The sequence below is a fragment of the Brugia malayi genome (assembly GCF_000002995.4).
Source record: "Brugia malayi strain FR3 genome assembly, contig: Bm_v4_ChrX_scaffold_001, whole genome shotgun sequence".
NCBI lineage: Eukaryota > Metazoa > Nematoda > Chromadorea > Rhabditida > Onchocercidae > Brugia > Brugia malayi.
In genome coordinates this window covers 22,964,560-23,487,720 of record NW_025062479.1, presented here as the reverse complement: position 1 = coordinate 23,487,720, position 523,161 = coordinate 22,964,560, and the positions used below count along the sequence as shown (strand labels likewise).

General features: G+C 23.8%; 57 protein-coding genes and 4 non-coding genes across 76 annotated transcripts; 31 read left to right on the top strand and 30 right to left on the bottom strand.

Moving 5' to 3' along the window:
* Positions 1–208: 208 nt before the first annotated feature.
* Bm18072 (Uncharacterized protein) lies at positions 209–8,258 on the top strand (the record flags this gene model as incomplete). The annotated part of the gene is made up of 9 exons (XM_043075893.1): positions 209–457; positions 882–1,038; positions 1,271–1,434; positions 5,224–5,395; positions 5,761–5,980; positions 6,605–6,749; positions 7,087–7,312; positions 7,608–7,676; positions 8,221–8,258. 9 exons carry the CDS (start codon positions 209–211, stop codon positions 8,256–8,258), a joined length of 1,440 nt encoding a protein of 479 aa, XP_042931827.1.
* A 2,920-nt stretch (positions 8,259–11,178) lies between these two features.
* On the bottom strand, positions 11,179–51,393 carry Bm9363 (Uncharacterized protein; the record flags this gene model as incomplete). 4 transcript variants are annotated; one of them, XM_043075889.1, is made up of 60 exons in its annotated part: positions 11,179–11,379; positions 11,508–11,595; positions 11,686–11,796; positions 12,838–12,909; positions 13,383–13,519; positions 13,887–14,096; positions 14,611–14,714; positions 15,471–15,531; positions 16,262–16,357; positions 16,466–16,529; positions 16,677–16,802; positions 17,035–17,175; positions 17,530–17,627; positions 18,341–18,509; positions 22,438–22,545; positions 23,490–23,555; positions 24,003–24,140; positions 24,676–24,743; positions 24,858–24,942; positions 26,137–26,232; positions 26,524–26,655; positions 26,934–27,031; positions 27,228–27,360; positions 28,202–28,297; positions 28,643–28,792; positions 29,733–29,821; positions 29,959–30,136; positions 30,333–30,473; positions 30,979–31,095; positions 31,331–31,471; positions 31,947–32,035; positions 32,443–32,581; positions 32,765–32,905; positions 33,120–33,209; positions 34,569–34,709; positions 34,986–35,064; positions 35,368–35,441; positions 36,207–36,347; positions 36,679–36,768; positions 37,185–37,325; positions 37,433–37,527; positions 37,651–37,738; positions 37,997–38,140; positions 39,130–39,224; positions 39,355–39,460; positions 40,473–40,613; positions 40,824–40,934; positions 41,216–41,356; positions 41,703–41,819; positions 42,801–42,943; positions 43,274–43,397; positions 44,091–44,140; positions 44,337–44,361; positions 44,993–45,069; positions 45,299–45,436; positions 45,702–45,736; positions 46,616–46,720; positions 49,875–49,948; positions 50,206–50,344; positions 51,345–51,393. In XM_043075889.1, 60 exons carry the CDS (start codon positions 51,391–51,393, stop codon positions 11,179–11,181), a joined length of 6,636 nt encoding a protein of 2,211 aa, XP_042931823.1. The 4 variants fall into 4 exon arrangements, with proteins under 4 accessions (XP_042931823.1, XP_042931825.1, XP_042931824.1 ...); XM_043075891.1 differs by having other exon boundaries at positions 44,307–44,361; positions 45,299–45,430; XM_043075890.1 differs by having other exon boundaries at positions 45,299–45,430.
* A 17,670-nt stretch (positions 51,394–69,063) lies between these two features.
* On the top strand, positions 69,064–74,120 carry Bma-nol-9 (Protein C830.03 in chromosome III, putative; the record flags this gene model as incomplete). Its single annotated transcript, XM_043075888.1, has 13 exons — positions 69,064–69,092; positions 69,548–69,638; positions 69,817–69,987; positions 70,179–70,292; positions 70,574–70,718; positions 70,964–71,057; positions 71,425–71,525; positions 71,633–71,809; positions 71,922–72,013; positions 72,184–72,254; positions 72,766–73,006; positions 73,529–73,747; positions 73,944–74,120. 13 exons carry the CDS (start codon positions 69,064–69,066, stop codon positions 74,118–74,120), a joined length of 1,722 nt encoding a protein of 573 aa, XP_042931822.1.
* Positions 74,121–80,338: 6,218 nt separating this feature from the next.
* Bm13362 (Uncharacterized protein) lies at positions 80,339–82,385 on the bottom strand (the record flags this gene model as incomplete). 2 transcript variants are annotated; one of them, XM_043075886.1, is made up of 3 exons in its annotated part: positions 80,339–80,441; positions 81,127–81,310; positions 82,373–82,385. In XM_043075886.1, the coding sequence occupies 3 exons, from the start codon at positions 82,383–82,385 to the stop codon at positions 80,339–80,341; spliced, it is 300 nt and encodes a 99-aa protein (XP_042931820.1). The 2 variants fall into 2 exon arrangements, with proteins under 2 accessions (XP_042931820.1, XP_042931821.1); XM_043075887.1 differs by lacking the exon at positions 82,373–82,385 and having other exon boundaries at positions 81,127–81,308.
* A 5,172-nt stretch (positions 82,386–87,557) lies between these two features.
* On the bottom strand, positions 87,558–89,357 carry Bm5166 (SMC family, C-terminal domain containing protein; the record flags this gene model as incomplete). Its single annotated transcript, XM_043075885.1, has 5 exons — positions 87,558–87,760; positions 87,913–88,071; positions 88,226–88,369; positions 88,631–88,902; positions 89,290–89,357. 5 exons carry the CDS (start codon positions 89,355–89,357, stop codon positions 87,558–87,560), a joined length of 846 nt encoding a protein of 281 aa, XP_042931819.1.
* Positions 89,358–91,340: 1,983 nt separating this feature from the next.
* Positions 91,341–101,761, bottom strand: Bma-smc-4 (SMC family, C-terminal domain containing protein; the record flags this gene model as incomplete). Its single annotated transcript, XM_043075884.1, has 33 exons — positions 91,341–91,511; positions 91,705–91,852; positions 92,005–92,113; positions 92,203–92,278; positions 92,411–92,490; positions 92,677–92,827; positions 93,299–93,482; positions 93,623–93,855; positions 94,146–94,224; positions 94,309–94,415; positions 94,494–94,631; positions 94,937–95,110; positions 95,354–95,474; positions 95,562–95,645; positions 95,756–95,885; positions 95,975–96,182; positions 96,305–96,431; positions 96,507–96,728; positions 96,830–97,032; positions 97,228–97,359; positions 97,648–97,756; positions 98,022–98,143; positions 98,334–98,450; positions 98,528–98,632; positions 99,112–99,262; positions 99,394–99,534; positions 99,663–99,850; positions 100,021–100,125; positions 100,247–100,423; positions 100,574–100,765; positions 100,984–101,127; positions 101,352–101,437; positions 101,686–101,761. The coding sequence occupies 33 exons, from the start codon at positions 101,759–101,761 to the stop codon at positions 91,341–91,343; spliced, it is 4,590 nt and encodes a 1,529-aa protein (XP_042931818.1).
* A 1,766-nt stretch (positions 101,762–103,527) lies between these two features.
* On the top strand, positions 103,528–106,176 carry Bm1150 (Uncharacterized protein; the record flags this gene model as incomplete). The annotated part of the gene is made up of 6 exons (XM_043075883.1): positions 103,528–103,639; positions 104,463–104,558; positions 105,029–105,199; positions 105,491–105,538; positions 105,646–105,734; positions 105,952–106,176. 6 exons carry the CDS (start codon positions 103,528–103,530, stop codon positions 106,174–106,176), a joined length of 741 nt encoding a protein of 246 aa, XP_042931817.1.
* A 1,223-nt stretch (positions 106,177–107,399) lies between these two features.
* Positions 107,400–108,719, bottom strand: Bm18568 (Uncharacterized protein; the record flags this gene model as incomplete). Its single annotated transcript, XM_043075882.1, has 3 exons — positions 107,400–107,425; positions 108,172–108,283; positions 108,699–108,719. The coding sequence occupies 3 exons, from the start codon at positions 108,717–108,719 to the stop codon at positions 107,400–107,402; spliced, it is 159 nt and encodes a 52-aa protein (XP_042931816.1).
* Positions 108,720–109,515: 796 nt separating this feature from the next.
* Positions 109,516–110,519, top strand: Bm18071 (Uncharacterized protein; the record flags this gene model as incomplete). The annotated part of the gene is made up of 3 exons (XM_043075881.1): positions 109,516–109,667; positions 109,783–109,888; positions 110,358–110,519. 3 exons carry the CDS (start codon positions 109,516–109,518, stop codon positions 110,517–110,519), a joined length of 420 nt encoding a protein of 139 aa, XP_042931815.1.
* Positions 110,520–122,424: 11,905 nt separating this feature from the next.
* Bma-lgc-21 (Uncharacterized protein) lies at positions 122,425–127,673 on the top strand (the record flags this gene model as incomplete). The annotated part of the gene is made up of 8 exons (XM_043075880.1): positions 122,425–122,575; positions 122,945–123,144; positions 124,084–124,235; positions 124,824–125,007; positions 125,298–125,426; positions 125,873–126,101; positions 127,093–127,207; positions 127,478–127,673. The coding sequence occupies 8 exons, from the start codon at positions 122,425–122,427 to the stop codon at positions 127,671–127,673; spliced, it is 1,356 nt and encodes a 451-aa protein (XP_042931814.1).
* A 2,698-nt stretch (positions 127,674–130,371) lies between these two features.
* Positions 130,372–153,817, bottom strand: Bma-dyc-1 (conserved hypothetical protein,hypothetical protein; the record flags this gene model as incomplete). The annotated part of the gene is made up of 17 exons (XM_043075879.1): positions 130,372–130,546; positions 131,427–131,698; positions 132,650–132,812; positions 133,444–133,575; positions 133,964–134,172; positions 134,964–135,077; positions 135,443–135,562; positions 137,454–137,606; positions 137,835–137,993; positions 138,221–138,346; positions 139,100–139,225; positions 139,693–139,896; positions 140,287–140,431; positions 141,210–141,409; positions 142,396–142,547; positions 148,760–148,886; positions 153,635–153,817. The coding sequence occupies 17 exons, from the start codon at positions 153,815–153,817 to the stop codon at positions 130,372–130,374; spliced, it is 2,760 nt and encodes a 919-aa protein (XP_042931813.1).
* A 10,208-nt stretch (positions 153,818–164,025) lies between these two features.
* Bm2540 (Uncharacterized protein) lies at positions 164,026–168,698 on the bottom strand (the record flags this gene model as incomplete). The annotated part of the gene is made up of 5 exons (XM_043075878.1): positions 164,026–164,140; positions 165,477–165,541; positions 165,738–165,827; positions 166,181–166,252; positions 168,582–168,698. 5 exons carry the CDS (start codon positions 168,696–168,698, stop codon positions 164,026–164,028), a joined length of 459 nt encoding a protein of 152 aa, XP_042931812.1.
* A 25,929-nt stretch (positions 168,699–194,627) lies between these two features.
* Positions 194,628–196,062, bottom strand: Bm2758 (Uncharacterized protein; the record flags this gene model as incomplete). Its single annotated transcript, XM_043075877.1, has 2 exons — positions 194,628–194,811; positions 195,887–196,062. 2 exons carry the CDS (start codon positions 196,060–196,062, stop codon positions 194,628–194,630), a joined length of 360 nt encoding a protein of 119 aa, XP_042931811.1.
* A 2,296-nt stretch (positions 196,063–198,358) lies between these two features.
* Positions 198,359–201,361, bottom strand: Bm12733 (Uncharacterized protein; the record flags this gene model as incomplete). The annotated part of the gene is made up of 4 exons (XM_043075876.1): positions 198,359–198,906; positions 199,971–200,095; positions 200,263–200,331; positions 201,240–201,361. 4 exons carry the CDS (start codon positions 201,359–201,361, stop codon positions 198,359–198,361), a joined length of 864 nt encoding a protein of 287 aa, XP_042931810.1.
* An 8,379-nt stretch (positions 201,362–209,740) lies between these two features.
* On the top strand, positions 209,741–212,196 carry Bm8804 (Uncharacterized protein; the record flags this gene model as incomplete). Its single annotated transcript, XM_043075875.1, has 3 exons — positions 209,741–209,835; positions 211,547–211,640; positions 212,035–212,196. 3 exons carry the CDS (start codon positions 209,741–209,743, stop codon positions 212,194–212,196), a joined length of 351 nt encoding a protein of 116 aa, XP_042931809.1.
* Positions 212,197–213,066: 870 nt separating this feature from the next.
* Bm11622 (Uncharacterized protein) lies at positions 213,067–215,970 on the top strand (the record flags this gene model as incomplete). The annotated part of the gene is made up of 7 exons (XM_043075874.1): positions 213,067–213,073; positions 213,527–213,669; positions 213,840–213,965; positions 214,299–214,412; positions 215,018–215,127; positions 215,383–215,488; positions 215,896–215,970. The coding sequence occupies 7 exons, from the start codon at positions 213,067–213,069 to the stop codon at positions 215,968–215,970; spliced, it is 681 nt and encodes a 226-aa protein (XP_042931808.1).
* Positions 215,971–216,032: 62 nt separating this feature from the next.
* Bm14499 lies at positions 216,033–216,104 on the top strand. Its single transcript has one exon. It is a non-coding gene; the product is annotated as a tRNA-Cys (tRNA).
* Positions 216,105–216,618: 514 nt separating this feature from the next.
* Positions 216,619–217,948, bottom strand: Bm2863 (Uncharacterized protein; the record flags this gene model as incomplete). Its single annotated transcript, XM_043075873.1, has 3 exons — positions 216,619–216,759; positions 217,174–217,303; positions 217,803–217,948. 3 exons carry the CDS (start codon positions 217,946–217,948, stop codon positions 216,619–216,621), a joined length of 417 nt encoding a protein of 138 aa, XP_042931807.1.
* Positions 217,949–219,097: 1,149 nt separating this feature from the next.
* Bm5768 (RNA polymerase II transcriptional coactivator, putative) lies at positions 219,098–220,829 on the bottom strand (the record flags this gene model as incomplete). Its single annotated transcript, XM_043075872.1, has 4 exons — positions 219,098–219,208; positions 219,786–219,875; positions 220,150–220,242; positions 220,758–220,829. 4 exons carry the CDS (start codon positions 220,827–220,829, stop codon positions 219,098–219,100), a joined length of 366 nt encoding a protein of 121 aa, XP_042931806.1.
* Positions 220,830–221,632: 803 nt separating this feature from the next.
* Positions 221,633–224,375, top strand: Bma-otub-3 (OTU-like cysteine protease family protein; the record flags this gene model as incomplete). The annotated part of the gene is made up of 7 exons (XM_001891924.1): positions 221,633–221,708; positions 221,964–222,076; positions 222,567–222,674; positions 223,020–223,095; positions 223,263–223,393; positions 223,524–223,703; positions 224,193–224,375. The coding sequence occupies 7 exons, from the start codon at positions 221,633–221,635 to the stop codon at positions 224,373–224,375; spliced, it is 867 nt and encodes a 288-aa protein (XP_001891959.1).
* Positions 224,376–225,343: 968 nt separating this feature from the next.
* Bm7780 (MGC69076 protein, putative) lies at positions 225,344–227,540 on the top strand (the record flags this gene model as incomplete). The annotated part of the gene is made up of 7 exons (XM_043075871.1): positions 225,344–225,475; positions 225,652–225,768; positions 226,006–226,181; positions 226,270–226,354; positions 226,694–226,821; positions 227,062–227,195; positions 227,383–227,540. 7 exons carry the CDS (start codon positions 225,344–225,346, stop codon positions 227,538–227,540), a joined length of 930 nt encoding a protein of 309 aa, XP_042931805.1.
* A 972-nt stretch (positions 227,541–228,512) lies between these two features.
* On the bottom strand, positions 228,513–231,835 carry Bm4084 (LD06138p, putative; the record flags this gene model as incomplete). The annotated part of the gene is made up of 5 exons (XM_001891922.2): positions 228,513–228,677; positions 229,289–229,372; positions 229,571–229,708; positions 230,604–230,736; positions 231,660–231,835. The coding sequence occupies 5 exons, from the start codon at positions 231,833–231,835 to the stop codon at positions 228,513–228,515; spliced, it is 696 nt and encodes a 231-aa protein (XP_001891957.1).
* Positions 229,050–229,118, bottom strand: Bma-mir-5874. The gene has a single exon (XR_006228179.1). It is a non-coding gene; the product is annotated as a pre-microRNA Bma-mir-5874 (primary transcript).
* A 10,314-nt stretch (positions 231,836–242,149) lies between the features above and the next one.
* Bma-ace-1 (Uncharacterized protein) lies at positions 242,150–248,885 on the top strand (the record flags this gene model as incomplete). 2 transcript variants are annotated; one of them, XM_043075869.1, is made up of 11 exons in its annotated part: positions 242,150–242,197; positions 242,475–242,684; positions 243,384–243,592; positions 243,967–244,090; positions 244,816–244,991; positions 245,141–245,231; positions 246,015–246,236; positions 246,800–247,061; positions 247,743–247,938; positions 248,312–248,505; positions 248,740–248,885. In XM_043075869.1, the coding sequence occupies 11 exons, from the start codon at positions 242,150–242,152 to the stop codon at positions 248,883–248,885; spliced, it is 1,878 nt and encodes a 625-aa protein (XP_042931803.1). The 2 variants fall into 2 exon arrangements, with proteins under 2 accessions (XP_042931803.1, XP_042931804.1); XM_043075870.1 differs by having other exon boundaries at positions 248,312–248,501; positions 248,740–248,781.
* A 2,871-nt stretch (positions 248,886–251,756) lies between these two features.
* Bma-let-2 lies at positions 251,757–271,042 on the bottom strand (the record flags this gene model as incomplete). 2 transcript variants are annotated; one of them, XM_043075867.1, is made up of 27 exons in its annotated part: positions 251,757–251,864; positions 251,946–252,081; positions 252,501–252,656; positions 252,882–253,053; positions 253,503–253,811; positions 253,915–254,199; positions 254,407–254,736; positions 254,886–255,345; positions 255,448–255,632; positions 255,731–256,000; positions 256,122–256,337; positions 256,423–256,725; positions 256,847–257,246; positions 257,365–257,690; positions 257,910–258,086; positions 258,156–258,350; positions 258,433–258,622; positions 258,911–259,075; positions 259,347–259,463; positions 261,352–261,459; positions 261,669–261,746; positions 262,064–262,162; positions 262,305–262,535; positions 262,794–262,928; positions 263,055–263,117; positions 269,305–269,356; positions 271,014–271,042. In XM_043075867.1, the coding sequence occupies 27 exons, from the start codon at positions 271,040–271,042 to the stop codon at positions 251,757–251,759; spliced, it is 5,295 nt and encodes a 1,764-aa protein (XP_042931801.1). The 2 variants fall into 2 exon arrangements, with proteins under 2 accessions (XP_042931801.1, XP_042931802.1); XM_043075868.1 differs by lacking the exon at positions 261,352–261,459 and adding an exon at positions 261,192–261,302.
* Positions 271,043–282,861: 11,819 nt separating this feature from the next.
* Positions 282,862–285,496, bottom strand: Bma-rbmx-2 (MNN4 protein, putative; the record flags this gene model as incomplete). The annotated part of the gene is made up of 6 exons (XM_043075866.1): positions 282,862–283,089; positions 283,265–283,471; positions 283,787–283,848; positions 284,036–284,168; positions 284,281–284,410; positions 285,318–285,496. 6 exons carry the CDS (start codon positions 285,494–285,496, stop codon positions 282,862–282,864), a joined length of 939 nt encoding a protein of 312 aa, XP_042931800.1.
* A 2,696-nt stretch (positions 285,497–288,192) lies between these two features.
* Bm7402 (Phosphatidyl serine synthase family protein) lies at positions 288,193–291,756 on the top strand (the record flags this gene model as incomplete). Its single annotated transcript, XM_043075865.1, has 10 exons — positions 288,193–288,386; positions 289,096–289,263; positions 289,415–289,506; positions 289,580–289,746; positions 289,943–290,101; positions 290,278–290,429; positions 290,578–290,716; positions 290,830–291,108; positions 291,242–291,298; positions 291,619–291,756. The coding sequence occupies 10 exons, from the start codon at positions 288,193–288,195 to the stop codon at positions 291,754–291,756; spliced, it is 1,545 nt and encodes a 514-aa protein (XP_042931799.1).
* A 1,244-nt stretch (positions 291,757–293,000) lies between these two features.
* Positions 293,001–296,198, top strand: Bma-ears-2 (Uncharacterized protein; the record flags this gene model as incomplete). Its single annotated transcript, XM_043075864.1, has 7 exons — positions 293,001–293,240; positions 293,837–294,001; positions 294,384–294,545; positions 294,620–294,801; positions 295,049–295,133; positions 295,255–295,428; positions 295,662–296,198. 7 exons carry the CDS (start codon positions 293,001–293,003, stop codon positions 296,196–296,198), a joined length of 1,545 nt encoding a protein of 514 aa, XP_042931798.1.
* A 6,667-nt stretch (positions 296,199–302,865) lies between these two features.
* Positions 302,866–313,197, top strand: Bm7401 (PA domain containing protein; the record flags this gene model as incomplete). Of its 2 annotated transcripts, XM_043075863.1 has the most annotated exons (18): positions 302,866–303,002; positions 303,489–303,635; positions 304,534–304,700; positions 304,997–305,139; positions 305,302–305,533; positions 305,731–305,828; positions 306,023–306,211; positions 306,464–306,607; positions 306,715–306,800; positions 306,937–307,090; positions 307,284–307,495; positions 308,080–308,209; positions 310,754–310,838; positions 311,124–311,230; positions 311,481–311,646; positions 312,005–312,261; positions 312,394–312,507; positions 312,919–313,197. In XM_043075863.1, the coding sequence occupies 18 exons, from the start codon at positions 302,866–302,868 to the stop codon at positions 313,195–313,197; spliced, it is 2,847 nt and encodes a 948-aa protein (XP_042931797.1). The 2 variants fall into 2 exon arrangements, with proteins under 2 accessions (XP_042931797.1, XP_001896393.2); XM_001896358.2 differs by lacking the exons at positions 302,866–303,002; positions 303,489–303,635; positions 304,534–304,700; ... (7 more) ...; positions 307,284–307,495; positions 308,080–308,209 and having other exon boundaries at positions 310,802–310,838.
* Bm14533 lies at positions 304,289–304,360 on the top strand. Its single transcript has one exon. It is a non-coding gene; the product is annotated as a tRNA-His (tRNA).
* Positions 313,198–314,209: 1,012 nt separating the features above from the next.
* On the top strand, positions 314,210–317,388 carry Bm4166 (arginine kinase, putative; the record flags this gene model as incomplete). Its single annotated transcript, XM_043075862.1, has 8 exons — positions 314,210–314,263; positions 314,758–314,872; positions 315,352–315,501; positions 315,607–315,746; positions 315,827–315,954; positions 316,203–316,347; positions 316,646–316,840; positions 317,239–317,388. 8 exons carry the CDS (start codon positions 314,210–314,212, stop codon positions 317,386–317,388), a joined length of 1,077 nt encoding a protein of 358 aa, XP_042931796.1.
* A 356-nt stretch (positions 317,389–317,744) lies between these two features.
* On the bottom strand, positions 317,745–320,888 carry Bm348 (the record flags this gene model as incomplete). 3 transcript variants are annotated; one of them, XM_001896357.2, is made up of 8 exons in its annotated part: positions 317,745–317,863; positions 318,284–318,374; positions 318,555–318,799; positions 319,158–319,276; positions 319,577–319,690; positions 320,140–320,200; positions 320,433–320,559; positions 320,796–320,888. In XM_001896357.2, 8 exons carry the CDS (start codon positions 320,886–320,888, stop codon positions 317,745–317,747), a joined length of 969 nt encoding a protein of 322 aa, XP_001896392.2. The 3 variants fall into 3 exon arrangements, with proteins under 3 accessions (XP_001896392.2, XP_042931794.1, XP_042931795.1); XM_043075860.1 differs by lacking the exons at positions 320,140–320,200; positions 320,433–320,559; positions 320,796–320,888 and having other exon boundaries at positions 319,577–319,644; XM_043075861.1 differs by lacking the exons at positions 319,577–319,690; positions 320,140–320,200; positions 320,433–320,559; positions 320,796–320,888 and having other exon boundaries at positions 319,158–319,260.
* Bm16761 lies at positions 318,793–318,858 on the bottom strand. Its single transcript, XR_006228084.1, has one exon. It is a non-coding gene; the product is annotated as a small nucleolar RNA Bm16761 (small nucleolar RNA).
* Positions 320,889–329,682: 8,794 nt separating the features above from the next.
* On the top strand, positions 329,683–333,181 carry Bm13382 (Uncharacterized protein; the record flags this gene model as incomplete). Of its 2 annotated transcripts, XM_043075858.1 has the most annotated exons (8): positions 329,683–329,695; positions 330,005–330,159; positions 330,297–330,374; positions 330,731–330,817; positions 331,227–331,370; positions 332,091–332,218; positions 332,813–332,889; positions 333,057–333,181. In XM_043075858.1, 8 exons carry the CDS (start codon positions 329,683–329,685, stop codon positions 333,179–333,181), a joined length of 807 nt encoding a protein of 268 aa, XP_042931792.1. The 2 variants fall into 2 exon arrangements, with proteins under 2 accessions (XP_042931792.1, XP_042931793.1); XM_043075859.1 differs by lacking the exon at positions 330,297–330,374.
* A 301-nt stretch (positions 333,182–333,482) lies between these two features.
* Positions 333,483–337,564, bottom strand: Bm11414 (Uncharacterized protein; the record flags this gene model as incomplete). The annotated part of the gene is made up of 10 exons (XM_001893146.2): positions 333,483–333,686; positions 334,029–334,142; positions 334,342–334,446; positions 334,621–334,698; positions 334,966–335,073; positions 335,174–335,329; positions 335,684–335,859; positions 336,010–336,100; positions 337,071–337,168; positions 337,456–337,564. 10 exons carry the CDS (start codon positions 337,562–337,564, stop codon positions 333,483–333,485), a joined length of 1,239 nt encoding a protein of 412 aa, XP_001893181.1.
* An 893-nt stretch (positions 337,565–338,457) lies between these two features.
* Bm6347 lies at positions 338,458–341,174 on the bottom strand (the record flags this gene model as incomplete). 2 transcript variants are annotated; one of them, XM_043075857.1, is made up of 6 exons in its annotated part: positions 338,458–338,550; positions 338,768–338,929; positions 339,049–339,204; positions 339,628–339,762; positions 339,948–340,043; positions 341,118–341,174. In XM_043075857.1, 6 exons carry the CDS (start codon positions 341,172–341,174, stop codon positions 338,458–338,460), a joined length of 699 nt encoding a protein of 232 aa, XP_042931791.1. The 2 variants fall into 2 exon arrangements, with proteins under 2 accessions (XP_042931791.1, XP_001893182.2); XM_001893147.2 differs by lacking the exon at positions 341,118–341,174 and having other exon boundaries at positions 339,948–340,031.
* A 610-nt stretch (positions 341,175–341,784) lies between these two features.
* Positions 341,785–349,668, top strand: Bma-sdc-1 (Zinc finger, C2H2 type family protein; the record flags this gene model as incomplete). 2 transcript variants are annotated; one of them, XM_043075856.1, is made up of 21 exons in its annotated part: positions 341,785–341,862; positions 342,176–342,278; positions 342,438–342,554; positions 342,943–343,057; positions 343,285–343,375; positions 343,706–343,828; positions 343,927–344,080; positions 344,288–344,502; positions 344,594–344,705; positions 345,177–345,244; positions 345,422–345,565; positions 345,655–345,770; positions 346,113–346,269; positions 346,605–346,812; positions 347,055–347,195; positions 347,293–347,390; positions 347,633–347,728; positions 348,429–348,560; positions 348,744–348,897; positions 349,326–349,367; positions 349,613–349,668. In XM_043075856.1, the coding sequence occupies 21 exons, from the start codon at positions 341,785–341,787 to the stop codon at positions 349,666–349,668; spliced, it is 2,520 nt and encodes an 839-aa protein (XP_042931790.1). The 2 variants fall into 2 exon arrangements, with proteins under 2 accessions (XP_042931790.1, XP_042931789.1); XM_043075855.1 differs by having other exon boundaries at positions 347,028–347,195.
* A 1,053-nt stretch (positions 349,669–350,721) lies between these two features.
* On the top strand, positions 350,722–351,863 carry Bm8859 (histone-fold protein CHRAC subunit, putative; the record flags this gene model as incomplete). Its single annotated transcript, XM_001893149.1, has 3 exons — positions 350,722–350,946; positions 351,373–351,493; positions 351,787–351,863. 3 exons carry the CDS (start codon positions 350,722–350,724, stop codon positions 351,861–351,863), a joined length of 423 nt encoding a protein of 140 aa, XP_001893184.1.
* Positions 351,864–352,315: 452 nt separating this feature from the next.
* Bma-acs-9 (Uncharacterized protein) lies at positions 352,316–358,886 on the top strand (the record flags this gene model as incomplete). The annotated part of the gene is made up of 12 exons (XM_043075854.1): positions 352,316–352,393; positions 352,843–353,050; positions 353,398–353,495; positions 354,711–354,922; positions 355,338–355,512; positions 355,818–355,995; positions 356,397–356,512; positions 356,909–357,056; positions 357,361–357,461; positions 357,586–357,660; positions 357,955–358,033; positions 358,774–358,886. The coding sequence occupies 12 exons, from the start codon at positions 352,316–352,318 to the stop codon at positions 358,884–358,886; spliced, it is 1,581 nt and encodes a 526-aa protein (XP_042931788.1).
* A 2,115-nt stretch (positions 358,887–361,001) lies between these two features.
* On the top strand, positions 361,002–364,426 carry Bma-spe-10 (Uncharacterized protein; the record flags this gene model as incomplete). 2 transcript variants are annotated; one of them, XM_043075853.1, is made up of 5 exons in its annotated part: positions 361,002–361,046; positions 361,492–361,664; positions 362,210–362,383; positions 363,344–363,553; positions 364,213–364,426. In XM_043075853.1, the coding sequence occupies 5 exons, from the start codon at positions 361,002–361,004 to the stop codon at positions 364,424–364,426; spliced, it is 816 nt and encodes a 271-aa protein (XP_042931787.1). The 2 variants fall into 2 exon arrangements, with proteins under 2 accessions (XP_042931787.1, XP_042931786.1); XM_043075852.1 differs by lacking the exon at positions 362,210–362,383.
* Positions 364,427–369,993: 5,567 nt separating this feature from the next.
* On the top strand, positions 369,994–372,308 carry Bm1568 (Uncharacterized protein; the record flags this gene model as incomplete). Its single annotated transcript, XM_043075851.1, has 5 exons — positions 369,994–370,062; positions 370,511–370,667; positions 370,935–371,083; positions 371,582–371,715; positions 372,137–372,308. 5 exons carry the CDS (start codon positions 369,994–369,996, stop codon positions 372,306–372,308), a joined length of 681 nt encoding a protein of 226 aa, XP_042931785.1.
* A 15,285-nt stretch (positions 372,309–387,593) lies between these two features.
* On the top strand, positions 387,594–391,226 carry Bma-cpd-2 (Zinc carboxypeptidase family protein; the record flags this gene model as incomplete). Its single annotated transcript, XM_043075850.1, has 8 exons — positions 387,594–387,692; positions 387,912–388,070; positions 388,279–388,446; positions 388,777–388,889; positions 389,019–389,187; positions 389,419–389,500; positions 389,715–389,857; positions 390,855–391,226. 8 exons carry the CDS (start codon positions 387,594–387,596, stop codon positions 391,224–391,226), a joined length of 1,305 nt encoding a protein of 434 aa, XP_042931784.1.
* Positions 391,227–399,374: 8,148 nt separating this feature from the next.
* Positions 399,375–404,517, top strand: Bm8761 (Uncharacterized protein; the record flags this gene model as incomplete). The annotated part of the gene is made up of 9 exons (XM_043075849.1): positions 399,375–399,491; positions 399,756–399,913; positions 401,190–401,262; positions 401,965–402,078; positions 402,348–402,449; positions 402,999–403,098; positions 403,300–403,480; positions 403,678–403,762; positions 404,290–404,517. 9 exons carry the CDS (start codon positions 399,375–399,377, stop codon positions 404,515–404,517), a joined length of 1,158 nt encoding a protein of 385 aa, XP_042931783.1.
* A 1,369-nt stretch (positions 404,518–405,886) lies between these two features.
* Positions 405,887–408,047, bottom strand: Bma-vha-20 (Uncharacterized protein; the record flags this gene model as incomplete). Of its 2 annotated transcripts, none has more annotated exons than XM_001894423.2 (6): positions 405,887–406,048; positions 406,412–406,471; positions 406,806–407,051; positions 407,343–407,611; positions 407,697–407,885; positions 407,981–408,047. In XM_001894423.2, 6 exons carry the CDS (start codon positions 408,045–408,047, stop codon positions 405,887–405,889), a joined length of 993 nt encoding a protein of 330 aa, XP_001894458.1. The 2 variants fall into 2 exon arrangements, with proteins under 2 accessions (XP_001894458.1, XP_042931782.1); XM_043075848.1 differs by having other exon boundaries at positions 407,981–408,026.
* Positions 408,048–408,294: 247 nt separating this feature from the next.
* Bma-mrps-14 (40S ribosomal protein S14, mitochondrial, putative) lies at positions 408,295–409,345 on the bottom strand (the record flags this gene model as incomplete). The annotated part of the gene is made up of 3 exons (XM_001894422.2): positions 408,295–408,346; positions 408,546–408,860; positions 409,101–409,345. The coding sequence occupies 3 exons, from the start codon at positions 409,343–409,345 to the stop codon at positions 408,295–408,297; spliced, it is 612 nt and encodes a 203-aa protein (XP_001894457.2).
* A 1,309-nt stretch (positions 409,346–410,654) lies between these two features.
* Positions 410,655–416,914, bottom strand: Bma-sym-4 (uncharacterized protein; the record flags this gene model as incomplete). Of its 2 annotated transcripts, none has more annotated exons than XM_043075847.1 (15): positions 410,655–410,896; positions 411,100–411,265; positions 411,330–411,434; positions 411,567–411,821; positions 411,961–412,218; positions 412,748–412,975; positions 413,331–413,499; positions 413,579–413,722; positions 413,835–414,013; positions 414,171–414,384; positions 414,844–415,146; positions 415,396–415,458; positions 415,576–415,821; positions 416,030–416,295; positions 416,666–416,914. In XM_043075847.1, the coding sequence occupies 15 exons, from the start codon at positions 416,912–416,914 to the stop codon at positions 410,655–410,657; spliced, it is 3,087 nt and encodes a 1,028-aa protein (XP_042931781.1). The 2 variants fall into 2 exon arrangements, with proteins under 2 accessions (XP_042931781.1, XP_042931780.1); XM_043075846.1 differs by having other exon boundaries at positions 414,249–414,384.
* Positions 416,915–418,633: 1,719 nt separating this feature from the next.
* Bma-idhb-1 (isocitrate dehydrogenase [NAD] subunit beta, mitochondrial, putative) lies at positions 418,634–421,468 on the bottom strand (the record flags this gene model as incomplete). Its single annotated transcript, XM_001894419.2, has 6 exons — positions 418,634–418,832; positions 419,025–419,269; positions 419,596–419,865; positions 420,210–420,396; positions 420,814–420,950; positions 421,391–421,468. 6 exons carry the CDS (start codon positions 421,466–421,468, stop codon positions 418,634–418,636), a joined length of 1,116 nt encoding a protein of 371 aa, XP_001894454.1.
* Positions 421,469–422,376: 908 nt separating this feature from the next.
* Bm3443 (RE37682p, putative) lies at positions 422,377–424,637 on the bottom strand (the record flags this gene model as incomplete). Its single annotated transcript, XM_043075845.1, has 5 exons — positions 422,377–422,493; positions 422,749–422,832; positions 422,921–423,075; positions 423,512–423,559; positions 424,505–424,637. The coding sequence occupies 5 exons, from the start codon at positions 424,635–424,637 to the stop codon at positions 422,377–422,379; spliced, it is 537 nt and encodes a 178-aa protein (XP_042931779.1).
* A 4,798-nt stretch (positions 424,638–429,435) lies between these two features.
* On the bottom strand, positions 429,436–431,616 carry Bma-dhs-2.8 (Uncharacterized protein; the record flags this gene model as incomplete). Its single annotated transcript, XM_043075844.1, has 7 exons — positions 429,436–429,575; positions 429,886–430,049; positions 430,166–430,273; positions 430,760–430,913; positions 431,071–431,209; positions 431,325–431,398; positions 431,490–431,616. 7 exons carry the CDS (start codon positions 431,614–431,616, stop codon positions 429,436–429,438), a joined length of 906 nt encoding a protein of 301 aa, XP_042931778.1.
* Positions 431,617–439,301: 7,685 nt separating this feature from the next.
* On the top strand, positions 439,302–441,557 carry Bma-dhs-2.2 (oxidoreductase, short chain dehydrogenase/reductase family protein; the record flags this gene model as incomplete). The annotated part of the gene is made up of 8 exons (XM_043075843.1): positions 439,302–439,312; positions 439,383–439,497; positions 439,604–439,742; positions 439,900–440,053; positions 440,411–440,518; positions 440,659–440,822; positions 441,118–441,253; positions 441,431–441,557. 8 exons carry the CDS (start codon positions 439,302–439,304, stop codon positions 441,555–441,557), a joined length of 954 nt encoding a protein of 317 aa, XP_042931777.1.
* Positions 441,558–444,926: 3,369 nt separating this feature from the next.
* On the top strand, positions 444,927–446,961 carry Bma-dhs-2.1 (the record flags this gene model as incomplete). Its single annotated transcript, XM_043075842.1, has 8 exons — positions 444,927–445,053; positions 445,132–445,205; positions 445,397–445,535; positions 445,844–445,997; positions 446,113–446,220; positions 446,329–446,492; positions 446,585–446,720; positions 446,847–446,961. 8 exons carry the CDS (start codon positions 444,927–444,929, stop codon positions 446,959–446,961), a joined length of 1,017 nt encoding a protein of 338 aa, XP_042931776.1.
* A 904-nt stretch (positions 446,962–447,865) lies between these two features.
* Positions 447,866–450,082, bottom strand: Bma-dhs-2.5 (oxidoreductase, short chain dehydrogenase/reductase family protein; the record flags this gene model as incomplete). The annotated part of the gene is made up of 8 exons (XM_043075841.1): positions 447,866–448,004; positions 448,181–448,316; positions 448,452–448,615; positions 448,727–448,834; positions 449,041–449,194; positions 449,477–449,615; positions 449,804–449,877; positions 449,956–450,082. 8 exons carry the CDS (start codon positions 450,080–450,082, stop codon positions 447,866–447,868), a joined length of 1,041 nt encoding a protein of 346 aa, XP_042931775.1.
* Positions 450,083–451,093: 1,011 nt separating this feature from the next.
* On the top strand, positions 451,094–453,915 carry Bma-dhs-2.6 (oxidoreductase, short chain dehydrogenase/reductase family protein; the record flags this gene model as incomplete). The annotated part of the gene is made up of 7 exons (XM_043075840.1): positions 451,094–451,165; positions 452,241–452,379; positions 452,537–452,690; positions 452,977–453,084; positions 453,226–453,389; positions 453,495–453,630; positions 453,783–453,915. The coding sequence occupies 7 exons, from the start codon at positions 451,094–451,096 to the stop codon at positions 453,913–453,915; spliced, it is 906 nt and encodes a 301-aa protein (XP_042931774.1).
* Positions 453,916–454,814: 899 nt separating this feature from the next.
* Positions 454,815–456,846, bottom strand: Bma-dhs-2.7 (the record flags this gene model as incomplete). Its single annotated transcript, XM_043075839.1, has 8 exons — positions 454,815–454,929; positions 455,056–455,191; positions 455,284–455,447; positions 455,556–455,663; positions 455,779–455,932; positions 456,241–456,379; positions 456,568–456,641; positions 456,720–456,846. 8 exons carry the CDS (start codon positions 456,844–456,846, stop codon positions 454,815–454,817), a joined length of 1,017 nt encoding a protein of 338 aa, XP_042931773.1.
* A 2,221-nt stretch (positions 456,847–459,067) lies between these two features.
* On the top strand, positions 459,068–460,679 carry Bma-dhs-2.4 (Uncharacterized protein; the record flags this gene model as incomplete). The annotated part of the gene is made up of 6 exons (XM_043075838.1): positions 459,068–459,143; positions 459,301–459,454; positions 459,741–459,848; positions 459,990–460,153; positions 460,259–460,394; positions 460,547–460,679. The coding sequence occupies 6 exons, from the start codon at positions 459,068–459,070 to the stop codon at positions 460,677–460,679; spliced, it is 771 nt and encodes a 256-aa protein (XP_042931772.1).
* An 899-nt stretch (positions 460,680–461,578) lies between these two features.
* Positions 461,579–462,684, bottom strand: Bma-dhs-2.3 (Uncharacterized protein; the record flags this gene model as incomplete). The annotated part of the gene is made up of 5 exons (XM_043075837.1): positions 461,579–461,693; positions 461,829–461,964; positions 462,057–462,220; positions 462,329–462,436; positions 462,614–462,684. 5 exons carry the CDS (start codon positions 462,682–462,684, stop codon positions 461,579–461,581), a joined length of 594 nt encoding a protein of 197 aa, XP_042931771.1.
* A 14,304-nt stretch (positions 462,685–476,988) lies between these two features.
* On the top strand, positions 476,989–488,912 carry Bma-ptr-5 (Uncharacterized protein; the record flags this gene model as incomplete). The annotated part of the gene is made up of 19 exons (XM_043075836.1): positions 476,989–477,181; positions 477,572–477,652; positions 478,638–478,814; positions 479,808–480,007; positions 481,857–482,099; positions 482,336–482,461; positions 482,552–482,624; positions 483,330–483,539; positions 484,022–484,192; positions 484,605–484,777; positions 485,219–485,426; positions 485,660–485,782; positions 485,970–486,180; positions 486,298–486,412; positions 486,515–486,592; positions 486,879–486,984; positions 487,753–487,871; positions 488,072–488,230; positions 488,685–488,912. 19 exons carry the CDS (start codon positions 476,989–476,991, stop codon positions 488,910–488,912), a joined length of 2,994 nt encoding a protein of 997 aa, XP_042931770.1.
* A 2,980-nt stretch (positions 488,913–491,892) lies between these two features.
* Bm5407 (Uncharacterized protein) lies at positions 491,893–493,212 on the top strand (the record flags this gene model as incomplete). The annotated part of the gene is made up of 4 exons (XM_043075835.1): positions 491,893–492,105; positions 492,369–492,521; positions 492,872–493,000; positions 493,078–493,212. The coding sequence occupies 4 exons, from the start codon at positions 491,893–491,895 to the stop codon at positions 493,210–493,212; spliced, it is 630 nt and encodes a 209-aa protein (XP_042931769.1).
* Positions 493,213–494,644: 1,432 nt separating this feature from the next.
* On the bottom strand, positions 494,645–499,170 carry Bma-nck-1 (Uncharacterized protein; the record flags this gene model as incomplete). The annotated part of the gene is made up of 10 exons (XM_043075834.1): positions 494,645–494,851; positions 495,125–495,257; positions 495,777–495,892; positions 495,996–496,099; positions 496,484–496,589; positions 496,749–496,856; positions 497,320–497,451; positions 497,678–497,770; positions 498,099–498,236; positions 499,051–499,170. 10 exons carry the CDS (start codon positions 499,168–499,170, stop codon positions 494,645–494,647), a joined length of 1,257 nt encoding a protein of 418 aa, XP_042931768.1.
* A 15,151-nt stretch (positions 499,171–514,321) lies between these two features.
* Positions 514,322–515,211, top strand: Bma-elc-1 (transcription elongation factor B polypeptide 1, putative; the record flags this gene model as incomplete). Its single annotated transcript, XM_001895745.1, has 3 exons — positions 514,322–514,340; positions 514,531–514,708; positions 515,070–515,211. 3 exons carry the CDS (start codon positions 514,322–514,324, stop codon positions 515,209–515,211), a joined length of 339 nt encoding a protein of 112 aa, XP_001895780.1.
* A 2,653-nt stretch (positions 515,212–517,864) lies between these two features.
* Positions 517,865–519,291, bottom strand: Bma-pfn-1 (Uncharacterized protein; the record flags this gene model as incomplete). The annotated part of the gene is made up of 4 exons (XM_001895743.2): positions 517,865–517,959; positions 518,174–518,263; positions 518,666–518,747; positions 519,166–519,291. 4 exons carry the CDS (start codon positions 519,289–519,291, stop codon positions 517,865–517,867), a joined length of 393 nt encoding a protein of 130 aa, XP_001895778.1.
* Positions 519,292–523,161: the final 3,870 nt, after the last annotated feature.

The window sequence follows — 523,161 nt, the reverse complement described above, 5'->3', positions numbered from 1 at the left end:
TAATTAATTACATCATGAAAAAAAAATAATAATTATTATTTCATTTAAAATAAAATATATTAATGTAAAATTAACAAAAAAAAAAAATAATACAATTAACATTTTTAAAAATTATAAAATATTTGAATTTTAAATTAAACATTTTTGTTTTTTTTTTTGATTTTTTATTAGTTTTAAAAAAAAAATTTATTAAAAATATTTTATAGCAATGATAACATATCATAGATTATATATTCAATCATCAACAACCACAGCAGCAACACTTGGTTATCATTTTATGATCATTTTTCCGAGTAATAATGGAAATAAAAATGCAAATCCAACAATCAGTGTTACCTTAATGAATCCAAATAGTAAACAAGTAACAGTTCAAATTGAAAATGTTAAAAATGCAAATGATTTTTTGGATGATAGTGAAATAATTACTGTAAATATTGAAGCAATGAATTATGCTGAAGTAAGTTTATTCTTTTTTTTTTTTCTTTTCTTTTTCTTTTCGTTTTCTTTTAATTTAAACTTAAACATTTAGTTAAAATTTAATTTTAAAATGAATTAAAAAAAAGTTTTTTTTTTTTTCACAAAATGAATTAAATGTTAAAATGTTAATTTTTAATCTAATTATTATCTTATTAATATGAAAAAATTTCACTTTCTATTTCATATATTTATTTAAATTAAATTATTGCAAAAAAGAGAATTTTTTTTTCATTATTTATAATTATTTTAGGTTAGAAAAAAAAAAAAAAAAAATGTCAAGAAAATGCGCAAATGTATTTTAGGTTCATTTCAAGATAATGCGCAAATGTTTTTTAGGTTTATTTCAAGAAAATGCGCAAATGTTTTTTAGGTTTATTTCAAGAAAATGCGCAAATGTATTTTAGGTTTATTTTAATGAATCGTCTATAAATACTTGTAAAAGTACAACTATTGCAAATTTTTTGGAATGTACAGATAGCAGAATATACATTAATTCATTACAATTACCTATTACTGTTCTGTCACATTGGTACCTTACTGATGCTGGTGACAGTTTTCTTGGTTAGTGTCACATGCTAATTGTCACATTTGCTTCAGATGTTACAGCAAAATATTTTGTATAAAGATGTAAACTGTATGATTCAAGTTGAAATTTCTTTTTCTTTATTTCCTTTAATTTCAACTTTTTTCTTTTTTTTTAAAATTTACAATTTGGAAATTTTAATTAATTCAAAAAAATAAATAAATAAAATAAACAAAAAAGAACGAAATTAATAATTAAATTTAATTATAGTATTACCATTATCGATGACAACAGGTAAATATGCATTTTCTGCGCCACCACCTGCTGAAGATGGCATTACAATGGTATATTTCTTGCCACAATCAAACAATATGGAAATATCTGTGGTTGGAGAAGTTAATAAACAACCATTTTCTAATTCATTTACACCAAAAGTAAACTTTGACCCAATTGATTACATCGTAAATAATCGTAAGATCGATCAGATCGTAAGCAGAATTGTAAGCAAAATCGCAAGCAATCATAAGTAATCGTAAGTAATCATAAGCAATCGTAAGTAATCATAACTAAAGTGGTAAGTAGTCGTAATTATAGACAATCATAAGTAATCATAAGCAATCGTAAGTAATCGTAAGCAATCATAAGTAATCATAACTAAAGTGGTAAGTAGTCGTAATTATAGACAATCATAAGTAATCATAAGTAATCGTAAGCAATCATAAGTAATCATAAGCAATCGTAAGTAATCGTAAGCAATCATAAGTAATCATAAGCAATCGTAAGTAATCGTAAGCAATCATAAGTAATCATAACTAAAGTGGTAAGTAGTCGTAATTATAGACAATCATAAGTAATCATAAGCAATCGTAAGTAATCGTAAGCAATCATAAGTAATCATAACTAAAGTGGTAAGTAGTCGTAATTATAGACAATCAAAAGTAATCATAAGCAATCGTAAATAATCGTAAGCAATCGTAAACAGTCGTAAGAAATCGTAAGCAAAATCGCAAGTAATCATAATTAGTTGTAAGCAATCATAAGTAATCATAGGCATTCGTAAGTAATCGTAAACAATCATAAGATCGTCTTCATCGATCACATCATATCCAAAATCATAAGCAGCCATAAGTAATCATAAGCATTCATAAAAAATCGTAAGTAATCGTAAACAATCGTAAGTGATTATAAATAATCGTAAGCAATCATGAGCAAAGTCGTAAGTAATCGTAATTGTAGACAATCACAAGATCGTCTTCATCGATCACATCATATCCAAAATCATAAGCAGCCATAAGTAATTCTGATTGTAAACAATCGTAAGTAATCATGGGCAAAGTCATGAGTAGTTGTAAGCAATTTTAAGTAATTGTAAACAATCATAAGCAATTGTAATAATTGTAAACAATCGTAAGTAATCATAAGCAAAATTTTAACTAATCGTAAGCAATAATAAGTAACTGTAAACAATCGTAAGATCATCCTCATTGATTGATTACATCATAAGCAATCACATGCGATCATAAGTAATCGTAAGCAAATTGTAAACAATAAATAATAAGCTTATGATTGCTCATGAACAGTAAACAATAATAAATAATCATAGGGTTGTAGAACAAACAATTAAATATATTATTATTACTATATGGTATAGAAGAAAATAAACAATTAATTTGCAATATAAAATAATTTGTTTTATTGAAATATTAATTAAAAATTTACTTATTACAATTAATATTAATTAAAAATTTACTTATTACAATTAATATTAATTAAAAATTTACTTATTACAATTAATATTAATTAAAAATTTACTTATTACAATTAATATTAATTAAAAATTTACTTATTACAATTAATGTTAATTAAAAATTTACCTATTGCAATAATTATTAATTAAAAATTTACTTATTACAATTAATGTTAATTAAAAATTTACCTATTGCAACAATTATTAATTAAAAATTAACTTATTACAATTAATATTAATTAAAAATTTACTTATTACAATTAATGTTAATTAAAAATTTACCTATTGCAATAATTATTAATTAAAAATTTACTTATTACAATTAATGTTAATTAAAAATTTACCTATTGCAACAATTATTAATTAAAAATTTACTTATTACAATTAATATTAATTAAAAATTTACTTATTACAATTAATGTTAATTAAAAATTTACCTATTGCAATAATTATTAATTAAAAATTTACTTATTACAATTAATATTAATTAAAAATTTACTTATTACAATTAATATTAATTAAAAATTTACTTATTACAATTAATGTTAATTAAAAATTTACCTATTGCAATAATTATTAATAAAAAATTTACTTATTACAATTAATATTAATTAAAAATTTACTTATTACAATTAATATTAATTAAAAATTTACTTATTACAATTAATGTTAATTAAAAATTTACCTATTGCAATAATTATTAAATAAAAATTTACTTATTACAATTAATGTTAATTAAAAATTTACCTATTGCAACAATTATTAATTAAAAATTTACTTATTACAATTAATATTAATTAAAAATTTACTTATTACAATTAATGTTAATTAAAAATTTACCTATTGCAACAATTATTAATTAAAAATTTACTTATTACAATTAATATTAATTAAAAATTTACTTATTACAATTAATGTTAATTAAAAATTTACCTATTGCAATAATTATTAATTAAAAATTTACTTATTACAATTAATATTAATTAAAAATTTACTTATTACAATTAATATTAATTAAAAATTTACTTATTACAATTAATATTAATTAAAAATTTACTTATTACAATTAATGTTAATTAAAAATTTACCTATTGCAACAATTATTAATTAAAAATTTACTTATTACAATTAATATTAATTAAAAATTTACTTATTACAATTAATGTTAATTAAAAATTTACCTATTGCAATAATTATTAATTAAAAATTTACTTATTACAATTAATGTTAATTAAAAATTTACCTATTGCAACAATTATTAATTAAAAATTTACTTATTACAATTAATATTAATTAAAAATTTACTTATTACAATTAATGTTAATTAAAAATTTACCTATTGCAACAATTATTAATTAAAAATTTACTTATTACAATTAATATTAATTAAAAATTTACTTATTACAATTAATGTTAATTAAAAATTTACCTATTGCAATAATTATTAATTAAAAATTTACTTATTACAATTAATATTAATTAAAAATTTACTTATTACAATTAATATTAATTAAAAATTTACTTATTACAATTAATGTTAATTAAAAATTTACCTATTGCAATAATTATTAATTAAAAATATACTTATTACAATTAATATTAATTAAAAATTTACTTATTACAATTAATATTAATTAAAAATTTACTTATTACAATTAATGTTAATTAAAAATTTACCTATTGCAATAATTATTAAATAAAAATTTACTTATTACAATTAATGTTAATTAAAAATTTACCTATTGCAACAATTATTAATTAAAAATTTACTTATTACAATTAATATTAATTAAAAATTTACTTATTACAATTAATGTTAATTAAAAATTTACCTATTGCAACAATTATTAATTAAAAATTTACTTATTACAATTAATATTAATTAAAAATTTACTTATTACAATTAATGTTAATTAAAAATTTACCTATTGCAATAATTATTAATTAAAAATTTACTTATTACAATTAATATTAATTAAAAATTTACTTATTACAATTAATATTAATTAAAAATTTACTTATTACAATTAATATTAATTAAAAATTTACTTATTACAATTAATGTTAATTAAAAATTTACCTATTGCAACAATTATTAATTAAAAATTTACTTATTACAATTAATATTAATTAAAATTTACTTATTACAATTAATGTTAATTAAAAATTTACCTATTGCAATAATTATTAATTAAAAATTTACTTATTACAATTAATATTAATTAAAAATTTACTTATTACAATTAATATTAATTAAAAATTTACTTATTACAATTAATGTTAATTAAAAATTTACCTATTGCAATAATTATTAATTAAAAATTTACTTATTACAATTAATATTAATTAAAAATTTACTTATTACAATTAATATTAATTAAAAATTTACTTATTACAATTAATGTTAATTAAAAATTTACCTATTGCAATAATTATTAATTAAAAATTTACTTATTACAATCAATTTTTTTTTTAGCTTGCAAATGGTAATTTATTGGTGCTGCAAACAACAGGCAATTTAGCATTAACTGCAACTGCATATAGTGCATTTGCAGTTATTGTTGCAGTAACAAAATTACCAATCTCATCAGATGATAATACTAAAAATGATTTTGGTATTTACATGCCAACACCACTCTTTTTCACAGGTTTTGCAAATTTTAAATTATTAAAAAGTTTTCATTTATTAATGAGATTGGGAAATTCGAGATTTTATTTTATCACTAGATTAAAATAATTATTAAATTTAATTTAACTTCAATTATTATTAATCAGAATTGATTTAAACCTAATAAAAATAATTTTTATTACAAGTTTTAAATATCTTTTAGCACAACTTTAAAATGATTAGAATATTTTCATATACTAAAAAAAAGCTTATCACATATTCAAACATTTATCAAATCGAATTTAGCTAAAATTATTATCATTATCAGAAACTGATATATCTAATAGAAATAATTTAATGTAAATTATCAGAACTGATATACATGTATATGAATTAATCTAATAGAAATAATTTTCGGTTGTTACAATGTAAACGATTATCATGTTTCGATGTTATATGATATGAAGGAGCTACTGATAACAACTGTTAACAGTGATAATTTATTATGCAATTCAAAGTTTACTGTATTCGATGAAATGGGAAATGATAAATGTTATCCATTAATTGATTCATACAATGAAGTGAAATTTGAGGAATACAATTTAAATGTTGGCATTAATTCCAGGTAAGAGTAAACAGTGATAAAATTTGAAAAAATTTTAATGATAAATTGAGCAATAAAAAATTTTGGTTCGTATTTTTTAAATTCAAAACAATTAATTTAGATTTAGATTTGAATTTAAATGTTATCAATTAAATTTTACAGATTTATTTCTAAAAAGATAATTGATTAAAAATTTTGCTAATACATTGAACAATAAAATGTTGTAATTCGTATTAATTTCAAAAATTTATTGAAATTTAGATCTAATTTAAATTACACATTTAAAATTGAATTTACATGTTATCAATTAAATTTTATAGATTTGCTCCTGAAAAAATGATTAATTAAAAATTTTGGCAAGTTTTTTTTTCAAGTTCTTTAATGTTATAACAATAAAATATTATAAATCGTATCAATTCAAACAATTAATTTAGATTTAAATTCAATTTAAAATTGAATTTAAATGTTATCAATTAAATTTTAACAAACTTATTGCAAATTTTTTTCAAGTTCCACAATATTACAACAATAAAAACTTATAAATCGCATCAATTCAAACAATTAATTTAGATTTAAATTCAATTTAAAATTGAATTTAAATGTTATCAATTAAATTTTAACAAATTTATTGCAAATTTTTTTAAGTTCTACAATGTTACAAATACTACGATACGGTGGCTACGACAGTTATTTAATTGATGGTTCATTTCTTGATTTGGATATTTCATTATCACAATTTGTTACTGGCTTAACAACTTTTTTTGTACCAACTGATGAAAATATTGTTACAGTAAATTTTAAAAATTAATTTTATTTTTTTCAATTTTAATTTTTAATATAGAATTTTAATTAGTTCTTTTTTTTAAAAAAAAATGCATTAATTTTACCTTTAAAATTGTAATATATCAAAAGAAAAAAAGTCAGTAATGATGAGAACATATTATTAGTAAAAGTAAATAAAAAATTTAATAATACTAAAAAAAAAACTTTTAAATAGAATTAAAATAATTCAAAATAATAATTTTAGTAGTTTGAAGCAAATAAATTAAAATGTTTATTAAATTCTGATTTTATTTTATTTTTTTAGTAATTTAATTTTTTTTTCTTTCTTTTTTTTTTTTTATCAGATCATAGGTGATTATGATGCAACATCTACCACAATTATTGGTAGAAAAATTCCAATTGAAATTATTTGGAATTGGTCACCAATGTCATTTTATCATCAAACATTCTACTATACTACCTTATCACTAGCAAGTGGTTTTTATGTTATCACTTCAAGCGGTTCATATGTTATCACTGTGATTGGCCAAAAAGATAATGCTGCATACGGTTTTATCACTGCCTATAACAGTATGTATTACTTACTGCTTGTGATAAGAGATTTTATCACCTATACAATATACTAGATATCATTTTTGTGATAATAAACAATGAATTTGAAACAATTTTATTTTAAAAAAATAAAAAAGACAAAATTAGTATTTCATTTCTAAAATAAAATTTTAATTATCACAAATGATTAATATTTCAATTCATACACTTTTATACAGTCCATTTATTGATAATTTTTTATTAATACTAAAATATAATTTTGTTTTTATTTTTTGTTTGTTTGTTTGTTTGTTTGTTTGTTTGTTTTTTTTAGTACAAACATCAAAAGATTTGCCAGAAGTTAAAACAACCATACGACCAAGAATAACCACCGAAATACCATGTAAGAATTAATTAATTAATTTAATTATTAGAAAACTTATGAGTAAATAAAAATTACGTTTGATTATTTTAAATTAATTAAATTTCCACTTAATTAATGTTATCATTTAAATTTGATAACTGAAAAATGATAATATATCATTTAAAAAATAAAAAAGTATTACTTAAAAAAAAAAAATGTAATTTGTACTTTCGTTTAGTATTATCAATGACTGTAAATAGGTTAATAAAATATTTGTTTGCAATTTCAAATGAAATAATAAGTAAGTTATAAGCAATACTTTGATGATTTTTATTCATGATTACTTCATAACTTTGAATCATGATTACTTGATAACTTTAAATCATGATTACTTGATAACTTTGAATCATGATTACTTGATAAGTTTGAGTCATGATTACTTCATAACTTTGAATCATGATTACTTGATAACTTTAAATCATGATTACTTGATAACTTTGAATCATGATTACTTGATAATCATAAAAATCAATTCATTTTCTCTCTTTTCTTAAATATCAAACATAATTTCATATGATTATAGCATCGTCTAAAACTTCAATTGAAACTACGATGGGTTAGTTGAATTTTTCTTTTCATTTTTTTTTTTTTTTTTTGAAATATTAAAATAAAATAATAAAGTATCATTAACAAGTAATAGCTCATCAATAAAATATCATGATATATTCTTAATTTTCATTTTTTAAAATTTAATTTTACATGTTATAGAGTAAATTATAACTATAACATATTAATTAAATTAAAATTTACACATTTTATTTTATAATATCAAACTTCTCTCTCTCTCTCCCTCTCCCTCTCTCCCTCTCTCTCCCTCTTTTAAATTATATTTAAATTAATATTTTATTAATTTAGTTGCAATTTCGACAACAACAAACGAGAAAACAAATGGATCAATGAAAATATTATATAATATTGAATTGTTACTTTTAATTATTCTTTTCTATCTCTTTCATTAATTTATAATTTATACTTTTTTTTTTGTCAAATCAATTTTAAAGTTTAATTAGAAATATAATTTTGTTTTTTATTTATTTATTAACTACTGTAAACTCACATAATTGCGTTTTGTTTATCAGTAATTTTAGTATACATTCTAATAAAATTTCAATTTTTAAATTTAAATTTAAATACAATATTTAATTTATTATTAAATTAAACTCAAAAAAAAAGAAGCTAAGAAGTTCAGACAATTAATACTTTTAACTTTTGTTTAATTTCTTAAATTAATTGATTATTTAATTTCTCAAAAAAAATTTTTTTTTTAATTTTTTCAAAACTTTATTTGAAAATATTTTTTGATTGAAAAAAAAAAAAAATTATTGCAATAAATGAAAAAATGATATGAAATAAAAAATTTTGTTAAAAAATTCTATTTTTTTTAATTAATAATTATCAGAGAAATTTTTTAGTTTAAATTTCGTTTTCGTTTGATAATAGTATAAAATGTAAAATAGTTTAAAATGAAAATAAAAATAATAATAACTTTTTTGATTTCATTAATTTGTTATATCGATTAAAATGAAGCATTTAGAAGGATTAATTATTTTTTCAAATTTTAAGAAATTAATTTACTTTTAAATTTAAGCGGAAACAATTACAACATTTGCTTGCTTTTTTTTTTTGTTAAATTTTTTTTTTTTTAAATTTTTTTTTTTGTTTTATTTTTTGAACATTTTCTGCTTTATCATTTGTATCATTTTAATGTGTGATAAAAATTTGTTTAATTAGTAATGACTAATTAATTAATTCACTTATTCATTTCTATCAATTATCATTGAAATAATGACAAATTTCTGCTTTTTTAAACAAGAAATAGACTTATCACTTGTTATCATCATAAATTATCATTTGTTATCAATTATCATATTATCATAAAATTTTGTTTAATTAGTAATGACTAATTAATTAATTCACTTATTCATTTCTATCAATTATCATTGAAATAATGACAAATTTCTGCTTTTTAAAATAAGAAATAGACTTATCATTTGTTATCATCATAAATTATCATTTGTTATCAATTATCATATAATCATAAATTTTGTTTAATTAGTAATGACTAATTAATTAATTCGCTTATTCATTTCTATCAATTATCATTGAAATAATGACAAATTCCTGCTTTTTAAAATAAGAAATAGACTTATCACTTGTTATCATCATAAATTATCATTTGTTATCAATTATCATATTATCATAAAATTTTGTTTAATTAGTAATGACTAATTAATTAATTCACTTATTCATTTCTATCAATTATCATTGAAATAATGACAAATTTCTGCTTTTTAAAATAAGAAATAGACTTATCATTTGTTATCATCATAAATTATCATTTGTTATCAATTATCATATAATCATAAAATTTTGTTTAATTAGTAATGACTAATTAATTAATTCGCTTATTCATTTCTATCAATTATCATTGAAATAATGACAAATTCCTGCTTTTTAAAATAAGAAATAGACTTATCATTTGTTATCATCATAAATTATCATTTGTTATCAATTATCATGTTATCATAAAATTTTGTTTAATTAGTAATGACTAATTAATTAATTCACTTATTCATTTCTATCAATTATCATTGAAATAATGACAAATTCCTGCTTTTTAAAATAAGAAATAGACTTATCATTTGTTATCATCATAAATTATCATTTGTTATCAATTATCATATAATCATAAAATTTTGTTTAATTAGTAATGACTAATTAATTAATTCGCTTATTCATTTCTATCAATTATCATTGAAATAATGACAAATTCCTGCTTTTTAAAATAAGAAATAGACTTATCACTTGTTATCATCATAAATTATCATTCATTATCAATCATAATCATTATCTTTATCATTTCCCTTATCAAATATCAATGCAATTCTCATTAAGCTAAATTTATGCAAAATAATATAAAATAATAATTAATTTAATTATTAATTATACCATTGAAAAAATCATAAATCATTAATTGCACTTATTCACATTCTTGTAAAAAAAAAAAAAAAAAAAAAGAGAAATTGTCACCAAAAAAAGAAATTGTCACCAAAATTCTTTTTTTTTTCTTTTTGTTTTGACAAATACAGTGAAAAAAACAAAAAAAAAAAAAATGAAGCAAATATCATTTATAAAAGAGAAAGAGAAAGAGAAAGAGAAAAAAGTTTGCAAAGAAATGTTTCAAGAGAGAGAGAGAGAGGGAGGGAGAGAGAGGGAGGAAAGAAATACTTTTCTCTTTTTCTTTTCCCTTTTTTTTTTATTTTTTCTTCAATTAAATAATTGAATTTTTTATTTTAAAATCATTTTTCATTTCATTTCTTTTTCAAATTTATTTTCATTTTTTCAAATCAAAATTTTCATTTTTTTTTTTTTTTAGAAGAAAAAATTTGAAATTAAATGATTGAATTTTTATTTTTTAAATTAATTTTCATTTCTTTTCAAGAAGAATTTTTTTTTTTTTTTTAAATTTTAAATTTATATTTTAATCAACATTTCGCCAATTATTATGCGTTCCATGCTCATTCCAACAAATTTCATAGTTATCACTTATTGTCCATTGTCCATCAACAATAAACAAAAATTCATATCGTCCAGGTGGTATATCAATCCAAACACCAAATCGATTACAATCGTTGTCCAATTGTTGACATAGAAGAAAACATTCCCAACTAACAAAACTTGCCTAAAAATATTTTCAAATTTCAATTATTTACTCTTATATTAAATAAAATAAAAAAAAAAAAACTTCTATTATTTTTGAAATAATTTAAAATTAATTTAATTTAATTTAAAAAAAAAAAAAAGACATACACTTAATAAGACAATTTTAGCTGTTGGTGCTCTAATTTCAAACCATATTCGACGATAATCTTTCAAATCATTTGGTGAACTTTCATTCCTAAAAATTAAATTTGTTAATTAAACAAAAAATTGAAATTGAAAAAAAAAAAAAAAAATGAAAATGAAAAATAATAAATTATAATTTTACCACATTGCTAAACGCCATTTATATCGATCACCACTGGGTTGTTTTTTAATTAAAAATGTACCATCTAAGAAATTTTTTGTGGTATCACGAAATCGATACATTTGATCTAATCTATAAATAAATAAATAAATTTTTTGCTTTTTCTTTTTTTTTTTCGGTGTAACAAAATAATTTATACAAAAAATTTGATTAAATAAATAAATAATAAAGAAATAAAATTGTAAATTTTATAAAATTAAATTGAAATTTGATTAGATTAACAAACAAAATTGTAAATTTATAAATTAAATTGAAATTTGATTAGATAAATGGATAATAAAGAAATAAAATTGTAAATTTTATAAAATTAAATTGAAATTTGATTAGATTAACAAACAAAATTGTAAATTTTATAAAATTAAATTGAAATTTGATTAGATAAATGAATAATAAAGAAATAAAATTGTAAATTTTATAAAATTAAATTGTAATTTGATTAGATTAATAAAAACAAAATTGTAAATTTTATAAAATTAAATTGAAATTTGATTAGATAAATGAATAATAAAGAAATAAAATTGTAAATTTTATAAAATTAAATTGAAATTTGATTAGATAAATGATTAACAAAGAAATAAAATTGTAAATTTTATAAAATTAAATAGAAATTTGATTAGATAAATGAATAATAAAGAAATAAAATTGTAAATTTTATAAAATTAAATTGTAATTTGATTAGATTAATAAAAACAAAATTGTAAATTTTATAAAATTAAATTGAAATTTGATTAGATAAATGAATAATAAAGAAATAAAATTGTAAATTTTATAAAATTAAATTGAAATTTGATCAGATAAATAAATAATAAAGAAATAAAATTGTAAATTTTATAAAATTAAATTGTAATTTGATTAGATTAATAAAAACAAAATTGTAAATTTTATAAAATTAAATTGAAATTTGATTAGATAAATGAATAATAAAGAAATAAAATTGTAAATTTTATAAAATTAAATTGAAATTTGATCAGATAAATAAATAATAAAGAAATAAAATTGTGAATTTTATAAAATTAAATTGAAATTTAATCATCATTTAATTAAAAAATTTAATCAATTTTAATTGATTACATTGGTCAGAAAAACAAAATAAAAAAAAAAAAAAAAACAAACTCAAATATTTTTTGATTTGCTTGATCCAATAACCATTCTTTATGTGCCATACCAGCTTCTAATTCACCAATTCTAAATAAAATATAAATTAAAATTATTAAAAAATTTTAATTACAAAAAATAAATTAATTTTTTTTTTTTTTTGTAGATTACTACAAAATGTAATCAATGAGAATTAATTTAATGATTAAGAATTTAATTTTTGATTAATTTTTAAAATAATTTTTGTTTTTGTTTTTTGGATGATTTGCAAATCATTTTTAGATTTAATTAATAAAATTGAATTAATTTTTTTTTTTGTAGATTACTACAAAATGCAATCAATAAGAATTAATTTAATAATTAAAAATTTAATTTTTAATTAATTTTTGTTTTTTTGAGTAATTTGCAAATCATCTTCAGATTTAATTAATATAAATTTTAATAAAAAATAATTAAATAATGAAAAATTTGCACTTAATAAAATTAATGAAGCCAATTATTCATTCTTGTAAGTTAACCATTTAATTAATTAATTAATTATTTAATTATTGAATAAGTCATACTTCCATTTTGCATCATTCCAATATTGTGTTACTTCACCTAATCGCCATTCCACCTTACTTTTTTCATCTCTCAATGTTTCCTCAATTTTTTTCATTTCATCAAATTTCGACCAATCAATACCACCATTTTCAGTATGCTAAAAATTTATACTAATTTAAATTTTTAATTTAAATATGAGAAAAAAAATTTTTTTTTCTTCAGTACAATTTAATTTCTATCTTTTTCAAATTTAACTTTTACTTGCATCAAATAATTAATAAAAAAAAAGAGAAAAAAAAATTTGTCAATTTTAGACCAAATAAAAAAAAAGAAAAACAAAAAATTGGGATAATTTTTTAAAAAATAAAAATAAATTATTGTTAGGAAAAATTAAAAAATTTTAAGAAAAAAAAAAATTAACAAAAATTTTCTAATTTAAATTTGATTTAAATTTTTAATTTAAATTAAATTTGCTATTCATTTAAGCAATTATTATTTAATGAAAATTAATTAATAATTTTTACCTTTTTACGTGCGTCAGTTAATTCACTTTGAAGTCGTGCATTTTCATCACGTAACCACGTGCACTGTCCGTGTAAATCTTGCAATTCACGTTCCTGATTTGCAACACGTTCCTTAGCAAGCCATATCTCTTCACCTGTTCGACGTTGCTCATCTTCATGCCCTTTGACCTTTTCATATGAACTTTGTAATTCATTTTCTAATCGTTTCACCTAAAATAAATCGATTATTAATTTAATTTAAAAAAAAAAATTTTTTTTTAAAATTATTAATTTATACTAAATTAAAAAAAATTATTTATAATAAAAAAAAAAAGATTTTTATTAATTTAAATAAAAAAATATTAATTTATATTAAACATAATTTTTTTTGTTAAAAAAAAAAAGAAGAAAAAACCATTTAAAAAAAGTAAAAGGAAGTATTTTTCTTTTTTATTTTTTAAAATGTAATTTCAAATTTGTGAAAGTTTTTGTTCTATAACAAATATTTTAATAATTTCATATAGCATTAAAAGTTTAATTAAGTATAATTGAATAGAATTTTATTTGATATAATTAATTAATTTATTAAAAAAAAAAGAAATTGAAATAATTAAAATTTATGAAAATGTCGCAGCATCATTTATTAATAAATATTTATTTATTTATTTATTTCTTTTTTTCATAAAATAACAAAAAAGTACTTTTTTTTTCATTTTCAAATTTGAAATAAATTTCAATTACTTACCTTTTCTTCTAATTCATATTTTTTACGATTTAAAATAATTAACTCCGAGGATAATTCATTATATTCCTCCGACATTATCTGATTACCACCAATTCCATGAGATTCTTAAAATTAAATAAAATTCAATCATTTATAGAAACACTACAAAATGTTAAATTTATATTCTAAAAACAATTTAGATACTTTGGAAGTGTTCTAAAATAATAGCCTAAAATTAATTATTAAAAAACCTGAAATAATAGCCTAAAATTAAAACATGAATGTGGAAGAATTTTTGAAATTGCTAACCAACAATGATAATCATTTAAATTTGATAAAATGCAAATTTTATAAAGTTAAAGTAATTGCTCCCTTTTTTTTTGGTTAAAAAAATTACTTTAATTAAATTCGAAAATTGAATGTTTTCAATTTTCAATTCTGAAACAGAAAATTAAATTTGAAATGAAAATGCATTCTTATTTAGATATTTTTCTAAACAAACAATAACAAATAAACAAGAAATTATATCAACTTGATTAATTCAAATTTCTTATTAATAATTTTTGAACATTTTCAAAAATTTCTAATATAATTAAATAAAATTAAGAATTTTGTTAATAACTTAAATTTCCATCACTGTTACTGTGTTTATGCAAATTAGCTCTGCTCCTAAATTAATTTTCATGTCAACTTTTCAAATTAATTAATTTAGTATTAAAAATAATTAATTTAGTATATTTATTAATTCCTTTCAAAGTGATAATTTCAAATAAATATTTCTTTTAAAATAATTAACAATTTTCAACTTTTTTTTTTCGTTTCAAAAAAACAACTTTTTTTTTTTTTTTGTTTATTAAATTAATAAATTTAAATTAACATACGAATGGCAGTGCTTGTTGGCGATACGTCATTTTGTTGATTTGCTAACGTTTGTGCGTGTTCCTAAAGTTAAGTTATACTTTTTTCATTATCAATTTAAAATTGTTATCATTTATCATTGAATCATTTATCATTTAAAAAATATTTTAAATCCATAATAATAATAATAAGTTGTATAATTGAATTATAAAGTAATAATTTTTATATAAAAATATATATGTAAATAAGTATTAATTAAATATTGAAGAAACGAATTAAAAAAATAAAAACAAATTTTGCAATGTAAATAAATAAAACCTTTTTTTTTAAAAAAAAAAAAAAATTTAATTCTTTAAATGTTTACAATTATAAATGAAACAGAATGTTTCAAATCATTAATAATACATTAAACAGAAATAATATTAATTTTGTATAATTTAAATTATAAAATATTAGAAATTAATTTCTCGATATTATCTGAGGAAGTACCTAATACATTCAATTTGTATATTTGCTATAAAATATTTTAAAATTAAAAATAAAAAAAAAATAAAACTTTTTTCTTATTTATATTACAAATTTTCTTGTTATTTTAATTCTTTTTTATTAAGAATTTAATTAATATTTATTGAAAATTATGTAAATATTTTAAATTTTTGATATTATATTTTTTTATTTCATTTTTTTTTTTTATTACTTTAATATTTTTTGATAAAAATTTTAATTTTTTACTAGCTTCATCTTTATTATTAGCATCACCTTCAAGCATTTTTCTTTTAATTAAATTTTTTTAAAATTAAATTATCATTTTTACCTCTTTCAATCGTCGTAATTCTTCTTCCTGAAATTGCACATATTCTTCCATATTTGAAAGTTTCTCATGTAATACTGATAATTTTGATGAGAAATCCTAAGATAATAAAATAGTAATTGAATTTGTAATGAAAATTTATAAATAATTTATTACTTAAAATATAATATAAAACAATTGAAAAATTAAATTTTGAAATTTAAATACCTCATTTGGTAGTAATTCTTTCTCGTACTGAACATTAATAGCATCTGATTCCAGTTTAGCAATTCTAAATTGGAAATGAAATTATTAATTAGGATTGTAAAGAAAAATTAGAGTTTAATTTTTCTTTTCAATTATTAAATTAAAATTGAGATTTAAAAAAAAAAGAGTTTTACATGGAAATAAAATTTAATTGAAATAAATAAAGAATTACTTATTATGAAGCTGTGAAATTTTCGCATTTTTCTCATCTATTTCACTGGTCAGCTTGTCAAGTTCAATTTTATTTAACTTTGCTCCATGTCGAGCATCGCTTAATTCTCTTTCAAGAATATCTATTCTAAAATTTATTAATGATAATACGATACTTAAATAAAATTAAATGTGGGAATTAAATTTGAATTTATTTTATATTATTTGTGAAATTTGCATGTAAAATTATTGTTATTTAAGCATTTTTCAAATCATTTACAGATTATTTGTTGCTGTTTTATTAAAATTTTATAAAATAAAATTATGAATTTTAAAATAAGTAATTAAAATAAATAATTAAAAAGAATATATTTACATACTTATTATTAGCATCAGTAAGCCATTGTCGATACTCTCCGAGATTCCATTCTTTCTCACTTGTTATCCTATTCAAATCATCAATTATTCGATTCTTTTCACCGATTACATCTCTTAAATCTTTGATTACTTGATGCAAATTTCTGAAATTTAATTTTTATTTTATTTTAAATTATTTTAATAAATTCTGAAATTTAGTTTTTATTTTATTTTAAATTATTTTAATAATTGCCTCAATAATATTATAAATGAAAATATTGCTTTTATTTCTAAATTAACTTAAAACTTTTAGCAGCAAGTTAAATAAATTCGAAAATCTCAAAATAAAGAAATGAAATTTTTTTCAAAATTCTTCTCCCTCCCTCTCTCTCTCTCTCCTCTTTCATTCTTATATCATTTTCTAAAAACAAACAACTCGTTCCAGTTAATTAAATTTTTTAAAAAAAATTTAAAAAAAAAATTTAAAAAAAGAAAAGGAATAAATTTAAAATACATACGTAATTTCTTCTACTTTCTCAGCTATTTCAGTGGTAAACTGTTGCAATTGATCATCCTTTTCATATAATCGAATCATTAATTCGGTCTCATTTTCACCCTAAAAAAAATTTTTTTCAATTTTAAAATGATATCATTAATAGCTTCACAATATTGTTAAAATAATAATTAAATAAAATATAACAGAAAATGTTGACAAATTCTATGCAAAATAATTATTTTAATTTTATTAAATTTAATTTTTTTCTAAATTATCCTTAGCTTTTTGTCGAAATAGATTTCATTATAATTTCTCAAGATAGCAATAATTTAATTGTTATTATTTCAAAAATAAAAACGTCACTTATAATTAATAGCCATAATTTATAAATTTATTAGATTTAATCAATTTCTTAGATATAAATTTATTGGACTTTTTTTTTGAACAATAACAATAAGATAAACATATTTGTAATAGTAAATTAATAATTAATTGTAATCAAATATTATTAGAATGTATTTGTGAGTAAACAACTTAAAATAATATATCATTTCAAATTAAGTCAAAATAATAAATCATTTCAAATTATTTTCTAAAAATTTGTTTGAAATAAAAATTGTATTTGGAGGAATACCGTACTACGCTTGCATCAATCAACGGTAATACAGTAATGCGGCATACTGTATTATTTTATTTTAATTTGATTAAATTTAAATTATCTAAATTACTCATTGCTTTTTTTTTCTCGAAACAAATTTAATTATGATTTCTCGAGACATAATTAATCATAATTTCTTAAATTTTAAGAATTAAAATTTATCGTAATCTGCTACCTTATGAGAAATATTGGTTGCAAAAGGTGAAAGGTTATAACATTGTTGTTTTAGATTATCAACTTGTTGTTGTAAACAATTACGTTCTACTTCAATTGCTTTCTTTTCATTAATGATTGCATCAATTGTTTGTTCTTTTTTATCAAGCAATGCCGACATCTCTTCGTTTCTGAAATAATTATTTGCGACATTTGCGCTCCTCTAAAATATGCATGATGATTTCTGTAATTCGTAATGCTCGAAGAATTTGATTAATAAAATGAAATAAAAATATAGTTGTATATAGTTAGAAAAAGAAAATAAACAATAAATAAAAGATAATAATTGTCAAAGATGTCACATAAATGTGATATAGTCAAAATTAGTCGATCATATGATAATCGGAATAATTGATCGATTATTTGTGAGTAAGCATTCAGTTATTATCTTTTGATTACTTATAACTTATTCATGAAGTAAAGTGCCTTTTGATTACTTATTCATGAAGTAAAGTACCTTTTGATTACTTATTCATGAATTAAAGTACCTTTTGATTACTTATAACTTATTCATGAAGTAAAGTACCTTTTGATTACTTATTCATGAATTAAAGTACCTTTTGATTACTTATAATTTATTCATGAAGTAAAGTAAACAAACTTAAGAAAGCAACTTTTAATTACTTGTAATTTATTCATGCAGTAAAGTATCTTTTGATTACTCATAACTTACTCATGAAATAAAGTAAACAAACTTAATATAAAGTATTTTAGGAGCATAACAACAATTACACCTTATAAGACTTATTATCTTTTTGGCATATTTAACTTATCATATACTAACAGAAAAGTAATTGAATAAACAAAATTAATTACTGCTTTAGACTTTCATTAATATTTATTAGCAAATTTAAATTGGTTAAGTAAAAAAAAAAAAAAAAAAGGGAAAAGAGTTCCATACAATAAAATCAGTTTATCTTAATTATTATTCAATATAATTAATTATTTAAATCAAATTCATATCATTCCGGCAAATATATTTTTGGTTGTTTTCAGGAAGAAATTCATGATAATACTTTTATCAAGTATTAATTATTTTAATTTTTTAACAAATATTGTTTTCATATTTTTTAAAAATATTTCTTACTTATACTTAAATCATACTATTTAATTATATTACTAATCAATTATTAATATTTATGTTCAGCAAGAAAAAAGAAAAAATATTCATAAACTTTTTTTTTTTCTTGTTTTTATAAAGATAAAGAACCAATAAAAAAATTATAATAAATAAATTAAATTGCAAATAATTAAGCAATACAAAAACAATCAAACCAATCAAATTTCATACTGATTTTAATTTTCTCAATTAATTTATTCAAATTTTATTATATGAGCAGATAAATGCAAGAGAGAGAGAGAGAGAGAGAGAGAGAGAAGAAAAAAAGTAAAAATAAATAATTTGAAAAAGATTAGAAAATAAAAAGTAAATAGTAAAGTACAATTAGTAAAATTTTAAAGATTAGTGTAAAATTGAAAGATAAAAGTGATTCATTTCAATGCTTATATATTGAATCAATGTAAAATCAAAAATCAACAATGCCACGTGATTTTTTTAAAAAAAAAAAAAAGTTCATTTTTAAATTTAACTAAAGAACTAACAATTAATTTCACATCATTGATTCATTTTTACAAAAAAAAAGAAATGAGATAATCATTTGATATTTACATCAATTAGTTTGTTTATTTTATTTACATTTTAGACATACAATAAACAACACAACATTAAAACAGGTAAATTATAAATTAATGAGAACAGGTAAACTAAAGATTACACCCATAGGAACAGGTAAAAAGTGCAGGTTACTATGACCGAAATGCTAAATTGTAGGTTTTGCAGATTAATCATTGAAAACACTTAAAGTGCAAAATACTTGGTGATAACAGGTAAACTGCAAATTATTTGATGAGTGCAGGTAAATTGCAGGTTGCATGATGAGAATGTTATTGTAACAATGAGTAATAAAATGCAAATGAGATGAAAGTGATAATTTGAAATGATACTGGATGATAAATATTGTAATGGAATGGAATTATTTTGAGTTAGAATTAGAGGAATACTTTGTGATAAGTTAGAATCAGAGGAACACTTTGTGATAAGTTATAATCAGAGGAATATTTGTGATAAGTTATAATCAGGAGGAATACTTTGTGATAAGTTAGAATCAGAGGAACACTTTGTGATAAGTTATAATCAGAGGAATATTTGTGATAAGTTATAATCAGGAGGAATACTTTGTGATAAGTTAGAATCAGAGGAACACTTTGTGATAAGTTATAATCAGGAGGAATACTTTGTGATAAGTTAGAATCAGAGGAATACTTTATGATAAGTTAGAATCAAAATAATTTTAAAATAATTCGAAATATTTTCTAAATCTAATGTGTACTTATTTTTAGACCAATTTCTTTCATTCAAAAGATGATATAAATAAAATTTAACAAAAATACAGAAAAAAAAAGTACTTTTTAAATCAAATTTAATTTTAATTACTCTATTATTTATATTCATCAATTACTTTACCATAAATTAATTCAATCATTTGAATTTAATTCATTTATTTATAAAAGTTACTATATTGTAAACATTTTATTATGTTAATAATTTTCTTACAAAATTCAAATGATGCAATCATATAAATGTTAATTTTTTATAATTCTTTCATTATTATTTTTTTTTTTTTTTTTGAAAAAAGTTAAATTTGAAGTAATTTTCTTTGAAAAATTTAAATTAAATTTAAATTAATTTTTTTTTTTTTTTTGAAAAAGTTAAAATTAATTAGCTTTTGAAAAATTGAATCATTTTTTTGCTCAAATTAGCTACAATTACATCATTTTTTAAAAGTAAGTACACAATAAAATGACGTTCATTTTAAATTAATTAATGTTCAAAAATCAAAAAACATATACGAAATAGAATTTTCTTTTTTAACAAAACTTATCAATCATTAACTTTTTTTTTTTTTAAGTTAAAAAATTTAAAAAGAAAATAAGACGTCATTTTTGTTTAGACGATCACATGCCTTTTTACACTATCAGAAATTAATCAGTGCAATGATTTAATATGACATACTGTTATCAGTATTATCACATATCACAGTGATTAGTCTAAACTTACTGAAACAAAATTAAATTAAATGTTTTATCTTTAGTCTTTGAAAATAATACTTTAAAAAAAAAAAAAAAAGAGATTTTATTTATAACTATAAAAAAAATAAAATTTCAAAATTTGCTTACATTATTTTTTGAATATTTTAAAATATTCAAAAAATAAATATTACTTGAAAATAATTTAGTATGCAAAGATTAAATTTAATCGTATTGTTATTATTATCACAATCAGCAAATTCATTTTTAATTACTTAATCAAACCAATGCTAAAAAATTAAAACTGATTAAATGATTTTTTAATTTCCAATCAAAAATTTTAATTAATTTATTTTTATTATTAAAAGATTGTTATTAAAATTAGAAAAAAAAGAAAAAATAATGATGAAATGATAGTTAAAGAGCAAATAATTGCTATTGCTATATCAAATATCATGAATTTAAATTTGAAATTAATAAAAAAAAAAGAAAGATTTTCAAAAAAAAAATTAATACAAATTAACAATTTATGAATTGGTGACATAAAATTTGTGATAAGAATTATTCATTAATTAAATTTAACAAAATTACTCATTTAAAATTCAAAATTAAAGTAATGACGATTAAATATATACTTAGTTATATAATTTTAATCTTACTTAAACATAATATTACTTAAAAATCTTACTTAAACTAATTTTTAGATAAGCATATATCAGTTAATTATGTAAGTTAATTTTTAAATAAGCATATGACAGTTAATTACCTAAGTTAATTTTTAAATAAGCATATGACAGTTATTTACCTAAGTTAATTTTTAAATAAGCACATGACAGTTAATTGCCTAAGTTAATTTTTAAATAAGCATATGACAGTTAATTACCTAAGTTAATTTTTAAATAAGCATATGACAAATAATTACCCAAATTAATTTTTAAATAAGCATATGACAGTTAATTAAAATGATATTACCTGACATTGGCTTCTTTCAGGTTTTGTTCCAATTCAGATTTTAATCTTATCAAATTTTCAATTTCAGCATTCTTATCACCATCATCAGCATTATCAAATTCTTTAACACTAAAAAAAATGAAAATTTAGGATTACACTACCTTCTACTCTTTTTTTTTAAAAAAGTAATAAATTTTTTAAGTTAGATTTTTAGTTTGTATTAATTTCTATCTCAATTAATTTACAATTTAACTATCAATTTTGATTGAAATGATTATTTCATTTTGCTATTTTAAGTTCAATGTTGTTTTTAAGTTTTGTTATTTTAAATTTCAAATTCCAACAGAATGTTGAAAATAAAATTCGGTTATTAAAGAAAATTTTAGGTTAATAACAAATGAAATGTCTTTATTAAACATTTCATATTCATTTCCAATTTATTATTATTATTATTATTATCATTAATTATTATGCATTTTTTTGTATTTTATATTATAAGATTAATAATTTTAATAAAATTCAATTCAAATTTGTATAATTTCGATTATAAGATTATGTTATTTAATGAAATAACTTATTAATGAAACTTAATTTGCAATAGAAATGATTGAATTAATCGATTAATTGATTGATACAAATAAATAAATAATTCAAATAATAATTTAAACTATTCATTCTCTGATTTCTGATCAATCAATTTTAAATATATTTTTAGATTATTTAATTAGGAAAGATAGCATTTCCAAAAAAAAAAAAAAAAAAAAAAAAAAAAAAACATTTTTAAAAAAAAAAAAAAAAAAAAAAAAAAAAAAAAAAATCTTTTATTGTACTTTTGAAGTATTTCGTAAAAAAAGAAAATTATTTTAAAAATAAAAAAGCAAAACGAAAACAAAACAAAAAAAAAAGCAAAGTAATAGAAAAAAAAAGTTAAAATTCTTAGAATTTTTAGAAATATTTAGTTTATTGAAATATTTGCAAAAAAAAAAAAAAAAAATTATATAAAAAAAAATTACAAAATTAAAAAAATTATATTAATAAAAAAAAAAAAGTGAAAAGAAAAAGAAAAATTTTACATTTCGATCGTTTCCAATTGTTTTTCCAATGTATTTTCTAAAATTTGTTTTTCCAATTCGATAATTCTGAAAAAAATAAATAAATAAAATAACTTTGTTGTAATTTTTTTTTTAATTTTATCAAAATTTTTAAAATTCATTAGACAATTTTTTTTTTTTTTGTAATTTTTTTAAATTTTATCAAATTTAAAAGATTTTTTTTTTTGCTGAAATAATAATAATTGAAGAATTAAAAATATAATACTTAAAAATTTGCAAACATTTGCACTATGATATGTTAATTAGCATATCATTTTTTAAATGATTAATTTAAAAATTATGAAAAAATTTAAATTTGTTAATTTCTACTTTATTAGTGATAAAATGTAACAAATGCTTATTTGAGAGATTGTTTAAAATGAAAAGCGCAAATGTCCAAAGTTTTATTTGATAAGCATTTCTGCTAATTTTTAAGTAATGCAAATTTTATTAAAATTAAAAATAATTTTAATTTAACATTTTAATTAAACTAACTCATTGCATGCATCCATTATTGATTCTTTTCTTTCATTTAATAATTGCTCAGTTTTACTACGTTGCTCCATAAGTGCGTCAATAATTTTTTGATAATTTAATTCTTTGCATAGATTTTCCAATGAACAATTTATTGAGCTAAAATATAATAATAATAATAATAATAATACTAATAATACTAATAATAGCAATAATAGCAATAATAATAGTAATAATAATAATAATAGTAATAATAGCAATAATAATAGTAATAATAATAATACTAAAATTATTAATGTATAATTTTACATTTTAAAATTTGTTAATTGAAAAAAGACAAAAAGCAAAAACTGAAATATACATTGAAAAAGTTTAATTAATCTAGTTTAAAGTTTAACTAACTTTAATAAATTCTTTATATCTGCTAATAAAGAATTTTGAGAAATATTAACAATTTTTTATTTTACAAAAAAACAAAAAAACAAATAAATTAAATTTTAAAAAAAATAAAAAGTAAAAAAATCAAAAATTCAATTTAATATAGCAAAAAAAAAAAAAAAAAAACAATTTACTAATTTTATTACGATAATATTAAAAGTATTTTTAAAAAGTTATAAAAAGAAAATTTAAAAAAAAAAAATTAAAAAATTACTATTGTATTATTTTTATTATTTTAATAAAAATATAATAATACCTGAGATCAATACCAATACTTTCAATACGATTTAAACTTGGAATTTCTTTGCATTCACAATAATTTTGCTAAAATTAATACAATAAAATTTTACATTAAAAATTAAATTTTTTATCAAATTTTTAAATTAAAAAATAAAAATTAAAATAGAATTAAAAAGAAAAATGAATTTTTTTTTTTACCAATTCAATTTCTTTTTTTCCATTTATTAGAGCATTTTGAATTTCATCTTGTAAATGTTTTACATTTTCTTTTAATTGTATATTCCTGGAAAAGATTAAAATTAATTAAATTTGTTTTAAGCATTGATTTAATTTAATTACATTTAAAATTATTCAAATCATTGCTGTATATCAATTGTATGTTATTTTTGAAAAAAAGATCAAAAATATGCGATTTTTTAGATAATACTTTTTAGGTGTAAAAATCAAATTTTTAAGTAATAAATGTACATATCTTAGGTTTAAGTAATTTCAATTTCATATTTCAATTAACTTTCACATTTCAATAAATAAAATTTTATATTTAAATAAATAAAAAATACAAAAATTAAGTTTAAGTAATTTTAATTTCATATTTCAATTATTTCATATTAATATATTATATATTTCAATTTTATTTTCATATTTCAATAAATAAAATTTCATATTTAAATAAATAAAAAAATACATATTTTAAGTTTAAGTAACTTTAATTTCATATTTCAATTATTTCATATTAATATATTATATATTTCAATTAATTTTCATATTTCAATAAATAAAATTTCATATTTAAATAAATAAAAAAATACATATTTTAAGTTTAAGTAACTTTAATTTCATATTTCAATTATTTCATATTAATATATTATATATTTCAATTTAATTTTCATATTTCAATAAATAAAATTTCATATTTAAATAAATAAAAAAATACATATTTTTAGTTTAAGCATTTTTAATTTCATATTTCAATTAATTTTTATATTTCAATAAATAAAATTTCATATTTCAACAAATAAAAAATACATATTCTAAGTTTAAGTAATTTCAATTTCATATTAATATATAATATATTTCAATAAATAAAATTTATATTTCAATAAATAAAAAAATACAAAATTTAATCTTAAGTAATTTCAATTTCATATTAATATATTATATATTTCAGTTAAATATCAAACATATGTTCCAATTAGTATTAATTTTATATATTAATTAATATTTTAAATAATTTATTACCATTTAATATTTTAAATAATAAAAAATAATTATTCGTAATAATTACTCTTATAATAGCATAAATATTACATACAAAATATATATATGCAAAAATTACTTTTATTAATTAGAAACAAATCATACTTTTAGTTTATTTAAAAAGTTTTGAAAATAATTTAATTTAAACTTTTCACTTATAAATTTTAATTTTACAATGATTATTGAGAAAATGATTTTGAAACTAAGAAAAAAGTTAAACTTTTGATTTAGCGCTTCATTTTCCATACGTAAAATTTCAATTGTTCTCTCATTGACCTCTTTTAAATGTGTTAATTCATCCTCTAAAATGGCTATCCTAAAAAAGAAAAATTTCAATTTGTATTTTATTATTTTAAATTTCATTGAAAAATTTAATTCAAATTCAAAAAAAAAAAAAAAAAACAAAAAATATAAAATTGAAAAAGAAAAAAAAATTATTGAATAAAAAAAAAAAAAACAATTTTTTCTTTCAATTAGCAAAAATTTATTATAATATTAGTTTCCATTTTTGATAAATTCATTGAAAAGTTTTTTTTTTTTTCAAAAAGTTTTTTTTTTGAGAAATTTATAAAATAATTATTTATTTCAAAAAAAAAAAATTGTTAACCGATTATTAGCATTGCGAAGCCATTCACAATGCTCGCTAAGTTGCAATTCGATATCATTTTTTTGTTTCAATAAATTTTCATTTTCCACTTTTTGTTGATGAAATTCGTTATTCAAATTTTCGATTATTTTCCTTAAATTTTTTAAATTTTTAAAACAATCAAAAATAATTTTAATATAATTTAAGAAACGATTGAATATTACTTTATAAAATTTTGAAAAAGTTTAACTGCTTTTTTTTTGTTGAAGCAATAATAAATTAAATTCAATAATTAATAAACGTTTCAAAATTAAATAGTAAAATTAGAAAATTAATGTTAATTTCTAATTTAAAACATATATATTAATTGTAGGATAAATTGTGCAAAAAATTTTTAATGTTATAATTGTAAAAATTAAAATAAAATTTACCGGAAATTCACCACTTCTGAAACTTCCGGTTCAATTTTTTCCAAATATTCTTGAATGGTTGCAAGTAGAGCACTTAATTGTGCATATTTTTTACATAACTAAAATATAAAATTTTAATTTATGCAATTTTAATCTAATTTTTTATTCAATTTGTTTTTGTGTACAAAAATTAATTTCAGCTCTAATTTTCATTCAAAAATATACTCAAAAAATTAAAATTTCATTCAATCATTTGATAAAAGTAAAAATTGAAAAAATTTTTCTCAAATGATTGAAAAGAAAAGAGAATTCAACCTGCTTAAATTCTTCCTCTAAATTTTCCATTTCTTTAGTTTGTCCCAAAAGAAGCATTGTCGTTTGTGAATCTTTCGATAAATTTCTTATTACAATTTTAGTTTTTATTAAAGTTTCGTTCAATTTCTTATTTCTGTAAACAAACAAACAAACAAACAAACAACAACGATAATTGAAACATTAAAATGATTAGTTTATCAATTATGATGTAATATTTTTTCTTTCAAATCATAAACAAAAATGAAATAATGAAATTTAATTTAGAAATTTTTAAGCTTCTAACAATTGATTTAATTTAATTAAATTTTTTTTTTTAAAAAAACTATTTTTCATATGCATTTGAATCATAGAAAATTTTCTTTAATATATGTTACGATTAAAAGGAAATTAAATTCGGAATATATATTTTAGCAATGATTTGATTACAATTGCAAAATGTTAAAAGAAAAAAAATGAAAAAAAAAAGAGAGGAAAACTCGATGAGAATTTTATATTAGAGAGAAAAAAGCGAAATAATTATATTAAAATCATATTATTCTTATGTTAGATTTTTTTTATTTTATATTTTTATTTTATTTTATTTTATAAATTGTAAATTAATTTTCAAACTCCAACTTTTAACGCATACCGCAATCATAAGTTAATACCTCAAACCAAAATAAATACATACTAATCGTTTCACATTTCAATTAATTAAAATTTCTTTTCATATTTGAATCAATTAAACTTTTCAATATCATTGCTTTTTCTTACTTAGCTATAACCACTCTATCATAGCTAGAATCATTATTTTTTACTAGTAAATTAAATGCATATAAAAAAAAAATGTAAGTAGTAGAATGTCAAAGTAAAATATAAATGGATAATGTAAATAAAACATAATTAATTATTTAGCTAATTAATAAAAATCAAATTAATTTAACTATATGCAATTTTTTTTTTTTGAGTGAAATGGAGAGAAAAAAGAAACAAACTTTTCATTTAATTCGAATACTTCATTACTTAAATTGTAAACTATATCATCGTGTTTTACTTTCACGCACGTCAATTCCGCTTCAAGTGATGCAATTCTGCAATGAAGCACAAAGTGAGCACGCAAATAAATTGAATGAACTCAAAAAACATAAATTTTTTTTTAAATAATACAAAAAAAAAATGAAAAATTGTTATTTTGATATTAGGAAAAATATTTCCCAATTTGTTTGATGCAAGATGAGAATTAAAGAAATGAAAAATTTTAATTGAGATAAATTAATTGAATAATAAAATAAAATATATTAGCACATACTTTTCAAATTTATCAAAAATTAAATCTGTTTAAATTCAAATCTTACAATAAAATAGAAATGAAATTTCTTTTTCATTTTTCATTTGGCTACTTTTTTCTGTCTTAAATTTAAATTTATGCTAATTACCGTTCATTAGCATCCTTTGTACGTTGCCGCTCTTCACCAAGAAACCATTCAGCGTCACATCGTTCCTTACATACACGTACGAGATCAGCGTCTTTTTGTTTCAGATCATCTTTTAATTTAGCTATTGTTGCTTCATGCTCACTAATTGTTCTACAATTTTTTCGATCAAAATGAAAGATATTTAATGACAGTGCGATTGAGAAATTGGAAAAACTACGTAGGAATTTTTAAAATTCATAAAGATGTTTATGCTTTGCATACTGTAATACGTTACAGTATCTGAGCTATGTTACAGTATTACATATTACTGTATTTGAGTGAGAAAAAATGTTACTTACTGAAAATTTAAAAAATTTAATTTAAGATGTAAATTTTAAAAAATTAAAAAAATTTAAATTCGTATTTTATTAAGTTTATTGAATTATCAAATTAATTAATTTAAAAAAAGACATATTTATGCGCATACTTCGCATAATGTAAAACGTTACAGTATTACATATTACAGTATTTGAGTGTAAAAAATGTTACTTGGTGAAAATTTAAAAAACTTAATTTTATGATGTAAATTTTAAAAAGTTAAAGAAATTTAAATTCGTATTTTATTAAGTTTGATTGAATTATTAAATTAATTAATTTTAAAATAAAGTTATAATCATGGGCATACTTCACATACTGTAATTATTGTACTTGAATAATGCTACAGTAATGCATATTGTAGTATTCGAGTGAAAAAAATGTCACTTGCTATATTTATGTCAAATATAATAATATCTAAATAATTAATGAATTCCAAAATGTGATACTACACAAATTAATAATAATAAAAAAGGCCTACCATGGGATTAAACTTGATTTAATCAAAAAATTCAATTGAAAGTGCTATTGTGATTTCATTTACATTTGAAAAAAAAAAAGTTTAAATCAATTAAATGCGCTATTTAAAATTAATTTAAAATGTATTTTTTGTAACACATTTAGAGGTAAACAAAGAAATTGCACAAAATTTTAAAAGATATAATTTTAATTTAAATTATATCTTTATTAAAGTTTAGCAATTCAAAAAATTACATGATTAACTAATAAAGCTTACATTTTTAAATGATTACTGTCATATACTTCTGCTGCTAGTTCCTCTGCTTCGAGCAATTTCTTCTCTAATTCAAATATTTTTTCAAATAACTGCAAAAGTTTGTTAAAATTTAAATTAATCACTTCAACATATTATCTTTTAATTCTATTGACGCAAGAAATTTTTAATTTATTATCATTTAATTTATCACAATATCTCCAAGAAATGAATTAATGATATGATATACCTTGCTTTTATCAATTTCCATTGATTCCGATTCGTTCTTATCAGTGTTTATTAATTCTGCTTCAATTGGTATTGCATTGATTTTATCACATTTTTCTTCTACTATTTCTGGTTGCTTTTCAAGGAATGAATTTAAAATTTCTTCCTTTTCAGCTAATTTTTCAGCTAACTCATTAGCTCTGCAATTTGTTAGTTACTATATTTGAAATATTGATTGGCTAATTTTAATTTTTTTACTTGGAATACATCCGATTTTTGCTCATTTCAGAACTGCAAATTAGAAATTAATTATATAAATAATATATTTATTAAGAAAGAGAAAATAAATCTTCAACAGTCATTTTCAATTTCTAAAAATTTAATTTTAAATTTAACCTATTATTAGCATCCTGAAGCAATTGACAGTGCTCTCCAAGTTTCCATTCTGTTTCATTTCTTTGTTTTATAATTTCATCGATATGTTTATTTTTATTATTAATTTCATTGCGCAAATCTTCTATCGTAGCATTTAATTTGCTATAAAATCAACTGATAACGAAAAAAATTGATAACTGATAAAAAGTTTGTTTTGCTCAAATTTTAAATTTTCTTTTTTAAGCCATTTTAAATTTTTATTTACTTTCAATAAATCAAAATATTTCATTTTAATTTTTTTTTTTTTTTTTATTTATAAAATTAAAATTAAAATTGTTGTTATCACTTATCAATAATTTCAATTATTAATCAATCGATGGAAAAAGAAGCAACAGAAAGATTTCTAATGAGACGCGAAGCTAACAATTATTGAATATCGTTTCAAATATGAGAAATTTAAACTTGATAAAAATAAGCATATTTATTTTAACTAAACTAACAATTTGAGAGATAAATTAAAACCAAAAAAAAACTATTCCTAGTTTAAATTTTAAAAACAAATTAATCTATATATTATCGTAAAAATAATTTTAAAATGAAAAATTGAAAAAGAAAAAAGATTAAAATAAATGTTTAGAACAAATTGGAAAAAAAAAAATAAACTTACTTAATATCATCATTTTGTGATATTTTAGTTAAATCAATTTTAAGACTATTATTTTCGCACCTTAATTCATCAATTTCTGCATTCTTTGCTACCACAATACCATCTAACCAATTAGCTCTTTAATAATCATTGAAATTATCAAATTTAATTTTAATTCAATGTTAAATATATTAGTAGATTAATGTGAAATATTTTTAATTTAATCAAAAAATGCATATATTCAATACCATTTCTATTATCACCCAAAATGATTTAATCAGAAATTATTTACCCAATTACTCTTTTATAATTTAAAAAATTAGAAATTACAATTAAAAAAATAAAAGCAAACATTTAGAAGTGATATTTTTACCTATCATTGCAATCTCGAAGCCATTGTCGATGCTCACCGAGACTCCATTCTCGATCATTGTTCTGCTGCACAAGATTATCAATGCATGCATTCTTATCATTCAGCAGTTCTCGCAAATTTTCATTCTCATTCTTCAGATAACTAAAACACATAAATGATAACAGCTTATCACTTCTGATAAGTGATTAGAAAGTTGCACAAGATTTTATCAATGCATAAATTTTTGTTATGAAGAATGTGTTGCAAAATTTCATTCGTCCTCAGAAATAAATAATATAAATTTATCAGTGCTGATAAATGATAAAGGAGAAGTGATAAAATTTTTACTAATATTATGTGAAACAATGAGATAAATGTTTTTTTTTTAAGATACATTTATGCTTAGGTAAAAAGTAGAAAAGTTTTGTATATTTTAATCATTAAATGTTATTCTATGTTAATATCAAATTATTTAATTAATAAAATTGTTTAACTAATTTATTAATCTAAGTTATCTATTTGTTATAAAATAAAAATAAATTAATTTCAAACATTAAAAAAATTTTTTTAATTAGAAAATTTTAATTAATAAATGTTTAATTTAATAATAAATAATAATTAGAGCAAAATGACTAACATTAGATCATCCAATTTCGGATGTTCAGCTAATGCTTGTTCAGTGTTCTGAAGTTTAACCATTAATTCATCAATTGATTCAATTGATACCTGTCAAATTAGCAAATGAGAATAATTAGCACATCAAAAGAAGAAATTATTTATAAAATTAATCTGAGAAATTTGAAATTGTTACATTAATTTTATAATCTACCTTAGTCTATTTATTATTTCAAAAGTCAAATTAAAAAGTATTTATTGTAAGAATGAAATTTTAATTAATTTAAAATCATTTATTTAATAATCTATCTTAACCTAAAATGCATAATTAATTAATAATTAATTAGTAATCAAATATAACTTTAATTAATCATTAAAACTAATAATTTCACTTAATTAATCATTAAAACTAACATTCATCATTTATTCTTTCTTTCAAAAGTCAAATTAAAAAGTGTTTATTGTAGGAATGAAGTTTTAATTAATTTAAGATTGAAATAATTTACTTCTATTTTTACCTGTTGCGCTTCTTCTTTTACCGCCTCAAGCGCTGCTTTAAGATCGAGAACTACCATTTTGGATAATTTGTCCACTTCATTGTGCAATTCTTTATTCATCGCATCGTTTGCTATTTTACATTCTTCAAGTTGAACAATTCTAAAAAATAAACAACCATTATGTTTCATTAATTAATTAGTTAATTAATTAAGAAAGGTGTATAAAATAGAAAAAAAACGAATTAATTAATTAATTAAGGTAAATGTATAAAATAGAAAAAAAGAAGCGAAATGATAAAATAGTTTAATTTTGATAAATAATTGATTAAATTAAGTGATAAACCTTTGATTAGCATTTTGAAGCCATTGTTGATGTTCGCCAAGGCTTAATTCCAAATCATTTTTTGCTTTCTCGAGATTTGCAATGCAAACATTTTTGGCGCAAAATTCATCATTTAAACCATTAATTGTTGCAAGATAATTGCTAAGAATTTTATTTTATTTTTTATAATTTTTAAATATAAAATATAGTTTAGAATTATTGAGAATTTTTAAATGTAAATAAATAATTTTGAAATTTTACTTTTTTGCTTTTTGCTTAAATTAAATGGATCTTTTGAATGCGTTAAAAATTTTGAAAATTACTTTCCTTTCCTTTTTTTTTTTTTTTTTGTTATATTTTACAATGAATACATTACCTAGTATCAGTATTTCGATTCTCGATTTCTTGTTTTAATTTCTCGACATAATCATTACATTTACATAATTCTTTCTCGAGATCTTGTACTCTGAATTGCATATTTATTTGGTTTCAAATAAAAGAAAGAAAAAAAAATGTAAAGAAAATTATTTTATTATGTGCATTAAAATATACGGAAAAGACTTTCTTTGTCATTTTTAACTTTTTTTTTCTAAATTTAAAAATTTTGCAAAAAAAAGAAAAGTAATAACAAAATTCTAATAGTAATTAATAAACAGTTTGAATATTGGTAAAATATTAAAGATGAATAAATGAACTGATTAACTAATTAATTAATTATAACATCTATTAAAATTGCTACAGGTTAATTTACATATCAAAAATTTCAAATTAGCAATTTCTACATCTTATCAGTTAACTCTATACCGTAATTATCGATTAGTATTATTGATTTTCTTGAAACTTTATAGGATCAAAAAACTTTTTTTTCTTTTGTTTTTGCTAGTTGCAATTAAATTTTGAAATAATTAACAATGAAAGATAAAAGTTGAAATAGTCATATGCTCTTGTTATTAGTGTCAAAATTGAAACTTTAACAGATGTTATCATTTCTTGTTAAGTGATATGGAAGAGTGATAGTTGAATCAGTGCATGGAGTATTTAGTGGGATTAGCTTATCATATCATTAGATATCAAATGATTATCACTACCAGGTGATATAGAAGAACGATAGTTGATGGAGTATTTAGTAGAATTAGCTTATCATATCATTAGATATCAAATGATTATCACTACCAGGTGATATAGAAGAATGATAGTTGAATCAGTGCATGGAGTATTTAGTGGGATTAGCTTATCATATCATTAGATATCAAATGATTATCACTACCAGGTGATATAGAAGAATGATAGTTGAATCAGTGCATGGAGTATTTAGTGGAATTAGCTTATCATATCATTAGATATCAAATGATTATCACTACCAGGTGATATAGAAGAATGATAGTTGAATCAGTGCATGGAATATTTAGTGGAATCAGCTTATCATATCATTATCACTACGGCAAATCAAACAACAAATTTTATCTATAACTGTTTAATCGTTTTCTTAACAGATGTTATCATTTCTTGTTAAGCGACATAGAGGAGTGATAACTGAATCAGTGCATGGAGTGCTTAGTGGAATTAGCTTATATCATTAGATATCAAATGATTATCACTACCAAGTGATATAGAAGAATGATAGTTGATGGAGTATTTATTATAATTAACCTATCATACCATTAGATATCAAATGATTATCATTACAACAAATCAAACAACAAAATTTTTACCTACAACTGTTTAATTGCATTTTAAAATGATACATACAGATTGAAAGAATAGAATTAAGAATTATATGGAAATGAATTAAATGAAATTAAACTAATTAATATAAAAAAGTTACCTATTTTTAGAGTCATGAAGCCATTGACGGTATTCACCTAAACTCCATTCCTTATCATTGCATTCTTTCGTTAAACTTTTGATAAATTCATTTTTGCCATTTAATTCATTTTGTAAACAATCAACCACTGAGCTAAGCTCACTTAAATTAGAAATAATAAATGAAATTATTATTATTTTCACTATTTGATTTATTATTATTAATTCAAAATTATATTAGAAATGTTAATCGTAATATAAATAATTTCAATTTAATCATTTATATCCTTTTAAATTACAATTTAAATTGCAGAAAAAGTTTTTAAAATTACACAATAATTTTAAACACATATGAATACAATAATTTTGCATAAATTAAATTACATAAAAGAAAACAAAAAAAAAAAAAAAAGAATATTTAAAAATTAAAATAATTTACTTTAGCTTATTATCTTCACATGGTGCATTAGAAAAAGCTTTCTCAGCATTTTGAAGTTTTTCATGCAAAACTATCATTTCTTCCTGTAAAAATATTTGAAAATTAAAAATTTTCTTATCAAAAATTTAAAAATTTAATTTGAAAATTTAAAAATGCAAAAAAATTTTTATGTTGAAATGTGGACAAAAACTTTTTTTTTCACATTTTTAGTTTTATTTTTTTAAATTTTTTACACAAAAAATAATTTTAAATTTAACTAAAATTTTGTCATTTATTTAAGGAAAGTTTAGATTTTGCAAATTTTTAATATTTTATTATAATTTTATTGTAAAATACGAAATTAATTAATATTGAAATTAGAAATTTGTAAATGAAATATAACGTTCCTCATTGCATTTCTTCAATTCATCGATCAAATGATTCTTTTCAGTCAAAATAGATTCTAATTCATCGATTCTAAAAATTTACTTAATTTATTTTAAAAAAAAAAAAAAAAAAAAAAAAAAAAACATGTGACAAAATTATTTTTTTCAAATTTGAAATTATTAACAGTAAAAGATATATGATTAATTATTCCTATTATCTTATTTTCATAAAGGAATAATTTCTTTTTATTTAATTCAATTTTATCATTGATAAATGTTTTTTCTTTTTTTTTTTTTTTTTGCTTAAACTTATAATTCAATAATTAAATTCATTAATAGAATTTATTTAACTGAAATAATTTAAGAATTAATCCAAAAAAAAGTTAGAAAATAATTTTCTCTCATTTATGAAAAGCATTTATAAATTTCAAAAATCAAATTTAAATGCAAACAAAACTCTTTACAAACTTTTCATAATTACAAATAATAATTTATGAAAAATATCAATTCAAATAATATCAATTTAATTATTTTAAACATTTAAACTGATAAAATTACTAATTAATTTCAGATTAAATTAATCTAAAAAAATTGACAATAAATCAGTCATTTAACTAAATGAAACAATTGCGCTGACAATTGCGCTTTATATTATAATTTCTATTCTCTCCCTCTTTTTTTTTTAGCTGACAGTTGACAATGAATGAACCTATTATTAACATCTTAAATTGACAAAATTACTAAATTATTTCAGATTAAATTAGTTTAAAAAAAATTGACAATAAATCAGTCATTTAACTAAATGAGACAATTGCGCCTTATTTTTTTTTTAGGTGACAATTGACAATGAATGAACCTATTATTAGCATCCTTTAATTGTTGTTGTTTTTCATTGAAATTCCATTCAAAATTAATTTTCTCTTTTGAAATATCATTAAGTGTCACATTTTTATCATCAATTTCTTTTTGCAAACCTTCAATAGCTTCCGTCGATATTCTAAATCAATGCTAATTAATTAATTAATTAATTAATTAATCACTGTTAATTAATCCACAACATAATCAATCCATCATAATTTATTAATTAATAAAAATTTTTTGCTAAATTTAATTAATCTTTTATTGTTTCCCTTCATTCATTTTAAAAAAAAAAAACCTTTTTAAATAATTCAAAATTTTTATTGTCTTTTTCATTAATCAAAAATAAAAATTTATGAATTTAAATTTTAATTTTGAAATTAATTTTAAAACGAAATGAAAAAGTTTACAACAAAAAAAAAATACATAAAAATAATTGCAAAAAAAAAAATTTTTTTTTGGAGAAATACCTAATATTATAATTTAATTTTTCAATTTCTTCTCGTAAACTACTATTTTCTTCACCAATTATTTGCAATTTATTTTCAAGTTCATCAATTCTGAAATGAAAATATTAAAAATAAAAAATTAATTATTAATTAATTCAATTACATATAGCAAATGTCATTTGTCCTTTTTTTTTTGTTTTCTTTTCTTCCACTAATATTTTTTATGAAAATGTTTTTGAATTATCGATGGATTGATCAATTAATTAATTGATTCATACATTTTTTAAATAAATTTAATCATTTTAATTAACAATATGAGAATGAACAACAATTAATTCAACAATTAAAAAATTAGAATTTAAATCCTTTTTGAAATATTAAATTTTTTGAAATAAGCATTGATTTAATTCTTCCTTTTTTTTTCACTTAGCCAATTAAAAAATGTTAACAATTTTGCAAATTAATTGTTAAATCAAAAAAAAAAAAGAGAAGGAGAAAAATTAAAATTAAAATTTAAAAATTTCAACTTTTTTTTAGCATCTGTAAGCCATTGGCGATGTTCACCTAAAATCCATTCTGTATCCATCCATTTTTGCTCATAATTTTTTGAATTTTCCTTTGCATCATTTAATTCATCCATTAAATTCTCAATTCTTAAACCAAATAAACTGAAATAATAAATTTTCTTTTTTCTTTTTTTTTTTTTAAATAATTTAAATTTTCAAAAAAAAAAAAAAAAAATGGAAAAAATAAAATTTGAATATTAATGATGAACTTAAGTTCATTTTGTTTCTCATTGAAATCTTTTTCCAATTGTATAATTTGTTGTTCTTTTTCCCATATTCCTTTCTTTAATTCATCCATATTAGGCTTAAAAAAAAAAAAAAAAAAGAAAATAAATTAATTAAAATAAATAGTAAACATTTTTTTCTTCTTTTTTTAAAAAAAAAAATTAAAATAATTTTTAAAAATTAAAATATATTTTTTAATTACTTCATTTAGTTCAAATTCATGAAGTTTTTCTATTGCTGCATCTTTCTCATTTGTAATTCGTTGTAAAGCATTTTCAAGTTCTTTCACTCTGTAATTAATATATATAAATTAATTTAAGTATTTAAATTAAGTAATTAAATTTTGAATTTAATATTTATTCATTGATATTTACATCTTTTTTTTTAAAAAAAAATTCGTCTGCTGTTTTGCAGTTTAATATTTTGTTAATATAATTAATTAATTAAAAAAAATTGATTTAATAATTTACTATAATAGTAAGTAAATTTTATTATCAATTCAAATTTATAAATTAATTTTAATCCTTTTTTTTTTTTTGCTAATTTACCTTTTTTTCAAATTCTGTAACCAATGCTTATATTCAGCAAATGTCCAATTAGCATTTTTATTCGATTCTGTTGAATCATTGAAATGACCATTGTCCACATCGAAAATATTCTCATCCAAATCTCGCAGTGACCATTTAGCCTTTCTATAAATTAAAATAAAATTGAGAAATTTTAAGAAAAAAAAAAAAAAAAGCATTTTGATGTTTTTTTTTTTAAAAAAAACTTTATACTTTTCCAATTTTAAGCATAAAAAAAAATTAAAAGTTTATTCTTTTAATACAAATTAATATATCAAATAAAAAAATTCGAAATTAATTTTACTTTTATTCATTTCAATTATTTACTTATGTATTTGATGAAGTTAGCATAATTTCGAATTTTAAGTAAAAAAAATTATGAGTAAAGTTTTTAATAAAGCAATTCGCAATATAATCATGAAAATATGGCCATTTTATTAAAAAAAATCTTAATTGTTATTGTGTTCTTATAAATTTTAGTAATAATTATCATATCAGTGATAAAGTAATTTTGTAGAGCGTTAATTAATTGGAGTAAATTATAAAGTAATAATTATCATATCAGTGATAAAGTAATTTTGTAGAGCGTTAATTAATTGGAGTAAATTATAAAGTAATAATTATCATATCAATAACAAAGTAATTTTGTAAAGCGTTAGTTGATTGGTATATATTATAAAGTAAATATTATCATATCAGTAATAAAAAAATGATTTCGAAGAAAACATTAATTAATTTTGAGTAAAGTTAAAAATAATAATGGTAATTTATAAGTCTAATTACTTTAACTTTGAGTGGAAAAGTAAGTCATTTTAGCATAACATAAACAATTTTAGCTGCTTCATCGGAGAAAAAAAAAAAACTTTGCAACTTATTTTAATTTCATAATTAATTAACTTATCATTTATAAAAATTAATAAAGTTAAACAAAAATTAATTAATTGCTTAATTAAATTTTCTAATTAATTAAGGAAACAAACTTTTTTGCTTCATTTTTGTTTATTTTAAAATTTTTTCCTTTTTTTTTTTTTTTTTTTTTTGTTTCTCAGATAATTTTCATTTTTTAAATTTTAATAAATTTTAAAGAGAGAAAATTTTGAATTGAAAAAACTTACTTATACTCATTGTCATCATTGTTTGATTCATTTTCAATTATTTGCTGTTCTTTTTTATTCAAACAATACTCCAAACTGTCGATTTTTTCATGTAACTGTTAATTAGCAGAAAAAAAAAAAATAATAATAAATTATTTCTCAAATTTGTAAATTAAAAAAAAAAAAATTTATTTAAGAAAAAAATTAAAATAAACAAAATTTAAAGTTAAAAAAAAAAAGTTTTACCTGTTGGAAAGTATCAATTCGTACTTCTTTTAATTCAACTAATTCTTTACTAATAGCTAAGATTAAGCGATCTTTTTCCATTTCTTCATCTTCCAGATAAGTAATTCTTAAAAATAAAATTTTAATAATATTAAATTTTACTCCAATCACACATTCCCTCTCTCTCTCTCTCTCTCTCTCTGTTCTCCTTTCCCTCTTTTCTTTTTTTATTTAAATTTATTTTAATTTAATTATTTATTAATAGTATGAATTGATATGATTAATCACACTATCAAAATACATTTTACTTTCAGTATTTTAAATAAAAGCATAAAATAATTCTCATTTTTAAAGTCAAATATTATTTAACTGATTAATTTAGCAATTTAAATTTATCAATTAATAAAATAAAATTATATTAATAATAATTTAATTTTGCTATTTTCATTAGCTTTTATTGTTATCTCTAATTTTTTTTTAAAAAAAATAAAAAAAGTTAAAAAATAAATTTAATTCTTTACAAAATAATACTAACAAAAAAGAAAAAAAAATCACTTTTTTTACTGCTCATAGAAAAAGTAAATAACTTAATTCAAACCTATGAATTAATTTTTATAAAAATTCGAAATAATCAAAAAGAAAAAAAATTTTACAAAAAGTAAAAGTTGAAGTAAAATTTAAATCGATCATTTCAAATACAAATTTGTTATTGTTGTCGTAAAAAAAAAAAAACAAAACAAAGCAAGACAATAAAATTCAGATCAAAGATAATCTTAGCTTTAATTGAAAATTTACATAATTTCAGACATAATTTATAATTTTAATTTATAACATAATTTCTGACATAATTTCAATTAATAATTAATTGATCAAAAAAAAGGGCAAAAACAGCAAATAAACAAATGAACAAAAAGGAATAAAATAAACAAACAAACGAATAAATAAACGATCAGACAAACAAACAAACAAACCAATAAATAAACAAATAAACAAACAAACGAACAAACAAACAAACAAATAAATAAGCAAACAAACAAATAAATAGACGAGCAAACAAACAAATAAACAAACAAACAATTGAACAAATAACCAAACAAACGAACAAACAAATGAACAAATAAATAAACAAATAAACAAACCTTTTTGTAGCATTTTCCAAACAAACTTTGTATTCTTCGATACTATTTTTCATTTCATTATTTTGTTCGTTTAATTTCTCACATTCATAAATTTTATCTTTTATATTTTGTTGCATTTCTTCCAATTTTGCTTTTATTTCACTTAAAATAATAAAATTTATTATTTTTTTTTTTAACAAAAATTTTTATTTACATTAAAATTTGAATAAATTATTACTTCTTGTTAGAGCATATATATAAATTTTAAAAAATTAATCAAATAAAATATGAAAAAGAAAAAATTTCTTTAAAATATTTGCATCATTTTTTTTAAAAAAAAAAAATTTAAATTAATTTAAATAATAATAGTACCTGTTATTATCACTAGGTATAACAATAGCATTTCTAGCTTCATTAAGCATTTCCTCTAATTGACAAACTTTTTGCCATCCATCCAATTTCTCATTTTCAAGAATTTCAATTCTGTAATATCGCTTATATTATTATAATTTGATTTTTGAAAAAAAAAAAAGAATTTAAATTTTTCAAAAAAATGAATTTAAATTTTTCAAAGAAATTTTTCTATTAATCTTTTCTCTTCTTTTACATTATTAAAACATTCATTGTTATAAATAATTTAAAATTATTAACTACAACAAAAATTTTTTTTTTGTTTTAAATAATTTAAAATTATTAATTACAACAAAAATTTTTTTTTGTTTTAAATAATTTAAAACTATTAAATTGTAAAATTTAATTATCACCTGGCATTAGCATCTTGTAGCCAATGTTGATGTTCGCCAAGGTACCATTGCGCATCACTTTTAGCTTTTTCCAACTGATTAATGCAATCATTTTTGTCGTTAATTTCTTTCCGCATTTCATTTATTAATGAATTCAAATTTCTAAATTATTTAATTTAAAAAAATTTTTTCATTAAATTTATTAAATAATTTGCAAGCAAATTTGAATTTTTAATTTCATATTTCATTGTTTTTTCATTCCAAAAAATTTTTTCTTTATTGTACCAAATTTTATAGAAATTAATTTTGTTTAATTTTTTTGCGCTTAAAAATTTTGACTAAAAGAGTAAATAAAATTTTCAATAGCAATAAAGTGAATTATTTATAAAAATTATTTAAAAAATTAAATTTCAAAAAAAGCAAATATATGAAAGATAAAAAAAAATTTCATTTTTCAAAAAATCTTCAATTTTTTTTTTTAATTTTAAAATTAAAATTTTACACTTACTCAATACTTTGATCAGTTGGCACGTCAAGAAGACGTCTTTCCACGTCATGAAATCGATGCGTCACGTCATCAATAATGTCATCTTTCTCTTTGCATGCATTTACCAATTGATATATCCTACAAGAGAATGTAATTAGTAAATTATTTACGAAATTAAAATTAAAAGTAAAAATAAAACTTATAACATAGTATATTAAAAGAGAATTACAGCGCAATACGTGACGTGAAAAAAGACTTAAGTCATAAAATATTTAGAAAGTGTCACATTTTCACTGCTAATTTAATTTTTTCGTTTTTTGGCTAAACAATACATCGGACAATTGCGCGCCTACATTTACCATTACAACTATACTGTAATTATGTTATATTAAATAGTAAAAAAAAGTAAGTTATATTAAAGTTTATTTAAAAAATGTTAAAATTAGTCAATGAAAAAAATATTTTTTTTTAAAAAAAAAAAAAAAAAAAACATGTTAAAATTTAATCAAGATTAATCAATTGTTATATTAAAATTAATCAATAGAATGAAAATCTCAAAATTATTTTCTTTTTAGCTAAACGATACATTGGACAATTGCGCCTTCAATTATCATTACAACTACATAACAAATTATATTATAATAATATTATTATACTAAAATTAGTCAATAAGGTGAAAATTTTAAAATATATTTTTGTTTTTACCTAAATGATACATTGGACAATTGCGCCACTACAAATATATTATAAATTATATAATAATATTATTATATCACTACATATATATTATAAATTATATAATAATAATATTATTATACTAAAACTAATCAATAAAATGAAAATTTAAAATATAATTTTGTTTTTATCTAAACGATACATTGGACAATTGCGCCACTACAAATATATTATAAATTAATATAATAATATTATTATATCACTACAAATATATTATAAATCATATAATAATAATATTATTATACTAAAACAAATCAGTAATATGAAAATTTTAAAATATAATTTTGTTTTTATCTAAACGATACATTGGACAATTGCGCCTCCAATTATCACTACAACTATACTAAAATTAATCAACGAAATGATAATTTCAATATTATTTACCTTTCATTTGCATCATTTAACCATTGTTTATATTCACCAAGACTCCATTTCAAATCATCAATCTGTTTATTTAATTTATCAATCTCGTCATTTTTCTCGTCTAAATCATTTCTCGATGACTGTTGTTGCATTCTATCGCTTTCCTCAAATTGATCACTTATCAAATTTAATCAAATAATCTCATTTCTTATCATATCAGCTTATCACTTACCCTTGCATAATTTCATTTCACAAATTTTCGAAAAAAAAAACCGAAACGAAAACATTTAAATTGTGAAAAAAAAAACACAAATTAATTGAGTAAATTTTAAATTTTCAAAAAAGTTAAAAATTTTAGATTGAATGAAAAATTTTTTCAATCAAATAATATTTGAATTATTTATTTATTTATTTTTTTTTTGTTGTTGAGATTATTTTAAAATTAATTAATTGTAAAAATTAAAAATGTTGAAAAAAAAAAAAAATTAATGTACAATTTTTGATTGTTGTTGATTAAATGTTTGACATTTTAATTTGTTGTTTAATTCCGCGTTGAGGTTCACTAATAATTGTGCTTTATTTCTTTCATCATCCAGCATTATTTCCAATTCTTTGATTCTAAAAAAAATTTAATTTAAAATATTTTTTTTTTTTAAAATTATATTTTAATTAATTTAGATTTAATAAAATTATATTTTTAAATAATTTTTAATGAATCTTTTATTTTTCTTTTTTAAAATAACATTTTGTGTGTTTTGAAATAATAATTGAATTTCTTTTCATATTCTTTTGATACTTTAAAACTATAAATTTTTTTTTAGCATTCATTTTTAAAAATAAATTTTTTTTTTTTGTGGTTTCATTATTTTATAATCTATTTAATTAAACTTAAATTTGCATACAAATTTAAAATCTAATTTGTTTACTGATTTAAATGATTCTCATTTTTAGCATTTAGTCTATTTTAAATTTAATTTCTAAAAAAAATTTTTTAATTTTTTTTTTTTTTTTTTTTTTTTTTTTTTTTTTATTTTTGTATATTTTAATTAAAATGTTCATGCTTACTTGTATAGCATTAAAATATTTTTGTGTTTATTCAATTTCATTGTTCAAAAATTAATTATTAATTGTTTATTCTAAATTATTTATTTTTTTTCATTTTTCAATTTGTTTACATTCAGCTCACACAATAACTTTAATTAAATTTTTTTAAATTCTGCGAAATTTTTTTTGCTTTTTCTTTTTTTTAAATATTTATTAATTAATTTCTTTTTTTTACAACTTTCTAAAGTAAAATTCAGTAAAACAAACTTTTTCCTTTGTTGTTTTAATTTCTCGATTAAATTATCATTTTGTTCTTCCTAAAATGTCACATTAAAATTTCATTTCGATTATTTTAATTTACAAATTTCTTCAGATTATACTATTTATTACTTTTAATTATAATTGCTCGTAAAATTTTTAATTATTGATTTTTTCTTTTTGTTAAATTTACTTTATAAGTAGAATAAAAAAAAAATGACGTACGTGACGTGACGAGAAATTACTCGTTCTTACCTTTCCGATTCCATTCATTAATGGACTGAAATTAATTTTCGTTCCTTTTTTCTCTTTTGAAATAAAATTTCTAATTTAAATAAAAATTGAAACTTTTCATCAATAAATTATTATTAAATACTAAAAGTCATTGCGTCATACATCTTTTTTTGTTTTTCAATTTTGCATTAAAAATTCATTTAAAAATTTTTTTTGTTAATAATTTTGAAGAAATTAAATTTTAAAATTAAAATATTCAAAACAAAAAAAAAAAATTTCAGTATTATTAATTATTTTCTTTCCAAATTATTAATTCTAACATTCATTAGCCTTCTAAAATTTTTATAATTCATAACGAAATTTCATTTTTTTTTTTTTTTTTTTGAAATTTTATTCTTTTATTTAAATAAATCACAAAATTCATTTTTTAATTTAAAATTAATTTAATTTTAGTTTATATCAATTTTCTAAGAAAAAAAAATGCATATTTCTCAAAAAAAAAAAGAAGAATAAATAAATGAAATTGAAAAAAATGAAATTAAAATTTAATTTCGAATTAACAAATGCAATAATTTTAACAATAATTAATTAATTTGTCATAATGATTATTTAGCAATCTGAAAAAATTGATACAAAATTTTTGCAATTAATTAATTAATTAATTAATTAATGCTAACCTTTGATTTGAAATATTATTTTCCATATCAAATTTCTGGATATCAGTTGATGTTTTTGAGCACTTTTCACTGATAAACTACAATTATATTAATTAAATTAATGTTACTTTTCTTTTTTTTTAATTTTTAAAATAATTGTTTCACATCAAAAAAAAAAAAAATCGTTTTTTTTTTAATACAAAATTAAAAATTAAATTTAATTTTAAGTTTAAATATTTTTTTAAATAATATTTCAGAAATAATTAAAAAGAAAGAAAAACTTTTTTAAATTTAATAAAAATTAAAAAATTATAAAAAAAAACTAACAGATCCATTGTTTCGTCCTTCACTGTCAACTCCACTTTCATTAGCAATTTGCGCCTCAAGCGATATTTGCGCCTCAAGCGATGATAATTTGCTATCACTATGACTACACTCTGTTAATCTGATCGAAGTATCCTTAAACTTAAATATATCATGTTTTGACCTTTGAACTTTAGTATATCATTGGATAAATAATGGAGAATTGAGGGCATAATTGATAATATTTGCATTCGACAAATGCTTAAAAAGTTAATTCCATTTTTAGGCCTTCTTTTTTTTTTTTTTGATTCAATTGAATATACCAAAATTATTAAATCAAAATTTGTTAAAATTATAAATTTAAAAATTCTAATTTAAAAAAGAATTTCAATATGACAAATGCGAAATAAGTTAATTTAGCTTTTACCTTTTTGTGTGATTGAGGCAATATTTGTTGATCAGCTGTAAAATTTAAATCTTCAAAAAAAAAAAATAAAAAAATTATCAATTTAATCATATCAAAAGAATATCATTTATTAATTACTAAATATAGTATTTTAATTTAATTTAATTTGATATAACGAGGGTATATATATGATCTTTTGAAGTACAAAATTTTAATATAAAATTTTAATTCAAATATATTAATTATAATTAAGAATACTTCTCATAATCAAAAACCAAGAAAAAATGATTTAAATTAATTTAATACTTAAATACAAATTTTAATTTAAATAAAAAATATTTTTAAGGAATAATAAATTAATTTCAAAAAAATTTTAATTCAAATATATTACTTATAACTAAGAATATTTGTAATAATCAAAAACCAAGAAAAAATGATTTAAATTAATTTAATACTTAAATACAAATTTTAATTTAAATAAAAAATATTTCTAAAGAATAATAAGTTAATTTCAAAAAAATTTTAATTCAAATATATTACTTATAATTAAGAATATTTGTAATAATCAAAAACCAAGAAAAAATGATTTAAATTAATTTAATACTTAAATACAAATTTTAATTTAAATAAAAAATATTTTTAGAGAATAATAAGTTAATTTCAAAAAATTTTAATTCAAATATATTAGTTATAATTAAGAATACTTCTCATAATCAAGAACCAAGAAAAAATGATTTAAATTAATTTAATACTTAAATACAAATTTTAATTTAAATAAAAAATATTTTTAATTCAAATATATTACTTATAAATAAGAATATTAGTAATAATCAAAAACCAAGAAAAAATGATTTAAATTAATTTGATACTTAAATACAAATTTTAATTTAAATAAAAAATATTTTTAGTGAATAATAAATTAATTTCAAACTTACATTTACCTAACATACGTTGTACCAAATTAACAGTTTTTTCAAATCGTTCCGTAGCATTAGCATATTGTTCACTACTGCTACTGCTAAAATGACGACAACCATGTGCTGAAAAAATTTTTAAATTAAAATTTTATTTTAAATTTAAACAAACAATTAAATTTGTTACATTTAAAAAAAAAAGCAAACAAAACTTTTGTTAAAATTAAAATTTAAGAGAACAATGAAATTTGAGTCATTTAAATTCTAGACAAATCAAGAAAAACAATGATATTATCGTTTCCATAGTGTTGGTTCTTTAAAAAAAAAATTATTTTAATTTATAATTTAATTATTCATTTAAAATTTATAATTTAATTTATTTCTTTAAAATTGAAAATTTAAATTTATAAAAAAATTAATTACACAAGCAATATAGCATTGAAAATTTCAAGCTGATATTAACAGAACTAAAAAAATGAAAGTAAATAAAAATTTTCAATGGAATATTTTAATTACTTATAATTTACGGTAAACAAATAAATGCAATACTATTTAAAACCAAGAAAAAAATGATGATTTAAATAAATTAAATAATAATAATTTAAATTAAATTATATAATACAAAAGAAAATTAAAATAAAAAACAAATAAATGCAATACTAATTAAAATCAAGGAAAAAAATGATGATTTAAATAAAATTAAATAATAATAATTTAAATTAAATTAGATAATACAAAAAGAAAATTAAAATAAAAACAAATAAATGCAATACTAATTAAAATCAAGGAAAAAAATGATGATTTAAATAAAATTAAATAATAATAATTTAAATTAAATTATATAATACAAAAAGAAAATTAAAATAAAAAACAAATAAATGCAATACTAATTAAAATCAAGGAAAAAAATGATGATTTAAATAAAATTAAATAATAGTAATTAAAATAAAATTAAATAATAAAAAAAAAAATTAAAATAAAATCAGTAAGAAATAAATTCATTTTTTATTTGTTAGAAAAACAAAAGTAATTTATGAACTTTAATTAATTATTTTATAGTATTTAATTCATTTGTACTCATTAATTTTATTCGAACATCCATTCCAAAATTTAATTTTTTTACCATTAAATTTTAAAATTATCAGCGATTGATAAGTTTAATTAAATTTTCACAAATTTAATCTTTCTCTGATTGAAAATTAAAATTTGAGTGCAATTTAAATATTTCATTTAATTGTTTCAAATTTCATTTTGAAATGCTAACAAAACCATTCAACTATTACTCATAAAAAATTGATCAATTTTTCAAAATTTCCTTTAATATCAAAAAATTTTTTAATTCATTTGCTTATTTCATTTTACTTTAATTAATTTAAACTAAATTAATTAATTTAATAAATCAATTATTCATATTTGCGAATTAATTTTTGTTTGAATTTCATTTGAAAGAATTAATTTTTTTATATAATCAATTCAATTTGCTTATTTTTTACTACGACTAAAATTTCAATTCGTCTAATTTCTATTTTACAAAAAAAAATTTAAAAAAATTTTTTGCATTAATTCGTTCTAAAAAATCATTCGTTCATTTCAATTCATTTTTTTTTTAATTTTCCTTTTTTTTTTTTTTTGTAATTATTAAATGCAAATACTTTTTTTAGAAAATAAATAATTAATACTTTCTTCAAAAAAAAAAAAAATCAAAAATAATAATTTTATTTAATTAATCAAAAATTTTAAGAGTATATTTCAAAATTATTTAAATATAAAGAAAGAAACATTTAAAAATTGGACGTTTGTAAACATTTGAATTTAATAAATTTGTAAATAACTTTTAGTCTTTTTTATGGAACAAAAAAAAAATAACTTTAAAAGTTCAAAAATTGTCTTTTCGGAGAAAAAAGAAAAATTTGAAAAGTTCAAAAGTTGTTATTTGCATTTTTCAAATTTTAATTTTGTTTGCAAAAAAAAAAAAAACAAAAAGCAAAACTTGTTTTTTTAAATTTTTTTAAAAAAAAAATTTTATTATTTTATAGTCTATTTCGATGATTACAAATGAAAAATTATTTTTTTTTTTTACTAAATGATTTTATTTAATAATTAATAGTAATTCATTTTGAAATGTCTCTCAAACATTTATCATTCTTTTAAGATGTAAGCCGAATTTTTTGCTTTTTTTCAAAAAAAAAAAAAACAAATTTTTATTTTTTCACTTTTTTTGGTTTTTTGTTTTCAGTTGTAAAATTTAAATTACAATAGTGCTTAATTTATTAAATCATTAAAACATTGATCAAAGTGATAAAATCATTAAAACATTGATCAAAGTGATAAAATCATTAAAACATTGATCAAAGTGATAAAATCATTAAAACATTGATCAAAGTGTTAAATTTTAACTGAAATTTTTTACCGACCTGAAATTTCATTCTTTTAAATATTAATTGTTTAATTGATAGGAAATTAATGATAAACAAATAAATAATGATAAAGATAATGAGAAAAGAAAATAAATAATTAAATAAATTAAAATAAAATGATAGCAAAGTGATATTTAATTTAATATAAATTAATTTTGCACATTTTGTCGATAAAAATTTAATATTAATTAATTTTACAGAAATAAATAAAATAAATATATAAATAAATTAAAATAAAATGATAGTCAAAGTGATATTTAATTTAATATAAATTAATTTTATAATTTTGTTGATAAAAATTTAATATGAATTAATTTTACAGAAAAAAATAAAATAAATAATTAAATAAATTATAATGAAATGATAGCAAAGTATTATTTCAAAGTATTATTTAGTTTAATATAAATTAATTTTATACATTAATTTTATAATTTTGTTTATAAAAATTTAATATTAATTAATTTTACAGATTTGTTTTTTTATTTTTAAATTTAATAATTTTAGCTAGGCAATATTTTTATTCATCCATTTTTTTTTTTAGAAATAAAATTTAGAATAATAATATTTTTTAATGAATGAAGTAGTGATATTATTGTTAAAAGTAAAGCACAAAGCAAAGAATTAAAATTTAAGTTTTATTTCAGTTTTATTTAATTTCAATTTTTTCAAATAATACACAAATTTTTTTCTTAAAATTTAGCAAAAAAAATTATTTTGTTTTTAAAAAAAAAAACATTTCGAAATTACTTTCAAAATTATTATTACTAATTTTGTACTAATTTAGCAGTATGAAATTTTATTAAAAATTTTAAATGAATTAAAAATTTTGAGTAAAAATTTAATTATATGAAAATAAGACAAACCAAGTACAACATAAATTGGTTTAGAATTCCAACCTGGTGGACCTTTTAATATACAACCAGTTGTACCATTGTATCTGCAATTTTAATTTTAATTTTTTTTTTTTTAAATTTTAAATTAAAATTAAAATTTTTCATTTTAATTCATTTCTTTATCAATTTATTATCACTTATCATTATATATTAATGTTTTATTTATAAACTTTTTTTTTTTATCCCAGTTTATTTCTCTTTTTGTTTTTTACTGATTTAATAAATAAAAAAAAGAAAGGGGAAGAGAAAAAAGGAGAGAGAGAGAGAGAGAGAGAGAGAGAAAGGAATAAAGTGATAAGACTTTAAGGCTTTCTTGCAATTGTCATCCTTGTAGTATAGGCCATGTGCACCAGGTATAACTGATTGTACGGTTGATAAAAGTATGGAATCATCCTGCTCTAATGGAATATTTACCGGTTCTAACTCAATACGAACCCATCCTGAAAAATATTTACATTGATCTTATCACTGATAACAAATTATATTATCATTTGCTATAATAATGGTATCTTTATGAAGTTAGAAATAGTTACTTCATTTTTTTATAGTTATAAAGTAAATATCTAGCACATTGATCTTATCATTGATAACAAATTATATTATCATTTGTTACATACAGTAGAATGTTTGTGAAATTAAAAATTGAAAATAATCACTTCATTCTTTTATAGTTAATATGTAAATATCTATCACTGAATCTGATTACTGATAACAAATTATATTATCATTTGTTGCAATAGTGATATCTTTATGAAATTAAAAATTGAAAATAATCACTTCATTCTTTTATAGTTAACAAGTAAATATATAGTACATTGATCTTATCACTGATAACACGTTATATTATCATTTGTTATGATAGTAATATCTTTATGGAATTAAAAATTGAAAATGATTACTTCACTTCTTTTATTTAATAAACAAATATCTGGCACATTGATCTTATCACTGATAACAAATTATATTATCATTTGCTATAATATTGGTATCTTTATGAAGTTAGAAATAGTTACTTCATTTTTTTATAGTTATAAAGTAAATATCTAGCACATTGATCTTATCACTGATAACAAATTACATTATCATTTGTGACAATAGCCATATCTTTATGGAAATAAAAATAATCACTTCTTTCTTTTATAATTAATAAGTAAATCTCTAGCACATTAATCTTATCACTGATAACAAATTATATTATTATTTGTTATAATAGTAATATCTTTATGAAATTAAAAATTGAAAATAATTATTTCATTTCACATAGAGTTAATAAGTAAATAACTAATAAATTTATCAAATGTTACTTCTAAAAGATAATATTTACATAATTATGCTAATTAATTATTGTATAAAAGTAAGGGAAATAAATTAAATTTGCGTGAAATATTTGAAATATTAATGAAATGAAAAAAAAAAAAATGAAATTTAATTTAATAATACCTTGTGATGGTGATAATGTGGAGTCTATGATTGAAGGAACGTTATCCATGGATCGTATAGAACCTAAAAAATTATTTAATTTTAAAAAATAAAAAAAAAAAATTTCACATTAAAACATTTAATTAAATGGCAAATAACAATAGAAAATAATACACTAAAATAATAGGCGCAAATGACGCACAAATTAATGCTAAAAGAAAATGAGCGAATGTATTTGAAAAATATTAAAAATAATTTTTTGCATTTTATTTGAATTTTTTTATGCAAATTTTTATTTAGATAAAATTAAACTTTGTAATTTTAAATTTGTCAGTGTTAAAGGATTAAATAAAATTATTTTTTTTTTTTTTATAAAAAGTTGAATTGAACAAATAGTTTAAATTGCAAACTTTTTTTTGTTATTTTTTTTCTTTTTTGAGACTAAAAAAAAAGCAAAATTTTTAAATCTTTAATAGATTATAAAAATTGAAATAAATGAATTAAATAAATAAGTAAATATAAGCGAGGCGAAGGTAACTTTACTCTATTCATTAAAGTATTAATAATTTATTATATATTAGAGAATTATAAATTCTTTAAGTTTTATCTTTGAGATAAATTTCAGTGTCAGTGTATGTACCCAATAAGATGGGTTATTTGGGTATGATAGATTCGAGTATTATCTACCCAATAAGATGGGTTATTTGGGTATGATAGATTCGAGTATTATCTACCAAATAAGATAGGTTATTTGGGTATGATAGATTCGAGTATTATCTACCAAATAAGATAGGTTATTTGGGTATGATAGATTCGAGTATTATCTACCCAATAAGATGGGTTATTTGGGTATGATAGATTCGAGTATTATCTACCCAATAAGATAGGTTATTTGGGTATGATAGATTCGAGTATTATCTACCCAATAAGATAGGTTATTTGGGTATGATAGATTCGAGTATTATCTACCCAATAAGATGGGTTATTTGGGTATGATAGATTCGAGTATTATCTACCCAATAAGATGGGTTATTTGGGTATGATAGATTCGAGTATTATCTACCCAATAAGACGGGTTATTCAGGTATTTTCCATTTTTTAATTTTTAATTTTGCATTTATAAACAATTATACAATAAAGTAATTTTGCAACATTGAAAACTAATACCATACCTTTATGATTAATTGAATTTAATACATTTCAAGCTTTAATCTGATAACATATTGTTATCAAATACTTAATAAGGATAGAAGTGATAATTATCAGTGTTAAAGTATGATATTATCAATATAACATAATGTTATCAAATATTTAATAGGAATAGAAGTGATAATTATCAGTGTTAAGATGTGATATGATAATATCACATATAACGTTTTAATTTTAAGAATTCAATGCGACATCTAAACTTTGATGACAATTATCAATTATTATTACCTTTTTTTTCTTTTAAAACCATTAAATAATTAATCAATTTTTTTTCCAAATTTAAAAATAAAACGATTTCTTGTTTTTTCTTTTTTTTTTTTTTTTCATTTCAAACTGTTAAATAAAAAAAAAAAAAAAGTAATTGAAGATAAAAGTACAAAATAACTGGTAATTTAACAAAAATGATCAAAAAATCGTTGATTTTTTTGCTTAATGACCGTTCTACTCTCTTTTTTTTTCTTGTTAAGAATTGAAATAAACTATTAATTTTCAACTAAGTAATTAAAATAAACTGTTAATTTTCAACTAAGTAATTAAAATAAACTATTAATTTTCAACTAAGTAATTAAAATAAACTATTAATTTTCAACTAAGTAATTAAAATAAACTATTAATTTTCAACTAAGTAATTAAAATAAACTGTTAATTTTCAACTAAGTAATTAAAATAAACTGTTAATTTTCAACTAAGTAATTAAAATAAACTGTTAATTTTAAACTAAGTAATTAAAATAAACTGTTAATTTTCAACTAAGTAATTAATTAAAATAAAAAATTAATTTTCAATTTATTAGTTAATTGAAATGAACTATTAAATTTCAATTAATTAATTAAAATAAATTACTAGTTTCAAATTAATTAATGATATCTCACTTTCGAAATTATAATCAATTTGTGTCAAATTAAAATTATCTTATTTATCACCAAAATTATCTCATTTATCTTTATAAAATTATCATATAAAATTATTTTACTTTCCCTATTAACTTTCAACTAAGTAATTAAAATAAACTATTGATTTTAAACTGATTAATGATATTTCATTTTTGCATTTATAATCAATTTGAGTCAAATTAAAATTATTTTATTTATCAGCAAAAAAATCTCATTTATCTCTATAAAATTATCTGATTTTCCGTTTTTTTAATTGAATTGAAATTATTTTAGTTTTTTATCAAAAAAGAAACGTTCAAATAAGATTGATAATCTTAGATCAATTATATTACTTTAAATAGAAATGAAAACTTTTACAATGATAAAATGATAAATGCTTAGTATTTCATTTCAAGACATTTTCATATCAGTGATTTACCTTTCTAATCACTAAAAGGTAAATTAAGAGAGAGAGAGAGAGACAAAAAAAGAAAAAAAAATAATTTAAAATGATATATGCCAAAAATGAAAAGAAAAATCAACAAAACAATTGTAATAACAAAAAAAAAAAATTTTTTCTCGAGATTACTGATTTTTGATTTAGAAAGAAAAAACATTTCAATTTTGCATTGGTATTAAATGCAAATTAAAGAAAAAATAAACTATAAATAAAATTAAAAAAAAATTTTTTTTAATGAAATTAAAATGTAATAAATGTTAAATTAAATTATGTATAATACAAATGAAAAGAAAAGAAAAAATTCTTTTTTTGCCGTTTTTAAAATTTTTTATTCTAAGCTAAAAAAATTTTCAAATCATTTTAATTATATTATTACGATATAAAATTAATTAAAATTATTAAAATAAAATTTGCAAAGGAAAAAGCAATCATTGTTAAATTAATAAAAGTAATATTGATCAAAGTTTGTATCCCAAAAAAAAAAAAAAAAACTTATAATCTTATAAAATTGAGTATTGGAAATTAAATACTTAATTATTTCCCACACATACACACAGGTAAACGTACCATAAAATAAGTATATTCATTTCTCGCCTTAATTATTATCATTAATTTAATTATTAATTTAATTATCACTGCTAACGATTACAATTTTATTATTACTGATAATCATTACAATGCTAATGATATCATTAATCATTATCATAACTGATAAATTATTAAATCAATTTAGCGAAACTAATTTTATTTTAAAACAATTTGTTTTTTTTCCTTTAATTATTATCATTAATTTAATTATCACTGCCAACGATTACAATTTTATTATTACTGATAATCATTACAATGCTAATGATATCATTAATCATTATCATAACTAATAATACCATAATTATTAAATCAATTTAACAGTAAATATTTTTTATTTTAAAACAATTTCTTTTTTTTTCTTTCATTGATAACATAATTACTCAAATTTAAAATGTAAATTACTTTTATTTGCATTATTGTAAATCTATTAATACACTGAAATAAGAAAAAAGAAATTGAATAAATTGGAATGATAATAGTATTATCAGTAATTAATATAAATAATTGAATATAAAATATCTAATATGAAAATTAAATTTTTAATCAATAATAATGCTATAATAAAATGAAAATGAAATTATTTAAGAAAACGAAAATGAAACGAAAACATTCAATTTTCTACTATTCAATTAATCATATAAACCTTTATTTTAAACAAAAATCAAATTCTTTTTTTCTCATTTTTTTTTTGCATTTTTTTTTTTTTTGTAAAATAAATTATTCTAACCTTAACAATTGTTTACTGATAAAGAATTAAAAAAAAAAAAAAGGAAAAAAAATGCGATTCAAAAGTTTTCATTTTCTCTCTTTTGTCTAAAATGTAAAACCAAATGTTAATGTATGTGTTTGTATGTGTGTATGTGTATGCGTGTATGTGCGTGTGTGTGCGTACGTAAGGGAACGTGAAAGATGAAATTTTTAAAATAATTTTAATCTAGTAAATCAAATTTAAAAATTAAATACATTACTATTATTGTAAATAGTGTTTGCATGTGTATGTATGTGCGTGAGCGTGTGCGTACGTAAGGGAACGTAAAAAATGATATTTTTAAAATACTTTTGATTACTATTATTGTAAATGGTGTTTGTATGTGTATGTGTGTGTGTGTGTATGTATGTGGGTGCGTGTGTATGTGTGTACACGTACGTAACGTGAAAAAACTGAATTTTTGAAATACTTTTGATTACTATTATTGTAAATAGTGTTTGTATACGTTGTGCGTGTATGTGTGTATGTGTACGTGTACGTACGTAACGAGACGTAAAAAATGAAATTTTTAAAATAATTTTAATCTAATAAATCAAATTAAAAATTTAAATACATTACTATTATTGTAAATAGTGTTTGTATACGTTGTGCGTGTATGTATGTATGTGTACGTGTACGTACGTAACGAGACGTAAAAAATGAAATTTTTAAAATAATTTTAATCTAATAAATCAAATTTAAAAATTAAATACATAACTATTATTGTAAATAGTGTTTGTATACGTTGTGCGTGTATGTGTGTATGTGTACGTGTACGTACGTAACGAGACGTAAAAAATGAAATTTTTAAAATAATTTTAATCTAATAAATCAAATTTAAAAATTTAATAATTAGTAAAAGAGGAGGAATTTCAATTTAAAATCAAAAATTCAAAAAACAATTCGAATTAGTTAATGTTTGCTTTTTTTTCTTATTGTTCTCCTTTTTTTTAAAAAATGAAAATTTTAGAATTAACTAATATAAATGAATCGATGATAAGAAATGATATGATATGATATGATTAGATAAAACAATTCTGTGAATGAGTGAACAGAGAAATATGATTGAACATATAAAAATGATTGGGCGCAAAATGTTTCCGCCCAATTTTGATATTCGTAAATTACTCATTCAAAAAATGAAAAAAATTGTGAATGCACAAATATAATTTATAAAAAAATATAAAATAATTTAATTTCATTTGTTAAATTAAATTAAATAATTGAATTATATTCTGTTTGAGAAAAAAAATACAATTTTTTTTTTAAATTTAATTCTTTTTTAACACAAATTTCTTATAAAGTTAAAAAAAAAAAAAGTTTTTCTTTTTCATCGATTTATTTCAGAAATATGATTTTTTCAAAAATTTATTAAATTATTTCAATATTGTTTCCTTTTTAGTAAAATATTCATTTTTTAAAAAAAAAAAAAAACTATAATTAATAAAATGTAAAAAATTATAAATTTAAAACAGAATGATAGATTATACAATTACTTTTAAAATATTTAATTAATTATTCAAGTTCTTTCTTTAAAAAAAAAAGAGTTATAATTAAGATACAAAATTTTTTGGCAAAAAAAAAAAATTAGTTTTTCAATTTCTTATTTTTGAACAATTTCAATTTTTAATAAATTAATAATTAAATTCAAAAATTGTATTTCACAAATAAAAAGGCAACAAAAGGTTTTACAAAAATCATTTCGTTTCGTTTTTTTTTTTCTTTTGACTACAAAAAATTTGAAAAAGAAACAAAAAGTTAAAATTTAATTTTCAACTTTTTTTTCTTTTTCTTTTTGTTTTTTGCTTCTTATATTTGTTTTATTTTTATTGCTAATAATTAAAAATATTTTAGCTATTAAAAATTTTTTGACTTTTTAATAAATTACTATTTTAAAAAATATTTTAATCAAATTTTTTACTCAAATTATTTACTCATAAAAAGCTAAAAGATGAAAATGTTAATTAAATAGTTGGTAAGATAAAAATTTTTGAAAACTAAAATAGTTTTAGTAATAATAACAAAAACAGGATTTAATTTAATTAGTAAAATCAAAAAATTTAAACCAACCATTAACGTGAAAGTACACGTGAAAATCAAAAAACAGACTTTTAGCGTAAAAGTACACGTGAAACAAAAGAATAAAAATTTATTTTTTTTTTATATATTTTAAAATTTATTATCAATGAAATTTTTTCACTTTTATTTTTATTTTTATTATATAAAATTTTTTATCAATTTTTTTTTATATATTTTAAAATTTATTATCATTGACAATATCAACTTTTTCTTTTGAAATTCGTATGTATAATTTGAATTATTACTATAATTATTATTAATTATCACTATTAATTATTATTATTAAGTAACTGATCATTATTATTAATTATTATTATTAAGTATTAGTAAGTTTTAAAAAGAATAAACTGAAATGGTGTGAAATGAAATGAAGTGAAATGAAATTAAAATTCATATGAAATGAAATTAAAATCATTTACTTAATTCATTCAAATTTTAATAGTATAAACTTAAATTTTTAACAGTAATTAAAAATAAAATTTATTTTACACATAATAATAAAAAAAAAAAACTTTTTTGATTTATTTTCTATCAAACATTTATCAATTGAAAATATTAAAAGTTTCCTCTTTTTTTTATCTTTATTTTTATTTCTTATTAAATTTAAAAAAAAAAAAGAAAATAAAAGTATTACTTGTTCTTAACTTGTTATTTTAACCTGTAATAATCAAAAAATAAAATAAAGTTATCACTCATTTTGTATGTCACATTAAATTATTTCGTAAATTTTTTTTTTTTTTTTTGTTTTAATTTATTTTAAATTTATTTACCTTTTACAATTTAAAATTTACTTATCGTTTAATCAACATTTTTTTGCATAAATTTTATTTACCTTTCTTAATTATTTTCAAAAAAAAAAAAATTTTTTTTTCAAATTATTTCGCAAAAATTTAACACACAAATATAAAATTTAATTATAAATTATAAAACTTTAATAATATTTCATCGTTTAAAATATAATTTTAAGTAATTAATTCGTTACTTTTTATTTGTTTTATTTATTTATTTATCTTTGCTATCAGAAAAACTTAACACAAAAAAAAATTTGATTAAAATTTATTAAACTTTAATAATATTTCATCGTTTAAAATATAATTTTAAATAATTTATTCTTTAGTTTTCAGTTGTTTATTTATTTATTTTTGTTATCTCATTATCTTGGAATTTTTGATAATAATAATAAATTTTTTTTCAAAAAAAAAAATTTAATCACATCTATTCAATTTAAACTATTGCAACTTTCTACCGTAACCCTTATCACTTTAACTAAAAAAAAGTGATAAAAAAAATGAAATGCGATTATTTTATTTGCATTTATGAATACGTAAATGTGATTAAATCTTCTAATCACATCGACGTATCAAAATTTTATGTCAGTTTTTTTCTTAATAAAGGTACAACAATTGTTACACACCTGTACAGATTGATTACTTATCATTCGTTGATCATTGCTACTGATAACAAATATTATTAGCATATGAAATTTGCATAAAAGAGTGGTTCATGGGAAACTAAACTAAAATATTATATTTGTTTTATACTCAATCAATTTAATTTGCTAGACGAATTGAATTAAATTAATTATACTATTATCATTTAGTGATAAGCTAATCAATGATAATATTATAAGTATGACTGTTTTTTTTTTCGCTTCTATCACTCTGCTTGCTTTTTTTTTTTTTTTTTAAATATTATTATTTGATTAAATGAATGTGATTAATTTAAAATTGAAATAGTCAAATTAAAAAGACATTTTTGGAATGTAACTTTGTAAAATTGTAGAAAATTAAATTTTACATTCACTTAAATATTTGAATGATAAAATTAGCAAATTTAACAGTTCAATAAAAATGTTAATTAAATTTAGTTTTGCAAAAAATTTTAGAGCAATTTTGAATAATAAAATAATAATAATAATAATAATAATAATAATAATAATAATAATAATAATATAAAATATATAAATTTGAATAATAATAAATATACAAAAAAATTTGAATAATAAAAAAAATAATTTTTAATTTAAAAAAATGCTTTAATTTAAAAAATAAATTAATTTTTGAATAATAAGAAATGAAAAGCAAAAAAAAATATACAAATTTCAAATAACAATTCAATTATTCAATGATAAATTAAATAATTCATTGTTAAATGATAATTTACTATTAAATAATAATTCATTATACAATGCCATAAATTTTAAAATTTCAAAAAATAAAAAAAAAAATTAAGAAAAAAGGAAAATTTGTAAAATACAAATAGACTCGTTTATTAGATTAATTTAAAAAAAAAAAAAAAAAAAAAAAAAATTAAATAAACTACCATTTATGAAGACTGAAAAGACACTGTAAAAGTAATAAATCAAACATTTGAAATAAAAATTTTAAAATAAATTAATTTAAAAATCAAACGCAAAAAACTTTTTTTTTTTTAAACTGTATACAAATGAAAAAATGGGTGACAAATAATTGAAATTATCATTAATCTAACACACAATGTCATATGATTATTTGAAATTTGAAAAAAAAAAAGAAAGAAAGAAAAAGTTTACTGAAAAAATAAAAAAAAAAACTTTTTTCTTTTTTTTTTTATTTGAATGAAAATTTTAATTTAAAATAATAACATATTTACATCTTAAAATGAATTTAAATTCATTTTAGATTCAAAAAAAAAAAAAAAAATGAAATAATTAAAAATAAATACTTTCCAGAAATTCAATTTGAAATTATTTTGCTTTAAAAAAGAAAAATTAAAAATTAAAATTTATGAAAAAAAGGAAATATTTTGCAAATATAAACAAAAAATTATTTAAAAGAGAAAAAAGAAAACAAAAAAAAAAAGTAAATGAGAAGGAAAATTTTAGCAGAAAAATAACTGATTATAAGATTAATTTTTAAAATGGCTTAAGTTCAAACCATCGTAAATGATTGATTCAAATGATTTCAGATCAATCAAATCAATGAATCAATCAATCAAACAATAGAAATTTCAAACTTAAACACTTTAAAGTAATTTTCTTCTTCCTTTTTTTTTTTCCCTCTCTCCCTCTTTCCCTCCCTCCCTCTCTCTCTCTCTCACTTTTGTGGTTTAACCCGGAAGTTAAAAAAAAGGTGGATAAGTGAAAATGTTTGGTGCAACACTTTTGAAACCTATTTTAATTTATTATTTTATAATAAATTAATATTATTTGTAAATATAATGTAAGGTGTAAACAATAGATCAAAGGTTATTATTGAATGAGTAATATTTGTAAACAATGAAAAGATTTGTTTACTTTTTATTTTATTATTTTATAATAATTAATATTATTTGTAAATATGATATAAAGTGTAAACAATAGATCAAAGGTTATTATTGATTGAGTAATATTTGTAAACAATGAAAAGATTTGTTTACTTTTTATTGCATTATTTTATAATTAATTAATATTATTTGTAAATATGATATAAAGTGTAAACAATAGATCAAAGGTAAATTATTGATTGAGTAATATTTGTAAGCAATGAAAAAATATGTTTACTTTTTATTGTTTACTTTTTATTGTTTATTTCTAAGAAATAATTGCTAATAAATGATTAGTAATTATACAATTAATAAAATAATTAAATAATAAAGTTATTTGCTAAAAAAAAAAAAAAACAATTATTTTTGGAATATTTCTATTTCTATACATAAATGAATATTTTAAAATAATTCTCACATATATTTTACTTAAATTTCACTTAAAAATTTTACTTAAAAAGTATAATTTAATATAGTAAAAACATTAATTTGTTCCTAACTAAAAAAAAATGAAAGAAAAAAATTTAATGGAATTTTAAAAATGAAATTTTAGATGTTTAATTTTCATAGTCTCTCACTTCAACAAAATTTTTTTAGAAAAAAAAAAAAAAGAAAGAAGAAAAAATTTACAAACAAGACAAATTTTAAATTTTAACTTCTTTTGCTATCATATCATTGAGAAATGATAACACTTTTTCTATTATATTAGAAATTTAAGAGAAACAAAAAAAAATATTTGCAATTTCTGATAACATTAAATTAATTAATTAATTAATGATAATGCTAAAAGTAAAATTTACATTAAACATTTTAGTGATAAAATATTTTAGATAAATTTCTTGATTTTTTCATAATATAAAAAAGCAAAATGCTTTTTTATAGCTTATCATATTGCTTAAAATGATATCAAATGATAACGATTTGGTGATAATATTCAAATTATATGCATGCAATGATAGAAATAATACTTTGTGCTAAAATAAAACTTACATTTTATCACTAAAATTAATTTAGCTGATAAATTACAGATATTTTAAGTAATTCTAAGGCTTCTTTTTGTTTTTTCATTTAAAATTTCAATATTAAATTTGATTAACTCAATGCTATCAACATTACTTGCTAATCAGCAGTGATAATTTCATATTTATAATTTAAATTTAAAAAAAAAATTATATTTAACAGATGTTTAAGCATTCAAAAAAAAGCACAGAAAAAATGCCCAATATGTCGTTTAACTTTATTATTTTAAATGATAAATTTGCATAAAATTTTGAAATGAAAAAAATTTTCTTAAACATTTACTAAATTAAAAGATTAAAATTATCATTAAAAATATAATCAAAAATTTTTATATTTTCTGCAAAAATTTTTCAATGATAAATATAAACATTTCTTTAAAAATAATCAATAATTAATTAATTAATCAATTCTTTTCGTTCTTTTTTGTTATGCCATTATAGCAAATAAATAAACAATTAAATAAATAAATAAATCATTTTTCGTTTTTTTTTTCTTTTACTTTAAAATAAATATTAAAGGTATTTACCTGATTTAAAATAATAATTTCAAATAATAAAAATAATAAATAGGTAAATAATATATTTAAAATAATAAAAATAATAAGGTAAAATGATAATTAATTAATTAACCAATTCTTTTCTTTTCTTTTTTTTTTTTGCTATGTCATTATAACAGACAAATAAACAAATAAATAAATAAATAAATAAATCATTTCTCATTTTTCGTTTTTTCTTTTTTTTCAAAAAAGAGAAAACAAATATTTTTTTTTTTAAAGCAAATAAATACTGATAGACAAGTAAACAATTAGGTAAACAGGTAAACAATTTAAACAACCAATGCATTATACAAAAGTTACTACTATAATAGAATAAATTTAAAAAAGTGTAACATAATCCATCGGATCAGTTTGCTTTTTCGAATGCTAATAAATAGTAAAATTCGTTTTAACTTCCGAATTCAACAACATCCGATAGACGTCAGATGTCATTCAGCAACATATGTACTCCATCAACTATTTTTAAAATTAAAAATAATTTTTTTCAAAAAATTTATGATCAAATTTATTATTCTTTTTTTTTTTTTGAGCTAAAAGAAAGGCAAAAAAAAATGTAAAATATGATTTGATTGAAATTAATATGAATAGCAAATTAAAATTATAATTAAAAAATTGCTAATATTAGCTAAAAGATAAAGAAAATATAAATTTAAATTTGTTTTCAACAAAAAAAGTTTTTTTTTTTTTGAGATATTTTGTAAACAATTTTAATACAATGAATTATTTTTCTTTTCTTTTACTTTTAATTTAATAATTGATAAAAATGTGTGTGTGAGAGAGAGAGGGGAAAAAAGGAAGAAGCGTTTATTATATTGGAATAATAAATAAATTATATAAATTGTGATATCAATTATTCCATTAATATAATTAATTCATTTCAATTCCAATAATAATTAAAATTATCATTTAATCATTATAACTGATGCAAAATAAGCATTATTAAGCATTTTAATTATCAAACACTTAGCTAGCATTATCATATCATTATCAAACACTTAGCTAGCATTATCATATCATTATCAAACACTTAGCTAGCATTATCATATCATTATCAAACACTTAGCTAGCATTATCATATCATTATCAAACACTTAGCTAGCATTATCATATCATTATCAAACACTTAGCTAGCATTATCATATCATTATCAAACACTTAGCTAGCATTATCATATCATTATCAAACATTTCAAATTGCTGATAAAATTTCAGTAATAATTATTATTAATCTTTTAACAACAATAATAAGAGCAGAAGTATTGTTTTTTAAAAAAAAGAAAAAGCGAAAACACATAAATATGAAAAATTTAACTTTGCTTTGCTCAAAATAATATTTGTTTCACACAATTTCATTTAACAAATTTAAGAATTAATTTGAAACGATTTTTATATTGAACCATTCTTTCTTTTTTCTTTTATGTTTCTTCAAAAAGCAAAAAAAAAATAAAAAATAAAACAAAAAAGCAAAAAAATAAAAAGAAAAGAAAAGTGAAACCACAAAATGTTAAAGGAGTGCTTATCGAGTTTACACAGAACTAATCTTTTCCTTCTTTCTTTCTTTTTTTTTTTTTTTTTTGTTTTAATTTTTTAAATTTAATTATGGCAAGACGAAATGAGAAAAGAGAAATTATCAGTGATCAGTAAAAAGAAGGACGAAATGAATAAGTGAATTATGTGATTTATGATGAATAGAAAGAAAATTATTAGAAAAATATTTGATAAAGTTTCTCTTTCTTTCTCTCTTTTCGAGAAATAAATTAAAATTTAATACTTTAATAAATAATATTAAATAAACAAAAATTTGCATAAAAAAATTAAATTAAAATTTAATGCTACTATTAAATAACATTGTGCAAATAAAAATTTACATAAGAATTAAAAATAAATCAATAAATGGATTTATTTATAATGAAATAAATAAATAATAAATTTTAAGAAATGCTCATTTTTCCAAAATATTAAAAATATGCATTGAAAATTTTTTAATTAATTAAATTGATACTGTGTAAATTTTTTATTAAAATTTATAAATTTAAATGGAATATATGCAAATTTTTTATTAAAATTTATAAATTTAAATAAAATATATGCAATTTTTTTTAATTTATAAATTTAAATGGAATATATGCAAATTTTTTATTAAAATTATAAATTTAAATAATATATGCAATTTTTAATTTATAAATTTAAATGGAATATATGCAATTTTTATTAAAATTTATAAATTTAAATAATATATGCAATTTTTTTTAATTTATAAATTTAAATGGAATATATGCAAATTTTTATTAAAATTTATAAATTTAAATAAAATATATGCAAATTTTTTTTATAATTTATAAATTTAAATGGAATATATGCAAATTTTTTATTAAAATTTTTAAATTTAAATGGAATTTTTATTAAATAATTTTTGCTTAAAATTTCATTTTTTCTTTTGCAAAAACTTTTTTTCGTTTCGTTTTCGTTTATTTCATTTTTCTTTTTTTTTTTTACCTTAGCAAATGTTTGCAAACGGAAATACTTAGGAAAGAGAAAGATGAAAAGTAGGAAGGAGAGAGAGAGAGAGAGAGAGGGACAGAGGGAGGGAGAGAGAGAGAGAGAGGGATTTTTATTGTGAATGATTTCCGGATTCATCTTGGTTATGTTTAAAAGAAATTAGCAAATGTTGCTGTATTATTTGTTGATCCATCAAACTTGAACCTTACAATTTTTTTTCACGTATCCTTTTTTTTTTTTTAGATTTTTAACTTTTTAAATTTTTTAAAAAAAAAGTTTTTTAAAGATTTAGTCTAGTCATTGTTATAAAAGTTTAATTAGCTAAACAAGCATATTTTAAAACAAAATTATTGCATTTTTAAATCTTGCAAAAAAAAAAAAAAAAAAAAAAAGATTTTTAAAATAAATTAAATCATATTTGAATGTGTAAAAATTTTAAAAAAGTGAAAAAAAAAAAGAAGGAAGTAGACATAAATGAAGAATAAAAAATATAAAAATAATAAATAAATTTCAGTTACAAAAAAAATTTGAAATTTATTTAAATTTGATTAAAATTTATTAAAACGGAAATTTCTGTAAAAAATAATGATAACATTTCCTGAAACGGAAAATGAAACGGAAAAATAAATAAAAAGTAAAACTTTTCCTTATCAATAGAAATATATTAGTGATTTAGAAGATTTTATTACTTAAGTTATTCGTCTAGGTAAAAATTAATTTATATTGTAAAATTTGAAGTAAAAGTAATTGATTCTTTAAAGAAATCTCAACTTATGATAAATGATTTGTTTTTTCCTTTTTTTTTTTTGATGAAAAAATAAAAAAAAATAAAATCTTTAAATTACAAAAATGCTTTTAAACGTTAAAAAGTTTGTCAAAAATGCTTTTAAGAAATTCTTTTAATTAATTTAAATATATGAAAATGAAACAGAAAATGAAAATATGAAAGATTTATCGCTAATTTGCCGTTTAAACATTTAAAATACAGAAGAATTCAATTTTGTGATATAAAATTTGAAAAGATTATAAAAATTTTTTCAGTTTAATTATATCATTTCAAACTATTAGAAAAATAAAATATATCTGAAAGGATTTTTTTTTTTTTTGTAAGATTAAAAACAGCGTTTAAATTTTATTAAAGTAAAAAAACAATATATAATGCAGCGTATTATTGTAGTATTACTTTGAATTTGTTTTTTTTTTTTAATTAAATTAAAATAAATTCACACTTTGAAATTTGTTCCTTTTAATTAAAAAAATTTATCAACGATTAAATGCATTAAAACATTTTTTATTAAATAAAAGTATTTAATTTAATCCATAATATTTATTTCAGTTAGAGAATTTCATCATTAATTATTAAATTAATAACAAATATTTGATTACTAAATATAAATTCCTGTATTATAATTATTTAAGTAATCTTTTTTTTTTTAAACTATAAAAAAAATAATACTAGGTGTTGCAGCTTGTTTAGTTTCTCAGAATTATTTTATAAAAAAAAAATTATCATTTAAATAAAAATGATAGGAATATAAAAACTGATAGGATAAGAAAATTTGCAAAAGATATTTAAAAAATCGAAAAAAAAAAGTCAAAAAAATTAACTTTGCATTAAATAATTTATGATTTAATTATTTAATAATTTAATTATTTCTTTCTCTAACATTTATTAATAATAGTTTAAATTGAGTATTAGTAAAATCTTTTTTATAAAACAATTATTTTTGGAGCAAATTTTAACGCTAATCAATGATGCATTTTAATTTCAAATGTAATTTTGTTTATTTAAATTATTTAATTGTTTATTTCAAATTTTAATATCATTTTAATACCTTTCGCAACAATTTAATTTCTATTATAATTAATCATTTAATAAACGAATAAGATTTTATTTTCAAACAGTTGTCAGACTGTAGTTAAAAACAAAACTTTGTGGTGGTAGACAAGAACAGTTGGTTAGAAATTGTCACAGTGATTGAAATCAGAAAAGAAAAAATGTTTAAGCATAACAGAAATAAGTGATAAGTGATAAGTGATAAGAAATGGTTTAAATGCTTTAAAGTAGAAAAAATAAAAAAAAAAAAAAAGGAAAAAAAGAAAAAACGAAATTCAATTTATAGCTTGTACTATTTGAAATTAAAAAGCTAAATATTTGCTTTGCTAATAATTTCTAACAAGCAGTAAGTGAAATTAAAAAAACGAAAAGATATTGTATTTTAGAATTGACTTTTTTGGATTTATTTTAAAATTCATAAAAATCAATTATAAGATAGAAAGATTAATTAATTAATTAAAATGAAAAAAAAGAAAAAGAAATGGAAGGTATTAAGAAAAAAAAAAAAAAAAAACAGAAATTTAGTTTTTTTTTAAAAAATAAAAAAAAAGTATTTTTTTTTCTTGCTTTGTAAAAATTGAAAGATAAAATTAATCATTTAAAAGAAATTTAAAATTAATGAAAAAAAAAAAAAAAATGAAATTAATTGTTGATCCGTTACACAATGAAAATGAAATGAAACAAAAATATTTGACTGAACAGCAATACTTATTTTTTTGTTTAGATTTTTGAACATACAAAAACTTTTAATATTATTGCAAAAAAAAAAAAAACTGAATATTTATTTATTTATTTTTTTGTTTATCAATAAAACATTAATAAACCAATAATAATAATAAATAAATAATATAAAACAATAATAAAAAAAAAAGTAAATAAAATTAATTAACAAAGATGAGAAAGGTTATATTTATAATTTGAAAACAATGTTGAAACATAGAAAAATTATTTATCACAAAAAAAAAAAAAAAAAAAAAATTGAAATAAAAAAATGAATTTGATACAATCTAATACAACAAATCTACTTAGATAAATAAATGTAAATAAAAAAAAAACTTTCTGTTCTTTTTTTTTTTTTGTTTATTTTTTGACTCATAATGTATCTTAAAATTTTTGAAATTAATTATTGTAAATATAATTTCAAAAAATGGAAAATTTCTTATATTTCTATATTAAAATTTGTTATAATTACCTAAAATACTAATATTGAAATAATTTAAAAATTTTTAATTATTGAATGAAATAAAACAAAATTACTGGAAATTGCTATCCATGTAAAATTGAAAAATTAACTGAAATATACAAAATTTTTAAAAGTTAATTTATTTCGAATCGATTAGTGCAACATTTTTAATTAAACAAAAACATTACATATATAATACTTTCTACCTTTGAATATATCATTTTCTAAAAAACTTTATTTCATTTCAAATTTTATAAATTCAAATTTAAAAATTTTAAATATTACATTTACATATTATATGTAATAGAAAATAAATGAAAATTTCATCAAATTCTTCGCAAAAAATGTGATAATAATAATTTTGTTAAGAATTTTTTTTTTAAATTGTTTACCAACTTTTCTTTTGACAACAATAAACAATCAGGAAAGCATTTTCATAATGGATCCATTCAATTTAACATTTGATAATTATCATTTATCAACCGGATAACTGTTGCTGTAGTATTATCGGAATTATACCGATTTGTACCGGAGTTATATCAATTTATATCAAGAGAAGTCAGACAGAATTTGATACTGATTGATTAATGCTTAGATAAAGTTTGTTAAAGATTGATAAAATAAGAGAGATAGAATGGAAAAGAGAGAGAGCGAGGAAGTTTGAGAATGGAGAGAGGATGAAATAGTATAAGGTAGTTGGAGAGTGCAGAGATAACTAATGCTCATTAGAGATTTTGCAGAATTTCGGCGTATTTGGTGTGGGACTTTTTTTTTTTGTGAGAATGAAGGAATGTTGAGAGGATTGAGAAGTGTAATTGAAACGTTAACTTGACGTACGCATAAGTTAGAGAGCCAGAAGAGAGAGAGAGAAAAGAAAGAGTAACGTTTAATATTGAAATTCATACGTTAACTTGACGTACGCGTAAATTAGAGAGGCAGAAGAGAGAGAGAGAAAAGAAAGAGTAACGTTTAATATTGAAATTCATACGTTAACTTGACGTACGCGTAAATTAGAGAGGCGGAAGAGAGAAAGAGAGAGTAACGTTTAATATTGAAATTCATACGTTAACTTGACGTACGCGTAAATTAGAGAGGCGGAAGAGAGAAAGAGAGAGTAACGTTTAATATTGAAATTGATACGTTAACTTGACGTACGCGTAAATTAGAGAGGCAGAAGAGAGAAAGAGAGAGTAACGTTTAATATTGAAATTGATACGTTAACTTGACGTACGCATACGTTTAATATTGAAATTTTTCCTCAAAATTAAAGACGTGTACTCTTGAAATTCTTTTTTCTTTAAAGTTTGTATATTATGTAATATAATTTGATTTTAGTTTTATTTCTTCCAGATAATACTCAATGCAATGATGGTGGCTACGAATTAAACATTTTGTAGAAATTAGAAATATGTCAAACGATATTAAAAGTTTAGATGGGTTAGTAGACTACTTCGTTTATTTTATTTTTTCTGTCGTTTACTACTTATGCATAACTTCTCATAATTATAATTTTATTTCTGCATAACACAATGTATTCTTTATTTTTTAAATCTATATTTGACCTAGACCTATTGAATGAATCAAATAATTCTTGTATAATATTAATTTAAGACTTTTTTTCAAATGGTGTATTGAATGTATAACCTATTAAATTCTTTGTTTTATGAATTTTTCTCTCTCAGTCAGCTGATTGAATTTTTTGAGTTCCTTTAACGTTCAATTTAAAGCATATTGTCTGTGAGTTATCTTTGTCTTCTATCATATATAGAATTGTAGCTAGAATAGATGCGAACTTAAGTATGATCTATATATTCTGGTAATTATTAAACTTAATTATATTTATTACTGTGAGAAATTATGAAAAATATACAAATTCATTTATGAAATTTCAGCTACTTTCATCAGTGTTACCGACCGGATTATAGTTTAGCCATATTGAAGCACAATTGTCGCATCAGTATTTTCGGTGTATTTGATATTCAGGTAATTGGTGTTATTTATTTGAAGTTCATCTGTTTGAATAAAGAGCCTAAGGATAAATTCTTGAAATGAGTTAGAGCAGAATGGAGTAAATGGACAAGAGCAATGAAATTAAACGTGAAAAGAAAAGAAATAATGGAATAATAATATTATTATTATTTATTGAACTTTTTCTTTTAAGATACTCTTTGGTAAAGTAGTATCACGTGGTTATGAGTTTGAACCTGGTGCTTATGCAGAAGAACGGTTTATCAAAATTGCAGCACCGTATTCGATTGGTCCTCCAGCGCAATTTGTTTCATTTCAAGATAATCTTTTCAATCTGCATCGTGTGAAATGGCGACTGAAAGAGGTCTTTTATTTCAAAAAAATTTTTTTTTTTTTTGATGTGAAATATTATACCTATCAAGTTAGATACAAAAAGACGAAGAAATTCATACTCTCAGGAAAACTTAAAATGCATGTGCATTTTTTTTTTTTTATATTTAAAATGCTTTGTATTCCTGCTATTTTTTAATGTTTGATTTTATCCAACTTATTCAGCTAACAAATGCAGTGGATTCGATATTGAAAGAATTCGAAAATGGTGATAGTGTGCTGCTTTTTCGGTTTAATTTTTCAAAGATTTGTGCTTGTCTTCGTGAACTTCATGGTCAGGTATGAAAGTGGAAAACATTTCTATTATTTATAGAATTTCAGAAGTTTTTCTTTCATCGCATCAATCTACCATTCCTATTCTTTGCTAAAATTTACCTTTTTTTTTTTTTTTTTGCCACAAATCATTTTGTATTTTTGCTGTATCACTCTTTGTGCTGGATGTAGAAGGACATCTGTTAGATTTTAATTATATTTAGCGTATACATGATTTTTCTTTGCACTATACTATCAGATAATGTGGCCATACATACGAGTTACTTTAAAGAATTTTCGTTTTTCAGATTTTTTTCCTGCCATCGAACTACAATGAATGTTATTCAGTGGGACCGCTATGTAGTGCACTTCAAATAAGATATCCACCTCTTTATAGTGGTAGAACTGCTGAAAGCATTTCTCAATTGATGGAACAAATCTTAAATGAATCGCGTAAGTTTTAATTATTGTGCAGCTAGAAGGATTAAGCTAACGTATATATCAAAATGAGCACTTTTTATAGTATCTTTGTTATCACTTTACACTAATCGAAACTTTTCGACTAGATCAATTTCTTAATAAGCGTTAGAGATGCAAGTTAGAAACATGAATTTATGATAATTGGTTGTTAATTCAAACGAAAATTATATGAATAATTTTTACTATGACTAAATAAATCAAGATGATTCATTTTTCAGAAAAAGGAAAAAGAAATATAACAATGGTTATAGGAAATAAAAACACAGGAAAATCGATGCTTACTCGAGTATTAGCTAATTCAGTTCTTGGAAAGTAATTCTATCTCCTCGTCTATTTATCTTTTTCTAATAAATATTTAATAGCAATTCACTCTAATGAGGAAAATGACTCGTGAAAATTTCCATTGAAATTAGAAAGAAAAAAAATTTTTTTTTTGAAAAATTTTATTTTACTCTTAGCGAAATTGGTTATTTTCTTTTCTTTTTTTCTCATTTTTCAGCTTTTAAAAATTTTTTGTTTTTGAGGCAATATTTTAGTTCAATACTGACTAATAATAAATAGCAGTTATTTTCTGATCTACTTGTTTTTCAGATGTTTCAAATTTCTTGGCTGTATTTTTCTGCATTATCTTTATCCTAGGGTTTATTACAATTGTCTGTCTCGAATTTTATTACTTTAGGGGACGATCGCCTCCGTATATTCTGGACTGTGATGTTGGACAACCAGAAATGAATCCACCAGGAAGTATTTCATTATTAAAGGTCACCTCACCACTTTTAGGTTACTTTTTGTGTCTGTGGTTATTTCGTAGTAAATCTCAATTCTCTCTTCTTTTGTATCTATCACCAATCATTCAGGAAAAATAAACTAATTTTTAAAAGTTTCAGGTGCTCCACCATTTCAACAACGAATCCTTCTGTCTGATACTTATTTTTACGGAAAGATTTGTGTAAACGATGATTCAAGTTCATATTTGGTGATTCTTCGGAAATTGTTGGATTGTTTTTTGAATGATAGCCTTTCATCATCTCCGCTTTTCATTAATACTTGTGGATGGGTTGAAGGTATTGATATTAATGACTACTTTTCAATTTTGTCGAAATAAAAATTATTTCGACTGAGAAATACAAAAAGATAAGTTCTGGATTTAGCTGTCACCGAGCAATTAAATTACAGGGAAAGGTGCTTCACTTTTGGATGAAATGTTAGAATTGTTTGATCCCGATTTTGTGTTCACGTTCGTTGATTCAACAGGATCCAATTACATGGTATGAATACATCGATAAAAGTTAAGGTTGTGAGATTGCATTGAAAAGTTTTCCGTTTCTCAAAATTTACCATGTTTTATTGGTCAATGATCTATTTCTTGGCAACAAAACATCTATTATGATGCTTTGCCTTTTCTGCATTATTTTATTTATTTTCATTTTTCTTTCAGGTAAAGCAATCTGTTATGAATGGAAATGCAAAACCACTTGTATTTTATGGCGATGCTATAGAAAAACCCATGTAAGTTTTTGTGGAAATGGAATTTAGAAGAAAATTAGTTTTACTCCATTTTGAAATAAGAATTAAGTTGATTTTCCCTTGTAACATATTTATTTTAGCTGCAAAAAGAAACTACTTCGAACATTTTTAAAAATTTTTTTATAGAATAAATTGTTGTTTTATCTTTTCATCTTTAGTATTCATTATTCTTATTCTTATCCTTATTTTTGTGGAGAAAGTGTACAAAGTAGAAACTGAATGATTTATAAGTGCTAATTTAAATTTTTTGAGTCAAACTGAGTGAATTATATCACCAGTAAAACTAATTCAGTTTCGGAATAATGTTATTAATAATAGTATTAATAAATAATAAATAGTAATAATAATAATAATAATAATAATAAATAAAGATAAGAATAAGAAATAGAATAACAAACAATAATAATAATACTTTGAAATGTCGTATGATATAACGTTTTAATGATTGAGGAATTTTCGGATTAGTGAAATTTGTAAGTACTTTCATGTTCAGGCATATGATCTACTCTTCTTCTGTTTTACGAAGTCTTCGAATAACAGCATATATGGCAGAATTATGTCCTATTCCAACGTTGAAATCGTTTGCCGATGCAGCTCCTTCCGCGATATTATTCCGCGATGTAGCAGTACTGATACATACAAACGAACCATTCCCTTCAAATCATATATTTGCCGTTTTGAATTGTACTTTTGTCGCTCTTTGTGTCCATAATTCTATTAATCATTCGGAAGAGGTTTTTTTTTTTTTCTCTTTTTTCTTTAGTTATAATAGTTTTGTATTTACACCCTTTTGCTAGACGAAGAACTTTATAATTTCAGAAAGAATTCAATGCAATTATTTTCAGTAAGACCAAGTTTTTTTTTTTTTTTTAACTTGAATGCAGTTTTAGGAGTTATCAAATTTATACAAGCTGTAAGATTAAGGGTGATTGTAGGCTAAGTGAAAATGAAAGTTTTTTTTCTTTATTACATTAATAATTTATGATTTTCTGGTACGACGAGAAAGAAAAATAACGATTCTTTCTGTGGTTATCTTTCTTCTGAAATCATTTGTTAAGATGGAAATATTCATGTAAATTAGGGATATAAAATTGATAAGATCTTCTTGATTATATTATGATCGTGTTTACTTTTTTTCTTCTAATTCTTCCTTGTTTGATTTGAAATAAACAAGACATTTTTAAGCATCAGCTTTAAATGAAAATGTGATTTTTATTTCTGTTTCGAATTGTTTTAATAATATGCTTATTTTAAAGGATAAAAGATTGTTCGATGATCAAGATATGCCGATTTTGTTAAATCCAGATAAGATAGATGCATTACGCGTCGTTGGTTATGGATTTATCAGGGCAATTGATCTGGAGGAGCGCATGTTTTTCATTTCAACACCTCTTGAATTTTCAGATCTTCAAGAAGTTAATGTCTTAGCTCGTGGTTTAAATATTGATCTTCCACAGCATTTTCTTATTTCACAGGTTTCCATTTATTTATTTATTTACTTTTTTTATTGTTTTTTTTTTTTTAATTTATTTAATGTATTATAATGATGAATCATTTGTTTATTTTCCAGTCTTATTATTAGATAATTTAGTTGAAGATGTGTAATATTCCTTTCCAAGCTCAAAAAATTTTTCATTACTTCGACACACTAATATTTGAATGATTTTACAGGGTAGATCTGCGATACCATATGTTGTTCGAGAACGTTCTTCTTCGTTCCACACCGAATTATTCAAGGAGTTAAAGATAAAATCAGCCTTCCACAGAAAAAGATTTTTGAGGATGCAATCTCAGTTTATGGTGAAGAAACCGATGTACAGACCTGTGCATCGTTTAGTCAATGTCTAATTATTTTATAAAACCTAATATCAAAACTGTCACGAAAAGAAATAACGAAAACTACATCTTGAATTACCAAATCTTAAAGGAAAACTACTTCTTTCATTATTTGGCTCTCATCATGTGTCTTCACTTTTAAAATCATTCTGATCAAATACAGAAAAGCATTGATCGTATATAATTGTTGAATGTTTTTTTTTTTTTTTTCGATTTTCATTCTTTTGTATTCATTAGATGTTGCATGTTTAGTATTAAATGTTATAATTTCATAATTTGAATTTTAAATTTTTATAAAATGCATTCTTGAAGCGTTTCAAAAATCATGAAAAGTTTGACATGTTCAATGTTTGGTCACTTTAAATGTCATGAATAATCTGAAATGTATGGTAGGTACAATTTGCCAAACTAATGAAAATAATTTTTTTTCTTTTTTACAAACGTTCATTTCCTTTCAATCCCCTTTGCTATCGATCATCGCTTTTAATGTTTCAAGGTAATTGGTCAGTTTTTTGAACATTTCCGTGATTTGTTCATTTTTTGGACAATATGGACTGTAAAATATGTCTGTTCTGATCTGAGCATTTTAGCATTCAAAGAAGTGTGATGTTAGTGATAATTAGCCATAGATTCTGCAACATAGTTCTATTTGATATTTTAAAGTAAAAAAAAAAAGTTTAAATTTAATCGAAATGTCCAAAATTATGAAACTTCCTACATTAACAATATAGATTTTGCATAAATTATAAAAAATAAATAAATGCATAAATTTTATACAAAAATTACAAAAAGCATATATTAACTTGAATTCATCAATCTGATAAATTGAAAATTGAAATTTTTGTTTAATTGAACAGTTCTAAATTTAATAATTTTCTGAAATTCTTAATAAACTTTGTAGCGGTATGATTGCACTACTATCGATTGGTAGATACTATAGATATTTAGTCATCAAATAATTATGCATATCAGTTTGATAAGTAGAACGATTGCTGAACGGCATTAAACCATATCTGTATGATGAAGAAAATGTGATGAATGTCATAGGGAAGTGTTTTTTTTTTTTTTTAATTTTAACTTTAAAAAAAAAAATCTTATGCACTTTTTTATTTGTTGATACCTTTTACTTTTTTCATTGGTCTTTTTTTTTTTTTTTTTTTTTTTAAAGAGTTTTAATAGCAACCAAAAGAAATTTTTGCGAAAAGAAATTTCGGAACTTCTAGGTGAAGTTATCAGTTTTCATTCTTCGAACTAAACATACACACTACCTTATATTTTAATCCAGTTTAAAATAATAAAATCTTGGACGACTTTGGAAAAAAAAGACTGATCGTAAATGAGTGACAAAATTTTTGGGATATGTGAAAAAAAAAAAAAAAAAAAAGATTATACAAACATAATTACTACCTTTGGGTAGTTTTTATAAACATGAATCAAAATATGTAATTGTCAAATTTGAAGAGTTGTATAGCTCAGATGTTGTTTGTGTTTGAGTAGATGAAGAAGATAAGTTCGAAATTATGTCGCAAATATCACAAAGATAGTCATCATTAAAAATAAATTGCAGTATGCAATCTTTTGAGTTTAATCAAAATTAAAAGCTCAATGTTTAAACTCTTCCTATGAAAAAAAAAAATCATCGTATCATAGCAAATGATAATAAATCCCAATAATAATAGTGATAGTGATAATGACATATATGAATTTTTTTTTTTTTTTTTTTAATCAAATTTAAATTTTTCATCTGAATAGTAGAATTATTGACACAAAAATCGTTAATTGATTCAGTATTAGCTATTATTTAACAAAATTTTACATGCTTTGTTGTAAAAATTATAGTAATGCGCTTGTTTTTCAATTTTTTCGAAAACAACAGAATCAATTTTATTCGTTCAATCATTAAATTCATTAATGGATATTTAGATTTTGCATTGTTTCAATGATCCTTTGCAAATTTTAAATCAAACGAAAGTTTATAATGTACTAGTGTTAGTAATACTCGATGATTTCTCTGTTTTGATTAATTATTTCGAATTACTTATCACAATATGCAATAATTTCTGCATGTAATGCAAACAACTTTTATTGTAATTATACGCAAATGTTCCATTAGTAATTTCAAAAATGAATATGTGAATTGTTAAATATGAAGCAGTAATTTAAAAAAAGATTATTTTTTTTTTTTGGAAGCTCTATGAGAAATTATAATGATTTGAGATTAAAATAAGCATCTACTGAAAGAAAGTTCAACTGAAATGTTAATTGCAAAAATACCTCAGTAAGAAATTTTTAGATGCTTTTAATTTATTTTAATAAAGAGATGCAGTTTTATGCATGAATAGTAAAATTAACCTCTTTTTGCTGTTATGTTTTTTGATTTTATTAATTTAAGTTTGACATTAATTATATAATAATCATTTCTTAATAGCTTTCAAAAATTGTTATATTTATTGTATTCATATAGATTTGGATTTCAGAAAGAATTAGAAAATAATTATAAAATCAATACTATTAACAGTGTAGAGAGCGGATTCTTTTATCATGATAGGCATGATATCATTTACTTTGACATACTTGACAAATGTTTTATCAAAGCAATTAACGTAAATAGTATTAACATATTAACTTCATTATTTACATATTTAGTTTAATTATTTTATTGTCTCAATTAATTTCGTTTTTCTTTTTTACACTTCTTTCAAGCAATTTTCCTCATATTTTGCATATCTTAGTTTTAGCTATATCAGGCAGCATTATCTAATATCAAATATATTGATAATTGCTTGATGAGGTCACTAATAATGATAGTGCTGTTAAATTGATGATAAAAATGATAATAATGAGGAAGGATGTTAACAATCAATTTAACGATAATTAAAAAAAACATACTCGAAATATTAATCTGCTGTATGGAAGATTATGATAGCCAGGTTCTTCGCTCTTTCAGTGATGCTGTAGCTGATGATGTATGACAAAAGAAATTGCTAAATCATTCATATTTCTGAAATCTCTTATGAGTTATATTCCTCTTTTGTTCAATAATATACATGGAATCCTCTACAATTTCCGAAATTGTTTCCAGAATATGTCTTCCTGGCTATTTTCTTTATAATGTTGTTAATTCCTTTCTCCTTCACACTGAATCTTTCTGCCTTGAATCATATTACAAGTTTTTTCTTTTTTTGTTTAAATTAAAATTAATAAATTCTTAGCATAAAATGAGATGAAACTCTTTGGCATAGCATATAACTCGTACCTGTTCAACAAATTTCAACCGACTGAATTAAACACTATTATCGGATTACAAGTGATTAATTTCAAAATTAATCTCAATTAACTTGCTAGATAAAGCTACAAAATCAAAATCAACGAACACAACATATAATTTTTGATCGTAGATGGAAAAACCGAAGTCAGTTCAAACATATTCTTTTAGTACATTCTTTTAAATTTTAGAAGAGAGATAAAGACAGAGATCGGGAGAATCAAATTCTTTTAGAAGCTTTAATATGTCCTTGCAACAATACTTTTTACAAAGCAAGAATAAACATGTCTTTGCTTTAGTTACCAGTTAGAAACCACTTACAAACCACTTACAAACCAACTACAAACCACCTACAAACCACTTACAAATCAATTACAAACCACTTAGGAGCCAATTACAAACCACTTACAAACCAATTACAAACCACTTACAAACCACTTACAAACCAATTACAAACCACTTACAAACCACTTACAAACCAATTACAAACCACTTACAAACCAATCACAAACCACTTACAAACCAACTACAAACCACTTACAAACCAATTACAAACCACTTACGAACCAATTACAAACCAATTCCAAACCACTTACAAACCAATTACAAACCACTTACAAACCAATTACAAACCACCTACAAACCAATTACAAACCACTTATAAACCAATTCCAAACCAATTACAAACCACTTACAAACCAATTACAAACCACTTAGGAACCAATTACAAACCACTTACAAACCAATTACAAACCACTTACAAACCAATTACAAACCACTTACAAACCAATTACAAATCACTTACAAACCAATTACAAACCACTTACAAACCAATTACAAACCACTTACAAACCAATTACAAACCACTTACGAACCAATTACAAACCAATTCCAAACCACTTACAAAAAAAGAAAAAGTTGAAAAAAAAACCGCAACCCAAAGCAATTTTCGTTATTTTTTTTTGGATAAATTTTTGGCTAGAAATTTCTGGAAAATATTTGCATTGCACTGAGAATGACTCAATAAATAGTGCTTTCGCTTTCGCTATTGTGATAAATTCACTGCAACCAGATTGATGAATAGATCATTTACTACATTATGTTTGCAACAAAAAAAAGTTGATTAGAACAGAGTTAAATAGTACATTAAATTTGCTAAAGTGATGGGTTAAATAAACGGCATCCACAGCAAAATGTTTTAAATTGCAATTAAAGGCAAGCGAAGAAAACACATAGTTGGATATTTATATAAAACATATTTTGTCATTTCTTCGCTATTTATTGTTTTTAATTTTTGAAGACTAAGAATTGTGCAGATTTATAGCGCAGATCAAGTAGTTGAAGTAATGACATGGTCATAGATCGCAAAACGATAACTTCTGGCTCGGCATTTCATAGTAATATTGACTGTTCTTATTTTTTTTTTTTTTTTATTGAACAGTTTCATTAATATTTGAAATTCATTTTTTAATACATTGCTTCATTTATAAAAAGTGTTTTTTAGATTTTGATAAGAAATACTGATCTAAGATGCCGATTAACTAATTAAATAATAGGACAATCGCATTACTTTACCAATTTCACTAGAGCAAAAAAATGAGTAAGAGTGCTATATCAGTAAGATACAGCAATTCAAAAACAAACCTGATGATCCGCTTGATCTACAAGAACATATTTTTTAATGTAAGGTTTTAGATATGATCCAAAAATTACGGATACAAAATCACTGAAGTAGTTGCATTATTTCTAGAAACCAGAAAGCTGTTCAATAGTGCATCTAAATGAGAGACATATAATGTTGTTTTATTATCTACAAGATAACAAAACTTTCTGTTTTAAAAGATCATCTGAATGATAATTATAAGAAACATGGATTTACATTGATCGCAAGTAATTATTGCCACGGATTTTAATATCGCAAAACTTTAAAATTCTGTATGAGAGTTGAAAATATGAGTAAGAAATATGGTCTATGAAATCTTGCAAATAATGCTTATAACTCTTTGTTTCCAATCTTACATTTAGTCTGCAAATCTTTCATATATTGTTTACGCGGTATCAGTTCCTCAATTAGTTGACCTCATTGCTGTATCATCAATTATCCTTTGAATCTGTGAGGTTAGCAGTTTTTGCTTAACTGATATCCTTTGCGGCTTATGAACTAGTAAATAGATTTGCACGTAAATCAGGTCAACCTCATATTGTAAATCATATAATTTGTTTACGCATATTGCATTCTGATACTTGTTGAAGGTGCATTGTGTGTTTTTTACCAAGAACCATGGCAGTTAAATTTCATTTGTTCTCTATCAAGTTATTGTACTATTGCCTCTGTTAATAAAGGAATTCTTATATTCCTCTGTTACCCCACATATTCACATCTACATCCAACGAATCTTCCTGCGATCAACAACCTCTCCCAAAATAATAAATTAAATTATCAATTCTTCCACGACAGCTTTATTATGATTGCAATCTTATCGTATATTGAAGTCGAATTCAATCAGATGATTATCATTTTCCACTTATAGCCAGAATAAACTATTTGGCTAGAAAGGATTTGATAAAAATCAAATAAATGTTTGCCAAGTGTTTGTTCATTCTATCTCAAAAATTCAATCTTTAAATTCCAAGTCTTTATTAATTAACTGATTTTTGTTATGAACATCAATGATAACAAATGTGACAAATGATAAGACGCGGTCTGGTAATCACTTAATTATCGCGCGTTTTTATCGCTACTATTCGTAATTTAGCACTTTTTATGCTGATATTATTCGCTGAGGTATACTGTATCGATACCGTATATCCAAATGATAATACATACAGTATCAATTAATATAAATAATAATTTTTTTTTCTTTCTTTTGCTGAATGCTTCGATCAGTTTATGTAGTAATTCCCAAATGGTAATAAACATTATGTGTAAACAAAACTGTTGGATGATAACATGAAGACTAATTTATCACATCGTTTTTTTCAGCAGAATACTGTATATCACCCGCAGCAAATTATTTCTGGTGATTGAAGTAGGCTGATAATGTTGCGTATCATCAAAATCTGATAATCTGAAGTAAAATTTGCATTTACTTCAGAGTAAATTATAACATTTAAGAAGTTTCTAGTTGATAAAATATAACAAAAATTGAGCTTAATAAAACATCTATTACAGCGATTTAATTTATATTAGCTTGAAATTCTTGAAGTTTATCTTTAAAAAATAAATTTCGAGAAAAATTTGTAGTTGTTAAGTGACATAATACAATATGGATTGATAAATGAAAGTAACGGAACAGTTTTTGATTATCGTAACGCATTCAGTGAAATTATCATATCCATCTCTGCTGTTATAACATTTTAATTTAATTTGAAAAACCAAGCTTAGATATTACAGAGATAATTTCGCTTTCCAAATGCACTTGTAAATTTTCAGTTAAATTTTTAGAAAAATCATTTGGTAATAGAATTCCTGTAAATTCTCTGTAATTGAAAGTGCTATTTTTAAATTATCATTTTTCTTTATTAAATGATATAAGTTATGAAGAAAACTAGCAAAGCATTATAATTACTGCCAATTCCAAAAAATATATCATATGCTTTTTAGTCATAATCAAAGAAAAAAAAAATATAAAATTGAAATGGATCATATGCATCGAAATGATTTTAAATGGAATTAGAATTTGAAATTTAATATGGAAATTGCAGCAAATTTTATTTTCCAAATAACAAAAAGGAAATTAATTATAAGTAAACCGTTTGGAACATAAATCGAGCAGTTGTTTGTAGTTTGGCGGTGATAGTATGGCATTAGTAATCCATGACCAATTCATTTTACATTCTGTGGACTGTAATTTTCCATTAGCCATATCAATAAAGCTCAAATATACCGATGTTATTATTATCATCGATAAAAATGAATTGGTTTTTACAAACATTTCTGAAATGAGAAAACTCAAAATAACAATAATGATGAACTAAAGTATTATTAAACTAATGGAAATGAAAATGATAAAATTAAATTGCTATTAAAAGAAATTATCATTTTTTAAAATTTTAACACCTCAACATAACAGTAGTACTTCCGATATTATATTTCGATGAAATATTGTGTAACTTTTGTTTCAATAAAGAAATATTTTCAATGTTTTAAAAAAAAAAAAAAAAAACGTTGACGCATTTTATCTGTCGTCTTCTTCCGATAATTTCAATTACTTAATTATTACTTTACTTTTATTCCTTCGTCATGTATGACGAAATTAGAAAAAAAAAAAGAAGCAAATGATGTGCTTAACATTAAGTGAGATATTTTAAGTTATGTTATAATTTATTTTATGAATTATCCCAATGTTCTTTGAGGATGAAATTATCATTTATTACCAATTTGATATTTATAAACAACAAATTGTTGAGCATTAGCTTGAAATTAAATGAAAAATTAATACTACTGTTAGCTTCATATGAATATTTTTGATGAAAGTATTCATCGTATCATCGATTAATGAAAGCTTTTATTAAACTGAGAAAGGTATTCAACTTTGTGATCTGAGAAATGCTTGTGATTATTGTAGAGAAATGGATTGCTGAGTGAATCATTTAACAAATATTTTGCTTTGACATTAATTAATCAATTAATTAAAGTTAAATGATATGGTATTTTTAGTCAGCTGAAAAAGTGACAATATTGTCCACTTAATAGTTATTGCCTGAATATGTGATTATTTTCATTCCAAATTGAAAAAAAAAAAAAAAAAAAGTATTTTTGCTACTTAGTTTAACAATGGATTAAAATCGATATTACTTAATAGATTATTTAATGAAAGTGAAAGTATTATAGTGTAATTGAAGTTATAATATATAAGTGAATTTGATGTGAAACAAAAAAGAAAAAAGAAACTACAACAAATCTTCAAACAACATTTTTGGATGAAACTTGAAATATTACTTTTTAAATAAAATAATCTTATCATTGAAATGTAGCAAATTTTTTAAACGAACTAACCAAATATCAGCATAAATGTATATAATCAGCAGTTATATGTTATTGAAATTGTTCGAGATGAAATTTCAATAAATTCATCTTAAAAGTTAAACTGCTTATTAATGAAATGTAAATGAGTGATAGGGATGAGCAAGCATGTAATTATCCTCTTCCTTATGACGCAAAATCAATCATTTTTGATCTATCTAATATAAAATATGATGCAAAAAAGAAAAAAAAAAAAAATTCTAATCGACCAATTTAAATATTTTATTTGTCTTCTTTTCATTAATTATTCATTCATTCTTACAATTATGATTAAATTTAAAATACGACATATTAATTTATTTCTTAGTAATTCAATGATGAATGTAAAATTTATAAATAACATTTGAATAATGTAAAAGAAATTGATAAAAAATTATTGAAAATTATTCTAAAATATCATTGAAATATTTACGATAAATTACCATTAATTAATTACACTATTGAAATTTTAAATAAAAGTTATAATAAGAATTTTAATTTTAAATAAAAAAAATTTTTGATGAAATTTTAAGTAGGAGAATGATGAATCATTCAAAAGAATTTCGTCATTTTGTGTTTATTAAAATAATAATTATTAAAAAAAAGTATAAAATTTTTTTAAAATTTAAAATTATAAAATTTTTGATAACTTAGAGATTTTTCTTTTTCTTCTTGTAGGTTTTTATGAAAATGTATGAAAATGAAACTGTAATAATATTATAAATTCTAATTTTTACTTTTATGTATCCAAAAAACTTATTTCTATTGATTTCTTAACTTATTTTCTGATTAGTTTTTATGAAAACGCAGAAAATTAGATTTTTAATCAATAATATTTTTAAATAATTAATAATTTTTCTTTAAAATAATTTTTAAAAAATAATATTTATGTATGCTACGACTGCAAATAATTTTTTTTTAGCACTATGGTTTCATGTTCAAATTTTATCACATATAAACAATTACCATTTCATTAATAATTTGTTAGCAGTTTGCCTTTTTTAATTCAACCTTTAATTAATTTAAAATTAATTCTTTTAAAAATTTTTTTTGATTTAATTAGGTTTTATTCATTAGAATCAAAGTTATAAAATATGCAATACATGTTAGAGTGAGAAATTTTAAAAATTTATTGGCCGCAATTCTGGTGATTTCAAGTTCAGTAATTTTAAATTTCAATGATTTCATGATTTCTCTTTCAATGCATAGTTCAATTTTTTCAAATTTCAGTGAAAGCATTCGTCAAAAAGATTAGTTGAGAACAAACAAATTAATTCAAATTATTAAAAGATAAAAAGGAACTGAAAAAAAAAATTTTTATATAAATTAAATGATAAAAAGAAAAATAAAAAAATGAAAAAAGAAAGTTGCCGAGAGATAAATAAATATCTCACAAACATCTCAGAATTAAATTTCAATCTGTTACAGATCACATTAAATTCTCATTTTGATGTGACACACAATTTATCATATCATATTTACACTTATCAAATTTCAAACCAATTTAATTCCAAGATTTTCCTCGCATGTTTATTTTTAATGGTCTCATTAAAATTTCTATCATTAAAAATCATCATTAAAATAAATTTATTTCTAACATATAACATAATTAAATATTATAATATAATACTTTGAAAAAAATATGAAAAAGGAATTGAATTAAAATCGACACTGAAATAGAATTTAATCTAAAATGATGCATAATTTCCGATGGAAGCAAATAACATTGAATTAAACAGTTTAACATTCTTACTAATAAGAAATAGAAAATACAATTTAAAAAAATTTCCATTTAAAAAAAAAAAAACAATAGTGAAAAACAGGAATGAATAATTAATTTACAATGAAAACGTAAAGAAAGAGGAAAAAAAAGAACTGAAATTTAAATAATTTTTAAGCTTATTGTGAATTTGCCAATAACTAAAAAACATTTTATCATTTTATTTAATTTTGCTTCTGCTTCAGGAAATGAAAATTTGCTACTAAGGAATGCATTTGATATTGTTGTATAATTTCAGTGCCTATTTAATTTTAGTTTTTTTTTTTTTTATTTTATTATCTAATCAATTTATCATTTATTTTAAGGATGACAAGAAATGAAATGTTCAAATGAAATATGATAACTATGCTTATCTTATCACTAAAATATGTTATATAGAAAAAGAAAAAAGTAATTTGAAGGATTAGTTACTATTACAATTATTACAAATTATCAAATTTCAATTCAAATTATCACCTAACCTTTACTGTCTTTTCATTCAGTGATAATTTTTAATGAATAATTATTTGCATTCAAATCAAATTCTGTTATTTGTTTTCAAATGTGAAAATTAATTTAATAAATCAATTCCGATCAATTATTTCTATTTCACATAAACAATCCCAAATGCTTTTATTACTAAAACTTCTTGTTAAATTTTTCATCTAAAAAATTCTTTTTTTTTTTTTCAGTAAACAAATAAATAACAAAAAATTCAAATAAATTGCATTCGTTTCATTGAAAGGAATTTATTTTGTTTATGAAAACGATGATTATTGACTGATTTGATTGATAAATTTTTACCATTTTTCACAGATTTAAATGATAATTAAGCATCAGAATCGTTATAATTAATTTTAAATTCGTAGTAAAAGTTAAATTGTCCAGTAACTATATGATATATTTTAATTGAATATTTTAATTTTTAATGTTTTAATTAGAGGGAATTAAATTATCAAGTACTTAATCATCAAAATCGTTACAATTAATTTTAAATTCGTAGTAAAAGTTAAATTATTCAGTAACTATATGATATATTTTAATTGAATATTTTAATTTTTAATGTTTTAATTAGAGGGAATTAAATTATCAAGTGCTTAATCATCAGAATCGTTACAATTAATTTTAAATTCGTAGTAAAAGTTAAATTATTCAGTAACTATATGATATATTTTAATTGAATATTTTAATTTTTAATGTTTTAATTAGAGGGAATTAAATTATCAAGTACTTAATCAACAGAATCGTTACAATTAATTTTAAATTCGTAGTAAAAGTTAAATTATTCAGTAACTATATGATATATTTTAATTGAATATTTTAATTTTTAATGTTTTAATTAAGGGGAATTAAAACATCAAGCTAAACCATCTTTTTTTTTTTTTTTCAACTAATTTTTATATTTTTTTCACAATATTTCTAGTCTGTACAATTTTTCTTAGATAGTAACAATTTCATTTTTCGAATAATCTAAGGTATTCGTAAAACAATGCACAAAAAAAAAAAAAAACTTATTCGATTAAAAAAAATAATGTAATGAAGAAGAAATTAAAATATCATTTAACTACTACTAGCAACATTCTCCTATACTGGAAAATAAAATTGAAATTGTTAAATAAATAAGAGTAAACAGAAATTTTTAGAAAAAATTTGATTAATTTTTGTATAACTTGTTTACAATTATTATACTTATCAGAATTATTTTTTTAATTTTCATTAATCACAATCAGCTATGAAATTATTTTAGTTTGTTTAAATTGAATAATATTTCGATTTACATAGAAAACCACAGATGTAGTGCATGTGTTGATAACAATGATAATGATAATGAATAATGATAGTGATAATATAGTTGTTGTGATAAGAAGGCATATGTAATGAAGGTTTTGTTTAGAAATATTGTCAAATTCTACGTTTTCTTTTTCTTATCATTTTACAATCGATATGATCGCTCATCTTATCGTTTAGATTATTGCTGTTATTTCAAGATAAATTGTGTCAGTTTTAATATTTCGTTACTCGTTGAAGCAATTAAATGAATCCGCAATGTTAATAATAACAACAATAAAATTAGTAATAATATTAACATTAATAATAATAATAGTAATAGTAATAATGGAAATAATAATAACGTTGGCTATAATAGCAATAATAGTAATAATAATAAATAAATAGTGTAATAACAAAAAAATGATGATAAAACAATAATGCCAATAATAACAATAATGTTAATAATAATAATAATAGTAATAACGATAATAGTAAATAATATGATGACAAAATAGTGATGTTAAAATAATAATGCCAATACTAATAATAATCAACAACAATAGTAATCAATGATAACGATTAATCATGGCAAAAATTGATAGTAATTATTATTATTTAAATTTCATTTCGATTCCCGGAATCTTTATATTAGTTTTTTCTAATATTTAAGAGTTCATTATTTCTTTTTGTATGTCATTTTGGTTATAATTTTCTTCATTGTTTCCAAATTTATTAGATATAACTGTATTTATTATGCATATACAGCTGTAATTTGATCTATTTGCTCAATTTTAAAATGGATGCAAAAATTTTCACTGCAAAATGCTTAAGTGAAATTCTAATTTTTAAATTTCTCATTGAAATGAGCTTTCAGAATAGCAAGCTGTATTTGTTTATCATATCTGTATGATACTTCATTTAAAACATATGTTATAATTCTATTGTAATTCTATGAAATTAATTTTATTGCTAAAATTGATGCATAAGAAGCTAAAGGAAAAAAAAAAAGCTTATTAAAGAGATATAAAAATTCGTTTTAAAAAGTTGATTAATCCAAATACTAACAATTTATAAATTATCAAAAAAAAAAAAAAACTTTCAGTTTTGATATTCGACCAAAGATAACAGTTTCCTAACTTTTAGATATTTAATAATATTTTTCAACTCTTCTTTAATCTCTTTAAGGAAGCCATTTTCTATTTTTCAAAAAATTTCCATCCAAAAATTTACATTTGTTTATGTTTCATGAAATTGTAAAATAATCAGAAATGATAAAATTTTCATTATCTCTATTAAAATTCAAATATTTTTATTTCGATAAATTTAAAATATTATATTTTAATAAAGAATAGCTCAAAAGTGTGTAGAATGATGTTTGTTTTTGCAAATAATAATAATAATAGTTGATTCAATATAATTTCTTTTACTGTGAATAATTATTGGATGAATGAAATTGAAGAAGAAATGAGGAATAAATGAATAATTTGAAAAACTACAAATTATTTCAAATTTCATACAATATTTAAAATTTGACATTAAAACAATTTCATACATATATATATATATATGAAATGATAATATGAATTGATCAATAAAAATAATCAAATTATCAAATTAACTGCATAATCGATCATTCACAAAACAATTTTATCAATCTAATCCATGCTCCCATCCATGACGCCATTTACCCCAAACATCATATTCTACCGGATAATCCCACATACCGGATCCATGTCCATAACTATGCTCATATGGAGTATCATGATTTCCATGATGATGATGATGATTATGATGATTAGGAAGATGAGGAGGAGATGTATCATGATGATAATGTCCTTTATGTATATCATGTCCTAAAAAAATAAATAACACTAATCAAAATGATCTTTAACCTTAATCATTATTTTAAAAAATTTAGTTTGCTAGAATTTTTTTTAATTAAAAAAATATTATCACAAAAAAAAAAAAAAAAAAAAACAAAACAAACAACAAATATCATATATACCTTTAGAATAATCCTTTTCACCTTCATGCTCATAACCTTTCTGGAAATTATTTGCCCAACCATCATGAAATTCTCCACCATTTTCATGTGCATCAAGACCTTTTGCATCATTATGATATCCTTTTCCATGTTTACCCCAACCGGATGCTTGATGTGCATCTAAAATTTTACAAAAAAAAAAAAAAAAAAGATTTTCCAATCTAAATTTAAATAATAATAATAATAAAAGTAATGATAATAATCGTAATAATAATTATAGTAGTGGTAATAATAATAATTTCCCTCTATTCAAATTAATTTATATATTTATTACCTGATTTATGATCTTTTGATGTATGATGCAAACGATCTGTTCCAACTTTTTGACGATGTTTTTCATCAGTGTAAAATTGTTCCACATGATATTCCGGTTGTTTATATTGATAATCAAAGAATCCAAATGTTTTTGCTTTAACATCTGTTGCAAAAAAAAAAAAAAAAAATTTAAAACAAAAAAAAAAAAAAAAAACAAAACAAAACAAAATTTTACATCATATTTAACAATTTATTTGCATATATTTTAATAATAAATAAACTAATCTTTTATGAAAGAATACAAAAAAAAAAAAAAATTCAATGAATGAATATTTTAAAATGTTTTTTTTTTTTTTATATTTGACTAAAATTAACTTCAAATTTATACTAGTTAAATTAAAAAAAAAAAAAAAAAAATGAATACCTTTTCCAAGTGCACTAGCATGATCAAGATGCTTTGATGCACCTTTTTCAACTGTAGCTAATGCATGTTTACCTGCACCGGTAGCTGATTTTAATGCATGCTTTTCACCTTCCTCTTTTATTGCATGTTTAAAATTTGTCAAATCTTTTTCATGATGACCATCTTTTTTACTCTGATAACCACTATCATGTCCACCATTCCAATCAGCCCATGCAATATCATATTTATTCTTTTCTTTATTGTATTCCGAAATTGGTTCTCGTAATGCACTACTTCAAAACAAAAAAAAAAATTAGATGAAAATTATATTCTTAACTTAATTTTTGCAATAGTTATAATAAATAAATTTACAATGTTATTTTCATTTTAATTTTAAAACAAATAACCTTTTCTATTTCGTTTCCAAAAAAATTAATTTTATTGATTTAACTAATTGTTTAATTAATATTTTCATTTTAACATTTTTAAATTTGACCAATGTTAGTTATTCAATCCTTGAAGTAATAGTAATATATGTAAAAAAAAAAAAAATATTTGAATTAAGTTATAATTTACATTTAAAAAATATATATGATCTTATTGCAATAGCTAGAAAATGTAAAATTAATTTCTAAATTAAAAAAATCTTTGGAAGAAAAGAGAAAACAAAGAAAACATACCGTGGTAATCGTAATGAGCAAGAAATATTAGAAATAATAGTAATAAAAAAACAAATTTTAATAAGCATTATTGTAATTTTTGTATTCGATTTTTCTTGATTGATTGATCGATTGATCGATCAATTGATTGATTGATTTATACTTCTTATAAATGAAGAAGTATTATTATAATAAAATGATTAGCTAAGAGAGAGAGGGGAAAAAAACCAATTTTTTGAAGCGAATATAATTTGCTTATATATAATATTGGTAAGTCGGTCAAAGCTAGTTTTTTCATACTGTTAAAATTTGTTGTTGTAATTTTAATTATGTAGAAATATGAGTTATGATAATGACTGCTTCTTATAAAAATTCAAACAAGCTTCTTCTCTATTATCATATAATCGGACCATAAAAAAAAAAAAATGAAAAGAGACGTGTTCTTTTATTTCATGTACATTCCATTCTGACAATGATTATCAGGATGATAATGAGAGAGAGAGAGAGAGAAAGAAAGCTATCTAACTTGTATACATTTATAAAAATAGAGCAAAAAAAAAAAAAAAAGAAATATTTTAAAATATGCTTTAAAAAGGCTTTCTTTTCTTCTATTTTTTACATTAGAAAACTTGTTTCCATTCAAAAAATTAAAATATTTCTCATAAATGCTAGTCTAACAAAAAAAAAAAAAAAAGACTGTTGCAAGAAACATTTCGAATTTAAAAATAGATTTTAAAAATTTCTAAATGAAACAAAAATTTTTTGTAAAACCACTGAATTTCCGAAAATTTGACAATAAGTGTCTGCGATCAAAATAAATTATTGAATTAAATAGCCACAGTGATTTTATGAAGTTATTCAGGAAATTTATCATTCAGAAATTTACAATTATTTTAGAAAGCAAGAATACATTTTATCTTATCAGATTTTAATAATTCACAAACGAGTACCAACTAAACAATCTTCATTCTTCGTTTTCATTATAATACGTTCAGTTTTCTTTTCTTTCTTCTTTTTTTTTTTTTTTTTTTTTCTATTTTCAAAACATATTCCTCGCATTTAGTGATCATTCCAATCATAAATTATAGCTTTTAGAACTTGTTTTAATAAATGAAATAGCAAATTCAGTGAAATGATAGCTGGCTATATGGTTTAGTCCAAGAAAAAAAAAACATCACATTTTAAAATACAATCATGATTTAAAATATTCATGCCTTTCTTCCCTAATCACTTTTTGAATAATAAATATGCAAATTAAGCGACAATATTAGGTGATTCCTAAATGAATTTTATATGAACTATCATCATCACGTCAAATTAACCATTAGTATGAACAGTCAATTCAATTCAATATCTCTTTTCAAATATTTTGCATTTAATTAAGCTTTTTTATATGCAATGTACTAATTGTTTCATATTTATAAAGTTGGTATTCAATTTTGTAAATTCACGAAAAAAAAAAAAAAAAACCAGACATCATGCTAGAAGCTAACAGTGAAACATCTTTAACCGAAATTTATCCATAATTAGAGTATCATTAGTTGAAAGAGATCTTGCAGAAATTAAATTTAGAAGCTAAAGACAGAACAGGAAAGCATGTAATGCTATATAAACAATGGAATTAACGAGAAAAAAAAAAAAAAAAAAAAACAATTCTATTGTGCAAATATTGCCTAAGTACACCAAAATTAATACGGTATGCAGAACTAAAATTTAAGATGCTTAATAATATTACAAATTTATATGGCACCAATTTTCTTACTATTAAACATTGCCTTATCTCAAAACTTCAAAAATGTTTTAATCGGTGTGAAATTTCGGTTTAGCTTACCAATGTGAAATTAAGCTTTTCATATCAAACGTCTTTATAGTTTCATCTTGAAGACTACCTATGTACAAATTTTCGAATTAACTTTTTTTGAAATACAAATTGTGAACTAGCAACGCTCAATGTAGATTTTCCCTTTAAAAGCAAAACATTATGAAATAATACGGCAGTGATACAAATAAAATATGAGTATATATATATCACTAACGAATAAATATGAGATCTTGTTTCAGTAGAAAAAAATTCATAACATTCGTGCAAATTGTTCTAATCGATCAGTATCCGATACAGTATTTGCAACAATCTTTTGATTCAGAGATTGAGAAGCATCCTTCGAAATAACATTTTTCATCCTGGAACTATTACCTCCTGCTTCCTTCGTAGCTACACTATCATCCGATTTTTCATCCAGAAACTAGAAACAGATCAGTAATTAGTCCAAATTAAATAAATAAATATACTTGACCAAAAAAAATTACATAACACAGTAGTGAGGGATCATCAATCAAAATAAATGGGTTTAATATAGAGCTATAAAAAAAAAAAAAAAAAAAAAAGAAAAAAAATCATTAAGCTAGGCTTACAAATAATTCAGATATCTAAAATACCTGGCTACCAGCTCGCGAACGGCGTACGGTGATCGTCTGTGGTACATCCCACGTAGGAATTTCAGACTTTTGTGGAGATTTTTTTTTCGTTGGCGGAGATACTGAAATTGTTGATGTGGTTTCTTGTGAGACAGATGACTGACTGCTCCTAAAGCAAACGAATATCAAATTTAATCTTCAAAATAAGAAACCTGAAAGTAACATCGAAATAACAACGTAAAGATAAAGGTTTTTTCAAAAAAACTTTTCTTCGATTTTGAAATATTCAAAAACAACTCTTAGAAGTTGCAATTTGATTACTTTAAAATTCGAATATTCTTTTCGGATTTGTTCGTATGTTTCCTTTTCTCTGCCATCGCACTGTAATCACTCCCTCGATAAGATGGTGCTCGGTTCACGGACAAATCCTCTTAAAGAAATCGAATAACAATAAAACTATTCTTACAAATATTTCAAGTCAGATTTAAAAATAATTTCAAATTTCAACATAGAAATTACCACTGGTCACTGAAAGCACTTTCGATCCCTTTGTACTCATTGTTTCTGAAGCATTAGTATTACCAACCGTTTTTTGCTGAAAAAAATATTTTTTAAATAAAAAATAAGTATTTTTCGAAAGTAGAATGTACGTAATCTTAGATAAATTAAGTAATCATGTTTATAAAAAGACTAATAGGTTGGATCTTTGAGAACTATAAAAATTTACCGGAAACTCATATTTCCCATCGACGGCATGATTTTCATCCCCCTTCTCTTTATGTTTTTTCATTTCTTCCAAAATATGAACTGCAAAACGACAGTAAATAGACTAAGTAAATATCCAAGAGCACAGTAATGAAATTTCCGGTTATCAAAAAGATACAAGCATGAGAAAATCTGATTACAACTTATAAAATATCACAGTGCAAACATAGATTTAAAAATTTAACAAAAACATCCGCCTATTTAAAATTCGTATGAAAGTAAACATACGTGGTTTAATTATATTCCGGATATTTCCTGGATCGATAGCAACAGATTTCGTACAATCAAATGTTTTGTAAATACCAATAAGACGATCTGCTAACTCAAACATGTTATTTCGTAAAGAAATGATGATAAATTGAGCATTTTTGGTGCGATCCTGAAAACATCTATACTTCTTTCTTTTTTACAGTGATCGGATTGTTGCAGTTAAACGTATTTCTTAAATACTTTATTATTTCTTGCCTAAAAGTAAAAAAGTAGAGCAAGAAATGAATAAAGAAAAAAATGTGAACTTTTTTAATTCACACAGAATTTAATTTAAATAACAATTGCAGTGAATTGTGTAGTTCCTGTTATGAACGTGGAAATTTTTTAATACTTAAAAAGCACACCATAAATCATAGAAATGAATATTAATTATCTCATTCCAAAAAAAAAAAAAAAAGAAAGAAATGACCAAATGATAAAGAAACACGCGTGACGAAGAAAAAAAAATAATGAAAAGTAAATGATACTTAATATGATATATAATTATCATTTTTTCAAGAAAAACAAAGCATCAAAAAACCAACAAAATGAATTTTTTGAAAGAAATTTAACAGATTATTAACTATATCTAAATTGTTACCTTAATATAATGTCCAATAATCGATACATTTCTAAAATCCAAAGCAGCATCAATCTCATCCATGACATATAATGGTGTTGGTCGATAATGATGCAATGCAAAAACTAGAGCCAATGATGACAGTGTTTTTTCACCACCTGACAAATTAGTAATTTGCTTCCATGATTTTTTTGGTGGTCTTACACTGAAAAAAAATAATAATAATAATAAAAAAGAAAATGTTACAATTAACTTTAAGAAAGATAGGAAGAGTGAAAAGTAAGCAAATCTTTTAATTGACTTAGAATTTTTTTTTTTCCTAATTTTATAAAAATATAAGCTTACCCGAAAGCAACACCTTCACTGAACGGATCAAGTGAGTCAACTAAGTCCAAACTAGCATCACCACCTAATGTTATCATCTGATACATTTCCTTTAATGCTAAGCCAATTCGTGTAAAACCATCCATAAATTCATTCATTCGTTGTTTCTTTAGCTGTTCATAAAATTGACGATGCTTATCACGTTTCGTTGATATATCAGATAAAGCTTCTACTTCACGATCGTAACGTTCCAGCTAAAAACTTTTTAAAAAATTGATGTCATTTTTTCATTATAAAATTGACAAATAAAAAAAATATAAAGAACAGAAAAAAATATCATCAAATTTCTGCTAGAATTCGAAATAAGCACATCTAATGACACTTTTAGTAATAGAATCTCAGCTAGTTTTTGTTGAAATAAACCACCCAAATTCATACAATAAACTATTCAAATAAAATTTAAGAAACGGTTTAGACCTATAACATTCATTCTTCATCGAGTTATGTATAAATAGTGTTGATAGAAATAAATTATATTTCCTACCTTCGTAACATACTCTAGCAAACCATTTGTATTCAGCACTTTGTCGACCTTCTTCTTTTCCAAATTTGTCAAAGCAAATCTATAAAAGAATTTTAAAAAAAAATTAAACGTTTCTCGAAAACTAACAGTTATTTTAGAAATAATTCATAATGGTAAACAGTACTTCATATCCTGTACATTGAAATTCTTGATTTCCTCTTCAGAATATTCTGGCACATTCTTGTAGCGTATAATACCATCTTTATCAGCTTCAACAGTAATTTCACCATTCTGGAAAAGAAAATATTACTTAATATTAGGTCAAATGTAACGCAGATTATTTTCTAAGATTTTAAAAATGCAAATTACCTTTAATTTTTTAAAGAATTCATGTTCAACTCTCAAAGCTTCCTGCAATCCATAATCATCATCCTCTTCTTCGCTTGATTGAAGTGATTCTGGCAAGCGATCCAAACATTTCACATAAGACAAATGCAATGCTTTGATCTGTAATATTTTTAAATTACCTATGAGTCAATCTTATAAATATAACTACCAGAACAACAGCATGCCTCAGTACTTCATTATGAGATCTGATATCTTATCAATGCAGTAAAAACTATTGAAGTTTTGACATCACCAGTTTTGGTTTGAGATATCAAAGAGAAATGAAGAACAAAAACAGCCCAATTTTCAACTCTTTCCATAAAATCCTTATCCATATTTTACTGCGATCATTACTGCCTTTAGCTAGAGATCGAAATTATTTTTTTATAACGGATTCCACTATTACTACGATAAATTAAGCTTACTTTGCCCTCAATCATGGTTAGTTTTCCCTGTTTATGTTCCAAAAGTTTCATTTGCTCGAGAATAGAACGTGTCAAATTAGCGCATCGCTTCTTAAGCTCAACTTCTTCAGCATCCAATTCAGAATTTTTATTGAATGCCTCTTTCACTCTAACTTCAGCTTCTTTCATCACTTTCTGTAAAATTAATATTTAAATACTTGTAATACGATCATTATATCGCCAAATGAGGCGCAGTATATTTCAAATGAAATTTTGAAAATGGGTATGTTGAGAAGAAAGATGAAGATGGATATGTTAAAAGAATGTGGAAATGATTTTTTCGAGAAAATCATATTAGAGAAACAACAAGTTGCTAAGCGAATAAGACCCTGCCCAGCAAAAATTGCCAGATATTCTTAATGAAATGAATGCAGTTACCTCGTTTTGAATTTTCTCTTTAGTTAATCGATTAATATCTGCTTCTTGAGTATCTTCAGTTAATTCAAGTTTTTTAATTGCTTCGTCAGTTTCACGCTGATCGGTTTCAAGATCATTTTTCCTAAAACACCATTCAATTTTACTTCCTTATCAAACTGCTGAATAACAATATTTTTTGTCAAATTTCAAAAATTCAAAACTGTCATACCTGTTCAGTGCTTTATTCATATTCCGTTGAGCATTATTAAGCACACTTTGCTCTTTTGTTGCTCCTTTTGATGCATTTTCTTTCCTTAAATTTTGTTCAATTTAAAAAAATCTTTCTTCCAAAAATAACTAGTCTCTAGAAAAAAAAAAAAATCTTCACATGCAGCTGCTGAATTATACAAATCATAAACCTACTTCGCTCTAACTTCGTCAAGTTCCTTTTGGTAAGGACCAACAACTCGATCATAAACCTCCTGGATTTTAGTGTTTATTTCGGCCACTTTTTCCCGTGCTTCATCTGCCTCCTGTAGTGCTTTATCACGGGCTAAAAACAACTGCTTTTTTATTTACAAAATGGAAGGTTAAGTTTTCAGTGCTTTCAAAAAAGTTCAGTACGTTATAAAAGAATCAAACCTTTCGTAAGTTCCGCTACTTCAGCTTTTTTACGTTGTATGTCTCTATCATCTACAGTAATGCTTTCAACTCTTGCCGTTTGTTCTTTCAGTCTGCGTTCAAGATCAACTGCTTTTCTTTCAAGAGGTTCAATGTCACTTGATAAATTTTGTTCATTTTTCTTGAGTCTATCGAAATCAGCTTGAAGTGACATTATGCGAGAATCGAGCTATAAGTTGAGTTAGAATTTATATAAAGGAGATGAAAATTTCCTCAATAAAATAAATTACAGTTTGTTTCAATTAAAATGAAAATGTATTAGTTCATTAAAAAACCACTTTGATTATAAACCTGATGGATAGCACTTCGCAAATTGATTAATCGATTCTGCTCTTCAGTTAATTGGTTCTTTAGCTCAGAAATCTCCTCGGATGATTCCTTCGAAGTATCAATTTTGACCTTTTGGCCAATTCTACCTCTACAAATACATAACATATTTAGAATACGTACAAAATATTATTAATTCAGACAATCTACAAGAAAAAATGAGTACCTTCGTTCAGATCTTCCACCACCTGTCATCGAACCAGTTGTTTCAACCACTTCACCTTTCAGCGTAACCACCCGGTAACGTCTAGAACCACCCATACCAATACGTGTTGCAGTAGTAATATCATTTGCTACCAAAGTATCACGTAATGCAAAATAAAATGCAGGTAACACAGCAGGATCTGCTACACGAATTAAATCGAACAATCGTGGTGCATTTTCAGGTCTGAAAACAAATAATTTTAAACAAAGAAAGCTATTTCAGAACGAAAAAAATAATTGCAATGCTCTAATGTCAAAATTTTTTGTATTTGTTATTCAACGTACGTGGAAGCTAGCTTTGCCATATATGGCCGGAGTTTCTCCTGTTTATCAAGTACCAAAAAAGAAGCAATGCCCAAATTCTGGCGTCTTAAAAAATCCACACATGTTTGAGCAGTATCAACGTTATCAACTACGATGTAATCCAACGGTCCACATGTTGTCGAAATAGCGACATCATACTTTTCATCAATTGCACCGAGATCACCCTGTAAGACAGAAACACAGATTCTAGGAATATTTAGGCTTTAGAAAATCATGAATTTGATTTATATTTTGAAAGATTTGATAATTTCAAATACATATGAATATTAGGATTTGGGCATGACGTAGATCAGATTAGTGAGACAGAAAGTTACTAAATAAAAATTTAATTTTAATATCAATTATGACAGTAAACATACGAGACGACCATATATTCCAGGTATGTTTCCAGATGATTTTTCAGCCATCAAACATCTCAACAGATTGTTCTGGCTTTGGAAAGCTTCTACCGTTTGCCGCTTTTGTTCGAACTTTGCCATAAATTGCCGAACCTGAGAAAATGCAATTTCTTCCAAAATCAGTTTGAAAAATTTCTCTGGGAGAAAAACATTTTTATTGAGAGAACGAATGAACAACATATAATTAAGTGAAAGCAACAATCCATTTATTGACTAAGACAAAAATCAGACTCATATGAAAAGTGGAATTATGTTTGGGATTTCCAGTAAAACAACAAAAAATAGTTTTTAAACAAAAATTCTACTTATTTCACACACTAATGCATATTTTACTATGTTTTCAGAATCTTTATATTTTATTGAACAAATAGAAAAACGAACATTTTCAGTGCACTCTGCTTCTTCTCTTCGCTTGTTTGTCATTTCTACCTTAGCATTACAAAGCTCTTTGTCGACATTTGGAATTGCTTTTCTTACGTTACTAAGGTCACTGAAAATATTCAACGTGAAAACCACCTGCATAGATCAGGCCACGCAAATTTCATCATGTCGTTAGCAGTCAAAATTCAAGCATTTTCCCAAAGTGCGGTAAAATTTTTGTTTAAAAGGATTAAAGCTCAGAAAAGAGCTTTTTCTTTTGTCACAATTCTGAAGACAATACATATTTGTTTAGAATAAAGCTACAATTATCAGGTATATTACTTTTCTAACATATCAATTTCATGTTTGTTAAGAAGAGAGAAATATTGGCATACTTCGTTTTGGATTCCAAAAGAGTTTTAACATCATTCAGAGATGTCTGAATTTCAGAAAGTTTTTTCTTCTCCATTTCCTCTTCTCTACGCATTAACTGAAGTGCTTCTTGTGCCAACGTTAACTAAAAACTCACTTATTAACTTGATTATTAATATTATTTAAAAAGAGGTGTTTCTTAAATTTCATAAATTTCTATTCTTTCCATTACAAATTCTTAAGTTTTATGATGAAAATTTATGAATGTTTTATGATGAAAATTTATGAATTATCTGATGTTTCCGGAATAGATAAGTAAAAAATAAGGAACTAACCTTGCTGCTTGCCTCATCCTCCTTAGCAGTAAGTTCCCCAAGCTGTTCTTCTAATATCTTTTTTGGACCTTGAAACTTTGCTGTCTGCTGCTGCAGTTCTTTCAGATGGCTATCAACCTATAACATAATTTAAGCATTAATTGTAAGCCAAAAAATACAAAGAAAACATAATCATTAGAAAACCAAAACATTACTTCAAGTTGCTTTTGAGCAATCACATCATCAATTCCACTTAATATTTCGTGGTATTCCTCAAGTTTGCGCTTTGCCTTAGCGGGTACCTCTTTCAATTCAGATATCTGAAATATAATTCAAGAAGCTGAAAAAAATTTAGTACAAACATTTGCTGTCAAGAAATTCATGTTGATACATCATACATTGATAAATACAATAACATTGCTAATTCACTCAGTGGAGAAAAAGTAGAAATTAGTATATGAGGGAAAAATGATTTTTTTCTTTTCAGAAATGATCTATTTTATTTATCAATTCATCATAATATTTGATGCAACACATCTTTTACTCTCGAGCTTTCTTGTTTGAGGAAATTAAGTGCCTATGCACTTCATATATCATACGTCAGCTTTCCAATAATAACACTGCTAAACATCTCGTTTATCTGATCAAAAATTGGTAGTGAATCACCTAGCAATCAAAAATTTTCACCTGCATGTAACTCTTGCAATATGTATTCCACGTATTTTAACACTAACTAGAAACTGTTACTTCTGCTACTGAAATCATACATTATCGAAGGAATTTAAGGATTCAAAGAAACCTTTTTTTCTTCGTTAGCTATATCACCAATCAATTTCTTCTTCCTGTTAGTAAGGCGAAGTAACTCAGCTTTGCGCTTTTGTTCTGCTTGTTCCAATTCACTAAGCTGATGTTTCGTTTTTTCATATTCTTCCTGAGCTTTCTCAAAGGAACTGAAGAAAACAATAATAAAAAGTAAAAAAAATAAAATGTGGTCTCCTATTACATAGTAAGATTACACAAACAAACTAAAACTTTGAAAATTATTAAAAAAGGTACTGATAGAATATAAAGTTATCGTCACCTCTGCAGTTGTTTCTGTTCATCTTTTCTGCTCTTTTGTAAGGCTAAGACTTCTTCTTGTCGTTTTTTTGTGTCTTCCAGGTCTTTCTCAAACCCTTCTTTTTCCCGCTCATTTGCTTCCAGCTCCGATTTAGCCTTGCATCTAAGAATGAATAGAATGATTAAACTTTCCTAATTTCAGAACGTTAATTTTATGTGAATGTAGCACAAAATTGGACTGTACGTCATATGCACAGTTTCATTTCTGGATTAAAATATGAAAAAATTTACCGGTCAGCCTGCAGTAAACGATTCTTCGCCAATGCAATACCGTTGTCAATGCGAAGATCTGTAATAAGGCTTTTCATCGGGCCTTCAGCATCATTTTTTTCTTTCTCCGCAAATTTCGTGCGATTCAACTGCGCAGAACGCTCTTCTTGTAATTGATCAATTTTTCGCTGAATCGTTTCAATCGGAAGCTTAAAAATAGATTTTCTTTACTCTATAAAAATGCAATATTATTACTTCGCAGCAAAAATATGTAAACCAGTTTACTAATTTTTTGAATAAAAGATGACAAAACACGTAAACCTTAGTTGTAGAAATCACACTTAGTAAAACTGGATGCAGGAAATAGAAAAATAACAACCTTAAGTCTACTCGAACCAATGATATCTTCCAAATATTCCAACATGCCATCATCATTTTCATTTAGAGCTTTCGGTTTCATTAAAGCAATTTGTTCGACTTCACCCTAAATAAGGATATCATTTTCATGTAACAAAAAATCGATGCAAACAATTAGATAAAGAATTATGAAAAATAAGAAAACAAGATAATATTCAAAATATGCAAAAATGATATACTTCAATTACCTGCAAAATAAGGAAACGATTATGAATGAGATCAATTCCGACACCTCGCAGCAATACAGCAATATCTTTAAATTGCATCGTTTTACCATTATAAGTATATTTTGAAGAGTTATCACGAAATGCAGTTCTGCTGACGGTAAACTGACTCGATGGCACAACATCATAGCCACCATCAGACTAAAAAGAATAATTTTAGAAGAACTTACTCGCTTCATAAATGATTGCTATCAGTTTGTAAATCCGATCCTGTGAAGAGTTATCACGAAATGGAAGAAAGTAAATTTTTATATAAAATCTTCGCACAGATCATTTTGTTCATATGCATACCAAATCAATAATTTTCTGGAAATTCACACCAACAGTACAACTCGATATGTTTTCACGACCAGCTGAGGAATGAATTAAAACGCTTATTTTCTTGGAACGAATTTTAGATGCACGATAACCAAACACAAATAGCAAAGAATCAATCACATTGCTTTTTCCGCTGCCGTTAGGGCCAATTATAGCCGAAAAATTCTGAAAAAGATGGATATGTGAAAAATAAGAGATAAAAGCCGAATCCCATGTTACAAAAGCATTTCAACTTCAAATTAAAATTAAATCATAAACTATAATTAATAAGGTTTTCAGTTCCTTCATTAAACAAAAACTTGCATCTGATACTAATAGTAGATTTAATGCATATCACATTGACATCAATGAATTAAACAAAAAAATAAAAGACCTAAATCTACCTGATGGAAGGGACCCAAAACATGTTTACCATAATAGGACTTAAAATTTTCAACATCAATACTGGTTATCATAAGTCGTTGTCCACTTCCATCGGCACTCATTATAGGCTCAGGCATCGGAGGAATTTCCATATTCAACAAATTCTGAAGCAAAAATAGTTAAATTTTCGATATTTAATCATTCATTACGTAATGTATCCAAGATTTCGACATAGAAGTCATTAATTTACATAGTTTTATCCTAAAATTCTTAAGTTCACATACACACCTACATTATTTAGAACTTACTTATTCACGACTTCCATAACTTTATATATATATTGCTTAAAGATATCTAAAAAATAAAATTGGAATAACCAAATAATCACCTCCTCATTAACGTCATTACGAACTTGCGCTCGCAAATCTTCATCACTTTCCACGTCTTTCTGATCATCACCATGTTTAACTGTTGCTGTTTCAAAGGAAAAATAAAAAAGTATATAAATCAGTAAATGAATTTTCATTACGATTAAATGTGTTACATTTTGACAGTTGCACTGATTTCACGTTTTATCTGACATCTCTTTACTATTCTTGTCTTCTATTCATATTCAATTGAAACTGAAGAATAAAAAATTTTACAACTTTACAAATTTATAATTTATCAGTTTGCATTATTCTTGCTAAATTTATCAAAAAAGTTCATTTTGCAATGCATACCATTTTCTGCAGTACTAGCATTTTTCCCATGTGACTGAGAAGCTTGCACTTTTTGATGATCTTTCCTTCGATGCATTAGTATGCAATTTAAGTTGTTCCTGAAATTAAATTAACTAAAACTTCACATCTATACTTATACCTTCAACTAGTTCACGATATGACGACGAAAGTAACAGCTAATAAATAACTGAATGCATGAAAATTTATGTTATTACTATTCGTACAACATTAAAAACAAACTTCTGTTACAAATGAATCGATGCAAATAATCAATATGGAAATTGCAACAGGATTTCACAGTACACTTTCTTTAAACTTTCATATAATATTTTAACAAATATTTTTGATTAAATCCTAACTTTTAAATGTCACTTCAAAATCCATGTGCTTCCATAAATTTTCGACTAGTTTAACATAAAAAGTTACCAAAAATAACAAAAAAAAAAATGAAATGTCAAATATCAAATAACTCATCGAATTGAGTTAACTGTTAAATTGGCGCCATACGCTTACTACGGTCGTTGTCACCGTTGTCACCAACATCATCCATTCGTCGTCCTCATTCAATGCTTTGAATAACGGAGTGACGCAATGAAAACTTCCGGAATTTGTTAAAATTTTACTTAGCGTTGTTCAGTAATGATTAATCTTCTAATGTATGATTGTTATCATTATCATTATCGTTGCATACTGATAATAATAATGATAATGTGTCTGAATCTCATATCACATAATAAAAAAATGCATTCATATTAATTGCTGCTAATTATAGATGAGAGATTGGTTAAGAAAGAAAATTTAAAAAAAAAAATTAGACTATAATTTCTTCTATACATATTACCAAGAACAATTTTATTAAATATTGGATCAATGGGTTTTTACCTTTGCGTTAACTAATGATCATTCAAGATTTGATAATGGATAACAATTTCTGCTTTGATAATTGATAACAAATCATGATTTCTGCTTTGATAACTGATAACAAATCATGATTTCTGCTTTGATAACTGATAACAAATCATGATTTCTGCTTTGATAAATGATAACAGATCATGATTTCTGCTTTGATAAATGATAACAAATCATGGTTTCTGCTTTGATAACTGATAACGAACCCTAATTTTTGCTTTGATAAGTGATAATTTCTGTTCTGGCTAATACATTTAGTGAAAAATTATCAGTCGCAGGAAAATCAGTACAAGCATGCACTATGCATGCAACATGCATTATGCACGCATACATGTATCAGTAGAAACTTTTCTCTCAAACATTTGAATAAATGATATATCTCTAATACTTCTTATATTCTTCCAATAAAGAAAAACATTAACAAATTATTAACCAAATTTCATTTTTGCTTTTAAAATATTACAAATGGAAATTTTTTGCTCAAATATTTGAATAAATGAAATATTTGTGATAAAAAGCATATGATATGATACTATTACTTATCATTATTCACTACTTTAATTCATTTCATTCCTCATTACTACTGTGCACGGTGTATTGCATTATTTCTTTTTTTTTAGATTTTCTTGTCTTCTTAAATTATGTTTTCTCACATATTTCGTCTGATAATAGTTTAACGATGTGTATTTCAGAAACTATTTAAGCAATACTTTCTGAATATGTGATTTGAAAGTTAAATTTTTTTCAAAATAATTTTAAAAAAGAAAAACTTTGAAAAATACAAAAACATACAAAAAACGGAAAAAAAGTTAAAAATTCAAAAGAAAACACAGATATGTACATTACATACACATATTTTTGATAGAAATTGAATAGGATTTATAAATTCGAGAATTAATGAAGTAATCCGGAACAGTTGCTGTTGTCCAAGAAATGGTATGTCAATTTGGGGAGCAAAATCCATCATTTCTTATAATTTATATTCATCAAAAAGCAAATGAAAATTACTGGACCGGAGAGTTTTTCATTGAAATAAAGAATGAAAGTTAGTTTTTTTTTTATTTAAAATCTATGCCAAAATTGAATCATTTAAAGGTAATTTACACCTAAGCTTAAAGTTTACAAGTTAGTTTATTAGGTGTAATTAAAAAGTTCTATAAAATTTTTTGAACTCTCGAAAAAATTCTAAAATTTAATTAGTGAAATGGAATCGTCCTGGCATTCTTTCTTTTTTCTATTCAGTAAGAAATTGCAAAGATAAACTAACAAATTCATTCAAAATAATGTGAGATTATTTGGCTAAATTTACATGTTTCAGCTAAGACATATATTTATTTGATATTAAATGAAACTCATAGTTGATTTGATGTTGTAGTGAGAAAAATTGCAATAACATTTCAAAATTCAGTCATTTCTCATTTTATCTATTAAGAAAGAGCTAATTGTTTTGATTTATCTCTTATTTCAAGTTGATGAATGAAGCAAATCTAATGTACTATATTCTACCTGTAATACCGGTTACAGTAATCAATTTAATATACTGCAATCTACCGTATAAACGTGATAAAGTATGCCATCGATTACAGTAGTCAATCTAACATACTGCAGTGTACTGTATAGGCGCAGCACCGTATGACACCGATTACAGTGACCAATTTAATATGTTTTAATCTACCGTATAAACGTGATATAGTATGTTATCGATTACAGCATTGAGCTTAGTATATTGTCTTCTACCGTATAGCTCTTTTACCACATGAGGATGGCTACAGTAGCGATTTCGATGTACTGTAATCTGCAGTATAAGCGTGGTACTGTATGATGCGGATTGTAGTAATCAATTTAATGTGCTACATTCTATGATACAGATCTGGTACTGTATGATGCCGATTATAATATACAAGCAACAACCTGGAATCCATTTTCAACCGATGATGCAAATCGTATGGTATTTTTACAGAAAGGTACTGTAAAAATATTATTTTATGTTTGTTATTTTTGATTTCCATGATTTGGTTAGCATAAATAGCATAAAATCTATCCTTTATTAAATTTAAGTTTTAGTTTTCATTTTTCTAATTGAAATTCTATTTATGCAAGATTTTTTTTTGTTTTTTTTTGGATTAAAAATTATAAATTACTATTAGGAAAATTTTGAACGAGTAATCAATATTTCTTTATTGATTTTTTTTCAAGAAAAGATGTCTTGTAATTACTAAAATTATTGACTGCTTAAAAGATGCTAACTATAACATCTAAATCATCATTCATCATTAATTCATCATCAATAATTAATATTGTTACGAATCAGTAAGGTTAATTTTTTGGCGAGAAACAAAGTTGAACGAATTTAAATTATGAAAATTTGTTTCGTGAATAATTAAACAGTTAATTAATTAGATTATTAAATAATTTGCATTATCGGGTATTATAGGATCCGGTGATGCTATTAATTATAAATTATCGTGTTTATGCTTGAAAAAATATATGTCTTACGTTGAAGTTTCAAGTAATACTGGAATTTTGCCTTGTAATAGACGCAAAAAAATTCGAATTCGTGTCGATGATTGCACCATACACAATGCGACATTGAAATTAATTATCAGTAATTTCAATTATAATTCAAACAATGCAAAAATTTAATTTCGATTGCATAATGGTTATGAAAAGAGATTAAACAATGAATTAAGATCAAAAAAGAAAGTGTGTATTAAAATCTTAAATGATGTGAAAGATAATCAATTGTGATAATGATAATATGAAAAAATTTTGAACAGGGAAGTAATTCTTTGAAATGCATTTTAATCATTGATGATAAGATGAATCTGGTTGAAATTGTCTTGCTAATTAGTACTAATAAGTCCTAAAATTCTTTCTCCTTCATTTCTATTTGCAGATGTTGATAAATTTGTGAGAATAATTCCAAAAAAATGCGCTATAAAAAGTAAGCAACTTACTATTAATAAAATTAACGAATGCTTATAAAATTCATTATTAATATAAATAAAAAGAAAGAAAAAAAAAATTTGTTTTAAAATTTGCAAAATTTAGATGAAACAACAAACGAACAAATAATGAAATCACCGTTACATTCTTTTCCAGCATACGCACTCCCAAAAACACTTGAAAATTATATGAAAGTTAGTTCAAATTTTCTATAATTAATAAATAAGTTTTGTCAATTGAACAAATTTTTATTTCAAATAAAACAATAATGAAATTTAAAAAAAAAAAAAAATTTACATGGTAAAGTTTAAATTTTACAGTTAAGATGTGCCTCACATTTTTATTTTATTTATTTATTTTTTGATCATATTTATAGATTTAAAAGATAATAAATTAACAAAAAAATTAAAGGGTATTGGATATAACGAAGCAATAATGGGTATAGAATATAATAAATCAAACGAAAAATTATCATTTATAAAACGATTGATATCAATGTTAATACCATTGATTATTCATTCAACACCATTACATTTGATGGAATATGACAACGATAATGTTAAAATCATTTGGGAATCAAAAAAACAAAGTTTATTTTTCTTTTTTTTTCAGATATCTGTTAAAATTTTTTATTGAAAGGCATTTTATTTTATTTATTTATATATTTGTTTGTTTTTTTTTATTTATTTCATTTTATTTATTTATTCATTTATATATTTATTATTATTTGCTAGCTTATTTTTAAGCAAAATTTTGCATCATTATTATTCTCTCTTCAGCACTTTTATCGTTTATTATTAATGTTATTTTAATTAATTAATTTATTTACTTATATGTTTGTCACATTATTTGTCATTATTACCATTACTATCATTATTATTTTTGCATCATTTTTTTCTCTCTTCAGCGCTTTTATCGTTATTTATTATTAAACTTATTTTAATTAACTGATTTATTTACTTATATGTTTGTTACATTATTATTATTATTATTATTGTTATTACCATTTCTGTTATTATCATTACTACTATTATTATTATTATCATTTCTATTATTATTATTATTATTATTATTACCACTTCTATTATTATCATTATCATTATTATTTACTGTTAGTAGTAAAACTTTTCAGGATTTGTTTTAATGCGTCAATACATCGAAATATTTAAACAACAAGTAATCAGCAATTATGCTGTAAAAAATTGCAGTAATTCTGATTAATTGATGAATTCACTTCATTTATTTAACTCAGTTCACAATAAACGAACTTTTTCATAGAATCATTTGGACCACCTGCTGGGATTTTATGTGAAAAATTTTTTTTAAATAAAACTAATAACAAATTAAAAAAATCTTTTATCGGTTACATTCTCAATGAATAAACAACAGCAACAACAGAAATTTGAGCATAAATTAATTGATAATTATTCCAGCCATACATTTTAAAATATGGATTAAATTGCAGAACTAAAAAATAACAAATAGTAAGCAACAATTAATTTATGAATTTCTTGCAAAATTGATATCAATTAACAAACAAATTAACAAAAAATAATTTGTCAAAATTGTTTTAAAGCTGATCATTTAAAAAAAAAAAAACAAAAATTTTCTTCATTTTTTGTACAATTTTTAACAGTAAATACCACGTGTACTTAGCGGTATTTACAAGTAAATTTACTGTGATATAATAAAACTTTACAGGCTTTTCACTTAACATTAATTAGCATTTCTGGCAAGAAAATTACATTTAATTAGTATTTAAAAATTTAGATACTATGAGGTCATAACTATTAAATTTATAATTTTAATTTCATATTTATTGACATCCACATTTTCCAAAGAAATGCTTCCACAATTTGTCACATTCTTCTGGTACGTGACATTTCTATAAAATATGGTAATTTTTTTTTATTTTTAATTCAACAAATTCATATAATGTAATCATTAATCATTTTAATCTTCAATATTAATCAGAGATTATCATAAATTATAATCTTCTTATAAATAGGATGATGAATATCATTGAGAATGAATTAATTAAATTTTCAAATCTTAATTTCAAATCTTTATTTAATTAAATTTTTAAATCTTAATTTCTTATTTAATTAAACTTTATCCTTATTTAACCTTTTAAAAAAATTAAACTTTTAAACTTTATCCTTAATCCTTATTTAATTAAACTTTCAAATCTTTATTTAATTAAATTTTTAAATCTTAATTAAATTATTAATTGATCAAATTTTACATAAAAATTATAACAATTTAAAATATTATATGCAAAGCTAACCTTAGAAACTTTTTCGACAATACTTTCATCCATTTGCACAGTTTCATTAATTTTTGAAATATGGCTAGCATTATAAATGGTATCACTCATAATATTTTCCACTTTACCAACTAATTCAGTGACATTAACTAATTTTTTCACAATATTCCCTGCAGTATATTATAATTTTTATATTATTTATCAATTTTGTATTAATTAATAGATTATATTAATTAACAAATAATTAATAGCAATTAATATAAATGAAATACATCTTAGATAACATGCTATAAACATTACTAAATTATCAAATGTTTGTAATTATTATGAAAAATAAAATTATTTATGGGTAAACATAAACATACCAACTGAATTTACTGCTTCCGCTAATCCCATATTGACTGATGTTTTCTTTTCGATAATATCCGGTTTTGGTAAGCATTCATTTGTGTTATCAAATGTTGAAAATAGCAAAATCTATGGCAAACGATGATAAACATTTTATCAATGATAAGTGAAAATGATAAAATCATACAACAATAATTTATTGATAAAATTAGGATGCAAAAATTTTGATGAAAAGAAAAAAAAAAGAAGTAATTTATAAAAATTTGTAAAAAATTTTTTTGCTCATAAATTTTTTTTTGCTTTTTTTTTTGCAATTTAAATATAAGTAATAAGTAAATAAATGATTAAACTATTATTATAATTTATAAATTTATTGTAAAATTCAATTTTTTATAAAATTAATTTTGTTTATACGATCGAAAAATTTTCATGTTCAATATTGTGCTTTACATTGAAATTAATAATTTTCAATGATTTAAAGAATTAATTAAATGTTTTAAAATTTAAATGAAAAAAAAAAAATTTGAAAGAAGGAAAGAAATACCATGATAATGAAAAAAGCCATGAAAATATCTGGAAGAAATGATAGTATAATCGAGAAACAATAAGATTTAGTTATGGCAGTAGGATCGAATGTTGACTTGACCTGTAGAAAGGATCATTTGTCATCCACTTGACCTTTGATATCTCACCTTAGCAGTCTCATCTGCTTATTGATTGCTATATTATTCATTGCATTTATTATCAAATTCTGATCAAATCATTTTGTTTTAATTGAAATCTAATAAAAATAAATTTAAAATTATAGAATTTTTTTTTCTGTGGTTGAAATCTTTTTTCAATTTGAAATTTTTATCATATTATTCATAAATTGATAAGTTCAACTATACTAATAAATGCAAAAAATAAAAAGAAAAAGCAAAAAATTATAAGAAATAATTTGTTGCACTTTTTTTTTTTCAAATTTTTTTAAAAGTAAAGTATTTTACTTTTTCTCTTTCAGCAGGAAAAAGAAAATATAATTTCCAATATATCCAATATAATAAAGAAAAATGAATTTCAACATTTTGTTGATAATTTTTTCAAAGAAATCTTTTATCAGTAATGATAATAGTTGTTATTTGCTAAAAGAATTTGAAAAATAATCATTTATAATTTTAATTTATAATAATTACTAATCATTGTTAGCTAGCAATTCAACTTCAATCTCATTATCATAATGCGCGTTACCATGGTAATGCATTAAAGGCGTTATTTCGACGTACATCACGTCAATAATGTATCACACGTCACGTATTTCGATTAATTGTAGTAGGAAAAATGTAAAAGAAAAGACGAATCATTATCGAAGGCCTATTTTTATGCAAAATTATCATTTATCAAATGATGATTGTAAAGTGAAGGAACATTTTTTGCTACGAGCAGAAAAATCAATTTATGAAGGTGAACCAATGTCAGATGATGATGTTGAAGCTGAATGTCGTTTATGGGCACGAACTTTACCTCATTTAAGGTATTTTTTAAAACCTTTTTTTTTTTTTTTGTAAAACTAATTTAAATGATATCATTTAATTTAATTTTTTTTTTAGACATCATTTAATTTAAAATGATATAGCATATGCTTAAAGAGTATGCGGTAAAAGTATCAGCAAATGTTGTAATGATGAAATGAAATTGATGAAAACAAATACAATCAACAATAATTGTTTAATAACAAATTTTCTATATGATCCAGTAAGTTTTTTTTTTTATCTTTATTAATTAATAGTTTTATTTATTTTCATTTATAATTAATATATATTTGAAAAAGAAAAAAAAATTGACAAAATTTAAATCAAAAAATTTTTTCTCTTTTCTAATATACAAAAATAAATTGATGGTTGAAATTTTAATTTTTGCCCTTTTTCTCAAAAAAAAAAAAAAAAAAGTTTTCATAAATGATATATCATCATTTTAAGAAAATTCGTAATTCTTTTGACATTTTTTAATTCGATCAGAAATTTCTCAAATTTATAAACAATGAATAGCAAATGGGCTTATAAAGACAAATTAGAAAGTACAATTCAATAGGAGTTCTAGTTAACAGGTTTAAAATTTTATCATCAACATTTGAAAAGAAAAATTTTTCAACTTTTTTGAATACCATTTACTGGACAATAGCGCTCATATCATATATAATTGCGCTTCATTGTTAATTTTTCAGTTTTTGGATGTATTTAATATGGAATTAAAACGAAAGAAATTACAATCAGATGCACTGGTCAACAAGATGCATGAAGAAAAGGTCAAAACAAGAAAGCACTTTACCCTACCGTCCATTTCTAGCGGTCATCAAAATCGTTTGTCACATCTCAGTTTAAAATAAATTTGTGTGCAAATTGCGCAAATTGTAAGCAGTAAGTAGCAGCAGCAAACCTCAATTTGTCAAATAAATGCCATAATTTTCATATGTTCTCGAGCTGTAAGTGATTAATAGGGACTTTATGATGTAATGATAAGAATGATAATAATGATACTAGCTGATAATGATAATAGTAATGGTGAAAACAATAATAATAATAAAATAATAATATATAAAATAACAGTGGGAACAGAATAATGACATTATAAAATAACAGTAAGAATAAAATAATAAAAATAATGTGAATAAATAATGATAAAATGATAGCGGTGATAATAACAATAATAATAAGTAATGAGTGATAATAACGATAATAACATAATAATATAATGTTGATGATAGTGATAATATTATTGATGCTGAATAATAATGATACAGCGATGATAGTAATGATGATATTATTATTGCTTCTGCTGTTGCTGACGATGATGATGACAATGATCATAATGATGATGCTGATGATGGTAATAATGATAATGATGATGATCGTTGAATTCAAGAAGGTATTGTAGAATGATAGGTGTGAAAAGAAGAATGTTGATGACAACAATATTAATTATACTATTTGATAATTTTGATAACGATTTTTTTCTGGTACTAAATTCATTGTACGATATAAAAATGTATGATTCAATTGATATGATAATTTTATAATGTCATAGAAGAAGATTTAATAAAAGATAAAATATTTTTCATTTTAATTTATAAAGATTTGTGAAATAAGTCTCCAATTTTTTGTTTTTGGCGAATGTAAAGGTAATTGTCAACAAATCAAGGAAGAATGATAGTATCAATGGTAGGATTAATTTTTGATGATTTTTAAATTGGCACTTTTTATCAACTCGTATTTATCACTGATAATATTGATAACATATTTTTCACTTAAGGTATGATCAATAAAGTAATCATATTTTTCATTGATTTTTCATGTGATCACCTGCGCATTCTCGAACAATCACCTGCGAAAATCATTAATTGGTTATCGAACAAATTTGGCAGGGAATTTGGTAATATCAAATAATTAAAATGATATGCTCATTTGTTACCTGTTTTAAAAAGTTTATATAGATTTATTTATGATTTTATTAGTTCAAAATTATTACTTTAACTTTTAATTACTTGAAGATATTAGATATCAATTGATAAATTCAATGATTGGCTTTTTGAGTGAATTTAATTAAACTTTCCATCTGCTATTAGAGACGATATATTTATTTTAGTGTAATTGCATTTGAATTTTTTTTTTAATTTATAAAATTTTTTTTTTTTTTTTTTTTTTTCTAGTTAAAAGGTCCAGATAAGCAGCTTAACCATTAGATATATAAATCATTAAATCGATCATTTAAGAAGCTTATCACTTACTTATCAGTTTTAATTAGATCAAATAGAATTTTATAAAACTTTTTAATTTCAAGATAGTTATTAAAAGAATTTTATAATCTGACTGCAGTGCAAATCAAAAATTTATTTTGACAGATTCGAGAGTGTCAATCGTTAGCTTCTTTTATGGATAGTTCAGTATAAATTCATTAACCTATAATTTTGTCAAATTAATAATATATATCAAATTTTAATTTAATATTTTAAAATTTACAGAATGTAAACATTGATGAAAAGGTCATTTTCAAGCTTCGAAATAAAATAAGACAAATTTGAAAATTGAACAAATTCTTTTTAAATTGTACAATGCTTTTCAAATTTGTTTCTAAATTTAGAAAAACTTTGAAATAAATGTTTTTTAAAATTGTTGTAAGAGTGCTGAATAATTTGCCTACATACTTTGTGAATTCTTTAATTTTAATAATTTTAGTGAATTTTAATGAATTCTATGAGCAAAAACTTTTAAATGGCCAATTTTTATCAGTCAAATGCAATTATTTTCATTTCCTAGTTGAATGAATAATTTCAAAATTTCCAAATTTCCAATAAAATTTTTTTATTCATTTTTTTTTTTTTCATTCGTTTACTTCCTTTATTATCATCATTAATTAATAAAACTTTAAAATTTCATTGAAAAAAAAAATGAAACTTAGGAGAATTTAATTCAAAACAAAAAAAAACAGTTTTAAAATTTGTTATTATCACAAAAATCAAAAAAAAAAAAATTTCAATTTGTACTTCTAAAAAAAAAAAAAAAAAAAAATAAAACAGAAAATTGTCAAATGTAATTAAAACTTTGAAACAAATAAGAACAAATATCTAATTATTGTTGATGACATTTTCTGTTTTTAGCTATAAAATGTTTATTTGAACAATGCTAAAAATCAATTTTGATTACTGATCGCTTATTGTATTCATAAATTTTTAAATCTTTTCAATTCATAGAAATTATAATTTTAAAATAAAAACTTGTATTTGTTATGTTTTTAAATGTATGATTGATTGCATATTTGGTTATTACAATTTTTAACTTTTCATTTTAGTTTAGTTTATCATAATTTACAAAAATTTTAAGTAATATTATGATGATTGATTGTTTCAAAATTAATACAGCAAAAAAACTAAAAGAAAAAAAAAATTACTTTTAATTTGATTTTAAAAATCAATTTTTAAACTTTTAGTTAAAAATTTTATCAAAAAACTTTCATTATTTCATTTTAGCTTTAGTTTAGTTTATCATAATTTGCAAAATTGTTAATTAATATCATTTCAAATGATAATGATTGATTGTTTCAAAATTAATACAATAAAAAAAATTAAAAGAAAAAATATTTTTAATTTTAATTTGAAAATCAATTTTTAGACTTTAAGTTAAAAATTTTATCAAAAAACCTTCATTTCTTTTAATATTAACGCAAATAATTTATGATTGCTATAAGTAATAATTGCAAATTTAAATTTGATAAAGCAGAATTTAAATATTTTTAAAAGTGTTTGAATAATTGCTAATATTAAATAATGCTGTAATAATTTTTAAACGATTGTTTACACATTTAATCTCTTACTTATTCTCTTATTTATTACTTATTGCATAGCAAAAAGTACATAGTGCAATTAAATGTTGTTTAAAAATGTGTTTATCTATTATTTGAAATTTAATTTTGATTTGCATTTTGCTTACAATCTTCTCTCAACTTTACATATTTAATTTTTAATCGTTGCTTTTTAAACTAATTCAAATTGATCAGTTTATCATTTATATTAGCAACATATGTTCCATATTTTATTAATCTTTATTTATTCGTAATTGTAATCGAATAAATTAAAATTTAAAATATTTTAAAAATATATTTTATCATGAGATTAGCAATTTTTATTAATGATAACTAACTATTTTTGCATGCAATAAAATTTAATTTTATTAATTGCTATCGTTATCAATCAACATTCATCTATTATGTCAACTTATCAGCATTGTCAATCATATGTTATCAGTTTATAAAACTTATCATTTATCACATATGATTATTTGTTGTTATCATCATATCAATATCATATATATCATTTTGATCATCTATCATATGACATTGTTATCATCATGCTTTTATCATAATTTCCTTTTTTTCAATCATATGTTATCAGTTTATAAAACTTATCATTTATCACATATAATTATTTGTTGTTATCATCATATCAATATCATACACATCATTTTGATCATCGATTATATGACATTGTTATCATCATGCCTTTATCATAATTTCCTTTTTTTTCAATCATATGTTATCAGTTAATAAAACTTATCATTTGTCACATATGATTATTTGTTGTTATCATCATATCAATATCATATATATCATTTTGATCATCTATTATATGACATTGTTATCATCATGCTTTTATCATAATTTCCTTTTTTTCAATCATATGTTATCAGTTTATAAAACTTATCATTTATCACATATGATTATTTGTTGTTATCATCATATCAATATCATATATATCATTTTGATCATCTATTATATGACATTGTTATCATCATGCTTTTATCATAATTTCCTTTTTTTCAATCATATGTTATCAGTTTATAAAACTTATCATTTATCACATATGATTATTTGTTGTTATCATCATATCAATATCATATATATCATTTTGATCATCTATTATATGACATTGTTATCATCATGCTTTTATCATAATTTCCTTTTTTTCAATCATATGTTATCAGTTTATAAAACTTCTCATTTATCACATATGATTATTTGTTGTTATCATCATATCAATATCATATATATCATTTTGATCATCTATTATATGACATTGTTATCATCATGCTTTTATCATAATTTCCTTTTTTTCAATCATATGTTATCAGTTAATAAAACTTATCATTTGTCACATATGATTATTTGTTGTTATCATCATATCAATATCATATATATCATTTTGATCATCTATTATATGACATTGTTATCATCATGCTTTTATCATAATTTCCTTTTTTTCAATCATATGTTATCAGTTTATAAAACTTATCATTTATCACATATAATTATTTGTTGTTATCATCATATCAATATCATATATATCATTTTGATCATCTATTATATGACATTGTTATCATCATGCTTTTATCATAATTTCCTTTTTTTCAATCATATGTTATCAGTTTATAAAACTTATCATTTATCACATATGATTATTTGTTGTTATCATCATATCAATATCATATATATCATTTTGATCATCTATTATATGACATTGTTATCATCATGCTTTTATCATAATTTCCTTTTTTTCAATCATATGTTATCAGTTAATAAAACTTATCATTTGTCACATATGATTATTTGTTGTTATCATCATATCAATATCATATATATCATTTTGATCATCTATTATATGACATTGTTATCATCATGCTTTTATCATAATTTCCTTTTTTTCAATCATATGTTATCAGTTTATAAAACTTATCATTTATCACATATGATTATTTGTTGTTATCATCATATCAATATCATATATATCATTTTGATCATCTATTATATGACATTGTTATCATCATGCTTTTATCATAATTTCCTTTTTTTCAATCATATGTTATCAGTTTATAAAACTTATCATTTATCACATATGATTATTTGTTGTTATCATCATATCAATATCATATATATCATTTTGATCATCTATTATATGACATTGTTATCATCATGCTTTTATCATAATTTCCTTTTTTTCAATCATATGTTATCAGTTAATAAAACTTATCATTTGATCACATATGATTATTTGTTGTTATCATCATATCAATATCATATATATCATTTTGATCATCTATTATATGACATTGTTATCATCATGCTTTTATCATAATTTCCTTTTTTTCAATCATATGTTATCAGTTTATAAAACTTATCATTTATCACATATAATTATTTGTTGTTATCATCATATCAATATCATATATATCATTTTGATCATCTATTATATGACATTGTTATCATCATGCTTTTATCATAATTTCCTTTTTTTCAATCATATGTTATCAGTTTATAAAACTTATCATTTATCACATATGATTATTTGTTGTTATCATCATATCAATATCATATATATCATTTTGATCATCTATTATATGACATTGTTATCATCATGCTTTTATCATAATTTCCTTTTTTTCAATCATATGTTATCAGTTTATAAAACTTATCATTTATCACATATAATTATTTGTTGTTATCATCATATCAATATCATATATATCATTTTGATCATCTATTATATGACATTGTTATCATCATGCTTTTATCATAATTTCCTTTTTTTCAATCATATGTTATCAGTTTATAAAACTTATCATTTATCACATATGATTATTTGTTGTTATCATCATATCAATATCATATATATCATTTTGATCATCTATTATATGACATTGTTATCATCATGCTTTTATCATAATTTCCTTTTTTTCAATCATATGTTATCAGTTTAATAAAACTTATCATTTATCACATATGATTATTTGTTGTTATCATCATATCAATATCATATATATCATTTTGATCATCTATTATATGACATTGTTATCATCATGCTTTTATCATAATTTCCTTTTTTTCAATCATATGTTATCAGTTTATAAAACTTATCATTTATCACATATGATTATTTGTTGTTATCATCATATCAATATCATACTATATCATTTTGATCATCTATTATATGACATTGTTATCATCATGCCTTTTATCATAATTTCCTTTTTTTCAATCATATGTTATCAGTTTATAAAACTTATCATTTATCACATATGATTATTTGTTGTTATCATCATATCAATATCATACACATCATTTTGATCATCGATTATATGACATTGTTATCATCATGCCTTTATCATAATTTCCTTTTTTTCAATCATATGTTATCAGTTTATAAAACTTATCATTTATCACATATGATTATTTGTTGTTATCATCATATCAATATCATACACATCATTTTGTTCATCGATTATATGACATTGTTATCATTATACCTCTATCATAATTTCCTCAACTTTGCATTCACTACGATCATACTTATCATTTCCTTTCATTAATATCTCCTCTTGAATTATACTTTTTCTCGAGAGTACCATTTAAATATGGACTAAGTGATAATTTCAACAGTAAAATTTTCATATATAAAATTATTTACCTTTTTATCGAAAACTTTAAGTGACAAAAGTTTTTTGAATTTCGTTTCCATTCGAGCGAATTACTTATTTATCAATCAGTTATTTATTTTATTTTATTCTTGTTTTCATCTAATTTGAAATTTATTTGTAATTTGAATCTTTCTCTTTCCTTAATGTAATTTTTGTTTATGTATGTTCGACGTCAATTCTTTTAGTAATTAGTAAACAGTTCGGGTAGAAGTTACCCGTACTATATAAAGAGATGAAAATTTGTTAAAGGTTTACTTCTTTATGGTAATCAATGAATAGAATTGAATTGAAGTTCAATTGTTTAAAATTTTACCATCTATCATTTATAGTTAAAGAAATTAAATTTATAAGAAAAAGATTTAAATGTTTCGCTCATTTCTATAAAATTTATTCATTCATTTCTAATTGTTATCAATTCCACAAATATTTTTAAGTATTTTCAATTATTTCAATTAATTATATGCAATAAATTTTTTCCTTCATTTTTTCAGAGAATTATAGAAAGATTTTATGAAAATCTTTAGAACAAAACATTGTTATTTTCTTTTTTTAAAAAAAATTAAATTCAAAAGATTGTGAAGCGATTCGAATTTTAAGTAATATTAAGGTCATAATAACAATAATAATAATAATAGTAATAATAATAATAAATAAATAAATAAATAGCATATAATAATATAAAAAGGAATAAAATTTTTGTTGAATTAGTTGAATTCAATTTACAACATTAATGATCCGATTTGAATGAATTGTTAAGCACTAATAGTAAGGTCATAATAATAATAATAATAATAATAATAATAATAATAATAATAATAATAATAATAATAATAATAATAATAATAATAACAATAATAATAATAATAATAATGATAATAATAATAACAATAATAAATAATAATAAATAATAATAATATAAAAAGGAATAAAATTTTTGTTGAATTAGTTGAATTTAATTTACAACATCTATAATCCCATTTGAATGAATTGCTAAATGCTAGAGAAAATGGACTTGTTTTTCTGATTTGATACCGTAATTGAATTGCATTTCAAGTTTTTGCAGTTTAAATTTTAAAATGAAATTTTATCAATAAGATAGAAATGATAATAAAATGATGAAGAAAGTACAACAAAAAGGATATCAAATGAGAGAGAGAGAGAGAGAGAGAGAAAGAAGGAAAGAAAGGCAAATGGGATTAAACAAACCTGTCGAATAAATATATATAATTTCTCTAATTTTACCACATTTAATTTGATCATTTCAGAATGAGAAAGGAAAGACAAAAAAAAAAAAAAAAAAAAAAGAAATGAAAAGAAAGAGAGAAAGAAAGAAAGAAAAAGAAAGAAACCGGTTTTAATTTTAAATTTATTAAGCATTTAGATTTTAAGAAAGTTTGAATAATTCTCATCTTACATTTTCAATTTTCCCTCAATACAACGCTTTCATTTATATTTTAATTAAAATTAGAATTTAATTCAATTGATAATATTTTCAGAAATTGTCAAATATTTTTAATAATTATGAAAAAAATTTTACAAATTATCAATTATAAATTATTTATAATTTTATCATGCAAAATTTATTATTTTATCATTATCAAAATACCATTTTGTTATTTATCAATGCAATTACACAAAATTTTGAAATATTCTGATTATCAGTTTTTTCTTTTTAAATGAAATTTCTTTCTTTTTTTTTTTAAAAAAAAAAAAAAGAATTTAAAACAAATCAAAATATATCAATTTACTTTTTTAGTTTCCTGATTAAAATCATCGATAGTTTTTTTTTTTTTTTTTTTGTTTTTGTTTTTGTTTTTTTTTAAAGCATTTGCAAAAAAAAAGAAAAATTCGTACTATGTTTTTTCTTTTCATAAAAACTTCAATTATTTTTGTGAAATAAATATTAAGGACAATTTTGAAATTAAAAAAAAAAAAAGAAAGAAATAAAAATTGCTTTTTACTTCTTATTGTACTTTAATATTCAATGCATTTTAAGCAATGTATCAGCTAATTAAATTATTTGCTAATTGTATCAGCAAAATAAAAAAAAATTTTTTTTTTAATTTTTTTTTATTAAATCTTTTAGCATTCGCAATATTTTTTATAAATTTTCATTTTAATAAGTGTAAAAATTTAGAAAAAGCGTTGATAAGCAAAATTAATTTGCTTTGTAAATACAACGACGAATAAATTTCGATTATTATTTCATTGTTTGATACAATCTCGAAGTACAACTGATAACATTGATAAATTAGAAAATGATAAGATTGAGGAAAAAAGTGGGAATGAATTGAAAAATGTTAGAATAAGTAAAAGGTTTTAGTAATTTTAGAAAAATTAAGAAAACTTTTCTTAGACAAATTAGAAAAACAAAAATTTTTTTGCAAGCTACTAGTAAAACTTTAATTTTTTCCTTAAAATTCAAAAACATTAATTTTTATATTAATATTATAATTTATGCTCAGAATGATATCTTTGATATCTATCATAGTTTAAACTTATAAAATTTCAATTTTCTATTAGGAATAAACTATGATAAATTAATATAATAATTAATTATTTCCAATTTCAAAATTGTTTGATAAGTAATAATTTCGATTATTTATTTCAATTATTTTTTGTGAAGAAATGAACATTTGCATAATTATAAAACGTAATTTCACATTTATTATATTTACTTTTTTGTTGAATTTTCAATCTTTATAAAACTTTCTTTGCCGAAATTTGAATTCGTTAATTTAAAATTTTTAAAACTTATCGTAGCAAAAATTTTTTATAGTTTATATTAAAACCCAAACAACAAAACGAAAATTCATTTTCTCATAATTGTAATTTATTTCATTTCATTTTAATTTTTCATTCTTAAATCAGAATTTATTTGATTTTAATTTCTGTATTTAATTTAAACTCATTTAATTTAATTCAAATGAAAGAATTTAATTAAAAATTTATTTTCTCATTATCAGTAATTTATTTCATTTCATTTTAATTTTTCACTCTTAAATCAGAATTTATTTGATTTTAATTTCTGTATTTAATTTAAACTCATTTAATTTAATTCAAATAAAAAAAGTAAATGTTTTCAAATTGATTTTAATTCAATTCAAATTGCATATAAACAATAATTTTTAGTACTTCTTCAAAGAAAAAAAAAAAAAAAAAAAAAGAAATCATTTTTTGAATTTCCAAATAATAGCAATTTTCAATACCTTTCTTTAAAAAAAAACAAAAAAACTGATAAAAATAGTTTTTCACTAAATGATAAAAAGTGTATGTATGCATGTTTATCTGTGTGCATGTGTGTATGTATGTATATGTGTATGTGTGTATGTGTGTATGTGTGTATGTGGGTAAAAACAAGCTTTCAGTAATGAAACAGGTAATAAAATCTGAATTTTTATTTTAAATTATCTTAGCTGATGCATTAAGTGACACTTAATTCAAGTTTAGCAATGGGTAGGGGGGGGCAGTCCTTTTCAGGCATTTATGAATTGATAAATGAAATTTTCATTTATCAATTATTGCTATAAATATCCAAAATGATTATTCAATTTTGTTAGAAATGTTTGATTATCTTATAGTAATTGTAAATGTTTAATTTTTTTTTTTTTTCAATATGTTTAACTTTTTAATTTTTTTTTTTAGTTTAACATGTATTTAGAACTATCCATTAACTCTAATCACTGTATTACAAGTATTCATTAACTCTAATCACTGTATTACAAGTATTAATTAGCTCTAATCACTGTATTATAACTATAAATTGGCTCCAATCACTGTATTATAACTATCCATTAGTTCTAATCACTTTATTACAAATATTCATTAGCTCTAATCATTGTATTACAAATATTTATTAGCTCTAATCACTGTATTACAACTATTTACTAGCTCTAATTACTGTATTACAATTATCCATTAGCTCTAATCACTGTATTACGATTATTTATTAGCTCTAATCACTATATCATAACTATCCACTAACTCTAATTACTGTATTACAGCTATTTACTAGCTCTAATTACTGTATTACAATTATCCATTAACTCTAATCGCTGTATTGCAATTATTCATTAACTCTAATCACTGTATCACTACTATCTATTAACTATAATCACTGTATTACAAGTATTCATTAGCTCTAATCACTGTATTACAAATATTTATTAGCTCTAATCACTGTATTACAATTATCCATTAACTCTAATCACTGTATTATAACTATCCATTAGCTTTAATCATTGTATTACAAGTATTCATTAACTCTAATCACTGTATTATAATTATAAATTAGCTATAATCACTGTATTATAACTATCTATTAGCTCTAATCACTTTTTTTTTTTTAAGTTAATTAACTTTACTTACTATTCGTTAACTCTAGTTTACAAGAAATGAACCTTCAATTAGCCAAAAATTATTTATTTACAATTAGTTGCTAATTAAAAATTAATAAAGTAAAAATAAAAAAATTATATTGGAACTAAAAATTACATTTGAAAGAGAAATTTGAAAATGTTCAACAAAGAGAAATGAAAATATAATAAATTTGCCGTGAAATGTAATTTAAAATTAATGGCACTAATATTTGAAGTGGAAAAACGAAAAGATTAGAGAGAAAATTGAGATAAAATTTTTTGAAATCGTTAAAATTTTTTGTGTGCTTTTTTTTTCATAAATTAATTTGATTAATTTTTAATTTATAGCAAATTTTTTATGAAATCAAAATTTTTGAATACAAAAATTAAAAATGTTTATTTTTTTTTTTAAATTAAATTTACTTTGATCAAATTTATCCAATGAAATTATCTCTTCTATCATTAACACTTTTCTATCTGATTGATATCTTTAATGTTTAATTTTAAAATACGATTGTTAAATTGAACTTTGTTGCTAATTTCTTGAGATCATACAATTTCTTGAGGTCAAAGTTTATAAATTACTTAATTTAAAATATATAAGAGTAAAAATTTTATTATTCGATTAACTAAAATTTATTTATTTCTATCATTTCGATTATTGCTCAAATTTGTTTAGTAAAACTTTTTCTATAAAATTCTTTTTGAAAAAATACAAAATTTTATAAATCTCATATTTACTAATATTTAATTTGTTAAATTATTTAGTAATTAAAGCTAATTAATACACATATATATGCAAAACTAGAAATGAAATAGGTTAATGATAAAGTGAAATTCTCAATTCATTTTATTTGTTCAATAATTTTCACTCAAATAATTAAATTATATTTAATTAAAATAAAATTTTCAGATGCTTGGAGCAACAATATTATGTGTGCTATTATTATTAATGGTAAAATGTGAAGAATCACCTGGCGTTGAACCACAAAATCCTCGAAATTTAGAACCAATTCCAAGTTTATTTAGTTTAAATACATGCCAGTATTTAAGAAATGTTTCGGGTAAAATTTAATTTCATAAAAATGCAAAAATTAAAAAATTAAATTAAATTCATTTATCAATTAATATAGTAAAGAGAAGAAAAAAAAAATTTTTTTTGATTGAAAAATGAAACGAATTCTTAACAAAGAGAAATTAATTTTTTTTTTTTTTTTTTTTTTTTTTCAAACTAGTTTTACTAAAATTTTATTTCAAAAATGAAACATTCATATAATTTTTTTTTTAAAAAAAAAAGAAAGAATGAATGAAAAGAAAACAAAATTATATTTCAATAAATTTTAATTGTCTTTTTTTTTTTTATTTTAATTATTTGAATATTGAAAAAAAAAACAAAATTTTTTTCTTTTATTTGAATTAAATTTTAATTTTAGATGTTGAAACATTAAATCGACATCAATTTGAAATTCTCGAACAATGCTTGTATTATTATTTGGCAGCAGAAGCACAACGAAAAGCGCAATATTTCAATGCAATTCAGGCGCTTTCTGCTTTTCCGCCAGAAGCCGCCAATGCAAGAGGATCGAGAGTTAAATTATTTTTTCATCAAATAACACTACAACATTTTGTTATGGTAAGTAAATCAGAGAGTATCAAAAAGAAAAAAAAAATTAAATAATTAAAATTATAAAAAAAAATTATTAAAATTAAATAAATTAAGCAAAAAATTCAAAATGATAATTTCAACTTATTCAACGGAATAAATGCAAATTTTACAAACAAATATTTTTATTTATTAGTAAATTAATAAAATTAATAACTTAAAAATAAAAATAAAAAAAATAAAATTTACTATTTTGCAAGAAAACTTTGAAAAAAATAGCACAAAAAATAGTTATAATTGTATAAAATTATATTGGAAATAAATTACCGATTAAATAATGATTTTTTTTTAAAGTAATTCATGTTTTTCTTTTGCATTAAGCATGTGTGATAGAAGCTAAAATGATGAATTAAGCATATTTGCGCTTTAAAACCGGTTCATAATTTATATTAAGTGGATTGGAAAACCGGTTTTCAGTACAGGAATTCATTTCAAGTCGAATCAAACAGAAAAATTATTGTTTCATATAAATCGAAGATGAGAAAAAAAAAAAGAAAATTTCTTTGTTATAACAAACTTTAGATTCATATCTCTTCCGGATTTTGTTCTTTTTTTTCTTTTAAATTTTACTTAAATACCTAATTTTTTGTAATTATTAATTAAAAAATAAAATTTCATCAAAATATAATGAATAATTATTTCAGAATGAATTCCTAAGAGAATTAAATATTTCTTTTTTCTTTTAAATTGTACTTAAATACCTAATTTTTTGTAACTATTAATTAAAAGAATTAAAATTTAAATTTTACTAAAATTTCAATGAATGATAATTTCAGAATGAATTCCTAAGACAAATAAATATCTCATTTTTTCTTATAAATTTTACTTAAATACCTAATTTTTTGTTATTATTAATTAAAAGAATTGAAATTTAAATTTTACTAAAATTTCAATGAATGATAATTTCAGAATGAATTCCTAAAAGAATTAAATATTAATGGTTATATCAGTGTATTCTGGGATGATAGTCGACTTAGCTGGAATGAGGAACATTGGAAATTAAAAAAAATGGAAATTAATTCTGTCAATCATATTTGGATTCCAATGCTTACCGCACAAACGTAATAATTAAATTAATTTAAATTATTTATAACTTTTGAAATAACAAATAATTAATTACAGCAATAATACATAATAATTGATTCATTGATCGATTAAAATATCAAAATAAATTCTATTAACAAAATTTGCATTAAAATTTAGTATTAATTTATAATTACTGAAAATAAAATTATTTTTTTTTTTTGGTTAACTATAAATTTTCCAGAGAAAAAAAAAGTTATTTTAATTACAATAACAGTAACATAGTGATTGATTGATTGTTTAAAATATCAAAATAAATTCTAATTAAAAAAATTTACATTAAAATTTAATAATAATAATTTATAATTGTTGGAAAAAAATTGCTCCTTTGTTAAATTATAAATTTATTCAAAGATTTTAATTTTAACCATTTTAAATTACAATAGTAATACATAATAGTAAATTGATTGATTGTTTAAAATATATCAAAATAAATTCTATAAATTCTAAAAATTTACATTAAAATTTATAATTATTAAAAAAAAATTTTTTTTTTTCTTTTTTAAATTAAATTCTAAATTTTTCAAAGAGAGAGGGAGAGAGAGAGAGAGAGAGAGTTATTTTAGATTTGATACAGCAGTTCGTAACGGTGATTTAATGGAAATACGACGTGTATCAATAAATAGCACTGGTACCATTCGTGCTATCATTAATTTTTCACTTCGAACATTTTGCGATGATTCAGATTTCAAAAATTTTCCAAATGATATGTACAAATGTTGCTATCAAATTGAACCACATATGAATCAGGTTAAAATTTTTTTTATTTTTTTTTAAATTAAAAATGAAAAAAGAAAAAAAGAAGAAAGTTAGATATAATATATTTGTAATAAAATGCTAATTCATTTAAAAATATTAGATTAATTAATTTAATTAATTAAAGTTTAAATTTAAATTACTATTATTGTCATTTTTTTTTTTTTTTTTGTTTAGAAATATAAGTTACAGAAGTATTTGTTAAATAAATGAAATTTATTTGTTTAATAATGAATATTTGTTGGAAATAATAATCAAAAATTTTTATGCATAAATTATTTCAGGCTGGAATCGAATTTATCACATCAGGTCGACCGGTTTTTACGGATGGAAAATATTTTCGTGATTATGGTTGGTATATTTCTGGTAGCACACCAACTGTTCAAATAATGCAAGATTCACAAATACCACAGGTATTTTTTGTCTAATTAATTAATTATTTGAGAAAAAAAAATTATTTCATTTCATTTTAATTAAATTTTAATTTCAAATTAATATTATTATTTTGTTGTGCTAATTAAAAGTGTTAATTGTTATTAAAAAAAATTTTTCTCTTCTAAATTTAATTAATTTAAATGCTCAAAAAAAGTTATTTAATTTCATTTTAATTACAAATTAATATTATTGTTTTTGTTGTTAATTGTTGCAGTACAATGATTATTAGGCAGGAAATAAAATTAATTTATAAATTAATCATTAAAAAATAATTGAATGAATATATCATTTGATAAAATAATTGCTGAGTGCTAATTGTTTGGAATAAAATGTTTATTAGCAATAAATGAAAATTTTTTAATTTCACTTTAAAATTTTAATTAATAAATATTTTTTTTTGTTTATTTCAAATTTATAATTTCAGCTTGGTTTTTGCTTAAATTTAAAACGCTCATCAAATTCATTGCATATTGAATTATCATTACCAAATATAATTACATCAATTCTTTTCCTTTTAACACCATTACTTGGACAAATTAATTTACAAATATTTGCAAAAATGTTTGTTCTTTTCCTACAATTTTCAACGCTTCAACTCTATTCGATGCTTATTTCACCGCATCTTAGCTCATCTGCTTCAACACCAAATATACGTATGCAAATTTGTGTTTTTTTTTTTTTTTTGATAAAATTTAAATTTAATTGAATACTCGATTTTTCATAATTTAATATTCAAGTTTTTTACATTAAATAATAGACTTTTCAACATTTAATATTAAGTTTCGATTTTTCATAATTTAATATTTAATTTTTTTACATTAAATAATAGATTTTTCAACATTTAATATTAATTTAATATTCGATTTTTCTTAATTTAATATTCAATTTTTTTTACATTAAATAATAGATTTTTTAACATTTAATATTAAGTTTCGATTTTTCTTAATTTAGTATTAGATTTTTTTTAATTTAATATTCAATTTTTTTACATTAAATTATAGATTTTTCAACATTTAATATTAAGTTTTTTTAAATTTAATATTAGATTTTTTCAAATTTTAGTATATATACTTCTAAATTTAATAAGTAATATTAGACTTTTTATATTTAATATTAGATTTTTCCAAATTATAGTATAATATATATATATATTATATATTTCTAAATTTAATAACTAATATTAGATTTATCTAAATTTAATGTTCGATTTTTTAAAATTTAGTATTAGATTGTTTAAATTTTAATGTATATATTTCTAAATTTAATAACCAATATTAGATTTTTCTAAATTTATAAGATTTTTCAAATTTTATTATACATATATTTCTAAATTTAATAATTTAATTTTTCATTTTTTGTGCATTAAAAGTAAATTTTGATTGAAAAACAAAAGAAAAATGATAAGAATTTTTGAGATGAAGAAAATTTGAATGATTTATTTTTATTTCTTTATCATTTATCAATAACATAAATGAAATGATGAAAATTATTAGTAAAATAAAAATTTGAAATGTTTGTTTTTTGGTGTAAAAATTTTTTGAACAAATTTTGATAAATTTTTTTATTTAATTAATTTAATTTATTTTAATTAATAAATTTTGAGATTTAATAAATTTAATTAATAAATTTGAAAACTTTTTTCAGTACGATTTTTGGAATTTGCTACAATAATTAATACATTCAGTATATCAGTTTCAATTATCTTATGGATGTGTTGTAAAATTCGTCGAAATCTTCCACCATGGAATTGGCTTATAAGGTTTATTTATTTATTTATTTTTTTAATATATCAAATTTAATAATAAAAAATTGTTTGATTAATTTGAAATGGAAATGAGTAATTAAAATTAATTAATTTATGTTGCAAATTAAGTTAAAACGTATTAGAATGCTTATCATTTACTAATTAAAAATGATTTGAACTTTAATAAATTGTATTTTTTTACAATTAAAATAAAAAATTGAATAAATTTATTGGTTTTTACTTTTTTTTTTTTAATTAAATTTATTTGAAATTTGTTTTTTTCAGAACATCAGAGCTTATCAATCGATTTATTTGTGTGTTTAATTCAACAGATAATTGCATATCACTGAATGATAATGATAAATCATCAACAGCAAATGGTTATCAGGAAGATTGGACAAATGCATTTATTGCTATTCATGGCGTTGCTGTATTTGTCTTATCACTTATCTTTATTCTTGGTTACTTAATGTTATCATAATGCATCAACTATTAACAATATTTAAAGGGTCAAAGGGTCAATTCTAGTGATAACGTTTATGAAATGAGAATACTTTTTATTTGTATGTAAATTTTTGTTCCAAATATTTTTGATTGGAAAAAAAAAACTAAGCACACTGAATGATAAGCTAAATTAAAATTTAAATTTATCACAAAATTTACAATGATAATATAAGGTTTTATTTGTTGCTGTATTTTTGTAACTGATAAGATATTTTGTTTGCTGAGCAAATAAGATTAGGCATTTCTAGATTAGTGAATGATATGAATTAACAATTATCATTTGATATAGATTGCTAACTACTATGATTAATTATTAATTTTAATTGCAATTAAGCAAAATTTATCAAAATTATTGGAATAATCATAAAAGTTATTTAATATGTGCTTGAAATCTCATTGATAATTTGATTTAAATTTAACCATTCGAATTATTTTAGTAAATTTAATTGATATTTTGATATTTTCAAAAAAAAAAAAAAAAAAAAGCAATGCTTTTAAATATAGATAAAACTGTAAAATTTTAGCTAATTGAAATTGTCAGCTTTCTTTTTTTTTTCTTTATTTACAATAAATTATAATATTGAATTTTTATAAAATTTATAAATTATTCAATTTTCAAACTTTTTATGAAATGATAAAAAGAAATTGCAGTGTAAATGTGCTAATAAATAATGTCGAAAAGCTTGAAACAACCACTGAAATATTCAAAATTCATTAAATAATAATTAAAACTGTCATGTTTACTAGTTATTCATGTATCATTGTCAGATACTGATAAGCGTTATCCTATCAGTATGATAATCATTCTTTCCTTTTTTTTTTTTTTTTCAACTGGAAAAATTGATATAATAGAATGAATTAAAATTGATATGAAATATTTCAAATAACTTTTTTAAAAACTTATGCAATTGTTTAAAAAGCATTAGAAAACAAAAAATTGTTATACTAAAAATTAACCTAAATTTATTTTAACATTTTTCTTTACTTTTGCGTTAAGTAAAAGTAATCAAAGTTAATGAAATATCTCTCTTCAATTACTTTTCTTTTAAATTATCAATAAAAAAAAAAAAAAACTAAAAAATGGACTAAACTTTTTAATGTTTTAAGAGTAAAGAAACTTTGATTTGGAAGGCAAAAAAATTATTACTAAAATAATTGATTAAGAATTAAAATGTTAATTAATGATAAATAACAATAAAAAAAAAATATGTTGTAATAATGACAATAATGAAGAAATTCCATTTATTTTTGATCATTTAAAATTCACTCGTTCATTCATCACAAAAAAACGAAAAACAAACAAATAAACAAACAAACAAGTTCAAATATTTTCACGCCATTCAAAGAAAAGAGAATTTGCTTACTCAGTCACAATCACATTTGTTTTTTTGTTTTTTTTTGCTTTGTTTACATTTCAATTTTTTCATATTAAAAAAAAAAAAAAAAAAAAAAAAGGAAAAAAGGAAAAAACTGAATTGTTAAATGAAAAATGAAATATTTTTTATTAAATCAATGATTAATGATGAAAAGAATGCTTTAATAAGATATTAATTATTCAAAATTAATTTATAATTTATACATTTTTTTTTTTTTTTTTAATATTATTTGTTTTTAAAAGCAAATTTTATTTTTTTATTTTTTTTGAAAAGAAATATATTTGATAAATTGATAAAAAGAAAAAATAATGTGATAAAAATTTGATAAATTATGTGTGATTGTGTCCTGATAAGCTTATCACAGTTCGCTAAAATGACAGTTCATTGTGTTCATAAGTATTTTATATAAGCATTAAAAATATTTTTTTTTTTTTTTTTGTAAATATTTTCATGTTTACAACAAATATGAAAGTTTTTTTTTTTTTTATATGGTTAATTAACAATAATAAATAATTATAATTGACAGTAATAATAATAATAATAATAGCAAAAAAGGAAAGATTGAGAAAGACGACGCAACAAAAATTTTAAAATGTTTTTCATTTTATTATGTAACTTCTTTTTTCCCTCTTTATTATCAAATTTAATAAAAATTAAATTTAAAAATTTCTTTTCAAATATTACAATTTTGGAAGCTATCATTTGTTATCACAAAAAAATATATTTATCATATAGCAAATTTATAGTAAAAGTATCATTTATTAAATGAGAAAGAGAGAGAGAGAGAGAAAGAGAAAAAATAATAGATAGATATTAATTGGAACAGATTTAGGAATTAATTTGAATCGAGAATTTCACTAACAATCATATTTTTTTTTTATATTTCCTACAGCTAAATTTTCACCTGGAAAATAATTAAGCGAAAATGAAAAGAAAAAAAAAAGAGAAAAGAAAAAAAAAAAAACTTCCTAAAATAATTTGCAATTTTTAAATGATACTTATAAAATATATTTATACAAAAGTTTTTTGTTTTTTGGATATGTAGGAAAATAGCAAAATACACACATTAATTATTCAATTTATTAAATTTTAAAATGAAAAATGAAAAAAAAAAAAGGATGACAACATCAAAAAAAAAAAAAAAAAAATGGAATGAATTTGAAGTAAAAATTAATTTGTATAAAAGTACTAACATAATTAATTAATTATTATGTCAAACTAAATAAATACTCCTTTTAAAGGATAATTTCAGTGTCATTTTGTTCGAGTTTCAACATTTTATTCTGCAACATTACTTTTTCAATCATTTGTCGGTGTCCTTTGTGCACCACCAGAAATTGTTGGTGACAATTCATTTGTCTCATCTAAGGAATCAGCAGTTCCTGTAGACATAAACGTTGGCAGTTTGGTTAGTTTTGCTAGTACCATCGGATCACCCAATTTTTGCTTTTCTGATTCCATATATCGTAATGAACTAGAAGAAGAACAAATTCATTTCACTATTTACTTATTAAATTTACAAAAGAATTATTAAAATTTAAATTTTACTTTTATTATTAAAATTTACAAAATTCTTGAATAAGAATCATACATAATTTATAATTATGTATGACAAAATTAACGTTTAGATCAATTTACTAAATTGAAATTAGTAAATGATAAAGAATTAAAATTATTAATTCTTTATCCTAAAAACTATCATCTATTAATGAAATCATTTGTCCGTCTATTTTAAATAAATAATTTAAAAAATGCTAATTGAAAAATTTGAATTCAAAAAATAATTCAAAAAAAAGTAATTCTTTATGTTAAAAACTAAGTATTTGTCTACTTTAAAAAAATAATTCAAAAAATGATGATAAGAAAAATTTGAGTTCAAAAAAAAGGAAATAATTTTTTATTTTAAAAACTATCATCTATTAATGAAATTATTTGTCTATTTTAAATAAATAATTCAAAAAATGATGACAAAAAAAAATTTTAATTCAAAAATAATTCAAAAAAAAAGTAATTCTTTATTTTAAAAACTATCATCTATTACTGAAATCATTTGTTCGTTTCAAATAAATAATTAAAAAAATGCTAATTGAATAATTCGTGTTCAAAAAATTATTCAAAAAAAAGTAGTTCTTTATGTTAAAAACTAAGTATTCGTCTACTTCGAAATAAATAATTCAAAAAATGCTAATTGAAAAATTTGAACTCAAAAAAAAAAAGTAATTCTTTTTATTAAAAACTAAGCATATTTGTCTACTTTAAATAAAATAATTCAACAAATGGCAACTAAAGAATTTAAATTCAAAAAAAGAAATTCATAAATAATTTTAAAATTTAAAAAAAAAAAAAAAACTAACCCTCGCATACCATCCAATGTTTCATTACTTTGAATTAATTGTTGTTTAGTGTTAGCTAAGCTATGCTTTAATGCTTCCTGTAGCATTAGTATCTGATTTGACCCACTATTACTCGTCCGTCGTAACTTTTCCTTTTCATTTAAAGCACCGATATGATTTGCAAGTTGTCGACCGGATATTAGCGATGGAATAGGTCCATTACCGATAAGCGCAGTGGGTTGTTGCTGTGGCGCAAATGTTGCTAATTCTTCTCCAACATCTTGTGAAACCCTCTGAAATTTGCATTGCTCAGTGATTTCAATCTGTAATCATTTTTTTTTTTTTTTTTTTTGATAATTTAAAAATCGTTTTAAATTACATTTTGAAACTGAATTGTTTTCAATTACATTCAAATAAATTTTTCAGGTTAATTATATATGTATATTTCAAGGCTTAATTATATTTATTTCAAATAGTTAGCTAACAATTTCAGTTTTAATCATAAATTTAGATTAAAATTTGATCTGGAAGGATCAAAAGTAATTTTTGGTTGAAATTAAGAAAGAAAGTTTGTAAAAAAAAAATGAATAAAATTCATAAATTTAAAATACAAATTTTGAATTGCAAAGTTTTCTTTTTTTTTCTTCCAATAATTTTTATTTGTTATTATAAATTTGCTTCGTCTCATATTCATTTTATACTTTTTGTAAAATTAAATTTTAATAAAGCATTACTAAAAAAATATTATTCATCATTTAAATGATTGCAAATTAGTTGACAGAATTTTTTTAAACTTATCAAGAAATTATAGAATATTTTAGAAAGAAAATCAATTAATTTAAACTAAACTTAAATTCAAACTTAAATCCATTCGCATTTATTGATTAAATATGAGAAAATTTTTCATATGATAAAAATTTTTTTTATTATAAATTAACAAATAACTTACACTATAGTTTAAGTAAGACATAATTTTTTTTTTTTTCTTGAAAATCTTTCAATTAAATTATTTTATCATTTTTCTTTTTCGTTTTTAATTTTTTAAAACTAATTGAAAATCGATTAATTTTAATTACTGTTTTTAAGTTTATTTCTTGTTCCATTCATTAAACTAATTTCATATTCTTATTCAATCAATTAGAAATTAATTAAACATTCAAATTTTTACATCAAATCAACAATTTATTTATTATGAAAAAAAAAATTAGTTGATTAATTAATTAATTAATTAATTATTTAATTACACTATGCAATTGTGCTTTGTTTGAAATTAATGCATCCATCCGTCTTGGTGGATACATTGCTGTTGCTAAATGCATTGAAGCAGGTTCCAACTGTACTGAATCGTTGGAAAATAGCGATCGTCGCTTTGATGGATTCATTTTAATTTGCATTTCCATTTCACCTCTAAATTTATTATCATAATTTTCAAAAATTTTTTTATTTTAATTAAAATAAAAAAACAAACAAATAAACAAGTTGTAAAATAGTTTTTTTGTTTATTTTAAAAATAATTTTTATTATAAATTAATTTTTTAAATTGTTTGAAAAGAACGATTGTCGCTTTGATGAGATTTTAATTTGCATTTCCATTTCACCTTTAAATTTATTATCATAATTTTCAAAAATTTTTTATTTCAATTAAAATAAAGAAACAAATAAACATGTTATAAAATAGTTATTTTATTTATTTTAAAAAATATTTTTTTTAAATTGTTTGGAAACAACGATCGTCACTTTGATGGATTTGATGAGATTTTAATTTGCATTTTCATTTCAACTCTAAATTTCCATTTCAATTCTAATCATAATTTTCAAAAATTATTTTAATTAAAATAAAAAAAAAAAGACAAGAAAACAAACAAATAAACAAAGTTATAAAATAATTTTTTTTTGTGTGTGTGTTTTAAAAGTAATTTTTAAAAAATCTTTTTTTTTTTTCTTCTTTTAATAATAATAAAGTTATAAAAAAAAAAACTTATAAAATTGTTAGGTAAATAATTATAAACAGTAATTTAAAAAAAAAAAAAAGACATACGTATCAGATAGTTTCTTACAACGTTCCTCTGTTGATGATGTTCCTGGTTCCATTGAAATTGTTGTTTGTAAACGATCAGATCTTTTCCTCTTAATATCAACACTATCATCTTTTGATATTCCTTTCTGTTTTCTGCAATACTTTTTTTTTTTTTTTTTTTCATTTCATTAAATATTATTTGTTTAATTTAAATAATAAATAATTTTTACTATTTTGTATAGAAATGATTAAAAATTAATCAAATTATTCATGCAAGAATTAAAAAAATTATTAGAAAAAATGAATTAGTAGTATTAGTTTATTTTATTTTTTATTATTTTATTAATAATATTAATTTTTTATGCTTTTTTTTTTTAAAAAAAAAATAATATTAGTTTATTTAGTATTATTGCTATTATTATTATAAAGAAATTAATTAAATTTTATTTGTAATTAAAAGATACTTTGATTTGTGATAAATCACTTCGTCATATTTGATGACAACAAATTTTATTTCAAATGACATTGATCAAAACCAAACTCATATAACTTTTTTGATACATTTTGTTGACATTCATCGATACTTTCAATCGTTGGTGTACTTATTAATTCCATATCTTTTCCACGTTTTGTCTCCCAAAGTTTTGGATTAAATGACATTCGTTTAAATAATGCTCCACCTTTCAATGTTTTTGATCGTTCTTTTATACGTCGTGAAGTTGATGAAGGATTTTGCTGCTCTTCATCATCCTATAATAAAATTATTTTTTTTTTTTTTTTTTAAAAAGTAAATAAATAAATTAAAAAAATCAGAGTAAACTATAACATATCTTTGATGTAAATAAATAGACAAAAATTTTTTAATAAAATAAACGAAATAATTGAAAATTTTGATACATTATTAGTAAAATTTACTATTTAAAGAAATAATTATTTTAACCTTATTACTAGATAAGCTAGATAGTTGGAAATAAAACTATTTTGAAAAGTAAATAAATAAATTAAAAAAATCAGAGTAAACTATAAAATATCTTTGATGTAAATAAATAAACAAAAATTTTTTAATAAAATAAACGAAATAATTGAAAATTTTGATACATTATTAGTAAAATTTACTATTTAAAGAAATAATTATTTTAACCTTATTACTAGATAAGCTAGATAGTTGGAAATAAAACTATTTTGAAAAGTAAATAAATAAATTAAAAAATCAGAGTAAACTATAAAATATCTTTGATGTAAATAAATAAACAAAAATTTTTAATAAAATAAACGAAATAATTGAAAATTTTGATACATTATTAGTAAAATTTACTATTTAAAGAAATAATTATTTTAACCTTATTACTAGATAAGCTAGATAGTTGGAAATAAAACTATTTTGAAAAGTAAATAAATAAATTAAAAAAATCAGAGTAAACTATAACATATCTTTGATGTAAATAAATAAACAAAAATTTTTTAATAAAATAAACGAAATAATTGAAAATTTTGATACATTATTAGTAAAATTTACTATTTAAAGAAATAATTATTTTAACCTTATTAATTTCTGAATTTTGATTTCGTACTGGATAAGCTAGATAGTTGGAAATAAAATTATCAGAGGTTGGTGTTGATTGAGCAGAGAAAAATGATGATAAATTTGGTAAAACCTGCAAAAAAGAAAAGCTGAAATAAATTTAGATTTATGAGAAAACTTATTTCTTTGTGTAAAAATTGAAATTTATCAATTTGTTTGTTTACAATACTTATCTGAAATAAACAATCTTATCATCTATCTTATCATAAAAAAAAAAAATTTTATAGTATTATCTGAAATAAACAATCTTATCATCTGTTTACATTACTGAAATTTTAGAATACTATCTGAAATAAAAATACTTATCTTACTTATCTTTATCTGAAATAAACAATCTTATCATAAGAAAACAAATTTTATAGTATTCCTTCTTTTCATTCAATCGTAAAATATATAAGTGAAGAAATCAATGAATCAATTAGTTAAAATTTTATTTACCTGTGGATTGGACATTAGTACATTGAGATGTGGTTCAGGTAGAGGTACCAATTTCTGTTGTTGAATTAGTGGAAATGGTACTTTCTCATATTGATCCGAAGAACTGTAATCTGTCGTATCCTAAAAATTTTTATAAAAACTATCTTATCTTCATTTATTATGAATTTTTCTATCAAAAATTTCATTCCCATTGCAATATTTTCCTGTAACAAATGAATGATTATCAAATGATAAATAAATGATAATTAAAATATAAATGATAAATAAATGATAATTAAAATATAAATGATAAATGAATGATAATTAAAATATAAATGATAAAAGCAATAGTACCAAATATTTTACAATTAGATAGGTTATATTTCTAGCTATATATTTGAATTTAGGGCCAGAAAATGATCAATCATTTGTGAGATTCATTTGAACAGATCAATCTCATCCAAATAGATCAACTATGGAATTCGTTTGAACAGATCAATCTCATCCAAATAGATCATCTATGGAATTCATTTGAACAGATCAATCTCATCCAAATAGATCATCTATGGAATTCATTCGAACAGATCAATCTCATCCAAATAGATCAAGTATAGAATTCATTTGAACAGATCAATCTCATCCAAATAGATCATCTATGGAATTCATTCGAACAGATCAATCTCATCCAAATAGATCAAGTATAGAATTCATTTGAACAGATCAATCTCATCCAAATAGATCAAGTATAGAATTCATTTGAACAGATCAATCTCATCCAAATAGATCATCTATGGAATTCATTCGAACAGATCAATCTCATCCAAATAGATCATCTATGGAATTCATTTGAACAGATCAATCTCATCCAAATAGATCAAGTATAGAATTCATTTGAACAGATCAGTCTCATCCAAATAGATCATCTATAGAATTCATTTGAACAGATCAATCTCATTCAATAGATCATCTATGGAATTCATTTGAACAGATCAATCTCATCCAAATAGATCAAGTATAGAATTCATTTGAACAGATCAATCTCATCCAAATAGATCATCTATAGAATTCATTTGAACAGATCAATCTCATCCAAATAGATCAAGTATAGAATTCATTTGAACAGATCAATCTCATCCAAATAGATCATCTATAGAATTCATTTGAACAGACCAATCTCATCCAAATAGATGATCAGTTGTGAGATTCATTCAGATAAAGTTGAAAAAAAGAAAAAGCATAAGAAATACTATCAATAAATCAATAACTATCGGTAGATCAATGGTATCTATAATTGATAAAATATAGAATAGTCTAAAATTTTAAATATTTAAATGAAAAAATTGATCATACTCAATGAATAAATATATCTAACATATGATAAGTGTTATCATTACAACTGATAACACTTAATTCTAACTGCTTTAATGTTTTATTTATTTTTTTTTTTTTTATTTCAAAAAGCTTTAAAAAAAAGTTTAAAAAATAATGAGAATATACCTCTGTTCCACTTTCTGGTTGATAAGTGTTATCATTACAACTGATAACACTTAATTCTAGCTGCTTTAATGTTTTATTTTTTTTTTTTTTATTTCAAAAAGCTTTAAAAAAAAGTTTAAAAAATAATGAGAATATACCTCTGTTCCACTTTCTGGTTGATAAGTGTTATCATTACAACTGATAACACTTAATTCTAGCTGCTTTAATGTTTTATTTTTTTTTTTTTATTTCAAAAAGCTTTAAAAAAAGTTTAAAAAATAATGAGAATATACCTCTGTTCCACTTTCTGGTTGATAAGTGTTATCATTACAACTGATAACACTTAATTCTAGCTGCTTTAATGTTTTATTTTTTTTTTTTTTATTTCAAAAAGCTTTAAAAAAAAGTTTAAAAAATAATGAGAATATACCTCTGTTCCACTTTCTGGTTGATAAGTGTTATCATTACAACTGATAACACTTAATTCTAGCTGCTTTAATGTTTTATTTATTTCAAAAAGCTTTAAAAAAAAGTTTAAAAAATAATCAGAATATACCTCTGTTCCACTTTCTGGTTCAGTTCGAGCTTCGTAATCATCCGTTGTACGAGCAGTATTTTTTGTTGTTGAAGAGGAATTAGTCGTCTTCGATTGAACTGCTACACTTTGCGGTGGTAATGAACCAGCTCGTATATCAGCTAATGATTGCAACTAAACAAAAAAAAAAAAAAATTGCTAGCAATTTAATTTTTAAATTTTAAAGTTAAAAAAAAAAGCTAATGATTGCAACTGAACAAAAAAAAAATTGCTAGCAATTTAATTTTTAAATTTTAAAGTTAAAAAAAAAAAAAACAAAACAAACAAACAAATAAAAATTTAGATTGAAAAAAACGAATAGTTTAATTAATTGAAATTGATTAAAATTGAAAAAGTTGTAACCTGATATGGTTTTGAAGGATCAAGCGGTGGTGGTCCAGGAACTTTTGCTTCATTTTTAAATTGTTCATGTAATGAATTAGTTAATTGTGATGTTTGCCTTGCTCCTCCTAAATTCTTTGCTAATATTGTTGATGAGTCGGCATGTCCTTTTGATGTTGACTAAAAAAAAAAAATGAATTAAATTAAATGAAATTAAATTTGAATAGAAAAAAAAATAAATTACAGTTAGGTTATAAAAATTCTTTTTTTTTTTTTTTTTTTTTTATCAATTTATATAATTAAAAATTGAAATTGCTTAGAAAAAGCAAAAATTTCTTCTTTTTCCTTTTTTTCATTTTAATAATTTTAAAAGAAGAGGAAAATTTTTTTTTTTTTTTTTTTTTTACTGGTTGATTGATTTGTTCTTGAATTTCTTCGGCAAGTTTAGTTTCCAATGATTGAAGCCTTAGAACAAGCGCTTGCACTTGTTCTAACAATTCACGATTTGCATTCAACAACTGATGTGTTCGTGACTGAAATATGATATATGATATGATAACATATCATATCATATCATATCACATATCAGAGAGGTAGTACTAGTCTACAAGAAACAAAGAAACACCTATGAAAATTGTAAAATGAATAAAATATTATATTGCTTAGAATATTACTTTTAGTCAAGAACTTTTCTCAATTATTTTTTTTTTTTAGAAAAAATAAATTTAATTATTGTTTTTAAAAATAAATTTAATTATAAATCAACGAGTTAAATTATAAGAAACAATTAGTTTTATTATCAGAATTAAATTTTTTGTAGTAATTGAAATTGTGATCGTACTGATAAGCTGTAATTGTGATAAAATTGCTATGCAACTATACATTCATATGTGTAATTGAAATGTAGCACTTCTTTAAAGTTTATTACCTGGAAATTAAATTTCAACGTGACAAGTTTAATTAAATAATTTTTTGTTTAATTTACCCGAGATTAATCAAGATCGAGACTGTCTAAAGAGTCAAGTAATAAATGAAGTCTTTTTGAAGAAATATTTCATTTTAAAATTTAATTCAATAAAATACTAATGAAACATAGATTTAAAAAAAAAAAAAAGATCCATTATTATTAGATAATAAAAAATGAAAAGAAGATTATTTTAAATAGACAAATAAATTTTATTCCAATAAATAAAATCAAAACAAATTTTACAAAATTTAAAATTTTCTTAAATCATTTCTGGCTTTCTTTTTTTTTTTTTTTTGATAGAAAAATAAATGTGACAAACTTGTGCTTCTATTCGAGCAGTTGTCTCACTTGTCAACTGATCTCTTAATAATTGCACCTGACAGCTTGCTACCTGTGCGGTTTGTTGTGCTTGATCCAATTGTGAACGTATCAAATGTTGATTATACTGTAAAATTTTATTCAATTAATTATTTTCAAAAAAAAAACTATTTGTAAAATTTCTTCAAAATAATTTATTTCTATTAAAATAATCTAAAATATAATAAAATATATTAGATAAAATTAACATTTCATTTAAAAAAAAAAAAAAAAAAAAAACTATTTGTAAATTTTTTTCAAAATAATTTATTTCTATTAAAATAATCTAAAATATAATAAAATATATTAGATAAAATTAAGAAGAAATATTTCATTTTAAAATTTAATTCAATAAAATACTCATAGAATTTCAATATAATATGATCTAAAAATAACGAAGTAAAAAAAAAAAAAAAAGTAATCTAATTTTAAATAAATATAATAATTTAGCATTTAAAAAAAAAAAAAAATATTCATTATATTTCAAATTTTCTTTTTCTCTTTTTTTTTAAAAATTAGAATAATTTAATTTTATTAAAAAAAAAAGACAAATACCTGATCTAATGATAAACTGAGCTGATAGGTGGTGAGATCATGTTGTCCTTCAAGAGGACTTCCAGGAATGTTCGAATTAGTTGTAGAGGGTTGTTGTTCACAGGAGGAGGTATTCCCCGGTAATGGTAAGGTTGCATAAGGTGATAATAAATATGGTGAACTAAGTCCATATGGCATTGATGCTGATGGACCAATTATTGGCATCTTAAAAAAATTGAAAAAACAACAAATAATTAATTAAGTAATTAATTAATTAATTAACCAATTAAAATATGAAATGTAGGAAAAAATTTTTTCAAATAATCTAAGATTTTTTTTTTTTTTGTTTACTATAAATTAGGCATTACTTATAATTTACAATTAACAACAAAAAAATAATAATAATTTTTCTTTGTCAATATTGTTTATATTTTTGTCTTTTTAGAAAATGCATCATATAAAATGTAAGGGAGAGAGAAAGAAAGAGAGAGAGAGAGAGAAAGAAAGAAAGAAAGAGCACACAAGAAAAATAAATAATTGCAAAAAGTTTTCAAAAAAAAAAAAAAAAAAAGTTAAAAAATAAAATTTTGAGTCAGTAGGGGAAACAGAACAAACAGGATAATAAGGCATAGTCGGCAAACCACGTTGATCGAGCGTTTGCATTGATTGAAATTGACCAGCAGTAGCAGCGGTCATCTGTGGTCCCCATGTCATCGAATGCGGTAAAGTTGAGGAACCGGACACGAACGGTAATGTGTCACTATAATTTAATCAAATATAATTTAAATTTTCACTTTATATCATCATTTACTCTTTAATATCATCTATTATTCTATTTCACTAATTTGAAAAAAAAAAAATAAACAAACAAACAAAATTTAAAGCTATTTATAGAAACAATAATGTGTCACTATAATTTAATGAAGCAAAATTTAAATTTCATTTCATTTCATTTCATCTATTACTTTTTAAAATCATCTATTACTCTATTTCACTAATTTAAGAAAAACAAACAAAATTTAAAGCAATTAAATATGAACGGTAATGTGTTACTATAATTTAATATTTTAATGAAATATAATTTAATGAAATGTGTTACTATAATTTATTGAAATGAAATTTAAATTTCTCTTATCTCTTTAAAATATTTTTCACTAATTTAGCAACTATTACTTTTTAAAAAAATCCATTTCACTAATTTAAAAAAAAAAAAAAACAAACAAAATTTAGAACGGTAACGTATCAGTATAATTTAATGAAATAAAATTTAAATTTCATTTCATCTATTACTCTTTAAAAAAATTCCATTTCACTAATTTAACACAAAAATGTAAAGTAATTTTAAGGAATACAAAAAAATAATAAGTAAATGATAACATAAAGAAATTATTAGAGTTCAAATTATTCTACGTATATTTTATTTACCATTTTAAATTTAACAAATTAATCTTCTTGCAGAATGTGAAAAAATAAATTGGAAAATTTAAAGGAAAGAAAAAAAAGAGAGAGAATTAAATGAGCAAATAGATAACCGATACCTGGTAGCAATTGTTGGATTAATTCCGATTAATGAACCGGATTGCTGTAACGGATTCGTTTGAATGGGTGAGAATTTTTGTGACTCACCGGAAGTGCTTGCTTGAGCACAATCTTTAGCTGCATTAGTAGTAGCTAAAGCTGTTGCTTCTAGAGCAGCTGATGGATTTAAAATTGCATCGGATGATTTTCGTTGCCCAAACTGAAATTCATTTATTCTGAAATACTAATATTACTTTAATATATTATTTGCATTACTATTAATTATTAAATATATTATTCATTTCTGATAAATTTAATAATCAAAAATTTGTTTATTTATAACATTTAACTTATTAATTATTTCACATTTAGAGTAAATAAAAATGATAAATAATAAACAATAAATAAATATAACAATAACATTCAGTTTATATAATTTGTAAAACTACTAAATTACTATTAATTATTAAATATATTATTCATTTCTAATAAATTTAATAATAAGAAATTTCTTTATTTATAACATTTAACTTATCAATTATTTCATAGCAATGATAATAAGCAGCAAATAATATTAATAATAATGATAAATAATAACAACAAATAAATATAATAATGAATACTTCATATTTATAGTATTAATAATAAATAAATAAATTAATTAATAATAATGGATACTCCATATTTATAGTATTAATAATAATAAAAATAAATAAATATAGTAATAATGAATACTTCATATTTATAGTATTAATAATAATAAAAATAAATAAATATAGTAATAATGAATACTTCATATTTATAGTATTAATAATAATAAATAAATAAAGTAATAATAATGGATACTTCATATTTATAGCAATAATAAGAATAAATAAATATAATAATTACATTCAATTTATATTATTTGTACAACTATTAAATTATTACTAATTATTAAATATATTATTCATCTCTAACAAATTCAATGATCAAAAATTTCTTTATTTATAACATTTAACTTATCAATTATTTCACTGCAATAATAATAGGTAGTAAATAATTTTAATAATAATAATAAATAATAATAAATAAATAAAATAATAATAATGAATACTAAACATTTATAGCAATAATAATAATGAATACTAATTATTAAATATATTATTTTAATTATTAATTATTATTATTATTAAATAGCAAAAAATTATAGCAATAAATAAATACTATGGAATGACGTTTTTGCAGGTAGACAGGTGTGCCAGACGTTGTAAGCGGTGGTGGATCATCCGTTGGTGATGGACTACGTGATGCTTCACTTACTTTTGCTAACTTTTCCTCTATTTCAATATGATCACCTTCAGTACTTGTGAGTGAATCTATAATTGATACAATTTTAATTTATTAAAATTATCATTTAAAAGAAAAAAAATCAATAATTAATATCTTTTATCTAAGAACAAAAAAAAAAAAAATTTTTTTTTTCTGCTAGAAATTATTTTTCAAATAAAAAATTATTATTTAAAATACCTAAAATACCTTTTGTGGTTAAGTTTTTATTTTCAATTCATTTAGAAAAATATGCTAAATCTATTAATTTTTATTAAATTTTCTGAAAAAAAAAAACAACAACAAAAAAATTATTCAATTAATGAAATATAAACTTAATAGTCAATAAATTGAAGAAATTCAAAATAATAATAGTAAGGCAGTTAATTCATATTTAATCTTTAATTAAAAAATTTAAATTAAAAAAATTATTTAATATGTAAAGATAAACTTTTAGAAATTATTGTAAAAATTGTTTACACCATAATCTGAGTTAAATACAAATTAAGTGTCTGCATGAAATTGGAATTTAGTAGAAAAAAAGCAGAGTAAAAAAAGTTTTATTATTTTTAACCATTTTAAAATTTATTTAAAATGAAGCGATAAATTAAATGAAGGAAAAGAGAAACAAAAAAAAAAAAAAAAAATGAAAATTTAATTAAAATGTGAAAAAAAAGGGAAATGAAATGAAGTAAATGTTAAGTTCAAATGCACTGTTATCAAATATATTCTTTCATTCTAAATAAATAAAAATTTATCACAAATTAAAATATATTTAATATACTCATTTCCATTTCCAGTAAAAAATTTAATTTATAATAATAAATGAAATTGAAATTATAAATAGTCTGTTCAGAAAAATACAAATTTTCACACTTTTTCTCTTTCTCCCTCTCTCTCTCTCTCTCTCTTTCTCTCTCAAAAATTATAATTATTTTTTGCTATTAAAAAATTTTTATAATATTTTAAATTATTATTTTTTGATAAATAATCAAATAAATAAGTCTTGTAATAAATTTTTAAAATAATTTTTAGATTTTGTTTTTTTTTTCTTTCCTTCTTCACTTACCAGCTAAATTATCCCTTTTATGTTCGATAGAAAAGAATCTGCGACATTTGCGCTTTGATCGCAAAAAATTTTGCTGTGATTTAATCTCTCTTGCATTTGCATCATTTTTAGCATTTCCAGTTGAAAATAAATTCAACTTTTTATGAGAATGCTGTAGATCAGGTTGATCACTCCAATCTTTGTGTTTTTTAGAGGAGCCAGACTTCTATATTATAAATATTTATTTTAAAATTAACTAAATTTTTTTATTTTACTTTTCAATTCTTAACTTTTTTTTTTAGAAAAAAAAATTTTCAATGAACAAAATTTATTGCAAAAATTTTTTTTAATTATCAAATTTTAAAATATTTGATATATATATTAAACAAAAGGAAAAAAATCTTCATTTTATCCTAATTAATAATTTAAAATTCACAAAGAATTTTTAATCTTTTTTTTTTTTTTTTTAAAAAAAAAGGACATTAAAATTTTGATAACAAATTAAAACGATATTAGTGTAAAATTTTTAACATATCTTTTTGCTGGTGTTAACAAAATTATCATTTATATAAGAAAACAAAAATTTTATCTTATCAGTATCATTTATAAAAGAAAAATAATTTTATCTTATCAGTAAAAAAAGCAAATAATGATAATGCAAAAAAAAAAAAAAATTAAAATAGGAAGAAAAGAAAAGAAATATGAAATTATCATACTGATATAAACATATAAAGCATTTCGTTCCTCTTTTTTTCTCCTTCTTTGTTTTTGTGATCGATATTGATAAGGAATATTGATTGATAAGAGAAGAAGAAAATTTTTTTTTGTTGATTAAATTAATCAGTAACAGTTTGATTATGGAATAATATATATATTTATAGATCAATAGAATATGGAAAGAGTAAAATTTTCAAACGTTTGAAAATTTTGCAAATTATTAAGAAGTAAGCACTTCATCTTGTAAAATGATATTTCTTTTTAAAAACTGACAAACAATGAATCAAAATTTTGATCGAAAAGAGAGAGAGAGAGAGAGAGTGAAAGGTTGGATAAAGTTGAAATTTGATAAGAGTGATTTGATATTTGATAAGGGTGATAAGTGATTTGATATATTATGTCATTCATCAGTCTGACATAACTAATCATAATGGATTCAGTAAAAATGAGTGATTATTTCAATGTCAAAAAGTAAAATGAATATTGTAAAAGACAACAAAAAAAAAAAAAAAAAAAGGAAGAAAAAAGAATCAACAAAAAATGCGCATATGTCGCATATATGAAAATGCTATTTGTTCAAAGTTTGGAAAAAAAGCTTAGTATTACTACAATTATGATTTATTGACGTAGATTTAAAAATAATCAAATAATATTTAAATCAATTTGCGCATATGTCGCATATGAAAAAATCAAATGCGCATATGTCGCATATATGAAAATGCTACTTGCTATTTGCTTAAAGTTTGGAAAAAAAAGCTTAGTATTACTACAATTATGATTTATTGACGTAGATTTAAAGATAATCAAATAATATTTAAAATTATTTGCGCATATGTCGCATATATGAAAATGCTAATTGCTATTTGTTTAAAGTTTGGAAAAAAAAGCTTATTAATACTACAATTATGATTTGTTGACGTAGATTTAAAAATAATCAAATAATATTTAAATCAATTTGCTAAAAAAAAAAAATTTTGAAAAATTTGCATAAAATTAGAAATTAGCAGAAATAAATGAAATATGTAATTTATTTATTTATTTTTAATTTTTATTTGAATTTAACACATATTTGAACTGGATTTACCATTTATTTGAATTTGAATTTTTTTTTTTACGTAGAATATACTACTATACAATGTGAAATAATAATTGGTTTACTCAATTTATATATAATAATAAATAGTTTAATCAATTTATTATTTAATTTTAAGATTAGAAACTAGCAGAAATAAATGAAATATGTGATTTATTTTTATTTTTTTAATTTTTAATTGAATTTAACATTGAATAACTTATATACTAAATCGTTTTCGTTTAATCAATTAATGTATTATAATAAATAATTCAATCAACTTTAATCAATTTATTATTTAATTTTAAGACTAGAAAACAGCAGGAATAAGTGACTAATTATTAAATTATTTTTTATTTTTTTAATTTTTAATTGAATTTAACATTGAATAACTTATATACTAAATCGTTTTCGTTTAATCAATTAATGTATTATAATAAATAATTCAATCAACTTTAATCAATTTATTATTTAATTTTAAGACTAGAAAACAGCAGGAATAAGTGACTAATTATTAAATTATTTTTTATTTTTTTAATTTTTAATTGAATTTAACATTGAATAACTTATATACTAAATCGTTTTCGTTTAATCAATTAATGTATTATAATAATTAATTCAATCAACTTTAATCAGTTTATTATTTAATTTTAAATTTTCATCTATTTAAATCATCTGTTTGCTCGATAATCTCGCATTGTTAAAACAATTAATCCTTTCTTTTCTTAATCTTTGATAACTTTAATCAATTTATCATTTAATTTTTTTTTATTTACATAATAATCTTTATTTACTACTTAATCAGAAGAATTTAATTATTTTACTGTTTGCAAAGATTAATTGCTAAAATTCAAATTTTTTTATATGTTAGAAAAAAAAGAAGATTATTTTTTATAAATTTTAGTTCAATATAATAATCAATGAATAATTTGTTATTCTAAACTATCAAGATAACTTGGAACAATGAAATGTAAACAAATTCAAATAGAATCATTTTTCAAATACTTTAATTAATTAATTAATCGAATTCTAATTAATCAAACTTTTATAATGTATCTTTCATTAAAGTCTCATAAAAAATAATGATTATAATTTAAAAACTTGAAGAAAAAAAGAAATTGATATGTCATTTAGCATTTGATAATAATAAAATTAAATATTGCCATTCAAGATTTGATAACAATAAAATTAGATATTGCAATTTAAAATCTGATAATAAAATTAAATAATACTATTTAAAATTTGATATCTATAAAATTAATAATAATTTAATTTAAAATTTGATAGTCAAATTAAGCATTGCCATTTCAAGATTTGATATCTATAAAATTAATAATAATTCAATTTAAAATTTGATAATAAAATTAAGTATTGCCATTTCAAAATTTGATATCTATAAAATTAATAATAATTCAATTTAAAATTTGATGATAAAATTAAGTATTGCCATTTCAAGATTTGATATCTATAAAATTAATAATAATTCAATTTAAAATTTGATGATAAAATTAAGTATTGCCATTTCAAGATTTTATATCTATAAAATTAATAATAATTCAATTTAAAATTTGATGATAAAATTAAGTATTGCCATTTCGAGATTTGATATCTATAAAATTAATAATAATTCAATTTAAAATTTGATGATAAAATTAAGTATTGCCATTTCAAGATTTGATATCTATAAAATTAATAATAATTCAATTTAAAATTTGATAATAAAATTAAGTATTGCCATTTCGAGATTTGATATCTATAAAATTAATAATAATTCAATTTAAAATTTGATAATAAATAATAATGAAATAAAGCGTTATCATTTAGAATTTGATAATTGGATAAATATTTCAAAAAAAAAAACTATGGAAATTGCACCCTGAAAAAATGATAAGCGGTAAAGTGGAATAGATGAATAGGCGGAAATTTTAGCTTAAAAAAGTTTCATTCTCGCAATAATCTGCGAAAATGACTAATTGCGCTTTGTTTGAAATTTTTTAAAAAAAAAAAAAAAATAAATGAAAAGTAATTTGATTGATGCATTGTGTACGTTAAATATTTAAAAGACAATTTAACATTTTAGTTAGCAATAAAATTATAATTACACTAATTCATTTGTAGTTAAAAATTTTTTAAAAAAAAACTAAATTAAAAAGATAGAGAGGGAGAGAGGGAGGGAGAGAGAGAGAAAGAGACAAAGTAATTATTGTTTCTAATATTTAAAGTAAAAATTAGAGATTATTAGCTCAATTTATTAATTTATTAAATATTATATTTAATTAATATTTAATAAAATTTTTATATTAATTAATTAAAGTAATTAATTGTTTGTTTTTTTTAATACATACAATGATTTTTTGAAAACTTTTTATTTATTTCATTTCATCAAAGATATAGCAAAAAAAATTTGCAATATCAATTTATTTCATTTAATTGAACGAATCAATTTTACATGATAATTAATTAGTAAACATAATATTTTTTTAATTTTTAAATTTTTTTTTTTTTTTTTTGTTTCTGTTTAACCGATTAAATTAATTTATTTATTTATTTATAATAGTATATACAATTTTATGATACTTTTAACTGCGAAACATTTGCTTTTGATGCAATGAACAAGTAATACTGTAGTTTAATATTCAATTTTAAGTAATAAAAACTTTTCAACTGTCATAGTTTTTAAAATTAAAAACAAAACTTTCGTCTTTTTTTTAAATTTTTGATTATGATAAGCTTACTAAAGTGATAAATGATAAGAAGTAGAAAAACGAAAAAAAAACAAAAATGATTTCAAATAAAAACACAATTAAAAGTTTTAACTTATTAATGTTGACATGCAATAAAGGTAATTTAATTAATTCAATAAAAGGAATTTAATTAAATGTTAAATGAAAAAATTGAATTCAATCTTTGATTAAAACAATTAATTATTATTACTCAAATATAACTATAAATTTTCTTATTGATCAAAAATTTTTTTTCCTCTATTATTATTTACAATTTATAACATTTAATTAACAAATAAACAAATAAACAAACAAAAAAATTTTATTGAAAAAAAACTAAAATTGAGTTAAACTTACTTTTAAACCTTATATTAAAACTACAAATATAACTATAAATTTTCTTATTGATCAAAAATTTTTTTTCCTCTATTATTATTTACAATTTATAACATTTAATTAACAAAAAATAAACAAACAAAAAATTTTTATTAAAAAAAAAAAACTAAAATTGAGTTAAACTTACTTTTAACCCTTAAATTAAAAACTACAAATATAACTATAAATTTTCTTATTGATTAAAAAATTTTTTTTCTACTATTATTTACAATTTATAACATTTAATTAACAAAAAATAAACAAATAAACAAAAAAATTTTATTGAAAAAAAAAAAAAAAATAAAACTAAAATTGAGTTAAACTTACTTTTAACCCTTATATTAGAACTACTCTCTGAATCTTCTTGATACTTTTCTTGCATTTGCTCCTGTGCTACCTTATGACATACCTCAAATGCTTGTCCAATTGTTCGTACAACACGCATCGCTTGGCTCTGTAAATTTCTGATGTAAAAAATTTTATTAAAATTAATTAAATATTAAATTACAAATTAGAAAAGTATAAAAGATTAAAAAAAAAAATTTTTTTTTTGATATATAAATTTCATTAATAGTATTAATTCAAAAAAAAATTTATTATTATTTAACAATTTACTTTTTTTTTTTTTTGAAACAAAAATTTTGAACACATTTAAACTAAAAAAATTTTATTAAAATTAATCGAATATTAAATTCATTTTACACTTCAATTAAATATGATCATCGTTTTTATTTAATTTTACAATTCAATTTAAAAAAAAAATTCCATATTGGAATTATATATTGAAAAGTTATTTGTTGTTGTTTTCAAGAAGGAAAAAAGATTAATGATAAAATTATTTGAAATTATAATTGAAAATTTGAAAAAAAAGAAAATAAATTCATTGTAAAATATTTATTTTAGAAAAAATATTTTCAAATTTTAGTTAAATAAATATTTGCACTCATTTTTTTTCCACTTTTCTTTTTCAAATACAACAATAAAATTAAAAAAAAAAAGACTGAATAAAACTAATTTTTTTTATTTATATAATTCATAAATTATTATTCTTTCCTTTTTTTTTAGGTTTTTTCCTTTTTTTTCCATTCATTCATTCATTCTAAAAAAAAAAAAAATATCATAAATTTTTGTTAAATTTCAGAAAAAAAAAAACTAAATCTAAGTTATTATATTAATAATAATATTAATAGTAATTAATAATATTACTAATAATAGTTAGTAATACTATTACTAATAATAGTAATGATACTACTAATTAATTAATAATAATACTATTAATAGTAATTAATAATACTAATAATAATAATTAATAATAGTACTAGTAATAGTTAGTAATACTACTACTAATAATAATTAATAATAATACCATTAATAGTAATTAATAATAGTAATAATAATAATTAATAATAGTACTAAATAATTAATAATACTAACAAATAATTAATAATACTACTAGTAATAATTAATAATGATTAGTAATACTACTACTAATAATAATTAATAATACTAGCAAATAATTAATAATACTAGTAGTAATAATTAATACTAATAACATGAATTAATAATATTACTAATAATAATAATAACACTACTAAATAATTAATAATATTACTAATAATAATTAATAGTACTATTATTATTAGTACTACCAAATAATTAATAATGCTACTAATAATATTAATGCTAGTAATAACTAATTGTGCTATTAATAATAATTAATAATACTACCAAATAATTAATAATACTGGTAATAATATTAATACTAATAATAATTAATAATACTACTAATAATATTAATACTAGCAATAACTAATAATACTATTAATAATGCTAATAGTAATAATTAACAATAATAAATATTAAATTGAAAAAAAAATTGCAATTTTTTTTTTTTTTTTTTTGTTAATTTTCTGCGAGTATTAACATTATTCTTTGTTGCTAAGACAAAGTGCTTTTCCTTTCTTTTTTCTTTTTTTTTTTTTTTTTAAAATTCATTTTGCACTTCAAAATTGCTTCAACTCTATTACGAAAGTGTTAATAGATAAACATAACAGATATATATATATCCTCGCTGTTTTAAAATGTTCAAAATTTTAAAATTTCTTTTTTGTTTGCTAAAAAAAAAAAAAAGTTAAATAGCATTGAACACAGAACACACACACACACACACATCTACATAAGAAATTTGATATATTTTAAAAGAAATATGATTCTTAAGTGAAATAAATAATCAGATTGATTGATTGAAAAAAGTAAAATGTAAAAAAAAAAAAAAATAATTTGAAATTTTTTACAAATGAAAGAAGAAATATCGTTCTCTAATGCATTTTAAAGTTCGAAAAATGAAACGAAACAAAAATTTGCAACTGTTCTTTTCTTTTCTTTTCATTTTTTTTTTTTCAACTAAAATATTGAAATATCTAACAATGTTAAATAGACAAATGAAATGAACTTTAACCTTTTGTAAGAATAAATTAATGATGATAAGATAATTGTTTTTTTTTTTTTTTTTACCTTTCTTTCTTTCTTTTTGTAAAGTATTAGAAATACTTAATCAATTATTTCTCTCTCTCTGTTTACGTCATTGAAAAAATAAAAAATTAAAAAAATAAAAAAAAATTTTTTTGCAAAAATTAGTAAAAAAATAAAACAAAAAAGAAGACAGTTAATGATAAGTTATATGTAAAAGTTAACAAAAAAAAAATTAATAAAAATTTATAGTTGAAAAGAATATTTATTTATACTCTTTCTATCGATGTAAAATTTTGAAAAAAAAAAAAAAAAAAAAACAAAGTTGCATAATTTAATTTTATTTTAAATTTATCAATCAATGATACTATTATTTTTTTTTTTTTGCTTTTCCAAATTAATGTACTGGAAATTTTGATGATATAATTGTGATAACAATAAATATTCATATTGTATGAGCAAATTAAAGTTAATTGTGTAAATTAAAAAAATATTAAATAATTTTGCAAATATTTTAAATGATAAAAAGATACTTTTTAAAAGCGATATAATTGGTTCTTTTATTTGTTTTGAAAGAAGCAAAATAATTTAATTTTTTCATTCAAAATAAACGTTTAAGGCATTTTAAAAAATTGTTTCAAATTAATAAACCTAAATAAATTTAAAAAAGGAAAAAATAAGGTTAATAAAATAATATTTGTACATATTTAATTTAATAATCTTATAAAAATGGCTAAATTTATTAGATTCGGTGAAGAGAGAGAAATTTTTATATTTAACTAACTTTAAAATATGAAAAATTTGTAGTAATTTTAATATAATTCTAAATTTTTTAATTCATATAAATATAATCTAAAAATTTTAATAGAAAACTTTTTGCATTATTCTAGTAATTTCAATAGCTTTCTACTCCATAAATATTATTATATTAATAATAATAAAAGTAATTTAAAATAATTTAATCATTTATCAAACATTGAAAATAATGAAAAAGAATTCCAAAATTTGAAAGAAAAAACATTTATAATATTTATTTAAATTGCTAAATTGAAAATTTTCAGTTATCTTTTATCATCGATCGTTAGAGAAAAATGTTTTTAAGAATAATAATATGTAATTTATATTTTCTTCTGCTATATTGCTATAAAATTTAAAGTTATAAAAAAAATTTATAATTTAAAAAGTTAAAATCTTTAGAATTTTCAAAATACACAATAATAGTAACTTAACTGATAAAATGAAATCAAAATATTTAACTTTCAAAATACATAGTTATAAGTAACTTAACTAATAAAATAAAATTCAAATATTTAACTTTCAAGATAATGATAATAGTAACTTAATTGATAAAATAAAATCTAAATATTTAACTTTCAAAATACATAATTATAAGTAACTTAACTAATAAAATAAAATTCAAATATTTAACTTTCAAGATAATGATGATAGTAACGTGGCTAATAAAATAAAATTCAAATATTTAACTTGCAAAATAAACAATAATAGTAACTTAACTAATAAAATAAAATTCAAATATTTAACTTTCAAGATAATGATAATAGTAACTTAATTGATAAAATGAAATCTAAATAACTAATAAAATAAAATTCAAATATTTAACTTTCAAGATAATGATAATAGTAACTTAACTGATAAAATAAAATCTTAATATTTAACTTTCAAAATACATAATTATAAGTAACTTAACTAATAAAATAAAATAAAATAAAATTCAAATATTTAAAAATAAAATTCAAATATTAAAAATAAAATTCAAATATTTAACTTTCAAGATAATGATGATAGTAACGTGGCTAATAAAATAAAATTCAAATATTTAACTTGCAAAATAAACAATAATAGTAACTTAACTAATAAAATAAAATCCTGATATATAACTTTCAAAATACATAATAATAATAACTCAATCAATAAAATGAAATTTAAATATTTCAAATTTGCAATCATTCCTTAATAAAAATATTCAAAAATCTATGATTTTATAAAACAAATAAATATTTACCAATTATTTCTATTTTTTAAAAAAATACATTTATATTGTTAGAATAAAAATTTAAAAAAAAAAAAAGAGTGATGAAGCCTTCATGGATTAGGAACACGTTGAAATGGAAGCGTGAATGATGGAAACGTAAATGACGAAAGCGTTGAAATGGAAGCGTGAATGATGAAAAACATTGAAATGGAAGCGTGAATGATGAAAACGTCGAAATGGAAACGTAAATGACGAAAGCGTTGAAATGGAAGCGTGAATGATGAAAAACATTGAAATGGAAGCGTGAATGATGAAAACGTCGAAATGGAAACGTAAATGACGAAAGCGTTGAAATGGAAGCGTGAATGATGAAAAACATTGAAATGGAAGCGTGAATGATGAAAACGTCGAAATGGAAACGTAAATGACGAAGACGTTTTAATGGAAACGCTAATGCTAAAAAAGTTGAAATGGAAACGTGAATGATGGAAACGTTGAAATGAGACGTGAATGATGAAAACGTCGAAATAGAAACGTAAATGACGAAAGCGTTGAAATGGAAGCGTGAATGATGGAAACGTTGAAATGGAGACGTGAATGATGAAAAACGTTGAAATAGAAACGTGAATGATGGAAAACGTTGAAATAGAAACGTGAATGATGGAAAACGTTGAAATAGAAACGTGAATGATGGAAAACGTTGAAATAGAAACGTGAATGATGGAAACGTTGCGACATACCTCGAGATCACGGTCAGTTTCAAGACTTTCTTGTTGGGGACATGGTAGTGACCAGCGAACAAATTTTGTTTTTATTGGTTCATTCTTCCCTTTTGATGGCTTTGCCATCAATCGGAGATAATAAAATCGTTCTTCTTCCGAAAGAGCTTTGTCGTCCGTATCGGTACTCGAAAAATGTAACATTTCCAATTCCAATTATTTTATTATAATTATTATTGTTGTTGTTGTTGTTGTAGTAGCAGTAGTAGTAGTAGTAGTAATAATAATAATAATAATAATAGCAGTAGTAGTAATAATAATAGTTATCACTCTTCTTATTATTAATAGTAATGATGATGATGATGATGATGATAATAGTAATAACGATAGGATAGATGATGATAACTGATAAATGAATGATAATTGTACGGTACATGCATAATAAAGAGAAGAGAGCTATAAATATATTATAGCAAATTAAAACGTAGATTTCTTTTTTTTTTTTTTTTTTTTTTTGTTTTATTTTAAATAATTTATTAAACGTAAATATTTAACGATAAGAAAATTTAAAATTTATTTTAGATAAGAATTTAATTTCAAATTTTTTTTTTTTTTTTTTGCTTTTATGAAATGAATAGAATAATTAAGATTTTTACTTTGTAAAATTAAATTTGTTTGTTAATTTAATTAAATTTTAAAAATATAAAGAGAAGAGGAAGAAGAAGAAGAGAGAGAGAGGGAGAGAGAGAGAATTGAATTGAATGAATGAAATTAGTGCATCAATGAAAAATTATATCCAATAAATCCATCAAACAAATAAACAATTCTTATGTTTTTTTTTTTTTTTTTTTGCAAACAAATTCAATCAGCAAAATAAATTTCGTTTTTTTTTTTTTTTTTTTTTCGTTTTCACTTTTTGTTTTTTTCAGATTAATAGTATAGCCAGAAGGAAGAAAAATATAGATGTATACTTTACAATGATAGATTTGAACAAAGTAATAATCATTTTAGTTATTTCAAAATTAATTTTTTTAAATAAATTATTCCATTTGTTGTATCATTGATTTGTGTTCGTCTTTACAGCATTAATTTGATCGGTGAAAAAAAAAAAAGTAAACAAATAATAAATGCAATTTAACAGTAGTAGGAATAAAAAAAGGAAATGAAAAAAAAAAGAGAAAAGTGTTTACAGAAATTTAACACTTTTTTTATCAGTGATTAATAATTTCAATGAATTTGTAGTTTTTTTTTCCAAATTGAAACAAATAACACTTTTTTGTCGCATTTTTGTCATCTGAAGTATTCAATTTACTACAAATTAATTATATTAGAATATAAATAGCAATTTCATCTTTTTTTTTTTTTTTGATTATCGAAACAAAAAATTCATTTGTCGCGGATGAATTGATAATTTCAATTATTATTTTGGGAGAGATTGTTGATAATAATAGAGAGATTTGTTGAATATAGATGTAAATATATGGTGTAAAAGAGGAAGGAAAATTTTTATAAATTATAAATTAAATAGCAGAATATATAAGGTTGACAAATAATAATCGATTGTCTAATTAATAAGTGACATTTTTTTAAATTAATTTTCTTTGGTATAAATAATAAAAGTTAATAATTGACACTTTTTAAATTAATTTTTGTATTATAGATAATAAAAGTTAATAGAATATATAAATTGAGAAATATTTGAATGGCATATTTTAAATTAATTTTTTTTGGTATAAATAATAAAAGTTAATAATTGACACTTTTTAAATTAATTTTTGTATTATAGATAATAAAAGTTAATAGAATGTATAAATTGAGAAATAATATTCAAATATTTGATTAGTAAATGGCATTTTTTAAATTAATTTTTTTTGGTATAAATAATAAAAGTTAATAGAATATATAAATTTGGAAATAATATTCAATTATTTAATTAATAAGCACATTTTTTTAATTAGTTTTTTGTAGTAAAAATAAGAATAGTTAATAGAATATATAAATTGATAATTAATATTAATCATTTAATTAATAAGTAATGTTTTTTAAATTAATTTCTGTATTATAAATAATAAAAGTTAATAGAATATATAAATTTGGAAATAATATTCAATTATTTAATTAATAAGTGACATTTTTAAAAAATAATTTTTGTAGTAAAAATAATAAAAGTTATTTAAATAAGCTTATTTTGATTATTTTTCTATCAATTTTTCTTTTCTTTTTTTTTTTTTTTAGTAAATAATATTTTATAATATTGAGAAATGGAACACTTAATTCTTATTACATTATAAAATTCACAGATGCTCAAAATTTTTTTTTTTTATTCTATCTTTAAATTTCTCTGTCATCATTTAAAATTCAAAAAATTTTCTTCCACTTTATTAAAAATCATTTAAAAATGAAAAATAAAAAATAAAATTTAACTGCTTAACTTGCATGATGTATGAAACTATTAAAGAAAATGTAATAAATATGAAATGAAGCTAGAAAAGATCATTCTGTTTTCAAATTCATTTTAAATTTCAATTAAATGAAATAATAACCTAATCAGTTTTATTAAATAAGAAAAGTATTACTTTAAGCAAACTTACCTATCTGAATAGTAAGAAAAGTATTACTTTAAGCTAATTTATCTATCTAATATCTGAATAATTTATTCGTCTGATAAATTTTAGGGAATTAAATTATTAGTTGAATTATTATCAAATTTTAATGTCATTAATTATTTCAATTTTAATTATACTAATATATCATTTATATATAATATATAATTTTCGTAAAATATCTTAGATATATTTTAAATTTTAATTTAAATTCTAATACATGTATTGTTTCACTCATTTTTTTTTTTTTTTTTTTTTTTTTTTAATAAAATCAATTAATTAATAAAGAATCGTAGGAAAAATATTCAAATCATAATGAAAAAAAAGTGTAATAATTAAAATATGATTAGATGATAAATTTGTTTAGATGATAAATTGATAGAAAAATTATAACAATTACAATATGAAAAAGTTTGTTGTTTTTTTCATGCATAAATATAAAATGTAAAATTTTTGAAGTTTAAAATTTAAGATAAAATAAAAAAACAAAATTTAGATGTATAATTTATTCATATACATATCATCCATTTATGACTAAATTTTCTACTTTATATCATTGTTATAACACAATTATAATATATTGATGAATAATTATCAGTAGAAGAAAGTTCACTAATAGTTGAAATGTTATAATAATAGAATATAAAAAAAAAAACAAAAACAAAAATTATCATTTGATAAACAAACAAAATAAACAAAATAAAAGATAAACAAACAAACAAAAAAGTGGTGGGGGGAAAAAGTAACAATTATAATATATTGATAAATAATTATCAGTAGAAGAAAGTTCACTAATAGTTGAAATGTTATAATAATAGAATATAAAAAAAAAAACAAAAACAAAAATTATCATTTGATAAATAAACAAAATAAAAGATAAACAAACAAACAAAAAAGTGGTGGGGGGAAAAAGTAACAATTATAATATATTGATAAATAATTATCAGTAGAAGAAAGTTCACTAATAGTTGAAATGTTATAACAATAGAATATAAAAAAAAACAAAAACAAAAATTATCATTTGATAAACAAACAAAATAAAAGGTAAACAAACAAACAAAAAAAAGTAAAAAGATAAGAAAGAAATACCGTTCATAGAGGATCAATTTACTAAGATAACAAACTCTTAATGATATGTAATAATCAGTTAATTATCAGTAGAAAAAAGTTTACTAGTAGTTGAAATGTTATAACAATAGAATATAAAAAAACAAAAAACAAAAATTATCACTTGATAAACAAACAAAATAAAAGGTAAACAAACAAACAAAAAAAAGTAAAAAGATAAGAAAGAAATACCGTTCATAGAGGATCAATTTACTAAGATAAACAAACTCTTAATGATATGTAATAATCAGTATTTTCAGCTTCATCTTAACAGCAAAATGATCAAATAACACAAAAGTTAGAGAGAAATGTTCTTTAACTTTTTTTTTTTTTTTTTCATAAAGATCAAATTTCTGGAAGATTTCATTTTTTTTTTCAAAAAAAAAAGAAAAGTAATACCTCTATTATATATAACTTATACTACTATAATTAATATAACTCAAAAAAAAAAAAAAAAAAATTTCAATTTTCAATTAATTAATATCAATTAATCATCATTTCTTTTTTTTTTTTTTTTTTTTGTTAATTAAAATTAAAAAAAAAAAATGATTCATAATAATAAAATAAATGAAAAAAAAAAAAAAAAAAATTTTTAAGCTGACGAAAAGCTAATACGGTTGTTTAGTTGTAAAATGGCGGAAAAACTCGTATGAAAAGAAGGTACGACGAATGAGCTGGGTAAATATGTTTGTTTTTGTTGCCTCAAAGAGACTAAAAGAAATTTTTGAAAAATCATTTCAATAGCAAAATACACTTAAAAACATATCCAGAGAGAGAGAGAGGGAGAGGGAGAGAGAGAGAAAGAAAGAAAAGAGAATCTTATATGTGTGTGTGTGTGTGTGTGTGTATTTATGATTGCACATGTAAAGTATGTGATAGAGATAACATTTCTTTATCTTTTCACTTATCTTCTATCTTTCAATGCTGCATTATATTCTAGCTTAAAAAAGTATGCAAAGAGATAATGATAATGATAATGATAATCTCGAGAAGCGCAGCTGTCGAGAAAGTGATGCATTTTCAGTTTGCAAATATAACATTTTGATTTCACTCAAAAAGAAAAAAAAAAAAAAAACTACCAAGCAAAAGCAAATTTCTATGTAGCAATCAACGTTATCATCATTATCATCGTTATCAGCATCAGTATCACTCTTTCTCCCATCTCTTATTTTCTTTCTATCTATCATAGAGAGAGAGAGAGAGAGAAAGGAAGAAGTAGAGAAATGAAAAAAAAAAGAAAAAAAGCTAACAATTTCCTGAATATCTCAAAAATTTTGATCGAGAAAAAAGAAAAAAAAAAACAAATTTTTTTTTTTTTTTATCAGATAAAAATGAAAGCTAACAGCTTCAAACGATAAAGTAAAAATAAACAAAAGTAGTAGTTTTGAAAGAGAGAGAGAGAGAGAGAGAGAAATGAAAGAGAAAAAAAGATGAAAATAAAATATAAGTTAAAAGAAAATTACAGCTGTAATGAAGAAAGTTAGAAAAAAAAAGTTTGCTTCATTTTTTTTTTTTTTTAGTTAAACATAAATTTTCACCAATGAATGAATGCTTAGTGAAAAAAAAAAAGAAGAGGGAAAGAGAGAAAAGAGAAAAGAAGGGAAAAGAAAAAAAGTAACTTTTATTGAACATTTTCATCACTTTGTCTTCATTTCATTTCATTGATATTTCAATAGAAACTACTCTTAGCATCACTACCATTTTATTTGTGCTATTTTAATTTTAAATTATTTACAATAGTTTGTTAAAAAAGATAACAGAGCTATAGCAGAACGACAGCATTTGTAAATAAGTGATAAGTGATAACAGTGATAATGTGTTATCAACGATAAGGTTAGTTTACAGTTTAGTAGGAGTGATAATAGCTGCAATGCGTATGATAAATGCAAGAAGTGATAATAATGATAATATGTTATCAACGATAAGATTAGTTTACAGTTTGGTGGGAGTGAAAATAGCTGTAATAAGTGATAACAATGATAATATGTTATCAACGATAAGATTAGTTTGCAGTTTGATGAGAATGGTAAAGAATGATAAGTAACGTGTGATAACAAATATAATAGTTGATGACAATGACAATGTGTTATCAAGGATAAGGTTAGTTTACAGTTTGGTAAGAATGATAGTAGCTGTAATAAGTGATAACAATGATAATGTGTTATCGACGATAAGATTAGTTTACAGTTTGATGAGAATGATAAAGAATGATAAGTGACGTGTGATAACAAATATAATAGTTGATGACAATGACAATGTGTTATCAAGGATAAGGTTAGTTTACAGTTTGGTAAGAATGATAGTAGCTGTAATAAGTGATAACAATGATAATGTGTTATCGATGATAAGATTAGTTTACAGTTTGGTAGGGGTGATAATAGCTGTAATGTGTGGTGATAAATGTAATAAATGATAATAATGATATGATAACGTGTTATCAATGATATCTTAATTCAAGTTTGGTAGGAGTGATAATAGCTATATTTTGTGATAATAAATGTAATAAGTATAAAAATGATACCATGACACTATATTTGTGTGATTATCGCTAAGCTAATAATAATGATATTAATTAATAATGATGGCAAATGGTAATGATAATGATAATGTGATAGTAATAATGATAATTACTTCAGTATCATCGTCTGTTAAGATAAATGATACTAATATAATAATGTCGACGACTGCACCTATTAGAATCATAATGAATAAAAGTGATGAATGCTATGATAATGAATTTAAATGATAACTATCAGTAATTGAGATATAATAATTATGTCATTAATGAATACTATCATTTGATAACAGTGATAATGCTAATGATAACGATAAATAATATAATTCTATGTATAACATTTGATGAAACAATCTTACTTAAAAGTTTTTTTATTTTTCTTTTCTTGCAATCATTCACTGAGATATATGTCGGTGTAAATTTTTATCTTTCTGCTTGATCAAATAAATTTAAAACGTTCAAAAATCAAAATCACAAATAGTAATGTCAAAAAAAAAAAGTTATCTTTTTTTTAAAACCAATTTCTTCAGATAACGAAAAAAAGAGAAATTATTTAAATTATTATTAATGAGGAAAAAACGAAAACATTAAAAATATATTCTGTTAATTTAATTCTAATTTAACAAAAAATTTAAATTAAAATTTTTACCTTATTTTTGAAATATTTATTTTCATTTTTACACTATTCCATCTACAAAATTTAGATCAAATGTGTTGCTAACGAAGTAAAATGTGTTCTAAATTCCATTAATCATTAATTAATTACTTAATTATTAATCAATAAATGTGTAGCAGAAAAATGGCGAAAACGAAGAGTTAGAGATAAAATTAATACAAATATGAAATGAGCAAATTTTTTTGAAATGTAGAAATTACAGTCAAATTTTATTAGCCAATGATTAGATAAATTTTTATGAAAGTATTATTTTGTCCATTTAGATTGTTTGATTTTTTTTTTTAAAAAAAAATTTTTAACTTTGTCAACTTTTATTACTCTCGACGATATTGATGTAAACAATGATAAGTGGAATAATCAGATGTAAACAATGATAATCAGATGCAAACAATGATAATTAGAATAATAAGATGTAAACAATGATAGTTAGATTAATCAGTGCAATGAATATTTAAAAGATATTTTAATATCTCGTTTTAATTACTTAGAAAATAATTAATTACTTAAATTTAAATAGCATACAATATGAAAATATGATAAAAGTTCCAAAAAATTGTTTAGAAAAAGTTTAATTTTTTTATTATCAATTTTTGATGCATTCATTATTGTTAGTATTTTAGAAAAAAGTTAAGAAAAAAAAAATGTAATCAAAACATTCTAATAAATTCAATTGATATTCTTTGTAAATATTTACTTTATCATTTCAAAAATACCAATCAATAATGATAATAATGAAAAAAATCAATACTGAAAAGTAAAAATAATGCGATGTCTTCAAAAAATGAATCTAATTAATTGATCTGATAATAATGATAAGATCAGATAACTCAAGATAGTTATTTATTGCTTCAAGTCAATGAACAAATTGAAAAAAAAAAAAAAAAATGATTAGTACATTCATATTTCTTATTTTTTAATTATTAATTCTTGTAGTATTATTATAGACAAAGTTAGTTTTAATAGTTTTGAAATGTTTGCAAAATTATTAATTATTTTATTTCAAAATCAAAATAAACTCTATGCATCATTTTATAGCTTTAAAATGATTGTTTTCGTAATTCCATTGTAAAATTTTAATTTAAATTGTGTAATATTTGACTTGCTGTTGATAAAAGTGTGAAATGCTTTCTTCAACTATCAATCTTACAAACAATTTGATAAAATCATTGATACTACTTTATTGCACAGTTCAATTTCAATCATTCCTTGTCAAATATTAAAAATGTTTGATGATAACAATAAGTTATCAGTGATATTTTTTTTTACAAAAAAAAAAAAAATTTAGTATCATTAAACTTAAATTGTCAATTAAAAAAAATCATTGATTAAAAGAATTAGAATAATTAAAAATCAATAATCAATACTCATAATTACTCATTTATGAATAAAAATTTTCATTTCTTATTTAGTGTAGTTATTTTTTAAAAGTTTAGTATTATTGGACTTAAACTGCGCAGTAAAGAATAATCGATTAAAAAAAAAAAAAAAAATGAGAATAATTAAAAATCAATAATCAATACTCATTTATATGAATAAACTTTTCATTACTTAATTATTAAATTTATATTAAGCTATAAATTTAATTTCAAATTAAAATTTTTGAGTAAACAAAAAAGCAAAAAGTTAGAATCTCAAGTTAACAGATCAATCGTCAGATTATAAATGATAAGAGCAATATCATTTGATGATAAATGATTGAGTGGATTATGATTTCAGCTATCAAATTGCAAAAAAAAAAAAAAAAAAAAATTTCAATCAAACTATCGAATCTTTGTAAACAAAAAATATTTTATTATAAAAAAAAAAAAAATAATATTTTATGATAAATAAATAACTTAGAATGATTTCTTATAAAAAAAAATTCATATATATTATACTAAAAATAAATATTATACTAAAAAATTTTGCAAATTTTTTTTTTGAAACAATCAAACAAATCAAACATCCCTTCAATATTTTAAATTTCAAACATTTTGAAAACATTTAAAAAAAAAATTATGCAGCAAAAAAATGTTAGAAATAAATCAGACACAATCACTAACAAATTGTTTCCGGAAAAAGTGATTCAAAATAATTTTCAAAAATTTAACTTTGTAAAATCCGTGAATATTAATAAACAAATTATTATTTGTTGAAATTTTTTTGAATTTTTAATAAATTTTTTAAAAAAAAAGGTTTACAGAAATTTGGTATAACTATCATAAATTATTATAATTGGATTCTTATTCTCATTTAATCATAGTTTATTTTTTTTTTTTTGAATTTATCAAAATTTGAAATTGTCAACAATTAAATGAAAATAAATTATACATAAAGAATAAATTGACATAAAGTAATTTAAAGTGTTTTGATAAAACAAACAGATAATAAAAAAGAAATTAAATGATATGTTTTTGTTGTTGCAAACGTTAATCAAATTTTTTTTTTATTTAATTTACTCTTTGAATTTAATTTGTAATTAATAAATTTATGTAATGTGAATAATTCATTTTTAAATTATTTAATTGTTAAAAATTTCTTTTACTACAAAATTTTACTAAAAAAAAATACTTTTTTTTTTCCACAAAATATTATTGATCTTAGATGAATATTAAAAAATATTCGATGCTTTTTTCTCAATATTAATTAATTATAATTAATTAATTAATATTTCGTTTTTATGCGTTTTCTTTTTAAAATAATTAAATTATAATAAATGGGAAAAATTTTTATTTTTGCTTCTAAAATGAGAGGAAAGTTTTATTTCTACAAAATATTAAATTAACATGCTTTTTTTATTTCTAAACTAATTTTAAATAATAATAATTCAACAGGAATAATAATCATTTGAAATAATCATAAATGAATTCTTCATTTTCCATTTTATTTCACTTTGGCAAATTGATAAAATAATATTGTAAAAAAAAGTATTTATCAAAATTTCAAATTTAATATATTATTCAGTTAAGTTCCAAAAAAAAAAATTGTTGACAAAAAGAAAAAGCATTTAGTATTATTTGATGTTTAAGAAATTAATAAAAAGTTTTCGAAAAAAAAAAAAAGATTCTTACAGAATTTTTCAATTCTAATTAAAAAAGAATTCAATTGTTAAAAAAATTCTAAAATTTCTAATGTTCGATTTATATTATTTTAATATTAGCAAATTACAAAGAAAAAAAAAAACTTTTGTTGTACAAAAAAAGAAAAGTCAAAAAACAAAAAATTTTCAAAACTATCAAAAAAAAATAGTAATAAAAATTTTTATTACTAACAAAATAAATGCTAAAATCCTTAATTAGTAAATGTTAAAATGAAATACTTCATTTCTATTAGATATAAGTTAAGTTATACTAGTACAAATTTACGATAAAGTAAGCTAATTTCAGGTCTAGATTAGGATAAGATTAATTTATTCCATTCAAAAAGTTTAAATTTTTGCTACAAATTACACATGCATAATTACTCGTTTTTTCAACAGTCAAACAATAATACCTGAAATTATTTAAAAAAAGAAATCAAAATAAAAATAATATTAAACCTTTTTGGAAGATTTGAACACGTTACACTTAAACGTGTTTGACGCACCATCACGCGCAATATAAGAGAATATTTGTAAATCCTGAGAATCGTGAGATACATAAAAAACCCTGGAATTTAAAAAATAAAATTTAATCAAAATTAAATTTATAATTATATCATAAATTTTTTTTTTCAAAAAGTATTAGATTATATTACTAAAAAAGAAAACATTTAAATAGATTAGCAATATAATTTGTTACAATGATAAAAATAACGAATACTAATTGTTGCATAAAGTAAAGCAAAAAATTTAATTATCATAATTTTATCATTATTTTTGTTTAAGAAAAATTTTTATTCTATAATAAATTTTTATTTGCCTTTTTTGCGAGAAAAATTCATAATAATAATAATAATAATATTTTCCAATTTTTGTCTCAAAACAAAAAGAAAATTCGAGAAATCCCCAAATTTGATTTATTCTTTCGTGATAGGAACGATCATTATGCACTAATTTTTGTTATTTTGTGACCAACTAATCAAAGTGATCTAAACCAAATAAAAATATCAATTCGGAAAAGGGATAAAGCAATGGAAATTTCATGACAAATATTTAATTTCGTAGGATTTGTTAAGTGAAATTTATTTTGTAATTAATATATTAATTATGAATTTCATAACAATTATTTAATTTTTTACGCTAAATTTATTTAGTTATTAACATATTAATTTGATTACTGCTTTAAAAACCCATAATAATAATATTGCCCAATTTTTTGTTCCCGGAAAAAAAGAAAAGTTGGGAATTCCCTAAATTACTGAGAAGTCCGAAAAACTTTCTTGATAGAAACGATCATTATGCACTAATTTTTGTTATTTTGTGAACAACTAATCAAAGTGATCCAAACCATATAAAATTATTAATCCGAGAAAGGAAAAAAAAAAACGATGAAAATTTCTTAGCAATTATTTAATTATCGAGTAAAATTTATTTAATTATTAATATATTAATGTGAATTCCACAACAATTATTTAATTTTTCACGCTAAATTTATTTAGTTATTAATATATTGATAAAATTCATAATAATAATATTTTCCAATTTTTCGCTCTCGAAAAAAGAAAACAAAAAGAAAATTCGAGAAATTTCCAAATCTGATTTGTTCTAACTCGATAGTAACGATCATTATGCACTAATTTTTGTTATCTTGTGATCATCTAATCAAAGTGATCTAAACCAAATAAAATTATCAATCCGAAAAAGAGAAAAAACAATGAGATTTCATAGCAAATATTTAATGTTGTAAGATTTATTAAGTTAAATTACTTTAATTATTAATATATTAATTTGATCACTGCCTGAAACTTGCTAATATTTTTAGATCTATGCAAATTAAAATGTTAATTTTTTTTTCAAGAAACATTTGAGAAGTAAATAAAAGAAATGCATAGATAGATGCAAACCTATGAATGGGATGAAACATCACCAAAAGTTTGCTTTCGTCCCAAGTTGCCTCCTTTTGATTTTTCTAAAATAAATGCAATAAATAAATTAATTAAAAACAAAATTCTAAATTGTATTGTCATATAATTATTAATAATTAATACTTCATAATTAGTTAAATTTTTCAAATATGTACCGTAGAATTAAAATATAACAATAATATTAATAATAAAATTAAAGTTTTTTTTCTTGAAAAAAAAAATAATTTAAAAAAAAAAAACCTTTTTTCGATGTAGAACAACTTTAATACCATCAATAGAAACGGTAATATCAACCGGACGTTTCTTAATTCCTCGTGCTTTGAATTCATACTGAAACAGTAAACAACAACCAACAGTATTAATTGTTTTCAAAAAAAAAAAAACGTGAAATACGCTTTCCTTTACGTGTAACACATTATGTCCTTACGTATAATTAATGAATACTACATGAAAAGATATTATTTCTATCAAAAGTAGGAAAAAAAAAGTTAAAAATTATAAATTATTTCATCAATAAAATAAAATGAAAAAAAAAAAAAAAAACGAATTGAACAATTTCTTTTCTAATTTTATAAAACTGTAAAATTTTTAATTAAAGTTTTTTTTTTTTTTTTGATTATTAAATAAAAACTTTATGTTTTGATGTATGTTATGTAATTTACTTTATATAAAGTTGAATTTACCCGAACTCGACGCATTGCTGCGACAATTTCGATACGTGAGCCGGGTCGGGGTATTTCCATACTTCCTACGTACTGAAATTTAAAAACAAAAAATTAATTTAATAAATTATGTAATAAGTTTCATTTTTTTTTTAAAATATTTCATATACATTTAAAATATTTAAAATTTTTATTATTTATAATTCGTTCCATTTAAAGAATATTATTTCATTTTATTTTAAATACAAATTTTCATTTTTTTTTTTTTTTTTTTTTTTTGTTTTAAAATGATTTAAAATTGATTTTGCTTGTTATGTTGTAAAATTTTGAAATTTTAAAGATGATTAGTTCAGCAATTACTTCCAAAAAAAAAAACAATGATAATGATAACAGAACAATGACATTTTTAGAATTTAAATTAAATTTCGAAAAAGATTGAAGTTAAAATTATCTTTGGAATAATTAAAAACTTTTTTCTTTTAGTTGTTTCTGAAAGATAATGATAACAGAACAATGATATTTTTAAAATTTGAATTAAATTTCGAAAAAGATTGGAGTTAAAATTATCCTTGAAATAATCGAAAATTTTTTTTTTTTTACTTGTTTCTGACTTTTAAGCTAACTTTATATTACAACTTTTAAACTTTAGCATACAAAAAATTTTTTTCATTTGCTTTATTTATTATCAAATTCAATTTTAGTGACAAAATTGTAGCAAAATTTTTCTATTTATAAAATTAAAAATTAAAATTTTTGTGAATTTTTACTTCATTATACTTTATTTGCAGTTTTTTGAGTAAATTTTTTATTGCTTCAATTGATAGTATTATTTGTCAAAGTCAAAAAAAAAATTCAATTAAAAAGAAGAAATTGTTTAATTCTATGTAAGTAAATATTACTGTTAAATGGTTTAGAGTTAATTTCTCAGTAATCTCTTAATTATTAAAAATAAAGGTAAAATGATTTTCAAGGTAACTTTGTAACCTTATAAGGTTAAAGTCAACCCAATAAGGTTAAAGTTAAAATGCTAACGATAAGTTGTAATAACGATAAGTTTATTAAGCATACAATGCTTTTTGCTTATCCTTTACGTTCTGTTTTCTTTAAAAATAAATAAATTCGTTTAAATAAATAAATAATAAACCTTTGAGTTTTCTTAAAAAAAAAATAGATAAACAATAATTTGCTTTTTTATATAAGTAAATTTAATCATTTACTTCTTTAAGTCTAATAAATTTTGAAAATCAATAAATTAAATTGAAATTTATTAAACTAACAGAAATGCTACCAAATTGTTAGCTAAAAACAAATGCATCGATCATTTAGCTGCTACATTTATTTACTTAATTTAAATGTCTTTTCATAGCATTTCAAATATTATTAATTAATTGCTACAACAATAAGAAATGAAATTTTCAAATTATTCTCAACTTTTTCTTTTGTCTTTTTTTTTTTTTTGAAATTAATTTCTTCTTCTATAATGCTAAAATTATTCATCATAATTTTCTTTATTTTATATTTATTAAATTAAAAAAAAAAAAAAAAAACTGTTTTGTTTATTAAAAATTTTATATCTATCTTCTCCTGAATTTTTAAATTTTATTGTATTTTTTGATACTTATGAAAAATAGTATTAGAACTAAGTTTTGAATCAAATATTTTTGTTTTTCTTTAATATAAATTAATGTGAAATCAAATTCAAAAATTATTCTAATTCAAAAAAAAAAAAAATTATTGTTTTTAGAATTCGTTTTTTTTGTTTTATTTTGTTAAATTTTTAAATTGATAACTTTTCCGTGTTAATTGTAACATGATTATCAAATACTGATAAGAAGCTTAGCAACTGAATGCCAATGTGATAATATCAAGTAGAAAATTATTATGATCAAATCGTTTTTGTTTTATTTTGTTAAATTTTTAAATTGATAACTTTTCACTGTAAAATGCTTATCAAATACTGATAATAATGATAAGAACCTTAGCATCAAAGTGAATGCCATACTGATAATATCAAATGCAAAATTATTATGATCAAAAATCGTTTTTTTTTATTTTATTAAATTTTTAAATTGATAAGTTTTCATTATAAAGTGCATATCAAATACTGATAATAATGATAAGAACCTTAGCATCAAAGTGAATGCCATACTGATAATATCAAATGCAAAATTATTATGATCAAAAATCGTTTTTTTTTTTTATTTCATTAAATTTTTAATTTGATAACTTTTCATTGTAAAATGCTTACCAAATACTGATAATACCGATATGAAGCATAGCATCAAATTGAATGCCAATGTGATAATATCAAATGCAAAATTATTATGATCAAAAAACGTTTTTGTTTTATTTTGCTGAATTTTTAAAATGATAACTTTTCATTGCAAAATGCTTATCAAATACTGATAATAATGATAAGAACCTTAGCATCAAAGTGAATGCCATGCTGATAAGCAAGTTCATTGTGGAGCGGAATACGACAATCATAGAGATCCTCTGATATTATATTATATGATCCATTTTTCTTCTTACCCGGCATTCTATTTGTTCTGTAATTATCATTTACTAAATTATTAAATGATTAATTCGATTTAATATTATTATTTAATTCCTATTAATATAACATTTTTAAATAATTCAATAATATTTTAAATGTTACTTTTAAAATCAAACAGCAGCGAATGAAATAATATTGATAAGATTAATAATAATAATATCGAATGAATGTTTTTTTTTTTTCTCTTTGTACACTTACTAAATAAACAATTAAATGAAAAATTATTTTTTTTTTAAAAAAATTAAATTAAAAATAAACAAATGAAAAAAAAATGCATAAATAAATTTTATTATAAATAAACAAATAGCTATAAACAAATTTATAATAAAATTGGTTTAAAAAAAAAAAGAAATCACCAAAATGTTAGTAATTTATAGAAAAACTTAATAATAGAGTAATATCATAATGAAATTTGTTGAATTTAAATTAAAAATAATATTTGAGAAAAAAAAAATTATATTTAAAAAATGACAAAATTTTATTTATCGTTAAATTTTAAGCATAAATGTTAACTTAATTAAATGTATTGGTCTTAGATTCAGAATTGATTTTAATTTTAGTAAATTAAATTTGCGAAAAAATTTTTTGTGCGATTAAATTTATTTTTTTTTTCTCTGATTTATTCATTACAATGAATTAAGAATTATGTGTAAATGAAAAAAAAAAAATTAAATTCAAAATCAAAATAATTGTTGGAAACAATAATTTATCAATTTTTGCATGCAAAAAAAAAAAATGTAACAAAGACAAAAAATAAAAAATAATTTTAAGATATATTAAATTAATTTTAATCACATATCTGATCGAAATTAGATTAAAAAAAATTTTTTTCATCAATTCAAGCAAACTTAATTTAAATCAATGAATTTAAAATTCCAAAGAATTTAAAAGCATTTAACAAAATGATTTATTAAAAAATATTATTTCTCATTTAAATGTTAAATTTTAATATTTTTTAAACAGTGCAATAGTTGCAATAAAAATAATTGAAATAGAGTTGCACTAAATGTAATTCAAATAATTAATAGCTAAAAAGAATTTAATTACTAATTATTAAATATTTGAAAATTTAAATAATTATTGGTAAAAAATGTGAAAAAAAAAATGAAATTTTAATAATGAAGGAATAGTGAATAAAAAATTTCGATGTGAATTTTTTTTTTTCCTTTCAATTTCAATAGATTTTTTTTTTCGAAATTCTGTATTATCGCAAGAGGACGAATATATATAAAAGAGAAATTAAAAAAAAAAAGTTCTTGGTTTCAAGAATAAAAATAAATAATAAACAAATAAACAATCCGACAAAATTTCTTCGTTTCAAAAAAAAAAAAACCAACAATTAAACAAATCGATAAAATTAAGTTTTTAAACAATATTAGTTTTGAACTATAATAAAATTTATTTTTAAAGCTATATTCAAAAAAAACTATATTTTTAAATTGTATATCAAAATTAAAATTGCATATTTAAAATTAAAATGAAACATATGAATATAATATAATACCGATGACAAAAAAAATGCCAAAATAAACAAAAAATTGAAAAATAATTTCCATCGAAAATAAATTAAAAAGCGATTGTTTGTTTCAGTTTCCAATGTATTATATGACTAGTATTTAATTGTAAACTATAAAAAACAAAAAAAAAAAAAAAAACAAATATAGAAATTTTGAAGATTAAGAAATTTCAAATTTAAAAAACGAAAAAAAAGTTCTAAAATCAAAATTAATTCATTTCCAAAAGCAAACATTTCATTTGTTTACAAAATAATAACCATACATTTATTTTATTTATTTTTTATTTTTTGTTAATTTTTTCAGTTCAATTAAAATTTGCAAAAAAAGAGGAAAATTTAATGAGCAATCTAATAAGGATGTTTTTTTCTATTTTTTTTTTTTTTTTTTTTATGAAGTAAACAAAATATGAGTGATTACTCTAAGCATAATTAGTAAAATATGTGTGTTTTCTTTTTTTTTGTGATTACTATAAAACATAATTACGAATTCATTGAAGAATAAATTTTTTTTTTTTTAAATAAAAATATTTGATAAAAATTTCTTTCATATCTTTTTTTTTTTTTTTGAAACGAATATTTCATTGAAAATAGTTTAGTATAATTTTTTGGTGCAATTACATAAGTAACTAATTGATTAATTAATTAGATCATTGTTGACCATTCGAATCATGGACAATAAATAATTTTATGATTGCTTCCAAATAATTTGATTTTTTTTTTTTTTTTTTTAAAGCGAATGTTTAAAAAAGTTCAAAGAGAGATTTTTAGATCTGTGAAAAAATTGAAACAAATTAAGAATTTCTCATTAAGAATTTTAGAAGTTCCTCATTAAATTAATATTATTACATTATGATGGCTAAACATTTTTTAAATTGTCACCAAATGAGTCATTTTTTTTAATTAGCTAATTTTTAATTAAAAATTAATTAGTACTATTTAATAAATTACTAATAGTTAAATCAAAATGATAAGAAGTTCTCTTCTAGAAAATATTTTTCATCACTGTTAAATTTAGTTTGTTGCAAATTTTAAACAATTCAAAATTTGAAATATTAAAATTTTTTTTATAAAAAATAAACTTCAAATATCATTTCGTAGTCTTAATTTTGAAATTTGAAAGAAAGTAAAATTGTTCAAATGTATGCACATATTTTTAGTGAAAATATATTCAAATTTTTTTTTTTTTTTTTTTTTTTTTGAATTTTTAAATTTACAAAACATTTTGCATAGACTGAAATTCACATAGAATTGAAGTAGGAAAATTAGGAAAATGTAAAATATTTAAATGAAAAATGTTGAAAAAAGCAGAAAAAAAAGTGAAGGAAAGAAGTAAATTTCGAAACTAAAAATGAATTTTTGAAAAATGAAATTAACTATGAAAAAAGTAATTAGTTTGAAACAATGTAATGTATTCGTATCAACTTGTATCAACGATGACAATTATTTTGCGTTTTCACTCGAAATATTTCCATTTCAAATAAATACGTAGTTTAATTTCATTTTGAAATTTTAACATTCTTTCTCAAAATACACAATTAAAATTCATCTTACAATTTCTACATTTTATTTAAACTTAAAAAAAATTGCAATTTGAGATAAAATGTATGCGTAAAATACTTTAAAACTTTTCATGTTAACTTTTAAATTTTACTTAAATTTGATAAAATTATATTGAAGAAAAAAGTTTCTCAAATTCTCAAATTTTAAAAAAATTTAAAGAAAAGATAAATTGAATTATTTTTCATATAAATGACTATGTCATAAAACAGAACAACAACAACAACAACAAAAAAGAAACTTAAAAAATCATACAATTTGCGCTGTTAAATTTTCATAGCAATATAAAATTAAAAGTGTTAATTTCATTAATAATTTCAAAAATATGTAAAGAAGCAAACAAACAAACAAAAAAAAAAATACGAAGAAGATGAAAGAAAAAAAAAAAATTTAATTTTTATTTTTGAAACGAAAAACGAATAGCAATAGTCACAAGCACTTCAAAGCAATCAATGAGAAAAACAAATGATTTAGATGAATAGTTTTTTCTTTTTTTTTTTTTTTGTGAGGAAGAATTGTGCTACTAAGAAATATATCTAAATATACGACAATTTGTTTATATCATTCATTGTGTAAATAGTTTAATTAAAATTAAATACTTAAACATTAATTTAATAATTTCGATGGAATTTTAGTGCAAAAATTTTGTAAGCTAATAATTTTTTTTTCTTATTGAAGCATATTTATTTGTTATTTTTTATTAAACATTATTTTAACAATAAATATAATTTATTAATTAGAATGAAATATTAGTTTAATTAAGTATCTATTTTTTTTTGCAAATTTTTCAATTTGTTTTTTTTTTATGAAATTTGTGGATTAATTAAATATTATTGTTTTTTTTTTTTGAAATTTTTAAATTGATGAAAAATGTTTGCTGATACAGTTGTAATGAATTTGAACATTGCTGTTGAACAAGTCTATTCGATCTGTACTTTGTTGATTTATCTTTTAAAATCAAAAAGAAAAAAAAAAAGTTCAATCGTTCTTCTACTTCTATTCTAACAAAACCATAAATTTGCTTCTTCATTTTTTTTTGCGCCCTTTAAATGCCGCTCAAAATTTGATTTTTGAAATTCTTTCGTTCCTTATCTCCTCGTAACTCTTCTATAATTGCTACATTTGTATCTTTGTAAAAAGCAATAATTTAATCACAAAAATATTTGTCCTTTTCCATCTCGAAAAAAAAAATTTAATATCATAGTTTGGTGTTTAAAGAAAAAAAAAAAAAAAAATCTCTGACTGATTGACTACTATAAGTTCAATTACTTCTAGAAATTTCTGCTAGTTTGAAGTGAATTTTAGAAAAATAATTTCAAATATACTTTTCATTTCAACAGAGTGCTTTAAAAGTAAAAATTTAAGGATCTTAGATGAAATTTGAATAAATTAAATCGAAAAACATAAAAGTTCTTATAGCTAGTTAAATTATAAAATAAGTGTTTCTGAAATTTCATTTAGATTTGTGAAATTTTGCTCAAAAAATATACTTTACATCAAATTGTTCAATCAATCAAGAAACGTTATAGGATTAATAGCAATTGCATGCAATTATTTAAATATGAGAAAATAATTCAGAATAAATGATATCATTAAAACGAGGAATGAAATACTTAAATTTTAATAGATCAATTAAAAATAATAGCAGCATTAAAAAAAAAGGCACAAAATAATTTCAAATATTGTTTCTTTTTTCAAAAAAAAGGAAGTTTTTTACTTTTAAATTATATTTTTGAATTTAAAACTTACAATTTAATAATTGAAATTGACTAATCCATTGCATTTTGCAAAACTAATCATCAATCATAGTGATTAATCACTTATTAGCACGATAAGGTAGAAGGGAAAACATTGAATGCATTGGATAAATGATCATTATAAGTGATAAGAGCTCTTTTCTCTATCCATTTTTCATTAAACTAAGCTATTAGCGTTACTTCTAGTCTTTTAAACTGATAATTGAACAAATATTAGCATTTTTTTTTTTTGTTTAAATATAATATTTATCCTATTTATTAATCGAATGGCTATATTATTTGAAATGTAGTAATTACATAATCGCTTATTCCCCTATTTCAAGTTTTACCGTATTTTTTCTTATTACAGTAGTAATGAACATAATATCCTGTCAAAATCTATTATAAGTTTATTATCAATATGAAAATCAGTTGATTTTTTATTCATACATGCATATGCTGAATACGATATTACTTATTACCGTAGTACGGTATCAGTACAGTATCACTTACTACAGTAACTGTTGCATTACAGTTACAGTAAATGGTTAACATAGTAACCGATTATTTCTGTACATTATACCGCATACATATATGAATATATTATACCGTTTATGTATATGTGATTATATTGTATACCGTATATCGATACAGTATACAATGAATGTTACGATTGTATACTGTATACTATCAATGTACCACACATCTGCAGCCTATGATCTGATAAGCATTTTTGTACTATACTTTTCATCTCCCTTCTAATTCTTTCCGGTTTATTATTTGAGTATACATGAGCATTATTTGAATATTTGAGCAGACTTGAGTGATTTGAAATTTCAAATATTTCGAATTTCCAGTAAATGAATCAAAAAAGCAAAGAAGAAAAGAACTAGGAGAGGAAACATGTGTTAACATTTTTGTTCAAAAATTAGAAAAAAAAATTACAAAAACCGAGCAAATTTCAAATTGCTTCTAATCCATTCAGTTATTCAGTCAACAATTCATCCATTCTCTGTTGGCAAAACAATTTTTTTATAAACATAAAATTCATTTAAACCAATTAGTCACTCCTCAGCCTATCTACATTTCTGGCTAATATCCTAGGATGTAAGATTGTATAATAGCAATAATTGTAACAATAACGATAAATTAAGAAGATTAGATTTGCTTAAGCATTCATTACTGAAGAGCAAAGTTCAAGTTCAAAAAAGGATCAAATGTATATTTTTTTAGAATGAAGTGCCATTGGTCAAGCTTAATCATCAAATAAACTGAAATCATTTTACGACAACTGCGCAAATACATGCTTATAAACTAAAACAATAAATAAACAATTGAAAAAATATTTTTTTTAAATCAAAATTTTAGAAGCTTCTTATTACAAATATCAGTATTATCACTTTAAAATTTAAAATCCTAAAATGGAAATGCTCAAATAATACTGATAACATATGTAATAAATTAGAAATCTGTATGGTATATATTTATTAGTAATGATGATATATTGAAATTACTTCGTTTTTTTTTCTTTTTTTTTTCTTTTGTTCTGCTAAAACTAGGAAAAAAAAAGTTGGTAAAAAAAAAGGAAAGAAAGAAACAAAAGGAAACGGAAAAGAAAAATTGGATTGAAACGATCGATGAATAATGAATAGACTTTTGAAGCTAAAAATTGAGGAAAGAATTCTTTTACACCAACAACATCACTTTTTGAGCATTAAAAACGAGTGTGACAAATAACTGATTCCGGTATAACTGAATATTTGTTTTCAGTTATCTAAAAAAATTTTTTTTTCTCGCATTTAATCACTGATAATTAATGCGTTTGTTAAGCAAAAAAAAACAAAATGGAAAAAAAAAGAAAACGATATAGTATTAAATTTGAATGCTTTTTTCTTTAATAATAGCAAGGAAAAATCATTCTTTTTTTTTCATAAACAAAATTCTTGATATGTAAATTTAAAAATTGCATTAAATTCAATTTGATCATATTTCAATTCTTTTATTCAAAAAAAAATAAAAACTTTTTTTTCTTTTGATTTAACAAATCTTTTCAAATAGATTAGTGCTGTAAAAACAAAATGCAAAAGCAAGAAATAAAAAAAATAAAAATGCACTGATTTATTATCAAATATTAAAAATTATTGATGTAATAATACTTAAATAATTAATTGGAATAAATTAAAAAAAAAAAAAATACCTGAGATGTTAAAGAAAGCATATCGATGTTTGCTCAGATTCGGTGTTGCTCATTATGTACACCAACTGAGCTCCGTTATTGTCACCTGTGATAGGTTTTTTCACTTAGCCAATGCTAATTTTTTTTTTTTATGAAAAAAAATGTATATTTATACAGTAATAGCTTGTACCGTGATAGTTTGTACAGTAATAGCTTATACCGTAATAGTTTATACAGTAACGGCTTACACCGTAATAGCTTATACAGTAATGGCTTACAGTAATTTTTCGTAATTTTAATACCAGCAATTAGTAATTATTAGAAATTTACTTTGTAATTGTCGTCTGTATTGGCTATAAAATAAGATCATATAAGAGCCAAATCATTTCTTCTCTTTCTTCCTTTTTTTTTTTTTTTTTGTTTTTGTTTTTTCTGAAAATATTTCACATCATTGGCTAAAGTGATAATTATATTTGACATTTGCTCGTAGCAATACGTCGTTTGTCGTCGTCATTTATGTAAACAATGAATGATTCGTATTGACGTAAAATGTGACACGCTTTTTTTTTTTTTTTTTTGAAGAAACAGCTTACAGAAAATGAAAAAGAAATAAAAAGAAAGGGAAAGATAGAGAGAGGGAAGGAGAAAAATGAAGGAAGAAGGAATTTGATTTCAAAAAATGAAGGAAGAAATTGTAAAAGGTGTAAACCTAAAACAATTAAAAAAAATTATTGCAAAAGTTTTAAATTAATTATAACAATGAAAAGTTTAAAATTATTAAATATGCAAAACTGAAAAATGTAATAATAAAACATTTTAGCTTTTTCAATAATAGAAAAGCATAAAAATACTCTCTCTTAGGCATAATATTTTATCAAATAACATATCTGTAAAAAAAAAAAAGCACAAATATTAAATCAAATATGATAAATAAAGCTATCAAAAAATAAATTGAATTAAATTTGACAAGCAATATGGAATTTTTCGATAACAGAAGATTAAATGATAAAATTTCAAATAATAAAAAAATAAACACAGCTTCTACTATTGATAATGTAGTAATAAAAGGATGAGGGAGAGAGGAAAAACGGATTAAAATTCAAATTCAAAATTTTTAAATTTTAGCAAGAAAAAATAATTTTAAAAGTGATTGTTTAAGAGGAATCGCTTCAAACACAGTTATGGAAGATTAACTAACATTTCAAAATATCTAATAGGTATATGTGATAAAAATTTCTAAAATTCTTGGGTTAGTTTATTTTATCAGTAAAGTAATATTTTGCAATAATTAATACTTCTGGTTCGGTTTTATTTTTAATGTATTAGAATTTTTTAAATTATCTTCAACGCATTCTATTACAGTAATAGTAAAACTTACTACAGAAATTATTCTTTGAAATTTTTTATTGTTTTTCAAAATTTAATTTATATCTTCGAATTTAATGGGATAATTTTTATGCATTTAACTTAAAATGAAATCAAAACAATCAGTCAAATTATCAATTTCTGTGATCATAAAATCATAATATCTTTTTAACCTGAATTATCATTTTCATAAAGTCAAGAATTATAAATTTAATGCTATTAAATGCTCATTGTAATAATCATACACTTTATAAAATTACTAAAATTGATATCAACAATATTTAATAGCAAAATCAAACCTTGAAATTTGCTAAATTTAAATTTAAAAATTATTTGCAAAATTCCAATTTGATTTTAGACATAGAAAGAAATGGTTGCTAATAAATAAAATTGAACTGATCAATGATAACCTTAAAACTGTCGCATAACTTATAGATTATTTGATAATATATTCAATCAATAAATTTTAATTTCAAAAATATGCAAAAAATTCATCATAAAATATCTGAAATTCATTGATAAAATTATAAAACGAAATTTTTCAAAAATAACAGATCAATTTTGAAATAAAAAGAAATTTCAATATCAGCAAATTACTGCAATATAAAAATTTCATCGTAGTAGTAGTAATACTTAAATTTAAATATATTAATTAAACTTTAACGTATATAAATAATGCAACTTACTTTAATTCAGGAACGCTTCTTTTCCAGTTTTTCTGATCAAAATCACGTAAATCACGTTCTCTCTTTCATTTTCACCCTTAAATGTCTTTTATAAATTATCCAAGCATTTTCAATAAAAAATTAAATAATCGAATGCAAAATTGCAGTAATTTAATTTTTTGAATTTACCACAAAGTACTGATATTTTTGCGATTTATCAACAATTAGAAATTTGAATTTTAGTCATTCATTTATTCAAAAAATAATAATTTCAATTCATTATAAAAAATAAGTTGCATAAATTACAATTTCACAATTCAAACATCATTAGAGATTAAAATTGCGCAAAATGTTAAGATTACAACAAATGACACAATTGCATGTTAATTGACACACAACAAATCGATCAATTAGCCGTGCAATCACACAATTGTCACCAAATTTAGGCGCAAATTTACTTACTTTCCTTCTAGAATAATTTGCATCTCATTGAATTAATTTTTGGTTTCAATTTTGAATTTTATCATATTTCAAATACGTTGTTAAAATCAGTTTATTTAACACTAAACTTCGACATCAATGCACTTTTTTTTTTTTTTATTTCTTTTGCTCTCCAATAATTTCCGCTAATTTGTCAAAGAAGGAAAAATATTCCGTCTTGGTGACAATTTCTTAATGAGTCAAATTTTTGTCATCATAAAGATAAAAAAAAATAACATTTTATTAAGAGGTGAGAAAAAATGTGAACAATTAGGAATGGAAAGGATGTGTGAGAGGCGGAAATGAAATTTGCTGAAAAATTTTTCCATCATCGATCAACTGATTTTGTCGGCATGTGATTTGCAAAAGAAAAAAAAAAAAAAAAAATTAACCTATCACTTAGCATTGCTTATGTTTTAGTGAATTAAGCAAATTTGAAAAAAAATTAATGAAAAAATTTTGGTAAAATATATGGGTGAAATTTTATAATATAAAATTTATAAATCAATTATAATAATTTTTAATTAATTAAAACATATTTATAGCTAATTTTACAAATATTATTTTGAAGCTATTTTATTGCTATTTTATTAATGATGAAAAATTTTATTTGTAAATTTTTTTTATTCCTTTTTTTAATAGATTAATTTTAAAGTAATTACTTTTCTTATATTCCAAATTATTAGCGCCTAGTATGTTTATTTAAAGTTATTATGATTGTAGAAAAAAAAAAAGTACAGTGATAAAATTATATTTGGCAAAATGTATTTATTAGTAAATCAGTTTTTTAATTAATCGTAAATATTAATTATCTATGAATTCACAAGATCATAAATTAATAGTAAATCTATCAAAATTTAAACAATGCTTTTTTGGAAAATTTTTCAAAAACGCTTTAAAAGCTAATAGAATATTTTTAAAGGATAATTAATAGAATTTTTTGTTTGCATGTATTTTTGTTTTAAAATTTAGCTACGCTGCTTAAATTACACCCATCGAAATATGTTCAAATTTAGCATAAATTAGAGATTTAATTTGTTAGAAACTTTGAAATGCGCAAAAATTGGAATTATTACAGGTTAAACTTGTTAAAAAATGAAATTTTAAGAAAAAAAATTAATGAATTTATAGAATTTTATTGAAATTTCATTAAGAAGAAAGAAAGAAAAAAGATAATAAATTGTTCGATTAATTAAAGTGAGAAAGTGAAAGCGCAAAATGATTAGCAAAAATGATGCTTTTACATTGTAAACAAATTTATTATTCTAACAAAGCATTCATATTTTATCTGTTAGTGATTTTTTTTTTTAAAAAAAAAGCAAATGGTTAATTGATAGTTGAAAAAAATTAAATAGTTTAATTCGTTTTTTTAACTTCAATCAAGTATCAAATATCATAAAAGATCCTTTTATAAGTCAAAAATTTGAAAGCTCATAAAATCTTGACAACAAAACAACAAGGAAAAATTAGAAATTGTTTGGTGAAACTTTTTATTGTCAATCTCATGTCACTCAAAAAAAATAAATTTTAAAGCTTCCAAAAAAAAATTTCAAAATATTAAAATTTATTCAGTGCTTATTAAGCTTATGCTGTTAAACATTTGATTATAATCTTATCATAATTACACACTGTTTGTTTAGTTTATTTGCAAAGATTAATATAAATTTTAAGCTTTAATTATTTAATTAATTTGTTTACTTTTTTTTCCAAAGCTTTATTCTTGGAATTTAATTATTATGATTGTAAATAATTGATATGTGTTAAGTGGAATTAAAATTTTGTTATTAAATAAATTTCATTAAAAAAAAATTTGTCACTTTGACGTCATTGAACTTTCAAAATTGAAGGAGCTATTATTAATGTTGCTGATGATGTTTAGCTAGTTTGATTGCAATAGCTCACATACTTCAGAGCAATTTAAAAGCTTAAAATTTAAACAAAAAAAAAAAAAAAGCGTTAAAAATAAGTTTCAAATGCTCAAAAACAGTTATAAGAATTGAGATGGAATTTTTGAATACTTCTTAAAGGATGACATTCAAATTTCATTTAAATTTATTTATTTGCAAAAATTTGGTGTAAATTATAAATTAAAGCACAGAAACTTTTATTTATCAATTATTATGATTTATTTTGTTAAATTGTCATAATTAAAGATGCACTCTTTCTTTTTCTCGAGAAACATTTAAATCAAACATTGATAAGCACTGATAAGTTCAATTAAATTTAAAAATTTTGAAATCATTAATTGAAAACATTGTAAAACAAATTCATGCAACACTTATCATCACTGTTAATTTATCACTGTGAAATGGGTTGAATCCTTAATCTCACCCCTGAAAATATCATCATTTTTATCAAAACTAACAAATATCACTGATAAGCATTATTTCACCAACTTCAAACTGCAATCAATCAATTCTTCTATCAAAAAAAAAATCTACTAAATCCAAAGCTAAAAAATTTAATTTAATTTTTGAATCTTTTTTTTTTAAAGATATCAAATATACGAAAATTTTTGCTGATTGTATACAATTAGAACAATTAGCAAAAAAAAAAAAATAGATTAAAATAAAGGATAATCTCTCTATCCCACTTCCATTTTCTTTCTTTTTTTTTTACTTATCAAAAAAAAAAAAAAAATCCTGATAAAAATTATCAATCATTTTATTTATTTTTTCTAATAAAATAAGATTTGATAATTTTTCATTAAGTTTAAATGAAATGCTATTAAGACCAAAAAAAGAAGAAGAAAGAATTTAGTGGTAAAAATTTTTGAAAGTTAAAAAAAAAAGAAATTGGATCAATGGAAAAAAAGTGTTGCAGGCAGCATAATATTTGAATTGAGTGTTCATCCTGTGATGTTGAAAATTTGTCGATTTTGCACTGAGATAGTTGGAATATTGCGGTGATGCACACAGCTGCTATATGCTAACTGTTATTGCTGTTTAGTCTAGCTAGTTTCAGAGATTTTGTGTATGCTTGGTTCGTAAATTTCGATTGACAGCAAAAGATATTATTGTTGATGGATGATTGGATGTATCGATAATGAAAATAGATTGGATAATGATGATAATAATAATGATGATGATGATGATGGTGATAATGATGGTGATGACAGTGATGATGATTGTGATGGCAGTGATGATAAATGATGGTAATGACAGTGATGATGATAATGGCAGTAATAGTGATGATAATGATGATAGTGATGATAATGATGGTGATGGCAGCAATGCTAAATGATGGTGATGACAGTGATGATAATAATAGTAATGATGATGATAATGACGGCGATGACAGTGATGATAATAGTGATGCTAAATGATGTTGATGACGGTGATGATAATAATACTAATGATGATGATAATGACTGTGATGACAGTGATGATGGTGATGGTGATGACAGTGATGATAAATGATGGTAATGAAAGTGATGATGATAGTGGTGGTCATAACAGCAATGATAATGATGGTGATGATATGAGTGGTGATGAGAGTGATGATAATAATGATCGTGGTGATGATAGTGGTAGTGAAGGCGGTAATGATGATGATGATAATGATAATGATGGATGATGATGATGATGACAGCGATGATAATAATAATGATGATAATGGTGTGTTAGTGACGATGAAAATGATGAAGATAGTGATGGTGATGATGCATTAGTAGTAGTATGTTGACAAAGATATTAGTATATCTCCTAATAGTACAGAGATTTTTTTTCTGGTTCTTTCTTTTTTTAAACGGTCTTTTTTTTTCCCTTAAAATTATGAAATATACTTTATTGCAATTAATAATTCAAATAAATCATTGATTTATTAAATTTCAATCATTTATGAATGTTGAAAAATTTTGATGCATTTAATAGTGGCTATTGAATTAGATAATAAAAGAAAATAAATTAAAAACAAAATTATTGTTCCTATCATTGTGTTTGTTTTTTTTTTTTTGGTAAATGCAAGCAAAATGAAACTTTTGATTAAATAATTTTATTTGTTGTTAAAAATTTAATCAAAAGAAAAAGATTGTTAATTTATCAATTTAGCATTTAATAGATATCAAACAAAATGAAAAAAAAAAATTATGTTTCTTCATTTATCTTATTGAATTCCAAATAATATAAAATATGATTTAAATTATTTAAATAAATTGCAGAGGGCAAAAGAGTACAAATAATTCTTGAATCGATTAAAGACTCTTTATCATATGTAATGTACATAATTTAGAAAAGAGTTCCTTCTTTCCTTTCTTCTTTTTTCCTTTTTTTTTTTTTTTTTTGTTTTGCTTAAATAAAAATTATTTCAGAATATTTTCTCGTTAAAGAAGAAAAAAAAAAAAAAAAAAGACAAAAATGATTTTAACATTTTTCGTTTTCTTTTTTTTTTCTTTGTCATTAAAGATGACAAAATAAATATGCAATCAGAAATTGAATCTTCAATCAAATTTTATTTAAATAACAAATCTATTTATTTAAAAGTTCAATTTAGAAATGAATGATTTAGCTAAAAATAACTGAAGCAATTTTAGCATAAAAATGACATAGAAAATTACTAAAAATGATATGATCGCAACGATTTTACTAATTTTGTTTCATTAATAAATTTAATTATCAAATTTTTACAATTAATAATTAAAAAAGATTAGTAAATTCAAAAAGAAAATTTAAAAGAGAGAAGAGAAAAAAAAAAAAAAAACTTCTTATTGTAAAAGATAAGTATGATAAAAATTTTATTATAAAAATAAGATCAGCAAAAAATTACTTTCTAATATATTTTACTTTTTTAATGATTAATTTATTAATTTTCTTTTTTAAGTTAATTCCGTTAGTATTTGTTTTGTTTTTCTTCTTCTTTTTCTTAAATTTGATGATAATAATATTGAAATAATAATTTTAAATTAATAAAATAAAAATGAACTAAGTTACGTTCATTTTTTTTTTTTTTTACGTATATTTTACGTATATTAAAGTAAAGTTTATAAGAGAATAATGTTGCAAGTGAATTAAGTGATGCAATAAAAGCATTTTGTGATTTATTACGTATTCCAAAGGTAAAAGATTCATCAACGTTTCATTTCATACGTTTCGAATCTTTTTGACGTTAATCCTTCATTTCTTTGTTGCTGATCCGTCAATCGTCAATTTCTGTTGCTATTTTCTTTTTTTTTTTTTTTTTTTTTTCTTCATTTCATCTCCAAATTTTTAAATTAAAATAATCAACGATTGATGAGATAAAGGTTAGTTTGATCAATGATTTTAAAAAATAAATAAAATATAGATAAATTATGTTAAAATTATTGTAAACAATTGGTAGCATTTTTTTTTTTTTGGTGATAGTTTAATAGTTTAATTAATAATTTAAAAAACAAATCTTTTTTTTTTTCTTTTAATTTATCATGTTTGTTGTAATTGCGCTAGAAAGATAACGAATATTTAACATGAACAATGGTAATAATATTGTTATAATAACAATAAAATATTAATAGTAACAGTAATATTTATAGAATAATCATATAATAACTTTTGATAATTGAATAATAATAATGACAAGAGCAATAAAAATATTAATAATAATTGGTGATAGTGATAATAAACAAAAACAATTATAATAATAAATAATAATAATAATTGGTGCTAATAACAATAATAATAGTAGTATAATAATAAATAATAATAATAACAATGAATAATAATTAGTAATGGGGTAGTAATAAATAATAATAATAAAACAAATATAAAGTAAAATCTGAAATTTTGCTCATATATTTGAAATTTGAAAATGAAAATTAATTAGTGGATAAAAATCAGAAACTGATTCACACCTAATGTTTGAATACTGCAAAATTGCTCGTAAACTTTTGTGTTCGTCGTGACATAAAGAATTTAAATGAATAATAAAAAATGAAAGAGAATGCCGACAATAAAAGCATATCTGTGACATAATAAAAGTACTACTTCAAGAAGAAAAAATTCATTGATGTCTGACCTATATATTCTCTGGAAAACATAAGGTAAGTATTTTCATCTTTTTAGTATAAGTTATTTCGAATTATTAACGATTGATAATTGCTGGTTAAATCGTATCAGCTAATTAATGATAGTTATATAATTAATTCACAACATTATTATCTATGTATTGTATTATGCTGTATTTTAATACTTATTAACATAATAAAATTATTGTAGATGGCATATCATGAAATACCGGGTAAATCACCGCGGATTCTCCAAATGGAATATTATATTGTGAAATCTGAAGGAGAACACCGCGGATTCTACGGATGGGATGATATGAGACAGGAAAAGTAACATCGCGGATTCTCCAAATGGAATATTATTAGAACATGAAGGATAACACCGCGGATTTTAGGATGGAATGATATGGGAATGGAGATAACACCGCGGACTCTACGGGTGGAATATTGTGCAACATAAAGGGTAACACCGCGGATTTTCTAAATGGAATATATGAAATATGAAGGACAACACCGCGGATTCTACAGACAGCATATTATGAGACATGAAGGATTACACCGCGGATTCTACAGACAGCATATTATGAGACATGAAGGATAACACCGCGGATTCTACAGACAGCATATTATGAGACATGAAGGACAACACCGCGGATTCTACAGACAGCATATTATGAGACATGAAGGATAACACCGCGGATTCTACAGACAGCATATTATGAGACATGAAGGACAACACCGCGGATGTCGGTGTATTTGATTGACTGAGTGGTTTGCTTTAGAAAAATACATGTAACTATTATAAAACATCATAGTTTACAATTAGAAATTTAACGATTGTGAAAAAAAAAAAAAAAAAAGATTGGTAGTTATGTGAGAGTTTAGTTGAGAACACTTGGTGCAATATTATAAGAATTGAAAAACACTTTAGATTAGGTTAGAATAGATTTAACAACAAACAGAGCAACTGCACAGGACAATTCTACAAGGAAGCACACATCCACTATGAAGTAGAAGTAGAAGAAATCAAAAAGATCGAACTAAATTCTAAACTTTGAAGTAAAATTCATAACTTAAAAAGTTAAAAATTCATAAGTTCTAAAAAAAAAAAAGAACGGTCTGATCATAGTAACATATGAAAAGTAATCGTGATAATATGAAAATTAATCGTGGTAACATATCAAGTAATCGTGATAGTTATGAAAATTAATCGTGGTAACATATCAAGTAATCGTGATAGTATGAACATATGAAATAGGTGTAATAGTATGAAATTAATTGTGATAACTGGTATGAAGATTAGTCGTGATAAGATATGAAGTGACCGTAATACTATTAAGATTAATCTGATAACGTATAAAATAACTGGTATGAAAATTCATCGTGATAACATATAAAGTAATCGTGATAACATATGAATAGTAATCGTGACAATTGTAATAAACAATGGACAGTAATGGTAAACCATGAGAAATAATCGTGATAATATATAAAAAAATAATCATGATATTATATGAAAAGTATCAATACATATGATTAGAAAAGTAATCATGACAACTGCGATAAAAATTGCTATAAAAAATGAAAATTAATCGTGATAACTAGTATAAAGATTAGTCTTGATAACATATAAAGTAACAGAATGAAAAATAATCGTAGTAACATATAAAGTAATCGTGATATTATCAAGATTAGTCGTGATAACACATGAAAAACAGTCATGACAACTGTGATCAAATATGAAAAGTAGTGATAAAACATAGAAATTAATCGAGATAACATATAAAAAGTAATCATAACAACTGCAATAAAGAATGAAAAAAAAATCGTGAAAATTAATTGTGATAATATATGAAGAATAATCATGATATCATATGAAAATTATCAATACATATGAAAAGTAATCATAACAACTGCGATCAAATATGAAAAGTAGTGATAAAACGTAGAAATTAATCGTGACAATATAATCATGAAGAATAATCATGATATCATATGAAGAATAATCATGATAATGATGATGAATAATCATGATATCATGTGAAGAATAATCGTGATAATATATGAAGAATAATCATGATATCATATGAAGAATAATCGTGATAATATATGAAGAATAATCGTAATAATATGTGAAGAATAATCAGGATAATAATGATGAATAATTATGTATCATATGAAGAATAATCGTGATAATATATGAAGAATAATCGTGATAATATGTGAAGAATAATCATGATAATAATGATGAATAATCATGATATCATATGAAGAATAATCGTGATAATATATGAAGAATAATCGTGATAATATGTGAAGAATAATCATGATAATAATGATGAATAATCATGATATCATATGAAGAATAATCGTGATAATATATGAAGAATAATCGTGATAATAATGATGAATAATTATGATACCATATGAAAAATATCAATTTGAAGATAAAATATGCGTGTAATGCGTTATAAAAAAAAAAGAAAAAATTTTAATATTTCAGTATGTGCGTTATAACAAAAAATCAAATATTTTAGTATTTAAATATTTCACAATTTTAATATAGTAATGGCAATTTTAGTATTAAAAACTGTTAAATAGATGGATGAGTGGATTTCTGAGAAACAAACGGAGTGAGAGAGAGAGAGGGAGAGGGAGAGAGGGAGAGAAAGAAAGAAAGAGATGATTGATTTAAATAAAATACTAATTTAATTAAATATTCATATATCAATTCGTTCGATGAATCTCTAGCAAATAATTTGCTTTAAGAATATTAGTTAATTGAGTAAATTAACAAAACTGATTTGGCGTTTGTTGAAGATTTGAGCAAACAGAGCGCATTTGTCCAGCAATTAAGAAGTTATATTCATCAAATAATTACACAACTAACATTCTTATATAAATTTATTGCAATAAAAAAATAAAAATATTTAGAATTAAAAAGCAAAAAAAAAAAAAAAAATGACAGAAAGTTTTTGCTAAAATTGTTTTACTAATAAAAATTTATAAAATTAATAGTGGTGGTAGAAAATTTGATTCAATTTGACTTTGATAAGACAACAAAAAAAAATTTGAATTTGATTTGATCTGATAAGTCAAAAAGTCTAATTTGATTCGATCTGATTTTAATTAAAGAGTTTAAATTTGAGCTATTTCGATCAGTTAAAAAGTTTATTGTTATATCATAGAAATTTACATTTTACATATATTTTTGGCGTTTTTTTCTTTTTTTTTCTTGATTAAAATAATTTAATTAGCATTTTTTGGATGTATTTAAGTTGAAATGAAATGATTTGAATTATAAAATTAATTTAGGAAATCAATTTGTCAATTTATTTAGAACAAAAATATATTATTTCTATGAGTAATTCTTTATAATTTATTCAAAACATTTCAATAACTTACCACACAATTTATTTTACTATTTATTTTTTTTTTAGTTGTCAATAGCACAATTAAGTTTTTTTTTTTTTCACTAATTTAATTTTCACATCTAACTGAAAGTGATAAAAGTTTTTAATGTAAAATGAATTAATAGCAAAAAAAAAAAAAAAAAAAAAAAAGATTTGAAAGAGAATTTGAAATGAATTTAGGAAAAGCTATTTGTAGCGGAAATTTTTTATTTGAAAGAGAAGAATTTTTAATTTGAAAGTGAAAAATTAAATACCTTAATTAAATATTTGACCTTTCTAAGGTCAAATATTTAATTGTATAATTTAGTTTGTGCAATTTGCACAACATTTTATATTGATTCGTACTGAATGAGTGGAAAAATAAATAGCAGCAACAGCTGTTTAAAGTTAGTAAAGATATTTGATAAAATAATAATAATAATAAAGATGAGAAAAATATCAGTGAAATTAATTTTTTTCTTTTTTTTTTTTTTTTTTTTGAAATTTCTTATTATTAAATAAAAATAAAAAACAGTTAAAATTACAATTAAATTTATTTCAAATAAATAATAATCATTGATAAAGATAGATTGAATTGAATAAAATAAAAAATAAATTTTAATTCTTTTCTTTTCTTTCTTCTCTTTATTTTTTTTTTTTTTTTTTTTGATGAATTAATTAAAATATGTAACAATGTCAATGATAATAGACAGAAGATGAAATTAATAAATCATTTTGTTCAAATCTAAAGAAAAAAAATGAATGAATGAATGAAATATATTATTAATAAATCTATCAGAATAGTTCTAATCTTAATGAAGTGAGAAAAAAAAAACAATTAATTAATTAATTAATTAATTAACTAATTATAGAAGAATAATAAAAATGATAATGAAAAGTTGAAAATTTTTTTTTTTTAAATAAATAAAAAGACCGAAAGGAATAACAGCTTACGAGTGAAAAAGTAATCATCAAAATTGTTAGAATTGAAAATATTAGCGCTGAAATGGCACCGGACGCTTGTTGATGCTAAGCCTTGGGCTTCCTTCCCTTTGAAACTTCAATTCTATATATATGTGTGTATGTGTCTGTGTGTATGTGTGTATGTGTGTGTGTGTGTATGTAGGTGTGTATGTGTGTATGTTATGTTTGTGGACGAGTTGAAATATTTGTGAGATTGAGAAGTGATAGATTGAGAAATCTTATAATAAACACTATGTGAACCCATTCATTTACAATATACAACAGATATGCACAGACAAAGATTTACAGACTTACACAATAGACAGACTCTGACATACACACACACACACACACACATACACATACACACAGACACTACACGAAATATTGTAACAATGAAAGAAACTATTTTCAAAATTAATGAATAGAAATTAGATTAGGCATAGATTAGTGAGTTGTACGACATATGAGAATGTATATTGCTTTGTTGTTGTTATTGTTGTCGTTGTTGTCTGTTGTTGCTCTTTGCTGTTGTTGTTGTTATTGTTTTTGTTGCTGCCTGTTATTTGTTGTTGTTTGTTGTTGTTTGTTGGTTGTATGTTGTTGTTGTTGTTTGTTGTCGTTGTTTGTTGTTGTTATTGTTGTTGTTTGTTGTCGTTGCATGTTGTTGCTGTTTGTTGTTGTTGTTATTTGTTGTTGTTTGTTGTCGTTGTATGTTGTTGTTATTTGTTGTTGTTGTTTGTCGTTCTTATTGTTGTTTTTTTGTTACTTTACATATGGAATGCTTTCATGATTAATTTGAAATTTCATTTGATCATATGATAATCGTTGATAAATTATTGTTGAAATAAACACATATATTTGATTAGATTCGCCTTAGTTATTTAATCAAAATACAAGCCATTGAGTTTTGTTAATTATTAAAATCTTTTAGCTATTAAATTTACATTTAAGTTATCATGATTTGTTGATAATTTGATACTAGAATGCATATCCTTTGTGATACTAATCACTAAATTAGTTATTGAGTAATTCATTTTTCGTTTTTTTTTTTTTTTTTTTTGTTTTGTTTTGTTTACTTGAAATGATAATAATTTTGTTCGATTAATTTTTACTACCATTTATCTAATTTGTGGTTTTCGTTTTTTTTTTTTTATTTTCTTTTTTATTCTTAATTTTTCTTACTTCCATTCAAACATATATGATGGAAGATTAGAGTAATATGTAAAGTTTACTAGAAAATGTTTAGATTAGCAATGATAATTAAATTTGATATTGATCGAACTAAACTTTATATTATCACGATAATCTCATCACTATTTGGCTAATTTTTCTTATTTTTATCTTTTTAAACAAACGACCAAAGCGAACATGACCAGCACCCAAAAAAAAAAAAATGCATATAAAACAATCAATAAAGTTGAAAATATCTATTTTTTTAATGAATTGATATTTTAAAATAGTTTTTAACACCTAACTAAAAAAAAAAAAAAAAATTTGACATTATTAGAACTTATTTCTTAGTTTAATATACAAAAATTTTTCATAAAAAACAATGTTTAAATTTCAAATAAAAATTAATTTTAATTGTAAAACTAAATTAGAATCATGACTAATTAATAATTTTTTTAATTTTGATACATTCTGTTTTAACAATAAATTTATTGCTGATATGATATGATTTCATCTATTCATACTGGTCAATTTTATTCATATTAAAATAAAAAAAAAATTATATTATAGTTTCATATGATTGTCCTGTGATTGACTGATTGGAAATATTTTGCTCAGTAATTGAAGAATTATTCAAATGTTTTTCTCGTGAAGTTGAATTTTCAACAAATGACTAAAATGCATTTAATTATTTCAATCAATAAAAGATTGTTTATTTTTATTTGTTTTTTACTAGAAATTTTATTTTGTGTATTTTAATATTGTATTAAAATTTGTATTCTGATTTCGATTAAATTGAAATTTTATTTCATTAAAGTGAAACAATTAGCTTTGAGTAATTAAAAAGAATGAAAATAAACTTCTGAAATTGGCTCCGTTTTAGTATCATTGCAATTGGAACTATTTGTGTGTTTCAGAACTAATTCCATTCTCTTCCGTTTTTCTGGAAACGTATAACTGATTAAAATATAAGTTATTTTTAAAATTCTCCTGTGTTATATATTGACACTTTAATTACAATTAACAGTTAATTAGCAAATTTGCAAAAAAAAAAAAGAAACTATTGCATAATTTTTTTTTTTTTAATTTCAAATAAAATTCAATTTTTTGTTTTAAAAATTGAATAAAATTTTATTGGTTCAAATTGAATGACTGATTAATGCAAATTAATATCACAAAAGTTGATATTTTTAGTTTTTAAAATATATTATTATCTTATTAATGATTATATCTTCACTAGAACGTTTTCGCTCATTGATATATTTCCGGAATAAACGATCTTTTCCGTGTTGCACTCGGTCTACCATATACATTCCGGTAATAAATAATATTAATGCAATAACGAATAGCAGAATTGCAATCAGGATTTCATCCCACTAAGGTTACCTACTGCATCGATAATTTAAATGGAAATTATTATCATAAAATTGAATTTAATGTAAATTGAAATATTAAAAAAAACAAAAACAGAAACGAAGAAATGAAGAAAAATGATTTTCAGGTCATAAATTTCAGTATGAATGATATTAGATCCATTTTTTCTTATTTACTTTTTAGAATTTATTTTTCACATTATCAAATTTTTTTTGCTTGATAAATTGATTTGTTTCTGTCTTTGAAATGCTGAAATTTATGTTCTAAAATTTCTTAGTACTATTTTAATTTATACACTTCATTTATTGCTTCATATCAAAATCTTATGTTTCATAATAAAAATTATTTGAATTGAAACATAAAATTTTCATTTTATATTTTTTAATAAATTATTTGTCTGATTTTGAACTTAAAATGCTAAAAAATCATGCTAAAATTTGTGATTTTCCTTTTAATTGAGAAATTAATTTAAATTAAAAAAATCACTTTGCATATTTTTTAATAGAAGTAAGAAAACTAATGGAACAGATCTCTTCCGCTTTCTAAATTCCTAATCCATTTATTTTAAGTTTTTTTTTTTTATTTTTGATGTCTCCCAAACTGTTTAATTCATTAATGGACTGAGAAAATTTAATTTCAAAAATTTTAAAATGTAAACAATTTCACTGATAACAGTTTACTGGATACACTTACTTGATTCCGGAAAAAGAAATAACTCACTTTCAATGGGTCGCCGATATTCGATCTATAAAATTTTCTTGTAATCTCTTATTTGTAAATTATTTCGAATTAATTCCTTATCACTTTTACTACTTTGTTATCATTATAAATTATCTCACATCCCTTCTCTTTTTTAAAACTTTTCCATTTTTAATTTTTATAACTTGAAATAAAATTGAAATTTACTTTTAATATTAAAATTTGATTAAAATTTCTTGAAGAAACTTCCAAATGACAAAAAAGTTAATTTATTTTAATTCAGCCACCTATTGACATTAGTATGTTTTAATATTTTTACATTCTCGTTCTCAACATTCTGATATTTATCCTTTAATTGGGTCATTTTTAACGAATTCTAAATTTAATCCCATAAATTTATTATTTAATATTTTTTTGCTTAATTTAAATTTAAAATATGAAAGAAATTAAAATGTTACTGATTAATTTGAATAATTAATGAACGTACATAATGAAGGAATGTGCCTTCGTAATAGGAATATTTGTAGGAGTATTGGATGTTTCTGTAAATGACTGTTCATTTAAAATTAAATAATGAATCAGTTTGAAGTGATAATTAATCTATATTAAAGTAATAGGAAGAATGATGAAAAATACTGAGAAATATGATATGATAAAATTTATCCTTTAATTGGGCTATTTTTAAGTTTTCCTGAACAAAAAGTTTAATCTTCCTGAATTGGCTATTATATTTATTAACCAGAAAAGCGTTGATCAATTTTTGCATTTGTCAATTTTTAAATAATATTTAACAACAAGTAAAAAAAAAAAAAAAAAAAAGCATTTTCTGCTTTTCTTCATTTTCAATAGAAATTTGTAAAAACATTTTGCAAAATAATTAACATTTGTAATTAAAATTTAACAGTCACTTTTGTTTTTTAAATAATTGCATTAATGAAAAAGTATTTAAAATTAAATTTTCTTTATTTTTGGAATTTTTCAAAACAGTCGAAATTTCATGTTTTCAGGCAATTTTGCTTTCTTTATCGTAATATGATAAAAATTTTCAAGAAAAATTGCAATATCTTTTTCTAAAATTTAAGAACAAATATTTTCAAAATTGTTATTATCGTGCAATAATAGTCATTTTTTATCACTCTTTTTTAATTATAAAAATTTGTTTTTACGCAAATTTTTTTTCAAGCTTATCAAATTTCATAAATCAATAAATCAGTCGTTCAGTATGAAATTTATTCATAATCAAACAACACACCAAATATAGTTTTTGTCACACTTCTTTTTGTGGCCTCCTGAAATTTTCACATACCGTTAGAAATTTTACAATGAAACATAAAATTTTAATTTAAAATTTGAATAAGTTATCAATATCAGATATTAATGTATGCCTTTTTTTTCTTAATTCTCATAATTAATTATTTATTCTCTTAATTTCAAGTATTTCTCATAATTAATTATGATATACTCATAATTATTATTCAGTTGCTTAATTTCATTGTTTCTAATATATATTGCATTTATTTTCGCCTAATATTTTACATTTTAATATTACTAAAATTTTTTAAATGTGCCATAAAAAGAAATCCATTGATGGGTTAGAATGGTTAAAGTATCACGGATACTGTATTCGTTACAGTATCTTGTTTTGTGGATGCTACAGTACTACGGGTATCGTGGATGTCACGGTGCCGTGAATATTGCAGATGTTACAGTATCACGGATACAGTACAAGGAAGTGAATAACTTACTTATATGTATATATATAGTTGTACTATATATTAAATGAATTTCAGTATCTAATAAATTCTTAAATGCGGAAAAAAAGAGAAAAGGAACGCATATGTCAACTTCAAGATCAATTAAAATAATTCACAAAGCAAAACAAATAAATAAACAAAAAAAATAAAAATTTCAAAAATGAGAGAAGAATAGGAAGCAAAAAACAAACAAACAAACCACTATAATATTATTTACAAATTGTTCGATTAAAATTATTGTTGCCAAAGAGAGGATGAATGTTCGTCGGAAAAACATCCTACAATAAAATTTATTTTTCAAAGAGAATTTTTTCTTCAAAGTAATATGCTAATAATGATAAATTAAATTTTTTCTTCTTCCCTTTTAATTTTAATTTAATTTTTATTTTCTTTTTTTCTCTCGCTTTGCTCTTATTTTTTTTTCCTTTCTATTGTTGACTGAAAAATTATAAATGAAGAATAAATAAATAAATCTTGAAATGTTAATTCTGTTATTCCATTGATTGTGACTTTTTTTAATTTTTTAAAAATTTTTCTACTTAAATTCTTAAAAATTACTAGGCTTACCAGGCTAAAATTCGTGTTTCAGGATGAAGTAATACAAGTGCTACACTAAATAAATGAAAAATTACTGGAATACACCAGAAACTTTTGGCAAATGTTTGATCAATTTGAAATAAATTCATGTCAAGATGATTACTATCATACATTGTTCGTCTTTGTGATAATTTCGATTACTCGAATAAAGAAATGGACAGATGCGCAGGACAATTGCGCTGGTAAATTTAACAATGAGCAGTAAAAATATTAATTTCACTTATTTTAATATTTAGAATATGCATGCAAAATTTATTCATTATATGAAAATTTTTTATTTATAAAACAAATGAAGATTTGATTGAAATGAGAAAAGTGATAGAAAGAAATTATTTTATCTTACATTTTCATTCCATTGTAAAATGCTTGATTAAATAAACCTTTTTAAAACTTTTTTTTTTTTTTTTAGTTAAGAGGATTAATTAAACGGTTAGCTATTTTATTGATCATCTTTGCAGGTCAAAGTTCACCTGCTTTTATCTATATATTAATAAGATGGAACATTGTTAAAAGTAAGTTTGCGATACAAAATTTTTGCTCGTTTGCTTTCTGGGAGTTGTACGGATAACTGTTTGCACAAACGGATAATGTTATTGATATCACGATAAGAAACTGTATATCGAATCGGTTCCGGAAAGATCATCTCATTCATTGGATCCGGTTGAAAAGGCCTAAAATTGCTCATTATATAATTTTGTAGCAATTTATCTAATTTAAGATTTCATCTATTTTATTAAATCTATTCATTAGTGCCAGAAATTGTTAATTAATATGATGAATAGCAAATACTAACAATTACCATTATTTTAATTACGAAAAAGCATATAAAAATAAAACAAATTTTGTAGATATCGAATTGTAGACCAAATCAGAAAATAGGAAAAAGAAAAAATTGAAAGATATTGATTCAAAAATGTATTTAGCATTCCCAGAAAAATTGAAATATTTTGAAAATTTGATGACAAATAGGTAAACAAACAATAATTTTCACATATGAGGATAGTTTTAGTGAGTGAAAATCATTAAAATAATTGTAAATTACATGTTTAAAGTATTGAATAAAATTTTTTATTTAATTTTTCAAAATTTTCTTACTTTTTAAATGTTAAATTTTTTACTGTTTCTCTTACTTTTTCCTTAAAATAGCCACTGGCAAAACAATTTTATTACAGTCAAAATTGAATTAATCCTCAAATCAATAAATAATGTAAACTCATTGATTTTGATTTAGTTATTTAAATATATTTTAAAAAATGTGATAAAAATCATCAGAAAATATTAAAATTAATATTTTAGTAATAAAAGTTGTGTTGAATTTTTTTTTTTTTTTTTTTTTGTTGAACGATTTTCAAAAAAATTCTGAAAATACGAATTGAGCATAAATTTATCATTTCATTCCTTCAAATTTGTGCTTTTGAAAATTTTCAAAACTTATATTTAATGAGAGATGTAAATGTTTAAAAGATATTTATCAAAACTATTGCTGACTGAAATAAAAAAGAATTTTAAATTTTCGAATAATTTTGAAATTTTTTGAATTTTTTATAAAAAGCAATGAAAATGTTTATCGGTTCTCTTTTTTTTCTTTTTTTTTGATTGATGATACCGGATGGGTGAAAACAGGAAAATATTTCATCTATTTTAAGACCAATATACAAATGATAAATATGATAAAGAAAAGCAATTGATTGATTGATTGATTGATGATTGATTGATTAATAGGCAGGGACTTGATCAGTTTGACACCTGTAGAAAGCAATTTCGGCTCGTTGTGGTTGCTCAATCGGTGGATCGAAATATTGAGGTATTAAAGCTGAGGTTATCTCATCACAATTATGTTTGATGATTTGTTTCATTTCAGGTTTTATTAAATTTTGCATTTCCATTGGTGATGGCACAAATTTTGTTTTCTCTGAAAGCATTGAAATATAATTACATCATTTTAATTGCAATTTAAATTTCAATTTCAGTATCTATCCATTTCCTTTTATAGGTAATGAAATATTTTCAATAAATAATGAAAAATATATTTAAAAAAAAAATTAATCAACATTAAGAATAGCAACATAATTCAGAATAAACTAAATGATTAAAATTATAAGTATGATGATTTCTAATTTCTTTGCAGTTTTTTAATTTCAGTTCGGAAATTTTATCATTTCTAGGATTAAATTTTTTTAGGACACCTAAGGTAATAATACTTTACAACAATTATCAATAATTTCTCGAAAAAAAATTGATCCTAAATGGATTAGTATTTATGGTACTTTAGTGTATGACATTCAAATTTATTATTTAATAATAATTCAAACGATGTTAAATTTTGAAAATGATATTCAAATACGAGAAATAAAGGGATTAAGTTGTCTCTTTATAAAATTTTTTTTTTGCTTAATTTCGATTTTTTTTTTTAATATCTCATTCTCTTTATAGCTGCACAACATCTGAACTACATTCATTCTCATTTCAGTTATCAGTTCAAAATGTTAATTTAAGCAAATTTTGGTGATAATGGTTAAATTGATTAAATTTCAAAAATTGGCTAACTTTAAAATTTTTTAAAATATTTCATTCATTGCAATATTTCTCGCAGAAATATGCAGTTTCTAATTTAAATATTTAATAAAAAATGAAATAAATGCTGCTTTTCGACAAATTTCAGTATAAATTTTTTCAGATTTCATCAATTCAACGACTATTATTTTTTTTTTTTTTTTTTTGCGAGGTAGAAATTCAAACATAGATGAAATTTTTTTTTTAAATATTTCCGCCTTTTAATTTCTTCCATTAATGACGTTTTTTACTGTTTTCTTTTTGTAACTTCAATGAGGAAATGGAGAAAATGAAAACTGTTAAAAATTAATAAAAATTAAATCATATAACAGGTATTTTAATGCTATTCGTTCAGTCTGTTTAATCTAAAGTAAAAGTTATTTTAAAAGATAAGGAAACAAAAAAAATTCATAAACTCTTTTGAAATTTTGTTAAAACAAAACATTTACAATCAAAAATTTTACCTAAATATTTATCGGTAACTGAAATAATCAGTAAAAGAATTTTATCAACTTTAACATATATTTGTATTATTGCATCCGAATAGCTAAATCAGTTATTTCATTTTGAATTTACTGAATTAAATTTTTTAGTTTACAATTTAAAAACATATGAAAAAAAAAAGTTAAAATTTTTATGTGATAATATTATCACTTTTTTTAAATACATGCAAAAGCAAAAACGAAAAAAATATTACTTATTGCTTGCATAAAACACAGCTAAATAAAAAGAAAAAAATTTTTTTTTTTTTGAAAATATTTACATCGTACAATATATTACAACACTTTTTTTTTTGTTAGAAATAACATTTTACAATATTGAAAATGTTCATTTTCATTTATTGCATAAGTAAAGTAAGGAGTAAAAAAAAAAATGGTAAAGCAAGTTAGCATAACATGCAAAACAAGTTTCAATCTTTTTTTGAAAACATTCACAAAAATTCATTGCAAGAAATATGATTCTAATATTCCCAATTATTATTATTATTATTATTTATTGTCATTATTAATGATTATTAATGATTATTATTGCCATTATTACTATTATTAATTACTATTGTTATAATTATTAATTATTATTATTATTGATATTATTATTACTCTTATTATTGCTGTTATTATTAATATAGCATAAATATGCTCCTAGAATAGATTTTTTTTTTTTGAAGTAGTAAATATTCTTCTCAATAAATTTAAAAATTAAATTGAGTGAATTGTATGATACTAGTTCAATAAATACGAGTGATTAAGATGAACATTCTTAATTTTCATTCTCTTTAATGATTTCTCTTGATAATTTTTTTCTCTTTGAAGTTGACTGTTACTAATTAATATTCTTCTGAAATAATCGTTGAAAAATAATATATCAAAAAAAAAAAATAGAAAGATTAAAATTTTGAAAAAAATTTAAATTTTAAAATGTCATGATATCTATTCCTATCTCCTTATGGTTATAAATGAAAGGAGTAATTCCTGAGTATATAATATATAGTTGATAATTCCCGAGAAATTCCAATATTTTGAGAGTGCTTTAAACATTTTTTAATTGATAGTTATTTTCAGTGACAATTTTAGTTTGAGAATGAAAAAAAAAAAAAAAGATTTAATTTTGATGGGAATAAATTTGATGAGTTTTTAACATAATCAAAAATGTACAGTAATTCCATTATAATAATTCTTTTGTATCAGCATACGGTAACGGTTTTTCTTCCTCTGCAATATAATTCTCTTCACATCGTTCCTCAAATGTTTCTCGAGTTGAATAATGTCCCGATGAGTTGCCCGAGAATTGCCCGCTGTTTGTATTTGGTAATGGTATTGGTTCAGCTATTTGATATTCATTACGTCTTATTCCTGCTGTATTTAATTGCTTCCGATTATCATTATTCCCAGTTATTTCTGATCGACCGGTTATTTCACCACCGGTACCGATACCTGTATCTGTACCAGTTCCGGATTTATCATATGAATTATTAGCATCATCAATTGTTCGATCAAATGTTTCGCGTATTTTTACTGTACTAGTAGTAGTGGTATATAATGGATTACGGTAGCCATGTCTTCCACGCATTGAACGTAATGTTCCATTATCATTTGGTGTACTGTATAAATCATCCTTTTCTTTTCGGATTAAATTTTCCGTACCAAGGCCTTCCTGTGATTCATTTTGCTTGTATGAACGATATCCCAATGCAACAGGTTGATAATTGATTGCTGAAATATAAAATTGGGTAAAAGTTGGGTAAAAGTTTTATAAAGGTAGAAGAAATGGATGCAGAGAATGTTATTTTGGGTTTTAAATTCTGAAATTTTTTAAATTTTTGTTTTGTTAAGTAACCAAAGAGAATGACATATGATAAGCAGAAATTAAGTGAATCTTATAGCATGCATATCATATATATATATATACTCATAGCATTTAATATCAGAATATAAAAAATAGCGCTATGGCGCAATTGTGCTTTACATTTATTTTAAACATTGTCACTTGGAGGAATGAATAAGCGCTTTTGTTAGTATAAAGGATGTGAAAAAGAGGAATGTCACACATTTATTAATATAAATGAACAATGCATGTTGTAATTTGGTGTTGAATTTCATAAAATATTAAGTTGCAAACAAAATTGCCATTTATTATATTATTTTAAATTGATAATTATATAAGGAATTAATTAAAGAATGATTTTTCTTTTCAGCAAATTTAATGAAAGTAGCAAAAATATAGAATAAACATTAGCCAGATATTACGATATCAGTTTGATTAGAAAATGATAAGTGATATTTAAATTAGATCATAATTTATGCAACATGAAGAAAGAAGCTGAATTGAATGGAATGAGAAATAATAAATATATAAAATAATACAGCAAGGTATAATAAATGTATAAGTAATATATGATAACTAATATTTTGAATGTAACATATATTTGAATTTGAAAAAAAAAAATTTATAATAAATAATATTTGAACTTGTTTTACAAAATTGCATTTAGAAGATTGCATGTATGGAAAAATATTATCAAAACTTATCAACTTAAATAAATTTTCGTAATTTTCATTTTTTAAGAAAATGATAGAATTGATATTTTTTTTTAACTTATGACTTCGAGCATATTATTTATTTGTTTGTGTCGCAATTTAATTAATGAATTTTTATATCACTTAATTATTTAATCATCACTTAGCTTTTAATGAGTATTTTCAATGATTAACTAAAAGTAAAAAAAAAAAAAAAAAAAATAAGAAAAAGGTAATTTAAAATTAAAGTGAAAACTAACTCTTTGTTTTCTTTACTTTGTCCGAAGGTTTGTTTTGCTTTGTGATTTTCCTAAGGAACCAAATCATTGTACCGAGAAGAGCCGCAAGAAGAAGTAATCCTAATATTATAAACAGTATCATCAACCTGAAATAGAGAGCAATTCTTTTTTATTTAAAAAATAAAAATAAAAAAGACCATTATCAAAAATAAAAGAAATTAATTAGTTAACAAATTTTCATGTAAAAAAAAAAAAAAAAAACAAAAAAAAATTAGCATTTAAAATAATTAATTAATAAAAAAAAAAAAAATACCAAAGAGGAATTATATTTTCTTGAGGTATACAACATATTCGTCCACAACATTCCAAATCAGGTCGACATCTGTAATTGCTTTTTTTTATTGAAATAAATTAATTTCATTATTTTATAAGAAGTAAAATTTGCATAAATAAAAGTAAGCAATTTAAAACTTTTCATTTTATCTATTCATGCGTTTTTTTCAAAGCTCATAAATTATAATATTAATTTTAATGTTTTCTAAATATAATCATTGATCATTGTTCGACAATCTTTTTTTTTGTTGCAAATAAATGAAAGTAATTAATTAATTAGCAAAATAATTATCACGAATGCTTTGAAATACTTATTCGTAGTTTTAATTCATATTTAATTCATAATTTCTTAATGAATACTTAAATGAAAATGAAAGTAATTAATTAATTAGCAAAATAATTATCACGAATGCTTTGAAATACTTATTTGTGATTTTAATTCATATTTAATTCATAATTTCTTACTGAATACTTAAATGAAAATGAAAGTAATTAATTAATTAGCAAAATAATTATCACGAATGCTTTGAAATACTTATTCGTAGTTTTAATTCATATTTAATTCATAATTTCTTAATGAATACTTAAATGAAAATGAAAGTAATTAATTAATTAGCAAAATAATTATCACGAATGCTTTGAAATACTTATTCGTAGTTTTAATTCATATTTAATTCATAATTTCTTAATGAATACTTAAATGAAAATGAAAGTAATTAATTAATTAGCAAAATAATTATCACGAATGCTTTGAAATACTTATTCGTAGTTTTAATTCATATTTAATTCATAATTTCTTAATGAATACTTAAATGAAAATGAAAGTAATTAATTAATTAGCAAAATAATTATCACGAATGCTTTGAAATACTTATTTGTGATTTTAATTCATATTTAATTCATAATTTCTTAATGAATACTTAAATGCTAATCAAATTTTAAATTTTAATTATTTACCTAAATTCATATCGTTCATTACGACCGGATACATTTGAATCCTCGAAAACACACTGTATGAAATCGTTGTCGTAACCTTCGTATCGGATTCCACGACTTTTCGGCTGTATCAATAAATCCATAATAACGTGCAATAAGTGTAATGTACGTCCGTCTGTAACGCAACGATGTTTCGTTTTATTTTTCGAACTGAAAAGAAATTGATTTTATTATTTCGAAAAGCAAAATAACAAATCGATGGTTGGTGCACTTTCTGCAATAAAAAAAAAAGAAAAAAAAGAAAAAAAAAGAAAAAGAATAGAAATTTAAAATTTTGAACTGAGACGGACATTGAAGAAGCTAAATGGCTAACAGTTTCCTATAACATCAAAATAATTCAGAAGGGGAGGGTCATAGATTATAGGTAAAAATTTTATAAATTAAATTATCTAATAGAAAAATTTCTGTTACAAATTTTATCATACACAAATAACAGGTAAAACTGATTGACATTGCTATTTTATTTTAATATTTTTCCGAATAATTATTGCATGAAAAAAAAGCAAGTAGTTGATAATTTTTAAATATTTAAATTTTTAATATTAATAATTACGAAGCACTTAATTACTGCTACAATTACAGGTACAGGTAAATGCTTGAAGGTGCAAAATGAAAAAAAGGAATAAAATTGGAACAAAATAACTAAATATGAAAAATTTTAACACTTACGTGAGTGACTTCACGTAAAGGTATATAACATGAAGAAGCACACTGAATAATTTTACGTAAAATATGAAAAAAGAAACTGAGTAACTTTACGTAAGGAACATATATAAATAAGTAAAGAAAGAAAAAAAATGAAAGCAAATTTAGGTAAGAAAAAGAGAAATTTGAAATTTGATAAATTTTTTATAAAAACGAATTGATATTTTCTATAACAATTTATAGTATTTATTTTTTTTTGAGTATTAGCAATTAGAAAATTTAAGTAATAAAATTATATTACGGATGAAAAGTAAGTGAAATTATTTAAACTTAAACAATAAAAACAATTATAAGTGTAAAAAGTAGGAAACAAAATAAAAAATAATTATTATGGAAATTGAAAAAAAAAAAAAACAAAAAACAAAAAAACTTAACAATTAATAAGTAATTCAACCAATGAAAAGTATTTCATTATTAAGGAATTTTTTTCCCATTTTTTTTTTCTTCTTTACTTTATATTTTTAGTTTTATTTCATTTCTTATTTTTATCATTTTAATATTGTTCAGAGGGAGAGAAAGAAAGAGAGGGAGAGAGGGGGAAAAGAAAAAGCAATGGAATTTATTTCTTCTCAATTTCCAGTTTTTTTTACCTAACTTTTTAGATAGTACTAGTAAGTTGTTATTTCCACAAATTAACACAAACACATCACATATATGAATTTTAACATTTTAATGAGAAGAAAAAAATAATTAATGAAAAAGCAGAAAGAATAAAATTGAAAATGGCAATACATTTACAATTACAAATAGTTCTTTTGTTAAAATTCAAAACGGACCGTTTTTTTTTTTTTTTTTTTTTTTTTTTTGAAAAAAAAGAAAGAAACTACGAAATGAAACAATTAACAAAAAAAAAAAAAATTTTTTTTCTGAAAAAAATTTTAACTTAAAATTACAATTAAACTTTTACCTCAAAAAAAAAAAAAATTAAAACAATAATTTATATGGCTAAATTATAAAATAAATTACAAAATGAAATTATAGTATGTTAAATGTAAATGATTAATGATGAATTCAATTTGATAAAATGTCTTTCTTTTTTTCTTTTTTTTTTTTTCATTGTTTTTATTTCATTTTCATTTCAAATAAAAAACAAAAAAGAAAAGACAAAACTTTTTTTTTTTTTTTTTTTTAAATAGCAAACAAAATAAAATCAAAGCTTTCATCATATAAGCATAAAAATGAAAATTAATTCAAGAAAGTTTGTTAAATAACAAAATGCAGCAAATTTCTTCTTCGCCTTTTCCAATCTTTTCTCAACTAAATGTATGTGTGTGTATGTTTGTATGTTTATGTGTGTGTGTGTGTGTGTGTGTGTGTATGTGTGTGTCACATATTTGTCCCAATGTTTACATTTCATCGATATGTAAAATACATATGAAAAGGAAAACAAGTTTTATGAAAAAGAGAGGGAGAGAGAGAGAGAGAGAGAGGGAATTGAGTGATCCATTCAGGTAATATTATTGTTTGATTCATTGATTTGATGCATTTCATTTACATTTAAAAAAAAAAAATTTTTATTTCTTCATTATTTGTTATGTTCATTTCTTTTTTTAATCAATAAACAAATAAATAAAAACGGCGTTTTTTTTTTTTTCATCAAAATTATTAATGTAAGAAAATGGGAAAAAGGGAAAGGGAAAAAACGAGACATAGAAAGAGAGAGAGAGAGAGAGAGAGAGAGAGAACTCAATTTTAAATATGAAATGATTACAAAAAAAAATTTGAATAAATTTTATTTTAAATGAAACAAAAAAAAAAAAAATAAAATAAGCAAGAGATAAAAAAGAAAGAAAAAAACTGAATTATTTGAAATATTTCTTGGTAAATAAAAATTTTCAAATATATTTTTCAATTAGACAAAATATTTCAAATATACTTTACTAAATAGTAATTATTTCTTTTTTTTTTTAAAAAAAAAAGATTAATTTAAATTAATTTGATAAAATATTGTATGAAACGTTTGAAGTTTAACATTTACAGTGCATACAGTATAATCTACAATATGGTCTACAGTATATATCACAGTATGATCTACTGTATTGGTTACAGTATAATTTACTTGAAATGAACTATTGATTGAAATTTTTTTCAAAAACAAATTAAATTTAAATTTAAACAAAAATGAAATGAATGAATTAAAAAGTATAATCATTCTAATGCACTTATATTATATATTTTCAAATGATTGAAAAGAATTTTATTCAGGAACTAAAATTAAAATTAGGTCATATTAGAATTGCGTACAACAAAATCTTATTAATTCATTCACAAAATTAAAATATTTTTAATTGCTCTTTCGCCTATCTTTTTCCATATCTGCTGCCTATTATGGTTTGCTTTAGTGAATTAACAAATGTCGTCCAATTCAAATTACTTAAATCCATTAAAACGGAATAAATTTTATGACATTTAAATTTCTCTCACAGCAAAAAAAAAAAAAAAAAAAAAAGAAAAAAGAGAGAAAAGAAAGAATTAAATGATACAATTAAGAAATTTGAATAGTTTGAAAATGTTTCTGAAGAATTTTTCTTTTCTTTTTTTTTTTTTTGTCACCAAACTTAACAAAATTATTTGTTAACAATTTATCTATCACTTTTGTAATTTTTTTTTTTTAAATTTATAAATTTTTGCTAGTATTAGATACATCATAAAAGTATTGGAGTATTTTTTTGATAGCTTAAATAAAATTTATTAAAATTTTAGAAATTTTTTTACATGAAATTGAAATACATTACATTTGATTTTTACAAAATATTGCAGATAGTCAAAATTTTTTTAAAAAAAAAAAAAAAACCTTCAATTAACTCATATGATAAGTTTTTTAAAATAAAAATAAGTTTAATAGTATATTTATATTTTTTGCATAAATGAAATTCAATATTAATTATTATACTTTAATCATATAATCAACTATTGGTTGAAAATAAACTTATTATATTAATATTTTAAATAGCATATTTGATGACAAAATTTCTCTTCTAACTGTCAACCACTTCATCAATGTATTTGAAAATAACAAATATATTTACAAATATTTTTGGATAATTTAATTAGTTTAATTTTATGCAGAAAAATTCACATTTCATTTTATAACTGTTATAGAAATGTCATAAAAAACTTTTCTCTTATCACTTATACTCATTTTAATCAATAATTTCAGTTTTTGCAATGACACTAATTAACCTGTTTCTCAGGTAATAAAAAATTTTTATTAGTAATTTCTTTTTCTTTTTCATTTTACGCATTTTTGGAAAATCAGCAAAATTTTTGGAAATGCTTACAATCATAATAAATTTTAGGAATGGAAATTTGAATAAATGATTACATGATTAAATAATCAAAAAAAAAAATGACAAAATTAAAATTAATTCCAGTTTTAAAATAATTCAAACTGACTATTTCATTTTACAAAAATAAATTTCTTAGCAAACAAAAAAAGTAAAAAAAATAAAGAGAGGAAAAGCACTAAAATGAAACCGAAATGAAATTTTGATAATTAAATTGAAAGTATAAATTTTAATTTGAAAGTATAAATTTTAAATAGAATTTGAACATTTTAAGATGACAGACTATTTCAAATGCTAATAATGCTGCTACTGTCTTCCACTTCAAATTTCATTAAACTTTAATACTTTCACTGCGAACATTCCTAACAATGCAAAAACCAGTTTTTCACATTAATATTTCCAATCAAAAATTAAAAACTCATAAATTAATTTTTAGATTTGCAAAAATAGTTATTTATATAATTTATATTTTTTAAACAATTATAATTTAAAAAAGTTACAAATTATCTATTTGCTTATTTGTAAATGTTTTGCAAATTTTGTTTATTTTAATTGAAATTAAAACATTTTGCTCTCATCTTTTTTTTAAATTTTTTTTGCTAAATTAAAAATTAATTCTAAAGCATTTTTTTTAAATTTAAAACAATTTCAATGAATCAGTAACTTATAATTATTGTCGATGATAGAAGAAGTAATCATTTCATATTGAAATATTATTAAATTAATTAATGATTTATATTGTTTCAAATGACTTTCCAATATTTGATATATTTATTGATAATGCAGTATAAAATAAAAAAAAAAAAATTGATTAGATAAATTCTATTAAATTTACTAACATTGTTTTTAAGATTCAAATATTAATTTAAATTAGTTTTAGTTAAATATTATTAAATTTGAAAATAAAATATCCCCGAAACATGGATAGAAATTATTAAATTTTGATATTGGACAAAAAAAAGGAACAGTTTAATATATATTGTGTGCAATTTTTTTTTTTATCTTCTGCTAAATAAAATTAATTCTAAACTACTTTTAAATTAATTTGAATCTTAAAAAACAATTTCTTTTTAGTTTTTTAATTAATGCTAATTAATTTTTTAATTTTTCAATTTTCAATTGATGTTTCTTGATATAATTTAACATATTTTACTATCATACTTTTAAAATTTACATTTCTCTTTTTGTAATTAACTTATAATTTTGTTTAAATTGTTAATTTCGGCATTTGTTTGTTGTTTTTCTTTTGAAAATTCTATTTATGGAATAAAAATTTCCATCAATTTTTGCAATTAATGTTTCCCAATAAAATTTGATTTATAAATTATTATCATCAAATTGACTTTATCACCGTTTCATTAAATTAAATTTTTCATTATTTCATCATTTATAACATTAAATTGATACTTTAAAATGTCCTAATAAAATTTAAAGCACATTAACTTCTTCAAATTCTATTAAATTTGCAGAAATTTACTAAAATTGTCTTTAAGACAAAAACATTAACTTAAATTAATTTTATTTCAAATATTATTAAATTTAAAAATAAAATATCCCTGAAACATGCATTGAAATTGGTAAAATTTGACAAAAATAAAAAATGAATTTGTTAGTTTGATAAATTTCACTATCATACTTTTTAAATTTACTACCATACTTTTTTAAGATTTTACTATCTTCAAAAATTGTTTGTTCAACAATTAACTTGCAGAATGCAGCACTTAGCCTATCTTGCAGAATGCATGCTATGAGCAATAAATGATTATTTGCATATTATGTTTATCTATTCTTTTTCCTTGAATTGATTTTTTAAATTTGTAAAACTTTTCACACTCAATTTTTCAAATATTAAAAAGTATTTTATTTGTAATTTATTAAAATCAAAATTTGATTAAATAATTAATCTCAAATAATTATCATTTTATCACTGATTATATATGATATTAAATTGAAATTTACATTTTAAAAATAAATTAATTAGTTTATTTCTGTTGGATGTACTCTTGGCTATAGAACTTTTTCTTTCTTTTTTTTTTTTTTGTTGATTTTATAAATTTGAAAATTTTAATTTCAAAAATTTATTCAACAAAAAAAGCAAAAAATACTATTGAAAGGAATAAAAATTAGTTTTTAATTAATTTGTTACCAAAGCAAATTTTATTAATTCTACTACTGTCTAATTGTATTTTAATAGCATTATCATTTCTTAAATTACATTTATAATAAACTAAGATTGCTGATAACAGTGATAATTATCACAATTATCACTATTATAATGATTATCACATTAACAATTAATTGTTGGGCTTTTTGATTTTTATAATAAGATTTATAATTATTATTTAGATGGTTATTTGACATTGTAATGAAATTATTTTCATATTGATAAATAATTTTTTGTTATATTAATTAAATGATAATAAACTAAAATTACTGATAACAGCGATAATTATCATTATCATAATTATCGGTATTATAATGATTATCACATTAACAATTAATTATTGGGCTTTTTGATTTTTACAATAAGATTAATAATTATCATTTATCATTCTACAAGATTAATGATCATTATTTGACATTACAATAAGATTTATAATTATTATTTAGATGGTTATTTGACATTGTAATAAAATTATTTTCATACTGATAAATAATTTTTTATATATTAATTAAACTCGTTATCATATTTGATAAATCTATCTGCTATAAACGTATAAAAATATATTTTAAAAAATAGTGATATATTGATTGTTAAAATTTAATAATTATATAAACCACCATTGCTCTCATTATTTTCTTCAAAATTAAAAATCATTGGTTTGAAATTTTTTTTTTTTTTTTTTTTTTTTCAATATTTGTTGGATGTTAAAATATTTGAAATAATTGCTGAATTCTATAAAATTTAATTTATAATTTGGATTCTAATAATGAATGAATTTATAGTAAACAATCTTTTTCATTCATTGAAATCACTAATGAAATGATTGTTTATTATTGTTATTATTTAAATTAAATTATAGAAAGGTTTCATTTTATGGATGCTATAATATTGAATAAATTTACAAAAGTTGTGTTTATTTATTTTTAAATTCTTTTAAATTCATGCAAATAGAATTTGAAATTTAAAAGGTTTCAACTATTTCATCTGTCTGAATGAACTGAAATTTAAATTTTCAGAGTTAATATGAAATATTATTAATATCAAATTTGCAAAAGTTTAAAAATTTTCTGGGAGCATTATGAATGTATGTGCTAGCAACTGTATAAATAAATTTTCTTTTTTTAAATTTATTCAAAATACAAATATTCCATAAAGAATTATATAAATGAACAAAAACAAATGAAAAGTAAATTACCTTGCGGATAGCCTAAAAGGATTAAAGTAATTTTTTATTAAAATTGAGTTTGAAGTAGTTTTTTGGAAAAAAAAAAGTGAAAAAAATTAAATTTGGAGTATCACTTTACTTCTAAAATTATTTTTTTCTTTTTTTTTTTTCAGGAAGATTAAACTTTTGAAACAAATCATCGATTAAAATGATCAATTAATTGTGAATTTTATAATCTTTTCACCATCTATTTTATATTTTATTTTAAAATTTCTTATTACAATTCTTTATTACTTTACAATTTCTTTTTGTCCTTTTTTTTTTTACTTTTTTCTAATAATTATTTACAAATTTTTATAGTTAAGTATTTGGTTTATTAATTTATTATATTTTTCAAATGATACATTTTATTGATTAGCAATAAAATTCATATGCAAATATCAATTATTTTAATGTTTAAAAAAAAAGTTTCTTACAAAGACAAAAGCGATAAAAGCGGAAAAGTATCGATGAAATCAGTTTTGAATAAAATTTTATTCATAATGGATAAAAAAAAAAAAAAAAGTTGAAATTAAAAGAAATATGAAAGAGAATGAGAATGAAAAAAGAATTAAAATAAAAAAAAAAAAAAGTTAATTGTTGATACTAAAAATTGAAATAATTTCCTCACGAAAAAATTACGATTTTTTCGTGAGGAAATTTTAAAATTGCTCTTCTTAGAGCTTAGAATATCAAATTTATTTCCATTTTACTCTCAACACTTTTATTCTAAAATTCATCCTAAAATTAGGCCGTAAAATACGCTCGTAAATTTTTGGAATAGTTTAATAGGTTTATTGCTTTTTCGAAATTTTTGAAAAAGAAGATGAAAAGAGAGAGAGAGAAAAAAAAAAAAAAAAAAAGAAAGTCGTTTAACTAAGTAGCAGCATAAAGGCGGGTTTTCTATGCAAATTTATAGCTTTCACATTTAAGCCTTTTTATCATTTCATTTGTCTCTCTCTTTCTCTCTCTCCCTTTTTCTCTCCCTCCCTCTCTCTCTCTCTTATCATTATTTTAAACAGATTTAAAAAATTTTTTGAATTCATTTAAATAGAATATATTTTAATCAAAATGATTATTTAATTTAAATTTGAAGTAAAAGATGAATGTCTCATCAATGGGACACTCTCATATATTATCAATTATATTAATTTTATTGGTTTTTACCTGCAATCGTTGTACACCTATTAAATGGCTGTAAGTTTTATTTATTTACTTATTATTTTTTTCTTTTTTTTTGTTTTTTCGTTTTTCATTTTTTTTTTTTTTTTAATTTTAAAATTTGATAAATTTCAATTAGAATTAATAGAATAAGGTTCAATTTATAAGAAAAAAAAAATTCATACTAATTTTAAATTTGCAATAAAAAAGTTTATTTTATAAGAAAAAAATTCATATTAATTTTAAAGAATATTTTTTTTTTTTTTTTGTAATATTTTATTATCATTTTATTAATAAGGAAGAAAAAAAAAAACTAAAATTATAAAATTAAAATTTTGTAAGTAAAAAATTAAAATTTGTTAGATTTTCTTATCATTCTTAATATTAATAATATCAAGAAAGTTTTTTTTTTTTTTTTTTTTTTTTTGTTTCAGTATTATTCATTTTGTGAAATTTACTAAGAAAATTTAATAGATTTTAATTTACTTTAAATGATTATTTAAAGATTAAAATAAAATTAATCCAAAATATTATCAACAAAATGAAGTATATCTAACCATTTATTTAAAAAGAAAGACAACAAATGCTTCTATATTAAATTTTGTGCTAATTAATTAATTTAATAATTTCTATTTTTGAGGATACAATTGCATAGTTACAGTATAATTCAAGATAAACATAAAATTTAATTTATTTCATAGCATTGAATTTCAATAATTCTCTTTTACTATTCCATAATTATACAAATCTTTCACTTTTCTTAAGTATTTCAACAAAGGAATTAAGTAACAAAATTAAGTATAAAACTTTTTTTTTTCTTTTTAGATATGCAAAGTAATACTACTGTAGGTGGAAAATTTGATCTGTAAAGGCGATAAATAAGAAAGTTGAATCGATGGTTGTCATTGTTGTTTGCTGTTTGCTATTTGTTGTTTGTTGTATCTTGTTTGTTGTTTGCTGTTTGTTATTTACTGTCCGTTGTGTGTTATTTGCTGTTCACTGCTTGTTATTTGCTGTTTGTTGCTTGCTATTTGCTGTCTGTTGTTTGCTGTTTGCTGTTTGCTATTTGTTGTCTGTTGTTTGTTGTTTGCTGTTTGTTGTTTGCTAATTGCTTTCTGTTGTTTGCTGTTTGCTATTTGTTGTCTGTTGTTTGTTGTTTGCTGTTTGTTATTTACTGTCCTTTGTGTGTTATTTGCTGTTCTTTGCTTGTTATTTGCTGTTTCTTGTTTGCTATTTACTATTTACTGTCTGTTGTGTGTTATTTACTGTTTGTTATCTGTTGTTTGTTATTTACTGTCCGTTGTGTATTATTTGCTGTTTGTTGTTTGTCGCTCATTTTTGTTATTTGTTGTTTGTTTTTTGTTGTTTGTTGTTTGTTGCTTGTTGTTGCTGTTTAATGTTGTTGTTTGTTGTTTTTTGTTGTTGTTATCCATCGTTTCTTATTTTTGTCTGTGAGACAAAATTTGATTAAAAAAATTCTTTTTCCTAATTTCTGCGATTAATTTAAAGAATTAGATTAGATAAATGAAATAAACTCTTCGATCCTTTTTTCTAAACATATTAATGTCATTTGGTAAACATAAAAGAAATAATTTTTTTTTTAAAAAAAAAAAAAGAAATATAAAAAGAAAAGCCACAAAATTTAAATGCTTTTTGTGCAATTTAAAAAAATCATAAAATTCGAAAGATTATTTTTGTTTGAATTGATAAAAGAAACATATTGGAATGAAAACTTTTTTAATTCTAGATCACTTCATACTATCACAAATACATGGACAGAACCAAGACATTGTCCAAAAAATCAAAATTTACGTAAAAATTATGGATTGGTCGCATATCAAGTAAGTAAATTAAAAAATTTTGTTATCAGTTTGTTATCAGTACAAACAAATAATGATAAGAGTGTTATACATAAAATAATGATTGAAAAAACTGAAATAATAAATAAATGACATTAGTAAATATTATCATATTCTATTAAAAATAAATGAAATTTATCATTTCATATTCAGATCACAAATTCAATTAGTAAGTGTTCCTAAATTTTTCGGTTACTAAAAAAACACAGTATAAATAAAAGCAATTTGTGAAATTTTTTTAAAATTTAATTTATCATAAGAAATTCAAAATGAATTTTGGTATTTGTTATAAAGTTATAACTTATAAAAAGTTAAAGTAGTAAACAATTTTAAACATTTAATTAGTGTTTAAATTAAAAATAACTTATACTTATAGGCTCGTATGTGTCGTCGTATATCCGATCTGATGCCTGTCATCATTCGAGCATCTCAAACGACTGTTTCCATATGTCAAAAAGTATTTGCTGATCGCCGATGGAATTGCTCATCGATACTTCGAGCGCCACGATACAAATCAGATCTTACAAAAGTTAAGTAATTTCTGGAATGTTTATTGATTTATAATTATCGATTGATTTTATGATAATATAAAGTAAATATCAGATCTTACAAAAGTTAAGTAATTTCTGGAATGTTTATTGATTTATAATTATCGATTGATTTTATGATAATATAAAGTAAATATCAGATCTTACAAAAGTTAAGTAATTTCTGGAATGTTTATTGATTTATAATTATCGATTGATTTTATAAATTTAATACATTACAAGTAATGTAAAGTAAGTATCAAATCTTACCAAAGTTAAGTAATTTCTTAAAAGTCTATTGCATTTTAAAATGTAGCTATTGATTGACTTTATGAATTTAATTATATTAAAAGTAATCTATTTTGTGATAATATTACTTATGGATTTATAAAAAGATTACCTGAAATTGTAATATTACTTATGGATTTATAAAAAGATTACCTGAAATTGTAATATTACTTATGGATTTATAAAAAGATTACCTGAAATTGTAACATTACTTATGGATTTATAAAAAGATTACCTGAAATTGTAATATTACTTATGGATTTATAAAAAGATTACCTGAAATTGTAATATTACTTATGGATTTATAAAAAGATTACCTGAAATTGTAATATTACTTATGGATTTATAAAAAGATTACCTGAAATTGTAATATTACTTATGGATTTATAAAAAGATTACCTGAAATTGTAATATTACTTATGGATTTATAAAAAGATTACCTGAAATTGTAATATTACTTATGGATTTATAAAAAGATTACCTGAAATTGTAATATTACTTATGGATTTATAAAAAGATTACCTGAAATTGTAATATTACTTATGGATTTATAAAAAGATTACCTGAAATTGTAATATTACTTATGGATTTACATGAAAAGTATTTGAAAGTGATAATATTACTTATGAATTTTTTATTATGAATTATAATTATTTCTATTATAATTATAAATAGTAATATTAGTAAAAAAAAAAAAGTAAAAAATAAAAATTAGTTGAAAAGATTCATAAAAGGATTATTTGCAAAATGTACAAAATATACATAAATTTGCATAAAGATTATCTAAAAATAATAATATTACTCATTTTTTTAAAAAGCAATCTGAAAAATATAATATTACTTATAGATTCACACAAAAAAATATCTGAAATTGATAATATCATTTAGGAATTTTTTTATTATCAATTTTGTGATATAAAATGAAAATTTTTATTCATTCACTCAACGAAAAAATATTTTCCTCTTTTATCCATTAGTCATAAATTTTTCTTTTTTTTTTAAATTAATTAAAAAAAAAAAATACGTCAAATTCATACTAATTGTACTTTTCAGGTACCAAAGAACAAGCGTACGTGTATGCTCTCTCGTCTGCAGCACTCACGCATCACGTAGCTAAAGCTTGTGTTTCAGGCGACTTACCTTACTGTCCTTGTGGCTTAAATTCACCAACTGCATCTGCTGATGCTTCCTATAAGGTGACATAAGTTTGTCACATTATCAAATTTAGGAATTTATTTTTTAAAATTTTGTTCAAAATTTTTTGAATTATAAAATTTCTTTTTTAAAATTGAAATCATATTTTAATTAATTTTAACGTTTCATAAATATTTACACTGTCATTATTTATTTATCATTTAATTTTTAGTGGAAAGGATGTAGCGATAATGTGTTATACGGGCAACGAGTAAGCCGTGAATGGGCAGATGCGTCATGGCGTAAAAAATGGCGTCCAGGTAGCAATGCAACTACGCCAAATAGGCGACGTAATCGGGTAACTTTTAGTAAAATTTATCATTGAGAAATTGGTTAATTTTTTTTTTTTAGGAAATTAAAAAGTTATCAAATTTTTTTAGTAAAAAAAAAAAAAGAAAACAACATTAATAAGTTCTAACTTTTACGTTTATTACCTACTTTAAATTAATTAATAGTAAAGTGAAGTAGTTTACGTTTATTACTTACTTCTAATTAATTAATGGTGACGTAAAGTTAGTAGTTTTAATCAAAATGACAAGGAAGACTGGAAAAATAAAGCCACAGTAGAGCAGTATGAATTCTTTGTTTTGTACTTTTAAACAAATTTCAAATCAGATTAATGTTTTTAAAGGAGTTACTCGATGATTGGGCCTATATTAACACAGATTTCTCGGAGCGCAAATCGGTCACTGATCTTCCACCACGTGCGCAAATGAATGAACATAATAATGAAGTTGGTCGTCAGGTATAGTTCATTTTCATTATGAAATGATTAGTTCTAATAATTTATAACTAATAATAATAACAATAATAATAACAATAATAATAATAATAGTAATAACAGTAATAATAATAATAACAATAATAATAATAATAATAGTAATAATAATAATAATAATAATAATAATAATAATAATAATAATAATAATAATAATAATAATAATAATAACAATAATAATAATAGTAACAATAATAATAAATAAATAAATATAACGATGATAATAATAATAAATAATTAATAATTCTTGTTAAATTAGTTTTGATGCATTAATTTTCATCTTTTTTCTTTTCTTTTTTTTTTTGTTTTTTTTTTTTAATTCATGAATGATCTTTATGTCCTTTTTTGCTGAAATAATCTATAATCATTGTATAATGAACTAACAAAAGATGAATGATTACTGTTTCTAAAATGTTTTTTTTTTTTTTTTCGTTTGATTTATTGAAACGACAAATAATTAATCATTTTAACAACTTTTTCACTTCTTTCAAATTTAAAATAAATTCAAAAAAAAAAAAAAAGAAAAAAAGAAAATCATTTGAAGTTTTATTTTAATAAATTTCATTTTTAAGATTACACAAGAAAGTTTGTATCGTAAATGCAAATGTCACGGTGTATCGAGCAGTTGTAATGTGAGAACATGTTGGAATACTCTACCGGATGTTCATGATATAGCATTAAAGTTTATTACTTTATTTTTATTTCAATATATTACAACTAGTATTACTACTTAGTTTAAGTTTATACGTCTATTTTACGTCAAATATTTATTACGTAAGCTATCTTTAAAGAATATAATTAACTTTTATAATATTAGAAATTGCTTTCTTTGTATTGTTTTAAATAGTAAAAAACAAAGCAAATACATTTAATAATTTTATTTTAAAAATTTCAAATTATTAAATTAAACATTTGAAATTTTTTGTTATTAATTAAGATTACAAGAGCGTTATACAGAAGCATCACCATTATCAGAATTATTAACACAATTTCGATATACTACTGATAAGGCTATACATGGTGAATTATCACGACAACATTTGGTAATTCAAATATTCTTTTACTAATTATTATTTTATTAAAAAGAAAAAATAAATAAACAAATAAATAAATTGTAATGAAATAATAATGTAAGATATCTAATATTTTTAAACATATTTTTTTTTTTTTTTTTTTATTATTATTATTTTTGAAATTAAAATGAAATTGCAATCATAAATGACATAGTAAAATTTTCAATAGCTAATGATAAAATCTTCACTTATTTAACTGCATTAATTACATTAATATTGCTCAAATTAAAAACTTTCAGTGCAATTTTATTTTTATTTCTATTTGAAATTTTTGTCATTGATAACTTTGAACAAATATTATTTTGTAACAATTGAAATCTTCATAGTTAATTAAAATTTCATTGTTTTTCTTATCATTTTCATTTTCTCTATTTCAGGTTTATCTTCGAGATTCACCGGATTATTGTGTAGAAGATAGTAAAACCGGTTCATATGGTACAATGATGAGGTAAATTGATTTATTATTATTTTGTAATTTTAGAATTTATAAAATGCTGCAAAGTCAGAACTGCGAGGGGGCATAGCTCAGTGGCAGAGCATTCGACTGCAGATCGAGAGGTCCCTGGTTCAAATCCGGGTGCTCCCTTGTCCTTTTATAATTGTATGTTAAAAATAGATCATAATTTGGGTGAGATTATCACACAAATTTTTATACAACCATTTATTTTATATATTTATCACTTTATTGCACTTGCACATTAATTAATTTGTTTATGTTTTTTTTTTTCAAAATATATATGCTATCGGATGTTTTTAAAAATTTTCTTACTTTTATAGAGAATGCAATTTAACTTCATCAGATTCAAACAGTTGCAATAGTTTATGTTGTGGACGTGGATACTACACAAAACAAATGCACATTGAAGAACAATGCCAATGCAAATATATTCATTGCTGTTATGTAAAATGTAAAACATGCAAATATCTAGTTGATAAGTACTATTGTAAATAAATGTTATTCGCAGTCATTTTTTTACATAGAATTATTACTGAAGGTAGAAATGTCTTCAATGGAAATTATTAGCCTTCAAATTTTTATTACAGAATAAAACAACTGTCTATACAAAGACAAAACAATGAAAAAAAAAAAAAAAAAATGATTATCTTCGAGGTGTAGGTGTATAGCCTAACTTATCTTTCTTTTCCTTTTCTAAATCACCACCTAGATTATATCGTTCCTTAATTTCTTCAAGCCTTTCTTTCGCCTTATCGGTATCCATCCTTCGGTAAGCTTTTGTCGCCTGTATTAAAAGATTTTAGAATTATACAAGGAATTCACGTGTTTACTACACATTACAATTTTAAAAGCTATTCATGGATTGGTAAGAAAAACATCTATTAAACTTTCCACAAAAATGCAATCAAACAGTTTTTCAAAAAAAAAAAAAGGCCATTGGCAAAAATTCCATATCAATTCAACAAGAAAATTTCGCTACCTTCTATATTATCTTTTATAATTAGTTCAAAATGCTGTCAAATAAAAGCAATAAATTTCAAGTTTATTGGATGAAATTCTACAGAAATCGAATTGTACTACAAAGATAAAAAGCCAAAAGATATATTGTTGCATATTTATTTAAAATTGAATCATCCAAATTCAATAGGTTGTAATATAAAAGCATTAAGAACAAATAGCAAACAAAATCTACACATACCTGATAATATAATACGACGAGGTATCGATTGGATACATTAAATCCAGATAAGTGTTCACAAGCATTTTTGGCATCAAAAATATCTTCATAAACAACAAATGCTGTTCCACGTGTTTCAGCTGTGTTGCCTCTGCAAAAAGAAAATGAAATTATGGTATGATGAAGAAAAAAAAAAAAGAGAAACGATACACTATCTTTAACATATATAAAAGAAGTAAGCTAGTCATCTAAAATATTATTTTTCGAGTACGAATAAGTAGTAACTAATCTGTGTCATATTTAAATGAGATATTCATAACATAAAATGAAAGTAAAAGAAACTTTATGATTAAAGAAAAGATTGGTTAATATGTAATACTAAAAGCTTATTCTATAATAAATTAAAATCGCTTCAAGATGGAAGGAATAAAAAATGATGAAGGATTTTTCCATTCTTATTCACAATAAGGATAAGATTGAAATATTGACTAAAAATGACTACGATGAATTAATTGAATTTGAAACATACAACAACATGCAAACAAATTCATAACAAAAATCATACATGTAACTGAAATCTTTAAATAATCCCAAGAAAAAAGATCACAATGAACAAAAAAAAAAAAAAAAAAAAAAATTGACAAACTTACACTCGTATTTGACGTACAGCTCCAAATTTTCCAAATATATCGTACATTTCTTCGCTGGTAATTTTATATGGTAAATTCTTAACATAGAGAATTCGATTTACTTCCGGTGGTAATTTCTGATTTCGTCCACGATTAGCCAATGCCATTATTTGAATGAAATCCTAGAAATAATCAAAACATTCGAATATTTCATTTCATAATGTAATTTTCGAATAGTGCAGCATATCGTTAATCATACAAATACAATTTTAATTTTACAAATCCTCACTCTATTGAAACCTATCAGTGCGATCACAATTCCTATAGGTTTGCTGTCAATTCGCAAAAGAAAAAAATCCTTCGCTGCATGCAACTTAACTGCATGTCATGCATAACCTTATGCTTGCTACTGCTTCCATTCATTTATCATTCTTCTACTTTTAATTTTAAGGAAAATTTTCCGCTGCATGCAACCTAATTGTATGTCAAAGGAAAAAATCCTTCGCTGCATGCAACTCAACTGCACATCAAAGGGGTAGATCTTCCGTTGCATGCAACTTAACTGCATGTCATGCATAAGCTTATACTAGCATCCTTCTCCATCCACTTTCAACCTTATCTAACACTTTTAACCTGACATCGTTTTTTCGATCATATCGATAGTTTAATAGCGAATAAGCCTGCCGTTACTTCTAACTCTGCTAATTCTCAAAATAGTTATTACATTACTTACATGTTCATAAAAATTTGCTGCTAGTACCATTTTTTGCTTATGATACTATTATCATTATATTGTAAGTTATGCAAATTGTATTATTTTATGCGTTGCTATGTGCACCATATGTCTTTTTAATGGTTTTCGAAACGAAAAATAGGAAACAAACAAGTTTATGACAAATAAAGGAGAGAATGAAATCTAGATCCAGAAAATAAGACTGTTCAAAATTGCTTATTTTCCGATCAATGTGAAAAAGGTTCTTTTTTTTGCGAATTTTCGATCAATGTGAAAAAGGTTCTTTTTTTTGCGAACGGCAAATTATTTTTGAAATCTAATCGAAGTATGAGCCAATCCTCAAAAATCAATGAGTCTGGAAGTATTTTCAAAATGAATGAAAAGTGATAAAATGACAAAGAAAATTCGGAAATCATGAAAACTGCTATTATCATAGTACCTTACAAACACAAACATAAAGCACTACGACAATTTCTGTTCCATTCATATTAAGATGACAGACAGGAGCAGCCTAATGATATCGAGATCGACAACCAACACTGAAAACAGCCAAGTACTATGTCAAAGCACGGAAAAAAACATTTTAGGCACTACTCAGCTTCTCGTCTATATCACTCATAATAGCCTTCAACCGCTGATATTGTTCTCCTGATAGACTAATACCTTTACGTCCCGGTTTTAGTTCACCACTACCCTGAAAACTGACTTTTTTTATGGTACTGAAAATCTGAATAAAAGGGAATATAAAAGCATTAAAAATATATATAAATTAAAGTTATCAAATGCTGAAGCGCAGTTGTGGAATCTGTTTACCAGCTCAGAAAAAATTACATTCGTAAAACATTTTCAAACTCTCAGTCTTAAAATAGTTTGCAAAAACGGAAAGGAAATTGGAGATTTTCATTCCTAACTTTCAAATTCTAATTAAACATTTACAAATTACAACTCAGTAATGAATTGAAAACATATTTATATAGATCTTTTTCTGAAAACACACAAGTAGATCTTTTTCTGGTGCACTCCTTTCCACTTAATGACGACCTACTGAGCTATCCTAACTCAAACTTCACCTTCCATGTCTACTGGAAGAAACCGAAACAATGCTTCAAATTTTAAAAAGTTGAAGGAAAGGCAAATATTAGAGAAAAATTCAATAATAGAAAATGCAGCACTAGAACTTACCTACGTATAACTCGTCAACAAATGCCTACAGAGAATAGTACATTAGTCATAGATCAAACAAAGCACTAATATAAGAGAAACAGATTTACTTTATCTTGATAATATTCACGAATATCAATCAATGATTTGCCTTTGAAAGAGCGCACAGTTACGAAACGCATTTTGCCCAATTCGAACATCTAGAATTAATTTCCATAATAATGAACAAATTCGCAAATGACCAGTGAAAAACTCGTGCAACTACTTTTAATCTCGTTATTTGAATAGAAAAAAACAAAAAGACTTTTCCAGTATACACTTATATTTTTAGTTTGGTACAAATAATTTGAGCCACATAAAAAAAAAAAAATCTTTTTTATGAAAACTAAAATGTCTACTATCATAATATTTATAAACTAGCATATTTTAAATATCTGTGGTTGGGACTTAAAAAAGTGAAGTGAGAAAAGATACCTCATCACCATCAGCATTCTTGAAACTGCCACCATTAGTTCTACCTTTTTTTACGGGATTTTTATCGATAATACTCTCATCGGAAGTGCTATTCTGAAAACAACAAATATTCATATTAATAATCGCACTAACTGATCATTCTAAATTTTAACAAAAGCACATAATCTCTCAACTACTTATTTACATAAGTTGAAAAAAGATGTACTTTATCCCATTTCACACATTATTTTCAGTGTTATGTAATTCTTTCATATTCTTTATAGTCCAAAAGAAAGTTAATATATGACTTTTTTACGATGAAAATATGATAGGTCAAAATGGAAAATTTTTTTATGACCCATAGAAAATTATATCGATAAAGTAACAAATATATCATAAAAAAAAAAAAATGTGATGAGCATGGTTAAAATTAGCAACAAAATAGTAAAATAGTAATTTTGAAAGATAAATTTTGTAAAAAAATTTGAAAGTTAAAATAAGAAACAAAATAAAAAAAAATGTGATGAGCATGGTTAAAATTAGCAACAAAATAGTAAAATAGTAATTTTGAAAGATAAATTTTGCAAAAAAATTTGAAAGTTAAAATAACAAAACAAAAAAATGGGCACTTCTCTGACACGTTTTGCCTCTTTTTTTCGTCCTTTTTTGCTCTTAGCGCTCGAACTATCAGAATCAGACATCTATCTTTACACTTCTGCAAATTATTAACATAAAATTTAAATAAAAAAGAAAAAGGAAGAAAAAAATACGCGCCGATAAATTAAATCGCAAATTGAAAATAAACCGGGCAAGTAAAAAAAAAAAACGAATCGGAAAACCGGAAATCACATAGAGTAAGAGATATTTCCGGTATTACTAAACAAATAGCTGCAAATCAGTGATTCACATCGTATCGCATTATGGACACAAACCGAAAAACACACTATGAACTGATAACTTTTTCAAATATATTATGTTGGGACTATGATGTCTTCACATATCATATGTTTGTCTTTTTACTGTTATATTTTTATTCGTTATCTATCATTTCTCTCACGATATTGCAATCATTCAAGGAATTTCTCAATCTCTGACTATATACTATTTCGTGATATTTTAACACTCTGTCTGCTCTCCCCTTATTATGTTAGTCTATTTAATCAGAGATCACAAAACTATATTGCATTCTGTGATAATATAATCGATCCGCAGTTAAATTATCAATCAACATATGGATTGAAATTCCGGTTTCATGTCTTCCTGAAAAGGAAGATTATTGCAATCCGGAATGCAATCCGATCAGTAATTTACTACTTATTAATTTATGTATTCAATACATTACATGTGACATTTGTGTATTCATTTTGATAATATTCGATTATTAATGATCTATCCTACCTGTTTGTTTCAATTTTAGAAATCAATAATCCTTGTGTATTTTGGAATCTTAAATATTTTGAATTTCAGATTTAATTAGTTGTTAACTTTTTTTTGGAATGAAATAATGATTGACGAAGAAGATATGAGTCGTTTAGGACAACTAAAAATAGCACATCGAAAGGAACGCAAAGAACTACAATGTAAGTTTGTTTTATTTTAATTTTTAAGTTCTATTTTCGAAATGTTAACAGGATTTTTTCCTCTTTAATTTTATAAAACTTTTATTAGTTACATTAAATTGTTAAGATAAAATCATTATTTGCAAATTGTTAATTTTAATGAAGAGTTATAGCTGAACTCAACTTATGAATATTTATTTGATTCGAACGATATCATGAATGATAGTATAATTAATGTTAATTATAATTAAAGCATTGATACTGTGCATATTTCAGCCAAGATAATGAGTATGAAACATTCAATTTCGAACAGTGACAAAAAACGGAAAAAAGAATTAGTAGCAGAAATAGCAAAAATGGAAGAAGAAATGAAAAAACGCCATGAAGAGGTCCTTCTTTTCATTTTTAGATAATAATTAGGACAAATACTTGTGCCGTTTATAATAATATTCTAATGACATTCTTTTACTAATCATCTGAATATTTAAATATTAATCGGGATAATGTTTTAATGAATACTTTAAACTATACTGTTGATCAAATGTTTATATCAAATGAAAATTTTTATATTTATATCAATATATTTATAGCAGTTTATATCAAATGTCAAATTTATATATTTATAGCAGTTTATATCAAATGAAAATTTTGATCCAGTTTTACTAATTAGATCTGTCAAATAATTAAACAATTACTTGACGAGATACTCACTGCTAACTTCAAAATAGATATTCAGGTAGATATTAAGTTCATATAGACGCAGTTTATTTCATTCCATAATTTTGAAACAGTGTATTATAATCACCAACGGAAGCTGTCATATATCAAAGATGAGACATTTGGGATTCGTGCACAGTATTTTAAAATATTATAATTTAGGAGTTAGCAGAATTAAATCCATCGTTACCAGAAGAATCTGTAGAGTCAATTATTGTAGAAGAACGTGAAGAAAAACAGCCACGCATCTCGAAAGCTCAAAGAAGACGAGTAAGTTACAGAATTTTGATATTGATAACATTATTCTATTTCTTTTATTTTTGCCATCGATATTTTATAATATCCATCGAGGGAAATTGTACTATACAAACCTGAAAATTAAGTTAGATATATATAATATAAAAAATTAAGTACTTTCTGATGATAACACAATGTAGATACTACTGGACTCAAGATTTTTTTTTAATTATTTGAGTGCCCTCAAATTTTGAAAATTTTTTTAATTGCAGAAAAACTTCATACTATTTTGTATTTATAAAAGTACTGTGTTATATTTAACATCCCAGAAGTAAAAATATCATTCTTTATCTATAAGTGAATTTCATGAAAATTTAGGAGAAAAAAGCCGAACTTAATAAGAAACGGGAAGAAGCAGCAGTACAAGCTGCAATTGATGCGGAAAGTGCACCTCGTATGATTTTTTTTTTTTTTCTTTTTATTAAAAACTTTTAACTGTCCAGAAATGATATTAAGAATAAGAATTAATGGTTTTGTTCTCTTTGTATGTATTAAGAAAACAATAATAACATTTTTAAACGAAAACAGCTTTTAATTCTCTTCACTTTTGAAACGTTTTAGGGAAACTCGAAAGTGAAGCAATTGAACGATATCTAATGGATCGTGGACTTAAAATATACAATATTGAGCCGGATGGTGATTGTTTGTATAGCGCTATAGCACATCAACTATCATTAGTTACTTCATGCCAGGTTATACACTTATAATCACGTCTAATTACCTTTTTTTTTTTAGCTCATTAAAGATACTGAGATGATTAAACTTAAATGAGTAAATATGAATATGAAAATTTCAATGACCAGTTGAAAGTTTATATTTCAGTTTAGAAATGCAGACATTCGTCAAAAAGCTGCTGCTTATATGCGAACACATAAGGATGATTTTCTGCCATTTTTAATTGATGATAATGGAGAAGCAGTAGATGAGATCGAATTTGAGGAATATTGTATGAAAGTTGAGAAGTGCTGCACAGATGGTGGTGTTTGGGGTGGAGAACCAGAGGTAATTTTAGATTTCAATTGCATAATTTCGGTTATATTTTAACGATGTGATCATGATAATGATATTTTCATGATAATATTTCATTAATTACACGTCATAGTACTATTTCAGTAATTGCATTTAAAATATGAAGTACTACCTGTTTTTATGATTTATAGTTTAATAGAATTTTTTTTTAATGCTTTTTTATGCTAAATTAATTACTAATGACATTTTCGTAGTACTGTTTCAGTAGTTGCAGTATATTTTAGAGAAATAATATATTCTAAGATGCTAATAACAATTTGATATATGTGATAGGAAGCAGAATATCTCCATCTCATACGTTCTTATGATTTGGCTTTTATAGTTTAGATATAACTTAGCTTTTACCATTTCTGCTTAAAGTTATTTTCATTATTAGAATTTGTTTGTATCTGTTGGAGAGTTTTGTTGCAATTCATTTTCTCATTGTCACATATAGTATTTGATTTAGTTTTACTGTTATAGATTCGAGCTACAGCTTGTGCACTGGAAAGACGAATTGAAGTAATTCAACCAGGTGGACGTGTTTTACTTTTTGGAGAAGAATACAGTGACCGAAAACCACTTATTATTACGTTTCATCGATTTGCCTATAATTTAGGCGAACATTATAATTCGACCATTTCGAATATTGCCACTATTTCCTAAAGCTTTAAATCAATAATTTTATGTGATACGAATAATGCGAAAGAATTAAAATTCTATCTACTAGCATAAATTCATTTATTTTGTAGCACAGTAAAGGTGTTAGTGAAATTTTACACTTCGTTATTGCTTAGCATAAAATTGATTAACGTGTCGCATTACTGATTCTAAAATATGCTTACTATACCGGTTTATTTACATGAGTCGTAAAGTGTGCTTATTTTGTACTTTGAACTTTTCAATTTTTTTTTATCTTTTGTTTGTTTTTTTTTTTTTTATATATATATTTTATTTTTTTATATTTCAATTTTTACATTTTGTACTTTGAACTTTTCAATTTTTATACTTGAAGGCTTTCATTTATACATATATTTGCAATTTTTATTGTTTTTTCACGTGCCAAGGAAAATTTTTTTATTCAATGTTTGTTAGCAAATTTTTTTAATTAAATTAAAATATTATGCACATCGTTTGAGATACCTATACTTTCTTGATGAAGGCAGCAAAATAATTAGCCGCAGTTTTTTTTTTTTTTTATTTCAACTTTATATATGGATTTATAGGTAACTATTATAAAATAAATCATTTTCACTTCTTATAATTTAACTTTTTCTAGCAAATTGACAGTAGAGCATGTGTTTCTTTGAAAATTGTTATTTTGAAGATACCACAGATTATCTACATCATCATGTGCAGTCTTTTAATCACTCTGATTTTGAGTAACATTTCAGTTGAAGATGAATCTATTGATATAAAATTTTCAATAGCTTCCTTTTAATTTTTTCTAATTTAATTTTTAAATGTAATTTAGAAACTTTTATTTTGGTCTTGTTCATTCCATGTTGCATATTACGATTCCAATTTCAATAGAGATATTATTTAAATTTTTCATAGACAATTATAACTGTTTGTAATGAACAGCATATTATTTTCATATGTTCTAATTTTAGAATTTTTGTTCAATAAATTTCATGGATTGGCAAGATGAAGGTCCTTTTTTCATTCTTTATCAAAATATATGCTTCATATTTCGTCGTCTGCTACGAGTTACACTAAATTGGTTCATGCAAATGGTAACTGGTAAGACGGAACTTGAAAGAATTGTAAGCATATTTATATGAAATATCAAAATATGAAATTTTGTATGATAGAATTTTATTAAAACCAAAGAAATCAAAAAAAAAAAAAAAAAATGGAATAGTAATAGCAGATTGATAGCAAGAAAATGGTTAAATAATATGAAAATTGAAGCATCAATTAGCTAAGTTAATAATTTCAGCTGATTTGGAGAACCAATAATCGTGGTCAGATTACAGCAGAATTGGAAAAGCTCATTGATGAAGGAGAGTTTTCAATAATGCCGATGTTTTGGGAAGCTGAACAGGAAGACAAACTTGTTAGTTAGAAATTTGTCCGATACTTTTCGAACAGTTTTATTTTGAAGTATTATCTTAGTTGAATTATTATTTATAACGGCATTTTTTAGTTAGAGTTCTTTCATTTTTATTCTATTTTTTCAAAAACTTAACTTCCATCTTTCCATCGTTTCTGAATTTTTTTTGATTAAATATCAAAAGTTTTTTTCTTTTGAAGTAAGTGTTTCCTTAGAAATTATTAGAAAATATTAATTTAGGCAACAGATCTTATCAAGAAATGCTGCTCACAAGTAGACAATGAGCAGTTTAATGAGATGAAAGATGTATTAAAGAGATCATTGAGCCAAATACGTGGCTACCGTCAATTACGTGATCATGTTGAGAATATGTGTAAGGAGAAGTATGATCGTGAAAATGAAATTCATGAAAAAAGGTTAGTTTTTATTTTTTATTTGAGTCTTATGTTTGAATCATATCAATCATATTATATCATATTTTTTGCTATATTTTCATCTTTGTAGATTGCTCAAATTATGGGAACTTTTAATGCCAATGGAAAATTTGGAAGCTAGGATGACGAATCAATGGCAAAAGATTGGATTTCAGGCAAGAAACAAAGAAATTTTTTTTTTTAATTACAAACTTACAATTAGTTCGGTTCTTCTTTTACTAATAAACCTTCTATGAAAATGATAACAAATTACCATCCGTTTAGTCTTCATTTGCTTCAGTTACTTGAATTTAGTTATTCTCATTCAATGTATTCAGCCTTGGACTTTTTTTTTTTTTAATGAAAATGAAATTTTAGAAGTATATACAATCAGTAGTAGCTTATGAATTACGCCAGAGTTCTACTTATAAAAGATAATAAATGGACTGATTTCGTAAATAATTTATGTTTTTCGGGGATTTTTCCGGATTGTTGTAAATGAGAGAATCATTTAGGGTCATGATCCGGCCACTGATTTCCGAGGTATGGGAATTCTTTCACTGGAACAGCTCATTTTCTTGGCGCAATACGATGTTGCACATGCGCAATCAATCCTTTCTCATTCAAATCATCCTTTGTACGGGTAAGCAAATGTTATTTATCAGCTCATTGCTATATTTCATCGTAAATTTCATTTATATTTTTAGTAATTACGCAAGATTTTGACTTTTTTTTTTTTTGAATTTGTCAGAGAGAGAGAGAGAGAGAGAGAGAGAGAGAAGGAAAAAAGGAAGTTTGCATTTCATTGGAAGAGAAATGTGAGAAAATGGTGTTCCTTACTCTTTTGTTTTTTTTTTTTGAAAAAACTCTAAAATCTTTTCAGTTTTCCAATGGCAGTGACAGGAATCAACTTGACAGCTTTGATTAGACAATTACTACAGGTTAATGCATTAAAAATGCACTTCTACAATACTATTTCCGGGACACCAACGATTGACAACTTTCATCACGTTTTTTGTATGTGTTTTATGGAAGTTTATTTACATCATTAGCATTTAAATAATTCAATGTCATTTAAATAATTCAACTTTGATGTGAGCTGTTTATTAAATCTAAATTGAATTAGAATCATATAATGTTTGCATGCTAGTTGTTTGTTTACTAAACTTGAATTAGAATTTTTCGCCACAAAATATGATTTCAGGTCAAGTGTTCAAACTGTTTTGTGCTTTTTGGACTAGAAAGAAACCAGAATTGGTCTATTTTAATAAAGTTAAGGATGATTTTGAAGCCCAATTAATGGTGCATTTACATTCGGAAGAAGCTAACTTGGATAAGTTAGATATACGATCATTTGAGTAACTAATGGTCAAATATTCTATATTTTTTTCAACCTACACCGGTGTAATGCATACTGACATGCTTACACTTTCATTCTTACCGTCGCAATTCATAAATTTTATTGTTTTCAATGGTATATTTGAAGCTCTTATACCAAAATTGGATCGTTTCAAAACTTTCGCTCCGGGTGGAAACCGGAATCCTACAGCAATATCTAAGCACTCCATCCAGAGTATAACTACATTGGAGTATACAGTCTTTCAATGCAAATGTTGATTCTGTCATTTTTGGCAGTCAGAATAAATTATTCATCGCAAGCTGTCAAACAAAATTATATTAACGGAGTACCTGAAATTCACCAAACCTCAAATAAATAAAAGTTCCAAGGCATACATTGCTTATCATGTCAAAATTTGCCTTTCACATCTTTTACACGAAATCACCTCCCGATTTGTTTGTAACTAAACCGGAACCGAACCCAAAACCTCTACTAGCAAAAACATGTGGTACATTCGTTCAAGATGACATGATAAGCATTATAGTGGGCGATTCCAAGCAAATATCTCACATGAATTCAAAATCAGCCAACATATCGCACAGTCACCAAAATAGAGATTCAAACCAGTTCAACTTCTGAAGATCGCTTCTTTACAGCGATAAACTTGCTGCTCAACTATATGTTCAAAAATCTTTTCAATGCAGTTTTGCAAGTTGAGGATTCATTTCTATATACAATGCACGAGCAATAATTGAAAAAGTACTAGAATGGACACGAACTATAAATTAAAAAAAAAAAAAGAAAAAAAAAGAAAAATACATAATAACGCAACATGAATTTAAAGGGGATAAAGGAAGACGTAAAACAAGTTGCTCCTCAGCGCTACAGCCAAAAGAAAAATACTTCAGCACAGGGACTTCGAAAGTTTCTCAACCATCATGAGTTAAATTTAATTTAATACATTTCACATCGTTTCATCTTCATCGTCATTTTATTCATTTAAAGCCGAGCTTCAACTTGATTGGCGCCCTCATTGTTCCACCTTTATTCAGTATCGCTTGCTGCTCACTTTTGGTTAACATTTCGCGTTCTTGAATCAGCGCATTTCGTTCCATTTCTAGTTTGCTCTTCGTTTCCAGCATTAATAAGCGCTCCTGCTTCTGAAAAAAGGACTTTTAACTAATAGATTACAAAAAGAGAGAAAACAATGATTCAAAATAACCCAAAACTATGTGCACACGATGGAAACGCCTAAGAAACTAATAATCAGCGGCCTACCCGTGACTAAAAACACCACTACAAGAAATGTGTTGAAACCAACAATTGCCAAATCAGGATTCTAAAAAAAGCTCATATTTGAATGAACATACAGCTCGTAAGTAGTACGAATTCGTGTACTTCGCTTTGGCGTTGCAACAGTTTATCGGCCAACGGAACACCTACTAGTAGCTTGCCTGTTGTAGTATCCCAGCGATATCACGCAGCAGTGTGTATTTCCAAGTACTGTGCAAGGTATGTGCACATTATGAATTTCCTCCCGAAATACCACTATTCTTTGTTGACCCCTTTTAAGTCAACAAAGAATAGTGGATGCTAGTCAATATCAGCTGATTTAATTATTTACAAGTAATTCAAAGTAATTCAAACAGCTGCTGCGAGATTGATTTGTGCTGAAATTGTGCAAAAGCCTGAAACATGGCGATAACGGAAACTACATCACTCATTATGTTAATCTAAGTGTATATCCATGTAAAGCATTTTAAGACTTTACCAATTTCTTTTCTGTTTCCTCCAATTCTTTCATTTTATTCTCCAAATTTTCTTCAAGTTCTATGCATCGTTTTTTTGACTCCTCCTGCAAATATTATTTAGGAAAACTAGATTCAACCATTCGAATATTTAACGATGTTGACCATCGTTATTAGGTCAAGGAAAAAGAAAAAAACGTGCATTCTTACTCTTCCATAATTTTCATGGGGTTTTAGGCAAATCACTCTTTGAATTTCAAAAGCATTTCTGTTGACGAAAAGGCTGTAAAAGAGTTTTAGCTCACTTCTCTTTTTCGACTTTCTTCCACTTCGTGTATCATTTCTTGCTCAATCTGCGAACGTAACCTGGATTCCAGGTCTGCGCGTGCCTTGGCTACGCGTTCCTGAACCAACAATTCCAAATCAGCTACTCTTGCACTCACCTACAAGGAAATGTTTCAGAAAAACAGGAAAGAAATGTTCTTTCGTTCGAAAAATTTGCAAGTCTTGCGCTGCAATATGATGGCAACCATTGATTTAAAAGAAGCTTTAAACAAAAAAACGTTTGATGATGCCAAATAGCAGAGCAAAGCATACAAACTTTCCAAAATGAACATTAGTCAATTACAAAATTAAGATCTAATTTTCAAAAAATACCATTGATGTGGTCGGACTCCATAAATGAATCCTTCCAGCTAATTAGCGGCCGCAAGGTGCACACACACAGACAGCCTTTCTCCATTCTTCAATATTCTTTTTTTGTGTGACACCTAACATGGTGTTAAAACGAAACGTAGCATAAACTAACTTCTTAAGAACCCGAACTATAAATAAAGAACTGGGAATGCTTGCATCCGAAAGTAGAGATCTGGCATGAAAATGAAATTATTTCCGTTCCACTTTTTGAAATTTCTAAGACTCGAATCCTTCAGTCCTAACTTTGAACACTAAAAAATATTTGCATCTCAAACTAACTACGCGAACTAAGTAGCTTTCCCAATCTTTCGTGCAACATTTTATTGTATCTTACTAGGCAGTCATTAAGAAAAGTTACTTGAAGCGTGCATAAGGCCAAGAAAACCTAAGTTGGAACAATGTTACTAAATAAGTCCAAAATTGTAATCGTGAATCAGATGCATTTCTTTAATAACAAATAGCAAAGGTAACTAAAGCTACCGCAGTAGCAATTAAGTAAAAACAGCAACCTTTCAAATCCCACATCGGTTGACCACAGCTGACAGTATGACCAGAAACAAAATTTTTGGTAACCGATAATTAGTGATAGTAAAAACAGAAATCTCTAAACAACACACGCACAAGACATAGAAAAAATATTACCTGCTCAGTGACCCTTGCATCCAACCAATCTTTGGCTGCTTGACTTAGCTGCGATGCATCAAATTTCACGCCAGCCCCTAATTCGCTAACCAATGCTCCTAGCGATGTAGACGGTGAATTTGAACTACCATTTCTGAAAGCATAGTCATTATCAATATTTATATCATAAATGGTATGAAAGTACATACACATTAGCAACATCGACTATTACTTCATTAGATGCATAGAATTTTAAGCCAAAATCATTTGATTAAAAAAAAATTGAATTTCTGGCACTCCATGTTTTACACACCATACGTACCACAGTGAATGCTCACTTCTACCATGGCAAAATTTACTTAGTTCTGTTCCAAAGTCGGTTATGCAACCGCTACAGTTCGATTATTCGAATTTCTTAAATTTGCTGCTCCTTTTTTACATTATCAAACAGCCTGCTACCCTTCCCAAATAACACTGTAGTGCACAATCATTTCGTGGACAATTTTTTAAGAGGAAAACTAATTAACCAATTCATCAAAAGATATTCATTCGTTTATTAAAGTCTTCAATCAATAAAATGATACATTCGAACATTTTCCCAAAACTTTATAATACCTGGAAATGGTCAATTTCCGAAACGAGCTTTTATTAAACCCATAAAACATATTTTAATCATATTTTTGGAAAATCGTAACTACATTATACTTAGTGAAAATATGGCCAATACAGCTAAGCTTACACCAACTCATACTACTGATATACGCTCTACTAAAAACGAGGTATTCATAACTTACTGCTAAAAAAAAAAAAATTTTTTTTTTAGATTTTCAAGAATATAAACTTAAAACTATCTTATTACGAATTACTAAGTACAGTAAAGCAAATCAAAGAGAAAAGGATAACTTTTACATATAAAAGTTGAATATTTACTGTTTCCAACTTACACCAAAGTACTAACTCCTAACAAATCTTAAATCACATACTCACTTAGTAAAAACTTACATTTACAAATTTAAAAAAGTAGTAAAACATATATTATCTCTCTCGCAATATATTAATTTCATTGGATGCACTTACCCTCGTTTTTCTCTTTTCAGCAGTGACTCGATTTCATTTTCAGAAGCGGAATGATCAGAATCACGTCTTCGTCGACGATCCTTATCTTTGCGATACCGCCTATCACGATCTCGACGCTCGTCACGTGAGCGGGAACGTGAACGACGCCTACGGTCACGCGATCTACTACGAGGCATTATTTCTTAGCTGCAATAAAGGTTTGATTAATGAATTCCACCAAAGTCTTCATAGTCCAAAAAGTTACTTGCAATAAAAGTATGGTGCTAAATTTAACAAGCCGCAGGCAAGGCAATTTAACCACTCCCAATCAGAAACTTTACACTGTACAAACTATCGATCATTCCACTTTAAAAGATAGGCATATAATTTCAACTACAAGAATGAACAAGCAGCCAAAATTATCAGCTTCCATTGGATAGGTGGGATTCTTTGATTATTTGATCGTTTTTGTTGTTAGGATTATATGTCAAAAGGTTACTGATACTATCCTAAATAATAACTAATCATAATTTCTAAATTAGCAATCTTTTGGAATTAATCCGGATGACAGTGACATTCGTGATTTTTTAACCTAGTTAAATTGTCAATATGTGTATTACTTCTATCAAATTTTCATTGATGACCTATAGTTTGAGTTACTCAGGAAAAGTGCTACAAATGCAGTCAAAATTTTCTTTACTGACACTGTTATTGTTGCATCAGTTATGTTTTTTTCAGACAGCAATTTCAGACAGCAAAAAAGGTATATTTTTTCATGTGGAAAGCAATAGATTTGTTGAATGTCATTCATATGAATAAAATACCCATAAAATACCCACCCGAAAACCTTCAATTTACCCAACAGTAGGGGAAACACCAACAAACTCAACAATAAATACCCATAACCTAATCATAAGAGTCAATGCCTAATTCTAGCCAACACCGTAGTATTACATTCATCATCAAAATATAGCGTTCCAAGACCTTGTCAATAACTTGCAGCTCTTTTACTTCTACGGTATGAGACATATTTGGTTGTAAATAAATTTTAAATTTTTTGAAAAATTTCAAATAAATTTTAGGAACTACCTACTAATAATCAATTTCAATTTATCATTTAATAATTTAGTAGTAATTTTTCAATTTGACTTACTATTATTGTTAATAATTTCTTATTTAATTTCTCATTTTATAAATTATAATTTATCAATCGATTAATCATATTTCTCTCACCTAATTTTCATTTCTTTCTTACATTACTCTTCGAATTTACTTAAATAAAACAAAAAAAGAAGTTAAAATTAAAAATATTCTCACAATTATACATTTATATTCATGCATATACTCACGCATATATCACTAAGTGCTCACATGCTCACGTACGTGAGAAAGATTTCTCTATACGTACCAATTCATTAACTTAAATTCATAATATACTTAACTATACTTACTATATAACTACACTTACTTTTGCTATATACTTAAACTGTACTTGCTATGATCTTTGATCAGTGAGAGATTAATTTTTAGTTTCATCGATTGCTGTAGAAATTTAAATAATCAAAGAATGATCTAGTAGTAGTAGAAAATATGAAATGACATAATGTATTGTATTGGTCATCTATGATGACAAAGATAGGTGACAAAAGGTTTTGCTCATTTTATCAATAAAAGATTATCAGTTATTATCAGTAATATTGACATCTCTCTTGAGTAATTCTCTGATATTATTACCTCATTAATTGTAAAATTAATTTTCAATCAATGCTTATTAATTCATTAATTTCTTCTGTGATTTTATTTTATTCTTTTTTTGGAAATTTTACTTATTATTCTTTTTTTTTGAAAAATTTTATTTTATTTAAAAATTATTTCACAATCATTTCTCATCTTTTCTTTATGGAAATGAAAATTAGATGTCACTTTTTTATTCATCTGAAATTGACAACTTACTCTTCTTTTTTTTTTTTTTGCATTTTATATTAACTAGTTAATCCTATTAAAATTACTACTATTCGATGAAGCAAAATGATGGTTTACCTATTTTTGTTCAAAAAGCAGTAAATTTAAAATGTTTGCTTATCACTTATCATTTAAATTTTAGCAGGGAAAAAAGAAAGAAAAAAAGGAATGATATGTAAAGTAATTTAAAATTAATTTAACTCATTAAATTTATGATGCAAGTTATTATAGCTTCAAATATCAAATACAAATTTCATTTTATACACATTCATTTTTCTCATTTTATTTCGATTGTTAAAAAAAAAAAAAATTTTTTTTACATTAATTTAATAATTATTTTTTTTTTTGGTCTTTACTTGATATCATTTTTTTTTTTTTTTGATATCATTTCTCAAAATAAGACATATTTCTAGATAATGAATTTAGTAAACATATTTCTAGATAATGAATTTAAGGTCCATCATAATTATGCATAATAATAATTGCTATGAAATTAGAATAAATACAAATGATAAATCAAATTTTAATTTGAATTGAACTAAAATGAACTGAAATGAATTGAATTGAATTGAGTTGAGTTGAGTTGAACTGAAGAAATGAGCAATTTGAATTGAATTGAATTGAGTTGAGTTGAACTGAAGAATTGAGTTGAGTTGAACTGAAGAAATGAGCAATTTGAATTGAATTGAATTGAGTTGAGTTGAACTGAAGAATTGAACAGCTGACGATTTTTGATGATTAAGCTTTTGCAATTATTGTTTTTTTTTTTTTGTTGTTATTAGCAAGAAGAGGTGGAAAAGCAGTGAAATGGATTAGTTCAAATTCAATTTCTACCCTCAAGGGGGATTTAGCTAATTTTGATATCATTTCCCATTAGATTTTAGAACCATAACATACTTATACTTCGTTTTTTATTTCATTTTGTTGTCAATAAATTTTCATTCACTGATTTTATTAACATTTTGTCAGAAACATTCCATACATATATGATGGAAAAAATGTGAAAATGCTTGCGGAATAATTTTTAAATACAATAATTTAATACTTTCTTCTATTTTTTTACTTTTCTTTTTTTTTGATATTCAAAAAATTTATTCATTCTTGATTGTAACTATATATATTATTAGCTGTTTATTAGCATTTCTTTCCTTTTTTTTTATTTTTTTTTTTTTTTATTTTTTGTTCTTTAACTTTTAAAATATAATATCAAAAAATTAATATTTCTTATTTGAAAAAAAAAAAAAGTAGGAAAAAATTTCTATTTTTTTAGTTTTATTATAGTTTATAATTTAGAATGTTTGTTTTTTTTTTTTTTTTTTCGTTATTTTTGAAAAATATAAATATTATTAGTAAAATTCTATTTTTTTTTTTTTTTTTCACAATACTTCAAATCATTTCGTTTTTTCTTTTCAATCATATTAAATTTTAAAAGTTCAATTTTTAATTTTAACCATTTTTTTTCCTCTCCCTCTCTCTGTTTAACAAATATGAAGAACGTGAGAAAGTGACTTTTTTTTTTTGATTTTTTTTGATTTTAAAAACGTCAATTTAAATTAATTGATGTATGATGAAGGAAGAAAGAAAAAGAAAGTAAAATTTTTTGACTAAATCAATCAATTCTTTCTGTCTTTAACTTTGTTAAATTTTGCTTATTGCTAAATTAGCATTTTCATTTGAATGAAAATGCTAGTTGTTAATTTAATTGAAGTTAGCGAAAATTTTTTTTTTTTTTAAGAGATTTATTTTAATGTACTTTTAAGCTAAAGCTAAAATTTTAGCACACTGTACAAACTTTCTCTCTCTCTCTCTCTCTCCCTCTCTTTTTTTTTTTTTTTTTTTTAAACCATTTCATTTTTAGATTTTTTATAAAAGAAACGAATTTCTAAAAGTTATCCAATGTCCATTAAAAATTTTAGCATTGCAAGGAGAGAATGAAAACGAAAGAAGCCATTCTTACTAATTTAATATCATTTTTTGTTTATTTTTTTAATTCGATCGAAATTTGAATATTACATGCAAAAGAAATATTTGTATTACTATTTTGAAATTTGTATTAATATTTGTAATTGATTAATTTATTTAAAATTGTTTTAGTTTGAAATATGTTTACAATGCATAAATGAAATTTTCATTTTTAAATGTTTGAAATAAAAATGTAATTAATCAGTTTCTTTTTTCAAATGAATTAAATGCAAAATAGCCCAAATAATGAAATATTATTTTTTTTTTTTTTTTTTTTTTTTTGGCTTTTTGCTTTTTTCTTATATTAAAATGCATTAATTTCGAATAAAATCATTTTCGATTTATGCATTATTTTTCCTTTTCTTACCAAATATTTTTTTTTTTTTTTAATAAAATTAAGGAAAATCTTTTTGTTTAATTATTTTGTTTACAATGAACAGAATAAAAAAAATTCAATTTTTTTTTTCTCATTTTTTAGATTGACTTTTTCTTTTTAGGGGTGAAAGAGAAATAAAAAGTAAAAAAAATGGAAGATAAAAAATTAAAGTATGAATAGCCTTTCTCTTTTTTCTTCCTCTCTCTCTCTCTTTTCAATTTTGAATTTTGGCAGTTTTTTAAAAAAAAAAATTTTTTTTTTATAAATCTTTTTTAAACATAGTTAAATTGGAATGCTTTTTCATCTTCTTTAGTGTAACAGAACTGTATGAAAGTAGAAGGAATAAAGGAATGAATGAATGAATGAGCGAAATGAATGAATGAATGAGAGAGGAATTGACAGGAAAAAAGAGGAGGAAGAGAGGTGTTAATATTAAAAAAGTTGTGATATGTCAAAAACAGTGTGAAATTTTGAGTACTTTTATAATTACATCCAATCGTCGCCTTTCTCTCTCTCCCTCTCTCTCCCTCTCTCTCTCTCTCTCTCTCTCTCTCTTTTCGGTATGCATTTTAATCATTGCTGAATGAGTACTTTTGGGCTTTTAATGCTTTTACAAATTCATATAGACTGGGCCTTAATTTAAGTCCTTGTCCTTAAGCTACTTACTATTTACGTGACAACAAGCAATATGCTTAATTGATGCTAAATTATTGTTTGCTTAGTTTAGAAGATTTTTCATTTTCGTACAGTTTTGCATTAAATCTTTTTTTTTTTTTTTTTTTTTTTTTTTACATATGCATATTTTATTTATTCAAAATTGAATATTATTCTCTTTTCGAGAGAGAGAGAGAGGGAGAGGGAGAGAGGGAGAGAGAATGAAAAAAAAGCAAAAGAAATGATTATTTTAATTTAAAAAGATAAAAAAATGCAAAAAAGAAAATGATTACTGTTATTTTTTATTTAATTCAATTTAATTTTTATTCAAAAATAATAATTCAGTTATTTTTTATTAGTTATATTATTAATTTTTAAATTTTCAATAAACAAAACGAAAAAGTTTTGATCTGTTATTGTTTAATTTAATTTGATTTAATTCAATTTAATTTTTACTCAAAAAATAATAATAATTCAGTTGTTTATATTATTTAGTTATGTTTAATTATATGGCATTAATTTTTAAATTTTCAATAAACAAAACGAAAAAGTTTTGATCTGTTATTGTTTAATTTAATTTAATTCAATTTAATTTTTATTCAAATAATAATAGTAATTCAGTTATTTATATTATTTTATTTGGTATTAATTTTTATTCAAAAAATTTTTAATAAATGAATTGAAAATGCATTAATTTAACATGTTAAATCAAATAAAGGAAATTTTATTTCATTTTTTTTTCTCATTAAATGAACGAAAATATATATATCTTTTCCTATATTCAAAGCTTTACGACAAATAAAGTTTTATTTTTTTAATTTAATTTTTTTTTGCTCATCAAAGAAATGAAAATTGATATTTATTGTTTACTTTTCTTAGAATTAAAGATGAATTTCATTTTTAGAAGAATAAAGCTATTTCAATGTTACTTTTAAGCTTTTTTTTTTTCAACTGATTATGCTTAAAATTTATCTTAGTCCATCTAAAATTTCTAATAATCAATCTATCTTAGTTATTTTTAGAAAAATGAAAAGAGTAGTTTTTTTTTTTTTTTTTCATCTAAATTTTTGATAAATTAGTATAAAATAACCATCGGAGTTTTATTTCAACTGCAAAGATACTATATTTGTAAGTTTTAAATTTGAAAATACTTATAAAATTAATAACTTCATACTTTATTGAATAGAATGAAATAAGTAATACCTATTTTCAATGTATTAGCAATGATCACCTGAAGGTATTTAAATTTTAGTTTAATTTATTTCAAATATTTAAATTTGTTGATTGATTGATTAGAAAAAGTATTTTAAGTGGCAAAAAGGAATCTTAAAAGATAGTACAATAAGAAAATTTCTAAAAAATTTTACCAAATCATTTAGTATGCATAAAGTTTGACCTTTTTGACATTTATTTAACCTTTTTGAACTTATACTTCCATAATTTGACCCTTTTAAGGTCAAATTTAATCTTTTTAAAAATGTGCAACCACAATGCTACCATTCAGTCTGATCTTTTTTAAAGATTGTTGTTGGATTAGTAATACTTGCAATTTGTTTTGCTTTATGATTATTTTTTTAGACATACTGAGTATTCATCTCTTTATTACAGATAATAATAATAATAATAGTAATAATAATAATAATAATAATAATAATAATAATAAACATTAATAATGCAATAAATAGATATTATAATAATAACAACACAATTATTACTATTATTAATATTTTTACTAATATTATTATCATCATTATTACCACTATTTTTATTATTATTATAAATACTATTATTATTATTATCAACAATGCTATTATTATTATTATTATTGATTTTCTATTTTGCTTGCTTTTCCCTAAATAAAATTTAACCTTTGGACTTCAACATTTTTATTTATTATTTTTACGCATTTTTTTTTTCTTTTGTTTATTTTAAAAATTTTTTTATTACTAATATATTTATGTATCTTTCAAAAATAAATTTTGCTTATATATATATGTGTTTCTTCTTCTCCAAAAATATCTTTGAAAAAAAAATAAAATTAAGAAACAATGTATTACAAATAACTTTAAACTTTTTTCAAGCTTATCAATCAAAGAATAAAACAACTTTAAACTCATTAATTATTATTCCAACAAGAGATTATTTAGTTCAAATGTAACTCATTTTGCTAAATGCTCAATCATTTTTATTTTAACAAGTAAGAAATCAAATTAATTTTTAAAAAACATTTAATTTTCTTTAAAAAAACCATTAGTTATCAAATCAATAATTTCATATTTTGTTTCTTAAAAAATTTAACTATTTAATTATATTTAAATTTATTTTTATTTAATTATTATTAAAAAAAAAAAAAATTTATTTTTACTTTTTACTTATTGGCATGTAAGAAATTTTCAAGCCATAATGGTGGAATTTAAGGGAAAAAAAAAATTGTATTCAATCATAATTTGTCCTAAAAATAATTATAAGACGAGTTTTCCCCTTCTTTTTTTTTTTTTTTTCATTTTTTAAAATGGTGAGAAATAGATTTGAATAAATTCGCTTTTTTTTTTTTTAATCATTCTATACAAAAAGATTTAAAAAAAAAATGATTGCTCAATTTGAAAAATTTTTTTGCAATATTTTTTGATTGTACCTAATGATTATCATTATTGGAAAAAAAAAAAAAAAAAAGAAAGAAAAGAAAAGAAAAGCATATATTTAATATTTTTAGGAAATTATATGCTTAAAATTTTGTCATTGCAAAGTGCTAAAAGATTTTTTGTTGAATTGTAAAAAAATAAAATTTTTTTTTTTATCATTATATAACATTTGTTTAAGTTTAAAAATAAATACTAATTTAGAAATTAACATAATTTTTTTTTTAAATTTTTATATCTCTTTTATTAATTTAATTTCAGACTGACAATTCGTTTATTTTTTATCATTGTGTAACACTAATTTAAGTTTGAAAATAAATACTAATTTAGAAATTAGCAAAATCTTTTTTTAAATTTTCACATCACTTTTATTAATTTAATTTCGAACTGACAATTCGTTTTTGTTTTTGTTTTTCCCCGATTCAAAGCTCTTACAATCATAAAATAGACACTTTTTGAAATTTAAAGTTAAAATGAAAAAATTGAAGTAGAAGAAAAAAAGAGAAGCAAAAAAAGAATTTACTTTGTATTTAGTTTAGTATTGATTTTAACAAATCATTAATTTGTCCTCAACAAATCAATTTAAGTACTTTGTGCCAGGTGTGAAAAAATCAACTTTCAGTTCAAAGAAAAAAAAAGAAAAAGAAATTTTGATAAAACACGGAACTAACTTCAAGCAACTATTCAACTTTTTCATATTTAAACTATAAATCAAATAAACCTGAAATATCCTAAAATTATAATATATTTATATATTAAAATGATCACAACTGTGTATAATAAATTAAACATTTAAGTAAATTTTTGAAAAATTTTAAAATTTTTATTTTTTTTTAACTTTTATTGATAAAATTTTCTTATCTTTATTTTTGATTTATCATTTAGAAAAATTAACTTTTATTTTTTATTTTTTTTTGTCATAAAAAATTTAATGTTTGCATTTAAAAAAAAAAAAAATGTATTTCATGAAGTTGAAAGCAATACTATGAACGAACTACTTTGTGCTTAATGTTAGTTTTTAAATTTTTAAAAAGATTACAACATATCGAACTAATTAGAAGAGGAAAAAAGAGACACAGAGAGAGGGAGGGAGAGAGAGGGAGAGAGAGAGAGAGGGAGAGAGAGAAGAAGCTAAGATGATGATGATGGGATGATCTGATGAGGTTCGTCACCTGTTCCCATTATTACCTCTCAATTTCACAGCCCTGCAAAATCGTTTCACAATTTCAAAAATGACTGATGGAGAAGGGGGGGGGAGGGGGGGAAGAAAAAAAAATATATATGAAAGTTATCATTTGTGAATTCATATTTGTTTACATAATATTTGTATTTCATTGCCAACTCAATAATATTTGTTATTTTAGTTTGAAAATAATATCAGTATAGTTGTTTTTTTTTTCTCTCTCTCTCTCTCTCTTTCTCTCTTTTATCTTTCTAAATTATAATTTTTGATGTAAAAATTAATTGTCATTAATTAAATATAATATGAATTGTTGTCAGTTCAAGATTGATTAGTTAAATGAGGATAAATGAAAGGAAAACATATGTTAAATATTTCATTTTAAATTAAAATCTTTGATGCATCAAATTTTTCCAATATTAAATTTATGAAATTTAAAACAATCATTTAGTAAATAATACATTTGTTTTGTGATATTTTTTCTTTTTTTAATAATTAATATATGCTAAATATTAAATTTGCTAATATTTGTTGAAAAAATTTTTATAATCAAATATTAACTAATAATTTGACTCTTTGTAATTTTTTTTTTGCAAGTAATTGAAAAAAGTAATAATAATAATAAATAATTCATTGTAATTAAAATAATAATAAATCATTGTCGTTAATTGAGGTATTTTCATCAAATTACTAAATGGAAAAATATGCTAATTAGTTTAATTAGTTTTCGAAAGGATTTTTTATCACTGTTATCAGTGCTTTATCAGTGTACAGTGTTAATCTTCTGATAACTCCCATTATTTTCTACTTTTTTTTCTTTTTTTTTTAAATTGATCAATTCAAAAATTTGAAATCAGAGTTGTTTACACATATTATTAGATAAATAATTATATATTAATTAATCAGTTCTTCAATAATCACTGCTCAAATTGTAATTTTACTAGTTATTTTATCATTTATATCATAATTATCACAAAAAAATATGCAATAACATCCAAGTGCATCAATGCTTTTTTAATTATTTAAATAATATTCAATCAAATTTTTTAAATAAATTTTAATAATGAGTAAATGATAAAACAAAATTTGCTTTTTTTTCTTTTTTACACATAATTTTTGGCACAAAAAAGTTGCAAAATGATTTTATAATTTCTTAAATAAATTTTAACAAAATGAAATTAAAAAAAAAAGAAGAGACAGTCTGTTAAATAAATAACAATAATAAAAATAGCAAACAGAATGTAACATTTCTGTTCCTTTTTTTTTTTTTTTTTTTTGAGTTAACATTTCTACCTGAAATGTTTGTTTAAGTAGCAAATTAAATGCAAGTATGAACGGTAATAGAGAAAAAAGGAAACACTGAAAGAAATAAGCAAACAGAAACCAGTTTTCCGGATTTCTTTTGTAACAACAAAAATGTTTCTATTTGAAATGACACTTAGTGCATTTCACATTTGCAATTCTTTTCACATTTTTTAAATTTTTATGTGATACGCAAACAAATTACAGTATCCGCTACCGTATGCTACAGTATCCGTCATAATATAATTTTCATATATTTAAGTAATATTTCATATTGGTTATTAAGGATAATTTTTATCAAGTTATTCGTTAAATATATAATATGGAAATTATTTCAGGCTATCAAATTATCACTGATAAATTTGATTAGTTAATTTTAACTCCTTCATTTTGAAATAAAATGAACATTTTAATAATGATTGTGTGATATTGAATGATGAATATTGCCTTGTATTTTTTGACGCTCATTACTTTGTTTCTTAAGGTAAAATTTTTTTCAAATTTTTTTTTAATTATAAATAATCAATCATTTTTAACATTATAATCACTTCACCTAGAAAAAAAATAAGAATTCATTAAAGTATTATAAGATTAAACTTTAAAAAAAAAGAAATGATATAAATATTTTTTTTTAAAGATTCAAAAATTAATTTAGTGATTAAATTTAAATATGAAAATTTGTTTAAAAAGTCAATAACGATCATTTTTTTCTTAAAGATTATTAAATTATTAATTAATTTAAAAAAAGAAATGCATTACAGCCAGTTGTGAATCAACGTGTAACATTACATGATGGATCACCTTTATTTGGTCGTGAAAGGTTTGCTGAAAATGGTAAATTAGTTACGGAATTTCTTGGTGTACCATTTGCAGAACCACCGGTTGGACAATTAAGGTTCCGAAAACCAAAACCAAAGCAACCATGGCGAACACCACTTAATGCTACAAAAATGCCAAATGCATGTATGCAGGTATCTCTTTCTTTTTTTTAAATGATAGAAGCAATTTAATGTTAAATTTAATTGATCTGATTGATTCAAATTGTTTATAGTTTAAAGTAATTATTTATATTTTAAAGTAATTGATTCAAATTATTTATATTTTAAAGTAATTGATTCAGATTATTTATATTTTAAAGTAATTGAATCAAATTATTTATATTTTGAAGTAATTATTTATATTTTAAAGTAATTGATTCAAATTATTTATATTTTAAAGTAATTGATTTAGATCATTTATAATTTAAATTAATTGATTCAAATTATTTATATTTCAAAGCTAAGAATTTAATTTCGAATTAATTCCATTTATTGCCAATTTCTTACCTGTAATCAAATAATGAATAGGTAAGCCATAGTATAACAATGATAAATTTTTTTAAAAAATAAAGAATGTTCTAGGATGATTTAGGATATATTTATTCTACGATCTAGGGTTTTATTAATTACTAATATATTTCACATTAAGGTGCTATCATTATAATAATAAGGAATTAATTAGTATGTAAAATTAATTGATCGTATTTTGTAAAGTATTACTATTATTTCTAATAAAAGTAAATAATTTGAAAGTAATTTAATGAAAGTAATGAAAAAAAAAATGTTACTATTATTTCTAATTAAAGTAAAAATTTAATATTAAATTGTAAAATTAATCAGTTAAAATTTTAGAGTATGGATACATATTTTGGTGATTTCCAAGGAGCTACCATGTGGAATAGTAATGTACCTGTATCAGAAGATTGTCTCTACCTCAATTTAGTTGTACCAGGACAAATTAATCGAAATGCTCGTTTACCGGTTATGGTTTGGATTTATGGTGGTGGCTTTTGGTCCGGTTGCATATCATTGGATGTTTATGATCCTAAAATTATTACTAGGCTAGTTTTTTTTTTTTTTTTGTTTTCTTTTTTAGAAAAAAAAATTGATCATAAAATAAATACATTATCATATCATTTATCTTATATCACAATTTTTCATTCATTCTGTTAATTGTTTAAATAATTTTCAATTTTATTATTTATATTGGAAAATTTATAAATTTTATAAAATTATTCATTTTTAAACAGTAAAAAATATTTAAATATATTACATGTCACTTTGTTAAATTCATATGAATTTCAATTTCACAAAAAAAAAAAAAGAAGGAAGGAATAATAGTTATAAAATATATATTGAAAGAAATAATAATGTTTATTTAATTTAAAAATTATATTTAAATAAATTAATTTTTGTTTTTTTTTTTTTTTTTTAGCGAAGAGAATGTGATATTTGTGGCAATGAATTATCGTGTCAGTGTATTTGGCTTTTTATATATGGGTCGAGAAGAAGCACCTGGTAATATGGGCCTATGGGATCAGCTTCTTGCATTGAAATGGGTTTGATTTTATTACTTAATTTATTACTTAATTACTTGAATTAAAATGTATAAGTTTTTTCAAAAGGAAAAAAAAATTCTTTTTTTTCTTAAAATGATATCAATTATAAGGCAAATTATTAGTTGATAAATGTTAAAACAATTATTTGTTGATAAATGATATCAGCTGTTAACCTATAGCTAGTGATATTAATTAATTAAAATAAATGATAGAATAAGATTTAGACTGATAATTCTTGATTACTTAGATTAAAATGTACGAGTATGTTTAACAAATGTTTCTTATTTAAAAAAAAAAAAAAAAGTTCCTTTTTTTTAAAGCTTGTAAATAATATCAATTATTTTAGTGATATCAGCTACTAGGCAAACTATTAGTTGATAAATGATATCAAATGTTAAGCAATAGCTAGTGATATTAATTAATTAAAATGATTGATAGAATAAGATTTAGACTAATATTTTTCCATTAAATTGATTAAATTCATTTTAGATAAAAACTATGTCTCACAATATATCATTCAGATATTAATATCATTAATATATAATAAACAAACTTATGTTTCACTTTTTATTAATTACTTTTACAAAAAATGTAATATTTGTATTTTTTTTTTTTTTTTGTTGCGTGCAGCTAATAAATTTTAGGTTGATAAATTTGATAAATTTTAAGCTAAAAATTGATAAATTTTAAATTTTGCATAAAATTAAAATTAATTAAATTTTTAGGTTCGAAAAAATATTGATTTATTCGGTGGTGATCCTAATCAAGTAACATTATTTGGTGAAAGTGCTGGTGCAGCAGCAGTTTCAATGCATTTATTAAGTCCAAAAAGTTCACCATATTTTCAACGCGCAATTGTTCAAAGCGGAAGTGTCACAGCTCCATGGGCAACCGAATCTAAGTAAATTGATTTAATTCATTTAATTTTACTTTTTAAAAAATTTTTATTCCAATCATTTAACAATATGTGATAAATTAATAATTGTGAATGCGAAATTATTGCTTAATAATTATTTTTTAGTTAATTCAAATTTGAATCGAATCTTTTAGAGATGTAGCAATTGCACGATCGATTGTTTTATATGATGATATAGGTTGTGGAAATATGTCAAAAAATCGTGAAAGCTGGGATCTTGAAAAGGTTATATAGTTTTAGCAAGGAAATAAAATTAGAAAATTTTTCACAAATTCAAACATTTTCAAAAAAAATTAGAAAATTGTTTTTCTCAAAAAAAAAAATGATTAAAAAGATTCATATTTCTATTATTTTATTTTAAAATTATTTAAATGTTTTATTTCTTTCTTTTTCTCATTTAATTAATTTAGATGTTAAAATCCTATTATTTTATTTTAAAATCATTTAAATATTTTATTTCTTTTTTTTTCTCATTTAATTAATTTAGGCGTTAAAATTTTATTATTATATTTTCAAATTATTTAAATATTTTATTTCCTTTTTTTTTCTCATTTAATTAATTTAGATGTTAAAATTTTTATTATTTATTTTCAAATTATTTAAATATTTTATTTCTTTTTTTTCTCATTTAATTAATTTAGGTGTTAAAATTTATTATTTTATTTTAAATTTTTATTTTTTTTTTCTTATTTAATTAATTTAGATGTTAAATCTATTATTTTATTTTAAATCATTTAAATGTTTTATTTCTTTCTTTTTCTCATTTAATTAATTTAGATGTTAAAATCCTATTATTTTATTTTAAAATCATTTAAATGTTTTATTTCTTTCTTTTTCTCATTTAATTAATTTAGATGTTAAAATCCTATTATTTTATTTTAAAATCATTTAAATATTTTATTTCTTTTTTTTCTCATTTAATTAATTTAGGTGTTAAAATTTTATTATTATATTTTCAAATTATTTAAATATTTTATTTCCTTTTTTTTTCTCATTTAATTAATTTAGGTGTTAAAATGTTTACTGGATGCATCAGCAGAAGCAATCCGTGATTCAGAATGGGCACCAGTAATGGAATTTGCTGATTTTCCTTGGGTTCCGGTAATTGATGGTGATTTCCTGGTTGAATTACCAGCAACATCACTTAAACGAGGCAATTTCAAAGTTTCTGAATTGCTTATTGGCTCAAATTTAGAAGAAGCAATTTATTTTATTGTTTATCAGTTGGCTGTAAGTTTCAATAAAATCTTCATATTTTGTTAAAATTCATCCAAAAAAAAAAAAAGAAAAACTATAGCTTATCGTGCTAAAATTAATTAATAATATTAGTTCAAGATTATAGCTAATAAAAAGTTATCAAAATTATCATTATCAATATCATTGAAATATATTTATATCGCTTAAGATATTTTTTCAAGATATTTTTCTGATTAAACAAAAAAAAAAATCAAGAAAAAAGCAACATTATAATTGTCAAATAATTATTTAGTTCATTCAAATTCAATTTATGATTAAATAATTTTGAAACGATAATTTCATTTCAAATAATTTATTATAATTGCTGCTACCTTGGTGCAGTTCAATTTTTATTTTTTATTTTTTTTTTTTTTTTATCAGATCTGATCAGATAATTTTGAAAAGATAATTTCAGTTGGCTGTAAGTTTCAATAAACCTTCATAATTTGTTAAAATTCATCCAAAAAAAAAAAAATTTTCAAATAATTTATCATAATTGCTACTACCTTGGTGTAATTCAATCTTTTTTTTTATCATTTTTATCAGATATTTTGCAGGATATTTTTCCACCAGGTGATTTCTTCATAAAAAATGATTTTGTGACAAGTCGTGAAGAATGGTTACACAGTATTTCAAATTTACTACCACGACAAATGCTTCAATCTCCATTAGCATTAGCATCAATTATTCATGAATATGAGCCAGCTGATTTACCAATTAAACCATCCGATTGGCTTAATTCATTGGACAAAATGCTTGGTGATTTACAATTTACATGTAATAGCAATGAAATTGCATTAGCAAATAGCATGCATGGAGGTAAAATATTCTTTCAGTTTTTTTTTTAATTATTATCAAAAATTATCATTAAAATAAAATAGTTGAATAATTAATTATAATTTATAATTACAATTTGATTCGTTTCTCTCAGGTGACACTTACTTATTACTGCTTTACGGTTTCTTTTCTCTTAGGTGATACTTACTTATTACTGCTTTACGGTTTCTTTTCTCTTAGGTGATACTTACTTATTACTGCTTTACGGTTTCTTTTCTCTTAGGTGATACTTACTTATTACTGCTTTACGGTTTCTTTTCTCTTAGGTGATACTTACTTATTACTGCTTTACGGTTTTCTTTTCTCTTAGGTGATACTTACTTATTACTGCTTTACGGTTTCTTTTCTCTTAGGTGATACTTACTTATTACTGCTTTACGGTTTCTTTTCTCTTAGGTGATACTTACTTATTACTGCTTTACGTTTTTTTTTTTTTTTTTTTTTTTTTTTTTTTTTTTTTTTTTTTTTTTTTTTTTTTTTTTTTTTTTTTTTTTTTTTTTTTTTTTTTTTTTTTGCTTTTTTCTTTTCTCTTAGGTGATACTTACTTATTACTGCTTTACGGTTTCTTTTCTCTTAGGTGATACTTACTTATTACTGCTTTACAGTTTCTTTTCTCTCAGGTGACACTTACTTATTACTGCTTTACTGTTTCTTTTCTCTCAGGTGATACTTACTATTATTACTTTACACATCGTTCAACTCAACAAGCATGGCCTCAATGGATGGGTGTTGTGCATGGTTATGAGATAAATTTTGTATTTGGTGAACCATTGAATACGGAAAAATTTTCGTATACTAAAGAAGAACAAGAATTAAGTATGAGATTCATGCGATACTGGGCTAATTTTGCCCGTACCGGGTACAACACTTTTTTTTTTCAATTTATCATTAATATCTTTAATGAAGTTAGAAAAGTAACAAAATTATAAAAAAATGATAAACTCATCAAGAAAAAAAAAAAATGCAATTTTTTTGTAAAGTTAAAGTCATTTTTTTCTTTTGTTAAAATTAATATTAAGTTAAACAAAATTATTTGTTAGAAGAAATTTTTTTTTAAAAAAAAAAAGTGGTAGTTTAGAAAAATAAAATTTGACAAAAATTTGTTAAATTAATACTAAAAGTTGGTATACATATAATTTTTTTTTTCTTTTTTGAGATAAAAGAATTTAAAATCACTCTTTCTTTTTTTTTTTCCCCCTCCCTATCTATGAATGCTATTTGAATCAATCCAGAAATCCGAATAAAAATCCGGATGGAACGTATACACCGGATGTATGGCCACAATATACACAAGCAACAATGGAATATATGAATTTAACAGTGGAATCAGATTATTATGCTGGAGCATCACGTATTGGTACTGGACCAAGAAGGAAACAATGTTCATTCTGGAAGAAAATTTTACCAAATTTAATGGCTGCCGTAGGTTAAACTTTTAAAACCTTTTTTTTTTTTTTTTTTCTCTATAGAGTTTAAAAAAAAAATTTTTTTAAATTTATTTTTGATAGTATTTGAAGTAACTTTTTATTTGCTAACTATTAGAAATATTAAATTTTTCAGTTATTTCAAGTAATCTTTGCACAAAATTTGTTAAATAAATTGTAATCAATTATGATTTATTTTATTGTCTAATTTTTCATTTTTTTTTTTCTTTTTATAGCCGATACAGGTGATCAAGTTATGCGATGGAAACAGGAAATGAATCGTTGGGAGAATGAATACATTGTTGATTGGCAACTTCACTTCGAACAGTACAAAAAATATCAGACATATCGATATGCTGATTCGGAAAATGGTCAATGCTAACAGAAAACCGATTATGCTAAAATTGATTATTTCCAAAAATCCGGTCATTTTTTCAACTTGTTTTTTCATTCAAGATGATGCTATGATATGAAAGGAAGATATTAATAGATGAAATAGGAATATTAAATTTTTTTTTTAATTATGAAAAATAATTTCTAACAAATTGAAGTTTTTTTATTTGAAAATTAGCAATTAATGAAAAATTTTCTTCCTTTTATATTTCATTAATTTTATTGCTATTACATTCCATTATAAGCACATCTGCCCATTTTATCTCTTGTCATTTGTACTTATACATATTTAATAATTTATCTTAATCTTCTAAACATTTCAATGTTTAGTTCGAAATTTTTTCGTTGATGAAAGCTAACAAAATTAATTCTGAATTTAATTAACAACTCTAAAAAAGCAATTTGAAAATTGATCACAAGCAATAAGAACAAGAATTTTATTGCACATTTTAATGCGAAGAATTAATTGTGTTTGTTTTATATTTTTTTTTAAATTTGAAGAGGAAATGGAAAAATTTTAAGCAGGGATTTTTTTTTTTTTCTTAAGAAGAATTTGAATTCTCCAAAAATAATAATTATGCATTAGGAAAAATGATTTTTAAAGTATTGGGTTGATTAAATCTTTTTTTTAAAAATGTCTAAAATAGGAAGAAAAAAAATTTCTTCACATAAATGTTACTTCTTTTTTTCTATTAAATTAATTTATTTCTTCAAATTTAATTACAAATAATTGTAGGGAAAAATAGGTGAAAGTTCACTCTTCAATACCACAAACATATTCAATAGATCTTTTAATAATTTTAATCACTACTCGTAATTGTCGTTTACAATGTTCATTTATGTTTTTTTTTTTCTTTTTTTTTTGTCGTCAACATTTTTTTTTTTGCTTTTTTTGAACTAATTGATAATTTTTTCCTGAATAGAAAGAATGATAAATTACATTTGTTAAATAATTAGATCAATAATGAAACAGACATTAGCTAACAGTAAAACCGATTTATACAAAATCGGTTATTTGTACTTATATAAAATGAATTACACTTCAGGAAAAAAAAAGATGTCAAAGTAATTGATCATCATACTGTAGCTATGACGATACGGTAGTTCAAACACAATTCCAAAGTAATTGCTGGTCATACTGTAGTTATGACGATACGGTAGTGTACAGTATACCAACAAATTTTTGTTGGCTATTTCTTCTAAACTTTTCTCAGGCAATTGCTGAGAAAACTTCCCTAGTATTTAGTTTTTTTTTTTTTTTTCTCCTTTTTTGTGATTATTTCATTTTCTTTAAGTTTTTTATTTTTGTTTTTTTCTTTTATTTGATTGTTTAGTGATGAATTTTAAAGTAATTAAATATGCTTTATGAGCAGCTATCATAATGAATAAAGCAGAATTTGTTAGAATTGTAAAATTGCATTGCTAATTTAAAATTAAGTGATTTGGTTGGCAAATTGTAATTAAATTTAAATCAGAAATTAACAGTAGTAATTGGGTAACTGTACTGTCATATAATAGCTGAATTGTAATATCATGTTATAAAAACATAATAAATGGCTTTATAATATCTAAACTATGATTTAACTTTGCACATTCTTATATTTATTATGATCACTTTAGAGTGCAAAAGTTGCAATTTGCAAATTAGCGCTTTCTATTCTGACTACTGTTTTTCATTCTATTAATTCTATCATTTCATTTTTTTTTTTTTTTTTTAAACAAATTACTTTCAAACTTTTACAGTATTATTCATTAGTAAATTCGAAATTAGAATTATTTTTTGATTGAATAAGAATTCTGAAATCTCCTCACTGCATACAAACAAATTACCTTCTTGAACACAACGAATAACCATCCTGAATGAAATTAATTATTTTGAAAGGTTATATTGATAGTAAACTGTTATATAAAGTTATATAAATTTTTGAAATATAGAAAGAAAAAAACTTCAATTAAATGTTTTTTTGAATATGTACAAATAACATATAGCAATTTTTACTGTTAATTAGCCGATTAAATTAATGGGCAAAGAAAAATGTAGCACCACGGGTAACACATATTTCTTTTTCTTTTTTCTTCTCCTTCTTTTCATTTTAAATAAAGCAAATAATTCAAATGACACTTTTTTTTTTCTTTTATGAAAAAAAAAAAAATTTTTTTTTAAATAACGAGACACCCAACAAGCACATATCAACGAAAAAGATGGCAGAAATAGAATAGAAAAGGCAGTTTATAATAATATTAATGATAATAATAGCAATATCGTATGTATCACAAAACAAAAACCAAATAAAAGATAGAAAGAACAATTTTAAATTAACTTTTAACTTTCGTTTTTTTCGTTTCATTTTAATTTAATTATATTTCAAATTTTAAAAATTTTCAAAAAAAAAAAAACTATAATTCTTTGATCTAAACAAAAATGTCTTTTTTTTTCTTTTTTTTGAAATCTTTTCTTTTATAAAACTAAAATTTTTCAGCTTTCGAAAAAAATGTTAAAATAAAAGAAATATATATATATATGTATATATAATTTAATATAAGTAAATTATTAAAATTAAAGGCAGTGCAAAAAAAGAAAAAAAATGCTTCAAGAAAGAATAAATGAGAAATAAATTTTACAATAAATGCTATTAAAATGAAAGGTACTACTAATTGGCAGCATTTTTATAATATTAAGCAGTGTGATTCGTTTTGTTGATATTTGTTGTTTGTATCCCTTTTTTCTCTTTTTTTTTTTTTTTTTTTTTTTTTTTTCTTTTTTTTGAACGGATGTCACCAAAAAAAAATTGATCGTTTTTTTTTGTTTTTGTTTTGTTTTGTTATCTTTCATTATTTTATTTGTCTTTTTTCTTGAATGTTATTGTTTATAAGGAAATCGGCTCGAATCTGTAGCTTTTATGCACACTTGACATCGGGAGACCCGTGTTCGTAAACTTCCCGATTTCAATGTTTCACTTTCTGGGATCTAAAATTTTACATTTTTTACTTTTACTTTTGTTATATAATTTTATTTGAATTAATAAAATAAAATTAGAATGATATATACCCTGAACTGTTGATCATCCTCAATTGTTGTAAGCCAAAAACTGAATTTGTTAGCAAAATAATGGCAGCTACCTCGAGCACCGTTACATTCAATAAATGGTGTTGCACGAAAATCTTCAAGACAAGAACCAGGTGAGCTAAAAAAAAATTTTTCTTTTTTTTTCATTATTTATTGAATAATTAAGTTTGATCTATCTATCAATTGTTGAAGCATACCATTAAAGTCAAAGAAATTGCATAATAATTTTTAGAAAATACTAATAATCACTTTGCTAATAATTAAAAAAATAAAAAAACGATAACTGATAGTTTTTGGAATAATTCAATAGTACTTTTAATATTTTCTTTCTTTTTTTTTTTTTTTAACCAAAATGGATTAGAAATAAATTAGAATAGAAATGAACAATTGTAAAAATTATTTAAATTTACAAAAAAAAAAAAAAAAAAAAAAGTTATAATATTTTCATTTTATTTAATCTCAATTTCATTTTAAATTATTATTATTACTATGAAATATAAAATTCTATTCAAAATTAATGTGAAATTAATTAATTACCTCAATGATTGACCACCACCTTCAGCTCCCGCACCGGTATGCATAGCAAATGAATAACCAATCCAAAGTGAATTCCATCCATTTGGACAATTTGGTATTTGAATAGTTTGTGAGTGAACAGCAATAACATTAGCTGGTGCTTCGCATACAGCACATCTGTAAAGAAAGAAAGAAAAAAAAAATAGAAAAAACATAAAATTAAAAACTTTTAATTAAAAAAAAAAAAATTTAACCAAATTTAAAATTATTCCAAATAATAATCATTCAATATAGAATCATTAATTTAGTCATTTTTTTAATGCAATAAAATTTAATATTTTTAATTTAGTTTATATTTAGTGAAACAAAAAAAAAAAAAAAGAAGAGTAATACTTAAAATACCTTGAAATATATGGTTCAATGCCTTGCTCATTAACAGGCATCATTGGTATTGGAGCTGTTGTTGATAACCAATATGATTTATCATTACGTGATGCATAATTACAAACGTTATTGAAGTCACAGAATAAAAATGGCATTGTTGAAAATCGTGTCAAACATGAACCCGCATGACCTAAAAATATTTTTATATTCATTTATTATTTATTAAAAATTAATTGATAATTATGAAAAAATAATTAAAATAAGCAATTTTAATATTCATACAATTTATAATTATGTAATAATTAAATTGGTCGCTTTATTATTATTATTATTATTATTTGTTAAAATTATCACAAATAATAGTCCAAAAGAAGGAAATTTTTTTCTAAATTTGATTTTTTAAGAAATATTTATATTTAATAATAATTTCAACAAGAAAAAATTATCATTTTCTATTCATTTTTAATTACTCTAAGCATTTAGTGATAATTTCACTAATAAATATATGATCAAATGTATTGTTTTAATGATAATTTTGTGATAAAATGTTGCATTATTATGGTATTTTGTAGAAAAAGTTTTTAAAATAATAATAATTCCTTTCATTGATTTTCACCGAGAATAATCGGGAAAAATTACCAAGATCTTGATTATGTGATTTTTCATTGCCTTCGATATACAGCAAAGAATAACCATCCCATAGTTTCTGCTGTCCTTGTGGACATTGAGGTACTTCGGTTGTTTGACTATGTTTGACGAGTAAGAATCCATCTCTGTATGTTGGTCCGGGTGCTCCTGGTGGTCCATTTGGTCCTGGCAATCCTGGTGGTCCTGGTGTACCTTCTACACCTGGAAAACCTGGCAAACCAGCTGCACCTTTCTCACCAGGTAAGCCAGGTAGTCCTGGGAAACCATCCGCTCCTTTCAATCCTGGTGGTCCTGGTGGTCCTGAAATCAGTTATCAAATTTTAATTATACATCAGATGTGAAGTAATTGAATTACAATTTATTTATCAATGGATTTTAATTTTCAACTTGAATATCAACTAACCGCCTGGCCCTGGCAAACCATCCAATCCAGGAAGTCCTTTCTCACCTCGGATACCCGGTAAACCCATTGGACCCTGATCACCTTTCTCACCACGCAGTGTTAATGGTTCAGCTCCTGGTGGACCCATTGGTCCTGGTTCGCCAATTTTGCCCGGTGCACCGTCCCGACCTGGTGCTCCAGGAGTACCACAATCACCTTTTACACCTTGGGATCCTGGAAATCCTGGCTTTCCTGGTATACCTGGTTCACCTTTTGGTCCCGGAAATCCAGGAAGACCTGGTTCGCCTGTAAAAAAAAACTCTTAGAAAGTTCCATTGGAAATTCAAATATCAAATGTTTAAATCTGGAAAAATATCAAAAAAAAATATCAGATATTCAAATATTATTAAAACTTATTTTGACGTTATCATTTCAAAGAAGTAAAAAAAAAAAATTTCCCACTCATTTGGCTCAGTTATTAGATTCATAAAGGACAATTTTCTGAAGACAAACCTTTTAGTCCTGGTAAACCTGGAAGACCAGGTGCACCTGGAGCACCGCTTAGTCCAACATCACCTTTTGCACCAGGTAAGCCTGGTAATCCAGCTACACCAGGTGATCCAGGAAGTCCATCTTTTCCACGCAAACCTGGTAACCCTGGTAGTCCTGGTTCTCCTTTCGCTCCTGGGATTCCAGGTAAACCCGGTTCCCCTTTTGCTCCTGGTATTCCAGGGTATCCTGGTATCCCTGGTTCACCTTTCATTCCTGGCAAACCGGGAAGGCCATCCTTACCGGGAAGTCCCGGTGCTCCGGGACTACCTTTTAGACCAGCAATTGAAGCACCTGAAAGAATAGTAAAAATCATTTGAAAATTAAAACCAGAATTTAAAGGTTGCAAGTTTGACAAAGTTTCTAAATTCGGCTGTAAAAACCACAACAACCTTTGTGAACGAATTTTTAATAACTAGCAAGAAAAAAAAAAAAAAACTTGCCGGGTGAGCCAGGTAAGCCAGGCAATCCAGCTTCACCTTTCTGACCAGGTAATCCAGGAAATCCATCTTTTCCAGGTGGTCCTTGTATTCCAGCATCACCTTTGATTCCTGGTAGACCCGGTAGTCCATCTTTTCCAGGAAATCCCGGCAGTCCTTTTACACCTGGGTAACCAGGAGCACCTACATTACCTTTAGGACCAGGTGGACCTATCGGACCTTGCAATCCTGGATATCCAGGTTCTCCTTTTTGTCCTGGAAGACCATCTAGACCGCGTTCACCATATGCACCTGGTATTCCCGGGCTTCCCTTGTCACCTCGGATACCAGGCACACCCATTTTACCCGGCAAACCTGGTGCTCCAGGAAGACCAGCTTGGCCTGGAAAACCTGCATCACCTTTTTGTCCTGGTAGGCCGGGTGCTCCAATTTGTCCTGGAAGACCTGGTAGTCCAGCAAGACCCTAAAAATGATAATTTTCATAATCACTGTGAAAGTTATTTTATTTTTTTTTTATAACGTGCATTAAAAAGTCATAATCTTTTTTTTCAAATCTGTATCTTACTGGTTCTCCTTTAAGTCCTGGAAATCCTGGTGCACCATCAAGTCCTTTTGGTCCTGGTGCTCCTGGTCTTCCTTGTTTTCCAGGTAAACCTGGAATACCTTTTTCTCCTGGCAATCCAGGTGCACCATAACCTGGTTTTCCATCTTCACCCTTTATTCCTGGCAATCCTGGTAATCCAGGTGGTCCTGTAAAATAAAATTATTTTGTCCTGCGTTTTTTATATGAATCTGAATCACATAACAACATTAAGTTCATAAAACATTTAATTCCACTAACGACAAACCTTGAGGTCCTCGTAAACCTGGTGCGCCAGGTAAACCAGCTTCACCTTTTGCTCCATCTCTTGCAGCAGGTCCAGGTTCACCTTTTTCTCCTGGTAGTCCATTGAAACCACGTTCGCCTTTTTCACCTGGAATACCAGGGATACCATCTTTACCAGGTGCACCAGGGTAACCCGGCACACCTTTCACTCCTGGCAAACCAGGTAAACCAGCTATTCCTCGTTCACCTTTGACACCTGGTGCTCCTGGTAAACCTGGTAATCCAGCATCACCTGAAATCGTTCCATTTTAAAGCTGATTTTGTTAATACACACAAATTGTTGAATATAGCATTCCGCATGCATTTCAAAAGAGTTTTTTTTTGTACATAATAGAGGAAACGTTCATTCATACCTTTTGAACCTGGTGGTCCTGGAGGTCCTCCTTGTCCTTTAAGTCCTGGAAATCCTGGTTTTCCGTCCGCTCCTGGAAGACCGGGAGCACCAGGAAGTCCTGCATCTCCTTTTAATCCAGCAACGCCTGGCAAACCTGGCAGTCCATCTTCACCTTTTTGTCCTGGAAAACCTGGCAATCCTGCTACACCAGGAGGTCCTGCCGGACCTTCTGCTCCTGAAACAAAGTAATTGTAATCAACTCTCACTTTTAAAATGCTCCAGAAATTATAGAAGATTTGAGTAATTCACATAAAATTTACCTGGAAGTCCTGGAAATCCTGCATCACCTTTTTGACCAGGTAAACCTACAACTCCAGGTGGACCTGGAAGACCAGCATCTCCTTTAAAGCCTGGTATACCTGGCAAGCCACGTGGTCCTTCAGGACCTGGAGGCCCTGGTGGTCCTGGAAAACCGTCGTTTCCTTTCAGTCCAGGAAATCCAGGAGGACCTGGTGGTCCTGTCATTGACAGCCCCGGTTCACCTTTAGCTCCTGGTAATCCTGGTAGCCCTGGATATCCCGTTTCGCCTTTTTGACCTTGCAAACCAGGCAAGCCAGGTTTCCCTGGAATTTAAAATTGTATAAAATGAAATGTTTCTGATATTTTCAGTACTTCTCAAATTTCCGAATTATATTTTTTTTTTTACAAATTTAAGGAAGAAAAAGCAAAGGATTAATTGCTCACCTGCATTTCCCTTCGGACCAGGCAATCCAGGTTGTCCTGCTGCACCTGGTGGACCCGGCAAACCTTCAGCTCCTTTTGGTCCTGGTAAACCTGGAAGCCCAGGGAGACCTTCTTTTCCAGGCAGGCCAGGATAACCTGCATCACCTTTCGGGCCCGGCAATCCTGGTAATCCGTCTTTTCCTGGAGGTCCTGGTTTCAGCTGACTTTCGGCTACAGGTGGTCCCATTGGTCCAACAGGTCCTTGAGCTCCTGGTAGACCAGGAAGTCCCGCTTCTCCTTTCTGGCCCGGAAGTCCTGGCAATCCTGGAGCACCGTAACCTGGAGCTCCTTTGAATCCAGGAAAACCTGGAAGTCCGTCTTTGCCAGGTTTTCCTGTCAACCCAGGAAAACCCGGTTCGCCCTGAAATAATGCAACGTTGTTAACTTATCATACATTCATTTACAAAAATAAATTAAGGAGTTTGATGAGTACTAATTTTTGGATTTTCAAATTTGAAATGTTGTAATATTATGCTGACCTTTGGTCCTGGTATTCCGGGCAATCCTGGCAAACCAGGTGGTCCGGATTTCCCAGGTAGTCCAACTTGTCCAGGCAAGCCTGGGAAGCCAGCTTCACCCTTCTGACCCGGATATCCTGGTGGTCCTGGTCGAAGCACCATATGTGTTGGTTCACCCTTCTGTCCTGGTAAACCGGGAATGCCGTCTTTTCCAGGTGGTCCCGGTGGTCCAGGTCTTCCTGGCGCACCAGGCATTCCATCATCTCCAGGGGGACCCTGAGCACCTGGCACTCCTGGTAATCCCCTTTCACCTTGTGGTCCAGGCAAGCCCGGATAACCAGCAGAGCCTGAAAAGGTGGCAATAGTAAGCACCGTAATGCATCTTCTACCCAGCTACCTTTTAGCCAATCTTTTATCAGGTTTACCTGAATAATCATTCTCTAATCTTTTGATAAACTTCCTCATTTGCAAAACTTTCCTGAACAGAACACTCCAACAAATGTTCAATTTCAGAAAAATTATCAGGAAAAACTTATCGATCATTGATTTCTGCAATTAAAAGTTACCTTTTTCTCCTTTCATTCCGGGAAGACAAGCCAAACACGATCCACCACGGTCACCTTTTTGTCCAGGTAAACCAGGCAAACCTGGAGCACCATCTCGTCCGTCATAACCTTTGGGTCCCGGTGGTCCTCGCAACCCTGGCGGACCAGGAAGTCCATTCAGTGAATCACCAGGAGGACCTAAACTATGGATTTTTTTAGAATCAAATTGCTGCACTTTGTTTAATTGTCAAAAAAAAATTGACTTACCTCGAACACCTGGTAATCCCATTTCTCCTTTTCTTCCGGGCAAACCATCCAAACCAGGTCTACCATCTTTACCTGGCAAACCGGGAATACTCTTTCCATCAATACCACGTGGCCCAGGCTCACCTTTAGGTCCTCGTGGCCCAGGCAATCCTGGTGGTCCAGGTACACCAGGAGCACCTGGGATACCAGCATCACCTGTAAAGTGACATAGTTAAAAAATTCAGCATAAAGTATTGCTAAGAAATATGCTAGGAAAATATGCAATAATATTACCAACCTTTTGCTCCTTTTGGTCCGGGTATTCCTTCTAAACCAGGCAAACCTGGAAGTCCAGGGCCACCTGGTGGTCCTTGAGGGCCTGGTGGTCCAGGTGGCCCAGGATAACCGTCAACACCCGGTGGACCAGGTTGCCCTTCTCGACCTGGTAATCCACGTGGTCCCGGCGGTCCATCCGTAAAATCACCGCCCTATAGTTATTATAATTGAATAAAATAAAGTGTTGTCTCACAAATTGGTATCAAATATTCTTCCTTTTAGATCAGAAATTTATGAGAAGAACAATTAATCAATTGTCAATGGAATCTTTTTGATCGCATAGTACTGTCAGTAAGATTTCCTTTTAAAACTTTTCAGTTATACAAGGAGCATAGTAGCAGTCTTAATCTCGACGGATGCTTTTGTCACATTTCATTTTTTTAAAAATATTGCATAAACTATCACAGAGGTAGCTGAAACTCTAAGGATTAAATACCTACTCCTGGTGGTCCTGGTGGACCTCGAACTCCTTTTGATCCATCTCGACCTGGAAAACCTGGTTCACCCTTTTGACCAGGTAAACCAGGCACACCTGGCAAACCATCTAAGCCTCGATCACCCTTGAAACCTGGTGGGCCTGGTAAGCCAGGCCGTCCTTCTTTGCCCTACAAATAACACAAGAATAGCCTCAATCACTTTTACAAATCTCTTAATGTTGAATAAAACTTCAAAACTTAAAATCCCATATAATTTTAACCATTTATCATTAAAAAAATTCACAAAAAAAAAAAATTCGAAAATTTAGAAAATATATTCAAAAAAAAAAAAGCAATAGAAATAAAACTGAATTAAAAAAACAGTTGCATATTTCCTTTAATGAATTAATGCTCATATTGAATAATCATTTATTGAGTATAAATTACTATAAAAACTTACTCGTGGTCCAGCTGGTCCAGATAATCCTTTTTCACCTTTCATTCCAGGGAAACCCGGTTGTCCTGGTGCACCAGCATTTCCCGGATATCCACGTGCTCCAGGTTCTCCAGGTTCACCCTAAAAATACATGTATAAATATGCATTACTCGAAAACAAATAAACTATTACATTTAAAATGGTATTAAGCTTTCATTGAAAGATTCTTTCTGAAAGAAAGCTGTTAGATTAGCATAAAGTAAGTAAGTAAATAAGAATGTATCAAAACAAAGTTACATGCAACGATTTCAAATGTTTACTAAAATTTTTTCTTTTCCTTCCTTTTCGCCATTTAAATTAAACCTTTATTAATTTGCTGAATGTTTATTTTATTATTGGTTATAACTGGTAAATGTTTGAATATTTTCAGAATGAGAATGATTATCATGATAAATGCTTAAGCATAAAGTAAAGTAAAGTAAAGTAAATTAATTCATTGAAGGAAAAATTTTTTTAATAGTTAAATTTTGAATTATAATAATAATATAATCGCGCAAATTTTTTTAATTAAATTAAAATGTTTAACATTTTTAAGTATAAAAAAAATGAATTTGAGATTTTTTTTAGAATTTTTTTCTTGCTTATATTGTTAACTGACAGATAAAACAAAAAGTTATCACAAGCAGATAGTAACTTTTAAAATGAAATTTAAATTTTGCATTCTCTGATAAGCAAGCAATGGAAAGAAGTTTTAAAATTAGTTAAGAAATTGTGAAAAAATTTTCAAAAGATGATAAGACTTTTATATGAGATCAGTTGCTTGTTTATTCCAATTTTGCGCAATTTCTTATAGATAGTTGCGCCCCTATTTTGCTTATTTGCGCACTAAGAATTAGAATTGTTAGTTTTCAAAAAAAAAAAATCGATCTCGAATTCAATTTTTTTTTTTTTTTATCGATGCATCGTAAAGTTTGTGCGTTTAAATGCTCACTCAAAAAAGAAAAAAACTCATTATTGAATTTCAAGACTTTTAATTTGGTTTTAAAATTTGAAAGATTTTAAATTATATCAATTTCTTGCTTTTTTTATATCGATGATTCACTTTTCATGAATGATTTATAGTTTTCCAAGCAATTTGCAAGGTTTAAACTTCTGTTAATCAAATAAACTGATAGTTTAAGCTAGGAGTTAAATTTTATATATATATTTTTTAATTAGTATTTCAAATCATTCATTATTAGCAAAATATGAGAGTGAATCATTTTAATGAACTCACTTTTGACGTACTTTTAAATCATTTCTCAAGAATTACTTTATGCTAAGCATAACAAATATGAAAAGAATTTTTTTTTTTTTAAAAAAAAAATTTATCCAAAATTTTTTATAAATTTTTTTTTATTTTTTCATTTCTTAAATAATTTTCATATAACATATTTAGTGAATAAATGAGTTTAAGTGTAAATGACAATGTGATCGTCCAGAAATGTATTACTCAAAATGTAAAAAGTATATCACTTATCATTCATCAGATTATCAGATTTTATCACTTTGACTGACTAATTTTTTCAGTTAAGTACACGTTCACGTACGTTAGCAACTGAATACATATAAAAGTCTTATAAATCAGAGAGAAATGCTTTGGTTCACACATTAAAAACTCAGCCGATTTCTTCTTTTTTTTTTTTTTTTTTTTATTTATAATTTGTAGTTAATTAAAATAAAAAGTTTTTGGTAACTTTCTATTTTAATTAAAAAATTTTTACTATAATTTATTTGAAGTATTCAGATTAGATCGGCTGATCTTGTGAGAGGAATATTTTCAAGCTAAGTTATATTGCGCATCTATGGTCTCCATCTACGTATGCAAACCTTCTCTCCCTTCATTCCTGGGGAACCCTGCGGACCAATGATTGTACCTTTGGCACCGGTTGATGGTACCGGACCTGGAAGACCTGGTAGACCACGAGGTCCTTGATCGCCCTAAAATACAGCTATGTTGTTGCGAGGAAATTGTAAAAAATGAACGCACCTTCGTACCTTTTTCTCCTGGTGTACCACGTGGACCTACGATGGAACCTGAACCAGTGAATTCCCGCGGTCCAGGTGGACCTGGTGGTCCTATCTGACCAAGATCTCCCTAAAGGTATTGTCTCTTCCTGTTTCGATGCAAAAATGTGCATCTTAAAAGACACAAAATAATTTCAACATTTGAATGTAAAGTTAAGAACTTTAACGCAAAAATGTTAAATTGAAAATCATTCAAAAAAAAAAAAAAAAAAAAAAAACAGAACAAAGTAAATGGTATACTTTGATTATAACGCTAAAAAATTTTTAGAAAAAACATACAGGTTCTCCTTTTGGCCCTATACTTCCGATACCGGGATTTCCAGGTATACCAATCTCACCAGGTGGCCCTCGTGGTCCCTGAATACCACATTTTTTTTAATTATCAGGTTAAAAAATCATTAATTCAAATAATATTTCAGATAGAAAAAACTGCAGTTCATATTCAAATAACTTATTTACCTATTTATATTTGATTAAGAGAATAAATTTTTTTTATTTTCAAACTCAATTTACTATATCATTTAGTCTTTCTTGCATAATTTACTCAACTTTAATGAAATATTTCAGTATCTGATAAGAATACTAATATATAAATGATAATTTAATATATATTTATATTTAACATCAAATATGCATTATTACTTCAAAATTAAGTGTACAGTTGAGTAACTTACAGCTGGGCCAATATCACCACGATCACCTTTCATTCCCGGGAATCCATCTCGTCCAGGTGGTCCTGGTAATCCTGGCATTCCTGACATTCCTGCGTCACCCTTTAATGAAATTTGAATTATTACATTGGAATTTAAATAAATATATGCAAATATATATGGCAACAAGCAATTTGCTGTCAAAAATTGCATTTAAGTTTTTTGAAGAAACAAACTATGAAATTTAATAAAAAATAAGCAATACTTTTTCTCCAGGTGCTCCACCATATCCGATAGCTGGTTCACCTTTCGGTCCTGGAATACCTGGTGTACCAGGAAAACCGGGCAGTCCTGGTGGTCCAGCTAAACCAGGAACACCGGGAGCTCCATCCGTTCCGTTGCAACCATCCCAACCAGGTGCACCTGGTGGACCTGGCTCTCCTGGTCGTCCATTTGCTCCGTCATTTCCCGGGAAGCCGGGAACACCAATTAATCCCTATAAAAATCGAAAATATATTCATTTTCTCATAAATAAAAAATGTATTTACGATTCTGCATCACTTGAATTATTTTAAAATTGCTACAAGTGTAATTCAAAATTGGATTAAAGGAATATTTGCAGAAATTATTGAATTACTAGAATGAAAAAGTTGTAATAAAACATTAAGGAAAATGCTAAACAGCCTACTTAGAGCATTTAATATGCTCTAAAGTTAGCTTACATTTAAAAATTTAATATACAATAAATACTTACTCGATCACCTTTCATCCCTGGAGGTCCTGGTGGACCTTGTGAACCTTTTTGTCCTTTTGGTCCTGGAAGACCTTCAGGACCAGGAAATCCTCGTATTCCTTGTGAACCTGGAGGACCTTGAGGACCTGGCATACCCTGGAAAAAATAATCAAAACATATTCATCTCCAACTTAAGTCATAATCATAACATAAAAGTTTGCAATTACATTTTACCGAACTATTTGAAAGATAATTTTTATCAATATTCAAATTTGATCTTACCATACTTCCCTTCTCGCCAACACAAAAGCATCCTCTGTTTGTGCAATCTCGACATGTTGTCTGCTGAAAATGATTTACAAATATAAAATTTGTTCAATTAATTTTTTTTTTTTGCTCTTTTTTTTTTAAAATTTGAAACTATTTTGCAAATAACTGAATGATCATTGATTAAATAACTAAAATGAAATCATTTATGTCCCTTACAGATTTTATTTGATTGATTACACTGAATAATGTATGCAACAGATGCTGAGAATAGCATTACTGCCAGAATTTACTATCATCGTAGACAGTATTGACGAAAAAAAAAAAAAAAAATCATTTAAAAAGTGTAAAAAAATTTATGGGTTGAGGAACAAAGAGTTATCGGAATGTCGTAATCGGGGAATACTTCAAGAATCGATGCAGCTTATTCGGAATATGTCAGTGTGTAGAGGAAAAGAGATTGATGATTCTATCATTTCAAAAAGTATTTAATCCAACTACATTTCAGTTTTATTGAGGCATAGAATAAACTTAAATATACGAGAAACTATAAACTACTATTTTATTTCTATTGGAGAGATACTTCAAAATTAGGAATAGAATTGAAATTTTTAATTAAAATAACAAAGAAATAATCCGAAATCTTTGGATTAAATTAGATGATTCTGATTAAAATAACATAACTAAATAGCATATTCCATACTTCCTGATTTAACTGAAAAAAGAAAAAACTGAAAGCACGTTTTGCACCATTTCACTCTTCAAAAAATAAGAAATGCTGTATTAGCTGAATATTTAAAATGATAAGTATCAAAATTCATTAAATAATTTTTTAAAAATGTCATTAAAAAGCAACAAAAATTGAATTTGCCAAAAAAAAAAAATTTTTTTTAAAGCTGGCAGATGATAAAAACAAAAAGATTGAGTAATTCATTGAATGATCTTTTCGAAAGCAATTATTTGATCGCATAATAATTGATTTAATGAAACAAAAAAATCAGAATTTAAATACAGTTATATTAATTCTAATGCAAAAATATATTTGCTAATAATTAGAAAATATCTATAATTTTAAGCTTATATAATAAGAATAATAAATTTGAGAATTCCACCAACTCTGATTTCAAATTCGAAATGTATAATTCGAATAACTATAATTTTTTATTACAGTATCCTTCGTTACCGTAATCAGTGGATACAATGCTTTGTTTATAATACTGTAAACGTATTGTATCATTAGCATATGATAATACACCATTTGCGATGATTACTGTATTACATATAATATTTTTAGATGAACATTTTACCGTGTTATTTATATGTTACCATTGCTAATTGATCATATATCAATAAATTAATCATTATCAGTAATAATATTCATCTGTTACGATAACATACCATTTTTGATGATTACTGTATTACATATTTTTAGATGAACGTTTTACTGTGTTATTTATATGCTACCATTGTTAATTAGTCATATATAAATAAATTAATTATTATCAGTAATAATATTCATCTGTTACGATAACATACCATTTTTGATGATTACTGTACTATATATAATATTTTTGATGAACATTTTACTGTGTTATTTATATGTTACCATTGTTAATTAATCATTATCAGTAACAATATTCATGTGTTATGATAATATATCATTTGTGATGAATACTGTATTACATATAATATTTTTAGATGAACATTTCACTGCGTTATTCATCTGTTACTATTGTTAATTATTCATATATCAATAAATTAATCACTATCAGTAACAACATTCATCTGTTACGATACATCTGATAAATGAGTGAGAGACGATAAAATCTAACGCATCTGTTGTACTATCTTCAAAAATAAAAGCATAATTTTTCTTTTTACAGCATTTTTTCTTGCTAAAAAGTGCATTTGTCTTAGAAATAATAAGCAAAAATTACATCCTCTTTCTCTCTTCTTTTCTCTCTCCCTCTTCTTGACAATCATATCTTTTCCTGTTTTTATTTTCATCCATTATCAGTTTCTTTTTTTTTTTTCCAAAAGATTACATCAAAATTCAGGAAATGAAACAACTGTTACCAAAAAACAATTTATTGGTCTGTACAGTTTTACATATGCTTATTCTAAGCTGGTATTTTCATTGCTAATAAGCTAATATTATTTACAAATATAAGCATAATTAATTTACTTTTATCAATTTTCTCATTTATTTATTAATTGATGTGCACACATATACTAACACATTCAGATAAATATACATCAACCATTAAAAAATTTATCATTTCTAAATTTATTGATAAATTGTTTATATTAAATTATCACATTTAAAAAAAAAAAAGAATAATATTAATGAGAAGAAACCTTTTTTTCTTTGATGAAAAAGATTATTATTAACATTATAATATAATGCAAATTTTTAAATTTTTAAAAAGCGTTTTTGAATATATAAGTGAATCAATTAATCAATAATTTTTTTTTATTATATTAAATGAAAAAATAATTAATTCATAAAAAATAAATCATCTCTTTTTTAAATAAACATTTATTTGAATTCCTTTAATTTTTGTTGCTGAAACATTAAACAATATGAATAATACATGCAAAATTCAATCAGACATCATAAAACATTTACGAATCGTTGACAATTTTTGATGAACCGATAAAAGTGAAAAATAAGTACTGTGACTTTTTTTTTTTTTTTTTTTTAATACTAACAATAAATGTTAGTAAATTAAACAAATTTCCACTTCATTCACATCTAATTAAATTAACTAATTTGTAAAAAAAAATGGACAAAAAATTTTGAATAAAAGAAAAGTTTTATTTGTCACTAAATTTCATAAATCCCAAATTTAAATATTCATTTCAAAATGTTTAAATAATTTAATATTTGTCGTATTTTTTTTTATTTTGCTGGTCTATCTTTTATTTGAATTTCCCTCAAAAAAAAGGAAAAAAAGTTCTTGCAACAAAAAAAAAAAAAATGAATCAATTTTTTTGAATAAATAAAATGAAATTTATTCCATCGTTCTCACACATTACTTTTTACTCAAAAAAATAACACAGTCAATTTGATTAAATGAAAAATTTTTCGAAATTTATAATAACTGAGCATTCCATTTGTATGCTAATTACACAGTGGCAATATTAAATATTTTTAAATTTTTTATTTTTAATTAAGAATTACTTTTTTTTTTCTTTTTTTTTATTAATGCTTTTGTGCTATTTCTCAAACAAAAAAAATTGCTTAATTAAATTTATGTTATTTGGTTATAAAAATAACTATTAATTAATTATTTTCAGTCTAAAATTCATTGTGAAAAAATTTTCACATCGATTATTCTAATATTCAAATTATAAAATTTATTGGAAAAAAAGCTCTGGAAAACCTTTTCGTTGTATATTAAAGTTAAATTAAAAGAAAAAAAGATAAGATTATCAAATATATTTGATAATTTCATCTAGGATTATTTAAATTTCAAATTTTTAAAATTTAGATTTACATCTCAGATTTATCAAAAAAATTCAATTGCACTTTAAATTAATAAAAATAAATAATAATAATAATAAAGTGTGCTGCATTTTTCACCCAATATTTTGTGTTTAAATTTAATCAATATTATTATGATAATAATTATCATCCAAACTTCTGTAGAGTTTTTTTGAATGATAGTTTAATTTTTTTTTTTTTAAAAAAAATCTACATATCGTGATAAAAGTATTTCTAAATAGTATCCTTCGTTTTGTTTTTTGATTAAAAAATTATATAAAAATGTTAGCAAAATAAAATACATTAAACTTGATAGTGAAATTTTTGATAAAATTTGTTAAAATTAAAATTATTTAACATCAATCGATTGAGATTATATATTCATTTAGTTAAAATTAGAGTATAAGTGTTGATTGTTTAAATATTACACAAATGGTTCACGGTACCAAGAACGAGAACAGTTGTCATTAAATGTGGAATGAAATGATCATTATGAAGATAAATAGTCTTTTAAATATTATCATTGCTTTAAAGAAAACTGTTAAATATCATTTTTATTGCTAATTTTTATCACTATTAGCTCTTTTTGTATATATCAATTAAAAAAAAAAAGAAAAAATTTGACAAAATATTTTTAATTAAATTTAAATTTCTAATTTTAAACTTGCTTTAAAGCAATATTCAACCAAAAAAAAAATTGTTGATTTAATTAAAAAAAAAAAACATTTCAAAATAAATGATTTTTTTTTTTTCAGAATTTTTACAAACCAAATTTTAATATTAAAACAATAAAATGATTATGCAAAAAAAAAAGAAAACAAAAATCATTGTTTTATTATTTTTTTTTTAAATAAATATTTGCTAAAATAGAAGCAAATAAACATTGAAAAATTTAAAATTCATTTAAATAGTTAAATGAGCGACATTTTTAATAATTTAAATTATATAAAAAGTGTTTTTTATTTTTTTATTAATTTTTTTCTTCGTTTTTGCTTTTCTTTTTTTTCTTTTGATCTAAGAATGTCAAAATGGAACATTCTAGTAGTGTAAACTGAAATTTTCAGATAAAAGAATTCAATTTGTCAGTCATTAGTGATGCAATACGACGCCGTAATGTTAGCATTAGCTATTATCATTCAAACTTTCTGTTTATCAGATGATAAACTGATAATTCTTTACTGATATATGATTTAATAGTAAATCTAAATATTATTTAACTAATAATAAAAAAAGCTTAAAAAGAATTTAATCAAAAATAAATTGCATTTACAGATAGTTATGCATTAATTTTTTTTTAACTTTTTATCATAAAAATGAAAAAAACATCGATTATAATTTTTTTTTTTTTAAATTTTCAAATTATTTGCCTTATCATATATTATTGAAATAAGCTTTTTTAGTAATTTTAAAATTATCTTTGTCCATTTTAGTTTAATTGGTTTTTATAAAAGATAATTAATTACTTTTGCAAAAAAATTCTTTTGAAAAATTCTAATTTAGTTTTTTTATTAATATTTTTTCTTCATTTAATAATCAAAGTGAAGGAATGATTTTGGAATTCAAATTTTTGAATTAAAAAATTCTTAACAAATAGCAATAGGAGGAAGATGAAGGAGTGAAATAAACATTAAATTATCTAAATATTCAGATGTAAATATTTTACTATGAAAATACAATTCTTTTAAGGATGAATTTTTTATAAAGTTAATTTTTGATAAAGTTATCACAAAATTTAATAAATTATCTTCAATTAATCAGCAGATGATAAAAAAAAACTGTGATTATATAATAAGCTAATGAATAAAATATTAATAATCAATTAATTAATAATTTAAATTAGCATATAAAAATAGAATGCATAAATTAGATTAATTTAAACTAATATATTCTGATAGTTACTGGTTAGAACGGTATGTGTAGCTGTATTATCCACTGATAAATCAAATGATAAGGATCATATCAAATCAATTACTGATTTCATTCATCAGAATTTTATCACTCAATTTTATTAATTATTAAAAACAAAAATAATTATTCAATGTAATGTTTTTTTTAAATATTAGATTAAATTCTTTTATGTTATACTACAATTAATCATTTTTTTAAAGCGAAAATGAATTTTTGTTGCAAACTTTGATAAAATAAAATTATCAGTCATATCAGTCATATCTGTTATCAATTTTATCACTATTATCAAACTATTATTTCTTCCTTTTTGATAGATTGAACTTATTGAAGTTAAGCATTTCTGATCAATCAATAAAATCTATTTATGCAAATATAAATAAATGTAACATTTAATAAATTATAAGTATTGCAATACTTAAATAATTTCATTTGGCCAAAAAAAAAAAATTAATTATTTGGTTTATTAAAAAATTATAAATGTTTTCTTTTGTGCAATTTCATGAATTTAATAAATGTTTAATATGAATAAAAAAAAAAAGAAAAAAAATTAACAAAATTTAAACAAAAAAATCAAATATTTGCTACAATTTTGAAAAAAAAAAAAGCCAATATAACTGAAATTTTATAAATTAAATAGTCTAAAATTATAATTTAAAACATATTTAAATTTTTACATATAATTAAATTTAAAATTTAAAAAGAATCAATTACATAAAATGGATAATGAATGGTGTAATTCGATTCACATACTATTTGATAATTATATTGCTGGCAGTTATTAAAAATTAAATTTTCCAATTTAAAATTTCTCTTTTCCAATTTCAATAAAAAAATTAATTTAATTTAATTTAAAAAGATAAAAATACTGACCGCATCAATTGTCCATGTAAAGAATATCGCTGTAGTTGCGAGTAATAAGGGCCTGTAATAATCATTTTTTGATTATTTCTTAACAAATTCTAAATTAATACTTTTGAAAAATATAAAATTTTTTTTTAGACTTTTGAATAATAATAGTAAAAATTATCACTCATAAATTTCATTAATGATAATTTGATTTATTTATTTGTTTGATTATTTATTTGTTTATTTATTTATTTATCTATTACTTATTAGTAATAATAAAAAAATCTTTTTAAAATTTTTGTATAGTATAAAATTGTCACTCATAAATTTCATTAATAACAATTTGATTTATTTATTTGTTTTTTTATTTATTTATTTTTTTATTTATTTGTTTATTTATCTATTACTTATTAGACATAATAAAAAAATCTTTTTAAAACTTTTGAATAATATAAAATTGTCACTCATAAATTTTATTAAAGATGATTTCATTCATTCACTTATTTATTTGTTTCTTTATTTATCTGTTACTTAATAATATAAATTTTTTTTTTTAAAACCTTTGATTAATATAAAATTGTCATTCATAAATTTCATTAATGACAATTTCATTTATTTATTTAATTATTTACTCATCTACTACTTATTAGTAATTAATTTGCTTAATTACAATACTCTAAATTAAAGTAATTACTCGAGTAAATTAACTTTATGAAGCGAAATATACGGTAGAAAAAAAATTGTTACACATGCTGCAATGAAATAAAAATAACAAATGCATAGGCAAATAGAATAACCAATTAAAATGATGAAACAATGTGTGTGTGTGTGTTATTAATACAGTAGGAAAATAAGAATTTATATATATATTAGAAATAGTAATAAGAATTTAAATTTTTTTTATTTGTCATTTTTATTAATCAAAAATTATTTTAACTTTTAAAATATTTTAATTTGATAATAATTTAAATTTATTTAATTGAAAATTAAATGTTTTGAAAAAAAAAGGAATGCTTTAACTAAATGATTTCTCGTTGTAAATTAAATTAATTAAATAATTGATTAAAATTAATTAAATTTATATATTTTAAGAAAAATAAAATATGCATATTATTACGAATTTATCATCTAAGTAGCAACAATAAGTAATAAATTAATTTATATGAATTAATGAAGTAATAATAATAAGTAATAAATTAATTTATATGAATTAATGAAGTAATAATTATAAGTAATAAATTAATTTATATGAATTAATGAAGTAATAATAATAAGTAATAAATTAATTTATATGAATTAATGAAGTAATAATAATAAGTAATAAATTAATTTATATGAATTAATGAAGTAATAATAATAAGTAATAAATTAATTTATATGAATTAATGAAGTAATAATAATAAGTTATAAATTAATTTATATGAATTAATGAAATAATAATAATAAGTAATAAGTTAATTTATATGAATTAATGAAATAATAATAATAAGTAATAAATTAATTTATATGAATAAATGAAGTAATAATAATAAGTAATAAATTAATTTATATGAATTAATGAAATTATTATTGATAAAATATTTATGCATAATTAAACAGTTTTGTGATTTTTCTTCTTTTTTTTGTTAATTTATGGATTAATAAGGCTAATAAATTGGTAAATTGAAGAAGAAAAGTGTATTAAATAATTAATTTAAATTAATTTTTGATTTTAAAAAAATTAAAAAACTAACCATAACGGTATCCTGAACCGCGTCCTCATAGCTGATGAGGCGGGTCAGTGAATTGTTGTGTAAGCAAAATGTATACAATATGCCACAAAATAGCTGACCGATAGGATAATTTTGAATTACGGTATTCGAAATAATCAAAACCGGAACGATGCAGTGGATAAATTGTTATTCGGAATGCAATCTTTCCGTTTTTCTTCTTCTTTCCGTTTTTCCTTTTTTCTTTTTTTTCCTTCTTGTTTTCCCGGCTTCCGTATTATCTTTCAAATTGTCGTGCTGTTAAGCGGAACAATCAGTTTGGACGTAGCTCAGGACGTAGCCCTGATAATATTGCTACGCCTCGAGAATAAAACCACTGTTCTAAGCAAAAAAAATTTTTCTTTCATCTTGCCGTAAAAAAAAAAAATTTAAATTGTAAAAGTAACTAAAAACGATTTGCGAAAAAATTGGTATACTAACAAAAAAAAAGGAAAGAAAAAAATCATTCAAATATTTCTAAAACAATCACATCTGTTCTGGCATTTTCTCAAATAATAACTACTATTTATATGAAATAAAACTTTTAATAAAATTATTTTAATTCAACAAAATTCGCATATAATACTTTTCATTAATAAATAAAAAATATTAATTAATAATAAATATATAAATTAATAAATATAAATTGATAAATTAATAAATATTCGCATAAATAAATATTAATTAAACAATTTTTTCTTGAAATAAAATTCAACAAATTAATATTTCATACAAAAAAAAAAAAAAAATTAAAATACTAAAAAAAATTAACATAGAAGAAAAAGTAAAGAAGCAAACAGAAAATTTAATAAAATTTCTCCCAAAAAATTAGTTTTCTAATTTATATTATTAACATATCAAATTATTTATATATTTATTAATTTATCTATTCAAGAAATCAAAAGAATAAATGTAAATAAATAATTGTAAAAAAAGAATATTAGATAATTAATTTTAATAAATACTAATTAATAAACATTAATTAATTATCAATAAATGATTAATAAATACTAATTGATCAAAATAATTATAAAAATAATTTTATAATAAACAAATATACTGCGATAATTCCAATTATCTTTCTATTATTAAACAAAATTATTTATATATTTTATTAATTTATCTATTTAAGAAATTAAAACAATGAAATTAATGAAAAGTGGTGAAAAAAAAAGCGAAAAGATACTTAATTATTATCATTAATATTTACTATTTAATATAAAATAATTACAAATATAATTTTGAGAACAAACAAATATATATTACAATAATTACAATTATTTTTTTACACATTAAACAAAAAATTATTTATACATTTATTAATTTATCAATTTAAAAAATTAAATGAATAAATGAGAAACGAAAAGATATTTAATAATCATACGATTAATAATTACTAATTAATATCAAATAATTTTAGAATAAACAAATATATACTACAATAATTACAATTATCATTTTACATATTAAATAAAATTATTTAAAAAAAAAAAATAAACTTTAATTTATCTATTTGAGAAATTAAAAGAATGAATATAAATGAATTAATTATTACTATTGATAATTACTAATTAATAACAAATAACTTTAGAATAAACAAATATATACTATAATATAGTAACTACCAATTAATATAATTTAATCATAAATATAAATTTCAAACAAATGTATAATGCAATAACTGCAATTATCACTTTACATATTAAATAAAATTATTAAAAATAAAAAGTAAAGTTTAATTTATTTATTTAAAAAATAAAAAAGAATACATACAAATGAATTGATTATTACGATTAATAATTACTAACTAATATCAAATTATTTTAGAATGAACAAAATTATTTTATAAATTACAATCACTATTTTACATATTAAATATAATTAAATAAATTTATTCATATATTTATTAATTTATCTATTTAAAAAATTAAATAAAAAATAAATATAAACGTATTGATTATTATGATTAATAACTAATAATTCATATAATTTAATCATAAATATAAATGTTAAAAATAACAAACATATAATTCAATAATTACAATTATTATTTTACATATATTAAAATATTTGATTATTTAATTAAACAAAATAATACATACAGGCAAGTTGCTCTTAAAGCATTTTAAAGTAATACCCAATAATATATCGTTAAATAGGAGAGGCTGTGAAAATAAATTTGAAATTTCCTCCTTTCCTCCTTTCCTCCTTCCTCCTTCCTTCCTTTCCTCCTTCCTTTCCTCCTTCCTTCCTCCTTCCTTTCCTCCTTCTTTCTTTCTTTCCCTACTTCCTCTTCTCTTTCATCTCTCATCTAATTCCCTCTCTAAACTACTAACTCTTCTAATGACTGATTATATGCTCCTCTTTTCGAACTTTTTCACTTAACACTTAAATATTGTTCGATAAGATTGGCGCAGAAGTACGGAGGTGGAGTTTAACTCTTTTAAATATTTCCATTTTTCTATTGCATTCATATATATATATATGTATGTCTGTGTATGTTTAAGCATGTCTGTGTATGTCTGTGTATGTTTAAGCATGTCTGTGTATGTCTGTATGTGAATAGCTAATTAATTACAATAACCATAGAATTGAACATTTTATAAAAAAAAAGAAGCGCAAAAAAACGAAGAAAGAAAAACGAAAAAAAGCTTATAAATGAGTCTATGAAATATTTTCTGACATACATTCTGCATGCCTGCATGCAGAATATTTTCTAACATACAATCTGCATGCCTGCATGCAAAAATTTGTAAAATACTTAGTGAAATGAATGTTTGAATCATTTTGATATATTAATGTTTGCAAATGTAAACAAAAAAAAAAAAAAAAAAAGTGAGGAAAAGAAAAACGAAAAAAAGAAGAAAATTAAAGTTAATGGAAAGTAAATATTTTTTAACTTAAAAAAAAATTAACAAAATATTAGTGAATTAATTGCAAATTTTAATATTAATAGCAAATTTAATTTACAAATTTAATTGCAAAAATTAATTTTAACTAAAATAAAATTAAATTTTTAAAAAAAATTATCGCAAATTTTTTTTTTTTTTTCCATATAAATTCATAATGCACACTAAGATATAATTTCAATATGTATCATTTTCTAATTCAATAACAACAATAATTAAATAATTAAATTTTATTTTCTAATTTTTTAAGAAAGAGAGAGAGAGAGAGGGTGTGAGAGAGAGGGAAAGAGAAAAAAAGCAAAATGTGGAAAAAAAAATTTCATGCAAATGATTACTAATCATATCATATATCACCTATCAATAATGGAACAGTTGCCTATTTAACAAATTTCTAATTGGTAAAATAGCAAAACTCTAAATTTCAAACATTTCAAAATGCAACTTTATTTAAACTTTAAAATAATCATTCTTATGTCACCAATATTCGTGAAATTGAAGTGCAAAAATTTTTCAATTTGTACCTTTTTTTTTTTTTTTTTTTTTTCCTTAATTAAATCAAAACAAACAGCACTATATGTAAAAATAATTAATCAAATTTAATTATTATTTTTTAAATATGAAAATTTTACACAAATTTTTATCAGATATAATTGTTAGTAAGTTATTATCAAAATATGATAAAATTAATCATTAACTAGCAATTTTTACTTATTTTATAGTTTAATCATCGATTTAAATGATTGGTATTATACTAAATTACATCCGGAATTTAGTGATATCCGGATGAAACATCCGGATATTTATCATATTCTAGTCCTATTAGCAAAAAAAAAAAAAAAAAAAATTGAATGAATCATTACTGTTATAAAAAAGAAAGAAGCTAAACATTAATTTTTATTAAATTTAGAAATTTGAAATATTCATACATTCGTTGACTGAGTCATCATAACAATTAGTCATATTAAATTTTTTAAAAAAAATGGCTTAATAAATTTTAATAAACTGGATGAATTAATAATTGGAACTAATGAATTCAGGAATGGTATATATGAAATATTTAATTTGAAATTAAAATAATTCAGTCAAATTTTGACTATTTTAGAAAGAAAACAATTTTCAATTTATGTAATGCTAATTAATTCATTAAAAAATTAATTTAAAAAAATTGAAATTAATAGAAATAAATAAAGGTAATCACTTTCCTATATTAGCTGTTTTCTCGATTGTATTTTTTTATATGAGAAATGTTTGCAAATAAAAAATAATTAAAATTACTTTTTTTTTTTAAAATTAATTTATTCTAAAAATTTCGAATGCTTTTGTTTTTTGTTTTTTTTTTTTTGCATGATGGAACTGAAATGTTAAATTTAAAAAAAAAAAAAAATTATTGTCATACTCACATATGCGCAAAAAGTACGTAAATGATTAGTTTTTTTTTTTTTTCGCCAAGCGCAAATTGCCGATTAACTAAATTTTAACAATTTAAATTTTTCAGTTTAAAAAAAGAAAAACCTTCATGCTATTATAAAATGACATCTAAAATTTTCAATTTTGGATACTAACAAGAAAAATATAGCAAAGAAATATAAATTAAATTATTTTATTGAAATAATCATTAATGAAAAATCAAATTAAAAATAATTTTTATCAGTTATTTTTGAAAAATTATTTCAACAAATTTAAACTTTTAAATAATAGTTTACAATTTAATCATTGCTTTGAGCGCTAATTGCTAATTGATTGAAAATTAGCAATTAGCGCTCAAATTAGGTAATTAATTGTAATTAGCTGTAACAATTAAATATCATATCACTTATCACTTCAACAAAGTTACTTTTTAATCAACCAAAATTGTAATTATTTGTCGTGAAATTGAAATGAGAAAAAAATAGTTTAAAAAACATTGATAAAATTACTATAAAAACCCAAAAAAAAAACAAAAAAACAAAATCTTTTTTTTTTTCTCTTTTCAATTTTATCAATCAAACTAAAAATTTTAAAATTTTCTGTCTCAAAAAAAAGAAAACTAAAATTGAAAATTTCTTATCTGAAAGTTAAAAAAAAAAAAAAAAAGAAAGCTAAAATTGAAAATTTCTTATCTGAAAGTTAAAAAAAAAAAAAAAAAAAAAGAGGGAAAAGAAAACAAAAACAAAAATAAAAATTTTATTGTGTAAATTTATCGGATCGCAATGATTGATCAAACATTGTGATATTGAGTCTGTTCAAAAGAAAAAAGAGAGGCATTTTTAAGTTTAAAATTGATTCGAAATCATTTGAAGGATGAAAAAGTAAATAAAAAAAAAAAAAAAAAAACTTGTCCTCTTTCAAAAAATCTTTTCAAATATAAAAAAAAAAAAAATTAAAAAACTTTTTTTTTTTTTTTTTCTTTTATTACTCAAAAAAAGATTTTTATTCAAATATACGCTTTTATGCTTATTAAAAAGCATATTGCTAACAGATGTGTGTAAAATATTTTTTTTTTTGAAATTTTATACTATTATTAAGTAAGTGATTGTAATAATAAAACTTTTTTGTATGGTTGAAATGATTATGTTTACATTTAAAAATTTGATAATTTAAAAATTGCAAATATTTTTATTTTATGTATTAAATTTGAAATGCAATTAAAAATTTCTAAATTAAAAACACAAAAAAAGTGATAATTTAAATAATAAAACTTACTTTTTTTTTCAAGAAAAAAATGTTTTGAAAACCTTTTTGATAATATTTTAAATTTTTGTAAAATTTTCCTTTTCATTTCGTTTTTTTTCAAATTTAACAAATTGGCCTTTTTTTTTTTGATTAAAAATTATTAAATTTGATAAAATGATTATATGATAAGCATTCATTGTATGTATAATTTTATCAAATTAAATAATTGATAGTGTTAAATTAATAATATAAATTAGTTTTGAAGTGTGAAGGAGAAAAAAAAATAAATAAATAAATAAATAAAAGTTTAACTTTTGGTGTGAGATGCTAAAAAGTTTTTCAATCAAAAAATTTTTTTTACCTTTTTTTGTTTACTTATGCTTCCTACACATCCAGTAGCTTTTTTCTTTCTTTTTTTTTTCAAATTCTTCTTCTTTCAAATACTTTTTTCTTTTTATAATTCTTTGAAAGTTTGTACAAGTAAAAGTAATACCAATCAGTGATAACAATGGTTGAAATTGGACAATAGCGCTCTTTGGTACATAAATTTAACATATGAAATTAGACAAAAGCGCTTTTATATTGTTCGTTCAAGGAATGATAATATAAATTAGTAAAATAATGAATAAAATTGGACAATAGCGCTCTTTGGTACATAAATTTAACATATGAAATTAGACAATAGCGCTTTTATATTGTTCGTTCAAGGAATGATAATATAAATTAGTAAAATAATGAATAAAATTGGACAATAGCGCTCTCTGGTACATAAATTTAACATATGAAATTAGACAATAGCGCTTTTATATTGTTCGTTCAAGGAATGATAATATTAATTAGTAAAATAATGAATAAAATTGGACAATAGCGCTCTCTGGTACATAAATTTAACATATGAAATTAGACAATAGCGCTTTTATATTGTTCGTATAAGGAATGATAATATAAATTAGTAAAATAATGAATAAAATTGGACAATAGCGCTGTATTATTAATGTAACATTTGAAATTGGACAATAGCGCTGTGTTATTAATGTAACATTTCAAATTGGACAATAGCGCTCATATGTTTCAAATTATTTTTTATTTACTTTTTTTTTAAATTATTTTATATATTATATTTTTTTTAAAATATTTTATATGGATTAAGTTAAAAAGAAGAAATTGTGAGAGTTTGTATTATTGATTGAAAATTTTTTTTTCTTTTTCTTTTTTGCAATATTTTATAAATAAGATTTTATAAAATTCAACTTCTTTTTATTCGTTAAATAAAAATTTTAATTATTTCAAAACATTTTTTTTTTTTTTTTTTTTTTGATCAGTTAGATTGATATATTTAGCAAAAAAAAATAAATTTAAAAAAATAAATGGAAGAAAATTGTTGCTAAGATTGAATAACTCATATTAATAAAAAGTTTTATTCTATTTTTTGTTTTTTTTTTATTGAAATAAAATTTTTTATTAAAAGAATTCTTATTAAAATTTTTATTAAATTTATTTTTCGTTTTTTTTTTTTATTAAAATAAATTTTTATTATTAAAAAAAATTTTATTACAATAAATAATATAAACTTTGAAAATTTAAAAAACTAATTTGAAATTATCAACAATAAATCAATTTCAATTTTGCTATTTCACTTAATGCTTCATGCATTTTCTTCTATCGTTTTGTTTTCAAATTAAAAAATTTTTAAAAAAGCAAATTTTTGTGGAAAAAGAATGATCAATTACTTAAGCTATTACTTAAGTATTACTTATGCATATAACATTTATTGCAATAGTAAAAATTAATTAAAAAATTTTTAAAATTATATGCTAATTTTTTTACAAATAAACTTATTCCATCATTTTTGTCTAATTAATTAACACTGCTTTAAATTACGATAGCAAAATTCACACATTAATGCTTAAAATTTAAAATGTTAAACGAGAATGTTTGAAATTGATTAAAGCTAAATTGTACTTTTGAAATTGGAAAACCAAAATGATTGGATAATTGATTAAGTCGTCGGCAAAAGTTTTCACTTTTCACAAACTTTTTTTTTTTTTTTTCTTCAACAAAAATTATTACAGCATTAGCAAATGAAAGTTTCTTTTTTTTTTTCTTTGCTTACTTTTCTTTAAAGTTTTTTTTTTTAATTTTTAAGCTAATAATAGAGTAAGCTCTCTCTCTCTCTCAGTCTCTCTCTCTCTCTCTCTCTTTGTTTTTTTTTTTGTTATCATTTGTTAGCGAGAGGAAAACATATTATTTCAAAAAATATATTTTATTTAATAGTAACACTTTTTTTTGAAAAAACAGATTAATTTAAAAATTTTAAAAATGAAAATATTTTAATAAATTTGATCGTTGTTTATAATTATTCAAATCATTGTTTACTTCCTATGCTTTATTGTATTTGATTATTGTATTAATAAATTTATTAATCAATTCAAATTGATTGTTATTATCTTTTTTAGGAATTATTTTTGTAACAATAAATAATATTTTCATTTTATATTGCTTTTCTAAATTTTCTCAAAAAAATTTTCTATTCCAAAAATTTGTTTTAATCTTTTCATTTAAAATTATAAAATTTCTCAAAGGTTTTGTTTTAATTTTATTTTTAAAATACTTAAGTTTTTTCTTTTTTATTCAATTTTTGAAATTTCAAAAAAAAAAAAACAAAAAACGAAAACTAATATATTTGAATTTAAAAAAATAAAATTTGTATTAATTTATTATTTTTTTGACTGATTAAACAAAAAAAAAAAAAGGAAAAGAAATCATAAAATTTATACAAAAATGAAAATTTTAATTTTTTCAAATTTTGAAATTTTTAAATTTAAAACTGAAATATTTACTTAAATACAAAAACTAGCTGTTCCATTTTATTTTCCTCAACAATTTTAAGCCATCTGTTCTTTTCTCATTTCAAACTAACTAACTTATCATCAATTTAACATACACAAACATACATACATACACACACACACACACACACATATACATACATACACACCTACACATACAGACACATACATACATACATACATACACACACAGACACATACTTACATACAAATACATAACAAAAACAAAAAAGATAAATGCTAAAGCTTAGTTAAATGATTTTATTAGTAATAAGAAAAAGATTGAAACTAATTTAACTATCTCATCATTTCCATTCTTTTCTTTTCTTTTTTTTTTTTTTCTTTACTTTCATAAATGATTTATTTAAAAAAAATTTTAATGCTCAAAAATTTTTAAAAAATATAAATATTTTACTTAATTTTTTTTTCATTGTAAATAAAATTTTTATAAAAGTAAAAAATTTTTATTGTATTTTTAATTTTTTTTTTTTTCAAAATGAAAATTTCACAAATTTCTTTCATTTTTCATTAATTATTTGATAAAAAAAAGAGAGAAAAAAAAAACATTCATAAATTTGAGAAATTAATTTGCAAAAATTAAAAACAAAAAAATTTTTGCTCCAAAAATTTTATGCTTTAATTCAAAATGGTAAACAATTATTTATGCATAATAATTTATGGTATTTAAAATGATGTATAATTTGTAATAAATTTATGAGCTTTAGACAGTGGTGATAGATTACTGATACTGATAAACTGATAAGCAAAATAGCTATACAGCAATTTTGTGATTTCAAAAGAATCAAATAGACAGATTATACTTACATTGATGTATTTCATTGTTTTCAAAATAAAAAAAAAATATATTTATTACTAAAATGATTAGAAATTAAATTACTTTAAATTTAATTTGATGTTATCAAGTTTAAATTAATTTTAATAATCTAAGACATTGAAAATGATACATACTTTGAAATAAATTTATATCCATCAAAATGATAATTTTGTTTATTTTATTTTCTCATTCGAATTTTTTTTTTTTTTTTTTGTTTAAAAATAAACAAAATATAATATTGCCATTCTTTTAGCATTGGAAGTTATCTATTTTTAAATAATATATTTATTACCATCAAGTATTCTTCTTTTTTCTTTCCTTTTTTTTTTCTATAATTTAATATTTATTTTACTTTTATTACGAATGAATAATTTTAACAATAAAGAAAAACGAAAATGCTAAAAGATTTGAAATAATTTAGTTCAATTATTTTTGTTTACCAATAATTTAGCGCTTAGCTATATTGTTTTCTTTTTTTTTTTTTCAAATGAATAATTTTAACAATAAAGAAAAACGAAAATGCTAAAAGATTTGAAATAATTTAGTTCAATTATTTTTGTTTACCAATAATTTAGCGCTTAGCTATATTGTTTTCTTTTTTTTTTTTTCAAATGAATAATTTTAACAATAAAGAAAAACGAAAATGCTAAAAGATTTGAAATAATTTAGTTTAATTATTTTTGTTTACCAATAATTTAGTGCTTAGCTATATTGTTTTCTTTTTTTTTTCAAATGAATAATTTATTTGTGCAAAAAAAAAAAAAAAACAAAAAAAACAAAAAATTCCTAAACTAATTTCTGTGCATTTTAAATAAATTATTTCAAATGATATTTGATGATAATAAATTATTGATGTAATGGATGAAATAAAAATACAGGAAAAAGGAAGTAATTTCCAGTCATATTTTTATAAACAACAAAAAACTAAACTTAAAAAAAAAAAAAAAAAAAAAAAGAATGCTATTTCTAATATTTACAAATGATAAATGGTTATAATGTTATTACATCGTACATTCATTCTGCTACTAATTAATTAGCATAAAAAAAAAAAAAAATCTTTCCGTATGTTATAACCGGAAATTGACTATTAAATATTTATACAAAATTGATTAAATATTGTAAGCAGTCAGAAATACTTTTTTTTTTTTTAATTTTAGAAATATTTGAAATGATTGTATTAAAGTATAAATGTCATCCATCTTCTTTCAGTTATATTTTCAAATATATGAAAATATGATCATATTTAAGTTAAAAATTTATTGAATTAGTTAGTAATGTAAAATTTCATTGTAATAATACTAACATTTGTGTGTAAAATAAAATTTTCGCTATTATATTGGAATAAAAAAAAAAAAAAAATCATAAATAAATTTTTTCTTTCTTTTTTATATATAATTTATTTTTCACATCATTTCAATATTTGAAACAGTAAAAATTTTATTTCTTTATATTTTCTCATCAGCTCAATATAAAATTGAAATATCAAAAAAATATTCGTATGTGAAATTGAATCTGCAAAAAGTTAGACAAATAGATTTAAATCGAAAATTGAAGAAAAAAAAGAGATCTGCTAAACAAGAATTTATATTTTGATATCTTCAGATTAAGTATAATTTTTATAAATGATTCATAATATGTTTGCAGTTAATGATGTATATTAGCAACTTTTCATTAAGTGATAATAAATTAAAAATATATCATAACTATAGTTTTTACAATTTCTTAGTTTTTCCAGTTTCTTAGTTTTTAGTATATGTAAGATTCTCAATTGAAAATATTGAAATTATCGATTATTAAGGTTAAAACATATGAATAATCTCGTGAAATCATCTAGTAATTATACCAGCATTTATGATTGGAAAAAGTAAAATAAATATAAATAACTAATTCTACCTAATACTACCATATAATATAACTAATTCTACTTATATATATATAAAATAACTAATTCTACCATAATTACAGTTTTAGTATTCCCTTTAATTTAATTAAATATAGCAGTCTAATGCAATAATACCAAAATCAAAAGCAAAAATAAAATTCTCAGCTATTTCTGCTATTCAACTTTTCACCATTCCTTATAAGTAAGCATCTTCTTCTTCGATTTTGGCAATCTTTTTCGACTAATTTTGCTATTCATTTGTAAGAAACGAAGTAATTTACGATTTATTCTGTAAATTAAGAAACGTTCTTCATGAAATAATACACTATAAATAGTTTGCTAACTTAACTTTTGCAACAAGATATTTTCAGATGACAATCAAGCAAAAAGTTAGAAATATACAACATTAAAACAAAAATAACTGCATCACTATCCTTAAACCTAAAGTTAATCAGTTGATAAAAGAAAATTGTAATCTCAAATTATCATATTCTACAGGATTACGCTCACTCTGACCTGAGGAAAGATCATTAAGAAGAAATCTCAGTTGTCTAACTTTTTTGAAAAAAAATGGAAACGAGAAGTAATTCTTTAATCTTCTCTACAAATAAGTCATATGAATTTAGAAATATGAAACAAAAAAAAAAAAAAAAAAACAAGATATCACAGATATGAGATCAATAAAAGGAAATAACTGGAACCATAATCACTCTTTTCGAAACCTGGATGGTAAATAATGTTCCTCTTCTTTCCAATTCGTTTCTTTTTCTCCTTTTTCCTGTTTTTCTTTTTCGCGTACCGCTTTCCACATTTCTATATCACGCCAATCAGCTTTTTCGAAATCAGGTCTGGGATTATGCGATGGAAGCGGTGGGATTTCTTTCTTTGGTTTACCAAAATTGAAATGTTCATTACCGCCATAGATTTCTTCTTCCTAAAAGTAACAGTGCATTAAATAAAAAAAGAAATCATAGCTTAAAACACACACAAAAAAAAGGAATGCATGAAAGAAAATAAAATGAGTAGGGTTGAGTTTAAGAAAAAATAAGAAATAAACAATAAGAAAATTTGAAATCAAAACACTGGAAAACTGTGCCTGAAAGCACTACCTTAACGGGTCCTAAATCAATTAATTTTTTCTGTTTCTTCCAAGATTCATCGTCTTCAACCTTCTTCTCCAGCTCCAGTTGCTCTTCTTTAAGTTTACGCTTGCGCAGTTTCTCCTCTTTTCTTGCTTTCTTTGCTTCTTTCATTAGTCGCTTCTGCTCTTTTTTCAATTTCTTTTCCAAAGCTTTATCCACTTTCACAACACCATCCTACAAAATATGCAAACAGTAAAAAAACAAAATATATAACTTGAATCAAAAATTCTGAATCGATAAAGTGAATAATCGAATCTGAAAACGAAAAAAAGTCAGCCCTATGCCACAAACAATAAAAGTTATGTATAGTTCTTTACAATTTATAATAATTGTTGCACAAGGACTACCGCTAATTACCTATTTATCCACGTAGAAAAGTTCCGAAAAGAATGCATACCTGTATGAAATAAGAACAGCATCATTGCTGATGCGAAATAACATCCTTTATTAAATGTAAATAATATTTTAATAAAAAAAGAATAAACCAACCTTATCTACTGCTCCTTTTTTCTTCAGCGTTTCAACTGGATCTACATCTTCCGATTCATCAGCTTAATAGTAAAGCTAATTACGAACGATTTAACGAACAAACATCACATTTCAATTTTCATTATACAAATAAAGTTGTAAATTTCCATAATTCCATTGAAATTATCAACAGCCAAAAGATCATTATGGAGACATTCCCTCGAGAAATAGAAATAAAAATTACTTTGAGCTATAAAACAATGCACAAACCTTGATGTGCAGCAATTGGTTTTGGAGCGCAACCATCTTCCAAAATTTTTCGTGTTTCTTCATCGATATCCTCATGATATTTTGGAACTTTATATTCTTCCACATGGTCTACACGTATAATTCGCTTTAACAACTATAAATAATGAGTTCTCAACGCCTAACAGGAACATCTATCAAAACTTATGATAATGATAGTTTCTAGAACAGAGAAAAAATTGAATTTCTAGAATCCGAAGTTTTCAAACCTTAATTCCATTGAAATTATCAACAGCTAAAATAGTTGATCGCTGATCCTCATAACAGACAAATGCGAAACCACGAGACTTTCCAGTTTTGCGGTCCCGAATCAAATTGATGTTCACAATTTCGCCATATCTCAGAAAAAGTTTTTATATTATAGCCAGTAGAATACAGTTAACAAAAAATAAAAAAGACTCCTATGCTATAAGATAGTGATATAACTGAAGAATCAGATGGAAAGAAAAGTAATTAAACGAGTTCCATAATATCATATAGCCTATAAGCTTGATGATAAAAAATGGGAAAAAAAAAATGATTTGAAGAGCTTCAAATAATAATACACTTTGATATGACACTATTTGGTCATAAATTATCTAACTGCTAGGTTCTTTGCTTTCTTTTTTTTTTTTTTTTTTTGAGATCTTACGCAAAGCATGAAGGATGAATATTCGTGTAATGAAAGTCACTATCAAGCAGTTCTATTTTTAGAATTTTATGCCAATTTTTAATGTTTGCTACAAAGAGTTGTTAATAATCTCACTAAATACATATTCTCTGATCGTTTTCATAAGCAATAATTTTTTCAAATAAAAGAAATCAGATAAAAGAAATGCATTGTATCAGATAAACCAAAAAAGATAAGACAAATTAACTATAGAAAGCAATAAATGTATAAAAAGAATTCTTAAATTTGGTTAAATGAATCGCTTCTAGCTAAAGGGATATGGTCAAACATCCATCACACTATAAAGTCAATTCAAATCACTTTATTTCCGCCCAATTCCCACATAGTAAAAGAACCAAAAAGGATTTTGACTGGAATAACAGAAAATTATTCGGCTTCTGGATAATTAGCAGCAGGAAAATAAGTTTAAAACTATACTGACAATCGTATACCAATACCAGAGAAAGTAAAAAGATAACTGTATTAGCATACGGATGATAGCAATTGGTGTAACAAACAAAATAATAGTTGAATTCATGAAATTCAAAAAGGTAACATGAAATTCAAGAATTTTTTTGCTCAGATAGCTAAACTTACTGTGAAAAAACAGCAATAACATCGCCTTCGTTAAGATCATATGGTAAGCCACCGATGTAAATCCATGCTGAATCCGAATACTTCTGATGCCAGCTTTTACTGTTGCTTCCGGTAAATCCAAGTAATAGTTCACGATCATTAATTTTATTCTGGTTCCGGATATTCGTCAATGGATTCATTTTTTCTTAAATACAATGAAAAATTGTAAACGATTAAATTTTCATCAATTAATTTAATCAACCATGCAAATGTTAAAGATTAACAATTAATATCTTATGTTGATTAATTGACACAATAATTATAAACTGCTATGAATACATGTTTAATCTACTATCTTCTCATTTCCTCTATTATCTTTCATCTTTTTACTTTTTAATATCATTTCTATATTCTCCTCAATTTACCGTTACTATAATATCAGACTTATGTTAATAAAAAAAAGTATGATTATTTTGTTAATTAATTAATTAACAATAAACATACTTTATAAGTAACTGAAGAACCTAAACCACCAATCAACTAAGTAAACAAAACCAAAATATGAAAACCCGCAATCAGCACCACGGTATCACACGGTCGCAGGAATGCAATCTACCATCTCAGTGAAGTCGATTTGAACAGAACTACAGAACGCTAACATAATTTCTAAATTCCGATTAAGTATTTCATATCGTATATTGGTTTTCAATTTAAAATTATATAGTAATTTATTAGTTCAACTAAAGTGTCATCCTTTGTTTCCTTGGCCAGAAAACATTTATTTTATTGGGCTATTTACTGAGAATTTTAAAATTTTCCAAGGAAAAAAAAAAAGCATTTAAATTCATCATGCCATCGTTCTTATTTATTTTTCTGTGTTTTTTCTATTTATGCTTTTATATAGTTTTGGTATTTGCTACATTACATATTGTATTATCATTTATAGTGTGGCGAAGGTAAAAAAAAAAAAAGGAAAATAAATGATTTAGGGAAAAAAGAGCTGAATACGTTTCATAGTTACGTGACGCAATAAAAAAAAAAAAAACATTTTTATAGTTAAAAGGGAATTCCTGATTTATTTCTAGATCCTTTCACTTATCAGAATGATAGAGATGAAAATTAGCACTGTTGGTTTCAGCTTAAATAATCCGTATAAAAAATGAAACTAAGACTATTTTTTTTAAAAAAAATGAAGGTTTGAAAATTAAAATATTTCTTACTGTGAAAGTTTTTTTGATTTGTTGTTTTACAGACAAAAATTGCTGTAAAAGTTTTTTTTTTTTTTCTTTGTAAATTATTGATAATATTATATGATAATTATAGACGAATATTGACAATTGAGGAAATTGTTTCCAACTTTGGATGGGAAATGGTTAAGTCATCGTTGAAGAATACGTCGCCAACGAACATCCTCCGTGAAAACTGCGTAAGTAAGTAATCACGTAGAAGCAAGAAGGAGAAAGAATCTATGTTTGATTTTCTGATATATTCACGAAGGCATATTGCAATACAAAGATAGCTATGTAAACAAATAGGAAAAGTTATGTAAGTTGGTTATAGCTTGAATATAAAATTAACTATTGGAAAGAAAATACTTACATGTGAAATGATTTTCAGTATTTAACAATTGAAGATAAACTTGATAATCGGAAATGATAAGAATTAAATACATGATTCATTACATTAAGCATCATAGCATTCATTTTGTGTTCCATTTTTTGGGGTAATTTAAGAAATATTTCTGATATACAAAAAAATACTACGATTTATTCAGATTTATATTATAACTTATTTTGGTCTTTGTAATACTTCTGTTACTCAAACAAATTAAATGTAAATAAAAACAAAATTTTTTTTTTAAATTACCTGAAATGTTAGTATAAAAATTTATACATTACTAAGAGGAAGAGAATGAATTCACGGGAAAGGTAAGGATCAATTCAATCGTTTCTATCAAGGATCGGATGATTTTTATAAAATTCTATTGCTTTTAATTAGAATGATAAACAAACAATTACTTTTTTTTTATCATTTCTAAAAAATTCTAAAAAAAAAAATTTCCAAAAATTTCTAAAAAAAAAAACTTGTTGCATTTAAATCATTTGAATTTGTTGAAAATATCAGCATAATTTTCTCCGTTTATGTGTCATTTTAAAAATTTCATGACAATGATGATGCACTTTGAATTGTTAAATAATCACGTAAAGTTAGTTAAAGTTTACGCTTGAAATTGACGTAAACCCATCACACGCAGGTAATTCAGCAACACAGAAGTCGCGGAGAATTTCATTCTGCTACTTGGTGGCACGATTGAAATAAACTGTGAAATTTTAAAGGTCAAATTTTACTGTTTTAAATCTTTATGTTGCTGTAATGTATGGAAGCAAGCAGCTTTATGTTATTAGAAAAAATTAAATTTTAAAAATAATTTCAATTTTTTCACTTTTCTTTTTCTCTAAAACAAATTAATTTTTTTTTTTTTTTTTTTTTTTTTGATAGGTCTGGAAAAATTTTTTTTTTTCAATTTATCCTCTTACTTATTAAAATATTTTGAGATTGGATCATTCCTTCCATCATTATTCATTTTGAACTATCGGATGAATGATAAAATGAATCGTGGAATTATTATAAAATTGCATAATTCTTTCATGGCATAATTCCATCCATCATTCCTTTTTCTTTATTTTATTTTTTCATTTTAACGTGTTTTTTCGACATTTTTTCCATTCCAAAATCTAGATTTCATTTCTAAATATTACTTCTTTTTTTAGTTTTCTATATCTTTCGTCATTTCTGTCTTTATGATACAAAATTGAGTGAAGGAACTTACTACTTTTTAATGATTGTGATAATTAGACTGACTGATCGATCTATCTTGTTTGCTGTTTTAATTGATATGTTAAGGATGATACGGCGAAGACGATTGAAAAGTGATGGTCATAAGGCTGTACGGACGTTGTTTCGTCCATTGCAACATGTAAATAATGAAGAGGAAGATTACCTGGATGATCAGTTGCTGAATTCATCAAAATATTCTTCGCAAGTCTTCGATGTCGATGATGCGGGTGATGAAAGTGACATATCGAACATGTTAGTTATCACTGAATGATTTTTATTTAGCTATCACTAACACTAGTAAATTGTTGTCAGTGAATATTTGATTCTTTCCATTCTTGCTGTCTTTATATTTTATGCATCTATCAGTATCTCTTTGAGATATTATTTCAGGTCTGTTTCAGCTTGTTACAAGTTCACTTTATTTTTATTCAAAATGATTATTTCTAATACAAGTTAACTTGTGGAGATTAGCAACGGGACTCAAGAACTGTGTTCTTATTCTATTTCATTATTTTATTTTGTCTTACTTTAAATATAAAAAAGATTGGAGTGGAATAAATGAAAGCTTTTTTTTTTCTGAACTTTTATTTATCTCCTCCTTTATACATTATGTTATCCTCATTATCTATGTTAATCTTATATCTTTGATTATATATTAGCTACAGATTATATCTTACATTTTATATTATTATATCTTAGTCTATTAAACCATAAATTGCTTTTTTGATTACTTCAGTTATTCAAGTCAACGAGGAATAGGTGTATTCATAACCTTTTTTATTAATTGTGGTTATTAGTACCCTACTTTTCGGACTAATATGCTTTTTAATGTATTAATTGCTATTTAAATTAATCTATCTCTGTTATTTGAGTTAACAAAACATACACAAACTCCTCATTCTTGAAATGAACTTTATTATCAGTACCATATATTCCATGGCATATAATCAGTTATTTTAAGTGATGAAAAGCGTCGAAAATATACAGGACGTGAGCTGGATTGTATACATTATCGGCTTATCAATGAACGTGTTGTAAACGACGTTACTTTGGAATTTTTTTATAAACCACGTACAGTTACGGTTCTTGTTATCATTTGTGCGCTGCTTGTTATTCCAGCATTTAGTAGGTAATATATCATTTTAGTTTAGTTTGTATTACCTCGAGTCATTGCTTATTCAGCTTGCTGAAATACTTTGTCATTCATTTACTTATTTTATTTACCCAGCGACCAATGATTGGTTATATTTTTTAGAAATGAAGAACAGTGAATATTTCAGGAATGATGACAGTTCAGCAATTAATGTTTATGCCGGTATTACTGCTGCAGTTGTTTTATTTCTTGTTGTCAGTGGTCTCACATTTCCAAATGGTAAATTTAATTATTTTCTTCTCTTTTTTGTTTGTTCATACTGTCAACAGTTCAATTTTTTGAATAATTTTAGGTCCATTTATCCGTCCACATCCAGTTTTCTGGCGCATTATTTTTGGTATGAGTGTCTTATATATATTGATGCTTCAATTTGCATTGTTTCAAAACTTTCGTGATATCAAAGATGTATTGAAATGGCTTGATCCAAAAGGCTTAAGTAAGGAAAAATTGGATGAAAAAGTAAGTTTTTCCTTATTCTACATTGTGTTGGAATTTTTTTGTAATTCAAAATTGGTCAAAATGATGTTTAATTACATTTCACTGCTACTATCTTAACACTTACATATGAATAGCATATTTCAATATACGACAAATGTATTATTCTTCATTAAATAAATTTTGGTTGAATTTTTTATAGCTGTTAGCTTTTATTAAGGCTTATGCTGTGAACTGTTCCGATATCACATTGGAGCGATTATGGGGCTACATGGATATATTTGCCATTGGACATTTTGTTGGCTGGGCCATGAAAGCTTTACTTATTCGCCATTCTATCATATGTTGGTATATTAGTATCGCATGGGAATTAACCGAGGTACTTTTTATTTTTTGCTTAAAAAATAATTGCTTATCACATTTTTACTTCAGTTGAATCATTTTTTTACTCTTTAATTTTAATAATCTGGTTTGTTAAAAATTTTTTTTTCTTTTTTATGCTTTTAATTGTGAACACTGGTATTTGAACTGTTTGACTTAACCTATTTGATTCAGGTTTTATTCGCTCATTTATTACCAAACTTTCAAGAATGTTGGTGGGATGCGATTATTTTGGACATTTTGTTGTGCAACGGACTAGGCATATGGTTTGGTATATGGTTGTCAAATTTCTTTGAGATGCGACAGTTCCATTGGGAAAGTATTAAGTAACTTTTTACACTTAATTTCAGTAGCTTGAAATGTAATATTATCAGAAATATGTTTGTGTTTAATAAGGTAATATTTTTAACATGGTATTCATCTTGCAATCAGGTTGTATTTTTAAGTTGATTTTAAATTAATTTAAATTTCCAGAGATATCAAAACAGCACGTGGTAAATTCAAACGAGCTGTGCTACAATTTACTCCCGAAAGTTGGATGAAAGTGGATTGGTATAATAACTGCGCTCTGAGAAGAACGTTGGCAATTTATGGATTTGTCTTAGTTTGGCTGGTACGTTTCACTTTATGACAGAATATCGAAATCTAATGTTGAAAATTTATCTACTAAATTGTTTATACTACTTTTTTGTTGAAAGTTATTTCGAATGAAGATGTAATTTTCAGATAACGGAATTAAATACTTTTTTTCTGAAGCACATATTCGCGGTGGACACATCACATCCATTAGTGTTTTCAAGGATCCTTTTAATTGCCTTCATATCAGCCCCAACCATACGACAATTTTATTTATTCGCCACCGATCCTCGAATTAAACGTATGGGTATGCAAAGTTGGGTTTATGTGGCTATTTGTACTTTGGAAGCATCAATTTGCATTAAATTTGGACGACCACAGCTTCCTCGTGTTAAACTAACACTGATTGTTTCATGGATCTGTTTTATGGTTTGTTTCAATTAGTCACTTAGAATTGTTATATGTGTAGGAATGCTAATACGATTATAACAATGCCAGCGATTTTCTCTGAATATTCTAACTTTTTTTTTTTTTTTCATACTGAAATAAAACGAAATTTTAGGCTGTTGGTACATTTGCATCTGTTTGGATGTCAGTTTGGTGGGTACGAACATTCACGGTTAGTCATATGATTTTTATCATTCCGGAATTTATAAATCAGATGATATTATATCATACACTGATAAATCCAATCTTTTTCAGTTTACCAGATTTTTCCATGAAATTTCAATCTAAATTTCTCACTGAGCTTTGTGGAACAGTAACATAATCTGAATATGTTGTAGCACAAATTACTGTTACGTAGATGTTTCGTTATGTTTTAGTAAATAGACAAAATTAACATGTAATAAACTTGCTATATTACCAATCGAACTTATCTATTTTCTTTTACTATTTGATTTTCATTTATCTTATTGATACATTTGTATTTTATTATAGAAAACGGAAAAAGTGAGTATAAACGGTTGCTTGAGGGATTGTTACTTAGATTCAAGTCATGAAAATCTTGGTGCACTCACTGATGAGGTAAAGGCACGTCGAAAACGACTGAATATATCCGATTCGGATTTGAGCTGATGAAGTAAAACCGAGTGAAGAAAATCGTTCTTGTGTGAATATGTATCACTTACCTATTTGAACTTATTTTTAGTTTAACTTAAAATTTGATATCTCTTCTATCCTGATAATATTCAAAGTTATAAACGAACAGCAATGAAAGTTTAATAACCATAATCAACCGCATTAATAGTTCTTTGCAATGGATTGAAAAAAAAAAAAAAGAATATAATCCGAGATGTCGATTGTTACCATTTCTATAGTTCATTTTTAGCAGATCTAAAATTTTGTTATTTGTTGGTGAAATTTGAAATATTGGCAGTGTGTAATCGATGTTAAACATGTATTATTTAATTATATGAAATAGTTCTCTCAATTTTTTTAAATCTATTTCAGCTTTAATAAACATTTGAAGTAAAAAGCAATGTATTTTTAGAAATGGAACTAAATAGGATAGTATTGTTTTATTATTTCGATTTTTTTATCATCTGTTTTATTATTTTTAGAAACTTGTTGCATTTGCTTTTTTTTTTCTTTTTGACATTTGATCTTGTATCATTCATTCATTCATTCATGTTTCTTTTATCATCTTAACATTTAATTTCTTATGGAATTGGAATTGGTTTCTCTATAAAGGTACCGCATGCCATTACTTATAGCATAATCATCTCTCTTCAGATGAAAAAAAAAAATATATATATTCTACTATTTTATTCGTTCATATATGTCACATCATTAGATTATTTTTAATTTTTCCCGAATAGATTGGTAACACTTTAACTAATTAAGATAATTGATTGCTGAATATTTGCTCCATTTTATAGTGAAATGAATGTAAGAAAACTTTTGAGTTTGGATCATAACATATAATTCAAATCATTTATATTCAAATAAAATTCATTATAGTCTAACTTAGCAGTTAAGCATTATGCAAACAATTTTTAACATTTGAAAAGTATTGATGGTAGTAATTCGATATAATCGTGCTGGCAATTTTATTTATGATTGGATAAGGTTGTAAAGATTTTAATTCTCATCTTGTATCACTAATTATTTTAGTGCATAATACAAATTTCTCTCGTTTATTTCAAATAGTACCATTTTTTTTTTTTTTTTTTTTTTTTAAAGGCTAAAATTTAACAGTAATACTTAAGAAATGCTTTGATCTTGATAAACCTAGATGAAATACTTTATTTCTTCCGTTGCATTTCAGATAAGTAAAATGAAAATGAAAATATGAGCACCAAAGGAAGAAGATATTAGCAATGTTGAGAAGTTTGCGGTGTAATCTTCAGTTGATTAATTCGACAAAAAATTTTTGCAATAAACAAATTTATGATGAAGTTCGTGTACGTTTTGCTCCTTCACCAACCGGTAATTTGCATTTGGGTGGTCTTAGAACGGCACTTTATAACTTTTTGTTTGCTCGATCACATGGTGGTAAATTTCTTTTGCGAATTGAAGATACCGATCAGCAACGTTTGATACCTGGTGCTGTGCAACAGGTATGTTTATTTATTACTATGTAATAGTTGTTTATCAAAATTATCAAAATACTTTTTTTATTACTTATTTTCATTATCAAAAAAACTTTTTTATTACTTGATTATCAAAAATATTATCAAAAAACTTGATTATCAAAAATCAAAAACTTTTTTATTACTTATTTTCAAAATTTGTTTTAATAACTGAAAGAAGTTGATTATCAAAAAACTTTTTTTTATTACTTATTTTTAAAATCTGTTTTAATAACTGAAAGAGGAAAAATAAAAATTAGGTTCAGTTACACTGGAAAATTATTGAATTTTGAGATTGTATTTTAATTTTCTTTCTGTGTTTTCAATTTTTCTTGATTCTTTTCTTTAAAAAAAAAAAAAGAAAAAGAAAAAAAAAAACAGTTTCCTTGTGACAGTTTTTTTTTGTTGTTAGAAAAAAACAATTTTCCAAAGATTATTTCATTTAGTTTCTCTTTTTTTTTCTCATATACCTTAATGTTTATAAGTTATGTTATTTCTCATACTTTTTACTGAATGCAATCTTCTAGTATTTTTAAGATCAAAAATTTAAACAGATGAAATTTTAACAAATTGTTTTTATTCAGATAGAAGCAACATTGGACCGTTACGAGCTGTTTCGAGATGAAGGCCCTTCAAACAATGGTAAATTTGGACCATACATACAATCTGAAAGGAATGCAATTTACCGAGATGCTATTGAGCAACTTATTGATAGTGGCAATGCATATCGATGCTTTTGTACGAAAACAGTAAGTTTAAATATTTCATATATTTTTATTAAATATTTTATTTTATTCGATAAATTAAAAACTGAAATTGTTTCAGTTGTCAAAAGCTGATATGCTTAGATGCTTTGCATTAAACGTTAAATGCAAGTGGTAGTAGCTTTGTTTTTTTAATCTTTTTTAATTATTCTCTTTTTCTTCAGTCTTTACCGAAAAGAGATTTGATATTTATGTTTTGTTATATTTTGCAACAATTGTTTATTTTTTCGTTAGCAAATGATTTTAATTTGGTCCTAAAGTTTCAGTTTTCAAGTTTTCTTTTTTCTACAACTTTTCATCAGTCTTTTTTAAAAATTTCAAATTTATTAGTTTCCAAATTTTATGTTTACATTAGCATGAATTGAAGCGTTTGGATATGTTACGTCGAGAAGCGGCTAGACGTCATGAAGTGCCAAAGTATGATAACCATTGTCGTGAATTGACCGATCAGGAAGTTAGGAAAAAGTTGGAAAATGGTGAAAATTATGCTATCAGATTTAAGTTAGAAAACAAGGAAATATATTTTAAGGTAATAGCTGTTAACTTTTTCTTGCATATCTCTCTGTTTCCAATTTTCTTTTTTCTCTAAAAAGTGATTTTAAGGATCAGATTTTCGGTGAAATTACGCTAAGAACCGATGAAGGAGATTTTATACTGATGAAGACTGATTCATTTCCAACCTACCATTTGGCGAATGTTGTTGATGATCATCACATGCAGATTAGTCACGTAATACGTGGTTCTGAATGGCTTACGTCTGTTTCAAAGCATATACAACTTTACCAGTAAGTGATTAATTATGAAAAAGAGTTTGCTGTTTGGCAAAATTGATGGATCAATTGAATCTGATTTGTAAAATGAGTGATTGCAAAGTAATGAAACTGTTTTCGACTTAATATATGGTTGCAGGAAGTACTACATATTTCATATAGATGAACAAATGAATTTATAAACAAATAGATTTACTTTTATACTGAAACTTCTTATGTTGAAATATTTTGACTTAATATGCTTCTAATTTTTCAACTGCAGAGCTTTTGGATGGTCTTCTCCTGTATGGATTCATCTTCCATTGCTCGTGAGAAGTAGAAACAAGAAACTTTCAAAACGTGACAAGGTCTATTTGTAGCTTTATTTTTTGCTGTTATGATATAAAATAAAAATATCAAAGGATTTTTCAAAAAATAAAAATTTCATAGTCTTTCAAATATAAATACTTTTATCAGACATGCTTATAGGATGCTTTCGTAGAATTTTACGATGTGGACAAAGGATATTTGCCAATTGCGGTGCTGAATTATTTATGTCGAAATGGAAGTGGTATTGAAGATTTCGATGTATCAAAGCTCTATACACTAGATGAAATGATAGAAAAATTTAATGTTAATTTAATTGGCAAGCGAAATATAATGGTATGTTCAGGAATATATAATTAGTATTTAACACACCTATAATTTTTCAAGTGTTGCATAAATTTTAATAAATAATATCGCCAAGGCACATAGGTTCGAGTTTGATGATTTTAATTAATTTACTTTTTAAAATGTAAGCCTTGCACAATAATTTTAACACTGCCAACTGTTGATATTGATTATGGGCGATGCTTTTAGAAAACCTATAATAATTCTAATTTCAATATCTTTAGATGGATCAGTTGATTCTTGATGCATATGGTAATAAAGCGATACAGAATGCTGACATTGACAAACAGTTAGTGCCAGAGATTATGAAGCGTCTTCAGAGGATATTTCCAGAAGCTGCCGCAGAATTGATTTCCGATCCTGATTATGTCAGGAAGGTGCTTGATTTTTTTAGACGAACGGATCAAAAGCTGTGTTACCTAGAACAGTTAACCAATAGTGATTTCAAGTATTACTTCTTACGATCAACTAGTCCAGAAAAAATGCTTTCTGAGTTTGATGCGCAAATAGCATCATCTATTCTGAGTGGTCTTATGGATTGCGAGGAATGGAATATAGATTACATAAAATCGTTAGCTTCCACACATGGTATCAAATATGTCCAAATATTTCGAATCATACGTTTAGCGCTAATCGATTGCCAAAGTGGGCCACCAGTTATGGAACTATTTGAGTTTTTCGGAAAAAAAGAATGTTTGAAGAGATTTTTGACTATGATTGAAATGTTAAAAGAATCCAAATTGTCATCATCAACAATCTAGTTGTTTGTGTTCGATTTATGTATTTTTATAATGTAAATCCCTACAATTTAAAAATAATGGAAAAGTATTTTGAAGAAATGAAAAAATTATGATAAAGATTCACATTATATAAATTATAAATAATATATTTAAAACATTACAACTAAAATATTTGTGATAAAAGTTGTCGTGAAACCTCAAACTTGGGTAATTAAACCTTTATTTAACATGAAGCTATAATAGCGCTTTATACATATTGTACGGATGCTACACCGTTTAACAAACGCGTAAACTATAAAAAATGCAATAATATAAAAATGGTGAAATAACACAAAATTATAAAGTATTAGACGCATCCCAATACCACCCAAAACATAAAGCAAATGATGGTTATGGAAGGATTGGTTGGGTTATATATAAGACTGATTTAACGAATGGAGATTAGATGGGAGGATTTCTCATGGATGAACAAAGAAGATTGTTAACAAGATTAGTTTATATACAGAACTGAACTGACCAGATATTCAGCAGAGGAGGACATTTAAATGATATGAAACAAAGACTGCTAATAAAGGGTTTTGCTAACGAAGGGTTTACTAACAAAGGGTTTTTGTTGTGCGAGGAAAAGGAATTAGATAAGAGGAATTTGTTAGTTTTGGATATAATAATTTAAATATTTCGTCTTTCACGACACTCCCGACCAGAAAAGGTAGGTAATGCGTGGGGTTCATAAGAAAGTGGGGCTTGTTTATTTCCATTGATCTGTCCTTGATCGTGTAAATCTCTACAGGTTTCTGATGATGGTGCGGTGGTAGTTGTTTTGTCCTCCTTTAATCGAGATTGTCGTTTTGTATTGCTCCTAGTTCGCATCGCAATAGGTTCCTGGAGCTCCTCAGTGTTCTGTTCGGCTTCCGGAATTTTCATATTTTCTTTCTTATTAGGTTTAAGATGAATTTCTTCATCATTAACTTCGAGAGGATACAAGACATTTATTGGACGATCGAGAAGTTTCCCAGTGGGAGTTTCCACCTGAACGTTCCTAACTTTACCGTCTTTATCGATTTTGATGTCCTTGATCCGTAATAATTTCCACATTCCTCTTGGAATTCCCGCTTCATTTAAGAGTACAATCTCTCCCTTTCTTGGAGTTCTTTTTTGTGCTCCTTTGGATGAGGTAATTTCCCTTTGCGTGCGTTCTCTGAGGCTAGTTAAATATTCGGTTCTCCAGATTTCCCAAAAAACATTGAGAGTTTTAAGGGTACTTTCCCAGTGTCTCACGAGATGTAATACACAACATAAGAGGCATACACAAGAAGCATTGACGGACTGAAACAGTCCAGTAATCTAGCATGGACCGAACGTCTTTTGCCCATCAGAACTCCGATGAACTGACACCAGGTGAACAGGTTAGGATTGATAGATGCTGAGTAGGGGGATCTCGGTATCAGATTCATCTCTCTCATATACTGGAAATATGAATGGTCAACGTTCTTTTCTTCATGTGGACCTCCTCCAATTAGTCGTCGGACATCATCTGCAATGTCTTTGCTAAATACATATTGAAGTAATACAGCTGGTTCTATAGAGAGACATTGGGCTGCTTGATTAAGAGAAGTGATGACCACGCAATCTTTGAGGAATGTACCCAGTGTGCATGCTCGATATTTTTCAAATTTATGATTGGGGAATTTTCTAAAGAACATGTCCACAGCAGAGACTAGGATGCAGTAGTCCTGGTCTTGTATCCAATGTGGCACATTCATTACTCCTGCAGTTGAGTCCAAATTGAATGGTTCCATTTTGAATACTTCCCCAATTCTTCGAACTAACTCTGCTTTGTAACCCATTTGAGCTGCAGGGGCTTGGGCTATTCGGTATACCATTAGTGCCTTTGCTGCGATTGCATAATCTGTCACAGCCGTTCCAGATTCAGGTTTAACTCTGGAGAATTCCAATTCTGTTTTTTTGATATTTAGTAAAGAGAGTGGACTTATTGTATCCCCTTTGTGACCGATGATGACTGAATACGATTTCCAATCATCTTGAAGCACACCAGTTATGGATTCCATTACTTTAGCAATGTAAGACACCGCAATTCCCGAAGCAGTAGATGGTGGGATGTTACTATGGATGATTGATTTAGCCAGCTGAAACCCTTCTTCAGTGTCGCAGAATTTTGGGACATTGATGTATGGTTTGTGATCAAGTTCATTTAGATAATCTACGGGGACATCAATTCCAATTCGACTTAGCTCTCCTGATTGTCCCGTGTAAGAGTCGTAAATAAAAATTTATCTTTCATTTCTTCAGTTATTGTGTAGTGATTCTCTTTTAATTTGAGTAGAACTTGATCAGGCGGTATTAGGCCAACGGGTTCTCCTTGAAGAGATAATCTTGCTTCTCGGGATCGTTGGAGGGTTTCCATTTTTTGAACAGAATCTGCAAAGATCAAATTGACATCTGGTGCTCCTGAGAAGCTGTCGAAGTTTTGTTACGGACCACTGGCCATCTTCTTCTTTTTGTTGATAAACCTGGTTTAATATCCAGTTTGGCAATTTGGATTCTATTATCGTTTCGATGGTAGGTTGCTCTACGTTTTCGCCAATTGCTTCTAACTGCCTTAGAACTCTCTCCATTTCTTCGATTATTGTTTTCCAGTCTCGGTTGTTTCGTTTTGTAGATATGAGTTCATTGTAAAGTAATTTTCTTATAGTGGAAACACGACCAAATTTCTCCACTAATAATTCTCTTATAATTCCATAGTTTTCAGGTGCCCTATCGTAACCTCTTACTAGCTGTAGGACGTTTCCTCTTAAGCAAGAAACCAAGTAATTTAATTTTTGGATATCTGGTATGTTTTGAGAGTGTACGGAGGCTTCGAAACTACTCCAGAATTTTCTCCATGTTTTAGGGTCTCCACTAAACGTTGGTAACGACAATTGTGGTAAATTTACTACTGGACGACATTCAGTTAAGCTAGGTTCTTTAATTTGTGATAGACGTTTAAGGGCTAACTCTGTATCATCCTTGTACATAGATAAGGTTATAATGGTATCCGTACCTATGTTAATTAATTTTAAAATACCTCAATCGTCATTTGCCATTTGTTCGTATTTTTCTTCTTCTTTTTTCTTTTGCGACATTGGGGCTAGTTGAATGTGTTCCAACCATTTGTCGTTGATCTTCTCAAGAGTGCCAACGTATTTTTCGAGGCGCATCAACTTTTCTTTGATGATCCTTGCCCTTGCTTCGTATTGCTGGCACAATACTTCTACTGTCGCTTTTTGGTCTAACGGAGTTAGATCCATTTGTTGTATTTCATCGAGGAGTCCCTCGAGATTCGCTTTTACTGGTGTAGCTTGAACAATTGTACTGGCCGACATACCTTACCTCACCTCGGGCACCAAAATTATTCTTTGTCGTGAAACCTCAAACTTGGGTAATTAAACCTTTATTTAACATGAAGCAAATAATAGCGCTTTATACATGTCGTACGGATGCTACACCGATTAACAAACGCGTAACGAAAGATATAATTATAAAACATGCAATAATATAAAAATGGTGAAATAACACAAAATTATAAAGTATTAGACGCATCCCAATACCACCCAAAACATAAAGCAAATGATGGTTATGGAAGGATTGGTTGGGTTATATATAAGACTGATTTAACGAATGGAGATTAGATGGGAGGATTTCTCATGGATGAACAAAGAAGATTGTTAACAAGATTAGTTTATATACAGAACTGAACTGACCAGATATTCAGCAGAGGAGGACATTTAAATGATATGAAACAAAGACTGCTAATAAAGGGTTTTGCTAACGAAGGGTTTACTAACAAAGGGTTTTTGTTGTGCGAGGAAAAGGAATTAGATAAGAGGAATTTGTTAGTTTTGGATATAATTTAAATATTTCGTCTTTCACGACAAAAGTGAATTGTCAGTCATAAACTGTTTGATTTGTTAATTATATAAAATTCTTCATCTAAAAATTGTCATCATAAACAAGTAAATGTTGAAAGCTGACTGACTTATCAGTTACATACATCCTAACTTCCACTAATAGTCTCAAAGTTTTCATTATTTTAATTAATCATATTTCTTCTAGCATTTGAAAATTTGTTAATTGAGCAGAAAAAGAAAAGGAAAATAATGGTAATATTGAAGGACTGTTAAAAAATAATGACTAATTTGATGCAATTAATAAACAAGGTATAATTCAAAGTTAGCATAATATTTAATTAGCATTATTTAATGATCTAATGAACATTCCAATTTCGAAATTTGGAATTTTTGGAATTAAGAAAAAACGCCAAAGTTTCTATTTCTCTTTTTTCTTTCTTTTTTTTTTTCGCAAAGTTTCTGTTTTATTTCACTCATTGAAAAGTTTATTTTTATCTTTTGTTTTTTTTTCTTAAATTCTAGTAATAATTCACTTTTATCTATGGCAATAATAAATGCAATATTTAGAACAAAAATATATGCTAACTATGTGCACAATGTTTTCTAGCATTACTATTTGTCATTTAAAAATATATTTATAAAATATTGATTTATTTAAGTGAATTTAAATTATCATATTTTCAGGCTCTTTTTCATCTACCAAAAAAAACTTTTTTTCTAATTTTTAAAATATCCTAAATGAGAATATTTGATAATAATTTCAAACATTGTTAAGTAAATCAAAATAAGAAAGAGATTAAAACGACAATTACTATTGAAGTATTGAATACATCAAATGGGTTCACTTCTTCGTTCTTTGCTCTTTTCTTCTGGTTAGTGGTACAATTTGCGAACGAAATTAGTTTTGATTTTTTGATGATGAAGTTTATGTTTTATTATTATTTGTTGTCAGGGAGAGATGTTTGAGTGAAATTTGAAATTTTAAAACATTCTAAGACATTTTGAGTGAAATTTTAAATTTTAAAACATTCTAATTTCAACTATTGTTTAAGTTTTTATTTTCAGTGTTATTGTTTTAAAATGAATGATTCACAATGGTGAAATATGTGTCTTCTTTGAAAGATAGGAAGCGATACAGTTCCGAGAATGTAAGTTATATAAATGAAGAAGTCATTTATTAAACAGAAGTTAGACATTTAGAAGTTATTCGTGAAATTATTCACAATTCTTGTGCTTTAGAAATGTGTTTTTGGAAAAAGTAATTTCAGTTTTGATTCAGTGAAGTAAAGTATGAAAGAAGTGGAAAAAAAAATAACATTTGTTATCTTTCAGGATATTTTCGATTAAAGCTATAAAATGAAACTAAAGTGGAAAGTTTAAGATAACTTATTCATCGACTAAAATATTTTCAAAAAAAGATAGCTTGAAAAAGAATGCTAAAATGGTTTTTATAAAGATATCCGAAATTGCAGAATGAAAGGAAGGTTTGAACTATTTTTTTTTTTTTTTCTTCCTCTTTCTCTTTTTGCTGATAATATTTTGCTGAAGAAGAAAAAGAAAACAAGTTTTGGAAGAAAACGTAAGCCATCATTTTCTATTTTCTATATCATCAATTTCTCTGCTTTTTTTGTGGATATCAATCGTATTGATTTCTGTTGTCGTACAATGTTCTTAGATACCATTTGTTAGCATTGTTTTGCCGTGTTTGTCCTAATAGAAATCTGAAAGTACCTTCTTTTAAAACGAATTACAGATTTTACGATTTTCAGTGTTTGAAAGGATGTAAATGTTGTGGATATTTTAGTGTTATTCGTGAGCAATGACGGAATTGTTTCATTTCAATCGATATATCGATGATTATGATGGTTATTCTTGATCTAATTTGAAGCTAACTTTTGGACTGTGTAAGTTTGGAAAGGAAATATATGTTAGTGTCAATGTTAATATTTGTGATTAGTAATCAAAGAGAAATTAATAACTATATTAGGCAGAATGTGAATAATTTCTAAAATATTTAATTTAGATATATGTTCGTAAAGCAGTACATATCGGTGTATTATTTTTTTGACAAGTGATCTTTAATCAGCATGTGTAATTACTGTGTTTACTTTTTATAGTTTCAATGATGTTTATGTTTCTATTGATGAATTTTTGTTCTTACAAACTATCATACATCCACTTAAATAAGAAGTTAGAAAAAATTACTTTATATAGGTCAAACGATCAAGATACAGCTCAGCTTGGCTCAAGAGCGCTGTAATAAATTGAAACATAGCAATAAATTAATAGCTTGTAATTGTACCATGTTGAATAGGTACTTTTAATACTTATTTTGCATTGAACTTTCTGTTTGTTTCTGGTGCAGAGACAGAATAAAAGTTTAGAAATGGATAATAAACCTCATAATAAGAATACTGGTAAATTTGAAGTAATATTAAACTAATGAAATGCTTAGGAAATCATTATCTCTCTCTTCAGGTCATCTTATGTTATCCTTTTTCACTTTTATTTTAACTTTATTTGAACTAACTTTGTTAGGATGTTATTCCTTCATGTCTAACTTTATTGCTTGTTTTAACACTGTTGAAATAAATAATGTTCGTGGCAATCTGCTCTTAAGTGATATTTTATTGATAAATAATTATTTGCAAGTAATTTCAGGATTGTGGATTCGACATGTATAAGAGTAAGTGGTGAAGTTGGCTTTACACTTAATTATATTTCCACTTCTCTGGTGTTCATTTAATTGTACTTTTTAATTTCGTCCTAAAGCCGTAAATATGCTAGACGGTATATGGAGATGGCAGAGTTCAATGAATCAACTTATGTATAGTATATACTTTCTACACATATATATCGGATTAAGCTCATGCAATAATGCATACGACAATGAAAAAATTGATAGAATTGCCCTCAGGTAATTTCGAATGAATTATTAAATATTAATATTAAACTTGTTGCTTAGAGTGCCAAGATGTAATAGCAGTCTGTTTGATAAGTTTTCTTATACTTTTACTCTCTCTATAAAAGTGTACATTGAAATTATCAGCATATAATAATTTATTGGTAGTGTGTTAACAAGTAGTACTACAATTCATGGTATAAGCCGTTCTAATCTTTCCTTTCTTATTCAATCAGTGGCTATATTTTTTGGTTATTTGACATTTTGCTGCTTGATTTGATGTTATCAATAGCTAATATTGAAATATGATGCTACGTAGTTCAAACAATAGCAAATATTTGAGCAGTTCTAGAAAATTGAAAAATTTCTTAACTAAGATTTGCTTCTTCCTTTAATACATACTTCTTGTTATTTGAAATGGGGCGATGAATCTTTTATATGCCAAAAAACATTTTTCATCTTTTTTTTTTTTCTTTTTCATTTTATATTATGTTCTTACAGGTTGCAAGCAAAAGAAATGTTCATGCACGGGTATAATTCGTACATGAAGTATGCATATCCACATGATGAACTAATGCCATTGTCATGTAAAGGACGACAACGAGGTGTTACACCACCACGTGGTGATATTGATGACGCCTTAGGGAAGTAAGTTTTTTTCTACTAACTGTTCAATTATTTTTTAATTGCTGATGTTAGTTGATATTTACAAAAAATATTTAGAAAACTTGTTTAAAGCTTTCGTGTTTTAAACTATCTTAGCCATTTCTTTTTGTAATTCAAAGAATTCTAATTGTCATTTCTATTTAATAAGTATGTTAATGTTCCTAGCTTTTTCGACAGTGTTCTTTTTTTTTTTTTTGTATTTGTTATAAGAAGAGAAACATATGTTGAAAAACAAAATGAAAAATATGCATTGTTTTTTCCCCATTATCAAGAAACACAATGTTTTCATTGCTTATAAAATTTTACACCGAATTAGAAGTTGAAATGAAAAAAAAAAAAAGAGAGAGAGATTTTGTAACAAAAATTGATAAATTTCATATTTGATTTAAAATTGTCAACAAATTTGCATTTCAATCACCAAAAAATTATGAAATAACTTTTTATTCAAAAATTGAGAATTAAGAGAGATTTTTTCTTTTTGTCATAAAGATAAGAATGCATATTGTTCCTTTGCATAATTCAGAATTTACCTCTTTCTATCTCTTTTATTTCTTCTCGACTAAATAAATTTCAATTGCCTTGAAATTTATTAAATACTGCACTCACTTCTAGCATATTTAGGGATTAAGTTGTCGGCCCAAGTAGTATAGTGGTTAGTACTCCACGTTGTGGCCGTGGCGACACAGGTTCGATTCCTGTCTTGGGCAGTGTGAACTCTTTTGAAAACTTTGTATTACCGTGTCTGTTGTTTGGTCGATAACTCATTTTTAATCTAGTGCTTTTGAAAAAAAAAAATTCATTAGTTCAATTTTACTAGATTTATTTTTGAGGTCAAAAAAAAAAAAAAAATAGTTGATTTGATAAAAAAAAAAACTTGCAGTTTTTCATTAACTCTTGTTGATTCATTGGATGCGCTAGTTGTGTTGGATGAATTGGATGAATTTGAAAAGTCTGTGGAACGAGTTGTAAAGAATGTTCGCTTCGATTCGAACTTAGTTGTATCAGTTTTTGAAACGAATATTAGAATGGTAGGAGGATTAATATCAGGTACACTCTCGATTTTTTTTTTTTCATTTTTGACATGAGATCAGTTTTAAGGATTAGTTGAATAGTGTATCAGCTACTGATAACTGTATCATACATGGAGTGGGATAATAAATTGACTTTGTAATAGAGCCGTAAATGCGAGTGATTGCTAAACTGTTACTTTTAATTTTTTTTAATCTGGCTATTGATTGGAACTGTTCCTGATACGGCTAAGCTTTCATAAATATTCACTTATAGTCTTTTGTCATTGGAAAAATCCACGCATATTTAAGAGATAAATATGTAAAGCTTTATAGGTCACGTAATGGTTAAACTGGTACAATCCAGAGACGAGAATCGTTTGAGATGGTATAAAGACGAATTGTTACAGATGGCTGCTGAATTAGCTGATAGACTTCTTCCTGCTTTCAATACCAGTAGTGGAATTCCTTATTCTAGAGTAAGAGTGGATTTAGCTGTTCTAAAGTGATGAATGTTATTAAAGTATTTAATTTTCTTACTGGTTGAGTAGGACTCATCAACTATAATGAATATTATAATTTCAGGAAAAAAATTATAGCTTTATTTTTTTTTCTGAAGTATTTTTATATCCAATTTGCAGATAAATCTTAAGTATGGAATGTTAGATTTTCTCCGACAACAACATGACACTTGTACAGCTTGTGGAGGAACCATGATTCTCGAATTTGCTGCGCTGAGTCGACTTACAGGTAAACCAATTTATGAGGAGAAGGCTCGAATAGCGATGGATTTTCTTTGGGCTCAAAGACATCGAGGAAGTGATTTGATGGGCACTGTCTTAAATGTACATTCTGGAGATTGGATAAGAAGAGGTATTGTGAATTGGCTCACCAATTTATGTTATTCATTTCTTTATTTTACATGTATTTAGTTTACTGTTATTCATTTTTCATTAATGTTAGCATGAACTGTATTTTCTGTAAACCTATGATCCAATAGTACGGACAATTTTAGATTTAATATATATATATATATATTTTTTTTTTTTGAAAATCAAGTTTTATTGCAGATGCGGGTATTGGTGCAGGAATCGATTCTTATTACGAGTATTGTTTGAAGGCATATATTTTATTAGGAGACGAGGGGTACTTATATCGCTTCAATAAGGTTGCGATTCTTTACTGTATTAGTAAAATGATCAGATTAATTTAATGCACTAGTTCCGAGATTGTGATATGCGGACAACAAAAACTTTGAGATAATTTAAATTAGTTTTATTAGATAACATGGACGATCGATGCATTCGAATATTAGTTTATCTAATTTCTAATTAATGTAAGGTAATTCTCAGCATTTTGCAGCATTATGATGCTATAATGAGGTATGTTAACAAAGGTCCATTGTTTATCGATGTTCACATGCACAAACCAACAATTGCGGCTAGAACTTACATGGATTCTTTGTTGGCATTTTGGCCTGGTATACAGGTTTTGAAGGGTGATCTGAAAGCAGCTATCGAATTTCATGAAACGCTTTATCAAGTGATCAAAGTATGCTTTTTCATTGGTTCATGATTGATGGAAAATATTTTTTTTTCTTTAGTTTCCCCAACATTATTCTTTAAACAGCCCTTTTTATAAGGAATTGAGTTTGTGTGATTAAATCATTCTCTCCTTTATCCGTTTAAATTAATATTTAATAACGCTGTAAATTATCTACTACATTTAATTAAATTATTTGATGTTGCGGCATATTTTTCTGCACTCCTGGCAACAATTTTTGACTTTTAACTTTTGTTTTAGAGACACAAATTCTTACCGGAAGCATTTACGCACGATTTGCAAGTTCATTGGGCCCAGCATCCTATTCGACCGGAATTTATTGAAAGCACCTATCTGCTGTACAGAGCAACCAAAGATGAGCATTACTTACATGTCGCGAAAAATGTAAGTATTTGATGAATTTTTCAATTTTTGTTCGATCAAACAGTTTTTTGAAAGAATATTTTGATTTTTCTGCTTTTATCCTAAAAAATGCTTTCACTATTTGTCAGATTTTGGATAGTATGAATAAATTTTTGCGAGTTGAATGTGGATTTGCTGCTGTCGGAGATATTCGTTCGATGAATCATGAAGACCGGTATGAATCCATGCAGTCATTTCTTTGCATAAATGAACTTACTTTATTAGAACTTCTAAGATTCTAAAAAGTTACACGTTTTTTTTTTCTCTTCCTGTCTTTTTCTCTTTAAAAATATTATTGAATTAGTTTTCAGAATGGATTCTTTCGTGCTTTCGGAAACATTGAAATATCTATATATGATTTTCACGGATCCATCTGACTTGAAAATTGACTTGGATAACTATGTTCTTACTACCGAAGCTCATTTTATTCCACTTTCAATCGCTGACACTGATAATAGCGAAAAAGTTAGCTCTACTTGCCTAACGATGCTAACAGCATTTTTATGTTTTTTGATGAATCTTTACTACTACTTTGGTGATAGATATCACTTGACAGTGAAAATATAAAGCATATCATAGTAAACTCAAATAAGACCAAAAATTAATGAATAAATGAACCAAAAATTAACTTTTATTGTATTGATGAAAAAATTTGTAGCTTCCTCGTCGCTTGATTATTGATCCGGATGAAATAATTGATGATGAAAATGCAATAATGAATAGAAAATTTCGATCAGCATGCCCTGCAACAGTGATCAGTGAAAAGTATGATAATTTACCAGCCTATGCAGAAGAATTGCGTAGCACTGTACAAAATGTTGTCAGCGAACTAACGAAGAATTCGGAAAGCATCAGTAGTTGTCCAACAATGTATGGTTTTTTGTCTTATAAGTTTTATAATTTTATTTTACAAGTTTTATAGGTTCTAAGTTTTGTAAGATGTTTGTTTTACATTTTATAAACAGCTAAAATGTTACTGAAATTTGCTTCTAGGATTTTATAAAAACATTTGCAAATGAGTTGCTTTCGTTTAAGCAACGAGTAACTTGCATAAACTTAACAGATGAGATAAAATATCAGTAGAGTGTTAGTGTAGCGTTCTTTTTAAAATTTTGCAATCAATATTTATACATCATAATTGTCATAATGTTCATATGCTCAACAGATGAGATAAAATATTAGTAGAGTGTTAGTATAAGTGTTTGTTGTAAATCTTATTTATAATATAAAATACTTAAGTATACACTTCAATGATCATCCACTACTAGCGGAGTAGGTATTGTATCTTGGATGATTATACTTCTGAACTTTTGAATGAATATTCCTGAATCAATATTAATCGTTTGCGAATGTATTGATTTAGTTGAAACGTAAAGGTCCTTGCAATAATCAGATTGTATTTTCTGTACTTTTATCCATATGGCACCAAACATTGATTAATTTTGATTTTATAGGCCAAAACGGCTAAGTGCATGGTCGTTTAGTGCAACAAATGTCGAACATATAAAACAGTTGAAAAAGATGGGAATCCAAATGCAGTTTCAAGTTGATGGACATGTTCATCTAACTCATTCACCGGATTCGGTATGTTTTGATTGTTTCAAAATACCTGAACATTGCTTATCACAGGAAAAGTGATTCAATGTTTCGCGTATTCGATTATGACTAGAAAATGAATAGATTACTTATTATTCATTTTGAACAATGTCTTGCTATTTATCATGGTAATTTGAATATGTTAAATATTGTCTATTTTAATTGGTTTTGCATGGAGTATTTGTGAATTGCATATCTTTTGCGTGTTTTTTTTTTTTTTTTTTTTTTTTTTTTTTGCAAAATATAAGTGATCGGTGGTAGATGATGGATGGTCCGCTTCGCCCTTTATTTTTAAAATTCGTATCCTAAAAATTTCTAAATTTCTCATTTCAAAAATTTATCCATCATTTTATATCTTTATAACAAATTCCTTCTTTTTTTTTTTCCCTCTCTCTCTCTCTCTTTCTTTCGTTTAGAAGCAATTTTTCTTTTTACCTTTCACTTTTTGACCCATTTCTATCATTACAAAAGGGGAGAAAGAAATTAGTAAGTTAAGTTCAAAGGCACCTGTTTTCAGGGCGAAGCGAATGAATTCACTACCGAAACCGAAACACTGGCTGATAGTAATAATATGTTGAATAGTGTGTGCATGTTGGATGATACAGAATCGGTGAAAAAACAAGCACATATCTACATCGTTCATCCATCGCATGCTGCTGTCACCCAATTACTTTCTATGATTATGCTTGTTGTCCTATTATGGATTTCTGTTATGATTGCTGCTGCAGTTGTTGTGTGTGTGATTGTTTGTGGCTATCGAATAATACCACCTGTAAGACGACCAATTGCTAATTCAATCAATGCAGATGAATCGAACGCATCTGAATGTTTGAAAATGAAAGATGATAATGATAATGATAATGATGATGGTAGTGATAGTGACGACGATGATGATGATGATAATATTGATAGTGATGATGATGATGATGATGATGGTGGTGGTGGTGGTGATGATGATAACGGTGATGATGATGGTGATAATAATAATAATAATATAACAAGTGAAGCATGTAATTATAGTTAAAAAATAGAGCAAAATATTGTGCAGTTTAGGATGGAATATTGCTGGTGTTTAATTTTTAGAAAGCACTCGATAAATTTGTTAATTGTTTGTTTAGAATTTTGAATTTTAGTTTTTTTTTTTTTTTTTCTTTTTTTTTTTTTTTTTTTTTTTTTGAAAGAAAAATGGATTTGAAATCTTGTATAAAGTAGAAAGAGAATAATAGGTGAGAGAAAATGAAAAAATTAAAATAAATTATTGCTTAATAGATAGATCCTTTGAAATGTAACAAAACTACCAGCAATATATGATTTGATAGTCACTTAATGCCTTATGATATACATACATATCAGTGAAATACTTTTTATTCTTTCACTTATATATATTTTTTGTGCACGTTTTAGATGATGATTTGATTTTTACAAAATATTTTATTTTCTCATTTTTTAGAAAGAAAATTTAAAAAATATCAAATTAGTTATTAACTTGAAAATATCAAATTACTAACTCGGAGAAAAGAAATATATTTATGAACATATCTATTACATATCTTTCACTTCTTTCTTAACTTACTGTTATTGCGTGTTCTTTTTTTCTGAAATTCAAATGTTATTGAAATATAAGTATTTAATTTTTTATAAATTTCATTAAAAAAAAAAAAAAAAACTGATCCTAATGACAGCATGGATTTTTTCTTTTTTTTTTTTTTAAAATTTAAAAAAATTACTAATTTCTTAGTCAATGTTTTTTCATATTATTCTGTAGAATTGTCATTTTAATAACAACAGTAACAGATTGTAGTTTATATTTGCAACTATATTATGCCAAATGTAAATTTTTTCTTTTTTATCTGAAATATTCTCTTTTTGTATCTCTTTTATTTGCTTTCTCTTATTCAGTATTTTCAATCAGAAGTGATTGAATAAAATCTAAGTCTTTCTTTTTTTTTTTTTTTTTCCATATGTTTACTAATTTCAACCATTGACTATTATCACTTCGAAACATTATTTGAGCTATAGTCTCATTTTCAGGTTAGAACAAACTGCTTAATTTTTCTTAAGTTTTGTGTTTAAATTTTTTTTTTTTTTTTTTATTTTTCACATTTTTATTTTCTCTTCTCATTTTATCAGTCTTTTCTCTTAGCAATTTTGCTCTTTTATTAAATTTTCTTTTATGAGTTTAGTATACTATATGCACTGCATAATTGTTTAATTTCTTATACTATTAATGCATAATGCATTACGATGATATTATTTAATGAATGTTTAGTATGAATAGAACAACATTTCATTATGTAATTTTTTACCTGTTTTTATTTTGCTTGAATATTTGATGCATGCAAAATTTAGTGTAATTTTGTAGTTTTGTTGAACATGCTTGATTTATTTGATTAATAAATCACTTTTGACTATTATTTTCACTAATTTAATCCAATTTTTAGATTAACTTTTGGATAATCTGTTGTGGTAATGATCAAAAAGTGAGAAAGGGCAATCAAAATTTTGCTTAAAAATTGAATATTGCGTTTTTAGGCTATTTCACCGGAATGGGCCGTTCTTGGTAGTGAGTTTATTCAAGAAATGATCATGATAGCTGGTTCAGATAGACATGGATTTGGTTTGTTTTTTATTAAAGAACAAATTTTTGTACCGTTTTCTTTTTTAATGTTCAGATTCTCTTTCGAAAGTCGAATTCATTATAATTGCTTTATTAAGCATGAATAATAATTACTGAATAAGATGCTAGAATGTTACTCTTCTAGTTACCCTCAAGTTCCTGAGCCTTTCTTCCATGTGGACTTTATTCCTTAAACTAAATTTAATTGATTCAATCAGTATTAATATATGCTCGTGATCAGACCGCATAAGCTGATAGATTGTTTCGTTACATTTTCTTTTTTAGGTTTTAATGATAATCGAATTGTCCAAGTGGTGTCACAGCCTATATTTGGGAAGTTGCATTGGCGAGCTGCATCTGCACAATTCGGCCAAAATTTGAATTATAAAGCAGTAAGTTGCTTGTTGTGTTTATAATCGTAACTTTACTACCCGTAGGTAGGGATAGGTTTACAGATTTGCCTTTCTTCCGGATGTGAGGAATTTCGCAGTAAGATGTTTTCTAGCTGTACTGAAAGGGGTGGAAGACATTAGAATAAGAATACACTCTTTATTATTTATTTTTATTTATTTGTCGATTTACTATTTGCCTGCTTGTTTATTTTTCCTAGAAATTAATTAATTTTTTTTTCAATTTGTTTAGGTAATTGCCGAAGTTCAAATTGCTGTTCCTTTTCGTGCTTGTAGTCCGCTAACAAATGCGCCAAGGATGAAAGGTCGTATTGCAGTAGTTCAGCGTCAAGATTGCATGTTTCAAGAAAAAGCACGTTATGTCCAAAGAAGTGGTGCTGTTGGTATCATTATTATTGGTAATACTTGAAAATTTCTTTTCTCGATATATGTTGGTTTATTGCATATTAAAAAAGGAAAAATAAATAAACGTTTGAAAAGGTTATTTGTGAAGGAAGAAATATAAATATACATTATTGGTGGTTTAGTTATTGTGTGAAGAGTGATGCAGATTTATTATCCTTTGAAGAAGGTATATAATGCTTAAGAGAAACAGAAATATTGATTTATGTGTTTAAAGTTAAATAATTTTTGAAGATTGCAGAATTAGTCGTAATTTCTTTATAGGAGAAAAGATGGCTATCTTATCAATCTGTTGTTTTTCATTTTAAAATTTCAACTAATTTTGATTATTCTTCAAAAATGAATACATTATAGATAATACCATTGGTACAAGTATCGATGTGCTACCACCATTTGCAATGTCTGGTGATCAAACAATCAAAGATGATATTGTTATTCCGGCTGTCTTCCTGTATAATAAAGAGGGTCTTGCTTTTATGGAACATATAGTTCATTATCCAAATGCTCTGGTGCGCCTTTCTGATCGGCTTTCAAATCCGTACTCCTTATTTGAAAATTTTGCCTGCTATGGTAAATATAAATATCTCTCGAGCAAATTGGATCTTTTAGAGGTTTGTTAATTTGGAATTTAAAACTCAATTTTGTTATTTCAAGTTAATGTTGATATAATGTTGATATTTCAAGTTCTTTTTTGTTTCCCTTTATGTCTTTCCTAGGTAATTTTACATTTTTAAAAAATTAAGGACATTGATTTTTCGGAGGATGTCATTGTGATTGATAGTTCTTTGCCAGCTGTGCTTCTCAATTTCCGATTTGCTTCAGTTAGCGCAAGAAATAACACCGAAGATAAGCAAAAAGTTAGTCTTTTTTAACTCCAAATTGTCATTATTTATCAGTCTTAATGCTTAATGCATCAAGTTCGTTCCTTAGTTTATCATTCTGGTAGATGTATTTCCTACAGTGTCATAGTAGGAGAAACTTTAAGGTTTATTACAAATACAGTAATTAGTTCATTGCTTATATCTTTAAAATTATGCAAAAACAATCTAAATTTGAATGTGTAATATTTTTTTTCCATTGTACACTGTAAAAATATCAAATGTTAGTGCGATTTTAAGCAGAATTCAACTAAGTAATTCCATCCACAAGTGATAGTACACAATTTTACTTCAACTTACAATCATAAATTCACATTTGTCAATTATTATCATAATGAAATTTTGATGGCAATTTACTCAAATTATAAACAAATGCAGTGAATGTTGAAGGTGATAGAAGAGAATATCGAAGAAATGCAAAAATTGTATAATTTGGCAACAGAATCCGATACTGTGATGTTTTATAATGTGATACGACAAATAGGTTACTGGCAGCTTGGCCTAAATATGCAACCAACAGAAGCTGAATTAAAAAAGTTTTTTTTGCTGGTACCAACAGTAATCAAGATGCAGGAAATTAGTCAGAAGCCTGGAAGATTATTAGGACCAATAATAACTGTCAGTTGTCGATTATGGGATGGATTATTTGATTGTCAACGAATTAGGTGATCTGATATGGGTGAGATGAACTGTTTATATTTATTTTTTCAGGTCTTTTTTTTTCCCTCTTTAGCTGTAAATTTTCAGTTATTGGAATTTGATTGTAAACTTTTTTCACGAGAATTTATTTAGTCTTTTGTATATGCTAGTGTTCCTCCTTCTTCCTTATATTCTTCAAGAATATATATGTAGTCTTTTTTGATGTTGTTGTTATGAAGCAAAAATTTGAATGAATTATTGCTACAAGTAATAGATTTTCAACGAACAAATGTGTGAGGGTTGTCTTTCGTGTACGAAATATGATTGGATGAGATGGAAAAATTTTTTTCTGCTCCATTTGAATAAATTTTAAAAGAAAATTTTTTTTTTTGTTCACAACTTATATATTTTATGGATACCGTTAATCGGTAAGCAATACTTTTTCAGTGATCTAATCTTCAGATATTTACAATAAATTGATAAATAATTATATCTTTTCTTGCACAATATCTGTAAATTTAAAAGAAAAAAAAAAAAATAATTTGTTTTTTAGTTTGAAAATTTATTGAGGTCGAAGAAGGAAGGATTATAAAAGCAGTGATAATTTAAAAGCGACAAATTAAATAAGAGAGATAAATAATAATATAATGATGGCGATAAAGTTATATAATAAATATAATGAATCATGAAAACCTCGGTTATTTTAATCTTTTTTTTTTCTTTTTTTTGATAGTTTAGATTTTTTTTTTTTTTAATTATAGAGTAAATCATAGCTTGTGAAGTTTTTCATGGAAATCTTTTTTTAATTAAATAATTTTTACTGAGTTTTATTTTTTTTATCGCGGAATGCTCCATTATGGATAAAACGTTTTTTTTTTTTTTTTTGAACATTTTTAAATTTGATTTTTAGTTTCAATCCATAAATCCATTATCACTGCCGTGGTGGGATTTTTTTAATTTCAGATTTTCACATTTCACGAATGAGAAAATGCTTTTACTTTTTTTTTTTTTTTTTTTTTTTTTTTTGCAGTTAGAATTACTTATGGCAGATCCGAATGTTATTGCTAAAATCGAAGAAAGTTTCCATAAATTACAGGTTTGAATACTATCTTGAGTGTTACCAATCTTCATCTTTCTTTTACTCAAATGACAAATAATTATTTGTCGATTAATATTTTCAAATATTTAAATTTAAACATTGGAAAAACAATTTCGAATATCGCTATGATACGCTGAATTTGAATGACTTTATTATTGTGGATGTCTAAGTTAGTGTTGTGTAATATTAGTGAATTTCACGCTACTTAATTTAATTATAACTTAAAGTTTTGAAAATAATAAAAATTAAAGTAAACAAGAGAGTTACGGGTTAATTTGTGTTAGAAACAAGTAATCAAATGTTTCACATGTTTACATAGTTGTTTAAATATATTAATTGGAAAATTTTGTTTGAAATTCTAAAATTTTAGTATTCCTTTTATTTTTACTGCAAATTTTACAAATGTTTTATCATTGTGTATGAATCATTTGTGCCTGATATGCATCATTTTCATCTCCTATTCTATTCCGGCAAATGATCAATGATTTCAGGAAGCAAAAGATTGTCACTCTTTGCTCAAGAAGCATTTATCAAAAGCAATCATTGATGAGCTAAAAAATAAAAAGACAAAACTTGGTGCAACACTTTTAGATGTTATACAATCCGGTTAGTTTTGCATTTCATTATTTATTATTTAATGAATGCATTGAAATTTGTTTGCTATAATTAAAAGACAATATATAACAATTTGGGTTAGATTATTCATAGCCAATAGGTAGATTCCAGTTTGAAATTTTGATTATTTCTTTGAAAATATCCGCAAAACATTGGTAGGTACTAGTTGATATCGAGCAAAATAATGTTAAAAAAAAAAAGATTTACTCTATCGGATCACATTTAAATTTGATTATTTTCTTGGTAGTGCTCTTAAATTGATGCCTAGCTAGATCATCTATGAATAAGGGTTTGAAAGTTATTATACTATATGATTATTTGTTAAATGCAATCAAATATTAATTATAAAATGTTTTGTTGATTAATAATGGTAAAAAAAAAAGAAGGAAAGACAGTGCGGTTAATAATAATAATAAATGAACTAATTATTTTCAAAAAAAAACACATTTTGGATTCTTTCTTTAATACAGGTGTAGCAAATCTTGATTCTGGTGTTGGCGTATATGCACCAGATGCTGATTCTTATACTCTATTCAAGCCATTATTCGATCCGATCATTGAAGAATATCATAATGGCTTCGGATCAAACCAAAAACAACCGGAAATCGACCTTGGTGAAGGTAGATTTTCCTCTATTTCAAACATAAAAAAAGCGATGTAAATATATTGTTTAGAAGTGCATTAACTTAAGAAGGAATAGTCAATAAAAAAATGTTTTAATGTAGACAAAATAAGTTTGCTCACTGATTTGGATCCGGAAGGAAAATATATCAATTCAACCAGAGTACGATGTGGACGTTCGCTTCAAGGCTATCCTTTTAATCCTTGCCTTACGGAAGAAAATTACAAAGAAATGGAAGACAAAGTAAGTTGTTATTTTTGAATTTTATGTTGTAAAAGAAGTCCATATTTTTGGAAAATAGTATTAATAAATTACAATTGCAGATCAGAAAAGTTCTGTGCGGATTCTCTGATCCGGAACTGAAAGGAACATATTATCCATTGACTGGAATGACAAAAGATGTTCAGAAACAACTTATTGATGATCATTTCTTATTCAAAGAAGGTGACAGGTATTGATAACTTTAACTATAAACTTATATTTACTGATAGTTATACAATCCAGAAAATTATCAGTTTCTCTCTCTCTCTCCTCGAAACATTTAATCAATATGAAATTTTGCTCTAACAAGTTTTCCACTATTTATATATAGAACTAGCCACCTGCTTTTTTTTTTTGTTACCTCAACTATTTTGTTTAATCAGTCACAAAATGGAAGTATTCAGAGGGAGAGTTAATCATATTATTAAAAAACTTAAGATTTCTGCAAGCCGCAAATGCATGCCGATACTGGCCAGTTGGAAGAGGTATTTTCCACAATGAAAATAAAACTTTCCTCATATGGATCAATGAGGAGGATCATCTACGCATAATATCCATGCAAAAGGGTGGTAATGTTGGACAAGTGAGTAATACTTCTGATAACTAATTCAAAAAATTAAATTAAAGCGGCAGATTTGACTAGCTATAATGATTTGTTTTTTAAATATCCTACATATATGGTCATATTAGATATACAATTGAGATATCGTCAGACATAATGATTGCTGATTTGCTTACTTCTCAACTATTAAACTACTATTTGATCAAATTTTAAAATTCACAAATATTAATATTCGAATTCTTCTTATACGTAAGTAGAATTATTTAGTTCCCTTTTTCATTTTAAATACATTGATAATAGAATTATGCGATTTTTGCAGGTATTGCAACGACTTATTAAAGGTTTGAAGACAATTGAAAAAAGTTTACCGTTTTCAAGAGATCCACGCCTCGGTTGGCTTACTTTCTGTCCAACAAATTTAGGCACTACAATACGTGCCTCAGTACATATACGTCTTCCGAAGATTAGTGCAAAACCGGATTTCAAGAAGATATGCGATGAATTAAAACTTCAAGTATGTAACTTCTTTTCCAGAAAGTGTCAAAAAACTTTCCTATCATTTTGCCTTCTATAAATATTAATATTCTCTGTTAAAATCCTGGTTCAGTAGTAGTAGTAGTAGTAGTCCAACTGGATAAGTCTCTGCATAAATACACGCCGAAATACTCGAATTATGAGTAAAAAACAACGACAGCAAAATATTCATTTGAGTTTTACTTTCAAATTTCATTTCTTGACACTTTTTTGTCTTATATAAAGGATAAAATGAGTTCAATACTACTCCTTCAGATAGTTCTACTCCCAAATTAACCTATGCTAATTAACACCAATACAAATAATTCGGCAATATATTCCATTTCATTTTATTAAATTCTTGATGAGCTCTCAACCTAAGTATAATCTATTTCTAAGATACGTGGCATTCATGGAGAACATTCTGAATCAGCAGGTGGTGTTTACGATATCTCAAATAAAGCTCGTCTTGGCTTGACGGAATTTGAGGCTGTTAAACAGATGCATGATGGCGTAAAACAACTCATCGAAATGGAAAGGAAGGCTTAAATAAAGTGCTTTCTCTATTTTCTCTTTTCAATCAGTATTTCTTATTTTCAGTTTACTTTATAAATTCATACAACTTCTAATTTCTTAATTTGATTTGTAATTCATAATTTATAATAGATTTGCAAATTTTTTTTGTGAACACTAAGAGATAATATTGACATTTTCCAGTCTGCGCATCTTCCAAAAAAGTAATATTGATCGACATCATAACTAATCAAAAATGGATCACATCTTATGTTGTCCCCCCATTTCTTCACACTGGATTCTTTTTAACGTTAAACATTTTGTGTGATAGTAAGAAAATTCATAAAATTCTTCTGCAATTCATAAAACTTTTTATGATTACATCAATGTCTCTATATACAGGGAAATTTCTGCGGCCTTATAATGATGTTGTTTATAGGACTTGACACATTTTGATCTATCTTCATACTTCGATCGACCTTGCTCTGATTTACATAAATCCATGGCCGCACTGTAACACACATATAAAATATCAATGAGAACTTTCACAGAACTTGAAATTTTCTCACTTACTAAGGTCATATCTGAAATGCTATGCAAAGTTGTCTTTTCAAACTAGATCCCTCTAATTGAGTTTTACTTAATCCATAAGAATTGCGCTTACTGATTAATATGGGTGCAAAAAAATCCTCTACTACTTAGCAACATAAACTTCATTTTACCAAACTGAGGGAAATTTCATCTCATATCACATCATTTTGCATCAAACAGCAAACAATATACATGTGAAGAAGAATGTTGATACTACTTATTTTGGCTTTTTTTTTCCCCAGCATTACTTCAAAAAAATACTAATAATCTATAAAGCATTATCAGGATATCCAGAATCCCAAAATTTTATTTTACTTTTAATATTCAAGATGAAACTTACCAGCTGTTCCGCATGGCCTACCAGACATTCCTTTGCATACACGTCCTCCCCAGTCATAATGGCCAAGCTTTTCGTTGCAAGAACAAGAAATCTGAAAATTATTTAATGAAAAATTTATTAACAACATAAGATCTAATTGAATGAAAATCTGGAAGAATGATTGTCCTGAGATTTAAAAAAAAAAAAAAACTGGAGATTCCTCACATCAAAGAAAAATAAAACAATAGAACAGGATTATAAATCAAATTTTTTGACTCTAAAAAAAGGTTACTTTTCCTCGATGCTCATTTAAAGACATCCAATCCATCGGTGTAATAAAATGACCGAAACCGCAATCGATTATCTCCGTTTCCTCATTGCCAGTAACATTATGAGATGTCAATGTTTTATGTTTTATGATATGCTTATCATTGAATAGAATTTTTCTACATTTACGACATCGATATTCAACATTCGACCAAGTGGAATCGATCAAGTTTGGCAACTTTTCGTACAAAGGAAATCTCGCAGATGACGCTAAAAAGTATGTCAATTTATGTCAGTCGTATTTGCCATCTAAAACATTCGCATTTATCACACATGTTTATTTGTAAAACATACGAGACATTAAACTATGACAGTTCTCTGTAATATTTTAGACGAAAGACCGGATGTCAACTAGAATATATGATCTGGTACATTATTTTAATGAAATCACATTTCATTCAATTATTGCTATATATAAAGTGCTCATTATGCATTCATTTTTTTTTTTTTTTCAATATTTAAAGTTCTCATTATACATGCAAGACTCATGCCAATTCTAGAAATTTATAAAGTTTATTTTGCGTTAATTTTTAAGCTAATTAAGCTATTAAGTTAGTAATACCATTACCTGAAGAGATATTCAATAACCAGTTTTTGTACAATTGACACTGCGAAATAATTTGGATATCGGCGATAAAATGACAACTTTCGAATATTTGTAACTGCTGCATGAAACCATCATTTGGTCTAGATCACGAAAATATATTTTTTTTTTTTTTTAATTTTACACAATTTTCAATTTCGTTTGACAGTGAGACTCAAATATCAAAGTAAGTTTGGAAAGTTTGAATTTTTAATAAGAACTTCCTCTTGTTTCCCTGTCACTTAAGAGAATAAACAAATCTAGTTAAGAAAAAACTGGTGTTATATATGACGAACGAATTTATGCAATAATTTTCTTGTAAAAGAAATTTGCCAATATAAGAATCGATGATTCACAGAATTTAATGAAATGAAACGAATTGCTCAAAAATGCTAAAAAATGACAGCGCTATAGGTCGTATCCTTTGTATGTATTCAATAGCTTTTGTCGATGACCACTGCAATTTTTGCATTAGATAAGCGGCAACAATAAATACTGAACGTGATATACCAGCTTCACTGAAGAAATTCTATGTTTAAGAGAAATCCTATATTAAAATCTCTATTAATCACTTCAGATTAATTATAATAAATGCTATATTATTAGATCTAAAAGCTGAATAAAGAAATAAAACTTAATCAAACTATGGATTGCTTCTGCTGTTAACTTCCATTACACATTAGTTATTCTTTTAACTAAATAGTCTTTCATTGCAGCACTGTTGTACATAATTCTAAGTCGAAAAAAGGTGACGGATGGATAAACAAAAAAAAAAAAAAAAAAAGATAATACGCAGCTTATTGGTTGGATTGTTATTGATTAATTACATATATGGAAATATTTTACGCTGTTAATTTTTGTTTATATAAAAAATTAAAGCTCAAATGTAAAACTGAAGAAGAAAATAGCAGAAAAGAAACAAACAGATTAACTAGTTGCATCATTCAGTAATTGTATCTAAACGTACCAATGTACAAGGACTCGTCCATTATTCTCAAAACTTGTTCTGATGAACATCAACGCATTCGCTATAACACATCAAATCGACGTTAGGTAAACGCAAACGTACATGTAAATTGCCTATCATATATAGGACATTTATAATTTCAATTATTTTAATATAGAAGTACTCAGAACAAAGAAGAGCAAGAAAAGAGAAGAATAAGCGACAACACATCAAAATATGAAATACCTTTAAGCTCTTCTGTTCTATACTTTTCACTTTTTCTTTGAAATGAAATAAATACTGGAATAAAATACCTAATAAATCATCTGCGAACATATCTTGTTTATTCGTATCTAATGCATAAATAAACATATAAGATATCCCAAAAATTCGTTTTTCCACTGGAATACCTTCTGCTGCTACCGTAAGAACATGACTGATCTAAAGCAATATTTACTCGAAATTATTGAAATTTACAAATTATAACGAATGTTATTATTGTTAGGAAGCATAGACAAACTATTTATGGATGTAGAAAAAAAAAAAAAACATTCCTTCGAAAAAAAGTTGAAAAAAGGAATCAATTTTAAAAATAAAACGAGCTTTGTAAAATTTAAAAAAAGAAACAATTTTAAAGATCAAATGATAATACAGTAAAAATAACGAAAATCACAAACCTTTAATTCATGCTTGAGTCGATTAATTCTAAATTCATTTAGCACATCTTGTACATCACTCAGATACAAATTTTCAAGTATTCTATCAATCATTACAATTTTTTTCCTTCATGCAAATTATTCTTTCTATAAAATAATCTTTAAACAAGTGAACAAAAAAGGAAAACTTTTCATAAATCAAATCACCGTCAAAAATTTTCAAACTAATGTAATATCTAATCATTTAAGTATAATAATCCGTCCAAAGCATCGCAACATTTGAAATTAAAATTGTTACACCAAACTTTTCACAATTAAATCTTCAAACTAATGCAATACTTAATCATTCAAGAACAATAAATCGAAAATGCTTCCAAAGCATCGCAACATTTGAAACTAAAATTGTTACACCAAACTTTCTACAACTAAACTTCCATTAGTTCTTTCGCGTGATCTTATATCAACTTGACTGACTACTGTGTAAATCTTAAATCCCACCGCCATCATTCATTTAATTCAAATTAAAATTTCATTTTAGCATTCATTCGTCATAAGAAGACAAGAAATATGCTAACTGATAAGATATACCTTTTACGTAAGTACACGTGATGCATACGTACATATATATTATTTTGTATACATGTATACGTTACGTGTATATTTTTTTTTTTTTAATTTTCTTTTTTTGCCTATATGTATTGTTAAAAGAAAAAAAAAAAAAAGGGATTGAAAATTTGATGAATGCAATTCATATCTGTTCAATCATAAAAGCGAATAGATATCGTAAGTGGACAATTAAAGAAAAAAAATAAATAAATTCATGCATCAGTGAAAAAGTTTATAATCATAGATTGGAAAAAATAAATAAAATTTTTTCATTAAATTTAAATTTGTAAATTTCTATTTAATTCTATTTAATTACTTCATCAAAAATGTAATCATTTTTTCTTGCTTTTGTCTTTTTTGTTACCAAAATAAGCTATTGGACAATGTAAATATCAAAGATGGTTAATTAATATTTAGCAGTATTTAGCAAAATTTGGAAGTAAAATTTAATGAATAATTAAAGTATAATTATAAGTAAAAAAAAAATGAAATATAATTTCAAACGGTGTATTTAGAATTTAATTAATGAAGCTAATGTTGAATTATTAAAATGCATCAAACATTTTACAAGCAACAAATTTGATATTATTATATTATATTTCATTATCAAAATTTTTTATAAAAAAAACATTAAATTTCATTTTTTTTTAGTTTCTTAGAACTAAAAAAAAATTTAATTATTGGTATTAAAAAAATTTTTTTTATAAGAATAAAAAATGTAAGCTAACATGTTAATAATTTTATTCATCAAATATGAAAAGAAAAAAAAATTCCCAGTTAAGATTAAATTCTAGTTTTAATTTGAAGATTAAAAAAAAAAAAATTGCATCAGTTATATTATTTATTAAATTCAACTAAAATCAAGATATTAAAAAAATTTATTGAACTGAAGTTAATTCATCTTTAAAATTAAATTAAAGCAAAACTTATTGAAATGTATCGATTAATACATATATAGAAGAGAATAGATTTCTAAAAAGATAGCAAAAATTTTTTTAAAAAAAAAATTCCATCCCAATTTTTTTGCTATTTCTTTTTCTTTCTTTCTTTTCTTTTTTTCCCTCCCTCTCCCTTTCTCTCTCTCTCTCTCTCATTGCTCTCATTTATTTTTCATAATTGATAATATTAGAAGACATATTTATATCATAAAAATAAATTTGTAACAAGAATTGCTGTCAGTGACAGTCACCAATAAACAAAATCATATCGTTTAGTTATTCCATTTGATATTTTTCAATAATTTTCATTCTTATTTTCATTTTAATATAAAAAGTTTAAAAAAAAAAAAGGAAAAATAAAGACATTAGTGATAACAGTTTTTTTTTTTTTATTTATGTTAAATTTTTGAAAAAAAAAAAAAAGTTTAATTGTAAAAGTATAAATTTTATTGTTAAATTGATTATAAATGATAAAATGATGAGATTGGTCAGAAAAATAAAACATATTCAAATATCTTAAAAAGCAAATATTTTTTTTATCTTTTTTTTTTTTTTTGCTTTTTTCTGAAAGGTACGATAAATTTATTTAATATTTTATAAAAGTCGAACGATAATTTATAGCGCTTCAATGAATTTCATTTTTCATTCAAATTTATTATCAAATTTTGAGGAAACTGATATGTGGTGGTACGCTATTCAATTGCTTTTCATCATATTCAAATCAGGTTACTTTACATCTTCTTCAGGTTAGTTACTTTTTAATTAATATCATTTTGCTTAATTAATTAGCAGGAAAAGAAAGGAAAAGCTAACTGATAATTAATGAAGTGCAAGAGGTACTAATTTAAGATATAGTTGAGACATATTTTGCATAAAATTGATGTCAATATTTTAGTAAAGAGTGAAAGCCATCAATAGTGATAATGATAACAATAGTGATAATCATATCTTTTTTTTCCTTTACTTTTTATCTTGTTCTCATTTTATCTTTCAACTGAAAATAAAAATTATCAGTATTTTATCTCTTCTGAGATTGAAGTAAAGTTCTGAATTGGAAAAGTGATAATAAGGTTATCACAGTAATAATTTATGCAATAAATTATTAATTTTATAACTGATTTATTTCTTTGCGCAGTTATAATTATCCTATTTTATTATTTATTAAAAGTAAATTTTATTGAATAATAACTGAAAATTAGATGTGCTAAATTTATTCTTTCTTTTTAATTCAATTGTTTATTTTTAATTCAAATAATATTTTTTTAAACAATTGATACAGTTAAATTAATGGAATGATCAGGAAGAGTTTTCAGGAAAACAATCAGAAATGTGCGATATTTTATCAAATAGAAATTGTACAATTGCGCCAATTATTCCCAATGCAACAAATTACACGATGGAATCACTAGACAATGATAATTTAACAAATGAAACTGATTTAATTAAAATTGCTTCACAATTGGATCAATTAAAATTTACAAATTCTAACAATTTAACCTTAGAATTGAATGCAAATTTAACGGATTCAAATTTATTCATTTCTTCAGCAAATGAAACTTCAACTTTAATCATTTCATCAAATATTGAAATTAGCAATTTACTGTCCGAATTAATATCATTACAAAATCTAACAAATAATGATACAACTGAATTAACTGATATCAGTAATGCACTTGATAATCAAACAAAAATGATAACAATGAAATCAGCAACAACAGACATTATTCATGGCTCAAATTCTAAATTAAAAACAAATGCTTCCAGTGTGAATTGTTTCAATGAAATTTATAGATTATCAGACATGATTAATACTGATAATAATAAAATGATTAATACTGATAATAATAAAATGATTAATACTGATAATGATAGAATGATTTCAAAGAAAAATATTGAAAATGTTATTTATGTCTCAGAGCAATCATCATTCATTCAACCAGATCTTCAAAAACTTCTTGAAATTGTTCGTGATGCATCTAATGCATTACTACGAACATTTCATATCACAACAATAAGTGATAATATTGCATTGATTAATGATAATATCACTGATAACAATTCCAGCATTACTAATAATGGCAAGTTCAAAAAATTTTTTGCATTTTTTTTTAAATTTTTATCATTTTTTTTTTTTTTTTGAAATTATTAGTATTATTTTATAAGTGTATTGATTATTTATTATTTTCTTTTAAAATTCTTATAAAATTTGATAAAATTATGAAAGTTTTTTGATTCTTTTTTTTTTTTTTTTTTGTTGACAAATAACAAAGAAAAGGTAAAAGAATATTTTAAATTAATGTTAAATGCATAAAGTCAATAAAATGATAATATTTAAGTGTCTTTTTTTTTTTCAGATATTTGCTTCAATGATTGGATTTATTTTTCTAAAACAAATTCTTGTTATTATGTTGTAAGTTTTCATTCTTTTTTTTTCAAAATATTTTTTCTTTGTTTTTTTTTCAATTAATTAAATTATACTGCATATTTAGTCAGAATTGAAAACATAATACCAAAGAATAATGATGTATGATTATTGTTTTCAATCAATGACGAAAATTTTACAAAATTATAAATAATTGGAAAGTAAAAAAAATTTTAATCTTCTAAATTAAATGAAAATAACGATTTAGACATTGGAATATGATTGTTGTTTTTTTTTTTTTTTTAAAAAAAATTAAAATAATGAATGTTAAAAATTGTTCAATTTTTTTTTTTTTTTTAGAAAAAAGAAATGAATAAATTGGAGTAAAAAATTTGAATTAAATAAATAAGTTCAGTGAAATAAAATGAATTAATAAATTAAAATAATTCAAAAATAAATAGATATTTGATTTGTGATTATTTTTTTTAAAAAAATTAAAAAAATTCAGGGAGAAAATTCAACAAATTATCATAATGCATCAGCAATATGTTCTGAATATAATGCATCCCTAACATCTATCAGTGATTTTGATGAAATGAAATTTATCAGTGGTATATCATTTCGTACTATCATTATAATTTTCTCTTCTCTTTCTTATCATTTTATTTTTAATTTAATAAACGTTTCAAACAAATAGTAATACGTGTATTTCACGTATTACTCCACGTGTCATTAAATGAAATTACTTATGTATCTATTGCTATTATTTTTCTCTTTTAATAAATTCAATCATTAAAATTTTCAAATTAATACAATTTAAAACTTTTGCTAATAATTATTTATTAAATTTTCAGTAAATTACTTTTTTTAAAAAAAAAAACAAACTTAAATGTTTTGAATTTTTTTTTTCGAAATTTTTTTTTGTTTTTTTTTTTAGGATTAGTTGGAAATAATACATATTTAATTGGTTTAATTAAAAATGACACTAAATGGTTTTGGATTGATAATTATACAAAATTAAATTATACAAATTGGCGTATATCAGAACCAAATAGTTGTTGCGGAATGAATGTAAAATGTGTTGCGGTGAATTGGAATGGAATAATGGATGATCAATGGAGTGACATCGACTGTGACAATATGTCATCGATAAATTTTATATGCAAAAAGAAAGTTTAAATTCATTTTATAGATGCATTTTTACATTTATTAAATTATTTACTTCTTTTTTTTTTTTTGAATTAATTATGTAAAATGTTTACTTAATAATAATAATAATAATAGTAATGTAATGGAAAATAAATGAAATTGAATTGCAATTAAAATTGTTGTCAAAAATAGTTAATTTAATATATTATTGAAAGGTTTGTATGAATTTAAATTTAAAGTAATTAAAATCATATTGTAATAGATTAAATTTTGAGCAAAAAAAAAAAAAATTTCTTTTCTTAGATATTTAATAATTTAAATTAAAATTATTCAAATTAAATTGATACATACATGTTTTTTTTTTTTTTATTTTTAATTGTAGTATTTTTTAATAAAATAAATTATATTTTATTAAGGAATATTCTCATGAAATTTTACAATGACTGCATTGCAGTGATTGCATTACAGCGATTACATTACAGTGATTGCATTACAGTGATTGCATTACAGTGATTGCATTACAGTGATTGCATTACAGTGATTGCATTACAGTGATTGCATTACAGCGATTGCATTACAATGATTGCATTACAGTGATTGCATTACAGTGATTGCATTGCAATGATTGCATTACATATGTATTACTAAAACTTTTTTAAATTCATTTGATAATTTCAAATAAAATGAGTGATTCATGTTAAAATCCACAGAGTGAAATTAACAAATAAGCAAAGTGGAAACGATCATTATTATGAATGAAAACGAATAAATTATAATGACGTAAATGACGTATTCAACGTAACAGATGTTAAAAGTGCAATTGAATAAATCAATAAAAGACTAAAAATATAAGTACTGAAAAAAAAAAAAAAATACGATAAAATGATAGTTGAATTGATATTGCAATAACTTTTTGTTATTGAAATTTTATTTCATTTTTTTTCTCTCTTTTTCCCTCTCTCTCTCTCCCTCCCTCTCTCTTTCTCTCTTACAATTATACTTTTAAATTGATTAATTTATTAGTTTTAATGTGTTCAATTCATATGAATTGTACAGATACACACACATACATACATACATGCATGCTGTGCAAATATTTCAATGCTTTTATAAGTAATTGTATTTTGGTTTTAATAGATTTGTGTATGCTAAAATTTAAATTTAGATTTAAATATATTTCAAATTTATTTTTGTATATTTCAGTTAGTTCAGAATTTTATTTCAGATTATTTTTTTTTTTTTTTTTTAATATATTTCAGTCATTTCAGATTTATTTTTAAAATTTCAATTAATAAAAGCACATTTTATTTTATAAATTATAAGCTAGAATTTGAAATAGTTAGAATAGAACTTTGGAAGTAAATCAATCAATTAATTTCATTCTTAAATATTATATAGCATTCTCTTCGTCTTCTTTCTTTTTCTTTCGTTTTAAAAGAAATAAAAATATGCTATCACTTCAATAACTTTTGAATTATTAACATAATGAATATATCAATTTGCTATCAATAATCCATCATTAAAGAGTAATTAATTACAGGTGTAGTAATATGTAGTTAATCACAAGTATAACAATAATAATAAGTAATTAATTACAGGTATAACAATAATAATAAGTAATTAATTACAGGTATAACAATAACAATAAGTAATTAATTACAGGTATAACAATAATAATAAGTAATTAATTACAGATATAACAATAATAATAAGTAATTAATTACAGGTATAACAATAATAATAAGTAATTAATTACAGATATAACAATAATAATAAGTAATTAATTACAGGTATAACAATAATAATAAGTAATTAATTACAGGTATAACAATAACAATAAGTAATTAATTACAGGTATAACAATAATAATAAGTAATTAATTACAGGTATAACAATAATAATAAGTAATTAATTACAGGTATAACAATAATAATAAGTAATTAATTACAGGTATAACAATAACAATAAGTAATTAATTACAGGTATAACAATAATAATAAGTAATTAATTACAGATATAACAATAATAATAAGTAATTAATTACAGGTATAACAATAACAATAACAAAATATTCTAAATGAAAGGTAAACAATGACACTGTCATACCATCATCAATTAGCATCTCTGTCACCTTTAGCAATTTTTCGAATATTATTTCGATGGAAAGGCAGCGTTTGGAAGCTTATTTATAAGGAATTATTCGTTTGGACTATACTTTTCTTAGCTATTTCATTCATTTATCGATCAGATTACTTCCTTAATGCTAAACAAAAAATGTATCAAATTATTGTTTATCATTATTTGTTGCTATTATTATTATTTATTGTTATTAATATTACTGTCATCATTAATTATTATTATCCATTATTTCTATTAAATACTATTATTATTTGTTATTCCTATTATTATTGTTATTCATTATTATTAAATGTTATTAATTATTATTGCTATTATTATTATTAATTGTTATTATTATATTATTTATTATTACTATTTCATTATATATTATTATTAATATTAATTGTTATCATTGTTACTACTACTAATATTATTATTTATTATTATTATTATTAATTACTATTATCTGTTATTAGTGTTATTATTATTTGTTGTTATTAACTATCATTATTAATTATTACTAGTGTTATTATTATTTATTGTTAATAATTATCATTATCAATTATTACTGGTGTTATTATTATTTATTGTTATTAATTATCATTATTAATTATTACTAGTGTTATTATTATTTATCATTATTAATTATTACTAGTGTTATTATTATTTATTGTTATTAATTATCATTATTAATTATTACTAGTGTTATTATTATTTATTGTTATTAATTATCATTATTAATTATTACTAGTGTTATTGTTATTTATTGTTATTAATTATCATTATTAATTATTACTAGTGTTATTATTATTTATTGTTATTAATTATCATTATTAATTATTACTAGTGTTATTGTTATTTATTGTTATTAATTATCATTATTAATTATTACTAGTGTTATTATTTATTGTTGCTATTATTATCACTTATTACTGTTATTATTATTCATTATTAATATTATTATTGATTATAATTAATATTATTACCATTATCTTTAAACTAATACAATGTTAACTTATTTACAGCTAAATGTAATTCACTTAAATTTTATCTTTAATCTTTTATCTCAAATTAAATTAATATATAAAAAAAGATCTCTTTTCTTTTTTTTTTTGAAAATTTTTTAATAAAATTTATTTTAGTATTTTTGGAAATTTAGCTTATTATTTTGATACACGATTAGAATATATACCTATTACTTTTATTCTTGGCTTTTTTGTCGATACAATATTATCACGATGGTCTAATATTATCACTAATTTGGGTTATATCGAATCGTAAACTTTTTCTTTTTTTTTTTTTTTTTTTTTACAACAAAGATTTCTTTTTTTAATTATTCAAAAATGATTTATTTCATAGATAAAAATTTAATAAATAATTACTACCAGTTAACTGATGGAAATAATTTGAGATTATATTTGTTAAATTTATTTGATAAATTTTATTACAAGTGTTATTTCTTTTTTATTATTATTAAATGAAAAAATTATTAATTATTAATTAAATTAGTAATTAAATATTAATTAAAATTATTAATTAAATGAAAAAAAAAAAGAGAGAGGAATTTCTTTATTTTTTCAGATATGCATTATTTATTAGTAATTGTATTCATGGTAATGATGAAAATACTAAAGAATTACGTCGAACTTTAGTGCGATATTTATGTTTAACTCAAATTTTTATATTTCGTGATATTAGTATTCGAGTACAGAAACGTTTTCCAACAATTGATAGTATGGTTGATGCTGGTGCGTTATACTTTTTCTCATTTTAAATATTAAATTTTAAAAATTACAAAAAAAAGAAAAAAGTAAGATAGAAATTTAATTAGCATTTGTATGACAAATATTTGCTTTTTTAAAATAATTACATCTATCTCTCAATTTTTTTTCTTTTTTTGATTTTCTTAAATTTAATTTTTAAAATAGAATATCTTACTTATGAATATGAGTGTAAATATTTGAAAACCATCTAAAAGTATCATAAACATTTTATATATAAATTTAAGTATATATATATATTAAATACTACAAGTAATAGATTATTTTTTTTTTCAGGAATTCTTTTGAAGAATGAAAAAGAGAAATTAGATTTAATTAAATTTCAATATAATAAATATTGGATACCAATACGATGGATTCATGCTATTGCATTGAATGCACGAAAACAAGAAATAATTACTTCAGATTTACTCTATTGGAAATTATGCGCTGTAAAATTTTGTAAACAAAAAAAAAAAATTCAAAATTTTTAATCATTAAATAGTTTTTTTTTTTTCATTTTCAATTTAAAATTTCAAAAATTTTTTTTTTTTATCTTAAATTTGAAAAAATTGAGTGAAAATTTCAGGAAGTTGATAAATTTCGTCATAGTTTACAACTTTTATGCAATTATGATTGGGTACCTATACCTTTAGTTTATTCACAAGTATAATTATTATTTTATTTTCAATTTATAAAAAATTTTTTTTCTTTTTATTGTTGAATTAATTTTTAAATTTAATTCATTAAAATGAAAAAAGAAAAAAAAGTTCATTCAATTGCATATTTTCCTCAAATTTTCTAATTTTATTATTTGTTATTTATAATTTTGTATAAAACAATAAGAAAAAAGAATTTCTTTTTCTTTGCTTTAAATTTTCTTTTAGAAATGATTTTTAAATCATAATTTTATTTTATTCAAATAGAATGATAATATAAATTTAAATGATTAAAATTTAGATCAAAATAAAATAATGATATTTGCGAATGATTAAAATTTTGATATAACTGATAAAAATTTAGGTTGTATTTTTGGCAGTTTACGTTCATTTCCTTATCTGCCTTATCAGTCAACAGTTTATCATTGCTGATAATATTCATACAACTTATGTAAGCTTTTATTGTCAAATTTTTGAAATTGCATTTTAATTTCAAGCAATAACTTATAGAAACAATTTATATTCTATTGTTACTGTGATGTGCAAATAAATTAGCAGGAACTGTTGCTGTTAAATAATAAAATAAATTTTAAAAAGTATTTTAAAATTATCACAAATTAAAATTTTGCTCATTATTTTGAAAAATTAGCATCAATTTTTAACATATGAAAAGCAATTTGATTAGTTTAAATTTTTAAAATCAATCAATAACTCTTGTTTTTTAAACTTTATCACAATCTTGAAATGATTTATCAACGTTAAGAAAATTGATAATAAATAAATTTAAAATTTCAAAATTATTTGCTGAAATAAATTAAAAAAAAAAAAAAAAACAAATTCAAGTTTTCTTTTTATTATAGCTTGATTTGATAGTACCAGTGATGACAATGATACAATTTGTATTTTTTATTGGTTGGTTAAAAGTTGCACAAGCAATGCTCAATCCATTTGGTGATGATGATGATGATTTCGAATGCAATTATCTTATTGATAAAAATCTTGCTGTGAGATTTCATTTAATGTTTTAAATTAAATTGAAAATTAAATTTAAAATCAAAATTAGGTGCTTCAATTATCTTATTGATAAAAATCTTGCTGTGAGATTTCATTTAATGTTTTAAATTAAATTGAAAATTAAATTTAAAATCAAAATTAGGTGCTTCAATTATCTTATTGATAAAAATCTTACTGTGAGATTTCATTTAATGTTTTAAAAGTGAAAATTGATATTTCAAATTTTCATTGAATAGATCTTTTTCAGCTATATTAATTAAATTGAAATTGAAAATTAAATGTATTAAAGATACTTCAAATATTTTATTGATAAAAATCTTACTGTGAGATTTCATTCAATGTTTTGAAAGTGAACAATTAATATTTCAAATTCTCGTAGCAAAGATATTGTGAACATTTTCCAGCTAAATTAATTAAATTGAAATAGAAAATTAAATATATTAATGGTACTCTAGTCGTTATTTTATTAAAACATCTGCAAACATTTAAACGAATAATTTAAATAAAAAAATTCTCATCATTCTAATTTTGCTTTCTTTAGATTGATAAAATTTAACAAATGTATTAGTATGAACAGTAGTTGAAAATAGTCAAATGATTAGACTAATTTTACAGTAAGAAATACCAAACTTTTTTTTTTAAATTTTTATCTCAATTTTTATTTGAACACTAAATTTTTTCAAATTTACCAAATTTTTATTTTATTTTAGCAAAGTTTTTGCATTGCTGATAATTATGATCGTGTACCGGATATAAGGCCTGATCTTTTTTGGCGAAGCCAGAAAGTACTTCCAACTTCTGGCAATACTCTTTTAAATGGATCAACCGTCGATTTTAAGTATGCTTTTTAATTTAAATAATATCTAATGTTAAAGTTAACTTATGCATGCATCGCTTTTCTTCAATTTTATATCATTTAAATTCATGGTGGATTTAAATATATGCAAAAAAATGTTTTCCATTTATTTTATTTCAGAATTAAAAAAAAAAAAAAAAATAACTGAACAAGACAAAAATGATAAACTTACGTTCGTAACTGGTTCCTGTCAATTTTGATCAAAGATTATCACAAATTTTGTTGATTGGTAATTAATGCCAAGAATGTTTAGTATAATTATTTCAACAATCATAAGCGAAACCATTACAATATGCAAAAGCTTTTTTCTTTTTTCTTTTTTTACAATGATTGGGAATCTAAAAAAATTTTCTAATTATCGTAGTATCACATCATTTAAATGTTAGTTCTAAAATGTTTTCATGTACATTAGATGCTATAATCTTTGAATTCCTTAAAGATAACTTAAGAATTCAAATATCAATAAATTTTTTTCACTGAATCGTAAACTGTTTGAAATTAAGAAAAAGAAAAATACCTTACAAAAATAGTGCATTAGATTAGCTAAAAATGATTTAACATTATATAAAACTTCAGAATAACGAAACACAATCGACCAACACAAACTGCTAATCCGGAAAAAACTATGCAAAAGATAACATGGAATCGCCACGGTAACTATATTACTGAAATTATTATTATTACCTAAGCTATTATCTATTTGAAAATTTGGCTTTACTTCTCTTACTTTTAACCTTACTTCTCACATAGGCTAGAATAATTCCGTTTATTATATTAAGCGTCAATAAGGTATCAAAAATTAAATGCTTTTTCCGTTTAGATCATTTTGAAGAACAAATCAATCGATCATCGATACAACTGAAACAATATAGTAAATCAAACATTGACTACTTTGTATTACCAAATCCGAACAAGAACAATAAGATGAAAATTACTCGATTATAATACATCGTCAATTCATTCCAGAAAATATGCTCATGAAGAAAACGAATCAAAAAGAAGCATAAATTTTTCTCAACCATTCAACAAATCATTAATCTAATTAATTCTTCCGAAATGCTTTTTATTCTCCAATATTCTTTAATTGAAGATAAATGTGAATATTTTGAACTACTCTAAAATTATGCATTCTGGTTACATAGGATTGAATATGAACTTTCAAACTTAGTAGGAATAGATTTTGAAGTGAAAAACTGAGCAAAAATCTAGCATACTTATGGAACAGTGAGCATATTAAATGAGAAACTTAACTGATTAAAGATAAACAATCAAAAATATTTGTTAATGTTAAATCATGAAAACGCTCAGAAAGACCAGGATATGTATTAACAACAGTATGTGCAGCAATATAGAATAAACTTGGTGGTGTGATCCAACATCTTTGCAACTCATCTGTTCGTCTTTCAAATTTTTCATCTATAGTACCACCAAAAACATAAATACAGCCTTCCTGTAATTATTTATTTTATTTTAATTAAGTAAAAAAGAAAAAAAAAAGTTTAGTTTTGTGTAAAAAAAGGAAAAACGTTTATAATGTTAGAGATATCATCTTTTCATCTACAAATTTCATACCTTTTAGAAGAACGAATTGCTTCCATAATAGAATCAACTTTTTCTTTCAAACTCTATAGCATCAAATAAATCTCACTCAATACCTATCCTCAAATGATTAATCTACATAATCGACAATGTTTTGAATTCCCAAATTATTCTGAAAACGAACTAAAAAATAATACAGTTTTTCTTCTTACTAAAATCACTAAATTAAAAAAAAAAAAAATTTTGCACATACTGGAGTAATAGTTGCTGCATGGAAACATATCTGCTGATTTAATTCACCAGGCAATAGTTTCCAACGCCATTCGTTCAGATCAAGTTTCCAGCAATCTTGAAGTAATTTAGGTCGCTGCAACAACAATAATTATTTTAAATTTAACCGTGATCAACAAATCCCTCCTTCATCTCCTCTCTGCAAAGATCATTGAAATTCCATAAAGATATACTGCAAAGAACTATCAAAATGCATTCTGCACTACTTAAAATATCAATTAATAAATGTCATATTAAAGGCAAATTAAATAGATTATTTGAGTAGTAAAAAATACCAAAACTATTTCATCAACCAAGTGACGTATCACTGATCTTTCAGTACAACCGCCAAGAATGTAAACATCATTACCAAATTTTACGCAACCGTAGTATAATCGACCCTTAAACAGCAAAATAGCAATCAAAATACGGATGAAAAAATTAATGTCAATCATGAATAAGTGACAATTTATATTTGTTCATTAAGGCTGTATTTTATTTCTTTTTAATATTTGAATATTAATATATGGCATGGAGTAATAAAATAAAAGATGAAATGAACTGCTAAAACATACTAATGGATATCCATAGTCGGTGTCAGGCAGAGTTAGCTGGTTGCGAAATTTGCAATCAGTTGTATTGAATACCAATAACTAAAAAAAATGAAACATAAGACATACAATGCTAGGATGTCATAAAATTCATAAAAATGGCTAAATCAAGTTTTTAGAGGTATCAGCTAATGTCTTGCTTATATGTTTTTCTTCAAAATTACGGCTAATTTATTTTCGGAAGTTTAAAATAATAACTGAAATGTTTAAAAATTGATATCAAACATCTAAATGTTGTATAAATTCAAAAATAAAAATTTTTTGATATGTTTTTCTAATTGAACAGTAATGCTGTAATAAAAAACGAACTTCTATAAGCGGTGAGGTCCATTCAGGTGTACCACCACCTATAAGTATTATTTCATCGTTAACGACTACAGCTTCATGTCTATATCTACCATTGACACCTGAACCATCCTGTAATATGCATTTTTCTGTTTCTTCTGTAAAATCAAACCAAACATATGCAAAGAATACTTATATATGCCAAAGACAAAACAATAAATTTATAAATTACATGAAGAAGTGTCCATTTCCAGCGAAATGGTTCTAATCTTTCTGCATCATCTTTTTTGCTACTAAATTCAGGTTCCAAACTGCGAACTTCCAAATTGTATTCCCAACCAGTCGTTCCACCAAACACATAGAATTTGCCATTATTATGTACAAGACACTGAAAAATGAAGATTTCAGAAATAATGATGATAATTTTCAATAATTATTATTAGAAATAAAATAAAGGGAGGAAAATCCTTGAAAAAATCATTTACAAAAAAATTTTTGGAAAGACTCCGGAAAAAGCAAAAAATCAGATTTCAAAAATGGAATTTCCAACGAAGAGTCATGCTTTTTAATGAGATTTTTAAAAATTCAAAAGTTTTTGATAAACTCAGGATTATTTCGAGTTTTTCACCTAAGTAATAAGTGATTCATAACTACCAATTCTTTATTTCGCACTTCTTGAATCACCATTTTCCGCTTTTAAAGACCAAACTGGTTAACTTTCACAAAGACAACTGATACTTACTGAACCATACTGTTTGGCTGGAATATCGCCAGTGGTTGTCAGCCGTTTCCAAACAAAATTTCCATCGCTTATGCGCTTGAGTAAGTTAACTGAATTGGAAGTTCTCGTACCGAAAGGAACTCCAGTTCCACCGAACATATAAAATTCAGATAAAACTGGTTCACCGAAAAAGCAACCTAAAAAATACCGAAAATGGTGATGAATAAAGAAAGTCTAATAATCCAATACTACATGATCTGTGCGCTTCAAGGAATTGTAAATAAAAATGAACACAAAATAAGAAATAATTGATGAATTAAATATGATGAAAGGAATGGTAAAATTACTTGCAAACGATGCCAATTCCTTAGGAAAACCTTTTTCCGGGATGGACATCAGTTCCCAGGTGTCGGTCAGAACATTGAAACGCCATACTTCCTAAACTGTGTTTCAGAAAACTCACGGAAATGTAGAAAAAAATACAAAGTATAACAAAATAACAAATGTGATGATGGATTAATTCGATTAAAATATTTTGGTATTAATTCATTCCTTTCAATTTACTTTTCTGCTGGTCTGCGAAATATAATAATTTATAAATACTCTCACTTTCTCACTTTATGCGTTAGGATAATCAACAGCAACCGAAGCAATATAAAATTTAGAATGTTATTGCAAATGAATCAAATATTACTAAAAGCAATGTCAGACGTCTATCCGGATCAATCTTAGTCCCACCTTGAATAGTCATTAATACGTCTTTCTGGAAATTAGCTGAGTTTGTCATTACTCTTTTCAAAAAATACGAATTGCTAATTATACGTTACTAACATAAATATATCCACATAATGCATTCAAAATTCGCTTACTCATTATTAAAAGGATTTCTTTCATTTCTTATGTCGTGAAAGACGAAATATTTAAATTATTATATCCAAAACTAACAAATTCCTCTTATCTAATTCCTAAATCTAATTTACATTTATAAAATTCTTCTCACACTTGATGATTCAATTTCCGAATATTTTTACATTTGTAATTGAGCTATGTCTCATACTAACCTATTTCCTCCTTTCACACACTAAAACTAATCTTGTTAACAATCTTGTTTTTTCATCCATGAGAAATTCTTCCATCTAATTTCCATTCGTTAAATCAGTATTACATATAAACCAACCAATCCTTCTACAACCATCATTTGCTTTATGTTTTGGGTGGTATTGGGATGCGTCTAATACTTTATAATTTTATGTTATTGCATTTCATATAGTTTACGCGTTTGTTAATCGGTTTAGCATCCGTACAATATGTATAAAGCGCTATTATTTGGTTCATGTTAAATAAAGGTTTAATTACCCAAGTTTGAGGTTTCACGACACCTTAGTTTATAGTTTAATGCGCAACAAACCTCTGCAAGGAAAGATTCTCGCGACGGTGAGAAACCACCGATCACATAGACGTAATTTCGATCAGATGCCATGCGCATTCCACTTCGCTCCGTTAACACTAAAAAATTGGAAACATCAAGTAAAAGAAATACCACTGTGCTGCTTTATGCTTGAATAGTTATTTATAAAGAGTGAAAACTATTTCCGATGCATTAAACAAATTGAAATGACGATGTCTCTCAGGTGATTAGATAAAGTCAACAGGGAGAATTTTCACATTAAAAAGTCCTTGAACAATCTAACACATCTTTTAATTAGAAGAAATAATGAAAGCCATTACTTCTTCTAATTAAAAATATATAGATACAAACGTCTACAAATATTTAAAATAACATCATTACGTACACGTGTTCTTCCTGGAAGGATCACCATCATTCCGCCAGTGTCTATTGAATTGATTTTTGATGACCTTAAATCCAACAGATATTTCAGTACTGTCCTCTGATGTTACCATCACAATCTGGAGAAAAAAAAAATGACATCTTGATTTTAATAACTTTTTTAGTTCTGTAATTTCAATTTGTGCTAGCACTGCATGAGCAATTTGATTTGAACTGGCGTATGTACTTTATTTCTTCAATTTTATTTGCATCCATTATACAGATATCATCTATTTTGCTCCATCCCATGAATCTTATAGATCATAGGAATGAATTTTGCATACAAATGATGAAAACAAGAACAGTTTCTGCAACTTTCTTTGGAAATTTGATTTTCTATCTAATTTCTGTTCTATGAATAGCATAGCATAGAGTCCAAAAATGAGTCGGATTATTTTTAGAAAATTTCATTTTCATCAAATTTAAAAAACTTAATGATAACGAACCACCACACCCCTTTCACACCACAACAACCAATCACATAACAATAAGTTGAACCTTTGACCTGAAACAGATTGAAAACTTTGATCCCAATCAGATATTCTGCATTTTTCACCTGTGCTGTGTATGTGACCGATCATTAATCTCTCAAGAACAGACTGAAACCTTACAATAATTTACCTTAGTGTGAATTGTTGACTTAAATTCCCAACTTAGATAAAAAATATCACTTAGGTTTATTTGTCAAAAAATGTTTGCCTCTAATCGTTTCATTCATCGATTTCTTTCTTGCATCTTTATTCAAATTCATAGTTATACTTTTGGAAACTCTCGAACTATTGTGACTAAAAATTACAATAAAAATTTTATTTGGGCAATTCAAAGATTAATTTCCAGTTGTTAAATAAATATAAAGAAATTTTCTTTGAACATGTTCCTGAATTCTCTTCACCGTCGATTCTCAGAATGAACAATTTCATTTCAAGATGTTTTTTTCATCAGATAACTTCGGTTCAAGATGCTTCTTTCATGATACAGGCTGTCGTCCAAAAATTATCATTTTGTTGTTGGCTGGCATATCATGTACTTTTTGCACATATAATCCACTAATAGCCGCTTTCTACAAAAAAAGAAAAAAAAATTCAGTCCAATATTTCTTTCATTGACCAATACGAACGATTTCATCAAAGTAGTTATATTTAAAACACAGTTGATTCTTGTAACTATTTTTTAAATTTAATAAAATGACACTGAACTGAATATTATTTTCAATTTTAAAGCTTAAGCTGAATAGTACACTCAATATAAAGCAAATTTTAAAATGAATTGAAGAATACCTCATTCAAAAGATTTATATCACGTAAACCCCATTCAGGATTAGTGGAAAGAAGTGATCGATGAAAGTCAATATTGCTTTGCGGAGTTATTTCACCATTCGTAGCATACGGACCATATGTAATCAACAAACCATGTTTACTAGAAAGTAACGATCCAGCCCTCTAGAATTACTATTCTTAAAAATAATACTTTAAAATGATAAAACTATTTCCTTGAAAAATGTTAAATACATTCTCATTACGATATTCAAGTCAAGTAATAACAAGAAATTTATATTCACTTTAAACAGTGCATCGACAGCAGCATTTGAACTGATATGTATCATATTTATCGATAAGAGATAATCGATTTGTTCCGGTTGGAATTCAATCGGCAAGTTCCAGCTGCTAATATCATTTCGAACGTCAATTTTCAAAGCTTGCTTAACATTGCACAACTGGAAAGAAAAATGTTTTGAAATGTATGAAATCATCGCATTTTTTTTCTCGATGATGGGACAAGCATTTTCGAATAACTCGAATAAATCGAAATCAAAACACATAAGCTGCTTCCGAGTATGCATTTTCTAGAAATCGAATTATTTGCTTATCATACTTAATCACTAGTTGAAAGCAACAGAAAAACTTATTTCATCCATAATTCACTGAACACTAACATCAAATAGATGATGCACTAGACACGGAAAGTTTCAATTACGAAATTGATAAACACTGATAAGGTTTCATCAACCACATATCCATCATATTCATACCATTTATGTATTGTAAAGAAACTAAAATAGACTGAAAAATTCTACACTGTATTAAAAATTAATTTAAAATAAACTCCAGCTTTCAAAAAGAAGTAAAACTGAGAAAACCTTGAAATGATCAATGTATAGATTTATGGATTTCACGTAACGATCATCCATATCGGAGGGTTGAAATAGGACATTTGGAAAATGTGGTGCAAAATAACAAACATGTTGACCACTACCAGATGCAATTTCCAACAACTAGAAAAATGTTATAATTTTCACTTAATTTATCCTATCTTCATCAGTGTTAAAAAATCACCAAAGAAAAATAAAAAGTTATTGGAAGTTTGTTTTTTTTTTCGAGTTTCACTTAAGATAGTTCAATTTAATTTCATCAATAAAAAAATTTTATCAAATAGATGCAATTATAAATAAATACATACCGTACGCGATTGATTGTCGATATATTGTTTGAGAATATCCAATATTGGCTGTTTGTTACGTTCCGCAGCTGGTGTGCATAACATTGAAAAAGTACGCTTAAAATCAAACGATTTTGAAGTGAATAGATAATGTACAATGTGATACTAATGTGAAAAAAAAAAAAGCATTATTAATTAGTTATAAAAGACTGGTATTTTAATCAATTAAAATTAATTAAATAATTTTAACTAATTATATGTCAATTAAGATTTGACATGCGCTTACATTTGATATAAAAGATGATAGAACTTGTCTAGCTATTTCAATATTATTTCTTTTGATCTCACTATTAGCTATTTTTTTCGTGTTGATTAGGCCATTAGTTAATAAACATTAATTTAATGAGACAAAGACAAAACTTTCTCAACTTTTTTCTTTTTTCATACATTACTTTATAATTCCACATAAAGAATTTTTTAAAAAAAAGAAAATAAAAACCATAGCATAAAGTACTGGAAAAAGTATTAAGGAGATCAAATTCACTACTACTAACTCAATATAATAACTAAGCGCTAATCAGAATTGAAATTTGTAATTACAGTTAGATAGAAATTATCTGTTCACATAAAACTGAATCGTTGACTGTAACAAATTAAGCAATGGCTAATTTCAATTATCATTAATTTTAAATCACTGATTTCAAATTTTCATGTAATAGAGCAAGATCTATACTCATTCTTGATTTTTAACAATTGATTTCTAGCTTTTGAAAAAAAAGTCTGATATTATTGAAATTTTTCTTTTTCGAATTTCTATCCTAGATTCTTTGCCATTATTTCTTTCATTTCTCTCTGTATTTCTTTTTAGTTTCTCCAACTATAGAAAATATTAAATTTTTTTTTAGTTTCTCTAATCAATCTCATTGCAAATTTCTGATTAACTAAAATCTCTGCTAATGCTAATTATTGCTATTAATGATTTTCACGGTGTCTTTCACTTCTGCTTATTTCAATTAAATTAATACTTAAATTTTAAATTGATTAATCAAACTTATTAATACAACTAATTATCATCGAATTATCTTAGCAGGATATAATATTTCACAAATTTAAGGGCCAAGAGTTTAACAGCTGTTGCATTACTTGTTGGCCTTAAGGCCATTAATAAGTTGAATTGGAGCGGACACGTACGTGAGTGTTGCAGAAGTAAAGAATTGTCGTCTTCAGAAAGCTTGCACATGCATGCATATATATATATCACTAAAATATTACAACAAATTACGCGTTTAATCGTATTTTCGTTGAAAGAAACAAACTTAAAGTAAGAAATACCCTACGATGGGGCCGCGTTTCATAGGTTTTATGAAGTTCCAGGAGTAAACGTAGAAATTACATGGAAATGTACTGGGCAGAACTGATACTTTAAAAATCGTCGAGAGTATTGATTCAGAAGGAAAGCTAACCGAGTGATCAGCGCCTCAATGGGTAATTTGTTCCCGTCAAGATTGCTTGCATTTTTGTAGCTATTTTTTTTTTTCTTGCTATACCCGCCATTTTTAACTTATAGTTTGATTTTTGTTTTAAATTTTAAAAGTAATTCTTTTATTACTTGTAATTTGCTTGTTTGTTTGTTAGTTACAGAATTTGCGCATGGAAAAGTTTAATTCCATTCATTTTTTTGTTGGTTTATTAAATTATTTTTCTACGTTACTACATGGAAGCAGTGTTTAAGGCGCTGAGATGTTAAAGGCTGGAATAATCATTTAGTTCTTGAATTTCTTCATAATGCAATGAAGGTGCGTATATATTTATAGAGGAAGCATCTGGTAAGGATGATGCTGGTCATTCATCGGATGAAATGCAGAACACGCAGAAAACAAATGGTATCACGAAAACTGTCCATACAGACATTTATGACCGACAAGAAAGTGTCGAGGTGACGCTATTTTCAGATAGTTTAGAACTTTTTACTTTTTCGGGATGTTGAATTACTGCACTTCCTAATTTATATCATTTGGTTCCAATATCAACTGAAGAGAATAGAATAGATTGTGTATTTGTAACTTACAGAATAATTTTCTAGTTATCAGAATAAATTAGTGGAAGAGTTTGTGTAGCATGCGTTATTTGCATTTTGTATTTAGTTTATGTCATTTGCTTAGTGATGCAGTTATTACTTAATTCACAAATGATTCCTGCCGTAAGTTCTAGTAACAAGAGGTAGGATCACTTATTCAAGACTTTTTGAGGTTGAGGAAACGGAATTAGTTGAAGAAAGCACGGTTGGGCAAGTGATTGTTGGCGATGACCATGAATACTATCTAATACTGAATTTAAATGGACCTGATGTTGGTGCGGTATTCAAATTTTTCTTACATTTGTGGTAAATTTTGTCCACTTTAGCTATGATTTTGCTAGAGCATACTAGCATACTGAAAAAAAAAAAAAAAAAAAGCATACTGAACTTTAAAGGAAAAAAATTCCATTCCGTACTGAAGAATGGCGTTTCAGATGTCGGAAAGGTGGACAACGTTCAGATCTTAAGAAACGATGATGGTACGGAGACAGTACTGCTAGAAATAGATGAACTTAATGAATCAGAACTTCCATCTGACCACTACAGAAAACGTAGTTTCCGTATTTTAACGATTAATTTGTTAATTTGTTATTTAGTTTCTTTTTGAGCAATCTTATTGTGTATTACATCCATTATGAGTAGAAAAAAATCTTCCATTGCTTTTAAGCTTGAAAGTATATTTAGATGTGGTAATTCACCGTGCTTTTATTTTGTTCCGTTTCTGTGTTAATTAACATTTTATGAAGGATAATACGAACTATCAAATTTTTTGTTATGGAATATTTCTAAGCAATGTCAAATTTTCAGTAGGATTTCTCTCAGGTAGAACCAGTTTAGATTAACGGCCATAAGTAATAGAAATGTTTTAATGTTACCGTTGTTATTACTTGTACGGTATTAGTTATAGTAAGTAAACTACAGATTTTTTTTTTTTTGCAGAAAATGATTATCATGGTGTGGAGGTCGTGGATATTGATAAACATGGTAAAATTATGCAACAGTTGTTCGGTAACCCAGCTGGCAGTGATCCATATCAGTTGGGAAGATATAGAAGGTTCTTTTTTTCTTAACTTCATGTATTTGATTTTATCAGTTTCTTGCTGTTGTTCCTATTAAAATATCACTGTATGCTGTTGATGAATATTCCAGTGAAAGGTAAGTTATTGACACATCCTGAGGTTAAACGACTCAGTACTTTATTCGATGTAGTCTTTAATTTCTTTATGTTTTGAACTTTATTATGCTAATTCAGTTGGATACGAAAATATCGTCAATTTATAGAAATCGTGTGTACGGTACTTATTCATGCCCGGAATGCGATCAAACTTTTATCAATACTGCTAGGCTGGAAAGACATTTAGCAGTTCATCAGGTGCTTTCTCTCGTTTTCGAAGTATTCTGAAAAATGATCTACTGTGTACTCTGAAGTTTTCTATACTGTGAGTGAACTAGGTTGGATAGAAGAGGCGAGGGTTTAAGAGTTTAACAACGATGCATGTAAGCGTGGCATATGGTATAAAATTTTTAATGTCTAAGTTTAGGTATATAAGTAACTATTTAATTTGGTGTTCTTTAACTTTTTTAATTTGAAGTTTGGTATACATAGATAACATACAAACTTGGTGAAAGTTGTTTAGCGTACTTCCAAAATATAATTTATTAATTTAATAATTCTTTTTGTTTATTCGGTTTTTCTTTGCAGATCTCTGGTTCATTTCAATGTCCACTATGTCAGAAAGTTTACAAATATGAGTATAATTTGTTTTATCACTGGCGTCGGACATGTCATGAACTCAGCGAACTAATACCGGCTGAAAGAAGAAAGGTTTATCTACAATTTATTCATTTTTAGGTTTTCTTAATTTTTATTCATTTACTTAGGACACATTTCTATTATTTTCAAATATTTGAAATGTTTTCTAGACAATGGATGTTAACGTTTTACGATCCATGGTATTAAAATTTGCAAGAAAAAAGGCTGATGAAGCCCCACCACCTGTGATGAAAATAGGTATTAATCCAAACCTGCTCTTTAAATCAGACACATTTGGTCTCATCGATATGCAAGCTCCTCTAAGTAAGTTTTCTTTTTTTTTTAGTACATCCTTATATTGAATATATTTAGAATTGATTAAGCTTGTTTGGCATCACGGTGTTATAACATTAGGATCCCTACAGCAACCTCAATATTTTTATTAATATTTTCAGCCTCCTGTTCGAACTTCGAAAATAAGCTTTAAGTTGTTAGTAGTTGTTTTATATTTCTTTGCATTTTTAACTTTAGGTACTCAAAGTGTATATTCTGGTGTTCCATGCAAGCAGTGTGGTGTGAAAATATCCAACTCTGTGATTCAATGGCATGTTGCTATGCATCGCGGTATTATTCCCGTAGATGCACGGAGCGGCAGCGGTGAACATTTTTGTAGCCTGTGCGGACAAATGTTTCGTCAACATTACAGTTTAATTAAACACTGGCGAAGTAGTTGTACCGAGATACAGGTCAGTGATACTCTGTTTTCAAATATATTTCGAATATCAAATATTATACTCTAATTTTTTGCTTCTGTTACATACCGACCTAATTGCTTAGGCACGCCTTTCGAATGCTCGAGATATATCTATGGATGACGAGACACTGAAGGATATGGTAACGGATATAATGCGCGAATTAGGAGAAGAATATTCTCAACGATTTGGTGGCAGTAAGTTTTGCAATTGTTGTTTGTTTAAAGAGAAAATGACGCAGACAAACTGAAAAAAACTATTTAGTTGTGTTAATACTATCAATAGCTTGATATGGAATAATGGGATTAGTTAATATTAATTTTTTTGTAATTTCATTACATTTTACTCCATTGACCTAATTTCATTGTATTTAATTTTAGTATGTTAAAAAAAAAGTATGCCAAACCCAGAAATACTCATTAAGGAAGAATCATTGTGAAGTAGAACCCATTCATGTTCTTGAAATGCCTTTGTGTCTACTTAACTGCATTTTTTTTTTCACATCTGTTGAATGCTAGTTCTTTTACTGCTATCGATATTTCCTTCCCGTTGCCATCTAGATATAAAAACTGGTTTGTCGATTTGGAATATTTAAATTATCTTTTTAACCGTCTTCACTCTTCATACCAAGTCGTTGAATTCTGAAGCTTAACAAACAACTATTGTAGTTTCACACGATGATGATGGCGAAGGAGTATCAGCTCAGGATTTGTTTCTTTCTGCAGATAAGGACAAGGTATGTTAATATAAGAACTTTGGATGGTGTTGTATTGTGATTTAAAAATTTTTTCTATCACTTGTTGCGATTTATGACTTCGTTATTGCTTATTCCTCGTGAAGCTTCTTTTAGACTGTCTTAGAAATTAGGTTTTAGTTACAGCGATATTAATTTTTAAATATGTGATGTTTTTAGGACTTATCGGTCGTTGATTATCAACAGGATGCACTTACTAATCGTTACTCATCTCATGAAATGTTAACACATTTAGAAGCTGGTGATGAAGCGGAGATAATTAACCATGATGAACATAGTGTTTCATGGAGTTATTTAGATCAGGTTTACATTAATTTATTTTACTCATTTACGTTTAAGTTATTTTAATTCATTCTTCTACTATTTCCTTTTAACAATATATATTGTTGCAGGCTGCTGGAGATGCTGCAAGTACTAGTGAGCCAAATCCAGTGCGTACAAAATGGTCTTCCACTCATGGCATGGTGCAGTGTTCGGTATGCTCCCGCACTTTTGTTAATATGGCAAGGTAAGTCTGAAATTAACATTTCATCTTACTTTAACAGTATTAAATCTTACTTAAGGTGTGTCTCGGGTTTTTAATACGCGAAACTCTAAAAACATAGAGAATATGGATAAGAAATATGTTCTGTAAATCCTTGATAAAATATTGCTTATATTTTCCAATCTTATGTTTTGTAAACATTTACACATTGTTTACAATATATATGCGAGACATTAAACTTGTTGCTTATTTCCTTGGTTGTCTGTGCCAACTTCTCCTGCTTAGGGATCACATACATCCGTGTGAATACGTAGTTGTGGTAAAGTATCATAGGAGGCTGAATATATGTACACATATATGTTGCAGATTAGAGAGACATATTGCGGGTTTTCATGCCACTACTGGATCACATCCATGTGTGCTTTGTGGTAATCGTTTCAAATACGACTATAATCTTCTTTCACATTATCGTCGTTCTTGTCCATATACGAAGTTATACATTGATTTAGAAAAAAGGGAGCAGGTAAGTATGACTTGTATATTTAACTTTTCATGTGGATAATTTTCATAAGTAAAAATTTAGATCTTTTTATTTGTTACTTAAATTTAAAGTTATTGTCCGTCCTTTCCAATTTTTGATGTAAATTTTCAGTTATAGCTTTGCATCTTACATGTATTGTTGCGCTTCTTTCATACACTATGTTTGCACGCATGTTATTCAGCGAATAATATATAAATCAGAAAACTGTTAGCAGCGTATTTTCAAGTCTAGTTATAAAGTTCTTATTTTTATAATGAAATATTAAATTTTTATCACATTTTATTGAAGTTACATTAGTTACACATTAAATTTTTTAGTTTGATGCTCTTGCATTGCGTCGTGCGGTACGAGCACTGGCACAAAGAAATTTACAGTTATCATCTGCGCAGAAAAAAATGATTGCTAATAAGCGGGAAATTCCGGATAACTCACCTGCATCTTTCCCTCATTTTCGTACAAGACCACCGTTTGAACTAATGGTTATGCGGCCGGATTTACCGAATGGAAAATCATGTCCTGTTTGTGGTTAGTGGCATATGTTTTCATGGAAATATTGTCCGTTATTTTGGAACTCTCTTCCAGCCAGTAGCCGTCGTAGCATGATCAGATTTACTTGTTCTGGTCATCATCAGTTGTTAGACTGGTTTCGATTTCTTTTTTTTCGCTTTATGGATTCATGCGAGACGTACATTTGTTCTTGTACTTTTATTTCATTTGCAGTTTAATTTTTTTCTTATCAGGTTTTCTTACATTTTCATTGTTGGTAGGAGTGGTATTTTACGGTGAACGCGCTGTTGAGCGTCACGTAAAAGCCGTTCATCCTTCAGAAGTACGTCATCATATTCAAAATGATACAGCTACAAAGAAAGATACAGAAACAGCTACATCTACAAAACAACGCTGTACAGGTATATTTATACATATCTTTAAATGATGTTTTTAATAAAGCATCATCGCATAATATTGATCATTTCGGTTGTAAATGGTAAATGTTTTAATTTGTAGAAACCCGAGAGAAATCGGGGAATACACTGAAGCAGGCAGATGATAGTGATAACGTTGAACCTCCTCCGACACTTGCACCCGAAGTACCTGTTCAAGAGGTAATTTTTTTTTTCTACGAAAGTAAAATTATTAGCAAATATTTTTTATTTTCACACTATATTTTTTATGTTTTATATCCACTGAAAAATCGACTGCTGTTTCTTTTTGAAACCATTGCTGATATGTCAAAAAATGACAGTGTAAAGTTATGCCGTTAAAATGCATCCCATTTTTGGGTTGGTATGGTTTCTGATACCTGGTTATTTTTTTTTTTTTTCTTTGATTTTTGCAAATATTTTAGCCAGTAGTTACATCAGAACCTATCATTCGTCGTGTTTGTCGTATTGAAGAGGACGCTGATGGAAATCAGATATTCATCGATGAAAACGGGGAAGTTGTATGTATTAATACATTTTTTATCTTCTTTTTTTTCTTGAAGTAATATTGATTCCTTTTGATTTTGAGATGCAGTCACACATACTATGCACAGATATACTATAAACTTTAATATCCACCAGTTGGATTTGCTTCGTTTTCATTCTTTTTTTTTTTTTCTTTCTCTTCTTCATTCTCTTTCTCTTTTCCAAATAGGCTTGCACACAATTTGTACTTTCCAGCTTTACATACATGTCTAGTAGTTGTCTGATAAGAACTAAACGTACTTAGTTTTATTGTAGAACTTGGCTTGAACTATTGTCTTATATCTCCTGAATAGCCCAAAGTAATCACTTTTAGCCTGTCATCATTTATAAATGAGATGGTATTCTAGATATTATTTCATGTTTTATTTTATTATTCCATGTCTTACTAGACTATTGTAGATAGCTCATTGATGAATGAGGATAGTTTTGTCTAAAGCAAGTTCAAACTGTAGCTTCAAGCTGGTGAAGGCGATAATTTGCCGATTTACAGGGCACAAATTATTTGGGAGGCACAGAAATTAACTATTCATATTTAAAATTCATTTATCTGACTTACATTAGCTGTCATCAGCTGTAGAATAAAGTCTCTCATTATTGCTATTATCGTGTAGATTATCATGTAAATTCAATTATTTGATGAAAATATGGTCACTCCTTAACGTTACATATTTTAAGATCGAATTAGGAGAGGATGAGGAGGTGCAAATTCAATTTGATGATATCGAAAGCGTTCAACATCTTTTTGAAACTGGTCAACTTACTATAGCGAATGATGAGCAAGCAATTATTTTGGAAGGAAATTTAAATGTGAGTTTTCATTGTATAATATATTTCTTATTTTAATGCACGGATAAATATGAAAATTTGATCACCATATGTTTAGCATTTTTTTTTCTATTAAAAATTGCACATTATATATACATTTGATATGATTTTCTGTTTCAATGTTATGCTACTCTACCTCATGTTGAGAAATTAGCCTTTATGCAGGATTCGAAATATTGCTATAATGTAAGTTACGGTGACAGTAACAGTTCGATTTTACCGACTAGTGGTACACGTTTTGTGGAAGGTGAAAAAGTAGCTGATGAGCGCAGCAAACGAGCACGAAAACAAGAGTTTGAAGGAAATCAACAACATTATGGTTAGCTTAACTTTAATGATTTTTCAGTAGTTATGAGACAATTATGAAGATTAGCTATCGTCATGCAAATGATTAGCTTTCCTCAAAGTCCTGAGACTAATAAAAGAATGGCAATATTCCAAGATGTATTTGGATATGTTATTTATCAAGTCCATATGGGTGTCTATTTCAATCATTTTTTTTCTAATTTTATAACTCGTTGATATACGCTGCTACAAATCCTATAGCTTTACTGATTTGTAGCTTCTTCAACCCATCATTGCGTGATATTTTCTGAGTGGTTTATTTGAAACTTCAAAAAATATTTTTCTCATCTTTTATTGCTTCTTTCCATATTTTCCATTCTGCTGCTTTTTTTTTTATTATAGTGATTATAGATTTCAGCACCGGAACAGTACCGATAAAATCAGAGGCAAGGTGAAGTACAGGATCTGAATCTAAAAAAGGGTGTTATTTTGTGATCCATAAAGGTATATCTGTTTTGATTCAATTCTCATTTCACTGTTGCTTAGCAATTTGTTTTTTCTTTAACTAGTGATAGTCTAGTGTAGGTTAGTTTAACAAGAGAAAGAGTACTACTAGTTGTTGGTAGTATGCTTTTTTTATTTTTATTATAATAAGACTTACATCACAAAGTTGCATAATTTTCAACGTCATTGTGCTGTTCCTCGTTTATTTCTATTTTTCATTTATTTTTTTATTCGCGTTGTTTCAGAATGTGAAACAGACATGAAGAGAAGGCTTTGGAAAAGAACATATGCATTACATTGATATCTTTGACAATTTGTGAATTCAATTATTTATGCTTATTTTAAATAATATATTTTAAAGTATATAGCATTTAAAATTTAACATCGTTGCACTTAATTTTAAAAAAGAATTACGAGTGAATCATGCACTAAAGAATATTTTTGTCGTCAATGATGAAAATTTGCTGACTTCACCAAATTTTTACAAAAACCTTTATTTGTAAAAATTTGATGAAGTCAGTAAATTTTTAGTGCTGCTGTATTTTCTGTGTGTTTCATAACTTTATTTGGTGATTTATATCACAATATTTTTCTTGACTTTAAATTGATTGCAACTGCACTTTTTTTTTTTGAAAGATTAAATAATTTTAATACAGCTGCGAACCTATCTATTGAAGTCTTATTTAATTTCTTCATTTTCTGTGATACAAAAATTGCTTTATTGTGTTTAATTTCGTGCTATGAACTAATTTTTTTTTTTTTTTTTTTATGTGTAATTTTTTGCTATGAACTAATTTTTAAAGAAAGTTTTGCTTGTGGCGAAATGATTAATTTTTTTTATTTTTTTTTTATTTGTATGATTTCACTTTGTACGTTGATCACAATTATTTGCTTTCCTCATTGTAATTCATAAATTTTATACTTTTTTGAATCAGTTTTGTGTAATGCAACATAATGCCACAATATCACAATACATATTATCTTAACTTTTAAAATTATATTTTTGCATTGAAGTGGTGTATAGAGATTGAAAAAATTTTTGAAATGAGAAAAATAGTCTGTTACTATAACTGTTGTGAATTATTGTCAAATTAGGCATGATAAAACAATGCAATGTTAATTTTTTCTGGTATTTTATACAGTTTTAAGGTTTTTGAGATTGTTTTTAGTGCTTTTTCTTTTAATTTTTTAAAAAAATTTCCACTGCTTAATTTTAAATAAGATATGCTGGAAAAAAGAAAAATTGCTAATAGCATTAATTTCTCGTACTTTTTATATGACAATGAATTTGTGATATATTTTAATATTTTAAAATTATAGATCTGTTTTATTGCTACTGCTACTGAAAATGAAGATGGCTGTAAACGATGATAGTGGTGATTCGCATGATGATGATCAAATGTTGGTGACATTTCGAAGATCTGATCACTCTGAAAATGAAGCACCATCTTCATCATCATTTTCAGTGTTGAATGCACAACATGAGTTACCTCTAGCACGAGTTAGGACAATTATGCAAAGTGGTGGTGAACAGGTACCAATCTCCAGTGAAGGCTTATTTGCTATGACTAAAGCTGCAGTAAGTATTTTTTTTTTTCTTTTGCTATTTGAAAAAGATTTTGAAAAGAAAATAATAAATTAAAATTTACTTAGTATGATATGATGATATTATTTTATCATTTAAATTTAATTTAATGGATCATCGTTTTAGTATGATATTATTTTGTTGTGAAAATTTAAATTTTAGCTCTTTTTCATACATACAAATCAAGAAACTGAAATAAGCTTAAATGTATTTGTAAGCTAATAAAAAAGTTATTTATAGCTATTAAAAACTAAAATAACTGGAACTAAAATGTTGATTAATTTGAGCACAAATTTTTAACTGAATTGAATTTCATGTAGTTTGGTTTTTTTTTTTTTTTATCTCAAAGTGCAAATAACGTTAATATTTATTTAAATTATTCATTTTCGTAGAGTTAATATGAAAATGCATTGTTTTGAGGAACTTTTTGTATGCAAATTAGCGAAAGAATCATATGAATCAAATGACAAACCAAAATGTATGGAATATTCTCATTTGGCAGATTATATTCAAGATAATGATAAACTTGAATTCTTGCACGGTTTGTATTAATTTTGATATTTCATTTGCTTTTTTTTTTTGTAATTATTTATCAAAAAATAACAAATGGATAGAAAAATCTAACTTGGAACATTTGAGTTTTTTTTTTTTTTTTCATTTGTTACATAAAGAATCCATTTTGTTGCCTACATTTTTTTTTGATTTTTTTAACTCAAATTTTGTTTTTTTTTTTTTAGCTACGAATTTTTTCTTTTTTTGAATTGTATTGAAATTCCCTCTGGAAAGTATTTGTGGAAATTCTTGAGTAAATGATTGTTTATTTGATTTTTATAGAAATGGTACCTCATATGATACGTTTTGCTGATGTGATGCATTTGGTGCAACCGTCTATGTCACAAACAACAGAATGAAAATGATGATGATGATGATATCATTGAGTGATTGATACTCTTTATTGTTTGTAATTTTATGATTCAAATTATGAATAAGATTTATTTCAGATGACAATTTTTCACTTTTTCTTTTTTTTTTTTTTTTTTTTTAGCTCAAATTTTTGATGTAGTTTTATGTATGCTTGTGTATTTAGCTAGAACTATGTTTTTGTAACATTTTAAAATTTATCAAAACAATACAAGAATTATTTGTCATAATTTACAGTGACAAAATATAAAAATATAGGTCTTTTTCATTTTTAAAAATTTCGAGAAATGAAAAATGAATGTAATCATTTGATTATCAAATTTGATAAACACTAAAATATGGCAATTTGGTTAGCAATTTAAAATTAGCCTCAATCATTACAGCCTATTGCAATTATCTTATCCCTTCTGTTCCATATTTTTCTCATTTCCAAAAAACGTAAATGCTCTCTGCTAGTGATCAACTTTTTCATTTGCAAATTCTCGATTTTGCCATGCAATATGGTGACAGTATAGCATTGGTATGTATTACTTAAACTTACTAATTTTACCTTAAAATTTACTATTTACCTTAAAATTAAAAATTTACTACGATTTACTGAAAGTAACGTAGTGTTTATTTTTATTATTGCTATTTAAACTTGTACATTTTGAAGTTAAATCGATACATGAAATGCATGTACAGGTGATTTTGTAAATTTTATATAAAATTCAAAAGAAATTCAAAAACTAATCTTCTGAAAAAAAAAAAAAAAATTTTTTTTTAAACTAATCTAGTCTAAATTTATACATAATTTTGCAAATTTTCAACTTTAATATATTCTAGGATATAGATAATTCTTCTTACGTCAATTCTACTAATGCTAATTGAAATGAAATGTTAAAAATTAAGATTGAAAGAGTGAAAAAATGTTGAAAAGATATGAAATAAAAAATTTTGTTATAATTATAAAACAAAAATTATTTACAGACAGATTTACGTACTGGTGATAATTTGACATTTGATCAGCTACGAAATAAATCTTACAATTTTGCTAATAATCTCAAACAATTGGGTGCAAAAAAAGGTGATATAGTGATTGTTTGCTTGGAAAATTGTTATCAGTATCCAATTATCTTTTTGGGTAGTGCATTAATCGGTTGCTCAATATCAGGAATTCATCCGGAATCCACCCAGTGTAACATTTTTGAAATATTTCACATACTTTTCCATAATCTTGTAATTTCTTAGAAAGAAAAAAAAAATTAAGCTAATTAACATTTAAAAGTAAAATGTAATAGAAATTGTAATTTTTTAAAATATAGTTAATAAATTAAAATAAATGATATATGATTTTTGGAAAAATGAAATGTGACATTTCTTTTCTTTTTTTTTTTTTTTTTTTTCATTTTCATAAATAATATTAATTAAGCTTGAGAAAACGAAGAAATTGTAGCTAATATCGGATAGAATTTTTCAAAATAATTTAAAATATATCATTAAAATAAAAATATTATTTTACTTTATTTGTAATATTAATTCTAGATGAACTTGAAAAAGCTCTGAAATTAACAAATGCTAAATATTTGATTGTATCATCTCATAACTATCATATTGCTATCAATTTTGCATCACAATGCGAGGTTTACTTCTCTTTTTTTTTTTCATTTTATAATAAAATTTGATTATTTTGATTAAAAAAAAAAAAAAAAAGAAAGATAGAACTTTAAAGAGAATTTAATTTATTAAACAAAATTAATAAGACTATGCTTGGTGTGCTTCATGAATTATAAAATAATTTCAAATTTCTTTTTCATTATATCAAATTTTTTTTTTTTTTTTTTGCAAAAATTTTATTTATAATTAATTAATTATAAAAATTTTAATTACATTTCATACAAAATGCACATTACCTTATCACTATTAAAGTTAAATAAACGAAACTATTAACTGTTTAATCAGTTATTTCATATGCAGTCAACAATTACAAATATTCATTAAAAAGATGATATCTAATATTGGAAAAAAAAGCTATGTAAATCTTCGATAAATATTTATTAAATTCTGTTAAGCTATAAAAAAAATATCAATAAATATTTGTTAAATTCTGTTAAATATGTAAATTTTCAACAAATATTTATTAAATTCTGTTAAGCTATAAAAAAAATATCAATAAATATTTATTAAATTTCGTTAAGCTATAAAAAATTTTCAGTACATATTTGTTAAATATGAAAAATTTTTAATAATTATTTGTTAAATTCTTTTTGTTAAAATTAATCATATAATTACAAACAAATTTGTTTATAAATTAATCGTATTTGTTATTTTCTTTTTTTTTTTCAATATAAATAATTGCAGTTAATAATTTTGGACAAGCATTTTACTGAATTTGGAAAAGATTTTAATTTATTAATTAATTATATTTGTTTTTTTTTCAATACAAATAATTGCAGTTAATAATTTTGGACAAACATTTTACTCAATTTGGAAAAGATTTTAATTAATTAATTAATTATATTTGTTATTTTCTTATTTTTTCAATACAAATAATTGCAGTTAATAATTTTGGACAAGCATTTTACTGAATTTGGAAAAGATTTTAATTAATTAATTGATTATATTTGTTTTTTTTTTTTTTCAATACAAATAATTGCAGTTAATAATTTTGGACAAGAATTATACCCAATTTGGAAAAGATTTTAATTAATTAATTAATTATATTTGTTATTTTCTTATTTTTTCAATACAAATAATTGCAGTTAATAATTTTGGACAAGCATTTTACTGAATTTGGAAAAGATTTTAATTAATTAATTGATTATATTTGTTTTTTTTTTCAATACAAATAATTGCAGTTAATAATTTTGGACAAACATTATACTCAATTTGGAAAAGATTTTAATTATTTAATCAAAGAATGGATGGAAAATTTAATTGAATGCAATGAAAATGATATCACTTTGGATGATATCCTACTAACACCTTTTAGTAGTGGCACAACTAATTCATTCAAATGTGTTCAATTAACTCATCGTAATTTTAATATTTCAACTGCTATTCTTAAACAGTAAGTTAATAATATTTCATTTAGCAATAAGTAATAAATCGAAATATTTTTCCTACAAAATATACTTTTGATTTTTTATTTTTATCAATAATTTCTTCTCGTTCTCATATTCCTATTTTTTTTTAAGTTTAAATTTTATTAATTTATTCAAAATGAATGAAATATTCATCAAATTATTCTTAATTATTATTAGTTTATTCAAAATGAATGAAATATTCATTAAATTATTCTTAATTTTCATTTTCTCATTTTTTCCATACTTTTTTAATTTAAAGAAAATGAAATGAAAAATTACTTTACTGTGGAGGTATTTTTGTGAATTTTTGAAACAAAAATTTATTTAATATATTGATTATTTCTTTCATTCTTTTTTTTTTCGAGAATACTTTCTAGCAAAGTAATTTCTCATTTTTAGGGCTTTATTTGATAAGCTATCAGGAAGTCATCGACGTATAACAATTGGCACATTACCATTTTATCATGGTTCCGGATTCTGGGCATTATGTTATTGTCTACTGGAAGGACATCAAACAATTATAATGGAACATTTTCATCCGGCAGTACTGCTAAATTGTATTGAAAAATATAAAGTAATACTTAAGCTTTTTTTTTTTTTTTTAAAGTAACTTTATTCCAAAATTAAATTTTCAAAGGTTTTCATAAATTTTGTTGAATAGAATCAGCTATTTTCTCAACTTAAATATTTGAAATTGTAATTCAATAATTTAACTTTTAATTTTGAATACCCATTTTTTTTTTTTATACCTAACTTTTCAAGTAAATTAACTTTTACTCTTTACTAAAATTACATTTATTAGCATATCAAAATAATCCATTTTTTTTCATTTTCTTTTTCAATTTTTTGAATTTAATTATTTGATTAATTATATTTTAGATTGATACATTAAATTTGGTACCAGCAATACTGGAAAATCTTTGTCAAGATGAAATTCAAATTAATCGTTGGAATTTATCATCACTAAAAACCGTTTTATGTGGTAGTGCTCCGCTGGGTAAAGAGCTAAGCAAACGTTTTCTGCATAAATTCCCTCATGTAATTAATCTAATTCAAGGTATTTTATTTCTGGATGCTTATTCCGGAATTTAAACGGATTGCAATGACTTTCAAAGAAAATAAAAAAACTTTTTTTCTCATTTCAAATAATCGCTTTCTTGGATTATTTTAGCAAAAAATATAACTAGAAATTAGTTATAAAATGAAAAACAGGGAAAAAAAGAAATGGAATTAAATCCGTTTTTCAGTTTTAGTTTTAATCTTATCAATCTTATCAATACATAATAATCATCTACAATTATAACTGACAATTATAAATGCTAATTAATTGATTTTAACTAAAATTATCATACATATCACAAATTACATTGGTTAATATTATCATTTTTATCATAATTCTTGATCATTTTTATCAGTGTTTTTTATTTTTGCTTGAAAATTATTACGTTTTATTTTCAGGTTATGGTATGACAGAGGTAGTAGTTCTAAGTCATATAACACCACTAAATATGCCAAACGATGATGATAGTTATTTGGGAAGTTGCGGGAAACTATTACCCGGTTTTGAAGCTATGGTAACGGATTGTTTGTGTGTGTTAATAATATTAAGATATTTTTCAATGATTAAGAAATAATTAAGATATTTTTCAATGATTAAGAAATAATTAAGATATTTTTTAACTTTAATAATTAAGATATTTTTCAATGATTAAGAAATAATTAAGATATTTTTTAACTTTAATAATTAAGATATTTTTCAGTGATTAAGAAATAATTAAGATATTTTTTAACTTTAATAATTAGGATAATTTTCAGTGAATTAAAACCGTCACAAATTAAAATTTAATTAATTTTGCTAATTAAATGTTGATTAAAACTTAATTATTGAAGTTATTAAAATTATTAAATTATTTATTCATAATTTAACAACAAATTTGTAAGCTAGGAAATTATTTGAATTTTAATTACAGTTAATTGATGAAGAAAGTGGTGCAGTGCAAAAGGAACCATGGAAATGTGGTGAACTTTTGCTACGATCAGAAGCAATTATGAAAGGTTATTTGAATGATATTGAAGAAACCAAAAAAGTTATTGATAGCAACAGGTGGTTGCATACAGGTAATTTAGTTCTTTCTTTTATAAATTTTTGATTTGAATTAATTTAATTGATTTTTTTTTTCTTTTATAAATTTTTGATTTGAATTAATTTTAATTAATTGAAATTGAATAAGTAAGAAATAAAATTTGAAGTACTGGAAATAAAATGCAAGCATTATTATAAGCGATTAGTTGAACATTTCATAAATGTATTAGATTAAATTAAATGATGAAGCATTAATTTTGTCTATATTTTAACTTCGAAAATTTAGTAGATTTGAATTTTTTTTTTTAAATGCTAATAAAATATTGCAATGTATTTTAGGTGATATAATGTATTTTGATTCGAACAATTTTTATTTTGTTGTTGATCGAAAGAAAGATTTAATTAAGGTGAATGGTATGCAAGTATCACCAACTGAATTGGTTCGTTCTATTTTGTTTACAATTTTTATTTTGATCTATTTTTAAATAATATTTTTTTTTTTGAAATTTAATATTATGTTTTAATAAAATTAAAAAAAGAAAAGAATGATAAATTGTTTTTTAGGAGGATATTTTAAAATGTCACAAGTGTGTCCGTGATGCAGCTATTGTAGGTATACCGGATATGGATCATGGACAGGTATGTACAGGTATTTCTGTTTTGGTATTCCTGTTAAAAATTTAATTTTTATTTATTTATTTAGTTTAAAAATTTAAAACACTTTTTTTTTTCAAGGTAAAACTAAAACTTTAAAATGTTCTAAATTTGAATTGAAGATAAAAGAAAAAAAAAAATGAATAACAGTTGAAATTTCAATGCAAATTTCAATATATATTTATTTTGCTATTATTTTAGTGCATAAATATTAAATTATAAAAAAGTTTTAAAAATGTAATTTAATCATAAATGAATTAATTCATTTACATTTATCAGATTCCAAAAGCATTTGTTGTGCTAATGAACGATGAAATAGCAAACTTTCAATCTGCTGATCTTATCAAATACGTAAATGGTTCGAAATTTCTTTTTTTTTTTTTTTTTTTTAAATTTAAAATTAAAATTTTACCATAAAATTTATAGAGGAAAAATAGTGAAATTTAATTTTATTTTTGTAATATACAACAAAATTAAAATTTGGTTTAATTTTTTGCCTTTCTTTTTTTTTTTTTTGCTACATATCCGATTGCATTAAAAAAATTTTAGTTAATTTTTACAAAATTTATAGAATTTTTAGCATTCGATTAAATTTTGTTTTTTTTTTTTTTCAACTTTATTTTACTTAAAATTTTATTTTACCTTAAACATTAGAATATTTAATCTTTATATATGATTATCACACAATTTTATCGTATTTAGTTTACCTAAAATACAGAAATTGTTGATATTTAATGTCGAGATTTTCCACAACTTTATTTTTTTTTAATTAATTAATTTCAATTTATTATTTTAATTAATTAATTAATTTTCATTTAATCTAAAAATAAAATTTTGTTATTACTAGTTAATTGTTACAAAATTTATAGAATTTTTAGCATTCGATTAAATTTTACTTTCTTTTTCAACTTTATTTTATCTTAAACATTAAAATATATATTCTTTGTATATTATTATCACGCAATTTTATCTTATTTAGTTAATCTAAGATATAGAAATTGTTAATATTTAATGTCGAGAAGTTTTATTTTTTTAATTAATTAATTTCAATCATTAATTAATTTTATTAAATTTAAAATTTAAATTTTGCTATTACAGATCGAGTAGCGCCATACAAGCAACTACGTGGTGGCATACAAATAGTACCTGAATTACCAAAAACGCCAAATGGTAAACTATCACGAAAAGACTTACTAAATATTGAATTTTAATTTTAATTGCTATGAAAAATGTTGTGATAAATGTTTTGCTATATGATTTGATAAAAGTTTTAAAATTGATAGAATTTTAATTTAAAAAGAAAAAAAAAATTATATTAATTACAAACAATTCATTTATTTCTTTTTTAAATAACTATAAAATGAACAATTGACTTTATTAATAAAAACTTTTTCATCAATAAATGATACTTTGTTTTATTCTGCTGCTAACAATTATTTATTAAATTGATGAAATAAATGACAAAATTATCATTTATGGAATTTAGGTAAATTTTTCAAATAATTTTTATTTAGTTAATAATGTTATCCTAAAATTAGTTGATTAATTGATTTTAGGATAAGTTATCATGTTAACTGATTAAATTCATTTTTTAAAAAAAAAAAGTTTAAATTAACTATTTGGCAAAATTTTACTGGAAATTTTGCTGGACAAATTACATTGCAGAAAATTTTAGGTGCAATCATATATGTAAATGAAAAAAAAAAATGGAAAAATATATATATATCTTATCCTAAAATCAATTAATAATAATAATAAAAGAATTTAGAATAAATAATTACAATGAAATGAAATAAACATATTCTAATGAATAATTTGGCATAATTAAATTACTGTTTTTATTATTGTAATCTAAAAATTAAGATATCTATAATTTTAATTTTATAGTTGTTGTAATTGTTTTATTACAGTGTTATTATTAATTGAACTATTCAATAAATTAAGTATAATTAAATTATCATTAAATGCTTTAATAAATTATGAATGAATAATTTAACAAAAAATTATATAAATCAAAATTTAACTATTAAATTATCAAAATTTACTATTGTTAATTGCAAATTGTTTTAACAATTTTTAACAAATCTCTTTATTAGATTTAGATTTTTTTTTTTAATTTTAATTTTTAAGCATTTTAACAATCAAAAAACTTCTGAAACATTTAGCAGCTCATTACTAAATTCATTTGCAAATGATTGTAAACAAATTTGCATGATTGATTTGAATTAAAAATTATTTTTTTAAAAATAAAATTTTATGAATTTCAAAGTTCATTGTTTAGTCAGTTATCATTTTTGACAGTGTGTTTAATTTTGCTCCATCATCAGAAACAAATGTTTGCTTCTAATCTTTTTTTTTTTTTTTTTTTTTTTTTTTTATCAAATTCTTTTATATTTTATTCAATTTTTATTTTTATTTATTTTTTTTTTATAGTTTGTAATTAAAATTTTTTGTGTACAGCAAAAAAAAAAAAGTTTATTTTATTTATTTGTTTTAAATAGCTTTAATTTTGCTAAATAAAAAAAGTAATTTGATTTTATTTTTAATATTTTAAAAATTTCTTTGTAAAAAATAAATTTTAAAAAGTTTTATTTTTAGATTTTAGTGATGTCGTGGTACTCTAAAATTTATGTGTTTGTGCGAAACTATCGTAAAAAGCATCCATTTCGAGGATTCTTTTTAAATTTAGCTTTAAATGCGCTTCTTCTCATGCAACTTCTCATTTTCATTTATTCGTATAATTTTTCTTTCAAACAAAAAAAATAAATAAAAAAATAAAAAGAAAAAAAAAAAATCATTTGAATAAATGACATTTGTTTAAAAATTTTGGATGAATTAAAAAATGAAATTGAAACGAAACTAATTTTTTCTTAAACTAATTTAGAAAAACAAAACAAAATGCTTTTTTAATAATTTTTTTTTAACTCATTTTTCGTCTTTAAATTTTTCTCAAAAAATTTTTTAAAATTAAAAATACTTGAATTCATAAGATTACACATAATAATTTTTTAATTCTAATTAAAATATTTACTACAGAAAAAAAAATGTATTCGTTGCAACAGAGGGAGAGAGAAAGAAGAGAGAGAGAGAGGAGAGACTAATAGATGACTGAAGAAAACTTTTGAAATTTTTTTTTTTATCAAAATTATTCAAAAAAGACAATTTCAAAAATTGAGTTTAAATTAAATTTGAATTGAAATAATTATTTCAGATACTATGTGTATACCTGGATTACCTGTTTTCAATTCTTAACAAATCGAATTCAAATTACAATTTATTTAATTGTTTTCAATGTAATTCTCTTTATGATGCTTTGGTCTCTTGTAATGTCAATTGTCACACCAACTGCTCGAGTACCTATTCAGTACTTTGTATGTACTCATATTATTACTGGAATTGATTTAAAAAAATTTTTTATGTCTCTCTTAATTACATAATTTTATATTAAATAAAAAAAAAAATTAAATTCAATTTGATTGGGAAAAAAAAAATTTTTTTAATTTGATAATTTATCTAACACCTGTAATAGTTTAAATTTTAATTACTAGTTTTGAAAAAAAAAATTACAAATTATAATTATTTTTATAAAAATTACAAATTATAAAAAAAACAAAAAATTGCAAAACTCTTTTTTCTTTCTTTTTTTCTGCATTTTGAAAAGGATAAAATTTTAATTAATAAATTATTGACAATTTCGCATTTTTAAATGTATATTTTTCTTTTTAATTAAAAGAGCAAAAACTTTTTATTCAATTTTTATTAAATAATTCATTTAATTGAATTAGTCCTTGAAATACTTGAAATGAATACATTAAGACTGATAAGGAGACAGATGATAAGATAAAAGCAGTGACACCATTCAAAGAGGATCGATATCTTCCGGATACATCAACCAAAGAACAGATGCAAAATCAATCTGATATACTGAATAATTTTGCTGAAAATAAAGGATTACGTTTTGTTGAGGTGGACAATTACAATCGTTTAAGGTATTTTTTCATTTCTATGCTTTCTTTCTTTTTTTGTTTACTTTTTAAAAAACTAAACAAAAAAAAAAAACAAACTTTAAATATTTGAAATTTGAAAAAATTTCATTAATTAACAAAGTAATTAAAATATATCTAATTCAAAGTATTACAAAAAAATTTTTTAAAAAAAATGATTGAAAAACATTGTTACCTATTCACTGGCTTTTTTCTTTATTTTAAAAAGTAAAAAAAAAAAAAGTTTTTTGAAAAATATTTTAAAATTATATGATAAATGATGAAATTATTGTATTATTAGAGCGTATTATTAGAAATTATTAGTGCGTATAATTTTTTTCTGTAATAATCATAATTATTATTAATAAATGATTTCAATGATATGTTTAAATTTTAAAAATTTTGCAAGAAAAGAAAACTTTTTAAAAATTTTACAAATTTTATAAAATATGTTAAAAGTAGAGTGTTGGAAGAAGAAAAAAAAAAAAAAAAGAAAAGAAAGAATGCAAAATTTTATTTTTGAATTTTTTTTTTTTTTCTAATTTGCTAAGATACTGCTATCAATGTTCACTTATCAAACCTGATCGATGTCACCATTGCTCATCCTGTGGTTTCTGTGTCGTCAAGTATGATCATCATTGTCCATGGATTAATAAATGTGTCTCATTTAATAATTACAAATATTTTATGCTTTATCTTATTTACAGTTGTATTTTGTTAGCTTGGTTTGTCATTTCTCTTTCTCTTTTTTTTTAAATTCATTATTAATTATTTCAATATTTTTTTAGTACTACAAAAAAAAAGTAAAAAAAAAAAAATTTTTTTTGAAAGTAATATGATATATTGATGAGAAGAGTGATATTTTAAATTTACAAATGTAATATTTTAATTATAAATGTAACATTTTAAATTATTTGAATTACAAATACAATTTTTTAGATTAAAACTGTAATATTCTAAATTGTAAATGTAACATTTAAAGCTTTTTTTTTTAAACAATTGCAATATATTAAATTAGAAATGCAATATTTTAAATTGCAAATGTAGTGTTTTAAATTATTTTAATTACAAATGCAATTTTTTTAATTAACAATGTTATATTTTAAATTGCAAATGTAGTGTTTTAAATTATTTTAATTACAAATGTAATTTTTTTAATTAACGATGTTATATTTTAAATTGCAAATGTAGTGTTTTAAATTATTTTAATTACAAATGCAGTAAGTAATTCAAATTAAAAATGTAATATTTTAGATTAAAAATATGATATTTTAAGTTGCAAATATAGTATTTTAAATTATTTTTGCTACAAACGCAATATTTTAAATTAAAAATATATTTTAAATCGCGAATGTAGTGTTTTAAACTATTTCAATTACAAATGCAATAAATAATTCAAATTAAAAATGTAATATCTTAAATTGCAAATGTAGCATTTTAAATTATTTTAATTACAAATGCAATATTTTAAATTAAAAAAAATGTAATATTTTAAAAGTTTTCTGTGAAGAAATGAACCATCAATTAATTGCTAATATATTTTTTCTTTTTGCTTTTGCTTTTGCTTTTATTTTTAATTTTTGGATTTGTGTATTGAAATTCATACCTTTGTTTTAACAAATTGCAAAAATTTTTTTTGTTAAAAAATTTAAATTGAAAGGAAAATTTTGTTTCTCTTTTTTTAGGGCTTTGTTAACAAGTATAGAATGTATTATTCGTTATTTTATACGACAACAATGGACCGAACAAATTGTTAATTTTATTTGTGTTTTTTTATGTGTCATTTTATTTGCTATTTTTGGTTATTATCCACTTGGTGAGCTTCTCATTTATCATATACGACTTGCAACACTTAATGAAACCACCTGCGAGCAAGCAAAACCACCAAATATTCGGTAATTTTGTAATCTATTTCAAATTTCATTCCTCAAACTTATCAAAATTTTGATATTTTAGTAAAAAAAAAAAAAAATGAAAATAAAGTGTAAAATTTTAATTTTACAAATTTTATTCCTAGTAGTAATAAGCAAAAAATTTAAATTTAAAAAAAAAATAATTTGGTAAGAGATAGTATATATTTTGCATCAAAATTACCAACAATTAATTAAATTTTAAATGAAAATTATAAATTAATTATATTATTCTATCTATAGCATATACGTTCATTAATTCAATTTTAACTTATTTATTTTTTGCAAAATACAAATTTTTATTCTTAGCAGTAATAAACAGAAATTTAAATTTAAAAAATAATTTAGTAAAAAATAGTTTATAAGCAAATCATGAAAAAAAGATCAAAAAAGTTAAAAGTGTTATGAAAAGGGTTCACAATTTTTTGACAATTGCGAAAAATGAATCAAAAATTTCTGATCTTTTAGTAATACTTAGAAGTCAGTGATTATTTCAATTTTGGCTTTTTTTTTTTTCATTTCTTTTTCCTGAATTTATTTTCCGAAAATATAAATTTTATGATAAACTCATTATCTATCAGATGAAAAATTTGAGCTTAGCTTAAAATTTATAAATTAAAATTAGAATTGAATAAATATTTCAGTGGGGATTCAAATGCTGATTATAATATGGGAATATATCGTAATTTACGGGCTGTATTCGGTTGGGGTTTATGGGCATTTCCGGTAGATTCTCATGTAGGAGACGGAATACACTTTCCCATTTGTTATTCGGAACGATCAGCAGCATGTACTGAGATTCGATATAGTGTATGTCGAGAAGATGAACCGGACAAGAATTATCAGTATCAATTCTGAATTAACCTGTCCGTATGTGATAAGACTGCTTATAACTGTTGATAAATTCAGCATATGTTTTTATGTTTCTTATCAAATTTATCTTTTTATTGATCATTATATGATAATAAATTTCAAACAGTGTAATCATTTGATTAACATAATGAAAATTAATTTTGAATTCAATTCAATCATTGTTAAATTTTCTTATCATTGTTATCAATTGTTTGAATAATTATTAGATAGATATTAGAATTTTTTTTTTTGTTTTTTTTTTTAGGTAATACTTGATGAAGATAATAATTTTTATGTTTATTTTGTTAATTGTCAGCATATTTCATATTATGTTAATCAAATTTTATATTAAAAATATATTTATTCTTAGCTAAACCAATCATTGATACATAATTTGTTTACAATTATGTTTACAATGTTTACAATTATAACATCAAAGACGAAAATGAAAACAAATAAATAGCAAAATGATAATAGAAGGATATTTTAGACTTTGAAAATTCTTTGCCATAAAATGTTGGTTTATTATGGAAAATGGACAAATGGACAAAAAAAAAAAAAAAAAATTCATTGGATCACAGATCGGTCAAATTAAAATTTTAAAACTGTCAACTCATAAAGACATCAAAGCATCGGTGTTTTTATTCAAAAATAATGCTAATTAATCTAATAAATATCAAAAAAAAAAGTAATTATCTCTAAAAAAAATATCACTAAACAATTATTTCAAATTAAAATTATCTCTTATTTCTAATTAAAACTATCTCCTGTTTCTAATTAATTTCTATTTAAAGTATCTTATATTTCTAATTAAATTATTTCTAATTAAAACTATTTCTAATTAAAATTATCTCTAATTATAAGTAAGCAATTATCTCCAAAATCATCCAAAAAAAAAAAAATACTTAAAATTGGAAAAAATCAATGTTACATTTGATTTTGACAGTAATTTTTGGAATAGCTTTGCTGGTTAAAATTTCATTTAATATTTTTAAATTCAATTTATGTTGCTCGAGAATAAAAAGTAATTGAAGTAATTTGAGTTCTTCAACCTTTTTTTTATTAAAATTTCTTTCACAGTTAATTATTTTAATGCAATGATATTTAAATAGTTAAAATTTGTTTACTAGTACAGAATTTAAGCTAGAAATTCTTAACTTATAAACTTAACTAATACATAAATTTCTTGATTTATTAATTTTTAAACTTATTTTAATTAACTAAAATAAATATATATCAATTTGCAGCTATTATAATTCATAGATTTTACAAATTGTATGCGCAAAATGTTACTTAATTAATGACAACGAAAGATCAAACAAAACAATCGATGATTATAACAAAGAAATTTCTCGTTTCTTTTTTATTAAAAAATTATTCACTTTAATATTTCAACTAATTCTTTGCATTTTTTTTTCAAATTTCTTCAATCCTTTATTAATTTTAACTTTTTTAAAAATTTAATTCTATAAAATGATGATAAAAATTAGCAATTAAATATATTAAAGTGCAATTGTTAATAATTATTCTAATTACTAAGTCAAAAATTTTAAAATTTCCAAAAAAAAAAAAAAACGAAACTGAAATGAAAAACTTTCTGTGGTGGAGTAACATAAGTATATCTCATTGTTTTATAATATACGAAATTAATGATTTGTAATGGAAGAAGAAATTGAAAAGTGTGACAAATATCATTCTCTCTATTCTTGATTCTCGACTCTCGACATTCTCTGAATGATAGTACATTTTCATTTCTTCGTCATTTCATTTTATCTATCGATTTCTCTACTCCTTTTTTTTATGGAAATTTTACATCAATTTTCAATGATTTGAATGACAAATAAAAGGAATTTGCATAGTATTTTCCATATGAATAGAATAGATTAATTAAATAAAAATGTGAAAGTATTAGTGAAATTGAAATGCAACGAGTAATTGAATTTAATCAATTTAACAATGAAATAAATATTAAGTAAGTACAGCTGTTTCGCTCTTTTTTTTTTTCCTAGAATTTTTAATTATTTCTTTTTCTTTCCCTCTCTCTCTCTCTCTCTTCATTTCTCTCTCCCTCTTTTTATGTATAACTATGAATAATTTTAAAAGGTTCTTTTCTGCAATTTTTTTTTTTCTTCAAATTACATTTTCTATGAAATTGATTAATGATGATAGCTTGAATTAAACTTTATTTCTTTTTCATTTCTCATTTTAATAGTTTTATTAGTCAAATTCAAATTAAATTATATAGGTAACAAAAAAAAAAAGTAAATCAAAAATGAAATTCAAACATTGAATTTAAATATTTTTGAAAGATAACTGTTGCATATTAATAATAAAACTTTTCTATGCTCATTGTTTGATCTTATCACTTACAATTTGATATTTATCAGAAAATTATCAAATTTCTCAAAAAAAAAAAAAAAAAAAAAAGAGTGAAAAATAAATATAAAAACAAAAAATGAAAAAAACCATTCATTGCAAAATAGTTAAAGAAAATGATCAAATAACAGAAAGTATTTTATTTCCTATATAATACTAAAAGTAAACAATTTGACAAACTTTTCCACCAACTTTTCTTTCTTTTTTTTCCTTTCCTCTTTCAGTTGTTAATTTTCTTTAAATTACATAGCATTTGCAAAGTAATTGTTAAATGCTAAGAAATTATATGATAATTTAATTGATAACTAAGTAAGGAAATGAATAGATAGGTAGGTAAGTAAATTATATGGCACTTGGAAAGTAATTGTTAAAGGCTAAGAAATTATATGACAATTTAACTAATAAGTAAGTAAGGAAATAAATTGATAAGTAGGTAATGAAATTTGGAAAATAATTGTTAAATGCTAGGAAATTATATGACAATTTGATTGATAAGTAAGCAAATAAATAAATAAGTAAATTACATGACAATATAACTGATAAGAAAGTAAGTAAATCGATAAGTAAACAAGTAAATTACATGACAATATAATTTATGAATAAGTGAGCAAATTACATGAGAATATAATTGATAAGTAAGTAAGTAAATTACATGATATTATAATTGATAAATAAGTTAATTACATGACAATATAGTTGATAAGTAAATAAGTAAATTAGATGACAATATAATTTTTAAGTAAGTAAATTATACGACAATATAATTGACAAATAGCAAAGTAAATAAACAGATAAGTAAGTAAATAAGTGAATATTATTAAAAAAGAATGAGAAAAGAAAGAAAGAAAATTATTTATCATTCAAATAAACATTTACAGCACAATCAACTCAACTAGTATCAATCAACGTATTGATTGTTTGCTAAAAAAAAGAAAAAAAAAAAAAAATTGGAAAACTAGCAGAGAGAGTACAATTATTTCTTGTTTTTTTTTCTCCTTTTAACTTTTTCTTGTCACAAATATATTTATTTCTTATCATCTTATTATCACTTTTTAAAATCTATTCTATTTTCTCTTCAATTTTAAAATGGTTTTGTTTTTCTTTTTGTTTGCTTTTAGCAATTTATTTTAATTACAAATTAAACATTATTTTCGCTTTTTTTTTACAAAAATAATTACAAATAAGATAACCTTTTTAAAATTTCAATTATAAATTAAACAAATTTGATACAATTTTATTTTAATATTTATATTATTCACTTCATTATGTATTTATGGTTCATAAATAAATTTGAAAAAAAAAAAGTATTTATATTTAATTGTAATCGTTGAATTATAATTTTAAAACCATAAAAAATATTCGTTTTTTCTAAAAAGACAAATCATTTAATTTACTTTATAAAATATTGCATTTAATGAAATGACGTATGAATAATAAAGTTTGCGAGAAAGTTCTTAATTTTAAAATTAAATTTGAAAGTTTTAACGATAGAGAGATATTAAATTTCATAAAATTTTATACTTTTTGTTCATATTTATTACTCTAAGTCTATATTAGCAATTAAATTACAAATTTCCTTAGTTTGAATAAAAATTTTTTAAGTTTTATTGACAAGAAGAGTAAAAACTGATGTTTTTTTTATCAAGAAATATACTTCTAGCAAAAGTTCATATTAAATTCTTATGGAATTCTCATGTCACATCTATTTTAAATATTGTTTTAGCTAAACTTGACCTTAAATGATCATTGACCTGACCTCATCGTAATTTATTTTGGTTGTGTTTAATCATAAATATTAGTCTAATTGCCACTTCACTGTATGAATGACAATTAAATATTTTGTATTGAATAATTTTTAAGATTATTTATTATTTGTAAAAATTCCATATATTATAATGAATGTAGAAATAAGTATTTCTAATTTTATATCTTTCTCTATTTGAAAATTTACTTATTATTAATTTAATCTCCTTTTTTTTCTTAATTAAATTAGCGCTATATTCTAAATGGCTTCAATGAAATCATTTATAAATAATATTGATATTTTCATTTTGATTTTTGCTCTTTTATTTTTTTATAAATTATATCGTAATTCAATCAAATCTTTTTTTGGAAAGAAAAAAAAAATGTAAATATTCGGCAATTAATTATTTTTTTTTATCACTACTTCTAATTTAACCTTCCTTTTCTTTATTGCAGTTATCATTCAACTAACAATCATTGTGAACTGTTAATTTTAAACTGAAACTGATTGTCAATTTTTAAAATACAATGTCAATTAATTGTTTACCGTCCGAAATTCAATTAATCATTTTAAATTATTGCGATTTCTTCTCGTTACTTCAATTACGACAAGTTTGTTATTTTCATCGTTCCTTTCTTCTGAATCTTTTAAAATTACCTTTCTTTTTTCTTCTCTCTCACATTAATTAATTTATTTTTATAGATTTTATTTTAAATGTCTTTGTTTCTATGCATAAACTAAAAAATTCAAAACAAATTAAAATATTTTAAATTTAAAAAATTTTTTCTTCTACAATAAAATATAATAATTAATAAAGAAAAAAAAAAGTCATTATATGATAATTAGCTACAAATTAGTTCTTTTTTTTTCTTTTTTTAAGTATTTTTACAATGACATTTTATTGTTATTCATATTTATTTATAAATAATTCTATAGCAAATTTCAGAAAGGTTAAGTTTACAAATTTTAAATTAAAATTATTTGACAGGTATCAAAGTATCACAAATGGCTTGTTGAGTATAATTTATGCATAAACTAAAAATTCAAAACAAATTAAATATTTTAAATTTAAAAAATTTTTCTTCTACAATAAATATAATAATTAATAAAGAAAAAAAAAGTCATTATATGATAATTAGCTACAAATTAGTTCTTTTTTTTTTCTTTTTTTAAGTATTTTTACAATGACATTTTATTGTTATTCATATTTATTTATAAATAATTCTATAGCAAATTTCAGAAAGGTTAAGTTTACAAATTTTAAATTAAAATTATTTGACAGGTATCAAAGTATCACAAATGGCTTGTTGAGTATAATTTATGCTATCGAAATCATCTTGACGTTGTTTCTGATTATTTAACTATATTTTACAATTGCAAATGGAGCAATTTCAATAAGCAAAATGTTTGTGATGCAATTTTTGATAAAATTTTTTCATTTATCAATCTTTATATGCCAGCCTTACGTGACCTATCATTTCGTCATTGTTCAGTTGTCCTCACGTTAACCGGTTTAATTCAGGTAACGAATAGTTTTAATTTATAAATTATTATTGCCAGTGATATGAATAAAATAATTTTGCAGTAATTAAATAGATTTCACTTTTTTTTTTTCCTGATAATTTTAATTAGCATTAGTTTATTAACTAATTTTGCAGTAATTAAATAGATTTCATTTTTTAACCTGATAATTTTAGTTAGCATTTATTCATTAACTAATTTTGAACTAATTAAATAGATTTCACTTTTTTACCTGATAATTTTAATTAGTATTAGCTTATTAATCAAGTGATATTTGATATAAATTGAAGTATATTCGTAAATATTATAATGATTATCGAAGTATAACATATCATTTCAATGATTTGAAATAAATTAAATAATAGTCACGAAATTAGTTTTTACCTAATTATTTAATTACGAAATTAGTTTTTACCTAATTATTTAATGATTTACTTACCTGTTTGCAGCTAGCATCAGCAACACCAAGATTATATCGATTAGATTTAAGTCAAACTTGCAATAAGCCATTTTTTGAAACAGATGCAATCTTAGCATTGCAATATTTTCGACAATTGAAAATATTGATTATGGACGGATTTATGATTCAAAAAACTATTGGCAAAGGTTAAAATTTTCACTTTTCTTTTTTAAATTTCATATTATGCTTTAGTATATGAAAAATAAAAAATTGTTTTAAAAAAATTTTCATTAATTACTAAATGTAATTTAATAATTTGAAGTAAATAATAGAATTTCTTTAAAAAAAATGATAAAATTTTATGTTTTTTTTTTTTCAAAAAATATTTCAAAAATAATAAATTATGTATGTATGTTTGTATGAATTTTAATGCTATGTTTTAATTCATTTTAATTAATTATTATTTAAATAAGGATGTTCATATCGATTAGAAGTACCACCTATACGTTTTATGCAACATTTGGAAATGCTTGTGCTCAATTGTCCATATGACACTTTAGCCAGAATATTATATTCATTGTGTGAAACTAATTGCTATTTGTACAAATTGAAACATATAAGTGTAAGTGGTATTAATTTTTTTTTACTATCTTTTAATGTTCATTTAATTCATTAGTCAAATTTATTACAATTTTTAAAAATTTTAATTTTATATTTTTGATAATTGAAAAAAAAAAGAAATATATATGAAAAAAAAAAAAAATGATTAAAAAATTTGAAAAATTCATGGAGGAAAAATTTATATCACATTAAAAGAAAATTTTCAATGAAAATATGCTACTATGATAGAATACGTGTTGCTTGTTACGTGACGGATAAAAATAATGATCAATAGACGGTGATCACGTTTTTTTGATCATTCTAGCGTATTTTTATTTTTTTTTTTTATTAATAATATTTTGTACATATGCAAAAAAACAAAATGTATATGTTGGTTTTTTCTAATTTTTTTGAGAGTTTATGATTGAACAAGGAATAAATTTCATTTTATTATTTAAATTTATTGAGATTACGGTAACTCCTTATTTCATTGATTCAACTGATTACTGTATATGTACAGCTCGGGGTACGGTATAGCACTGCAAAATATCCGGAATTACTGATCTGGTTTCTAGTAACACATCGTTCATTACGTTTTGTACATATTTGGAATGCTTTATTTGCTACTAATGATCAGTTGAAACGATTTTACACGTACGTTTAATATATCTGTTTTAAAGTTAAAAAGTACCGTAGGTACTTTACTCGTATCTGCTACTGAAATTATTATTAGAATTTTATTTTGTTGGTATTATTTTAAAGTTTATTTGTTTTGTATGCAAATTTTTAGAAAAAAAAGAAACAAAAACAAAAACAAATAAACAGATCAAATTGTTTTTATCACTTTTAGATGTTTGACAAGAAAATATATTCTTTGAAAGTCATTATATTGTCAACTAAATATTTGATCTCTCTCAGATTAACTCTCTCTTTTTTAGCGGTAGTATTAAAAGTGCTTGAAAAGGTATAAGTATTACAGGAGTAAGAATTATTTTTGTTTTTGAAATTTTTATTTTTCAGAACAAAAATGTTTTTTGAAAATTTTGAATTTGAATTAATAAACAATCTATTTCAGTGCATTAATTTCATTACCGAAGCTCACTGAGTTATACTTGGAAAGTTGCGAATTATGCGATCGAATTGATTCATCGATAGAAGTTCAATTTCTTAAAAGTATTACTTTACGTGGTATCCGTTGGAATGGTTTAGTACGTAGTATGCGTTATAATCCTGATGGCAATCACTGATAAGTTATCATATCAGATTATCAATTTCATTTCAGGGTTAATTGTAAATGTTTGTTAATTCATTAATAAACAAATTGTAAATAAATTAATAAATCGTTGTCATTGATAAGCTATCATATCATCAATTTCATTTTAGGATTAATTGTAAATGTTTGCTAATTCATTAATAAATAATTTAATTCCTACTCATATGTTCCTAAAATTTCAACGATACTTACTCGTTTGGTTTGGTTATATTTGTTATCATAAGTAACTTTTTATTTTCTCAAAAATGAACCACAATATTACTCCATGGCAATCATCAATTTAGCTACTTATTAATTCCTGATAAGACAGTGATAACGTTTTGGATGAATATCAATTATCAAGTATATGTAAGTTGTCAATTATAAAACATATTAAGGAACAGTTTAATCATTACTTAAGTTGTTAACACAAATAAATTATATCATTACTTTTTGTTGTTTTACAAACTCTTTATTCTGTTTTGTGAAAAAACCCATATAATTCAATTTTTTTGAAAATATTTTTTTTTTCTTTAAATTTAAAAAGATAGGCAAATAATAAACTAAACCATAAATAAACAACATTGTTTCCTATCTTCTCTTTTTTTCTCTTCTGTAAAAATTTATTAAATAAATTTTATTAAATTGAATAGAGTAATTGCAGAATGATCGAGAACAAATAATATGAATGATTTGTAAATTAACTCCTTGTCATAAATCTTCTGTTCTCGACCAATCGATCATTAAATTCATCTTTAATTTAATTAAAAAAAAAAAAAAAAAAGGAGAGTCATCAGGAATCTATTTGATTGCTGTATGTTTACTTGTCAACAAAAAGTAATGGTGATTTTAAAACATAAACAAAATATTTAATCCAATCATTTTCATTTCTATTTATCCAATTAACCTGTCACTAGTCATTGTCATCCACTTTCACAAATAATCACCATTTGATAGAATTCAAAAAATCACATATACTATTTAAAAAAAAACAAAAATTTCAATTCTCAAATATTTTTTAGTCTATTTTAATTTGATCTTTAGTCTTTTCTCTCGGTGTAATCGTTGAATTTACGTAATCAATTTAGCATTATTTCTTCTCATCTTCAATACTTTGAAATTGTTATTTACAATATTTCAATCATTTCAAAACTTTTTGTCTGCAATGGATGAAATTTTAACAAATCGATAAAATTAACAAACAAATAATAGCATTTATTTATTTATTCTTTCATCGATTTTTATATTATTTTGATAGTTCAAAAAAAAAAAAAAGTTTAAAACGTACGAGAAACGTAGAAATAGTAATATGAGTATCACGTATAACACGTACGACATTGTATCCTATAAATATTTTCGCCAATATTTGCAATGGAATTTTGTTTGCATTGATGATTTTGATATTTGACAAGAATTTACTTGTAATTTCTGCAATTTTAAAAGTATAACTTAATAAGGAATATAAGATAATCTGTTGAATTATATCTAATATTCATATATTTTCTTTCAAAAAAAAAAAAGTTATAATAAAAGTTTAACAATAAGTTAATTAGTAATTTGAAATAAAACAAATAATAACAATTAAACTTTCTTTCTTCATAATTATTTACTAATTTAATCAATTTCAAAAAATAGTTTAAACATACTAAAAAATAATTTCTATTAAATTCAATTGATTACAATGAATACGTATTTTTTTTAAAATTTTTAACAAATACAAATTTTTGGAAAAAGAAATATTTCAAATAAAAAATTTAAAATATTAAAAGATGATTGCATGCTAGCTCATAATTATATACTTTATCATAAATTATTTTTTATCACTTACTTAAATAACCATAGATCATTTCGTTTTTTTTTTGTTTTAATTAATTTGAAACCTTATTGGCTTTATTTTTTGTATACATATATCTTTATTAAATCAAATTTGCTTCTGAGGTGCAAATCGAATTTGCTGTTTTAATATTTAATATTAATTTAATTTAATATTGATATTAATTAAAGCATACCTTTCAGAATTTTTTGTTATTATTTTCGATGGCTAACATTTGTTTATTATTAAAATTTACTGAAATAAATATGCAATATATGTTTATCTATTTATCTAAATTGTAAAATTAAATCATAGAAAATTTATTAGAAAATTTTTCTTTTAAAATATAATTTAGAAAAAAGTAATTTTTAAATAATAAATGAAAAAAAATTTTTGAAAATTTTATGAAACTTGAAGAAGTTGTTTACTTTTATTTTTGAAAAATGTAATATTATTAAAATCATTGTAATTCATCTTTTGTTCATTCAATAAATTTGAATTAGATATTTTGAATTTGAATAAGATCATCACCAGTATTAGCAATTATATCTTTGGCATAAGCTCCAAATCTTTCTAAAAAAAATTTTTTAACTTTTTTTTTTTTGAAAAAGTTTCATACTGTAAATTTAATCTGTAAAAATTTCATACGGTAAATTTACTCTGTACGCAAATAAATATTGAAAATTTACAGGAAATACTAAATGTAGGTAAAGTTCAAAATAAAACGATAAAATTATATCTTTACAAAATAAATTGGATATATTTTTTAAAATATGAATTTTAGAAAATAATTTAATTTTAAATCGAATAAAAATCAAAAAAAAGACTTTTGCATAATCTTATCTTTTAATCTTATTTGCAATTAGCATACTTATTTATTTATTATTAATAAAATTCAATTAAAAAATAATTTATATACAAATATTTCAGTATAATTGAAAAATTATTTTAATAAATGTCAGAAAATAATTTGATTTTAAATCAAATAAAAATCAAAAAAAAAAAAAAAAGAATTTTTTAGATGATTATATTTTTTAATAGTAATTGCAATTAGCATACTTATTCATTTATCATTAATAAAATTTTAATTAAGAAAAAAAAATCTTGTATAATTAAATATTTCAGTATACTAATTAAAAAATTATTTAAATAAAATATCAATTTTTGCTCATTTTCTCTCTTTGTCCTTTTTTTTTTTATGAAAATAAAAAAAAAAATTAAATGAAAATTATACTTTCTGTGAATTTTTTGAAATTAAAATTAGTTTGGCCAATATTTATTGCTCATTAATTCTTTTTTTTTTGGCCATAAATTTTGAAAGTTTCTTGTGGTTGTTACTATATCCACTAGTAATGGTCCTACATCAATGAAATCTTTTTCCAAAAAGAGAAATTATTTAAATGAAATTTAAGGAAAAGTATAAATTTTAACTTTCATTAATCATCATCATCTACTCTTATCAGCAAAATAATTCAAAGTGGTAAACAAAAATATTAGTTTAATCATATAATTAAATAAAAAATAATTAATTAAAATTGATAATTGATCAGTTAAAGTTTAAAATTGTTTAAAAACATTGATCAATTCATGAATAACTTTACCAGAATTTTTTCTAATCTTTTTATCAAATTACAGAGTCAATATCTGAAATTGTTTTTAATAAAATAATTTCATTTACCATTGTAGTAAATCGTATGAAATTTCATTGAATTAATAAAAATAAAATAATAAATTGTAATTAACTAATGAATACAATTAAACAAGTTTTATTGCTATTGCGTGTTCAAACGTTAATTGCGTCAATTACGTGAGCATAAAAAGAATTCGAATAATACGTAAAATCTAAACCATATTATATTTACCTGTTTTTGTTTATTAGAAAAGCTGTTCTCAGTTTGAGATTCAGATAATATTTGAATAAATGGCTTCCTTTGATTCTCTCAAATGATTACAATTAATAATTTGATAATTTTATAAAATTCAAATTTTCATTATAATAAGTTTTAAATTATATATAATTTAAATTTATTTATTGCTGACTTAATTTTGATATTTAATTATTTCAATTCTTAACACATATATATATTATATATCAATTATTTTAAGAATAAAAAATCGGCATAATCAATACATCCACAATATTTTTCTAGTTAAAGTTACTTCCAACTAGTACTGATCAAAATTTAAATAATGCTAAAATGTAATGATACTAATTAATCAACATAGAAGCTATTTAAATTAAACTATTTAAATTTTTTTAAATAAACTAAATCTATTTAAATTTTTTTCAAACTTTTGCTTAGATAAGAATTTGTATGGTTCTTCCGCAGTAAATTGCCTCTCCTTAAAAAGAAGTTCAATTTCAGTATTAAACTGAATCAAATTCGATATCAAATTGTTACATTACAGTGATCATATTGATTTGAAATGATATATTCAAACCACTTAAATTTCAGTTTGATCAGATCCATAAAAATAATATGTATTTAAGGTTATAAAATATAAAGTACCACATTTGGATAATTCTAAATTAAGTCAATTTTGCATTAGATATTAGTTTCAAATTCTTAAAAAGATGACACGTCTGGATAACTTTAAATTAAGTCAATTTGAAATTAGAATTAGTCTCGAATTGTTAAAAAGGTGACACTTCTAAATAATCTTAAATTAAGTCAATTTGAAATTCAATATTAGTCTCAAATTCTTAAAAGAGTGACACTTCTAAAATCATTTGTCAACCTACTTCAGTTATGTCATTTTCACTTTTGATACGTATTCCACGTACGATCCGTATGATATCTTTGCCAACAAATATTCGACATCGACAAAGTAATAATTCAAATTGTTTTGATTTAATGGATTTAATTGCTAGAATATTATTATAGAATAGTAGCAAGTGAGGACTAATTAATATTTTCCTTTTAATTAGTATAATTGGGTTCGATAGAACTCTGAATTCTATGATAATATTGTTTAAGTAACAATTGAAAAAGATTGAATTAATTTAATGAAATCAAATTTGAGAATTATTGATTGAAATGATTTATGATAATCTGTGATCTTAAAATTATTATCGAGAAATGTTGATAGTATCTTAAGTGAAAAAAAAAAAGTTTATTTTGATTACACTTAAAAATCTAATAGATACTTCTTCTGGATCAATTTCATTTTCATTTGTTTGAAATTTAGTGCTTTCATAAATTTGTAGTAATTTTGAATTAGCACTTCCTATTTGCAGTGGACACTAATAGGTCCATTTAAATTGTAAATTATTTGTTAGACCATTATTTGGTTTACTTTTCAATTCCACATATTCATAAAATTTGGTTTGAACAATTTTTTTTTCTGATGTTGAGCTAGATTTTAAAATTTTTTAATGGATTAGAATATCAAATTAGAAGATAAAAGAATAATTAAATCAAATTAGAAGATAAAAGAATAATTAATTTGAAATGATTAATTTGCACAATTATCGTCTGAAAATGATAATTTTTTTATCAGAGTATATGGTTTATCTAATTAGCAATTTTGTATTACATTGTGCATTTTATAATTATATTTAAAATTTAAAATTTGAACTTGATTATGTCAATGATATGTAATTGCAATGACTTATCAAATAAATATTATATACCTTTTTTTCATTATTCAAATTAAAAATTTTCTCTTAATCATAGCTAAGAGAGAATTGTATAGGTATTGAAACATTTTTGTTGCAAATATAATTTTCGTTTTTTTCATTTCTTTCATTTTTTTTTCTTTGAAAATTTTGCGAATTTTAAAATCAATTCAATATAGAATAGAACAATGATATTATTTTTAATAGAGTTCAGAACTGATTAAAAGTTCAGCGCTAACAAACCGAGATAGATAGATTGTGTTAGAGTTTCTACTCGTCTATCATAGAGTCAGCAGAACGATCCATTCCGCTGTCATAAGGGTCAGCGGAACGACCCATTCCGTTTGTAATAAGAGTCAGCAAAACGACCCATTCCGTCCGTAATAAGAGTCAGCAGGACGATCCATTCCGCTGTCATAAGATTCAGCGGAACGATCTATTCCGTTCAGTAATAAGAGTCAGCAGGACGATTCATTCCGTTCAGTAATAAGAGTCAGCAGAACGATGCATTCCGCTGTCATAAGAGTCAGCGGAACGACCCATTCCGCTGTGAGTCGATCCCATCAATTACCGATTGCTTTCCTTCTTATACTTGTCGCCTCTTTCTACTCCAATTCATCTACGAATGGCTACTGACTTCATTGTTAAACTCAAATTGAATTAATGCTAACAGTAATCGGTTAATTCACAATGATATAAACATTCTTAAATTAATTAATTAATTAATTAAAAATATTAGATCCATTTGTAAGAGAATTGAACAGTTAAAATGAAAAGATGATAATATAAAAGATAATATGATGTAATCATTACAAGAATTACGCATGCGTATAAATAGGTCAAAAGAAAGGTCATTGATTGATTTATGATATAACTTCTACAATTATTGATTAACTCTAATTTTCATGTTGAAAATTTTAAAAAATACTCTCATTACAAATATGCAAATGAAATTTTCTTCTTTGAATAAATTTAAGTAACTCATTCTTAAATTATATTAATATTGTTTTGCAGTCATTTTGTAAAGTTGGTTTATAATAAATATGCTTACATTAACTTATTTTATGAGCAAAAAAAAAGGAAAAAACAAAAGTTAAAAAATAATTTTAAAAAAACAAAATTTTGAGTAAAATTATTATTCATTTAAATTAAACAAATATTTAGAATGATAATGGATAAAATATGTCTGATAGTATTATCATTGCTAAGTACCGCATATGCTAGTAATTTATTGAAATCACTTGGCTTTCAAACAAAACTTCAAACAACGATGACAATTTCATTTATTATTTATTGGCTCGGATTAATTGCATTTTTTGCATCTGTTGCTATAATCTTTTGTATGCTTTTCATTTTTAAATGAATTATTTAAAAATAAATTTAAGTAAATAAAAGTTTAGAATTATTTAAAAATATAAAAATAATAAATGAAAATAAAGATTTATTTAAAAATAAATTTAAATGAAACATTGGCATATTCATTAATAAGAAAGCATTTAAATGCTCTTTCATCTTAGCATTTTTTAAAATTTTTTTTAGGATTAAAACGAGAAAGTTGAAGCGTTTTATAGAAATTAATAAAAGCACTGATATTAATTTTAATTCTTATCAATTCAAATAAACAATTTTAAAAAAGAAAAAACAAAAACACGAAGAGTTTTTTTAAATTTTTATCATACCATAACACAAATATAAAAAAGTTTGTATCTAAATTTGTATATTATAAATTTTAATTAAATTTAGATCGATTTGTGCAAGATGAAGAAAGAGTAAAACAATTTCAAATTGATTCAGCAAACAAATCAATGCAATTAATGCATTCCATACGTACACAAATGATCACTCTGAAATATCGACGGTAAAAAACAAACAAACAAACAAAAATATGTAAATATGAATGAAAACAATTTTAAATTTTATAAACAATTAAAATTTAATTTTTCCATTTCATTCATTTTCGTACAGCTCTAGCAAATAACAAAATAATAATATTTAATTTTGCTTTTTTAAAATACTTTTCACTAATCGATAAGTTTTTTTTTTTTTGTTATCTCTAAGATAAGCTATTTCGTTGTTGATGGAAATTTTAAAATGATCAGTGATTTTCAGAATATTAGCTTTACAAGAATTAGCCAAAACTATGCTTACCGAAGAGAAACCAGTAAGTTCAACGAGCAAATCTATACATTCCGGAAAGTCTAAATTGAAAAAATCGAAAGAAAAAAGCAAATATACGGTAATGAAATACTTTTGGTGCGCAAAAGTCTTACTAAATTTCATCGCTGTTGCGCAAAAATCTTACTAAGTTGCAAATTGCTTATGCATTTTAGCAAACACAATTAATATTATTAAGAAGTATTCGTTGTACTCATCAATTATTAAAAGTGAAAATTTCTTTTTTTATTATATAAATAGAAAAAAAGAATATTTTTTAATTTATTTTCATATATTTTAATTTAAATTTGCATAAATTAAAATTTTTTAGTAATTTTTATTTCAATTACTATTATTAATTTAAATAAACATTTTAAAAAATAATTCATAATGATCAAAAAACGATGAAAAAAAAAAAAAAAAAAAAATTTTATGATCAAAAATCACTGAGTTAACCGATAATCTTTACTATTTGTGAAAAAATAAAAATAAAAATAAAAATAGAATAAACAATCATTCAATGTAATTTTAAATTTAGAAAATTCATAAAGGATGAAAGAAACGAATTTTGCATCTATGCGAGAATTTATTCTTTCAAATGCATCAATGAATTGCTAAAATTTGTCATAAATAACAAAATACAATAAAAATATATATTTTATTTTATTTTTTCTACCATTTAAATTTATTTTTCCTTTAACTGTTTAGCATTTAGCATTTCCATTTTAGCATTTTAGCAAAATATTTAAGTTTATTGTTTGTGAATTTTTTTTTTTATTGTTCATTTAAAAAATTTCAAATCATTTGCTAAAATTTGTTTCATTTTCTCTCTTTTTTTTTCTTTTTTAAATTTAGTAAAATTACAATAAGCAATGAAAATTGAATTTATATTTATGAAATAATTTTCATTTTATGCTCTCATTGATTAATATTAGAATATTAGTTGAAATTGTTTACGATTAGAAGTCGATGTGCTTTGTTGGATTATTTTACAAATTGCTCATTCTGTTCTTGCATGATTAATGAAAGCATTTGCATGCTTTCACAACCGGATGTCTCATTACAATTCTGGAATTTCATTTCGTACGGAATGGTATAATTAACATTGTTCATAGTATCAAGAAAGCAAATTTGTTGTTGTTTTTTTTTTGTCGGCTAAAAAAAAAGATTTGAATAAAATATTTAAAATTTTAATTTACACAATCGACGAAAATTTTCATTTTTAATTTACACTTTTTCAATTAGTTTTTATTGTCAAATGATTGAATATTTCAAGTTAGAATTCTAATTTATGTTTTTATTATTTGTTTTGATAGTTATTATAATAATTCATATTTAATTAGATGATTTTATAGCAAAAAAATTAGTTTTGAAAATAAAAAGTTTTAAAAAAGCAACTTGAAAATGCAAATTTAAATTTGAATCAATGAAATAAGACGAATTTTTGGATCATTAATTGATCAATTTTTAAGAGAAATTCACCAATTATTGTTAATGTTTACATGTTAATTGAAATTGTTTTGTCAATTTTTAAATATTTTTTATTTCAAAAAATTTAATAATATTTATTCTTGCAGCTTTTTTAGGATAATTTTGAGAAACATTATTAAATTTGATATTTGAATATCTAATAGCTGTCTCATCCGATTAGTCATACTTAATTGGATGTTGCTAATTAGAGTAAATAAATAAAAAATCCATGGTTTAAAAAAAACCAAAGCAAAGAGATAAAAAAATTCATTTTAATTTCCTTTGAATTATTTTTTAAAATCAAATTTACTTTCAAACAATGCAATTAGTTTAATTTCATATTGTGTAATCATTTCATTTTATTAAAATTATTAATTGTAATACAATAAATTAATATAATTCTATTAATAAAATAAAAGAAAATGACATTGATAATAAGTAAAGTTCATTCTTTTTTTTTTTTTTTTTAAATTCATTCAAGATTGAATAATCTAATTAGAATGAAAAAAAGACTGAAAAATTCTCAATCAAAAATTAATTTGAAATGTTTAAATTTTAAATCAAAATGTTTTAAAAAAGTTGAAAGTAACATAGATTAGAAAAATTAATAAATATGATAATGTATAAAAAATTTTTTTTCAATTAAAATTTTTCTAACAAATTATTTAAGTATTTTTCTAACAAATTATTTAGGTATCAAAAAAAAAAAATGAAAATTACAAAAATAAGAATAACAATTACTGAATAAATAAGTTAAATGGATGAAAGTTGAATAAAGTTTAGATCGGATGGAATAAATTTAGCCAATAGATGACGGTCACTTCAAAGAGAAATAAAATAAAGTGAACCGTAGCAAAAAGCCATCATAAAATATATCATTTTATCGCAATTGCAAAGTCTTTGGAAGTAGCGAATGGGCGCAGAACGTTTGTTTGTAATGAATGAAACAGCTGCCTCAAACTGACAGCTTATTCTCTTCCATCTATCTTTACCATTTCTTACTTTAGATATTGGCGCAAATTACCATTGTAACACTTTTTATCATTTCTTTAGATACTGGCGCAAATAACCATTGTAACACTTTTTATCATTTCTTCAGATACTGGCGCAAATAACCATTGTAACACTTTTTATCATTTCTTTAGATACTGGCGCAAATAACCATTGTAACACTTTTTATCATTTCTTTAGATACTGGCGCAAATAACCATTGTAACACTTTTTATCATTTCTCCAGATACTGGCGCAAATAAACATTGTAACACTTTTTATCATTTCTTTAGATACTGGCGCAAATAACCATTGTAACACTTTTTATCATTTCTTTAGATACTGGCGCAAATAACCATTGTAACACTTTTTATCATTTCTTCAGATACTGGCGCAAATAACCATTGTAACACTTTTTATCATTTCTTTAGATACTGGCGCAAATAACCATTGTAACACTTTTTATCATTTCTTTAGATACTGGCGCAAATAACCATTGTAACACTTTTTATCATTTCTTTAGATACTGGCGCAAATAACCATTGTAACACTTTTCTTTAGATATTGGCGCAAATTACCATTGTAACACTTTTTATCATTTCTTTAGATACTGGCGCAAATAACCATTGTAACACTTTTTATCATTTCTTTAGATACTGGCGCAAATAACGATTGTAACACTTTTCTTTAGATACTGGCGCAAATTACCATTGTAACACTTTTTATCGTTTCTTTAGATATTGGCGCAAATTACCATTGTAACACTTTTTATCATTTCTTTAGATACTGGCGCAAATAACCATTGTAACACTTTTTATCATTTCTTTAGATACTGGCGCAAATAACCATTGTAACACTTTTTATCATTTCTTTAGATACTGGCGCAAATTACCATTGTAACACTTTTTATTATTTCTTTAGATACTAGCGCAAATAACCATTGTAGCACTCTTTATCATTCTTTACTTTATATATTGGCGCAAATTACCATTGCAACAGTCATTATTATTTCTTACTTTAGATATTGGCGCAAATTAGCATTGATAACTGATAACAGTCGTTGTCATTTCTTACTTTAGATAAGGGCGCAAATTAGCATTGCAACAGTTTTCTATGTTTCGATCTAATCTTTTCATTTTAATAATTTAGTATGAAATCCGTAAGAAAATTTCAACTCTTTATCATAATGTTATTTCTATCATAAAATTTTCTTTTAATTTTCTGAATTAACTTAAAAATTTGGATAAATAATTTTGTCAAAACTTTTTTTTCCAATTATAACTAAAAAAAATTTAAAAATTTTGTTTTTTACTTTTTTATTTTTTTTTTACATTTATTCAAAATTAAAGTGTTAGAATTTTCTTTTTTTTTTTGGCAAATCTATGATTTAATTGATAAAAATATTACTTTTTAAGCATACAATAATAAATAATTTGTATTAATAAGGAAAATAAATGATAATTATTTAACAAATATTCGAAGAAACAAATTAATCAATCAATCATTGATAATTTTATCAGCTATTGATAACAATTTACTAGAAATAATTGAATGCTATTTTGATGCAATCATTAATTAACGATCATTATGATCACAAGTAATCAGAAAAAATGATTGCATTAACTTTGAGAGAGCAATAAGTAAAGTAGAATATTGTGATCTAAAAATTGATTATACTTTATTATCTTACTTTTCTTGATTATTCCATCTTACGAATATAAGTTATTATTAAATCAACAATTAAACTTTTATTTGCTTCATTTTATTTCTTCCATTTCTTTTTTTTTTATTGTTATAATTATGTGATAAATTCAAAAAAGTTAACAATTTATATAAGTTATAATAAAATTATATAATTTTATATATTAATTAATTATTTGTAAGTAATTTATAAAACGAAATTAATGCGAATTTTTTAAATTATGTAAGATTTTTCATTCTAAAAAATTCTTTTTTTTTTTTCTTTTATTTAGTTTCATAACTAAATGGAAATTTTATGATTTCTTATATCAATTATAATTTATTATAAATCATCGATTATATGGATTGCATTCCGGAATACTATAATTCGGTTGATATATAAACTGCATTCCGGATTATTATAACTTGTTAGCTATGTAGACGCATTCCGGAATATTATAATTTGCCAGCTATATAGATTGCACTTCGAAATATTATAATTTGGTAGCTATATAGACTGCATTCCGAAATATTATAATTTGTTAGCTATGTAGATGCATTCCGAAATATTATAATTTGGTAGCTATATAGATTGCATTCCGGAATATTATAATTTGTTAGCTATGTAGACATATTCTGGAACATTATAATTTGTTAGCTGTATAGACTGCATTTCGGAATAGTACATTTAATAGTAATATGTTTCTATACAAATTGCATTCCGGAATACCATTAATTTAACAGCAATGTGTTCATCCATGAATTTATTTCCTATTTCGGTTATATTCGGAAATATTGTATAATTGAATGCTAAAGGTCAAAGACTCTTCTTTTGCAATTTAAATTATTTTTTTTAAAATCATTATTCATTTTATTAATGACTTTATAACTGAGAATTATTGTAATAAAATACTAAATTACTGTCTTCTTCATTCCCATTTAAATTTTAATTAAAATTTTCACTAAGAAATAAATTATTCTTAATCATTTGATAATTTTATTTTTGTTTTTACTTTTTTTATTTTGGTAAAAAATTAAAAATAAGAAATTACTCAAATTTTAATTTTTATAATTTTCCAATATTATTTCGCATTTTTTGGCTATCAATTAATTATTCATTTCTTATTAAATTATTTCAAAATTTATTCTCTGTAATAAACACAAATTTATTTTACTCCTTTCTTATCAATCATGTTATTATCATTTTACTTCTGATCAAATTTAATAAAAAATCTTTCAAACTTTTTTCAAAAGTCTCTTTTTTTTTTTTTTTTGATAAGAATAATTTTCTTTTGTTATCACTAAAACTAAAATTGTTAATTAGCATAAATGAGAATAACAGATAGCAAAAAAAAAAAATCAATTTTTAAAATTTGATAAATTAAAAAATAATTATTTATAAAAGAAACTAATTAATTAAACAATTTTCGTTTAGTTGTTAAAATTAGATCAGGAAAAGAAATACAATTGATAATTGCATAAACCGGAAAAATTGATCACTGATATTCTGGAAAAAGTTTTCACTTCTTACTGCATTATTATTCTCATAAACAAGTTCAAAAAAAAAAAAGAATTGCACTCTGAATAAATAAGTTAGCAACTTGAAATATACTTTCTGATCAGGAAAAAAACGTATGAGTAAAATTTCCGGTTTTAGCAAAATCAAAGATTAATATTCTGGGGAGATACTTTTGAAACCTAAAATTCCTATCGATAACTCTTCATGCTTTCTGCTAAAAAATTTCTGTTAGATTCGCAAAATATAACAAATTATTATCACTATCTAAAATTTTAGGCTTATTCAGAAAAACGTAATAGTTTTTAAATAACATATATAATCCGGTAGAATAGAAAATGTTAAATTTCCGGTAGAAATTATATTAATTTATTTTTCTTAGTTTCTTTGAATTTTATTTTCAAAAAAAAAAAAAAAATAAATTAAATAGTATAAGTATTTTATAAAAAAAATCAATAAAATATAATTTTTCCTTCATTTCATTTAGCATTTAAAATTAACAAATTTTCATTGTTATTTTCAAAATGTTTATTCTAAATGTCAGTTGTTGTTTTGTTCAAAATTATTATCGATTATATTGGATGAATCATTCCTCAAATTTAATTCCAAATGTTAAAAAAAAAAAAAAATTCTTTTAAGCTTTTAAGAGAAAAAACAAAAAAAATTTCCCCGATTTTAGCATTTCTTTATTTATGATAAAAGCTTTTATTTCTTTTCTGTGTTTTTGTCTTTCCTTTCAAATATTTTTAAATTTTGATATTTTATTTTTTTGATAAAAATTATCATTTTAATTGTTAATGTTAGAATTAAGATAAAACTTAAAACTTATTTAAATAAATCAATGCAAAGTTTTTTTTTTTTTTTAGTTTCATTTTATTTTAATTAAAAAAGCTGAGCTGTCTTCTATTAAATTTTTTGTATTAAAATTTAAAAAATTGATAATCTTAAAAGTATATATGAATTAGAAAGAAAAATTTCTTCATTTCAAAGTATTACTTAAAAAAGACTAATTAATCTAATTATTGATAAAGTATCATTGTGAGGTGAAATGGATATTTACATTTGTGTAAATAATCAAATTTCATTTTTTATTTATTTTTATTTTTTGATATAACTAAGTTTTATTTATTTGCATAAACTATTTGTTAATGTTTATTTCATTTCATTAAATATCACAAATAATCAAATATCATTTATTTTATTTCGAATAGATTTTAATTATAATTTTTCATATGCTATTAGCAATTTCAGCTAATGCACTTTTATCGATATTTCTTCTTTCTCTTTTAATTTCATTTTCTAGCAAAAACCCATATTTCATACATTTATCAAATATCACCCAAAGTAATTCTGATAAATTCATGTTAATGATAAGTGAGAATAGAAAAGAAGTAATTTTGGTGTAAAATTAAAATGAAATTGCATGGATCATCCCAAAATTAAATTTTATTTCGGTTTATTTTAAAATTGCTTTAAAAATTAGTCTTATCTTTTTTTTAAAAAAAAAAAGCTTAAAGTTAAGTATTATTTAACATTTATAAGACAATACTTTTTTTCTAAGCTTTTTTTTTAGGAATATTTTTAAGTTTTATTTAAAATATTCCTATTTGGAGAAATTTTATCATAAAATTTATTAAAAACGTTAAAAAAAAAAATTAAGAACTCAATTTTCTACTGTCAATCATTTATTAATTATTATTTCAGATGTGAAATATATCATGTCAAATCGAATTATATATTTTTTCTTAATTATTGTATATTTGGGAGAATGCGAAATTGACACCAATGTATGTCAAATTTTTTTTTTTTTTTACCTTTGCTAATTTTATTAATTTATCAAATAATAAAACATTTTTATTTCCAAAGCTAATTTTCATTGTTTAAAATAATTTATTTTCTCATCAATGAATTCAAAAATTTTAGCTTTTAATTAATCAAATTTGTTTATCAAATTGAAAAAAGAAATTATTAGATATAACTTTTTTTTTTTTTTGTTTGTTTATAGGAAATTATCAGAGAATTAGAAAACGATAATACGATGGAAAATTATACAACAATAATGCAAAGGATTGGTTATTTCAATGAAACGATGCAAATTAAAGTTCATACTAATGAAGAAATTTTAAATGAATTAACTGTTTGTTTTTCTTTTTTTTTTTGTTTGTTTATTTTTGTTTATTTGTTTATTTGTTCAAATAAGTTAACAATGAAATGACAAAATTTGCAGCATTTTGCATTGATTTGATATGACATTATTAATTGTTAGTAATATATATGTCGCATATTTTGTTTTATTTTATTTATTTTTTTAAATTTTATTTTTTTTAATTTACAAAAAAAAAAAAAATATTTGTAGAGTTTACATGAGAAATACCCGCATATAACATATTTATATGAAATTGGTAAATCATTGCAAGGTAGACCATTAATTGTATTAGCAATTGGAAAAAATCCAATGAAACATTTGCCCGGAATACCAGAATTTAAATATGTTGCTAATATTCATGGTAATGAGGTAAAATATTTGCTTTTTTTTAAAAAATTTTTAAAAAATTTGATGAAATTAAAAATTTATGAAAGATTATTTAGTTACTTAAATGTGGAATTAATTGCATTTTATGAAAATATTTTTTAAATTTTATGATTTCAAAAATTGAATCAAAGTTTATAATAAAAATATTTTGGAAGATAAATGTGAAAAAAAATGAAAATTCTTTTTTCAGATATCAGGTAGAGAATTATTACTCTGTTTGGCAAATATTTTAGTCATAAATTATGGAAAAAATGAAGTGCTAACAAGACTTGTGAATAGGACACGAATTCATCTTTTACCGACAATGAATCCGGATGGATTTTCCGTAGCTATTCCTGGAAAATATGGTTGGCTTCAGGTTCCTTATTTACAGCATATAATAAACCATAACATGAAAAATTAAAAAAATAAGTTAACAAATTAATTTTATCTATTAAAATTAAATTATTTTTTTCATCACATTAAATTTGAGCCAATAATTCTCTAAAAAGTTTTGAAAAAAACAAGAGGAATTATCCGAAGATCAATATAATTTGTTTAAACATAGAATGTTGCCTGATTTGGTTCTTAGAAATTTATAACTATTATAAATTATTATTATTAATTCTTTTTTTGTAATATTTCTTTACTTTCTAGAATTTCTATCAATTGAGCAACATTTAATTAAATAAATTAATTTCAATTTAAGGGTCGAACAAATGCTGCTAATGTGGACTTAAATCGTGATTTTCCACAACGGCTAAATCCAGCAATGATCCGTAATGTTCAACCGGAAACTAGTGCTGTTATGCGATGGACAAGGTACGAAATGAAATTACAATTTTATTGAATTTGAAAAAAATCTTTTTTTTTGTTTTTATAAGACATTGTCAAATCTTTGATCTATCAGTAATCAGGATCAAATTTTAGTGATAACATTTCAAATTTTAGATCAATACCATTCGTCCTGTCAGCAAATTTGCATGATGGTTCATTGGTGGTTAATTTTCCCTATGATGATGGTAAAATTGAGGGTATCGAAGCAAAAACCGGTGATCATAAACTCTTCGTGGTACTTTCATACTTATATGCTAGAGCACATCACTATATGTGGAAGAAGGTATATGCAAATTTTATTAAATATAAGTAAATGAACGAATGAAAGGAGAAATTTTATTTTAGCTTTTATAACTTAATGATTGGAAATGTTAACTCAATCAGAAAATAATTTGGTAAATAATTTTGCATTGAAAAGTTAACTCATATTTATCGCTTAAATAATCTCTCAAAAATTTTCCCATTTTATTGGGTAATTTATTTTTGTTTGATAATTATAAATGTAAAAATTTAGGGACCAAGATGTATAAATCAACATGATGATGATAGCCTCGATGAAGGAATTACAAATGGTAATAAATGGTATCGTGTTTCAGGTCAATTTTTTTCATTTTTTTTAGGTCAATCTTTTTTCAGGTTAATTTTTTTCATTTTTTTTCCGTTTTTTTTTTTTTTTTGAGATCTCTAAGTAGTAGTGTTTTTGATGTATTATTGATTAATTCTAAACGATTACTGATTTAAATTATGTTTGTAAGTTATGAATTCTAGCAAATGCATATTGATAAGAGCAATGATAAGAATGGATTCTAGGTGGAATGCAAGATTGGAATTATGTATTTGCGAATTGTTTCGAATTAACAATTGAAATGAATTGTGTGAAGTATTCAAGTGATGAACAATTGAAGCAAATATGGAATGAACATAAATTTGCACTAATTTCTTTTATTGAAAAGGTAAACACTTTAACAATTTGGTTTTAACGCATACACACATTTTAACACTTTTATTTTAATATTAAAACACATTAATTATATTAAAACTTTTATATGAAATTAATTTTTTCTTTATTTTTATATAAAAAACATATTAATTTCAACACTTTGACATAGCATACTGATTTTAAAGTTTGAGCTCAATTTCAATCAACAGAAGAAATATAATAAAAATGTATACAGTAGAAATTGTGAAAATACTGTGAAAATACTGTAGTTTCATTGTCGATCGATTTTTTTAAAAATACATTTTACATGGCATTTTTGATTTCAATTTCAATCAATAAAAGAAATATAATAAAATTGTATACGGTAGAAGTTGTGGAAATACTGTAGAAAATACAGTAAACAGAAAAAGTTTCATTATCGATCGATTTTTCTAAATACATTATCAATTTTAATTTTTCTTCCAATTGGCTTTGACATGGCATACTGATTTTAAATTTTGAGCTCAATTTCAATCAACAGAAAAAATATAATAAAAATGTATATGGTAGAAAATTGTGAAAATACTGTAGAAAATACGGTAAGCAGTAAAAAGTTTCATTATCGATCGATTTTTTTAAATATATTATCAATTTTAAGTTTTCTTCCAATTGGCTTTGACATGGCATACTGATTTTAAATTTTGAGCTCAATTTCAATCAACAGAAAAAATATAATAAAAATGTATATGGTAGAAAATTATGAAAATACTGTAGAAATTACGGTAAGCAGTAGAAAGTTTCATTATCGATCGATTTTTTAAAATAAATTTCAATTTTAAGTTTTCTTTTAATTATAATTATAATATGAATGATATTGAAAACCTTTTTTTAATGTACATTTTCAATGACTAATAATTAACAGAGAAAAATGCATATTACAGATTTAAATCTTTTGTTCTGTATTCTAATTAATTGAAAACTGAAATAATCATTTTTACCACTGCATATATTAATTCTACGATTAAATTTAGATTCATAATACTATTTCGGGTTTTGTATTGGATGAAATAAATGGTATCGGAATACCAGGTGTTCAAATTTCGATTGACAATATCGGTAAAACTGTATTAAGTAGTACTGATGGTGATTTTTGGCGTTTAGTAATACCTGGTACCTATAATGTTACCTTTGAACATTTCCGGTATGAACCAGTTATACGGTTTGTTACTGTAAGCAAGAAAAAACCATATGAATTTCTTAATGTAACAATGTCTCGTAGAAAATTTATTGGAAATTTCACCGAAGTTTACATAGTTAATTCACAAATTGCTAATGCTTCTGGTACCTTTGTGATTTTTATGATTTTGATAATTTTTCATTTCTTTCCAATTTTGATCTCATGAATTTGTGTAAGTTTTTTCAGCTATTAAATGTAACAATATTATAATCTCAATTTTATTAATTTTATCAAATTCGACTCGGTGCAATAAAATCAATTTGAAATTTAAAATTTGAAAAACTGCCTTGAAATTATCTATTATAAATGACAATTTAATTTTGATATTTTTCTTTGTTTTAAACTTGTTATTGCTCACCTTTGCCATTTCAATTGTTTATCACAATGTGCAATTATCATTTGTTATTTATTTCTCAATGTAAATTTGTGGTTATGTTTGAAACAAACATTTTTATTTCATTCATTTATATGATAATATCAATTTTCACATTTTACCAATGGTTTTTCTTTTGCTAGAAATTGATAAACTTTAAAAAAAAATTTTTTTAATTGCAATACTTGGAATGGCAAATTTTTTATTTCAAAATTTAACACTGATAAAAGCAATGGAAGCCTAAGAACAAATTCAAAAGTTGTTTGGATAATAATTACTAATTTAAATGCAATTTCTTCATTGAAATTCTAAAATAAATTGTGAAAGCTTTTACAAATTTAAATTTCAAAATGTCACATCAATGATAATTTAATGTCATAAAATATTAGAAATTCCATTTTATTCAAAAGGATTTATAGCATTTTCTATAAATCAGAATTTCTTTCTCTCTTTGAATTGATAATGAAATAGTCTTCTCAATATAAAATTTATAAGCAATGAGAAATTTAATACTATAATTAGATTTTTGAAAATTTTTCCATCTTGAAAAATGTAACTTAAGCTAAAGGACACTTTTTAGCTCATTCTTCGATCAAATTACCTTTTGATACGTAAAGTAAACAAAATTTTTCACAGTGCAATTTAAACAAGAAATAATGAAAATTTCACTTAGCAACAAATGATGATGCATCATACATTTTGGAAAATTTCGACGAGTGAAATTTGTTTGTTCACTTAAGCTAATATCATAGCAAACTATGACAGAAAGCTTTTTGTTATTATTAAATTAAAATTATATAATCTTTTTTTTTTTTTAAATACAAAAAAAAGTGAAATTTAAATGTTTGAAAAAAAAAAAAAAAAAAGAGTAAACATTTACTGACAACAATTTGACATTTTCAGGTAAAATTTTTCCTTTTCTCTTAATTGACACATTAATAATTTCAGTAATTTTAATTGTGAATTGTAGATTTCATTTCTTTTTCTCTCTCAAAATGAAATTTTAAAATGAAATTGGAAATGTCCTCAACGTCTCTGTCTCTCTCCTATATTTACACACTCTTTCTCTCGTTCCTCCTACTGTCTGCAATCGTTGAGTATTCAATCATTCGAATAACACTTGTTGTCTAACCCATTATCCACATACATCTATACATTTGCCTATTTTATGTCTATTAGTCTGTTGCTCTCCTACTTTGTCATGCTATTTCGTTCGATGTTTATATTACTTTCAATTAAATTTGATGGTTTGATTTTGAAAATATAAAATTTTAGACGTTTTAAGACTTCATTGTATATTTAGTGAACTAAATTGGACAATGAAGAAAAGGAATTTCTCACTTTCATTTTGAAAATTTTATTTTTAATTACTGATAGCATCAATTATACAATTACTTTTATCAATTTTTAAATTATGCATTTTAAAATTTTATAAATAATTACTAATTTGATTTGTAATTTTATTAATTTTATGATTTCCACTTTTACTTTCTTCTTTACTCTTAGCCATGAATAGAATAAGTAATTTATCAATTTAGTACTATGAATATTTATCTGTTTAATGAAAAATGGAAAACGTTTACTTACCGTTTTTTTTTTTTTTTTTTAATTCCAACAATTTGCAGAATTTAAAAATAAAAAGTTTAATTTTTGGTATTTGGTAGTTTTAATTGACTGTGAAATTTCTTCTTTTGGATTCAATTAAATGAATTAAATGACAATTTCGACAAAATTTTCTTCGTTCAATGAAAAATTTAATGGAATTTAAAACATTTCTTAAAATATTTCAACAAATAATAGTCTTTTCTTTTCTATTTTCTGACAATGCTTTTAATCAAAAATTGTTGTTAAATTGCTTTAGAATAATTTAACATTTAAATAGCAATGATGACTTTAACATAGGAAATAATTGGAAATATTCCCCAAAGTTTGGGCAATTAAAATACCCAAGCAATTAATATGTTGAGAAATTTAGCAACGGAACATTTCGTGAATTATGATAATTAAAAAAAAGAAAAAAAGAGGAAAGAAATGTTATTTTACAAAAAAAAAAAAAATTTTGTTTTATTTCAAATTATTAAATAAAAAATAATACTAACAAAATTAATTTTGTCAACATGTATGAAAAGCATTCCTTTCGTTTTCACTCTAATAAATTACTTCAATTTTAATATAAATTATTCATAATTATTATAGCTATACTAATCAGTTTAATTATTCCATTTATTAATTATTAAATTTCACTCAAAATGAAAATATTGCAATAAAATTATCTATGAAGTCTACGAAATGAAATCGAATAAATTATTAAAATTATTAAATACATTATTATTATTATGTTTTATTAAATAATTATTAATATTATTAAATAAAATTATTAAATACATTATTATTATTAATGTTTTATTAAATACATTATTATTATTACTAAACCAAATTACTAAATATATTAGTATTATTATGAAATGTATTATTATTATTAAATGAAATTATTAAATACATTATTATTATTATTATTATTATTATTATTATTATTATTATTGAATACATAATTATTATTATTATGTAGCAAAAATAAAGTTTTTTTCATTGTTTTTTTTAATTTTTTAATTGTTTTACGAGAGAAAAAAAATTGAAAAAAAAAAAAGGAAAAAAATTAGATAAAAATAAAATTGATTAAAATTATTCACCTTGAAATAACTATTACAATAATATAAAATTATTTGCTATCACATAAATTGTTATAAAATGACAATTCAAAAAAAAAAAAAAGAAAAAAGCGGAAATGAATTTGGTATTGAATAGTTGAACAATTAAAACATCAATTTATTTATGAGAGAATTACGAGACGAAAAGAAAAAAAAAAAGGAAATGAAATGATTTTTCTCAATATTCTTTATTCAAAAAAAAAAAAAAAAGAAAAATATATTTTAAAGAAATGAATTAAAAATTATTTTTGTTTATTTTATTTATTTATTTTTTATTGACATCAAATAAATAACTCATTTTATTGACAAGTTGGAAAGATTAATTTAATTTTCGTTTTATTATAATATTTCTATGTATTATCAATAAATATTTCCAATGTTTGCTATAAAATTAAAAATATATGTCATTTTCATTTTTTTTTTTTTTTAATTTCTAAATATATTTACTTTAGTTATTTATTATACTTAACTTTAAATATATTTGCTATTCTTGTAATAAATATAAGTAAATTAAAAACTTTTTTTTTTTTTTTTTTTTGCAAATAAAATTTCAAATGTAATGGGAAAATTTTTTGTTTTCAGTCATAAAAATTCAAATTTTTGTTATGTTATCTTTTTAATATCTTTTTTTTTTTTAAATATATTAAATATATTTTTTAATAAATAATTAAATTTATTTTATAAAAAATGCATTAATATCAAATAAATCAAAGTTAACAAATTTTCACACTGAATTAATGTAAATGTTAGATGATTTTATTTAATAAACTAGAAATAAATTTAATTATGCACTGATTTCAATTTTTATTTTTCTCTTAATTATCATTTAATAACTGAAAATTACATTTGATTATTGATATTATTGTTTATTCATATCAATTATTTCAATTTTTTTTATTTTCTTACAAATTAACAATTATCAAATTTATTTATTTCTCATTCATTTTTTATCATTTTTTTTTTTTTTTTGTATTCTACTGAAATTTACACTTAAATTAAAATGTATTTTTCAAGGTGAAATTAATAATTTCTAATAATTTATTACAGATAATATTAGATTAAAATAAGATGAATTATAAATAATCATTGCATTGTTAATCTCAGAAATAATTGAAATTTAAATTTCATTTTTTCATAATTTATTACCTTTTAAAATTTCATCAAATATTAGATTAAATTATTTCTTTTTCAATCGTTTTTTTTTTTTTTTCTTTCAACTCCCATCTATTATTATCACTTTATTTTAGTTTTAATTAACGCTCAATTTTGATTTCTCAATTTAATCAGCTGTTAATAGATATTATTAAAATGTTTAAATTCCTAATTAAATTTTATTTTGTAAATATTATGTAAATTTTATGATTTGTAAATATTTGTTCAGTTGGACAATTTTCATTGGGGACATTTATCATCGATTGATGAATTTACAGCAGAAAATTGGTTTAACTGATCGGAGTGCAGCAATTTCAATTTAATTCAACTAATTTCATTTTTCTTTTTTTTTTTTTTTGAGGTTGAAAATAGTTTGTTAAATTGTTTGGTCAGTATGAGTGAATATTTTTTTTTTTTGAAATTTTATTAAATAACTTTTGAATTTTTTTTTTTTTTTAAATAAATGTATGAATAAATGAATAAAAAAAAAAAACCAATTAAACCAATCATTTTTGTATATTTTAAATTATTTATTTATTATTACAAATACCAATACGAATTAAAAAATGCGCTGTAATTAAATAAAATATTTGTTTTACTAAATTTGCATATATTAATTTTTGAATTTATTAAAATCTAAAATAAAATTAATTGAAAAATTCTTTAGCATCGTTTAAAATATTGATTGTTTTTTCAAAGAAAAAAGCGCAAGAAAAAGAAAAAAAAAAAAGAAGTAAAAACTTTGTGATATTTATATAATTTAATAAAATATTCTTTTCTTTTTTTTTTTGCTAAAATATTTTAATATTTAAATTTAAATTTAAAATTAGAAATTGTGTTTATGACAAAGCAAAAAATAAAAAATGCCTAAAATGCCATTTACAATTGATGTGCAATTTCCATATAATTTATCGCTACGTCTTTTCTTTCTTTACATATTTAATTATTCAATATGAAAAATCTTTTAACCTCATTTTATTTAAATTTTAAATCATTCAATATTCATTTCCATAAATATTTTAAAATTTTACTTCCATAATAATGTTTTTTTTTTTCAAATTATTTTTTTATTATACAAATAATTCAACTTTTTTTTTTTTTGTATTTTAATTATTTAACTTTAAATAATTTTCATTTCCATAAATATTTTAAAATTTTACTTCCATAATATGTTTTTTTTTTAATTATTTTTTATTATACAATAATTCAACTTTTTTTTTTTGTATTTTAATTATTTATCTTTAAATAATTTCATTTCCATAAATATTTTAAAATTTTACTTCCATAATATTTTTTTTTTTTGTATTATAATTATTTATCTTTAAATAATTAAAGTAAACAGTTTTTTTTTTGCAATAACTACTTAGCATTTTTTAATTGATTTTACTAAAATTTCATTTTGCATTTTGTTTTTCTTTTGCTTTCAAAAGTGTTTGCAATGAGTGCAAATTTTGAGGTTAACGAAAGAGAAAATTTTAAAAAAAAATTGAAAAAAAAAATTTCTTTATGCTCTAATAATTATCAAATTTTTATACAATTCAATTGTGCTATTTAAAAAAAAAAATTTTTTTATATTTTTTTTTTTTTGTTACTATTTCATTGAGAATTTTAAAAATATCTCTTAAGCAAAATTTTTTTTTTTTTATTGAAAAATAATTTTTCTTTTAAAAAACAATTTTGAATAGTTCACGTCATTTCTGCATTGTAAATTCATTTTTGTTAATCTTTTTTAAAATATCTTTAAATATCATAAAGTATTTAAAAATTGAAATTTGCTAAACATATAATTTAGATGAATGATATTATTACTTTATTATTTTAGTTTTAAATCTTTTTCTTTTTTTTTTTCAATTTATCAATAAAATGAATAATAAAATTTTTGAAATAATTTTTAGACAGCTAATAAATTTGAAAAATTTTGTATAAAATTTTAGCTTTTTTTTTTTTTTTTTTTGGTGACAGAATAATGAAATTATTTAATTGAATATTGATTTAATGGATGAAAAGTTCAATCATCTTTTTGTTTTTTTTTTTTTTTTTTCTCTTTTTTTTGCATAAATTGGAATTTTTATAATAATTTGCAAATTGTTATGATGTTAATGATGTATTTTGAGGATTCAAAGAGGTCATCAGTAAATAAACAAATTATTATTTATTAATTCATTCCATCGATTTAAACATAATTCCTTCTTCCAATTTCTATTTTGATATACAAACATTCGATGGTGATAATCTATTTGATAAAATTTTTTAAATCATTTTTAAAAATTATTATTTATTGCTATATTTTATAATTTATCTACTATTTATACGCTTTTAATTTAATCATTTTCTGAATTTTTAAGTATTTAATTAATTAAATATTATTTTGATCTCTTCGCGTCAATAATTATAATCAATTTTGTATTTAAAATTATTCTCAAGAATAATAGAAAGATTTAAAAACTGTTTTTTTTAACTTTTTTTTTTTAATTTTACTATTTTTTTTTTGAAATGCAAATGCATAATTATTTTAATTACATATTAGATGTAAAATAAATTCAGATTTCTATCTTAATTGAAATATTTTTTGTTAAAATCTTTTAATTCAATTAATTTTATTTCATCGTTTTTTTTTTCTGAATGAAATAGCTAATTTATTTTAAATAAACATTTTTATTTGAATTTAATTCATTTATGCAAATTTAATTTCTTACAAAAAAGCATGCATACATGCATGCATGCATGCATGCATTCGTGCGAATATTTTATAAGACAACAAATTCAGATACTAAATTTTTGAATATTTTATAAAATATTGTAATAATATGTCGACTGTTATAAGAAATTATAACTGCAAATTAAATTTATAAATTCCAACAAAAATTTGAAGCTGAAAAAATTTAATTATTAATATCGAATATTATTGATAATAATTTGTTATTCAGGTAATAAATATATTTTGAAAAAACTGGAAAAAGTTTTTTCTTCAAATACTTTTGAAGTCAAAATGCAATAACAATTTGATAAATTTACTTTTTTCCGGAATTAATTCCTGTTTTTTGTTTCACCTAAAAAATCATTTCTTATTTTCATCTTATTTAATTTATGTTCATTTTTTTTCATTCTTATTTTAATTTGAAAACTATCCATTGTATTTGATTGGATAAATTAGTTTTTATTATTACAATCATTTGTTGTGTAAATTTTTTTGTTTACCTAATATCAAATGCATTGATAAATTTAAAATATTTATATTTCATTTCTTTCATTTTTTTAATTTATATTAAAATATATTTTAAATTTTTTATTAATACAATCATTTTTTTTTTTCAAATGCATTGATAAATTTAAAATATTTATATTTCATTTTTTTTTGTTTTTTAATTTATATTATAATATATTTCAAAATTTTAAGCTTTTAAACTTCTAAAATTTAATTTTAAGAAAAATATTTAATACATTTTTATAAAGACATAAAATTTGTACAAAATTTATTTTGCTTTGCACTCATTATTTATAGCAAATATTATTAGTTAATGTTGTTTATTCGATGCTTCAATTATATGAAATTATAAATTATCAATGTTTGTCATATAATTACATCATTGGATTATTCGTCACTAGCATTTGAAAAGGATTTATAAATTTTTGAAATCATCAAGAATACCGGTTTTCTGGTTGTTTCATTCCGAATAACTAACTGATCCTTTCTATTACTTATTTATGCTTATTTTCCATTTGCAAAATATGTTTATTTCATTCACATTTTGCAACATTTCTTTTACATCAAATACTTTTATAACTTTTTTTTAAAAAAAAAAAAAATTTATTCAAAAAAAGAAATAACTTTTTTCAGAAAAAAAAAAAAATTGGTATTAATTATTTATAACTTTTTCAAAAAAAACAAAAAAAAAACAAAAAAAAATTGATATTAATTATTTTTTAAAATTTAAAAAAAATTATGTCTAAAATTAAACATTCGTGAAAATTAAAAATTAATTAAAATTTAGTTTAAATTGAAATTGAATTTAAATTAAAATATTCTAATTCCATTAAATTTTTTTTTTTTTTCTAAATAAAGAAAAAGAAAAAGAAATTGATGGCATTTTGTCGTACAACATTAATCGAACGTCTTTTAAACAATAATAGCAATCTAAATACTAATGCAACGTTGGGTATTCCACGAAATTGGAATGATATTGATTCATTTGAACGAGTAAGTTAAATTATTTTAAATTTTAATTTTTGTTTTTTTTTTTTTTTTAAAAGCTAAATTATTTTTGAAATGTTAAAATTAATTTTTGAATTAGCTTAATTTTTCTTTTTTTTTTTTTTTTTTTTGAAATGTTATAATAAATGTTTTTGAATTTGTTAAAATTTTGAAGAGAAATATTTGAATTAGAAATTATACTTTAAAAAAAAATTTTTTCATATATTTGTTATCAGTTATCAATTTTAATGATAAATAAATTATTTTGAGGATAATATTATTGAAGTTTATCGAAAACTTCCAAATATTGAAGAACAAATTTGGGGTAAAGTTATTGTAATGGAACGGAATATTCGCTCTGCAAAGGCATATCTACGATCACGTGTTATTACAATTGACGGAAGTGAAGCTGAATTTGATGGTGTTCGGTATGTTTTTTAAAATTTTTGAATTTTAAATTTTGATTTAAATTAAAAAACATTTTTAACACTGTTTTCCTGGTGCGTTTTTTTTTTTTTTTTTTTAAGCCATAGATAGCAATAATTATTGAGTATTAAATTTTTAAAGATTTAAAAATTTTAATTTAATAATAAATCCATTGAAGTAGATCAACGTATTAGTGATGAAAAAAAAAAAAAAGTGGAATTGTTTAGACGTTTTATGACGTGTAATACGTGTTGCTGATAAAATTAACGTAGCAACGATTAACCTTATTAGTAGATTTTAATCTTACTAATAGAATTTTTGATATTAATTGATAAATTATCGTTTAATATTCTTACAAAAAAAGTTTAATTAATAAAACTATAATCAATGATTCAAATCTCTTTTTTTTTTTTTCTTTTTTTGGTATAAAATTTAACTTGTTAAATTTTTTAAAATTTATTGATTTTATTTCTGAATTTTTCTTTCTATATAAATTAAACAAATGAAATACACTACGTTTCAAAATTTATTCTATTCCAATTTAAAAAAAAAAGTGAAAATTAGTTCTGTAATTCGATAATATTATTGAAATACTTAATTGATTAATTGATGCTGGATCGATCAATTGTATAAATTTGATAAAACGAAATTAATTTTAAAAATTTTTATCCTTTTTCAGTCATTTATTAAATTCAATTGATAATTGCCACATTTTAAAATATAATAATAATAATTATTATTATTATCAATGGATGTTGGCATATTTTTCTTCAATAATTTTTTAAATTAACATCAAAAAAAAGAAAGGAAAAAAAAAATTGAATACAATAATTCATTTCCATTCCAAATTTTAATATATGAAAAACCGGTTTTTCTTCCGGTTTTTCTTTTTCATTTCATTCTATGCTATATTGTGTTCACATTAAATTTAAATTTATATAAAAGGAATGGATATAGACTAATTTTAAATCAATTATTATTATTATTATTTAATTGAAAAATACTTTTTCATGAAAATGCATTTGATAAAATTTACTATAAAATTTACAATTTTTCCTTTCGTTTTATTTAAAATGAAAAATTCATTAATATAAAACAAAATTTGTTTCTCAGAAATAATTTTCACATTTATAATTACACTTACTCGCACAGTTTTCTATTAATTTTAATTATTAAATTTAATTTTCGTTTATAAAATTAATTTTAATTATTAAATTTTCGTTTATAAAAAGTTAAATTAAATTTTTATTAATATTTTTCTTTTCTTTCCTTTTATAGCATTGGTTTACAACGATTTGACAATTCATATCGTGATGATGGCACAATTAGAGCATTTGAAACTTTTGGAAAAGTCTGTAAATTTTCAAATTTTTGTTACAATCTATTTTTAAAATATTTTATTAATTAATAAAAATATTTGTGATAATAAAATGATTAAAATTTTAGTAAATTTTATTATCATTAAAAATTTTTTGAAATATTTCACTGATGATTTCTCACGTGAATTTGATTAAAATTTATTTCAAAAATTTAATCTTTTAATTATTTTACTAGATGAAAGTGTAATGTTATTACTATTCTGATTAATCTAAAATAAATAAATTTTTTATAATAAATAATAAAAACATTTTTTGAATTTTTGAATGATAAAAAAAATAGTTTCATTTAAACTTTCTCTTCAAATTCATTAAAATTCGTTTGTTACAAATTTCTAAAAACTAATTGAAGAATTTTTTAACAGATATTACTAATATAATTGCAATAATATTATACTTTAAAGATTATTTAATTATAAATTTGTTTATTTTTATAAATTTTTTTTTTTTTTTCATAAATTGGTTGGAAGAAAAATTATAAAAATGTTAACTTTTATTTTGAAAATTATAATAATCATTTAAAAAAATCTGCTACAAATTAATTTTTTAATGATAAAATTGAAATTGCTATGGGTTAGTTTCTAATAATAATTTTTAAATTTTTTAAAAAGTATAAAAAGTAAAACTTTCTTTCCAATTTTTTTAATTAATTTTAATTTTTCGTTTTTTTTTTTCAGGGTGTAAAAATGAAAATTGATGATATTGGTAATGTTTGGCTTAAATGTATCGAAGGAAGTGTATTTGTTAGTGGAATACTTGGAGAAATTATTGTTAAGAATGATCCAATTAAAGTAAAACAAAAAAATTTTTTTGATCTGATATTGATTTTTTTTTTTTTGAGAATAGATAAAATCATATGATTAGGGCGTTATGATATATTTTATCAATAACTTTTAATTTAAGTATTATTAATTATTTATTGATTAGAATAGAGTTTAAATTTTGGATATATTTTAACAATTTTATTCAAAAATCATCAATGCTGTAAGAAAAGTTTAAAAATTGCTAAAAATTATACATTTAATATTTAATTGTCAATTTGTAATGAAATTATTTTCAGATTTTTGATTTAAAAATTCTCAAAGAAATTGTTTCACGTAATAATGATTTTGATGAAATTGCACGTGATCGATACAGTCGAATGGCAATCACTTACGCACACGTTTGATATACTTTTATTAAAATTTATATAATTTTTTTAATTATAATTTAATTTATGAATATTTAAATAAAATCACAATAATAATATCAATATTTTAAATGCTTTAGTATTAATTATAATTTAACTTATGAATGATTTAAATAAAATCATATTAGTAATATCAATATTTTAAATGCTTTAGTATTAATTATAATTTAACTTATGAATGATTTAAATAAAATCATATTAGTAATATCAATATTTTAAATGCTTTAGTATTAATTATAATTTAATTTATGACTATTTAAAATCACAATAATAATAATAATATCAATATTTCAAATACTTTAGTATCAATTTCTTTCTTCCTTTTAGTATTAGTTCAGGTAACTTCAGGTAAATGTAGTATTAGTTCGGGTAAACTTTTTTTAGTATTAATTCAGGTAATTTAGATAAAAAAAGATATTAATTAATATCAATTTACAAATTACCTATGATTGCTATGATAATTTCTGACATATATAAATTTGAATTATTATTATTAAATTATAAATAATAAAATATTTTTAGATTAATAAACCAACAAATCCACTTTCATCAGCATTATGGTTTGCTGTAATAAATCTAACAGCGCTAGAAATGATTCAAATATTATTTCCCAGTAATTCAGGTAATTTAGGTATATTTTTTTTATCAAAGTCAATCAAAAATTTTTGCTATAATTTAATATATTAATGAAATAATAAAAAGTAATTAATAAATGAATTAATGATAAAATATTCTACAAATAATCTAATAAACATATTTAAATTAGTTTTTTTTTTGTTTTAATTTCTAAAATAAAATTTTAAAATTAATGTTATAATTTTAGTCTCGAATACACCATCACCAACAACAAGTGCTGAACATCATAGCATAAATCATTGTGATGGCTATTCAGCGACCAGTAGCGCCGATACAAATTGCAATGTGCGCACTGTTTCATCAACTAGTTCAGGCTCCTCATCTCATTATTCTGCAGTTAGCTCTGCTTATTGGAATCGACAATTAAGGTTAACTTTTTCTTTTTTTTTTTTTTTTTTTTGTTTTTTAAATTTTTTCGTTTTTAAATCGTTTTTTTTTTTTTTTAAAGTTTTAAAAAATAAATTTTTTTTTTCGTTTTTTAAATTTTAATTTAAGTCAAAAAAGAAAAGAAAATAATAGTTTTGAATTAATTTTTGAATGAATTTAAAATAAATTTGGTATTTAGATCACGTGGTGGTGCTTACAAGAAAATTAATCGAGAACCAAATGTATATTCATCATCAAGAAATGCTACAAATTATGAATCGGAAGTTTGACTATATTTCATATTCTTTTTCTTAATTCAATAATTTAATTGTAAATTATAAAATTGATGAGAAATATTCTGAATACTGCTGCTATTATGCATCGAAATTTATTTTTGAAATTTCAATTTATAACTGAAATATCAACTAGATAATGTTATAAATAGAATCAGAATCAGAATGTTTGTTATATTTTATGTGAAAAGATTAAGCAAAATAATTTAAGTTTTTTTTTTTTTGAAAACGTATTTGACGTATTATACAAATTTGAAAATTATGCTCCTTAAATAGCTAAGTAATTATAAACGTATTTCACGTACATACTCTAAGTTATACTCTAACAAGAAAGTATGTGTAGAATCACTAATTTATTGATTGATTTATCAGTAAATTTTACAAAAATTTATTCCAAATTATTACAAAAAGCATTATTTAATGATTAATTTAACTTTTTTTTTTTTTTTTTTTTTTTTTTTGTGAAAATCATAGCAATTTCTTAACTTCTTTTTTTTTCTTAATAATTTATTTTTAAGAACTTTCGAAAAGAAAAAGGTCGAAGTCTTCTGGATTTAAGTGATTTGGATCGATTACGTAATCCAGTATACTTCCGTAAAGAACGAGAAAATCGTGGTGGACCAGGACATAAACGATTAGGTCATTTCACACAACAATTGTCAACCTCACCTTTGACACCGTACTACTCGTCAAATATAAATTGGCGTTCACGAAGTGAAACATCACTTTACTGTGAAAGACTTTAGAGATGAACAGATAAATTTTTTGTGCCAAATATTAATTTGTAATAAAAAAAAAAAAAACACTAATTAAGCAAATTACCTTCCTCTGTAAATTATATAACTTATATTTCAATATTTAAAATCAAATTCAAACTTCTTAATTTACTGAATAAAATTTAATAAAGATGACAAATTGATTAAATCACACTATCCTCAATACTACAAATGAATGATAATTTTTCAAGTAATTAGAGAATATTTCAAAGATAACCTAGAGGGAAGCTTTTCACTTTTCAAATTTTATTGAATGCCAAGAAATGAAGCTAAAAAGAAATCCCGGAAGTCTTTTCCTTTTTTTCCTTAATTTCCGAACATCCGTAAAGCTCAGTCGCAAAAATTTAGACTTCAAAATTTTAAATCTTAACTTATATCGAAAAAAAAAAAAAGTAACTTATTCAAATTTCAATTATAATAAATGATTTTATTTAAAAAAAAAAAATTATTGAAGCACAAATAATATCTAAAAAACTATGGTAGATCATCATAACATATTTTTACAATATGCTTGTGTCTTCTGTGATAATTTTCTATTAACTTTTCATTATAACATTATACGAATGTTTGTTTTTCTATTTAATTTACTACAATATTACAGCGAAATGAACTTTTCAACTTATTAATATTATAATAGTTGTAAAATGTGAATAAAAATAAAATGATTAGAGTACAAATCGATGAAGTAAATGTAACGATTGTACGATGCTATGTATGTTCCTTAACTTAACTCAACTTTTAATATCAATCAATAAAGTTTATTAATGTGACAACATTTCGATGTTTCATTTTACGCACAAATATTTTAAGCAAAGTATTAAAAAAATTTTTAAATTAATCATAGACTCAATCCAAATATCTTTTAAAATATTTTAATCAAAGTTTGAATATGGATGAAGAGAATTTTTTTAAGTGAAAGAAATATTAAAAGAAATACATTTACAAAATTCATAACTTTCAACATTCACAACGCTAAATCTCGATTAAAAAAAGAAAAGTGTGGTTGTCTAAACAGCTGCAGCAAATAAATATACAATGTGCAGAATACAGAAGAGTTAACAATGACAAATAAAATATTTAATACTTCTCTAAATTTTCAAAGATTTGCAAGAAAATAAGACTAAAGAAAAAGATGACTCATTATTTTGAATATAATGGCTTTGTTCAGTGTTCTGTCAAATGACATATTTCAGAACAATATGACAGCTCTCAATAAAATATGGAATGAAGAGTAATAACTAAAAGTCTAGTTTACAAAGCTATCTTAGCTCATTTGAGGAAAAATTAGTCTTTATACAAACGCAAATTAATTACTACTAAACAAAAAGCTACCATATAACTAATCTTTCTTCATCCGAGTTGTTACCATACGATAAATAATTGAATCTTTACCTGGATCCATATTCCACAAACCAACAGTTACAAAGAGAACAATTAAAAAAAGTGCAACACTTACGAGTAGAAATATGCCAAAAGTAGCCGGATAATTGCCAGATGAAAACTGAAAATTTATTAAAAATTAAAAGCAAAATAAGCAAGATCTAAAAATATAAATCATTGAAATATTTTGAAAAATTATATCATTAAGACAACTATACTGCAATGTATCCAAAATTTAAATAAAATTAGACATTCTTTACTATATTCACACGCTAAATCACTTAATTACCAACAAAGAAATCCTTAGGAATTATAAACAAATATAAAAATTAAATGCATGATTTTGTAATTAATAGCTTATCAAATTTATTTCAAAATAGCCCAGTTCAGAAAAAAAAAAAAAAAAAAAAGAGAAAAAGATGAAGAATAAAAGCAACAAGAAAGAAAGCAAGATATCTCATAAGCAACAAGTGTAGATAGAAACCTGATAAACGTTTAGTTCCTTTCGTAACTTCATTATCCGGTCAGATGGACTTTTAGGACTCTGAAAACGAATTCATTTGCAAAAAATAAAAAAATAATAAGATGGAAAATTTTTTGCTAATTTTTAGCCCGTTTTTCCTTTCATAAATGAACTACACCGTCCTGGAAATGGATAAGTAGGCTTCACCATAAAAAAGATAGCAAAATGTTGCCTACTTCTACTAATCAAATTTCCGAGGAGAATTATCTTTCTGTAATCATGGAAATTTCTATTTGTTATGATCTATGAAAGAAAATTATTTGCAAATATCTTCTTCCTTCTCTTATATTAACGTTGATCACAATATCGAAATGAGCCAAATTTTATTTAGAGAAAAATGGATTATATGACTGACATCTTCCTGTCTTTTTTGTCTCTTTTTGATTTCAGACTTTGATTCCGTAATGAGCTCCGCAATTACACGATCATTGTATGTATTCCGCAGTACAGAAATTAAATGTTGAATTGCGCTTTCCAGCTCGTCAATAGCTAGTTTATATTCGTTTTTGGATAATTCCTTCTCAGCAGCTGGCAAACCATTCACGTTGATAATAAAAATTGTTGGGGTGTTTCTAGTACGAGCAACTTTCGATTTACTTATCTAAAACTGTCGGAACTATGAAGTGTTTCAGATAAAATATTAATCAAAGTCATACAACTAAATTTGATACGTATCAAAAACTAATTATCTAAACTATACCTTATTTACATTATTCATCATTTGCTTAACATAAATGTTTGTCATGAACGGAGAGTAAAATATCCTAGGTTAAAGTCATTAGAACAGTTAACTTTTTTTTTTAATATAACTTATAATATTCTTGCCTTAACAATATTTTATTTTTTTTTTTTATGAATGTGAAATAAAGGTTAACAATCTTAGATATATTACCGATTCTGCAATTTTATAAAGATTTTCAATTTCTTGTCGTAGTGGCTTGCTTTTCGTCTTGACTTGAATTCCTAACAAAGTATTCTGAGCATCATAAGCAATTTGTGAACCTTCCAGCATTGCGTTCTGCATCAGAATCCATTCTTGTCCTTCATCACGAAATACTTTATTGTTAACCAATTCTTCATGATTGAAATCTTCGCCATCTGCCGATACAGCATATTTGGATGGTGGTAAGTTGCTCAGAGCTTTTCCATTAATGACAGTAACTAAAAGTAAAAGAATTTCTTCAAGTTAATGTCAGATCGTCAAAAAAAAAAAATTTTTTTTTTTTACTAGATGAAAAACACTAACCTACTGCTAATGCTCGTGGTCTTCTGAAAATATCACCCTCAATTGCCCATGTTAGAGGAGTTTCAGCTGTCATTCCCAGCATGTATTTGTTCGCTTGCATAACATCAGCTTTGGATAAAAAAGCTGCAGTAGGTTCCGAAAGTTCAACTTGCTTAGAAGCTAAGAAATACAATTCGGCGCATAATGATTCTGAAACAAAAAATCACCTGAAAAATCGATAAGAATAATTTTTACAATGATATAAATAAATTTGATGAACCGATATCAAAATGAAATATAATTACCTTGTATCAAAGATAGTATCGCCAAAATTGTATAAATATAAGCCATGCCTAAGAACCTGTAAACCATTTTTGTTAATGCTACAACTCTTTGAAGCGGAAGCGACAAAAAAAGAAAAGAAAAAACCGAATAAATTGGTAAGAAATATGTGAAATTATGCATGAAATATATCAAAAATCATGAATGCTTGCACTGCCCAAAAAAAAAAAAAAAATCTGTTCTGGAAGCTTTAGAAACCGAACGCACATGAAGGAAACAAAAAATTCATTTTTATTTGAGAAAATAAATGACATCAAAGCAATCTACATTATATTCATCACCAAACTCCTCGCTGCACACCAGATAATTGACCATGATCAGCAAGACGCCTGAAAATATTCCTCTTATTCTATCATTGATTAGTTCATTAATTTGTTACAATATCAAATTTTAATTTAATTTATGACTAAAACATTTAACAACCTCAAAAACAAAAATCTAATTTCCGCTTCAAATGAAAAAAGCTGATTGTCTTGAATTGAGAATGAAATGAAGCATTAATATTTATAACATTTATGAAATGAATACCTGAAAATCTGTCGATGAAGATGAAATCTATTCAGTTTACCACGTCGTGCACCACTAAACTGACATAAATGCTGAACAAGATTTGGACATGATCCTTTGGGTAAATTATGCAACTTTTTTGCACATTCATCTCTAATCAATTCCGGTAATATAATATTAGATTTCAGTGCTTTCAATCGAACACGATCTGGGCCAAGTTCAGCAAGCAAATGTCGCCTTTTGACATCTCGTTTCATTCGCCATGTTGACCAAAATGTCATCCTATTACCATCTTTCCACCATTCACGTTCCACATAGTACGGATATTTGTCTAATCTGTAGAAAAAAAAAAAAAATGAAACTCGTTTAGTTAACTACACTTAATCTTCTCATTTAGTAATCACAAAAATTTAATTAAAATCATCTTCACTTCCAATATATTCCTTTAATACAACAGTTTAGATCTTTTCATAAATAAAACTAATGCAAAATTTCATTCTAGTAAATTCCTTACAATATCTAATACTAATTGAAGTAAAAATTTAATACACTATAGCAAATTTTAGCAATTTTTACTTTAATGTTTCCAATGCTTTTTGACTGTAAGGTAAGGCAAGCCGTTCCTTACTAACAGTGTCCATAACTGCATTTGATAGATCACTTTCAACAGTTGAATTATCGTTAGCATCCAATGCAGATGGAATTGTTTCAGCCGTATCGACTTCCTTAGAACTTGTCAAATAGCGCGTAGAATCAATTACTCGGTACCATGATGTATTCAACTTTGAAAGCACAGACGTGAACAATCGCGAAGGTAGCATCAACAAGAAGCTGCAATTATTTATGAATTAATTAAACGATATAATTATTATCAGAATTCTAATGCACAAATGCAATTTCTTCTGCAATTTTCCAGATGTTCAGTAAGTAAATTGCATTAATTACTTCAGCGAAAATATTTTTAAAATCTGTCATAGTTTAATAAAGAAAAATAGGTTGATGTAGTGTTCATATTACTTAGGAAAGCTCGTCGAATATTATCAGATCCAAATTTGCGGCCGTAGAAGTTAGAGTATCATGATAAAGAAAACTGAACATTCTTTTCATAGACGTGGGAAAGGAATCATATCAATACAAAATCATTATTTATGTATTTATGTAAAAACAAGCTAAAAACTTGAGCTAATTATTTCAGCGTTGGAAAAAAATAAAATTAGAAATATTTCAGGAAGTAACCAAAAAAAAAAAAAATATCATAAAATTTTTATGCATTACTTTATTTCAATAAGGCACGATCACACTGGATACTCGTAATCAGAATGACTATTTATGAAAGTAATGCAATATTAAGCAAACAGCTTTAGAATTTATGTCTTTGAAAAAAAAAAAAAAAAAAAGTAGACATAGAGGCAACTACCAAAGGCCAAAATGTTTGGGTCAACAGTAAAAGATAAATTAGATGAAATGAATTTTTACTTAATAAAATCATGAACTTTATAAATACTTTTTTTTTTTCGTGAAAATGTTGATATTTTTTGGTAGAAAAATTCAATTCCGAGAGAATATAAAACTGAAGTAAAAAAAACTTCGCAAAACCACTTAAATGCATCATTCCTTATCATAGCTTACTTAGACAGGCAACAACGGTTAAATGCCTTTTTAATGATTGCATACATATACATTTGAATATATAAAAAAAAAAAAAAAAAAAAAACTGAAAATAGGAAACACATAACAACCTGTGAAAAAGAACGAATACAATACTATCTACAAAGACAGAAAACAATATATATATATGGCAATTATGAACACATGAGACTGACAAGAGTCATCATGCATAGTTATATATGAAACAGATGAATCTATCCTGAATATATTGATAGCCTCATGTAAATGACCTGGACTGAATGTAACTGTAAATAGGAACCATTCTTTCTAGCTAAAAATTAGTTTTGGTATTGTACGATTATGGGGAATAAACATAGCCAACCAATAAATGAATGATTAGGCTTAAATAGAATCATATAAAACCCACAAAAGAGATCAAAAATGCGCCAATGACCAGGTATAAAGGATAAAATTGAAGAGCACTGAAACCTAAATTAAGATAGAGCTCTGAATTTCAATGCACTAATCAGTGGGAAAAAAATTCGACGAGCCAGCTTTGATCTTTGTACGATTCACAAAAATACGAATTGAACCATTCAAATCCGCTGAAATAATGACATCACCGTGAATTTGCCGATCTGATATATTTTTGCTAGGTTTCGATTGTTCACTCCTATCATCACCGCTGCGACGTTGCTCCAGAAGGTTTAAAAAGAGCTGTGGACGAGGTGCAAATATTGCCACTGTTACACATGCCGAGTGACCTATGATTTCATTAGTAATAGTTAGTGGAATAATAAATGCATCATAAGTTCACATAAATACAGTAAGCATCATACTATTAAAATTATATTTTAATATAGCAGTCCTATTTGCAATTAGAACTCATTTATATACATGAAAAACTACAAAAGTAAATTAAGGACTTCAATTATGCCTACAAGTAGCTTTATAAGAAACATCTAACCTCGCAAACGTTGCCACGAATCGTTTCGATCTTTGCGGACAGATAATGTGGATGGTAAATCAGCAGTTGTCCAAATATAAATAAAACGATCTTCACTTCCACAGACAATATGCTTACCATCAGGTGATAAAGAAGCTCGAATCTGACTTCTCTCATTCTGAGCACCCTACAATGAAAAATTAAGAACATATAAGAAAATAAGAGTAAATCATAGCTTCATTTAAATCTACCTTAAATTTGCAAGTAAGGGCCATATCTCGCAAGTCATACATGCGAATACGTGAATCATTTGAAGTGACCAATAATTTGTCTCCATGAACAGCTAGACCTGTCACCTGAAAAGATCCGTAGTGGATATATGTGCAAGGGAAACATATGAAAAATAATGAATTTAACCTAATTACTTCTAGTAAACTTGAAAGAATTTACAAAATTATTTGAAAAATTAAAAATAAAAAATTAATCACTTTATGCCCTCTGGCATTTTTGCCTCGAGTTGACCTGACATCAATGACAGTGTGATACTTGAGTTGATCAGTTGTATAGAAAAAACAACGACCATCGTATGTACCCACTACAGCAAACTTCCCATTTTTGGCGAATGCGATAGCTGTTATGAATTTTACTTGCTCCACTTCGTTCCATAAGGCTACTTTCTTGTCCGGTATGTGCCAAAGACGAAGTTTACCATCCAGTGATCCAGAAAGAAAATATCGATCATCCTTAAAAATAACAATCATTAATATGTGAGATAAAGATAATTTTCAAAAATATTTTTTAAGATGTTTTTAAATATACTATAAAAAAATGCATGACTTTATTAATAATATTCCAATACGATTTAAAAACAAAAATTTAAACCTTTGGCATGAAAGCAATGCATGTAACAAAATCCATATGTTGAAAACAACAAAGACATTCTGGACGAGAAAGATGCCACAATTTAACTGTACGATCCATTCCGGACGACAGGATAAAGTAATTACGAGACCATGACAAATCCAATACATCAGCAGTATGACTCCTATATGTACATAATGGTTTTGATGCCATTAAAGCAGTCGTTACGGAGTTACTTTCATCATCGTGTGATGTGGATGATCCTGCGCTTTCGCCAAGCTGAAACATCTTCCATCTTCCAAACATTTAGTAAAACATTATTCTCAATAATGTAATAAAACCATTACAAAACTCTAATAACAATAAATTTAGCATTGAATTAATGAGAGAGCAAAGCTATTTTTCTTGTCATAGGAATTGCTCACAGAAGTTTCCATTATAATGCTCAACTTTAGTCTTAATTGCGATTTCATAAAATTTCACTACAACCTGACGTTGCCAAATCTGGTAAAATAAAGGATAGAATTTTAAAGTACAAAAGGGATATACAAAAACTGATTCATTAATATGCCTGAACTTCATGAAGACGGAAATCTTCCAAGATATTAGCATAAAAATCTAAAGTAAGTGGTGATGGTGAACGTGAAATAGTCAAAAATATGTTGTATTTGTTTCTTTAGTACATTTGCCTATTAGTCAAAAGCTTCCCATATACACTAATAAGAAAAACTGCCAAGAAAGTAACAGTTTCTTATCAAGTTTTATAAAAAATTAAAACTTTTTGTTTATGAACCGTTGAAAAATTTACCGTAGTGGAAGAAGAACGCAAATCATTTTCAATATCTTGTATCGGATTTTGCAACATATTTTCTCCTACAGTCATAGAAATTTTCTTAGAATGTGAATTGTAACGATCACGTAAGGCATTGAAATATGATAAATGATTGCGCAGCACCCAAACCCGTATTATACTATCCTGACCAGCCGTAGCCAATAGACGTCCGCATAATGAAAATTTCATGCACCATACAGCGCCCTGAATTTAACCGATTATAACAATGTTTCTCTAATCCTCTTTAAAGTCTACCAATCTCCAAATAATTTAACGAAATCATAATTATTTAGGATTTCTTGATTTTGCAACAGAACAAACAATCGGACAATAACAGATAATGAAACAATCTTTCATCATTTTAAAAACCAAATAAATTCCGCTTCTAAATGAATAATTTCATGATAGATTTCATGAAAGATATTTGAAATAACTAAAGATAAGCTAAACTAATCAAAAGAATAACTAGTAAGATGAAAAGAAAAGGTGATAGATTTTTTTTTTTGTTCAAAACAAATATATTAAAACAAAATCTATTTAGATGAATGAGAAATCCAACCGTATGCTCGTTGTTAAGCTCTTGGTAGCAGCGTGTGCCATCAAAATCAAATGGTCCTTTCTTGGAATTCCTTGGCCGCACAATTGGAGTACCCTCAGCTATGGAAGAATCTTCACGATCACTTTCATTACAACTTTCATCGTCTTCTTTAGGAAATTTTGATGTTGATCTCAAACAGTAACCATTAAAATAGAACATGGTTAAATGTGTATTATGGTTAAACGTAACATTTTAAGAAAATCAATTACCCTGAAGATACGACACTTTTTGCTCGTAAAAAAGCACCACGAAAAAGCTCAGATGCATAAGTTCCATATCCTTTAACGAATTCCGCTGCTCGTCCAAAACTGTTCGACGATGGAGCTGCATGTGAAGAAGGACTATCTTCCAACCTGCAACCAAACTGGAAAGTTTTCTATGAATCACTACATATTCCCAAGTAAACATTAGTTTTTAGTAAATATTACTACGTTCGGTATCACAAACTCAGAATCAAAAACCAACTCTCCAGAAGTCTGCTGGTGTCCTTTCATGCTCATACGTCTTTCCACATCACGAGTTATTGGATCTGAATATTCAGTTTGAGCACTTTGTGCGGTACAGTTGTCTCCTATCGAAACTTGCTCCGATAATGGTTCCGAATGTTCTGTAACCGCAAGATCTTTCGACGACGAATCTGAATCCTGTAACGAAAACGTATACTAAAAAATTTAAAAATTTCATTTCGGGATAATTGCATGATGATAAAATACTCAAATTTTAAATGGTCATTAAGAACCGATTCCTTTAGATGTTGCAAGCATTCAGCAGAATTAAAATAAGATAAATAAGAGCATTAACCATTTTTGAATGGCAGGTAGACTTTGGGATTGTAATTTGTAATTTATATAATTTATCCTGAGAAGCATCATCAGTTACCCTGCCATCGTTTAAAATTGATCTTTTTGGAGAGGAAGTGGAAATTGAAGAGGTGGTAGAAAATTCTTCTCCAACTGATGATAAACGACCACTTGAAACATCATGCACAGGTGATTCCAATGTTAATATTTCTTCTCTGAAATAACCGGAAAGATTATTTAAGAATAATCATTTGCTAAACTGGTTAAAGAATTTTGATTACCGCAAGAGTTTCCTGTGAAAAAGTGCTCAAATTTTTTTAATCAACTTGTTAAATGAGTTATAAATGCGAGTATGGAAATCCCACAAAACATATAAACCCACGCATTTTAATGAATAGCATTCAGTAAAAAAAGGAAAATTTGATCGCCCATATCATCAGATTATTCTTGTGGGCCTATGATTTATATATATGAGACTAATGCACTCTGCTTCATGCAAACTTCCACTAAATGCAATCTTACTAATTTTATGCAGGATGACTTTGATATAAATAAAGCTTTAAGATATTCTCAGCAGCGAGTAATTGAAAGTACCCATGCTCACAAATAAGTAGGAAAACTTTCAAACAGTATTCATAACTATGATTTAGTAAACACTTAGCAAATTAACTTACTTTAGTGGTTCATTGAGTATTGAAGAGGTGATTTGATGAATAACGCCCTGAGCATCGCTGTTCCTTAGATCTTCTTCTCCTCCATCGAAAGATAAATAGGGTGAACTGCATGGAGAATCAGCAAAATATTCACGTTTTAGGGAATTACTTTTGTCACTACGTGGTGGAAATGGACCTGATTTCATGCTTTTTGCCAAACTTAATCCACGATCCAGCGAATTTGTCTTTGCATGTCCACGCAATCGGGCAAAACCATCAACCATTGAAACAGAATCCTTTTTAAATGGTTTGTCTGACTTGATGCTGTAAATCTTTATTCCAAATCAACTTTATTTAAACCAGGATTTTGAAACAAAAATTCCATGATTTGTGTCGAGCATTCGAAAATTGCATACTATGAAACTTACTAATCTTCGAATTAGCACTGCAGTGATTAGCAGCAAAAAAAAAAAAAAAGAAAAAAAAAAAACTTTAAGCCTGAAGAATATAATTACGCAAATATTTCACATATTTCACAAAACTATAACAGGAAAACGAAATCAGTAAACGTACGTATGTAATGATAAATTGGCTGTATCAATCTTTGCTTCTTCCACTTCTTTCGTTGGTGATATTCTAGAAAATCTTTCAGAATAATCATTTTAAAATTTGAAACGTAGGAAACTCAGAGAGTTTCTCTGAAGTATGCTATAAATAACAACAGCTCGGTGTAACAGAAAAACTTGGACATACCGTTTTCCTATAAGTGAATCCACTTGTTGAGGTGAAAGGGCATTAGGGAGTCTTCCGCACGGCTTTCTTGGTGGTAGTGGCGGAGGAATACTACTAGGAGGTGGGAGCTTCACACCAAAGGAAATATTATCGCTCGGAATTTTCGTTAATGATGATGTTGGAGAACAAGGTGGTGGTGCTGACTCCGCATTCGGCGATCCATTGCTGTTATCGGAATTAGCGTTTTGCGAGAACGAGTCCGTTCCGCTGAAAATTATTTTACCAAACTTTCGGGCAAAACATAGCACTCTGTTAAGACTACTAAGGCCAGATTAGAACTATCTAAGAAGAAAAAATAAAATGTTACTTTTTGATCTCGCGATTTTATAGATTGCTATACTCGATTCTACAGAAGAAGGTTAAATATGATCGAAATCAAACTCTACCCACATTCATTTCACATTGATAATTTTACCTGCTTAGATTTTGATGGCTGGAAAAAGCCTTCGTGCTTATTGTATCAGCCGGATACACCAATTTCATCTTCGTATACGGAGCTTGTATAAGCAGATTACGTCCCCAGGATGCCAAAGAGGCACTTTCGCTAACTGAACCGGCGTCGTCATCGGTGTAACAGCTACCACCGCCAATGTTCAGCAAATTATGTCCTGATCCAAATTCATTTGTCATCCGATTCCGTAAAGCATCTAAACGGTATCGACGATCTGCTATTACACCATCCTGAAACAAGAGAATAGAAAACAAGATGACAGAAACAACAATGGATATAACTGATGAACTAAAATTTAGAATATAATCTTATAAAAAAAAAAAAAAAAAAAAAAAAAAAAAAAAAAAAAAAAAAAAAAAAAAGGAATCAAAATGAAATCCTTCTATATATAAACATGAGAGGATTATCTTTATTTTTTTAAGCTTTTGGCAAAAATCTTACAAAAGTTTATTTTTATAAAAAAATTTTGACTATCAAATGAATATAGGATGTTCATAAATAAGAAGTAAATATCATGAGGCGTATGTTTTGAATACTTTACTGATTATAATTACTCAAATGTTAAAATGAAATTTGGTCATAAAATGATAAATCATTTACTTTTGACGATGAAGAAATAGGTGAAGTTGGATTATTTCCAGACTGTGTTGTGTTGCTGATCAACGTATCACTTATTGCACTTTCGATCGATAAATCATCACGTCGTGACGGATGATTACTGCCACGGCCGGTACCAACTATTAATGTGGAACGTTCCGGAAGTGGTCGTAACTCATCTTGAGCATCTTCAAATTCTTCACTATTTGTCGTAGATGATGCGGCGTTTTCCTCTACTTCCGCAAATGACATTCATATACCGTCGTGTATGATACTTGTTGCAATCAATGAACGATCGTTAATTAGTCGCTCATCAGTTAACCTACCTAAATAAAGTATGAAGTTTAACAAAATTTTGTCAATACGTATCTAACATAAAGCACTGCAATTTTGATATTTTTAATAAATTTTACGACATATATGTTATTCTATATTATAATTTGTCAATCAATTTGCATTCCACTAATTCAATATTTGTAATTAAATTCCAACTTTATACAAATGAAAATAACAAAAAATTGTAATACTGCTTTCGTAATATCCAAAATTTCTCCCTCCACTAGAAAGATTACCTGCCAATAAAGTAAGTACAAAATACAAATTACACACTGAATCACGTCTAAAAACAAACATCACCTATGAAAATCATTCGTCTCAGGGTATTTATCCGTTCATAGCTTTACTTACCCATGAAAATTACCCGCAATACTTTGTCTAATTTTTGTGATAGCATTTCTTTTTTCAAAATAATTTTAGTAGAAATACCTGACAGGAAATGTTAATTGAAGTTTAGCCTGCAATATAGAATGGAAAACTAGAAGAGAACATATTTGAATGATAATGATAATGATAATCGTGTAATATGCGAAATGCTCATATCCGGATGATACTTGATGAAAATAAGTTCCTGCAACTCATCAAAGTTTATGTATTAATCTTAAGTTCAGAAATTTCCTCTAATTTTATCTTTTATCAAATTCATTTGATATTAGCAATCATTAATCATTAAGCAGTGAAAATAACTCGATATGTACTAGGTAGGAAATGTTGCAAATTTTGAGTGAAATTCAAAACAACCATATCACAGCAATTTCGTTCCTCTGTAGTGAGAGAGGCAGCATATGATAGAGATGACACTTTTTTTGCGTACAAAAGATCAATTTTTGATTTTCGATTTTAACACAACAGTGTCAAAAAATGCTCTAGCACTGTTGAAATGGAGTGATGTGAGATAAGCTTTCGATCTGATATTTCATTCTTTTCCTGCAGTTTTTAAAAATTAATTTCAGATCTTTTCTTCGATTCACTGCATTGCAAGATATTTTTGTAATGTTTTGAAGATGTTATACTAGAAGTTGCTTTCTCCCGCTGTCAGTAAAATCGAATTTTCTCCAAATTTATCACATTTCAGCATATATCAATGTACATATTACAAAATTTCGTGCTCGAAGTTAAATAAATCACAAAATGATATTTATATATTTTTTCTACTAAGTAGAAAGTTTGACATAAAATATTCCTAAAGGAAGAAATAAATAGTTAGGATTCGAAAAAGAACGCTATAACCGTCAATTTATCAGTGAGACAATTAAAAAATATTAAGAAATATCAAAAGTATTGCTATTTCAATCATTTACATGGCATGAATGAAAGACAAATTGACGATTACAGGCAACTTTCTGTGATTAAATGAATACAAAGAGGAAGGTATACTTACATATTTCCATATAATATATGGAAATTTTCAAAAACTGAACTATTATGTTAGTTGTACTAATTGGATAAAGCGATCTCAGTGAAATTATTACAAAGTATAAGTACAGAATATCAACCAAAAAAAGTTCTTGCCCGGACATATTAAAAAAAAAAAAAACTCATCTCATCTATCAGTGAGCAAATAGAGAAATACTTTCGTATTATGACGAAAAATCTTGAGGTATGTACTCAACAGTAAGTACAACCATGAAATCCTCATAAAGTGTACTTTTGAATTACAGCATTGGTGAATTCTAACGTTGATGAAGAACCGCCAAGATCGCGAGTTCTTATTTTGCCTTCGGCAACAACAGCCTCAGTAGCTGATCGGAGAGCAGCACCATATTTTTGCAATCGCAAATGTTGTAATAAATCCGCACAGCACAAAATCATTGCAGTTGGATTTGCAATTTGTCTGAAAGAAGCAATAAATCAGCGATATAAATGAAAATAATTCAACAAAATATATAAGCCAGTGGGAATTGAGCAAAGAAACTTGAAATATAGAAACAATAATTACTGAAATTTATAAATATTTGGAAAGAGCACTATTATAAATAAGACATAAAAAAAAAAAAAAAAACTCAAGAAGATTAATATAACACACTTTCCAAATGCCTGTTGATAGGCATGACGTGCACCTGGTTCGAAAATAACTGCATCCGATCCAATTGAACGTCCTGCAACAACTCCAGCACCACCAACTAAACCGGCTCCCAAATTACCAACAATATTACCATAGAGATTAGGCATAACCATCACATCAAACTGCTCAGGTCGGGATACCAATTGCATGCAACAATTATCGATAATCATTGATTCAAACTTGATATTTGGGTATAATTTTGAGACCTGAAATTCACTGTTATCAAGTTTGATATAATTTAAAATATACAAATTATGAGAATCTTACGCTTCATAAGCACTTGCAAATAATTAAGTTTTGTAAAAAAACTAACATCAGAACCTATGATTTCACTTAAAAGTTTTAAAATATTTTGAAAAAAAGTTCGGATTCCAAATAAACGGAAAAGCAGCTTTGTTAATACACAAATTTATCAAGAATAATTAAACTTTAACAGCGCTATTCAATTCTTTTTAATATTAGTTCAAGGAATATGAAAACAATACATAGGTAATACATAGCAATTTTATACTTAACAATTTAGTAAACTAACTTCTTCGCAAGTTCGCAGAAACAGTCCGTCACCCAATTTCATGATATTCGCTTTATGTATGGCTGTAACTTTATGTCGACCAAATTTCGTAGCATAATCAAAAGCGAATTTCGCTATCCGATACGACTTCTCTTCTGTGGAAATTTTGAGACATTCAACAACACCAGGTACCAGCTCGTGTTCTAGCGATGAATATTCTCCTTCTGTTTGCTCACGAATAATAACGAAGTCCAGATTTTTTTGATGACGTGTTTTGATTCCATTTAAACTCTGAAAGATTTGAAAAAAGAACTACATAAAAAGACGTTTTATGCAATTCTTAATATTAAAAAAAAAAAAGAAAAAAAAATATTAAAAAGATCAATTAGCATATCGTCGAGTAAATAATGAGACAACTAAAAGCAATGTAACTGCAATGTAATTAAAGATAAAAGCAATGTAACTGCAATGCAATTAAAGAACTATGTACTGATGTACTGACATTAAAACTTTATGAAAGACAGTAATAATAAATAAAGCATTCACTAAATAACTGATATCGTAGAACTCGAATAACTTTCAAAACTAAAACTAAAATGCAACGTTTTAAAATAATATTTGAAATATATACTAACTTTAATATTTGAAACACCGGCAAAAAGGTCAAGACCTTTTTTCAATGACCTATTGATATCTTCTCTATCGGGATCGCTAACTGTTTCTTCTGCTTCTTTAATTGCACCTTTCAGTGCCACATTATTATTTTTTCTAACAATTTTAATAACTTCCTCAAGGCTTGCTGAACATGAATGTTCAATTTCGCTGCAAAAGAAAGAAGATATGTTCCAAAAAAAGAATTGTACACATGTCCAATACATTCAAATAATAATATATATGGCAATAAGAGAAGCGAATACTTCGCCATTATTTGATCTCCTATTCCTGCATGTCTACAATAGTCATGAAAAGACTGTGTGGCATTAACTCCTACTTTTAGCCTTAATTTAAATCATAAATATTTATTAAATAATACTAGACATGAAAATTCACTGGAAAATTAATAAAGGATAAACGTCTTCTAAGTTAATTACAGTTACCCAAGAAAGGATAATCTAATGTGCTCAGCTTATCTCAATCAATTTAATAATAAATAATTAAAAATTAAAGCCATTAAAAACTATAATAAATTCTATCAGCATTAATTTTGTTAATTTTTCACCAATTCAAATGACGAGTAACCTCAAGAAAACTTCTTCAAATTCTAATGGTATTCCTGTGCTTTGCACAATTTTTTGCACTGCATGAGTAAGTTCTGCACCAACGCCATCACCTGGTATCACCGTTACTTTCATTTTTCGTTGCGGTCGAACTGTACTCTGAAAAGAAAACTCGAATGAATGAATGAATGAATGAACACATTACAATAACAAATAATTCAATAAGTAAAAAAGGGGAATAAATTTGAAGTTTATATTTTTATTGCATTTTTAGTGACTAATCTTTATGATGAAACATTGCATTCACTTCAACTTCTCTTCAGTAATAAAATTATAAATTTTAAACTTTAGCGAATAAATTAGAAACGGAATTTGAAGAAATTACTAGAAAAGAGTAAAAAGGATGTATAAATAGAATGTGGAAGGTACGAAATTTACAGCCAAATAATTCGATGCACTATAAAATGGTGCAAATTGCTGGATGTAGACAGGAATGGAATGGACAATGAAATCAGTAGTGTTTTCCCTAGATTGTTCACAATACAAAAAAAAATAGTGTAAAACTAAAAAAACGAGAAATTGAATAATGAAATACCAACCGCAATTCCTCTTACAGAAGCACATCTCTTTACTGTTTGCACTAATAAAAAGGCGAGTCGCTGATGAATTAATAACATTTAGCAACCTGAAAATTAACATCATTATTTTAATAGTTAATCAAGTTACACAAAAAATATAATACTCCATTCTGCTGTATCGTAATTATTTGTCCATCCGCCGTATAATCATATCATATGTATGGCAAAAGTCGATGATATAATGTAGAATCCGTAACGATTAAAATGAAAATGAAAAACAGAAAATTAGAACTTTATATCGCAAAAGAAATATTAGTAAACAAATAAATGACACATATATAATAAGCGAGAAAAAAGTGATTAATAGCCGATATATTATGAAAACTATACAAAATTTAGCATTATTTGCACAACAAGTACTATTTGCAAAGCATATGTAGCAAGACATATCATAATTTTCCACTTTTTGACTTGACAGAATTTTCTAGTGCTTGATTTGGATGTCTAAGTTTACTTTTGCAGAGATGAATCAATAGTCCTTTAAGGCTTTGAACCGCAGGTATCAATTACGCCCAGCTACATATAATAGCATATATTACTATGAGACTTTTTACTGATTTCTGCAAAATTCAGACTAAATGTAGAAAAACTCCTGCATTTGAAAAGTTTTATCAAAATAAAGGTAAATAAACGCTGGAGACTTCTCTGTTCTTCAATGCATAGTTTTTGTTGAACCAATGTATCTCCATGCTTTTAAATAAAGAAATATAAATGATTTTGTATATGAAAAGAAATGTCAGTACAAACACACTGTCTGGATTTATAAATAAAAATAGCTGGGACAAAAATTCATATAAAACAAACTGATTAGTGAAGGATAGAATCAGGATCATTTATGACAGTGAAAAGAGATAAAAGTTCAATTTAAGCTTAATTTATGTTTGCTTCTCTCCCCGAAACTTATATATCACACGAAAGAAACCGGATCCAGATATAATATATTCTTTTCAAAGGATAGTCTGCTCCAGCATGATTTCCTCATATCCCACAGGAGCATTATACGAAAACGATCGAAATGCAACGTCCAAAATTGCATTATCACCAACATAAATAATAGGATAAACCTGCAATACATCCAACATTTAAATTCTAATATGAAAAAAATTGAAACTGATATGGCTCCCACAGCAAATTCTTTCAACAGATCTTTCATTAAAAGATTATTCGGCGTAAATAATTTCCAATTAATAAATATGTGAAATACAATTCATTTCATCACAGAAGAGAATGCCGCCAAGTAATTTTGTGCAAACCGATAAACAGGTGTATATACATTTTTTATGGGTTGTATATACATTTCGTAAGAAAGAACTACTTACTTGCCCCTTAACGTTAGAGATTGATAATGGCAACAATACACCATTTTTGTAAAATTTAAGTTCCACATGATCAAATGCAACGCCCTGAAATGTCTTTATTAAACCTCGCAAAAAGAATAATTATTAAAAGTATAATTTAGTATTTCAACAAAAATAATGAAAAAAGACATACAATGCAGTCACTCTCATCGATCGGTTCATCTAGCTTCCCCAACACTTCACCATTAGCCACTACTTGCCCATCCTGTCTCAAAACCCAACAGTTTGCAGTTACTGGTACTGAATTCAAAATTGCAGACCGTGTCGCTAATCCAATGCCCCATATACCTAAAAAAAATTTATTTAATTTCTTTCGTAAGCTAAAATCCTTCACAAGAAAAACACAAACATGGATCAAAAACCTAAAATTAGTTCTCAGTTAAGTCTAGTTTGTAAAAAAATGCATTGTTTTTAACAAAAAACAAAAAGTAAGTGATTGTCCAAATGTGTTTGAAAATATGACAATCAGATATTAAATCTCATTTCAAATTCACAAAATCAAAAAACATATAAATTAATAGTTACTAAAAATGCTTCAAGTTTTACCTTAACTAGTGATTTTGTAAACTAAAAGTAGAAATAAGGAAGTCAAAAGCGCACATAGATTTTAAGAAACGAAGACAAGAAAACAAATGTCCAAAAAAAAAAAACATATCAGTCTGTTGAATAGTGACTTGGAAATAAGCTTTATTTTGCACGATCGGAGCCGTACTCAAAGCCGCACCTGAACCGCAAATTCGCTGACCGTTTTTCAGCAGTACCACATCATCACCTAAAGTTACAGCATATGAAAGGTTATAAAATTTAAAAATCATTTATCAGGCTTAGACATCGACCAAAAATTTCAGCACAAATAGAGATTTTAGAAGCTTAAAAAGAGATTAAAGTCGACGGTCATTTTGAAGAAAAATGCGTAGTGAAGACGTAAATCTATGGTTGCAACTTCAAACACAGCCATATTTCTTATGCCTTGGCTAATGTTCTTTGTCATAGTTGAACAATTCATCATCTACGTTTTTTTAAACTTTTTAAATCCATTATTATTTTGCATCGATGCATTCCTTTTTGTAATGCAAAGATATAGACATCAAAGATTAATACCTTATACCAATTAAATTCTGGTTAACGACATTAGTTTATGCAATTATAATAACTTGCTGCCAAAGCTTACTTAATCAAAGATTAATTAAATATTAGATAATAAGTAGTAACTTGGAGCTGCCCAATTCTTTACTAAAATGTTTCAGTCGATATTATTAATCTATCATGCATGCGAATAAATACCCTGTCATCAAATAACATTGAAGAGCACCACTTTTTGTATCAAAATTATGAATTTCAGAATTAACAAAATAATTTGAAATAACATTTTATTAAACTACAGCTGTCATTTCTTTGTTTGTAAATGTCTATGACAGACATTTACAAACAAACTAATATCTATTACTAATTAAATTCTGTTAATGATAATAATAATTACAAATACAATAACTTGCTGCCAAATGCTTTTATACAAAGAAAGCTATTTCGGTGAAGTCATACTGCATTTTACTTTAACACCGATTTAAAATAGTAAACATGTCATTTAACTGCTAATGTTCTTTAATTACTAACTGCAAGAATTAACTATTATCACTAGTAACTATCATTAGTGACTTCAATGACAAATATTTTGAATAACTAACTAACTAACAATAACAAAGAATACATGACTAACCCATGAACACTGTATCTAATCTCACAGAATGTTGTTCATTTTGAGAGTGTGAACTGTTTTGAGTTACTGAAAAACTTGGTCCTTGTACACATTCCAGACACATTCGTAATGGTGGAAAACAGCTATCAAACATTATCTGATTGTCAATGCTAAAATGAATTATTTTACAAATAACAATTAATAAAAGAATGCAAAAATTGTTACCAAAAAAATAGTTGAAAGCACATCAATTCATCATTGATTAATTAAAGCAATCACAGTTTCATTAATCAAATCATATTCGAAGCATTAATAATTAAACAGTTTTATCCAAAATTCATTCCAATGATTAAGTATTGGTACCAAAAAGCAGTGAAATACCATAAAAAAATGAAACATAAATGAAATATTGTCACCAAAAAGCTTTCTTTCTCTCTTTCAGAGAAAAACAAGAAAGGATCAAAATGAGGCAAATTACTTAGAAGACAGGAAGAAAGGCCAAGCCTGGTAGTTATTGATGCTAAAAGCCAAGTAATCTATTACTGGCCGTACTTGCAACAACAAGAATAATACATTATGAGAATGTATGGAGAGATGAAACATAGAGAGAATGTAAGAGAGTATTTGGATAAATCACGAAATAACAATAAATGATGGATAAGGGAGAAAATTTATGCGGAGAAATAGTACTGCTATAACAGAGAGTCATAAGAATGTGACTGTTTTCTTTCTTAACAAAATGCAAAAATAGGAATTGTATGCAATGACATCAGATAATAAATAATTAGTTAGTCACAGTAATGCTGGTCACTTCTTTCTTCCGTAATAGTATTTTCCGTAATGCCGATTTCTTCCGGAAATATTGAACTGCATAGATGTTCAGTGTAAGTAATTTCAATGAGAAATTTGTTCAGTAATATGTAAAAATACTATCAGTTGTTATGAACACAAAATATATCAAATAAAATTGCATCAATTTATAATACTAACATTTGTTTTAATTGAACATTTTTTTTTTAAAGTAATATAAAACTTTTTTTTTTTCAAATTGCATTTCATGTAAGCAATCATTTACTCAACACTCATATCTTCCCATTGTAGCTGAACTTATCTGCTTGTCAAGAAAATTTCAGTAATTAACAAAAGTGTATTATTTAATATTGGCTTTGTTGTAAACCAAATTTGCTTGAAATGTTGAAATATTGTAAAAGTTTTCTAATCCAGTAGTCATTCTTATGAGATTAGAAGCTAACAATATTAAAACCCATCTATTACTATATAAAGAGCAAAGATCATCTGATAGCTCTTTAATCATGTGCTTGTTGCAAGTCAATGCTCAATGGATAAGGATTTAAATCCTTTGTCTTTGATGAATTTTTTGTATTAGTAAGTTAGTGGTTTTGGGCTTCTCTCCTACATTCATTTAAATCTTTTAAGTTTTTTTTATCAATTCATTCATTTTCTTCATCTGATTCGTAGATACTCTATGAAATTATCAGTGTATGTCTATTTGTTGTGGTTTCTAGCGAATAAAATCGTTATAACAGATCTTTCAAGCGAATAAAATCGTTATAACAGATCTTTCAAGCGAATAAAATCGTTATAACAGATCTTTCAAGCGAATAAAATCGTTATAACAGATCTTTCAAGCGAATAAAATCGTTATAACAGATCTTTCAAGCGAATAAAATCGTTATAACAGATCTTTCAAGCGAATAAAATCGTTATAACAGATCTTTCAAGCGAATAAAATCGTTATAACAGATCTTTCAAGCGAATAAAATCGTTGTAATAGGCCTTTCAATCAACGCATTCGTCTATGCCAAATACAGTAACAATCAAGGAAAACACTTGAGCATACGAAAAAGTCCAATTCGACTCTAAACTACAACTATCAGATAATTTCACGATACTAGTAAAAAGCGATTTACTATTAGTAACTTGCGATTGCTATTAGTAACTTGCGATTACTATCAGTAACAAGGGATTTACTATCAGCAACTTGCGATTACTATCAGTAATAAGCGATTTACTATCAGTAACTTGCGGTTACTATCAGTAACAAGGGATTTACTATCAGCAACTTGCGATTACTATCAGTAAAAAGCGATTTACTATTAGTAACTTGCGATTGCTATTAGTAACTTGCGATTACTATCAGTAACAAGGGATTTACTATCAGCAACTTGCGATTACTATCAGTAATAAGCGATTTACTATCAGTAACTTGCGGTTACTATCAGTAACAAGGGATTTACTATCAGCAACTTGCGATTACTATCAGTAATAAGCGATTTACTATCAGTAACTTGCGGTTACTATCAGTAACAAGGGATTTACTATCAGCAACTTGCGATTACTATCAGTAATAAGCGATTTACTATCAGTAACTTGCGGTTACTATCAGTAACAAGGGATTTACTATCAGCAACTTGCGATTACTATCAGTAATAAGCGATTTACTATCAGTAACTTGCGGTTACTATCAGTAACAAGGGATTTACTATCAGCAGCTTGCGATTACTATCAGTAATAAGCGATTTACTATCAGTAACTTGCGGTTACTATCAGTAACAAGGGATTTACTATCAGCAACTTGCGATTACTATCAGTAATAAGCGATTTACTATCAGTAACTTGCGGTTACTATCAGTAACAAGGGATTTACTATCAGCAACTTGCGATTACTATCAGTAATAAGCGATTTACTATCAGTAACTTGCGGTTACTATCAGTAACAAGGGATTTACTATCAGCAACTTGCGATTACTATCAGTAATAAGCGATTTACTATCAGTAACTTGCGGTTACTATCAGTAACAAGGGATTTACTATCAGCAACTTGCGATTACTATCAGTAATAAGCGATTTACTATCAGTAACTTGCGGTTACTATCAGTAACAAGGGATTTACTATCAGCAACTTGCGATTACTATCAGTAATAAGCGATTTACTATCAGTAACTTGCGGTTACTATCAGTAACAAGGGATTTACTATCAGTAACTTGCGGTTACTATCAGTAACAAGGGATTTACTATCAGCAACTTGCGATTACTATCAGTAATAAGCGATTTACTATCAGTAACTTGCGGTTACTATCAGTAACAAGAGATTTACTATCAGCAACTTGCGATTACTATCAGTAATAAGCGATTTACTATCAGTAACTTGCGGTTACTATCAGTAACAAGAGATTTACTATCAGCAACTTGCGATTACTATCAGTAACTTGCGGTTACTATCAGTAACAAGGGATTTACTATCAGCAACTTGCGATTACTATCAGTAATAAGCGATTTACTATCAGTAACTTGCGGTTACTATCAGTAACAAGGGATTTACTATCAGCAACTTGCGATTACTATCAGTAACAAGGGATTTACTATCAGTAACTTGCGGTTACTATCAGTAATTTGCGATTACTATCAGTAACAAGGGATTTACTATCAGTAATTTGCGATTACTATCAGTAACAAGGGATTTACTATCAGTAATTTGCGATTACTATCAGTAACAAGGGATTTACTATCAGTAATTTGCGATTACTATCAGTAACAAGGGATTTACTATCAGTAATTTGCGATTACTATCAGTAACAAGGGATTTACTATCAGTAATTTGCGATTACTATCAGTAACAAGGGATTTACTATCAGTAATTTGCGATTACTGTCAGTAACTTGCGTTTTACTGCCAATAACATGCGATAGCATGTTAATAATATATCCTTTTTCTACAGCTATTTTTTCATCAACAGTAAAATTTATGTACATCGACCGATGACAGTATGAATTCTAAAAATTATGTTTAAATATTTGTTCAAATTTTGTCCTTCCTTAAGAATTAGGGAAGAAGTGATTTTTGAAGCCTGCAACATATCATAGCTTAGTTAACACCAGATTATTCTTGACGATTACAATGACAATTTATTTGTTGTAGAATTTTTTGCATCTTGAATTGCTTATGATTTTATTAAACGAAAGAAAACCATAATCACATGGAAATATTGTAAAGGTAACCAAGAAAATAATTAATTATACAATTTCAAAACTATTAAAGAAAGAATTATATCAATTAGTTAGCTTACCTTATTGTTATACATTGTTAATTAGTTAAACTTATTGTTATGTGTGTTAGTTTAACTTATTGATCACAACATCATCTCCATAAAATTAACCACAGTATCATTTCGATAAAGCAAAATCATGTAATTTTCCATATATATAACCTAAATGATACTTCAATATTTGTTGAATTAATTTCAAGAATTGATTACAGAATCAAAATGTTGTAAACAATATATTTAATTTTGCCATCCATCTCACATGCATTTCATTTTCTTTGTCCTGTGACATGAATATGACGTCAATTCCCAATTTGTTTACTTTGTTACACATAGTGATTATATTTCATATTAAAATTGATGAAATTGATTTTTTCTTTTTTTTTACTGAAATAAATTAAAAAATAAATTATATATTCTGGAATATGATAGAGCGAATAATGATATTGATTTTTAAGTAATTCAAGGGTAAATATTTGTTAGCATAAAATATTTTCACAAAATGTCTTCATAAACCAAATATTGTATCGTTTTCATTACACTCTGCTTTTTTTTTTTTTGATAAATTCTTATAAACGTTTAAATTTTTAGTCATTTTTGTTTTTTAGACTTTTTGAAGATATATTTTTTGTCGTTATCGATGGTATCGGTGCTCCATTCAAATACATTAGAAATTTCATGATATAAAGTTGTAGGCGTAATGAAAGCAATGAATATGGATGAAATCTGCAAGAGGAAAATAATTAAAAACGATCATTTAATGATTTTAATGATCGATTGAATTTCATTTCATTTTCTAGCACATTTGTTATTTATACTATAAAATCATATTATTATTTCTTTTTTTTTTTTCTTTTGTTCTATTTTTTCTCAATGTAAATGCAATTATTACAGGAATAACACATCCCAGCCAATACGATACAAAAGATTTGGTCGTTTTGCAACGATTGCTTCATAATATGAATCAATAACCAATGTTGTATCATGTTCCACAATATTCTGTTGCAGTTCTCTTATAAATTTTCTTACTAAATATTAGTAAATTAGTAAGTATGTAAATGAGTAATGGTAAATAAAATTAGTAAGTATATAGTGAATTATAATAGTCATAAGTAGTATAACTTATATATTCATAAGTTTATAAGTAGTATAACTTATATATTCATAAGTTTATAAGTAGTATAACTTATATATTCATAAGTTTATAAGTAGTATAACTTATATATTCATAAGTTTATAAGTAGTATAACTTATATATTCATAAGTTTATAAGTAGTATAACTTATATATTGATAAGATTCGTGAAAGTTTGTATAAAATTTATTACGAACTTTTTACCTTTCTCGTTATAATTATGTCCAAATTCATCACGTAATTTTTGTGATGCTCGATGCCATACTTCATCCGCCATTTTTATTAATCTCTCGGAACTTTGCATACCAGTTTCAAAAGATCCTGGTATAATTTCTATCACATCTATTCCATATGGTTGCAATTCATGCCTTCAATTCATTTTCTTTTTGGACATTTTCAGATTTCACTTAAAAATTTCAAGGCCAAGTCAAATTTTAAAAAAAAAAAAAAAAAAAAAAACATATAAAAATAAGTAATTTAATACCTAATAATGTTACAATAGGCTTGAATGGCAAACTTTGAGCAAGAATAGGGACCATTGCCTGCTGCTGGAAATAGTGTGGTAGCACTACTGCATATCACTATTCGACCTCTAAGAGTTGTTTTTTTTTTTTAAAAAAAAAAAAAAGCAAAAAAAAAAGCGTTGAAATAAGTAAGTCATTGTTGTATGAGACTTGAATGATAAACTTTGAGGAATGATAAGAATTAGAAAGAAAACAAGAATGAAGTGAGATTTAGGGTATTTAGTAATATTAATCTTCAGCAATGTGAAATTCTGCTTCGAAAACAAAATTAAAAGGAGAATTGCACGAAAAGATTGATTCTATAATTGTAAGACATAATTATGGCTTATCTTCTGAGACCAAACAATTAGTTTTAAAAAAGCTTATTAAATGTGCAAACTGATTGGATTCCTCACAATCTCGAAATTATTCATGAAATTCTGAAAGTTCAAGAATTATCTTTAAGTATGAGCTGAAACCGCAATTAATATTGCAATACTGGAAAATGTTATTAATTCCACAATTGTTGTTCGACGGTTCGTCAAGCAAGCAAATATTATAAATATTATTCGAACCTGGACTTTTTGATAAGATCACGAAACGTTTGCGTTACTCGAATTACGCCGCACGTATTCACTTCCCACACGTCTTTATAGTCGTCCACGGTCAAAAAGTCATCGTAGAAGATATTGCCCCGCACTCCAGCGTTGTTGATTAGAGCGTGAAAGACTGAAAAAGAATATTTTCAATTTCAGTGCTGAGCAATCATTTCATTGGAATTAATCCGCCGTACAATATCAAAGAATCATTGAATTTTGATTAGTGTATTTCTTGAATAACTATAGAATCATTCAGACAAACAGTTACACATTTCAAAGATGCGGACCGAGATTTTTTTCTCTCAAAACAGTGTCTACGATTTCTCGAGATTTTCGGACACTCTCGTCATCGGTTACATCCATTTGGAATGCATACAGTCGACCTTGACTGATTGAGCTGTAGCTATCTTCCAATTCTTTTACACTCTGTAAACTTCATCGGAACATATGGACAAATCAATTTCACAAATTGTTTTCTACAATCAAAAAAAAAAAAAAAAAAAATTAAATGAAATTAATTTTAGATAATTTAGAAGTGTACAATGGCGCGGCGACATCCTGCAAAAACTGTTAACCCATTCTGAAGACATCGTTTCACTAAATCTCTGCCAAATCCTGCAAATTCATTTCTCTTCGAAATCTCTTCCAAATCTTTTCTAGATTACTTATAAACAAAAATTCAAACCCCCACCACAAAAATCCTTACCGTTTCCGCATCCAGTGATCAGTACCGCCTTTTTGTCAATTTCACCAATTGTCAATTTACGGCCCAATAATCCATAAATGAAATACAGCAGTGACAGTACAATAAATAATATTACCAGCAAAAACATTTTTCATTAGTGTGACGAGAAATTGTCTCAGATAAAATTGCTTTTGCTTCCCTTAAATATGTTTTCACTGCAAAATGGTCAAATAGTAAGGCACAAATTTGAAAATATTCGTTGGTACAAAGTTATACAAATAACAGTGCGCAATTGATTCTTCCAGAAAAATCGACGTGTGCGAACCAAAGATTCAATGCAAAGGACAATACGACCCAACGTTATGTGTTGGCCATCGCAAGGATTTCGACGAAGAAAAACTGAACGAAAAAAGTGGATTCGATAATTATAGCTGCTGATTCAGTAATTATACGGAAGAATCAACGAGCAAAGAGATAAAATCAGTTCAAAGTTTTTTTAATTCGATCCTTATAAAAAGATTTCATTGATGACTCAATCACTCGGTTACTTAATCATTTCATTACTCGATCACTTCTTCATTCGGCCATTCCATTAACAATCCGTTATTCATAATACTCGATCGCTTGATTCAATCACTAAATAACTCGATCACTTCAACACTCAGTTACCGATTACTCAGTCACTCGACACTCGATCGTTCAATCATTCGATCACTCGATCATTCGATCATCCGATCACTCGATCATTCAGTCACTCGATCGTTCGATCATTCAGCCACTCGATCGTTCAGTCATTCGATCACCCGATCGCTCGATCATTCGATCACTCGCTCGTTCGATCGTTCGCTCATTCAGTCACTCGATCGTTCAATCATTCCATCACTCGGTCAGTCGATCACTCGATCATTCGATCACTCGATCGTTCGGTCAGCTGATCACTCGATCGTTCGATCATTCAGTCACTCGATCGTTCAGTCATTCGATCACCCGATCGCTCGATTATTCAGTCACTCGATCGTTCGATCATTCAGTCACTCGATCGTTCAATCATTCGATCACTCGGTCAGTCGATCACTCGATCATTCGATCACTCGATCGTTCGATCATTCAGTCACTCGATCGTTCAATCATTCGATCACTCGGTCAGTCGATCACTCGATCATTCGATCATTCGATCACTCGGTCAGTCGATCACTCGATCATTCGATCGTTCGGTCAGTCGATCACTCGATCATTCGATCGTTCCATCATTCAGTCATTCGATCACCCGATCGCTCGATCACTCGATCGTTCGATCATTCGATCACTCGATCGTTCGATCACTCGATCATTCAATCATTCGATCGTTCGATCATTCAGTCACTCGATCGTTCAATCATTCGATCACTCGATCATTCGATCACTCGATCACTCGATCGTTCGATTATTCAGTCACTCGATCGTTCGATCATTCAGTCACTCGATCGTTCAATCATTCGATCACTCGATGATTCGATCACTCGATCATTCGATCACTCGATCGTTCGATCACTCGATCATTCGATCGTTCGATCATTCAGTCACTCGATCGTTCAGTCATTCGATCACCCGATCGCTTGATCATTCGATCACTCTGTCAGTCGATCATTCGATCACTCGATCGTTCGATCATTCAGTCACCCGATCGTTCAGTCATTCGACCACCTGATCGCTCGATCATTCGATCACTCGGTCGTTCGATCGTTCGCTCATTCAGTCACTCGATCACTCGATCGTTCGGTCAGTCGATCACTCGATCATTCGATCATTCAGTCACTCGATCACTCGATCGTTCGGTCAGTTGATCACTCGATCGTTTGATCATTCAGTCACTCGATCGTTCAGTCATTCGATCACCCAATCGCTCGATCACTCGATCGTTCGATCATTCAGTCACCCGATCGCTCGGTCGTTCGGTCATCCGATCATTCGATCATTCGATCGTCCGATCACTCGATCATTCAATCACTCGATCGTCCGATCACTCGATCATTCGATCGTCCGATCACTCGATCATTTGATCGTTCGTTCACTCGATCGCTGGATCATTCGATCACTCCATCGTTCGATCGCTCGGTCGTTCGGTCATTCGATCACCGATTGTTCGATCACTCGTTCATTTGGTGACTCTAATTTCAATTCTGCTAATGATGTCAAAGTGAAAGAACTGAAACAAAAATGGTTCGACAATAAGAAACAATTGCATTTTTTAAAGTTTTCAATTCGTTCGAGATTTTTTAAAGTTGAAGGAAGAAAGAAGCTGAAATGGATGGGAACACAAAAAAGCGGAAAAGGCGTGTATGAAGAAGCTAAAACGAATAGCAAAGTTTCATTCAGAAAATTCGGCATTCATTCAGCATTCTTAAAAAGCGCGAAGTGAACTGAATTTTTTGCAAGGCAAAAAACAATTGGACAATTCAACCAACACGGGTTGCACTTCATCAGCAAAAAATTATATTTCTCAAATAACAGTTATTGGTGACAAGAGTAAGGTAAGAGTAGAAGGAAAGGTTTTATGGTATAAATAAGATATAATGCTAATAATTATGAAAAGAGGGAAAGATTGTGTGTGATGATTAGGAATTGTTTTCGTTAAAGAAAAACTTTTGAGAACTAAGCATCAACAAGTTTATTATTTCTTAACTGTGTTGCTGTAGAAGAAGAGCTATCTGAAGCAAATGTGAATTCAACACAGAGTAAAATAATGAAGGATAACTGTTCATTAATTGCAGATCCTTCAGAGAATCCTGTAAAAGCACCATTTTTCAAGAACTGCTGACAATATTACAAAAAAAAAAAAAAAACAAAAATAATTACATCATCATGCTAGATAGAGTATCTAGAAGTAAACAGAATAGTTCTAGAAAAATTGCATTCAAAGTATGTCAAAAGTAGAAGATAATGAACATGACTCCACCTGAAGAAGTTTGCCGTTTCCGGTTGGAAATGTTAGCGATACCGAAAAAATATAATTAGCTATATATAAGACTATTAATAGGGTCAAGTAAAGAGTAGATAGTCTGTGATGCGACGAACCAAGATAACATCTACGACACCAACAAACGCTACTCCAATAAAAATCTTGAGTTTCTCGAAAAAAAAAAAAAAGAAATGAAATAGATTAGAGATCAGTTAATCAACGTAATGCAAAAGAACGTATGATGAAGAGTACATAGATGAGAAGGACCCTAAAGGGTTTAAAAGAAGTGGGTTGACAAATTGAGTTAAGCAGTGCAATTTGACAATTGGACAATTCAACCGACACGGCTTGCAACTTCATCAGAAACAACAGTTCAACAGACGATCGATTGTAGTGTGAAAGTGAAACATGGTAGCAGCAATGGTGAAATGAAAGTACGACAATTTACTGAACATTTAGTGGACTATTGATAAAATTTAATTATTATTTTGTTCATTTCTTATATACGTATGATATCGTATAAAAACGATAAAGCTATTATCAAGTTTAAGTGATTTGTTGAATAAATAAGTAATACATTGTCTTTTTCAATACATATATCACAATCCTTCAAGTTAATCTTGCAGAAAAAAAAAAAAGAAAACCAAATTCTACGCTAATCTTTATTATCTCCATCACCACAAGATCGTAATCTTTGATGGCTTAAATACTGGACAGGTAACATTTCAAAAAAGACACTCAAAACTCTAAAGCTTGGAAAGATTTACTAGGCGAACATTTTTTTTTTTTTTTTTTCATGATTACTAATATTATTTTTCAATAGAAAGATTTATGCAATGCATATTTAATCTTACTTTCAGGTTAAACTTAAAACAGGTGACATGAATTTCAAGGATGAATCTTAAAAATCTTTGAAATGAGAATTAATAAGAGATAACATCCAGATTAATCTTCAAATTAGATTTGCATAGATTTGCTTATCCAGCAATTCTCTACAGAATGTCTAAATGATTCACTACTGTAGAAGTAAAGCAGTCCAGTGAAAATATATTCAATTTCAGATGATTGGAAATACATACCAAAACTGTATGCTACTTTACTCTTCCAGACCATGTCATCCTCGTTGTCCGCACAGAAGCGCACAACTTTCTGCTTTTGCGCAAATTGTAGGACTCTTTGGATTATATCACAGTATACCTTAATCATTCAATTTTCTTTTTTTTCCTATCCAAACTTCAAAATAGTTTCTTCAATTCGGTTATAATTATCATACAGTTACCAACAACCTACCACAAAGAATAAACCTTTGTAGCAATTTTTTCTCGTGAAACGATGACAAATCAAAAAAAAAAAAACTTTCACGATAGATTTCTTTAAAATTATCCTCTTTTTGACCTTTTTAATGTTCCTATGCACAATAAGTTGTATTTTTTTTTAGTTTCTCCGACAATAATGATGTTTACACATCACACACACACACACATAAACATTCATAAATACACAAAAATGGTTATAAACATTTGTTTTTTTCACGGATCATTCTCATTAAGTGATGAATCTGCTAGAATTTTCCTTTGTGAAAAAAATAAATTTAGAAACAGAGGCAATATCTGCTTGTTTTCATAAAATAAAATCGAACTACACTTCTGCCTACGTTTATTGATGGAATTTAAATTAGTAGAGACAGTGACTTTGTACAAAATAATTACAATCGTCAAGTAATTTAATACAATTAAATTGTTGTAGAGAATTGAAATGGAAATGTAGTAGGAGAAAGTAAGTATTAGAAGGACAATTATAATGTTTTCTATACTTCTTGTCCAATTCAGCGATGAATTTCTTAAAGATTTCAATTTCATGACAATAAAATTTCACTGAAAAAGTTTTTAATGACATCAAATTGCTATGAAAAATTCATTTATATTTCCTCATTCACTTACTCTGAAGAGTTCAAATTTTTTTATTTTTCGTAGTAATTTTAAAATTATTTTCTACTCTGTACGTAGCGCTTTTGTCCTTTGACAGATCAAATATATAAACAGAACTTTGACACTTTCGTCGCAAACACTTTGGTTTTTTCCTTCGTTCAGAATTTCTGTCATTTATTTTCCATAAGACACAATGAAATGTGAAACATAACGAAAATTAAATTTTATTCAATAAATAGCGCAAAAAAATACAAAGACAATCTTTCTTTTCTAGGAACTGAAATTTATACATTACACATGGAACAACGCCAAAATTTTAATTAAAAAAATGAATTCTGTAGTCGCAAATCATTTCGGCTTAAGCATTTCCGTTGTATATTTATAAGTTTGTCAGTACACAACAGAATACTTTTCCTGTTGTAATGGTGTTTTTTCAATTCATTTATATTTCTATTTTTTCAATTCATCCATTTTCCCTTTTCCAATTCATTTATATTTCTATTTTTTCAATTCATCCATATTCTCTTTTCCAATTCATTTATATTTCTATTTTTTCAATTCATCCATTTTCTCTTTTCCAATTCATTTATATTTCTATTTTTTCAATTCATCCATATTCTCTTTTCCAATTCATTTATATTTCTATTTTTTCAATTCATCCATATTCTCTTTTCCAATTCATTTACATTCTGCAAATAAGGTAAAGCCGATGGGAGCATTTCACGGAAGTAACAAAAGTATTTCTAAATTTTCTTTTATTGACTCTCTGCCACTTCGCACTTTCCTGTTTTTCTGCTCTCAGTGATATTTTGCATTTCAAATTAGCTGATGAAATGCTAATTTGTATTCAAGAAATTATTTTATAATAGGCAGCCTACACTTTAAAACTGGCATCCTTTTTTAATAACAAATTTTCAGGCATATTAATTATTTTTTGAAATTATTTTCTACCAGAAATCTCCTGTCAATTCCACCAATAATCTGTAAGTAACATACAGCAATGGTAGTACAGTAAATAAGATTACCAGTAAAAACATCTTGAGAGACAAAAATTATTGGGATCGAATAAAATTAGAAGGGCCTTAAGAGATGAAAAAGATATCTTTGACTGAATGTGAAATTACTTTTGCTTTTTATTCTTTAGAGGTTTTCACTTCTCAACACAAAATGGTCAAGAAGTAAGTTATATTGAATTGAGCCTGGAGAAAAAGAGAAAATGTTTGAAACTGTTGGCAGTAAGCAAAGAAGCGCAAATGGCAATACGCATTTGAAGTTTTGATGAACGAATAGGGGAAAGGGCCGAGCGAATCGAAAACTGGAAGTCAACCGGTCGTTCCCTATTTTTTACTTTTTTACTCCTTCAATACTTTTTTTTCCATTGATGATGAGTAAATACCATCTAAAAACGCTGTCAAAATTCAAAGAATATTTATATCAAAGTGATGAAAGAGTAATTATTACTTTAATTCTTGTCGAATTAAATTTTAAACATTAAATTAAACATTTCGAAAATCTAACTGACACCATTTTTAATTAAAGTACATGCTTGCATTTCTTTAATGGTTTTTGTTGTCTTACAGGAAAAGCTTAAGACAACAGATTCCAAAGATACAAATCTTTAATTAATCTCTTCTTAAATTTCAATTAATCTAATGAATAAATATTAAACTATAGATATTAATTAAAAGGATATTAATGCAACTCTCTGAACACAAGTATTATAGTCTCTGAACGTATGTGTATATAATTGCTAGCTATCTTCGACAATTCAAAATCATTTCAAACTTAAAAATCGTTGTTTATAAAAACATGCAATAAAAGTACGTACAAATACCGTCCACATAGCAATTTCAATTGCTGAGGAATTTATTCTGACGTAAAATAAATTTGACAACAAAAAATCATTGCAAGTTTTTCATTATTTTTGTTTTTAGTATAGAAAAAGACACTAGAAAGACTTTGCAAACAGTATTCAACAAAAAAGGAATAAAAACAAAAACGAAAAGATTTAATTTTCAGTGCATTTGGCGTTGCTCCACCCAAATTTTTTTTACTAAAATGTTAAATGCGTACTGTTCCTTCAACGTCCACTGTATGAGTAAAATCATTGTCCCATCAGTTCACCCGTATTAACTCATTGAAACACTTTAATGATAGGAATGATCCAGTAATTGAGTAGTGATTAAGTGACTGAGTGACCCGGATGATTGAGCGATCCGGAGGACGAGTGGCTGAATAATCAAACTATCGAATGACTGAGTAATCAGCAACCAAGTGTTGAATAGCCAATTAACCCAGTGAACGAATGATCAAATAATCAAATGATTGAGTCGAGTGATCAGCAATCAAGTGATCGAGCGATCGAGTGTCGAGTAAGTGAGTAATCGAGTGTTGAAGTAGTCGAATGTCGAGTGGCCGAATGAAGAAGTGATCGAGTAATGAAATGATTAAGTAACCGAGTGATTGAGTCATCAATGAAATCTTTTTATAAGGATCGAATTAAAAAAACTTTGAACTGATTTTATCTCTTTGCTCGTTGATTCTTCCGTATAATTACTGAATCAGCAGCTATAATTATCGAATCCACTTTTTTCGTTCAGTTTTTCTTCGTCGAAATCCTTGCGATGGCCAACACATAACGTTGGGTCGTATTGTCCTTTGCATTGAATCTTTGGTTCGCACACGTCGATTTTTCTGGACGAATCAATTGCGCACTGTTATTTGTATAACTTTGTACCAACGAATATTTTCAAATTTGTGCCTTACTATTTGACCATTTTGCAGTGAAAACATATTTAAGGGAAGCAAAAGCAATTTTATCTGAGACAATTTCTCGTCACACTAATGAAAGATGTTTTTGCTGGTAATATTATTTATTGTACTGTCACTGCTGTATTTCATTTATGGATTATTGGGCCGTAAATTGACAATTGATGAAATTGACAAAAAGGCGGTACTGATCACTGGATGCGGAAACGGTAAGGATTTTTGTAGTGGAGGAAATGATTCAGACCGCTGGTTGGAAATTTTCGTTTATAAATGATTTAGAAAAGATTTGGAAGAGATTTCGAAGAGAAATGAATTTGCAGGATTTGGCAGAGATTTAGTGAAACGATGTCTTCAGAATGGGTTAACAGTTTTTGCAGGATGTCGCCGCGCCATTGTACACTTCTAAATTATCTAAAATTAATTTCATTTAATTTTTTTTTTTGATTGTAGAAAACAATTTGTGAAATTGATTTGTCCATATGTTCCGATGAAGTTTACAGAGTGTAAAAGAATTGGAAGATAGCTACAGCTCAATCAGTCAAGGTCGACTGTATGCATTCCAAATGGATGTAACCGATGACGAGAGTGTCCGAAAATCTCGAGAAATCGTAGACACTGTTTTGAGAGAAAAAAATCTCGGTCCGCATCTTTGAAATGTGTAACTGTTTGTCTGAATGATTCTATAGTTATTCAAGAAATACACTAATCAAAATTCAATGATTCTTTGGTATTGTACGGCGGATTAATTCCAATGAAATGATTGCTCAGCACTGAAATTGAAAATATTCTTTTTCAGTCTTTCACGCTCTAATCAACAACGCTGGAGTGCGGGGCAATATCTTCTACGATGACTTTTTGACCGTGGACGACTATAAAGACGTGTGGGAAGTGAATACGTGCGGCGTAATTCGAGTAACGCAAACGTTTCGTGATCTTATCAAAAAGTCCAGGTTCGAATAATATTTATAATATTTGCTTGCTTGACGAACCGTCGAACAACAATTGTGGAATTAATAACAATTTCCAGTATTGCAATATTAATTGCGGTTTCAGCTCATACTTAAAGATAATTCTTGAACTTTCAGAATTTCATGAATGATTTCGAGAAAATTTATCCATTGTGAGAAATTCAGCTAGTTTGCACATTTAATAAGCTTTTTTAAACTAATTGTTTTGTATTTATCCTAATTATGATGTAAATGTTCCCGTTCAATATTCTCTTTAATTTTACCTTCACATTACTGAACGAATTATTAACTGTTCTAAATTTTGTTTTATCCTTTCCCTTTTCTGCAAAGCAAATCTAGAGGTCGAATAGTAATGTGCTCAAGTAGTGTGACACTCGTTTGTGCACCTGGTTTTGGTCCTTATTGCTCATCAAAGTGTGCTCTTCAAGGTTACACTGACGTTATCAGGTATGAAATTATTGATTTATTGGGCTTATATACCTTTTCAGAATCCTTTGTAGCGATAAGAATAACTTGGCATATTGATGTGAAAAATAAATAAATTCTATCCTTAATAGGTAAATATCTATAAATTAATTGACTTCAAGGCATGAACTTGGATCATATGGAGTACAGGTGATAACAATATCTCCGGGCTCATTTTTGACCGGAATGCAAGAAATTCAGGGTTTAAAAAGTATGATCGATACAGTTTGGTATCGATCATCAGAAGATCTCCTCGATGAATACGGCCACAACTATTTGACGAAAGGTATTCATTTCTGCTATAATAAAAGTGAAACTTGCAAAAGTGCATGTGCATGTTGTTTTATAAAACAGAAATGTATGTACAAACAACCGGAATTTATGCAGATAGCATTACAGGAATGCTGAACGTTACAGGATATTTACATTAATCAGAATGTAAATAAGAATGATTAAATAATTAAAGAAGTGAATAAACGAATAATTCAAAATTAAGTGAGAATAATTTTAACAAAATAACTGAAAATGATTTTTAAGTTATACTAATTTTTATTAAAAAGATTTATCCATATGTGTTTTAGCAAAAGTATTTGTACATAATCTTCATGCACAAATATTATCAAAAGATACAACATGGGTAATTAATTCTTATTATGAAGCTATTGTTGCAAGACGTCCAAAACTATCTAACATTATTGGTTGGGATGCAATACTTCTGTGAGTTTCACATTTTAGTGAAATGCAAAGTGTTACAAAATTAATTAGATTTGATCTAAAATTTTATTGACAGAATGTAGAAAATAAAATGAATACTTTCGGTTACACTTCCAAATTTTAATTTCATTTAACTCAACATTTAACATTTTGATTTTTACTACTTTTACTACTTTCTAGTTTTTATCCAGTTTCATGGCTTCCGCCATTTATGCAACTGCAAATCGTGAAATTCATTCTTTATCTGCTCGACGCACCAATACCAGTAGCAACAATGAGAAAGAAAAAAAGTTTGAAAAGCAATTGAATTTTGATATCGATGAAAAGAAGCACATTTATAGGATAATTCTGCATTTCTTTCTATGCTAATTTAAAATTATTGTTAATGAAATCTGTTCTAAATGATGCTATAGAATATTGAATTCTTTATAAATTATACTGATAAAGTGAAAATGAGGCTTGAGAAAATATGTTTATGTGAAGTATATTTTCAAAAAATTTCTTTCAAAATAACTTTCAAATGATCAAAATTTTAACGGAACAAAAAAAAAAAAGAAAAAAAACCGAAAGCTTTCCGAGACCAAAAGTAAAATGTTTCTCCAAGATACTTGAAATAATTTGATGGGATAAAATTTTAGAGAACGATGAATAATTGGAAATTTTCCACAAATAAATCGCAAAATTGATGTCATCGAGTTAATGCGATTGCTGTTAATTCAATGGAACAAATACAAATTAACATTTTTAGTCATATCCTAAAGATAATCTTTTCAGCAAATACATTTTATTTTGGATTAGCTTTAAGAATGAAAATTTTTAAAGGGATCTACTCACTTTTGTTGTAAAAGCATTGATATCTGGCGGAATAGACAAGTTATTTTGTAAAGTACTAACTCGAGGGAAGATCATATTAAATGATATATGATAGGGATAGTTCACTCTCATAAGTGACTCTGTAAACAATAATTTTGTTTTTTTTTTTCTTTCTTTTCTGAATAATTGTTGTTTATGAGTGCTGTAAAAATAAATTTCGAATTTTTTTCTTATTGCCCTATTTCCTTGCGAAACAAAGTAGTTTCCTTTTCTTGATAGTTCAGATCGTTGACTTCTTTATCTTCGATACTGGTAGATTCTCGAATCTGTATTGGTTCCGTTCTGTGTACGTGTACTGTGGGAGCCTCCGTGAAATACGTGAGATACTTTCAAACCTCAAACATGGGTAATTAAACCATAGATTAACATCAAAAATTGTGCAACATTACAATAACGAATTGGTGCATAAAAAACAAATATTATTTACAAAATATTTAAAGTTATAAGCAAGCTAGACACCTCGCAACCGAGCCATACCAAACAAAGAACTATAATGATTCCTTACGGAAGAAAGGAGGGATTTTATGGGTGCTAAGGTTACAGAGCAGATTAAAACAATAGTCTTTGTTCATTACGTTTTGCCATTGTGGCGACAAATATCTTTGTTAGTCTATTGATAATTTGTTTGTTATCAAACTTGACGCCCGAGAAAATGATACTTCCAAGATAGGTAAATAACTGAAATCACGAATTTCAATTTCGAATGGCAAATTCAGAGTAAAGCATATCAGAATTCACCAAATGCAACATTTTCTGCAACACAAAGAATAGACAAGGAACAATGAGAAATAAAAAGTTTGCCATGTGTCATCATTTTTGGAATAGTAATTATCAAGCTTTAAAGTATATAAACAACTAGTTTATAAGCAGTAACTAAATTAGTGGTGAGGAAAATAAATCGAAGGAATTTTACCACAAGGAAAAAGAGAAAATAAGGCGTTTGGTGGCAGAAGAGAATTTGATAGCCACAATATCATAATATTTGTATTAATATAATGAAAATATACTGCAAAATCAAGATATTATTATTATTATTAGCGTTGATCTTTACTCCAAAATAATCATTATCATCATCATCACTCATCATACATTAGCTAGGCAAGTACTCAACATGTGGTAATCATAAATAGGCAAATGTAATCATGACTAAACTTATGGTAATCAGAAGTAGGCAAGCATAATCATGAATAAACATATGGTTCAATCATGCGTGATCATTATTAAGCATATGATAATGATAACTAGACGCATGCAATCATGATTAAGCATATGATAATCATAACTAGACGTATGCAATCATGATTAAGCATATGATAATGATAACTAGACGTATGCAATCATGATTAAGCATATGATAATCATAACTAGACGTATGCAATCATGATTAAGCATATGATAATCATAACTAGACTTATGCAATCATGATTAAACTGATTATGGCAATCATAAGTAGACAAGTGTTAATCTACATTAATATACATCGACAATACACTGATAATTTCGCAGAGGTACTGTGGAAAAAGCAGAAGAATAAACGAATGCTTTTTTTTTGGAATGTGTTGGGTAATTGCACAAGATCAATTGAATTGAAGTTTGATATTGCCAAGAAATTGATCTCCGAAAAAGTTTAACTTCCTATTTAATGGCTTACAATAAAATGCGTAAGTGCATGATACAGTGAGTAAAGAGCTGTCATTATTGAATGTCCTTTACTCTTTACATAGCAAGAGTTTAACATTACGTTAACTGCTCGTAACATTAACTGTAAAATTTGAAAGATTTCAACATTGTTCATAGAAAAGGAGAATAATTGAACAAAGAGCTGAACACTTTAAAATAATTTTTTAGCAATTGAATTTAAGTTTTTAAGTTTGACCATTAGGCTGGACGATGTTAGCAGTGAAATTAGGAGCAATTTACAGTACATTAAGCAGTGTCCATATACTTTGTCTACCAGTCTCGACAATTGTGTGTTCCGTAAATGATTGTTTATATGAAATATAAAATTGGAATAGTTTTATATTTGTCTATGGAATATTCAAATAAGTTCATCATCAGTCTTATGAATTTTATACAACTTTACTTAGATATATTGTAATTCGGTTTCTTTTGCAAGTGATAATTTTTGATTCAAATAATCCATAATTTAAAATTTATTCATGAAGTTATCAGATCACCTGAAATTTAAGAAGAGATTAATTAGAGCAAACCGGATTCAGAATTTGTATCATTGGAAATCAGTTTCTGCTGTCTCAAACCTTCATTTATTTTAACATTTATTTTAATGCAACCCCTGTAGGATAGCAAAAATCATTGAAGTAATACAAACATGAATTTTAATTAAAAATGATGTCTGTTAGATTTGCGAAATGACAATTCGACTACAAATATCACTCTTTCATCATTTCGATATAAATATTCTTTGAATTTCGACAGCGTTTTTAAATGGTATTTACTCGTCATCAATGGAAAAAAGTATTGAAGGAGTAAAAAAGTAAAAAATAGGGAACGACCGGTTGACTTCCAGTTTTCGATTCGCTCGGCCCTTTCCCCTATTCGTTCATCAAAACTTCAAATGCGTATTGCCATTTGCGCTTCTTTGCTTACCGCCAACAGTTTCAAACATTTTCTCTTTGACCAGGCTCAATTCAATATAACTTACTTCTTGACCATTTTGTGTTGAGAAGTGAAAACCTCTAAAGAATAAAAAGCAAAAGTAATTTCACATTCAGTCAAAGATATCTTTTTCATCTTTTAAAGCCCTTCTAATTTTATTCGACCCCATTAATTTTTGTCTCTCAAGATGTTTTTACTGGTAATCTTATTTACTGTACTACCATTGCTGTATGTTATTTACGGATTATTGGGCCGTAAATTGACAATTGGTGAAATTGACAAGAAAGCTGTGCTAATTACAGGATGTGGAAGCGGTAAGATTTCCGGCAGAAAATAACCTGAAGAACTGCTTAATATGCCTGAAAATTTGTTATTACAAAAATAATTTTCAGGATTTGGTAGAGATTTGGTGAAACGATGTCTCCAGAATGGACTGACAGTTTTTGCAGGATGCCAGTTTGAAAGTGTAGGCTACCTAATATAAAACAATTTCTTGAATACAAATTAGCATTTCATCAGCTAATTTGAAATGCAAAATATCACTGAGAGCAGAAAAACAGGAAAGTGCGAAGTGGCAGAGAGTCAATAAAAGAAAATTTAGAAATACTTTTGTTACTTCCGTGAAATGCTTCATCGGTTTTACCTTGTTGTTTGCAGAATATAAGTGAATTAGAAAAAAGCTACAGTTCAATCAGTAAAGGTCGACTTTATGCATTCCAAATGGATGTAACCGATGACGAGAGTGTCCGAAAATCTCGAGAAATCGTAGACAATGTTTTGAGAGAAAAGAATATCGGTTCGTATCTCTGACAAGAATGATTGTTTTTGCAGCGAACATTCCTTTCTAGAACGAACAAATTATCCGGTAGTTAATTACCAATTAAATATCTTGTTTTATACTCAAGAAACAAATCAAAATTTGATAAAATGAAATTGAAAAAATAGCATAATTTAGTGTTAATATTATTATATAATAATTCGTTCAAATGAAAGGATTGTATTGCAAATGGAAGAAAATAAAAAGAAATGAAAATTTGAAAAGTTCAACTAAAATACTGAAAATGAGAATACGAATATATTAGTTTGAAAATACTCATTTTTCAGTTCTTCATTCTGTGGTAAATAATGCTGGCATACGAGGAAATCAATTTTACGACGACTTTCTACTTTTGGACGACTATAAAGAAGTGTGGGAGGTTAATACATACGGTGCGATACGAGTGACACAAGCATTTCGAAGTCTTATCAAGAAATCAAGGTTTCATCTAATGCAAATCTTGAAATGATTATTTATCAGCGAATAGATCAATTAATAATTATAAAAGTTACTATCATTATTTCTCTTTTTTAGTTCAAAATTTTATTTATCCTAGTGGTCGAATCATCATTTGCTGTAGTGCGTCCACGTTATTTCCAGCACCTACTTACGGCCCTTACGTATCATCAAAATGTGCTCTTCAAGCTTATGCTAATATCATCAGGTATGGAACTGCGGCATTTGCGACTGATCTCGAGGAAGTCTTTTTCGAGATTTCGACGTGAAAAGCATTCTTTTGATAGTTTTAGGTTGTCTGAAGAATTGTTTGAAGGTACGAATTGGAACCATATGGAGTAATTGTAGTAGTCTTATTTCCGGGAACCTTCCAAACTGGATTGCATGTCATTCAGGAACTGCATCGTATGATTGATTTCCTATGGAATCGATCGTCGCAAGAAATTCGCAACGAATATGGCAATGATTTTAATGTGAAAGGTTACATTATGCCATTATTGTCATTTGCGAACACATTGAATTTCAGTTATTTGCGATTCTCAGTTGTTATCGCTGAGATAAATGATTTTTAGCGAAAGCATTCGCAAATGAAATGCTATCAAAGTTTTTGTCGAAAGATACAGCAAAGGTTATCGATGCTTACTATGAAGCCATCGTTGCGAGACGACCAAAGCTTTCCTATCGAATTGGTTGGGACACGTCGCTAATGTTAGTTTCAAATTTGCAACAATAATTTAATTCGCAATGTGAAAAGTTATAAATCTCTTCTGATTATGATCCATTTATCAAGAATTCAAGATTCTACAATCTCAGCCAATAGTTATTTACTTTTAGCTTCTATCCATACTCATTCATGCCGCTAAGGGTACAGTGTCATCTGATGAAGTTCTTAATGAATTGGTTTGGAGCGCCTGTACGGAAGCAACCGGTTCGGAAACAGGAAACTTAGAGACTGATTCAGTTCACAATAATATTGGCTGGAATTTTTGATGAAACCAAAGTTTGTTCTTCTCGATAAAAGCAGTTTTCAATTCGGTCGTGCTAGCATTTCAGAGTATATTTCATAAATAACATTCAAACTGACGTAGAAATGAATGATATTGTGACTCATTTTTGAATTCTTTTCTTAAATTTAAACTTTATTTCCACTTTTCAAATTTAATTTATTGCTTGAAATGCCTTATTCATTAAATTTTTGACTTATTTCACCAAATGCCAATAATTTACCATTGTAATTAAGAGAAAACCAAGTTATTAAGCGATGATTGAAATGTTTTGTGGTATTTACAATCATTTTAAAAATGAATGTTTTAAAAGTAATTTGAGTTTTATAATAATAAAATTCCACTGCAGAAGTTTTTAATGCATCAAACTGTTATGAAGAATTTATTACATTCTCTTATTCACTTACCTTAAGAGTTCATTTTTTGTAATTTTTGTAATATTAGTAATTTTAAAATTATTTTCTACTCTGTACGTAGCGCTTTTGTCCTTTGACAGATCAAATATATAAACAGAACTTTGACATTTTCGTCGCAAACACTTTGGTTTTTTCCTTCGTTCGCAATTTCTCTCATTTATTTTCCATAAGACACAATGAAATAGGAAACATAACGAAAATTAAATTTCATTCAATAAATAGCGCAAAAAAAAAAAAAAAAAATACAAAGACATTCTTTCTTTTCTAGAAACTGAAATTTATACATGGAACAATGGCAAAATTTTAATTAGAAAAAATTCAATATTTATCAAGAAAAAAATTACATATATGTTATTATGCTGTTTTAATAATATAAAATTTCAACTTTGTTCTTCTCATAACTTAAATGTGATTAGCTGTTTTTTCAAGAATTTTAACTGTTTTTTCCTTTCAAATTTTCTTGACTTGCATCCTTCGTTACTATCGCAGGTAACGGTGCTCCACTTAAATGCAAAAGTAACTTCATGACGTGAACTTGCACACGCAGTGGCAGTAATGAATAAGGATAAAATCTGCAAGAAGCAAATAAGTCGGTCGATCAATCATTTTCAACATTAAATTTCATTCGCTACGATGAAATCAAAAGTTTAATTCATCAATACTAAAAAAAAAAAATTTGCTATTTAAATTTTTAACTCAATATTTTTTGCAAATTTTATTATTCTCTTATTGTAAGTGCAATTCCTACTTCAATAACATATCCCAGCCAACACGATACAATAGCTTTGGTCGCTTTGCAACGATTGCTTCATAATACGAATCGATAACCCATGTCGTATCCAATGCTACTATCTTTTTCTTAAGATCTACTGCATGTGCTTTTACTGAAAAATTGCTACTAAATATGAACTAAATTCTTGCAGTCGCAAATCGCAAAAACTAAATCGCAAATCATTTTGACTTAAGCATTTTTGTCGTACATTTATTATTGTTTCTCAAATACATATACAATAGAGTACCTTTCTCGTTGTAATTATGTCCGTACTCGTCACGCAATTCATGAGATGCTCGGTACCATACTGTATCAGTTGATTTCCAGAATTCCTGAATGTCATGTATTCCGGTTTCAAAGCAACCTGGCATAATCTCTATTACATCCACATCGTATGGCTGCAGCTCATGCCTTTAATTCATTTTCTAAAAACTTACAAATTTCATCTGAATATTTCAACATTTAATTAAATATAAAACAATGCGAAACAAAAAAAAAAAAAAAGAAAGTTTAATTTATTACCTAATAATGATGCAATAAGCTTGAGCAGCAAACTTTGAGCAGGAATAAGGACCATGACTTGCTTTCGGAAATAATGTGGTAGCACTAGTACATATCACTATTCGACCTCTAAGATTGATAATTTCGGAAAGAAAGCGAAAAAGAAACTTAGAAATTTAATTAAGAAACAAAATTAAAACAATGAAAAATCGATGATTGCTACCATGTTTAAAGATCGAGAAAATCGAGAAAAATTAGTACTTTAATCTTTGAAATTTTTTATAACTTTGTCATCGTTCTTTGATCATTTATCAAAAAATGTATATTATTTGAACCTAGATTTTTTGATAAGATCACGAAACGTTTGCGTTACTCGAATTACGCCACACGTATTCACTTCCCACACGTCTTTATAATCGTTCACGGTCAAGAAGTCATCGTAAAAAAAGTGACCTTTAATACCAGCATTATTCACCAAAGCATGAAGAACTGAAAAGTATTACTTCAAATAAAATCTTTCTTCAATGTTTGATTTATCAGTGCTATATTTATATGTTTATGATTACAATTCTCCTTTTCACTCTTATTAAATTATTCAAAGTATTGATATGATTAAAATGTTGATAAAGCATTGAAATATAACTTATATTCCGCTTAATCGACTAGTGAATATTTTATTTAAAGTTGTCTAGTAAGTCAAATTATTCAACAATTAATTGAATTAAATAGGAGTGCTTGTTTAAAGAAATGACACATATTTAAGACAAGAACCGATATTCTTTTCTCTCAAAACATTGTCTACGATTTCTCGAGATTTTCGGACACTCTCGTCATCGGTTACATCCATTTGGAATGCATACAGTCGACCATGACTGATTGAACTGTAGCTTTTTTCTAATTCACTTATATTCTGCAAACAAGGTAAAACCGATGAAGCATTTCACGGAAGTAACAAAAGTATTTCTAAATTTTCTTTTATTGACTCTCTGCCACTTCGCACTTTCCTATTCTTCTGCTCTCAGTGATATTTTGCATTTCAAATTAGCTGATGAAATGCTAATTTGTATTCAAGAAATTGTTTTATATTAGGTAGCCTACACTTTCAAACTGGCATCCTGCAAAAACTGTCAGTCCATTCTGGAGACATCGTTTCACCAAATCTCTACCAAATCCTGAAAATTATTTTTGTAATAACAAATTTTCAGGCATATTAAGCAGTTCTTCAGGTTATTTTCTGCCGGAAATCTTACCGCTTCCACATCCTGTAATTAGCACAGCTTTCTTGTCAATTTCACCAATTGTCAATTTACGGCCCAATAATCCGTAAATAACATACAGCAATGGTAGTACAGTAAATAAGATTACCAGTAAAAACATCTTGAGAGACAAAAATTATTGGGGTCGAATAAAATTAGAAGGGCTTTAAAAGATGAAAAAGATATCTTTGACTGAATGTGAAATTACTTTTGCTTTTTATTCTTTAGAGGTTTTCACTTCTCAACACAAAATGGTCAAGAGTAAGTTATATTGAATTGAGCCTGGTCAAAGAGAAAATGTTTGAAACTGTTGGCAGTAAGCAAAGAAGCGCAAATGGCAATACGCATTTGAAGTTTTGATGAACGAATAGGGGAAAGGGCCGAGCGAATCGAAAACTGGAAGTCAACCGGTCGTTCCCTATTTTTTACTTTTTTGTTCCTTCAATACTTTTTTTTCCATTGATGATGAGTAAATACCATTTAAAAAACTCTGTCAAAATTCAAAGAATGTTTATATCAAAGTGATGAAAGAGTCGAATTATTATTTCACAAATCTTACTGACATCATTTTTAATCAAAGTTCATGTTTACATTACTTTAATGATTTCTGTTGTCTTACAGGAAAGGCTTGAGACAGCAGATTCCAACGATACAAATCTGAATGTAGTTTAACCTCTTTTTAAATTCCGTATCTTCGAGAATTCAAAACCATTTCAAACTTAAAAATCGTTGTTATAAAAAGTTGCAATAAAAGTACGTACAAATATCGCCCATGTCGCACTCTCAATTGTTGGAGATTTCGTTCTCAAATGAAATAATAATTTTAATAACGAAAAATCACAGCTAGTGTTGTATTACTTTAGTTTTAGTAAAAAAGACATTAAATTAACCTTGAAAACAACAAAAACGAAAAGATTTTAATTTTCAGTGTACTTAGCGTTGCTCCACCCAAATTCTTTCTATTAAAATATTAAATGCACTCACCAAAGTGCAACTCTAATGTATGAGTAAAAACCATTGCTCAATCAATTCAAGCTCTATTCTCATCGTCTCAGCAATAACTCATCGAATGATCCAGTAATTGAGTAATCGAGTGATCGGATAGCTGGATTACCAGGTGATCACTGGCCAAATGATCAAATGCCCGAATGATCGAACAGTCGAATGGTTGGATGGCCAAGTGATCGAACGACCGGATGATCGAGTAACCGAGTAATCAACCAACCGAGTAATCGAATGATCGAGCGGTCGAATGATAAAGTGATCAAATGATCGAGTGATCTGATAATGAAGCAATCGAACGATCGGTGATTGAGTAATCGATAACTGAGTGTTGAAGTGGTCGAATGTCGAGTGACTGAGTTATTTAGTGACTGAATCAAGCGATCGAGTATTATGAATAACGGATTGTTAATGGAATGGCCGAATGAAGAAGTGATCGAGTAATGAAATGATTAAGTAACCGAGTGATTGAGTCATCAATGAAATCTTTTTATAAGGATCGAATTAAAAAAACTTTGAACTGATTTTATCTCTTTGCTCGTTGATTCTTCCGTATAATTACTGAATCAGCAGCTATAATTATCGAATCCACTTTTTTCGTTCAGTTTTTCTTCGTCGAAATCCTTGCGATGGCCAACACATAACGTTGGGTCGTATTGTCCTTTGCATTGAATCTTTGGTTCGCACACGTCGATTTTTCTGGAAGAATCAATTGCGCACTGTTATTTGTATAACTTTGTACCAACGAATATTTTCAAATTTGTGCCTTACTATTTGACCATTTTGCAGTGAAAACATATTTAAGGGAAGCAAAAACAATTTTATCTGAGACAATTTCTCGTCACACTAATGAAAGATGTTTTTGCTGGTAATATTATTTATTGTACTGTCACTGCTGTATTTCATTTATGGATTATTGGGCCGTAAATTGACAATTGATGAAATTGACAAAAAGGCGGTACTGATCACTGGATGCGGAAACGGTAAGGATTTTTGTAGTGGAGGAAATGATTCAGATCGCTGGTTGGAAATTTTCGTTTATAAATGATTTAGAAAAGATTTGGAAGAGATTTCGAAGAGAAATGAATTTGCAGGATTTGGCAGAGATTTAGTGAAACGATGTCTTCAGAATGGGTTAACAGTTTTTGCAGGATGTCGCCGCGCCATTGTACACTTCTAAATTATCTAAAATTAATTTCATTTAATTTTTTTTTTTTTTGATTGTAGAAAACAATTTGTGAAATTGATTTGTCCATATGTTCCGATGAAGTTTACAGAGTGTAAAAGAATTGGAAGATAGCTACAGCTCAATCAGTCAAGGTCGACTGTATGCATTCCAAATGGATGTAACCGATGACGAGAGTGTCCGAAAATCTCGAGAAATCGTAGACACTGTTTTGAGAGAAAAAAATCTCGGTCCGCATCTTTGAAATGTGTAACTGTTTGTCTGAATGATTCTATAGTTATTCAAGAAATACACTAATCAAAATTCAATGATTCTTTGGTATTGTACGGCGGATTAATTCCAATGAAATGATTGCTCAGCACTGAAATTGAAAATATTCTTTTTCAGTCTTTCACGCTCTAATCAACAACGCTGGAGTGCGGGGCAATATCTTCTACGATGACTTTTTGACCGTGGACGACTATAAAGACGTGTGGGAAGTGAATACGTGCGGCGTAATTCGAGTAACGCAAACGTTTCGTGATCTTATCAAAAAGTCCAGGTTCGAATAATATATACAATATTTGCTTGCTTGACGAACCGTCGAACAACAATTGTGGAATTAATAACAATTTTCAGTATTGCAATATTAATTGTGGTTTCAGCTCATACTTAAAGATAATTCTTGAACTTTCAGAATTTCATGAATGATTTCGAGATTGTGAGGAATCCAATCAGTTTGCACATTTAATGAGCTTTTTTAAATAGGCTTTTTAATTGTTTTATCTTAAAAGATAAGGCATAATTATGGTATGAATCTTTCCGTTCTTCTGAAAAGCAATTCTCAGAGGTCGAATAGTGACATGCAGTAGTGCTTGCACATTATTTACATCGCCGAGCCATGGTCCCTATGCATCTTCAAAATTTGCTGTTCATGCTTATACTACTGTATTGAGGTATCAGTTTAAAATAAAGATCAGATCAGCTAGTTCAAGTGACGATCATTTTCACTAATTTTTATTCGATCAATTTTCATCTTAACTTCCTTTAAAATTTCAGATAAATTATTTGACAAATATCATGAAAGAAAATTTAAGACATGAATTGCAACCATATGGAATAAATGTAATAGAAATAGTTCCGGGATCATTTGAAACCGGAATGCCAAATCTCGATGATATGCAAAAAATGTTAGATATGATATGGTCTCGAGCATCACAAAAATTACGCGATGAATATGGAAACAATTATAATGAGAAAGGTAATTTTTTTTGTAAACAATGATATATTATAGAAAAATCATCAATTATATAGATTATAAAATGCTAAAGATAAATTAAATAATAACAATTACAGTTCATTTCAGCAAAAAAATTTCTAAAAGATTTGGGACCAAAAATGTGGGCAAAAGATTTCACATGTGTTACCAATTCATATTATGAAGCAATCATTGCAAAACGACCAAAACTATTATATCAAATTGGCTGGGATGTGTTACTTACGTAAAATTATTTTATTTTTCAACAACAAAAAATAGTGATAATATATTAAATTTTTTATTTGACACTAATGAATTAGAATGCTTCCATTCTGAAGAATGAAATTCGATCTCGAGAATGAACGTGTTTTTTCTTGAATTATTTTCATCTTGCAGATTCTATCCATATTCATTGTTTCCGTTACGCTTACAACTTCATATTATGAAACTTCTAATGCATTTGCATCGAGCACCACTACCGGCAATAACGACAATGAATCCAGAAAATCACAAAATGAAACATAGTTAAAATTTCAGGCAGATGTTAAAAATCAAGTATTTCCTGTATATTTGCTCTCGAATAACTTCAAATTCTTGACTGAATAATTTTGCTAATCTAAACCATCATTAGAATATCTAATTTTGGAATATTTTTTATCAGTTTAATTTAACAGTGTATAAATTTCAGTTCCTAGAAAAGAATGATTGTCTTTGCTTTTTGTTTGCGCTGTTTATTGAATAAAATTTAATCTTCTTTATGTTTCATATTTCATGGAAAATGATAGAAAAAAAGTTTTATGGAAAATAAATGAGAGAAATTGTGAACGAAGGAAAAAACCAAAGTGTTTGCGACGAAAGTGTCAAAGTTTTGTTTATATATTTGATCTGTCAAAGGACAAAAGCGCTACGTACAGAGTAGAAAATAATTTTAAAATTACTAATATTACAAAAAATGAACTCTTAGGGTAAGTGAATGAGGGAACGTAATAAATTCTTCGTAACAGTTCGATGTCATTGAAAACTTCTGCAGTGGAATTTTGTTATTATAAAACTCAAATTACTTTTAAAACATTCATTTTTAAAATGATTGTAAATACCACAAAACATTTCAATCATCGCTTAATAACTTGGTTTTCTCTTAATTACAATGGTAAATTATTGGCATTTGGTAAAATAAGTCAAAAATTTAATGAATAAGGCATTTCAAGCAATAAATTAAATTTGAAAAGTGGAAATAAAGTTTAAATTTAAGAAAAGAATTCAAAAATGAGTCACAATATCATTCATTTCTACGTCAGTTTGAATGTTATTTATGAAATATACTCTGAAATGCTAGCACGACCGAATTGAAAACTGCTTTTATCGAGAAGAACAAACTTTGGTTTCATCAAAAATTCCAGCCAATATTATTGTGAACTGAATCAGTCTCTAAGTTTCCTGTTTCCGAACCGGTTGCTTCCGTACAGGCGCTCCAAACCAATTCATTAAGAACTTCATCAGATGACACTGTACCCTTAGCGGCATGAATGAGTATGGATAGAAGCTAAAAGTAAATAACTATTGGCTGAGATTGTAGAATCTTGAATTCTTGATAAATGGATCATAATCAGAAGAGATTTATAACTTTTCACATTGCGAATTAAATTATTGTTGCAAATTTGAAACTAACATTAGCGACGTGTCCCAACCAATTCGATAGGAAAGCTTTGGTCGTCTCGCAACGATGGCTTCATAGTAAGCATCGATAACCTTTGCTGTATCTTTCGACAAAAACTTTGATAGCATTTCATTTGCGAATGCTTTCGCTAAAAATCATTTATCTCAGCGATAACAACTGAGAATCGCAAATAACTGAAATTCAATGTGTTCGCAAATGACAATAATGACATAATGTAACCTTTCACATTAAAATCATTTCCATATTCGTTGCGAATTTCTTGTGACGATCGATTCCATAGGAAATCAGTCATACGATGCAGTTCCTGAATGACATGCAATCCAGTTTGGAAGGTTCCCGGAAATAAGACTACTACAATTACTCCATATGGTTCCAATTCGTACCTTCAAACAATTCTTCAGACAACCTAAAACTATCAAAAGAATGCTTTTCACGTCGAAATCTCGAAAAAGACTTCCTCGAGATCAGTCGCAAATGCCGCAGTTCCATACCTGATGATATTAGCATAAGCTTGAAGAGCACATTTTGATGATACGTAAGGGCCGTAAGTAGGTGCTGGAAATAACGTGGACGCACTACAGCAAATGATGATTCGACCACTAGGATAAATAAAATTTTGAACTAAAAAAGAGAAATAATGATAGTAACTTTTATAATTATTAATTGATCTATTCGCTGATAAATAATCATTTCAAGATTTGCATTAGATGAAACCTTGATTTCTTGATAAGACTTCGAAATGCTTGTGTCACTCGTATCGCACCGTATGTATTAACCTCCCACACTTCTTTATAGTCATCCAAAAGTAGAAAGTCGTCGTAAAATTGATTTCCTCGTATGCCAGCATTATTTACCACAGAATGAAGAACTGAAAAATGAGTATTTTCAAACTAATATATTCGTATTCTCATTTTCAGTATTTTAGTTGAACTTTTCAAATTTTCATTTCTTTTTATTTTCTTCCATTTGCAATACAATCCTTTCATTTGAACGAATTATTATATAATAATATTAACACTAAATTATGCTATTTTTTCAATTTCATTTTATCAAATTTTGATTTGTTTCTTGAGTATAAAACAAGATATTTAATTGGTAATTAACTACCGGATAATTTTTTCGTTCTAGAAAGGAATGTTCGCTGCAAAAACAATCATTCTTGTCAGAGATACGAACCGATATTCTTTTCTCTCAAAACATTGTCTACGATTTCTCGAGATTTTCGGACACTCTCGTCATCGGTTACATCCATTTGGAATGCATAAAGTCGACCTTTACTGATTGAACTGTAGCTTTTTTCTAATTCACTTATATTCTGCAAACAAGGTAAAACCGATGAAGCATTTCACGGAAGTAACAAAAGTATTTCTAAATTTTCTTTTATTGACTCTCTGCCACTTCGCACTTTCCTATTCTTCTGCTCTCAGTGATATTTTGCATTTCAAATTAGCTGATGAAATGCTAATTTGTATTCAAGAAATTGTTTTATATTAGGTAGCCTACACTTTCAAACTGGCATCCTGCAAAAACTGTCAGTCCATTCTGGAGACATCGTTTCACCAAATCTCTACCAAATCCTGAAAATTATTTTTGTAATAACAAATTTTCAGGCATATTAAGCAGTTCTTCAGGTTATTTTCTGCCGGAAATCTTACCGCTTCCACATCCTGTAATTAGCACAGCTTTCTTGTCAATTTCACCAATTGTCAATTTACGGCCCAATAATCCGTAAATAACATACAGCAATGGTAGTACAGTAAATAAGATTACCAGTAAAAACATCTTGAGAGACAAAAATTATTGGGGTCGAATAAAATTAGAAGGGCTTTAAAAGATGAAAAAGATATCTTTGACTGAATGTGAAATTACTTTTGCTTTTTATTCTTTAGAGGTTTTCACTTCTCAACACAAAATGGTCAAGAGTAAGTTATATTGAATTGAGCCTGGTCAAAGAGAAAATGTTTGAAACTGTTGGCAGTAAGCAAAGAAGCGCAAATGGCAATACGCATTTGAAGTTTTGATGAACGAATAGGGGAAAGGGCCGAGCGAATCGAAAACTGGAAGTCAACCGGTCGTTCCCTATTTTTTACTTTTTTGTTCCTTCAATACTTTTTTTTCCATTGATGATGAGTAAATACCATTTAAAAAACTCTGTCAAAATTCAAAGAATGTTTATATCAAAGTGATGAAAGAGTCGAATTATTATTTCACAAATCTTACTGACATCATTTTTAATCAAAGTTCATGTTTACATTACTTTAATGATTTCTGTTGTCTTACAGGAAAGGCTTGAGACAGCAGATTCCAACGATACAAATCTGAATGTAGTTTAACCTCTTTTTAAATTCCGTATCTTCGAGAATTCAAAACCATTTCAAACTTAAAAATCGTTGTTATAAAAAGTTGCAATAAAAGTACGTACAAATATCGCCCATGTCGCACTCTCAATTGTTGGAGATTTCGTTCTCAAATGAAATAATAATTTTAATAACGAAAAATCACAGCTAGTGTTGTATTACTTTAGTTTTAGTAAAAAAGACATTAAATTAACCTTGAAAACAACAAAAACGAAAAGATTTTAATTTTCAGTGTACTTAGCGTTGCTCCACCCAAATTCTTTCTATTAAAATATTAAATGCACTCACCAAAGTGCAACTCTAATGTATGAGTAAAAACCATTGCTCAATCAATTCAAGCTCTATTCTCATCGTCTCAGCAATAACTCATCGAATGATCCAGTAATTGAGTAATCGAGTGATCGGATAGCTGGATTACCAGGTGATCACTGGCCAAATGATCAAATGCCCGAATGATCGAACAGTCGAATGGTTGGATGGCCAAGTGATCGAACGACCGGATGATCGAGTAACCGAGTAATCAACCAACCGAGTAATCGAATGATCGAGCGGTCGAATGATAAAGTGATCAAATGATCGAGTGATCTGATAATGAAGCAATCGAACGATCGGTGATTGAGTAATCGATAACTGAGTGTTGAAGTGGTCGAATGTCGAGTGACTGAGTTATTTAGTGACTGAATCAAGCGATCGAGTATTATGAATAACGGATTGTTAATGGAATGGCCGAATGAAGAAGTGATCGAGTAATGAAATGATTAAGTAACCGAGTGATTGAGTCATCAATGAAATCTTTTTATAAGGATCGAATTAAAAAAACCTTGAACTGATTTTATCTCTTTGCTCGTTGATTCTTCCGTATAATTACTGAATCAGCAGCTATAATTATCGAATCCACTTTTTTCGTTCAGTTTTTCTTCGTCGAAATCCTTGCGATGGCCAACACATAACGTTGGGTCGTATTGTCCTTTGCATTGAATCTTTGGTTCGCACACGTCGATTTTTCTGGAAGAATCAATTGCGCACTGTTATTTGTATAACTTTGTACCAACGAATATTTTCAAATTTGTGCCTTACTATTTGACCATTTTGCAGTGAAAACATATTTAAGGGAAGCAAAAACAATTTTATCTGAGACAATTTCTCGTCACACTAATGAAAAATGTTTTTGCTGGTAATATTATTTATTGTACTGTCACTGCTGTATTTCATTTATGGATTATTGGGCCGTAAATTGACAATTGATGAAATTGACAAAAAGGCGGTACTGATCACTGGATGCGGAAACGGTAAGGATTTTTGTAGTGGAGGAAATGATTCAGATCGCTGGTTGGAAATTTTCGTTTATAAATGATTTAGAAAAGATTTGGAAGAGATTTCGAAGAGAAATGAATTTGCAGGATTTGGCAGAGATTTAGTGAAACGATGTCTTCAGAATGGGTTAACAGTTTTTGCAGGATGTCGCCGCGCCATTGTACACTTCTAAATTATCTAAAATTAATTTCATTTAATTTTTTTTTTTTTTGATTGTAGAAAACAATTTGTGAAATTGATTTGTCCATATGTTCCGATGAAGTTTACAGAGTGTAAAAGAATTGGAAGATAGCTACAGCTCAATCAGTCAAGGTCGACTGTATGCATTCCAAATGGATGTAACCGATGACGAGAGTGTCCGAAAATCTCGAGAAATCGTAGACACTGTTTTGAGAGAAAAAAATCTCGGTCCGCATCTTTGAAATGTGTAACTGTTTGTCTGAATGATTCTATAGTTATTCAAGAAATACACTAATCAAAATTCAATGATTCTTTGGTATTGTACGGCGGATTAATTCCAATGAAATGATTGCTCAGCACTGAAATTGAAAATATTCTTTTTCAGTCTTTCACGCTCTAATCAACAACGCTGGAGTGCGGGGCAATATCTTCTACGATGACTTTTTGACCGTGGACGACTATAAAGACGTGTGGGAAGTGAATACGTGCGGCGTAATTCGAGTAACGCAAACGTTTCGTGATCTTATCAAAAAGTCCAGGTTCGAATAATATATACAATATTTGCTTGCTTGACGAACCGTCGAACAACAATTGTGGAATTAATAACAATTTTCAGTATTGCAATATTAATTGTGGTTTCAGCTCATACTTAAAGATAATTCTTGAACTTTCAGAATTTCATGAATGATTTCGAGATTGTGAGGAATCCAATCAGTTTGCACATTTAATGAGCTTTTTTAAATAGGCTTTTTAATTGTTTTATCTTAAAAGATAAGGCATAATTATGGTATGAATCTTTCCGTTCTTCTGAAAAGCAATTCTCAGAGGTCGAATAGTGACATGCAGTAGTGCTTGCACATTATTTACATCGCCGAGCCATGGTCCCTATGCATCTTCAAAATTTGCTGTTCATGCTTATACTACTGTATTGAGGTATCAGTTTAAAATAAAGATCAGATCAGCTAGTTCAAGTGACGATCATTTTCACTAATTTTTATTCGATCAATTTTCATCTTAACTTCCTTTAAAATTTCAGATAAATTATTTGACAAATATCATGAAAGAAAATTTAAGACATGAATTGCAACCATATGGAATAAATGTAATAGAAATAGTTCCGGGATCATTTGAAACCGGAATGCCAAATCTCGATGATATGCAAAAAATGTTAGATATGATATGGTCTCGAGCATCACAAAAATTACGCGATGAATATGGAAACAATTATAATGAGAAAGGTAATTTTTTTTGTAAACAATGATATATTATAGAAAAATCATCAATTATATAGATTATAAAATGCTAAAGATAAATTAAATAATAACAATTACAGTTCATTTCAGCAAAAAAATTTCTAAAAGATTTGGGACCAAAAATGTGGGCAAAAGATTTCACATGTGTTACCAATTCATATTATGAAGCAATCATTGCAAAACGACCAAAACTATTATATCAAATTGGCTGGGATGTGTTACTTACGTAAAATTATTTTATTTTTCAACAACAAAAAATAGTGATAATATATTAAATTTTTTATTTGACACTAATGAATTAGAATGCTTCCATTCTGAAGAATGAAATTCGATCTCGAGAATGAACGTGTTTTTTCTTGAATTATTTTCATCTTGCAGATTCTATCCATATTCATTGTTTCCGTTACGCTTACAACTTCATATTATGAAACTTCTAATGCATTTGCATCGAGCACCACTACCGGCAATAACGACAATGAATCCAGAAAATCACAAAATGAAACATAGTTAAAATTTCAGGCAGATGTTAAAAATCAAGTATTTCCTGTATATTTGCTCTCGAATAACTTCAAATTCTTGACTGAATAATTTTGCTAATCTAAACCATCATTAGAATATCTAATTTTGGAATATTTTTTATCAGTTTAATTTAACAGTGTATAAATTTCAGTTCCTAGAAAAGAATGATTGTCTTTGCTTTTTGTTTGCGCTGTTTATTGAATAAAATTTAATCTTCTTTATGTTTCATATTTCATGGAAAATGATAGAAAAAAAGTTTTATGGAAAATAAATGAGAGAAATTGTGAACGAAGGAAAAAACCAAAGTGTTTGCGACGAAAGTGTCAAAGTTTTGTTTATATATTTGATCTGTCAAAGGACAAAAGCGCTACGTACAGAGTAGAAAATAATTTTAAAATTACTAATATTACAAAAAATGAACTCTTAGGGTAAGTGAATGAGGGAACGTAATAAATTCTTCGTAACAGTTCGATGTCATTGAAAACTTCTGCAGTGGAATTTTGTTATTATAAAACTCAAATTACTTTTAAAACATTCATTTTTAAAATGATTGTAAATACCACAAAACATTTCAATCATCGCTTAATAACTTGGTTTTCTCTTAATTACAATGGTAAATTATTGGCATTCGGTGAAATAAGTCAAAAATCTAATGAATAAGGCATTTCAAGCAATAAATTAAATTTGAAAAGTGGAAATAAAGTTTAAATTTAAGAAAAGAATTCAAAAATGAGTCACAATATCATTCATTTCTACGTCAGTTTGAATGTTATTTATGAAATATACTCTGAAATGCTAGCACGACCGAATTGAAAAATGCTTTTATCGAGAAGAACAAACTTTGGTTTCATCAAAAATTCCAGCCAATATTATTGTGAACTGAATCAGTCTCTAAGTTTCCTGTTTCCGAACCGGTTGCTTCCGTACAGGCGCTCCAAACCAATTCATTAAGAACTTCATCAGATGACACTGTACCCTTAGCGGCATGAATGAGTATGGATAGAAGCTAAAAGTAAATAACTATTGGCTGAGATTGTAGAATCTTGAATTCTTGATAAATGGATCATAATCAGAAGAGATTTATAACTTTTCACATTTCCTCAATTGCGAATTAAATTATTGTTGCAAATTTGAAACTAACATTAGCGACGTGTCCCAACCAATTCGATAGGAAAGCTTTGGTCGTCTCGCAACGATGGCTTCATAGTAAGCATCGATAACCTTTGCTGTATCTTTCGACAAAAACTTTGATAGCATTTCATTTGCGAATGCTTTCGCTAAAAATCATTTATCTCAGCGATAACAACTGAGAATCGCAAATAACTGAAATTCAATGTGTTCGCAAATGACAATAATGACATAATGTAACCTTTCACATTAAAATCATTTCCATATTCGTTGCGAATTTCTTGCGACGATCGATTCCATAGGAAATCAATCATACGATGCAGTTCCTGAATGACATGCAATCCAGTTTGGAAGGTTCCCGGAAATAAGACTACTACAATTACTCCATATGGTTCCAATTCGTACCTTCAAACAATTCTTCAGACAACCTAAAACTATCAAAAGAATGCTTTTCACGTCGAAATCTCGAAAAAGACTTCCTCGAGATCAGTCGCAAATGCCGCAGTTCCATACCTGATGATATTAGCATAAGCTTGAAGAGCACATTTTGATGATACGTAAGGGCCGTAAGTAGGTGCTGGAAATAACGTGGACGCACTACAGCAAATGATGATTCGACCACTAGGATAAATAAAATTTTGAACTAAAAAAGAGAAATAATGATAGTAACTTTTATAATTATTAATTGATCTATTCGCTGATAAATAATCATTTCAAGATTTGCATTAGATGAAACCTTGATTTCTTGATAAGACTTCGAAATGCTTGTGTCACTCGTATCGCACCGTATGTATTAACCTCCCACACTTCTTTATAGTCGTCCAAAAGTAGAAAGTCGTCGTAAAATTGATTTCCTCGTATGCCAGCATTATTTACCACAGAATGAAAAACTGAAAAATGAATATTTTCAAACTAATATATTCGTATTCTCATTTTCAGTATTTTAGTTGAACTTTTCAAATTTTCATTTCTTTTTATTTTCTTCCATTTGCAATACAATCCTTTCATTTGAACGAATTATTATATAATAATATTAACACTAAATTCTGCTATTTTTTAATTTCATTTCAATTTCATTTCAAAGCATAAAAATATAAAATTGAAATACTGAAAATATGCTCATTGTGTTCCACTCAAAAAAAAAAAAAAAAAAAACACTTTCAATTTTATTTTTTTTTTTTAATCAAAAATAAATAATAATTATCAATTTGAATTTCATATATTTTTCATTTAAAAATGTTTGTTTCTTCTTTTCATTCATTGCATATATCAAAAAAAAAAAAAAAATAAATAAATAAATAAACTCATACAAATATAACTATTTAATATTCTTTGAATTTCAATTATTTAATTTATTTTGATTTTATTCAAATAAGATTCTTCAAAATATAATCCAGCCAAACATCAAAAGTTTATTTCATTTTGCTTTAAATTCTAAACTAAATAAACAAAATATTTTGAAGTGAAATTAACTAAATAGCCTAACTGAAAAGAATAATGAAATTTTTTTTTTCTTTTTTAAAAACAAAAAAACAAATCTTTTTCAAAAACATCCTTTTCTGTCAAAAAAAAAAAAAAAAAAAAAAAGACAATGAAGCAATTCTAGCAAGAATTTATTTATGCAGTAAATATTTTTGTGTTAAAATTAACATCCATATTTTAAAGATTTGAATTTCAGATTCGTTTCTCGTAAACAAATTTTTGATAAATATTCTAAAAACGCTAAATGCTTTCACATCCGTTAAGATTATATATAATTGACCTTCAGCAAATGAACCATAAAAATTCCTTTAATCTCTTTGTTAGTTTAAAACCATAATTAATACTTATTTATTCTGTGAATTTATTTCTATTTGATCACAAATAAGTGACTTCTAAAAGTTTAGTACCCTTTCATTTCGTTTATTTCTGTTTATTGTTCATTTTTGATAAAACATTGCACACCAAATTAAATTTGAAATTATTTACATTAAAAATTTATTGAAAGTTTAGAATTATTTACATCGAAAATTTATTAAAAATTTACAATTATTTACATTAAAAATTGAATACAATCAATAATTCACAATAAATACTTAATTTAATTTCTCAAACTAGTATTCTACAAAAATTATAATTCTATTCTAAAAACATTAGCCTATCAAATTTTCAAAAAAAAAAAGAAAAACAGAAAAAATTCTAAAAATTATTTCGCTTTTTAAAAAAAAAATTTGTTTACACATTTTAACTTAAAATTTCCATAAGTGTTTTTTCTCTTAAACTATCAAGCAGGTACATATCATTTTCATGGTCAATGCTCTAAATTATTTCCTTTATCACAAAAAATTTTCTCTCTCATATTTCACTACTTTAGTAACACTTTCCTGTCAATTTCACTAATTGTTAATTTCCGGTCCATTAATTCGTAAATAACATAAATTGCAGTTGCAATGAAAGGATAATAAATAATTTTGCCAGTGTAAACATCATTTCTCGGTACTGTAAATAAGTAATACTTTTAAAATAATTGAAGAAAAAAAAATTTTAATACTAGGAAGTATTTGTTGTTAAAAATTTACCATTAAGTCAGAAAATGATAATGTAAAATTAGGTAAATAACAAAATCAAACACACTCTTTCACCTTTCACCTTTTATCATTCTTATCAAATAATTGATAGTATAAATCAGCTTTATACTCTGTTAGATTATCACCAAAATATATGTTTGCAAATATCATCTTTAAAAAAGAAAAATTAAAATTTCTGTAATGACAAAATCAAAATGATAGTTATAATTTATAAAAAGTTAAAAAAGCACAAACTTTATAGCAATTTAAAATTTAAAAATTTGCTAATTATTTAGATGTGGAAGAAAGTTTAAATTATATTTATTTAAAAAAAAAAAAAAAAAATTGTAGTACCAAATGTGAGCAAAATTTTTTAACAAAAACTAAAAAATCTAATTTTCTCCCTAATCATTTCAATTTATACGTACATCTGATAACACTGATAATTTGTTCACAATGCTATGTTTATCATTCTATCTTATCTGTTATCATTTAATTACAATTTATGGCTTTTTTTTTCTCACCAAAATTAACAAATAGTAGTAGCAAATCACTACTGATAACAAAAATGATAAAAAAAATCCAACTTTGACCCACTTTTTTTTTTTTTAGCAAACAATTAAAAAGTTATTTTCCACATATCATTTTACATTACTTATCACCAAAATTTACTTATCATCAAGTTTAGCTACGTAAGTATATAAGTTCTTATCACTTAACAAATCTTTAATGAAATTAAAATGCATTTCATTTCAGATCTTTTTGCTCCAGAAAATGACTAATTATTGTTAATCGTTAAGGTTAACTAATTGTTTGCGCCTAAATGATAAAATGACAAACAATGACTGATAATGTCATATACTTTAATAGAACTAACTTTCATCATTTTTTAATCTTTAAATTATATGTTAATAAAGTGACCTTTGACATGGAATTTGACAGATAAAATGGTGTCACGAAAAAAAGTACTAACTGAGTTAACTGATAATGAATGAATTACTTGTGTAATTAATGAAAGATAGTTTAAAAATAACTAATTATACTTTTGAAGTTGTTATATTGCAATAAAAGTAATTCAAAAAATATTAAAATCATTTCCTCTAAATTCAATTCAAGAAATACTAAATTCATTTCTTCTAAATTCGGTTCAAGAAGTACCAAATTCAATTCAAGAAGTACCAAATTCAATTCAAGAAGTACTAAATTCAATTCACGAAGTACTAAATTCAATTCAAGAAGTACTAAATTCAATTCACGAAGTACTAAATTCAATTCAAGAAATACTAAATTCAATTCACGAAGTACTAAATTCAATTCAAGAAGTACTAAATTCAATTCAAGAAGTACTAAATTCAATTCACAAAGTACTAAATTCATTTTTTCTAAAATTAAATTCAAGAAATACTAAACTCATTCATTTCTTTAAGTATTGCAAAAAATTTGGAAAGAAATTTATTCAAATTATCGCTGTAATTTCCATAATAAAATTATTGCATAAAAAATGAAATTTTGATATAATTTTCATCGATAGTAATCGATAGTTATTATCATTTTTTTTTACTGATAATATTGTTTTCTTATTAAGAATTATAATCACTGATAATATTAAAGTAATAAAAATTAATTGTCAAATAAAATAAACAAATTTATCATCTGAGAAAATTGATCGATTTAATAACAAATAATACTGATAATGATCAAGTTTATTTATTTATTGAACATTCTTGAAGATTTAAAAAAAAAAAAATTGCTATAGCAGAATTAATAAAGAGAAAAGGAATTAGTACAATGTATTTAATTTCTTCAAAAACTTGAATTGAATTTAAAATTCAAGATTTCAATGCTGAATTTTTAATAATTAATAAAATTTTAAAATTATTGAAATTTAATTAATTAATGAAAATTTAATAATTAGTGAAATGAATTTAAAATATCATATAATTATAGCATTAATAAAAATAAGTAATTGAGATTTTTTTATAAGTAAATATAAGTTACAGTAAAACAATTGCAATTTAAAAAAGCTAAAAGTTATTGGAAATTATAATCAAATAATTAAATAATTCATTTTCAAATTATCATAGCATAAATAACATACTAATAACTTTTTTAAATTGCTAACATTACTAAATAACTTTTATTCGAGAAGTAAGCAAACAAACATAGAGCAAAAAGAATGTATTAAATTTGATTTAAAAAATGAAAAAAAAAAAAAAAATACGACAAGATTAAACAAAATTAAAATAGCATAATGAACAAATTTTCTTAGTAATAAGCGGATTTGTCCCTTTTGCGCTGAAACTTTTCCATTTGTTAACCTAGATTACCTATCATCATTTTACACAAACATAATGAAACAGGTAAAAATGCTACCCAATTTGCAACATTGGTTAGTATTCGATAAACATTCTCAAAATTTGGGATCAAATAATATTTTTGATATTCTCAGGTAAATCATATATTGTCGAGATTTCTCGAATTTTCTAAGTGTAACTTTAATAGCAAAGTTAAAAATGGTCAAAAAATATGAATGCTTCAGACATAACTTTTTTGTTTTTCTCGTTTGTTTGTTTTGTTTTTTTTTTTTTTTTGATTTGCGCATTAATTATATTTTTACAATTTACAATAAATTATTTTGGATGAGATTTTGATGGAAATTTTATTGATATAAAAGAAAGAATAAAATTTGAGAAATTTAATTTAATTAAAAATTTGAGCAAAAATTAAATCTAAAATTTAAATGTAATGAGGTATACTTTTTTGGGTATTTTACTCTAAAAAAATTTTAACAAACTATTAAAAATTTTAAAATCACTAAATGATATCAAACAATGATGCCATAATTCTTATAACAATCAAATATTTGCATTTATTTTTAATAAAACTTTTTTTTTTTTAATAAAACTTAATTCATTCACTTTATATCAAATAGCAATTTTGATTTTTTGATAAAATTTTATTCGTTTTATTTTTTTTTTTTTTTATCCATTTAAATAATTTATTGTTATTTTTCCTATTTTCTTATGCAACAATCTTGTGCAACTGATAAATTCATGGAAAGTTAAAAAAAGAAATAATTAATTAACTTATTAACTTATCCATGTAAATTAACTTTTACTTTTTCAAATGTTTATATAAATGAAGTAAATTACGATCAAATGATTTTACTATGAAATTTTTATTCAAATTGCTAAAAAAGATTTATTTTTAGATATTTATTTAAATGTTATCGTATTAAGGTACTCATATACTAAAATTGTAATTAATATTGTAATTACTGCTAAAGTAATTCGTTACTTACTTACATCGTAGCTAATTACAAATACTGAAAAATGTAACTGCTTTTTCTTTTTTTTTTTCTTTTTTTTTTAAATTTATTTACTTTATTGATATAATTGCATTCATATATTTTCATAATTTTTCTTAATCTATAAAATTAAAAAAAAAAAAAAGAATAGTTCTGGAAGAATTAAAATTATTTTAAATTTGGCTATCTTATATTTACAATTGTGACTAGTTATTTTTTTTTTCTCTCTTTTTAAATAAGCAAACTTTTTAAAAGTGCTCTATTATTTATTTTTTTTTTTTTTTTTTTAAGTAAACAAATTTAAAAAATGCTCTACTAGATGAATTATAGAATTATAATTGGCACTGTTGTTAGTATTAATGAAATCAAAATAATATATAATATGCAAATATAATATCAAAAATTTAGGGTAATTTTTATTAGCATATATTTCTCATAGATTTTAACAATTTTTTTTTTTTTTAAAAAAAAGTTTTAAAAGATGATTGTTTGCAATTGCTTCATCGATTATAATATATTCTCAAAATCAGGCGCATTTATTGTTCAATTTGTTTTCTTCAAAAAAAAAAAAAAAAAAAAATAGGAAAAGAAAAGAAAAGGAAAATAAAAGAAAATATTTGGAAATGAATAGTGCTATGATTGCTTGCAAAAGCACAATTAAATTATACATTTTGATAAAGGCTTTTTTTTTCAAGCTCAAACTTTTATAAAAATAAAGTATAATTTTTAGTTACTCAAAAAAATTTTTGTTTATTTTCTTTTTTTAGCAAAATATTATTTTTTTGATTGTTATCAATTTTTACAGCTTTGTTTACTTATTGAAATTTGGCTCAATTCAAATATTAGAAATATTTTTTCCATTTTTTTCACTTTTTTTTTTTAAAAAAAAATTTTAAAAGTATTATTAAGAGGTAAAAAGAAAAGAAAAAAAAGTTTTTAATATACTTTTTGTATTTAATAGAACTAAATAAATAATATTATCTCTTATTTGTATAGTAATTTTTTTTTTTTTTTTTTTGTGCACCAATAAATTGTTATTGAAATTCTCTCTTTTTTTTTTATTTAATAATTTCTAAATTTTTATTTTAATATGCTAGCAAAAAAAAAAAAAGTTGAATTGAACTAAAATAATGCTATATTTTCAAGTATATTATCACTTATCAGATTGATATCAGTTCAAAGAAAAATTTTCTTTTTTTAATAGTTGTAGATTTTGTTATTTTTTAAAAAAATAATCTGAAAAAAAAAAAGAGAAAAGTGAGAAATATATAGTAACAATGTTTAATAATGAAATTTTATTAAAGTTTAAAAATTTTTTAAAATTAAAAAAAGAATGGAACGAATTTTTTTTTTTTTTATTGTCATTCTCATTTAGTATTATCACTAAACAACATGACAAGCTAGTAGAATTGATTTAGCTAGTAGAATCGATAGAATAATGGAAGGATGGAAGGATGGAAGGAAGGAAGGAAGGAAGGAAGGAAGGAAGGAAGCATAGCTGAGGCAATTCCAACAGCGCTTGTTAAAATGGATGGTTGGATGGATGGGCGCTATGTGTATGGATAGATGGCGCTATGTATGCTTTTGCTATCTTTTAAACTTTACCCTTTTACCCTTTTTTTTTTTTTTTTCCTTTTTTTTTTTTTTTTTTGCATTATTAAATTATTCTTAGTAAATTTTAAATTTTAACTATTTCCATTATAATTATTATTATTATCAAGTTTTATTTCAATTTTTATATTTCGAAAAAATTTGAAATTTTTTTTTTTGGTTGATGGATTAAACTTTACCCTTTTACCCTTTTTTTTTTGTTTGCATTATTAAATTATTCTTAGTAAATTTTAAATTTTAACTATTTCCATTATAATTATTGTTATTATCAAGTTTTATTTCAATTTTTATATTTCGAAAAAATTTGAAATTTTTTTAAAACATTTTATTCAATGTAAAATGTGTATATATAAAATTTTTTTTTTGTTTTTACCTTTTTTTCTGCTTTTAATTTTTTTTTTTATATTATCAAATATTTAAGTGTTAAAAAATTTTTTATTTGTAATATTTTATTAGGAAAAGATGTAAAAAAAAAAAAAAAAAAAAAAAAAAAAAATGTATGAAATTTGAATAGATTAAAGATTAAAAGGTAATATTGAAAAATGAAAAATTTTTTATTTAAAGGCAATATTGAAAATCAAAAAAAAAGTTTATCATATCTATTAATTAATTAATTACTGAAAACGAAAAAAAAGTTTATCATACCTGTTAATTAATTAAATATTAATTATGAGAATTTAATTTATTAAATTTAAAAAAAATAAAAATAATTTATTAAAAAATTTATTTTTTAATTTATTAAAATTTATTAAAAAATTTATTAAAAAAAAAAATAAAAATAAAGAAAAATTGTTAACTATCATTTTGCTATTCCTTTAATTTTTATAAAATGATTCATAATATCATCTATTCCAATTTAATTATGAAAATTGAAGCTATTAAAAAAATTGTTAACTATTTCAGTTGTTTATCAGAAGATTGAGAAATTTTTATTTTATTTATTTATTTTTTCTCTCCAGCTAATTTTATTCATATTTTAAATTTTATTTTCTCCTCAAAAAAAAAAATGTCGTCAACAATACGACAAAAAATTATAATTTAATGAATATAGCTAGCTATATTAATTCTACCTACCTATAAATATTTATTAAAATTTTATCAATAACGATTAAATCATAAAGTTCAAATCATTTTTACATTATTGTTAAATTTAATAAAACTAATTATTTAGGAATTGTTAATAAGAAACGATTATTTATTTTAGTATACAATTGTTGGCAATGTAAACAAAATTATTGTTTACGATTCGTTACAGACATTTGCACTTCATTTATTTTTGTGATTGTTATAAAGTAAATATTAATAGGAATTAATATTACTTTTCATTCTATTTCGTTGTTTATTATTATTATTTTTTTTTTTCATTATTATTTCTCTTTTTGCACATTATTTCATTTATTATCGTGAAATTTAAATTTTATCGATTTGTAAATTAATCAGAATATATTAATTTTTTTTCCCCCTCCTTCCCCCTCCCCCCCCCCCCCCCCCCCCCCCGAAATTGTGATTAAATTTTTAGTATAATTTAGATGTGATATGTATTAAACAAGAAAAAAAAATCAATAATGTTATATGTGAAAATGATTAATGATAAGAGCTATTATTTGTAGCATTGATAAGTTTATCTGATTATAATCGGATAAAAAAAAAATTTTTTTTTTTTTTTAATACAATTGATATATGATGAATATGATAATTATGATATGATAAATAAAAGTTATGTTATGATAAATAGTTTAGTAATAATAATTAGCATTAATCTTTCTATTTTTTTTTTTTTAGAATTTGTAAAATTGTTTTTTTTCAAATTTGATATTATCATTTTATCACTGAAACCATTGCATTAATGCAATTTTCACTTTTCATTTTTTTTTTTTTAAATAGAAAATAAGCTAATTGTACTTTCAAAAAAGATAGATTATTTATGTTTTTTTCTTTCTTTCTTTCTCTCCCTCCCTCTCTCTCTCTCTCTTTTTGCTTTTAAATGATTTTTAAATGATAGAAAAGAAATAAAAATCAATTTGTTGCATTCTTTAGGAAATATATTAAAAAATTTCGCCCATTAATGCTTGATAGATGGCAAATATTATTCACATATTTTTTTTTTATTTGTAAATAAATATGAATCAGAATTTTTTCTTTTTTTTTGCAGTATTATTGTTTTATTCTTTATCAATTAGCTTTTTATTTATTTTTTATTTATTTATTTATTTACAAATAATAAAAGAATATTTAAGTTTTGAAAGAGATTTTAAAATAAAAATCAAAAAAAAAAAAAGAAAAATTGAAGCAGAAAAGTAAACAAAAAAAAAAGAAAATTTTAGATATATCGATGAATCAATAATTAAAATTAATTTTTAACTTTTTGTTTGAATTTATTAAATTCTTTTTAATGTATCCCTCATTCATTGACAATTTTTTAAAGCTTTCATAAAGCTTGATAGCTTATTTATCTAGCAAATATGACTAATCAATCATTTGTTATTTGCTGTTCAATGGAAAAAAAAAGTAAACAACCTTTTTGAATCATTGATCAACAAGCAAAATGGAATCATATTTCTTTCTTGTTTTTTTTTTCTTTTCTTTTTCTAAGGATTTGTTTACAAATGATAAAAGATTATTTAAATTTTGAAAAAGAAGATAGGTGTCAAAAGAAACAATGAACAAAAAACGGATAATTAATTAATTAATCAAATTTCATTTATGATAATTATCACATAAATTTTAAAATTATTATTTTGTCAATTATTTCAAAAAATTAAATTTTAAAATCACATATAAAATTATTTTTTCAATGGGAGAAAATGCTTGGTTACCTTTTTTTTCACTCTCATAAATTCATATTCAATTTATATTCGATTCAATTCATATTCAATCCAATTCAATTCAAATCAATTCAATTCATATTCAGTTCAATTCAATTCATATTCAATTCAATTTATATTCAATTCATACTCAATACATATTCAATTCAATTCAATTCATATTCAATTCATATTCAATTCAATTCAGTTCATATTCAATTCAGTTTATATTCAATTCAGTTTATATTCAATTCATATTCAATTCAGTTTATATTCAATTCATATTCAATTCAATTCATATTCAATTCAGTTCATATTCAATTCAGTTCATATTCAATTCAGTTTATATTCAATTCATATTCAATTCAGTTTATATTCAATTCATATTCAATTCAGTTTATATTCAATTCATATTCAATTCAGTTCATATTCAGTTCAGTTTATATTCAATTCATATTCAATTCAGTTTATATTCAATTCATATTCAATTCAGTTCATATTCAATTCATATTCAATTCATTTCATATTCATATTCAATTCAGTTTATATTCAATTCATATTCAATTCAGTTTATATTCAATTCATATTCAATTCAGTTTATATTCAATTCATATTCAATTCAGTTTATATTCAATTCATATTCAATTCAGTTTATATTCAATTCATATTCAATTTAGTTTATATTCAATTCAATTCAATTCATTTCATATTCAATTCAGTTCAATTCATTGTCCAATACTTACTTCTCGTCAACATTTGTTTCGTTTTCAATTTTTGCCCGTTTCCATAGCAGCAGAAGCAACGGTTAGAAATGAAAATTTAATAACTTAAAAAAAAAAAAAGGAAAGAAATGTCCATCACATTTTATCATGCAATCATTTTAATATTACATATATCATAAATGAAAATTCCTAAGTATACTTTTATTTTTTGCTGAATTTCAAACTTTATTTAAGTTATAATTTTAAGTTATAATAATTTTTTTTTTAATTTTATGAAAAAAAAAAAACAATTAATTTATAATTGCAATAAGTACTTAAAAAAAAGATAATACAGAAAGGTTAAAACATAAAACAATATAGTTTCTTTTCAAATTTTTTTTTTTTTTTTTTCATGAAATATTTAAATGAAATATTTAAATAGGAAAAATAAACAATAATCGATACTTCAATTCTCATTTTTTTTTTCCATTCCCTTATCACTTTTTTTTTCTTTTTTTGCATATATCATACTGATAATCATATATGTATATAAGATATGTATGAATTTTGAAAATTGAAAATGAAAGAATTTTTTCGATTTCAAATGAAATTGAAAATTTTAGAAACAAAAAATTATGCATAATTTAACACAGAGAGACAGAGAATAGTAATGATAATAGTGATAATAATAATGATAAAGTGATAGTAGCAATGATTGTGTGAGGAAAAAATTGAAAATGAAAGAATTTTTTCGATTTCAAATGAAATTGAAAATTTTTAAAAACAAAAAATTATAATAATTTAACACAGAGAGAGAGAATAGTAATGATAATAGTGATAATAATAATGATAAAGTGATAGTAGCAATGATTGTGTAATGCATGAATTTGCATGCATTAAATGATTTAGCGAAAAGTTTAACTGAATGCTTGCATGCATGCATGCGTGCATGCAAGCATTCATTTATCATTTCGCTGATTTATGCAAATGACGCGCACATATTCCAAATCGATGGGCGTTTTTGTTGTTTTTTGTTTTTGTTTTTGTTTGTTTGAATGAATGTATAAATAAAATGGGCGGAAAAGGCATTAAATTAGATGAATGATACTTATGCGCCCATAAACTAATCTATTCTTTTTCATCTATAAATTTCAGTTTAATGAAGAAATTATTGTTGTTTTGTTCAGAAATGAAATTGTATAATAGAATAGGATAATATTGCTAATTAACTAATTAATTAATTAAAAGGTATTATTTAGTATTGTTTGTTTTCAACTGTAGGGAAAAAGTGAAATAAAAGAGAGAGAGAGAGAGAGGGAGAGAGAGAGGGAGAGAGAGAGAAATAGAATGGAAATTATTATTGGCAAAAAAAAAAAAAATAGAAGAATCTATGCTAGAAATAATGGATTCTTTCCTTTTTTTTTTTTTTTTTTTTTTGCTCTATTTTAACTAAATGTGAAAATTTGGAAGAGAAAAAAGAGAGAAAGAAGGAGGGAAAAAAAAAAAAAAAGTAAAAACTTTTTTTGTTTAAACTATCAATGTGCAAACACATTAGAATTGTTTAGTATACCAAATAGATAAATCTCTTTTTTTACTTTTTTATTATAATTTTTTTTCAAATATAATAATTTTTTATTTTTATTTTTTTGGTTATAATTCTCTCAGTTATATCATATTTTATCATGAAATAATATTAATACTAGTATTAATTTAAATGATGTGAAAATGAATAATCAATTTTTTTTTTTATTTTTATTTCACTATTTTCTATCGATGAAAAATAGATTATTTTATCTTTGATTTATTTAAAAAAAAAAAAAAAAAAAAAAAGAATCCTCTTATCATATCATTTTTTATGTATGTAAAAAATTTTATATATCATTTTGCACAAAATTTATTGTATTTTTTTTTTTGATTCATAGTTTTTTTTTTTTTTTTAAATTATACTTTTTTGGTTTAATAAATTATTTAATTAGTAAATAAGTTTCAAATATTTATTTTTGAATTTGTTTACTAAAATTAGAAAAAATGGTTAAGTTTCAAGTTTCTTCTATTTGTTTACTTTCATGCTAATTGTAATTTTTGTACTTTTCTAAATTACTAACTAATTTATTTTTAGAATATTAATAATTTTATTGAATTTGACGAATTTTTTTTTTTTGTTTCTTCTATTTTAGCGTATTGTTTATTTTCGTTATTTATCGTTATCTAATTATTGTATAAATTAAGCGTTTATTTTTTTACGTACGTCTATTTTAACGCATATGACGTATATTTCATTCATTTGATATAAAATTTTTTTTTCATATATTTCACTCATTTATTATTATTTCTATACTAAAATTATCAAAAAAAAAATTTTTAATTTGATATTATATGCATTAAAAATATACGCACAAAAAGTTTATTTTTAATTTACTCTTACAAAAATTTGAACATTTTAATTTTTTTTTTTTACTTGAAAAAAAAATAATATTTTAAAAAATTTAGTGTAAAAATTTTCAGTTTTTGCATTTTTTATTTTATGTTATCTGTTTAAAATATCGATGCTATTAAATGAAAATTTTAATTTATTTTAAATTTGAAAAGATAGGAAAAGATTGGTAATTAGAGAGAAAAACTTGGGCATAAATTTAACTGATGATTAATTTTTAGTAACATTTAAAAAGTTTTTAAAAACATTTCTTCTTTTTTATTATTATTATAGTTTGGTTTGTATTTAAATTTTTAATCGGTTTGTATTTAAGTTTTTAATTATATCTTTTCTTTCGATAATAATCACTGTAATTGCTTTTCATGCTGTGAAAATCAATATACAAAATAATTGAGATCAATGATAATTAGCAATTCAAATTGCTTTTCATGCTGTGAAAAGTATTTCATAAAAGATTTCTTTTTCTTTTCTTTTTTTTTTCACCTCTCTCTCTCTTTCTCTCTCTCTCCCTCTCTCTCTTTAAAAGTTAAAAAGAAAAAAAAAATGAAAAGAAATTTTGCTTTTTTTCATTTATTTTTTAAAACAAAATTTTTTGCTCATTTCAAAAAAGTACAAATGGAATAATCAATCGTAGTCAAAAATTTGTTTCATATTAGAGTACTCTTAAATATTTTAAAGTATTACTTATGTATACTTAATGTTAAATTAAATTCTTACTTATCTTTCCATTTGCATTCTACAATTTAACTCAAATTTTTCTTATATTTATGTTTTAAAAAAAAAATAAAATTTAAATAAGAATATAAATACTAAATGTAATAAAATTGTTTTATTATAATTTAATTATTTACTATTTCTACGTTTCTTTTTTTGTGTGCATTTTCATTTCTGTAAAACTTTTACAAATGATAAAAATTTTAGTTTATCTTTTTAATTTTTAATATTTTATTTACTTACTTACTTTTTTTTTTGTTTTTTACTGGTATTTTATGACGAAAATTAAATGTCTTTTAGGCATTTTAATAGCATTAGTTTGAAATTCCAAAAAGAAATTTTTTTCTTCTGTTAAATTTAACATTTTTGAATTAAATATTATAAAATATAAATGTGATATATTAATACCTAACCAAAATTCTTATCAAAAATGTTACATTTAAAATTTAGCATAATGTCAACTATTTTATTTGATATTTTCATCTGATAACGTTTATCATTAAACTTCAATTCTTTTGATAAAAAAAAAAAAATGGAAAAAATAAAATTTCACAAAAATTATTAAATAATCTCGACTATTTATTATAGTATTATAATAAAATATCACTGGAAAGTTTAGTTTTAACCTTTCTTTTGTTTCAAAATTTTCTTTTTTCTTTTATCAAATATTTAGTAATATTAGTGATAAATTTTTTTATGTGAATAATTGAAATTTTTCTATTAATATATAAAATCATATGAGAAATTTTAAAATATATTTGCTTTGTTTGTTTATTTATTTATTTACTTTTTTTTTTTTGTTTTGTTTTGTTTTATTTAGCAACGATTATTATTTGAATTAATTTCGAGAATGAAAAAAAAAAAAAAAACGTTAATAATTCTTATTGTAGTAATTAACAGTAATTAAATTAATAATTTTTTTTTCAGTTATTTTTTCTTTCCTTCAAGAAAAAAAAAAAAAAAGGAAAGAAAGTGGAAAAATTGGAAAGAAAGAATTAAGTGATGAAATGATTGAAGAATTGATCGAGAATAAAAATTAGGTGAAATAAGCAAAAGATGTCACTGGAAAGACCAGAAGAGACAGCTAATGGGGCGCTGTTGTCCACCGATGAACATTTGGATGAAGCTAAAATGGAAAAGAAGAATGATATGAAGATTGCTGATAATGATATGAAACGCACTGATAATTTACAACAACGAAATGATCAATCTGTCTTGGCTTTCAATAAACTTCAAATTACCAATCATGGTTTAATTTTTGCATAAATTTAAAAACAAAAAAAAAAAAAAAAAAGAAAACGAAATAAAAATTAATTTTAATTTAATATACTTATTAAAATATTTTTTTTTATTTCTCTTTTTGACAAATTCAAATAATGCAAATTATTCCTATTATAAGAATATAATTTAAATAAACATAATATTTAAATGACTAAAACTTTATGTTAATTTGTTATAAAGTAAAAAAAAAAAAAAAAAAATTATTTAAATAAAAATAATATAAGAACATTTATAATAAACAACGCTTACTACTAAATTTTAATTTTTTAAATTTGTATTTTTTTAAATTTCATCAATTGTTTACTGTTTATTTGTTTGTTTGTTTTTTTTTTTTTTTAATTTCATTTGAAAAATTCAGGATGCACAGGTGATTCACGACGTAGCAAACTTCTTTTCTTATGGAAATATCTCACACTTCGTGGCTTATTTCGACTTTTAGGTAAAATTTTATCACTATTTAAATATGAAACTATGCACTGATAAATATTCCTCAAATCTTTTATCAGTTATCACTTCATGTAAACAACAATTGTTAATAGCAAATTTTATGCCACATAAAAAATTTATGTCTTTTCATTGTTGTTAAAGTTATTTTGTTTGCAGTAAATTATCATTTTTGTCATTTGTTATTCTTAATTTTAAATTAATTATTTTGTTATTCTTAATTTTAAATTAATTATTTTGTTTTGCTGTAGCCAAGTGATAAATTTAATCGAAAAATATATTTGAGCCAAAGGAAAATGATTGGTTTATTTATTATAATTTGTAGGATAGTTAGTATAAAACTAAGATTTTTGATATATGCCAAATGTGTTTCAAATGTTTCACTTCTAAAATTCATCATTTTCCTAATTTGAATTAATTAAAATTTAAGTTGTAATTTTTAGCTTTTATTTCTAATTACAATTTCAATTCATTTAAATTTAAATCGCAATTTCATTTAATTAAAATTTATCTTATATAATTTTTAGCCTTTATTCCTAATTATAATTTCAATTAATTAAAACTTGAGTTATAATTTTTAGCTTTTATCTTTAATTGTTATTTCAGTTAATTAAAATTTAACTTATATAATTTTTAGCCTTTATTCCTAATTATAATTTCAATTAATTAAAACTTGAGTTATAATTTTTGGCTTTTATTTTTAATTGTTATTTCAGTTAATTAAAATTTAACTTATATAATTTTTAGCCTTTATTTCTAATTATAATTTCAATTAATTAAAATTACAATTACAATTTCAATTAATTAAAGTTTAAATTACAATTTTTAGCTCTTATTTCTAATTATAATTTCAATTAATTAAAACTTGAGTTATAATTTTTGGCTTTTATTTTTAATTGTGATTTCATTTAATTAAAATTTAACTTATAATTTTTAGCTTTTATTTTTAGTTTAAACTATAAAACTTGAAAATTTTTTAGGAGAAAATGTTGGTTCTTATCCGATAGTATACATTTTGTTATCATTGTTGATCTCGACAAGTTCGTTTGGTATTTTTAAAATTGTTTTACGTGATCGAATAAGAGATGGTTATACGCCAACTAATGCACCGTCCAGATATGAAATGGATGTATTGCGAGAATTTTGGAATTCTACCGGTACTTTATGAAATAATAATAATTAAATATACTAATTAATTAATTAATTAATATGCTGAATAATTAATTAATGAAATGAAATGAATAACAAAATAAGTAACAATTTCTAACAAAAATACATATGTATTCGATAAGTTTCAACAAAAAAAAAAAGAAAGTTAATAAGTAGCAATTTAACAATAAAAAATTTTTATTTGCAATTTTAAAAAAATCTAAGAAATTATTTTAAAAAAAAAAAAAAATTTTTTTTTTTAAATTTTTTTTTTTTAAATAAATAATTGAAATTATTATTGTTTCAAAAAATATTTGCTTATTCAGTTAAAAAATTTAATTCAAACATTTAATATGACAATGTAGTGTTCATTTAAAATGCTTACATAAACTTTCTTATCAATTAATTAAGTTTTAATTAATTGATAAGAAAGAAGAAAAGAAATAACAATTATTGATAAGAAAGAGAAAAAAAAAACAAAACAACAATTATTATAAAATTAACATACAGATGAAAGATAATGCAAATGTTATCATTTTATCACTCAAATATTTCAGAAAAATTAGATCAAATTGATCACTGATCAAAATTATCAAAATTATCAAATTATCAAATTATTTTATAGGTGATCCAATGGAACAATTATTGATAAGAAAGAGAAAAAAAACAAAAGAAAACAAAACAACAATTATTATAAAATTTACATACTGATGAAAGATAATGTAAATGTTATCATTTTATCACTCAAATATTTCAGAAAAATTAGATCAAATTGATCACTGATCAAAATTATCAAATAATTTTATAGGTGATCCAATGGAACAATTATTGATAAGAAAGAGAAAAAAAAACAAAAGAAAACAAAACAACAATTATTATAAAATTTACATACTGATGAAAGATAATGCAAATTTTATCATTTTATCACTCAAATATTTCAGAAAAATTAGATCAAATTGATCACTGATCAAAATTATCAAAATTATCAAATAATTTTATAGGTGATCCAATGGTTACAGTAGTATTATTAACAGCAAAAGATAATGGATCAATGTTACGCGATGATTATTTGAATGAAATTGAACGTTTAACAAATTATTTGATGACTAATCATAGTGTATTATATGATAATCAACCAATTATATATGAAAATTTTTGTTCACCGTATTGTAGGATGAATATTGCATTAAAACTTTTTAAGGTAATTATTTTTTTTTTTTAAATTTTTAATAGTAAATTTGATCATTAATTATTTAATTAATTAGTTTAGATAATATCATTAATTAACTAATTTTTAACAAAATGTACACATTAATATTTAACTTGAATATATAACTAAGTAAATTTTTATGCTATTACTAATATTTAATAATCAAATTAAATTTTGGCTAAACTTTTTAAGGTAATTATTATTTTTTTAATTTTTATTAATAAATTTAATAATATCATTATTTAGTTAATTAGTTTACTAATTTTTGGCAAAATAGATGAGTTAATATTTAGCATTCATGTATAAAGAAGTAAATTTTTATGCTATTACTAATATTTAATATTCATATTAAATTTGGCTAAACTTTTTAAAGTAATTTTTTTTAATTTTTAATGATAAATTTAATAAAATCATTAATTAATTAGTCTACCAATTTTTAATTAAAATTATGCGTTAATATTTAACTTGAATATATAAATAAGTAAATTTTTACGGTATTACTAATATTTAATTCAAATTAAATTATTAGCTAATTTATCATTAAAAAGTTTATGTATTCAACAAAGTTTGCATTTTATAGTAAATTGATTAGATTAAGCTTAGAAATTATTCATCAAACAATTTTGCTTAATATATTGTACTACTAAAATTAAATTAAGATAAGTTTAAAATTTATTTTAAATTTTATATAATTTTTTTTTTTTAGAGTAAAAATAAGTGTAATTACAATTTTTGTAATAAAAAAAATAAGAAAAATATGATTAAAGTAGGTAAACAATGAATGAATAGTAAACAAGAAATTATAAGTTTACTCGAAATAAATTTTTTGAACTTTAACTTTAGGTTAAAGTTAAGCTTACTCTAACTTATCACATATGTTGTGACTTCTTAATTAAATTGAAATTGAGATTAAAAATATGATCGACAAATTAGATTTAATACAATTTGCACAACAAAAAAAAAAATTTTTTTTAACTACCATTTAGATTATTTTTATTAATCCTCCATTTTTTTTTTTTTTTTTTTTTTTTTTTTTTGAAACTATTACTGTATGATAAATGAATTTTTATTCCTTTAATAGAAATCAAACTTTTTTTAGAAAAAAAAAAAAAAATCAAATTTTTTTTTTTTCAAAAAAAAAAAAAAATCAAATTTTTTTTTTTTCAAAAAAATCAAATAGAAATCAAATTTTTTTTTTTTTCAAAAAAAAAAATAACAAAAAATGTGAAATTGGAATGTAAACATTTTTTTTTTGGATATTTTAGATTAACTTAATTAATTTGTTAATTGATATTATAGTGTTCAAAATATTGCTAATAATTTTCAATTGCTAATTAATTAATTCACACTTGCTCAATTTTAATTTAATTATAATTTTAAATTTAATTTGATAGGAAGGTGTTGATGTTGAACGAATACAATTAATTTTCAATTTGTTAATTAATTAATTTACATTTGCTCAATTTTAATTTAATTATTATAATTTTAAATTTAATTTGATAGGAAGGTGTTGATGTTGAACGAATACAATTAATTTTCAATTTGTTAATTAATTAATTTACATTTGCTCAATTTTAATTTAATTATTATAATTTTAAATTTAATTTGATAGGAAGGTGTTGATGTTAAACGAATACATTTAATTTTCAATTTGTTAATTTGTTAATTAATTAATTAACACTTGCTCAATTTTAATTTAATTATAATTTTAAATTTAATTTGATAGGAAGGTGTTGATGTTAAACGAATACATTTAATTTTCAATTTGTTAATTTGTTAATTAATTAATTAACACTTGCTCAATTTTAATTTAATTGTAATTTTAAATTTAATTTGATAGGAAGGTGTTGATGTTGAACGAATGCATTTGGAGCGTGGTGAAGCACTTTCATATGATACATCATTAACATATCCAATAGCAAAAATTGATGGTTTTGATATTCATTTGGAAAGAAATTTTTTTGGTATAACATTAAAAGAAACACCTCAAAAAGATATGTTTATTGGTCAAAATATTACTGCTGATAAATTACCAAAAAATGTTTCATATGCGCAATTAGTATCAAATTTACAATTTGTTAAAGTAAGTTTTCTTTTTTTTTTTTTTTTCAATTTAATATTTTCTTTTCATTTAAAATAAATTCTAATAGCAAAATTTTTTTTTTGTTAAAAAAAAAGGAAGAAAAATTGTTTATATTAATTAATGTTTTATATGCATTAATAATTATTTATTGTTTATAATTTGTTTTTTTTTTTTTTTTTTTTTTTTGAACAATTTAAAGTTTTTACTTTTTTTACTTTTTTTTGGTTGAATTTCAGGTAGTTTTAGCACTTTATCGTGCTGATCGATCATCACCTGAAATGGAACGAAAATTATCGCTCTGGGAACTATCAGTTTTTGAATTTGCTCGAAAGCAATACAAAAATTATTTAATTGATATGGAGGTTATATTTTGAAAAATTATAAATTTGTAAAAAATAGATTTCAAATTTTTCTAAATTAAATAAAATTTTTTTTTTTTTTTACAATTTTAGGTAATTGGAACAGAAATTCTTAATCAAGAAATGATCAAAGATGGACAAAAACTTGCACCATTTTTTGCTGCAGGTTTTTTTTTTTTTTTAAACATATTTACTTTTTCTTTTAATCATATTTTGTTAAATTTTTAAAAGTTTACTTATCAAATTTCACTTTCACATCATTTCCACTTGACAATAATTAATTCATTAAAAAGATATTTAATAAAAATTGTCAAATCTTGCTAATTTCACTTATTAATTTTATTTAATGTTTAAAACTTTATTATTATATATTTCTATACATTATTTTTATTACTTTTAAATATTTAATACTCTTCATACCTTTTACCTAATGAAATAATTAATTAAAAAGAATTTTCGTAAAACTAATAAATCTTTTTAATTTCACATATTAATTTTATTTAATCATTAAAACTTTAATATTATATATTTTCATGCATTGTTTTTATTACATTTAAATATTAAATACTCTTCATACTTTTTATCTAATGCAATAATTAATTAAAAAGGTTTTTCCGGAAAATTGATAAATCTTGTTAGTTTCGCATATTAATTTTAATTTAATCTTTAAATTTAAAAAAAAAAATCTTTAAATTTTTAATCTTTTAGTATTATTTATTTCTATACATTATTTTTATTACTTTTAAATATTTAATATTACTCATACCCATTTATCTAATGCTACAATTATTTAAAAAGATATATTTGCATCCATTACTTTTAATTACTTTATTTAAGATTTTTCATACTTTTATTTAATTAAACTTTTCAGGTTTTGGTTTTATGATGTTTTTTGTAACTGTTACGGTGCTTGCAAGTGCAATTTTTTATAATGCAATGGATTGGGGTAAAGTTTTGGTAGCATTTGGTTCCATTTTATGTCCAATACTTTCAATTACATCATCATATGGTATTATATCACTTTTTGGTATTAGAACAAATTCATTAATGCTTGTTATGCCATTTCTTATTATGGGCATTGGTTAGTTTTAATATTTTAATTTTTTTCTTTTTTTTTTTTTTTTGAAAATTTTTTTGCATTTTAAAAAGGTAAAATTTTTATTTGTATAATTTTACAGATATTACTATATAATTTTTATTATTTCAAATAAATAAACAAAAATAAGTGAAATTATTAGTAATCAAAAAAAAAAAAAAAAAAATTCAACCAACAAAAGAAAAAGTAAGAAAAAAAAAATTAAAAACTTTAAATTGCTCAAAATTTGCAAAAACAAATTATAAACAATAAATAATTAATGCATATAAAACATTAATTAATACAAACAATTTTTAAGTGAAATTATTAGTAAAATAAATAAACAAAAATAAGTGAAATTATTAGTAAAAAATCTAAATGATAAAATTATATTAACTAAATTTTGAATATTTAAAATTTAGTCTTTTTTTCTTAAAAATATTCTAAAAAAAAAAAAAAAAAAATATTAAAAATTGAAATTATTTAAGGTGTTGATGATGCTTTTTTAATGATTCATCCATGGCAACGTTTAGCATTGTTTACTAGCAGTGTTAGTGTTCGAATTGGTTTAGTATTTGAAGAAGTTGGACCATCAATTACGATTACTTCATTAACTAATTTCATTTCTTTTAGTATTGGTGCTTTAACTCCAACACCAGGTAAAAAATTATTTCTTCATTTTATTTATTTTTCTTATACTTTCAAATTCTGATTATTGCAATAAGATTTTTAAATAAATTTAATTGATAATTAATTTTAGTAATATTATTTAAAATTTTTTACAAATTTTAAAATTTCTTTGTTAAGAGTTAGTATCTTTTTTTTTTGTTGTTGTTGTTGTTGTTTTGAGAATTGTAATCATTCGAAATACTACAATTTAATATCAATTTTCTACCGAAATGTTAAATAAATAAATGAACATATGTGTGTAATGTTTCATTTCTAGCATTGATTTGTTTAATTTTATTTATATTTAATTTAATAATTGTTAAATTTATATTTTGAAAATAGTCAAAACTTTTTCAATATTTTTGTTAATTTTTTTTTTTTAAATAGATATTTTTTTTATAGAAATACGATTATTTTGTGTTTCAACAGCAATTGCAATGGGATTAGATTATTTATATGAATTAATTCTCTTTGGACCTATACTAGCATTAGCCTCACATTGTGAGAAACGTAATAAAAAGTATACAATATCATCATATTCACAAAAACCTTTATTATATGGATGGCGTTTACAGGTTTCAATTAATTTTATTAAACATTACTCTAAATTAAATTAAATTAATAAATTATTATATGCTAATTTAGCAGGTATTATTATTATTACTATAAATTAATGATATAATTATTATGTAAGGAATAAATAATTTTTCGTAAAAATATGAATTTCTTGCAAAAGTTTAAAATTAAAATCTAAAAATTGAAATAATAAGTTCGAAGAAAAAAAAAGTTACATATAGAATAAAGCAGGTGTTTTTTATTACTATTACAAATTAATGATATAATTATGTAAGAAATAAATGAATAATTTTTTGTAAAAATGAAAGCTTTTTTTTTTTTAATTTTTACAAAATTTTAAAATTGAATCTTAAATTTTGAAATAGTAATTTAAAAGAAAAGTTACATATGGAATAAAATTAATTTTTTACAAAATTTTATTAATTATTCAAATATTTTAGATTGATACCTTTATGAAATGGATTCTACGAATGTACTGTCGTATTTTGGAACATCGCTGTTTCACGATATTTTTATCTATTGCAGTGATTATATACTGGTATTTTTCTATTATCGGAGCATTGAATATAAAAACCAGATTAGATACGGTGAAAATTTTACCCCGAGATTCACCAATACAAAGGCCAAATCGAATACTTAATGATATTAGTATGTTATTGATTTTTTAGTTTCATTTTTGAGCTTACTGCTCAGTTATAATTTACAAATTAATGATATAAATTAATTAAAATACAAATTAATGATAATTTTTCTTTTCTTGCGGAAAAATATTTTTAATAATTTTTTGTTTATTTAAGTGTTACTGTTTGTTAATTTATTTACACTTTTGAATTTACTCATCATTTTTATGCAATTTTTATTGCTAAAGTATAAATTTACAGTTTGGGATGAATATCATCCGGTAACAGTACTTGTAAATAATCCGTTAGATATCCGGAAACGTGAACCAATGCAACGATTTTGGCAACTTGTTAATGATTTTGAAAGTTTACCACTATGTAGAGGTGAGTTAATATAAGAAAGAGAGTGACAAATATTAAATTTCTAAACATTATTTTACTGAATTCCGAATTTAACTACAAAAATTAATTATTGGTTTGTGTGAAAAAATTTTTTTTTTTTTTTTTTTTGCATTAGATTAGAAATTTAATGAAAAATTTCAAATTTTTATGATTAATTTGAATTTTACAGGAAATATTTCAACATTATTATGGCTTCGTGACTATGAGCACTATTATAAGCATGGTGATCCATTATCATCATTGTGGTCATTTTTTAATTTGAAAGAGACGAAATCAATTTCTCACTCTGAAACTGGTCTTGACTTTGATAAACTGGAAAACTTTCTCGAATCACCGTTTTATGCGCATTGGAATGCATGTATGATTGTGACTAATACAAAGTAAATTATTCAATGATATTATTTTTAAAATTAGAAATCAAATCAAAAAAAAATTGTTGAAATTTAATAATTGTCATTTTTTTCACTGTAAAAATAGGGAATAAATTTGTATTATAGAGAAGGATTTCGAGTAAATCGTTTTTGGTTTGTTGTGGCTTACAAAAATACATCAACATGGGAAGTACGAATTGAATTAATGGAGAAATGGCGTAAAATTGCTAATAACTATAAAGTAAAATATTTAATTCTTAATAATTTTATTTAAATTAAAATCAAAATTAAATTAGAATTGTAAACAGAATTCATTTTTTTTTCCTTTTTATTTGTATTTAAGGATTTGAATGTAACAGTTTGGGAGGCTAATGGAATGTTTGTGGATCAAATGCTTAGTTTAAAAACAGTTGCAATGCAGGTAAAGGATGATTCATATTTTCCTAAAATTATTCATCTCTTTAATTATCCTACTAATTGTTTATATAAATTGATGTTAAATATAAATGATTAATCGTTAGTTATTGTTTGTTTTTTATTTAGAATACTAATTTGTAGAAAAGTTTTTTTTTTTTTTTACAAATAATAATTGCTTGAAAAATGTAATCCTTTATATTGAGGTCTTCAGCAAATATGTTAATTACTTTCAAAATTTGCTATTCAAATAAGCTTATTGTTAATGATAATGAATGGATATATCATTTCAGACTGGCACATTAACATTAATTTGTATGGCAGTTGTTTGTGCGTTGTTTATTCCGAATCCTTGTAGCATTATTACGGCTTCAATTGCAATCGCTTCCATAAGTCTCGGTAAATAAATGCATACAGTCTTAGAGTTAGTTAAGTTACTGTAGCAAGTACAGTAACTTAAAGTTGTAATTCGGATGGATTACAGTTCAATACTTCTTACTGTAATTGATGAGGTATAGTAATTCGGGTGGATTACAGTTCAATACTTCTTACTGTAATTGATAAGGTATTGTAATTCGGGTAGGTTACAGTTCAATACTTCTTACTGTAATTGGTGAGGTATTGTAACTCGGGTGGATTACAGTTCAATACTTCTTACTGTAATTGATGAGGTATTGTAATTCGGGTAGGTTACAGTTCAATACTTCTTACTGTAATTGGTGAGGTATTGTAACTCGGGTGGATTACAGTTCAATACCTCGTACTGTAATTGATACGGTATTGTAATTTGGGTCGATTACGATTCAATACTTCGTGCTGTAATTGATACGGTATTTTAGATAAGACAATGTGTCATATTTTTACTTCCTATTATAGAGTCATTTGTTTAAGTAATTATCAATCCTCGAAATTAACAACAATGCAATTTAGTTTAATTAGTCTAATCTGTAAATGTATTATTATGAGTATTTCTTTTAAATAATTGCCTTTCAAACTAGTTAAAATTAAGTAATTATGTTTGACAATGTATTTACTCAATCTGGTAATAATCGGTTGATAGCGATGATAAAATAGAAATTGATCAAATTAATTGCTGAGAGAAATTGGTTTCTTCCTGATAAATTGTAATAGTTTTCTTACGATATTCATTTTCTTGATTACATTTAGGTGTGTTTGGCTTTCTATCTTGGTGGCATTTTGATCTGGATCCGGTTACAACGGTTGCAGTATTGATGTCTATTGGTTTATCGGTAGATTTCACCGCTCACGTCTCTTATCATTATCAGGTAAATATTCCGCTCATATCTCTTATCATTATCAGGTAATTAATTAATAATAAGCATTTTATTGCTGCATATATCGTCTGATTTATGCTTTAATTTTAACAATCTAACATTCAATATTGTATTTGATTACTCAACTCGCATTATATTTATTTATCTTTTGTAAAGAAAGTAAACAATTGGGAAATGTTTTTTTTTTTCAGCTAACAAATCGACGAGAAATTCGAAATAAAAAAATTGTGAAAATACCAATTAAAGGACCACATGAAAAGTTACAACACACTTTGGAAAGTGTTGGCTGGCCAATGATACAAGCTGGTGCATCAACAATAATGTGTGTTTTACCGCTTATTTTTTTGCAGGTATGCAAATTTTTTTTTTTTTTTTCAAATTTTGATTTAACTTTTTAATACTTTTTTAATTACTTTAATTGATTATTTTATGATAACGAAAATTTTAATTATAAAAATCTACTTAGCTTAGCATAATAAAACATACAAATAAAATAGCGAATAATAAATTTTATAATTTACTGCATTTAAAATGAAATTAGCTATTAAATTTATAAAAATTATCGCAAAACTACCAGAAAAATTACTTAGAAATAATTTTTAACAATTTTTTAAGAAAACAAAGAAACGAAATGATCAGAATTTCAATTTAAAGAAGATTTGTGTAAGATACAAACGAAGAATTTAAATTAAAAAAGATTTGTATAAGAAAAAATATTGCAAAAAAAAAAAGAAAAAATTATATTAAAAGAAAAGTTATAACTATTGAAACTTTTCTTTTCTTTTTTGATTGTTTAAATTATAGAGTTATTCACCAATGGTTTTTTTCAAAACGATCATTCTTGTTGTATCGTGGAGTTTACTACATGGACTTATCATTTTACCCGCAGTTTTGGGTGCATTACCAGATTGTTTAACAAATGCTAATTGTTATCGAACATTTTTATCAACAAGCAGTCAAAAATCATGTCGTTATGTTGGTCCAAATGAATTAGATCAAATTGATGGACAAGAAATGGAATCCATCGATTAATATTTCTCATTTTTTTTTTTTTTTAATTCTTTAATTTTATTTCAAATTTTCTTGTCAATAGATATATTTATGTATAGTAGAAACTGTATAATTTCACTCATAGGTTATTATCCATTTTTTTTTTTTTTTTTTCTTTTTGTATTGCTCATAAATACATAATTTGTTGTCAATAATGTAAATATAGAAATTTTGCTGATATAGAAATTTCCTTAATATCTTTAATTTAAATTATAAATGCTTTTATTCATTTTTTTTTTTTTTTAAACTTAATTCTTGTATTGATAAATTAGACAAATTTTAAATTCTAACTATTTCTTCTTCTTCTTCTTCATCTTTTTCTACTTTTTCTTAATTCCATCTTAACTTAGTTTTTATTCATTCTTTCTTTTCTTTTCCACTTATTTTGTCAGATATTTCAAAAAAAAAAAAAAAAAAAACTGAAAAGAATTTGAAATGTTATTTTTGCTTTAATAAATTTTTTGTTAAAATGAGAATTAATCTGAAATGAATGATAAAATTTCAGTTATTGTTTTGATTGAAAATAATCTTTCGTGAAATAATTCATTTGATCATTAATCTTCCTACTTAGGATTTCCTCATCCTTCATCCTCCATTTTAGAAAATCCTAATTTTATCACAAAAACATGTATATTTAGGATATTAATCATTTCATGTATTTATTACAAAAAAAAAAAAAAAAAAAGAATTTCAATTGTCGTTTTTTTCTTTTCTTTTCTTTTCATTCTTTTAAGAGAAAACTACTTCCTAGCGGGTTCTTTTGATGTATTTGTACAGGTCACCAACATTGTACAATCATTTATGTGACAAATTATTTAGTCATTCTTATCATTATGCTTTTTTTCAAAAAAAAAAAAAAAAATTTTCTTCATTTCATATAATTTATTTTATTAACCTTAATTAAGCTACAAATGAAATAATTGCTAATTACTTTAAATATATATTTGATAAGGAAAAAAAAAAGAAAAGGAAAAACGAAAAGAAAAGAAAAAAGTTGTTTTTATTTTTATTTATTTTTGAAATTTCTTTCTTCCTATAACCTATTTCAATTTCAACGAATTTACACATTCTTTCAACTTTTCTTAAATTGAAGAATTCAGCAGTTAATTTTTTTTCTTTCTTTTTCATTTTTAAAAATTTGAACAAATTTTTTTTTATCATATTATTATTATTATTATTATTACTTCTTCAATATTGTTAATGATTACTTTAAATGATATGAAATGTTGAAAATAATTCGCAAATTTTTTTTTTTTTTTTTTAACTTATTTCATTGAACTGTAGAAAAATATTTCATTATGTTTTATATTATGATGAAAAATTTTTTGCTATTGTGCTATTCGATATGATTAACAAAGATAAGTGATAATTATTTGCATGATCAAAAAGATCAACAATATTGATTGATTGATTGATTGCAAAAAGATTTTTTTTCCTTTATTACTATTTGCAAATATAAAATTGTAAACTGGAAACAAAAATATTACATACAACTTCCATTTTACAATTTCTACCATCAAAATCTTCACAAGGAATTATCACCGTTATCATCGTCATCCGCCATCCCCATTATCACTATCATTTATCAATTTTAGTTCATCCCGAACACACCCAAATATCATTATGTATTATCTTTATCATTTCAACCTAATTACAATCGCTACGACAAAATGATATTTTATTTGTTGCTTATTAGCAAAAATTATTATTTACAAATGAAATAAAAATTTGAGTATTTATTAATAAATAAACTTTTTTTTTTCCATAAATTATTTTTAAATTTAAACAATTTCTTTTCATAAAAAAAAGCAAAAAACATTTTTGTTCATTTCAAATTTTCTTCATTTAGAAAAAACAGAAATGAATGAAAAAATTTTCACTTAATTTTTTTATTGAAAATGTCATATTTAATAATTTAAAAAAAAAAAAGAAAAAGAAAAAATATTTCTGGACTAATTAAAATTTATTTTTTATTATATAGTGGTAGATTTTTTTTTTTTTTTTTGTTTGTCCATTCATTCAAACAATTTTCTTTAAATCTAAACTGATCGATTAACACAATTCATTTTTCACTTCCAATTTCTTTAATTTACAAAAAAAAAAAACTATTTCATTTTCTTTTTTTCATCCTTTTTAAATGTTTTTCGTTTTTTTTTTTTTTTTTTTTTTCATTCCCATCTATTCTTTCTATATTAAAATAAAAAAAGTTTCATTTCTTTTTTTTATATTATTCATTCTGCATTAATCGTATCTTTCATTTTTATTATTGTTATTGTTGTTGTAAAGTGAACTTTTGCAAATGATTTTAATTGTCATTTCTAGTTTAAATAACATTTCTCATTCCTTCTTATCATTCTTCTTTTCTTCCTTTTGGCTTATTCTTTTCCTAATATTCCTAATAATATCTTTTTTTTAAAAAAGTATTTTAGTTGAAAGTAATTTTTATAATGAAGTTCTCTAGTTTTATTGCTGAGACAAAAAAAAAAAAAAATGATTAAATGAAGAAATGGAAATGAAATTTTTAATTTTCATCATTTTATTTACAGTTAAGCTCAATTTTTTATTCATCTGATAATGTTATGGCTATTTATATTACTAGCATTTTTATTCTTTCAACAATTAAACGCTCAAGAGGTTTCAATTCTTTTTTTTTTTCTTTTACGCAAATTGATTTTTTAATGAATGTATGAATCTTTTTCAAAAAGTTAATGAAATAAATGAAGAGGATGAGATGATAATAAATGATAATAATAATAACAATAATGATAATAACAATAATAATAATGATAGTAATAATAATGATAATGATAATAATAATAGTAATAATAATGATAATAGTAAGTGATAAATAGATAATGATGATAAATAAACAAATTGTTGAAAAAGGAAATGAAAAATTATTCACTGATAAACAATATCATTCAATTTAACTACACCACTAATTTATCAGTAATTAAATTAAATGACTGATAAATTGCAGTTAAAACAATGTCCACATATTCCAATATCAGGATGTTGCTCGATGAGATGGACATCTGATTGTGTCCCAAAGCATTGCTTCAAGCATATTCTTATCAAATGTCCAGATCGTAAAATTCTAATGTTTAAGCGTAGTGTGAAACAGAAAAGTGACCTGAAACGATCACCAAATGCAGCATTTCGTGGTCAATCATTGGTAGAAAATATATTTCTCAAATTAAATTCTTAATTTAATTTAAATTTGGAAATGTTCAAAATGTTATAAGAGAAAGTTAAATCGATTTGAAAAGATCAAAGTGTTGTAAAATAAAATTAAACCGATTTGAATTCCAAAAAAAAAAGACTTTTTTTTTGGGAATTTACTGTGTATTTTGAAATAAAATTCACACTATTAATTAACTACTACTAAAAGTTTACCTATAAAATTTATGTTGGAATTCAGATTTCTTTTTTTTCTAGCCTCTTTGTGGTACCGCTGAATTAGGATACAAACCATGTACCAGTCGAGGTGTAGCTGATAAACTTTTTCAATCATGTTGCAATATTTATGTACCAAAGGAATGTCGTTCATTATGTGTTTATGAAACCAATCAAAATGTCACACGTGAATTGGTAAAATTTATTTATCAAACAATTCTTTCATAAAATTTATACTTTTAATTTTGTTTATATTCATATATATATATTTAATAGATTGTTTCAGCTTACTGCACTTCTTAGATATAATAAGAATTAAGAGATTATTTTAAAATAATTATTTTTTTTTTTTAAAAAAAAAAGAAAAGTCTCAATCAAATTACTTTCACATACATATATTTATGTAATGATTTGTAATTGAAAAAAGAAAAAAAAAAAGAGAGAGCAATATATGATAATTATAAAATAATCTTGAGCATTATAATACTTAAATAATTAAGTAATATATAATTTGATAGTAACATAACAAAAATTTAAAATTTTAGCTCGTTTCAATACTACGTGAAAGGAAATGTGGTCTAGAATATTTATCTAGCATTCTTTATTGTGCATCACAGAATCGTGATAATCGAAAATGTTGCATACATTTAAATTTAAACGATCCACAACTTCAGGTATGCATAGCATTTATGATTGATAATTTAACCCTAAATTAACCTTTTATGAACTAATTAATTAATTAATTTTACAGGTAGGTAGTCGATGTTTAAGGATGTGCGATCCAACTGGAACAGCCATCGAACAAATTACAATGGAAGATGCCACATGTATGTATAACTGGAACGTTATTATGTATTGTCATCATAGTGGCATACGAGAAATGTAATTTTGTAATGTTGTAAATAAATTATGAAAAATAAATAAATAAAAATAATAAAATGTTAGCCTATTTTTGGATAATTAATAACTTTAAATTTTAAAGCAAAAAAAAAAAACTTTACATTTACGATTATACATAACAACAAATATGGTAATAAACTTCAGAAATGCTCAAATACTTTTATTTTTTTAACTCTTTTCGGTCAAAAAAGAAAGAACGAAAGAAAAAAAAAATACTGAATTATTCATAATAAGAAGAAGATAAAGAGTGGAGTATTTTCATAATAATAATAATAGCATAATTTTATTGCTTTGTATTTAATTCCATTAAAAAAAAAAAAAAAAATGAAGATAATTGTTAAGTAATTGATATGTTCATTATTTTCATGTTAAAAATGCATTAAATGATTGTCCTCAAAAATTTTGTATCATTGTCAAATTTAGGAGGAAAAAGAAAAGTGACACATTTAATGATCGAACAAGAAATTATTAATATATCACAAATTTTCCAGATATGATGTATATGTTACCCCAATTTATATCACTGTTAACAAATATAATTATAATAACAATTATGATTTTCAACGCTCCCACTTCTCATTTCAGGGATGTGTGTAAAAATATTTCCATTTTGTTTGTGGAAATATAATTGAATGAAGTAATTGTCCATACAAAGTATACAAAATTTCCACTACTATAATTTTGACAAATTGAATGAATAATTTAGTAATAATTAGTAATTTTTTTTTTTTTTTTTTTTTTTTTGCGAAACGGCGTGAACAAAAATACTAATTGAGTGCTTGAAAATATAATTTCTAAAAACAGAATTTTTCCTTTCAACTTTCATACAAAAGAAAAAAAAAAAAAAAAAAAGATATTCTCAAAGATGAGAATTTACAGCAACTAAATAAAAAATTATATACACATTAAATATGGGGAAAAAAATCTGAGAGAAACATTGTAGAAAGGTTTTATTTTTCTTTTATAAACATCTAAAAATTGCTCATGAATTCCAAAATTCACTGTTTTAGATTATATTTTTATAAATTATGAAAATTTGAAATATAAAGAACAATATTCATTCCATAACAAATAATTATGTGAGGAAATAGTTTGGAAATGAAAGAAATAAAATGTTTTAGAAAGCGGAAAGAGCTTTCGCTTCCTATAAACAAAACAATCTTCAAGCTAATTTATTTAGCTTATGGCAGGAGTTACTAAAAGTCTTTCAAGAAAGAAAAAAAAGAAAAAGAATGCTAAGTTTTGAAAGCATGGAAATTTTTACAGAAAACAAAATTCTGAAAGAGAAAAAGGAATGTGAAGACGATGAATTAAGATAAAAATATATTTCCAAAAAGAATTAATTTGGCAAGCAGTTATAATTCTGAAAGCACCCGTCAATATCAGATGATTCCGTTCCGTTTATGTATACGTTTTATTCATCTTGGCAGCGGTTTAATCAGAAACAATCGTTCATTGGTCTTATCATTTGTATAAATTGGACTTGCCATATAATGTTTCAATAGATCATCCATAGTTATGAATGTTCGAGTGCCTATTTTAAAAGATTTGTTCGTAGTATCCACTTGTACCCAAAAATGCTTATTACGACCTGCTGCTTTCAGTGAAATCGAATAATCACCTGGCTGAAATTTTTATTCTTATAAGGCAATAAAATTTATGCTTACCTAATAATATCCTAATTTAATCTTTTTTCTTCTCAAAAAAAAAATTGAAGCAGAGATGAGAGGAAGAGGATAATATACATTGTAAAACATTTCTTGCCTCAAATTTCTTACCAAAAATTGTTGTTAATCTTCCTATGTACAAACTTTCACCATCATTCTCCTCATTCAGAGAAGCATTAAAATGTTCTAATGTTTTCAGATAAAATTTTTCAAAAATGTAAGTTTACTTACGTTACTTTCACTATCCCTAACCAAGTAATCACCATTGACACCACGGGCATTCAATAATGCATCAGTCTCGTCACGTGACAATCTTCCATAATACCATGGTTGATTTGCATAAGGACCAGTGAGTCGAGAATTGCTGCAATAAATCTGTATCAGTTTTTCTTAATTTATTATTTAAAAGCAAAAAATAAGATTAATAAGATTAATTTAAACCAAAAATAAAAAAAAATAGCAAATTCACTGCTAACTAAACATAAAAAAGTCTCTGGCGTTTTACGATAAAATCCAATCTTTATCAAACAGCGTTATATTTTTAAATTTTGATTATTATAAATGCTTTGTTCAAGCATACTTATATTAGAGAATAAAGCATTCAAATTTTCAATTTGCATTGTAAACGTAAAATTTTAAATGCAAATCCAAGAAACAGAAAAATCAAAAGCATACCCTCGAAAAATCACATGAGTGCAATAAACAATAGTAATGAAGATTGCATAAGAACTTTACAATTTGATTTTCTTGCACTTTTTATGGCTAGACTTATTTTTGAAGGACAAATTCCACTTAAGTTGGTTCAACCTTCTCTCACTAACTTTTTCCTTTTTCTCCGAAACTACAAGCCCTGTACAACCTTTCCTTTTTCTCTGAAACTAACCTGCCATTTCTAATTGCTGAAGTAATTCCGTTGTTACTAGATGGAGCTTTCAATCTCCGCTCTGACACGGACGAAACAAAATGATTCACATTTGGATCCGGATTTGAATCCACTACCTAGAATGAAAATATTCAACTGTTACAAGCTCTAAGAATTAACGTTTGAATAGTACATAAAGGAATAAAGTTAATAATTATAACAGAACATTGATCAGCTAACCTCAATATAATTTGTTGGTACAAGTCCTGTACAACCTTTTTCATTTCGAGCTTTCCACCATTCTGGATCATGAGCTGGATGATCGATAATTTCCAAACGCTCTCCTAAAAATATTAGGTTTAATTTTTTCATTTTTGGAATTTTTGAAAGCGTAAAAAATTATTTGCTAAATGGTAACAATAATTTGACTATACTGCTTATAAAATAATATTAAAGAAGATGTAACTAATAACAAAATTCAATTTACAAATTAAAGGATTCAGTTTTCTACACAAAAAATCACCGATGAAATACAATTTCACTTCAAAATATTACCATTCTTAACTGGATTCTAAATCCATAGAATTATACAAATATCAAGACATTTATTTCTGTGAAAACTGCATAAAATTAGGCACTAAATTATATACCTGTGGCAGCTAATAACATTAAATGGCATAATTTTTACTTTAATGCAAATTGCTGGCAATATATGTTTCACTACTTACCTTTATAGAATGATAATTCTTCTGCATTTTGGGCTTCAAATGAATATAATGCAACGACTACTTCAAGGACCCTTTGCAAAGGCAACATGATGAGTCCATTCTGAGGCTAAAAAACTTTTTTTTTTTCAAAAGTTAGAAAAGCTTTTTCTTCATCTTTTGAAGCATCTCAATATTTAATATGCATTCCGCACAGAATATATAAACTACTAAAGAGAATTTATTTCATAAGAGGGTGAAAAAAAAAATAATAATAATAAAATTGAACCTTGTTGAGACCGTTCCCTATTTCGATATTAGTCTTTGGAGTCGAAAAAGTATTTGAAGGAGATTCGTCAATATAATTCGAAGGAAACCATCCCATTTGTTCTCGGCACTGAAACAAAAGCATCTCGCTTAATTAATATTTCACATTCATAAGTAATTTTCCCGTGCGAAGTATTTTCTTCTCTTTTCTGTTTAGTATTTTTCATAATATAAATATCCGAAAGAATTACGGTCAATGTGATAATGAAGATACTTTTTTTGTGCATATGATGAAAAGTGAAACAATACATGTAAACATTCAGTCGTCAGCTTATCACATCATATCATATATATAAATGTTTATAATGAAAATAATTATTGAAAAATTATTATATTGTTTAAAAATGATGTAGTGAATTGCTCAACAATATATAACAAAACTTCACTAGAACGGTATGCACTAAAAGTGAAAGAAAAAAAAAAAGTAAAAAATAACTTCTAGGTAAAATAAGAGCTTTAAAAGATGATTTTGAAGTGTCGAAGGTTTAAACACAACTAATTTAAAATGCATGCCAATATAGGCTATTAATTACCTTTCCTTTCCACCAGCCGTCGGAACTTTTCTCAAGAACTGTAACAACATCACCTTTGCATAACCTTAATTCATCTTCTCGCTGTGGTTCATAAGAATATTTTGCAACAGCTTGTGACATTACTCCACCCACCTAAATAAAAATTCATTTATTTGATAGCAAATAAATGAAGATAAATTTATAAGTTTTCCCATCCTTTTTTCACGATACCTTAAAAAATTCACACTGAAAAATTCAATAAATATAAACGATTTTCTTTCCATCGTCAAGTTGTACCACAATTTTATTTACAAAATATTCAAAAAACTTGTGGCAGAAATAGAAATACCAAAAAACAACAATTAAAAAGAATTAGTACTTTAACTGATCTACTGAAACCATTTTCGAAACTACCATTTCCAGAAACAGCGGCTAATGCTGGACGACTGATAATGAGCTCTGAAGAGGAAGCCTGTAATGATATTCAAATAATTATGACAGTGTCAAATTACTTATTATTTTGGTCATATCTTTATTATTTTGGTTTTAAAGCAGATCACCAACTGATGCTACAATGGTTATAAGCATAGAAGGATTTTACAATACTTTAGAATACAATATACGCCACTAAAATATATACTAATATATTCATATTCTTTCAAAATATCTGCGCTAATACAATCAAATTTTCTAAACAAAGAGAAAGTGAGGGAAAGAAAAAAAATCAAAATTAAAGATATACCAAATTAATGGAACTTTCTGATGTCATATCACATATTTACTAAATGATAATCATTTACCTGATTGAAATCAGCTGTTTTGCTTTTTGATTTCGTCTTGCCAAACCCTTTAATTGTTCCTTTTGCTTTTTCCACAAATGATTCTTTGCGAACATAATTCGATGGAATAAAACCAACGATGCCTTCTTCGTTTACAACCTATAATATTATATTTATACAACGTTTCAACAAATCATTATCCTTTTTGCAAGACTGTTATTCTGATTTGCAAAAAACTGAAGTCACGAAATGGAATGGGAAACCGATTAAAAAAGAAAAATTTAATGTCTTTATCCAAAACTATATATAGCAAAAAAAAAAAAAAATTGATATACAACTGAAACTGAGCACATTGATCATAGAATAAAAGACGAAAAAAAAAAAAGAGACTTATCAATATTTTTCTATAGTTAAAGTGCTTCACAGATAATCGAGAAGATTGTTAATGATTAGCGGTTTAACAAAAAGAAAAACTGTACTTTTTATAGTGTAAAAAAAGTGACTAGGTGAAAATAAAAAAAAAAAAAAAAAAAAAAAAAAAAACAAAGCAGTTTAAAAAAAGCAATCAAATGCAAAAGAATGAGATAAAAAATGAGTAAAGCAAAAGCTTGTCCTATATCTAATATTCCATTATTATGAATAACAACGCATTTTTTATCGGGATCATTTATCATATCTAAGCATAGATCATAGGACATAAATTATTTCTGACGCTTTATTTCCCATTGCTCAGAGAGTTAAATCGACCAACGCCTGCTAAAAAATATGCTAAATATTGAAAATCTCTCCAAAGAGTAGAGGTTTCAAGACAACTATAACTGAATATGTAATCTCCGTAATCCCAGTAAACTTACATTATCAATCTATCGTTTTCTCTCACATTCATTCCAAATAAATCAAAAAAAAAAAAAATTTTTTTTTTTTAAATTTTTATTAAATTATAATTGATTAATAGGAATAAACAGTAACGTACTTTCCACCAATTCTTGGAGTCATCAATTAATTTAAGTCTTTCGTTCTTTTTAATTGTAAGTTCGCCTTCTTCTTGTGCATTGTAATCATATTTGACAACAACGAAAACATCATCGTTCATCGCTATCGTTATCTTCTCGCAATACTGTTACAGTGGTTATTTTTTAATTAAATTTAGCAGCACTTAGTAAAATAAAGAGTTCTCTTAAATAAGTGCAATAAATTTATGCTGCTTCTTTCCTTTTACACCTGAAATGAAGCCTCAATTTAGTTAAATATTTACTAACACATAACCATAGCAGGAAATGAACAGGAAATATCAGTAAACAAATAAATTTATGCAAACTAATAAATAAAAAGGATAACAGACTTAAATGTCAAAAGTGTCGATACACGGCAAAAGATTTAAAGATAAAGTGTATGTAAACAATGCAAACAAATCGAATGAATTACTTTAAACAAATAAAACAACACTCAAATGGATCAACAATTTTTTTAATACTTCAAAAAAAGTTAAAATAAAACGTAGTTATAAGAAGAAATCACATGATTTACGCAACAAAACATTATAATTTGAACAACTTTCAATCTCTAATGCTTCATATAACTTAGCAAACAATTCATTACTAGTTGATCACTCATAAATTTTTTCAAACAACAATATTAAGCAAACAAATCATAAAAGCAATTGAAACTATCAGAAATGTTTCAAATATTTTGTTAGACATATTTAAAAAAAAAAAAAAAACATAACAGCTATATTTATATCTATTTGTTTATATAATAGCAAATACATAAACCATACATATACATCTAATGCATCCGAAAATTTCATCACCTATTTTCATTTTAATTTACACTTTTAAATTGCTAAAGCTAATAGTGAATAAAAATTTTACGGTTAAAAATTAATCACCGGATGTGTCATATTTTAGAAAACATTTCCATTTTCGGATTTAAATTGACCTATTTTGCATAAATATGCTATTGTTGTTGTTGTGATTGTTGAGACTTTATCGTAGCTGAAAATCATCAAATAAATGAATGAATAATCCGGCAAAAAAATTGAAGGAACGTATCCGGTGTAAAACCGAAATGAAATATTGAAACTACATCCGGTGTAAAACCGAAATGAAATATTGAAACCGCTAAAATGGAATCCTTCCACTCTCTTTCTCATCGCTAATTGATACAATTGCAAAAAATTCGCCCAACGAACGCGTCATGCAAAAATAACGTATCTTTTATTTTACAGTATGAATAAGGAAAATGTATGCACCTATTATTTATCACATTTAATAATTTAAAAAAAATTTTGAAATTTTTTTTTTTTACAATTTTAAAATTTAAGAAAAATTTTCTTTCCAATAATTATTCATTTTCCATTCTATTTATTTCACATGTTAAAAGTAATAAATTGTGGAGAAAAAAAGATGAAACAATTTTGCAATTAAAAAGAAAACAATTTAACAGAACGTTAGCAATAAAAAATAAAAAATGAAAAAAAAAAAAAAAAAAGAAACAAAGAAACCGGAAAAAAATTGAAAAAAAAAAAATATTTTATAAAATATAAATTGTCAGAGATTCTCTCCAATTTTCCCGATTATTTAAAAGAGAAAAAAAAAATTGAAATCTTTTAAATGCATTGATTATAAAACATTTTGAATCTTTTAATGATCAAAATGGTCAATAAGAAAAGGGAGAGACAGAGACAGAGACAGAGGGAGAGAGAGAGAAAAAAAAATTAATAGAAGCAAATTTTGATGGTATATAATGGTTCAAGAAGAAAAAATTAGTCATCTAAATTGATCAATTTAACAAAAGCAACACAAAAAAAAAAAAAAATGTTAGTATCATTTCATCAATTACTAATTCAAATGAAATTCTCAAATTTGAATCTTAATTAAAATTAATAATAACAATTTTTTTTTTTCTTTTTTTCATATGATTTGTTGAAAGAAAAATCAATAATATATACGAAAAAAACAAAAACAAAGTAAATAAAAGTATTCATTACAAAGATATTAGAAAAAAAAAGAAGTATCTTTTTTCAAACATTAAATTAACAATGATTGGTTTGCCAAAATATGAAATATATATGACCTTGAAAATAGACTTAAATGTTTTCTTAGACGAACAAAATTTATCATCTGCTCTCTTTCACTCTTTTTTTTGCTATTCAATTGAAATTTTTATCAGTATGAAAATCTATTCGAAAAGCTTCTTCATCCAATCTCTTCCGATAACATCTCATCAACATTTTTAATTTGTCATTTTTAATTAAATTTGCCCTTTCTTTCTCTCTCTCTCTCTCTTTCTCTTTCTCTTTCTCTTTCTCCCTCTCTCTTCATTAGAGCAAAAAGATAGCACCTAATTTTGTTGTGAATTTTGTCACTAATTCAACTTATTATAGAATTAATGCTAATTAATAACAACAAAAATTTTTCCTCTTCTGTTAATACTAGAATTTAAAAATTTTTAAAACTTACTTTATTTTACTTTACAAAACATACTTCATTGTAAAATATAATTATCTCTGTTTAAATAGATACATAAATTTACCACAAAAAGTAATCATTAATTTTTGGAATGAAATTTGAAAAAAAAAAAAAAAAAATAATAATCGAACTTTTTCGAAAGATAAATAATTACCACTTGATTGAATCAAAAAAATGCCAATCATTCTAGAAATAAGCAAAAAATTTTTGATTTATTTTGCCTAACATTGTCATTTTGTCAAACAATTCATTTGCTTAGACAAAAAAAAAAAAAAAAAGAAAACCATACATTTCCAATTTATGCTTTTTTTTTTTGAAAAAAAGAAACAAAAAGGAAAAAAAAAAGAGAGAGAAAGAGAGAGAGAGAGAGAGAGAGTAGAAAAGAAGAGAATAAATTAACCGAGAAATAAATTTCCTGAAAAGATAAAAATGGATCAAACGAGTATCGGAAAACTCATCAGAGTGAAAGAATTCTATTTGTGTTCAAAAATTTTTAATCCAACATTAACGGCAATGAATAAAATGAGGAGAAAAGCCTAATTCCATTTCATATTTATTTTTTTTTTTTTTTTTTTTTTTTTCAACATTTCTTTTCTTTATTTTTTCCTAACTATCCATCAATATTGTTATTTTGTTAACAAAAATTATAAATGCAAAAAAAAAAAAAAAAAAAAAAAAAGAAAAACAAAAAGAAAATAACCAAATGAAATATTTCACCACAAAATTTTCAACAAAATGAAAAAAAAAATTTTTGCAAATTTTTGTACGATCAATTAATTTTTTTTTTTTTTTTAATGATATTAATTTTAAACGAATGTTTAGCAAAATTGGAAAATAAACTGATCAGTATTGCTTAATACAAATGCATTACATTATACATAATACGACTAAACTTTTACAAATGTGTCAATTAGCCAACAATTTTAGACTTTTATGACCTAAATAATATTTGAATAGTAATTTCAAATATTATTACTTTCTTTGGTTAGTTTTCTTCCTCTTTAATATACCTTAAGTCTACTCCTCTTCTTTTTAATCTCCTAAAATTAAATAGTGTAAGTAATTGAATTATGAAAAAGTAAAGCATCCTGAACATAACCAATGCTACAATTTGAACAAATTCTTTTGATAAAAACCAATTACTTCATTTATAATTTCAAACTTGATTTCTATGAATGAATCAGATCAATAAATGAAAAAAAAAAAAAAAAAAAAAGCTTCATTCGGCTTCATTTAGCAGATGAAATTTTAAAGATATTTAAAAAAATATTTAAAACTGCTAAATGAATATTGTCGCTGATACTTCTGATACATAGCCGTAATCATTATTTTATAACTATTATGCTGCCATCTAAAAATTACCATATCAAAATCTCAATTTAAAAATTAGAATTGAAAAATTATAAATTAAATTTTTAAATGATCAAAGTACTGAAAAAAAGTTAGATTCTGAAAATTACTTAATAAGCAATTACTTAATTTGAAAACTTTAAAAATTGACACTATTTGATAGACTAAAATATGACAAAATAGATGGATTAAGTAGAAGAATCAATTAATAACATTTAGATGATCATTCAAGATATTAAAATTCTTCATTGTTAACAACAGAGTACAATAGCACTATTTGTTCAATAGTGTCAACAAAAATCTAGAAGTGTTGATGTCAGATGACAGAATATTCAATGTTTCCAGTCATTTAAAGCAAGCAAGAAAATCATTCCTTGAATAAAATAGATTCGTAATATGGTTTTTTTTTTTTTTAATTTTAAGTTAATTTATTTAAATTTTCTTGCAATTCTAATCCATTTTATCATTTATCATCTTTTTATTTTTTACACTGATAAAATTCGATTAATTAAAAAAAAAAAAAATACTTTTCTATATATAAATTTCATTATTCTATATTAAATAAAGAAATTTTATATGCAAGTTAATAATAATAATAATAATAATAATAAAGGAATATTCATTATACTAAATGTTAAATTCAAATAAATTATAAGTTATTTATCAATAAGAAAATTCTTATTTATTTACTGATTTCTATTTGTAGAACATTCTATAAAAAATAAACAGATAAAATATTAAAGTTTTATGTGAATTCTAATCAAATTTCATTATTTATTAAATAAATATTAAGTATTTTTTAAGAAAATAAATATCAGAAATAAACATATAATCTCAGTGACATCGTCAACATATCGAACAGTACGGATGGATAACCTATTGCAGTAGTCATGAATGAGTGGATTTAAATTTTAAATTTTAAAATTAGAATGGGAAGTGACTACTGTTATTGCTGCTACTGCTGCTACTGCTACTATCAGTAGTTTGTGTAATAAATTAGAAAAGATCAGATGAAGAAGAATAAGATGAACAGAGAGAAAGTCCTAGTGACCTAGAAGTGCCGTTATAATAAATTTAAGTCTTCTATAGTTTAGCATTGATTTAAAAAAAAAAAAAAAAAAAAAAAAAAAGATTTGAAAATAGGAAAGTTAATAGCTTATTTAATACTCATTCATAAGTGTTGACAAAAAATACAACATATGCTATTTTGAAAATTAATTCTTCATAATAATTTTACATCTACTAACATCAAAACTTACTTATGTAAATTAGCAGTGACAATTTTTACATTGAATAATTAACATTTTTTTATAGCAATAATAATTAACAATCTTTGCATCAATATTTAGCAGCAAATGTAAATAATAATAACAAAAAAAAAAAAAAAAATACATCCTGAAATTAAATAATTTTGAGATAAATTTATACACAATGATAATTGTTATTTAAAATAAATAACATTAATCTATGCCATCTATATCAAATGCTATCTAAATTATTCCATTTATCATCAATGTCATATTTGAAACAATATTAGCTATTTTAAATTTGCTTATTTTAAACACATTTCACAGTTACAGTTGTCATTTACAGACTGATTTGTTGTTGTTTTTTTTTTTCTCTCATTTTTAAATTAGAAGAGACATTAGATAAATGAATGAAAAGAGGGAGAGAGAGAGAGAGAGGGAGGGAGAGAGAAAGAAAAGAAAGGAAAAATAATGGTAATACTAAAGCTACTTCAAATCATTCATTCAAAATTGTAAACAATATAGCAAAAGAATCATCGATAAGATGCAAAAGCAGTATTGAAAATGAAAAATGGGTTTCTTTAGAGTAGTAAGTGATCAATCATTATTTATTGACTGTACAAAAATCATCAAATGGTATTGTCATTTTGATGATTGGATGAGTAAGCAAGCAATGGTATGGAATTTAGAAAGGAATTAATTTGAAACCGAAGTAAAATTAAACTCAATGAAATTAAATAGAAATAATCTGAACCATCTGGATATCATTTTTTATCATAGCTATATTGAAAAAAAAAAAAAAAAAAAAAAAAAAACAAATTATAAATAATTCTCTTTCTTCTTTAATAATATATATATATATATATATATATATGGTGTGAGTAAAATTGACCAGATGTTTAGGACCGGAAAGTTTGAAATTTTATCAGCTTGATTATTTCTTTAAATTAACCGTTTTATAGATGAAGAAATAATAATTCTTTTTAATTCAACCACTTTTTCTTTTTTTTTTGACAATTAAAATTGTCCAAAATTTAATTTATTATTTCAATCAAATTTTTCCAATCACCTAGAGATATTTTACTAAATCAAAATCAAAACTATCCCAATCTTTACAGAAATAACATTTTTGTTTTTTTTTTTTTTTTGAGTCTTTTTTCTTTTGTTTTTTTTTTTTGAATTTTTGGATCAAAAAGAGATATTTAATTTAAAAATAGCAAAAATTATGGTGAAGTGATTTTAATTAAAACAATTCTTCCAAAACTGGTAATATGAGTAAGATCGAAGATGAAAATTTTGAGAGGAAAGATTGTGAGATGAACTGTTATATGACAGAATGACAATAAGGTAAAAACGAAGTGGACAAATTGACAGCAATTTTCGGTAGTTTTGGCTATGATTGACATTTCTGATTATCAAAATCTGTTAGATCAATTTTTCTATTTTTTAATTATTATTTCACAGTTTAACATATAAGCTAATATCATTATGTTACACTTCTAATATTATTTCATTTTACAATTTTTTTTTTTTTTTCTTTTTAAGAAATTTTTGAGTTAAAAATTATTTAGTTTCACTTTTTGAACAGATGTTATTGCCTTAGCACATGCGAAGAAAGAAAAAAGGAAAAAGAAAAAAGTTGAAAAAAAATGTGTTGTAAAGAAGAATGTCTGATTGTGTACGAAAGTTAGTTAATTGATCCTTTAAAATAGATTTACAAACTGATTCATTTCATAAAACTCTGTGCAATATGTACTTCTGTTGAAGTCTTCAATGAAGCACTGAAAACTTTTTAAATGACACAAATCAAATCTGAAATTGTCTGAGAAATTTTTAAACATAAGCATTAGTGGTTGAAAATCACGAAATGTAAAATTGGAAAAAATGAAAAAGATATAAAGGGATTGATTGTTTAAAGATAAGAGAAAGTTTATGAATTTAAATGGAAATGGATTTTAAAATATAAATTTAAAAAAAAAAAAAAAATGAAAGAGAAAAGAGAAATAATATTGTATTAAAGGTGAAACAAAAAAAAAAAAAAAAAAAAAAAAAAAAATGGAATAAATTAAAGAATAACAAAAATTTTACAATGACCAATGACCAATGATAACTGAATTAAAAATTTTCGAATGCAAAATGTTAATTTAATGAGAAATTTAAATAGATAGATAATACGTAGCAATTTATTAAAAATAGAAAGAATCACTTTCCATTTATCATTTTAAAAAAAAAAAAAAAAAAAACTGAAATAAATACTGACATTTGATGACGACATAATGAAAATAAGAAAAGTACATTTACTACTAGAAAGGAGCAAATAATGTTAAAAAGTTAAATTTGAAAGTACAAATTAAATTTGAGCTTTTTTCAATCAATTGATATATTCATGATGATTTGGACATTCTCTAACATAATATTCCATTAGCATAGAATAGTAGTACTTAAATGAAAAGAAGAAGCCTTCCTAATGAAGCTCATTTGTAAATTCAAAATGTTTTGGCTATGAAAAGGGCTAAAGCATATATTTATTGTTAACACTAAAAGAATGGAAACTTCAATAATTTTATTAACTTTTATTTAATGAAACTAAAATTATGGTTAAATTTGTAATTGGAATAAACTTTATCGTATAGCATAACATTTGAATAATTTAATTTTTTTTTTTTTTTAAAAAAAAGGAAAAAGGAAAAAAATATTGAAATGAGCAAAAATTGTAATAAAAACTAATAAACTACTAAAATTGAAAGAGAGAGAGAGAGAAAGAATGAATGAAACAGATAGATTTAATAGGACTCATATGATTGCTTATTATTTTTATTCCCTTCAGTTAAAATTCAATTCTATTTTAATAAATAATTTAATTCATTTAAATTAAAATCAAATAAAAAACATTCCACATTTCATATCTATTTGTTTTCATTTGAAAATTAATATTTTTAGTTAAAATAATCATCTAAATGACCATCAATAACAGAAGAAAATATCATTTTCATAAACAGTAACAGAATAAATAATCAAATAAACAAATAAATATTTGCCACTTTAGAGTAATGGTTCATAAATTACTTTAAACTTACCGCCTATGCTATTAACATTAACACACACATACACACACATACACACACATACACACACACACACACACACACATACACACACACACACACATACATAGATATTCTACTATTATCTCTTAACTACCGCATTTGAGTAAACATACTAAAATGCAAAGTATCCAAAAACTAAAATATATTAATGAAAATAACATCATCACCAAAAAAAAAAAAAAATTTAATTACCCAATAACCATGTAATAATGCAAATTTTGAATTCAAAATTCATTAGGATGAAATTAATACGATGAAGAAATAAACAAAGCTGATAGATAAACAAATAAATACTTATGTATCATTTAACTTAACTTAACATTCATAATATGGATGGCCTATACAGTACAGCCAAAATAACCGATCCATAAATGAAGTATCATCTGGAATATCTATGATTTAAACTATATTTATTCATTTAGAATAGAATAAATCATATATATATATACATAGAATCTTACTAATTTACAAATATGCATTATTAAATTAAAATTAACTTTTTGAATAAAAATTTTATAAAAAAAAAAGAATAAAAATAAGAAATAGCTATATGAACAATGAACAAATTTCATTTATATCAATTTAAATTAATCATTCAAATATTTTCCATTCACTCTTTCACTAGAATATTTAGCATTTTTTTTTTTTTTTTTTAAAAAAAATGAAAGAAATATCATAAAAATGACAGAGAATATTTTAAGATTACATAGATTTTTTATAAACGGACAAACGAATAGAGTAGTCGTACGAAAAAGTATTTATAAGTAAATAAACCAGAAATTAAGTATGTATACATTTATTTATTTAGTTTCATTTGGATACTCAATTCATAATATCATAATCAAAAATAAATAAATAAATTATTTATCCGAATTAGTATTTAATAATTGACATTACAGTACTGATACTCTAATAATGAAATGGCATTAAAGTATAGTATAGTAACTTATTTACTTTATTTAATGTTAACATTTCAGTCCTAATATTTATACTAATCTTGAATTGTTTAGTGTTTAAAATGTTAACTTGATAGTTTGGTAATTAGGAAATACTTCTTAATCAAAATTATAGAAAAAAAAAAAAAGGGTAGTGATTAGTTGTAAGTAATTTAACTCTTCCTGGATAAGATGAGATATTCCGAGACAAAAACTTTTTAATATTTCCCAGTTTCTCGCTTTTTTCTACTTTTACTTAACATTTAATCACTTCAGCAATTTTTATTCCATATGTACATTTTGAGCAATTCTTCTTCACATATTTTACTACAAATAAATTTTCATAGAAAATATTCTGCAAAAATTGGAAAATAATAGGGGAACAAAAGAGAGTAGAAAGAAAGAAAAGTAAGGTAACAATAAGATAATCGATGATAATCAATAAAAACAAAATTTTATTTATTTATATACTTTTCTTAGTTCTTTTTTAACAATCAAGGAAAAACTTTTTTTTTTTTTTTTTCTTCATTAAATAGCAGCAAATCTAAAACAAAATAGAAAAAAAAAAAACTTCTAGCAAATAAAAATTTCTAATTATTTTCATAAAAATCAAATCTTCTTCTGATAACTGCCAGAAAAAACTCACAGATAATGTCATCATGGCATAATTCAACTTATAATAATATCGTATGATGATGATGATGATGGTGACAATAGTTTTGATAAAATCACCTATAAATTCATGGCTAATATGAAATAATTTAATACCAAAAACTGATACAAAACAATTTATGTAAATTTTCATCATTTATTATAAGTAATTTTTGATTAAATTAATTAAATTAAGCATAATTTTAAAAAGCAATATGGAATAAATTTTTGAAAGTAATAAAAATTATAATTGTTAACTTTTTAGTAATACATGAAAATTGTTTAAAAAAAAAAAAAAAAAAGAAAAAGTGTTTAGCAGAGAAAGTATTCGTTTCGGGTTAAATGAAATGACACAACAACAACATCATTTCGACAAGGTTAAAAGGATCAAGTTAACCCAATCGTACAGGTAAAATTAAAAAGTGGCAAAAAAATTTGTTCAAAATTAAGAAAAAAAAAAAAGATTGTAAAGTGAAGGAATAAAATATCGTTTTTCCCTTCGATCTCCTCTCGCTATAGTCGGTTTTACTTGCTCACCATAAATGCAAACAATTCAATACTTCAAGGTCAAATTATTTAGAAAAAGAAAGAAAAAAAAAAAAAAAAAAACGGGTAAAATTAATTTAAATTAGATATTATAAAAGCAAAAGTATTATCAAACACTAAATTTTGATTCTAATTGATCATCAAACAATTTACAGTTAAGAATGATTAAATTTAAAATGCAAAAATTTTTACTCCACGTAAGAAAATAATGCTTGATTTGTTATTCTGAATATGAAATATTAGATGATTATTTAATATATAGTATATTTAATTTATTAAAAACAAGAAAGTAATTTAATAATGATAATTATCACTTATTAATTGCTCATCTAATTATTACTAACATTAACATTTTGCTAATTATTAACAAAAAATATCAAAATTTAAATTATCTATTTAATTATGAGTTAATCTAGTAGCAACACGTACAAAACGTATCATCCATGAAGTGATTAAATTCATCAATGTGACAACACTTGAAACTGTCTATGTGTGACGACGGCTCCAACATTTTGCTTTCATCCTCAGCACTTTTCCGCCCCGTTGTGCTCGTTGAAATTTCCCAGTTAATGATAGAGAAATAATTATGATATTGAATGAATAAGAAGATGAAATGAAATCTGCAATGGATACAATCCCTTATAAAAGATTTTTCAAAAATATAAGATAAGGCAGTGTTAAACTTTCAAATTTTCTTAAATAGCTATTTGTGATTAATTCCGAATAAGTCCATAAGCTCGCTAAAAATGTTATAAACATTTATTGATCTTCTAAAAGCACTTTTTCCTTTTTTTTTTTTTTTTCATTTTTTCTTTCTCTTTTTTTTTTTTTTGTTTCTCTTTTTCTTCATCAGTCCCCCCCTCCCCTCGGCCGTTATTTCACATCTGCAAATATTACAACTAATAGGACCGGTGGGAATTTTAAAATCTCGGAAAAGTCTTTCAAAAATTTTCACTCTCTCTTTCTTCTGTTTTATTCCTTCTTTTTCTTTTTTTTTTTTTTTCCCAAGGAATTAGTACTTCGTTAATTATTAAAGGACATGACAAGCATATTTCAATTTTCGAAAACATAAATATTACAAAATATAAAGTGTTTTGTTTACAATGTTTCATGCAAATCAATAAAAAATAACTGTTACTAATTTCTCTCATGTGATAGACAAAAAAAAAAAAAAAAAGAAGAAAAAAAAAAAATTGCAAAAGTCTAAATATACTTATTAAAACACAGTCAACAAATTTCAAATAAACAAAGACAACCTTTTGTTGTTAAGATGATTGAAATTAAAATACAAAAATTACAAATAAATTTACAAATTAAATAGAAAAAAAAAGAAAAAGAAAAAGGAGTATAAATAATTGAGAATAATCGAGCATTGTTCAGTTGACATAAGCGAAATGATAAGATTGTAGTGAAAATGAGAAATATATATAGTGATAATGATCGATCAGTGATAACAATTTTAGCGACGAAAAGTCTGAAATCATGCTTGTATAAGCATATATATATATATATGCTTATACATTCATTTATTTATTTTTAAATGCACAATGACTAAATTTTAATTAGTCCGTCCACTCCGACTAATCCAAATCTACTCTTGGTCTTACTTACTTACCACTATTAGCTCATTATTACATCTCAATAAATATATATATTATATATATATGGATGCATTGCTACCTGCCTGTCCTCTGAATATTTGCTTCTCTTGTGTCCCCTGTGTCCCCATACCACTGTCCCCTATCCGGTCCGGTCATTGTCTGATCGATAGCCTTTCTTCTCTTTCATCCCATCTGCCGTATCAGTCGTCTTCTGCACATATGCCTGCCTACCCCACTACTGTTTATTACATGAAATATTCACGGATGATAAATAAATTTACAGAGATACGAACAGCTGTTGAATGAAATCCACATCGGATATTGTCAACAAAATAGTTAACATCAATAACAATCAAACAGCATTATTATTAAAATAGGACAAAACATTAGCACAAAACCTGTTTATAAAACTTCACATAAAAATAAATAAATAAATAAAAATTAGACGATAAAGTTAACAATACCTGATTTCTAAAATAATTATTGCTACCAAACCAATAATACGCTCATATTTGTTTCGTTTCTTTCTTTTTTTTTTTTTTCTCTCTCTCTCTCAGTAATTTTAGTTTAGCATGACGTGAATCTTTCTCATCCTCATTATTTTATCCATAAAGGATCAAATTACGATAAAATTATTGAATCAAATAAAATATTTCGCAAGCAAGAAAAAAAAAAAAAAAAAAAAGATAGTTTAAATTTGTTTATGAAATAAAGTAAATAGTTTTTTTTGGAGGGGGAAAGAAGGATATGTACAATATGTCTATATCTTTATGTACATTTAACGCCTCAAAAATCTTTTCAAATTGTGAATGAATTTTTTTTTTTTTTTTTTTAAATATATATAAGTTGACAATAAACAAATAAGCACATATATTTTGAAGAATATCTATTTCGAAAATTATAATCTTCATTAAAGATTAAAATAGAATGAAGGAAAGAAGGAAGAAGAAAGAAGGAGAGAAAAGGAATCAATCAATTTATTGGGAAAGAAATAAGGAACAGATAAGATGGTTATTGGTTTGGATGAACTGATAGATGAATGAGTTATTTACTCTAAGTCCTAACTAGCAAGACATATTTTTGCTTTCACCGAAACTTCATTAAGAAAAAGAGGAAGAGAATACTTTATTAGTTAAATTCAGTTCTCATGCAAAACAAAAAAAAAAAAGATGAGAGGATCGCATTTAAAAAAAAAAAAAAAAAAAAAAGCAATTTAATCCCTTTTTCCTAAATATATTTCCAATGAAATTTACTTGACTTATCCAAATTTCACTATTTTAATTTTATATAAAATATATCGTATCGAACATTTTTCATTTTTTTTACTTATTGAAATTAATATTATTTATTATTGATTTGGATGAACTGATAGATGAATGAGTTATTTACTTGAAATGCTAACAAGCTAAGCATATCTTTGCATACACTGAAACTTCATTAAGTAAGTCCAATTCTCATGCAAAAAAAAAAAAAAAAATGAAAACAATTTTATGTCTAACTATTTAGGTCAAATATCTATTATTCAGGTCAAATTTCATCTAAGATAATTATAATTATGATAAATACCATTGTGATAGAGAAAAAAAAAAAAAATACTTTTATGACTACCAAAGAAGGTCACAGAGATCCGCCGAACCAAACTTAATTGGCAGTAATAGTAAGTGTTCATCCAATACATTCATGGATAATTTTATTAATTCGATACTTCTCAAACAGTATTAATTGATTTAATCTCAAAACGAAAAAAAAAAAAGAGAAAATTTGACAAAAAGTTGAGCTTCACATTGCAATCAGTAGTGATAACAATCAGTTAAGCTTATTTCTTGTAAATGATAGAAGATATTAACTGCAAATGAAATAAACTGTAAAAGGTGAAGAAGTAATAGTGTCTGAGAAGAAAAAAAGTTGCAACTTGCAAGAAAAATAGTAATTAAAGATGGAAGAAAGAAAGGAAAAGATGCTAATTAGCCAAATGATAAAATGACTGATTAAGTGATAATCGAAATAATTCATTATACAAACATGTTTGAAAATTGCTAACAGTAAATTACCAATAAAGAACAAACAAAATGAACAAACAGGTTATGACTGATATTACGAATATTTAAAAAAGAGATAGGATGAAACAGAAAGCATTAAATTAAAACAAACCATCAATCGAAAATGATAATGGACTGATATAATGTATCAGCTAACGAAACCAATGATCATCGTATTCAAACCACATTAATTGATTTATAAACAAATCGAAACATTTCTACGACACATTCATTGTAATTGTCGTCACGAATTTGTACATATAGCAGTTGTGCAAAATGATGATATAAACCAGATGTGGTAATAGAAGAAAAGTGTAAAATATTTTAGAATTTCAATATATCAATTGATAAGAAGCATTGGTTGCAAACAAATTGAAATCATCAAATAATTTAAAATATTGAGCACTAGTGTATGATTAAGAGTGAAATTATCAATTTGATTAATATTTTGCATCATCAGATAATGCAATTTGATAAAAACTAATATAAAAAGGTCATGAAAAAAATATTAATACTTAACATTTGAAATTTAATGATTATCAGGAAAAGAATGATAATTTAAAAGAAAGTAATTCGCATATAGTTGAAAAATAATTAAGCAATTGCATAGGAGATAGTTAGAAATATACTGCTTCACAATAATTATGATAATATAAGTAAAGATTTGCAACATTGATAGCGTATCAAAATGGAGTACAAAGTACTTTTAAAGCGTAAAAAAACGTGTAAAAGACGTAAAAAAACGTAAACAATTGATAAGAATATTTGATAGCATTAGTGGAAGAAAAGATTTACTGCTAAATACTTCATTTGAAGCTCAAATAACCAAAAAAATCCCGAATATTTGAAAGTTAAATAAACTTGAATTGAATTAAATTTGAAATTTTTGCAATTTGAACACTATTCTAAATTACCGAATAAAATATTCAGATATGAACAGAAATAAAAATAAACGATGATAGACTGCATCAAAAAGATACAGAAATTGTCAGGAAGGATATGAGAGAAAAAGAGAGAAAACAAGATAAGAGGATGAAGAAGACGAAAAATAATGGAAGAAAGAGTATTACAAGATGATTTATAATTTTGGCTATTTATCTCTAAACCGGTTTAATTAAGATTAACTATTGATGGGATTATTGGGATCATTTTTTATTATTTTTGTTCCTCTTGTTTATTGTTTAATGTTATTAATCCTAATTTTTTCTGCTCTTTTCTGATGTGTAACAAATATTTGCTTTTTTAGGTGTATTTAATTTGAATTTTCGAAAAAAGAAGAAAAAAAAACGAAAGGAAGAATGTCAGGATCTGAAACAGGTAAAATAATTGTTTTATTTTAAATGTATGAAATATGTATAAGTATTAAACAATTAAAATAGATGCTAAAATATTTTTGCATTTTGTTTTTTTCTTGCCAAATTAAAGTTTTTTAGCAAATATTTGGTTTATGTAGGAAAAAAATAAAATAAAATCGTAAAACAGGCTATATGATATTATATTATTACAGTCTATGGTGGAATCGAAGGACCAGATGCAATGTACGTAAAATTGATTAGTAGTGATGGACATGAATTTATTATTAAAAAAGATTTGGCACTAACATCAGGTACAATCAAAGCAATGTTATCTGGTCCTGGTTCATATTCTGAAAATGAAACAAACGAAGTTAATTTCAGGGAAATTCCGTAAGTATATTGATTGTTTTTTATATCCAAAATATTAGGTTGAAAATTTTTGTCGAGAAATTCTATTTATTTATTTCTGTGGGATTATTGGGATGTAAAGGCATGGTTATTTGAAAATAAAGCACAGCAATTATTAAAAAAAAAAAAAGAAAATTAAGGATATATCATTATTCTCTAATAAATAAGTTTTACGAACTAGGATATCAGATCTTATGTTAAGTTAGGATCTTATGTTTTTATTCAGGTATATTCTCTAGCAGAATGTGGATAGAAAGTTTTATGAATAAAAGATTAAAAGGGATCTGAATTATCAATGAATTACAATTTAATTTCCTAATTTGTATAGCATCTTTATTTATAGATCACATGTTCTACAGAAAGTATGTCAGTATTTTGCATACAAAGTACGTTATACAAACAGTGCAACAGAGATACCTGAATTTGTTATAGCTCCTGAAGTAGCTCTCGAACTTTTAATGGCAGCTAATTTTCTGGATTGCTAATCGTCGGCCATATTTGTAGCTTTAATGATGTGGTAACTATTCACCTCAGTTTTCCCTCTTTACAAACAACATTAGTGATTTAGTTCCAATGAAAAGTTGTGTTTTAGAACGTGTGAAACTTTCTTTCTTTTTTTTTTTTCCTTTTTTTTTTTTTCAATTTAGGTTCACGCAACAATATCTTCGCGCTTCTTGCACTTATTAAATATTTCACTGGTTGCATTTGTTTGCTACGCAAACATTCTTCGTTAGCTTTTCCTGTACAGTTTTATTTTTATTTTTGCATTGATGATTTCCTGAAACAATGCTTCAAGCATATTTTATTACATAAGATGGAATAGGAGAAGCATATACTTTAGAGTCATTGTTTTATTGGAAAATTGATCTCCTTCCTTCTCAATTTCTCCATTATAGCTCTTCATGTCATATAATGATGCAAATTTAAGTGTCAAATTTTTGCTTAGTATTTGGAAATATTTTGAAAAAATTTTATCTAGAATTCCTCAAAACTATACTTTCTTATTCTGTATTTTTTATTGCATTATTTTGCACGCTTCTTTATTATAATATTATAAACTTAGGAAAAAAGGAAGAGAAGACATAGGATTTCATAAAAGTGTTTTGCTTCATCAACTAATAGAATATTATGAATGTTCCCATTGTTCACGTTTTACCTATGAGTAAGAAAATGATTACGGTATATATATTTCATTTTTATCATAAAAAAGAAAAAAAAAAAAACCGCAGGAAAATTCAACTGATGCCTAATGAATATGTTGCTATTACGCATGTAAATGATAAATTTGTATTATGGAAATGATAGCTTTTACATTTCATCATCTGGTACTTGATGCGTTTTTTGAATTTATTAGATTTTTCATATTTTATTCGAACTTTGTGTTTAGCTAAAGTAAAAGAAAGTCTCAGAAAATATTCATGAAAGTTAATCATTATGACCATGTTACATACACAAATTTAAGCATTTAATTTAAAAATTCTATCACTTGATATGCTTTTCTTAATGAAGTTAGGTGATTACACACACATACATACATCAGAGGCTTTTTCTGTTTTATATGTGATAGCTATTTTCTTTGTTCCTTCTAAAACAAAGCATAGAACTTCCTTTTGCAAAAGTTCAGATATCTAGTGGCAGTCTCTGGAAGCTTTTACTCCATATACTGTTCTTATGTGACATTTTGATGTAAATGGCAAAGCACGGAAGTGCAATTTTACCACCTGACCAATCGATCATCATCAGTGCTTTCGGAATTACACTAGTAGAGAGTTTAACACCTGTCACATACGTATGTAAACACATACTTCACAGTCGAATGTGGAAGATAATGAAGGAAATTGCAACTGAACAAGCAGACTAAGAAAACTCCGAAAATCTGAGGACTAAGAATTTCACAACAACAAATGAATAACTTGACACACTGATGTCATATCTTTAATTCCCGTGTCACCTTCATTTTCGTTCTTTGCAGTTCACGACACATGATATTGACGCCTGGTTTACTCTTAACGAGAATACGTAGTCAACGTGCTTTCAACTTCATATAGAGAGAAACATGACGTTCTCAAATATTTATTTTTGCAACGGATGAAAATCGTTTAAGTAAAACGGTCTTAATATAACCAAAAAACAAGAAAAAAAAACACGGCAATTCAAGCAGAGTGCATAAAGAATAAGTCAAATAATAACCGTATTATCTTAGAAAATTAAAAATATAGAAATCGTTTACAAAGAGGAACTAATTATAAATTAAACTGATACAAGCAAAGGGAAAATGAAATACAAGAGAAACGGCCAAGTTATTGCCTACAGATCTGTCACGGCAATGGCGATTGATACATGGGATAGCTCAAAACTAGCTGATAAGAAAAAAGAAAGACAAAAGCGCATCTTCAACACTTCCTTTACCACAAATGAATCCAAGAATGAAGATCAATGCAAAAGTCAACAGTTAACTAGGTGAAGTAGAGCGAGCCGTTTATGGTTCCTGTACGTCCACATTCCCGACCGAAATGTAATTCTGTTTTCATCTATCTTGATTGCATATCGTCGTACAATAAAAAACTATATAACCAATAAAAAATAAATTCACACCTCTCTAGAAGAAATTTTAAACACAAAATGCCTTCATTTAAATGTCTGAATACTAGCTGTTAGAATCATAGCTTGTAAAACAAACTGGTATTACAAAATATAAAAACAAAACAAGAAAAAAAAAAATTCTTAGCTAAAAGAAGAATAGCTGGAATGGTTGCAAAAGAAAGTGGTAATGCAATAAGTTATGCTCAGAAGAGAAGTAGAAGCAATATTGTAACAAACAACTGAAATAAAATCTGAAATGTGAAAAATTCGCTTCTTCCAGGAATGACAATAACAAATCAAAATGTGGGAATGGAAGACCGGAAATGAATAACGAAGCAGTACAAGAGAATGACGACGAATGCGTGAGTCGACTAAAAAGAAGAGGAGTACTAGCCATTGAGAACCTCTAAACTTCTAATCTTAAATCATGAAGATGTAAAATTTTAAGATTTTGTGCAAAAACTTTTAAAACAAAAGCACTCATAAGTTCATGAATGATTCTGTCTGAAAGTGAAATATTCTTTCGTAAACGTCGGAAACATCGATTCGAAAGTTTCAGTATCCAGAATCCATTAAATATTGTGCAAGTTTCTCAACTGCTACACGTACTTCCGCCGCATTTTCCCCCTTATAGCAAGCAATTAGCACAGCTGAAAATTTACACTTAAATAGGAGCCACCTGTTCCTGGCATAGACGCTGTGACCCTCGCAAAAAAAAAAAAAAAAAAAAAAAAAAAATTGGAATGTTTTAATTTTTTAAATAAGAAATTCATTAAAAATAAACCAAATGTAGGAAAACAGTACATACTTGTTGCTGAATTATCTCTGCAGCTATTATGAAAAATAATAAACAAAATAAAAGACCTGATTTAGTTTTAGCTGCAAATATCCCAGTTTTATCGCGTTTACCAAAAATGAGATTCTGTTCCGTTCGTGGCACTATGTAATGCACGCCTGCAATTATGATTCAAAGCCGATTCATTAGGAAAATTTAATGGATGAGTGATTTCATAAATCTACAAGTTCATTTTGGATTTCGCCCACCATCTTTCTTCTATTCTCTCCCTCCCATAAGAACATTTCGGCTTATCACTTTTCCTGAAAATACTTCACTTACAAGAATGCTTTTCCATATTCCTCTTTCAAAAATGATTACGAAGTAGACGAAACTACCGTTAAACTGCAGTTTATTCCGATAAATCAAAATGAAATCACCAAAAACCTAAAAAGCAATCAAAAGGGTGTAATACATCAATCTGATGAAAGTGCCCCACTATTAGAACTATGTATCTTTTAAAAAGCCTCAAGAAGTCATGCTATCATGAAAAGACTATTTTAAAAAAATGCAAGAATCACCCTCCAAATCGCAACCAACAGCTGGCACTTTTTCAATATGATCATACAAAGTGACAAATTTTTTTAACTCCTCGTCTGTTGCCTGAAAAACGTAAGCATTATCTATTAATAAACATAAATCCTTTGCTTTGTTTTTCATGTTAGTCTGTTGGGATTACCAGCTTATATATATATCAAACCAAGATATAAGATGGATGGAAAAAAGTTTAATGGAAAAAAGTTTTAAATTAAATTCCAAAAATAATTCCAAAAAATTCGAAATTTAAGCCGCCTAAATCGATGGTCGAAAGAAACTTTTGGGTAATGAAAAAAGGCATTTTGCGGCAAGAGATTAATGATTTCATCATTCACTTTTCGAAGGGTTGATCTTTCAATTACTCGTGATATATCTTTACAGATTAGAGTTTACGATAGAAATAATTGCATCAAATCTATGATATCTCGGTTTGAAAAATAAGTGTGAATATCATGTTATAAAACAATACAGCATGAATTATTACCCGAAATTCACGATCACCCTCAGACCTTGCCCATACAGAACCATCTGGATAACCAACAATAGCAGCTCGTTGTATACCTTGACTTGAATCAAGTAGATTCTTGATATAAGCAGCCCAGCCAGACATTCTACAATTATTAATTGGGCAGTCTGAAAAGCAAAAAAAGAAACGAGTCTGCAATAAAAAATATATATAATAAAATTCAATAGAACGCCAACTAATACAAGTTGTGATCTTAAGACAAGAAAGTTACCTATCTTAATACAAACAAGTCTTTAAAATGAAATACAAAACTTTGAGTTATGCAAATGACAGCCAGATTTTAGCAAAAACTAAATTTAATAATTTACATTTATACAAATAAAATTTAGAATTTAAATGATAGATTTCATAGATATCAGAGGATTTGATCATTTGCAAAAATAAAAATAATATCAAATATCGATCAATAGCAATTTAAATATTAAAGATGCGTCATAAAAGCAGAAAATGAAACAAACAAAACCCCTCCAATTGTCTGACTGATGCATCACAACCCATTTGGACCTCTTGAATAACACTCAGAAATACCAATCAAACGTATCCAATTTTAATGCTCCATCTTAATGCTCGTTAAGCCTTGAAGTCTCTCTATGACATAAATATATGTCTCACGTTGTAATCATATTTTTCAGTTCAACTCTTGCATATATACGTTGATAACAATTATGTAAATTTAATCAAATATAATTTTTAATAAAAGAAATTCTTTTCAAACTTTCCATCATTTTCTATCTTTTCCTAATTTTTCTTTTTATTTTATTTACAGAATTTATAGAATTAAAATTTTTACAACATGAAAATATATTGATAGAAGAATTTGAACACTATTCTGTATGCATATTAAATAGAAGAAGTTAGCTGTGCTGAGAACGTAAAGCTATCATCAACTATTTGAATCTCTGAATCATTTTACATTTTTAGCATGCATCATCAATGCTAGCAATATCTGTTGGGTACCCAGAATGAGGGAAGCAAAAGCATTGTTCCCCGAAAATTATTGTTAATTCATCTCTATTCTATAATTTCTAATTTTGACAATGAATCATAATAATGCAAATGATATTAGTATTAATAATAACGATGAAAATATTCTAATGGTATGATAATAATAATAATTACTGCAACAAACAATGATATTTATAACAATAATAATAATAAATAAATAAATAAATGATAAATAATAATAACAATAAATAACAATAGTAATAGCAATAATAAATAATAATAATAAATAGTAACAATAACAGTAAATAATAATAATAATAATAAATAATAATAACAATAAATAATAATAATAGTGATAATAACAAATAATAATAATAAATAGTAATAATAAAAATAATAATAAATAATAATAATAATAATAACAATAAATAATAATAGTAGTGATAATAAATAATAATAATAATTATAATGATAGTGGTATCAACATTAGCGATAATTAATGTGAAGTTGTTATGATGATAATAATTATTGTGATGGTATCTATAAATATTGCCGAAATGTCATTATTATGGCAATAATAATTACTATTATATTTTTCGTAATTTAATGTCGTCTTCGAAGTTACCTCTCAGGTGATTTGGTAATAGGATTTTAAGCACTGTAATCCAAAAATTTCAATAGTAATAATTAATAATAATAACAATATAATAATAATAATAATAATAATAATAGTAATAATAGTAATAATAATAATAATAATAATAATAATAATAAATAACAATAATAACAAAAATAATAAACAATACTGATAAGAATGTAGATTAAATCCAGCAATGATAATAATAATTGCAATTGATAAAAATGTTATGCATAATAATGTAATGATTGAAAGAAGAATTATGAAATGTTGTCACTGCAGATGTCAACGCTTAGTTAATGGTATGAATCAGGACTTGAAATTTGAAATGAAATAGTTTTTTTTTTTTTTCAAAAAAAGGGTGACTGATGATGAATAATCATTTCATCAGTAATAGAAATACTTAATATTCCATTGCAAGAATTACACTTTTAGAAACAAAAAAAAAAAAAAAAAAGAATTACTAATTCTTAAGTAATAAATTCAAATATGCAAATGATAAATTAGTATACTATTAGTAGTACAGGTATAAGTGATAAACATTTTCACAGTATTATTAATTGCAATCATTTAAAAAAATAAAAATAAAACTGTAAAATACCTATGGCATAAGTATATTGCTGTTATTTATCATATAAATTTAAAATTGCTATTGTGAAATGACATAAATGGAAGGAAAGAATAAAATGGAAAAGAATTATTTTTTTAAAGTCATTTAAAGATTATTTCTTTTTTTTTTTTGCTCAAATTTTAAATAAGCAATCTTAAAACTAACATATACTCATTTCCAATTTTTACAATTTTGAAATTAAATTTAGAAATTGTCTACAAAAATATTCCATTATTTGCTATCATTATCATGATTTCAGAAATAACCAGAAAACAAGGAATGTAAGCAATTTGACAATCAAAATGCTTAAAAGAAAAAAGAAAAAAAGCTCATAAATTTCAACCTGAGCACAAGATGGCACTAATATCGGTTGGTAGTGATTACCGGAGGCCTACATTAACAGAGTTAGTGTATGGGTCGTACCTTGATAAAATAAAAAATTGTCAAAGCGACCCGAATATTAAATTGTTGGTTATGTAATAAACAAATCGCAAAGGAGAGAGAAAAAAAAAAAAAAAAAAAAAGGAATGAATTATTCTATTGGTCAGTTTGATATGAATGAAATTGGAAAAGTGATGAAGAGAGAAATGAAATGATATGATTAATACGGTTTACAAGATGAAATGATAAACACACATCGATGATACATTTAGACGATGAATAGATCGATGATACATCATATAATGAACAGATCAATGACATATCGGATCACCAACAGATCAATGATGAAAACATCAGATGATGAACAGATCAATACATATCGATCACGAATAGATCGGTGATGAATTGATCAATGACATATCGGATCGCGAAAAAAATCGATGACGAACACATCAGATGATGAACAGATCAATGACATATCGGATCATGAACAGATCGATGACGTATCGGATCACCAACAGATCGATGATGAAAACATCAGATGATGAACTGATCAATGACATATCGGATCACGAAAAAAATCGATGACGAACATATCAGATGATGAACAGATCGATTACGAACGGATCAATGATATATCGGGTTACGAACAGGTCGATGATGAATAGATCAATGATATAATAACATTTAAGGAATATAAATATATTAAAGAATTTATTGAAAACAGAAAACGAAATGAAAAACGACGTTTTAAGATATAGCATAGATTCATGGTTTTAAGTATTGAATAAATTAAAGAATATATTAATGAATCAAAAAGTTAACAAATAAAAATAAAAAATCATAAACGAGAAGAACAATTCAACAGACCGCTATGAAATATAAATTAACAAAATAAACAAGAAAAGATGCTCTTCTTATAATTTCTATTATATCATGCAGCAATTTTATCTATTTCTCAGAATTATAATATGCAATTTTATTAAATGCATTAAGTATTCCAACCAATTTATATTTATTTCGATTTTATTCGAATTGAAATAATATAAAATGAAATTTTAAAAAAGAGAAACGATAAATTTTCAACAATAAAAAAGCTATTTTAGGAGAATTTTTATGAAAAAAAAAAAGAAAAAAAAAAAAAAAACGATGTATAATGAGAATCGTTCCTAATTTTCATCAGATTAAAAAAAGAGAGATATAGAAAGAGAGACAGAGAGAGAAAGAGAGAGAGAGAGGGAGAGAGAGAGAGGGAGAGAATGACATTTTGGAATACAATGAAATTACTATGCCTTTTCGCAATGCCTTCAAAGAAATTGGGGTGGTGAAAATTAGTGAATGAGTCATCATCATCCATCAACAATACTCTAATCCAATACAT